General features: G+C 46.7%; 2 protein-coding genes across 2 annotated transcripts; one reads left to right on the forward strand and one right to left on the reverse strand.

The window, feature by feature from the left end:
• Positions 1-34,530: 34,530 nt before the first annotated feature.
• RAP1GAP2 (RAP1 GTPase activating protein 2) lies at positions 34,531-417,100 on the forward strand. The gene is made up of 23 exons (XM_060259483.1): positions 34,531-34,562; positions 208,948-209,032; positions 263,710-263,745; positions 265,273-265,317; positions 270,521-270,553; positions 272,718-272,927; positions 275,949-276,052; positions 278,205-278,283; positions 302,730-302,783; positions 306,418-306,501; positions 317,032-317,132; positions 355,137-355,266; positions 357,482-357,637; positions 378,276-378,347; positions 379,286-379,372; positions 387,319-387,453; positions 395,503-395,640; positions 398,776-398,894; positions 404,601-404,714; positions 406,820-406,937; positions 409,443-409,569; positions 412,271-412,347; positions 417,079-417,100. The coding sequence occupies exons 1-23, from the start codon at positions 34,540-34,542 to the stop codon at positions 417,085-417,087; spliced, it is 2,136 nt and encodes a 711-aa protein (XP_060115466.1). The 5' UTR covers positions 34,531-34,539; the 3' UTR covers positions 417,088-417,100.
• Positions 341,858-351,800, reverse strand: LOC132587290 (uncharacterized; the record flags this gene model as incomplete). Its single annotated transcript, XM_060259571.1, has 3 exons — positions 341,858-342,292; positions 350,913-351,433; positions 351,725-351,800. Coding segments are annotated over 3 exons (1,032 nt in total), but the record flags the coding sequence as incomplete, so codon positions are not given.
• Positions 417,101-576,716: the final 159,616 nt, after the last annotated feature.

The raw sequence follows: 576,716 nt of genomic DNA on the forward strand, positions 1-576,716 counted from the left end.
GCAATCCTACCCAACAAAGACAGATTAAGTCTATTCCATTTCATCATATCTTCATCCATTTTACGCCATAACTTTTCATAGTTGTTTTTGTACAAGTCAATATTCTTCATTGTTATTTCTAGACCTAAATATTTAACTTTGGAGGTGACTTCACATCCCGTCAAACTCTGCAATTCTTTCTGTTTATTTAGTTGCATATTTTTACATAACAATTTCGATTTCTCTTTATTTATATAGAGCCCTGCCATTTCTCCATATTCTTTTATCTTAGCCAGCAACAAAGGTACCACTTGTATCGGATTTTCAATTATAAACACAATATCGTCTGCAAATGCTTTATATTTGTAAGAAAATCCTCTAATTTTCAATCCTTCTCTTTGTCGTCTTGTATTTGCATTAGCAAAATTTCAAGAGTAATTATAAACAACAATGGTGAAAGCGGACATCCTTGTCTTGTACCTTTGCTCACTTTCATTTCATTTGTAAGGTCTGCATTTATACATAATTTTGTATGTTGATCCATATATATTGCTTTTGTCATTCTTATAAAATACTCTCCCAGATTTATTTTTTCCATTACTGCAAACATAAAGTCCCAATTCAGATTATCAAAGGCTTTTTCTGCGTCTACAAAAAATAACGCCGCCTCTTTTTCTGGATGTTTCTCATATTCTACAATATTTACAACAGTTCTTACATTGTCTCTTATTTGCCTTTTAGGGAGAAATCCCGCTTGATCTTCCTTTATAAAATTGATCAAATATTGCTTGAGTCGTTCTGCCAAGATTCTTGTATAATAGTCATTGTTTAATAATGAAATTGGTCTATAGTTCTTTACATTTGTGACATCTCTATCTTCCTTGGGAATCAACGAGATTACAGCTTCTTTCCAAGTATTTGGAATCTCCCCTTTTGTTCTTATTGTGTTCATCAATTTTTGCAATTTTGGTACCATCTCATCTTTGAGAGTTTTATAAAATTTAGTTGTATATCCTCTGGCCCAGGAGCTTTACCTTCTTTCATTACATTTATTGCTGCTTCAATTTCAATTTTTTCTATTGGATCATTCAAAATCTTTTTCATATACTCAGTCAGGGGTGCTATTTTAATATTTCGTAAATACTCTTCCATTTTTTCTTTATTTTCATACTTTTGAATAAATTTGCATAATATTTTAAAAATTCTCTTTTAATTCCTTCTTGATCTACTATCTCTTTTCTGCTAGCCACGATTTTATTAATAATTTTATTTTCTTTCTTTTTCTTCAGTTGCCAAGCTAAATACTTCCCAGGTTTATTTGCACCTTCAAACTCTTTTCGTTGCAGACTTTTTAAATTCCATTCTAATTCTTTGTTCAGCAAATGTCTTACTTGGGCTTGAAATATAGTGATTTCCCTTATTAATTTCTTTTTCCCTGGTCTTTTTCTTAGTTCCCCTTCTTTTTTCTTTATTTCATTTTGAATGTCTAACATCTGCTTTTTTTTGCCCTCTTATCTTTATTATTCAGTGAAATCAATAGTCCCCTCATTACTGCTTTGTAAGTATCCCAAACCGTCTGGAATTCTATATCATCAGTGTAATTTATTTGGAAAAAAGCTATAGTTTCTTTTTCTAGAAAAGTCACAATATCCTTATCTTGTAACAAATCCTCATTTATTCTCCATCTTTTTGTTTTCTTTTGCGATTTTGTAGCCTAAAATATTGGATTATGACCTGCACATACCTTTGGTAGAATCTCAACTTTTCTAGTTATGAGGCCCAAACTTTTAGAGCCCCATAACATATCAATTCTAGAAAAAGTATTATGTCTTGCTGAAAAGAAAGTATACTCGCTTACTTCAGGGGTAAATTTTCTCCAAATATCCTCCAAACTTTCTTGTTTAACCAACTCAAAAAATGATTTTGGCAGTCTCCCTTCTTTATTATAGCTCTTTTGGCCAGATCTATCTATATTATTTTGTATTGTTCCATTGAAATCACCCATCATCAAGATCTGGTCATAGGACACTTCATCCAACTGTCAATTAATATCCTTAAAAAAAACATCTTTTGCTCCATTTGTCAGAACTTGTATCTGTTATGTATGCTGAGCTTGGTGATATTAGCCTAACCGACTCCATATTGTAACCGCCTACTAATCCTATGTCCTTGTAGTCAGGCCTACTAACCAAATGCTTTGCATTTCAAACAAACTGTAACCACTGAAGGGTGACAGATAGCCTCTGGAAAACATCTGCAGGTGTCCTTTGAAGCTAGCCTGCCAGAGCATCACAGCAGGGCTCCTTCCTCCTCCTTGGAGATAAGGGACCCTGGGAACAGACAACTGTCTCCCAGAGTGTGAGAAATGGTTTTATTGTTTCTGTTACAACTGCATAAAGAATGTATCGATAGCTGAACCTGTTATCAGAGTCAACTTGTGCTTTCCCTGAACACAGTTCTCAATAAACGTCTTATACTTTTGAAACAAAGTAATGAGTTTTGTTTGAAGTTCTTCAAGTTCTGACACCATTATGTGCATATAGTCCTAGTAACAATGTTTTCTTTGCATCCATCATCACTTCCACTTCTATATATCTTCCATCTTTATCTTTGAATATCAATTTTGGCTCTAATTGTTCTTTAATGTAAAAGACCACACCCCTTTTCTTTTGATCTGCCAATGAAAAAAATTCCAACCCCAATTGTTTGTTCCACAAAAATTTATAATCCTTTTGTTGTATATGAACTTCCTGTAAACAAATTATATTACATTTTTGCTTTTTAATCCAATGAAATGTTGCTTTTTGTTTTTGTGGTGAATTTAGTCCATTTATATTCCAAGATAATAATTTGTAATCCATTATGATGAAAAGTCTTTATTCTCTTCAAAAAAACTACACATCTCTTGCTCATTCCTTATTGTAATCCTTCTTCCATGTTGCTCAAAGCCCAAACCTTCAGGTAGTATCCATCTATATCTCGTTCCCTCTGCACGTAGCTTCTCTGTTAACCTCTTGTATTTCTTCCTGTCGTTTATCACTTGTCTTGGCAGCTCTTTCATTATTTTGATTCTGCTTCCTTCCACTGTCAAAGCCTTTTGAAAACTTTTATTCAGAATTTCCCCTGCCATATCTTTTGTCCTTAGTTTTATGACTATATCTCTTGGTAAGCCTTTATCTTTTGCATATGATGAATTAACTCTATAGATACTGTCAAACACGTTTCTGGACTTTTCAGGATCTTCCTCTAAATAGTCAGCAATTATTTTCACCACATAGTCCATTAAATCAGTTCCCTCCCCTTCAGGTATTCCTCTCAGACGCACTTGAGTTTCCATTAACCTGCAGTCATGAACTGTTACCTTCTCTTGAAGTTTTAATAAGGTGGAAGCATGCACATCAACTTTCGCTTCAACCTCCTTGACTCTGTTTGTAACCATACGCAGCTCATTTTTAAAATCTTCAACTTCTTTTTTAAGGTCTCCAGTGTCCTTCTTAAGCTCTTTTTTACAAGCTGTTAACATCTTCCCCACACCCTTCATGATCCTGGCCCCCATGGTATCAAACTGACTTTGCATTTTGTCCAAAGAATGAGATCTTGCATGAGTTAGTCTTTCTTCTGACATAAAAAAAACCTTCAAAAAATCCAAAGACTCCAATTCTAAATCCAGCGCCAAGTCCAGTAGCTTAGAACTTGCTCTTTAAAATAAGACTAATTTCGTCCTTTTCCTACCTTCCTGAGCTGAGATATTGATTTTTAACAGTTTTTGGCAATTTTCCCTTCTTCAAGATGGCAATCGCAATTTCTCTATGGTTGAAAATTCCTAGCAAAGACCTTCTTCTTGCTCCTCTCACCTTCGGCTTTTACTTTCTGGTTCACTGAGCCCAGTTCACGTTCTCCAAATATTGCGGTCTTTAAATGCTTGTTATGTTAAATGCAAGTGCAGAGCCATAACACCGAAGCATACGTCAGTGACCTCAGGTATTCAAAACAATTATTTTCATTCCCAGATTCTATCAAAGTCTTTAATTTAACAGAGTCCCAGTTTCAGATTTCCTCTTCCTCGCCTCCCTTTCTTTATTATTCGAATTTCCTACCTTCCAATGTTATTTAGATTAGCTTAGAAAAGCCTCGGAGCGAGAGATTGTAATCAAAGTACCTTTAACGTCTATGCCTCTTAAACTTTGGTCTTGTCGCTTCTCAGATGTTTATCAGTCCCAAAAGAGAGTGAGATCCAAACAGGCTTATGCCAATTAAATGGCTCTTTAATCCTTTGTAGATGCTGAATGACGCCACTTTTCTCTGCTGGACCTCAAAGCTTCAGAAAGACCTCCTCCGAGATCAATCTTCAGCTGAGGTTACACGGCTCAAAGTCTTTTGTACATAATCCTGGGCAAATCTCTTACTGAGGAATGCAGGCAGGAAGCCCCAAAAAGGCTTCTTACTACCCTGAACAAAGAATTAAGTTTCCCCCTTATTCAGGAGACATCAGCTCTGTTGGATTCTCACACCCGAAGCCTCGCCTCTAGTAAACAATGTTGACAAACTATTGTTAATTATAGGACAATGATTCCTGCACAATTTACCAGCCAGAGAACACCACAAGCATCACCAGATTGAACTATTTCCAAGAGAGACATTGCTCAAGTTTTCCCAGTCCCGTTCTGAAATACAGAAACCCAGTCCCATTTCTGAGGAGGCGGCTTTTGAGTGCATGCCTGGATTCTGTTACAATTTCTTGCCAGTATTTGAACCCATAGTGACATGGCAACAGCTCCCACCAGAAGATAACTTTCTGAAAGTTCCTCCTTGGTGCTGGCAGGATGACTCTCCCTGGCAAAGGGCCATGGCAAATTACATTTCCTGGTCTCCCTGTACCTGGGATAGTCTGCCTTGATTCCTGGTGACTGAGTGGAATTCTTCTCCAGCTCTTGTTATGGTCAGAGCTGGAGAAGCAATTTTCATTATGATTTGACCTGGAGAAGAACTCTCAGTCCAGTGTATGACCATTCCATAAGAACATAAGAGAAGCCATGTTGGATCAGGCCAATGGCCCATCCAGTCCAACACTCTGTGTCACACAGTGGCAAAAAAATTTATATATACACACACACTGTGGCTAATAGCCACTGATGGACCTGTGCTCCATATTTTTATCCAAACCCCTCCAAACTGGGCATTGTCCACATTTTGATAGCATTATCATTTTCCTGCAAACTCTCAGGTCCTAAGCATCTGGCAGGGACAGAGGAACCCTGGCCCCAGGATATGAGGGACAATTAACCTTGAGCCTTTACTCCTCAGACATGTCTTTAGGTGAAGGGGAAGGCAGGGCAAACAGCTGCTATGAGATCAGCCAGCAGGAGGCGTATTTCTGGATGACACATCTGACACATTAATTAGCCAAGCCATTGTTCTGCCAACTGCACCGTGAAGCTGTGTTGTAAATAACATTCAGAGGTCTGATATCACCCAACACGGAAATCCAGCTCCTGTTGGCCTCTCAGTGGATAATTTTGCTCAACTCAAGGAAGTGGGGGAGGAGTGCAAATGATGTCTTAGAAAAACAAGCTCCTCTGTCATCCAGCTTTCTGAGGGGCCAAATCCTCTTTAGCAAGTTAATTAGAACAGTTGGGCCAGTGCCTCAGTTCTGGCTAATAACTATCTTCCTAGAAAAGTTGTCTTTGAATTGGGGGAAATGCTGAAACCAGCATCAGAGTACATAAAAGATGCATTCAAAACAGGTGCTTTCTGCTGGGTCAGACATTTGGTCTACCAAGGTCAGTATTAAACCATCCAGACTGGCAGAACCTCCCTGGGGTCCCTGATAGTAGCCTTTCACATCTCCTGCTGCCCTTGAGATGCTGGAATTGAGCCTGGGGAGGAGGACTCCGTGTGTGCTAACCCAGGTGCTGTGCCACTGAGCCATGGCCACTCTGCCATCTGCATTGGGACTGGTCATGGGGAGAATTCACACCATCAACTGCCCCGATGGCTGCGTCTTAGTTCTAGGAGCACCCCCCTCAACACCCCCCCCCCCACAAATGTCAACAGATGTGTTGCATATGCTGAGTTGTTCTAGAGTTGCATATTCATAGATGTGGGTCTGGCCTTTGGGTTTCACACGTGTCTGGCTTGGGTTAACAAAAGAAAAAATCCCTGGCATGTCGGGGGTCTAGCATGGCTTTCACCTCAACATGCTGGTTTTCCATAGGGAGTGTTATTAGACTTTTTGTATGGAGGAGCATTCAGTCACATGAGCCCCCTTGAGCAGATTCACCACCGTCCATCAGAACTCAGCTTCCCAAGGCCAGGGGGACAGTGGAAGAGAGGGAGGGGCACATGGCTATTGGCTTTGAAGTGCTCTGAGCTCTGCACTATGGCAGAGGTGGGTTTGGGGGATGCACAAAATGCTCTTTGGGGTAAGAATTAGATTTAATTGAAAAAGTCCCTACTTTCATCTGCTTAAGTGAATCCTTTGCACTCATTCTGCCACCTCAGAGGGCATAGCTCTGGCAGGACTGGAGGCAGGCCCCGCCCGCAAGGTTCTCCAGACTTTGGAAGTCAGACGAGCACCTTCAGGTGTATTTGGGCATAAGTGGCTAGCCAGTGAAGGTGTGTCATGAGGAGAACATATGCCCCGCCTGGATGAGGTCCCCGTTGGGTTTCTGTGCCCGAGTCACGCTTCCCCAGCTCAACCTCCTTTGCAGGGTTGTTATGGCCAGGATGCAACTGTGGAGAGGAGAGTGATGCCATAGGCCACAGAAGGCCCCCACTGTGGAGAAAAGTGGTTCTAAGTATCAACATGAACAAAATAAGCCTGCAGATATTCTGTGCCAGCTGGAGCTTCCACACAGTTTTCAACAGCAACCCGTGTGTGTGTGTCTGTGTTTGTGTGTGTGTGTGTGTGGGGGGGTGATACAGTGATTGTACAAAGACCTTCCAAAATGTCACTATTTACTGAATGGCTGATGTGAGGCTGCCTATTATGTGATCTCAGCTTCAGCCGCCCTTTCTCCCAGGAACACAAGGACATTGTAGCTGCATTACTCCATTTTAGCTGCACGTTTTATTAAAATGTTTTTACCCTGTTTGTTCCTTCCAGCATTTTCCTCCCATCCTCCGTTTTTTCCTCACCACAAGAACCCTGTGAAAGAGATTGGGCAGGGAACAAGTGACTGTCCCAAGGTCACCCAGCGGGCTTCCATGGCAGAGGGGGAATTTGAACCCCAGCCTTCCTGGCCCTGGTGCCTAATCCTCTGCACAGGCATTGCAGTTTGTTTTGCTGCACAGGCAGATGGAAGAGTGGGTCTTGGCTAGGAATGGAACAGAAATATGTCAGCCTGGATTCAGGGGGTGGCTGTGTGTGTGTGTGTGGGGGGGGGGGCTGCTTCTCTTTTGTTTTTGATTCCTGTTGGCCAGACTGAGGCAGCAACAGCTGCACACTGTGCGAGACATGCTTTGTATATTTGCTTCCACAGGCAACGTGTTCCTTTCTCTAAGGAAACCAGCATCATCTCTGTCTTATGTAATGCACTGTGCAGGACGTGCTCTGGGTATAATGTGTGTTTGTCTGATGTGCCTTGGCGCTGATTTTTTCAGATTTTTAGGATTCATTTTGATCCTAAGAGTGGAGGAGGGGAGGAGAGATTGGTTAGACATTCTAGTAAAATGAGTAGGGTGATCTGTGGATTTTGGTGAGATTCAGAGCTCTGTTCCCACTGCTCAAGCTGAATGAAATGATAGGCAGGTGGCTCCGCATGCTACCCTCTTCCTTGTCCAGGTGTCTGTTTGCACCCACCTCCTTCCTGGCTCTTGGGATCCTGTGGTTCTGGAGGGAGACGGTCCAATCAGGGAGCTCCCAGCTCCCTCGAGGGTGTTGGCTCTTTTGCGGGAATGTGGGAGGTTTCTTCTTCTGTGGCTCCCAAGATGCTGAGAGACTTGGATGGGTGGCATGTCCTGGACATCTTCTGAAGAGGAACCTCCAGATTCTCTGTGGTCCGGTTGCAGTTACTTTTGGGGGACTTCCAATGAAACTCCAAGCAGAGTTATGAGCTTTAAAAGGTGTAACTCAGAGTGTAATATGTATTCTGTGCATGTCTTTGTTTGTTTGTGAAAGCCTGTCTTGTATAAACTTTAGTTGAAAAGCTTTAGTTGCATTTATACTGGCAGCCGAAGGTATAAAAATCACTGAAAAATATACGAGTCAGCAAGAGACTAAGTATTTGAAAGACTGTCACTTAGGGGAGGTCAGCGGGGGACAGGACTCACAATCAAGAGTGGAACCATCACGAGTGGAAAGATACTGTCGGGATAGTAGGATTGTGCAGCAGTGGAGGGGGCTACCTCAGGAGGCAGTGAGCTCCTCCCCCCCACTGGCACTCTTCAGATCGTGACTGGAGGAAGAGAGGCTTAGGCTGGTCCTGCATCGAGCGGGGGGCTGGACTAGATGGCCTGCGTGACAGAACAGGTCTGTGTTGCCAACTCCTGGAGGGACTCACTCAAGACTTTTCTTGTAGGAAAAGCCCAGCAGGAACTCACTTGCAAATCAGGCCACACCCCCTGACAGCAAACCAGCTGGAACTGTGTTCTTGTGCGTTCCTGCTCAAAAAAAGCCCTGGGCTTCCTACTCCCTGCCACCACCTGCTTGTTTTAAGGATTTCTCACTGGGACAAACAGGAATCCCACTTCCCCTTCCTGGTTCTGAGGCCTGGCCTTGGTGTCTCCCAGGACCCAGGGACTCTGGGGCTACCCTGGAGAAATAGCCACATGTGCATGGAGTGCTTTTCTCTCAACCCAGGGGCCCCTTTTGTATTAGTGTGTTCAAACGGTGTTCTAGGGTGTTCTAGGTGTTACAGAGACTGAGAACCAACCTCCAAAGTAAAAAAAGATTTATTGACAATAAAATATTAACAAGCATCCCTACATCAGCAAACAGATTTCAAAGGAAAATTGGTCATAAACACAATCCCCTTTTCCTGCCTAGACATATCCTAACTGATGTTGAAATAGGGCAGGCACTAAAGAGCTTAAGTGGTTCTTAGGTTCCTATCTATGCCCCATTACCTGGGAGACTGCATGGTCAGCCAAAGATGGCTGCCCTGACTGACCATTGCTCAGAAGTCTGTTCCCTTTGAAGAATCAGCATCAAGAGACCCTTCCTCTTCAGAGCAAGGGCTTTTATCAAACCCTTTTACATCACTTCCTCCACCGTCTTGACCTGGTCTGCCCAGGTTGCAGGTGCATCCTGAGAGACCTCCTAGATGGTATTCTGGGAAATTTCTAGATAAGATAAGATAAGATAAATTTATTTTTATATCCTGCCCTCCCCCGCCAATGGCGGGCTCAGGGCGGCTCACAGACACGAAACACCGTGATATAAATAAAATACAATATAAAACAAACAATTTTAAAATACAATTCAGTTACAAATTCAATCACATAGTTAATTAGATGGATAAAACGGTGCTATAAAGTGCAATAGATCGCGATCATGTACAGGATGGCGGGATGGCTACAGATCCGTTTAACAAGGTTCTGTCCCAAAGGCAAGCTGAAACAGAGAGGTTTTGCAAGCCCTGCAGAACTGGTTCAGGTCCCGCAGGGCTCGCACCATCTCTGGAAGTTGATTCCACCATCGAGGGGCCATTGCTGAAAAGGCTTGCTCCCTGGTTGTCTTCAGTCTAGCCTCTCTTGGCCCAGGGATTTTTAAGAGGTTTTGGGAGCTAGATCTCAGTGCTCTCTGGGGAACATATGGGGGGAGGCGGTCCCTGAGGTAGGCAGGTCCTCGGCCATATAGGGCTTTAAAGGTGATAACCAGCACCTTATAGCGAACACGGTACACAACCGGCAGCCAGTGCAGATCCCGCAGCCCAGGCTGCACGTGTTCCCACCGAGGTAGTCCCAGCAGCAATCTCCGTCTTCACTTTAAACCCACACCCAGGAGAGGAGGTATCTCTCGGAGGAAGTTTCAGGTTGGCAGTCTCCAGTCAGCCGAAGTTAAAGCTGCCTTCCAGGCAAAACTCCAGTCAAGAATTGAGGACCCCAGTTGCCCCACAGACCCTTCTCCAGAAGCACTCTGGGAACACCTAAAAACTACCGTCCTGCAGATCTCTGAAGAAGTCCTCGGGTTCTCCACAAGGAAGAACAAGGACTGGTTTGATGAGAACAATCAAGAGATCCAAGATTTACTGGCGAAAAAGAGATCTGCCTACCAAGCACATCTTGCTCAGCCCTCCTGTCCTGGGAAAAAAGCAACCTTTCGCGCTGTATGTAGCAACCTCCAGTGCAAGCTTCGAGACATTCAGAACGAGTGGTGGACCAAGCTTGCTGAGAGAACCCAGCTGTGTGCAGACACTGGTGATTTAAGAGGGTTCTACGAAGCCCTGAAGGCAGTATATGGTCTATCATATCAGACTCAGAGTCCCTTGTCCCAGACTCAGAGTGCAGACGGCCAAGTGCTCCTCACAGACAAGGCATCCATACTGAACCAGTGGTCGGAGTATTTTCAGGTTCTCTTCAGTGCCAACCGCGTAGTTCAAGATTCAGCAATTCACCTCACCCCACTTCAACCAGTGAAAACAGAGTTGGATGAGATCCCCACTCTAGAAGAGACTGTTAAAGCCATCAAGCAACTGAAAAGTGGCAAGGCAGCAGGAGTTGATGGAATCCCACCAGAGGTCTGGAAGCATGGGGGCACAGTACTACATAGCTCACTTCACAAAGTACTTGTCACCTGCTGGGAACAAGGCAAATTACCACAGGACTTTCACGATGCAATCATCATCACCCTATACAAGAACAAAGGGGAAAAGTCAGACTGCTCCAACTACCGGGGGATAACCCTGCTCTCCATCGCAGGCAAAATCCTTGCCAGAATACTCCTGAACAGACTGGTGCCCGCCATTGCAGAAGAACTCCTCCCAGAGAGCCAGTGCGGCTTCAGAGCTAACAGGAGCACCACTGACATGGTATTTGTTCTCAGGCAGCTCCAAGAGAAATGCAGGGAACAGAACAAGGCTCTGTATGTGACTTTTGTCGACCTTACCAAAGCTTTCGATACCGTTAGCAGGAAAGGCCTGTGGCAAATCTTGGAACGTTTAGGATGTCCCCCAAGGTTCCTCAGCATGATCATCCAGCTACACGAAGACCAGCGAGGCCAAGTCAGACACTGCAACGACCTCTCGGAGCCCTTCCCAATAGGCACAGGTGTAAAGCAAGGCTGCGTTCTCGCGCCAACTCTCTTTACGATCTTCTTTAGCATGATGCTTCAAAGGGCCGCAGTAGATCTAGATGATGACGATGGTGTCTACATCCGCTATCGCACCGATGGCAGCCTGTTCAACCTGAGGCGACTAAAGGCCCACTCCAAGACAATGGAAAAACTCATCCGAGAGCTACTGTTTGCTGATGATGCTGCACTTGTCTCCCACTCGGTATCAGCTCTGCAGCATATGACGTCCTGCTTTGCAGAGGCTGCCAAGCTATTCGGCCTAGAAGTTAGTCAGAAGAAGACAGAAGTTCTCCACCAGCCTGCACCCCAGGAAGAGTATCACCCTCCCTGCATCACTGTGGGTGAATCAGTTCTGAAGACAGTCCAGCAGTTCAGCTACCTGGGGTGCATCATCTCCTCAGATGCTAAGATCGACAAGGAGATTGAGAACAGGCTGGCAAAGGCAAACCGTGCCTTTGGCCGACTGCACAAAAAAAGTGTGGAGCAACAAGCATCTGAAAAAAGGCACAAAGATCAATGTTTACAAAGCGGTTGTGATGACAACCCTCATCTACGGCTCCGAATCGTGGGTTTTATACCGTCATCACCTGCGACTCCTTGAGCGCTTTCATCAGCGCTGCCTTCGCACCATCCTCAACATCCACTGGAGTGACTTTGTGACCAACACTGAAGTTCTCAAGCGGGCGGAGGTTACCAGCATCGAGGCACTGCTGTTGAAGACGCAGCTGCGCTGGGCAGGGCATATTTCTAGGATGGAAAACCACCGCCTTCCCAAGATTGCCCTGTATGGCGAACTCTCCACTGGCCATTGAAATAGAGGGGCACCAAAGAAGAGGTACAAGGACTCCTTGAAGAAATCCCTTGGCACCTGTCGCATCAACCATCACCAGTGGTTTGACGTAGCCTCAGATTGCAAAGCATGGAGGCACACCATCCACCAGGCTGCTTCTTCTTTTGAGAATGCACGCATAGCTGGTCTTGAGGACAAAAGGAGATTGAGGAAGAATCGCACTGCTACAGCACCAACCCTAAATCAGACTTTTCCCTGCAGCCACTGTGGCCGGACCTGCCTGTCCCGCATTGGTCTTGTCAGCCACCAGCGAGCCTGCAGCAGACGTGGACTATTGCACCCTTCTTAAATCTTCATTCGTGAAGCCAAGCCGAGAGAGAGAGTCCCAGCAGCAGCCTGGCTGCCACGTTCTGTACTACCTGAAGTTTCCGTGTTCGGCATAAGGGCAGCCCCATGTAGAGGGCATTGCAGTAGTCTAGTCTCGAGGTGACCGTTGCGTGGATCACAGTTGCTTGGTCGCTGCGTTCCAAGAAGGGAGCCAACTGCCTCGCCCTCTTGAGGTGGAAGAAGGCGGATCTGGCCGTGGCAGCTATCTGGGCCTCCATTGATAAAGAGGATTCCAGTAGCACTCCCAGGCTCTTGACCCTGCGCACTGGTATCAGTGGCGCACCGTCAAAAGCCGGTAGGGTGATCTCCCCTCCTGGTCCGCCCCGGCCCACGCAAAGGACCTCAGTCTTTTCTAGCAATTTCTAGGAATCCTTCTGTTTGGTGGCCAGCTGTTGCTAGGTTCTGTGGTGAATTCAGCATGAAGGGTCCATCAGAATCAGGCAGCCACCAATGATGTCAACACAGCACAAAAGAAGGTCCCATTTCCCCCAGTGAACCACTGAAAGGGCTGGGAGTGATAACTGCTTGGGGGTTTGTGTGTGTGTGGTATTTTTGTATATTTTTGTCTCTCTGTGTATCTGCACCTGGAAGTCATGATCAGTGTTTCCTCTAAACTGAGTTAGCATGATCTAGTTCACAGATTTTTAGCCTCCAGCTCACACATTTTTGTCTTAGCTCAGGAAGGATGGCCCCAGAGCACAATAATTTATGCAGTAGCTCACAGCTTTCATGCCAAAGTGCTGTCAAGCCACAGCTGACTTATGGTGACCCCAGCAAGGGGCTTCCAGGTCCAGACAAGTGAGAAGCAGAGATTTTGTCAAGCCCGATTACAAAGTAGGATTCTTGCTCACAAGACTCTGCAGCTTAGAGGGAACATAGGTCATGATGACCTCTGGTGAATGACCCCTACTGGGGGCCTGGAGAGGTGGCTGAACTGGGGGCCTGGAGAGGTGCCCCTGCCCTCCTGACTGCTGGTATTCCAAGGAGGTCTCCCATCCAAGGACTTGCCAGGGTACTTAGCTTAGCTTCCAAGGTCTGATGAGATCAGGCTTGTAGCTCAGCTATCAGGGCCAGAGTTCTGCTTAGAGAGTTTTAAATGTTTTCTCCTCGCTCACAAACACTGAGAGAGACCTCCCCCCCACTTTTAAGAGCTGAAATTCTCAGGTGTCTGAATTCTATGTGGCCCTGAGGCAAGGGTGCTGAGGCAGGGGTAATGAGTGTTACTCTGTTGGATGAACACATTTCTGCACTGAAATATCAGCCTGTGAAAGAGGAAAAGAGCATTATGGGGAAAAAATCTAAATATGGAGATCAGCTATAGAAACGTCTTTCTCTTACAAAACACCAGGGCTGCTTGCAAGCCGAGGCCAGAGGGTGTAACATTAAGACAGTTGAAAAGAGCAACTGGGAAGGGAGGGCTTAGGTGGGGTGGGGAGATGTGTTTGGTGCTAAGTCTTTTCCTTTCCTGCTGCAGCAGGATCTAAGGACTTCCAGGAGAAGCTGAAGGTCAACATTTACATTTAATTAGAGCTTTGAAGTCAGGTCCTTCTCCTTGTGGTGGGGAAAGAGACTGTGGCAGGAGGGCTGCCAGATGCCCGAGTCTAGTGCACTCAGGAGAGATCGGCTGGGGCTGGTGAAAAGGGCATCAGGCACATTCACAGGAACTAGAAATGAAGACGAAAAAGGGAACTGTGAGTGACTCAGTAAGAAGTGGGTGGCACTTTTGTGAGTGGCTGATCTGTGTGTAAAGTGCTGTCAAGCCACAGCTGACTTATGGTGACCCCAGCAAGGGGCTTCCAGGTCCAGACAAGTGAGAAGCAGAGATTTTGTCAAGCCCGATTATTTCAATATAAGATGGTCGAGCAAATGTCAAACCCATGCTCTGGTTTCTCTCCATTATTTTCAACCCATCTACCACGTCCACCCTGCCATCTGGCCAAGAATGTTTATGTTACTGGGAAGGGCATGCTGTGTCTGAAGAGAGTACTCCCTAAAATTCACAGGCCTGTTATCAGTTCATGAGTCAGTGACAGAATGTGTTTGTAGAGTAAAAGGAAGTTACTGCTGTACCCTTTGAACTTTAGATTTGAATAAAGCGCTTTTTGTAACTGTTTATGATACCCTGTATAGCACCATGTAATCTCTGGTATCTCAGTCTTTCCAAGGACCATGTTCCTGGGGCAACTTTGAGTTCCTAAATAAACTAGTCTATTTGAAACAAACAAAGGACTTCATTATTGGGAAAATCGGGACTTGACAGGTTTATGCCAATAAAGGCTAACTTGACTTGATTTGACTTGATAAGCAGAGGTGGTTGGCCATGGTCTTCCACTGCATAGCCTTCCTTGGTGGTCCCCCTTCCTTTTGACCCTGCTCAACTCCCAAGATCTGACAAGATCAGGCTCTAGTATACTATTCCATATCCCAGCACGTTCATAAAGGTAAAGGTGCAAGCACCAGTCATTGGGGTGACGTTGCCTACATGTTTTCATGGCAGACTTTTTAATGGGGTGGTTTGCCATTGCCTTCCCGAGTCATCAACACTTTCCTCCCAGCAAGCTGGGTACTCATTTTATCGACCTTGGAAGGATGGAAGGCTCAGTCAACCTGGAGCCAGCTATCTGAACTCAGCTTCCACCAGGATCGAACTCAGGTCGTGAGCAGAGCTTAGGACTGCAGTGCTGCAGCTTTACCACCTAGAGATTCATTTTTGTTCTGTTTCTAAAGAAAACCCTTGGGGCGTTCATATTCTGGACAAGGGTGCTGAGTGTATTTAGTGAGTATGATTTCACTGGTGCAGTCAGCATTGACAACCTCCAGGTGGGAGCTGGGGATCTCCCAGAATTCTATTAGCCATTGCACTTCAAAGCAGAAGCCACCAAGCTGATCATCCCTCCCATTCCCATGTTTCAAATGCAGGTGCAGATGTAATCCCTGGGAACCAGACACGGACCTTGGCTCTTCCAAATCTTGAGGCATTTCCTAACTTGGAGCTGGCAACCCTAAGCCAGCAAGTAGGGTCTCCTGGCACTTTAATGATGAACAAGGTTTGATTCCAATGGAAGGAAGCCTTGCCAGTCTTTTTGCTGGTCCCTCCAGGATGCTTTTGGCACTGAGAGTCTTCCAGACACCCTCCTTCCCTTTTGCTGTTCCTGGTGCCAAGTTCATGGACTTTCAGTTAACGACGCACTCTGTGATCATTTAAGAGTTCTTACTGAGATGCTGAAACCTCAGGGCAAGAAGCTTTGTGTGAAAACTGACAATGGCGGGAACGCATCCCCTCATATACCTTAGGTTAGCCATTGCATGTCAAAGCAGAAGGTGCCAAGCTTCTCATTCCCATGTTTCAAATGCAGGTGCAGATGTAATCCCTGGGAACCAGACACAGACCTTGGCTCTTTCGGAGACCAGGCAGAAGGATGCTTGTACTTGGTACTGTAAAGGGATAGTGGTACCTGGCAGGAGCAGGGCAAGTGGAAACAAGGCCTAAGGTTACTTGTTGTTTTTGTTCAATCGCACAGTCAATTCTGACCCCACCATCCTCCGAAGTCTGCTCAAATTTGTGTTAGTTACATCAATAATGCTGTCCAGCCACCTCATCTTTTGCCGTCTCCTTCTTCTTTTGCCTTCTCTTTCCTAGCATCAGGATCTTCTTCAGTGAGTGCTCCATTCTCATTTGGTGGCCAAAGTATTTGAGCTTCAGTTTCAGCATCTGCCCTTCCAGGGAACGGTCAGGGTTGATTTCCCTTAGGACTGACTGATTTGATCTTCTTGCAGTCCAAGGGGCTCTCAAGATTCTTCTCCAACCCCCAACACACACTTCTCCCTTTTCACCTTCAGACCCACCTCATCAAAATGCTGTAGCACAGTCTGGAGGCGGAAGACAAATTCTTCTTCAGTGGCCACAGCGATCAGCACATCAGCGAAAAATGGTTGGACCCTTGGGATACCTTTAAGGAGAGAGTCCATTAAGTTCTGAATATCCCTGGGGCCACGCTGATGCCAAACTGCAGACGCTTGACCCGGAAGCCCCCCCGGTGTGTTACAATGGTTTGGGCCTCTGTAGTGGCATCATCAACTGGGAGCTGCTGATAGGCCTGGGCCAAGTCTAGCTTTCCCAAAAATTTTAGCTCCCACAAGGGAAGCCACCACATGACTGACCTCTGGAATCGGATATGCATGGCTTTGCAGCGCCTTGCTAATAGTGCATTCGTAGTCTGCACAAATGCAGATGCTGCCATTAGGCTTTACCGGGGTAATGATAGGGATCTAATAGCCCTTGTACCACGAGGCGGTCTAGTTCCTCCTAAATTTTGGGTGTAAGAGCCAGGGGCACGCACCGTGCCTTCAGCCTTAAGGGCTGCACATTGAGGTTCAGTTCCAAGGTTACAGGGGGTCTGGTGTATGCTCCCAGTGTGCCATTGAAGACAGCGGGAAATTCCTCACACACATTCTGGAAGGCTCTTCCTGAGGGAGCATGATGGATTCCCATTACCCAGATCACCAGGGCCTTGAACCATGACCGACCCAGCAAACTACAAAGGACCCCTTCCACAACTGTAAACGGTAGCTTGCCCGAGAACTGTCCGTATTTCTTGTGGACAGCCCCAACCCCCAGTACAGTGACCTCTCATTTCTGGAAGTCCCTGACTATGATGGGGACGGATGTAACCGGGATTCCCCCCCAGGGCACAACTTCCTAAAAGTGCAGGCTGAGATGACCATCTGGCCCACCCTGGAGTCTACCTCCATTTTGCAGGGTTTGCCTTCTATTAACACGGTCACCGTAAACTTATCAGGGGAAGGCATGGGGAGTTGGCATACCTGATCCCTCGCTGTTGTGAGTGCCTGAATGTCCTCCATTAAAGCGATCTCATGGGGGCAGCCATTTTCCTGCTGCGCTGTGCTTCCCTGGACCTGGTGCAGTGACTTCGATTGGCAAACTTGTGCCAGATGGCCTGTCTTTCCACACGTGTGGCAAACATCATCCTGGTACTTGCAGGAGTGTCATTCGTGGGCTTCCCCACAGCTGGTGCAGCTTCGGGACACCGCTGGGTCGGTTGCATGTGGTGACGAGTGTTTTGGGCCAGCCTGGTGCACCTTTAGTGCATCGTCCTCCTCGGGATCTTCTGGGGCAGGCCCTCCGGCGCCTACTTGGGATTAAACTCAGCTGAAACACTGGGGTTTACTTGGGAGGAAATGTGCAAAAAAAGAAGACGACAAAGTGGGATGAAGGAAGCCTGTGGCATGCAAAGCAGCTGCACGTTGATCCCAGCAGGTTTTCTGTGTAAACGCTGGGATTGGGAAGAGAAAGAGAGGAGCCAGAAACAAGCTGCAAGGGCTAGTCAGTATGCAGTTAACCTACCACTACCTGCCCCCCCCCCCCCCGCTCCAGGAGCCCCTTCTACCTTCAGGGTAGCAGCACCAGCCAGTGAAAAGCTCTCCCCCGACGGCTCCAAGCACAGCATGCAACCTGGGCTCAGATCTCAGGATAAATGAACCCCCCTCCCCCCTTCCTCGAGATGAATGAAATCACCTCTCCCCACTACCCTAACAGACACACACATTCTTTTCTCTCCCCCCCCCCTCTTTCTCAGGGGGGGGGGCAGGGAAATAATGTAGGGGGAAAGTAGATGCCATTTTGTCTCCCGCTGCAGATACTTTTAATGTAGGGGAGGGGTAATCAGAGTGGGAGAACCCCCGGTCCCAAGGGGGGCTTGGCAAGCCTACCCTCCGCAGCAGTTAGCCATGATGGCACAAGGAGTCTTCCCCATCCAGGCACAGAATCCCGGGGGCAGGGCCAGTGACTGGGCGAGGCAGCTTTAGTCTCCCTGCCCTGGTCGTGGCTCCCTGGAAGTCCTTGGGAAGTCGGTGTGTGAGATGGGATGTTGGGCTACTGGACAGACTTCTGTTCTGATCCATCAGAGTGCTTATGTCACTACAGATCCCAGGTTTATCTGGGGGAAGCAACAACAGGCAAAGTTGTTTGGAGCTGATGCCTGAAGAGTAGATGTGACCCAACCGTAATATTTTCAGGATTGGATTCAGTGTGACTTGTTGAATCTGACCTTTAAATCTAGAAAAGAGGAAGGGCTGGGGGAACTCTATAGCACCTTTCGTCTTCTAAAAATTAGGGAAGTGATCGCCTAGAGGGGGAACTGCCCGCTGTAATCTATTATTACAGAGAAGGTTTGGGGCAGGAAGTGGTCAAAGTGGTTTTCCTCACACACAAATTGATGCTGAGGAAAACATGAGCTGCAGTGAGAAGAAGCTGTGCACAGACCAGTTGGGTCTCTCTCCTCACCTGCATGTGAGTGAGCAGCTACTGCAAGGCCTGAGAGCCAAAGGTGGTGGATGAAGCAGCAGCAGCGGCAGCAGTGATGTTTCAGAGGAAGCGCAGCATCTCTTTTGGAGGCTATGGATGGTGGGTCTCTCTTTCCTTTATGCGGAGGAACAGTTAGGTGCTCCTCTTCATCATGACAATTTGATAGGTGACTTGACGAGTGCAGTGGGCGTACTGGCAGCTGATTATGAATTCCATGCATGTGGTGGGGCTCATGGTGCTGGGTGTTGTGGGAGATCTGCTGGTCGAGAAACAAACAGAAACCTCAGATTCTCTTGATGAGCAATCCAAATTGCTCTGCTGGGAGGGTAATGCAAGGCAGACTGGGGCACATTTGCGTTGTATGGATGTTACGTATGTGGACTCAAGTGAAGACTTTGGGTGTGCCTGCCGGCTCATTGGAGCCAGATGGACTGAGCTTGGGGACTTGGGAACAAAGGGCTGCAGGATCCAAATATCTGCAGCCCTAGACCAGTCACAGGCTCCCACCGGTTTGAATGACCCAATGCTGTGCTAGCGCGAGAATCCAGAGATGTATATAAGTTGGACCAGTAGACCCCATTCCCTATCCTATAGCCTGTCTATTAAAGAGTTTGTGATCACTCAACCAGCAACTCCTCTATGCATTGAACCCGCTATATTATACTGACTTTAGCCTGTTTGCACACATTGGTGCATTCATTGGAAGAGGGATTAGTGAAGGACAAGGGGATGACTTGAGAGGGCCTCTTGCATGTCAGACAGCCCAGCCTCAATCCTGGCCATTCTGAAGGTAGTTCGGAAGCACAGCTGGAAAAGGCCACCTCTGTGGGCAGCAGCTGCAGCTCAGTGTGTACAGCCCTGGGGGGGGGGGGTTGACTCCAGGTGTGATGGGAAGGGGCCATTTCATAAGTTCATCAGCTCTTTGGAAAAGTGGGAGGCCTCTAGGTCAGTCCCTGGGGCCTCCAGTCAAAAGGTCTTAGGCTTAGCAGGTCCAAAGGAAAGACCTTTATCTTCCTGAGCTCCTGGGGAGCAGCTGCCAGCCAGGGGAGGAGGTGGTAAGTCTGGCTCAGAAGCCCTGGACACCATGACACAGAGGAGCGGGTGTGCTTTTAGGGACACAGCATCCCTGTGTATAGTTCCTACCTGTTATAATATGAACATCTGTAGGAGGCTGAGAGACTGGCAGAAGCAGGCAGGGAGGCCAACACACTTGGCTGCACTGCTGCATCCCTTGACCCTGGATGCAAGGTGTCACATGTTGTACCAGGTATCTTCTTTCTGCTGACTTGCCATTGAATTGATTCATTTAGAAGCTCATGCCTTCTTTTTCTCCCCAATGCTGACTCAAAGCAGCCTGCACAGTCCTTCTCCCATCCCTGGTTTTCTCCCTACAACTACCCTGTAAGGTAAATGAGGCTAAGAGAAAGTGATGGGCCAACAGTCACCCATTGAGCTCCCAGGATGGAGGAGGGACATGGGCCTGATCCTTGCAGGATATGCTAACCATGATTCCAGCTTGGACCCTGGAAGGGCCACTCCTGCCTTGCCCTCCCCCCACCCGAGTGCTGTAAACATTAGAAGATGACAGGATTCTGCAATATCTTCTTGGCCTGTCCAGATTCTTCCGGCCTCCACCTCCTCAACAAAAACTTCTGGTTGCATATCATTAGGCCACAACTGGGCTGCTCTTAAAGGACAACAACAGCAATAAATAATTATTGTATGGCCTTGCGTGTAGCGTAGCCAGGAGATCCTAAGATTGTCTAGCAGTCAGCAGTTCTAGCTCTTTTTGTGTTATTGCACTACTAGGTGATGAGCTAGACTTGGGCTGATTCTGCACTCACCTTGGTCCAAGGCAGGCTTCTGTTTTCACGCGAAGCAAGCTGGTGATTTTGCACCAGTTGCTCCGTGTTGCCATTTTGCATGGGGCAAACCTGCGATTTGCCCCGCCACAGTGTAAACCTCTGCGCGGAAACGGAAGCCTGCCCCGGACCAAGGTGAATGCGGAATCAGCCTTGTTTTTTAGGGCAAGAACTGTTTCAGAGGTGGTTTGCCATTGCTGTCTCTGTCATGCCCCTGGTCTTTCTTGGTCCTCCCTTCCAAATACTAGCCAGGGCTGGCCCTGCTTCCAAGATCTATCAAAATTGGGCTAGCCAGGGCTTTCTGAGTCAGGGTTCCATGTAATAACTTCTATTACAACTAAATTGTCATGTAATGCTGTATAAGCTCTTGTATTTTGTGTCCCTGTGGTAGGTCTTAATAAAAGGCATTGCACAGGTTTACCATCTCTCTGTCTAAATTTCCCTCTTGGTTCAAGCTAATCAAAAGAGATCGCGTTAGGTCTTCTTGGTAAATATTTCATCTCAAAACCTCAAAAAGACATTCACTTCTCTATGTTTTTAGACAATGCTGATGGCTTTGCTCATGGGAAGATACTCTCAAATGGCACTATGTGTTTGTATATGTTGCACCTCGTTGCACAGATTTTGTTCTTGCTTTTTGCATTTTGCACTGAGGCTGCTTTAAAAAGTGACAACCTCACTTGCCCCTGAACAGTTGCCCAGATCTGTCACCTGGCCCAGTGAGCTGCAATCTGGACTGCGCTCAACTGCTGAGCAAACACAGCCCAGGTGCCTTAGCGTGTTTCCGTGAAAGGAAGTGGCCCTCTGAGCACCTCATCTTCGCTGTTTTGCCACTTGCACATTTCACTGGGTGGAGCTGCTTGGTCAAACCAGCCCCACACCCGCTCTGTGAGAACCTTGTGAAAGGAAGCTCTCGGCTAGCTCAGCACTTGCTCTAGAACGTTGCCACATAGTGAGTCAAGTGATTGCTCTGCCTTGTTCACTATCTCCTCTGCTGGGCAGCAGCTCCTCTGGGTCTTCTGCCAAGGTATTTCCCACCACCAGAGGTCCTTGATGATGTTCATGATGAACCCATTTTATTTATTTATTTTATTGTTGGGATTAATTAAGGGGTTGGAGCATCTTTCCTATGAGGAAAAGCGGAAGTCTCTGTGACTTTTTAGTTTTTTTAAAGAGGTGGCTAAAGGGAACAAGTTTATAAAATTATGCATAGGATGAAGACAGTGTATAAATAGAACATTTTCTACTTCTCCCATAATGCTAGAACTTGGGGCCACCCAACAAAGTTGATGAGTAGCAGATTCAGGATGAACAAAAGAAAACACTTTTAAACTTTGTTTGTGCTGTGGCCTTCGCCACCAGTGAAGATGGTGATGGTTACCAACATAGATGGTTTTGAGAAGGGGCTTACAGAAGCTAGGTCCACCAGTGGTTGTTAGCCTTCATATACAGAAGCTCAGGCCTCTCTACCCTGCTTGTTGGTCCTCCAGAGTAACTGGTTGGTCACTGAGTGAAACAGGATGATGACAGACCACTGGAAAGATCCAGCAGGACTCCTCTTATTTACTTATGCCCTGGAGACACCAAGGGTTGAAATTGGGACCTTCTGCATGCGAAGCAGGAGCTCTCCCACTGTGCTATGGCCCTGCATATTCAATTTTTTTTGTATTTTATATAAAATCATAAAGTTGGAAGGGATCTCCAGGGTCATCTAGTCCAACCCCCTGCACAATGCAGGAACTTCACAAATACCTCCCCTCACACATACATCCCCAGTGACCCCTGTGGCATGCCCAGAAGATAGAAAAAACCTCCAGGATCCCTTGCCAAAGTGACCTGGAGAAAAATTGCTGACTAACCCAAGGTGGTAATCAGCATTTCACTGGGCATGACAGAAAGGGCCATAAGAACTAAGCACTAATGCAACCCTTCCTGCCTTCCTTCTCATGAGCTGCCTAAGTTTACAGAATCAACATTGCTGTCAGATGGCCATCTAGGCTCTGCTTAAAAGCCTCCAAAGAAGGAGAGCCCACAACCTCCTGAGGAAGCCTGTTCCACTGAGGAACCACTCTCGCTGTTCTTCCTAATGTTTAACTGGAAACTCTTTTGATTTAATTTCAACCTGTTGGTTCTGGTCCAACCTTCTGGGGCAACAGAAAACAATTTTGCACCATCCTCTACGACAGCTCTTGAAGTACTTGGAGGATAGTGGTCTTATCACCTCTTAGTCATCTCTTCTCCAGTCTAAACATGCCCAGATCCTTCAGCCTTTCCTCATAGGACCTGGTCTCCAGACTCCTCACCATCTTAGTTGCTCTCCTCTGGACACATTCAACTTGTCTATATACTTCTTAAATTGTGTTGCCAAAAACTAAACACAATACTCCAGATGAGGTCTAACCAGAGTAGAATAAAGCGATACCATCACTTCACATGATCTGGACTTACGTTGATACAGCCCAGAATTAAATTTGCCTCTTTAGCCACTGCATCACACTACTAACTCATGTTCAGTGTATGGTCCAATAATACCCTGAGATTCTTTTTGCACATACTGTCAAGCCAAGTTCCCACATCCTATAATTATGTATTGGATTTTGCCGACCTAAATGTAGAGCTTCACATTTATCCCCATTAAAATTCATTTTATTTATTTTAACCCAGTTTTCAAGATCATCTTGTATCTGGACTCTGTCTTCTACCATATTTTCTACCCCTCCCAATTTAGTATCATCTGCAAATTTAATAAGCATCCCTAAAATTCCTTCACCCAAATCATTGATAAAGATGTTGAACAAAGCAGATCCCAGGACAGATCCTTGAGGCACTTCACTTGTCATGTCTCTCCAAGAGGATGAGGAACCATTCACAAGCCCTCTTTAGGTGTGATCTGTCAACCAGTTACAGATCCAACTAACAGTAATAGGATCCAAACTACATTTTACCAACTTATCAACAAGAATATAATGTGGAACCTTATCAAAAGCCTTACTGAAACCAAGATGAACAATGTCTACAGCATTCCATTGATCCAGCAAGGTAGTAACTTTCTCAAAAAAGGAGATGGTTAGTCTGACCTGATTGTTGTTGAGAAACCCATGCTGGCTCTTAGTAATCACAGCCATGTTTCCTAAATATTCAAGGACTGACTGTTTGATGCCCTTGGTGCCCAGGCGAGCAAAGCAGAGAGGGTAGAAGTGCTTGGCTAGGTGGGCATGAAGCAAGCCTGGGGGCATTGCCAGTGTCTCTAGGCCATTGCTGGGGGGGCTGTGCAGGTCAGGGAGGCAACGAAAGGTATCAACCTTCTCTGTGGCCTTCTGCTCCCCTGCTGTACCCAGCGGTGCTGCTAGGGCATCGGTTGCTTAGAGAGATCTGGCCCGGGGTGCCAGGCTAAATGATCTGGTCTGGTGTGCCACTGTTGGTGCATGTGCTGGGAGTTACCGACTCCTGGGCTAGTGTTTGTGAGCAGCGACACTCTTCTTCTGGGACTTTGAGAAGTTTTTTAAAGAGCTTTCCCTTCTTTTGAAAGCTTGTGCCCTTCCTCTTGTACCCCTGTGGCCAAATTTAAATGTGACACTGGGCTTGTAAAAGAACATCTGCCCTGTGGCATTCCATACCCCTGGCATTTGATTTTATAATATAATGGGTTCAACACAAGGAAGAAGCAAGGTGGTAGTGGTCATAGCTCTTTATTAAGTACACCATAGTATTTGTTGTTGTTCAGTCGCACAGTCGAATTCGACTCTTTGCAACCCCATGGACAAAGTCACTCCAGGCCCTCCTGTCTTCTACCATCCTCCGAAGTCCGCTCAAATTCGTGTTATTTACATCAGTAACACTGTCCAGCCATCTCATCTTTTGCCGTCACCTTCTTATTTTGCCTTCTGTCTTTCTTAGCATCAGGATCTTCTCCAGGGAGTGCTCCCTTTTCATTTGGTGGCCAAAGTATTTGAGCTTCAGCTTCAGCATCTGACCTTCCAGGGAACAGTCTGGCTTGATTTCCCTTAGGACTGACTGATTTGATCTTCTTGCAGTCCAAGGGACTCTCAAGATTCTTCTCCAGCACCACATCTCAAAAGCATCTATTCTTCTGCACTCGGCCTTCCTTATAGTCCAGCTCTCACAGCCATACATTACTACTGGGAATACCATCGCTTTAACTATACGGACCTTTGTTGGCAGGGTGATGTCTCTAGTTTTTATTATACTGCCCAGGTTCGCCATAGCTGTCCTCCCAAGGAGCAAACGTCTTATAATTCAATGGCTACAGTCATCATCTGCAGTGATCTTGGATCCCAGAATTGTGAAGTCTGTCACTACTTCCATGTCTTCCCCTTCTATTTGCCACGGTGTGATGGGGCTGGATGCCATGATCTTAGGTTTTTTGATGTTGAGTTTCAAGCTTACTTTTGTGCTCTCCTCTTTCACCATCAACAAGAGGTACTTTAGGTCCTCCTCACTTTCTGCCATTAGAGTGGTATCATCTGCATATCTGAGGTTGTTGATGTTAATTCCAGTTAATTCCTGGCATTCTTAATTCCAGTTTGTGCTTCATCCAGGCCAGCATTCCGCATGATGTACTCTGCATATAAATTAAAAAGCTTGGTGACGATATACATCGTTGTCGAGCTCCTTTTCCTATTCTAAACCAATCCGTTGTTCCATATTTCATTCTGACAGTTGCTTCTTGACCTTTATATAGGTTTCTCAGGAGACATGTGAGGTGGTCTGGTACTCCCATCTCTTTAAGGACTTGCCACAGTTTGTTGTGATCCACACAATCAAAGGCTTTCGCGTAGTCAATGAAATAGAAATAGACGTTTTTCTGATACTCCCGTGCTTTCTCCATAATGCAGCAAATGTTGGCAATTTGATCTCTAATACCTCTTTCTCTCCGAAACCCAGCTTGAACTTCTGGTAGTTCCTGATCTATATACTGCTGAAGCCTAGCTGGCATGTGAAAGGAGTGCAATGGTGCGATAGTTTGAACATTCCTGTCAGACGATGGGATCTCAAATTGACCAGACCTTGAATTGTTGCAAAGTTAGGCTTTATTTGATAATCCATAAGCATAGGAACAAAGGAAGATTGAGACTGATACATTGTAGCAGTAGATGGCATGCTATATTGGGGTACATCAAAGGGAACTGTACAAAGCCACAATTCTAAACATTGCTGAGTTGAGGTGCAAAGATTCACACGGTCTCCCTCTCTTATCTTATTGTTATTGTTAGTCTTCCGGGGATGGCCAGGCAGCTATCCCCGGAGGCGCTTTATCTTCAAAGGGGGAATTTCTGCCTTTGTTAGTATCAAGGGGAAGAAATGTTCACATCAAGCACTGGCAACAATCTACAACTTTCTGCTTTGATATGCAGGGTCTTTTCTCATGGTTAGTAACAGCGTTTCAAGATGGCGACAGTTCAGCTAAGCATTTTATTCAGGAAGTTACATCGGCTGACAATTCCTTGGCATTGCCCTTCTTTGGAATTGGAATATAATCTGATCTTTTCCAATCCTGTGGCCAGTGTTGCATTTTCCAGTTTTGTTGACATAGTGTATGCATCATTTTAACAGCATCATCTTTTAGGTCTTTGAATAGCTCAACTGGAATACTGTCATCTCTGCTCGGTTTGTTGTTAGTAATGCTTTCTAAGGCCCATTTGACTTCACACTCCAGAATGTCTGGCTCAAGGTCATCAATTTCACTGTCATGGTTGTCTGGGTCATTGAGATCCTTATTGTATAATTCTTCTGTGTATTCTTACCACCTCTTCCTGATCTCTTCTGCTTCTGTTAGGTCCCTACCATTTTTGTCCTTTATCATGGCCATCTTTGCACGAAACGTTCCCTTGATTTCTCCAGTTTTCTTGAAGAGATCTCTTGTCCTTCCCATTCTGTTATTTTCCTCTGTTGCTTTGCATTGTTCCTTCAGGAAGGCCTCCTTATCTCTCCTTGCTGTTCTCTGAACATTTGCATTCAGTTGGGTGAATTTTTCCTTTTCACCTTTGCCTTTCACTTTCCTTCTTTCCTCAGCTATTTGTAAAGCCTCATCAGACAGCCACTTTGCTTTCTTGCATTTCTTTTTCTTTGGGATGGTTCTGATTGCTGCCTTCTGTACAATGTCACAAACCTCCATCCATAGTTCTTCAGGCACTCTGTCTATCAACTCTAGTTCCTTCAACCTATTCTTCACCTCCACTGTATATTCATAAGGGATGTGATCAAGGTCAAACCTGAATGGCCTAATGGCTTTCCCAATTTTCTTCAGTTTAAGCCTGAATTTTGCAATGAGTAGCTCATGATCTGAGCTGCAGTCAGCTCCTGGTCTTGTTTTTGCTGACTGTAAGGAGCTTCTCCATGTTTAACTGCAGAGTATATAATCTGATTTCTGTGTTGCCCATCAGGTGATGTCCATTTGTAGAGTCACCTTTTAGGTTGGTGGAAGAGGGTGTTCACTATGACCAGTTTGTTCTCTTGACAAAACTCTATTAGCCTTTGCCCAGCTTCATTTTGTTCTCTAAGGCCAAACTTGTCAGTTGTTCCGGTTACCTTTTGACTTCCCACTTTGGCATTCCAGTCCCCTATGATGAGGAGGACATCTTTTTTTGGTGTCAATTCTAGAAGGTGTTGTAGATCTTCATAGAACTGGTCCATTTCAGCCTCTTCTGCATCATTGGTTGAGTTCAGCATAGTATAGGGCTGCACTGAAAGACTGGATAACTGGGCCAACGGGGCCAATTTATATACACTTCAAGGTTCCCATGCTAGCCCGCCATTAGATAATTCAAACCAGCAAGGGGCCACTGATTGGAGCAGGACAGCAGGTATTTGGATTCTCCTGCTCATTGTTCCTGAGCCCAAGCTCAGTCCTTATGGCTCCAAGGAGCCGGGGAGGAACACCCATAATAGTCTTCACCTTGGTCCTCATACATAACATCCCTTCCCCCCAGTTCACAAGTCTCAGCAGACATAGTCCCTTAGGAATGCAGGCTTGCGGTGCTCCTGCGAAGACCACTTGAGTGCCAGAGTGGGTGGAGGAGCGGTTGCTGCTTCTGGCACGGTGAGTGGAGGGGCTGGCGATGCTGGAGGTTTGTCTGGTGGTTCATAGTCCTCGGGAACACCTGGCTCAGCCCAGAGAGTGGGAGCCGGGGCCTCTGATTCAGACGGTTTGGTCTGTGGAGGGGTCGGAACAGCTGGCTGGTAGTCAGGACTGAAGTCCTTGACCACAGCTGATTGATGTGCCGCCTCAGGGTGGACCTGCCTTCTGTGGTCACCTCATACATGGCCAACCTTAAGACCCTGGCAACCCTGGCCGAGATCCAGGTTGGGCCACACACAAAGTTTTTAGCAAATACCAAGTCCCCTGTATCAAACCTGCGGGGCACCTGGAGTGCCTCCAGCATCTCCTGTAGGTCCAGGGCTTGGTCTGGATGCAGCCAGTTCAAAAGGGTGGTTAGCTGCTGGCCCATTAGGAGTTCTGCCGGGCTACAGCCAGTGACAGGGGATAGCATGCTGGGCCAAGAGAAACTTGGCAAGGCGGCCTCCCAGTTCCCGTGAATGATGTGACAGAGTGATTCCTTAGTCATCTGCACCATCCTTTTTACTTGGCCGTTCGTAGCCGGGTTGAAAGGGGCTGACCTGATGTGTCTTATCAGGTTCCGGGCACAAAAGTCTTGGAACTCACTTGACATGAAGACTATCCCATTGTTAAAAACGAGGGTGTCCAGCAGGCTGTGCGTGGCAAAAACACTGTGGAGGGCTCCAATGGTGGCTTGGGAGGATGATGATAACACAGGGGCCACTTCCAGCCACTTGGAGTGCGAGTCCACTATCAGGAAGAAGGTCTGTCCCTGGAAGAGCTCCATGAAATCCAGATGCAGGTGGGACCAGGGATTGTGGGTAGACTCCCAATGTTGTGTGGGAGCGCAAGGTGGTGCTGGCCAGGTCTCCTGGCAGGGTTGGCAATGGGCAACCCAGAACTTGATTGCATCATCGATCCCAGGCCACCATACGTAGCTGTGGGTGAGCACCTTCATCCGCACGATCCCTGGGTGGGTCTCGTGCATCGCAGTTAAGACTAGCTGGCGCATGGCTGGTGGCACCACCACCCTACTCCCCCACAGCAGGCATCCTTTGTGAATCAAAAGATTGTCCCAGCGGGAGGCGTAGACTGCAAAATCCGGACCCACCCAACTGGTGGATCATCCCCTCCACACCCAGTCCAAAACATGGGAGAGGATCTTTGGACGAGAGGTGTGCAATGTCTTTCGCATGGACCGGGAAGTCCTCTTTGTATTATTAAGCTGCGCCTTGCCAGAGGTGCGAGCCTTTGGCATGAGCCGAAGGGCAAGAGCTAAAGGGCTCGACCTGTGGCTCTTAGCCTGGGAGCTGTGTGAGGACCAGGAACCCAGATCCCTATTTTCCTTATGTTCCCAATAAGGCAAGTAGACCCTCCAGAAGGAGAGCCACATAAACAAACAAGATTTAAAAGGGGACTGTATATTTAAAAAAAAACTATCATGAAGGTAGAATGTGTTAGGGAAACTGCTCTCAAAATGAGATTGGGGAATTAGATTGAGAGACAGCTGGCCCAATAGGAATCTTTGTTATCTGTGTATACCAGGCTCAACCGATCAGAGAGTCAATGCTCAATAAAAGGACTCTAATTTAATAAAATCAATTGTAATTTATTTAGAATAATAGTTCTTTCACACAAGGTACAAAAACAATCACACATTCACACAGGTCTAAGGAAAAATAGAGAGATCGATAGGGGTAACATATAAGGATGGACATACAGGGTGATACTACCTCTCGCAGACTCCAAGGAAGACTCCGATGGCGACGAGTGAGGGAATGGGGGATGGACCCGAAACTGATCAGGAATTGGGGATGGATCTATACAGCGGGATAAGGGGGTTGCTGCATAGAGAGCACACCTGCGGGTAGCTAGTCCACAGGTTATATAGAGTCACCTTAGTCCTGAGGGGATGGGAGGTGACTGGGAGTGGTAATGGGAGGTTCTGCTGATGACCAAGAAGGCTGGACATCGGCTGGACCAATGGCGAGTCCATGGCGACACCTGATTGGGTGTCTGCTTCAACCAATGAACATCACCTTCATCCTGGGCATCCTGGAAACTTCCAAGTTGCGACAGGGCCTGGGGTGGCTCCAATGATATCAGTATGGAAATGGTTGGGTGATTGGGATGAGATGGGATTAACTGGGAAGGTGACAATAGGGAATCAGATATGGACCTAGGTATTCCGGTGTAGACAAAAGGGCTTAGAGGTATCAGGAGAGATTCTTCCTCTTTCTCATCATCTCCTGGGTGAGGACTGTTGTTCAGGATATTACTTAGCAATCAGGCTCAATAGTGGAGCCATTAATCCACTCATAAACTAGATAGGTTGCTTGCGGGCTAGGAATGACTCGATGAGTGTACGTGAGGTTCCCACTAAGAAGGAACGAAGCCCAACCAGACAGGAAGATGGCTACATGTGGTGTTAGCAAAACACAGTGGCTTCCATGCTTAGCGCTTCAACACCGTTCGCCCGGACAGCTCCGTGTCGGCGTAGCCTCCTCCTCGCCATGGCAGACTCCACGCGGTAGCGGGGAAACGTCTGTGTGCGTCTGCAGACACTCTGTGTCTGTCTCAAGCACTTGTATAATTAGCAGTTGGTGCACATGAGTCCTATGTAGTTCCTGGATAGTTTTACTCGCACTCACTGGCCAGGCGGATGCAAGCTTACCTCTCCAGGCGCCTTGGCAACCATGTTTGTGAAAGAGGGGTCGTTTTCTCACAAATGCCAAGAATGGGGTGGGGGCTTTCCAGTGCTTTGTACTTAGTGTCACATGTATGACTATCTGCCCACAGGACAGAAGTCTTGGGTGTGTGCTCGATGCAAGGAGCTCCTGGTACTCAGGGAACGAGTTCGTACTCTTGAGGCCGAGTGTCAAGCATGCTATTTCTGTGTATTGAATCAATGTATGTATTGGAAGAAGCCAATTCCTCTCTGCCTCAAAATTCTTCTCTCTCATAGTTGCATTTCAAAGCTTGCTTCCCCCCCTTTTTTCTCTCCTTCCTTTCTCACCTCTTAATAGAAGATTTAGAATATCCAAGTAACCTTGAAGCTAGAAGCAAGGCGCCTCCCCCAACCAGTTCCCATCCATACATCTTATCAGAAAGACAGGAATGTCTGGGAACCGGGAGAAGCTGTAGTAACACAATGGTAGTTGATAGTACCCTTTGAACCTTTGTAGCAATTTACATCTGCATGTTATGGTTTGAAGCTATCTTTGCTATTGCCTTTGAAGTAGCCTTTAAGAATCTATACTGTGTGAAATTTTGCATCACTTCCAAGGTATCACACCTTGGAGCAAGTACCGGATTATCAATAAAACGAGTCTTTGTATCAAACAATTGCTTGGTTATTCGAAATACCGATGCTTGACACCGAGGTGACTGACCTGGGGAAGCAGAGACAGTCAGTTAGGTACTTGGAGAAGATTCTCGGGGACGTATTAGATGAGCCCCACTCTGAACGTGGCAATCCCGTTGCTGCTAGGGAGCATGAGGGTCGAGAGGGAACAGGGCACCGTGCTGAGGATAAGGGGAATGCGCCCTCAGAAGGGACCTCTTCTTCAGTTGATGAGCAGGTATCCTTTTGCGCCAAGGAACCAACCCTGGGCAGGGAGAGGGCGGGGGTCTTGGTAGTCGGTGATTCGATCCTTAGGCAAGTAGACAGCTGGGTGGCAAAACAGCATATTGACCGTATGGTGACTTGCCTGCCTGGTGAAAAGGTAGCGGACATTATGCATGTTGTAGATAGGCTGATAGACAGTGCTTGGGAGGAGCCAGTGGTTGTGGTGCATGTTGGCACCAACGATGTGGGGAAATGCAGTTGTGAGGTCCTGGAGGAAAAATTTAGGCTGCTAGGCAGGAGACTTAAGGCCAGGACCTCCAAGGTAGCCTTCTCAGAAGTGCTACCTGTTCCACGTGCAGGGCTGGAGAGACAGGCACAAATCAGAACTCTCAATGTGTGGATGAGACGATGGTGTAGGAAGGAAGGGTTTAAGTTTGTTAGGCACTGGGATGCTTTCTGGAATAAGCGAGAGCTGTACAAAAGAGACGGTCTCCACTTGTCCCCAGATGGAACCAAGCTGCTGGCGCTTAAAATCAAAAAGGTGGCAGAGCAGTTTTTAAACTAAGACTGGGCCAACTTATATACACTTCAAGGTTCCTGTGCTAGCATGCCATTGGACCATTCAAACCAGCAGGGGGCCTGTGATTGGAGCAGGGCAGCAGGGATTTGGATTCTGCTGCCCATTGTTCCCAAGTCCCCAAGCTCAGTTCTTATGACTCCAAGGAGCCAGGCAGGAACACCCTTCACATTGGTCCTCATACCATAGTAGTTTTCACATTGGTCCTCATACATAACAGATTTAAACCAGAAGCCTCACTGCGATGCATGCAGGATTTGTGTGATGCTCACCACGCTTCCAGTGAGGAAGCACTTGCAGCAGGAAGCACAGTAGCCACAAGCAGACAACAGCCGCACAGCCCAATGTCTGATTGCATCAAGATTTGGTTGGTGGTGCTTCATTGATTTGCATGTGTGGTCCTGCACACTAGGAAAACCATGTGTGGAAAGAATTAGTTGGATCACAGCTGCTTCCTTTCAGCCTTTGGTTATTGGAAGGTGGTGCGTGTGTGGAGTGGGGGGGGGGGGACAAGATGTAGAGGGAAGGAACTGAAAGTTGCAGCATGTTCCATGTGAACACACATATACACATGCACCACACTGTAAAAAATCCAGGAACTGAAACCAGAGCTGTGAAGAATTCCTAATGCACGCAGGGGTGTTGCGAACTACAGAATTTAGGGCAAATCCCTGTTATTGACTCCCCCCCCCCCCCCAGTATGCTTTCTCTTTGGCAGGAGTTCTTCCTGCATTAACTCTTTGTGTGCCAAGTGGACTCCCTCAATGGTCTTATTCCAGTCAGCCTCGAAACTTCACATTGGTCCCAGCAGCTGAAGGCCTCTGGCAGGGCAACCTTCCGCTTCCCATGTGCTGCATCAGACTGAAACACTGGTGGTTTCCTGCAGAAGAAATGAGGCTTTCTTTTCCTGGGTGGGAGAAAGACCTCACAGCAGCCCCCCCCCCCGCTCTTCAGTTCACATTTTCATTGCTGTGAAATCTAAGCCAGGGCTCTGCTGCCTCAAAGATGTATTTCAGCAGCCATCTCTGAAAGGGCTGCTCACAGGCTCATGCCCTCCCCTTAGGACTGTCTCGGAGGTGCAGGGCAAATCCCTGGGTGGGGGGCAGCTGGCAGGGCCCAGAGTTCCGGGGGGGGGGCTCCCTGTCCACACGCCTCCCCTGCCCCTTCCGCACCCCCCTCCCATGCCAGTGCTCCTGGCAAAGAAGGTTGCTGTGAGTGAGAATTGCAGAGGGGGCATGGGCAGGTGGGCAGGAGGGAGGCGTGAGCAGAGGAGAGCCTTGATGCTCTCTGGAAGCCTGGGATTGGCCCTGGCCCCACCATGGAGTGGGGAGGGAAAGGGACTTGGAGGCTTGTTGCGGCTCCTTCCTGGCGCATGCCTGCCAGCTCGCAAACAGGGAACAGACAAGGACATTGGCCAGAGTTACATGCAGATCTTGTTGCCAAAGAAGATTGTTCTGTCTTTCCCAAGTGCTGTTTTCATCTAATGCTCTTGCTGGCTTGAGGGAGCAAAACACATCCATCCTGTGCCAGTTCTGCCAACTTTATTTATTTATTTACTTTCAATTTCTATCCGGCCCTCTCCGCAAGCGGACTTTCTGCTTTGCCCTCCATGCAGTTTTTGTTCCGGCCACCTCTGTCTAGGGAAGCCATTGAACTGTCTTGGCTTGCCTGTTCCAACAGTGATGTCACCCCTACCTTCTGGTCAGGGCAGAGATAGGTGCTCTGGATGGGACAGTTGAGCAGGCACACTGTCCTGTGTGATTGGTGGGGCTGGTGAAGGAGATCCAGCCTCCTGCTGAAGAAGTCCAGGGAAGGAACTCTTTGGCCTGTGTGGGAGGAACCACACCATCTTCTGCACAGGGCCAAAGAGCTCTCATCTGGACCATTTTTATTTGGTGTAAGCAGGGGTCATTTTGTAGAAAAAAAGGTGGTGGAGCTCATCCAGGGATTGTTATGCAGCTGCTCCTACTATTCAATGGACAAGGTGGGAAGGAGGAGGTGGAACTCTATGAAAGATTAAGGAGCTGTGCTCCTGTGAGCTCCCGCTGAAGGCCTGGGTGTAATAGTGAAATAGAGAACATGAAAAGCATGTCTGACTGCATAACTGTTTGTAGGATGGGGATGTTGTGAAATTTGTCTTGTGGAAAGGAAGGGCCTCTTTGCATTGCCTGCAGTTTATGACATAAAACTAATTAAGCTAATTTCAGAGGAGACATAAAAAGACTGGTGCAGCACCTGTGCCACACCTGACTGTCAAGCATGAGATTTCAAAATAACCAGTCCTTGGATTTTGAAACAAAGTTAGGTTTATTGATAATCCATGTGGCTCATTTGAGCTGAAGATTGGGACTGATACTTTGTAGCACTAGAATACATGCTTTAAAATGGCACATCAAAGGTTTATAAACAATTCTACATTCACGTGTGAAATTCACACTCTAGGTTCCTTATCTATATTGCGGTTAGCACATCCTGGTTTCAAGTCCTAGGAGGTCTTATCTTTAAAGAGGACATTCCTGCATCTGTTAGTAAAAGCGAAAGAAGAAAGGTGGGGGCTGCTACTTTGATGTGCTCACATTTTAGCTTTGGGTTAGTAACAACTCTACAATCTGAATGCTATAATATAAAAGTAACAATTGTAAAATCTGGCTTCTGTACTATAGAATGGTTATACAATGTTTGACACTGACCTTGGTGCGCTTATGTTCTTCCCCTGCTCTTTTCCAGGATTGACAAAGCGATGCTTGCCAGCCTGAAGATCAAGTAAGTTGTCGTTTCCTCCCTTTGATTGGGGCTGGTCAGGAATGTCTGGGGGAGGGGCACAGCAGCCACCCAGTTCCATGCTGCTGGTGTTTGTGTGTGTGGAGGTGGGGGGAGGCTTCTAGCAGTGGCCCTATTCTGACTAAGGGGGCAAACTTGTGCCTGGTGTTTGCACTTTGGACCCCATGGAAGGGTTGGGCAGAATGTCCCTGTTCTGGCCTGCAGGCTCTCCTAGAGGTCTCCAGCTCCCTGGGGGAGTTTTCTTCCACTCCCTGATGGTTTTTGGGATTTCTCTGGGGAGGGGGAGGGTCAGGACTCCCCGCTTCCCTTCCTGGGGTCTCCTGCTGCCCAGATGGCTACCTGCCTTGGGTGCCCTTGGAGGAGTGGTTGCCCCTTCCCGCCCCCACTTTGGATGTGGTGTCACTGGGGAGGCCCTGGAAGTGGCTCAGGAGATATCAGAGAAGAGAGAGAACAATTGCATCCCCCACCTTCTTTTTATGCCAATTGGTGGAACGTGTCTAAAAAAGAAATTACTTCCAATTTCAGAATAAAATTTTTGGCAGGTTCCTGGGATGGCCTTGGGATGTAAATTTGCACCTGAGCTGGCAAATTTGTTCATGAGTAGATTTAAGAATCACTTCATTTATAACATTTTTAAACATTAATTGGATGATAGTTTCTTGATTTGGAGGGGCCCAGTGCAACTCTTATTGGTATTTAAGCCATTTATTAGCAGTGTCCATGGTAGTATTAAATTTGAGGTGAAATATGACCGCAAGAAGATGAATTTCCTAGATGTTGATATCCATTTTTTTTGAACAATTTTAAAAATTTTATTGAAACAAGAAGACACAAAAAAATACAATAACTCACAAACAACGAAACACCAAATCACATATAAACACATAAAACAAACAACACACCACCCTATACCATAGCTATCCTCTAACTACATCTACTACAACAACAACTACTACAAATACCCAATCACCCCCCACTGGGAGAAGGAAAGGATTAAACATATAATTGAACAGTATTTATTACTCCGTTATTACTCTTGCTTGATATAGTTACTCCATATCAAAGCCTCTGCTTTTAACCCAGTTATATACATGGTCCCACTCCTCCCGACATTTCTGCACATTTCCACTTCGTAGTCGGGTGGTCATTAAATCAGATTCCGCGGTTTCTAACAACTTAGTAATAAATTCCTCTCTATTAGGAGTTCTGTCTTCCTTCCAGTACTTGGCATATAGAATTCTAGCCGTTGTGACTATGTATAACAGTAGTTTCAACTTTGTCACCGGTAAGTTTTGCCTACAAATATTTATAAGATACAGTTCCGGTACATGTTCCACTTGTATTTTCAAAATTTTTTTGATCCAGATATTTACTTGTGCCCAGTATTTTTTGGCCTTTTTACATTGCCACCATATGTGAAACAGGGATCCTTTAACTTCACTGCACTTCCAGCATTTATTGGAATAAGAAGGGTAGATTTTTGCCAGTCTATCTGGTGTAAGATACCATCTATATACCATTTTATACAAGTTTTCTTTAAGATCTGCAGGCTTTATTAGCTTTATATTTTGTTTCCATAACTTCTCCCATTCTTCCAAGTCTATATTGTATCCAAAATCCTTTAGCCATCGGATCCACGCTTCTTTCACCACCTCGTCTTGCATTTTAATTCGGAGCAGCCAATCATACACCTTGGCAATTAGTTTACCTTTGGACTCTAAAATCAAATCTAATTCAGAATAAGAGTTCACGAACCCTTTCACCTTATCCTTCTGGAATCTTGATCTCAGTTGACATCTTAGCCACCAAGATAGCTTTGACACTTCTTCCTCAATCAGTTCATTCTGATCATTTAACAAATAAGCATAATCCAGTTGACTATCCCAGTCATATAACTTAGGATGCAATGAGGCCTCTATCGAAGAAATCCATTTTGGAGTATAATTATAGTGTACTTTGATCTCATTCCAAACCGTATACAAAGATCTTCTTATTTCATGTCTAAGGAAAGACCCAGTTCTAGTAGGAGTTTTGTACCACATATAACTATGCCATCCTTCTCCCAGACCAACTCCTTCAATAGACAGCAATCTCTTGTTATCCAATTTACACCAAGTTCTCAACCACGCAATGCAGCAGGCTTTATAATACAAATTCCAATCTGGAAGAGCTAGGCCACCTCTTAACTTACTATCTTGTAAAACTTTCATTTTAATTCTGGCCTTTTTGCCCTGCCATATATACGTCTTCACCATCCCATTAAGTTGCTGGAAAAAGGATTTGGGTAAAGTAATTGGAATCGTTTGAAATAAAAACAAGATCCTCGGAAGAATATTCATTTTAATTGTTGCTATTCGGCCAAGAAGCGAGATTTGAAGGTCTTTCCACTTTAATAGATCTCTGCGAATCTCTCTCAAAATTTTTTCATAGTTGTCCCTATATAAAGTCTTCAAATCATTAGTCAAGATAATTCCCAGGTATTTAACCTTTCTTTCATTCTTAAATCCAGAGAGTTGCTCCAACGTTTCAGTTTGAGCTTTGTCCATATTTTTGACTAAGATCTTAGTTTTGATGACATTCAGTTTAAATCCAGATACTTCACCAAATTCTCTTAATCTTTGCTTTAGAAACACTATCGAAGATATGGGTTGTTCCAAAATAAATACCAAGTCATCAGCAAACGCCAACGTCTTTAATTCTGTGTTATTTATTCTAATCCCTTGAATTTGTATATCCTCTCTGATCTTCTTGATCAACGGTTCTAAAGTCAATATAAAGAGTAATGGAGATAAAGGACACCCTTGTCTTGTTCCTTGTTCTACTTCTATCCGATCAGTCGTCACTCCATTAAAATTCACTTTTGCTGCCTGCTTCGTATACACTGCTTCGATCATTGTGCAAAACTTTTCACCACAGCCGATCCCTGCCAAAGTCGCCTTAATGAAATTCCAGTTAACATTGTCGAAGGCCTTTTCAGCATCTATCAAAATTGCAGCAAATTCTTTATCTGGATGTTCCCTATAATATTCAATCGCATTCAGGAGCAACCTCACATTTTGATTCATTAAACGACCTGGGACAAATCCAGTTTGATCTTCATATATTAAATTTGTAACAACTTTCTTCAATCTGTTTGCTAATATTGTCGCAAAGATCTTATAGTCGCTATTCAAAAGTGAAATTGGTCTGTAATTTTTGATTTCTGCTGGATCAGAATCTTCTTTGTGTATAAGCGATATTAAGGCTTCTTTCCAAGATTCTGGGATCTCACCTGTATTATAAACATTTTCAACTACCTTCTTAAATGGTAGTAACAATTCATCTTCAAAAGCTCTAAAAAATTCAATCGGTAACCCATCTGAACCCGGCGTCTTATTACTTTTTTGAGTTTTAATGGCTTCTACTATTTCCTGCATAGAAATCGGGTTCTCCAAGCTTGCTTGCTGGTCCTTTGTTAGCTGTTTCATTTCCACTCCCTTTATATAGCTCTCTTGTTCTAGTTGATCAATCTTTTGCTTCTTATAGAGATTTCGGTAAAAATCTTGAATAATAATTTTCATTTCCGCGTTTTGGAACATCTCCTCCTTGGCCTCGTTTTTTAATTTCTTTATGATCCTTTTCTCTCTCTCTTTCCTCAATCTATACGCCAGCCATCTGCTCACTTTATTAGCATTTTCAAAATAATTTTGCCTTGCCCATTTTAATTTTCTTTCCAATTCTTCTGCCAAAAGAGTATTTATTTGATGTTGGATAGAAATGATTTTTGCCTTCACCCCGCTTAAGTTTCCCATTTTCTGTTGTTTCTCCCAATGCTTCAATTTTGTTAAAAGTTCATTGTAGGTCTTTCTCTGTTCCCTCTTTCTCCTAGATGTATAGCGAATAGCAACTCCTCTGAAGAAGGCCTTAAACGCATCCCATATAACTGGAGTCTTCGTATCTTTTTCCAGATTAAGCTTAAAGAATTCTTGAATTTCTTTTTTCGCACCTTCTAAAAATTGGGTTTCCTTCAGAGTTTGTAAGTTCAGAGACCATCGAAAGCTTCTTTTTTGTTCCTGGAATGAAACCAAAATCGGATTATGGTCCGAATACGATTGAGGGAGAATATCTACTTGATTGACCGACAAAATCATGTTCAGAGACACCCAAGACATATCAATTCTTGACCAAGATTTATGCGGTTGTGAATAAAAAGTAAAATCTGCTGTAGTCGGATTTCTTGTTCTCCAAGCATCTACAAGATTTAGTTCTTCGGCCATTTTCAGAAAGGAGCTGGGTAGTAGGTTTCGAGTCTTCTTCTTTTTTTGGGAGTCCTCATATTTTTTGTCCATTTTCATATCAAATATTGCATTGTAATCTCCAACAATACAATATCTATCTGAATTAAGTTCTCTAAGCTTGAGGTACAAGTCTTGATAAAATTTTTCTTGATTTTCATTGGGGGCATAAATGTTCCCCAAAATTGTTTTTAGGCCATTCAATTCCACTTCAACAATAAGAATTCTTCCTTGTTCGTCCGAGTACAAACAGCTTGACCTAATATGGTGAGAGATGAAAATTGCTACTCCTTTCTTCTTTTTCTGCGGATCACATGATACATATAAAGATCCCAATTTCTTGTTTTCCAAATACTTTACGTTATCCTTTCGAATATGAGTTTCCTGTAAACAAATAATTTGCGCACCAGATTTTTTCAGTTGTTGAAAGACTCTTTTCCTCTTTCCGGGTTCATTTAATCCGTTGATGTTCAGAGAAAGAATTTTAGTTTCTGACCTAAAATTCATTTTGCTGATTCCTTACTATCAGGTATTTTGGCTTCCTTCTTACTCTGGAGCCTTGTCTTCACTTTTTCCAGTTTCTTTTTTGGGGACGCCCCAGCAGGAGATTTCCCGGCACCTTCTACCTCTTGTTCTTCTCCTGACTCCGATCCATTCCGCTCTACATGCTGCTCCCAGAATTCTTCCATCTTTGCCTCCGAAGTGATGTTATATCTTTTCGCTTGAAATGTAAAAAAAAGGCCTTGCGGAAAAAGCCATCTGAACTGGATTTCCTGTTTAATTGGCCAAGAGGACAATTTCTTAAATTTGAATCTCCGCTGTCTTACACTCCAAGGTATCTCTTTCAGAACTTTTATCTTGTTCCCTTTCCAATTAATTTCACATTCTCTTGTTTTTCGCAGGACCCTTTCCGTCGTTTCTGACCGCAGAAGTTTTACTTGCACCTCTCTAGGGAGTTTAAACTTCCTTATAAAACTTGATGAAACTCTTTTGGCCCACAGGATATCCCTTGGGCCTTCTTCCAATAGTTCTTCATTATCCACCGTTAGGATGTCCATTATTTTACTAGGTAGATCCTCTTCCCTCTCTTCAGGAACATTTTGAAAGCGTAAAATGGTTGCAGCTTTCTCCATTTCAAGTCTCATCAAGCGTTCTTCCACATCTGTCAATTCTGTTTGGTTCTGCCTAGCCATGGCACTTGTCTGTTTATTCTGTTCTTCCATTCTGTCAACTTTTGCAGTTAAACCATGAACCTGTTGTGTATTAGCCAGCAATTGTTTTTGAAATTCTGCCAATTGATCATTTGTTTTCTTAACTTGACCCATCAAATCAGTTTTCAGTTCATCCAATGCTTCTTGATTTTTCTTAAACCCAGCTGTAACACTCTTCTGCAATTTTTCCAGCATATCTTGGTTGGCAGGTGTTGGAGTCATTTTGCTGCCCCCCGGCGGCGGGGTACCTTGTTGAAACTTTTTAATTTTCGTTTCTGTCATCCTAGTTTTGCTAACCCCGATCAATTAGCTTACACCACCATTCAATTACTACTTGGCAAAACCAAAACCAAAACCAATTATTACTTAACAGAACAAATCTCCAATCATATGTAACACAGCTTAGGGCGAATCAATAATCCAATCAATCAATTAGTGTTATAACAGGTCAGTTCCCCCAATTAAGTATCCCTTATTAATTAAAAAAACAATTCATGGAATGAGAATCAATATATCTTAGTTATTTATCACTTAGTAATTAATGGTTCAGTTCATACAGTTAATATCTCCTAGTACACATTTAAACCAGTGGCTAAATACAGTTTCTCAAACAAGTATACACTTCAAAAATGGTTAAAAGTTATATTGACAGTCTTATCTTGCCTGCTTCCTCTTCCTTCTCTCTTCTCTTCACCAACTACTTCTTCTTCCCTGTATTCTCAGTCTCTCCAGTCTCTCCAGTCCCTCCAGTTCAGTCCTACTAGTCTATCAATTTATGTCCTCTAGTCCTAGCCGCTCCACGTTCAAGCAGACTAAAAGTCTAAATTGCTCTGGAGAAAAAGGAAAAACAAAAAAAAAAACCCCACAGATGCCAAAACAAAACCTCCACAGGAAGTCAGGTTTCTCTCTGTTCCTTCCAGCTATAGACACAGACAAAACACCCAGATCTTCAGCAAAGCTCAGCCGCAGCCGAAGCTACTAAGAACTGCAACTTTGCCCTTTAAGTTGTAAATCCCAAACGAAAATATACTTCACGACCCAACGACCACTGCCATCAATCAGAAAAGTAAAACAAAGCGAAGCACTGGAATGTCTGAGGGGGGGAGGAGACTTTTCAGCCCTGGGAAGCCACCGATGCTATCCTCCACTTCTCTCCTCCTGGGAAGGAGTTTAGGGAAGGAGTTTAAAACCCGTCCGCCATTACGATTCGCTTCCTCTTGTGGCTCCCGGACCAACGACAGTTCGACCCAATAAGATCTTCCTCTTCTTCCCCCTCCGCGTTCCCTCTTTCCACCTTCTATTCAGTTCCCCCCTTCACGCACACCGCTTGCAGATTCAGCTCACCCGACCTTAGCACAGCCCCGCACAGCTCCTCGGCCACCTTCAATCGCTCAGCTCCGTCTTCGGCAGGGGCCCCCGAGACGCGTCGCCCCTCACCGCCGCTCACCTCCTTCCTCTCCTGCAGTCCCGGACCCCTCGATCCGCACGGCCGCTGCTTTTTTTTCCCCTTCTGAGTACTAAAAGCTTGGTCAGAGGTGAGACCCGTTTTCGAGCAGTCTTTTGAGGTAACTTAGTAGGAGTTACGATTCCTTCCCAATCTCCCCCACTCCGGCGGCACGGTTCGGCACAGAAGTGTTGAAGAGGCAACGGCCAGGAGGAAAACTGGCTGGGAGGGGAACCTCCGCTCCCCCCCGACAGCCAGAAAGCCCCCCAGGCTTCGGAGCGTCCTCTGACTGCTCCTTAAGGGGTGCTCTCCGTCCGGAAAGCCCCCTCTGTCACCTCCCAAACAGAGTTCCCTCTCAGAGCAGAGAAAGGAGCTCTGAGCCACCCCGCCATCTTAGATGTTGATATCCAAAGGGTGGGTGATAGGATTGAGACAGATACCTACAGAAAACCTACAAATGCCAGCTCTTTCCTTGATAGTGGCGGCTTCCATCCTCAGCATTTAAAAAAGAATTTATCTTTCTCCCAGATGTTACAGATCAGAAGAAACTGCAGTCAGTACATTGACTTTGTCAAGCAAGGCAGCTTGCTCATGAGTCAGTTAAGAGATAGGGAATACTCCTCCAGGATTTTAAAACAGGGTTTTCATGAAGCAAGCAATACTAAGAGATCCCACCTTTTGGTTACTAAAAGCAGACGCAGTCAAATTGAAAGAATAATTTTTCCAGTGATGTTTGATGGGAGGTCTGCTCAAGTGGGGCATATTATTAGAAAATACTGGCCTCTTTTGTCCAACTTCCCTAGATGCCATCTCCCTCTCCCCTCTTATCTCAGATCAAAGAAACTGAATGACTTCTCGGGAGTGGTTTAAAATCTTCCTCAGTTAAACAGGGAAGTTGATGGCAAGGCTAGACTGGCTGGGAATTTTCCTTGTGGGGGCTGTTCTGTGTGTGGGTTATTATCGGAAACTGATTTCTGTTATGACTTATTTAAACAAAAAAAAAGATACTCTATTCAAGGGTTCTTCAATTGTAATACAAAGTCTGTAATTTATGCAGTAATGTGTGACTGTGATTTAACCTACATCGGGTGTGCCTCTAGACCTCTAAAGATAAGGACTGGAAAGCATAGAAGTTGCATCCATCTTTGTAGGAAAAATGACTCTCTTGTGGGACATTTTGCCGCTTTTGGCCACAGCAAGAGAGATCATAGAATCATAGAGTTGGAAGGGACCTCTGGGGTCATCTAGTCCAACCCCCTGCAGATCTGCATTTCTTTGTCCTGGAACAAGTCCAGGCTGGTGGTTTGCAATTGGCACAGCATCTCAAGGCCAGAGAAACTTTTTGGCTCTATGCTTTGAACATGTTGACAACACATGGTGAAGAGGAAACTGAAAGGAAAGGTAAATACAGTCCAAACCCTTGGGGAAGCTTGGAGGCTATTTAAAACTACAATCCTAGAAGCTCAGATAAAATATATACCACAAGCTAGGAAAGGCACAAACAGGTATAAGAAAAGGCCTGCATGGTTAACAAACAAAGTAATGGAAGCTGTAAAAGGTAAGAAGGACTCCTTTAAGTGGTGGAAAGCTAGTCCAAGTGAGATTAATAAAAGGGAACACAGGCTGTGGCAAATCAAATGCAAGACTGTGATCAGGCAGGCAAAAAGGGACTATGAGAAGCATATTGCAAAAAACATAAAGACCAACAATAAAAAATTCTTCAAATATATTAGAAGCAGGAAACCAGCCAGGGAGGCAGTGGGGCCCTTGAATGACCAAGGGGTCAAAGGATTACTGAAGGAGGATGGCTGAGAAGCTGAATGCATTTTTTCCCTCCGTCTTCACTGTGGAAGACGAGAAGTGTTTGCCCGCTCCATAACCACTAATTTTGGTAGGGGTGTTGAAAGACCTGAGTCAGATTGAGGTGACAAGAGAGGAGGTCCTACAACTGATAGATGAATTAAAAACTAATAAGTCACCGGGTCCGGAAGGCATACGTCCAAGAGTTCTGAAAGAACTCAAAGTTGAACTTGTGGATCTTCTGACAAAAATATGTAATCTTTCAAATTGATATCTGCCTTCATACCTGAGGAGTGGAAGGTAGCAAATGTCACCCCCATGTTTAAAAAGGGTTCCAGAGGAGATCCGGGAAATTACAGGCCAGTCAGTCTGACTTCAATACCGGGAAAGTTGGTAGAAACCATTATCAAGGACAGAATGAATAGGCACATTGATGAACACGGGTTATTGAGGAAGACTCAGCATGGGTTCTGTTAGGGAAGATCTTGCCTCACTAACCTGTTGCATTTCTTTGAGGGGGTGAACAAACATGTGGACAAAAGAGACCCAATAGATGTTGTTTACCTTGACTTCCAGAAAGCTTTTGATAAAGTTCCTCATCAAAGGCTCCTTAGAAAGCTTGAGAGTCATGGAGTAAAAGGACGGGTGCTCTTATGGATCAAAAACTGGCTAATTAATAGGAAGCAGAGAGTGAGTATAAATGGGCAATCTTTGCAATGGAGCACGGTAAGCAGTGGGGTGCTGCAGGGCTCAGTACTGGGTCCCATGCTCTTTAACTTGTTCATAAATGATTTGGAGTTGGGAGGAGTGAAGTGGCCAAGTTTGCAGATGACACTAAATTGTTCAGGGTGGTAAAAACCAGAGAGGATTGTGAGGAACTCCAAAGGGATCTGTTGAGGTTGGGTGAGTGGGCGTCAACGTGGCAGATGAGGTTCAATGTGACCAAGTGCAAAGTTATGCACATTGGGGCCAAGAATCCCAGCTACAAATACAAATTGATGGGGTGTGAACTGGCAGAGACTGACCAAGAGAGAGATCTTGTGGTTGTGGTAGATAACTCATTGAAAATGTCAAGACAGTGTGCGATTGCAATAAAGAAGGCCAACGCCATGCTGGGAATTATTAGGAAATGAACTGAAAACAATTAAGCCAGTATCATAATGCCCCTGTATAAATCGATGGTGCGGTCTCATTTGGAATACTGTGTGCAATTCTGGTCACTGCACCTCAAAAAGGATATTATAGCATTGGAAACAGTGCAGAAAAGGGCAACTAGAATGATTAAAGGGTTGGAACACTTTCCCTATGAAGAAAGGTTAAAACGCTTGGGGCTCTTTAGCTTGGAGAAACGTCGACTGCGGGGTGACATGATAGAGGTTTACAAGATAATGCATGGGATGGAGAAAGTGGAGAAAGAAGTACTTTTCTTCCTTTCTCACAATACAAGAACTCATGGGCATTAGATGAAATTGTTGAGCAGTCAGGTTGAAATGGAGAAAAGGAAGTACTTCTTCACTCAAAGGGTGATTAACATGTGGAAATCACTGCCATAGGAGGTGGCGGCGGCTACAAGCATAGCCAGCTTCAAGAGGGGGTTAGATAAAAATTTGGAGCAGTGGTCCATCAGTGGCTATTAGCCACAGTGTATCTGTGTGTGTTTATATATATATAATTTCTTTGGCCACTGTGTGACACAGAGGTCGTTTTCACACTCACCTCCAGCCGGCGCGACCCCCCTCTTCACCGTGCAGGATCTGCGCGGATTTCGCACTAAATGCCGCGGAGCAGCCTTTTGCGCCGGAAACTCCCGTTGCAAAAGCCGCTCAAACGGGAACTGCTTTTTGGCAGATCCTGCGCGGTGAAGAGGGGGTTGCGCCGGCTGGAGGTGAGTGCGAAAACGACCAGAGTGTTGGACTGGATGGGCCATTGGCTTGATCCAACATGGCTTCTCTTATGTTCTTATGTTAAACCAAGAAATTGATTGGCTATCTATCTGAATGGGTACTGAATAACATTTGTTCTGTTATCACTTTGTCTAATCACCTGTTTTTATGGCATTGTGAAATATTTGTTGAGTTATTTCTTTACCTATGGGTACTGTTATTTTAATTCATTTTGCATTGTCGTCCCACCCCTTTTTGTAATCTTTGACAACACCAGTATTATATCATGAGGACATTATTTCTTGAAGTTATTTTGCCTTGCCATTGTTATACAAGTATTGCAGTATATGGGTACTATCTTTTTGAAGTCATAGTTGCATTACACTACACCAGTATTACATCATATGAGCATTATCTCTTTACATTCTTTTGCAATGTCATTGTTGCACCAGCATTGCATTCTAGGGGTACTGTATCTTTAAGTTCTTTTTGCATTGTCATGTCCTAATTTTTTCCCCTCGTCCTCTGACATTACACCAGCATTGCATCATTCCCAAGCACATTATCATGGTATCTGTCCATCTGTACTGATACATACTGATGTTCCATTGGCCCTGATAAGGGGACTTTACTGTTAGGATCTAAATTGGAAGGTAGTGGTGATATTATTATTATTGCTGTTGTTGTTTAATTTATTATATTTCAGTAACTGTTGCAATTAGATATTTATTTTTAAGTTTGTATTTCCAGGTACATATTTGCAGTACTACTATTGCTGTATATGTAATTGCTGCTGACATAAGGCTAGATACATTTGTGTCCTTCCAGAAATTGTGTCTTTCATTTCCAGATTGGAAGTAAATTTATTAAATTAGGCCACAGTAACATATGCATCATCAATATCTGATGGGATTTTCTAACTGGGTAGTATGATATCAAGCAATAATAATATGTATGTTTTAAAATCCATTCAGTATTCCATTTTGGGTCCTATATTGATTGTTTTTTGATTTACAAGTGTAAACTTTGTTGTATGTTGTGATTTGTACTATGAAGGCTTCTGCAGGCTGAAACGTGTCAGGTCAGAGGAGGTTCTTTCACATGCATTTGTCACTTTGATGATTTTATGAGGCTTCATTTGGGCCCCTACAAGGTTTTTGTATGTTTTTGTAATACACATGTACTTTTGTCTGTAACTATTGATGTTTTTAACTTGCTTGATTGGTCTAGTTTCTTTCCCCCTCTCTTTGTGGTGGCCATGAGTGACCCCAGTGGAAGGAAGGAAGGAAGGAAGGAAGGAGTCACCCGCTCCAGGATTTAGCAGTGCCAAGGAGGAGTGGGCAGAGCAGAGTCTGCAGCTGGTTTCACACTGTGAAATTGATGAGATTTTATCCTGTTGGGAAAAAACCCACTTGAGTTTGATTAGTTTCCGGGCTATCAGCCACCATTGAAGTGGCAGGATCCCAGCAGTGGTCCATGGTTGCCCATTCACACTGCTAGTGAGGCTCAACCACGGATCAGCTGCGAAAAGGGTTGTAAAAAAAAAAGTCCCCTGGTGTGTGTGTGCTCAAGCAGAGAAGTGCACCAGCACACCTCCGAGAGGGGTTAGGGACCGCCCCCCCCCAACTGTGCCAGAAACGGCTTGGCGTGATCACACAGCCCTTCTGCTTATGAGTTGCGCTGGGGCATTCAGACAGCAGCTGATTATGCAGCCTACATCTGATTCAGGGGGATGCTACGGGGAAAATCCAGGTAGCTTTTTGATGCGGCTAGGAGGTATCTAGAGACAGGGTGAGAACGGGTGCAGCTTGGAGGGCAGATGTGCTTGTGTGATCATGCACTTTTAATCCAAATGGGAGGCAGGACTGGGTCGGGGCAAATCTACTGTGTGAAACCACCCTGCAAGTTAAAGCAAGCCTGTTCCATCACAGACCACTCTCTGGTGTCAGCCCCTGGGTAGTCCTCAATAAGCAGGCCTCTTCCTGATGTTCAGAAAAGGTTCATTTTTATTGATGGACTTATTACAGCAGTATGACTCTCAGTGTCAGATCTGGCTTTGATCCTTGGGGTCAGATCTATATACCCTCTCCTGGGCCGTTACAAGCCGGCCAGAATTCAGAGCAAAAGGTCTGTGCAAAGCAAAGGTAGCAGTTTCTCACTCAGCACCCCACAGTCTCTGAGGAGGAGATAGCATGTCCTTGAATTCCAGGCGTGAGCATCCCCGCCGGGGTAGAATGATCATGTCAGCCGATGTAACTTTCCTGAATAAAATGCTTAGCTGAACTGTCGCCATCTTGAAACGCTGTTACTAACCATGAGAAAAGACCTTGCACATCTAAGTAGAAAGTTGTAGATTGTTGCCAGTGCTTGATGTGAACATTTCTTCCCCTTGATACTAACAAGGGCAGGAATTCCCCCTTTGAAGATAAAGTGCCTCCAGGGACAGCCGCCTGGCCATCCCCGGAAGACTAACAGTAACAATAAGACAAGAGAAGGAGACCCTGTGAATCTTTGCACCTCAACTCAGAAATGTTTAGAATTGTGGCTTTGTATAGTTCCCTTTGATGTACCCCAATAAAGCATGCCATCTACTGCTACAATGTATCAGTCTCAATCTTCCTTCGTTCCTATGCTTATGGATTATCAAATAAAGCCTAACTTTGCAACAATTCAAGGTCTGGTTAATTTGAGATCCCATCGTCTGACAGATCACTTTATACATTACAGACAAAAGCAAAGCAAGCAAGGCAGAGCAGAGCAGAGCCTTAACTCCCCCAATGGTCTCAATACAGTTACAGCAAGTGCAAGAGCCAACAGTACTCATGGCAAGGCCCAAGCTGGAATCTCCACTCCTCCCACAGAAGCTCATTGGGCTGGTCCCTCCCTCTCAGCCTGACCTCCCTCACAGGGTTGTTGTGGGGGGAAGAGAAGGTTGTGAGCTGCTTTGGGGGTCCACTGGGGAGAAAGGCAAGGAAGTCTAAACAAATTACATTAATCTCCACCTATAGGGATCAGGCCAGGTGTAAAGACTTTGTCTGAGACTCTGAAAAGCTGCTATCAGCCAGAGTAGAGAATACAGACCTTGATGGGCCAAGCCAGGGTCTGATGCCATAGAAGGCAGCGTCTTGTGCTCAGGTCGCCACTCCCCATTCTGCTCTGATCTTCTTTGTCTGCCTTGCAACACATCATACTCAAGTACTCAGAGAGCAATATTTGTCCTTGGCAGGATGTTCGGCTGGGAAGCCACCCATTGCATTTCAGGATCCCTGCGCTGCAAACAGAGCTGATGTTGTCACATCCTGAAGGCTGCCTGCTTATGAGTCAGTGAGCAAGAAGCAACAGCATTCCCAGCTCTGGGCTACAGCTCCTTATCTCTCAGCCAGAGTCTCTCGAGGGCAGCTTGAACAGGAAAACAATTTCCATCTGCCAGCCTGACTAAGTGCTTCACTTTTTGGGCTGGAGCAATGAGGAAAGGGAGCAGGCATAGACAGAGAGATACAGAGTGTGGTTCTAACCAGGCCTTGGGTTCAGCAGGAGCTCGCAGGAACCTTTATGATGCCCCCCTCCTTCCCACTACCTACCTTGCCCATTGAATAGTAGGTGCAGCTGCATAACAATCTCTGGATTGCCACACCCCCAGCAGCCCTTATTAACCCCTGGAGAAGCCCACACCACACTTTCTCTACATCTTATGTGATTTTGACTGGTGGGTGGCTTGCTGGCCTTTTGACTGGGGGGGGGGTGGCCTACCAAGGAGAGCCCCAGGTGAACAAGGCCTACTTGGGCTGGCTGGATCTCTAGCCAGCCCAAGCAGGCCTTACTCCCCTGGGGCTCTCCTTTCTTGCATTGGGTTGCTTTTAGCTGGGGCCCCCACATATGCTAATGAGTTATGCTAATGAGCTCCCACACCTGTTTTCCTACAAAATGACCCCTGGTTCTAATTTCAGGATTCATAGCCAGTATTTCTATTGTCTGTGCTCTGACCCAGATGTTTTATATGGTGTGAGTTGGGTCAGGGTTACCTTGAACTTGCTCTGGTGTCAAGGAGCTGAATCTCCCAAGAGTACCAAGGTCCAGTTAGGTTTGGGACCATGGTGAGAGGAGGAGGAGGAGACGGTCTACCCTTCCACCAGGCACCATTTCCCGTCGCTGGAGTGGCCCCGTTGTGGGCCAGATGTAAGATCTAGTCTGGTCCTATATGGACTGGCAGTGGCTCTCTAGGGTCTGAGGCTGAGAAAGGTCTTTCACAATACACTGAGATGGTTTAACTGGAGGTGCTGGGAACTGAACCTGAGCAACACAGGTGCTCTTTTACCAGGTCTCTCACCAATTGAACATCTGGACTTCTCTTGCACTGAGGTCTACACTTTAGTCCATCTGGCCTGGCTTCGTCTACTTTTCCTGGCAGACTCTCAGGCAGCAGAGGCCTGCTAACTGCTCTCTGAAGTCCTTTAAGTGGAGGTGCTGGGAATTGAGCCCGGGGCTCTCTGCATGCCACGATGGTGCCCCACCACCGAGCTATAGGCTCATAGCTGATTCTGTTGGCAGTAGCCATAGTTAAGCCAGGAATCAGGACTAGCCGTCCTTGGGCAACAGGGGTAAGAATGGGTGGAGAGGCATGCTTCCTCCTCGGTCTTGTTCCAAATGGTCTGTTTGGGGAAATGGAGCTTACTCTTCCCCGAGAAGGCTGCTGCTTAAGCTTAAAAACAAGAAATGAAAAGCTGCACTTCAGAGGTGTCAAAGCTTTCAAAACTGTGTGAAAGGATATCAAAGGGTCCTTGAATGATGATCACCAGCCATTGTCCCCTTTGCCTCTCTCCCCCACCCTCACAGTTCTCTTGCGGGTGGCTGGCAGGATTCAGACGGGGCAGAGATGAGTTGTGCTTGACAGATAAAAGCCCACATCGTCATCTTCTTTGACAAATGTACTCTTTGACACAGATGTGGTTGACCAGGCAGATCACAGCTTCATAAAGGGAACCAGAGTTCATGCTGTGAGCTGCATCCTGATTCTATGAATTTAGCTGGGAAAAAGTGATACGAAAGGACCCAAGGAGAGCCTTGCTGGAACATGCACCATGACTGGTCCAGTCCTCCCCCCCCCCCAATGGTTAGAGACTGTAGCAGTGAGCTTCCTAACTGTCCCCCCTCCACTCCAATGGTTAAAGCCAGGAATCAGATGCATTGGGCTGGCAGGACCCTTCCAACTCTATGATTCTATAAAGACTAGCATTCCATCCCTTTTCTCTCTCAGTGGCCTAATATGCAAATGAGGTCCTGCTCGGCTTTTTCTACCAAAAAACCGTGTGAAATGATGTCAGGTGGTGTGTCCTAATATGCAAAGGAGTTCCTGCTAATCTTAAAAGATTAGCACTGTTGCAGTGTTTTGTTTATTTAATAGTTTCTGATAATTGCTCTGAATTATTGCATCAAAATCTGGAGACAATATCTGTGCTGTAGCAATCTTGAGTATGCTGTTCAGGTGTTGTTCATATGTGTGTCTGTAAATTGCAGACTTACTTTTGATTTCTTGACATTCATTTCAGAAATCTTATGGTCAATGCATTGAACCTAAGACCCAGGGGGAAACATGAAATGGCTGGGCATTGCAAGCTTTTGTGCATAAGCTGCTTCATGTGCTGGTCAGCCAATGGAAAAAAATAGAGGCTTTGCTCTGTAGCTTCTGTGTGATTGAGCAAGCTTGGCAAAGCAAGCTGTGATTCAGAAGGAAGCAAGAGAGAGAGAAGGAAGCAGATGACAGTGAGATGCTTACTATTCAGAATAGTAAGTTTTAAGTGCAGAGCTCCAATAAATATTAGGATTCACTGGTAGCAATGATAACTATAATATCATCCTTAGAAACTCTTAACTTTGAAATCATCCTTAGAAACTCTTAACTTTGAAATGTTGACTGTGCATACTAGAACAGAGAAAGATATCCATGGAATAGAGAAGAGAGCCATAATCTTACAAATTAGTTAATGTCATATACAAACAATGCAGTTTTCACATCACATTACTTTAGTAATCTAAAGTAGTTAGTCATAATAAAAACAAATCTTCAAACAGAATTTGTTTCTTTTTTTTCCTCATCTTTCTCAATCATTGTGAAATGATGTTCAATAAATTCAAATGGAGTTCTAGAAGTCCTCATATTAAGGATAAAACATATATGTGCTGTTGGCATCTTCCTTCTGTCGTGTTGTGTCTGGACCATGTACAATTACCTAAACTCTGCTTTAAAGAACATTCTTGTTAATGGCCATCAGTCATGGCCTTTTTCAAAAGGGCATTCGCTGCTGTCCATGAGGCACATGAGATGTGCTCTTGAGTGGTGCTGCCACCCCAAAGTTCCTGGCCAGTCTCCTGCCATTCCCATCCTCATTTGTGGCTGCTGGGGTGGGGGGTGCAGGAAGAAGGGGTGGATTATTACCTTTTTAGAAGGTGTTTTCAGATTTCTCTTTCCTGCCGTCTTGACTTGACTATCTTCATTTTGATTTTGCCAGCATTTGATTTTCCAGTGTGTGAGCTGAATCTGTAGTTACCTCTCTTTTGAGCCACTTTCCCTTTTCTTGCACAGAATCTCCCCCATAAAATGTGCTCGTCCAATATATTTTGTGCATCAATAAAGCAGTCTACTATGTGAAGCCCATATTTATAAATGGTGTACATAATGTATAAACGGCATACAAACCCTAGACATGATGCAATAAAAAAGAAAGACCTGGAACCAGCGACAAAACATACATTAATACAATAAGAAATGAAATGGGCAGTATTAGTTTATTCTTACTCTTGTGCTCCTACCTCACCCCATATCAAGGTTTGCATTCATATGCTGAGGAGGATTCTCTGCTTGCATTCACTGCTGCTGCTTTGAGCACAGAGACCATTGCATGTTGGACATGGAGTGTCCACAGGGGAGTTTTCTGCACACTCCCCACCATCAGCCACCATGATCGCAGTGCTTTCTTCTCTGCTGTGCCACGCTTGTGTGTTCATTTTGAGACTGAATTACAGCACTATAATAGCAACTACTGTTTTTTTTTTAAAAAGCCCTTTGTTAGTTTAGAGTGGAACATGGAGGTTGTGTGGGGCTCTCAGAAGGAATGGGTCACCAATGTGGGCAGGTCCTTGGGAAATGAATCACATCCAGATGGTGCGATGATCCATTTGGACTGCGCTCTTCCACAAAAGAACATTGCAAAGCAGGGAGCATCTGGAGGACTAGGGGAGCATTGCATTTTCCGGATGCTCAAGAAAAAGACCCTTCAGACTGAAAACCAAAGTAGAAAAGTGTGGATACTATATTGGCATGCTGAATATGCTGGGAGATGTAGCTTTCCAGGGTGTCTGACCTTTGAGGAGAGATTGGGGGTGGGGGGGTGGGATCAGATTGAAAGTGACAATTTCTTTAGAACTCCTGGGGAGGGGGGAGACTTGCTTCCCGGGGATTCCCTTCTTTAGCTTGCAGGTCTGGCTCTGAATTTTACTCTCATTTCTGCTCTGATTCTGTGTGTAGAGTAGGGAAGGTATGTCTGTTTACAAGCTGTAAATCTAAGCCAAGGGTACTCAAAATGTGCTAGAGGTAACATCTCCCGCTTAACTTTTCTACTGTGATACATTGTGATTTATTTATTTATTTGCATTCGAAGCCCTCTGTCCTTTGCAGAGGAGGGCATTGCTGTTATTTTTGGTCTCTTTCCCCCACTCCCTCGCTCTCTCCTCCTTTTTTAACACTTTAATTTGGTTTTGATTAGTTCCTATGGCAACAATGAATGTATCTGTGGAGGGTTTGGAAATGAAGAGAAACGGAGTCCATATCACAGACTGAGGGCGTTACGGAAGAAAGGAGTGGATGGAAAGCCTGCAGAGTCTTGCTGGGTCTCACTCTTCTTCCACGGGGGTTGCAGCTGGCCATGAGCTGCTCTTAGTGAGGAGGGGACCTTAGGCTGCTGCTGCTGCTGAAGAATGGCCTGAAGCAGCCTTTAGGATGCAGAAGAATCTCCTCTGGTGAGTTGGTTTGCCTTCCTCCTGCATGTGGCTCCTGCTCCACGGAAGTGGGGGGGGGGCACGGGGCTTTAAAAATGCAAATGGCTGAATCAGTCCCTGTTTTGCTTCTCTTTGTGAAGCAGCCTAGTGCTCCCTGCTGAGTTTGGAGTTATGGAAAACCCTCCAAGGCAATGTGGTCTAGTGAGTAGAACTGGTTCCAGCTCATGGAGAAGAATTTGGTCAAGTGTGCTAGTTTGATGCTTGGTGTAGTGGTTAAGTGTGTGGACTCTAATCTGGGAGAACCGGCTTTGACTCCCCACTCCTCCACTGGCAGCCAGCTGGTGTGACCTTGGGCCAGTCACAGCTCTCTCAGAGCTCTCTCAGCCCCACCTGCCTCACAGGGTGTCTGTTGTGGGGAGGGGAAGGGAAGGAGATGGTAAGCTGCTCTGAGACTCTGAGTGAATGAAGGGTGGGGGATAAATCCAGTCTCCTCCTCCTCATCACTCCAGGTTCGTTCTTTCTGTACCCTTATTTAAAAATAAAAAAACCCATATATTAAAAAAGAAGACTGTAGATTTATACTCTGTTCTTCTCGCTGGATCAGAGACTCAGAGCGGCTTACAATCTCCTTTTTCTCCTCCCCCCTCAACAGACATCCTGTGAGGTAGGTGGGGCTGAGAGGGCTCTCACAGCAGCTACCCTTTCAAGGACGCCTATGGCTGACCCAAGGCCACTCCAGCAGGTACAAATGGAGAAATGGGAAATCAAACCCGGTTCTCCCAGGTAAGAGTCTGCACACTTCACCACGACACCAAACTGGCTCTCTAAATGGTTGGGTGCAAAGGGGGCCCCTGAGGTTGCCTGTGGATGATTTTGGGTCCCAGCTGAGACATATCCAGCTCTAGGCCTCCTGGGATCTAGGGTGGTGCTGGAGAGCTGTTCTATCTACTGAGCTAGTGGGTATGAGTCAGGACACGGCAGCTTCACAGATTCATAAATTTCATTTGGACTTTCCTCATATTGTGTAGTGGGGTCTATGCATTGATGAACTGATATAAGTGATAAGAAGCTCTTTATTGAATACAGCTTAGTAGGTGGCTGCACTACAAGACTGAAAACTGGTCAACAGAGCCAGAGTTATATACATTTCTGGGTTCCCGCACAAACATGTTATTGGGTCATTTAGGGAGGGATGGTGGCTCAGTGGTAGAGCATCTGCTTGGTAAGCAGAAGGTCCCAGGTTCAATCCCCGGCATCTCCAACTAAAAAGGGTCCAGGCAAATAGGTGTGAAAAACCTCAGCTTGAGACCCTGGAGTGCCGCTGCCAGTCTTAGTTGACAATACTGACTTTGATGGACCGAGGGTCTGATTCAGTATAAGGCAGCTTCATATGTTCATAAACCGGTGGGGGCTTGTGATTGGTCCAGTGTGGCAAAGATTTGGGTCCTGCAGCCCATTGTTCCCAAGTCCCCAAGCTCAGTCTGTATGGCTCCAATGAAACAGGCAGGAACACCCAAAGTCTTCACTTGAGTCCACATACACAACATCCCTCCCCCCTTAGTCCCCTTAGACATAGTCCTCTAGGTACGCAGGTTTGCGGAGCTCTCGTGTTGACTGCCTGAGTGCTGGTGGAGCGGTTGCAGCTTCTGGTGTGGTGAGCTGAGGGGCTGGTGCTGCTGGGATTTCGGCCGGCTGGTCCAGGTCCCCAGAGATCTCTGGCGCCGCAGGCAGTTTTGGGTCTTCCGAAATCTCTGGTGCTGGCAGGGGCGTGACTGCAGGTCTCTCTGCTTCCGCTGGTTTGGTGGCCGTCGCGTCTGGTGTGGCCGTCGGATCGTCTGTGCTCTCTCCTTCACCTTTGTCCCCTGGTGCCTCCAGTGACCATAACTGGTCTATGTGCTGCCTCATCGTGAAACCCCCCTCTGAGGTTACCTCATACATGACAGCACCTAATACCCGGGAGACTCATGCGGGTATCCACACTGCCCCCCCCCCCCAAAGTTCTTTGTGAACACCAAGTCCCCTGTATCAAAACCTTGGAGAGCCAGGACTGCCTCTGGTACCTCTTGTAGGTCTGATGCGTGGCCCGGGTGCATGCGGTCAAGCAGGGTTGTCAGTTGTCGGCCCATCAGGAGCTCAGCTGGGCTGCAGCCAGTGATGGTAATAGGGATGGAATGCTGTGCCAGTAGACACTCTGCGAAGTGGGCTTCCCAATCCCCATGGATGATGCAGCGGAGAGTTTCCTTTGTCACCCGCACCATCCTTTCCACTTGGCCATTGGTGAAAAGGAGCTGACCTTATATGCTTTCTTAAGTTTCAGCTGCAGAAATCCTGAAACTTGGCCGAGGTGAAGGCCATCCCATTATCTGATACCAACGTGTCGGGGAGGCCATGTGTGGCAAAAACCCTGCGGAGAGCCCCTAATGCCACCCGGGAGGATGTTGATGCTACCGGAATTACCTCTATCCACTTAGAGTAGGAGTCCACATAAGGAAGAATATTTGCCCCTGGAAGGGCTCCGCGAAGTTGAGGTGGAGGTGGGACCAGGAGTTGCATGTGGGCTGGGGCTCGGGCCAGAGCCAGCTGGGTCTCCTGGCATGGTTGACATCAGGCCACTCTGGACTCTATGGCATCGTCTATTCCTGGCCACCATACATAGCTGTGGGCCAGCACCTTCATGCGCATGCTTCCCGGATGGGTTTCGTGCAGTGTTGTTAGAACTCACGGCCGCAGCACCTGGGGACACCACCACCCTGCTTCCTCACAACAAACAACCTTTGTGAAGAGACAATTCATCCAGTGGGATGCAAAAACTGGGAATTTTGAGCCCACCCAGCTCTTGGCCACCCCCTCCACACTCAGTTCAGAACCCGGGAGAAGGTTTTGTCCTTTGAGGAACAGCAGGCAATGTTCTTGGCATGAACTGGGCAGTCCGGGAGGGATTCCAGTGACATGATCTGGTATGCTGGAGCTGGATCAGGGTCTGTTGAGGGCAGCGGCAGGTGGCTCAGGGCGTCGGCATGACCCATTGCCTTCTCCGGGCGGTACTGGAGGTCATACTGGTGCCCCGCGAGGAAGATGGACCAGCATTTGGGGCGTTTGGCAATTGGGGGCGAACAGGCCCAGCAGGGGCTTATGATTTGTAAGGATGGTGAAGGGCTGGCCATACAGGTAGTCATGAAATTTTTTAACCCCCGCACGATTTAGTGTTGGGTTGTCAGTTGTATGCATGAGCTCTTGGGCACAGGACTCTGGAAAAGAAGCATGCTGTGATAGGATGAACCATGTCTTGCACAAAGCCTCTTTGCCCTGGAAGGCTGCCAACATCCCTCCTTCCCCCTCCCTGGCAAGAGGCTTGGGATGCCTGGTCTGTTTCATGGGGTGGGGGTGGGGCCTGCCTTGGGAACAGGGCCACCTTAGGCAGACTTGTGCAGCTCTAAGCCACCGAGCTTCCTCTCAAGGATGGAATCCTGCTTGGGACGGGTTGTTGCAGGCCTCCAGGATGAAAGCTGCTGGGCTATTGCCAGGTGGGCTGTGCAGGGCTGCCTCTGAAGATGGCTCGGAAACTCCAGAATGGACTGCCGGCAGGTGCTCAGCACCAGGATCCTGGCTGGCTCTTCCAGAGCTGGATTTAGACCTGCTTCAGCCCTAAACTAGGCCACATTTAAGAAGCAAAGAAAGAAGAAGATGAAATGGTGCAAAGGAAAAATAATCTTTAATAGTTATACAACCCCTACATGTTTCATGTGCAGCTTCATTGGCAGAGTCTTTTAGGCTCTTTTTAGTATTGCTCCGATGCATGCGCTTGAGCAGAATGAGCAGAAAGATCCTCTCTGGTGACGCTGCATGCAAATTGGGTAGGGGGTTGTATAATGATTGAAGATGATTTTTCCCCTTCTTTGCACCATATCGTTTTTTTTCCCTTCATTTGCCTTGGTGGGGCCCCCTCTCTTTGGACACATCTAAGAGGCCATGTAGCATCGCCAGCAAAGGCACCTGCGTAATTGTAGGAGTTTCTTCCCCTTTAGCGATCCCTCTTAATCCAAGACCCTAAGCGATATCTTGCTTAGCTTGTACTTCTAATCTGCTCTGCTGATTACCTGTCTTTCCCAGGTGTGTTTCAAAGTGCTGGTAATGATGTGGCCGATAATTGCCCCCTGTCTGCTTTCCCCTTTCTGGGCAGGATCTTGAGACATCTCCAGGCTTCCTGGTTGAATCATCTGCTCTAGACCCCTTTCATTCTGGTTTGAGGTCAGGCTATGGGGCAGAGAAACTGCTGCTAAGTCACTTTAGCTGATCATTGCCATCTGAATATAGATAAAAGACTGGAATATTTGTTGCTCTTGTTGGATTTACCAGCAGCCCTTGGTATGGTGCCCTGTGCCATCTTGTCGAGATTTTTGGAGGCAGGAGTAGGTACCAGGGGATGGGTCCCTGTGGACCAGACTCAGAGGGTTGTTGTTGGAGTCCATTTGTCGTTGACCCACTCTGAGCCTGCTGGCAGAGGAGGGTGGGATAGAAATCCCATGAAATAAATAAAGGCTTAAATGAATAAATTGGCATGGGACTTGTCCTGTGTGGTTCAGTCTTATCCCTCATGCTATTTAATCTCTATGTAAAGCCTTTAGGATAAATCACTCATGGTTTTGAAGTGGTCTGTCATCAATATGCTGATAATACTAGTTCGGTATTTCTTTATACTTCTTGACTGCTGTGGTTAGATGGTTAGCTGACTAAAGGCAAGCAACCTGAAACTGAATATGGGCAAGGCTGAGTGGGAGGCTGGAAGCAGAAGAAGATGAAGATGATGAAGAAGAGAATCATCGAGTTGGAAGGGACCTCCAGGGTCATCTAGTTCAACCCCCTGCATAATGCAGGACATTCACAAGTACCTCCCCCCCTCACATGCATACCCAGAAGATGGCAAAAAAACCCCTTCAGGATCCCTGGCAAAACTGGCCTGGAGAAAAATTGGTGCCTGAACCCAAAATGGTGAACAGTTGTCAAGAAATTGACATTTCAAAAAATCATACTATGTACGTAAGTGTTTGCTTGTATCCATGCTTTAATGAAAACTGTAAAAAGCAACGTCCTTGCTTTCTAAGTGTTTGTAGAGTTGGTATCCATTTTATTGTGAGTCTTGAGACACTAATTGCCTTCACTTGTATTGCATCCCCCTGGGAGCTGTCAAGTCAACTGGCAGATTGTCATCGAAGCCTCCTGTCAAGTTTGACAGTTTAGGATCTAGATCATCTGAAATAAATTGTTGCTTAGGCACAGTGACTTAGGACTAAGGCACAGTGATAGGTTGCTCAGTTTAGCAACTGACATCCAGCTGCATTTATTAGGAAGCCCAGTCAGCCCTAAAGAATCATCATCATCGTGAAGAGGAACTCATGAACAGGAGAGAGGCATCCGTTATTGTCTACAACCAAGTGAAGAAGAATGCAGCAACCAGGAGCTCTGGAGAAAGCCTGACACACGGCCAGAAGATTTTGTGGGAAGGCTGTGAGTTGGAAGGTTTGTTCCTAATGCCTCTGTGACTTCCACTATGCTGAATTAGAACTGTACTGCTAAGAAATTGGAATCTGCAAGCAACCTTGAGGAAGCTGATAGCCAGTAACAAGTCTACCTCCGGGACCACCTTCCCTACCAAGCATAACTTTAAGTTTGTCAAAATTTGCTTTCCTGAAGTCCAACCTACAGGTATGTGGCTCCCAGACCATGAAGGGCTTGGTAGACAATAACCAGGACATCAAACTGAACAGAGTAGGTCATTAGTAGCCAATACAATGAATGCAGAACAGGCACACTCTGTGTAGCTAACAGTAGTGCAGCATTTCCTACTGGTTAGAATTTCTGAGTGGATATCAAGAGGAGACCCACATAGAGTTCATTACAGTAGGTTACTGCAGCATGGGTCCATATGGCCAAATCAGTAACATCAAGGTAAGGGGCCATCTCCCAGGCTAAATGAAGATGAAAGAAAGTGTTTTTGCAGCTGTGCTAACTTGTATCTTCAGCAATCATGCTAGGTCCAGTACTAGGGTGGCCAAACTGTGGTTCAGGAGGCACATGAGGCACTTTCACACATATTGTGTGGCTCTTGAAGCCCATACCACCCCACTGGCTGACCTGGAGAAGGCATTTCTCTCTTTAAATCACTTCTCCAAGCCAGGGCAGCTGGTGGCTTGGAGAATACATTTAAAGTTAATGTTGCTTTCATTCTATCTCTACCTCCACTATCTTCCTTCCTTCCTTCCTTCCTTCCTTCCTTCCTTCCTTCCTTCCTTCCTTCCTTCCTTCCTTCCTTCCTTCCTTCCTTCCTTCCTTCCTTCCTTCCTTCCCGCAAATACCTGCTATTCATGTCTTTTAGCTCTCAAACCCCTGTTGTTTATCATGGCCACCCCTGGTCTAGTGTGTCTCCCAGGCTCTAAACTGAATCCACAAAGGGCAGCGGAACTCCTTCCAATGTCAGAAGCATGATCTCTTTTCACATCCTCCAGTTTGGTGTAGTGATTAAGAGGTCTGGACTCTAATCTGGAGAACTGAGTTTGATTCCCCATGCCTCCTCCACATGCTGTCAAGATGTGGAACTTCAAACAGAGACGGATCATAATGTTGCAAAATTAATCCATTTATTTGAGAACAAACATGCTAGTTAGGAGGCAGATTGAGTTTGATGCCCTTCAAGGCTGAAACCAGCCTTTTCTACATTTCAAAAGCAGGGAACAATACAGTCTTTTCATACCCCCAGAGACAGTCGGTGCTTCCCATGGTCTTATCTCCTTCCCAAGGGAAAGGAACCTTGGATGTGTTAACTTCAAAGACCACAGATGGCTTCTAGGCCGAGTGTGAGATTTTTCTCCTTGCGGTTACAGAATGCTTTGAGGAAAGGTGCTTGCTACGTTTCTCATGGTTAGTAAAGCAGAGGTCACATTGGATACATCATGGCGTTAGTCATGTCAAGCATTTCTAAGCTACAGTTTGGTTCAAGTAAGTTACACGTCTGACATACTGCCCCCCCTAAGCTCTTGCCCGGGGTTTGTCTGGGTGCAGTAGGTAAAATTTCTTTAGCAGTTGTGGGGCTCGTAGATCTCCTGACTTTACCCACTCATTGCAGCTTGGGGGGAAGTATTTCCATCGAACTAGGTAGTATAGAATTCCCCTCTGGACCCTGGAGTCCAAAATTTCCTGCACCTCATGGTGGCTCTGACCCTTCACTTGGATAGGAGGTGGCTCTGGAGGGTGGGGGTGCCAGGATGTGGCTCCAGGGTCCTTCCGAAGAAGACTGCAATGAAAAACAGGGTGGATCTTACTAAACATTTTAGGCAGCTCCAGTTCTACTGTGACCTGGTTGATAACTCGTTTTATTTTGAAGGGCCCCGGGAACTTGTAAGCTAATTTTCGACATGCCTGTGGCAGAGGAAGGTTCTTTGTGGACAGGAACACAGTTTCACCCACCTTAAACTCCCACTGGGGGGAGTGGTTTTTATCAAAATAGTCTTTGTAGGTCTTTTTTGCGGCTTCCAGGTTTTCCTGTATCACCCCCCCCACCCTTTCCTGATTCCTTCCCACCATTGCTGGCATGAACTAGGGGCTGCTGAGGTGCTAGGGTCTGGTAATGAGGGAAATGGCCTCCCTTCATACCCGTTGACAATTTGAAACGGGGAGGCTTTGGTGGAGCTGTAGATGTTGTTATTGTACCCGTACTCAGCAAAGGGCGAGCTCCACCCAATTGGTTTGTTGATAATTGATGTAGCACCTCAGATATTGTTCCAGAAGCCCGTTCACCCTCTCTGTCTGTCCGTCGGTCTGGGGGTGGTAAGCGGAACTCAGCCCTTGTTCTATCCCCGCCATTTTGCAAAACTCTCGCCAGAAGTTGGCAATGAACTGTGGCTCGCGGTCACTAATGACCTTTTCTGGGAATGAGTGTAGCCGGACCACGTGATGGAAGAATAAGTGTGCTAGTTTCTTGGCGGTGGGGAGCTGTTTGCAGGGGATGAAGTGCGCTTGCTTAGAAAATGTGTCCACCACCACCAATATTACCATCTTCCCCTGAGACGGTGGGAGTTCTACTATGAAGTCTAGTGAAACCACCGCCCAAGGGCGAGAAGCTGTGGGGATAGGTTGGAGTAATCCCGGAGTTTTGCCCCCCCTCTTTTTAGCCATGATGCAAACGGGGCAAGAGCCCACATACTCTGAGATATCCTTTTTCATTTGTGGCCACCAAAATTGCCTGCTCACCAAGTGTAGCGTCTTCACATAGCCAAAGTGCCCCGCTAGTTTATTGCAATGGCAGTGCTGCAATATCTCGGGTCGGAGGCTCTGAGGCACATAGATTTTTCCCTGGTAGTACCAGTAGCCCCCTTCCCCCTTTTCTACTCCATGGGGTAGTTCGCCTCCTTCTTTTTCCACCTCTTCTCTCAGTTTCTCCCCACCCCAGGGTCCCTCTGGGTCGGTTTTCTTTCCCGATCGCGTGGTCACCCCCCCCCCCCCCGCCACCGCTGACGGGGGAATGAGGGAGTCCACCACTTCCTCCCTTTGGCTCTCGTGCTGCGGCAGCCGCAAAAGTGCATCAGCCAGAAAATTTTTCGACCCTGGAATATGTTTTAGCACGAAATCGAATTTGGCGAAAAACCCAGCCCACCGGATTTGTTTGGCGGTCAGTTTTCTTTTCCCCGTTAGTGCCTCTAGTTTTTTGTGGTCGGTCCAAATTTCGAACGGCACTCTAGCCCCCTCTAACCAAGACTGCCAGATCTTTAGGGCGTACGTGACTGCGAACGCCTCTTTGTCCCACACTGACCAATTCCTCTGTTCATTTGAGAATTTTTTGGACACATAAACACAGGGTTTGAGCCTCCCCTCCCCATCTTTCTGCATTAGAATGGCTCCTACGGCGACATCGGAAGCGTCACATTGCACCACGAAGGGCTTCAGCTCGTCGGGGTGAGCTAACACTGGTTCACTGGTGAAAAGCCTCTTTAGCTTTTCGAAGGCAGCCTGGCATTCCAGTGTCCAGTGCAAGCTCACCCCGGGCCGCTTTGCATCGGCCCCCTTCCCTTTCGTCTTTAGCAGCTCGGTCAGGGGTAGCATCACCTGGGCGAACCCCTTTATGAACCCCCTGTAGAAATTTGCAAACCCGAGAAAGGATTGTAACTTCCATCGCGTTCGAGGGGCTTCCCAGTCGAGCACTGCTTGGATTTTGGCGGGGTCCATTGCTAAACCTTCCCCCGACACTCTGAACCCCAGGTAATCTAGTTCCGTCTGGTGGAACTCACACTTCGACAGTTTAGCATACAATTTATGTTGGTAGGGCGTGGTTAGTACTTTTCAGACCAGGGGCACATGCGATTTCAAGTCTTTTGAATAAATAATGATGTCATCAAGATACACCACCACCCCCTTGTACAAAAAGTCCCGCAACACTTCATTTATAAAGTTCATGAACACCCCCGGTGCCCCCTGCAGCCCGAACGGCATTACTAGATACTCAAACTGTCCCATGGGCGTGTTGAACGCCGTCTTCCACTCGTCCCTCTCCTTGATTCTAACTCGGAAGTAAGCGTCTCTGAGGTTGAGCTTTGTAAAAATTTTCCCTTCTGACACTGTGCTCAGGGGGATGGGGTAGGCATTGGACATAGAAATCCCGTTGATCCCCCTAAAATCCGTGCAAAGTCTCAGGCTCCCATCCTTCTTCTTTCGAAACAGGACCGGGGTGGCATGCGGCGCCGTGGCTGGCCTGATGAACCCCCGTTTTAGGTTTTTATTGATGAATTTTCTAAGTTCCTCCTTCTCCGCCCACCCCATTGAGTACAGCTTGGCTCGGGGAAGTTCCTGCCCCGGGATCAGTTCGATGGCACAATCCGTGGCTCTATGGGGTGGTATTTCGTTGGCTTCCTCTTCACTGAACGCCTGTTTCAGGTCCTGGTACTCCCTGGGGATTGACTTCACTTCCTCCACTGTCACGCAGATCTTTTCATTCCGCGGTGGCGGATTCGGGCCCCACTCCTCCCTCCAGTGGTGGTGGGTGCACCGCCAGTCCGTGAAGTCTATGGTGTGGGCTCCCCACTGAATGTCGGGTTGGTGCCTCGCTAACCAACCCACCCCCACCACCACATCGAAAGAGGAGGAAGGAGCTATCACAAAAATTTCGATCCCCCAGTGCTCCTGCGTCCCCACAGGCACCGATTGGGTCTCTTCGGTGCAGGGCTTCCCCTTCATGGTCATCCCATCCATTTGTTCGAATTGGATGGGTTGGGGGAGGGGGGTCCTAGCTAGTCTGAGGGCCTCTACTAGGCGGGGAGTAATTATTTCCCTCGTGCACCCCGAGTCTATTAGGGCCCGGGTGTGCATGAACCTCTTCAGGTTAGGGTTTAATAAAGTCACTGGTATAAACATCAGTTCCCCTGTTATTCTCACCGTGATTGGTGCTGGTGGTTTCACAACCTGTGTCTCAGCACCCATTAGTGCAGGTCGCTGTCGTTTCCCGCCGGTTCGGGGTCCCACGATTCCTCGTTGGAGTCTTCGAGGGTCATAATATCGTCAATCACCACCGACGTGGCGGCGTTGCCCCGATTGGGTTCTTTGGGTCTCCCTCCCCCCTTCTTCGGGGCGCTCGCCGGCATCTTCGTGGCTGGTGACGGGGTGTGCAGCTTCTCTGGACAGTTCACAGCCAGATGCCCCGGGTCTCCGCACCTGAAGCATCTTCTCCCCGCGCCCGGGGTCGAGTTTGCGACGGGGATGGGAGCCTTTTTCACCTCTGGTTTGGTGGGGGTCTTGGGGACCCGGGCTCCTTTCCCGCCCGTCTGCTGTTGGCGGCGAAGTATTACATGCTGTAGGTTCATCTTGACCTCACCTGCCAGCTGGATCCACCCCACTAGGGTCTCTGGTCGGCCCTGGGTGTAGCAGCGATCTAGAATGCTCGCGTTGAGGCCGTTCACGAATGCCTCGTACTTCATGCGCTCACTCCAGCCCCTCACCTTGGAGCAGAGGGATTGGAACTCCGTGGCATATTCCCGGATCGTTCTCGGCCCCTGCTCGATCTTTCGCAGCTGGGCTAGCGCTTTCGTCTCCTGCAGCGGGTCCCCAAACTGGCACAGCATGGCTTGCAAGAAATTGTACACTGATGCCAACGCGGGGCCCCGCGCGGCGTAGAGGCTAACGTACCTCGTACGAGCGGCTCCCTTCAGTTTGGAGGCCAGGTAGTCCACTCGGCTGGCCTCGGTGGGGAAGGTCACCCCCCAATGGGTCATGAAGCTGTTGCACTGGATTGTGAAGTACTCCACCTCCTCCGGGTCCCCGTCGAAGGTGATCTGCAGCTCCCCTCCCCTCGCGCCTTCCCACGGAGCTGGCACAGGCGGTAGCGCAGGTCCTGTGGGTCGGATGGGCGGCAGTACCGGCCCGGGCGCCGGGGCTGGTATCAGCCGTACCGGTTGCGCGGGCGTGTCCCGCGGCCCCTTCGGCGGTTCCTCCGGTTCTCCCCCCCCAGTGGGTTCTCCGGTTCATCTTGGGGTCCCTCACCCCGTCCGCCACCGGGCGGGCCTTTGGGTTCGTCCCACCGCAGGGCCCCGATCTGCCTCCGGATCGTGTCCAGCTGCTCCTGGATCTCTCGGGTGATTTGGAGGTGGCTGGCCTGGACCTCGTTGTGGATTTCTCGGACCCAGACGAGCATCTTGTCTCGCAGCAGCCGTGCATCTTCACCCCGCCGCGGTCTCTCCCCTTCCTCTTCCTCCCCACTTCTCCCCGCGCCGGCATCCTCTCCTTCGGCCCCGGTTAGTAGCGCGGTGTAGTGCCCCGCGGCCTTGTCCATCAACGCTGTGGAGGTTCGCGGCTTCCACTGCTTCGGGGTGTAGAGTAGGGTCGAGAAGTGCGCTGGCGGTTTAACTTTCCTTCTGATCACCGTCACTCCCTTTGGGACTGTCGACTCTTCAATCGGTTCGGTGGGCTCTCCGTTATCTGGCGTCTTGTCGGCCATCCAGCCAAAGTTTCCAGTTCGGATAAGCTCCAAAGTGATCAAACTCAAAATGTCAAGATGTGGAACTTCAAACAGAGATGGATCATAATGTTGCAAAATTAATCCATTTATTTGAGAACAAACATGCTAGTTAGGAGGCAGATTGAGTTTGATGCCCTTCAAGGCTGAAACCAGCCTTTTCTACATTTCAAAAGCAGGGAACAATACAGTCTTTTCACACACCCAGAGACAGTCGGTGCTTCCCATGGTCTTATCTCCTTCCCAGGGGAAAGGAACCTTGGATATGTTAACTTCAAAGACCACAGATGGCTTCTAGGCCAGGTGTGAGATTTTTCTCCTTGCTGTCAGAACTTGTAACTTTCCTAGATTGTGTAGGGTTAGCATAACTGACTCCATGTTGGAAAAGCCTACTAACACATTGCCTTTGCATTCAGGCCTACTAACGAAGTGCTTTTGCATTTCAAACAAGCAATAACCACTGAAGGGTGACTGATAGCCCCTGGGAAACATCTGCAGGTGTCCTTTGAAGCCGGCATGCCAGGGAAAGGCAGCGGGGTTCCTTCCTCCGCGTTTAAAGATAAGGGGTCTGGGAACAGACAACTGTCTCCCGAAGTGTGAGAAAGGGTTTTATTGTTTGTGTTATCCATGTATAAAGAATGCGCCGATAGTCACACAGGCTATCAGAGTCAACCTGCTTCTTTCCTGAACCTGAATTCTCAATAAACGTTTTAACTTTTGAAACAAAGTCATACGTTTCTTTTGAAGTTCCCAGTTCTTACATTTTGACTCTGATCCTTATTGGAGCTTATCCGAACTGGCAACTTAGCTGGATGGCAGCAAAGGCTCCAGATAACGGAGAGCCCAGCACCCCACCGCGAGAGCAACCGGTCGACCCCGGAGTAATGGTGGTGAGGCGCAAAGTGAAGGACCCAACGCACTCCTCCATACTCCGAAGAGTTAAAGCCCGCGGAAGTCGACCACGCTCATGGACGAGGCCGCAGAAAGATACGCGGCGCTAATAACAGGCACCGGAGCCGAGGCCGGGGCGGCCCCCACGGCACAAAACCGCAAGAGGGAGGAGGCCCCGATCCCCCGAGGGGAAGACGATGCCCGCATGCTAAGGGACGAGATGTTCCTGTGGGTGAGGGAGATCCACGATGAGGTCCACGCAAGCCACGTGCAACTTGCCGGGGAGATGCACCGGCAGATGGACGCACTCCGGGAGCAGATCCGGGCGCTGCAGGGAGCCGAGGGCCCCGGTGGGGGAGCACCGGCCGGACCCCCCGGCGGAGTACCAGACCAGCCGGCAATCCCACCCGGTGGAGTACCAGACCAACCGGCGGCACCGGCCGGCGGGGTACCGGACCAGCCGGCATCGCCACCCGGGGGCAGGGAAGGGCCCGTCGGACCGCCGGCGGGACCCATCGTTGGGCAACAGGCGGGACCTCCGGCGGGGCCGCCGGCGAGGCCGGCCCCAATTCCAGCAGGGCCAGCGGCGCCGGCCGCCCCCGGCGCGTGGGAGGGGGCCCGGGGCCGAGAGGTGCAGATCACCTTTGATGGGGACCCAGAGGAGTTGGAATACTTCACCATTCAGTGCAACAGCTTCATGACCCACTGGGGCGCGAGCTTCCCATCTGAGGCGAGCCGCGTAGACTATCTTGCCTCCAAACTAAAGGGAGCTGCGAGAAAATGGTTCGTGGGCCTGTACGCCGGGAGGAAACCGTAGCTGGCGACCGTGGCGGGGTTCCTCCAGGCGATGCTATGGCAGTACGGCGACCCCCTACAAGAGGTGAAGGCAATAGAGGCCCTCCAGCGCATCGAGCAAGGGATCCCCAACATCTGAGAATATGCCACCGAGTTCATGACGCACTGCTCCAGGGTGCAGGGCTGGAGTGAGCTGATGTAGTACACCGCGTTCAAGAATGGTCTGAACGCCAACATTCTCGACCGGTGCTACCATCAGGGGAGGCCCGACACCCTGGTGGGCTGGATCCAGTTAGCGGGTGAGGTGGAGACGAACCTACAGCATGTGGGGATCTGCCGCCAACAACAGCTGGCAAAGAAAGGGGGGAAGCCGAGCCCAGCCCCCACGAAAGCAGAAGGGAAAAGAGCCCCGGCGCCTGCGGCACCGCCAGGCCCGTCAGGGGGGAGAAGATGCTTCAGGTGTGGGGATTCAGGGCACTTGGCGGCCAACTGCCCCGAAAAGCCGCGACTCGCCACACTGTCCCCTAAGCCCCTCACCCCAGCCCCGAAGAAAGCTGGGGGGAGAGCAAAGGAGCCCAGTCGGGGCACCGTCGCCACGTCCATGGCGATTGACGAGGATGTTATAACTATTGAAGAGTTGAGCGAGGAGTCTTGGGATGCCAAGCTGGCGGGAAACGACAGCGACCTGCTCTAATGGGTGCCGCGAGGCAGGTCAAAGAAGCGATGGCACCGATGACGGTGAGAATAACGGGGGAACTTTTGTTTATGGCAGTGACCCTGCTAAACCCCAAGCTAAAGCGGTTTATGCACACCAGGGCCCTAATAGACTCGGGGTGTACCAGAGAGATCATTACCCCCTGCCTAGTAGAGGCATTAGGGCTGGCTAAGTCCCCACTACCCCTCCCGATCCAATTCGAGCAGATGGATGGGTCGGTGATGAAGGGGGAACCCTGCACGGAAGAAACACAGGCGGTGCCAGTGGGGATGAAAGAACACTGGGGGATAGAGACATTTCTAGTGGCCCCCTCATCCTCGTTCGATGTGGTGGTGGGAGCGGGGTGGCTAGCTAGGCACTAGCCAGACATACAGTGGGAAGCGCAGATTGTCAGCTTTCCAGACTGGAGGTGCGAGCACCACCATTGGCGAGGGGAGTGGGGCCCCAACCCCCCGCCGCAGAATGAGAGACTGTGTCTGACGATAGAGGAGGTCAAGTCAATCCCTAAAGAGTACCGGGATCTGAGGAGGGCGTTTAGCGAGGAGGAGGCGAATGAGCTACCACCCCACCAACCCACAGACTGTGCGATCGAACTCATACCCGGCCAAGAATTGCCGAAGGCCAAACTTTACTCCATGGGGTGGGCAGAAAAAGAGGAACTGAGGAAATTTATAGACAAAAACCTGAAACGGGGCTTCATTCGCCCCGCTACCGCACCCCACGCGGCCCCGGTCCTCTTCCAGTAGAAGAAGGACGGGAGCCTGAGACTTTGTACTGATTTTCGCGGGATAAATGGGATTTCTATGTCCAACGCCTACCCAATCCCGCTGATAAAAGATCTGTTGAACACCGTGGCGGAGGGCAAGGTGTTCACGAAACTCGACCTCCGCGATACGTACTTCCGGGTGCGGATCAAGGAAGGGGACGAGTGGAAAACAGCTTTCAACACCCCCATGGGGCAATTCGAGTACTTGGTGATGCCATTTGGGCTGCAGGGGGCCCCGGGAGTGTTCATGAATTTTATAAACGAAGTGCTAAGAGAATACCTGTACAAGGGGGTGGTGGTGTACCTGGATGACATCATTATTTACTCTAAGGACTTGAAATCACATGTGCCCCTGGTGAGGAAGGTGCTGACTACCCTATACCAGAACAAATTGTACGCAAAACTGACCAAATGTGAGTTCCATCAAATGGAACTGGACTACCTCGGGTTTTGGGTGTCCGGGGAAGGGCTTGCGATGGACCCGGCCAAAATACTGGCGGTGCTAGACTGGGAGGCCCCCTGAACCTGACGGCAGCTACAATCTTTCTTGGGGTTCGCAAATTTTTACAGAGAATTCATAAAGGGGTTCACACGCGTGATGCTGCCGCTCACGGAACTGCTAAAGACCAAGGGGAAGGGGGAGGAGGCGAAAAAGCCCGGGGCCCGCCTAGACTGGATGCCTAAATGCCAAGAGGCGTTTGACAAGTTGAAAAGACTGTTTACCAGTGAACCTGTGTTAGCCCACCCGAGCGAGCTGAAGCCATTCGTGGTGCAATGCGACGCCTCCGACGTCGCAGTGGGAGCAATATTAATGCAAAAGGATGAAAAGGGGGGGGGGTTAAGACCCTGCGCGTACATTTCCCGCAGGTTCTCGAACGAGCAAAGAAACTGGTCGGTGTGGGACAAAGAGGCGTTCAAAACGTGGCGCTCGTGGTTAGAGGGGGCACGAGTCCCATTCGAGATCTGGACGGATCATAAAAACCTAGAAGCGTTGACCGGCCGACGCAAACTAACAGCTAAGCAAATCCGGTGGGCGGGGTTTTTCGCCAAATTTGACTTCGTACTAAAACACATACCCGGAACTAAGAACTTTTTAGCCAACGCCCTCTCCCGCATGCCGCAGCACGAGAGTCAGAGGGAGGAGATAGTAGACTCGCTTATCCCCCCCTCACAGGTCGCAAGGGGAGTCACCACCCGATCAGGAAAAAAAAACGGCCTCCCCGACCCAGAGGGGAAACGACGCTTAGAAACAGAGACAGAAAAGGAAGGAGGGGAAAGGCCGGAGGGTGTGGAACGGGGGGACGAAGGACTGTGGTACTACAATGGGAAAATATACGTGCCGAAATTTGAGGGGGGAGATATTAGAGCGGTGTCACTCGAGCCGATTGGCCGGGCACTTTGGGTACGTAAAGATGGTGCACCTAGTGGCGCTTCAGTTTTGGTGGCCCCAAATGAAAAAGGACATCTCAGAGTTTGTAAACTCCTGCCCAACATGCATAATGGCCAAACGGAGGGGGGGGAAGCCACCCGGACTGTTACAACCACTACCCATCGCCGCGAGGCCATGGGCAGTGGTCTCAATGGACTTTATAGTAGAGCTACCTAATTCCCAAGGGAAGACCGTGATCCTGGTGGTGGTGGACACTTTTTCAAAGCAAGCCCACTTCATTCCGTGTAAAAAACTGCCCACCGCCAAGAAGCTGGCCTATTTGTTTTTCCATCACGTGGTACGCCTCCACTCATTCCCTGATAAGGTGATTAGTGACCGCGGGCCACAGTTCATTGCCAACTTCTGGCGGGAGTTCTGCAAGCTTATGGGCATGGAACAAGGCCTGAGCTCTGCCTACCACCCTCAAACCGACGGGCAGACGGAGAGGGTGAACGGGCTGCTGGAGCAGTACCTACGGTGCTACATCAACTACCAGCAAACCAATTGGGTGGAGTTGTTGCCCTTTGCAGAGTACGGGTACAACAACAGTCTGCATAGCTCCACCAAGGCTTCCCCCTTCCAAATTGTTAATGGATACGAAGGGAAGCCTTTTCCCCTGCTGCCAAGGCAACCCGGAGAACCTCCACCGACCTCATGCCAACAGTGGTGGGAGGGGATCAAGAAGGGGTGGAAGGTGATACAAGAGAACTTGGAGAGTGCCAAAGAGGACTATAAAAAACACTTTGATCGAAAGCACCCTCCCCAGTGGGCCTTCAAAGAGGGGGAGAGTGTGTTCCTTTCAACCAAGAACCTCCCTCAGACCTGTCGAAAACTATCCTACAAATACTTGGGCCCTTTCAAAATTAAGAGGGTAATCAATGAGGTCACAGTGGAGCTGGAGTTACCCAAGATGTTTAGTAAGATCCACCCTGTGTTTCATTGTAGCCTTCTTCGCAAGGATCCTGGAGCTACATCCTGGCACCCTCGCCCTCCAGAACCACCACCTGTGCAAGTGAAGGGCCAGAGCCACCATGAGGTGCAGGAGATCCTGGACTCCAGGGTCCAGCGGGGGGTGCTGTACTACCTCATTCGATGGAAGTACTTTCCCCCTAGCTGGGATGAATGGGTCAAGGCCAGCGATGTGTCCACCCCCCCAGCTACTCAAGAAATTCCACCTACTGTACCCACACAAGCCCAGGGCGAAAGCTTAGGGGGGGCAGTATGTCAGAACTTGTAACTTTCCTAGATTGACTGTGTAGGGTTAGCATAACTGACTCCATGTTGGAAAAGCCTACTAACACATTGCCTTTGCATTCAGGCCTACTAACCAAGTGCTTTTGCATTTCAAACAAGCAATAGCCACTGAAGGGTGACTGATAGCCCCTGGAAAACATCTGCAGGTGTCCTTTGAAGCCGGCATGCCAGGGAAAGGCAGCGGGGTTCCTTCCTCCATGTTTAAAGATAAGGGGTCTGGGAACAGACAACTGTCTCCCGAAGTGTGAGAAAGGGTTTTATTGTTTGTGTTATCCATGTATAAAGAATGCGCCTATAGTCACACAGGCTATCAGAGTCAACCTGCTTCTTTCCTGAACCTGAGTTCTCAATAAACGTTTTAACTTTTGAAACAAAGTCATGCGTTTCTTTTGAAGTTCCCAGTTCTGACACTTGCGGTTACAGAATGCTTCGAGGAAAGGTGCTTGCTACATTTCTCATGGTTAGTAAAGCAGAGGTCACATTGGATACATCATGGCGTTAGTCATGTCAAGCATTTCTAAGCTACAGTTTGGTTCAAGTAAGTTACAAGTCTGACACATGCTGCTGCTGGGTGACCTTGGGTCAGTCACAGTTCTCTCAGAGCTCTCTCAGCCCCACCTGCCTCACGGGGTGTCTATTGTGGGGAGGGGAAGGGAAGGGAGATTACAGGCCACTCTGAGAAGTAAAGGGTGGGGTATAAATCCAGTCTCTTCTTCTTCCTGGGGATTACCTGCTGAGAGAGGTAGAGGCTAAACTGTGCTTACTGGACTTGTTGTCTTGAGAGGTTTGCTATCTAATGGGTGCAGGGCCAGTGCTAGAGTTTTTGGTGCCCTAGGCGAGCTGTCCACTAGTGTCCCACCATTTTTAAAAACAGAATCATAGGAAAAATGAAGAAACTTGAAACTTTTCACATTTTTTGTTTTAAATTATAATTTTTTTAAAAATTGTGAGATTAACCAATAAAAATTGTGAGAATGGTAACACAACAACATCATAAATCTAGGTGAAGTGGCTAAATAGTTGGACTGGGTTCTGGGAGATCCAGGTTTGAATCCCCACACTGCCATGGAAGCTTTTTGGATAACTTCAGGCCAGTCACACACATTCAGCCTAAGCGATATCACAGGGGTGTTGTGAAGATAAAATGAAAGAGACCAATTTCTCACTAGGCTTGTTCTGGTCTCAGAGCCCTCCCCCACCCCCGGCACTTCTGTCTGATTTCACACAAGCTTGCCCCACCTCTTTCCCGTGGCAAGCAAGATCCTCTGAAAACTGGTTTCTGTTTGGCTCAGGAAGGAGGTGGGGCAAGTCACAGCCCCATGGCAGCTTGTGCAAAATGGGACAGAAGCACTGGGGGGGGGGGGGACTCCAAGGCCAGAAAAGTCCAGTGAGAAATCGGTCAGAGAAAAATGATGTGAGCTGATTTGGGCCTCCACTAGGGAGAAAAACAGGGATATAAATTGAAAATTTAGAAATTTTAAATTGTCATCTAACAATATTTGGTTATTAGATTAATTAGCCAGTGGCAACTTTTCACCTCTCCTATTTCCCTTTCTATGAAATATCTTTAAGAAGCGCTTCAGCCCCATCAAAACCTTACCTTCCCACTCCCTTCGCATACTGGCTATTATTGCATCCCACACAATCCTCTGATAAGATAACATTTCCTTGTTGAAGAGAAAAGAGGGTCAGCAGGTGGAAAGGATGGCAGGCAAGCAGGAAGGAATTGGAAAGAAAGGGAAATAAAGGGGGAAAGAATTGGGGAAAAAAGAAGGGGAAGAGTTGGAAAGAAGGAGGGAGAATTGGAAAGAAACAGGGGAAGAACTGGAAAGAAACGGGGGAGTACTGGGGGGGGAAGTCCTGCTGGGCAGCACTGGCTGCACCCAGCAGCAGCAGGAAGAGGAAGAGGTGGGGGGGCACTTCCTGCAGTGGGTGGGGGGGCTCTAAGGAAAGGGCTGTGCTATTCAGACAAAGGGCAGTGGCAGAGAAGAGGAGCCCTGCCTGCCATCCACAGGGAAAGGGACAGCGTCCATAGCTGTGGCTGGGTGGGCGCTGGGCAGGGAGGTGGCCTCAAGTGGCTTGGCTTTGCAACGGGTGGGCAGAGAGGAGGAAGGCAGTGCCAGTGCCCTGTGGCTCCTGGAGTGGGAATGCCTTTGCACAGGCAGGCAGTAGCCAGGGCCTGGTGGTGGGAAAGGACAAGGTGGCAGTCAGGAGAGCTTCGTGTGTGGGAAAAAGAGGAGAAAGGTGGAGATAGGGGGTGAGCTGCACTCACAGGGCCGGATGGCACCTGAGACACTTGCCTCCCCTATGTAGCAAACCCAGAATTATTTATATTTTGTATTGTCCATGTTTTAAATATTATGTCGAGTCCAGCATGCGTAACCTGAGGGCTTGCTTCCTGGAACACTGGTCTCACATTCGTGAGGGCGTTCTTGATGCTCCAGTTGTTCAACATTATGCTAATTTTGGACATTCTTATTATGATATTAAATGTACTATAGTGTATGCTCTGAAGGAACACTGTTACAATGTAGAAAATGCTTCTGAGATTTTTTACAGAAGGAGGCTTTTTTATACATAAATTCCATACCATGCAACCGCAGGGTCTTAATGCTGCTTTAGATTTGTCTGTATTCATTTGAGATTGTTTATTTCCAGTGTAACAATGTTAACCTGTTGATGCTAATGAAGAACACCTGTTGTTAGTCTATGTAATGCCTATCAGGAAGTCTGTATTCAGAGAACCTCTTGGTGCTAATTGAAATTGACAAGCTAACACGAATGAGAGCAGTTGCCTTAGCACTGGATAAGATTTTATTTATTTATTTACTTTAAACTTCTATCCCACCCTCTCTGCAAGCGGACTCAAGGTGGCTAACAACATTCATATTTAGAAGTTAAAACTAATAAAATATAGTTACAATTTAAAACCATTATGTGGTTCTGTACCACTGCAATATAAGCGAGTTCTTCTTTTCTGATGGTGATCACATCGTAGCTCTATAATGATGTGAGGTGGCAGTCCTCTCCAAGCTAGATATCAAAGGCCTGTTGGAACAGTTCAGTCTTGCAGGTCCTGTGGAAAGTAGAAAGATCCCTCAGGGCCCTTGTGGCCTCCGGGAGAGCATTCCACAGTTCTAGTGCTGCTACCGAGAAGGCCCTAGCCTGTGTCGAACACAACCTAGCCTCCTTTGGTCCAGGGATGGACAGTAGATTTTTTTTGTCCCTAAATGCAATGCTCTCTGGGGAACATGCTAAGAAAGGCGGTCCCATAGATAGACAAGCCCCTGACCATAGAGGGCTTTAAAGGTCAATACCAACACCTTGAAATGGACTTGGAACACAATAGGTAGCCAGTGCAGCTCTTTCAGAACTGGCTGAATGTGCTCCCTTCAAGGGAGCCCCATTAACAGCCGTGCCGCAGCATTCTGCACTAGCTGTAGTTTCCGAGTCTATGTCAAGGGTAGCCCCATGTCTCTCTCTCTCTCTCTCTCTCTCGGCTTGGCTTCGCGAACGAAGATTTAAGAAGGGTGCAATAGTCCATGTCTGCTGCAGGCTTGCTGGTGGCTGACAAGACCAATGCGGGACAGGCAGGTCCGGCCACAGTGGCTGCAGGGAAAAGTCTGATTTAGGGTTGGTGCTGTAGCAGTGCGATTCTTCCTCAATCTCCTTTTGTCCTCAAGACCAGCTATGCGTGCGTTCTCAAAAGAAGAGACAGCCTGGTGGACGGTATGCCTCCATGCTTTGCGATCTGAGGCTAGGTCAGACCACTAGTGATGGTTGATGCGACAGGTGCCAAGGGATTTCTTCAAGGAGTCCTTGTACCTCTTCTTTGGTGCCCCTCTATTTCGATGGCCGGTGGAGAGTTCGCCATACAGGGCAATCTTGGGAAGGCGGTGGTTTTCCATCCTGGAGATATGCCCTGCCCAGCGCAGCTGCGTCTTCAGCAGCAGTGCCTCGATGCTGGTAACCTCCGCCCGCTTGAGGACTTCAGTGTTGGTCACAAAGTCACTCCAGTGGATGTTGAGGATGGTGCGAAGGCAGCGCTTGGCTAGCCGCGGTCAACGGGCATCCTTACTTGCGGTCAAAAAATAACAACAAAGAAAAGGCATACACCTGCCTCACAAAGTGTGCAAAGACTAAAGCTTGCGTGTTGGAACATCAGAACCATGCTTGACACAGTAGACAGTGGTCGCCCTGAACGACGCTCTGCTCTAGTTGCCCACGAACTTCTCAGGTTGAATATCGACATAGCAGCTCTCAGTGAGGTCCGTTTCCCTGAGGAAGGTAGTCTTCAAGAACACGGTGCTGGCTATACCCTCTACTGGTCAGGTAAGTCAAAGGCTGAGAGCCGCCTTTCTGGCGTTGGCTTCATGGTCAGGAACTCCATTGCCTCCAAACTCGAAAACCTGCCAACAGGTCACTCAGCCCCATGTAGAGAGCATTAAAGTGATTCTCGAGGTGACCGTAGCATGGATCACCATTGCTGAGTCGTTATGCTCCAGGAAAGGGGCCAACTGCCGCATGCATCAAAGATGAAAAAAGGCAGATCTGGTAGTGGCTGCTATCTGGTTCGTCCGGGTGGCTGAGAATAGGTTCACTAGTGAACAGTCTTTTCAATTTGTTAAACGCCTCTTGACATTTGGGGGTCCATGCTAATTTTGCCCCCAGCCTTTTCGCTTCCGGACCTTTCTCTTTTGTTTTTAGCAAGTCCGTTAGTGGCAACAAGGTATGTGCAAAGCCCTGAATGAAATTACGTTAAAAATTCACGAATCTGAGGAATGATTGAAGTTGTCTACATGTCCTCGGGGGTTCCCAATCTAGTACTGCTTGTATTTTGGCTGGGTCCATAGCCAGCCCCTCTCCAGATACTCGATAACCCAAATAATCCACTCTGTCTTGTGGAACTCATATTTAGAAAATTTGGCATACAGTTTGTGTTTGTATAAGGTAGTGAGTACTCTTCTCACTAATTTTACATGGGAGTTCAAGTCTTTTGCATAAATAATTATATCATCCAGGTACACCACGACCCCCTTGTATAGGTACTCCCTTAACGCTTTGTTAATAAAGTTCATGAATACTCCCGGTGCCCCTTGTAATCCAAATAGCATGACCAAGTATTCAAATTGACCCATTGGGGTGTTAAAGGTGGTTTTTCACTCATCGCCTTCCCTTATTCACACTCTAAAATAAACATCTCTTAAATCCAATTTTGTGAAAATTTTCCCCTCCGATACAGTGTTTAGCAGGTCCTTAATTAAAGGGATGGGGTAAGCATTTGACGTCGAAATCCCATTGATCCCTCTAAAGTCTGTGCAGAGCCTGAGCCCCCCCGTCTTTCTTCTTTCTAAATAGTACCGGGGCAGCGTGTGGTGCCGTCGCCGGTCGGATAAATCCCCTTTTCAGATTCTTATCTAGGAATTTCCTTAGCTCAGCTTTCTCTGCTCACCCCATGGAATATAATTTAGCTTTGCGTAGCTCTTGCCCGGGAATGAGCTGTATCGCACAATCTGTGCTCCGATGGGGAGGGCATTCGTTCGCTTCTTCCTCACTAAACAACTTTTTAAAATCTTTGTATTCTTTAGGGATGGAGCAGACTTCTTCTACGGTTAAGCATAGTCTCTCGTTTCGGGGGGGGGGGGGTTCCGTTCCCCACTCCTTGACCCGTTGATGGTGTTTGCATTTACTGTCTGTAAAGTCTATGCTTTAGTCCCCCACCGAATGTCTGGTTCGTGCTTGGCTAGCCAGCCCACTCCCAAAACCACATCGAAAGAAGCGGAGGGAGCAATCACAAAAAGTTCAACATCCCATTGATTTTCTATGCCCACTGGCACGGCTTGAGTTTGCTCCACACATGGCTCCCCTTTCATTACTGTCCCATCCATTTGCTTGAACTGTATGGGGGGAGGCAAAGGGACCCTAGAGAGACCTAATGCGTCTACTAGCTTGGGGGTGATTATTTCTCTAGTGCACCCAGAGTCAATCAGAGCCCATACATGTACAAATCTCTTTAGTCTCGAATTCAGTAAAGTCAATGGGACAAAGAATAAAGATCCAGTTATCCTCACCCTCAATGGTGCCGTTAAATCCATGACCTGCTGCTCGGCACCTTTCAGTGCAGGTTGTTCTCGTTTCCCGCCGCCTCCTCTTCCCACGACAGTTCGCTCAGCTCATCGATTATGATGGTTTCCTCCTCCATGATAGTTGGGGTCATGGTGCTCCCCTTTGCCGACTCTTTGGGGCGCATTGAAGGCTTCTTGGGTGCTGATGCGCTGGGCTTCGAAGTCGGGGGGGGGCCTCGAGGTCTTTCCGGGCAGTTAGCCACCAGATAATTTGGATCCCCACATCGGAAGCATCTGTGTGGGGTCTGCAGTTTGGCAGCTCCTCCAGCCTGAGGGATTTTCTTCTCCTTGGTTTTCGCCCCTGACCGAGACTCACGTCCCCCCTTTCCCCCTTGCTGCTGTTGTTGCTGCAGGGCCATTCTCTTCATGTTAGTCTCCACTTCGCCAGTTAGTTACACCCACCCCACCAGCGTAGTGGGGTGAGCTTGCTGCAAAGCCAAATCTAACACACAAAGCCCAATCTAACTGCTCTATTTTCATCACCTCGTTCCAACCCCGAACCTTTGCCATGTTAGCTCTGAATTCGGCAGTGTACTCACGTACTGATTTCGACCCCTGTTGCATGTCTTGGAGGCCCATTAGCACTCTGGTTTCTTGTAACGGGTCCTCATACTGGGTGAGCAACGCCTGCAAAAAAGCAGCCACGGTGTCCTATTCTGGGCTCCTGGTCTCGTACAAGCTCACGTACCATCTCTTGGAGCTCCCTTCAGTTTGGACCCCAAGTAATCCACCTGGCTGAATTCGTCAGGGAAGGTATTTCCCCAATAATGCATATAACTTTTGGCTTGGATGGAAAAATATTCTACCTCTTCGGGGTCTCTGTCGAACATCGCATCCAATTCCCTCCCCCTGCCATAATCTCGGAGGGCAGGCACCAGTGCCACCGGCAGTTGAGCCAGAGCTGGAAGCGGCAGGACCACTGGTGGGGCTGAAGGCTGTGGCACCAGTGGTGGTCTTCCAGCTGGGATTACTGGTACCCCCCCTTGGGTCCGCGGGTCTCAGCACTCGATCGATCTGCCTCCTAATTTCTTGGGCCATGAAGGTGGCATTGGCTTGGATCTTGTCCCTCAAGCTCCTGGCCATTTCATTCCTCACGGTTTGGAGTATGCCTCTCTCGATCGGCCCTCTCTCTTCTTCCTCTTTGTCTGGGCCAGGTTGTTCGGGTTCCCTTCCTCCGTCTTCTTCATCAGGTCAGGGTTCTTCCCGTTCCTCACCTTCCACTGGTGGGGCGTACTCCCATGCTCCGCCTGGACCTTCCTCCCCAATCATCACCCTCACCCTATGGGAATGCTGTGTTAGGATGGCGTCCCTCTGGGCTGGTGTTTCTTCCATCAAGGTGGTTGAAGTTCATGGTTCCCACTTGTGGGGGGTGACCAGGAGTTGTTGTATGTGCAGAGGGGACCCGTGCCCCGTGGCTCTCCGTGCATCTAAGATGTGCCACGGGGGGGTCCTCACCTCGACTTCATCATCCAGTCCTCTTTCCAGAGGGTTAGGGAATTCTCTGTTATCTGGAGCTCTCTCCGCCATTCGGTCAGAAAGTTGCCAGTTCAGTTGAATTTCCATGAGGATCACTTTCAAAATGTCAAGCATGGAAGTTTCAGATAACCAAGTAATTGTTTAATACAAAGTCTCAGTTTATTGATAATCCATTGTTGCTTCAAGGTGGAACACCTTGAAAGTGATACAAAGTACTGTATGACATGAAGCTTTAAGGGTTACATCAAAGCGCATAGAAAAGATAGTTTAAAGACATAACAAGGACGTGTGAATTACTACAAATATGCACCTTGCTATCTCAGTGGTTGAAACTTCCCTCGGGCTCATGCATTCTTGTTACAGTTGATAGTTACTACATGGAAACCTTTCTGGGAGGCGCCTACTATCAAAGCATGACATTCCTACATTTGCTAGTCAAAGGTGGGAAAGGAAAAAGGGAGGTGAGAACAAAGGGGGACTACTTAGGTTTGATATGCAATTATATAGAAAGGAATTCTAAAGGAAAGAACCAAACTTAAAACTTAATACTGAATATAAACCATATGCTTGACACTGACCAGACATCTCTTGCTGATGGTCTTCACCAACAGTATGCACAGCAACGTATCCTGCTCCTCCCACCCACTTACTCAGCCTAGCACTCTATCAGCTAATATTTTCTATGATCTAACTAAAACTTATTCCTATTACTAATAGTTTTATCCTAGCCAATTAATTTAAAAACTCTCTCCCCCCGACAATCTCACGTATATAATGTGAGGTGTATAATGAAGGCAGTAAATTCTAGAAAGGCTGCAGGTCCCGATAATATCCCTGGTTGTGTAGTAAAGGAATGTGGAGGGCAGTTAGCCGGGGTGTGGACTGAGATTTTCAATCGTTCTTTGTCACAATCCATTGTTCCCACTTGTTTGAAGGCTTCCCTTATTGTCCCAATACCAAAGAGGACGCCAGCAAAGGTTTTAAATGACTATAGGCCAGTGGCCTTGACGTCTGTGATAATGAAGTGTTTTGAACAATTAGTTCGAAAATATATTATTTCCTGCCTTCCTGTTATTTTTGATGAATATCAGTTTGCTCACAGGAAAAATAGATCTACTGAGGATGCTGTTAATACTGTTCTTTATACTGCTTTATCGCATTTGGATAAAAAGGGGACGTATGTTAGAATGTTGTTTGTAGATTTTAGTTCTGCTTTTAATACAATATCACCCCATAGATTGTTGTTTAAGCTTAAAGATTTGAAGCTGTCGGACTCTATATGTGAGTGGATTTTGAATTTTTTGTCAGGTCGTTCACAAAGGGTTAAAATGGACGGATATATTTCCTCCGTGAAGATCTTAAATACTGGCACCCCTCAGGGATGTGTCTTGAGTCCACTTCTTTTCACTGTTTACACGTCTGATTGTGTTTCTAGCAGTCTGAGTAACAAAATCATTAAGTATGCAGATGACACAATGTTGGTAGGGCTCATCTCTGAGGATGATGAGTCTGCGTATAGGAGGGAAGTTCAACAGCTGTCCCTTTGGTGTAAAGTAAATAATCTTATTTTTAATATAAATAAGACGAAGGAAATTATAGTAGATTACAGGAAGAGTAGTTTGGACATCCAGCCGTTGTTTATTGATGGTGTTATGGTAGAACAGGTGACAGAATGGAAGTTTCTGGGAATTACCATGAAACAGGATCTAACATGGGGGGCAAATACTTTAGCTCTAGAGAAAAAGGCCCAGCAACGACTATACTACTTAAGACTCTTAAGATCACTACAACTGTCAGGGAGTCTGCTGGTTGCCTTTTATCGTAGTTCCATTGAGAGCATTTTATCTTATTGCCTCTGCGTGTGGTTTGGGAGCTGCACGGAAGCAGAGAGAAGGGTGCTCCAAAGAGTGACGAGAAGAGCACAAAAGATTTGTGGATGTTCTCTCCCCTCATTGGTGGATCTGTATAATATGGGATGTAAAAGGAAGATACAAATGATCCTAAGGGACCCTTCACATCTGGGCCATTTGCTATTTGAGATCTTACCGTCAGGTAGACGATATAGAGTGTTGAAGGCTAGGACAAACAGATTTAAGGACAGTTTCTATCCAAGTGCTGTGGTTAGGTTAAATGCAGGGTTATGAAGGATTATCTGTTTTAGATGTATTTAAATGGTTTAAATGGTTTTATGAATGTTTATCTGTTTTAGATGTATTTAAATGGTTTTAGATGTATTTTAAATGGTTTATGAATATGTGTGTTTGATGTGTTGGTATGTTTGTGGAAGAGCACCTCATTTCGTTGCTCTCTTTTTGTTGAGAACAATGACAATAAATTTATCTATCTATCTATCTATCTATCTATCTATCTATCTATCTATCTATCTATCTATCTATCTATCTATCTAATTGGCAAAAAATTATGTATCAATTCATTTAGCAGATAAAATATCGAATTAGGTCGAGATACAATCAATTTCTAAAAAACCTCAGGATGAGCAATAGTATTTGGGTAGGGTCATCAATTGGAAGACACTGCAGTATACCACAGCAGATAATTCACTAACTGGAGGACAAGTTTTAAAGTGCTAGTGTTCTTAAAGTGCTGGTACGTCTTGAAAGTTAGAGCATCTTGAAGTGTCTTTAAAGTGCTGGTGCAAAGTGCAAAGGTAGAAGAGTGCAAGGGTAGCAGTTCTATCAAAGTGCTGGTGTGTGGTGCAAAAGCAGTGGTTCTTTTAAAGTGCTGGTACAAGGTACAATGGTGGTAGTCCTTCTGTAAAGTGCTAGTGCAAGATGCCAGGGTAGCAATTCTCAAAAGCCAGTAGCTCTCACAAGCCAGCGGATTTCCTTCTCCCCTCTGGCCAGCAGCTGCACCTTGTCGGACGTCACCGTGACCAGAGGGGTAGAGACCCCCCTTGGGCTCCTAGATGCACCGATGATGCATCTCTGTCCACATGACAGTAGCTGCCAGATCAGGCCAGCCCCTGTCCCCCACTGGAGGCCAGGATGCCCCACCCCCCTGACTCTTGTCACCCACCACCTCAAACTTTTCGCTGGCTCTCTGCCAGCTCCTCGCTCTTCCCAACCGAAGGCCCAAAGTCCTCGCTTCTCTGTACCACCACACCCTGTCGTTGTACTCTGCCGACTGTCCTTGCCGGCTCACCACTCCAAACGATTCCAAACTCTGGGGTGCGATGGCAGCTTCCCGCCATGGGCCTAGGCCAGCACCGCACCAAAAAAACGCTCCACTGCCACGCACTGCCGGCTCCCTGCTAGCTTTGCTGGCCCTAGTTCTGCCGATTCTTTGCTCCCGCTGCCCAGTCAATTTTTCACTCTGGGCCGTGGCGGCAGCAGCTTCCCGCTGTAAGTGCAGGTCAGCATTGCTCTGCCAAGCGCTCCATTCAGTCAGTCTCGCTACTTCTCTCTGGGGTTCCCTCTCCGACTTCTTCCACTTGCCCTATTGTCAGCACCCCTCCAAACAAGTCCTCTGCTCTTCCAAGAATTAAGAAGTAAGAGCAGGTTTTAACGTTGGTTTCTCAGAGTCTCAGCACCCCGGCTCTTGCATGTGCCGCCATCTTGCTGATGGACTGAATGTTTTGTATTTTGTTTGATAATTATATTATGATTTATTGGTACTTATGATGTGATTATATTAGTTCCTAGTTTATTAATGCGGCCAGTGGAAGTCTGAATGAAACTCGACTACAGCTGGTTTCGTGTCGCCGCACTAGTTGGATTGGAGGATTCTGCCTTGAAGAGAAATCATTGCTTCATGGCATCACCTGCGTCTGAAAAAATACATAAAGCACAGCAGCAGTCGGTACCTCATTATTCATTTTCAAGCATCCGGACTGAATATTTATTTATGTTTATGAACTTTGGACTTTGAATGCAACAAAATATTGAATTGTACTAATATAATGAATGAATGAATGAAGATAAAATTATATTCATTGAAATAGCATGAGTATAGTGAATCAGAACAGGGGTCTAGTGAGATCATTCTCGTCTGTTCTGGCTGGCACAAGTTCTTCAGGGGCACAGGCAGATTCTTTTAATGGGAAATGCTGGGGATTGAACCTGGAACCTTCCACACGCAAAGCAGATGCTCTGCCACTGAGCCACAGGCTGTCTCCATAGCAGACAAGTGCTTGGTTGCTGAGTGGTGCTGCTTTCTTTTTTATTCCTGAATTGTTGTTCTTATATGTACTATCAAGCCCCGAAATTCCCAATAATAAAGTCCTTTGTTTCATTCAAATAAACTTGTTTATTCAGGAATTCAAAGGTGCTCCACTACTGAAATACAAAAGGTCACATGCCTACTACATAGGGTATCATAAAAGGTTACTAAAGGTGCTTCATTTGAATTCTAGATTCATAGATTAAGGCAACAAATTATCATTCTATTCCAAAAGCATTCTCAACTATACTGTGAAGAGATAAGCAAGCTTGTGAAATGGGGAGTATACTCTCACATTCTTTGAGACATAACAGCTCTCTCAGTATCCTAAACATCCTGCGACCAAATGATGATGCTTGCGTGCCCTCTAGGTCGTAAATAATGGAGAGTTGCTTGGGCCTTGAGCTGTCAGCCAGTAGATGAATGTGGGTATAGTAACAGGGCTTGACATATTGCCCCCCCTCAGGCTGGCCCCCGGGGTTTGTGTGGATATTGTTTGTAAAACTGCTTTACCAGCAACGGAGCTTTTACATCTGTTTCAACCACCCACTTGTCATGTGAAGGGGGGAAATGTTTCCATCTGTTTAAGTACTATAAAGTTTCTCTCTTTATTCTAGCATCTAAAATTTCCCTCACTTCGTGATGATTCTGGTTACCAATTGGGATCGGGTCTGGCGCTGGGGGATCGAGGGTACCAATGCATTGCACCAGGGTCTTTCCAGAGTAAGCTGGAATGAAAAATAGGGTGAATTTTACTAAACATCTTGGATAAATCTAGTTCTACAGTCACTTTATTTATAATCCGTTTTATACGAAAAGGTCCCAAATATTTGTACACCAACTTCTTAGACGGTTGTGGCAGTTGTAAGTTCTTTGTTGCCCACTTTAAAGTCCCAAGTTGGAGAATGGTGCTTGTCATAACATTTTTTGTATGACTGCTTGGCGACTTCCAGGCTTTCCTGTATGCCGGACCAAGCCTGCCCCAACTTAGCCCACCATTGTTTGAATGAGGAGGGAGTTTCAGGCGCTGTCCCCACCCGGAAGCAATGGGAACGGCTTTCCCTCATACCCATTGACTACTAAAAACAGGGTAGTTTTTGTGGAGCTGTGCACACTATTATTGTATCCATACTCCACAAATGGGAGCAGTTCAGCCCAATCTGATTGTTGATGGTTCACAAAACATCGCAAATATTGTTCTAGCACCGTGTTCGTACATTCTGTCTGCCTGTCCATCTGCGAGTGGTACGCAGAGCTAAGCCCTTGCTCTATATGAGTTATTTTGCAAAACTCCCACCAGAAATTGGCAAACCTCTGTCACTGATCAATTTATCTGGGAATGAGTGGAGTTTCACTATGTGTTGGAAAAATAAATGCGCTAATTTCTTGGCGGTAGGTATTTTGGAGCAAGGGACAAAGTGTGCTTGTTTAGAGAAGGTGTCTGCCACCACCAGTATCACTGTTTTCCCTTGGGAAGGGGGTAGTTCCATGATAAAGTCCAATGATACCACTGACCAGGGTCGGGTTGCTGTTTCTAGTTGTTGTAAGAGTCTGGGGGGTCCCCCCCCTTCATTTGGCCATAATGCAAATCGGGCACAAAGCTACATATTCAGAAATGTCCCTTTTCATAAATGGCCACCAAAATTGCCTATTCACCAAATGCAACATTTTCATGTAGCCAAAGTGCCTGGCTGTCTTGTCATGGCAATGCTGCAGCACCTCTTTCCGTAGACTTTCCGGTACATAAAGTTTTTTTTCTTTATATCAGAACCCTCTTTCCCCTTGCTTTACTCCTTCTGGCCTGCTGTCTCCCTCTTTCTCTGCCTCAGCTTTGAGTCTCTCCCCCAACAGCTCCTCCGCTGATTGCCGAAGTTTTTGGGAATGGGTAGTTACACCCCCCCAAGTGGGAGGGTGAGATCAGTGAGTCTATAATCTCTTCTTTCTGACTGTTGTGCTGTGGTAGGTGGGAGAGAGTATCGGGCAGGAAGTTCCAGGAGCCCGAGATATGTTTTAGCTTGAAATCAAACTTAGCAAAAAATCCCACCCAGCGGATCTGTTTTTCCATCAGTTTTCAGTGCCCCGTTAGTGCGTCTAAATTTTTATGGTCGGTCCAAATTTCAAAAGGAACTTGGGCCCCCTCTAACCAGGACTACCAAGTTTCTAAAGCGAATTTAACTGTGAAAGCCTCTTTATCTCACACTGACCAATTGCGCTGTTTTGGGGAGAATTTTTTAGAAATATAGGCTCATGGTCTCAGATCTCCTTCCTCATCTTGTTGCATTAATATTCCCCTTTCATTATTGTCCCATCCATCTGCTCGAATTGGATGTAATGGGCTTGTAGGGAGCCATAGTGCTTCTACTAATTTTGGGGTGATTATGTCTCTTGTGCACCCTGAGTCCAGCAACCACTTGAGGGTAGGGTTCATTAAAGTCAGTGGGATGAAAAATAAAGTTCCAGTAATTCTCACCCTTAGTGGCGCTGTTAGCTCCACAACCTGCTGCTCAGCACCGTTCAGTGCAGGTCGTCCCCATTTCCCACCGGCTCCTCTTCCCAGGACTCCTCCCCAGATTCGGGCACCAAGATAATTTCCTCTTCCCGAGGTGCCATCATGACAGTGTTGCCTTTGGCTGGTTCCTTCTGGCGTCCTTCTGGCTTCTTGGATTTGGGAGCACTGGGCTTCGGGGTAAGGGGGGTCTCAAGGTCTCTCTGGGAAATTTGTGGCTAGGCAATTTACATCTCCACATCGGAAGCAACGACAGGAAGTGGGGGTTTTGCTTCCCCCACCATGGTTTCCCTTTGGATTTTGCACCAGACCGAGACTCATGTTCCCCACCTTTCCCCCTTGCTGCTGGTGGTGCTGGAGAACCACCCTCTTCATGTTGGTCTCTACTTCTCCTGCTAGTTGGACCCATCCCACTAGTGATGTCGGTTGGGCCTGCTGAAGGGCTTGATCCAGTACACTTGCGTTCAAGCCCCTCTGGAACTGCTCTGTCTTCATCTGTTCATTCCAACAGCTTATCTTCGCGGCGTTTGCGAAAAATTCCACAGCATATTCTCTCACTGACTGGGACCCCTGTTGCATATCATGGAGGGTGGTTAGAGCCCGGGTCTCTTGTAGTGGATAGTATTAGTATATAGTATTAGTATTGCATGGAGGAATGCTGCCATGATATCTAGCTCTGAGCTGCATGTTTTGTATAGACTCACATACCATCGTTTGTATAGACTCACATACCATACATACTCCCCGCAGCTTAGAGCCCGGGTAATCCACTTGGCTAAAATCATCGGGGAAAGTGTGGTCCCAATAGTACATGAAGCTGTTAGCTTGTATGGTAAAGTACTCAACCTCTTCCGGTCCCCATTGAAGGTGGCGGTCAGCTTCCGACCTCGTCCCTAATCTGCCGGGGGTGGAGGAGGAGGAGGAGGCAGCGGCGGTTGCTGTATTGGGGGTTGTTGGACCCCTGCGGGTGCCGGGGGATTCATGGCTCAGTCAATTTGACTCCTCACCTCCAGTGCCATGAATGTGCTGCTGGCTTGCATTTCTTCTCTGAGGTTGCGGGCCATTTCCACCATCTTGAACCTCATGAGTTCTTCCTCCTTGGGGATCGGGTCAGTACCCCAGTCTTCTCATCCATCACCCCTGCTCATGTCCGACGTCTCCTGATCTCCTTCCTCCCCTGTTCTGGTGTGTAGGGGCAATAGTTCCAGGATTGCTTCACGGCGCTCTGGGCCTGCATCCATTAGGTTTGTGGACCTGTATGGACCCCAATCCTTAGGGGTAATGAATAATCACTGTATGTGCAGTGGGGAGCCTCTCCCAGCTTGCCGTTGAGAACATGCCATGGGGGTTGCTTCAGGATCGCTCCGGCTCCCTGATCTTTGGTGACCAGCGATGCTGGGGTGTTAGGGGCTTCTTCGTTGTTAGGAACTTCCTCCACCATAGCATTAAAAAGTCTCTAAATTTGGGTAAGTCCTAACATAGAGTATTTCCACAATGTCAAGCCCCGAGATTCCCAATAATAAAGTCCTTTGTTTCATTCAAATAAACTTGTTTATTCAGGAATTCACTAACAGCGTTAGTGGAAATACTGAGATACAAAAGGTTACATGCCTATCATAAAATGTTACTAAAGGCGTTTCATTTGAATTCTAGGTTCATAGGTTAAGGCAACAAACCACCATTCTACTACAAAAGCATTCTCACACTATACTGTGAAGAGATAAGCAAGCTTGTGAATTGGAGAGCATACTCTCACATTCTTTGAGACATAACAGCTCTCTCAGTATCCTAAACATCCTGCGGCCAAATGATGATGCTTGCGTGCCCTCTAGGTCGTAAATAATGGAGAGTGGCTAGGGCCTTGTGTTGTCATATGGGTATAGTAACAGGGCTTGACATGTACATTTTTAAAATACATGATAGCTGAGAGTTTAGGATGGATGCAATGCTGGGCGCTCTGAAAGTCTGCTACCACTTGGTGTAGCAGGCAATCCCGTGAACCATGCTGAGGAAGCCTCCCTTGGACAGGCAGACAGACCTGCAGCCATCTGGGAAAGCTTTAGTCAAGGAGGCTGTGAAGTGAGAAGGCAGCCGTTTAACAGGCCTCAAATGTGCAGGAAGTGAAACTGCAAAGAGGAAGGACTGACACCAGTTTCATGCTTTTGACCTCAGCCAGAAAACCACTTTGGTCCGGGCTGGATCTGAGAATCCCACCCTGCTGGTGTCAAAGGGGCCACAGCACACTCCCTTCCTGGTTTTGCGTGCTAACACACGTACCAGTTTGGGAAGTAGCACAAACCACTGGAGTCCTGTGTGAGCTGACATGACCAGGCCTCCCCCCTCCCCTTTTTGCCATTCCGTTGCAGCCTACGTATGGCAACCCTGTAGAGTTTTCACAGCAAGAGATGTTCAGAGGTGGTTTGCTATTGGGTGCCTCAGCATAGCAACCCTGGGATTCCTTAGCGGTCGTCACCTGTCCAAGGACTAACCAGGGCTGACCCTGCTGTGCTTCCAAGAAGAGGCTAGCTTGAGCACCTGTCTCTAGAAGTCACCTAAAGACATATTTCTGGCTTGGAATCTGGGATCATATTCTCTTCTTTTTTTCAGAATTTACGTTCAGACTAGGAATTATTCAGTTTCATCCAACAATTTGTTTATTCATTCACAGTGCGGGCCCAAATACTGTTCCCTCTGAACTGCACTAGGGGGTGCTTGAGCACAAAATTTGGGCCGGCTGCTTGGGGGTTTTAGCTTCCAGCTCACAAGATTTTTTGCCTTCATTGGAAACAATGGAGTATGGGGCGCCTCCTTCAAGGGCTCATAGAATTAGACCCCTTGGTCCAATCTTTTTGAAACTTGGGGCATTTTTTTGAGGAAAGGCACCAGCAGCTATGCTGAAAATTTGGCTCTAATGATTGAAAGATGCCTCCCCAGTCTCTCTCATTTGCTCCAGGTGGCCCACAGCTGCAGGCCAGCTGGAGAATGGAGAAGAAATCATGGAGGCATTTGACCTCCCCCCTAGTCTCTTGGAGGGGGGCAGCTGGCTCCCATCATTAAAGGGAAGGCTAATTGAGGGAGCATGCTGGGAGAGGGTATTTTTTAAAGACCCCCCCCCCTTGTTGCACTGCAGAGGCAGCACACTCCTTTCATTGAAGGGAAGTCTGCCCCACCCCAATTGGGGGCGGGGTTATTATTCCACGGGGGGATAGTCCCCATGGAGAATAATGGAGATGAATAAATTCAGCAATACCAATCATTCTCAAGCCCCAAGATTTTACTGATTGTGGGATTCAGGATTATTGGCAGACCCCGTACTGCCCATGTAGCAGAAAGGAGAGGGTAGACCTGAGGCCTGATCGACCCCCAGAAGCCACATCGTTCCTGCCAGCACCATCAATGTCCCCAGTGATTCACCTTCATTATTGTATGTTCCTGTTGCATTCCCCTTCCTATAACAGGAAGGGTCAAAGAGAACATTCCTTTCAGCTTCCTCCCAAGAGCTTGAATAACTTGCATAAGATTCTTTACTTTTGACAGGATAATTTTCAAAAGGAAACACTGATAAGCTCCAAGACAGACAGTGTGGTCTAGTAGTTGAACTACTGGGCTAGATGCTGGGAGACCTGCGTTTAAATTTCTGCGCTGCCATGAGGGCTGCCAGATTGTGTTGGGCCAGTCTCAGTCTCCCAGACTCAGCTACCTCACAGGGTTGTTGTGAGGATGAAATGGGAAAGTGTGAACTTTGCATGCGGCTCTAGCTTCTTGGAAGGAAGGGCAGGATAAAAAAGTACTAGACAGATAAAAATACTTCTCAGGAGGAGGAGGAGAGCTGGAGTCAGGCACTCCTTGAAGGAGGGCAACCCACTACAGATTTTCTTCGGGGTGTCTGCTTCACACTCTGGGGATAGGGTGCCTGTGGTGACCCCAAATGAGACTTCACAAGCTAAGGGATTTTTGCACCAAAACTCCAATGGGCATGCACAGAAACTCCGCCACACATGCTCACCAGAGTGTGCATGGACCTGCCAGTTCTCTTCTGACAGCTGCACTTATCAGTTGATCTCCATGCTCCAGTTGGTACTTTCCACTAATTTTTCTCCTGCTTCAAATGGCCACATCTTCATTTCCCCTTCTCTTCATTTTTCTTTTTGACCTCTAACAACAACAAGAGAGAGAGAAAGACTTTACTTTGACTTTCCTCAACCCTTCGAGGTCCCGCCCCGCCTTCTCATTGTCAAGTCCCCGGACTTTCAACTCACTCACACTCAAGGGCCATTTAAGAGTTCTTTACTGAGATACTGAAACCTCAGGGCAAGAGGCTCCTTGCGAAAACTGATGACAATGGCAGGAATGTGTCCCCTCATATACCTTGGGTTAACTGTTACATTTCAAAGCAGAAGGTGCCAAGCTGTCCATCCCTCCCCCCACAATCACATTCCCATGTTCTGAAAGCAGGTGCAGACATGACCCCTGGGAACCAGATAACTGACCTTGGCTCCTTCAGAGACTGGACAGAATGATATTTGTGCTCGGTACTAGAAAGAGATAGCAATAGTGGCCAGAAGAAGTGCAAGCAAAAGTCAGGCCTAAGGTTACTACAGAGCATTATGGAAAACAATAAACAATGGCAAGAGACCATCTTGACACCCATCTCCTTTCCTTGGACTGCTTATGGGAAGCCATTGGAAGTGTTTCAACTGCTGCTCCAAGTGTGGGAGTGAAATTCATCGAATCATAGAATCATAGAGTTGGAAGGGATCTCTAGGGTCATCTAGTCCAACTCCCTGCACAATGCAGGAAACTCACAAACACCTCCCCCTAAATTCACAGGATCTTCATCGCTGTCAGATGGCCATCTAGCCTCTGTTTAAAAACCTCCAAGGAAGGAGAGCCCACCACCTTCCGAGGAAGCCTGTTCCACTGAGGAATCAGGAAGTTCTTCCTAATGTTGAGCCGGAAACTTTTTTGATTTAATTTCAACCCATTGGTTCTGGTCCTACCTTCTGGGGCCACAGAAAACAATTCCACACCATCCTCTATATGACAGCCCTTCAAGTATTTGAAGATGGTGATCATATCACCTCTCAGCCACCTCCTCTCCAGGCTAAACATCCCCAGCTCCTTCAACCTTTCCTCACAGGACTTGGTCTCCAGATCCATCACCATCTTCATCACCCTCCTCTGGACCCATTCCAGCATGTCTATATCCTTCTTAAAATGTGGTGCCCTAAACTGAACACAATACTCCAGGTGAGGTCTTACCAGAGCAGAGCAAAGCGATACCATCACGTCACGTGATCTGGACACTATACTTCTGTTGATACAGCCCAGAATTGGATTTGCCTTTTTAGCCACCATATCACACTGTTGACTCATGTTCAGCGTATGATCCACTAAAAGCTCTAGATCCTTTTCGCACATACTACTGCTAAGACAAGTCTCTCCCATCCTATAACTATGCATGGGATTTTTCCTACCGAATTGCAGAACTTTACATTTATCCCTGTTAAAATTCATTTTATTGGTTTTAGCCCAGATTTCCAGCTTGTCAAGGTCATCCTGTATCCTGTTTCTGTCTTCTTCTGTGTTCGCAACCCCTCCCAATTTAGTATCATCGGCAAATCCAATAAGAATTCCCTCTATTCCTTCATCCAAATCATTGATAAAGATGTTGAACAAAACAGGTCCCAGGACAGATCCTTGAGGCACTCCACTTGTCACTCCTCTCCAAGAGGATGAGGAATCATTCACAAGCACTCTTTGGGTTCGATCTGTCAACCAGTCACAGATCCACCTAATGGTTACAGGATCCAAACCACATTTTACCAACTTGTCAACAAGGATAGTATGTGGAACTTTATCAAAAGCCTTACTGAAATCAAGATAAACAATGTCTACAGCATCCCCCTGATCCAGCAAGGTAGTCACTTTCTCAAAAAAAGAGATCAGGTTAGTTTGACATGACTTGTTCTTGCGAAACCCATGCTGGCTCTTAGTAATCACATCCATTCTTTCTAAATGTTCTAGGACCGACTGTTTGATGATTTGTTCTAAAACTTTTCTAGGTATAGACGTCAAGCTGATGGGTTGGTAGTTACCCGGAGCTTCTTTTTCCCCCTTCTTGAAGATAGAGACAACATTCACCCGCCTTCAATCTTCTGGCCCTTCTCCTATTCTCCAAGAATTCTCAAAAATAATAGCCAGAGGTTCAGAAATTACATCTGCAAGCTCTTTTAGTACCCTTGAATGCATTTCATCTTGCCCTGAGGACTTAGTTTCATTTTAAGAAACTAGGTGTTTATGTACTACCCCTATGCTGATCCTAGTTTGGAACTTCATACCCTCCTTATATTTTCTGTTTTTGCCATGTTGAGCACCGTTTCCTTCAGAAGAGAAGACTGAGGAAAAGTAGGAATTGAGCAGTTCCGCCCTCTCTTCGTTTCCAATTACAATTTCTTCTCCAGACAATCACTCCCTCTGCTTTCTCTGCCTTGGTGGGGAGACTCACTGTGCCGAGTCATGCCCACATTGTGCCAAATTCTCCTGACAGACGAGGAAAAACTAAGCTACACACCTGTCCGCAGAGCTCATTGAATCGGCCCTCCCACTGACAAGAATGGCATCAATGTCTTCGACATTGCACTTTGACTTTATTGCACCCCCTTCCTCTACCCCCCTTCTCTGGACCGCCCAACTGTAGCCATACTTAATAACTTGGAGGCTCATCACTCCCAACAGGTGCGTCCTTTCCATCATTGCGGAGGGGTATGCAATAGAATTTCTTAAGCCGCTAAGCAAATGAAGGTGTGTAACAACACCACTATTGACTGTCCTTCTGGAGGAAGTACAGACACTCCTCAACAAATGTGCCACAGAACCTGTTCCTCCGCCCTTCTGGGGCTCTGCCTTCTATTCCTGGTACTTCACAGTACTGAAAAAGAATGAGGGTCTCCACCTCATCATGGACCTCAGAGCACTGAACAAATTCATTGCCTATCACAAATTCCACATGACTTCCCTACACAACATCCTCCCACTGATCAAGTGAGGGGATTGAATGGCCACCCTGGATTTACAGGACACCTATTTTCACATTGACATTAGCCGCCCCCCCCCCCCTGAAATATCTGAGATTTGCAACTGGGTCAGACTGCTACCAATACAAGGTCCTACCATTCAGCAGCTCAGCGGCTCCACAGGTCTTCACCAAAACCATGGTGGACATTGCAGCCTACCTCCATCTCTCTGTCCCAGTATATAGATGGCTGGCTGTTAGTTAGACTATCACCCCAATATTCAGTCCACTATCCACCTACTCCAACGCTTGGGACTCAGGTGAGTCTGAAGAAGTCCCATGTGACCCCTCTACTAGGGTCCAGTTCATAGGGGCAATTCTGGACACCAAATTGCACAGGGTTTTCCTCCCACGGCAGAGAGCACAGGACGCCATCTCTATTGTGCATCTGCTCCAAGCACCAAGAGAAGGCATGGCTCTCCAAATCCATTGGGGCTAATGGCTGTGGTCACCTCGACCAGACTTCACATGTGCATTCTGCAACTTTGGTTCCTCAGACGATTCTGTCCCTTCAGAGACTCCCCATTCCGCCACCTCTCCTACCACCCAGGGTCCTGGCATCCATGGACTGGTGAGAACTTCTGGAGTCAGTCATAACTGTGTCAGAGGCTGTTCTGGAAAGAGTAGTTTCTGTCAGAGCTCTCAGTCCCACCTACCTCACAACTGATGTCTGTTGCGGGGAGAAGAAGGCAAAAGAGATTGTAAGCCACTCTGAGACTCCTTTGGGTAGTGAAGGGCAGGTATAAATCCATTCTCCTCCTCCTCGTTGTCCGTATTTTCCTGGCATCCCCTCATGAGTGGGAGATCAACTGGACATATCTCCACCGGGCATTCCACCTGTGGAGTCACCCTCTGATCAATGTCTTTGCCACTGCTCAGAATTGGAAATACCAGTGGTTCTGCTCCAGAGCGGGAGTAGATCCCAGCTCTTTAGAGGATGGCCCTCTGTTCCCATGGTGAAACAAGTTTCTCTACATGTTTCCACCTCTACCTCTGATCACCAAGGTAGTTTACAAACTCTTGAGGGAATGTCCTCATTCTGATAACACCATGGTGGTCTCAACGATATTGCTTTCCTCTCCTGCTTTGACTCGCCCACTTTCACGGCTTTCCTCCTGCCCGAGACTTCCTCCTGATGCACAGAGGCCAGGTACTGCACCATAATGTACCTCAAACTATCTCCTTGCTAAAAAAGCCCAATTCAAGGACATTCTACTAAAACCTTAGCCACATCTACTGCCTTCGTCAAAGGTGTACCGCTATAGAGGTGAGACCTGGGCATCTCAGCAAACCTTCACCAAGCACTGTGCCCTAGATGTCCATCTGCACCAGTGCTCCCAAATGGGCTGTGTGATTCTGCAGTCTGCTGTACCTGAGTGACCTCTAGCACCCTCCTCCAGGTAGGCCTAGCTTGCTAATCTCCCATGGGTGTAATGCACAGAGACCACATAGAAGATAAAGAGGTTGCTTACCTGTAACTGATGATCTTCGAGAGGCCCTCTATGCAGTCACACCTCCCGCCCTCCTTCCCCACTGCTGTTGTTCCTTTGGCTTTGTTTAGAATCATACAGCAGTCAGAAGGAACTGGCAGGATGTCTGCGCCCATTCTGGTGAGCATGTGTGGTGTGGTTTCTGCACATGCTCATTGGAGTTTGGGTGCAAAAATCCTTTGGCTTGTTAAGGGCTGATTGGGGTCAGTGCAGGTACTATAGCTCCCATGGGTGTGGCCGCACAGATCACCACTCGGAGATGACCTGTTTTTCCCATTGCTGTTTCTTTTGCCATACCACAGTTCCCAAAATAATTCAGGTCTGCTGGCTTACAACATCCTTCAATGAAAGAGCATGGAATAAATGCCATGGCCTGAATACAGTTTCACACGTGGGGCTGGGGACGGGAGGTCCGGTCCAGGGCAGAGGGGGGGGGTATTGGCTGAGTGACAGCAGCTCAGACTCTGGGAAGGAGGGGGGTTTCTTGTGGCCCTGGTCCCTCTCTCCTTGCACCAGGTGGAGGATTGGGGGACCCAGACTAAGGTTCTCTCAGCTATTGTCTGGGCCCCCGGCAACGTCCGCTTTTCTGGCTTACTCCTCATATTCACTGTCCTCTCTCCCTTTTACCCCCTCTCACTGACTGACCACTCCCTGGTTCCTCCCCTGGCAATACATCTCACAGACTCTGGTCAGTCTCAGGCATGGGGCTAGCTCGGGGCGCTCTCAGGTGAGGCTGCTCTCCCATTGGCATGGTCCAAGTGGTGAGGTAGCCATCTTCCTCCCTTCCACGGGGGTCTGGCTCTCATTGGCGGGCCCCTCTTGCAGTCAGGGGAGGGGTTGTACTGAGTCTGGGACCCAGCTGCAGTCCGGACATACAGTTTCTGGGGATATGTGCTGTAACTGCAGGTCAGCAAGAAAGTTTAGCTAATGACTTGCTTTCAGCTCTTGGCAGATGTGAGCAAGATCAGACGTTTGCATTGTCTTTTAAACATTTTGTGATAGCCAGCCCAACAAAGAAGTCAAAAGCTTGCACAATGTTTTGTGTCTATTTTGTTAGTCCTTATAAAAGGAATTGCATCGATTTCATTCTTGGTTTTTTTCCAGTTTCAGTTTCAGTTTGCTTTATTACGGTCCATGACCAAATACACAGCACAATGCAGGCCAACAACAACCACATAAAAATTGTAAAAATTGAGATGGACCTAAATAGGTGAAATGTAAGTATTTAAAAAATAAATGTGAAAATAAAATATAGGACATTAGTATGAATAATGAGATATGACAAGTAATACAGTAGTGGTCAAACATCTTCTAGCTTAATAAATATAGTACATATAATAAAAATTTAAAAATTATACAGCTCCAGAAAAAAATATTAACTAGAATACACTGTTTAAAATTACAATCTGTTACCTCGACATTAACTTGTAAGAACCATAAAATGCAATTTGATTGCATGGGAACAAAATTTGGTAACTTTATGCACGGTCTCTGTATTTATATCAGTTTCAGTAGCATTTGTGATGGTATACAGAGTACTCAGGCATTTAAGAAAAGATAAAATACAAGCTTGGAAATATTCAAAAAACAGTCAGTTCAGGACCCCTTCTTTACATAATCCTCATGAATTCTCCTAGCTGCCGCCATAAATTTGGCACAATTAATTGTGAATTGGGGGTTAAAATCTGATAACAGTGTATTTCTGATTTTGAAATCAGAAAACCCGAGACATCCCTCTAACGAAGAATAAATGTACCTGGCTCATATTCTTGGTTTTGGATTTTGTGTGGACCAATGTGGCTGTACAATTTCTTCCCCTTTTTGCAGCAGAAATTTCTTCAGAATCCACAAGAGGGAGCATTTGGAATGTTTTAGCAGAAGCTGGAAAACTCAAAGCTGGGTGTTCTGAGCTTGGTATCAGGACACTGGAACTTCTTCTGTGGCCCAGTGCTATTTTCAGAGAGCCAAAGTGGACCTCAAGAACAAGTCATGTCAGACTAACCTGATCTCTTTTTTTGAGAAAGTGGCTAACTTGCTGGATCAGGGGAATGCTGTAGATATCGTTTATCTTGATTTCAGTAAGGCTTTTGATAAGGTTCCAAACACTATCCTTGTTGACAAGTTGGTAAAATGTGGTTTGGAACCTGTTACCGTTAGGTGGATCTGTAACTGGTTGACAGATCGCACCCAAAGAATGCTTGTGAATGGTTCCTCATCCTCTTGGAGAGGAGTGACAAGTGGAGTGCCTCAAGGATCTGTCCTGGGACCTGTTTTGTTCAACATCTTTATCAATGATTTGGATGAAGGAATAGAGGGAATGCTTATTAAATTTGCAGATTATACTAAATTGAGAGGGGTTGCAAACGCAGAAGAAGACAGAAACAGGATACAGGATGACCTTGACAGGCTGGAGAACTGGGCTAAAATAAATAAAATGAATATTAGCAGGAATAAATGTAAAGTTCTGCATTTAGATAGGAAAAATCCAATGCATGGTTATAGGATGGGGGAGACTTCTCTTAGCAGTAGTATGTGCGAAAAGGATTTAGGGGACTTAGTGGATCATACGCTGAACATGAGTCAACAGTGTGATGCGGTGGCTAAAAAGGCAAATGCAATTCTGGGCTGTATCAACAGAAGTATAGTGTCCAGGCCACATGATGTGATAGTATCACTTTACTCTGCTCTGGTAAGACCTCACCTGGAGTATTGTGTTCAGTTTTGGGCGTCACATTTTAAGAAGGATATAGACAAGCTGGAATGGGTCCAGAGGAGGGCAACGAAGATGGTGAGGGGTCTGGAGACCAAGTCCTATGAGAAAAAGTTGAAGGAGCTGGGGATGATTAACCTGGAGAGGAGGCGGCTGAGAGGTGATATGATCACCATCTTCAAGTACTTCAAGGGCTGTCATATAGAAAATGGTGTGGAATTGTTTTCTGTGGCCCCGGAAGGTAGGACCAGAGCCAATGGGTTGAAATTAAATCAAAAGAGTTTCCGGCTCAAGATTAGGAAGAACTTCCTGACCGTTAGAGCGATGGGCTCTCTTTCCTTGGAGGTTTTTAAACAGAGGCTAGATGGCCATCTGAAGCAATGAAGATCCTGTGAATTTAGGGGGAGGTGTTTGTGAGTTTCCTGCATTGTGCAGGGGTTGGACTAGATGACCCTAGAGATCTCTTCCAACTCTATGATTCTAAGATTCAAAAAGCTGTCAAGCTTATTCATGGGTATGAATAATGTAGCCTTATAATGTTGTTGTTCAGTCGCACAGTTTAGTCCGACTCTTTGTGACCCCATGGACAGTCACGCCAGGTCTTCCTGTCTTCCACCATCCTCCGAAGTCTGCTCAAATTCATGTTAGTTACATCAGTAACGCTGTCCAGCCATCTCATCTTTTGCCGTCCCCTTCTTCTTTTGCCTTCTGTCTTTCCCAGCATCAGGATCTTCTCCAGGGAGTGCTCCCTTCTCATTTGGTGGCCAAAGGATTTGAGCTGTATAATGTAGGTAGCTTTTTTAAAAAAAGGATTTGACACCTTCATGCAGCAGAGAGGCCTACCAGCCCTGGACTGAACAGGTCCCTCCGCCTTCCATTCCTTTAACTGTTCCAAAAGTTCCCTCTGGGTCACGTTTCTGGTGTCCCACATTCCAGTGTAGTTAGGAGAATTGCCGGGGAATCCTCTGCTCCAGGTACCCCCCTGTCATGAATTTGCACAGCAAATTGCACATTGAGTAAACCTCATATACCTCATTCAGACACATGGTAGAATTTCTGCCTTAACATTTTTCTTTGGTTTTTAGCCAGTGCCAAAATTGGTTGCCAGATTCTCAGGAAGTTATCTTGGTCAACTATTTCCTTTTGCATATCCGTCTGGCTACAACAATACAATCTTTTCTGGGACTTGGGATGCCTTTCGTAGTCACAGGCCTTGAGGCAGCACCCAAGTCTGCTTCCAGGCACCTCTTCAGTTAGTAAGGAATTTACTGGTAACTTTTTTGACAACAATGTAACTTTTCTCCCACTCTCCTTATTGATTTTTTGGTAACATTCAGCCTGATGAAGAGTTTGGGTGAAAACACCTTCTGTGACATTCTGTTGGCTCTCCATGGATTGTGTTCTGGGTGAAATGGGATGCCTAGGAAATGGAACAGTTTGCAGTCAAGTTTGTGTGAGAGACTATTGATTCCTGGTTTACAAAGATCACATTATTATGGAAAAGATTTATATTGGTTTGAATCACTCAGACTCTTATCAAGCCTACCAAAACTATATGGCCAGATGGTTCCCTATTCTTGAAAAGATTGGCAATGATCCATACTATTGCTAGCTCTGTTAGTAAATGTATCACCTATAGGGAGATGTTGCTATTTTAACTTTTCTCCCATAGTTAAAACTTGATGTTTGTTTATGTGTTATAGAATAATTGTTTGCTTGTATAAAGCATAAGGTGTTATTATGCTGCATTCCCCTAATGATGTGTAAAAGTGCAGAGTGGAAAGCTGCAGTACTGCCTGTGGAAAGGGCTTCCTCCTTTTTATTGGCTCCGCATGTGCTCCCCACCTCCCTTTCTGCTGGTGATGGGAGGCGGGTAGGAGGGAAGCTGGAAGGCTCCTTCTCTCCCTTCACAGTGCTGAGTGAACAAAAGTGAAGATGAAGGTGAATTTCCCCAATGTCCATCTGACTGTGATCTCACCTGGGACCTGGCGCTATTATGTAGCTGTGCCTCAGGGCAGTGGTCTAAACAGCAGGGCCCAGAGGAAACTGGGGGATGAGACCCAGCAGAGCTGAAGGAGGGAAGAGCCGAGGAGACCGGAGGATTGGGGGGTAGAGCTATGCTTGGGGTCCAGTGGTAGGAGGGGAAATTAGCAGGCAGGAAGGGGGTGGACAGACAATCCAGAGGGCTTGAATCCTCCAGCTCTAGACCCTGCCATGAGGCACTCCAGTTGGACCCACAGCTTTATGACCTGGCATCATCCCAAAGGGACCCAAACCAGGAGCAGCAGGGCTTTTTTTTATTTTATTTTTTTTTTATTTACTCACAGGATGAGCAGTCCCATGTAAAACTGGTGAGGGAGGTGCTGACCACCCTGCTGGAGCACCAACTGTATGCCAAACTATCTAAATGCAAGTTTCACCACACTGAATTAGACTACCTCGGGTTCCGAGTGTCTAAAGATGGGTTAGCCATGGATCCCGCGAAAGTGCAGGTGGTCGTAGAGTGGCCCCCCCCGAGGACACGTAGACAGCTCCAATCTTTCATCGGATTCGCAAATTTTTACAGAGGATTCATTGAGGGCCCAGATCGCCCTGCCCCTGACGGACCTCCTAAAGACAAAAGGGAAAGGGGAGGACGTGAAGCGCCCCGGGGCGAAGCTAAACTGGACGCCTGCTTTCAAGGCGGCTTTCGACCGGCTCAAGCAACTGTTCACTAGCGAGCCGGTCCTGAGCCACCCGGACGAGCTCAAGGGCTTCGTGGTCCAATGCGACGCCTCCGATGTCGCCGTAGGAGCCATACTCATGCAGAGGGATGGGGAAGAGAAGTTGTGACCCTGTGCCTATATCTCGAGAAAATTCTCAGACGAGCAGAGAAATTGGTCAGTGTGGGACAAGGAAGCTTTCGCGGTCATGTTTGCGCTAAAAACCTGGAGATCGTGGCTAGAGGGGGCTAGAGTGCCATTCGAGATATGGACGGACCACAAAAACCTCGAGGCACTGACTGGGAAAAGGAAGCTAAGTGAGAAGCAAATCAGGTGGGCGGGGTTCTTTTCCAAGTTCGATTTCACTCTGAAACACATCCCAGGGACCCGGAACTTCTTAGCCGATGCCCTGTCCAGGCTCCCACAACATGAGAGCCAGAGGGAAGAGGTGGTTGACTCATTAATATCCCCCACGCAAGTGGCAGCCATGGTCACTACCCGCTTGCAGAAAAGGAGGGAGCTGGACTGGCTCAGCCGTGAGCGCATCGCCTTGGAGACCGAAAGGGAGGGAGGTGGGCGGCCCGAGGGGGTGCAGAAGGGAAAAGACGGTCTGTGGTATAAGGGGGAGAAATTATACATCCCGATGACCCTGAGAAAAGAAATCTTACAACTGTGCCATTCATCTAAATTGGCCGGGCACTTTGGCTATGTGAAAACCTTGCACTTAGTAAACCGGCAGTTTTGGTGGCCGTCCCTTCGAAAGGACGTGTCGGAATTCGTAACCAGCTGCCCGGTATGCATAATGGCGAAAAAGAGAGGGGGGAAGCCCCCAGGCCTGTTGCAACCACTAGAAACGGCCAAACGCCCCTGGGCCATTGTGTCTATGGACTTTATAGTAGAGCTTCCTTCTTCACGGGGGAAGACAGTCATTTTAGTGGTAGTAGACACGTTTTCCAAGCAGGCTCATTTCAACCCCTGTGCTCAACTGCCCACCGCCAAGAAACTGGCCACCCTATTCTTTGATCACGTGGCCAAACACCACTCAATTCCAGACAAAGTTATTAGTGACCGGGGGCCTCAGTTCGTTGCCACCTTTTGGCGGGAGTTCTGCAAACTGTTAGGAATGGAGCAAGGGTTAAGCTCAGCGTACCACCCCCAGATGGACGGACAGACGGAGAGAGTGAACGGGGTGCTGGAACAGTATTTGCGGTGCTTTGTGAGTCAACGCCAGTCCGACTGGGTAGACCTCCTCCCCTTTGCAGAATATGCCTATAACAACAGTGCCCACAGTTCCACCAAAGCCTCCCCCTTCTCCACAGTGTTTGGGTATGAAGGAAAACCGATCCCGATGCTGCCGGTGGGGGGAAGGCTTTGCTTTCGAGCAGTGGTGGCAGGGACCTAGCCAGTGCTGGCCATCGATCAAGGAGAACTTAAAAGCAGCAAAAGAGGCTTACAAGAGGCAATATGACAAGTCTCATGTGCCAGTCTGGGAACTAAAAGTTGGGGACTCAGTATACCTGTCAACGAAAAATCTACCCCTCTCCCAACCATCCAGAAAGCTGGCTTTTAAATTCGTGGGTCCCTTTAAGATCAAGCGAGTAATTAACCCAGTAACTGTGGAATTAGATTTGCCTCCGGCCCTTGGTAAAGTCCACCCTGTGTTTCATTGCAGCTTACTTCGGCGAAGCCCGAACCCGACCGATTGGCACCAGTCAGAATCAACGAAACACAGTTCCGAAACACAGAGCCATAATCGGAAGCAACCTCGAGCCCGCACCATAGGGGAGGCTTAGGGGGGGCAGTATGTCAAGTCTGCTGTATTTTTATTAACATGTTTGCTAACTCTGGTTCAGAAGCAAGGGATTCTGGGCTCATGCTGAATACCGAATGCTGCTAGCTACCTCTCCTCCCCCCCTCCGCTTAGCTATGCCTTTGTTGTGTAGTCTGCTTTGAAATGCTGATATGTGAACAAGATAGTGGAGCCTTCTCAAGCCGGGTGTCTTTGGGAGTGTGAATCCCTTGCTTCTGAACCAGAGTTAGCAAACATGTTAATAAAAATACAGCAGACTTGACAGCAGGAACTCCTTTGCATATCAGCCCACACACCCCTGATGTAGCCAATCTTCCAAGAGCTTACAGGGCTCTTCGTATAGGGCCTTCTGTAAGCTCCAGGAGGATTGGCTATATCAGGGGTGTGTGGCCTGATATGCAAAGGAGTTCCTGCTACAAAAAAGGCCCTAAGGAGCAGACTGAATTTCATATGGTAATTTCACTAACCAGACAGTCCCTTGCTGTTCCTTTTGGAAGTCTACTCCCCAGTTAGTCAATGCCAAAGTTCATTGAGCAATGCGTTGGTTGGAAACCTGCCCATCTTTTACTTTCTCTGACAAGATGTACTTAAGAGGAGAATGCGTGGTTTTCACTACTACTCTGGCTCCCCCTATTATGAATTCCCAGTGAGTATGGCTCCAAACAAGCGCTAGACAGACTTTCTCACATGGGGAAAACTTTTCTTCCACAGCAGAAATGTTCCATGAAACATAAGCTATCACCCGTTGAGTTCCTGTCTGCTGCTGAATCAGGGTGGCACCTAAGCTGTGTTCAGAGAAAGCCAATTGAATATAGAAGGGCTGTGTCACATCGAGAGCAGGAGCTTTTGCTAGGCTCATCTTAAGCTCTACAAACGCTTTCTGTTGCTCAGGCCCCCAGCACCAAGCCACATCCTTCTTCAATGACTCATAAAGAGGGCGCGCTTTCTCTGAGAACAGCTCAATGAAATCTCTGGAGAAATTGAAAGTTCCCAGTAGGGCTCTCAGTGAGTGAGTGTCTGTGGGAGCGGGGAGCTTGGAAATTACTTCTGCTCTTTGGGAATCTGGTGTTCTTCCTTCTGCCCCTAGAGTAATTCCTAGGTACTTCACCTCATGTGCATGGCAAATGCTAGGACTCGAGTGGAAGCCCTGGGGTGTTCGCTTAAAGACGTACTGCTGGCCGCGAAAAGTGAACGCGAATTTGTACCAGCAGGACTCATGTAAGCAGATTGAATGGAACGCATTGGCCAGGTCCACCACACTGTAGAATTTGGACCCTGCAGCAATGGCGGCCACGATCTCATTGTATTTGGCAACCACGGGAGCAACTGGAGGAGTGATGGAATTCAAGGCTCTAAAATCCACTGTCATCCTCCACGTAATTCCGTCTGCTTTCAATACTGGCCACAAGGGGGCATTGCAGATGGAATGCATTGGAAGAATGACATCCCATTTTAAAAGTCCCTCAATGGTTTCCCCTATGCCTGCCTCTGCTTCAGCTTGGTATTTGTACTGATGCTGCGGAAAGGGATCCTTGCCTTCTATGAGGACGCAAGCCTTCTTTACAGTCCCACACTCTGCTTTGTCTGTGACCCATACCCCAGGAAACTTTTGGACCCATTCATCATTGGTGAGAGGTGCTAGAGGACGAGGTGCCTTCAGGGCTGAGCACTGGTGGATAGCATTAATAAATTCTGGCCCTCCTGGAATCTGCCACAAGAGGCAGTTGGCCAGATCAATAGTTAGCTTATTCTTAGTTAGGAAAGGGGCTCCTATCATGCCATCATCTTCTCCCTGATTGCTACAGGATTTCATAACAGCATGAAGTTTGCCTTTGGTGACCGGGATCCTCTTCCAGATACATGAGGCATGGCTGCCGCCTGCATACCCTGCCAGTTCCATAGTCCTTTCAGTTTGAGTTCCTTTTGACACCACTTCAGGATGGAGCACATTAATGGATCCACTAGTAAAGTGGCAGTTTTAATGCTCCCTGGAGCCCCAATGCCTGCCTTAACCACATATCAGGCTGTAATTTAGCTATGATTCCATCGGGGAGATCATTGGGTTCCGGGCCTCCCTAGCACAAATCCGGGTCTTGGGAGAAGGGGTTGTGAAGGCAGCTGTGTATCTGTGCAGCATCCACAGGGTTATGAGGGGCTGGAGGTGGAGGGAGAGGAGGTGCTGATGGCACTGGACTTGCCCTCTCCTTTAGTATCTGTGCTTGCCTCCATAGTAATACTGAAGTGGCTGCCTTGTCATATAGTTTCATATTTTCTCCTGCGTTAACCAGAAACCTCCATACCTCTCTTCTTGTATCTCTCTCAGCCTGGTTCTGCTGACGGAATCAACTTAGGTCTGGGTACAGACTTTGAGGGGGTTCTAGTTGATTGCTTCCCTCCTGGAAGGGGTCCCCTGATTTGTTACTTCTTTGCTCTGGGGTGTAGTGCTGTTATCCACAAAAGGATTATTGCACTGGCTGTTGGCTAGCTGCCTACGTTTCCCCACTTTCCCTCCTTGCTTTGCTTGGCCCCCTCCGCTCTTATGCGGTGGAGCCTCTCCATTATTTGGCATGGCGTTTTGAGTATTGGCCTGCATTTTTTGATACTGGGAATGAGGTCCATTGTTGGCATATGTCACGGTGTGGACAGCCTCTTTCCCTTTCTCCCCCCCCCCCCCCCGGCCTTACTGTGCCTCTTCATCTTATTCATGAACTTGCTAGCCTGTATTATGTTAGCCTCTGAATTACTCCACTCAAGGTTTCTAACATTTCCTAATCCCAGTAGCTGTTGCGTGGGCATGTTAAGTCCCATGATAACATCACTAATAAAGTCTTCATTCTGGTAGTCAGGATCTGCATCTTCGGTAGGAAATATTATATCTGCTGCTGCTAGGAACTTTTTCTTTGTTAGATAGTCAACCGGATCCTCATCAGGATCCTGTACAGTATGACGGTAGAGGTACTTTATGGTATCTCCATCCCACATGGCAGATACTATTTCAGCCATCCATTCAAGGGTTGTGAGGATGTTAACATCTTTGCGGTCTATGGTTTGTTCTACGGCTGTCAATTCAGGACCAGTTGCAGCTACCTTTAGGACCTGGTTCAATTCATTAATTGAAATGCCCGGATATTGCCTCCGAGCCCGAGCCATCCACATAATAGATGTGTCTCAGTTGTATGGTCCTAGAAACTGATTTGCCATTTTGATATCCTCCATGCGTGTCAGAACTTGAAGCACTTCAAACGAAACCCATTACTTTGTTGCAAAAGTATAAGGCGTTTATTGAGAACTGTGTTCAGGGAAAGCACAAGTTGACTCTGATAAGGGGTTCAGCTATTGATACATTCTTTATGCGGTTGTAACAGAAACAATAAAACCATTTCTCACACTCTGGGAGACAGTTGTCTGTTCCCAGGGTCCCTTATCTCCATGGAGGAGGAAGGAGCCCTGCTGTGATGGTCTGGCAGGCTAGCTTCAAAGGACACCTGCAGATGTTTTCCAGAGGCTATCTGTCACCCTTCAGTGGTTACAGTTTGTTTGAAATGCAAAGCATTTGGTTAGCAGGCCCGATTACAAGGACATAGGATTAGTAGGTAGTTACAATATGGAGTCGGTTAGGCTAAGAGCACCAAGCTCAGCATACATAGCAGATACAAGTTCCGACAATGTGCCAAAGTCTAGTTTCCCTCACTATTTTCATAGACTCAGTTCCGTCCTCTTTCCTATTGGTGGTTTTCTTAGTAACCACTGGGCAGACTGGGGCTGCCTCTCCTATGTTATGAAACTCCACCTCTTCGTCCTCTCCCGCTTCCTCATCAGACGAGAATTCATAGATGGCAGAGGGCGAAATGGCTGAGATCAGAGCTCCCTTCACTTCCTTTTAAGTTCTGCTATCTCTTTCTTACATGCTTCGTGACTGACCACGTCATGTGTCCTTTTGTTTTTCTCTGCCAGATACTCTGCAGCATGTTGTAACTTGCTGACCTGAATTTGGCTATCTTCGAATTTGTGCTCAAATTTGGCTACTTGTTGCTGTGCTCATTTTAGTGCCAGCAACGTGTCTTGCTGAGCAATAGTTAAGGTGTGTTTTTCCAATTTAAGGTGCGCCACCTCTTTTGTTAAGTCTCCATTCTCTATCTCCTAGCTATTATTTTCCTGCATAATTTCTTGGACATACACATCATGGGCCTTTTCCAGGTCTGAGATCTTATCCTGGGCTTTGGCCACCTCTCTTTCACATGTTTCACGCATGCTTTCTTTTTCAGCTTTGTGGCTTTTACTCAGTTGTTCTATCTCTTGGTTTTTCTGCTCCAGCTGCTCTTGCAATTGCTTAATGACAGTGGAGCTATCTTTTAAAGCTGTGAACAATCTCCACGATGCAAAAAGGTCTCGCTTGTTGGTGCCAAGCTTTGCCTTTGTACAATGGTCTTGGAACGTGTCTCGGAAGAGTTGGTAGGAATCAGGACTTGTAAATGATCCATTTAACCATGGGTTATTCCCCTTCTTCGCAAGCCACTTTTCTAGTTTTAAAAGCTCTTTCTCTTCTTTCACCAGGTATGTCAGCGCTTAGGTTGGTTACTTGGGGGAAAATCAATGCCCTAGCACTAAGGTTGCTTGCAGCTGGCGAGCGGACCCCAGGACTTTTTTGGGGAAGGTGCCTAGACAGCTGATCCGTTTAACTTGCCCCGCTGTAGGACTTGTTTTTATGAGGTGCCTAGAAGCTGATTCGTTTAGCTTGCCCAGCTTGTAGGACTTTTTACATGTGTGGATGTGTGTAGAATGTGTATGTGCATGTGTATAAGATACACAGTGCTCCAAATGAAAGAGAAAAAGGGGGAAGGGGGCCCTATCCATTCTTAAACAGTCCTGACCTATCCTCTAGATCCCTCCCCAGATAGACACGTTTAGAAAGGCCTCGGGACAGCGGCCGGACTTCACGTGATTCTCCCCTTGCGTTCCAGGCAGGCTCAGCCCCTGTATAGGCGGTATCTGGCCCTCTGGGTGAAGCTAGAGAATCAGCGCTGAATGATAGAGCAGGACAGCCCAACCCACAGTATAGAAATGCTCTCTAGAGCCATTCATACAGATCACTATCACTCACACATTCACACAACAGCCTAGCTAGCAAGATTTCTGGATGGTGAACTCCCACGTCTGATTGCCTGAAGACACGCGTGTCGACTCACATGTGTTCAGGCAGCCAGGATTCTGCCAACGCTTTCTCCACCAATTTCTGTAAGCCAAAATGCCCTCAAAAGAGGTTGGGGAATTGATAGGTGGGCACCTTTGGCTTAATAAGGATTTAGAATCTATGTATACAGGATTCACTTCCAGAAATTATTGCTTAGATTTACCAAGGAAGCTAATTAAGTGAAATCATTGAAACTTTATTACAGAAAAATACAGAACACACACATACTAGATCATGAATACATACATCACACATACAGTCCTAATAAAAATAGAGAGAAATGCAGAGATAATACTAGGATGCACAAACAGGGTGATATTTACCAATTGTAGTCTTCAAGGAAGGCTCCAATGATGACAAATGAGGACGAGGGGGATGGTGACACTCAACTGGCCAAGAATAAGGGGTGGATCTAAACAGCGGGATAGGGATACTGCTAGATGCACACGTGTAAAAAGTTGGGTCAGAGGTTATAAGGCTTCCCCATAGCCCTTAGGGGATGGGAGGTACAGGGGCGGATGACAGGTCGTCAGCTGGTGCATGACCTCAGAAAAAGGGGAGGCTCTGCAGTGACCATAAGGGCTGGACTTATGCAGTAGCCAATAGCCAGTTAATTGGCAACCCCTGGTTGGATGCTCGTAGCTAACCAATGAGCAGACTTGGCCTTAGTTATCTGATTGGACTTCCAGGCAACAAAGGGCCAAGGTGGGAGGCTCCAAGGTGACCATCAAAGGAAAGAATGTGTGACATTCCTGGAGTGGGGGTAACTGAAAGCTATTAAACATAGCAAAAAGGTGTCAATAGATGGCCAAATTGCTACCTAAGGTGACACCCAATCTATACAAAGACACTTGGCTCTGTATGATGCTGTTCTTCCTCTTCTTTCTTCCTCTCCTGGTGCCACCTTTTGTCTTGGTTCCGATGAACAAAGGCTGAGGCAGTCTGGCAGATTCCCCTTCTTGGGTGAGTTTGATTGCCTTATGCACAGGTGACATCTATTGTGTACGTGAGCATCCTGCTTTGCTATCATGGAGTCTTGTGAGGCAGAACGATAGTGACTAGTGGTGTTAGCCTTCCCATAGGGATTCCATGGTCAGGGGCTGGAAACCGCTTGTCTGGATAGTCCCTGACAGCGCACCTTCTCCCGCTGCGATGGCTGAGATGGCTATCGCATGGAGAGAGTGGAAACCCATCTTTCCTCCTGGTCAGCACTCTTCCAGAGATGCTGAATGCTTGCTGCAATGTTATTAGTGCTCACATAAGTCCTTTATATTCAGGTAGACAAAAACCCACATTTCTTGGCTGATGTGTGTGAGTTGAATCTCCAGGCAGGCCTGGCAACCATACTGGTGATCACGATGTCCATGTGTATGAAAAGTAGGGGGCTTTTTGCTCACAGTTCCATTGTCCTGAGTACTGTAATCTCTCATTCTAGTCTGTTTCTGAAGTTTCTTTGCAATAAAACAGCAACCTTAAGGTCTGTCAGACAATGGAACTTCAAAGTAAGCAGACTTCCATTTGTTACAATGTTAAGACTTTACTTGATAGTTCATAGTATCTGAGCATGGATACATTGGAACTGATGCTCTTGGAATGGAGCATAGATGTTTTAACTAGGAGCACATCAAAGGTTTCCTAAACAAATCTACATTCCCACACTAGAGTGATACATTTCACACATTTGCTTTCCCTTATCTCGTTGTGGTTCCCATTCTCACAGGAACAGCTCTGCTGGCTTCCCTGAGGCATTTTATCTTTAAAGGACTGTTGCCTTTGTTAGGACCAAGGACAGGAATTCACAGTGGGATTAGTAACAGCTTCACTTCTACTTTGATATGCAAGGTTTCTATTTGGGGTTAGTAGCAAATGTTAGAAAATGGAGTCAGTTAGGTCAGGCAATACATTGCAGTTTGAACACAGCATCATATCATATCATGAAAGCTTTCCAGTGTCTGACAAGGTCCCCCATTGATAACTTTTAATCTTTTTAATAGGCTGATAACCTGGCAATTAAACTGAGCCTTGGATCAAATTTGTACCTATTAATCCATTTGTACCTATTAAATTCTCAGTTTTTAAAAATTATAAGCACCAGATTTCTCTTCTGATGCTGCTGTTTGCTGAGTCAGCCCTGAACATGTGCAGCTGCCTTCGACTGAGTCAGGCCCTGGGCCTGGCAGGGTTAGCAGCAGCAGCAGCAGTGCCTTTCCTGGTCCTGCTCCCCAAGACCCTTCATGGGAGACCCTGGTGGAGGGGCTGCATCTCGACTCTTCCACAGGCAAAGTGGGAGCTGTGCCACTGAGCAATGGAAATAGTGTGGAAACAGCCATCTGCTAAATGGGACTTCAGTATCACAAAGTTTTATTCAAAGCATGAGCTTTGGTGTACAGGTACACTTCCTCAGACAAAGTGAAATGAAACTTAGCAGTTCATAAGGCAGAGCCTGAATAGCAAATTAGCATAGGTCAACCTTTGCCTTTTATGTGTGGACTGGTCAGCCTTGGTTTTGGTCCTACCTTAAGGGGTCACAGAAAACAATTCCCTACCATCCTCTTTATGACAGCCCTTCAAGTACTTGAAGATGGTGATCATATAGAGATGGAGAGCTGCCGCCTCTCCAGGTTAAGCATCCCCAGCTCCTTCAACCTTTCCTCATAGGACTTTGTCTCCAGACTCCCCACCATCTTCTGGACCCGTTCCAGCTTGTCTATATCCTTCTTAAAATGTGGTGCCCAAAACTGAATACAATACTCCAGGTGAGGTCTTACCAGAGCAGACAAAAGCGATACCATCACATCACGTGATCTGGACACTATACGTCTGTTGATACAGCCCAAAATTGCATTTGCCTTTTTAACCTTGCTGCATCACACTGTTGACTCATGTTCAGCGTATGATCCACTAAGACCCTTAGATCCTTTTCGCACATACTACTGCTAAGACAAATCTCCCCCATCCTATAACTATGCATTGGATTTTTCCTACCTAAATGCAGAACTTTACATTTATTCCTGCTAATATTCATTTTATTTATTTTAGCCCAGTTCTCCAGCCTGTCAAGGTCATCCTGTATCCTGTTTCTGTCTTCTTCTGTGCTTGCAACCCCTCCCAATTTAGTATCATCTGAGCACATCTCACAGAGGTCTGAGAGGAGCAGAACAGAGCAGAGCAGCTCTAATAGCTGAGACAGCTGGAGAAGTTGCTGAGAATTTGAGTTTTGAAAGACTTCATTCTGAGGTTTGTGGGACTGCCTAAAATTCTGAGTTGTGATAGCTGGGAAACTGCTCTTTGTTTGGTTGAGTGGGCTAAAGGTGAAAGAGATTGAGAGTGATTGCTGCTGATTGCTTAGGAGTGCCTCTGCTCCACCCTCTTTGCATTTTAAGCTGCGCCTTGCCAAAGGCTGAGCACATCTCACAGAGGTCTAAGAGGAGTGGAACAGAGCAGAGCAGCTCTCATAGCTGAGAAGCAGCTCTCATAGCTGGAGAAGTTGCTGAGAATTTGAGTTTTGAAAGACTTCATTCTGAGGTTTCTGGGACTGCCTAAAATTCTGAGTTGTGATAGCTGGGGAACTGCTCTTTGTTTGGTTGACAGGGCTAAAGGTGAAAGAGATTGAGAGTGATTGCTGCTGATTGCTTAGGAGTACCTCTGCTCCACCCTCTTTGCATTTTAAGCTGTGCCTTACCAAAGGGCTCTTGGCCTGTGGCTCTTCACCTGGGGGCTCCCTAAGGACCAGGAACCCAGATCCCTGATTTCCTTGTTCTCCCAATAAGGTAAGTTGACCCTCTAGAAGGGGAGCCACTTAAACAAACAGCATTTAAAGAGGACTGTATATATATATATATAGGGTGGGGGCTTTCCAGTGTTTTGCACTGAGTGTCACATGTACGACTATCTGCCCAAAGGACAGAAGTCTTGGGTGTGTGCTCGATGCAAGGAGCTCCTGGTCCTCAGGGAACAAGTTCGTACCCTTGAGGCCGAGGTGACTGCCCTGGGGAAGCAGAGATGGTCAGTTAGGCACTTGGGGAAGACTCTCGGGGGCGTATTAGATGAGCCCCACTCTGAACGTAGCAGCCCCATTGCTGCCAGAGAGCGTGAGGGTCGAGAGGGAACAGGGCACCGTGCTGAGGATAAGGGGAACGCGCCCTCAGAAGGAACCTCTTCTTCGGTTGGTGAGCAGGAATCCTTTCGCGCCAAGGAACCATCTCTGGGCAGGGGGAGAGGGGGGTGTTTGGTAGTTGGTGATTCGATCTTTAGGCAAGTAGACAGCTGGGTGGTGAAACCGCGTACTGACCGTATGGTGACTTGCCTGCCTGGTGCAAAGGTAGCGGACATTACGCGTTTAGTAGATAGGCTGATAGACAGTGCTGGGGAGGACCCTGTGGTCATGGTGCATGTTGGCACCAACGATGTGGGGAAATGCAGTCGTGAAAAATTCGGAAAAATTTAGGCTGCTAGGAGGGAGACTTAAGGCCAGGACCTCCAAGGTAGCCTTCTTGGAAGTCCTACCTGTTCCACGTGCAGGGCAGGAGAGACAGGCACAAATTAGAAGTCTCAATGTGTGGATGAGACGATGGTGTAAGGAGGAAGGGTTTAAGTTTGTTAGGCACTGGGATGCTTTCTGGAACAAGCGGGAGCTGTACAAAAGAGATGGTCTCCACTTGTCCGCGGATGGAACCAGGCTGCTGGCGCTTAAGATCAAAAAGGTGGCAGAGCAGTTTTTAAACTAAATCTTGGGGAAAAGCCGACAGGAGATGAAATGTCTCTGGTTTGGGAGGACTCGTCTCAAAGAGATGAAGGGTTGGCTGCTATTTTTCTACCGGGTAACGGATCAGAGTTGTCCACTGTGATGGTGACAAGCAGTATGGACTGTCTGTCAGAGTCTCGAGGCGGCAGGAGGAAGGTGGCGGGCCTAGCTTGCCTGGGAATTTATAGATGTTTGTATGCAAATGCTAGAAGTGTTCGAAGTAAAATTGGTGAATTGGAATGCTTAGTGTTGGGAGAAAACATAGACATTGTGGGAATTTCAGAAACTTGGTGGAATGAGGAGAATCAGTGGGACACAGTGATTCCTGGATATAAGTTATATTGGAAGGATAGGGAAGGAAGGGTTGGAGGTGGGATGGCTCTGTATGTCAGAGAGGATATACAATCCAGTAAGACTAACGTCAGAGAATTAGATTCCCTTTTAGAAATGCTTTGGGTTGAAATAGAGGGCCCAAAAGGAAATTTAAGTATGGGAGTTTGTTATCGCCCACCAAATCAAAAGAGAGAGGATGATTATAATATGATGGAAGGCTTAAAGATAGCGGCTAAATGTAAAAACTGTGTCGTAATAGGTGATTTTAACTACCCGCAGATTGATTGGGTCAATATGTGTTCTGGTCGAGAGAAAGAGATTGAGTTTCTTGATGCTCGCAATGACTGCGCTATGGAGCAGATGGTAACAGAACCTACCAGGGGTGGGGCGATCCTGGATTTGGTTCTAAGTAATGCCCAAGAGTTGGTGAGAGATGTAAAAGTGATTGCGCCGCTTGGGAGCAGTGACCGTAATGTTATTGATTTCACCGTTTGTATAAATAGGGAGTTGCCCAAAAAGACTGCCACAACCACGTTGAACTTTCAAAGGGGTAAATTCTCTGATTTGGGGAGGCATGTGAGGAGGAAACTAAAAGGAAAGGTAAATACGGTCAAAACCCTTGGGGAAGCTTGGAGACTATTTAAAACTATAATCCTAGAAGCTCAGATAAAATATATAGCACAAGTTAGGAAAGGCACCAACAGGCATAAGAAAAGGTCTGCATGGTTAACAAACAAAGTAATGGAAGCTGTAAAAGGTAAGAAGGACTCCTTTAAGCGGTGGAAAACAAGTCCAAGTGAGATTAGTAAAAGGGAACACAGGCTGTGGCAAATCAAATGCAAGACTCTGATCAGGCAGGCAAAAAGGGACTATGAGGAGCATATTGCAAAAAACATAAAGACCAACAATAAAAATTTCTTCATATATATTAGAAGTAGGAAACCAGCCAGGGAGGCAGTGGGGCCCTTGGATGACCATGGGGTAAAAGAATTACTGAAGGAGGATAGGGAAATGGCTGAGAAGCTGAATGCATTCTTTGCCTCTGTCTTCACTGTGGAAGATGAGAACTTTTTGCCTACCCCAGAACCACTAATTTTGGAAGGGGTGTTGAAAGACCTGAGTCAGATTGAGGTGACAAAAGAGGAAATCCTAAAACTGATAGACAAATTAAAAACTAATAAGTCACCGGGTCCGATGGCATACATCCGAGAGTTCTGAAAGAACTCAAAGTTGAACTTGTGGATCTCCTGACAAAAATATGTAATCTTTCATTGAAATCTGCCTCTGTTCCTGAGGACTGGAAGGTAGCAAATGTCACCCCCATCTTTAAAAAGTGTTCCAGAGGAGATCCAAGAAATTACAGGCCAGTCAGTCTGACTTCAATACTGGGAAAGTTGGTAGAAACCATTATCAAGGACAGAATGAGTAGGCACATTGATGAACACGGGTTATTGAGGAAGACTCAGCATGGGTTCTGTAAGGGAAGATCTTGCCTCACTAACCTGTTACATTTCTTTGAGGGGGTGAACAAACATGTGGACAAAGGAGACCCAATAGATGTTGTTTACCTTGACTTCCAGAAAGCTTTTGATAAAGTTCCTCATCAAAGGCTCCTTAGAAAGCTTGAGAGTCATGGAGTAAAAGGACAGGTCCTCTTGTGGATCAAAAACTGGCTGAGTAATACGAAGCAGAGAGTATTTAGAGTTGGGAGTGAGCAGTGAAGTGGCCAAGTTTGCAAATGACACTAAATTGTTCAGGGTGGTGAGAACCAGAGATTGTGAGGAACTCCAAAGGGACCTGTTGAGGCTGGGTGAGTGGGCGTCAACGTGGCAGATGCAGTTCAGTGTGGCCAAGTGCAAAATAATGCACATTGGGGCCAAGAATCCCAGCTACAAATACAAATTGATGGGGTGTGAACTGGCAGAGACTGACCAAGAGAAAGATCTTGGGGTCGTGGTAGATAACTCACTGAAAATGTCAAGACAGTGTGCGTTTGCAATAAAAAAGGCAAATGCCATGCTGAGAATTATTAGGAAGGGAATTGGAAACAAATCAGCCAGTATCATAATGCCCCTGTATAAATCGATGGTGCGGTCTCATTTGGAGTACTGTGTGCAGTTCTGGTCGCCGCACCTCAAAAAGGATATTATAGCATCAGGGAAAGTCCAGAAAAGGGTAAATAGAATGATTAAAGGGCTGGAACACTTTCCCTATGAAGAAAGGTTGAAACGCTTGGGACTCTTTAGCTTGGAGAAACGTTGACTGCATGGTGACATGATAGAGGTTTACAAGATAATGCATGGGATGGAGAAAGTAGAGAAAGAGGTACTTTTCTCCCTTTCTCACAATACAAGAACTCGTGGGCTTTCAATGAAATTGCTGAGCAGACAGGTTAAAACGGATAAAAGGAAGTACTTCTTCACCCAAAGGGTGATTAACATGTGGAATTCACTGCCACAAGCATGGCCACCTTCAAGAGGGGTTTAGATAAAAATATGGAGCAGAGGTCCATCAGTGACTATTAGCCACAGTGTGTGTCTATCTATCTATCTATCTATCTATCTATCTATCTATCTATCTATCTATCTATCTATCTATCTATCTATCTATCTATCTATCTATCTATCTATCATCTATCTATCATCTATCTATCATCTATCTATCATCTATCTATCTATCTTCTATATATATTTTGGCCACTGTGTGACGCAGAGTATTGGACTGTATGGTCCATTGGCCTGATCCAACATGCCTTCTCTTATGTTCTTATCTGCAAATTTAATAAGCATTCTGTCAGACACTGGAAAGCTTTGATGTTATGTTATGATATGTATGCTTAGAATACAATGCATAGCCTGAGCTAACTAACTCCATCTTGGAACACTTGCTACTAACCCTGAAACAGAGGCCTTGCATACTAAAGTAGAGACAGAGATGTTACTAACCCCTGCTGTAAATTCCACTCCATAGTACTAACAAAAGCAACAACCCTTTGAAGATAACATGCCTCAAGGGGAGCCAGCAGGGCTCTTCCGTGAGAAAGGGAACCACAAGAGATAAGGAGAAGCGAAGGTGTTACATGTATCCTAGTAGTGTGAGAATGTAGCATTGTTTAGAAATCCTTTGATGTAAACTGGTTAAAACATTCCTGTTCCTGCCAACGGGCATCAGTTCCAATGCTCCTTTGTTCAGAACCTTTGAGCTATCAAATAAACATCTTAACATTGTAACAAATGGAAGTCCGTTTACTTTGAACCTCCATTGTCTGACATTTTGGAACTGATTCAATACGGGTCTATCTGAACCGGCAACTTTTTAGCTGGATAGCTGCCAACGTTCCCGATAATGGAGAACCCACTGAACTCTTAGAGGAGCTGGAAATCCCACCGGGAGTCACAGTCGACAGATGGAGCAGGGGAGCTCTGCTGCACTTCTCAACCCTACTTGTCACCCTGCGGAAGTGGAAAACCCCGCACCTCAACCATGCTCATGGACGAGGCAGCCGGGCGCTTCGGGAACCTGTTCACCGGGATGGGGAATGAAGGAGAGGACGTCCTGGCCGGTGAGGACCGAGGCGGCGGCCCGGGTGAAGACGAGGGCTGGATCCCGAAGTGAGGAGAGGACGTCCGACTGCTGAGGAATGAGATGCGGATCTGGATACGAGAGATCTGGAATGAGATCCAGGCAAACACCGTGCACATCGCACACGAGGTGCAGAGACAACTGGATCAGATGCGGGAGCAGATTCGTGCCTAGCTCGGCGAACCGGCACCATGGCCAGAGCCACCAGGGTTGCCGCCGGATCTACCCACGGATCCACCTGGAGAGCCAGCCGGGCCTCCACCGGACTGACTGCCGCCGCAGCCAGACCAACCGAGGGTTCCTCCAGGGGAACCAGCCTGGCCGCCAGGCCCGGTGGGGCCGCCGCCAGTCCCGGGCCCGGCCGTTCCACTGATGCCAGCACTCCCACCCGGTTGGCCGATGGCCCCAGCCGGTCCACAACCCCTAATGCCTTGGGGTGGAGGCAGGGCCGAGACCTTCACATCACGTTTGATGGCAACCCTGAGGAGGTGGAGTACTTCACCATCCAGTGCAACAGCTTCATGACCCACTGGGGAAACACATTCCCGAGCGAGCTTAGCCGAGTGGACTATCTAGGGTCGAAGCTGAAGGGACCGGCAAGGCGGTGGTTTGTTAGCCTGTATGAGACCCATGGCCCTGAACTGACCACCGTAGCTGGGTTCCTACAAGCCATGTTGTAGCAGTACAGCGACCCACTGCAAGAAGTCTGGGCCCTCACTGCCCTGTGAGTGTTACAACAGGGGGCAAAGACAGTGAGGGAGTACGCCACCGACTTCAGAGCCCATTGCTCCAAAGTTTGAGGGTGGAACGAGAGGATGAAGGTCGAAGCCTTCCAGAGCAGCCTCAACGCGAGCATTCTCGACCAGTCCTTCCAGCAGGCCTGACCCACGACACTGGAGGGCTGGATTCAACTGGCCAGAGAGGTCGAGACCAACATGAAGCACGTAGCGCTGCAACGCCAGCAGCAGCAGGGAGCGAAGGGGGGGAGTGCGAGGCCAAAGCAGGAGCGAAAACCGAGCCAAAGAAAGTGACGGCCCAGGGGGGAGCGTCTAAACCCATCCCTGGGCGCAGGTGCTTTTGGTGCGGCGACCCGGGGCACCTGGCCGCCAACTGCCCGGAGAAATCCCGTCCCCCCTAACTCCCAAACCGACAGCTACCGGTCCAAAGAAGACGGGGGGAAAACTCAAAGAGCCCAGTCGGGGCAGCGTCACCACATCCATGTGCTTGATGAGGATTCTATAATCACCGAGGACTCAGGCGAGGAGTTGTGGGAGCCGGAGCCGGCGGAAAACAAGAGCGACCTGCACTGAGGGGTGCCGTACGGCAGGTTGTAGATTTGACGGCACCACTATGGGTGAGAATAACGGGGGCCCTGCTATTTGTACCAGTGACTTTGTTGAACCCGAAGCTGAAGCCAGCAGGGCTCTTCCGTGAGAAAGGGAACCACAAGAGATAAGGAGAAGCGAAGTTGTTACATGTATCCTAGTAGTGTGAGAATGTAGCATTGTTTAGAAATCCTTTGATGTAAACTGGTTAAAACATTCCTGTTCCTGCCAACGGGCATCAGTTCCAATGATCCTTTGTTCAGAACCTTTAAGCTATCAAATAAATGTCTTAACATTGTAACAAATGGAAGTCTGTTTACTTTGAAGCTCCACTGTCTGACACATTCCCTCTATTCCTTCATCTAAATAATTGATAAAGATGTTGAACAAAACAGGTCTCAGGACAGATCCTTGAGGCACTTCACTTGTCACTCCTCTCCAAGAGGATGAGGAACCATTCACAAGCACTCTTTGGGTGCGATCTGTCAACCAGTTACAGATCCAGCTAACGGTAACAGGATCCAAACCACATTTTACCAACTTGTCAACAAGGGTAGTATGTGGAACTTTATCAAAAACCTTACTGAAATCAAGATAAATGATGTCTACAGCATTCCCCTGATCCAGCAAGGTAGTCACTTTCTCAAAAAAAGAAATCAGGTTAGTCTGACATTACTTGTTCTTGAGAAACCCATGCTGGTTCTTAGTAATCACATCCATTCTTTTTAAGTGTTCCAGGACCAAAAGTTTGATGATTTGTTCTAAAACTTTTCCAGGTATAGATGTCAAGCTGACAGGTCTATAGTTACCCGGATCCTCTTTTCACCCCTTTTTGAAGATGGGGACAACATTCGCCCACCTCCAATCTTCCGGCCCCTCTCCTGTTCTCCAAGAATTCTCAAAAATAATAGCCAGAAGCTCAGAAATTACATCCACAAGCAGAAATTGCATCTGTGGCAAATAGAAGGGGAAGACATGGAAGTAGTGACAGACTTCACATTTCTGAGATCCAAGATCACTGCAGATGGTGACTAGCCCTGAAATTAAAAGACGTTTGCTCCTTGGGAGGATAGCTATGGCGAACCTGGGCAGTATAATAAAAAGTAGAGGTATCACCCTGCCAACAAAAGTCCATATAGTCAAAGAGATGGTATTCCCAATAGTAATGTGAGAATTGGACCATAAGGAAGGCTGAGCACAGAATAGATACCTTCGAACTGTGGTGCTGGAGAAGACTCTTGAGAGTCCCTTGGACTGCAAGAAGATCAAATCAGTCAGTCCTAAGGGAAATCAACCCTGACTGTTCCCTGGGAGGTCAGATGCTGAAGCTCAAATACTTAGGCCACCAAGTGAGAAGGGAGCACTCCCTGGAGAATATCCTGATGCTGGGAAATATAGAAGACAAAAGAAGAAGGGGATGGCAAAATATGAGATGTCTGGACAGCATTACTGATGTAACTAACATGAATTTGAGCAGACTTCGAAGGATGGTAGAAGACAGGAGGACCTGGTGTGACTTGGTCCATGGTGTCACAAAGAGTTGGACTTGGCTGTGCGACTGAACAACAAAAGAGTATTGTGTTCAGTTTTCGGCACCACAGTTTAAGAAGGATATAGGCAAGCTGGAACGTTTAAAGAGGAGGGCAACGAAGATGGTGAGGTGTCTGGAGACTAAGTCCTATGAAGAATGGTTGAAGGAGCTGGATATGTTTAGACTGGAGAGGAGGCAGCTGAGAAGTGATATGATTGCCATCTTCAAGTACCTGAAAGGCTGTCATATAGAGGATGGTGCAGAGTTGTTTTCTGTTGCCCCAGAATGTTGGACCAGAACCATTGGGATGAAATTAAATCAGAAGAGTTTTCCATTAGGAAGAACTTTTTGACAGTTAAAGTGGTCCCTCAGTGGAACAGGCTTTTTTGGGAGGTGGTGGACAATCCTTCTTTGGAGGTATCTGACAGTGATGAAGATCTTGTGAATTTAGGGGAAGGTACTTGTGGATTTCCTGTATTATGTAGGGGGTTGTTCTAGATGACCCTGGAGGTCCCTTTCAACTCTGACTCTAAGTTTCATTTCACTTTGTCTGAGGGAGTGTGCATACACATGAATAAAATTTGCCATAGGACTCCCACTTTGTGCTGTTGCTTCAGGCCGACACAGCTGCCCACCTGGTGCTTTAGTAGGAGTCTCACCCTTACCAAGCCAGGATCCCTACCTGGACAGGGGCTGTGTGCTGTTCTGTGCTCCTTTGTGTTTCTGTAGGATTGCCCTTTATGATTGTTTTCATTGAACCCAGTTTCACTGCTGGGATTCCCAAGCCGTTCTTATGCTGTTGGATAGGGAGAGGTCTTTCCTGCTAGCTGAGATCCTTGATCAACAGCCATGGTCTTCACCCCCCTGGGTAAGGGCCTTCCAGTGGATTGAATGTCCACGAGTTCTCGTGTTGTGAGAATGGGAGAAAAGTACTTCTTTCTCTACCTTCTCTATCCCATGCATAATTTTGTAAACCTCTACCATGTCATCCCACAGTCAACGTTTCTCCAAGCTAAAGAGCCCCAAGCATTTTCTTCATAGGGAAAGTGTTCTAGCCTTTTAATCATTCTAGTTGCCCTTTTCTGCACTTTTTCCAATGCTGTAATGTCTTTTTTGAGATGCAGTGACCAGAATTGTACAGAGTACTCCAAATGAGGCTGCACCATCGATTTATACAGGGGCATTTTCAGTGAGTTATCTACCATGACTCCAAGATCTCTTTCTTGGTCAGTCTCTGCCAGTTCACACCCCATCAACTTGTATTTATAGCTGGGATTTTTGGCCCCAATGTGCATTACTTTGCACTTGGCCACATTGAACCTCATCTGCCACATTGACGCCCACTCATCCAGCCTCAACAGATCCCTTTGGAGTGCCTCACAATCCTCTGTTTTTCACCACCCTGAACAATTTAGTGTCATCTGCAAACTTAGCCGCTTCACTGCTTACTCCCAACTCCAAATCATTAATGAACAAGTTAAAGAGCATGGGACCCAGTACTGAGCCCTGCAGCACCCCACTGCTTACCATCCTCCACTGTGAAAATTGCCCATTTATACTCACTCTGTTTCCTATTAATTAGCCAGTTTTTGATCCACACGAGGACTTGTCTTTTTACTCCATGACTCTCGAGCTTACTAAGAAGCTTTTGATGAGGAATGTTATCAAAAGCTTTCTGGAAGTCAAAGTAAACAACATCTATTTGGTCCCCTTTGTCATGACTGGTACACACATTTATCCAGTCTATTTGAGAGTAGTTAAAGTCACCCGTGATTACAACTCCCTCTCCTTTGGATGCCTCCCTGATTCTCCATCTCAAGCCTGAGCATTTCAGCCATTAGGGTGACAGTAGGCCCTAAGTACTAAGTCAGTTTTGGGGCCCAGTATTGTCACCCCTTATAGAAATTTCTGACTTGTTAGATGCTGCACCTGCTTTGATGTACATAGCAACACTCTCCAGTATGCCCTTCCCTGTCATTCTTGTAGAGTTTTTATCCCGAGATGACCGTATCTCAGGTTTCTGTTACACTCGCTATATCTCTGTTTCCCCTCAAAATCAAGCACTCCAAAAACCAAGTACTTCTGGCATTAGCACAGAAACACTTCCAAACACACACTCTCTCTCTCCAAACACCTCTGACAGGTTCTTTTTCCACTCAAGTCTTTGGCTTCTTTGACTGACTATCCTGATTTACCTTGTCCTCGCTTTCTGCATCTGCCCCATACCCTTTTGGCAATCAGAAGCATTTTCCTTTGGGATGAATCTTTCCAAATCAAATGCTTCTCAGCTCTAGTCAGGGCAAACTAGGCAATTATCTAGGGCGCCTGGCAGGTGGGGACGCTAAATTGGGTGCTCCCCCATCCTCCCAGTGCCCTAGGCAAATGTCCCAGCTTGTGCTAGCGCCTGATGGATATGCTCCGCTTCCCTTTTGAATTGGAAGGGAGGCAAAGCCAAGCCAGTCAGCCAGGGCTAAACCTCTCTGCCCCACTTTGCTGCGGTGTGGGGGAGGGAGGAAGGGTGCCTGCTGCAGAGCACAGCTTTCCTCCTGGAAATGCAGGAAGATTGCCTCCCCCTCTCCACGCCTCCCACAGCTGAGGGCGATCTGGCTGTGACATCTGTCACCCTCTTGATCGCCAGAGTTGATTCAGCTGATCTGGCTGCTAAGTGGGTGTCCCCTCCTTCCCTGCTCCATGTGCAAGGAGCTGTGCACTTGGTGAAAGAGGACAATCATCCCAGATCGAAGGAGTGTACCGTTCTTCGGTCAAGGGTATACGACAGCTGCACTCCCCTGCTAGAACCTCCTCCCACAGCTGCGGCCTGATCCCTTCATTCTATCCTATGGGCCCATGCGATAGAATGGAGACCATTCTGTCCTACGAGCCAATATGATAGAATGGAGGGATCTGGTATGTGTTGCGAGTTGACATTAGAGAAGGGATTTCAAACTTTAAAACCCTTCTCTCGGTCCCACTGCAGAGATAGCCCGATCCCTCCTTTTTATCTTATGTGCTCCTAGGATAGAATGGGGGGGGGGGCAGAGTAGTTATTTCTGCCTAGAGTGCTAAAGGTTCTAGGGCCAGCCACGGCTCCAGTCAGCTTTTCCCCAGGTCCAGTTTAAAAGCTGGTCTTGGCTCCTTTTTATCCTGTGTGTCAGTGGTCTGGTCCCATCCTGTGTGTCAGCGGTCTGGTCCTATTCAAGTGGAGCCCATCCTGTTTGAATAGGCTTGGTTTGTCCCCAAATGTAATAATAATAATAATATTTTATTTTTATATCCCGCCCTCCCCGCCAGGCGGGCTCAGGGCGGCTAACAGACATGAACCCTAAATGTACCCTAAAGCCTTCCTCTCTGCACCACAATTTCACCCACTCTGGCCAGGCTGCCCCTGCTCAGCCGAGTGGTAGGACTCTGCTCCACTGAACAATGGTCCCCAAGAAGGTCTGGGGCTCTGGGCTGCCACAGACCATCTACCTACCAGGGGGTAGAGGCAAGGTGCAGACCCCTCAGGGAGTTGGGCAGGGTAAAGGCAGGGAGGCCATCAGGCTGCAAGAGAGAAAGTCGTGCAAGATGAAATACCTCCTAGGGCCAGAAGAGACTGAGTGGGCATGGCATGGACTGTAGAGAGGGAGTTAAGCTCCACCAACCAGAGGTAACTTGGAAAACAGGGCTCTGCTTGGGTTCATCTTCCCTCACTGAGGACCCAGGAGAGGAGAGAGATGGCAAGGCTGTCCGGAGGGGGGAGGAACAAAAAGCTGAACATAAACCCACCTCCCATTCCAGCCTGAGGTCCTCCTGAAGGAGTAATAGAGATGCCAGCCTCTGGGGAGACTTGAGGATCCCCTGAAATTACAGTTCATCTCCAGACCACAGTTCCCCTGGAGATAATAGATGCTTTGGAAGGTGTACTCTATGTCTTTCAACCCTACTAAGTGCCCTGTTCCCCCCTCCCCCCAGGCTCCATCCCCAAATCTCCAGAAGTTTCCCAACCTGGTTCTGGCAACCCTACCTGTCATGATCCTAGGCCTAGTGCGGCCAACAGACTCCAGGGAAGCCTGTATGAGAGTAGCTACTGGGCTTCTCAATCCTCTGGTCCTAGTGGGAGAACCCCCAGTTTTCCAGGCACCACCCCACCCTCAGCTAGCTGGCCAGCAGGGGAAGTCTTTAGATCTTCACAGGTTTAGAAACCTGTGAACATCTTGTGTTTTAAAATGAGTGTGTGTGCCTTTAAATCTGAGCAGAAAGTGAAAACTTCATCAAGAGGGGCCAGCAGCAGAGCCACTTGTGTATGTGAGAAAGTGAGAGTGCAGTCCCTCTGCTTGCTTTTGTATCAGATGTCTTTGTATAGGAACCAGAGCCAGTAAGTGTGTGTGTGTGAGAGAGAGAGTGAGAGCATGGTCTTTGTGCTTGTTTTGGATTCATTTCAAACATCTTTGTATAGTAACCTGTTTATAGGATGGAGGAAAACTCCTTTCTCTTTTCATTTGCCTGTGTTAGTCTGAAGAAGTTGGTTGGAAATACAGCAGCTCCTGTGCGTAAAGCCCCAGTGAAATCACAAAAGTGTGTGCTTGCAAACTGTTTATTCTGGCTGCTTTGTTAGTGTGTAGAATCATAGAGTTGGAAGGGACCTCCAGGGTCATCTACTCCAAACCCCTTGTCACGTCTCAGGGCGCAGGCAGGAGGGAGTCTAAAGCCGGTCCGAAGTCAAAGTTCAAGGAGTCAGTCAGGAGCTGAGTCAGCACAGCAAAATCACAAACCAGAGGAAGAGGTCAGTGTCCAAAGTCAAAGGGTCAGGGTGCCAAGGAATTCAAACCGGTCAGGAACTGGAATCAGGAAGGAGCGTAGATGCAAGCCAGGGAATTGACTTGTTGCTTCCACAAGGTTGCCAAGTCCCAGGCGTGAGCTATATGGGAGCCTCAATCAGCCGGCTCCTTGGGTGACCATTGTTCTCCAGAACTCAGGGCTTGTTGATCGGAAACCTTGGTGCACTACACGTCTGCGTTCTGCCAGTGTCCGTTGAAGATGGGTGTGCATTCTTGAGATGGGAGGGGGAGAGCTAGGAGGAGACTGATTGTCAACAACTGGGGCGGGTGCCTGGAATGAGGAGGGTGTGATTGATGGGCCAGCTGCTGGCTTTTCCTGGTCTGTTAACCCTTCCAGGGCTCATGACACCCCTGCACAATGCCGGAAACTCACAAACACCTCCCCCTAAATTCACAGGATCTTCATAGCTGTCATCTAGCCTCTGTTAAAAAACCTCCAAGGAAGGAGAGCCCACCACCTCCTGAGGAAGCCTGTTCCACTGAGGAATCACTCTAAGAGTCAGGAAGTTCTTCCTAATGTTGAGTCGGAAACTCTTTTGATTTAATTTCAACCCATTGGTTCTGGTCCTACCTTCTGGGGCCACAGAAAACAATTCCACACCATCCTCAAGATAACAGCCCTTCAAGTACTTGAAGATGGTGATCATATCACCTCTCAGTCACCTCCTCTCTAGGCTAAACATCCCCAGCTCCTTCAACTTTTCCTCATAGGAATTGGTCTCCAGACCCCTCACCATCTTCATCGCCCTTCTCTGGACCCGTTCCAGCTTGTCTATATCCTTATTAAAATGCGGTGCCCAAAACTGAGCACAATACTCCAGGTGAGGTCTTACCAGAGCAGAGAAAAGCGATACCATCACATCACGTGATCTGGACACTATACTTCTGTTGATACAGCCCAAAATTGCATTTGCGTTTTTAGTCACCGCATCACACTGTTTACTCATGTTCAGCGTATGGTCCACTAAGACCCCTAGATCCTTTTCCCACATACTACTGCTAAGACAAGTCTCCCCCGTCGTATAACCATGGATTGGATTTTTCCTGCCTAAATGCAGAACTTTACATTTATCCCTGTTAAAATTCATTTTATTGATTTTAGCCCAGTTTCCCAGCCTGCCAAGGTCATCCTGTATCCTATTTCTGTCTTCTTCTGTGTTTCCAACCCCTCCCAATTTCGTATCATCTGCAAATTTAATAAGCATTCCCTCTACTCCTTCATCTAGATCATTTATAAATGATTTGTTCACTTTCATTTACTGGAATTGCAGCCGCTGTTGGGGGCAAGGAAATTGACTATTCAGGGGAATTGCACTGCTGCATTTTTATTTATTTTAAGGAGTGGAAAAGTCTCCTGACTCCACCCCCAAAGTCCCCAATATTGGATTTCTGAGTTGGACTTGGCAACCCTAGTAGCTACAGGGCTTACATTTCCCTCTATCCCTCTGATTGGGTGGGCAGCAGTTTTGGAGGGAAACCGTACCCAGAGGGGTGGGACCTGGGAAGACAGAATAAATAGGCCTACTTGGAGAGAGAGGAGGTTGCTCTCTTTGGAGAGGCTGCAAACAGAGGAGTGCTCTCTTAAAGGCTGCAGCAGCAGGAGGGTGCCCTCACTCAAGGAGGGTGAGTCTTTTGGTGTCAGAGGAAGGGAATGTATAGTTAGTCGCATTAGGGTTGTTATTTTGCTTTATGCCACCTTTACTGTTTCTACTTTTCAGTGTTGCATTCATAATTAAAATCACTTTTTTTTAGCACTTACAATAAACATGCTGTTCTTATACTGCCTCATCAGTCATGGATAGAAGGTGTTTTGTTAAGAAAGAAGACATAGGTTGGGTGGGTGCTCTGGACCCTCTCATACAGACCCTTACCAGAGTCGTTGTGGCCAGTAGAGGCCCTCCCTGGTCCCCTGCTGTGTGACACTACCCTACCAGTTTGATGTAGTGCCAGTTTGGTGTAGTGGTTAAGTGTGCGGACTCTCATCTGGGAGAACTGGGTTTGATTCCCCACTTCTCCACTTGCACCTGCTGGAATGGCCTTGGGTTAGCCATAGCTATCGCAGGAGTTGTCCTTGAAAGGGCAGCTGCTGTGAGAGTCCTCTCAGCCTCACCCACCTCACAGGGTGTCTGTTGTGGGGGAAGAAGATAAAGGAGATTGTGAGCTGCTCTGAGACTCTGAGATTCTGAGTGGAGGTCAGGATATAAATCCAATATCATCATCTTCTTCTTCTTACCGCCCCCCATCCCCTGCTGGTGGCCAGAGTGGACCAGGGAACCCTGAGAAGGAGGGAGGGGAAGTGCACACTTCTACTGCACTATGACTGGATCCGAGCCATCTCCTTCACCCAAATTCACCTTCCAGGCACTCCTAGCTGTCATCATGATGAATAGTCTGCCAATATAAAACATTTCAGAAGGCATCTGTCCGGCTGAAGGTGCTCCATCACACAGTCTCGGGCCAAGAGCTTACCGGTGCCACATGGTCAGCTGCAAAGTGGAATGGAAATTATGGGGGAGGAAATGACTTTATCTCTCAGTCCACTTTCACAATTACTCATAGGTGACAGGCCTGGGGAGGTGAAGTAAATAAGATGAATAAGGGGAATCTGTGCAGGAGGGAAATTAAAGCCTAAGAGATTTTTCAGGGTCACCATGTTAGTGGAACATAAGAAGCTTGCCCATCTGTCCCTCTTTGCAGCTTATCCACCCACAATAAATATATTATCTCAGAAATAATGAAGTCATCAGAAGAGCAGAAGAGCATGGTAGATATTTTGTGTCAAGGCTGAGTGGAATCCGAGTGGTACAAAAAAGCCACATTGTAGTGAGGCAGCATTGAAAGAGAAGAGGAGGAGGAGATTGGATTTATACCTTGCCCATCACTACCTGAAGAAGTCTCAGGGTGGCTTACAATCTTCTTTCCTTTCCCCTCCACGCAACAGGCACACTGTGAAGTAGGTGAGGCTCAGAGAGCTGTCAGAGAACCATGACTAACCCGACTGAATGTGGAAGAGTGGGGAATCACACCTAGTTCTTCAGATTAGAGTCTGCCACTCCTAACCAGTACACCAAACTGGTTCTCAAAGGAAGGAAGGAAGGAAGCAAAAACCTCTTCCTCTGAGAAGAAACCTTATCATACCCACACTCACTGTATTTGGAGGTGAAATGAATAGATAAACTCTGAACTGTGGCAAAATGGAATCTTCTGTGCTAACCTGAAGAAGGCATTTTCTCCTGTGGGAAGTGTGTGTGTGTGTGTAGGTAGCTATACATATATATTAGAATATTTCAATTAGTGAAGGAAATGGTAGAGTTCTCTAAAGTTGCTAGTTCCTGTCTTCACAGGTGGGGGAAATGTTTTTCCAAGCATAAAGTGGACAGGGAAACAAGGGGATCTGCTATCTTGGACTGGATACGCAGCAGCAGGGAAGAACAGGTTGATGAGGTGAAAGTACTGGGCACCCTGGGCAGTAGTGACTATGTAATTTTGGAATTTACAATCTTGGGGAAGGGAAAAGCTGTACATAGTCAGACATACAGGTTGGACTTCAGGAAAACAAATTTTGATAAACTTAAAGTTATGCTAGGTTAAATCCCATTGCCAGAAATATTTAAAGAGGAGGGGAGGGGTGGGGATTTCTTAAAAGTGAAATTTTGAAGGCCCAATCACAAGCAATTCCTATGAGAAGGAAAAATGGGAGGAGCCTAAAGAAGCCAAGGCGGCTCCATCAACAGCTTTCTAAGGACTTAAGAAATAGAAAAGACTCATTTAGGAAGTGGAAGGAGGATCTTATAACCAAGGATGAATATGGACAAATAATCAGTGCTTGTAGAGAAAGGGCCAGGAAAGCTAAAGCGCACCAGAGACCCTCAGCATGCAAAGCAAGTGTGGTGCTAATGAGCTGGGCCAACAAGGAGCCAACCCACACCAGGCTGACAAGGTAATAGACCACATGGGAGAACCAGGAATGGGTGGCAAGAAACACAGTGATGAGTTATAGTGTTAGTTATAGCTCTTTGCCTCTGATATTGGTACAGTTTTTCTGATGTGTTTTTTTTACCACTTTCTAAGTCATTGTTTAACTATTCTGAGTTAGCTGCCAGAGACCACAAACTGGCAGAGCCTAGGCCTCCCATTTACCCATCTCTTGCCCAATTTTTCCATCCCTGAGGAACTGAGGAGTGGAGAAAGAACATGGGGATAGAGTTCATATAAACGGAGGGAGTTACTCAGAAGTGACATCATATCCTCCTTGGGCACCACCTCCCAAATCTCCTGGCATTTTCTGAGGCAGTGCTGAGAGCCCTTGCTTTGGCCACAGTCAGCTTGACTGCCTAAGTGCTTTGGGATCCTAACCCACCTGGGAAGCTCTGTGGGGCAAGGGGATGAGCCGTGGTGCGAGGATAGCAGGCTTTTGAAAGGCAGAAGGCCAAGCAGCTAGCCAAGCCGCTGCCTTCTGGAGATGCTATGAGCACTGGCAAGAGGGACGGAAGGCACTGTGTTGAGGGAGGGGCTGTGCCTCTGTGGTTGAGCATCAGCTTGGCATGTGGAAGGTCCCAGGTTCAATCCCCAGCATCTCCAGTTAAAAGATCCAGGCAGGAGGTGATGTGAAGGACCTCCTCCTGAGATCCTGGAGAGTCACTGCCAGTCCGATTAGACAATTCTGACTGAGTATAGCCCAGTTTTGTGTGGCTTTGCAGGTGGGGGAGGACTTTTGAGCTTTCCCAGGTAAATGGGGGCTACCTGTGGGCACTGTACACTTCTTGCTTGTGCACCTGAATACTTGGCCTCCAGGGCAGATCCTTTCCTGCAGTGATGACTTTCAGGGAACCGTTGTTTTCTCAATCTTCTGAAGTCAACAAGACAGCTCAGAAAACCACAATCATAACAGGAAGTCATGCTGGGGAAATTTGGGAAGCTCTGCTTCCAGGAATTAGAGGCCTTTGAAATAAGGTGAGTTCAGCCAGCTTTGAATCAACCAAGAACACTTTATTGCAAGAAGAAACTGTCACAGATGAACACAGGCAAAACTGCAGCTATATACACTCTGGCCATGGTTACTCCTATTGGCTCACTCCAGAATCCTTCATTTGCATCTCTTTGTTACAAGCTGTTACATGCCTAGCATCCTAACTGGCCAGTTTTTGAGGCTTCAGGTTCCTGGTTTGCAAGGAGTGCCTGTCTCAAGCTCAGGCAACAAGAACCCAGTAAAACACAATGCATAACACCCCTCCCCCCTAAGTTCAGATTGCCTTAATGGCAGACAAAGTCTTTTGTGTATCAGGACTGCACACGTCCACTGGGAGTGCCTAGGTACAGTGGCTGACCAACACAAGAGGGATCTGCATATATGATCAGAAATAGAAAAAGCACTAAGCTCATGGCTAATTACTGCAGAAAAATAAAATAATTTATACACAGTAAACGTGAAAAGCTAAATCACACCAACAGTGTTGCAATTCCACAATGTTGACTTGAACCAAAAGTCATTCCATAGTGCTGCTCCACTGGCAAGAAGCAAATTTCCCGATGGTTTAAAGAGCAATCACTCTATTTCTTCTCCTCTTTGCTTGCGTGGAGTCAATGGCAACTGGGTACACAGTTCCTTATAGCACATGATGCATTCCAATATTGTTGTCCCCAAGATGAAAACTAGTGCAAAGGTGAACTGGTAAGCAGTCAGTTTCCCCAAATGCTTTGTCTGGCGCAAACAAACTGAATGAGACTATATTTTTAGCGATACAATTGCACTGATTTTTTGAGTCAAATTGCACTGATTTTTCGACTGCTCAGCTGAGCGGTCAGAGACGCCAGCTATGCATGTTTGACTCAAAAAAATCAGTGCGATTGTATCGCTAGAAATATAGGGAGGTACACAGAGTCCAGAACAAGAGCAGCTGCTGGAGGCTCATAGTCCATGACTGTGGGAGGCTCACATTCTGGCCATCGCTGCTGGGGCTGGTCTATGTGACTGTGTGAGATCAATCCTTCTTGGTGGTGATGTGGTACGAGACCGGCCCAGTAGCTTAGATGATCATAGCTGGAACCCATTGTGAACCAAATGGAGACAAAGGAGGACTGGCTGATTTGTTGGACACCTGTGACCTGAATGCCCAACGCCTCAAACCAGTCAAGTCCAAGCAGGCTAGCATGGTGACCCTTGGCAACAACAAGGTTCAAAGAGCCATTTTGCAGATACTGCAGGAGCCCATGCCAGCTACAGGAACACACTGACCCTGGAAGTCTGTAAGGTGGACCACTAATGGCTGTAGGAGGCGATCAGGCTTCTGTGGGCAGACTTGGTGATAAGTGTCCATGGAGATGATGGACAGCGCTGAGCCAGAGTCTATCTCCATCTTGCAGGGCACACCCTCAATGTGAACCATCACCTTGATTTTCTTTTGTGGTTGCAGTAGGACCTTCTGGATGGTGGTTCCCCAGGCACAGTCAAACAGGCAAGATGGTGTTGCATCCTCTGATCTGATGCATCCCTTGTGGGCCAATCATAGGTGAGGAGAGGCTGGTTTGTGCAGTCTTTTGACTTTGTGCTATGACAGGCGCGTGCGGTGTGCCCAGTCTTACCACAGTCCCAACACTGGGCATCTCGGAAACAGCAGGTCTTTTGGAGATGGGAACCCCCACAGCTGGCACAGGGTGTCCTGGTGAATGGTGGTGAGTCTATTCTGTTTGGCTGTACCGCCCTTGCATGATGGACCTTGTTGTCCTCATCAGATTCTTTGCTCAGGCTTTCATGGCAGACAGCCTCTGTTTTGGAAGTCAATGCCGGACTGCGCAACTGATGAACCTCATGCTAGGGAAATTTGGGAAGGGCTGCTTCCAGGAATTAGAGGCCTTTGAAATAAAGTGAGTTCAGCCAGCTCTGAAAAATATGAGTGGCTTTGGGTTGCATATGGGGACTTTCAGTCATCACTAACAATTAGGGACTTTCTGGCAGCATCTCCAGTGAGTGGAGGAAGATCAGGATGGAGGATACAGCATAACTTCTGCTTAAACGACTGCTAATGGCTCTCTGGTTTTTGGCATGTATTATTTCTGTGTAATGAATCTGTATAAGAGTAGAGGCTAAAGAAGTTATTGGGCCTAATAGCTCTGCTGCATATAAGCTTCCTTCAATCATGCTTTCCCAGGAAGATGTTAATGACAAAATGAACATCTTTAACAAGCAATTCACCAGCAAAACACAGCGGATCTTCTTGACTATAAAGTCTTATTTCCTCCACTCATTCAATTTCTTTTCATTTGAATGATCAGCTCTTAGAATTTGCATTGTCTGCAGACACACTGAGCTCTCTTCTGTGGCCCAGAGAAGGAGGGTCAGGAAGGCAAAAAGATGGCCCAGCAGACGTGTTAGAAATTTGCAAAGGCAAATTTCATTCTCTTCTGTGAAGGAAGGGGCCAGGCTCAGTGGCCAAGTACATGCTTTGCTTTGCATGCAGCAGGTCTTGGCCGGCACTTGAAGGGTCAGCTCTGGGTATCATCAAGGGAAAGGCTTTGGAGCTGCAGGTTTGGAAAAAGCTTTCTTGGCTGGAGTGAATTCTGGGCTTTTCGGATCAAGGGATAAAGCAGCTTCATATGTACCCAGAAATGGTGATTGATCTGCCAGAGTAGACGAAGTTGTCATACTGGGTCAGATTGAGCGTAAGAGGGCTCAGTCCTCAGTAAAGGTGCAGAGGAGTCCAACTTTATTTTATCTGCCAGTCAACAGAGTCATGGTGGATCACAGAGAGATTTAAAACCAGTAGATAACAATGAAACTAAAATATTTAAAACCAATAAGTAACATATTGAAACTAATACTTATCCACTTTAGGTCCTGAGATGAACAGGAGAAAGGTGGGCATATAAATGTCTCAAATAATAAAGTAGCAGAACATCTGTAGGACAAGATTAAAAAGAGCCAGACAATGTGCTGCACCCCTTAAAAATGTTTTGTTTTCTGTTGTATGAAGAAGTGAAGTGCACGGCATAACTGCGTCCAGGGTCAATTTCACATAAGTGCAAAAAAACAAAACAAAAAACCCTGCTAGTATTTCTGCCCCAAGAAGCTTCCATTCTAAATTTCAACAGTGAGAGAGAGAGAGGGAGAGGAAAGGCAGAGGAAAAACAGACAGACAGAAGGACACTGTAGCGAGAGAACATGAACTGCTAAAGGGGAACAATTCTGAAATTCATCCAGATTTCTCCCTGGATTTTGGAATTTTGACTTCAGGATGCCAGTTGACTTTGGAAAGCTGAGAAAACATTGACTTCCACTGGGAGTCATGATGGGGAAGTTTACAAAGAACAATTTGTAGGATGGACATGTTTTGGTTGGGATCTATCCTCTGTTTAATTGGTCCTTCTTTTGAAGTGGATCCGATTAATTAGAATTCTATACTGAATTTGCTCCATGAGGAAAGAATTTAAATAAATACCTGCACACCCTTAAATGTACAATTCTGTCCTTAATTCAAGGAGTTAATTGCCCTTTATGTACTTCTTCTAGCTCTACAAAGCCCCTTAAAAACTATGGACAGTATATTAAACATGAATGCAATACAAGTTATAATGGCATCATCATCATTATTTTGCCATCCAAACACAATGATCTATGAGTTCAGGAAAAGAACACAGAAGAGCTGTCCTTGGAGCTTACCATTTCAGGGTGTGTGCGCATGCATGGGGGGAGTCAGAAATGCTTTCCAAGGTAAACAAACCCTGCTTAAAGCAATAAGTTGTCATTTGCATTTCTAACTTTGCGGGGGGGGGGGCATTCTGAATTTGTACATTGGCTAAACATATCATTTGGCTATTCCATTTTATCTCTTTCCCAGCTTCTCCCTAAATAATACATTTACTTTTATTAGCATGCAAAGTTATATAATGTAGCATCTCAGCTGATATTTTGCTTTTTCAATTAATATTGTAATCTACTAAACAAACAAGAGGTAGTAACAGATGCTACACTCTCCACCACCACCTGTGTGATGTGAAAAAGTTGAAGGTCAGTCTTGACAGAATACTAGAGAACTTCAAAATTTGCACAGTGTGTTGTGTTATTTTGGTTGGTCTTCATAACAGCTGTCACATGGTTTGGGGTTTTGGATTTTGCTATGGCCCAAGATGGCTGCCTACAGTTTTGGTTTAATTGAAAAAGCAGAATTTAGCCACTGAAGAAAGGGTCATGTCAAACAAGGAGAAAAGGTCTGGGAAATCTCACTTGGTAACAAAAGCACAATTTGACTTATGTTAGCTCTCTGTGCACCAACTGAAACAGTCCTGCAGTATGGTTAATATAAGGACCATTTTATTCTCACCTTTGATCAGCTATTGGTGGTTATATTTTCAGCTTCCATTTTTGTTACTTTAAGGCATTTGAGTGTATGGCAGAAAAGCAGTATAAATGTATATATTTTACATTCAACAAATCATGACAGGTATGTCCACTGAAGTTCTCTTGCAGCACAAAGAAGACACAGAGACCTTGATACTCAAACATTTTTTCTTCTCATCCCAATCAACCCAATGAAGAGTTCCGGAGAAATCAAAAGCTTGCACATGTTGTGTTATTCTGACTGATGTGAATAAAAGCTTTTGCATGGCTTTTGTGTTTTCAGCCTTAAACATGGAGCTCCTTTCAGACTGATTTAGTAAACCTTTCCCTTTGTAAATCGCTCTTTCCTTCTTCAAACACAAATTATTTAGTTAATGTTTGAAATCCCAGGGTGGCTTGACACATGTCATGTTAATAATTAGCTAATGGTAGGTGGACAGAGCTTTGAGTTTATTGACCTACCTACTGAGCCAGGGTTCAACCTGGAGCAAGGTGAGTTTGAGGCGGAAATCAATCTCACTTTCTTGCAAATAACAAGTCAAGAAAAGAGTGGGTGAAATGTGTGTGTGTTCATGTGTGCAGACTTCATTATGCTTTCCAAGGCTCAAATGGTACTGAAGATACAGATGTATTTGGGATGGGCAAATTGTATCCTTGTTTCATTTCTTTTTACAGCTTATTATCTGATTCCGAACAAAGTTTTAAAAATCCATATAATGCCCAGAGAGAGGGCATTTTGGGGTACAGAAAAGTCCCCGTGCAAGCTGGGAAATTAACTGCCTCCCCCCAATGAAGAGCGCTGATCAAGATCTGGTGAGATTCCAGGTGACATTGTGGAACACCTCAGGCAAAGGCACTGGAGCCTGGTGAGCCCCCCCCCCCCCGGCATGACTGCAGGCATGGGGAGGGAAGAAAAATGGGAAGAAGTACTCTGAAGAATAAAGACAGTGGGGAAGGGGGCGGAGGAGGGAAAGTGGAGAAAGGGATGGGAAGGTGGCAGGGACCATTGTGAAGGGATTGAGATTTTCTGACCTCGTGAGGCTTGTGGGTCCCCAGCTTATTAATGTAAGAAGTGACTCAGCTGAATTAGAAGAAGGTGCTTGGAGCTAGAGCGGAACTGCTGGCGAGGTGAATGTTAATTTTGCTTTTCTAAAAGTTCTGGGGTCTTTACCTAGGGTTACTGTGTGAGAGAACAGTATGAGTGCTTGGAGCCTGCTGGAGAGCAGGGCTTTTTTTGGTAGCAGAAACTTCTTTGCATATTAGGCCACACACCCCTGATGTAGCCAATCATCCTGGAGCTTACAGAAGGCCCTGTACTAAGAGCCCTGTAAGCTCTTGGAGGATTGGCTACATCAGGGAGTGTGGCCTAATATGCAAAGGAGTTCCTGCCACAGAAAAAGCCCTGTTGGAGAGGCTTCTGATTGCTTCTGTGTGTCTTTTGTGTGGTTGTTGCTGAGAGAGGAAGGGCTGTTTGCCTGGGTGTGGTTGCTGGACCTGCTTTCTACTGTTGCTCTGGCTGTTGAGTCAGAGGTGGGTGGGGGTTTGAGCCTTTAAATTGCAAGGTTCCTTCTTGCCAGAGTTGTGAGGGGAGAGCTAAAGGGCTCTTGGCCTGGGGGGGGGGGGTCTAATCTGGGGATTCTGTAGGAAGGAGAGTAGTTCCTCACAAGTAGCTTCAACAGGCAGTTGGCAGTGGAATTTACAGGGAAGTCAAGATAAAGAGAACTAATGTTGAAAAGGATTCCAGCAGCATGGTTGAGGCAGTGACATGTAAAGTCTGCGGGATGTTTGTATTTTTACATGAGAGTAGCAGCAATTACACTTGCAGCAAGTGTAAGTTGGTTGCCCTTTGAGAGGAGAAGATATGGGGACTTGAGGCATGATTGTCCACTCTACAGTGTATAAGGGAAGGTGAGGATTTTCTTGACAGAACCCATGAAGTGCTCTTGAAAGGACAATAGGAGGAAGAGAACCAACTCAGGAGGAGGATGTGTGGGAAAATGTAACCTTTTCTGGACTTTTTCCAATGCTATAATATCCTTTTTGAGGTGCGGTGACCGGAATTGTACACAGAATTCCAAATGAGACCACACCATTGATTTATACAGGGGCATTATGATACTGGTTGATTTGTTTTCAATTCCCTTCCTAATAATTCCCACCACCACCACGCTTCCCGCACCTCAAAAAGGATATTATAGCATTGGAAAAAATGCAGAAAAGAACAACTAGAATTATTAAAGGTTTGGAACACTTTCCCTATGAAGAAAGGTTAAAACGCTTGGGGCTCCTTAGCTTGGAGAAATGTCGACTGCGGGGTGACATGATAGAGGTTTACAAGATTATGCATGGGATAGAGAAAGTAGAGAAATAAGTGCTTTTCTCCCTTTCTCACAATACAAGAACTCATGGGCATTCAATGAAATTGCTGAGCAGTCAGGTTAAAACGGATAAAAGGAAGTACTTCTTCACCCAAAAGGTGATTAACATGTGGAATTCACTGCCATAAGAGGTGGTGGCGGCTACAAGCCTAGCCAGCTTTAAGAGGGGATTGGATAAAAATATGGAGCAGTGGTCCATCAGTGGCTATTAGCCACAGTGTATGTGTATGTATATATATATATATATATATATATATATATATACATACACATACATACATACATACACACACACATACATACACACACACATATTGACCACTGTGTGACACAGGACTGGATGGGTCATTGGCCTGATCCAACATGGCTTCTCTTATGTTCTTATGTTTCTGCATGCGAGTCTGTTTCCATGGCAACTCTGCTGGAGTGCGGAAGCACAGCCTAGGCAGAGGTGGCAGGAGGGGAGGACCTCACAGGGCCGCCGCATTGGCCAGTCCTGGCATAGGCGCCTTGGCACATGACAGTTTGGATGGGGAAAGGCAACCCCAGAGAGACTGATCACCTGTCCCTCCCCACCCCCTGACAGAGAACTGTGCCAATCACAGGCATACAGCCCAAGTCAAAGGAGAGAAGCCCCGCTGACATGAGGAGGGGAGAGGAGTGAAGCTGGGCATGTGACTGAGTAGAGCGGGAGGAGCTCAGACTCGCCATAACTGGAAGTCTCTTTCGAATCCCTACCTGCAAAACAGAGAAAAAGATCCGGAGCACCTGGGGAAGAGTGCCAAGCCACCTGCAGCCAGGGTTTTGACAGAGCACCACCCCCCCTCAGCACAGAAGGGAACCAGCCGAAGCCCACCCTCATGTCCTGAGCTGCTGCACTTCTGGATTGCTTGGGGGGAGGCAAGATTAGGGTGCGCACTCACACCTACCTGTCTTCGTGCAGCCAGCCTTGTGAGCTGAGCAAGGAAGAGGTTAGCCACAGAGCAAAGTTTGCTCTCCTCTTGCATGTCAAAAAGCTTGCCCTATGCTTGACACTCAACCACCTCCTCTCCAGGCTAAACATCCCCAGCTCCTTCAACCTTTCTTCATAGGACTTGGTCTCCAGATCCCTCAGCATCTTTGTCGCCTTCTTCTGGACATGTTCCAACTTTTCTATATCCTTCTTAAAATATGGTGCCCAAAACTGAACATAACAGTCTAGGTGTGGTCTTACCAGAGCAGAGAAAAGCGATCACATCACGTGATCTGGACACTATACTTCTGTTAATACACCCCAAAATTGCATTTGCCTTTTTAGCCACCGCATCACACTGTTGACTCATGTTCAGCATATGGTCCACAAAGAGCACAATTCTAGGGGGGGGGGGGGCAAAAGTGCTCTGGCAGTGAACTAACAGCTATGTGGGCATAAATGCCAGTTGCGCCATTATAAGTCCCTCCATGCCAGCGGAAATGGGAGATACATCCGTCTTCCGGTGCTTGGACAGGTGCCCACTCCTGACTTCAGGCAGAGCACAACTGCAGAATAAGCAGCCATGCCAGCATGGGAGGGGGTGGAGTCAGGGGCGTGTCCAGGTGTAGTCAGCTCCCTAAGAACTTTGGGCCTGGCACACCCCCTCCAAGAGGCACAAAGTTATGCCAATGAAAAGGCTGGCGCATCCCATAGACACCCGTTGATCTGAAAACACAGTTCTTCCCCCACTGCTGCATAAGCCCACAAACTCCTTAGGGAGCTGCGTAATTGCTTCACCAATCCCCTCATGCCCCAGGCTCGGTGATCCCCATCCCAGACACCGAATCGTCACTCCCCCCCCCCCCCCCGACAAGACCAGGGACAAATGTATAATCCCAAGGTTACATGATTACATGGCTACATGGGCTCATGGGTGTATGATTACATGACTCATGGTCCAAGGTTACATGATTACATAGTTTCTTAGTTACATGGCTATAGTCTTTCCTATGCTCAGGTTCCTTAACCTATTACATTTAGTAAAAGCAAAGCCATTGTATAGATAGCAAAAAGCATTTCATCCTCACCTCTCCTATGGCTTCAGGTGATTGTCTATGCAAAAGTGTGGAGGGGTCTTGCTTCCCAGGAGGCTTCCCTTAAACTCACTGTTAATTAACTAACTGACCCCTTTGATCTCCTCCTAAGTTATACCTTTCTCCACAATGTCCACCCCTCCCTTCTATCCAATCAAAACCCAGAAAGCCAGAAAAACCACCCCTTCCTTCTATCCAAGCAAAACCAAGAAAGCCAGATTCTGTCATCTTTTGGCTGGAAAGGCCCAAAAAATCCCGTTACATAAGAAAACCACCTATTGTTGCCAAATACTTCTGCTAATTAGTACCAGATAGGCCACTGAACCCTAAAGGGAAAAATCCCCATTTGGGACCAAAGACTTTCCCACCAAAGACTTTCCCACGAAAGCCTGGGAACCCTATCTCACCCATTCTAATCAATACCTTAATACACATATATCATAATAAAGCATACAATCACTTTAACATATATGAGACCAGAAATATTGCCCATATGTAAATATATGTAAGGGAAAGGCTATGTGTGTGTGTATATGCAGAGAGCTATATAAAGCCCACAAAGATTCTGTATAGCCACTATACTTGCCTTGCATGATTTTCTAACCATTAGATCCAATATAGTTCCGTAGCCTATTAGGAAAGTCTAACAAATCCATTTAATGAAAATCTCTTCCTTGTGACTACTTGAATCCTGACAGGCTTTTCCCCATTTGGCAATGTCTCTCTCACCGCCTCCTTTCGCCATATCACTACAGTATTGAGATGATTGTTATAGAAACCCCCTATAGGAGATCATTTCGGCCTCCTATCAATCTCATCTTTTCCCAACAGGGTACAGACAAACATCCATAATATTATTCTATAGGATTCAGGCTATTTAACAATATTTCTCCACGCTGGACACATTGGAGCGCCATACAAGGGCATTGTCAGAGTCCTCTTCTGCAATGAGATTAATAGACTTCTTTTCCCAGATCCTCATTAGTACTGCATGTGTTGAGGACACCGTTATCAAGGTTTACTTTATCATCTTCAGATGTTTTGAGAACAAACTTGTTTACAGCATTTTTGTGCAACTATGCAGGCACATAACAAGATATTGACTCCACACATACCTTTGCTGATAAGTTTATTCGGCCAGCCGCTAATTAGTACCAAATGTGTTTTCCCAGATAAGTTCATCCGTCAGCCAACCGTCCCTTTTTATTAGAGAAATCCGGGCCCTTCAGTCATATAGAAACATCATATATAAAAAAAATCCAACAGGAATCATAATCCAATAACAGTATTGATTTAATACACAGAAATAGCATGCTTGACACTGAGAGATGATATGATCACCATCTTCAAGTACTTGAAAGGCTGTCATATATTATAGAAGATGATGTGGAATTGTTTTTCTGTGGCCCCAGAAGGTAGGACCAGAACCAATGGGTTGAAATTATTTCATTTCATTTGATTTATATCCCGCCCTACCCCACCGAAGCGGGCTCAGAGCGGCTTAAATTAAATCAAAAGAGTTTCCGGCTCAACTTTAGGAAGAACTTCCTGACTGTTAGAGTGGTTCCTCAGTGGAACAGACTTCCTTAGGAAATGGTGAGCTCTCCTTCCTTGGAGGTTTTTAAACAGAGGCTGGATAGCCATCTGACAGCAATGAGGATCCTGTGAATTTATAGGGAGGTATTTGTGAGTTTCCTGCATTGTGCTGGGGTTTGGACTAGATGGCCCTGGAGGTCTCTTCCAATTATGTTATTCTATGGTTCTATGTTTTTGATAATAGTTAGGATTGTGGGTTTTGTTTTGTTTTGTAGATTGATTTGTACTGAGAGGTAACATGGTGTCGCTTTAACAGAAATTGACATGAAATGTATCCAACAGTGTAATTAATTTATATATAGAGAGAGGCAGGTTGGCGTAGTGGTTAAGAGTGGTGGACATGAATCTGGAGAACCAGCTTATGAACATATGAAGCTGCCTTATACTGAACCAGACCCTCCTTGGTCCATCAAAGTCAGTATTGTCTACTCAGACTGGCAGCAGCTCTCCAGGGTCTCAAGCTGAGATTTTTCACACCTATTTGCCAGGACCCTTTTTTGGAGATGCCAGGGATTGAACCTGGGACCTTCTGCTTACCAAGCAGATGCTCTACCACTGAGCCACCCTACTCCTCCTCCACATGCAGCCAACTCAGTGACCTTGGGGCAGTCACAGTTCTCTCAGAGCTCTCTCAGCCCCACCTACCTCACAGGGTGTCTGTTGTGGGGAGAGGGAGGGAAGATGATTGTAGACACCCTGTAAGGAAGGTGGGGCTGAGAGAGTTCTGTGAGAACTGCTCTTAAGAGAACAGCTGTGAGAGAATTGTGAATATATATATATATATATATATATATATATATATATATATATATATATATATATATATATATATATATATATATATATATATATATATATATATATATATATATATATATATATATATATATATCGTAATATATAACATCTGTTTGGGGGGTGTTTGAGAGGTGGGCTCCCTCTTGGGTATCCTGCCCTCCCAGGGAAAGTGTATGTGCAATACATAGCCTCTCCTTTCCCGATGTAGTGAACGCCGCGTGGTCACTGTCCGGCTATGTCTGGCAGATGGTCACTGCAATGGCCTCTCCTGCATTACTGCATCCATGGCAACACCTTCACGCTGGTCCCCCCCCCCGTTTCTCACAGAGTTTGCCACGTCATGGTGCGACCGAATGTCCGGCGGTATAACCGGATGGGCAGGCTGGGCTCACCAACCTCGCCAGCCAAGAGAAGGAAAACTCTAACATCAAACCCGGGCAGATAGAGCTCGTTAATGTAACACCTACCACCTGGAGGACTCGCTGCCGGCGTCCCGGCTTACTGGGCCATGGCAGATGACCCCAAGGTGAAAGGGTGGAGCCAGTACCGCGCACACTGTGCTTCACCTAAAAATTCCTCTGTGCAGGCCTGAAGGGCATATCCACATCCACAACCCACAACACACCAAGTCCTGCAGCAATGGGCAAGGGGTGAAACGGCAGGTGGAAGATGCCACTGGAAGCCACAGTCCCGATCCTGCATGTAGGCGATTCAGGGTATTGGTCGCCTGATGCTGACCCGGAGACGAAAGCATTTTTCGGCAGCACCCTGAATGACCAAGCAGCCTTATCTAGGGACAGCACTGCTTGCTCCACACGGAGAGGGGCCTAGCAAAGGTGGCCTAAACAAAGCTCGTCTCCCCCACCTCAGTTGGCTAGCCGCGGTCAACGGGCATCCTTACTTGCGGTCAAAAAATAACAACAAAGAAAAGGCATGCACCTGCCTCACAAAGTGTGCAAAGACTAAAGCTTGCGTGTTGGAACATCAGAACCATGCTTGACACAGTAGACAGTGGTTGCCCTGAACGACGCTCTGCTCTAGTTGCACACGAACTTCTCAGGTTGAATATTGACATAGCAGCTCTCAGTGAGGTCCGTTTCCCTGAGGAAGGTAGTCTTCAAGAACTTGGTGCTGGCTATACCCTCTACTGGTCGGGTAAGTCAAAGGCTGAGAGTGGCCTTTCTGGCATTGGCTTCATGGTCAGGAACTCCATTGCCTCCAAACTCGAAAACCTGCCAACAGGTCACTCAGATCGCATCATGTCCATGCGCCTCCCACTTCAAAACAAGCAGCATGCAACACTCTTCAGTGTGTATGCCCCAACTCTTCAAGCAGATCCTGCAGAAAAGAACCAGTTCTATGCTGATCTACGCAACCTCGTACGGAAGACCCCTACAGAGGACAAGGTGATCACCCTTGGCAACTTCAATGCCAGAGTAGGTAAAGACTTGGAAGCCTGGAAAGGAGTACTTGGCAAACACGGCATTGGCAACTGCAATGATAACGGGCGCCTCCTGCTAGAATTCTGCACGGAGCATCAGCTCACCATCACCAACACTATCTTTCAGCAGAAGAACAGCCTGAAGACAACCTGGATGCACCCATGGTCCAAGCACTGGCACCTTATCGACTACATTCTGGTGCGCCAGAGAGACCTTCGAGATGTCTTACACCCCCGAGTAATGCCCAGTGCGGAATGTCATACGGATCATCGTCTTGTACGCTGCAATCTCCGTCTTCACTTTAAACCCACACCCAGGAGAGGAGGTATCCCTCGGAGGAAGCTTCAGGTTGGCAGCCTTCAGTCAGCCGAAGTTAAAGCTGCCTTCCAGGCAAAACTCCAGTCAAGAATTGAGGACCCCAGTTGCCCCACAGACCCTTCTCCAGAAGCACTCTGGGAACACCTAAAAACTACCATCCTGTTGATCTCTGAAGAAGTCCTCGGGTTCTCCACAAGGAAGAACAAGGACTGGTTTGACGAGAACAATCAAAAGATCCAAGAATTACTAGCGAAAAAGAGATCTGCCTACCAAGCACATCTTGCTCAGCCCTCCTGTCCTGGGAAAAAAGCAATCTTTCGCGCTGCATGTAGCAACCTCTAGCACAAGCTTTGAGACATTCAGAACGAGTGGTGGACCAAGCTTGCAGAGAGAACCCAGCTGTGTGCAGACACTGGTGATTTAAGAGGGTTCTACGAAGCCCTGAAGGCAGTATATGGCCCATCATATCAGGCTCAGAGTCCCTTGCGTAGTGCAGACGGCCAAGTGCTCCTCACAGACAAGGCATCCATACTGAACCGGTGGTCGGAGTATTTTCAGGTTCTCTTCAGTGCCAACCGCGTAGTTCAAGATTCAGCAATCCACCTCACCCCACTTCAACCAGTGAAAACAGAGTTGGATGAGATCCCCACCCTAGAAGAGACTGTTAAAGCCATCAAGAAACTGAAAAGTGGCAAGGCAGCGGGAGTTGATGGAATCCCACCAGAGATCTGGAAGCATGGGGGCACAGTACTACATAGCACACTTCACAAAGTACTTGTCACCTCCTGGGAACAAGGCAAACTACCACAGGACTTTCGCGATGCAATCATCATCACTCTACACAAGAACAAAGGGGAAAAGTCAGACTGCTCCAACTACCGGGGGATAACCCTGCTCTCCATCGCAGGCAAAATCCTTGCCAGAATACTCCTGAACAGACTGGTGCCCACCATTACAGAAGAACTCCTCCCAGAGAGCCAGTGCGGCTTCAGAGCTAACAGGAGCACCACCGACATGGTATTTGTTCTCAGGCAGCTCCAAGAGAAATGCAGGGAACAGAACAAGGGTCTATATGTGACTTTTGTCGACCTTACCAAAGCTTTCAATACCGTTAGCAGGAAAGGCCTGTGGCAAATCTTGGAACGTTTAGGATGTCCCCCAAGGTTCCTCAGCATGATCAAACAGTGACATGAAGACCAGCGAGGCCAAGTCAGACACTGCAACGACCTCTCGGAGCCCTTCCCAATAGGCACAGATGTAAAGCAAGGCTGTGTTCTCGCGCCAACTCTCTTTACGATCTTCTTTAGCATGATGCTTCAAAGAGCGGCAGTAGATCTAGATGATGACGATGGTGTCTACATCTGCTATCGCACTGATGGCAGCCTGTTCAACCTGAGGCGCCTAAAGGCTCACTCCAAGACAATGGAAAAACTTATCCGAGAGCTGCTGTTTGCTGATGATGCTGCACTCGTCTCCCACTTGGTATCAGCTCTGCAGCATATGACGTTCTGCTTTGCAGAGGCTGCCAAGCTATTCGGCCTAGAAGTTAGTCTGAAGAAGACAGTAGTTCTCCACCAGCCTGCACCCCAGGAAGGTTATCACCCTCCCTGCATCACTGTGGGTGAATCAGTTCTGAAGACAGTCCAGCAGTTCAGCTACCTGGGGTGCATCATCTCCTCAGATGCCAAGATCGACAAGGAGATTGAGAACAGGCTGGCAAAGGCAAACCATGCATTTGGCCGACTGCACAAAAGAGTGTGGAGCAACAAGCATCTGAAAAAAGGCACAAAGATCAATGTTTACAAAGCGGTTGTGATGACAACCCTCATCTATGGCTCTGAATCGTGGGTTTTATACCGTCATCACCTGCGACTCCTTGAGCGCTTTCATCAGCACTGCCTTCGCACCATCATCAACATCCACTGGAGTGACTTTGTGACCAACACTGAAGTCCTCAAGAGGGCGGAAGTTACAAGCATCGAGGCACTGCTGTTGAAGACGCAGCTGTGCTGGGCAGGGCATATTTCTAGGATGGAAAACCACCGCCTTCCCAAGATTGCTCTGTATGGCGAACTTTCCACCGGCTATCGAAATAGAGGGGCACCAAAGAAGAGGTACAAGGACTCCTTGAAGAAATCCCTTGGCACCTGTTGCATCAACCATCACCAGTGGTCTGACCTAGCCTCAGATCGCAAAGCATGGAGGCACACCATCCACCAGGCTGTCTCTTCCTTTGAGAACGCACGCATAGCTGGTCTTGAGGACAAAAGGAGATTGAGGAAGAATCGCACTGCTACAGCACCAACCCCAAATCAGACTTTTCCCTGCAGCCACTGTGGCCGGATCTGCCTGTCCCGCATTGGTGTTGTCAGCCACCAGTGAGCCTGCAGCAGAAGTAGACTACTGCACCCTTCTTAAATCTTCATTCGCGAAGTCAAGCCGAGAGAGAGAGAGAGAGAATAACATCTGTTTTTAAATATCGGATTTTTTGTGTTTCACTTCCTTCAAGGAGGTCAGTGTCGTCTATGTTATTTCCCATTCCTAGATTTATAAGTACATATACAAATGATTACTGGTGCACAGCTAATGCTGGGTTTTATTAGGCACATTTGGTGCATAGATTCAGAAAACTGTATGTAATTGTTTTTAAATTTGCACAAAGGAGAACCAAAATTGAAGTTGGTGCAGCTAGCACAGCTGAGAAATTGAACTCATCCCTAAAGTATATTATATTCTTTTAAATTCTACTTTGATTTGCTCTACTTTGTCTGTGGTGTTGTTGTTCAGTCGCACAGTCGAGTCTGACTCTTTGCGACCCGATGGACAAATTCACACCAGGCCCTCCTGTCTTCCACCATCCTCCGAAGTCTGCTCAAATTTGTGTTATTTACATCAGTAACGCTGTCCAGCCATCTCATCTTTTGCCATCCCCTTCTTCTTTTGCCTTCTCTCTTTCCCAAAATCAGGATCTTCTTCAATTAATGCTCCCTTCTCATTTGGTGGCCAAATTATTTGAGCTTCAGCTTCAGCATGTGACCTTCAAGGGAACAGTCAGGGTTGATTTCCTAGGACTGACTGATTGGATCTTCTTGCAGTCCAATGGACTCTCAAGAATCTTCTCCAGCACCACAGCTCAAAAGCATCTATTCTTCTGTGCTCGGCCTTCCTTATGTCCAGCTCTCACAACCATACATTACTACTGGGAATACCATTGTTTTGACTATACAGACTTTTGTTGGCAGGGTGATGTCTCTACTTTTTATTACACTGCCCAGGTTCACCTTAGCTGTCCTCCCAAAGAGGAAACATCTTTTAATTTCATGGCTGCAGTCACCATCTGCAGTGATCTTGGATCTCAGAAATGTGAAGTCTGTCACTACTTCCATGTCTTCCCCTTCCATTTGCCAAGGAGTGATGGGGCCGGATACCATGATCTTGGGGTTTTTTGATGTTGAGTTTCAAGCCTACTTTTGTGCTCTCCTCTTTCACCCTCAGCAGGAGGTTCTTTAGGTCCTCTTCACTTTCTGCCATTAGAGTGGTGTCATCTGCATATTTGAGGTTGTTGATGTTTTTCCCGGCAATCTTAATTGCAGCTTGTGCTTCATCCAGGCTAGCATTCCACATGATGTACTCTGCATATAAGTTAAATAAGCAGGGTGACAATATACATCCTTGTTGAACTCCTTTTCCTATTCTAAACCAATGAGTTGTTCCATATTCCAGGCATGTCCAACTTCGAACAGGTCGTGATCTATTTTTTCCGGACAAAAGTGCTGGTGATCTACCACCATGAAAATTAAGTTTCAAATTAGTTTTGAATTAGATTTTAACCCACCAAAGTTGGGTTCCACTGCCCCTCCCCATTTACAATGCACCTTCTGTCATTTACTGGTAGGCAAAATAAGCAAAAACAAAACAGAGAGATGAAGATCCAGAAAGAACTGCGAACAGTTTTTCTTAAATTTTTATTGTTATAACTTTTTTAAAGTGTCTTAATAACTTTCTTTAACTTTTATTGAGTAATTTGTGTTAATTGTAGGTCAAGTATTGATCCAGGCTGATCTTGCGCAATTTTTAAAACATTGCTCTTGCTAATTAGTGAGCCGTCTGAGCCTGCATTTCATCCACCAGTTTTTTGAAGTTGGGTGAATATTGTGTGAGGGCCAGTCTCAGGGAATCCTGGATATGTTCATCTGTCATGTTGGAATGCTGTGTACTCTTTGTCATTTTCAGATGGGAAAATGAAGATTCACACAAATAAGTTGAATTGAAACAGGAGTGTACAGCTTCACTGCATCTTCTCAAGGTGGGAAATTTGTCTCTAGGCACTAGCTTCCAAAATGATTCTTGCTCAGCATGGGTCTTGAGAAAAATTTCATTTTTAAGGGTTACTATTTCATTTTCAAGAGATGCCTTGTTCAATGAGTAATTGTTACTGATAGCAGCTGCAGTTTCCTTAATGTCCATATCTGCTTTGAATGGGTATGACAAGTACTCCACAACTTTTTCAATTCTTTGGAAGTCACAGAATCTTTTTTTGAATTCCTGGATAACAGAGCAGATTTCTGTCACATACTTCTCGTTCTGAAAAACAAAATTTGGATATTGTTCCAGATGGTCCTGCATATTTGGAAAATGATCAAAAGCGTTGTTTGCAAGATCAGTCATCATTAGCTCAAATTTGCTCTTGTAGGATGAAACTGTACTCATCATCTTGCCAATGCATTTGTTTTTACCTTGTCGTTCAATGTTCATATCACTTAGTTCGCCTGTAAAGTCAGCAAGAAATGCCAGATCACATAACCACTCTTCATCTTCCAACTCTGCTTTGTCATCTTTCCTCTCCTTCAAAAACCTTCTTATTTTATTCAGCAAATCATGAAATCTTTGCAGAAATTTGTGCCTACTTAGCCACCTTATATCTGTGTGCAAAATGATTTCCGCTGCCCTTTCATCAAGAGTAAGATTGAAATGCCATCTTTGAAATGATCTTCCACGAACTGAATTTACAATTTTGAAAGTGATCTCCATGACAGTCCTTGTATTGAGTCTCTTGCTTTCCAAAACTTGCTGGTGAATGATGCAGTGGTAAGAAAGGAAATCTGGAAAGTCGTCATGCTGTCTACAGAGGCCTATGAAACCATTAACCTCACCTGTCATTGCTCTTGCTCCATCAGTAGTGATGGAAACAAGTTTATGCAATGGAAGATTACACTTTGTCACAAAAGAATGGAAAGAGCTGAATATTTCCTGACCGGTAGTTCTCCCTTTTAAAGAAATCATTCCAAGTAGTTCTTCTTTAACACTGAAGTCTTCAAAAACTATCCAGATAAAGACTAGTAACTGGGCTATGTCTCTTATGTCTGTAGATTCATCCAGTTGGAGTGAGAAAGCAACACAAACTGAAACATCCTCCAACAATTGTTCAGTTGTGTCTCCACACATCTTTTCTATTTGCTGCACGACGGTGTTTCTTGACAATTGTACATCTTGAACAGTAGCTATGATCTCTTTCTTATTCTTAAATCCTTCAAAAAGATTGTCTGCTGCTTCAAGAAAACAATCTTTTACAAATTCTCCTTTATTGAAAGGTTTGCATTTCTTTGTGATCAGGTTGCTGACCTTGAAGGATGCCAACACCTGTCTGATACTTGATTATTCATTTTTGCTAATTTCTTAGGTGTCATATACCACCTATACAGCATTTTCAAACAATTCTCTTTTATATTAAAGCACGTCGATATTTTCATAGAGTTCTTCCATAGGTGTTCCCATGTCTCCATTTGTATTTCTTTATTCATATTTATTGCCCATTTTTTCATTTGAGATTTCACTACTTCATCTTCTGTAGACCATTTCAATAGTAACTTATAGATCCTCGAAATCAATTTTTCATTCTCACCCAACAGCATTTTTTCCATTTCTGTTTGATCTTGTCTTATCCCTGTATTTCTTTTTTTTTTTAATTTTGATTTTATTGCTCTTTCAGTCATATTCTTACACATTCACAACAACGAGAAAAAAAGAGACAAACCATAAAGATTAACAATATCCTATACATCTAAATATAAACTTATTTTTATACTAATAGAGACGGATTGTGGTTACAAAATTAAATTTTTAAACCTTCTTCTTATTTAAATTAAATAATTATATCAAAATATAAGACAGTGATGTAAAAGAGAAATCACTTTTTTTCCAACCAATTATAGAATTTTCCCCATTTTTTAATAGCATCGGTCTTCGGCATCCCCTTAACTAAATTGGATAAGATGTCCATTTCTGCTTCTTGTAATATTTTCTGAACTACATCATCTCTTTGCGGAATAGATTTTTGTCTCCAACATTTGGCGAAGAGTATTTTAGCCACTGTCAAAATATAAACTATAATATATTCATCCTTGCGAGGTATTTCATTTCTAACAAACGAAAGTAACATCATTTCTGGTTTGAATAATATATTTAACTTAAGTATGTCTTTTAACATTCTATGAATATCCAGCCAAAATCTTTTCGCTAGCTTGCAGGTCCACCATAAATGATAAAACGAACCTAACATTGTTTCACATTTCCAGCACTTAGGAGATACTGATTGATCAATTTTATTTAGTTGGACCGGGCTGATATACCATCTGTGAAAAAGCTTGAAAAATTTTTCTCTAAAATTAACAGGTTTTATAATCTTGTAGTTATTTTTCCATAAAATTTCCCATTGCTCTAGAGTTATGTTTTTCTTCAGATTTTTTGCCCATTTTACCATAGATTCCTTAACTGTTTCATCTTCTAGTTTAATTTGCATCATATAGTTATAAACCTTCTTAATTACTTTTTCTTGTCCAGTAACTAGTATTCTATCGAAATCAAAATTGACTTTAGTAAAACCTAATATTTTATCTTTATTATATTTTGAGACAAATTGTGTCATAGCCCACCAGTCAATATTAAACCCCATAGCTTCTAAATCTTCCTTCTTTCTCAGTTTCCCATTTTCATCTAATAGATCCGTATATCTGATCAGCCTTTTAGTATTCCATAACTGCGGCTTAACCGAGGCTTCTACTGGCGAAAGCCACCTAGGTGTTTTATCGTATATTATCCTCTTAATTTTTATCCAGACCTCGTAGAGAGACTTTCGTATTAAGTGATTTCTGAAATATTTTTGAGACTTTCCGATATACCATAGATTTGCATGCCAACCGGCATGCAAATCAAATCCTTCTAGTGCTAATAGACGTTTATCTTCTAGGGTTATCCAGTCTCTTAACCACAAAACTGCACATGCTGTATTGTAAGTTTCGCAATCCGGAAATCCTAAGCCTCCATTTTCTTTTTTATCCATTAAAATCTTCCATCTCACCCTGGGTTTCTTTCCCTGCCATATAAAAGATCTCATCATTTGGTCTAGCTTAGTAAAGAAAGATTTCCTAACTGCAAAATTTACCATTTGAAGTAAGAATAGAACTTTTGGAAGTATGTTCATTTTAATCACTGCAGCTCTACCCATAAAGGATAAACTTAAATTATTCCATTTTTTAAAATTAAATTCTACCTCCTTTAGCAAAGGTAAAAAGTTGTTTTCATATATAGTGCTGCATTTATTTGTTATTACTATTCCTAAATATTTTAGTTTTTTTTCCATCTTGAAACCGGTTTTCTTTTCTAATTCGGTAATTTCCTTTGATGTCATGTTTTTGGTTAGGATTTTTGATTTCTGTTTATTCACTTTTAGTCCAGCCACCTCACCATATTCTGTTAAATCTTTTAGCAGTTCTTCTACCGATTCTAAGGGATTTTGGAGAATTAGAGCCATATCATCAGCATAGGCTGAGATTTTATACTCTTCGCCTTTTAGCTTTAATCCTTCAATTTTTACATTACTTCGTATAACCTTATTTAGAACTTCCAAGGGGATAAAGGGGATAAAGGACAGCCTTGTCTTGTACCCTTGGTAAGTATTATCTCCTCAGTTAAATCCCCATTAACTATTATTTTAGCCAATTGTTTGTCATAAATTGCTTGTATGTTTCTTATAAAATTGTCTCCAAAATCCATTTTGACTAACAACTCAAGCAAAAAATTCCAATCCAAATTGTCGAAAGCTTTTTCTGCATCGAGAAAAAGAAATGCAGCTTGCTTATCCCTGTTTAACTCAAAATATTCTAGCACATTTAAAAGCATTAGGATGTTTGTTCTCATATACCTCTTTGGTAAAAAGCCCGTTTGGTCAGGATGGATTAGAGTATTTAAAATCCTCTTTAATCTATTAGCCAGTATCGAAGCGTATAGCTTGTAGTCTACATTAAGTAGGGAAATTGGACGGTAATTCTTAATATCATCAACTTCTCTTTCTGATTTGGGAATGAGAGCAACATTACTATATCTCCAAGATTCTGGGAGTTTAGGGGTGAGCCAAATTTCATCCACTAAATATTTAAATTGATCTATAATAGTATCTTTAAAGGATATATAAGACTCGGGGAGTATACCATCGGGGCCAGGTGCTTTATTTCTTTTTAATTTGACCCAAACCTCTTGTAATTCACACATTGTTATCGGACTATTCAATACATTCTTCTGTTCATCCGTCAACTTTGTCAATGACTTATTTAATAGATATTTTTCTTGTTTCTCCTTATTTACCACACCCTCACTATATAGATTCACGTAGAAGTTTCGGACTATTGTTTTCATTTCCTCCTGGAGTGATTTATGTATACCTTCTTTATCTTTCAATACCTTTATTAATTTCCTTTCTCTTTCTTTTCTAATTTTGTATGCTAACCATTTTCCTGGTTTATTTGCATTTTCGAAGAATTGCTGCCTTGTATATAATATTTTCCTCTCCATCTCTTCTAAATAGAGTAAATGAATTTTATGTTGTAAATTTCTGATTTCATTCCTGACTTCATGTAATAACGGCTTAGCCTTTAGCTGCTTTTCCTTTTGTTTGATTAAATTCGTCAGGTTGGTCAGAATCCTACCCTCCTCTTTTCGTTTATTTGCGTTAAAGCTTATGACTAAGCCCCTAAAAAAGGCTTTACTAATTTCCCAAACTGTTGTGTGGGATATCTCTTTCTGTGCATTTATTTGAAAAAAGACTTTCATCTCTTCATTTATATATTCGAGAAATTTCTTATCTTTCATCAAACTTACATTCAATCTCCATCTTGGTATCCTTCTGTAGGCCCTCATTAGTAACATAATAGGAGAGTGATCAGCCATAGTAGAAGGCAGAATTTCTACGTTTTCAATTAAGTTCATTAAACCTATTGAAATCCACATCATATCGATCCTTGACCAGGAACTGTGTCTATTAGAAAAAAAAGTGTAATCTCTCTTATTCGGATTTAGAGTACGCCATAAATCAATTAAGGTAGGTTCTTCGGCCATCTTAAAAGAAACTTCCGGGAGAATATTACTTCCTGACAGTTTTCGTTTCTTATTTTTATTTCTAGGTGTTCTATCTATTTTGGCGTCATTAACCGCGTTAAAGTCACTGATAATACAATAGTTTTCGTACTTACACTTGACCACATTATGATATAAATCCCTGTAAAAAACTGCCTGCTTGTCGTTAGGAGCATAGACATTTACAAGAAGAAATTTCTGTTGCTCTTTTATTATTTCAATTCCATGGAATCTAGCATCTTTAGCTTCAAAAATTACCTCAGCTTGCAGGCTTTCTTTAATGTAGGTCACCAATCCCCTTTTTTTCTTCTCTCAGAAGTTATAATTGCCTTCCCAAGTCTCCTATTATGTAACAAAAATTCATCCTTTCTTTTTACGTGTGTCTCTTGTAAACAAATAATATCTGCATTTAATTTTTTGGGAGGAATTTAAACCATTAACGTTCAACGATATTATTTTGAGATTATTTGTCATAATTCTATATTAAGGTTCCTACCACTTAGTCAGATAACTTCTTTTCTTTCTTTTTTTTCTGTAGTCTTGTCTCCCTTAGGGTCAGTTCTTCTGTTTGAAGGACTTCTCCTTCCTCTTGTCCGTCTAACTGTAAAAGATCAGCCAAGTGGGTTGATTCTTTCTGAACTGACTGGTCCTCTGACTCCTTTAAACTTTTATCTCTAGCTCTTTTTTGCCAGGTCTTAGTGTGATTTCTAATAAATTCCTCTAATTTGAAGATCGAATCAATCTTGTATCGGGTATTCATATATGTAAAAAGCATACCTTCCGGAACTAGCCATCTGTACATAATCCCTTTTTCTTGGAGCATCTGAGCCAATTTCATGTAATCTTTCCTTCTACACCTAATTGACCATGGAATCTCTTTCATTATTTTTATTCTTGTCCCCCTGATCATCAACTGCTGTTCTCTGGCTTCTCTCCAAACCTTCTCTTTTATCACCTTACGGAGAAATTTTAAATGAACTTCCCTAGTAAGAACATTTTTTTTGCGTAGAGAGTGTTAACTCTATAAACGGAATCAATTTCCTTCTCAATTTCAACGCTTTCCATCTCCAAGATATCCATCAGTGCTTCCCCCATTAGTTTTTCTCATTCTTCTCCTCTGGTATATGAATGATATCAAAACTTTTTATTTGTTGCATTTGAAACCAGTCATATTTGTAACTCAGTTCTTCTGCAGTTTTCAGTTCTATTTTTCCACTTTGTATTTTTAGTAGCTGATTGTAAGATAGCCATTTTTCTTTGGCTGTTTTAGTCGTTATCTTTATCACTTCAGCTGGCACTATCCACAAAGGTCTCCTCTCATCACCATATTTCTTATACTTTATCCATGCATTTAGTAGATTACTTCTTATATAATGGTGAGAGAAAAGGCCATCCATCTTCTTTTTTCCGTAATATAAGTATGCATGCCAGCCAAATTTTTTTCCATGGCCTTCCAACACTAAAAGTTTTTTATTTAACAACATTATCCATTCTTTCATCCATACTAAACAAACTGGTTCATGATACAATTTCAAATCTGGTAATTGGAATTCACCTCTCTCTTTTGCATCTATCAAGATTTTCATTTTAATCCTTGGTTTCTTCCCAGCCCACACAAATTCAGAAATTTTCCTTTGCCATTTATCGAACTGTTTAGCATCTTTCACAATAGGAATAGTTTGAAACAGATACATTATCCTTGGTAGAATATTCATTTTAATTGCAGCTATTCTGCCCAGCAATGACAAATTGAGCTTGTTCCATTTTAGCACATCTTCCTCTATTCTACGCCATAACTTCTCATAATTATTCTTAAACAATCAATATTTTTCATTGTTATCTCTACCCCCAGGTACTTTACCTTAGAGGTAACTTCACAGCCCGTTAATCTTTGTAATTCTTGTTGTCTATTTATCTGCATATTCTTGCACAAAATTTTAGATTTTTCTTTATTTATATAAAGTCCCGCCAACTCCCCAAACTCTTGTATTTTCATTAATAACAAAGGTGTAACTTGTATGGGGTTTTCATTTATAAACATTATGTCATCAGCAAATGCTCTGTACTTGTAGGTATATCCTTTTATTTGTAATCCTTCTAGATCTTTTTGTTTTTTAATCCAATGAAACGTTGCTTTTCTTTTTTGTGGTGAGTTTAATCCATTTACATTCCAAGAAATTAGTTTGTAATCCATAGTAATTATTCAATTATTCTGTATCTCCAAATTCTTATTGTTCACAAAAAACCTTTCCATGCCTTGAGTATCTATTATTGTAATTCTCAGACTTTTGTACTCAAAACTAAGACCTTCAGGTAGAATCCATCTATATCTTATTCCCTTCTCCCTTAGCTTGTCTGTCAATTTCTTAAACTGCCTTCTGTCACTTATAACCTTCCTTGGCAATGCCTTCATTATTCTTACTCTGCTTTCATCCACTTCCATTTCTTTTTTGAATTGTTTTAGTGGGGGAAATAAATATTAAGGCGATAGAACACTTTCCCTATGAAGAAAGGTTGAAGAGCTTAACGGCTCTTTAGGTTGGAGAAATGATTGAGAGGTGACATCAGGACTGTAGGTAGGAATTTTTCAAGGGGATGCCAGGGGGCGCTAATTATTATTATTTTTTAAATGCCTTAAGTGAATGCCTTTTAAATGCTGGCAAGAGCTGGTTGGCTGCAGTTGGAGCTCAGGCAGGAGCCATAGGCTCAGCACTGTCTCCATGGGCTGCATGCCAGCCAGCCAGCGAGTGGCTTCCCTCTGCCATCCTCACCCCTGGAGCAGCAGCAGTGGGGTGGACTACAACTAACAGGGCTCTCCAGCCAAGCAGAGCTCTTTCCCCATGCCCATCTGGAGCACAGTGGGGGGCAGGGGCACCCTTGGCTTGAGGTTGCTTGGAGAAGCCAGCAGGGCTACCTGCCTGCCCCATGCAGTGGCTTCCGGTCCTCTAGCCATAGTCCCTGCCAGGCTACCCCATCACGTCCCTGCCACAGTTGCCCAGTGAGTCCCTGCTGCCCTCCCACAAGTCCCTGCCACCACTGCTGCCCAAGTCCTTGCTGCTGCCAAATCCCTGTCACTGCCACCACTCACCAGGAGCCTGGCATGGCTGGCCTGAGTCATCAGTGGGGTGGGCATCACAAATGTGATATGGGGACATTGCCCCCACTGCCCCACCACTGCTTACAGCCCTGGGTGATATGGTAGAGGCTTACAAAATTATGTATGAGAGAGAGAAGGTAGAGGACGAAGTACTTTTCTTCCTTTCTCACAATATAAGAACTTGTGAGCACTAAATGAAATTAATGAGCAGTAGGCTTAGAACAGATATAAGGAAGCATTTCTTCACCCAAAAAGTAATGAACATGTGGAATTCTGCAGAAAGTGGTGGTGGCTACAGGCAGACAGCTTCAAGAGGGGATAGGATAAGCCCATAGAGCAGAGGTTCATGTGTGGCTATTTGTGGGGGGTGAACAAACATGTGGACAAAGGAGACCCGATAGATGTTGTTTACCTTGACTTCCAGAAAGCTTTTGATAAAGTTCCTCATCAAAGGCTCCTTAGAAAGCTTGAGAGTCATGGAGTAAAAGGACAGGTCCTCTTGTGGATCAAAAACTGGCTGAGTAATAGGAAGCAGAGAGTGAGTATAAATGGCCAGTCTTCGCAATGGAGGACGGTAAGCAGTGGGGTGCCGCAGGGCTTGGTACTGGGTCCCATGCTCTTTAACTTGTTCATAAATGATTTAGAGTTGGGAGTGAGCAGTGAAGTGGCCAAGTTTGCGGATGACACTAAATTGTTCAGAGTGGTGAGAACCAGAGAGGATTGTGAGGAACTCCAAAGGGATCTGTTGAGACTGGGTGAGTGGGCGTCAACGTGGCAGATGCGGTTCAATGTGGCCAAGTGCAAAGTAATGCACATTGGGGCCAAGAATCCCAGCTACAAATACAAGTTGATGGGGTGTGAACTGGCAGAGACTGACCAAGAGAGAGATCTTGGGGTCATGGTAGATAACTCACTGAAAATGTCAAGACAGTGTGCGTTTGCAATAAAAAAGGCCAATGCCATGCTGGGAATTATTTGGAAGAGAATTGAAAACAAATCAGCCAGTATCATAATGCCCCTGTATAAACCAATGGTGCGGTCTCATTTGGAGTACTGTGTGCAGTTCTGGTCGCCGCACCTCAAAAAGGATATTATAGCATTGGAGAAAGTCCAGAAAAGTGCAACTAGAATGATTAAAGGGCTGGAGCACTTTCCCTATGAAGAAAGGTTGAAACGCTTGGGATTCTTCAGCTTGGAGAAACGTTGACTGCGGGATGACATGATAGAGGTTTACAAGATAATGCATGGGATGGAGAAAGTAGAGAAAGAAGTACCGTATTTTTCGCACCATAAGATGCACTTTTTCCTCCCAAAAAAGTGGGGGGGGAAGTGTGTGCGTCTTATGGAGTGAAGGTACCATACGTACCTTCCTCCGGGGGGGGGGGGTGATCCGCTGCCTCCGTCCCGGTGCTTCCCACCCCTGCCTGCCTGGCTCCAGCTCTGACGCTTACAGCAAGCGCCAGGATCGCTCCCTCCGCCCTCCTATCCCGGCGCTTGCTTTAAGCATTAGCGCTGAAGCCAGGCAGGCAAGCAGGGAGAAAGCACGCCGCCCCCTCCACAGCCAGCGCTTGCGAAGCGCTGGGTTTTTGGAGGGGGCGGGTGCTTCCTCTGTCCCTGTCTGCGTGGCTTCAGCTTGTGCTGATAGCAAGGGCTGGGTTCGGAGGCAGCCAAGCCTCCGATCCCAGCCCTTGCTATCAGCACAAGCTGAAGCCAGGCACAGAGGAATCACCCCCCCTCCGCAAACGCAGCGCTTGGCGAAGCGCCTCGTTTGCGGAGGGTGGGGTGCTTCCTCTGTCCCTGTCTGCCTGGTGAAAGCAGAGCAGCGCGTGTGACAGCAGCGCCTTGGTGAGCGTCCTGGGGCCCTGATCCCTGCTCAACGGGCTCCCCATGCTCGACTGCACCCAGCGCCAGAGAGGAGACAGACAGGAAAGGCGCCTCTGCCCTCCAGCCTAGGCGACAAGTGGTCTTCCTCTCTCCTCCAAGCGCTGGGCAGAGCAGAAGAACTGCAGCTTCTCGTGCTTTAGGGAGCCGGGCGCTCGCGATCCCCGCCAGCCTCTACATCTACAGCGATCTGCTTTCGCTCGCTCTCCCTCCCTCCCTCCAGTTGCAGGGGCTCTGGCAATGGGCCAGTTCCTCCCCCCCCTCCGGCGGGCCCGCCGCCTCCCTCCCTCCCGGGCCGCGCCAGGTCACTGTAGATCGATATGGAGTGGCTCTGTTATTCTGTTATAATTTATTAAATACTGTATTTTATTACACTACCGTATTTGGTTCAGAATATTTTTTTCCTGTTTTCCTCCTCTAAAAACTAGGTGCGTCTTATGGTCAGCTGCATGTTATGGTCCGAAAAATATGGTACTTTTCTCCCTTTCTCACAATACAAGAACTCGTGGGCATTTGATGAAATTGCTGAGCAGACAGGTTAAAAGGGATAAAAGGAAGTACTTCTTCACCCAAAGGGTGATTAACATGTGGAATTCACTGCCACAGGAGGTGGTGGCAGCCACAAGTATAGCCACCTTCAAGAGGGGTTTAGATAAAAATATGGAGCACAGGTCCATCATTGGCTATTAGCCGCAGTGTGTGTGTATATATAATTTTTTTTGCCACTGTGTGACACAGAGTGTTGGACTGGATGGGCCGTTGGCCTGCTCCAGCATGGCTTCTCTTATGTTCTTATGTCACACAGTTCTGGTTGGCTTGGCATCAGGGAAACAGTTCCTGCTGGCTTGGCATCAGGGTGTGTGGCTTAATATGCAAATGAGTTCCTGCTGGGCTTTTAAAAGAAAAAAAAGCCTTGTGTGAAACAATGTTGGCATCAGGGGGTGTGGCCTAATATGCAAATTAGTCCCCCCGATGGGCTTTTTAAACAAAAAAAGCCCTGGTTATACTCTGTATTCTTGATGCTTGGGTGGGGGAGCAACAATGGAAGGGCTTCTGGATTCTGGCCCCGCTGGTGGATCTCCTGATGGCACATGGGTTTTGGCCACTGTGTGATGGAGTATTGGACTGGATGGGCTATTGACCTGATGCAACATGGCTTCTTATGTTCAAACTCTGTTCAAGTAATGGGTTGTTATTGTTATTATTTATTTATTTATTTTGTAGGCTTATATTCCTCCCATTCCCATAAACGTGCTCAGGGTAGATCACAACATAAACAGTAAAACCTACAATTTACAATAAACTGCAACAATAAAAACCTACAATTTAGAACTAAAAACAATGCAATAAAATTGACAAACCAAAGAACAATAGAACAATAAATAAAGTGCATCACATTTTACAGAATAAAACAATTATCGGTCAAAGATGAGGGTTGTTAAATACTGGGTTCGATGCATTGAAGTTCAAACAGGAACATGCTTTATTGGTAGCTACATACTAAGATGAAAATGGCGGGGCTGTGGCCCCACTTATATGCATGCAAAAGACCACCCCCCAGATCCCCATACCAAGTCACAGCAGTCAAGTTTTCGTCCAGCATTGCTCATTGGTTACTGCTTAATGTCCAGATCTCTAAATGAATCATTGTGTCTCTAGCATTCCCACTGCTGCCCAGGTGTATACGAAAGCTTTCCGCCAAACATAAAGTCCAGTGCATAACACCCCTACACCCCAAGTTCCAAAGTACTTAACACACATAGTCTTCTAGGTATTCTGGTTGATGACATTCGCTCTGTGAACGTCGGGGCTTGGACTGAGGAGAAGGTGTTGTAGGAGGTGAGCTAGGTGCAGCTGCAACCTTGCTCTGCTGTGGCGGGGAAACAGGAGTACCATCAGGAATTCCCTGGGCCAGGGGCAGAGGATCTGCTTCTGTGTAGTTCTCGGGTGCCAGACTGAGTGGCGCTGGCTTGCCCTCATTCTGGGGCAACACTGCCTCTTTCCTGTCACTGTCTTCTTCTGTTGTCCCTGGGCTCTCTGGCTCCTCCAGAAGCATCCTGCAGTGCAGCTGATTGATGTGCCAGCAGAGCAGTTGGCCCCCTTTGGTCGACACTTCATAGGAACGGGGACCAGTGACTCAGATCACCATGGACGTAACGCATTCCAGGCCACTTGCAAAATTCCAGGCATACACAGAGTCACCTGGGAAGAATCCTCTGGGTGCTTTTTGGCTCACTGGGTTCGGGCGCTGCTCTGTAGCCTGGTTGGGGTACAGCCAGTCCAAATGTGTTGTGAGGTACCACCCCATGAGGAGTTCCACTGGAGTTCCATGAGTAACCCTGCACTCGGGGTTATATAGTGGCTGCACAGAAAGGTGGCTAGCCTGTGGTCCGAGTCCTCATGGATGATTCTGCAGAGGGACTCCTTGGTAATGTGCACCATTCTCTCCACTTGCCCATTAGTGGCAGGGTGGGAAGGAGCGGACCAAGTGTGCCTAATTAAATAGCATCCCAAGAACTCCTGGAACTCCCCGGAAGTGAAGGCAGTTCCGTTGTCAGTCACAACCATCTTGGGCAGATTGTGGGTGCTGAAAACCCGTCTGAGGGCCGGGACTGCAACTCATGCTGATGTGGAGGCCACGTATATCACCTTCAACCATTTTGTGTAGGAGTCCACCAATATGAAAAATATCTGGCCTTGGAATGGGTTTGCAAAGTCCAAATGTAGCCTCATCCAATGTATGTGTGTAGACTCCCACCTGTGCACGGGTGTGCTCGGGGGATCCGGTCGCGTTTCCTGGCAGGGCTGGCACCTCTTCACCCATGTCTTGATCTCTTCGTCCAGCCCAGGCCACCAAACGTAACTCCTAGCTAGGGCCTTCATGAGCACGAGCCCTGGGTGTGTCTCTTACATGCTCTCTAAGACCTGTTTTTGCAGTGGTGGTGAACCCACTACGTGGCTTCCCCAGAGTAGGCACCCGTTGTGGGCCAACAGTTCATCCTTGTGGGAAGCAAAAGCTGTAAATTCCAAGCCTGCCTGGCTGGGTCATCCCCTCCTCACCGAGTCCAGAATATGGGAGCGGATGTGGTCCCAGGCCATTCAGGCAGGTTCTTCAACAGCATGATCTGGTGCGCCGGGGCCGGCTCTGGGTAAATGGCACGTAGTGGAAGGTGGCTGAGTGCGTCGGTGTGGCCCATTAACTTCCCAGGGTGAGAGATGAGGTTGTACTGGTAGACGTCCAGGAAGATACTCCAGCGAAGGATTCGTGGTGAGAGGATCTGTGGGATATGCCTGTCTGGGTGAGAAGTTTGTGGTCAGTTGCAATGGCGAAGGGTCGCCTGTAAAAGTAATCATGAAACTTCTTCACCTCCGCCACAATGGCAAGCGCTTCCTTATCTATCTGGGAGTAGTCCCACTCTGCCAACAACAAAATGCGAGAGTAGTAGGCACCTCCCAGCCATCTAGCAACCGATGTCCAGGACAGCTCCAACGCTGTAGGGAGACACGCCGCATGCAAGGACCACGGGCAGAGACTCATCAAAGTGGTGCAGGTCCTCATTGGAAACAAGAAGATCCTTGACAAACTGAAATGTGGCCACCTGTTTCTTACCTCAGACCCATGAAGCCTTCTTGTCCAGCAGATGGTGGAGTGGCTCTGCAAGGAAGGCATTGTGGGGCAGGAAGGAATTATAAAAGTTCAATAGTCCTAAATATGCCTGTAATTCTGGCTTGGAAGTGGATGCGGGGGGCTGCACTATGGTGCGGATCTTCTTGGGAGTCGGGTGGATGCTGCCAGTGTCGACTGAACATCCCAGGAACTCCACTCGTGGAACGCCCAGGGAATACTTTTCTTTCTTTACCTTTAAGCTGGCTGCCTTGAAACGTCATAACACGAAGCAAACTCTTCTGTACAGGGGTGGCGATCAGAATGTCGTCGAAAATGGCTGGATGTTAATACATTGCCATGAAAGTGTTAATGCTCTGAAACTAGTGCACAAACTGTTTCCTGTATTGTTGGACTGTTGTCTCCTTTCCCCCTCTTTCCCATGCCTGGCACCTGCTAGTGTTATGACTATATGTGCTTCAGTAACAAAATGTTTCATGATCTGCAACCTTGGACTGTGCGAACACTGCCTAAAGAATGCTTGTGAAAGTAACCAAATAAGGGGAGGGGGGGGGGAGAAGGGGTATTGCTTCTTGTACCTATATTATAGATACTTTCCTGTATAGCCCCAGATCTAACTCAGACCGCCTGTCTGAGGGTACCTGCTTGGGATTCTAAATAAATGGAACTTATTGAGTATTACAAGTCTGTTTATTGAGTCCCCAGGGGGGAGCCTGACATTGGACTCCCGGAATTCCTTTAAGAATAGAGTCAATGAGATTCTGGAAATCCTTGGGGCCACACTTACCCAAATTGCAACCGTTTTACTCTAAAGGCCCCCCCAGTGGGTGACTATCGTCTGTGCCTCAGCCATTTTTCATCTATAAGGCATTGCTGGTATGCCTGGGCTAAGTCCAGTTTTCCAAAGATTTTAGCGCCAGCCAGGGAAGCCAATATGAGGCTGACCACTGGCACCAGGTATGCATGGTCTTGTAGCCCCTTATTGATTGTGCACTTGTAGTCCATGCAGATGCAGACATCGCCGTTGGGCTTGATTGGTGTCACTATCAGGGTCTCCCAGTGAGCATGTGGGACCAGCTCCAGTACCCCCTGGGCTACGAGGCACTCCAGTTCGGCCTCTGTTTAGGGTTTGAGCACAAATGGGGCTCGCCTAGTCTTCAGCCTTATGGGTTGTACCACTGAATCGAGTTGAAGGGACACCAGGGGACCTGTGTAGCAGCTGAGAGCTCCATCAAAAACCCCAGGGAACTCTTTACATATATTTGTGAAATTGAAAGGCTGAGTCTGGTTTACTCCTATGATTACTATCCCAAGGGGCTCAAACCAGGCCAGTCCAAGAAGACTTGTAAGCTTGTCCCCCCCCCCCCCACCAAGTCCAACATGCTGTCCAAGTGCTTGAACTGTGCTTAGAAAAAGCCCCACCCCTTTATGTGTACTTGGGTTCTTTTGGGAGTCTCTCAGGTTGAACCTGGTGGGCCGTAGCTGAGGACCCCCTTTGGGGCAAAGCTTCTTAAGGGTTTCCTCTGAAACAATAGATATGGAGGACCCAGAGTCTGTTTCCTTTAAGCATGGGGCTCCATTGATCAATACCATGGCCTTGATTTTGTCAGGAGTGTCTTGTGACAAATTCAGTACTTGGAGGCAGTTCAGGGAAGTGATGTGCAGCTCCGCAGCTTCTTGATGGGTTGCTAGGCATCTACAGTTTCCCTTTGCCTGGCAGGCTCGGGTGATGCAGTTTCGACATGTGGCATTCTGGAACAGGCAGGAATGGTGCTCATGTGAGTCTCCACAACTGGGCTGGGATGTCTGAAGTGCATGTGGAGGCATGTGGAGTTTCTGGTCAGCTCTCATGTTGAGGAGGGCATCGGATCTGATGGGTCTTTTCACCATCGGACACCTTGGAGGCTGAGGATGTGGCAGCTTGGTCACAGCAGTTGCAGGGCAGTCTCTGCATGACTGCTTGAATGCAGTGGCCCCTCGGAGCACTTTCGTCAGGATGAGGGCATCCTGGATGGTGAACTTGCAGCACAGTTTATTGTCCCGGACCCCCACCATGAACTTCTCCAGGAGTGCCTCATCCAGGTTCTGGAACTCGCAGTTTAGAGTGAGACAGCTCAGCAACGTAGTCAATGGCTGACTTGGTGGGCTTCTGTTGCTGGGTGTAAAACTCAAGGCACCGTGCCATGTGGGTTGACTGGAGTGCCCAATGGTTGGTGAGCACCCAGATTAGGCTCTCATGCATGGCAACTTTGAAAGTGGTCAGAGTAATGAGGCACTTTACCAACTTCAAGGTCGCGATGCCACAAGCGCTGAGCAGGAGAGTTTTTTTGTCTGCCTCTTTGTTGATCTTGTGGAACAGTACATAGGACGTCAGTCTGTCCACCCAGGTTTCCCACAGGTCCAGGTGAGCGGGGTTGAACTCTGGCAGATGCTGTCCTGGATCAACAGCCATGATCCCAGCTGCGATGCATTGCAAGTTGAGCACGGGGCACTAGAACTCGGTGCGCAATGTGCACTCAACAGGCTGACTCAACAGGATCCCATCCTCATCGCCTGTGTTAAATACTGGGTTTGATGTACTGGAGTTCAAACAGGAACATGCTTTATTGGTAACTATGTGAAGGTACAAGGGCACAATGAAATGGATTTCTTATTGATTTATTTACTGAAGATTTACTGTCATATTGTTTTGTGTCATAGAGCCCACTTCATCAGATGTAAGAAGACAAATACATGCATGAATGGGAATATAAAATTACAAAATTAAACACATGGTTATAGGGAGACATAGTGAAAGGCACAGACTGTGTAAACTCGATAGATGAGGAGAATATTTTTGGCAGAAACAGCTGGCCCAGAAATAAAGGGGAAAGCGCCCCTACTTCTTTCACAAAATCATGATAGCTTCTATATATATTAGGGGCTTGCCCCTGATCACTGTGCTTGCAATATTTAACAGTAGTATAAATACTGAAGGAGTTGTTCTTTCTCCTGCACAAAGAGTTGCAGCAATACCTGATGAAGCAACAGCAAGAGCAAATATCTTTTTTTTTGGGGGGGGGGAGATGAACTGAAGGCAGAATTAGATTTATAACAAATATACTGCATCTTTGTTAATGATAGGACATTTTGGTGGACGTTAATTCATAGGATCACCGTAAGTCAGAAGTGACTTGAGGACACTTACACACACACACACACACACACACCATCTTTCTCCCCAAGTGGAATCCAAAGCAACTTCTGTTGTTCTCCAGCCCTCCACTTCATCCCTACAACAATCCTTTGGAGGAAATCTGGCTGAGAGTGTGTCACCCAGCAATCTTCCAGGGCCAACTGGGGATCTGAGTATTAGAGACATATGACAGGGTGCTTAAAAGCTCTCTTATGACATATTGCCTGTCATGTTGCCCCAGAAGGTCAGACCCAAACTAACAGGTTGAAATGAAATCAGAAGAGTTTTCAACTAAACATTAGGAAGAACTTCCTGATAGTCAGAGCGGTTCCGCAGTGGAACAGGGAGGTGGTGGACTCGCCTTCTTTGCAGGTTTGGTTCATAGTTTGCTAAAATTTCCCCAGTATGCTAGAGACACCAAACAGTGCCTGTCATCTTCTCAGAAAGCTCTTTCCTGTGACCACCTTTGGAAGGGGTTGTAACTTGGCCCCCAGAAATCCAATCCTCATTACACTTGGAGGTCAGGTAGAGCAGAGTCAGCCAGGGAGGCCATGTGGGTTTGGTGTCTCTACCTTGCACAGGATGTATTCTATACATTCCTGAAACTCCTGAACCTGCGCCTGTCAAAACAACAGTCATTTTGACAGGCACAGGTTCAGGAGTACATAGAATGGATCCTGTGCAAGGTAGAAGCATCAAAGTCTTAGGGGACCCCCCCCCCCCCGCATGCTCCTCTACATAACCTCCAAGTTATGTCACTTTGAAGTTTGGTAAACATTTAAATTGAGCAGAGACAGTCTGTCTGGGAATGTATCCATTCATGAACTGGCAAGAACCTCCATGAACAGCTGGGAAGTTTGTGCTGGTTGACCGGCCCCAGGCTTCACTTTGCAAACCATGAAATGGCCAAGATCAATCACGAGCTTTCATTCATGAGCTGGTTTGTGTCTGTTCCTTCATGCTCCAAGATGGAAGACTCTGTCTCCTGCATGGTCTCCTCACTGTCCTCCCTTTCTCTATGGCTGCATCTCGGGCTCTCTCTGTGGCTGCCACATGCTTGAGGAACAGCCTCCTGAAAGAGGCTGGGGGGTGTTCTGTCTTTCTAGCTTTCCATTGAGACTGTAAAATATAGCTGTTCTGCATTGCTCTTGGAGTTGTCTGAGTCTGGTGGTTTATAATGTTATTTTAATATATTTTATTTATTGTAACCAACTTGGCTTTGTATGGTTTTATTGCATTTTATTTTACTCTTACCTGCCTTAGACTCTGACATGGTAAAAAGGAAGTCGGGCAAATAGACTGTGGAGGTTTCCCCCAGCCCTTGCAAGACATTGGACTCGTTCCTTGCCAGGAGCCTTCCCAGATTAACTCCTTCTTCGGTTGCCATCCCCACCCCCCCATTAACAGAGTATCACCATGACTCTCTGTGGTTCTCAACCTTTTCCCATATGGTGACTCACAAGTCCAGATTTACTTACCAAAGTTACCCATCAAGGGTTGTCCCAAGTTATTTTGTTGCCTGTGTAAACTATGACCTTGTCATCCATACAGTTCAGTGTCCCATTCTCTACCATGGCTAGCCAGATGTTTTTGAACCATGTTTGAGTCTAGTGGCACCTTTAAGAGCATCAGTGTGCGTGCACACGAAAGCTTATACCCAGAATTAAACTTTGTTGGTCTTAAAGGTGTCCCTGGACTCCAACTTTGTTCTGTTGTTTCAGACCACCCTGGCCACCCACCTGAACAGTTGTTTTTGAAAAACCAACAAACATGGCACAAAGGGAGCAGCTGCCCCCACCATAAGCCCCAAGCAAGTGGCTTCTATTGATTGAGGTTCTATTCACTGCCTTTGTTTATGGAGGTTCCATTCTAGCCTTTGACCACCCTCTCCTCCTCCATTGATCCCTATAACACCCCCCCCCCCAAGAGTCCAAGAAACTCACTCTAGTAACCAGTAGGACACTTTTTACTTCATCAACATGTATAGGCTGGCATATAATCCAGTTTTAGAGGCTTCACAATCAGTTTTGGGTCCCAACCCAATGTCTGGGAAACATGGTTCTATGCCTATGGACCCTTCTGTTAGTTCTACCTCCTCACTTAATTGATCGCCTCTCAGCTGAGCCCTGGCAGAACCCAGCAGATACCCTTTCACTCCCTTGGGCGTGGAGTCAACTGGCCCCCTCCTCCTAAATGCTTTGGATAAAGTAATAGAAGAAATACTTATTAAATTTGCAGATGATACTAAATTGGGAGGGGTTTCAAATACAGTAGAAGACAGAAACAGGATACAGGATGACCTTGACAGGCTGAAAAACTGGGCTAAAACCAAGGAAATGAATTTTAACAGGGATAAATGTAAAGTTCTGCATTTAGGCAGGAAAAATCCAATCCATGGTTATAGGATGGGGGAGATTTGTTTTAGCAGTAGTATGTGCAAAAAGGATCTAGGGGTCTTAGTGGACCATACACTGAACATGAGTTAATAATAATAAACTTTTATTTATATCCCGCCCTCCCCGCCAAGGCAGGCTCAGGGCGGCTCACAGGACATGGTGTATACTATGATTACAATAAAATACAATTAATACAATAAAATACAGTTACAACACAGTTAGATAAATAAATTAAACCCAATATAAATTGAAGGTGCTACAGTACAATACATATATATCAAGATGGCTAGATGTCACTTTCAGGATTCCATCTTAAAAGCCAGTTGAAAGATGACAGTTTTACAAGCCCTGCAGAACTGATTGAAGTCCCACAGGGCTTGCACCTCCTCTGGTAGCTGATTCCACCAAAGGGGAGCCATTATTGAGAAGGCCTGCTCCCTCGTTGTTTTCAGTTTGGCCTCCCTTGGTCCAGGGATTTTTAGAAGATTTTGAGAACTAGATCTCAGTGCTCTCTGGCGAACATATGGAGAGAGGCGGTCCCTAAGGTAGGCAGGTCCTCGGCCATATAGGGCTTTAAAGGTGATAACCAGCACCTTGTAACAAACTCGGAAACAATTGGCAGCCAGTGCAGTTCCCGCAGCCTAGGCTGTACATGTTCCCACCGAGGTAGTCCCACTAACAGCCTGGCTGCCGCATTTTGCACTAGCTGCAGTTTTCGAGTTCGGTACAGGGGCAGCCCCATGTAGAGGGCATTACAGTAGTCCAACCTCGAGGTGACCGTTGCATGGATCACTGTTGCCAGGTCACTACGTTCCAGGAAGGGGGCCAACTGCCTCGCCCTCCTAAGATGGAAAAAGGCAGATTTAGCAGTGGCTGCTATCTGTGCCTCCATTGTCGAGGAAGGCTCCAGTAGCACTCCCAGGTTCTTGACCCTGTGCACTGGTATCAGTGACGCACCGTCAAAGTCTGGTAGGGAGATCTCCTCTCCTAGCCCACCGCGACCTACGCAAAGGACCTCTGTCTTCGCTGGATTCAGCTTCAGTCCACTCAGCTTAATCCAACCTGCCATGGCTTGCAACGCCTGGTCCAAATTTATAGGGACATCGTCAGTCCAGCCGCCCATCAATAGATATAGCTGGGTGTCATCAGCATACTGATGGCAACCCAGCCCGTGCCTCCAGGCAGTCTGGGCAAGGGGGCGCATGTAGATGTTAAACAACATCGGGGAGAGAACTGCCCCCTGGGGCACCCCACAATTAAGTAGGTTTCTCTGGGACAGTTCTCCAATCGCCACCCTTTGTCCCCGACCCTCAAGGAAGGAGGAAAGCCACTGTAAGGCTAGCCCCCGAATTCCTGCGTCGGCGAGACGGTGGGTCAGCAGCTGATGGTCAACCATATCGAACGCTGCCAATAGGTCTAACAACAGCAATACCACCGAGCCGCCTCGATCCAGATGTCACTGGAGGTCATCCATGAGGGCAACCAACACTGTCTCCGTCCCGTGACCCGGGCAGAAGTCGGACTGGTATGGGTCTAAGGTGGCAGCGTCATCCAGGAAACCCTGTAACTGCAACGCCACAGCCCTCTCAATGATTTTGCCCAAAAAGGGCAAATTTGAGACCGGCCGATAGTGAGCCAATTCGGCCGGATCTGATGTAACCTTTTTCAGGAGAGGGCGGACCACTGCCTCCTTCAGGGGTGTTGGAAAGGAGCCCTCCAAAAGAGATCTATTTATGATGTCCCGCATAGGACATCTTAGCTCCTTCCGGCAAGCCTTAATTAACCAGGAGGGGCATGGGTCCAGATCACAAGTAGTTGGGCGTGCAGTGACAAGGATTCTGTCAACTTCCTCCAAGCTGAGTGGATCGAAGCAGTCCAGGATCAAACCAGAAGACACGCACGGGGCCTCGAGTTCACTTACTGTATCTAATATGGCAGGGCAGTTGTAGCGGAGCGACTGGACCTTGTCTGCAAAAAATTTCGCAAAAGCCTCACAGCCTATCTCCAATTCCTTAACATTTGGCTTGCCTTGTGGCAATGTAGTAAAATTCTGAATGATCCTAAATAATTGTGCCGGGCGCGAGTTTGCAGACGCAATCTTAGCCGCAAAGTATATTTTCTTTGTGGCCTTGACTGCCATCTCATAGGATGTCATAAACTCCCTATAAGATGTTCTAGTCGCTTCGTCACGGGTACGCCGCCATTGCCTCTCTAGCCGTCTGAGACCTTGTTTCAGCTGGCATAGCTCCGGGGTGTACCACGGAGCCAGCCTAATCCAAGGTTGTAGAGGGTGTCAAGGTGCGATCTCATCAATGGCCCTAGAGAGCTGGCTATGCCAGGTCTCAACCAGGCCATTGAGGGAATTGCCAGCGGTCCAGGGATCCCGCAGAGCTGTTTGGAACCATTCCAGGTCCATCTGGCTCCGCAGGCGAGCCATAATAGGCTCGTCGCCTAAACAGGTTTGGGGTGGCATATCTACACGAGCCCTAAGGGTGAGGTGGTCCGACCATGGCACCACTTCGGTGGTTATATCGTCCACCGTAACCCTGGCCTCAAAGTCTAACATGTGCCCGGCCTGGTGAGTGGGGGCTGTGGCAAACTGAGAGAGTCCTAACGTCGCCATGGATGACACTAGGTCCACTGCCTGACTGGAGGTCGGGTCATCAGCATGGACATTGAAGTCACCCAGGATTACCAGCCTTGGGTGCTCCAATGCCAGCCTGTTGCCGCCTCGAGTAGGGACGGTAAGGCGCTGGCTGGTGCGTTAGGCGTATGGTATACCAGCCAGATCGCCAACCCCTCTCCAGCCTCCCACGCCAGACCGGCACATTCAATACCCTTTGATCCTTGGAGCCGGGAGCACCCTAAAGGAGTAAGCCTCTAGTATAAATAATGCCACTCCTCCCCCCTGCCCGCTAGTCCGTGATTGGTGAAAGACTGAATAACCTAGGGGAGCTGTTTGTGAGAGGGCCACTGTATCTCCCTCTCAAACCCAGGTTTCAGTCACATGTTCAGTCCATGTTCTGTTTGAGTAAAAACTCTCGAAGGACTGAGGTCTTATTATTAATGGACCTGGCATTGCATAACACCAATGACGGAGGCGAGTTATTCAACCTGACCCTACTACCTGTCACCCTTGGGATGGGACACAGATTGGAGGGTGAACAAGCACTAACTTGTCTCGGTCTCCCTCCCTTATATCGTCTGTTCCCACCGCCATACCTCCCCCTCCCCAGGAGCACTGGAATCCCTAGACCAGCCATTCCCCACTGGTAGTAGCCGCTGTCTTAGCCACCACCAGTGCACAGCTGTCACAAATACTCTCCAGTCCACTCCGCCCTACTAGATCCCAATATTCAAATCAACCCAATAAAACCCAACCCTCAAATTTCCTTTGTATATTAATTGGTCAATAAATAATTTAAATCTGATGGCAGTAATTAATTGTAAATCCCACCCTATTAATCATCTTCAATTTAATTTGCCAATAAAAATTTATATAATTCAAACCCAATATATACAATAAACTAATCAAATGAATTAATTAAAAATCAATTTTAAGCTAGTAGTTCATGAGTGTGGAGGTAAGATGTTGTTAAAGTGCAGTATAAGTTCTTCCAAATTAAAGTAAGTGCAAGATAGGGTATTGAGTGTGGTATAGTGTGAGGTAGGATGTTAAGAGTAGTCAAGTGCAAAGCCAAGCGCTGGTGTCGAGGCAGTACCGTGCCAGATGTGACGCTGAGAGCAGCAGTCGCCCTACCGGGTGCAGGATCCAACAGCCAAGGGTCCAGGTCCGGTACTTTCCACACAACCTGGTGAGCCCGGGGAGGGCAGAGACCCTCCATTGTTCTCCTTGTGGAGGTGACCGGTCCACTCAGGGCCCCCGCTTCGCCCATGCACCTGGCTGCTTTCAAAGCCGTAGTCATGGCTTTGACGTTAACAGTGTGATGCCGTGGCAAAAAAGGCAAATGCAATTTTGGACTGTATCAACAGAAGTATAGTGTCCAGATCACGTGATGTGAAGTGATGGTATCGCTTTACTCTGCTCACCTGGAGTATTGTGTTCAATACCTCATCTGGAATATTGTGTTCAGTTTTAGGCACCACATTTTAAGAAGGATATAGACAAGCTGGAACGGGTCCAGAGGAGGGCGACGAATTGAAGGAGCTGGGCATGTTTAACCTGGAGAGGAGGCAGCTGAGAGGAGATATGATCACCACATTCAAGTACTTGAAGGGCTGTCATCTAAAGAATGGCATGGAATTGTTTTCTAGAAGGTAGGACCAGAACCAATGGATTGAAATTAAATCAGAAGACTTTCCGGCTCAACATTAGGAAGAACTTCCTGACCATTAGAGTGGTTCCTCCAGGAGGTGGTGGGATCTCCTTCCTCAGAGGTTTTTAACAGAGGCTAGATGGTCATTTGACAGCAATGAAGATCCTGTGAATTTAGGGGGAGGTATTTGTGCATTTCCTGCATTGTGCAGGGAGTTGGACTAGATGACCTTGGAACTCCATTCCAACTCTATGATTCTATGATTCCTCTTCCTTTGCCTGCAGCAATGTGGCTGAGAGTAGAATGTGGTATGGGCGTGTACAGAAATCAGACTTCTAGCATTTTGGTTGTAAAGGCTTTATAAAAGAATAATTCACACACTCCAGATTACTTACAGACAGTGGGAGCAAATCAAGATGCCAACTGCAGCCTGCCTCACCTTGACTAGACTTGTTCCTAACTGATGTAATACATTCTTGGAGATACAAGCCCTCAAAGAAGTTCCATCATCCAGAGGTTGTGGTTTGGGATTCTTCGTGTATTCAAGATGTAGTCAAGATGGAGTCCCTGGGGGTCCTTCGATACATCTCGATCCATCCATGAGTCCAGAGATGCATGCAAAGCAAGAGAGCTTGGGAAGAGAGACAGTTCCATTTTGTGTCTCAGGAATTTATAATCTGTCCACCCCAATGGGGGTGATGGTTTGTCTCTTCCTGTTTGACAGTGGCAAGTGACCTACCCTTTGGTCTCCCCTTCCAGTAGGGTTGTGATGTCTTGCTCCTTTGGTTTCACAAAGGCAGAGCACATTGGCATATCCTGTGGCTTTATTGTCCGTAGCTGGGAATCAGTTTACAGCCTACTAGTTTGTTCTTAGGGTCTTGTTAGCCCTGACAGATGGGCATCTCATATACCAATCCTGCAAGGTAGGTCAGACACAGTGAACTTTAAGAGAAAACTATGACAAGGGCCATTCTCCACACATACACACACACCCATGCAAATCTAAGTATGCCTCTTCTGGCACTTGTGACTCCTTGCTGCAGCACCCCACATTTCTGGGATTGGGAATGGAATTTGTTCAGAATGGATTTTCATCCAGAGGACCCCCACACCTCTTTCCTTATCCAGCATTCTCTTGCTTGACTTCTCATCACAATCGAGACGATGATAGCGGATGACAGCCCGAGGACACATCTCTTGCTTGTGTGACAGGAGCATATTCTGCTCCCTTTCACTTCTTACAATGTCTGCATCTTCCCCGTCTGGCCTCCTCCAAGCTCCCAGTCATTTCTGATGTCTCAAATGTGTGTCGTCATCCTCCTCCTTCCTCCCAGAGAAATGGTGCGCCATGCACAGGCAGCAGCCATCTCTGCATGGCAAGGGGACAGTGAAGCAGCAGCATTGGGTCTGACAAAGAAAAGGTTTGTGCTTCAAAGAAAAAGGGATGTCAGCAGACGGAAAGCTTGTAAGAATCCCACAGTACAATCCTAAACACAGTTAGGTCCTATTAATTCCATCAGCTCAATGCACTTTGAAGACTGTAATTTGTGATTTTGATGGCACAGCAAGGGTCACATGTTCACATAGGTGCACTCTCCTTGAATGAAGTTTGAGTCCAGTTGCACCTTGAAGACCAACCAAGTTTTATTCTGGGTAGAAGCTTCAGATACCTGAAGAAGTGTGCATGCACATGAAACCCAGAATAAAACTTGGTTAGTCTTCAAGGTGCGACTGGACCCAAATTTTGTTTTATTTATTTATTTATTTATTTATTTATTTATTCTGTAACTTATATCCTGCCCTCCCCACAAGTGGCTCAGGGCGGCTTAAAACAAACAATAAAACAATAAAATCGGAACAAATTAATACATTTAAAATCAAGCATTTAAAACCTAAAAACCTTAAAATTTTACATTGTACATTAAAACTATACAGTATAATCACAAAAATCTAGAATCTAGAAAGCTACATTTGTCCAGTCAGGCGTAGGCTAACCGGAAGAGGGTCGTCTTACAGGCCCTGCGGAACTGAGTAAGATCCCGTAGGGCCCTCACCTCTTCCGGTAGCTGGTTCCACCCCATAGGGGCCATTGTGGAAAAGGCCCTGTCTCTAGTTGTTTTGAGGCGCACTTCCTTGGGCCCGGGGATGGTGAGAAGATTTTGAGTCCCAGACCTCAGTACTCTCTGGGGAACGTGTGGGGAGAGACGGTCCCTCAGGTAGGCAGGTCCCAGGCCATATAGGGCTTTAAAGGTAATGACCAGCACCTTGTACCGGACTCGGTATATTATTGGAAGCCAGTGCAGAGCCTGAAGACCTGGCCGAATGTGCCCCCATCTTGGGAGGCCCAATAACAGCCGGGCCATGGCATTCTGCACCAGCTGCAATTTCCGGGTCCGGCACAGGGGCAGCCCCATGTAGAGGGCATTGCAGTAATCCAACCTCGAGGTGACCGTAGCATGGATCACTGTTGCTAGGTCGTCGGGGTCCAGGAAGGGGGCCAACTGCCTTGCCCGTCTAAGATGAAAAAACGCAGACTTGGCAGTGGTCGCTATCTGAGCCTCCATATTTAGGAACGGCTCCAGTAGCACCCCCAAGCTTTTGACCCTGTCCGCTGGCCTCAGCGGAACACCGCCAAAAGCTGGCAGGGGGATTTCCCCCCCCGGCCCCCGACGGCCCAAACAGAGGACCTCTGTCTTCGCAGGATTCAGTGTCAGTCCACTCAGTCTGAGCCACTCAGCCACGGCCTGTAATGCCTGATCTAAGTTATCTGGGGCGCAGACCGGTCGGCCGTCCATAAGTAGATAGAGCTGGGTGTCATCAGCATACTGGTGGCATCCCAGCCCATACCTTTGGGCAATCTGGGCAAGAGGTCGCATATAGATGTTAAATAACATCGGGGAGAGAACCGCTCCCTGGGGCACCCCACAGTCAAGTGAGCACCTCCGGGATAGTTCCCCCCTAATCGCGACCCTTTGTCCCCGACCTTCAAGGAAAGAGGAAAGCCACTGCAAGGCCAGCCCCTGAATCCCCGCGTCGGCGAGGCAGCAAGTCAGCAACTGATGGTCGACCGTATTGAACGCCGCCGATAGGTCCAACAGCATCAGTACTGCCGAGCCACCCCGATCCAGATGCCATTGAAGGTCATCTACCAGGGCGACCAACACCGTCTCCGTCCTGTGACCTGGGCGAAAGCCGGACTGAAGTGGGTCAAGGATGGAAGCGTCCTCCAGGAAAGTCTGTAGCTGCCTCGCCACTGCCCTCTCAATGAGTTTGCCCAAAAAGGGCAAGTTTGAGACCGGCCTATAGTGTGCCAATTGGGCCGGGTCTAGAGATGGTTTTTTTAGGAGGGGACGGACCACAGCCTCTTTGAGTGGCGCTGGAAAAAGCCCTTCCGTTAGGGATCTGTTTATGATATCCCGTATAGGATATCTGAGATCCCCCTGGCAAGCTTTAATAAGCCAGGAAGGGCATGGGTCCAATTTACAAGTTGTTGGGCGGACAGATGAGAGGATCCTGTCGACTTCCTCCAGGCTGAGGGGACTGAAACCGTCCAGGATATAATCCGAAGACATGCTCGGGGCCTCGGTTGCGTTAACTGCCTCAAAGTTGACGGGGAGGTCGAGGCGAAGTGATGCGATCTTGTCCGCAAAATAGTTTGCAAAAGCCTCACAGCCTATCTCCAATTCACTAGAATTTGGTCTGCCCTGGGGCAGAGTAGTCAGATCTCAAATTATCTCAAACAATTCTGCTGGGCGCGAAGTTGCGGACGCAATCTTAGCCGCAAAGTATGTCTTCTTTGCGGATTTGATTGCCATCTCATAGGTCTTCAAACTCTCTCTATAAGATGTTCGGGTCACTTCGTCTCGAGTACGCCGCCATAGCCTCTCTAGTCGTCTGAGGTCCCGCTTCAATTGCCGTAATTCCTGATTGAACCAGGGAGACGGTTTGAGGCGGGGGCGCAGAGGACGTCTAGGCGCGATCTCCTCGATAGCCCTGGAGAGTCCATCGTTCCAGGACTCAACCAGAACCTCCAGGGAATCGCCAGTGGGCCAGGTATCCCGTAGGGCCGTCAGGAACCGTTCCGGGTCCATCAGGCTCCGCGGGCGAGCCAAAATATGCTCTCCGCCTAAACGGGTTTGGGGTGGCATATCCATACAAGCCTCGAGGGCACTGCTTCCATTGCAATATCGTTCACTTGTACTCCCGCCGCGAAGACCAGGTCTAACATGTGTCCCACCTGATGAGTGGGCGTTGTAACAACCTGGGAGAGTCCTAGTGTCGCCATGGATGACACTAGATCCATCGCCCGGCCGGAGGCCGCGTCGTCGGCATGAACATTGAAGTCACCCAAGACCAGTAGCCTTGGGCACTCCGATGCCCAGCCCGCCGCGGCCTCCACCAGGGATGGTAAGGTGGCGGCTGGTGCGTTAGGCGGTTGGTACACCAGCCAAATCGCCAACCCCTCCCCAACGTCCCACATCAGGCCGGCACATTCAATGCCCGGGATCTCTGGGGCTGGGAGAGCCCTAAAGGAGTAAGCCTCTCGTATGAGTAATGCCACTCCTCCCCCCCGCCCGCTAGTCCAGGACTGGTGGAAGACCGAGTAACCTGGGGGGGTCATCTGGGAGAGAGCCACGGTCTCCCCATCTCGCACCCAGGTCTCGGTCACGCTTCTACTCACTTGAATTTGTCCTTGAATAAGTCATTCAACACAAACATGCAAAGAAGAGCCTGACAGTGCCCCCCCCCCAAGGACATGGGTGCAGTGTTTATTTATAAAACCATCTCTGGATGTAGGCAAACACCTGGGAGGGGGGTGGACTTTGCCAGTCAGCCTTCTGTCCTTTGTTAATGATTGACTGGGAGCAGCCCTGCTGTCCATAGTAAGGGGGGGGGGGAATTGCAGGTGGCTAATGACAGAAGTCAGGCATGATCCCTTCTTGCTTTATTCCTCTTGCTCTAATCACATGATCAGAAATCATTAAAATGTGGCACAAACCTTACAGTTAACTTACATCACATGATGCACACAGCAAAAGTATATATGCACCCCTTTGCCCAGATTGTCTGGAGATATGGGCTGGGTTTCCATCAGTACACTGATGACACCCAGCTCTATCTACTGATGGATGGCTGGTCTGCCTCTGTCCCAGAAAATCTAGACCTGGCGCTGCAAGCTGTGGCAGGGTGGCTTAGGCTGAGTCAGCTGAAGCTGAATCCGATGAAGACAGAGGTTCTTTGCCTGTGTTGCGGCGGTCCGGGAAGGGGAATCCCCCTACCAGCTTTTGATGGGGCACCACTGATAACGGCACCCAGAGTCAGAAGCCTTGGGGTGCTGCTGGAGCCTACATTGGCAATGGAGGCCCAGATAGCAACCACTACCAAATCCAAATTCTTCCATCTTAGGTGGATAAGACAGTTGGTCCCCTTCCTCGAGCGTGGCAACCTGGCAACTGTGATCCATGCTGCGGTCACCTCGAGATTGGACTACTACAATGCCCTCTATGTGGGTCTGCCCTTGTCTTGAATCTGGAAACTGCAGTTGGTGCAGAATACGGTGGCCAGGCTGCTATTGGGGCTCTCTATACGGGAGCACATACAGCTGGGGCAGTGGGAGCTGCACTGGCTGCCAATAGTATACTGCAGGCCTCAGATTCAGTGGGAGCTCACAGCAGCTCAGCTCCTGAACCTGCGAGTTCCACCTCCTCCTTCTGAGATTTCCACCTCCTTGCCCATTGTATTCAATCCCTGGATGAGCTCCACCACCTATTTTTCTACAAAATAACCCCTGGTATATTGGATTTTCTGGGGAAGGCAATGGCAAACCACCCCATAAAAAGTCTGCTGTGAAAACACTGTGAAAGCAACGTCACTTCAGAGTCTAAAACGACTGGTGCTTGCAAAGGGGACTACCTTTACCTTTATACCGGATTTGTAACAAGGTGCTGGTTATTATCTTTAAAGCCCTATATGGTCGAGGACTTGTCTATCTTAGGGACCGTCTCTCCCCACATGTTCCCCAGAGGGTACTCAGATCTGGGATACAGAATTTGTAGTCGATCCCCGGGCTGAGGGAGGCGAGATTAAAGTCTACGAGAGAGAGAGAAGTAAGGGCCTTGCGGGACCTTGCCCATTTCCACAAGGCCTGTAAAACAGCACTATTGCAACTTGCCTTCCACTGAATAATAGTATAAGAGGATGCCCAACATTGCTGAACGCACTGGAACTAATGATACTAGCACCAAAATTGTTTTAAATTGTTTTCAATTATTTAACTGTTATTGCTTAACTTGTCTTGTTAAATTCCAATGTTTATCTGCTGTTTTATTGTTTTAATTTAATTGCTATGAGCCGCCCTGAGCCTGCTTCAGTGGGGAGGGCAGGATATAAGTCCAATAAATAAATAAATTTTAGAATTTATTTATTTAGCTTCCCCCCCATTCCTCCTCCAAGGAAGGTGGCATCCCCCCACAACATCCCAGTGGGGTAGGCCACAGGGATGCACGTAGGTAATATGTTAAAAATGGGTCTGGATATGAATTCATTAAATCATGGGAGCAATTCTGCACTGTTGGCATCCTAAACGGCTATTTAGGATTATTTTAATTTATGAGTTTAGGATGTTGCCTTTTTTGAAATCTGAACCCATGGCTCTTTAATTTCTTGCTATTCTTCTGTCTTATCGCAGTAATGTTTTCCTAGAAACATTTTCAATCCTACCCAGGCACCACATTCACAAGCTGAGATTATTAAAGCCATCTTCAGTTTCCCAAGGAGCTGCGGGTGGCATCTGTGATTCTCTCCTCTCTGTTTCATCATCTCACCAACTGTGTGGAGCCAGTGAAGCCAAGAGGCAGGGTTTGGCCCAGGGGCACTCAGGGGGACATTTGGACCTCTGCCTTCTAACACTAACCATTACCCCTCACTGCCTTTGGTTTTGTAACTGACCCCAAAGTCTGAACTGCCTGCATATTCACTTGTTCATTATTCATCACACAGATAAGCAGGACAGTTTCAGTTAAAGCCACCAGAATCCTCTCAGACCCAGCACAACAAACTCTGAGTGGGGTGGGGGGATGGGGGAATCCAGCCTCCACGGGAGCCTTCCCAGTGTGCTTAACTTGCTTGTGGACAATGCACAAAACATTTTATGTTCCAAAGTAACAGTGCAATCCTATGCAGACCTACTCTAGTCTAAGCATGTTGATTTCAATGGGTTTAGGCCGGAGTAACATTCATAGGATTGCACTATAAATTATAAATGGGAACCTGAGATTTAGTTCTGCAATATAACATAACACTTTAGACTTTTGAGGTATAAAATATTTAAAATAAAAACACTGGAGAGTCATAAAAATAATTCTACATTGGAGCAGGAAAGCCGGTAACCATCAGGAAGAAAGTAGACCCTGCACTTTCCATTCTTGTTTCCTTACTTAGGATGGCTTCTGATAAGGTTTTACTGCAAGAAGGCTGTTTGGATTATTTATTTATGATTGTTAAAAACTGCATTTTCACCTTGTTTTCAAGCCAAAGGTTGACTCCCAGAGTGGCCCACATCATTTTAACTATACAGCTATAAATAAAATATAGCATGAGGTGTTCAGGAAGCATTTGAGCCCAGGCATGATGGACAAATGCCTAACTGCTCTCTCTCTACCCACAGGCCACAGGAGAGGCAGATGGGGTGCGTGGTGGTGGGGATTGGGATCCAGGCTACTGCCCCTTCCTCCGTCCAGCTTCAAGGCTGACTGTTGGTAACTGGAAGGACTGGAACTTGCTGCACAATGACAAGTCACTTCCTGGCTTCTTTGAACTTGATTGTAGGGTGCCTGGTGTCATATGGGAGAGCCAGTTAGAGAGTGACACAAAAATTACCTTGCTGGTCTAGCTCATCCAGCATCCTGCTCCCACAGTGGCTAGCCAGATGTTTAGCCAGGTTTTCTTTGGCCCTCATAACCAGGGAAAGAAAGCACTGGCCTTTGCCAGCCCTCACTTGATCTCCTGTAAGGGCTGAGGCTGAGCTCCAAATGAGGAAGCCCCACCAGCCATTCATCTTCAGTAGAGGGATGATTATATGATCCCCACAATGACACGAATGCAACTAACACTCCCTCTGTTGTGTCTGGCGTTCATCCTGGAAAGCACAGCACAGCGCGCCTGTGGGCAGTGCCTGGAAGGGATGAACGCAGCCCACCTATGGCGATCAGTGGTGGGAAGTTGAACTGGCCAGTATTGGACCTGACCAGGAAGAAGGCTGTTCCAGGAAATGTATATAACAGGGGACCTGGTCCCGCCATGTTGCCTTTGTGATGTACTCGCTAATAAAGCATGTTGCCATCTGAACGTCTCTGACTAAAGTGCATTACACTGGCGACCAAGGTGGGATACCGGTGAGCAGAGAGCTGCCTCCAGCCACCCGCAAGCCCTGCGCTCTGAGCTCTAGTGCTTCCACGGCCGAGGTCATGGCTACTGCTCCCGGACAAACCCTACCGGCATTCAGTGTCACCCGGCCCAACTTATGGGAATCATGGATGGACCAGATCAACTACTACAGAGAGCTGCACAAAATGGAGGTAGCGGCAGAGAAGAAGGCGCTTCTCCTGAGTTGGTGTGGTTCGTCATCGCGCTGGCCACCCTTGCAAGGGCCACCTATGACCAGCTGGTCAAGGAGATGACGAACCACATGGCGCCCCAGCCGTCCCATCTCACTGCAAGGGCTGAGAAGGCACGCGTTCTACACAAGACAGCAGGGACAAGCTGAGTCCGCCGCCGAGTATCTTGCGGAGCTCTGTGGATTAGCCCTGAGATGCAATTTCACGGGGGACCTGGAAGAGATCCTGCCGGACCGCTTCATGGTTGGCGTCCAGGAGGAGAAAATGTGCCAAAAATTGCTAGCATACGAGAAGAAAGACATCAACCTCGCGAAAGCGCTTCAACAGGCAACTGCCTTCAAACAGATGCACACCAGCCCTTCTGCAAACCAGGCCGCCACTGCCTTGATCTCGGATTGCTCCAATGAGGAACAGGCACACAAGCTTCTCCGCCAGCCACGCAGCGGGCTGAAAACACCAAACTGACCACGGGCAAGCACCAAGTGTGCCAGCTGTGGGGACCCACACGAGCGCTGAGACTGCCCCTACCGCAATGCGGACTGCAGAAGCTGCGGAAAAGTGGGCCACATCGCCTGAGCTTGCAGGGTCAGAACCAACAGGAGGCCCCAATCCTCACACCATGACTCTACAGACGCACACATGATGGCCCCAAACAGTATCCAAGTAACGAACTTGTCCCTGGACACCCCCAACAAGGTCAAAGTGCAGGTCTCGATTGAGGGGGGGTCCCTGCCTAATGGAATTAGACACAGGATCCTCCATCTCCATAATTTCGGAGGAGACCTTCAGTGAACACTGCCCCCACAACCAGCCAGCCCTGTGGACCGCGGAACTCATATTGCGGGACTTTCAACAGAATCCAGTGCAGATCATGGGGTGGGCCAGAGTTAGGGTGGAGTTCAAAAATTTTAAAGGGGCCCGGGACATACTTGTGGTGAAGTGCCGGCTCACCACCCTTTTGGAATTGGCTTGGTGTAAGTGCCTGGACATCAAAATTGTTGGGGCAGACCACATGCAGGCCCACAATTTCAATAAAGTATGCTGGGAGTTCCCAGAAGTATTCGATGGGGCTCTGGGAACCTACAAGGGGCCACCTATCGCGCTGCAGCTGGACCCCACGGTTAGGCCCTTAAGGCTGAAGGCTAGGCGGGTTCCGTTTGCGCTTAAGCCAAAAATCGAAGCTGAACTGGACCACCTCGTGGCCCAGGGGGTGCTAGAGCCCGTCTCCAATGCCACTTGGGAAACCCCCATAGTCACCCCAGTCAAGCCGAATGGGGATGTGCGCATCTGTGCAGACTACAAATGCACAATTAATAAAGCACTACAGGACCATCCATACCCCGTCCTAGTAGTCCTCGTCTCCCTGGCCGGCTCTAAGATTTTCAGGAAGTTGGATTTGGCCCAAGCATACCAACAACTTCTGGTGGATGAGTGAACGGCTCAAACCATAGTTACGCACCGGGGTGCTTTCAAGATGCAGAGGCTACAATTTGGGGTCAGCGTGGCTCCGGGAATTTTCCAAAGCTTAATGAACTCTCTCCTTAAAGTGATAAGGGCGCCCTTATCTGGGGTCTGGGGAAGAAAGCAGTTTGCAGCCTTCCAGGCGATCAAGGACATCTTGGTTTCAAATGAGGTACTCCACCATTTTGACGAGTCCCTCCCCACGATTTTAGCCTGTGATGCTTCCCCTTACGGAGTGGGCACCGTCCTGTGCCACCAACTCCCGGATGGGAGAGAGGTCCCTGTGACTTATTACTCTCGGACTTTGAACCAGGCTGAGCGCAACTATGCCCAAATAGATAAGGAGGCATTGGCAATCGTGGCAGGCGTATACAAATTCAATGACTACCTGTATGGTAGGTGCTTCATGATTGTCACAGACCACAAGCCACTGCTCAGCCTACTTGCCCCAGACCGCCAGACGCCGCAGATCCTGTCACAGCAGTGGAACGAGTTCCTCAACTCATACACCTACAGGCTCATCTACTGTCCTGGCAAGGCAATGGGCCACGCAGATGCCCTAAGCCACCTTCCGCTGCTGGAGATGGACCCTGATCCGGCCCCGGCCCACCACATGATGCTTCTGGAGTTTCTACCGGAGCGGCCCCTCCATGCAGCTGAGGTAGCCAGGTCCACGGGTAGAGACTGCATACTTGCATGCGTTTTGGACTGGGTGGGGAGGGGTTGGCCCATGGGCAAATTGGACGCTGAATTCAGACTGTTTGTTTCCTGCTTGGAGGAACTCTTCTTACACAAAGGTTGTATTCTTTGAAGCAGCAGAGTGGTGGTCCCTCCCCCACTCCGGAAGCAAGTGCTCGAAGCTTTGCACGAGATGCACCTGGGAATAGTGCATATGAAAGCTCTGGTGCGGAGCTATGTATGGTGGCTGGGGATGGATGAAGACATAGAGGGGTGGGTTAGGAGGTGCCTGCCCTGCCAAGAGTCCCGGCCAAATCCGCCCGGCGCCCCTGTTCACCGCTGGGAATCTAATCGAGTGCCGTGGTCCCAGCTACACTTAGACTTTGCGGGGCCATACGAGGGGCAAATATTCTTTATTCTGCCAGGCAGGCAGGCGCGGGGGAAGCGCCGGATCGGAGGAAGAGGCAGCAGATCGCCCCCCCCCAAAAGGTGTGTACCTTCGGACCATAAGACACACACACTTCCCCCCCACTTTTTTGGGGGGGCAAAAGTGCGTCTTATGGTCCGAAAAATACGGTATATAACAGGGGACCCGGCCCTGCCATGTTGTCTTTGTGATGTACTCACTAATAAAGCATGTTGCCATCTGAACATCTCCAACTTCAGTACATTACACCCTCTAAGCTGTGGAGTCTTGTGAGCAAAAATTCTACTTGGTGAGCTCCTGGCATCAAAGTTGTGAGCTGCTGCATAAGTTAGTGTACTCTGGGGTCATCCTTCTTGAGCTAAGACAAAAATGTGTGAGCCAGATGCTAAAAAACTATGAGCTAGCTCACACTAACTCAGCTTAGGGAGACCGCTGGATGCAACCCCCTTCTCTTCAGCCTCTTGTTGGCATCCCTGGGTTCATCAGAAGGGAGTCAGGAAGTTGCACAGGATTCTTGGTCTACCTAACTCTGTCACTTATTTTACCCTCTGTGCTGAACTAGGCCTGCACCTTATCGAATCTCGTGCATTGTTATCTGCCATTAAGTATTGGCTTCATCTTCATTTTAGCCCTCCTCCTAATAGTCTTATTGCTCTCCTCCCTGCTGACCCTTACAGCTCGACATGGTCTCAATTTATAGTATCCAAAATTAAATCCATTGGAATTGATCTTGACTCCCTAGCCAATTCTGATGAAAGGGCCATTTTTCAGAATGTCTGAAAGAGGATCTGGGATATTGAAACCCAAATAATCAAAGCTGGTAGCTCTGGAGTTTGCTCCCCACATTTTTTTGGCCTCCCTTTTGCTTAAGATTCTAAGGCACAGTATTTTTCTAACCGGACAAATCCCTTACATCGCAGAACCTTTATGCTTGCCGGTTTTAATCTTTTCCCTTTGGCTGTCTTGAAAGGCAGATATAGGGACATTCCTTATAAGGAAAGAGTTTGCTCCTGCCTCTTTAAGGAACCTGATTCTGTACAACATATTTTCCACTGCTGCTCTCATTACTCTTCACTGTGCCACTACTGGATTCATCCTCTTCTCCCCTCTTCAAACCTTTTGGCTGATAATAATTTAGCCTTTTTGTTATCTGAGAAGTCTCCCGAAATCACTGCATCTGTGGCTGAGTTCCTGTCATGTGTATGGAAGTTAAGAATATAGAATATAGATCTATTCTGCCTGCCTGTTCTGCCTTTTTAACTTCAGTGGGTTCTGGTTGGTGGTGACCCTTTTTTACATTTTTAGGTGTCTAGCTCTTGGACTGTTTATCCCTGTTTTATTGTATTACTATGCCATTAAAGGTTCATTTGAAAGAAAAAGTCAGGGAGCATCCCTGTCATTCCTGAGTGCAGTTCTTTCCCTCTGGGTACCAACTATATTCATTGAGGCCAGGAAAGAGGACAGGAAGCAACCAGGCATGTCTCCATTTTGAAGTCTGTAAGTCTGTGCCGAAATAAATACTAAGGAGGGGCAGGAGATGGGGAAGGAGCAGTGCACACCAGTTCAAGCCACTCCTGCTGTTCCTCCACTGAGCTCAGACTTGTCTGCTCTGGCTGGCAGCAGCCCTCCTGCATGGGGGGGGGGGGCGGAGAGAGGTGCATCTTCATCCCTTCTGCCAGAGATCTTGGAGAGGTGCTTGGGGTACAACCTGGGACCTTTGCATACAGAGGAGGTGTCTACTCTGAACAGGACTTTCACCCTGAAAGTAGGGCTGTGTGAGTCCCCTTCCTTGCCTTCCCCCCAAGCACCATTGACTTTCATTATTATTCCCATTGGCTATCATTTCTGTCTGTTTCAGTTGGAAAGATTGTAAAGCTTTAACCTCACTTCCTTGTTTTCTGATCTCTCTGGTTCCCATCTTGCTTCCTTTGACTTCTTGAATTTTCTAATCCCAAATGACCTCTTCAAGTCTCTGAGTCTCCCATGATGACTAGTACCACACCCTGTTCTTGGCAAAATCTTCTTCCATTTCAAGATCTGCTGTGATCTCAGGGGGGGGGGGGGCTCCAAAACACAGGAGAGGTAGGCCACTGTGGACTCCAAGTGAATAAATATGAGACCCGTCAGGCATCTTTAAGACCAACCAGCATGAGCTTCCTTGTGCAGCTGCACTTCAGGTGACAGTAAGGATGCTGTGAATTTCACAGCAAACATGTTTGGACATTGAACTTTGTGGTGTTTGATGGTTCAATCCAATGTGAGCTGCTTATCAGGTGTGTCCCATTCAGTGCTGAACAGCTCAAACATGTGAAAATGCTCCCTGTCCAAATAGATTGGCAGAACTATTTAGGTAAATGCTGAATGGGGCGACTCGTTGTGAAGCACAGCCTTTACTTTCAGCTATTGTGTGGGGTTTGCAATTGGTTGGATGGTCTGTTTGAACCATGTCTTTCCGAGCAGAACAGGGGGCTGTGCAGCAGGCTGTGTGGGAATGCGCCTGCTCAAGAAGCTGATTGTGTTGGGCTATGAGGAAGGAGTGGTGGATGCCACTCAACTGCCATGAGTGGGTCACCAAATAGTCCACCTCTGCACCAATGGGGAACAAGGCCCAAGCTGAACTGGTGAGCACTTGAGACTCGCTAGCTGGCAGCTTCCCTGAATGCTCCCAGGAAGAGAGGTGCAATTCCTGCTGTCACCAATCCTGGGACCTTCTGAGCCACAGCTGTCCCAAGGGAGATTTCTGTTCCCAGGAGGGGGCCTTGTCATGAGCTGGGAAAGGAAGTGCCTGCAACCAGATGCTTTCTCTGGCCATTTGCTCCACCGGTCCTTTGCTGCTCCTCCTGCTGTTGGCAACAGAAAGCTCATGCAGCCTGGTACCTAGGAGGAGATGGAGACAACTTCCTGCTGTTCCAGGCCCCTGGAGGGCAGGAGGAGCCAGCCAGAGTCCAGGGGCAGAGCATTGGCTTTGCCAGCAGGGGGTAGCAGGGTCAACCCAGTGATTATGCATCGAATGGCTGGATGTTATGAAAATATGGGAAATGGTTCTCATGTCTAAATTGGCAGATCAAAATGGACTTCTAAACGGACAAGACACAAGGCCTTTGTTTATTAGGCCATAGAACGATGAAGGTGAATTATCATTTTCCTGCTGTTGTGGTTTCTGAAACTTCGTAATGAGTGATTAGTCTACTTTTGTGATTCTCCTGGTATCACAGTGCAAAAACTGAAAACTAATTCTCAGGACAGCTCTTGAGGTGAGAGCTGCTGCCAGTCCGAGGAGGCAATCGTGAGCTGCTTGGGAGCTGGTCTTGGACAGCAGCCTTTGAGATCTGCTGACAGGCTACCAATTGGCATGTCTTGGCAAGGGACTTTGATCTTCTTTGTCTGCAGCTCAAGAAGCAAGAAATCCTCCCCACCCTCCTTTCTCTCAGATTTGGTACTTTTACCTGGTTCCTGTAGAAGCTATCAGGGCGCTTCCCACACCCCTGCTCTGGGGCTTTCGCATCCAACAATGAAAAGTGTTTCCTAAGAAATGGCAGCCTGGACTGCTGCAGGATTTGCCTTCCTGTCAGTATTGGCATGAAGTGCCAGTCTCTAGCCCACCCTCTACCCCAAAATATCCCCCCATTGTAATTGTCAAGCATTCAACCCGCCCCCCCAACTTTGTAGACTTCTGTTTGTGTGGGAAGGCCACTTGGCCAGAAAGCAAAGAACGCACCCTTGCCCTCCCCATACTCAAGCGTCTGCCTCCTTCTGTCATCCTCCCTGCCCACAGAAACACCCCACACCCCCCAGAATCCTCTCTTGAGTCAAGGCCCAGTGGTCTGAAGGGGGCTGGATGTGACTCAAAAACAGAGGGGGGCTTTTTGAGGGATTAACTCCAAGCCCCTCCTTCCATCAGCATTACTGCAGCCTGTGATTCCCAACGTCTGTGGCACAGAAAAGATTATGAGTGGGGAAATTAGGTATATTCCTTAGTGTGATAGATTCAGATCTGGGAGAGCCAGGTTCGAATCCTCATTCCACCATGGAAACTTGCTGGTTGACCTCACGTCAGTCACTCTCTCAGGCTACCACACCTCACCGGGCTGTTGTTGTCATGATGATAATATGCAGGAGGGGAGAGTGATAGTACGGATCACTTTGGGTCCTGAGAAAAGCAGCGTACAAATACACAAACAAGAACTGAGTGCCAGGGGGCAGGCCTTACAGCACTGTCAGTGTTCGCACTGTTGTCTCCTTAAAATGCTGACAACAGCCCTGTAAAGCTGGCAGGTTTTTATCCTTCCTATCAGGTTTTTTTTTTGAGCAGGAATGCACAGAAACCCGGTTCTGGCTGGCTTGGCACCAGGGGGTGTGGCCTAATATGCGAATGAGTTCCTTCTGGCCTTTTCCTAGCAAGAAGCCCCAATTTCACCTGCAGGCGGGGGGGGGGGTGCTTGAGACGGAGAGATACTTGCTGCGGGGTCTCCGGGAGAGCAGCAGCAGCAGGTTCGCAGGAGGAGGGGGATGACATCACGAGGGCTGGAGCCAAGCCTCGTGGGTCTCAGGAGGAGGGGGCAGGGAGGGGGCGGGGCCAGGGGGCCCCTGAGCCGCCGCGCAGAAAAGCCCCGCCTCCCCCCCCCCCCCCGCACCAGCGGAGGCCGCCGGGCCCAGGAGGGAGGCGATGGGCGCTCCAGGCACCGAAGGCGGCGGCGCTGCTGCTGCTGCCGCTCCGGGACAGGTGGGCGCCCGGCCTGCCCTCCCTCCCTCCCTCCCTGGGGGCGGGCCGGTGGCTGGAAGGGCGCTGGAGCGGCAGGGCAGGGCAGGGCTGGGCAGGCCATGGCACAGACGCCGCCGCCGCCGCCGGGCAGGCTGCAGGCCAAGCGAGCCGGGCTCCAAGCCGCCGTGGTGCTCCTCGGCTTGCTGCACAAGGCCCGGAAGAAGCAGCCTCCCGAGAAGAGGTAAAGGGCGGCCGAGGCTGGGCTGGGCTGGGCTCGCAGGAGGGCCGCCCTTTCCCTTCGCAGCGCGCAGCGGCACGGCAATGGCTCGGACTTGGTTGCAGAGGGAGGAAGGCAGGGCTGCTGCTTTTGCCGGCAGCCCTTCAAGTTCGAGCGGTGTCGCTCCCGCCTTGGTGCGAGTCCGGAGAGCCGCGCCCGGCTTGGGGGGGGGGGTTGTGGCGGGGTGGGCATCCTTCACGAAACTGCGGAGCAGCACTTTCTGCTCAATGCCAAGGGAAATTACTGGGTTGCCATGGTGGGTGTTCCGCTGTAGATCCAGTGTCCAGTGACAGTTGAGGATGTGATGTTCCCCACCTGGTGACAGGAGTTTTGATTTTATTTCTCACCTCACCCGTGGCTTTCAAGCTTACACTCAGACTTGATTTCAGGTAGTGTGATTTTTCAAGGAAAAGATGATTAATTTTGGACTTTTGGTCTCCCTCCCCACCCAAAGTTAATCCACTAAATCTAGGCAATGGACACAATGTTGCCATTGCTTGAGTAGATGGGAAAGGACTGCTTCTGTAGCCCTTTTCCCAGTCAGCTGTTTCCAGAGTGGGGAGAGCTGTGGATTCTGGGGGCTGGACTGGGGAGAGACCTGGGTTCACTTGGACAGGATGCTTGCCCTGGTACCCTTGGCCCAGTTGGATACTCTCAGTCCACCTTACCTCACAGGAAGAAGGGAAACTGGGCATGCTTCCCTGAGCACCTTGGAGGAGCAGCAGGATAAAAATGCAATGGACTCCTAGCTGGCAATGGACTCAGGGTCTCAACTGAACACTTGCAAAATGCATTCCGATGATTGCCTCCTGGCTAAAGGGCAGCCAAGCCAACCGTCAAGTGGGAAATGGCAAGCTGCTTTCACTAATTCCTTCTTTGGTTGTTCTTGCAATGTGGTTCCTGGAGCCTGCAAGCAGGGAGCCCTGAAGACCACATGGGGAATGGGTTGTGGCATTTGCCTTGTCCACGATGGAAGCTCTTGCTGGAATCCATTTGTTTGGCTTTTGGCCTGGACAAGAGCAAATCTTCCCCATTTCCTTTTGTCTTATATTCATTTCTGTTCTTGGCAACCATTTTGGTCCTCTCTTTCTGGCTATTCATTTGACTTTCATGTTGTGTAGTTTTCATGTGCAAGTTATGATTGAGCATCATTATACTTGACTCTTTACTTTTAGGCCACTTAGTTTCCTTGCACTGATTTTCCCTGTAAAATGTACACATTGCCTCCCAGTGTTCTTTGTGCATGAAACACATGGGGTGTCCTGTGAAGAATCAGGGAAGGGGGCCTATTTGGGATGCCCCCTCCCCACCCTCCAGGTCTCCCCTTTCAGAATCTCTCAGGGCTTGAGCAGGCTGAGTTGGTTAATTTCCCCTCTAATTTTATCTGACCCTCACTGTTCTTCCAAAAATGAGAATGAAATCCGTTTGATTCCTTTTGTTAGGAATCCTTTAATTCCTTTTATTAGGACCAATTAAACGGACAAAGCATTGTGCAAGCTTTTTTGCTCACCAGATCGCTAACCCTGGCTGAATATTACAAAATTTAAAAAGAAGAGGGCTTGAAGGTAGATTGTCAGGCTGTGGTGTTAGCAGGGTTTGCTGTTAACATTTTGTTGCTCCAGGGGCATGTTGAATTCTCCTCAGGCCTTTTGGGGGCTAAGTGTGGGACTGCCTTTTGGTTAATTTATGAGGCGATATTTCTTGCACACATGGGGAATACTTTGTCTCTTGGGAGCGCTGTTCTCACCTTCTCACAGGGGCCAACTACTTTCCTGTTAGATGCAGTGATAAGTTTACATTTGACACATCTATTGTATGTACTGTAGGTGAAATCTTAATCTGTGCTGAGGGACCTATGATGATTTTGTAACATCTGTGTAGTGACAAATAGACCCTGAACATGAGGGCCCTGGAGACACACCCTGTCAGACAGTCCAAGTCACTGAAGTGGTGTTGCTTTGCCTCTGGAGTTAAGCAGCATAGAGTTTGAAACAGTCCAGAAGCTCCTCTGTGCTTTCCACACAGCCAGCAAGGTGTGGACCCAGGTTCAAGCCCCAGCCCTGCCACAGAAACTCCGGGTGATCTTGGCCTAACCTACCCCACAGGGTTGTTGTTATGACAATTAATAAAAGTGAAGAGAATGGTGTTGTACGCTACTTTGAGGGGGGGGGGGAAGCAGAGAATAAATGTAATGGTCACAAACTCTTTCTCTTCTGCAGTCTGAATCTATGTTGTCTTTTATACGGCTTTCACCAAAGCACATTAGACACAAAGCAGTCAGGAGCCAGCAGGCATCATGTGTTAGGAGTGCAGATGTCCACACGCATTAAAGAAACATCTTTATCTCATCGGTAAGCAAAAGCATTCAGAGAAGACTGGCTCTGGGGCAGAGAGTCACAGTGATATTTTGTCCAGGTGGGATTATTAGTTTATGCTCTACCTGACCCACCTTCCTCACAGGGATGCGAGGCAGATTCCACAGAGTGAGCAGCACAGCCAACCAGATGGAACACTCAAGAGCCAGTGCAGGAGGACTGTAGAAGTTTGGAACCACCAGAAAGGACTGAAGCAGAGCATTAAGTGGTACAGAAATCACATCAATAGGATGCTGCTTACAGTGAGCTATGAGATGCAGTACAGACCTACTAGGGATGGGCATGAACCAGGAAAATAGAGGTTCATGGCAGTTTGTGGATCATGAGAAACCACAAACACCCATGAACCTTTCAGTTTCCTGGAACCAGTTAATGAAAGATTTCAGGTTTTCACGGCTGGTAACATCATTAGGGTTTGTAGAATCTTTCGGGCTCAAGTGCCATGTTCTACTGGAGAAAGTTTTCCTTCCAGACGTTTCGTTCTCAGCTGCGGAGAACATCCTCAGTGGCGTTGCAGCTGGAGCAGGCGCTCTGACCTTCTTGGCTGCTGTGCATTGAGTGGGGACAGGGCTGCTGGAGAGCTGCTATTTCTAGGCTGGAGGGGGTGTGGTGAAAGGGCAATTGGTTTGTGGCTGTGCCCATTGTTTGGTGGGGCTTCCTGGAAGGGTAATGATAAGGAAACTGGCTGTTGAATGTGACCATTGTTTATGGAAAATCCATTCCATGTTTTCCATGCAGCTCTGCAAGCTTGGAAGCCAGCAAAGACAAGGCAGAAGGAGCTGGGAATGTCAGGGTGAGGACAGGAGGGGGGGAGGGGAGGAGAAAATTGCCAGGGGGCCTGATTGAAGCCCCGGGCAGGCTGGGTGTGGTTTGTGGGCTGGGAGTTTGACAGCCCTGGTCTAAGGCTTCAAAACCTCTTAAACTGGGAACCAATTCCTTCTTGGATGATTGTAAGAGCCAGTTTGATGTAGTGGTTAAGCATGTGGACTCTTTATCTGGAAGAACTGTGTTTGATTCCCCACTCCTCCATTTGCAGCTGCTGGAATGGCCTTGGGTCAGCCATGGCTTTCGTAGGAGTTGTCCTTAAAAGGGCAGCTGCTGTGAGAGCCCTCTCAGCCCCACCTACCTCACAGGGAGTCTGTTGTGGGGGAAGAAGGTAAAGGAGATTGTGAGCCGCTCTGAGTCTCTGATTCAGAAAGAAGGGTAGGGTATAAATCTGCAGCCTTTTTCTTCTTCAAGCCAATGGGTGCCCTAGCATCGCTGCCACTGCAGCAGTCCCTTGGACTCTCAGCTGGAGAAGGAGGGGAGTAGGCAGGGGCAGGGGAGTCAGGCAATGGGAGGGGAGTGAAGGAGCTGGGATTTGCCACTGCGAAAGGGGAATTAAATATAAATTGATATAACTCATAATGACCAAATTTATTTATTTAGTGCATTTTTCGCCTGGCCGTTCTCCAAGGGGATTAGTCTGATAGATGTGGTTCTTCTCTCTTCCTTATCTGCGCAATGACCATGTGAGTGGCACAGGGACGCCTAGCAGGTCCTGGCAGGTGTGAGCCTGCACCCAGTCACGGCTCATCACTTCGGTGACTGCCCCAAGCTGGTTTTTCATACAATGTCTGTCCACAGTGTGAACAATTTGGAGAACGCAAAAGTGGAAAAGCAGAGAACTGAGACCATTAACAGAATTATTTAAAAACTCTGAAACATACAAAGTGAACATTTGTTTCGGATGTTACTTTCCATTTTACTTTAAAAGAGCTTTAAGGAATAGATCTGCCTCCAGGGCCATGAGGCTCCACCCCTAAGTTATCAGGGATGCTCTGCCCTGACCAATAAGGTGCCACTCGATTCTGCCCTTTTTTGCCACATTCAATCCACACACCGCCCCCCCCCCCCCAGCTGTCCAGGATTGTTCGGAATAATCACAGTATCAGGTAGCTGGCTCAAGGATGACTCAGCCTTCCATCTTTCCAAGGTCAGTAAAATGAGCACCCAGCTTGCTGGGGGGAAAGTGTAGATGGCTGGGGAAGGCAGCGGCAAACCACCCTGTAAAAAGTCTGCCGAGAAAACGTTGTGATGCAATGTCATCCCAGAGTCGGAAACAACTGGTGCTTGCACAGGGAACTACCTTGACCTTTAAAGTCACCAAATGTTCATATAAAGGACTCTGGCATCTTTTGGTTTAAAACAATTTTATTCCAGTAACATATAGTAACAATCAATTCTTGCATTATTAATTACTTCTTTTTAACTATCCCATATATTACTTTTCTAACCCCTCCTCCCTCCGTTACTTGACCCCAACCGGTGTTATATACTTAAAATTCTAATATTTAAAGATACCCTTAACTAATACAGCAAAAAATTCTATTTTTCTTTCTTTTAAGACTTAATCATTATAAAAATTGTCCAATGTTCTTTTATTTTCCACTCTTTTTCTATATAACTTCTAAACTTCTTCCACTCCAACTTAAAAGTTTCTAGATCATAGTCTCTTAAAATTCTTGTCAATTTGTCCATTTCACTCCATGTTATAACTTTTATAATCCAATCCCATTTCTCTGGTATTCTTTCTTGCTTCCACAACTGCGTATACAATGTCCTAGCAGCTGAGAGCAAGTACCAAATTATAGTTCTATCTTCTTTTGGAAATTTTTCCATATATAATCCCAACAGAAAAGTCTCTGCAACTTTCTTGATTTCATATCCCAAGATCCTAGATATTTCTTGTTGAATCATCTGCCAATACTTTTTTTCTCTTTCACAAGTCCACCATATATGGTAAAGAGAACCTTCATGTTTATACATCATTTTAAAACAGTTCTCTTTGACATGTTGAAAACTTTATAGAATTCTTCCAAAGATATTTCCAAGTTTCCATCTGTATTTCTTTATTTACATTAATTGCCCACTTAATCATTTGAGATTTCACTACTTCATCTTCTGTAGACCATTTCAAAAGCAGTTTATATAGTTTTGAAATTAATTTTTCATTATCTCCAAGCAGAACTATTTCCATTTCTGTTTGTTCTTTTCTTATTCCTTCAGTTTTAATGTCTTTTCCCACCAAACTCTTTATTTGTTGCATTTGAAACCAATCATATTTATTATCCAACTCTTTCGCAGTTTTCAGATCAATTTTACCGCCTTGTATTTTTAATAGCTGATTATATGACAACCACTTTTCTTCACCCACTTCAGCCGTTATTTTTATCACTTTTGCTGGCACTATCCATAACGGTTTCCTTTCATCCCCATATTTCTTGTATTTCATCCACGTATTCAACAAATTATTTCTTATATAATGGTGAGAGAAAAAAACATCCATCTTCTTTTTTCCATAGTACATATAAGCATGCCAGCCGAATTTATTTCCATGACCTTCCAACGCCAAAAGATTTCTGTTTAGTAGCATCACTCATTCTTTTATCCATACTAAGCAGACTGCTTCATGATATAGTTTTAAACACATTGGTTCTGGTTCTACATTCTGGGGCCACAGAAAACAATTCCACACCATCCTCTAGATGACAGCCCTTCATGTACTTGATGGTGATCATATCACCTCTCAGCCACCTCCTCTCCAGGCTAAACTTCCCCAGCTCCTTCAATCTTTCCAAATTGTTTATCTTGATTTCAGTAAGGCTTTTGATAAGGTTCCACATACTATCCTTATTGGAAAGGAAAGGTCCCCTGTGCAAGCACCAGTCATTTCCGATTCTGGGGTGATGTTGCTTTCACAACGTTTTCACGGTAGACTTTTTTATGAGGTGGTTTGCCATTGCCTTCCCCAGTCATCTACACTTTTCCCCCAGCAAGCTGTGTACTCCTTGTTGACAAGTTGGTAAAATGTGGTTTGGATCCTGTTACTGTTAGGTGGATCTGTAACTGGTTGACAGATCTCACCAACGGAGTGCTTGTGAATGGTTCCTCATCCTCTTGGAGAGGAGTGACAAGTGGAGTGCCTCAAGGATCTGTCCCGGGACCTGTTTTGTTCAACATCCTAATTGATTAGGATAAAGGAATAGATGGAATGCTTATTAAATTTGCAGATGATACTAAATTGGGAGGGGTTGCAAATACAGAAGAAGACAGAAACAGGATCCAGGATGATCTTGACAGGCTGGAAAACTGGGCTAAAACCAATAAAATGAATTTTAACAGGGATAAATGTAAAATTCTGCATTTAGGCAGGAAAAATCTAATGCATGGTTATAGGATTGGGGGGGACTTGTCTTAGCAGTAGTATGTGCAAAAAGGATTTCGGGGTCTTAGTGGATCACATGCTGAACATGAGTCAACATTGTGATGTGGTGGCTAAAAAGGCAAATGCAATTTTGGGCTGTATCAACAGAAGTATAATATCCAGATCATGTGATGTGATGGTATCGCTTTTCTCTGCTCTGGTAAGACCTCACCTGGGGTATTGTGTTTAGTTTTGGGCACCACACATTAAGAGGGATATAGACAAACTGGAATGGGTCCAGAGGAAGGCTACGAAGATGGTGAGGGGTCTGGAGATCAAGTCCTATGAAGAAAGATTGAAGGAGCTGAGGATGTTTAGCCTGGAGAGGAGGCAGCTGAGAGGTGATATGATCACCATCTTCAAGTACTTGAAGGGCTGTCATCTAGAGGATGGTGTGGAATTGTTTTCTGTGGTCCCAGAAGGTAGGACCAGAACCAATGGGTTAAAATTAAATCAGAAGAGTTTCCGGCTCAACATTAGGAAGAACTTTCTGACTGTTAGAGCGATTCTTCAGTGGAACAGGCTCCTTGGGAGGTGGTGGGCTCTCCTTCCTTGGAGGTTTTTAAGCAGAGGCTAGATGGCCATCTGACAGCAATGAAGGTCCTGTGAATTTAGGGGGAGGTATTTGTGAGTTTCCTGCATTGTGCAGGGAGTTGGACTAGATGACCCTGGAGGTATCTTCCAACTCTATGATTCAGGAAAACCTATGTTAGAATTAATCGTACTTTTCTTTGAGGAGTCAACTTCCCTCCTACTTAATTCTGAACCAAAGCAAAGCGAGCACAGGAGAGCCTTTGTATCTTAATTGCGACACTTGATTTGGAACCTCCCAATATCTTGTAGAAATTCCCAAAATGTCTTTATGGTTGTTCCCCCCTCCCCCTGCTAGCTGCTTTGTGATGGCGCCCATGAGTCTGTCTCAGACATCGGGATAGGCCTGCAGTCTCAGCAAGGTTGGCTTGGCAGATTGTCAGCTTCAGGACCTCGGATAGTTCCAGGCTGCCACTGCTAGCCCAGACCAGACTGAACTCTGTTGACCTCATCCGACTATTCTTAAAGACCCTGTATTTGTGTGCAGAGCCCTGCACTTGCAGTTCTTTCCGGGAAAGGCTAACAATCTGTCAAGCACAACTGGGGCAGATCTTCAGGGAGCTCCTGTTGACACTTCAAGGGAGCTGGGCTGGTAACTCTGAGGATCAAGTCTGGAGGTCCTATTGCTTCTCCCCTCCAGTCTGTTTCTCTCCATACTGATTCAGTCAGGCTGGCTGGGTCCTCCATGACAGCCTCATTCTCACTATTACCAAGATCTGCCTTCAGGTCCAGACCTTGAGGCCCCCTCTTTGGAGCCTATGTCTGTCTCACTGAATGCATTTGCAACCATGAGTTGCATCTTGCACAATGCTTGATTTTTTAAAGTTCTAGGCTGAAGGATACATCTGCCTTGTGCATGAATCAGTGTCACTTTTCAGACTGCTGCCCTTTCCCCCTTGGTGGACTCTTCTCTTGCCTCTGGCTTCCTGCTGTTATTTAATGCATTTAATCTTGAGCTTCTCTTTGCAGGCTGCTCTTTTCTATTAGTCAATGCTCCACTTCATCCTGGGGGGAAAGGTGCTCAACCTGGCAAAAACAGAACACATGATGAGGGAAAGGAGTTGCAGCTTAGGATCGGCATAAGGGGTAGTATATAAACGCCTAGTTTCTTTAAATGAAACCAAGTCCTCAGGGCCAGATGAACTGCATCCAAGGGCACTTAAAAAACTTGTGGATGTAATTTCTGGGCCTCTGGCCATTATTTTTAAGAATTCTTGGAGAACAGGAGAGGTCCCGGAAGATTGGAGGCAGGCAAATGTTGTCCACATCTTCAAGAAGGGGGGAAAGGAGGGGTTGCAAATGCAGTAGAAGACAGAAACAGGATCCAGGATGACCTTGACAGGCTGAAAAATTGGGCTAAAACCAATAAATGAATTTTAACAGGGATAAATGTAAAGTTCTTCATTTAAGTAGGAAAAATCCCATGCATGGTTATAGGGTGGGGGAGACTTGTCCTAGTAGTAGTATGTGTGAAAAGGATCTAGGGGTCTTACGCTGAACATAAGTCAACACTGTGATGTGGTGGCTAAAAAGGCAAATGCAGTTTTGGGCTGTATCAACAGAAGTATAGAGTCTAGATCACGTGAAGTTATGGTATTGCTTTACTTTGCGCTGGTAAGACCTCACCTGGAGTATTGTGTTCAGTTTTGGGCACCACATTTTAAGAAGGATATAGACAAACTGGAATGGGTCCAGAGAAGAGCGATGAAGATGGTGAGGGGTCTGGAGACCAAGTCCTATGAAGAAAGGTTGAAGGAGTTGAGGATGTTTAGCCTGGAGAGGAGGCAGCTGAGAGGTGATATGATCACCATCTTCAAGTACATGAAGGGCTGTCATCTAGAGGATGGTGTGGAATTGTTTTCTGTGGCCCCAGAAGGTAGGACCAGAACCAGTGGTTTGAAATTAAATCAAAAGAGTTTCCATCTCAAAATCTGGAAGAACTAAGACCGTTAGAGCGATTCCTCAGTGGAACAGGCTTCCTCAGGAGGTGGTGGGCTCTCCTTCCTTGGAGGTTTTTAAACAGAGGCTAGATGGCCATCTGACAGTAATGAAGATCCTGTGAATTTAGGGGGAGGTATTTGTGAGTTTCCTGCATTGTGCAGAGGGTTGGACTAGATGACCCTGGAGGTTCCTTCCAACTCTATGATTCTATGACCTGGGTAACTATTGACCTGCAGCCTGACAACTATACCTGGAGAAGTTTTAAAACGAATCATCAGTCAGTCAGTCCTTGAGCATTTAGTAAGCATTTAGTAAAGATGGCTGTGATTACTATGAGTCAGCATGGGTTTCTCAAGAACAAGTTATGTCTCTTTTTTTTTTGTTAAAGTGACTACCTTGGTGGATGAAGGGTAGACATAGTTTATCTTGATTTCAGTAAGACTTTCAATAAGGTCCCACATAATATTCTTCCTGACAAGTTGGTAAAATGTGGTTGGGATCCTGTTACTATTAGGTGGATCTGTAACTGGTTGACAGATCGCACCCAAAGAGTGCTTGTGACTGGTTCCTCATACTCTTGGAGAGGGGTGACAAGTGGAGTGCCTCAAGGATCTGTCATGTGTCCAGTTTTGTTCAACATCTTTATAAATGATTTGGGTGAAGGAATAGAGGGCTGCTAGTCATGGACTTTAAGGAATCCTTATCAGATCATGTAGCCCTTGCAGGTGTGTATCACAGGGAGGCCAATGCCCCACAACTCCCAGTGAGCCTGTGTCTCTTCAGCAAAGAAGTGTGTAGACAGGGGAGGTCTTCTCCTCTCCCCACCCTCCATCCTTCTCCCCTACCCTCTGGCTTTCCAAACTGCACCACCATCCAAAATGTCCTGGTTATGCCCCTGAGCCCTCACACTCCAAACCTGCCACAGTTTAGGTCTCTCCATCAATCAGGAAAAAAAATTAGGCTAGGACTGCAGAGAGTATTCTGTTCCTTGGAGCTATGCTAGATTCCTTAACTGCTAGAGGTTACCTCTCTACCAATAGAGCCACCATAATTAAGGCCTTAGTGTGCTGTTTCTCACACTGTTACTTCAAATGGGCCCCAATCCATCCAGAGATTAATAGGATCAATGGTCTTGATGATTGCCATTTTGCCTGTGGCCAAGCTTTTCATGTGGCCATTACAGCTCTGGTTTATACCATGTTTCAAACTGAGTCCCCATTGCCCCTAACAACACTCCTTTGCTAGTTCTCTTGCGTGGTGTACATGATGGTGAAGTTCTCTTTGGTGAAGTTCTCATCACTGATGCTTCCCTTCAGGGGTGGGGAGGCCATTGTGAAGGCCTTACAGTACAGGGAAGGTGTCTTTCTCATGAAAGAAACTGCATGTTGAATTGTGAGCCATAAGACATGCTCTTAATTCTTTCTCAGATATTGTTTGTGGAAAATCAGTTGTAATACAGACAGACAACCTGTCAACAGTCAGGGAGGCACAGGATCCAGAATACTGAATGAGGAAGCTGCAGAGACATGGCTCTGGGCCCTGAGGCAGGACATGATGGACAGGCCAACTTACAAGCAGGATGGACCTGTTCACTACTCAACACAATGCCAGGTTGGTTTGCTTAATGGCAAGCAGAGATCCCCTTTCAATAGGAAACACTTCCCATTTTACCTGGATGGGTACACTTTTCTACACATTTCCCCATTACCCCTGTTGATGGGTGTAGCTGCAACACTCAAGGCCATTCTAATGGCCCCATTTTGGCCTTGCCAGGTATAGTTTGTTCCTCTGCTCAGGAGCGCCAAGGGGTGTGCAAAAAAATAAAATAAAATACGGAATTACACGGATTCGGAAATACACGGGGCCAAAAAGATACGGAATACCGTGTATTTCCTATTACCGTACTCGGAATAGCCGCATATACAGTAGATGCGTGGCTATTTCCGAATATATGGCCCCATTATACTCTATGGCCATTGAAATAATGGCAAAATAGGGTATATTGGAAGCCGCCTGGAGGGAAGGGGGTTTGAGAGAGAGCCCCCAAATTTGCAGGGGACCTTCAAGGAACTCTTCCCTACAAACCATCCAAGTTCCAAAAAGATTGGGCCAGGGGGTTCCATTCCAGGGGCACCCAAAGAGGGTGCCCCTATCCCACCATTATACCCTATGGCCATTTAAATCAATGGCAACATAGGGCATAATTAGAGGCTACTGGGGGGCAGGGGGGTTGAGGAAGAGCCCCAAAAACTGCAGGGAACCCGCAGGGGACTCTCCCCTACAAAACCCCCAAGTCCCAAAAAGATTGGGCCAGGGAGTCCCTGTCTCTGGGCTCCCCAAAAGGCCCATTGCCACCAATGATGGGGAAAGCCCAATTAGCCACTTCCTCCACTATAATTGCTGTGGGGAAAGTGGCTCTGGCCAGAGGGGAGTTTGAGGGAGAGGCCCCAAAACTGCAGGGCAGCTTCAGGGGACTCCCCAGCATGAAACCCCCCTGGCCCAAAAAGACTGCACCCATCTGTGGATACCCCAAAAGGAACACTGTTCCCAATGACGAGAAAAAAAAACCCAATTAGAGCCACTTCCTCACTGTAATTTCGTGGGAAAAGTGGCTCTGGGGAGCAGGAGGTTTTGAGGAGAGTCCCCCAAACTGCTGTGCAGCTTCAGGACACTGTCCCACACAAAACCCACAAGGCCAAAAAAAATTGGACCAGGGGGTCCAATTCCTGGGGCATCCAAAGCCAAACCTAACTTCACACCAGATAATCTCTATAGGACCCAAATGCACTACATCCCTCTATCTACTCTATGAACCCTGCAGGCCTGGAACCAATATAAACCCACTTGCCAACGTCACAGCCACACAAAACACAATCTGCTCAAGGTCTGCTCTGCAGACCTGGCTGCAGCAAACCCAGATGCCAGCTCTCCAGCCCTGCCCCAAACAACATGGGGAGAGCTGATCCAGCACAACAAGCCTGCTGGTTCTGGGTCTCTCACCCAGGTGCCAGCTTCCCTGCCACAGAACACAATCTACAGATGCCAGTTCTCCAGCCCTGCCCCAAACAACACGGGGAGAACTGGCCAAGCACAACAAGCCTGCTGGTTTTGGGTCTCTCACCCAGGTTCCAGCTTCGCCCCCCCCCAAAAAAAACAGAACCAGGAAAAGGAACAACAGGAGAAGGCCAAGAAACTCAACTGTTAAAAAAGTGGCCTTTTAAACAATGAAAATTAGGCCAAACAGCCTCCCACAAGAACCAGAACCAGAAGAGAAAAGGAACAACAGCAGCACAACACAGCAGCAACAAATCAAACACAGAATCCTTTTAAAACAGTAAAAAACTTAACTTTTAACAATACAGGAATTTTACCAACCCCTCCCCCCAAAAAAAACACCCTTCACTCTAACCCCAAGAAATCCAAGCCACCCAAATCAAGAAAAGTAAAAGGACACTGCACTTTTAAAAGTCCTCTCACTAAAGTAAGATAAGGGCAAATTGGCAACCCCCCCACCCCACCCCAGGCTCCCACCCCCAGCAGAACCCCCTAACCCCAAATAAGCTACCCATACTCACCCACCCAAATCTGGATAAGTAAAGGGACTCTGAGTCTTAAAAAGTCCTTTTACTAACTAAAATAAAAACAAGAACCCCAAGACTGTCTTACCTTAGAAGTCTTCTCTTCTCAAAGCAGGTCAGGAAAGGCTGAGAGAGAGCAGCAGCAGCTGAGGCCAAGGGCCAGTGCAGCACAATCTCTTTCTCACACCAACACAAAACACAACAGCAATGGAATGGAGTCCAGTCTGGCAGACTCTGACCCTACACAGAGCAGTTTCAAAAAATAGCACTGCTCTGTGATTGGCCAGAGAACACTGTTTACTTGGATACCCAAGTAAACAAAAGAACAACAATGTAGCTGATGGGGAGGGATTAGCCCAGCCATCAGCTACACAAAAGCCCTTCAAAGCATGCGTTTGCAATGCATTTTGCAAATGCATGCTTTGGATTGGCTGCTGGAGCTCCTCTCCCCCTCCCCCTCCCTCCCTGATCCCAGGGAGGCTATGGGAGAGGCGGGAAACGGCTTCCAAAGGCGGGAAAGGAGGCAAGCAGCTCCCCTGAGGCTGCAGAAGCTTCTTTCTCGCCTTTTCCATTGACTTCCATATACTTCCGAATGTCTATACGGAAGTATACGGGGAGCCATATACGGTTCCCGTTTAATGGCCTGAAAATGGAATCAGAAGTATACGGTGCCGTATACTTCCGAATCGGGGGCGATTCGGTGGTCTATGTGGTTCGGCCAAACTGAATGCACACCCGTAGTGCAGATGTCTCCCAAATGCCCCCAAGTTGCTGAGGATTGGACAGCTCCTACATAACAGTGTTCAGCATCTCTGCTGCAAAGCTTGGAGGTTGATTAACATGTAACCCTTCCCAGTCATGTTTAAGAAGTTCTCCTGACTTCATGCAAAGCATCCACCAGATGTTCCTGTTGGATTAAGTGAAAATGGTTTTCGATATGGAAACTAGCCACTGGCATGTCCCTTTCCCATCATTCTAGAATACTTATACATCCTGAAGTCCCAGGGATTAGCATTTTTGTCAGTAAAGATGTACTTAGCTGCCATATCTGCCTACTATGTCCAAGTGGGTGTGGTACTTCGGTATTTTCCTAGAAACTCTAACCAATTTTCAAGGGCCTAGTTTGATTGTATCCTCCATGTCCTGTCTTGGTTCCACAGTAATCCATGTCTTGCACACGTCATGCAAAAACCTTTTGTGTCTTTGGCCGCATGACCATTGGAACTGTTATCCACTAAAGCTTGTTTCTTGGTTGCTCTAACCTCCATCCACAGGGTGAGTTAGAGGCCTTGCACATTGACCCTCCATTCCTCAAGTTCTTCACAGAACAGATAATTCTTAGACCCCATTTAGAATTTATGCCCAAGGTGGTATCTAATTTTCACTTATGGAAAAGATTTTGTTGTTGTTTAGTTGCACAGTCGTGCCCGACTCTTTGCGACCCCATGGACAAAGTCACACCAGGCCCTCCTGTCTTCCACCATCCTCCGAAATGTGCTCAAATTCATGTTTGTTACATAAGTAATGCTGTCCAGCCATATCATCTTTTGCCATCCCCTTCTTTTGCTGTCTGTCTCTCCCAGCATCAGGATCTTCTCCAGTGATTTCTCCCTTCTCATTTGTGTCAAGTCAGCTGAATTCAATAACGAGTCTCTTGGTGAAACAGAGTAACAAGTTTATTGTAAACAGAACTAGAGACCATGGCAGAGATTGAAGGACTGAAATACATAGGCACTAAACCAGCATTTAAGGTATGGTTCAAAGGAATTCCTACGGTGGGGGTAATCTATGCAACACATTTTCGCACTAGGATGCTACTCCCTTCATTCCCCGGCCGAAGCCTTGACACCCCATCCTCCCACGGAGAACAAGGCTGGGAAGGCGCCATTATCTTATTCACATGTTAGCATTTCAAAGCAGACTACACAACAAAGGCCTATCTAGTGAGGGGGCAGGAAAGTGAGCTAGCAGCAATCGGTGTACACTGCAAAGTACCCAGATTCCTTCACTTCAGAACCAAACTTAATACAGGTATTGAGTAATTCATAGCAGACTTGACATACTGCCCCCCCTAGGCCCCCCCCTTTGCCGGGCGGGCTTGCGAGGAGGGCGGTTCACATTTATGGCTCAGCAACTCGGGCCCCGAGAGGCTCCGGCACTCCCCCTTCGAGGGGAGGGTTGGTGAATCTTGTGAGTGCCACTTGGACGGCTCCGGAGATCGGCGCAGTAGGCTGCAATGAAAAACAGGGTGGACTTTACCAAGAGCAGGGGGGAGGTCTAGCTCTACTGTCACCGGGTTGATTACCCGCTTGATCTTAAATGGCTCTAGGAACTTAAAAGCCAACTTCCTAGACGGTTGTGTCAGAGGCAGGTTTTTTGTTGACAGAAATACAGAATCCCCCACCTTCAAGTCCCAGACTGGCACATGGCTTTTATCGTACTGTCTTTTATACGCCTCTTTGGCCAGCTTCAGGTTTTCTTGTATGGCTGGCCAACATTGGCTGGGACCTTGCCACCATTGCTCGAAACTTGAGCCCGTCAATCCCTCCCCCCCTGGCAACATGGGGATCGGCTTCCCCTCATACCCAAACACTGTTGCAAAGGGAGATGCTTTGGTGGAACTGTGAGCGCTGTTGTTGTAAGCGTATTCTGCGAAGGGGAGGAGGTCCACCCAGTCTGATTGGCGTAGGCTTACAAAGCACCGTAGGTACTGCTCTAGCACCCCATTCACCCTCTCCGTCTGTCCGTCCGTCTGAGGGTGATAGGCAGAGCTTAGCCCCTGTTCCATCCCTAATAATTTACAAAACTCCCGCCAGAAGGTGGCAACGAACTGAGGACCCCTGTCACTTATGACCTTGTCAGGGATGGAGTGATGTTTGGCCACGTGGTCGAAAAATAAAGCTGCTAGTTTCTTGGCTGTGGGTAACTGGCTGCAGGGGATGAAGTGGGCTTGTTTTGAAAACGTGTCCACTACCACCAGTATGACTGTTTTCCCCCGGGAGGATGGCAGCTCGACTATGAAGTCCATGGACACTACGGCCCATGGCCGTTTCGCTGTTTCTAGCGGCTGTAGGAGCCCCGGGGTTTCCCCCCCTCTTTTTTGCCATCACACACACCGGGCAACCAGCCACAAAGTCCGACACATCCTTCTTTAGAGACGGCCACCAGAACTGCCGGTGCACTAAGTGCAAGGTTTTGACATAGCCGAAGTGCCCAGCTAGTTTGGAGCAGTGACACAGTTGGAGAATTTCTTTCCTTAAGGTTTTCGGGATGTACAGTTTCTCTCCCTTGTACCAAAGACCGTCTTTTCTTTTCTGCAACCCCTCTGGCCGCCCACCTCCCTCCCATTCGGCCTCTAGGGCGATTCGTTCTTTGCTTAGCCCACTCAATTCCTTTTTTCTCTGCGAGCGGGTGGTGACCATAGCCGCCACTTGCATGGGGGGGATCAGGGAGTCTACCACCTCCTCCCTCTGGCTCTCATGCTGTGGGAGCCTGGACAGGGCGTCCGCTAGAAAATTGCGGGTCCCCGGGATGTGCTTCAGGGTGAAGTCGAATTTGGAGAAGAAGCCCGCCCACCTGATTTGTTTTTCACTCAATTTTCTTTTCCCTGTTAGGGCCTCTAAGTTTTTGTGGTCCGTCCATATCTCAAAGGGCACCCTGGCTCCCTCCAACCAGGACCTCCAAGTTTTCAGTGCAAACATGACAGCGAAAGCCTCTTTGTCCCACACCGACCAGTTCCTCTGCTCCTCCGAGAACTTTCGCGAAATGTAAGCGCAGGGTCTCAGCTTCCCCTCCTCATCCCTCTGCATGAGAATGGCTCCTACGGCGACATCGGAGGCGTCGCATTGGACCACGAACCCCTTCCACTCATCTGGGTGGCTTAAGACCGGCTCGCTTGTGAACAGTTGTTTAAGCCGGTCGAAAGCCGCCTGACAAGTCGGTGTCCAATTCAGCCTGGCCCCTGGTCGCTTTGCCTCTTCCCCCCTCCCCTTCGTCTTCAGGAGGTCTGTTAGGGGCAGAGCGATTTGGGCGAACCCCTCAATGAATCCCCTATAGAAATTGGAGAATCCGAGGAAACTTTGGAGCTGTCTACGTGTCCTCGGGGGGGCCCACTCTAAAACTGCCTGAACTTTGGCTGGATCCATGGCCAGCCCGTCCCCAGACACCTGGAAGCCCAAATAGTCTAGTTCCGTGCGGTGGAACTCGCATTTGGACAACTTGGCGTAGAGCTGGTGCTTCAGCAGGGTGGCCAACACTTCCCTCACTAGTTTCACATGGGACTGTTCATCTTGAGAATAAATAATGATGTCATCAAGGTACACCACCACCCCCTTGTACAAAAATTTCCGCAATACATCATTTATGAAATTCATGAACACCCCAGGTGCCCCTTGCAATCCAAACGGCATGACCAAGTATTCAAATTGTCCCATCGGTGTGTTGAACGCCGTCTTCCACTCATCCCCCTCTTTGATGCGCACTCGGAAGTACGCGTCCCACAGGTCAAGCTTTGTGAAAATTCCCCCCCCCCCCGCCACCGTGCTTAGCAAGTCTTTGATGAGGGGGATGGGGTAGGCGTTTGACATGGAAATCGCGTTAATCCCACGAAAGTCAGTGCAAAGCCTAAGACTGTTGTCCTTTTTCTTTCTAAACAACACGGGGGCCGCGTGGGGGGCCGTCGCGGGTCTGATGAACCCCCTTTTCAAGTTCAAGTCTAGAAATTTACGCAACTCCTTCTTCTCAGCCCACCCCATTTGGTAGAGTTTGGCCCTGGGAAGGCTTTCCCCGGGGATCAGTTCTATCGCACAGTCTGTGCTCCTGTGGGGGGGTAGCTGGTTGGCCTCCCGTTCACTAAACACTTCCATTAGGTCGCGGTAGGCGTCCGGGACATGGTGCACCTCTTCCACCAGGACGCACGCCCTCTCCCGAGCGGCTGGCGCTCGTGGCCCCCATGCCGCTTGCCAAAGGTGCTGGCTGCAACTTGGGTCGGGAAATCTGATGGTCTGGGCTCTCCAGCGGATGAGGGGCTCGTGCTTCTCCAACCACCCCACTCCCAGGACCACGGGGTAGCCGCAGGCGGGCGCGATCACAAACGTCTCTGAGTCCCAGTGGTCCTCAATCCCCAGGGGGCACGGCTCAGTCTCTTGCGTGCAGGGTTCCCCCCCCATTACTGACTCATCCATCTGTTCAAAGTGCATGGGGTGGGGCAGTTGAAGGCGTTCCAACCCCAGAGCCTCCACCACCTTGGGGGAAATCAGCTCTCTATTACAGCCCGAGTCTATGAGGGCCCGGATCTGTAGGAACCTTTTTAGCTTTGGGTTCAACAATTTGACCACTATAAAGTACAACCTTCCCGTGGGTCTCACCGTTAGCGGTGCCTCCTCCCGGTCGACCTGCTGGTTGGCACCGTTCAAAGCAGGTCGGCGTCGTTTCCCGCCGGCTCCTCTTCCCACGCCAGCTCGGCCAGCTCCTCGGACAGACGCACCTCCTCCTCTTGCAGGTCCTCTTGCACCAGGAGCGCGCTGCCCTTCGCCGCATCCTTAGGGCGGCCAGTGGTCTTCTTGGGGCCGGGGGTGCCCGGGCGGGTGGCTCCCTGCGGTGGGGCAGCCCCGGTGGCTGGTTGGGGGCAGCCGGAGGCCAGATGGTTGGGGTCTCCACACCGGAAACAACTCGGGGCCCCCCCGGAGCAGCCGCCGCCGGCTTCTTGACTTTAGGTGGCTCAGCCTTCCCGGGGGCTGCTTTCGGCGTTCCCCTGCCGGCGGCTAGTGCTTGGCGCAGCATTGCCACTCGTTTCAGGTTGGTCTCCACCTCCCCCGCCAGCTGAATCCACCCCACCAGGGTATCGGGGCTGGCTTGCGTGAGCGCCCTATCCAGGATGCTCGGGTTCAGCCCATTGGTGAAGTGCTCGATCTTCATCACCTCGTTCCAATTCCGAGCCCGGGCGGCGTTAGCCTGGAAGTCGGCCGCGTACTCTCGGATGGATCGGGCCCCTTGCTTCATGTTCCGCAGCGCCGCCAGCGCTCGGGTTTCTTGCAGGGGGTCCTCGTACTGGGTCAGTAGAGCTTGCACGAAGGTGTTTACGAAGTGGAGGACCGGGCTGTTAGTTTCGCAGAGGCTCACATACCACTTCTTTGCTGCGCCCCGCAGCTTCGACCCGAGGTAGTCCACGCGGCTCATCTCATCGGGGAATAGGTCCCCCCAGTAGTACATGTAGCTGTTCGCCTGGATCGCGAAGTAGTTCTCTTCCTCCGGGTCTCCGTCAAACGTGGCGTCCAGCTCCCGGCCTCCCCCCAGGTCTCTTTGTCTGACAGGGGCAGGAGGGTGCGCCGCTGGGGCTTGCGGGGCCGCTCTGGGTGGAGGGGCGGCAGGGCCCGGTTGAACCGGGGGTCCCCGCGGACCCGCCGGGGCTGGCTGCTGCTGGCGAGCCCCGGTCACCCCCAGCGCTCTGCCCAGCTGCGCGGTCAGGGTCTGCATCTGGTCCTTGAGGTCTCTCACCGCCCCGTCGATCTCCCTGCGGACCATCGCCCAAAACGTTTCGTAATCCTCATCGGCCTGGTCCTTGGGACTCGCCCCTCCGTCATCCGCTCCGCACTCGGCCCCTTCGCCTCCACTCCCGGGGTCTTGAGTCCCCGCTGCTCCGGCGCCTTCGCTCGTCTCGCCCGGGTTGGCGGCGGCAGCCTCGGCCAGTTGGACCCGCTTGGCGTGGCGGGTCATGATCGCCTCCCGTCGGACCGGGGCTTGATCCATCAGCGTGGTGGAGGTCCTTGGCTGGTATTGCCGTGGGGTCACCACCAGCTGAAACTGGGGAGGGGAGGCCGCGGTCCTTCTGGCAGTATGGATGTGCCAGGGTGTCTCGGCCCCCTCCACTCTGGTTGGGAGTTCTCCGTTCTCCGGAGACTGTTCGGACATTGCCTTTTCAGTTGCCGGAAAGGTTGAACTCCAAGATAGGGGAGTCCTTCAAAATGTCAAGTCGGCTGAATTCAATAACGAGTCTCTTGGTGAAACAGAGTAACAAGTTTATTGTAAACAGAACTAGAGACCATGGCAGAGATTGAAGGACTGAAATACATAGGCACTAAACCAGCATTTAAGGTATGGTTCAAAGGAATTCCTACGGTGGGGGTAATCTATGCAACACATTTTCGCACTAGGATGCTACTCCCTTCATTCCCCGGCCGAAGCCTTGACGCCCCATCCTCCCACACAGAACAAGGCTGGGAAGGCGCCATTATCTTATTCACATGTTAGCATTTCAAAGCAGACTACACAACAAAGGCCTCTCTAGTGAGGGGGCAGGAAAGTGAGCTAGCAGCAATCGGTGTACACTGTAAAGTACCCAGACTCCTTCACTTCAGAACCAAACTTAATACAGGTATTGAGTAATTCATAGCAGACTTGACAATTTGGTGGCCAAAATATTTGAACTTCAGCTTCAGCATCTGACCTTCCAGGGAACAGTCAGAGTTGATTTCCTTTAGGACTGACTGATTTGATCTTCTTACAGTCCAAGGGACTCTCAAGAGTCTTCTGCAGCACCACATCTCAAAAGCATCTATTCTTCTGTACTCAGCCTTCCTTATGGTCCAGCTCTCACAGCCATACATTACTACTGGGAATACCATCACTTTGACTATACAGACTTCTGTTTGCAGGGTGATGTCTCTACTTTTTATTATATTGCCCAGGTTCGCCATAGCTGTCCTCCCAAGGAGCAAACGTCTTTTAATTTCATGGCTACAGTCACCATGTGCAGTGATCTTGGATCCCAGAAATGTGAAGTCTGTCACTACTTCCATGTCTTCCCCTTCTATTTGCCAAAGTGTGATGGGGCCTGATACCATGATCTTAGTTTTTTTGATGTTGAGTTTCAAGCCTACCTTTGTGCTCTCCTCTTTTACCCTCAACAAGAGGTTCTTTAGGTCCTCCTCGCTTTCTGCCATTAGTGTCAAGTCGGCTGGATTCAATAACGAGTCTTTGGTTGAAACAAAGTTGCTAGTTTATTGAAAGCGGAGCTGAAGACCATGATAGAGATTGAAGGACTGGGGTACACAGACATTAACCAAGCTTTTAAGGTATAGATCAAAGGATTCCTACGGGCGGGGCACTCTATGCAGTATATTTTCACACTAGAATGTTACTCCCTCATTCCCAAGCTAAGGCCTTGGCGATTTCGCACTCCCACAGACACCCGGCTTGAGAAGGCTTTACTATCTTGTTCACATATCAGCATTTCAAAGCAGACTACACAAAAAAGGCACAACTAAGAAGAGGGGGGAGGGAGAGGTAGCTAGCAGCATCTCGGTGTTCAGTACAAGCCCAGAATCCTTTGCTTCTGAACCAGAGTTAGACAACATGTTCATAAGAAATACAGCAGACTTGGCAATTAGAGTGGTATCATCTGCATATCTGGGGTTGTTGATGAGTTAATAGTGAGAGCCAGTTTGGTGTAGTGGTGTAGTGTATCTGGGAGAACCGGGTTTGATTCCCCACTCTTCCACTTGCACCTGCTGGGATGACCTTGGGTCAGCCATAGCTCTTGAAAGCGCAGCTGCTGTGAGAGCCCTCTCAGCCCCGCCCACCTCACAGGGTGTTTGTTGTGGGGGAGGAAGATAAAGGAGATTGTGAGCCACTCTGAGACTCTGAGTGGAGGGTGGAATATAAATCCAGTGTCTTCTTATTCTTGACGTTTTCCCTGGCAATCTTAATTCCGGTTTGTGCTTCATCCAGGCCACCATTCCGCATGATGTACTCTGCATATAAATTAAATAAGCAGGGTGACAATATACATCCTTGTCGAACTCCTTTTCTTATTCTAAACCAATCCATTGTTCCATATCCCGTTCTGACAGTTGCTTCTTGATCCTTATGCAGGTTTCTCAGGAGACATGTGAGGTTGTCTGGTACTCCCACTTCTTTAAGGACTTGCCACAGTTTGTTGTGATCCACACAATCAAAGGCATAGTCAATGAAACAGAAATAGACGTTTTTCTGATACTCCCGTGCTTTCTCCATAATCCATCGAATGTTGGCAATTTGATCTCTAGTTCCTCAACCTCTCCGAAACCCAGCTTGAATTTCTGGTAGTTCCTGATCTACATACTGCTGAAGCCTACCTTGTAGAATCTTTAACATGACATTGCTGGCATTTGAAATGAGTGCAGTGGTGCAATAGTTTGAACATTCTTTGGTATTACCCTTATTTGGGATTGGAATATAAACTGACCTCTTCCAATCCTGAGGCCACTGTTGTGTTTTCCAAATTTGTTGATATAATGTGTGCATCACTTTAACAGCATCGGCCTTTAGGACTTTGAATAGCTCAACTGGGATACCATCATCTCTGCTCTCTTTGTTGTTAGTAATGCTTTCTAAGGCCCGTTTGACTTCACACTTCAGGATGCCTGGCTCTAGGTCAGTGTTTTCACTGTCATGGTTGTCCAGGACATTGAGATCCTTCTTGTATAATTCTTCTGTGTATTCTTGCCACCTCTTCCTGATCTCTTCTGCTTCTGTTAGGTCCCTACCATTTTTGTCCTTTATCATGGCCATCTTTGCACGAAATGTTCCCTTGATTTCTTCAATATTCTTGAAGAGATCTCTTGTCCTTCCCATTCTGTTATTTTCCTCTGTTGCGTTGCATTGCTCCTTCAGGAAGCCTCCTTATCTCTCCTTGCTGTTCTCTGAACATCTGCATTCAGTTGGGTGAATTTTTCCTGTTCACCTTTGCCTTTTGCTTTCCTTCTTTCCTCAGCTATTTGTAAAGCCTCATCAGACAGCCACTTTACTTTCTTGCATTTCTTTTTCTTTGGGATGGTGCTGATTGCTGCCTTCTGTACAATGTCACAAACTGTCCATAGTTCTTCAGGCACTCTGTCTATCAACTCTAGTTCTTTAAACCTATTCTTCACCTCCACTGTAAGGGATGTGTTCAAGGTCAAACCTGAATGGCCTAATGACTTTCCCAGTTTTCTTCAGTTTAAGCCTGAATTTTGCAATGAGTAGCTCATGATCTGAGCTGCAGTCAGCTCCTGGTCTTGTTTTGCTGACTATAAGGAGCTTCTCCATCTTTGACTGCAGAGTATATAGTCAATCTGATTTCTGTGTTGCCCATCAGGTGATGTCCACATGTAGACAAAACTCTATTAGCCTTTGCCCGGCTTCATTTTGTTCTCCAAGGCCAAACTTGTCTGTTGTTCCGGTTACCTTTTGACTTCTTACTTTGACATTCCAGTCCTCTATGATGATGAGGACATCTTTTTTTGGTGTTAATTCCAGACAGTGTTGTAGATCTTCACAGAACTGGTCCATTTCAGCCTCTTCTGTGTCAGTGGTTGTGGCATAAAGTAAACGTAAAGGTAGACCCCTGTGCAAGGACCAGTCTTTTCCAACTCTGGAGTGATGTCACATCATGACGTTTTCACAGCAGACTTTTTTTACAGGGTGGTTTGCCTTTGCCTTCCTCAGTCATCTACACCTTACTGCCAGCAAGCTGGGTACTCAAGGTGGTCAGTAAAATGAGTACCCAGCTTGCTGGGGGGAAAGTGTAGGTGACTGGGGAAGGCAATGGCAAACCGCCCTGTAAAAAGTCTGCCATGAAAACGTTGTGATGTGACGTCACCCCATGAGTTGGAAATGACTGATGCTTGCACAGGGGACTACCTTGACCTTTTAGTGTGCTTGTATTTCCTCAACCCCTACATTACAGTGTGTGTGTAATGTCAGTAATGTTACCATGGCTGAAGGAATTGCACAGCATCAAACAGAACACTTTACTTAAAATTTGGCTTTTAAAAAATGCCAATACAAGAGGAGGTTCCCCATGCTTTATTTGCCCCAGGGAAACAAGAGTAGGTAATTTGGAACTTCAAAGTTTAAGCTCAATTTTAAATGAGTAACACTTTAGAAATTTCTCTTGTGCTTCTCTTCCCCACCTTCTTGTGACCTGGGAAAGCATGGGGGTGGGGAGGGTGGGGTGGGGAATATGCTTTGCAAGTCTCCCAAGGGTTCTCTGCCTGTCAGGCCCAAGAAACAGGGCGTGGCTTCTTCAGAAGTTGTTGTTGGTCATCTGGCGTGGTCACAATCTGCATTTATTCTATTGTGCATTGTGGTGTCTGTTTCTGTTGAGAGAGAAAAATATGACCAAACGTTGATAAGACCAAATGGAAAAATGGGAAGGGGGTACTCTTGTTGTCATGCTGTTACCATAGAAACTTGGTTTCATTTAACTCTGCACTACCCCAAGTGTGAAAAACTACCTGCAAGCACGCTCAGTTGATATGGACTGTGTTGCTCTTCCATACTTTGGATGTTCTGGGTGTGTGTGTGTGTGTGGGGGAAGCTTTCTCTATTTTTAGGGGATTGGAATTGGATTAAGCAAAAGTCAGAATGGATCCTCATGAATATGAATATGGCAGCCCAAAAGCATCTTAAAAATGAATACAATTTATTCGGTAGCTTTTAAGGTGCTACTAAACTGTTTAATTTTGTTGCAACAGATGAACAATCCTATCCTTTGGAATTTCTGCCATGGATTTGGCCTACTCTGTCCCCTTTCCTCTCCCTCGGTTCCAAAGTTTCAGGAAGGTTTTGTGTTCTTTCTTTCTTCAGTCTCCTCTAAATAGCTGGAGAGGAAGATCTAAAAGAGACACCTTGTTTTACAGGAAGCAGGAATTGTTGAGCAACATGGACGTGAGAGCCCCCGAGAGACCTCCCTCTCCACCGCTCACTGCTCCGCCAAGCATGAAGGTAGGTGGCTTCTGGCATGCCCTCTTGACCAGGCAAGGCAAGGGCTCTTTGCATTTGTTGTTGCCCCAGATGGGGGATGTGATCCAGTTGCTGTTTTCTTCTTTTCTGTTGTGCTCACGCCCTCCCTAGTGAGACAGGTTTGAATTTATTTTCAAAAGGATACTCCATCATGCGGGGGGGGGGGGGGGAGAGGTGAGCAAAGTTCTGAGTCTCATCGCAAAACAGGCAAACCCAGAGAGCTCTGCAACCAGAATCATGTCCCCATCAGAACTGGTGGTTTGTCTTGCCTGGGCAGGTGGACTGCTGTGCTTGGTTAGAAGACCCAAGGCTCCTTTCTCTGGGCCCACGAGGACCAGCTGAGAGCACATGTCGCCCTCCTTGATCCCACACACTAGCAAGGAAACTGTAGCTTCTATTTGTGAATGGGGATCGGCATTGTATGGACTTATTTAGAAAGAATACATGCAGGGGTGGGCTGGGAGGGGGGAAAACGGCCCTGGAGAAGGGCCTCTCCCCCCCCCCCCAGCTGGTGCCTGATCAGGGGAGGAGGAGCCAGCAGCCCTCTGGTACTGTAGAGCCCATGCCTGGCACAACGGGGCCACAGGCAGCCTTCCCTGGCCAAGCCAGGCAACAGGGAGAGGCCTGAGCTGGGCTCATGCAGCTCTTCCACCCTGGGCTGGACAGACCTGCCTCTTCCCCATAACTCCCTAGTGGCTACCATGGTCGATCTGTAGCCTCTCTGGAGACTGGCTTACAAGTAAAACAATAAAAATAAAGCAACAAGCATGAAAAACAAAGCCATTAAAGTACAAAACAGGGCCCAAAACAAACAAAAGCTTTCAAGCTGCATGGAGCAGCCTGAAATGTCTTGAGGCCAGAAGCAGACTCCTTGGTGAAAGCGGGAGTCAAAAGGGCATTAAGAGGGAAGTGCAGCAAATGCCAGCTGAGCTCCCTGGCGGGTGGCATTCCCTAGGCCAGGGGCCCTCAGTCCATCCCTTGCTGGCAGGGCCTCCCAGGAAGGGTCCTTTGTGTTCTGGAATATGGGTGGAGAAGGGGTCCTACTCTTACAGATAAACCAGATCTTGGGTGCTGTGACCCAATTGCAGGGGGTGGAAAAGACCTTCCTTTGCCTTGGCTGTCAGAGCAGACAGGACTGAGCTGGATGGACTGATGGTCTGTCTTGGGAAAAGTCAGCTTCATGTAGGACTACTGTAAGTATAGAGATGGATGGAGGAGGGACCACAACTCACTTATAAAGTGCAAGCATTTGGCCTAGGCTGCATTCTGTCCTGCCTGGTCCCTGCATTTATTGAGTTAAAATGTATTTTTAATTGTATGCTGCTTTGGAAGCCAGTTTGGCTTTAGCAGCATTCCTCCTGACTATCTGGAAATGATAGAAAAGGTTATTGTGGCTTCTTCCCTCCTTCTTTGAGTTCCAGGGGTTGTTTCAGTAGCCAAGCAACTCTGGAAACCATTTTGCCCATATCACCCAGAAACACATGCTGAAAACAATGTGGGTCCCCCTTGCCCAGTGGAGGGATTGGGAAGAGAGCAGAAGCCTCTTTGCAACCTACATGCAAGCTAGAATTTGTTGGTTCAAATGTGGCAGCCTACTAGATCCTTTTGCTGCAGTCTCTCTCCCTCTGGCTCCATTTTGCATGTAGGAACGAGGGTTGTTAACAGGCCTGGAGAAAAATAGCATCTCCTTTTGATGCAGGCTGGATGTGTGGAAGTGGGCAGCTCCAGCTGTTCAGGCCTTGAAGGGAAACAGAATCCCGTTGAGGGAAAGAACTTCCCTGTTGCATAGATGAGCCTGAGGCTTCCTTGAAGCTTGTTCCTGTGGTAGCAAAATGGGGCTTAAAATTAGAGCCACCTTCAGATTGCATGTTTCTTGCAGGCAGGGACCTGCCGTCTTGTTTTCTGACAAAGGCTGGGCACATTGACAGCACCAGGCAAGTAATATCTAAACTGCATCACTTGAGGCCCTTTGGAAGAGACCCAAATGGAAACTATTTCTGGAGAAGTGATGTCCTGCCTCAGCCATTCCCAAATGTCTCAAGTCCTTCTTCTTGGTTAGAGAAAACTCTCCTTCATTTTGTTTCTACAGAATTCTCTGCCATTCTGTCTAAGTATGGAAGGGGCTCAGCCTCCCTCAGCAGCTGTCACTCATTCCAGAAGGATTAGATGCACAATTGGACTGTTAATCCTCAGAGGTTAATGGGGTTTCCCCCCTGATATAGTCTACAGACTGCAAAGCTTTCAGTGGTGCTGTTTCCTCTCCAAATTGCAGTAACATAAGCAAAGATTCATATTGCTGACCAGGGCTTTTTTTGGAGAAAAAGCCCAGCAAGAACTCATTTGCATATTAGGTCACACCTCCTGACACCAAACCAACCAGAACTGTGCTCTTGTGCATTCCTGCTCAAAAAAAGCTTTGCTGCTGACTGTTTTGGAAACTTGATCTAGTTCTTCCAAGGGAAAAATTAGACATTTTGGGGAACACTAAAAAATTCATGGATTTATTCAGCCACATATTCATCCATACTCTCTTCCCTAGCATCCAAACAATTGGTGGGATCCAGACTAAAATTTCCAGTGGCAAAATCGAACTTTCCTGCCTTCTTCCAGCTGCAGACCGTGGGGATCTCAGAAATGTTACTTCTGGGGGATGAGGGGTTCCCCCCCCCCCCGAGAATGACATGGCACCCCTTGAAAGCAGGGGCAGGGACAGTGGATTCATGCAAAACATGAAATGATGTAATCACATCAGGGCACCGCTCTAGGATTCATCTATGATTAAACTGTCGTCAGTGGGAGGCCTGACCTTCCTACATAAGGCACAAAACGAGGATCTATGGCAAGTCTGCAGTGGGAATTGGCAGAAGTTACACCCCTTTCCATTAGTAGACAATTGAGTCTGGATCCAGTCTGTAGCACTGAATCGTTTCCTTCAGGTTTTTTTTTTGCATTTTAAACAATTTTATTAATAGCATATGGTTACAATATTTAATTATGTCCTTACTATCTCTAACCCACATATTTTCAACCCCCCCTCCCTCCATTACTAGACTTCCGCCGAAGTTATATACTTAAGTTCAATTAAAAAGGCACCCCTAACCAATCAAAAATCAATGTCTTTCTTTTCTCCCATTCACATTAAAAAATTGTCCAATGTCTTTTTACATTCCACTCTTGCTCTATGTATTTGTCCCATTAAAATCACCCATCATCAAGATCTGGTCATATGACATTTCATCTGTCGATTAATGTCTTTAAAGCTCCATTAGGCGCATATAATCCTAGTAGCAATTTTTTTTGCCTCCATCATCACTTCCACTGCAATATATCTTCCTGCTTTGTCCTTAAATATCAATTTTGGTTCTAATTGTTCTTTTGTTCTGCCAATGAAAAAAATTCCAGTCCCAAATTTTTATTCTACAAAAATTTATAATCCTTTTGTTGTATATGAACTTCCTGTAGACAAATTATATTACATTTTTGTTTTTTAATCCAATGAAATGTTACTTTTTTTGTGTGTGGTGAATTTAGTCCATTTATGTTCCAAGATAGTAACTTGTACTCCATTATGGTGCAGAATCCTTATTCTCTTTAAAAAATATATACATCTCTTGTTCATTCTTTATTGTAATCCTTTTTCCATGTTGTTCGAAGCCAAGACCTTCAGGTAGTATCCATCTGTATCTTGTGCCCTCCGCACGCAACTTCTCTGTTAACCTCTTGTACTTCTTCCTGTCGTTAATCACTTGTCTTGGTAGCTCTTTCATTATTTTAACTCTACTCCCTTCTATTATCCAAGCTTTTTGAAAACCTTTGTTTAGAATTCTTCTTGCTATGTCTTGAGACTTTAATTTTATAACAATGTCTCTTGGTAGACCTTTGTCCTTTGCATATGCTGAGTTAACTCTGTAGACACTATCCAGCATACTTCTGAATTTTTCAGGATCTTCTTCTAAGTATTCAGCTATGATTTTCACCAAATAATCCATTAAATTCATCCCTTCCCCTTCAGGTAGTCCTCTCAGACGCACTTGTGTTTCCATTAATCTGCAATCATGAATTGTGACCTTCTCTTGGAGTTTTAGAAGGGTTTAGTTTTAGTTTAGTTTATTTGTAATTTGTATCCCGCCCTTCCCACCAGGTGGCTCAGGGCGGCTGAGGGTAACAGCATGTGTATCTACTTTCTCTTCAACACCCTTAACTCTGTCCTTGATCATACCCAGTTCATCTTTTAAGTCCTCAACATCTTTTCTAAGATCTCCAATATCTTTTTAAAGTTCTTTTTTAAGGGCCATTAACATTTTGTCCACCCCTTTCATCATCCTGGCTTCCAAGGAATCAAATTGGCTTTGCATTTTGTCAAAAGAATGAGCCCTTGCACGGGTTACCCTTCCTTCTGACATAAAAACCTCACCAAAACTTAAAAAGTCTCCAAATCAAAATCCAACACCAAGTCCAATAGCTTAGAACATGCTGTTTAAAACAAGACTAATTTCGTCTTTCTCCTACCTTCCTGGGCTGAGATATTGATTTTAACAGATTTGGCAATTTTCCTCCCTTTCAAAATGGCGATCGTTGTTTCTCTATGGTTAAAAGAAGTTCCTAGTGAGGACTTTCTTGGTCTTGGTCTTCATTCCTTCCTGGTTCAACTGTCACAGTCTTTTTCATTGGCCAGCAAGGTTTACTTCCTGGTTTAAATTGCTCAGTTCTCTTCCACCAAGTATCGCAGCCTTTGGAGCTTGTTATGTTGATTACCAGTGTAGAGTGAGAAGCGAAAACGCCTGCGTCATCAGCCACAGGTATTCAAAACAATTTCATTCTTTTTCAAGTTCTATTAAAGTTTTTAGTTTAAAAGAATCCAAATTAGGCAGACCCTTATCTTCATTCTGTTTCGCATCAGTTTCAATTATTTGTAATTCTCACTGTCATTTAGATTAGCTTAGAAAAGTCCTGGAGCAGAAATATAAATCAAAGTACCTTATCTGTTATGTTCTTGCACTTCGGCCTTTCTGTTCATTAAGTTGTAAATCAGTCCTGAAAGTGAATGAGGTCCGACAGGCTTAAGCCAATTTTTTGGCTTTTAATCCTTTGTAGATGATAGAAAACATTCCCTCTTAAACGCCGGATCTTCAAGGCTTCCAGAAGGCAGGTTTAATTGCCTAATTTCAGCCGAGATCTACGACTGAAGGTATTTGACGTTATCTTGGTCCACTATCTGACTGATATTGGTGGGCAGAGATCCCTGGAGGGGTCTTTACTACCCTGAACAAAGGAATAAAATTCCCCCTTAGTCAGAGGGATGCAGCTCTGTCGGCACACTCAGACCGGAAGCCCCTTCAGTTTTTTGTTTGTTTGTTTTTAAACTACCATCTGTGATATAGCCAGCTTTCTGGCTCCTCCAGATGCAGCCATGAAACAACATGGCTTCCTCGGGAGGTGGTGGGCTGTCCTTCCTTGGAGGTTTTTAAACAGAGGCTAGATGGCCATCTGACAGCATTGAAGGTCCTGTGAATTTGGGGTTGGTATTTGTGGGTTTCCTGCATTGTGCAGGGGGTTGGACTAGATGACCCTGGAGGTCCCCTCCAACTCTATGATTCTATGACATGTCATGCATTTTGGGGGCAGGCCAGTTTGAATATGTCAGATCTTGGAAGTGAAGGAGGGTCAGCCCTGAGTGGTCCTTGGAGGGGAGACCACTGAGGAGGGGGCCCAGAGGCAGGCCATGATAAGCCCCCCCCCGCCCCTCTCTTTCTTTGGAGGCCCTACCAGTCACCATAAGTGGGCTGCAGCCAGGCAGCATTTTCCACTCAAACGTCTGAAGGGGAAATGCCTGCCTAGAAGAAGAAGGGGCGAGGTGTGGGAGGCAGGGGCTTTGGGAAGCTGCTGCGATGGGCGTGGAGGCACTTCAGGGAGGTGCAAGTGGGCACAAATGTCTAGAGAGTCACACCTCTCTTTCATGGGGTGACATGAGGACTGAGAATGGCCAGTAGCAGCAGAGTCATGTGGGTCAGGTGCTGGGCTCAGGTGTGGAAGGCCTGGAGCCCAATAGGATTGCCCACTCCAGCTCCAGAAATCCCCAGGGATTTGGGGAGGAGAGAGGGCTTGTCCCTGCTGAGGCCACACTCTAAACCTGCCAGTTGCTCCAGACAAACAGATCTCTGTAGAGCAGAAGTCATTCCAGGAGCCCTCCATGCCCCACCAAAAGGTCAGAATCCCTCAGTTTCGATCTCCACTCAGCGATTAAGCTAAGCAGCACATCTTGGGCCTGTCACTTTCTCTCTACCTTGCCAGGTTGTTCTTCTGACTGTAAAACTGAGGAGGAGAGAACCACACAGTCACCTTGCACTTATTGGAGGAAGGCTAAGATGCAAATGTGGCAGACTTCCTAGAGTGGGCATAAGAACATAAGAGAAGCCCTGTTGGATCAGGCCAGTGGCCCATCCAGTCCAACACTCTGTGTCACACAGTGGCCAAAAAACCCCAGGTGCCATGTGGGGCCAGGACACTAGCTGTCCTCTCTGAGCCCTGGCGAAGGGACAGTTTCTACTTTTCCTCAGTCTTCTCTTTTGAGGGAAACGGTGCTCAACATGGCAAAAACAGAACATATAAGGAGGGTATGAAGTTCAAATCTAGGATCAGCATAGGGGTAGTACATAAACACCTAATTTCTTAAAATGAAACTAAGTCCTCAGGGCCAGATGAATTGCATCCAAGCATTCTAAAAGAGCTTGCGGATGTAATTTCTGCACCCCTGGCTATTATTGTTGAGAATTCTTGGAGAACAGGAGAGGTGCCAGAAGATTGGAGGTGGGCAAATGTTGTCCCATCTTCAAGAAGGGGGGAAAAGACGATCCGGGTAACTACCAACCCATCAGCTTGACGTCTATACCCGGAAAAGTTTGAGAACAAATCATCAAACAGTCAGTCCTGGAACATTTAGAAAGAATGGATGTGATTATTAAGAGGCAGCATGGGTTTCTCAAGAACAAGTCACGTCAGACTAACCTGATTTCTTTTTTTGAGAAAGTGACTAACTTGCTGGATCAGGGGAATGCTGTAGACATCATTTATCTTAATTTCAGTAAGGCTTTGTCAGAACTTGAAGAACTTCAGACGATTCCCAAACTGGTTACAAAGTAAAGGATCTTTATTGAGAACTATAGTGCTGGAGGTACGAGATAACAGTAATGCCAGTACTGGCATTTGGTTACATTTTATGCAGTCAGAAGAGATACCATAAAGTCATCTTTCACACGGATTGCAGACAAGTGTCTCCTTCCCAGGCTCTGTTATCAGGAAGGAGGATGCTTCCCTGCTGTGAAGGCCAAGCGGCTTGGCTTCAAAAGGCCACCTGCAGATGTGGGCCCTAGGCTATCGGTTACCCTTCAGTGATCACAGAATATTGCCAGGTTCTGGGGTCTGGTGTTAGTTGTTTATACAGCATAGCATGGGTTAGTATCAGGTTACAACATGGAGTTGGTCTGGCTAACAGCACATAGGAAAGTTACAAGTTCTGACAGGCTTTTGATAAGGTTCCACATACTATCCTTGTTGACAAGTTGGTAAAATGTGGTTTGGACCTTGAACGGTTATGTGGATTTCTAACTGGCTGACAGATAACACCGAAAGAGTGCTTGTGAATGATTCCTCATTCTCTTGGAGAGGAGTGACAAGTGGAGTGCCTCAAGGATCTGTCCTGGGACCTGCTTTGTTCAGCATCTTTATCAATGATTTGGATGAAGGAATAGAGGGAATGCTTATTAAATTTGCCGATGATACTAAATTGGGAGGGTTTGCAAATACAGTAGAAGACAGAAACAGGATCCAGGATGACCTTGACAGGCTGGAAAATTGGGCTAAAATCAATAAAATGAATTTTAACAGGGAAAATTTAAAATTCAGCATTTCAGTAGGAAAAATCCAATGTATGGTTATAGGATGGGGGAGACTTGTCTTAGCAGTAGTATGTGCCAAAAAAATCTAGGGGACTTCGTGGATGATACGCTGAACATGAGTCAACAGTGTTATGCGGTGGCTGTATCAACAGAAGTATAGTGTCCAGATCATGTGATCGCTTTACTCTGCTCTGGTAAGACCTCACCTGGAGTATTGTGTTCAGTTTTGGGCACCACATTTTAAGAAGGATTTAGACAAGCTGGAGCTGGTCCAGAGGAGGGCGACAAAGATGGTGAGGGGTCTGGAGACCAAGTCCTATGAGGAAAGGTTGAAGGAGCTGGGGATGTTTAGCCTGGAGAGGAGGCGACTGAGAGGTGATATGATCACCATCTTCAAGTACTTGAAAGGCTGTTATCTTGAGGATGGTGTGGAATTGTTTTCTGTGGCCCCAGAAGGTAGGACCAGAACCAGTGGGTTGAAATTAAATCAAAAGAGTTTCCAGCTCAACAAGAACTTCGTGACCATTAGAGTGATTCCTCAATGGAACAGGCTTCCTTGGGAGGTGGTGGGCTCTCTTTACTTGGAGGTTTTTAAACAGAGGTTAGATGGCCATCTGACAGCAATGAAGATCCTGTGAATTTAGGGGGAGGTGTTTGTAAGTTTCCTGCATTGTGCAGTGGGTTGGACTAGATGACCCTGGAGGTCTCTTCCAACTCTATGATTCTATGATTCTGATCTATTGGCTGCTCATCTTGTGCCACATCGCTCCTTTGCATCTTTTAAAACGAGATGCTCTTCTTCATGAATACAGAAAGATCATAGAAACAGAGAGTTGCCCATCCACAAAGACATGGCTGACATGGGCCTATTCAGACTATGATCTCAACACCCAAAGATAAGATCTGCACAAATCCTGAAACCACAGAATTTTGATCTAGTGAATTAATAGTTGCAAACATGAATGCAGTCAGTTCCACCTGATATCCATAACCTGACAAACACCAACAAGGGGCCCGCAGGATTTAATCTGTCATGTAAAGCATGGGAAACGCCTGATATAATATGAACAGGCTTTGGCAGTTGTGCAGTTGTTGCAATGCAGGCCTGTTTAAATGTGGCAAAATACCCGGGCATGAATGCGATTTTCTATCTGTCACAGGAATGTGAACATTGTGCTTCCAGGGAGATGTGACAGAGCTCTTTGGACTCTCCCAGCTGCAATTGAGTGGATTGAAAACCTATATATTAGTATTTATGGAGATTACATAAGAACATAAGAGAAGCCATGTTGGATCAGGCCAGTGGCCCATCCAGTCCAACACTCTGTATCATACAGTGGCCAAAAATTTATATATATACATATATATACACCCTGTAGCTAATGGCCACTGATGGACCACTGCTTCATATTTTTATCTAACCCCCTCTTGAAGCTGGCTGTGCTTGTAGCCGCCACCACCTCCTGTGGCAGTGAATTCCACATGTTAATCATCCTTTGGGTGAAGAAGTACCTCCTTTTATCCGTTCTAACCTGACTGCTCAGCAATTTAATTGAATGCCCATGAGTTCTTGTATTGTGAGAAAGGGAGAAAAGTACTTCTTTCTCTACCTTCTCCATCCCATGCACAATCTTGTAAACCTCTATCATGTCACCCCGCAGTCGACATTTCTTCAAGCTAAAGAGCCTCAAGCGTTTTAACCTTCTTCATAGGAAAAGTGTTCCAAACCTGTAATCATTCTAGTTGCCCTTTTCTGCACTTTTTCCAGTGCTATAATGTGCTTTTTGAGGTGCGGTGACCAGAATTGCACACAGTATTCCAAATGAGACCACACCATCAATTTATACAGGGGCATTATAATACTGGCTGATTTGTTTTCAGTTCCCTTCCTAATAATTCCCAGCATGGCGTTGGCCTTTTTTATTGCAATTGCACACTGTCTTGACATTTTCAGTGAGTTATCTACCACGACCCCGAGATCTCTTTCTTGGTCAGTCTCTGCCAGTTCACACCCATCAACTTGTATTTGCAGCTGGGATTCTTGGCCCCAATGTGCATTACTTTGCACTTGGCCACATTGAACCTCATCTGCCATGTTGACGCCCACTCACCCAGCCTCAACAGATCCCTTTGGAGTTCCTCACAATCCTCTCTGGTTCTTACCCTGAACAATTTAGTGTCATTTGCAAACTTGGCCACTTCACTGCTTACTCTCAACTCCAAATCATTTAAGAACAAGTTAAAGAGCATGGGACCCAGTACTGAGCCCAGCGGCAATCCACTGCTTACTGTCCTCCACTGTGAAGACTGCCCATTTATACTCACTCTCTGCTTCCTATTAATTAGCCAGTTTTTGATCCACAAGAGGACCTGTCCTTTTACTCCCTGACTCTCGAGCTTACTAAGGAGCCTTTGATGAGGAACTTTATCAAAAGCTTTCTGGAACTCAAGGTAAACAATATCTATTGGATCTCCTTTGTCTACATGTTTGTTCACCCCCTCAAAGAAATGTAACAGGTTAGTGAGGCAAGATCTTCCCTTACAGAACCCATGTTGAGTCTTCCTCAATAACTCGTGTTCATCAATGTGCCTACTCATTCTGTCCTTGATAATGGTTTCTACCAACTTTCCCGGTATTGAAGTCAGACTGACTGGCCTGTAGTTTAGTTACCCGGATCTCCTCTGGAACCCTTTTTAAAGATGGGGGTGACATTTGCTACCTTCCAGTCCTCAGGAACAGAGGCAGATTTCAATGAAAGATGACATATTTTTGTCAGAAGATCCACAAGTTCAACTTTGAGTTCTTTCAGAACTCTTGGATGTATGCCATCCGGACCTGGTGGCTTATTAGTTTTTAATTCGTCCATCAGTTGTAGGACCACCTCAGTCTGGCTCAGGTCTTTCAACACCCCTTCCAACAGAAGTGGTTCCGGAGCAGACAAACACTTCTCATCTTCCACAGTGAAGACTGAGACAAAAAATTCATTTAGCTTCTCAGCCATTTCCCTATCCTCCTTCAGTAATCCTTTGACCCCTTGGTCATCCAAGGGCCCCACTGCCTCCCTGGCTGGTTTCCTGTTTCTAATATATTGTTGTTATTGTTACTGCTACTAATGTTGTGAGAAAGGGGGGGGCTATAATTAGCATAAATAAGTAATTAAAGTCTGGTCCTTCCTTCTTTCCTCTCTTTTGCAGTCAGCATTTTGCCAGGAGAGTTGGAGGGATCTAAGTTTGGTAACAATAGGTGGAAAACAAACCCAGCCATAAACAGACCGGCCATAATTTCTCCTCTAAGGTTGCTGGCCTGAAAGCAGAGTCTGCCTGTAATTGATTCCCACCGGGAAGTGTCTCATATCATTCTGGTTGCTGTAGAATATATAATTGGGCACAATAACAGGTCCCATTGTCAGTCAACTAAAGGATAAATTAAGCCCAGCAGGGTGCTGGTCATCACCTTTTGCCAGTTGCTTTTGTGGGTTTCTTATTGCATTAAGTTGTTAAATATTTTGCAGATAAAATCACGTCGCTCCGCCAGGACCTGCCTATCACATTGCATACAGTACAGGAACTAGAGGCTCCGTGCCTGTCTTCCGATTTCGCTCTGGATCGCTTCAGCCTGGAGGAAGTCGACAGAATTCTCTCTTCTGCACGCCCAACAACTTGTGATTTGGACCCTTGCCCCTCTTGGCTGATTAAATCTTGCCAAAGGGAGCTTAGATGTCCTTTACGGGACATCATAAATAGATCCCTCTCTGAGGGGCATTTTCCAACACCCTTGAAAGAGGCTTTGGTCCGTCCCCTCCTGAAAAAAGTACAGCAGACCCGGCCGAATTGGCAAATTACAGACCGGTCTCTAATTTACCGTTTCTTGGTAAAATTATTGAGAGGGCAGTGGCATTGCAGTTGCAGGGTTTTCTGGATGACGCTTCCATCCTAGACCCTTGCCAGTCCGGCTTTCGTCCAGTTCATGGGACAGAGACAGTGCTGGTCACCTTGGTCGATGACCTCCAGCAGCATCTGGACCGAGGCGGTGTGGCGGTGCTGATGTTATTAGATCTGTCGGCCGCATTCGACACGGTCGACCATCGGCTACTGACCCACTGCCTCGCCGACATAGGGGTTGGGGGGCTAGCCCTACGATGGCTTTCCTCCTTCCTCGGGGGTCGGGGACAAAAGGTGGCAATTGGGGGTGAGCTATCCCAGAGGCACACACTTGATTGTGGGGTGCCGCAGGGAGCAGTTCTCTCCCCGATGCTATTTAATATCTATATGCACCTCCTTGCTCAGATTGCCCGGAGGTATGGGCTTGGGTGTCACCAATTTGCAGATGACACCCAGCTCTATCTGCTAATGGATGGCCAGCCTGACTGTGTTCCAGGGAATTTGGACCTGGCATTGCAGGCCGTGGCAACTTGGCTTGGGCTGAGTGGGCTGAAGCTGAACCCAACGAAGACAGAGGTCCTTTGCATGGGTCGCGGTGCCCTAGGGAGGGAAATACCTCTCCCGGTTTTTGACGGTGTGCCTCTGAAAGCGGCACACCGGGTCAAGAGCTTGGGAGTTCTACTGGAGCCTTCACTATCAATGGAGGTCCAGATAGCAGCCACTGCTAAGTTGGCGTTTTTCCATCTGAAGCGGGCAAAGCAGTTGGCTCCCTTCCTGGAGCGCCGGGACCTAGCAATAGTGATCCATGCAACGGTCACCTCAAGATTGGATTACTGTAATGCCCGCTACATGGGGCTGCCTCTGTGCCGAACCCGGAGGTTGCAGCTGGTGCAGAACGCGGTGGCTAGGCTGATATTGGGGCTCCTGAAGTGGGAGCACATACAGCCGCGGCTACGTGAACTGCACTGGTTGCCAGCTACCTACCGGGTTCATTACAAAGTGCTAGTTATTACCTTTAAAGCCCTATATGGCCGAGGACCTGCCTACCTGAGGGACCGTCTCTCCCCATACGAACCCCAGAGAGCACTGAGGTTAGCAGGGAAGAACCAGCTGACTATCCCTGGACCAAAGGAGGCTAAACCAAAACACCCGTACACAGACCTTCTCCATCGCAGCTCCACACCTATGGAACCAGCTCCCGGAAGAAGTACGAGCCCTGCGGTGCTTTGACCAGTTCCGCAGGGCCTGCAAGACCACCCTTTTCAGGATGGCCTTTGCTGGCTGAGAGACCGCTGTTGGGTGACTTTCGCTATTATCATTTATAAATGGAATTAGCACCTGGAAATCTGTATAATACTTGGTTAACTGGAATGTTTTAAAGTTAATGTGATTTTAAACTCTGTATAATTTTATGAAATATTGTTAGCCACCCTGAGCCCACCTTGGTGGGGAGGGCGGGATATAAATAATATTTTTTATTATTATTAAGTTAATCACATGTTGCCTACCTGAAGGTTGATTTTAAGGAAGTCCTGTTGCTGCCTGTCTTGGAGGCCGAAAGGAAGCAGAAGAGAAAGGTGAGGATGCAGCAAGGAGCCCTGAAGAGAGTGCTAGCTGGTGGCTACCTTGCCCAAAAGACCTGTCACATGGAGTCAATGCCATCCTTTCTGTGCCAAGCCTTGTTATTATAGCTAACTATAGCAGGCCCATGGCCCTGACCAGTCCCCATTATTTATGACCTAGGAGACACGTAGGCACTACCACCTGGCAGCAGAATGTTTATGATACCAGAAGGTCTTGCTGTGTATCAAGGATGTACTCACCAAATTCACAGGCTTACTTATCTTTTCGCGGTATAGTGTGAGAATGCTTTTGTAGTAGGAAAGATAGTTGTTGCTTTAACCTCTGAACCCAAGATTCAAATGAAGTGCCTTTAGTGACATTTTATAATACTCTATATAGCAAGCATGTAACCTTTTGTATCTCAGCAATTCCACTGACTCTGTCAAGTGGAGCATCTTTGAGTTCCTGAATAAACCAGTTCATTATTCATTAAACCAGGTCACCTCGAGACTTGACTACTGTAATGCCCTCTACATGGGGCTGCCTCTGTACCAAATCCAGAAGCTGCAGCTAGTGCAGAACGCGGCGGCTAGATTGCTGTTGGGGCTCCCAATGTGGGGCCACATACAGCCTGGGCTGCGCGAATTGCACTGGCTGCCAGTTGTATACCGGATTCGTTACAAAGTGCTGGTTATTACCTTTAAAGCCCTATATGGTTGAGGACCTGTCTACCTTAGGGACCATCTCTCCCCGTATGAACCCCAGAGAGCACTGAGGTCAGCTGGGAAAAACCTGCTGAACATCCCCGGGCCGAAAGAGGTGAAGTTGCAAAGCACCTACAACCGAGCTTTCTCTGCTATGGCTCCACGCCTGTGGAACCAACTTCCAGAGGAAATGCGGGCCCTGTGTGACCTTGAACAGTTCCGCAGGGCCTGCAAGACTACCCTCTTCCGGTTGGCCTTCACTGAATAAGAGGGAAACTGCTAAAGAACTCGCCATCATAAACGTAAACGTAATTCATAGCACCAGTATATATGTTATTAATTTTTATTAATTTTAGAATTTTAACTAGAATTTTAATTACACTGTTAATGTAGTAGTTTTAATGATTGTATAATTAATGTATGAAATGTTGTTAGCCGCCCTGAGCCTGCTCCGGCGGGGAGGGCGGGATACAAATAAAAGTTGTTGTTGTTGTTGTTATTATTGGACTTCATTATTGGAAATATCAGGGCTTGACATTGTAGAATTAGTTGCACTTTGGGACTTAACCGAATTTAGAAACTTTTTAATGCCATGGCGGAAAAGACCACTAGCAACGGAGAAGCCCCTAACACAGTAGAATCACGATCACCAAAGATCAAGGAGCCGGAGCAACCCCCGTGGCACTTGCTAGATGCATGGAGGCAGGTTGGGAGAGGCTCCCCCCTGCACATACAGCAGCTATTCATCACCCCAAAGGAAGAAGAAGATATTGGATTTATATCCCACCCTCCACTCCGAAGAGTCTCAGAGCGGCTCACAATCTCCTTTCCCTTCCTCCCCCCACAACAGACACCCTGTGAGGTGGGTGGGGCTGGAGAGGGGCTCTCCCAGCAGCTGTCCCTTCAAGGACAACCTCTGCCAGAGCTATGGTTGACCCAAGGGCCATCCCAGCAGGTGCAAGTGGAGGAGTGGGGAATCAAAACCCGGTTCTCCCAGATAAGAGTCCGCACACTTAACCACTACACCAAACTGCTCTGGATTGGGGCCCACGCTGGTCCACGAACTTAATGGACACCAGCCCGGGATGAAGAGAGGCAATCCCGGAAATACCACCCCTACGCTCTAGGGCAGGGAAAGAAGGAGACCAGGAGACATCAGAAATGAGCGGAAGTGATGGCCAGGAAGACCAAGGTACTGATCCGATCCCCAAGGAGGAAAATGAGGACCAAGATCCCAACCCGAGGGATTTTCTCCAACTCATGAGGTTTGAGATGGCACGCAATCTCAGGAAAAGAGATGAGAGCGAACAGTGCACTCATGGCACAGGAGGTGAGGAGGCAGATTGAGCAGGCTCTGAATCCCCCAGTACCCGTGGGAGGACAACAGCCTTTGGGACGGCTGCTGCTGTCGCCTCCTCCTCCAGCCGACTATGGACGTGGCTGGGAGCTGACACCCACCTTCGATGGGTACCCCGAAGAAGTTGAGTGCTTCACTATACAAGCCAACAGCGTCATGTATTATTGAGGCCATATGTTCCCCAATGAGTTCAACAAAGTGATTAGCTGGCTCGAAAATGAAAGGAGCTGCAAAACGATGGTACATGAGTCTATACAAGACCTGCAGCCCAGAGCTAGATACCTTGGCGGCATTCCTCCATGCAATCTTAATCTGGTATGAAGATCCACTACAAGAAACTTGGGCCCTGACCACACTTCGTGACATGTTACAAGAGTCCAGGTCAGTGAGAGAATATGCCTCGGAATTTCTGGCAAATGCCGCCAAAATACACGGGTGGAATGAACAGATGAAGACAGAGCAGTTCCAGTCAAGTGGAGCACCTTTGAGTTCCTCAACTTCAGCGAGCGTACTGGTTTGAGCCCTCCAGCAAGCCCAACCTATAACACTAGTAGGATGGGTCCCAATTAGTAGGAGAAGTGGAAACCAACATGAAAAGAGAGGGTCTCCAGTGCCAGCAGCAGGGGGGAGAGGGGGGACGTGAGTCCTCAGTCTGGGGCTAAGCTAGAAGGGAAAAAAACGGAACTGGGGAGGGGGAAGCAAAAACCCCCACTCCCTGTCACTGTTTCTGATGTGGAGACATGAGTCACCTAGCCCGCAAACTGCCCGGAGAGACCTTGAGGCCCCCCCTTACTCCGAAGCCCAGTGCTCCCAAAACCAAGAAACTGGAGGGATGTCCAAAAGACTCATCCAAAGGCAACACCACCGCCACAGCACCTCGGGACGAGAAGATTATCCTAGTGACCGAATCTGGAGAGGAGTCCTAGGAAGAGGAGCCAATGGAAAACAAGGACACTTCACTGAGTGGCACTGAGCAGCAAGTAGTGGAACTTACGGCACCACTAAGGGTGAGAATAACTGGGACTTTGTTTTTCATCCCATTGACTTTAATGAACCCAACCCTCAAGCGATTTATTCACGCAAGAGCATTACTGGACTGAGGTTGTACCAGTGATAGAGGCAGAATCTCACCATGCTGAAAGAAAGGCCATAGACGTCTCAGGAACAATATGGATATTACAATTAAAGAGGCAGACAAAGGAAGAGCTGTTGTCATAATGAACACATCAGACTGCATCAAGGAGGCTCAAAGACGACTCTCAAATACTTCATTTTACAAATCACTGACTCAGACCCCACACGGGAATATAAAAAAGAACTAAACAAGATTACAAAGGAATTGCTCTGAGTATTCAGGAACAGATCCTGTCAGACACATCACAGGAACCTCGACCAGGTACTTTTTATCTTTCTACCCAAAATACACAAACCAGGCAACCCGGACGTCCCATTGTGTTGGGGATAGGCACCATCACTGAGGGGATATCTGGATATATGGACTCTATTCTAAGACTCTATGGCACCAGTACTCCCAGTTATGTTCGTGATACTACAGATTTTCTGAGGAAAATACAATCTTTGAACAACTTTCCAGAGAACACTATCTTTTTTTTAGTTTAAACCAATTGTTATTATTCTGCAATATATTGTAATAATATTCATCATCTATTATTAAAAAGTTAATACAAATACATTACATTTTTTTTCTCCTCCCTCCCCCCCTTAAATTGCTAAAATAAAAGGTAATTTTATCAATTAAAGAATCTTCATAAAAAAAACCCTTAAAACAAGAAGAAAAGAAAAAAAAACCCATATAACATAGTTATAATCCATCTTCATTCTTATCTTTCAGTCCTTGTCAAAAGAAAGAGTTGAAGAAAAAATAAAAAAATATGTTCACTTAATCTCGTTTTATAACTTTAGTCCATTTATTATTCCACAAAAATTCAACTATTGTCAAAAATCAACGTGTCCTTTTACCTTCCATTGCTTTTCAACATATTTTTGAAATTTCCCCCACTCAACTTTAAACTTCTCTAAGCCATATTCTTTTAAGATTCTTGTAAACCAGAGAACACTATCTTAGCCACCATGGATGTGGAATCTTTATATACCAACATCCCACACCGAGATGAATTACAAACTGTAAGTAATATAATCTCTGATAAAAACACAGCTGACTTTGCCACCAAACTGTGCCATTTTGTTCTCACCCATAGCTACTTCAGATTTGGCAATGAACTTTTCCTACAGATCAACGGTACAGCCATGGGCACCCGCATGGCCCCACAATATGCTAACATCTTCATGGCTGACTTGGAGCAATGCTTCCTAGACTCCCACCCACTCCTACCTACCTTATACCTGCATTACATTGATGACATTTTTATGGTCTGGACTACATGGTAAAGAAACCCTGGATACATTTCGTCAGGCATTCAATGACTTTCACCCCACCATCAACCTGACAATGAACCAGTCTATGCAAGAAATACATTTTCTAGACACCACTGTTAAAATACACAATGGATGCATAGACACTACCTTATACCGGAAACCTACTGGCCAACAAACATACCTGCATGCCTCCAGCTACCATCCCAAACATACCAAATGGTCCATTGTATACAGCCAGGCTCTACGCTACAGCCGCATTTGCTCCAATCCTGCTGACAGAGATTCTCACCTGAGGGATCTACAACAAACCTTTTTGGAACTAAAGTACCCACCTGATGAAATCAGGAAACAGATTAATAAAGCCAGAATGATACCCAGAGAAAACCTCTTACAAGACAAACCCCCAAAAAGACAATAACAGAACACCACTGGTGGTCACACACAACTTTCAACTGAAAACAGTTCAACGTATCATCACCAACTTACCTCTATTGAATAGTGACAGCTCTCTTTCAAAAGTACTAGGGGGTAAACCTTTTCTTGCACACAGACAGCCCCCTAATCTCAAACAACTCCTCACCCACAACAATACAACATCTAATCTGAGCGTGGACACTGGTACCAGAGCTTGCAATAAACCCAAGTGCCAACTTTGCTGCCACATACACCCAGACAACATAATCACTGGGCCTAACAGCATTAACTACACCATCTCAGGCTCATTCACTTGCTCATCTTCCAACATTATATATGCCATTAAATACCAACAATGGCCGTCAGATCTCTACATAGGGCAAACAGGACAAACTTTCCGCCAAAGTTTAAATGGACACACATCAGGAATTACAGAACTGAGAAACCTGTGGGGGAACACTTTAACCTTCAAAGCATTCAATGGGTGACCTCAGAGTAGCTGTTTTACTGCAAAGGAACTTCAAAAACAGAATGGAGAGAGAAACTGCTGAATTACAAATTATTATGAAACTTGGAACAAACACCTCCCCAGGACTGAACAGGGATATTGTTTTTTTATCTCATTACAGATGCTAAATCCACTCTCAGAACTTCAAGAAAAGAATGAAGAGGGGAATTGCTCCATTACAAACTATTATGAAACTTGGAACAAACACCTCCCCAGGACTGAACAGAGATTTTTTTTTTTATCTCATTACATATGCTAAACCCACTTTCACCAAGTATGGTGATATATCACAGTATTCCAATGTATTTCTCTTTTAGGATAGTGTATCAGAATAATGCTTTTGTATTGACATACTCAAAGAAGGGATATTGGCTGTTTATCTCATTACATATACTAAACCCATCTTCCACTATATTTTAATGTATTTTTTCCTAATGGCAAACTAGAATTATATATATATATATATATATATATTTATGTTACATGTTAAAAGGTAAATTAGTTGGACAGGAAAAACTTCTGGGAAAGAAATGCCTTCTTTTTGACACAGGTTTATTAGCAATAGAAAATAATTAACAGGCATTCTCACATTCTGACTGTCAAGCATTGTATAACCATTCTATTGTACAGAAGCCAGATCTTAGAATTGTTACTTTTATATTATAGAATTTAGATTGTAGAGTTGTTACTAACCCAAAGCTAAAATGTGAGCACATCAAAGTAGCAGCCCCCACCTTTCTTCTTTCGCTTTTACTAACAGATGCAGGAATGCCCTCTTTGAAGATAAGACCTCTTTGAAGATAAAACCATTCCCCCTGTTGCCCGAGGACAATAGAACCAACCCCCCCTCCTCTTGTCAGCAGTGGTGGGAGATGCTGGGAAAGGGGTGGACTGTAATTCAAGAAAACCTGGATGACATCATTATCTATTCCAAAGACCTGACCTCCCACATACCGATAGTGAGGAGGGTGCTCTCCACCCTGTATGAGCACAAGTTGTTTGTTAAACTATCCAAGTGCGAGTTCCATCAAACCGAACTCGACTATCTTGGGTTCAGAGTTTCCGGGAAGGGGCTTGCCATGGACTGCCGCCTGCCAAAAAGCCTTCGAGAAACTTAAATGGTTGTTTACGAGCGAACCAGTATTAAGCCATCCCGATGAACTTAAGCCTTTTGTTGTCCAATGCGACGCCTCCAATGTGGCCGTAGGAGCCATATTAATGCAAAGAGGGAGACTGCGACCGTGTGCCTACATCTCTAAAATATTTTCACAAGAGCAGCGCAACTGGTCAGTGTGGGATAAGGAGGCGTTTGCAGTAACTTTTGCACTGAAAACATGGTGGTCCTGGCTAGAGGGGGCGAGGGTGCCATTTGAGATCTGGACTGATCATAAGAACTTAGAAGTGCTGACTGGTTGGAAGAAATTAACTGAAATCAGATTTGGTGAGCGGGATTCTTTGCAAAGTTCGACTTCACTCTGAAACACATTCCCAGGGCAAAGAATTTCCTAGCTGATGCGCTATCCAGGTTGCCCCAGCACGAGAGTCAGAGGGAGGAAGTGGTGGACTCCATCATTCCCCCCAGCTTGGTAGCTGGAGCCGTGAGTACCCGGTCAGGGAATAAAAAAGGAATGCCAGAGCCGTGTGTGTGTGTGGGGGGGTAATAGACTAATAGAAGAAACAGAACGAGAAGGCGAAGGGAAGCCAGAAGGATTAACTAAAGGGACCAGGGGCTTTTGGTATCATGATGGAAAACTATATGTGCCAAAAGCACTGAGGCAAGAGATATTACAACACTGTCATTGTAATAAACTGTCTGGCCACTTCGGTTATGTAAAGACTTTGCACCTGGTTAATAGACAATTCTGGTGGCCTCAAATGAAAAAAGACATTTCAGAATTTGTAACAACTTGCCCAGTGCCTATAATGGCAAAAAAGCGTGGTGGGAAACCCCCTGGTCTCCTTCAACCCACTCAGACTGCAGAGCGGCCATGGAGGTAAAGAATGGAGGTAGAGAAAGGGGAACACCAGGCCAAAAGGAGTCAGGAGAGGGGAAAGAGGCTACTGGTATAAGGAAAATAAGCTATATGTGCCTGAAAGTCTACGGAAAGAAGTATTGCAGTATTGCCATGACAACAAGACGGCAGGGCTTTGTAAAAATATTGCATTTGGTAAATGGACAATTCTGGTGGCTGTTCATTTAAAGGGACATCTCTGAATACGTGGCTCCATGCCCAGTTTGCATCATGGCCAAACGATGGGAGGGGGGGGGAACACCCCAGGTTCTTACAACCATTAGAAACCACTACTAGACCATGGTCGGTGGTGTCATTGGATTTCATTGTGGAGCTGCCTCCCTCACAAGGGAAAACAGTAATCCTGGTGGTGGTAGACACCTTGAAACAAGCACATTTCATCCCTTGCTCTAAAATACCTACTGCCAAAAAATGGGCGCATTTGTTCTTCCAACACATTGTGAAGCTCCATTCATTTCTGGAAAAATTTATTAGCGACAGAGGAGTGCAGTTCATTGCCAACTTCTGTCTGGAGTTTTGCAAACTAACCCACATAGAGCAGGGGCTTAGTTCCGCGTACCACCCCCAGATGGACGGACAGACAGAACGGACAAACACGGTGCTAGAACAGTACTTAAGATGCTTTGTAAATCATCAACAGTCTAATTGGGCAGAGTTGCTCCCATACACGGAGTATGGATACAATAACAGTGTGCATAGCTTTACAAAAACCAATCTTTTCCTAGTAGTTAATGGCTATGAGGGAAAACCGTTCCCATTGCTGACTGGAAGGGACCCGAGGGAACCCCCCTCTTCTTTTGAACAATGGTGGACTAAATTAGGGCGGGCTTGGACAAACATATAGGAAAACTTGGATGCCGCCAAGGAAGCGTACAAAAAACATTATGACAAAAACCATTCTCCAACTTGGGATTTTAAAGTAGGGGACACAGTATTTTTGTTTACAAAAAACTTACCACTCCCGCAACCATCTAAGAAACTGTTGTACAAATACTTGGGACCTTTTCGTATAAAACAGATTATAAATAAAGTGACTGTAGAATTAGATCTACCTAAGATGTTTGGTAAAATTCACCCTATTTTTTGTTCTAGTTTACTCCAGAAAGACCCTGGTGCAATGCGTTGAGTCTGTCAGTGCTGGACTCAATCCCTGTTGCGAACCAGAATCATAACGAAGTGGGGGAGGTTTTAGATGCTAAATTGAAAAGGGGAACTTTGCATTTCTTGATCAGATGGAAGCATTTCTCACTGTTGCATAACGAGTGGGTGGCAGAAGCGGACGTAAAAACTCCATTATTAATTAAGCAGTTTTACAAACAACATCCTCATAAACCTCGGAGGCCAGCCTGAGGGGGGCAGTATGTCAAGCCCCGTTATTTTAGCTAACTATAGCAGGACCACGGCCCTGACCAGTGTCCATTATTTACAACCTAGGAGACATGTAGACACTACCATCTGGCAGCAGAATGTTTATGATACCAGAAGGTCCTGCTGTGTATCAAGGATGTACTCCCCAAATTCACAGGCTCGCTTACCTTTTCATGGTATAGTGTGAGAATGCTTTTGTAGTAGGAAAGATAGTTGTTGTCAAGTCGGCAGATTCAATAACGAGTCGTTGATACAAAGAAACAAGTTTATTGATACTGTTACTTGAGGCTAGGCCAATATTGAAAGACTGAAGAACATACAGTAGATACAAGCATATATGGGATACTTCAAAGGGATTCCTACCAAGGGGGGGGGGTTATGCAGGGAACATTCACACATTGATGTTACCAATTCGTTCTTAGGCCTGCTTGGCCTTGATTGTAGTAGACTCCTGACTCCCTTCCGAGCCAAGCCTGAGAAGGCACAGATAAGACTTTCACATCTTTCCATTTCAAAGCAAAACTACATAACAAAAGGAAGGGGGGAATGGGAAGTTTAAGCTAGCAGCATTTGAATATACTTTGGTTCTACCCAGAATGCGCTTTGACTGAGCCAGAGTTATACACAGACTTGACAGTTGTTGCTTTAACCTCTGAACCTAAGACTTGACAGTTGTTGCTTTAACCTCTGAACCTAAGATTCAAATGAAGCGCCTTTAGTAACGTTTTATGATACTCGAGATAGCAAGCATGTAACCTTTTGTATCTCAGTAATTCCACTGACTCTGTCAAGTGGAGCACCTTTGAGTTCCTGAATAAAACAGTTCATTTGAAAACAACAAAGGACTTCATTATTGAGAATATCAGGGCTTGACAGTCTGCCTGGCAAAAGTTAAAAGGGAATGGGGAGCAAAACCATCCAGTCTTGGTGCCAAGCAAAGGATCAGGAGTCTCTCAAGGAAGATCCTCTTTAGTAGTGTAGCCACCTCAAAGGCCTCTGGGGGTGGGACTTGGGGACTTCAGTCTGGAATTTGGAAGGTAAGCCAGTGCCTGTGTTTTGTTGTTCTTACTAGAATTGAAGCCCAGCCAAAGTGTGAAGGTTGTTTTTATTTATTTTTTTATTTTATTGCATTTATATCCTGCCCTTGCCTAATGGGCTCAGGGCAGCTTTCCAACAAGCTCTCAGGCTCTTATGTACTCTGGAGAGACAAAGCTGAGAGGAACGGAGAATTGTTTGTTTGTGAGGTGGTGTGCTCTCTCCTTGGAGCCTGCTTCCCCTTGCAAGAGGAGAGCATGTGCCGCCCCGCTGCTCTCGCCTTCCCAGGGCTGCACAGACTGCGGAAGACATGAGTGGTGGTGGTGGGGGGCGTGCTGGTGTGTGCTCTGCTTGCAAGGGAAGGTGGGCTCTGAGGACAGCACATGCCCCCCCCCACTCTCACCTTCCTGGGTCTGCACAGACCCAGGAAGGTGAGAGCAGTGGGGTGGGGCAGGGTGGCAGTTCCACTGCCCTGCCCTCTCCTTCCCGAGTAGGGGCAGGACCTAGGGTGCCTGGAACTCTGGTGCCTGCCCTACCTCTAGCCCTAATTTATTTGGCATTGTGGCTAAGAATGGGCTGTCTTGGCTCCCAAAGAAGTCTGCTTCTCCACATTTCGTAAGGACTCTGCTCTTCTGATGCCCCATGATCTGCCAGCTATTTATTTTCACCTCCACACCAGTGTTCCCTCTAAGCTGAGTTAGTGTGAGCTAGCTCACAGATTTTTGGCCTCCAACTCACACATTTTTGTCTTAGCTCAGAAAAAATAGCCCCAGAGCAAACTAACTTATGCAGCAGCTCACAACTTTAATGCCAGTAGCTCACAAAGTAGAATTTTTGCTCGCAAGATTCCATGGCCTAGAGGGAACATCCCAAAATGTTCTGCTCTGAGCTACTTCTGTCCATCTGCCACCCTCCCTGCTTGGCTTTGGTCTGCCCGTGTGATGAGTTCCCCCCCCCCCCCTTGCCTTGCGGCACAGAGGGTTGTTTTGGCCTCAGAAGAGAGCCATGTTAGATCTTTGGCAGAACAAGAGAGCCAATTAATGATTTTAATGCAAGGACTGGGATCCTTGAGAGATGGAAATGTGCACTTGAGTAATAATTCCAGCTGAAGCTGTGGAAGGGGAGGGGTGTGAAAGCACCTACACTTGCTGAGAATTTAACCCCTTGAGGACAACTTGATGCACAAAGTAGCAAGCAAGGAGAAGACAAGCGTGTGTGTGTGTGTTTGTGCCTGGAACAGCTGAGGGCTCCTGGCAGCCCTTTAGCTCACAAGGGCTGCTCGTTTGAGTTGGGCTTTCTGTCTCTGGCCAGGAAACACTGTTGTCTCCTGCAGCATGGAGCATTCTGATCTGGGCCCTGGGAAGAGGCTCAAGCCCCCCTGCTTCTCTCTGTGACCAAGAACGTTTTCCCAGCAGCAATGGAAGGAATCTTTTCTCCAGGAGTGGGCAGTGTTGACAAGGGTTTGGCACAGGCAAAGCATTAAAAGGCCAAGGTAGTCCCCTGTGTAAGCTCCAGTCATTTCGGACTCTGGGGTGATGTCGCATCACAACGTTTTCACAGCAGATTTTTTAATGGGGTGGTTTGCCATTGCCTTCCTCAGTCATCTACACTTTCCCTCCAGCAAGCTGGGTACTCCTTTTACCGACCTTGGAATGATGGAAGGCTGAGTCAACCTTGAGCTGGCTACCTGACCCCAGTTTCCGCTGGGATTGAACTCAGAGCCTGGACTGCAAAAAAGGGTTTTCTGGATGACGCTTCTGTCCTAGACCCTCGCCAGTACGGCTTTCGCCCAGGTCATGGGATGGAGACAGTGCCACTGCCAAGTCGGCATTTTTCCATCTGAAGCGGACAAGGCAGTTGGCTCCCTTCCTGGAGCGCCGGGATCTAGCAACAGTGATCCATGCAACGGTCACCTCAAGATTGGATTACTGTAATGCCCTCTAATGGGGCTGCCTCTGTGCCGAACCCGGAAGTTGCAGCTGGTGCAGAACGCGGCGGCTAGGCTGACGTTGGGGCTCCTGAAATGGGAGCACATACAGCCGGGGCTACGCGAACTGCATTGTTTGCCAGTTACTTACCGGGTCCGTTACAAAGTGCTGGTTATTACCTTTAAAGCCCTTTATGGCTGAGGACCTGCCTACCTGAGGGACCGTCTCTCCCCATACGAACCCAAGAGAGCACTGAGGTCAGCAGGGAAGAACCAGCTGACTATCCCTGGACCAAAGGAGGCCAAACTTCAAAACACCCGTACACAGGCCTTCTCCATCGCAGCTCCACACCTATGGAACCAGCTCCCGGAAGAAGTACGAGCCCTGCGGTGCTTTGACCAGTTCCTCAGGGCCTGCAAGACCACCCTTTTCAGGATGGCCTTTGCTGGCTGAGAGACTACTGTTGGGTGACTTTCGCTACTATCATTTTATAAATGGAATTAGCACCTGGAAATCTGCATTGTATTTGGTTAATTGGAATGTTTTAAAGCTAATGTGATTTTAAGCTTTGTATAACTATATGAAAATGTTGTTAGCCGCCCTGAGCCCACTTCGGCGGGGAGGGATATAAATAAAATTTTATTATTATTATTATTATTATTATTATTATTATTATAAAACTGCCGCTTTACCACTCTGCACCATGCGGCTCTAATGGTGCATTGCTATGGGGCAAATTCGCATGGGTTGAGGGTCCCATTTAAATGTTGCTGCAGCCTATGTAAAATAGTTATGCATGCTTACTTTAAATGCCAGAAAGCCATAGTATTGTGCAAATGTGCTATAAGCAGACATTGATATTTGGTGGGGAGTTGATTTTACGGTATTGTTATTTTAATTCATAAGCCACTTTGATTACTTGAATAGTGAGAAAGAGATGAGGTATACATATATTGAGAAATAAGTAAATAACAGAAGGGCTACCAGTGACAAGGCCCTGTACCTGGAAGCCAAAGGTGGAGCCACTCTGCTAGGTCTTTGGAGTATGATCTCAATGAACAGGCTATTTTATAAGCAAGTTTATTGAAACATGCCCTGGGTTGGATCCAGTGCAAAACTTCTGCTGGCACTGGAGCTCTTGCATCAGCAAAAACTTGTGTTTCTGTTTGAGCAAGAATTTGTGTGATCAGTTTCTGGGCACAATAATGTATAGGAAGGAAAGAGCTGGGTGTTGTGCAGCCATGTGCAAACAAAACTGCTCTGAGTCCATTTGTTTCTTCCAGCGTGTGTGTAATGGTCAAAAAATGTGCAATGGAAACAGTTTGTGTTGTTAGGCGTAAGAGATATAATAAGGGGTAAAGTTTTCCTTAACCAGTATGTGAGCAGCATGTTCCCCACCAACTGGGCATGGGGGGGCATATTTAGCCCCACATGAATGAGGGAGCAAAGCAAAGGATCCTTGCTGCTCTCTCCCTCTAGCGGTCTGGCCCCAAGGGCAGGAACGGCCTGTGCCTCCGATCCGATCCATGGGGAAAGCTGATGGGGAAACTCTCTGGTGGGGAAGTTTCCCGAGGGAGAACCTTTGTGGCCTGGTGAGGTGGGGGTGGGGAGAGCTGGAGGTGGTGCCTGGAGAGCAGGACTCTCATCCAGAGACCCTGGCACAGTAGGGGGGGATGGGGGAGGAGAACTGGCTCTTCTCAGGATAGAAGACCATAAAACTAAGAGCTGAAGCTGCTGCTTATGGAGCCAGGGTGGATTTGCTCCTTTGCAGCAGCCTTGCGTGGTGTAGTGGCTCGAGTTCTGGACGAGGATCTGGGAGAGCCAGGTTCAACTCCCCACTTTGGCATGGAAGCTTGCTGGGTGATCTTGGACCACTCACACACACTTAGCCTCACCTGCCTCACAGGGTTGTTGTGAAGAAAAAATGGAGACGGGGCGAATGATAGATACCATCCTGAACTCCTCAGAGGAAGGAAGGAAGGAAGGGGCAAAGGGTAATAAATAAACCTGCAATAACACTGAGGAGATGGGAGATAATGATGCAGATGGCCCATAAATCATACCAAGTTGAATTCACATTTTGATGCTTTGAACCCGTTAGGGAAGGGCGGGATATAAATTTGATAAAATAATAAATAAATTTGTTTCTTTGTTCTGGGATGTGTGAGCAAAAAAGAGGATAAACATGATGTTGAATGATTCTCAATCATTTCTCCTTCTTCTTTCGACAGTTGATACAGTAGACACTGTAGAAAAAAAGAAATCAATAAGGTTGTTCTAGACATTGACCTGCAGTGCAAACCAAGCAGAGTTACCCCTTTCTAAGCCCAGTGGATTTAGAAGAGTGTTGTTTTGCTAAGGACAGCATTGCTGGGCATCTTTTTTCTTCCATTGCTCCTTGGATTAAATTGCAACTGCCTCTCTGCCCTCCCAGCTTTACTCTCCCAGATATCAAATAGGCTGGACTCTTTACCTTACAAATTAATGTGGAAGTTGCATCACAGGAAGGCCTTGATCGCATTTGAAAATGTGAGATTGTGCTTGTTTGTGTGTGTGTGTGTAAGAAACACTCTTTGTTGTACTTGGAACAAATAAAGAGTATTTCCTGCACAACCTGTTTTGGCCTCTTAGCCTTTTGGCTTGGCACGCCCATTCCACCTGTCAAGCAGCCAGCTTGCAGTTTCTCACACAAGGAAGCATTAACAAAGGGAGGTTTGGCTCAAGAGCAGGTGAGCTCTGTGGGTGATGGGGCTGAGATCTGGCTGCCAGAGACCTCCCCAGAAGGACCAGTCCCAGCTGTGGAGCTCTGTGCTGCTTGCTGCACTTGATGGATGGAACAGGCCTGGGCAAGATGATGGACTGGCTGAGAGGAGTTCTGGTGAGTGTTCTGGAAGGGAATGTCTCCCCCCTCCACCTGCCCCCCCCCCCCCCCGTGCCTAGTGGACTCCTTTGATCCTTGGCTCAATAATGGAGGAGACTCTAGCAAAATGTTGCAGCCATCCTGTGGGAAAGTAGCTAGGAGGTCCAGCTGCTGAGAATCTTGAAAGTTCCCTCTGTGAGAAGCAGAGAAAGCTGGAGAGGCCTGCAGAGCTGCTGGCCACCTTCCCTCTTCTGGTGCTTATCTTTCCTTTGCAATCCACTGTCCCCTTTCTTCTCTCTATCACAGCCTAGGATGTGTCCTGTTTGGACAACCCTTGAGTTTGGGAAGGATCAGCAAAGAAGCACATGTTTGCTCCAAAATGTAGGTTTTAGTGATGATAATATTTGTGTATTTGGTATAGAACCTGCACAAATCTATATTGAAACCACAGTAACATTTTGGATACTGTCATAAAACAAAGTTTTAAGAATTTGATTATCTTGTCTACAGTTCTGAACACACTCATATAAAACGTTAACCTCACACAGTCAAGGCGATCTGACTGCAACATCTGTCACCCCATTGATCTCCAGGGTTGATTCAGCTGATCTGGCTGGCTAGGTGGGTGTCCCTTCCCTTCCTCACCACTCCATGTGTGTCCCTCCCGAAGTTGCTGCTCACTCGGTGGAAGAGGACCCAACCATCCCAGATAGGAGGAGTACACCATTCTTCAGTCAAGGGAATCCTTGTAGTGGAATGGTTGTGAGCCTATGCTGCTTTATCTATCTGCGGCATTCTTAGGCCAGTCCTTCCTCCAAAGAGTTCACCCATGAGAACACTGTGGGGCAGGAGAGGAGACTGATGCAAGGCCACCCAAGGAGCTTCATGCTTTAGTGAGGGTCTGAACTTGAGGTCCATGGGTCTTAGGCTGATACTCAAGTCACTCACTTTCACTAGCAGGCCTTGCCTTCTGCAATTTTCTACCTCTGCCAAAGGGAAGTTTTGCCCAAAAACTCTGCCCGGAGCACAACAGTTTGTCCACCAGGCGTGCCAAGCCAGGAGGGGATGGGGTCTCCACCGCCCTTTTCACCCTACTGATTGGCAGCTGGGGCCAGTTATGGGGCCAGTTATGGTGGAGCAGTTGGGGCCAAGTTTGCCCCAACCAAGCATCAGCAGCAGCTGCCCCAGGAATGGCCCGCTTGGAGTAGGGTGCCGGGCTGGATCCCCATCTCCTTCTCCAGGCTTCTTGTTTTCTCCCTGCATGCTGAGACCAGGCAGGCAAGGAAGGGGGGTGGGCTGGGGGAGCAAGAAATGCCTTGCCAGGCTGGGGCTGCCTTTGGTCCCAGGGGCGTGGGGACTGTCCAGGTGGAGGCTGCCCAGGTGGAGGAAGAACGACCTGGCAGAATCACAGAAAGCAGGCCAGGCTGTCGAAGGGCAACCAGGAAGGAAGGCATCCAGTGGTTGTAGATGATTGGCGTAGCCCCTGCTCTCTTCTGATGTGATTTTACCCTGTGGGACCCCCATCTAAAATTTTATCCCTTAGTTATCACATTGCCATGGCAACAAGGCAGTAAGACTTAGCCGTTGACCTTGATGCTCTACATATCGCTAGGTACCACCTTCCAGGGAAACCAGCAGTTTGTTGGTTGGAGATACTTTATGCACACTTTTTTTACTATAATTCTAAGTAACCATATTGCTTTCATCATTCCTGTCTGTCAAGCCCCGATGTTCCAAATAATGAGATCCTTTGTTATTTCAAATTAGCGCTCAGTAGATGCTTCACAGACACAGTCACTGAAAAGACTAAAGAGGTACCAGATACACATTCACTATATAGGATGGCACAGACCGTTACCAAATGGCGGCAGTATTAAATCTAAAGGTTATAGGGTTACAATAATAAAACGGCTCTAAACTACAAAACATTTTACTAAGGCTCTGGGAAGAGAAAAGAATTCCTGAGAAAGGAGAGGGTAACACCCTCACATTCTCCAATAGACAAAACAGGAAGGTCTTGGGTAATAAACAGCATTATGCCAGATACTAGACCAGCTAAGCTGTAAAAAACAGAAGGCATTAGGCGGTAAATAAGAATGAGAGGGAAGGGGCTTGACATACTGCCCCCCCTTAGTGGCCCCTCGAGGCTTATTGGGATATTTCTTATAAAATTGCTTAATTAACCAAGGGACATTTATGCTCTCTGATGACACCCATTCGTCTTGTGATGGTGGAAAATATTTCCATCTGATTAAGTAATACAGGACCCCCCATTTGATCTTAGCATCCAGGATTTCCTCCACCTTGTGGTGGTTCTGGTCCCTCACTGGGATCGGTTCTGGCACCTCCAAGTGGGGGTGCCAACTCGTCCCACCGGAGTCTTTGTGGAGCAAACTTGAGTGAAATACAGGGTGAATGTTACTAAACATTTTAGGAAGATCTAACTCTACAGTCACTTTATTTATCACCCTCTTTATTCGGAAGGGTCCCAAGTACTTGTAAGCCAGCTTTCATGAGGGCTACTGCAATGGTAAGTTCTTAGTTGATAGAAATACAGTGTCCCCAACCTTAAAGTCCCAAGTAGGGGAGTGGTGTTTATCGTAATGTTTTTTATATGTCGTAAATACTGCTCTAACAAAGCGTTCATACGTTCCATCTGTCCATCTGTGGGTGATAGGCGGAGCTGATTCCCTGCTCTATTCTGGTTAATTTGCTAAACTCCCGCCAGAAGTTGGCAATGAATTGGACTCCATGATCACTAATTATCTTATCCAAGAATAAGTGGACCTTCACCATGTGTTGGAAAAATACTTGTGCTAATTTTTTAGCAGTTGGTATTTTGGAGCAGGGTATAAAATGTGCTTGCTTGGAAAACATGTCCACTACGACTAAGATCATGGGTTTCCCTTGGGAGGGAGGTAATTCTACTATAAAGTCCATAGATACTACTGACCAGGATTGGCTGGCCGTTTCCAGGGGCTGTAACAGTCCTGGAGGTTCCCCCCTCCTTTTTGCCATAACGTATATAGGACACGAAGCTACGTATTCTGAAATGTCTCTTTTCATAGCGAGCCACCAAGAGGTCTCTTGGTGCAGTCGGTCATGAGGTGATTCATGTCCCCACTTCTGAAGCAATGTCGGGACCCTGGAGTTTTTGCTTGTGTGGCCCCTGGGCCCAGTTTCTTCCTTTCTTGCTTTGCCCTAGACTGAGACTCACATCCCACCTTTTCCCCTTGCTGCTGTTAGTGTTGGAGGGCTACACAGTGCATGTGGGTTTCCACTTCTCCAGCCAGCTGAATCCACCCCACCAGGGAGGTTGATTGGGCCTGATTCAGGGCTCGGTCCAGGATGTTAGCATTGTCAAGCATTAGATCTCAAAGTAACCAATTTTGAAACAAAGTTTGGTTTATTGATAATCCATGTGGCTCAGCCGAGCTAGGTATTGGAACTGATACAGTGTAACAGTAAAATGCATACTTAAAGATGGCACATCAAAGGTTCTATAAACAATTCTACATTCTCTAAACAATTCTACATTCACGTGTGAAACTTCTCACTGTAACTTCCTTATCTCTACTGCGGTCAGCTCATCCTGGGTTCCAGCCTTGCTGGCATGGGAATTAGTCCCAGGAGGTTTTATCTTCAAAGAGTATATTCCTGCATTTGTTAGTAAAAGCGAAAGGAACAAAGGTGGGGTTCTCTATTTTGATGTGCATAGGCTCAATTCATGGTTAGTAACATTTCTATACTTTGGTAACTATAATAATAAAGAAATAGACAATGCTTGACATACTGCCCCCCCTAAGCTCTTGCTCGGGGTTTGTCTGGGTGCAGTAGGTAAAATCTTTTCAGGAGGAGGGGGGCTCGGAGATCGGATGATTTCACCCATTCATCACAACTGGGGGAAAATACTTCCAACGAACTAGATAATACAGCATCCCTCTTTTTTCTTTAACATCCATTATCTCCTGCACCTCATGGTGACTCTGACCCTTCACCTGAATAGGTTTGGGCTCTGGTGGGTGGGGGTGCCAGCTTGTAGCCCCCGGATCTCATTGAAGAAGGCTGCAATGGAAGACAGGGTGAATTTTACTAAACAATTTTGGTAACTCCAACTCCACAGTCACCTTGTTTATTACCCTTTTGATTTTGAATGGCCCCAGGTATTTGTAAGCAAGTTTCCTGGAGGTTTGTGGTAAGGATAAGTTTTTGGTGGACAAGAACACAGTTTTTCCTACTTTAAAGTCCCACTCTGGGGCATGTTTTTTTTTTTGTCATATTGAGCTTTATAGTCCCGTTTGGCCGCTTCCAGGTTCTCCTGGATGATGGCCCACCCTTTTCCCAAAGTTTCCCACCACTGTTGACAAAAAGTAGGTGGATTGGTTCCCTTGCAACTGGGTAATAGGGGAAAAGGCTTTCCTTCATAGCCGTTCATGATCTTGAAGGGGATTGCTTTAGTTGAGCTATGGAGGCTATTGTTGTACCCATATTCTGCAAACGGCAATAGCTCCACCCAGTTGGTCTGCTGATAGTTTACATAGCACCGCAAGTACTGCTGCAGAAGCGCGTTCATGCGTTCCATCTGCTGGTTCATCTGTGGGTGATAGGTGGAGCTTAATCCTTGCTCCTTGCCTGTTAGTTTACAGAACTCCCGCCAGAAGTTGGCAACAAACTGCGGGCCGCGGTCACTAATTACCTTATCCGGGAAGGAGTGGACTTTAACCACATGTTGTAAAAACAAATAGGCTAGCTTTTTTGCTGTAGGTAATTTCTTGCAAGGAATGAAATGCGCCTGTTTTGAAAAAATGTATCTACTACCACCAATATTACAGTTCGACCTTGGGAGACCGGCAACTCCACTATAAAATCCTTAGAGACCACAGACCAAGGGCGTTCCGCCATAGAGGTGGGCTGGAGAAGACCAGGGGGTTTCCCACCTCGTTTCTTTGCCATTATACACACTGGACAAGTACTCACAAACTCAGAAATGTCCTTTTTCATTTGCGGCCACCAAAATTGTCTGTTGACTAGGTGCAGTGTTTTCACATACCTGAAGTGTCCAGACAGTTTATTATAGTGACAATGTTGTAACACTTTTTGCCTCGGGGTCTTTGGAACATATACTTTCTCATCATGGTACCAACCCCCCACCCCAGCCCCTTTTATCAGTCCTTCGGGTCTTTCCTCCCCCTCCCGTTCAGTTTCTTCAATCAGTCTGTTGCCCCCCCATGGTTCTGGCATTTCTTTTTTCCTCCCCGATCAAGTGGTCACTGTGCCCGCTATGGCGTGGGAGGGATGATAGAATCCACTATCTCCTTTTTTTGGCTCTAGTGTTGGGGCAATCGAGATAGAGCGTCGGTCAAGAAATTCTTCGACCTGGGGATGTGCCTCAGGGTGAAGTCGTATTTTGCAAAATACCCTGCCCACTGGATCTGCTTCTCTGTCAGTTTCCTACGTCTTGTCAGTGCCTCTAAATTATTGTGGTCTGTCCAAATTTCGAATGGCACTCTCGCCCCCTCCAGCCAAGACCTCCATGTCTTTAATGCAAAAGTCACTGCAAACGCCTCTTTGTCCCACACCAACCAGTTGCGCTGTACTTGGGAAAACTTTTTGGAAATGTAAGCGCACGGCCGTAACCTCCCTTCCGAGTCTCTCTGCATTAATATTGCTCTGACGGCCACATTGGAGGCGTTGCACTGGACCACGAAAGGCTTCAGCTCATCTGGATGGGTTAACACTGGCTCGCTTGTGAACAACCGTTTGAGCTTCTCAAATGCCTTTTGACAGGCGGGAGTCCAAATTAGTTTCGCCCCCAGCTTTTTTGCTTCATGACCCTTCCCCTTAGTCTTAAGTAAGTCTGTCAGGTAACATCACCTGGGCGAACCCCTGAATGATGTTTCTGTAGAAATTTGCGGATCCGAGGAAAGATTGTAGCTGTCTACGTGTCCTCGGGGGTTCCCAGTCTAGCACCGCCTGTATTTTGGCCGGGTCCATGGCTAGCCCCTTCCCGGACACTCTGAATCCCAAATAGTCCAACTCTGTCTGATGGAATTCGCATTTGGACAGTTTGGCATACAACTTGTGTTTGTACAAGGTTGTGAGCACCTTCCTCACTAATTGCACATGGGACGCCATGTCTTTTGAGTAAATAATGTGTCATCCAGGTACACCACCACCCCCTTGTACAAGTACTCTCTCAGGACTTCATTTATAAAGTTCATGAACACCCCCGGAGCCCCCTGTAATCCAAACGGCATCACCAGGTATTCAAACTGCCCCATTGGTGTGTTAAAGGCAGTTTTCCACTCGTCCCCCTCTTTAATCCGTACTCTAAAGTACGCGTCTCTCAGATCCAACTTGGTGAAAATGGATCCTTCGGACACTATACTTAACAGATCTTTGATCAGGGGAATGGGATAGGCGTTGGATATGGAAATCCCATTTATCCCACGAAAGTCAGTGCAAAGCCTGAGGCTTCCGTCCTCCTTCTTCCAAAACAGTACCGGAGCCGCATGCGGGGCAGTGGCCGGTCTAATGAAGCCTCTCTTGAGATTTTTATCTATGAATTTTCTCAGTTCGGCTTTCTCAACCCACCCCATGGAGTATAGTTTAGCTTTAGGCAGCTCCTGTCCAGGGATCAGCTCAATAGTGCAATTGGTGCTTCGATGTGGGGGAAGCTCATTCACCTACTCCTCGCGGAACACACTCCTCAAGTCTCTATATTCTCTTGGGATCGTTTGGACCTCCTCTATGGACACACACATCTTTTCGTTTCTGGGAGGAGGGTTCGGTCTCCATTCCTCTAGCAAATGATGATGTTTGCACCTTCTGTCATTAAAGTCTGTGGTTTGATCCCCCCATTGTATGTCCGGTTGATGCTTGGCTAACCATCCGACTCCCAACACTATGTTGAAGGAGGAGGAGGGAGTGATCACAAACATCTCTATGTCCCAATGGTTCTTTATCCCCACCAGTACTCCCTGAGCTTCCTCCACACACGGTTCCTCTCTAATTACTGACCCGTCCATTTGCTCAAATTGGATCGGGTGGGGAAATTGGATCGGGTGGGGAAGGGATTTTCGCACTAGCCCCAATGCATTCACTAACTTTGGGGTGATAATTTCCTGCGTGCACCCTGAGTCTATTAGGGCCCGGGCATGAATAAAGCGTTTGAGCTTGTGGGTCAACAAAGTCAATGATACAAAGAACAAAGATCCAGATATTCTCACCCGCAACGGTGCCGTTAGATCCATGACCTGCCTCCCGACACCTCTCAGTGCAGGTCGCTCTCGTTTCCCGCCAACTCCGTCTCCCACGACTCTTCACTCAAGTCATCTAGAATTATAGTATCCTCGTCTAGCAAATTGAGGTTGTGATGCTTCCCCGGACCAACTGCTTGGGTTTGGTCGAAGTCTTCTTGGGTCCCGTCCCGGTCAGCTTCAGAGTCAGGGGAGGGGCTTGAGGTTTCTTGAAGGGAGAAAAAGTTTACATAAAAAGTTTGTAATCTCCCTTCCGAGTCTCTTTGCATTAGTATGGCTCCTACGGCCACATCGGAGGCATTGCATTGGACCACGAAGGGTTTAAGTTCATCGGGATGGCTTAATACTGGTTCGCTTGTAAACAACTGTTTAAGTTTCTCGAAGGCCTTTTGGCAGGCGGGAGTCCATGCTAGCTTCGCTTCCGGCTTCTTCGCCTCCGGCCCCTTTCCTTTAGTCTTAAGCAAGTCCGTTAGGGGTAACATCACCTGGGTGAACCCCTGAATGAAGGTTCTATAAAAATTTGCCAACCCGAGAAAGGATTGTAGCTGTCTACATGTCCTCGGGGGTGCCCAATCTAATACTGCTTGTATCTTAACGGGATCCATGGCAAGCCCCTTCTTGGAAACTCTGAATCCTAGATAATCGAGTTCAGTTTGATGGAACTCACACTTGGACAGTTTTGCAAACAACTTGTGCTCATACAAGATGGAGAGCACCCTCCTTACTAACTGTACGTGTAAAGCCAGGTCTTGGGAATAGATAATGATGTCATCCAGGTACACCACTACGCCCTTGTTCAAGTATTCTCTCAGAACCTCATTGATAAAGTTAATAAACACTCTGGGAGCCCCCTGTAATCCAAAAGGCATCACAAAGTACTCGAACTGCCCCATTGGGGTGTTGAAAGCTGTCTTCCATTCGTCCCACTCTTTTATCCGCACTCTAAAGTACGCGTCCCTCAGGTCCAGTTTTGTGAAAATGGATCCCTCAGACACTGTACTCAGTAGATCTTTAATCAAGGGGATGGGATACGTGTTGGACATCGAGATCCCATTTATCCCACGAAAATCAGTGGAAAGCCTAAGGCTCCCGTCCTTTTTCCGGAAAAGCACCAGTTCGCCGTGCGGGGCACTGGCCGGCTGGATAAAGCCTCTTTTGAGGTTTTTGTCTATGAACTTCCTTAGTTCTGCCTTCTCAGCCCAACCCATGGAGTATAGTTTGGCTTTAGGCAGCTCCTGGCCCAGGATTAGTTAGATTGTGCAATCGGTGCTTCGATGCAGGGGAAGCTCGTTCGCCTCCTCCTCGCTGAACACTCTGTGCAAGTCTCTGTACTCTCTGGGGATGGACCGAATCTCTTCCACTGACACGCACATTTTTTCATTCCTGGGGGGTGGATTAGGCCCCCAGGCTCCCAACCAGTGATGGTGTCTGCACCTTCGGTCGGTGAAATCTATCGTTTGGTCCCCCCATTGTATGTCCAGTTGGTGCTTAGCTAGCCACCCGACCCCTAATACCACATCAAAGGAGGAGGAGGGGGCGATCATGAACATTTCTATGTCCCAATGGTCCTCTATCCCTACTGGCACTCCCTGAGCCTCTTCTACATAAGGCTCCCCCCCTCATTACGGACCCGTCCATTTGCTCAAATTGGATCGGGTGGGGTAGAGGCTTCCGCACTATTCCTAGAGCATCCACCAGTTTTGGGGTGATAATCTCCCTCGTGCACCCGGAGCATGGATAAAACATTTAAGCTTTCGATTCAGCAACGTCAATGGTACAAAAAATAAGGATCCAGTTACTCTCATCCGCAACGGTGCCGTTAGATCCACGACCTGCCTCCCGGCACCTCTCAGTGCAGGTCGTTCCCGTTTTCCGCCGGCTCTGTTCCCCAAGACTCCTCACTGGAGGCGTCCACAATTATAGTATCCTCATCTAGCACCGTCGACATTGCGGTGCTTCCTCGAACCGAATCTTTGGGTCTGGTCGAAGTCTTCTTTGGTCCCGCCGCCGTTGGCTTCGGAGTAAGGGGGGGGGCTCGAGGTTTCTCCGGGCAGTTGGCCGCCAAGTGATTTGGATCACCACATCGGAAGCACTTGCGCCCCGGGGAAGCTTTGGACATCCCCCCCTGGCCACGTTTTTTCCTGTCTGTCTTGGCCCCCGACCGAGCCTCATGTCCCCTCTTTCCCCCTTGCTGCGATTGGCATTGGAGGGCCAACCGTTTTCATATTAGTTTCTACCTCGCCTTCCAGCTGCACCCATCCCACTAGGGTGGTAGAGCAGGCTTGCTGCAGGGCTCGGTCCAGTAGACTCGCATTTAGCCCTCTCTGGAACTCCTCAGTCTTCATCATCTCACTCCACCCTCATACTTTGGCCGAGTGGGCCCTGAAATTGGCCGCATACTCACACACAGATTTCGCTCCTTGCTGCATCTCGTGCAGGGCCGTGATTGCCCAGGTCTCCTGGAGGGGGTCTTCGTACTGAGTTAACAGTGCCTGTAGAAACCCACCCATGGTGTCGAGCTCGGGGCCCCTCGTATCGTACAGGCTTACGTACCATCTTCTTGCTGCTGCATTCAGTTTCGATCCGAGGTAATCCACTCGGCTGAACTCGTCAGGGAACGTGTTCCCCCGATAGTGCATGTAACTATTGGCTTGAATGGTGAAGTACTCTACTTCTTCGGGGTCGCCGTTGAAGGTGATGTCCAGTTCTCGGCCCTTCCTATAGTCTCGGGGGCCCAGGAGTCCCAGTGGTGGCGCGGGGCCTCCCAGTTGCCCAGGTGCCACCGGGGGCACCTGGGGTGCTGGCACGTTTGGTGGTGCTGGTGGTGCCGGTAGTGGCGCAGCTGGGGGAGCCAGCAGGGCCCTCCCTAGGTCGTGTCTCAGCATCTGCATCTCTTGCACCATGAAGGTGGCATTGGCTTGGATTTTGTCCCGTAGCTCCCTCGCCATGGCAGTCATCTCCCCTCTCACCGTCTCCAGGATATCTGGCTCTTTCAGGTTGCCCCCATCCTCCTCTTCCAATTCGGACCCAGCTGGACGGCCGTTCTCTGGTCGGGGCCCACCCCGCTCATCCTCATCTCTTTCTCTGGGGTTCCCGCCACCCTTGCCCCTTTGCACCGGCCTCGATAGGAGGATTTTGTGGTGTGCTGGCGCTTCGTCCATTAGTGCTGTGGAGGTTCGCGGCTCCCACTTCTGAGGGGTGATGAAGAATTATTGAACGTGTAGAGGGGATCCGCGCCCCCTGACTCTCCGAGTCCCAACGATGTGCCGGGGTGGTGGTGGTGGTCCGCACCTCTACTCCTTCTAATGGATCAGTAGGTTCTCTGTTGTCTGATGCTCTTTCAGCCATCTGGCTTAAAAGTTGCCAGGTCAGATGAACTCTTAATAAAGGATCAGTTCCAAAATGTCAAACATGATATTTCAAAATAACCAGTCCTTGGATTTTGAAACAAAGTTATTTTTATTGATAATCCATGTGGGTCATTCGAGCTGAAGATTAGAACTGATACTTTGTAGCACTAGAATACATGCTTTAAAATGGCATATCAAAGGTTCTATAAACAATTCTACATTCACATGTGAAATTCACACGCTGAGTTCTGTATCTATATTGCGGCTAGCACATCCTGGGTTCAGGCCTGGCTGAGCCTGAGAACAACTCCCAGGAGATCTTATCTTCAAAGAGGACATTCCTGCATCTGTTAGTAAAAGCGAAAGAAGAAAGGTGGGGGCTGCTACTTCGATGTGCCCATATTTAATTCTGGGTTAGTAACACTCTAAAGTCTGGATTCTGTAATATAAAAGTAACAATTCTGAAATCCAGCTTCTATGGTATAGAATGAGTATACAATGCTTGAATGAGTATACAGTGCTTGACATTGAGAAGACTGAGATATCAGAGGTTACAAGATGCTATACAGGATATCATAAAATGTTGCAAAAAAAGGGTTCAAAGGGCACAGCAATAAATTTCCTCTACCTAGCAATAGCATTCTGTCACCAGCCCGTGACCTGATAAGGCTTGTGAAGTGCATGGAATTGCAGGAGAGTTTGGGCATTAGACATAGCAAGACAATTTGCGTTAAGTAAACATCCTTTCCCAGATGGCAGAAGGGACCTGCGAAAGGGGGGTGTAGGGAATAGAGGAGAATCAGGACTCCTGCTTGACATTATTTCAGCTATCTTATAGGGGAAAACAGCCGGGCTTGACAGGCAGCTGCTGCTGTCTTGGCGGATTTAGTGCTCGGTGTAGCTGCCGCCTCACCTCTTGGACCATGAACGTGTCGTTTGCCCTCATCTCCCCCTGCATGGTACTCGCCATCTCCACCATCTCAAACCGTATGATTTGGAGGAAATCCCTCGTCATGGGATCTTGCTCTTCCTCCTCCCTCTCATCAGGGATCGGGTCTGTGCCCTTCTCTTCCCTCTCCTCACTCCTGCTTGCTTCCGATGGATCCCGCTCTTCCTCTTTCTGGATTCAGAGAGGAGGTAGCCACAGGATCGTGTCTCGTCGAGCAGGGCCCGTGTCCATGAGACTTGTGAATTTACAGGGTCCCCAATCTTTCGAAGTGATGAACAGCCACTGGATGTGCAGCAGGGAGCCCCTTCCCACCGGTCTCCGTGTGTGTATGACATGCCACAGAGGTTGTTTTGGGATGACTCCAGCATCTCAGTCTTCCAGCATCACAGTCTTCCAGTGCTTGGAACTTGTCCGTTGTCAGGGGCTTTTTTCACCATGGCTTTAAAAAGTCTCTAAATTTTGTTAAGTCCGAGAGTGTTAGTCTTTTGAGAATGTCAAGCCCTGATGTTCCAAATAATGAGATCCTTTGTTATTTCAAATTGATCCCTTTATTAGAACTCAATAGACGCTTCACAGACACAGTCACTGAAAAGACTAAAGAGGTACCAGATACACGTTCACTATATAGGATGGCACAGACTGCTACCAAATGGCTTCAATATTCAAATCTAAAGGTTATAAGGTTGCAATAATAAAATGGCTCTAAACTACAAAGCATTTTACTAAGGCTCTGGGAAGAGATAAGAATTTCTGCGAAAGGAGAGGGCAACACCCTCACATTCTTCAATAGACAAAACAGGAAGGTCTTGGGTAATGAACGACAATATGTCAGATACCAGGCCGGCTAGGCTATAAATAACAGAAGGCATTAGGCAGTAAATAAGGATGAGAGGGAAGGGGCTTGACACTGTCTTTGGCGGACTACAGCACACAGTCATGCTCTGTATATGATTCCAATAGACCTTTTACCATTTTATTATGAGAATGGGCCATTTGGAGGCAGAAGTGGCTCAGCTGCAGTAGAGGAAGGTGCTTTCTAGAGCTAGAACAGAGCTGCTGGTAAGGTGAGGGTTGATTTGCTTTTCTAAAACTGCTGGGGAGCATTACCTATGGTTGCTGTGGAAGGGAACTGTGTGAGTGCTTGGTGCCTGCCGGAGAGGGGTTCTGATTGCTTTTGTGTGTCTATTGTGTGGCTGTTGCTGAGTGAGGAGAGCTTGTTTGCCTGGGGATGGTTGCTGACCCCACCATCTGCTGTTGCTCTGGCTATTGACTCAGAGGTGGGTGGGGGCTTGAGCCTTTAATTTGCAAGGCTCATCCTTGCCAGAGGCAGAAGTGGCTCAGCTGCAGTAGAGGAAGCTGCTTTCGAGAGTTAGAACACAGCTGCTGGTAAGGTGAGGGTTGATTTGCTTTTCTAAAACTGCTGGGGAGTTACCTAGGGTTGCTGTGGAAGGGAACTGTGTGAGTGCTTGGTGCCTGCTGGAGAGGGGTTTCTGATTGCTTTTGTGTAGCTGTTGCTGAGTGAGGAGAGTTTGTTTGCCTTGGGGTGGTTGCTGGCCCCACCCTCTGCTGCTGCTTTGGCTATTGACTCAGAGGTGAGTGGGGGCTTGAACCTTTAATTTGCAAGGCTCATCCTTGCCAGAGGCGTGAACCTTTGGTGTGAGCTGAAGGGCTCTTGGCCTGTGGCTTTTAGCCTGGGAGTCTTGACTGGGGGTTCTGTAGGAAGGTGGGTAGTTACTCACAAGTAGTTTCAAGTGGCAGTTTGTAGTGGGATTTAAAGAGAGGTCAAGATAAAGAAAATTTTGAAATGGATTGCAGTAGCATGGCTGGTGAGGGAGCAGAGGCAGTGACATGTAATGACTGTGGGATGTTTGTATTTCTACCTGAGAGTAGTAGCGAATACACTTGTAGCAAGTGTAAGTTAGTGGCCCTGCTGGAGGAGAAGATATGGGGACTGGAGGCATGATTGTCCACACTGCAGTGTATAAAGGAAGGTGAGGATTTTCTTGACCGAATGCATGAGGTGCTCTTGAAAGGACAAGAGGAGTAAGAGGAAGTGGTATCTCAGCAATTAGAAGAGAACCAAACATAGGATGAGGGTATGTGACTCTGGGTCAGAAGGTGAAGGAGCTGGGCGCACAGGTTGTGTTCTCATCAGTTCTTCCTGTTGAAGGCCATGATTTAGGACGAGAAAGAAGAATACTTCAAATAAACGACTGGTGTAAGATGACTTGAACAAATGTCAAACCCATGCTTTGGTTTTCCTCCATTATTTACAACCCATCCTCCACGTCCTCCCTGCCATCCGGCTAAGAATGTTTATGTCACTGTGAATGGCCTGCTATGTCTGAAGCGTATACTCCCTAAAAGTCACAGGGCTGTTATCAGTTCTCGGGTTAGTGATAGAATGCTTTTGTAGAAGAAAGGAAAATTACTGCTGTACCGTTTGAACCTTAGATTTGAATAAAGTGCTTTTTTGTAACAGTTTATGATACCCTATATAGCATCATGTAACCTCTGGTATCTCAGTATTTCCAAGGACCATGTTCCTTGGGCACCTGTGAGTTCCTAAATAAACTAGTCTATTTGAAGCAAAACAAAGGACTTCATTATTGGAAATATTGGGACTTGACATTTTAGAAAGACTACCACCTGGGAACTTAACCAAATTTGGAGACTTTTAACGCTATGATGGAAAAGGATCCAGATGACAGAGAAGCTCCCGCCAGACCAGGCACTCCGGCAACGAGGATTCAAACACCAGAGGAATCCTGAGGCCCCCTCCGTGGCACGTACTGGATGCACGCAGGCAAATCGGGAGAGGGTCACCACTGCATATCCAGCGCTTATTCAGCACCCTGAAAGACTGGGGCCCATGCAGGTCAACAACCCTGATGGATGAGAGACCTGGTTACCGAGAAGCAATCCTGGAGCTCCCACCCCTGCGCATCATACCAGGGAAAAAGGAAAACATGGGAACTTCCGAGATGAGTGGGGATGATGGCCGAGAAGACCGGGGCACACCTGGTCCCCAAGGAGGAGGAAAATGGTCAAGACCCCAACCCCTGGGGCTTGCTCCAACTTATGAGATTCTAGATGGTGGAGATGGCTCAGAACCTCTGTAAAGAGAGGCCGTCAAACAATACGTTCATGATCCAAGAGATGAGGAGGCAGATTGGCCAAGCTCTAAACCCTCCAGCACCGGCAGGGGGGCAACCCACCCCGTAGCAGCCTCCACTACCGCTGCCGACTGACTACAGGAGGGGCCGGGACTGATGGCTGCCTTTGATGGGGACCCCAAAGAAGTAGAATACTTCATGATTCAGGCGAATAGCTTCATGTACTACTGGGGTCACACCTTCCTGGATGAATTCATCCGGGTGGACTACCTAGGTTCCAAACTGCAAGGAGCGGCCAAGCGGTGGTATGTGAGCCTGTACAAAACCCACAGCCCTGAGCTAGACATGGTGGCGGCGTTTCTATGCATGATCCTGATATAGTATGAAGACCCCCTTCAGGAGACTCGAGCACTCACTGCTTTCTGAGACATGGAGCAGGGATTTCGATCCGTGCAAGAGTATGTGGCGGACTTTCGGGCTAGTGCCATGAAAGTATGAAGGTGGCACGAGCAAATGAAGATTGAACAATTCCAGAGGGGTCTGAATGCGAGCGTCCTGGATTGAGCCCTCCAACAGGCCCTACCTACAACCCTGGTAGGATGGGTCCAATTAGCAGGGGAGGTAGAAACTAACATGGAAAGAGTGGCTCTCCAGCATCAGCAGCAGCAAGAGGGAAAGGGGGGATGTGAGTCTCGATCTGAGACAAAAGCTGAGGGGAAGAAAGCATCCATCGGAACGGGGGGACCAAAAACCCCTAACTCATGCCAGTGCTTCCGATGCGGAGAGCCAGTTCACCTAGCTGTGAATTGCCCAGAGAGATCTTGAGCCCCCCCCCTAACTCCGAAGCCCAGCGCTCCCAAAGTGAAGAAACCGGATGAGCATCCAAGGAAACCAGCTAATGACAACGTCGCGACCCCGACTCCTTGGGAGGAGATCATCCTGTTGACTGAATTGGGCGAAGAATCCAGGGGAGAAGAACCAGTGGGAAACAAGAGCGACCTGCACTGAGTGGCGCTGAGCGGCAGGTCATGGAACTAATGGCGCCACTACGGGTGACTAACTGGAATGTTGTTTTCATGCCGTTGACTTTAATGAACCCCAACCTCAAGTGGTTTCTGCATGTGAGAGCCTTGCTAGACTCGGGGTGCACGAGGGAAATTATCACCCCAAAATTACTAGATGCACTAGATCTCCAAATGAGCTCCTTACACCACCCCATCCATTTCGAACAGATAGATGGGACTATAATGAAAGGGGAACCATGCACACAACAAATGCAAGGAGTACTGGTCAGGATAGTAGACCACTTGGACACAGAAATCTTCATGATAGCCCCCTCCTCTTCCTTTGATATAGTTCTAGGGATTGGTTGGCTAGCTAAACAGGAACCGAATATTAAGAGGGGAGCGTGGGGTTCTGAACCACCGCCACTTAACGAAAAACTATGCCTCACTATAAAGGAGGTGGAGTCGATCCCCCCGAGAATACAGAGACTTGAAGGTGGTGTTCAGTGAGGAGGAAGCCAACGAACTCCCCCTCCCCACACAGAGACATTGATTGTGCAATAGAACTAATTTGTGGTGCAATGTGACGTCAGTGACATCGCTGTGGGGGGGGATTTTAATGCAACCAGATGAGTGGGGAGTTCTCAGACCGTGTATGTACATTTCTAAAAAAATTCTCTCCCGAACAGTGAAATTGGTCAGTATGGGACAAAGAGGCATTTGTAGTCAAATTTGCACTTGAGACTTGGAGATCTTGGTTAGAAGGGGCCCGAGTCCCATTCGAGATCTGAACTGATCACAAAAAATTAGAAGCACTAATGAGCCGCCGAAAATTAACTGAAAAATCAGGTGTGGGGGGGTTTTCACCAGATTTGACTTCCCAGGTTCGAAAAACTTCTTGGCGGACGCCCTATCCTGCTTTCCTCAGCACAACAGCCAGAAAGAGGAAGTAATCTACTCCTTTATCTCCCCCTCCCATCTGGGGGGAGCAGTAACCACCCGGTTGCAAAAACTCCGGCAAGTCATGGAGAACCAATGGGGGGTGAGACTTAAGGATGAGGTGGAAAAGGAAGGGGATGCTAAACCGAAGGGGATGCAAAAAAGCGAAGGAGGATTTTGGTACAAAGGTGGGAAACTGTATGTACCAGAGAGCATACACAAAGAGATATTACAAGGTTGCCATGACAATAAGACTGCCGGGCACTTTGGCTACGTGAAAACCCTGCATTTAGTAAATAGACAATTTTGGTGACCTTTCATGAAAAAAGACATTTCCAAGTATGTAGTCTCATGACCAATCTGCCTTATGGCAAAAAAGAGGGGAGGTAAACCACCCGGTTTTCTACAACTGCTAGAGTCAGCTGCCAGACCATGGTCAATGGTATCCCTGGACTTTATTGTTAAATTACTCCCCTCCCAGGGAAAACCATAATTTTGGTAATAGGTAACATGTTTTCAAAGCAAGCACATTTTGTTCCTTGCTCTAAACTGCCCATGGCCAGGAAACTGGCCCATCTATTCTTCCAGCATGTCATGACTACATTTCTTCCCTGATAAGGTGATTAGTGACAGAGAGGCTCAGTTCGTTGCCAACTTCTGGTGGGAATTCTGCAGATTAGCCCACATTGAACAAGGGCTTAGTTCCGCGTACCACCCGTAGACAGTTGGGCAGACGGAACGAACCAATGCGGTGCTAGAACAATATTTATGGTGTTTTGTAAACCATCAACGATCCAACTGGGCTGAATTGCTCCCGTTTGCAGAGTATGGATATAACAACACTGTGCATAGTTCCACAAAAGCTACTCCATTCTTAGTGGTGGATGGGTACGAGGGAAAGCTGTTCCCGTTACTACCAGAAGGGGAATCTCAAGAGACACTCTCATCATTTGAGCAATGGTGGACAAACTTGGGGCAGGCGTGGAGTAACATCCAAAAGAACCTAGGTGCCGCCAAGGAATCATACAAAAAACATTATGATAAATCACACACTCCGATTCGGGATTTCAAAGTGGGAGACACTGTATTTCTTTCAATGAAGAACTTGCCAATCTCACAACTATCCAAGAAACTGACGTACAAATTTGTAGGACCCTTCCGCATCAACAGGATTATAAATAAAGTGACTGTAGAGTTAGATTTACTTAAAATGTTCAGTAAAATTCATCCTGTTTTCCATTTCAGCCTACTCTGGAAAGACCCTGGTGCAACACGTTGGCACCCTAGACTGGCCACGCTGGACCTAATCCTCATGGGGAATCAAAATCACCACAAAGTAGAAGAAATCTTAGATGCTAAAATAAAAAGGGAGGTGTTGTATTACCTAATTCCCAAAGTCACATGAGTGGGTTGCTAAACTGTCAAGCAATGTTTTATCTTTCTATAACCGTCTATGTTTATCTGAATATAACTGCCATGCTTTAAAATATTACTAACCCTGAACTAAGCTGAGGCACATCAAAGTAGAGAATTGGCTGGTGCCTCTTTCGCGCCTCTTTTGCTTTTACTAACAAATGCAGGAATTTGCTCTTTGAAGATAAAGCCTCCAGGGACAGTTTCCCAGGCCAGGCCTAGACCCAGGAAGAGTAACCAAAGAGGAGATAAAGAAGTTACTGTGTGAATTTTCACACGTGAATACAGGATTGTTTAGCAATTGTAGCAATGTTTAGAGAACCTTTGATGTGCCACCTTTAAGTATGCATTCTACTGTTACTTTGTATCATTTCCAATACCTGACTCAATAGAAGCACATGGATTATCAATAAACCATACTTTGTTTCAACTCAAGGACTGGTTACTTTGAAATCGGCTTGCTTGACATTTTGAAATTGATCCATTACTAAGAGTTTATCTGCACCGGCAACTTTTAAGCTGGATGGCTGAAAAAGTTCCAGATAACAGAGAACCTACTGAACCTTTTGAAGGAGCAGGAGTAAAGACTCCCCCCTGGCACATCGTCGGGGCCCGGAGAGTCGGGGGACGTGGGTCCCCACTACACATCCAGGAGCTATTCATCACCCCTCGGAAGTAGGAGCCCCGCACCTCCACCACCTTGATGGACGAGGCCCCATTACGCCATGAGGCCTTCCTGATGAGGCCCATGAAAGGGGGGAAGAGCGGGAACCCCAGGGAACAAGGAGACGAATGCCCCATCCAAGACAATGACGAATGGGGAGGACCGAGGCCAGATGACGACTGCCACGATGGGTCGGACTTGAAGGAGAGATGGCAGCCCTGGCTCGAGAACTGCAGGACGAGATCCAAGCGAACGCCACTTCCATGGCGCGAGAGATGCAGGGGCAGATTGACCGGCTGTTACTGCACGACTTCGGGAGGGTCCCACCAGCCCCAGCCCCGCCGGCACTGCCAGCAGCGCCAGCTCCACCAGCAGCTCCACCAGCAGTTCCGGTGGTTCCAGCCCCACCCAGGGCCCCAGCACCAGTGCCAGTACTCCCCGGGCCACGAGACTATGGGAGGGGCCGGGAGCTAGATGCCACCTTTGATGGTGACCCAGAAGAGGTGGAATATTTCACCATCCAAGCCAATAGCTACATGCATTACGGGGGGAACACGTTCCCAGACGACTTCAGCCGAGTGAACTATCTCAGCTCCAAGCTGAAGGGGGCTGCCAAATGCTGGTACGAAAGCCTGTACGAGACTCAGGGCGCTGAACTCGATAGTGTGGCTGGGTTCCTACAGACCCTACTAGTCCAGTATGAGGACCCCCTCCAAGAGACCCGGGCCATCACGGCTCTGCGAGACATGCACCAGGGGTTGAAATCGGTGGGTGAGTACACCGCTGACTTCAGGGCACAGTGTGCCAAAATTCGAGGCTGGAGTGAGATGATGAAGATCGAAGCCTACCAGTGGGGTCTGAATGCCAGTCTCCTGGATCGGGCCCTTCAGCAAGCCCGCCCCACGACTCTAGTGGGATGGGTGCAACTAGCCGGTGAGGTGGAAACCAACATGAAGCGAGTGGCTCTCCAACGCCAACTGCAGCAAGGGGAAAGGGGGGACGTGAGGCTCGGTCAGGGGGCAAAGTAGAGCTGAAGAAGGGATTGACCCCAGGGGGAACCACCAAGCCCCCCACGGATTGTAAGTGCTTCCACTGCAGTGACCCGGGCCATCTGGCGGCCAACTGCCCGGAAGAACCTTGAGGCCCCCCATCCCTTACCCTGAAGCCAACAGTGACGGGGCCCAAGAAGGCGACAACCAGGCCCAAAGAGTTGAGTCAAGGAAGCACCGTGACATCGATGGTGCTAGACGAGGATACTATAATTTTGGACGACATGAGTGAAGAGTCGTGGGGAACCGAGCCGGTGGAAAACAAGAACGACCTGCACTGAGGGGTGCCGAGAGGCAGGTCATGGATCTAACGGCACCATTACGAGTGAGAATAACTGGATCCCTATTTTTTGTCCCACTGACTTTGCTAAATCGGAAGCTCCAATGCTTCATTCATACCCGAGCCCTAATTGACTCTGGGTGCATGCGAGAAATTATCACCCCAAAGCTGGTGGATGCTCTTGGACTAATCCGAAAGCCCCTTCCCCACCCAATCCAATTCGAACAAATGGACGGGTCCATAATGCGAGGGGAGCCCTGTATAGAAGAGGCTCAGGGTGTACCGATAGGAATAGAGAACCATTGGGACGTTGAGGTTTTTGTGATCACCCCCTCCTCCTCCTTTGATGTAGTACTGGGAGGCGGATGGTTAGCCAAGCACCAGCCGGACATACAGTGGGGGGATCAAACCATAAATTTTACTGACAAAAGGTGCACGCACCATCATTGGCTGGGGGATTGGGGACCTAATCCACCCCCCAGGAACGAAAGGATGTGTGTGTCCGTGGAAGAGGTTCAATCCATCCCCCGAGAGTATCGGGACATGCGCAGGGTGTTTAGCGAGGAGGAGGCGAATGAGCTCCTCCTCCACCAGAGCACCGACTGTGCCATTGAACTAATCCCTGGCCAGGAGCTACCCAAAGCCAAACTGTACTCTATGGGGTGGGCAGAAAAAGTGGAGCTAAGGAAATTCATAGACAAGAATTTAAAAAGGGGCTTCATTAGGCCGGCTACCACTCCGCATGCCATGCCTGTCCTGTTCCGGAAAAAGAAGGACGGGAGCCTTAGACTTTGCACTGACTTTCGCAGGATAAATGGGATTTCGATGTCCAATGCCTACCCCATCCCCCTGATCAAAGATTTGTTAAGTACGGTGTTGGAGGGGTCCATATTCACGAAACTGGACCTGAGAGACGCCTACTTTAGAGTATGAATCAAAGAAGGGGATGAGTGGAAGACCGCATTTAACACCCCAATGGGACAGTTTGAATACTTAGTGATGCCTTTTAGATTGCAAGGAGCCCTGGGAGTATTCATGAATTTTATAAACGTGGTCTTGAGGGAGTACCTGTACAAGGAGGTAGTGGTGTACCTGGATGACATCATTATCTATTCAAAAGACCTAGCCTCCCACTTACAACTGGCGAGGAAGGTGCTTGCTACCTTGTATGAACATAAACTGTATGCCAAACTGTCAACGTGTGAGTTCCACCAAACAGAACTTGACTATTTGGGGTTTTGTGTCTCTGGGAAGGGGTTAGCGATGGACCCCGCCAAGATACAAGCAGTGTTGGATTGGGAACCCCCGAGGACATGCAGACAGCTACAATCTTTCCTCGGGTTCGCCAATTTTTACAGGGGCTTCATTTAGGGGCTCCCACATGCCGGCCTTGGGTCTCCAGATCCAGTTTGGGAAACTCCTGGGGATTTTGGGCTAGGACTTAAGTGGGGAACAATGCCACACAGTCCACACACCCTAAGGTTGTAGGGGTGGTAAAGGTCAACCCCCCCCCCCCAATTTTATGGCTTTGATCTGAATTAGGGGCTTGTGCAACCGGCATTTAGAAAGATCCCCTTCCTTTCAAGCCAGGCACTTCGCTCTCCATTGTGAGCAAACACAGGCAGGACAACAGAAAGCTTCCCGGGGGGGGGGGGGGTGGTGGAGTGGAGGACAAAGAAACTGGCTTCTCTGGAATCCTTCCACTTTCTTCCCCCATCAGAAGACAGCCTTTTATCAGGAATGTCCCAATATTCTTGTAATTGAATTACACTGCTGTTACTAAGGAAAGGATACAAAATTGCGAATGACTAGAAAATTCAAAAAGTGATTCAGTAATTGAGTTGAGTCAGAGTGGCTTTCTGGACCTTTGCCACTAATGTGCCTAATGACTGGCATCTGTCTTTGCTTCGGCCTTGCAGTGTCTCCTTTGTTTCACTCTATAGGTTGAGTGTGGTTTTCAAAACACTGCCATTGCCTCAAGAGCCCAGCTGGGGATGCCAACTCCAGGTTGAAAAATCCATGGAGATCTGAGGACAGAGGCCTGGGGAGGGGACGGGTGTGCAGAGGGGAGGGACCACAGTGGGAGATGATGCCCTTTTGTCGTCCACCCTCGAGAGCAGGGTGGACGACAAAAGAAGTGACCACTGCAGTCTGGAGATCAGGACCACTGATCTCCAGGAGAAGTGACCACTGCAGTCTGGAGATCAGTTGTAATTCCATGAAATCTCCAGCCCCCACCAGGAAATTGGCAACCCTAGCTGCCAGTGTCAAAATGTCTTGGGAACCATGGATTTTTCCAAAATGGAAAATGTTCCTATGTTCAAGAAGCAGGGTGATGTATTTGGGCAGCCCAGGACTGGGATTCTCACTTCACCAGGAAGGGCTCTGGGTGATCTTGGGCAAGTCGCTCTCTGTCTCAGCTTAGTCTTCCTCACCTGGTTGTTGTGAAGATAAAACAGATGGGGCAAGAGACACAGAGGAAGGGCAGCAATAAATATCAGCACCAAAAAGTTCCTGTTTGCTTCCAGGAAAAGAGCCTTCAGTATTTATGGGCACAGGGAGCATGGGTGGGGGAGTGGAGGGAGATCCAATTTCAAGTTGCTGCTTGATCCTGGGCCATTCTTTCTCTTTGTCAGCCACACCTACCTCACAGGGCTGTTGGAAGCTTAAAATGAGGCAGGAGGACCTAGTTTTGTTGCCATTTGCCCATGCCACTCATTGGGTGGCCTTGGGCCCATTGCTTCCTCTCCACTTAATTGACCTCCTATGGCTGTTGTGAGGACACAGTGGGGACAGAAGGATTCCTTTAAGTTGTGGAAAGCTAGTCCAAGTGAGGTTAATAAAAGAGAACACAGGCTGTGGCAAATAAAATGCAAGTCTGATCCGGTGGGCAAAAAGGGCCTATGAGGAGCATATTGCGAAAACATAAAAACCAACAATAAAAATTTCTTCAAATACATTAGGAGCAGGAAACCAAGAAGGCAATGGGGCCCTTGGATGACCAAGGGGGTCATTACTGAAGGAGGATAGGAAAATGACTGGAGGATATTACTGAAGGAGGATAGGGAAATTATTGAGAAGCTTGAATGCATTTTTTGTCTCCATCTTCACTGTGGAAGATGAGAAGTGTTTGCCCACTCCAGAACTGCTGGTTTTGGGAGGTTGAAAGACCTGAGTCAGACTGAGGTGACGAGAGAGGAGGTCCTACGACTGATAGACAATTTAAAAACTGATAAGTCACCAGGCCTTGATGGCATACATCCAAGAGTTCTGAAAGAACTCAAAGGTGAACTTGTGGATCTCCTGACAAAAATATGTAATCTTTCATTAAAATCTGTCCAGAAGGTAGCCCCCATCTTTAAAAAGGGTTCCAGAGGAGATCTGGGAAATTACAGGCCAGTCAGTCTGACTTCAATACCGGGAAAGTTGGTGGAAACCAGTGTTCCTTCTAAGCTGTGGAGTCTTGCAAGCAAAAATTCCACTTTGTGAGTTACTGACATTAAAGTTGTGAGCTACTGGCATGAAAGTTGTGAGTGGCTGCATAATTAGTTTGCTCTGTGGCCATTTTTCCTAAGCTGAGACAAAAATGTGTGAGCTGGAGGCTAAAAATTGTGAGCTAACTCACACTAACTCAGCTTAGAGGGAAAGCTGGTGGAAACCATTATTAAAGAGAGAATTAGTAGTAACACTGATGAACAAAAGTTATTGAGGAAGACTCAGTATGGGTTCTGTAAGGGAAGGTCTTGTCTCACTAACCTGTTAGAGTTCTTTGAGGGGGTAAACAAACATATGGACAAAGGGGACCCAATAGATGTTGTCCAGAAAGCTTTTGATGAAGTTCCTCATCAAAGACTCTAAAGTAAGCTCAAGAGTCATAGGGTAAAAGGACAAGTCCTCTTGTGGATCAAAAACTGACTAATTAATAGGAAACAGTGAGTATAAATGGACAATTTTCGCAGTGGAGGCTGGTAAGCAGGGTTCCATACTGGGTCTGATGCCTTTTAACTTGTTTATTAATGATTTGGAGTTTGGAGTAAGCAGTGAAGTGGATAAGTTTGCAGATGACACTAAATTGTTCAGGGTGGTGAGAACCAGAGAGGATTGTGAGGCACTCCAAAGCGACCTGTTAAGGCTGAGTGAGTGGGCATCAATGTGGCAAATGAGGTTCAATGTGGCCAAGTGCAAAATAATGCACATTGGGGCCAAAAATCCTAACTATAAATACAAGTTGATGGGGTGTGAACTGGTGGAGACTGACCAAGAGAGAGATCTTGGGGTCGTGGTAAGTATTCCCTCTAAACTGAATTAGTGTGAGCTAGCTCACAGATTTTTACCCTCCAGGTCACACATTTTTGTCTTAGCTTAGGAAGGATGACCCCAGAGCACACTAATTTATTAAACTCACAAAATGGAATTTTTGCTCACAAGACTTTGCAGTTTAGAGGGAACATTGGTCATGGTAGATAACTCACTGAAAATATCAAGACAGTGTGTGATTGCTATGCTGGGAATTATTAGGAAGAGAATTGAAAACAAATCAGCCAGTATCATAATGCTCCTGTATAAATCGATGGTGTGGATTCATTTGGAGTACTATGTACAATTCTGGTCACCACACATCAAAAAAAGATATTATAGAATTGGAAAAAGTCCAGAAATGAGCAACTAGAATGATTAAAGGGTTGGAACACTTTTCCTATGTAGAAAGGTTACAACGCTTGGGGCTCTTTAGCTTGGAGAAACGTCGACTGAGAGGTGACATGATTATGCATGGGATAGAGAAGGTAGAAAAAGAAGGACTTTTCTCCCTTTCTCACAATACAAGAACTCATGGAAACTCAATGAAATTGCTGAGTAATCAGGTAAGAATGGATAAAAGGAAGTACTTCTTCACTCAAAGGGTGATTAACACATGGAATTCACTGCCACAGGAGGTGGTGGCAGCTGCAAGCACATACAGCTTCAAGAGCAGATTGGATCAACAGCTGGAGCAGAGGTCCATCTGTGGCTATTAGCCACTGTGGATATAGATGGAACTCTCTGTCAGGGGCAGTGATGTTCTGTATTCTTGGTGCTTGGAGGGGCCACAGTGGGAGGGCTTCTAGTGTCCTGGCCCTACTGATGGACCTCCTGATGGCACTTATTTTTTTTGGCCACTGTGTGACACCAAGTGTTGGACTGGATGGGCCATTGGCCTGATCCAACATGGATTCTCTTATATTCTTATGGGAATGGAGAACCACACTTGCTCCTTGCAGCTCCTTGGAATGACGTGTTTCCTGATGGTGTGGAAAAGCTCTCCAATTCCAGACTGGAAATGCCTACTAGGACTTCAGTAATGAGATTCTGACTTTCTTTTGCATGTACCAGACTTGCTAATCACAAAGGCAAGTTCCACCCCGCCTCAGGCTCTTTGGTTTGTTGTACCAATTAAAGATTTATCATTAAATTTACTCTTGTGAAAGCAGCAGTGTGTTCCATTCTGAACATGCCAGACATTGCCTGAATGGTTAAAATGGCAAGCAAATTGGAAGGAACAAAATGAAGCAGGAAACACACAACAGTCTGGAAATGCAGTAATGTAAGAAAAGGGGTGGCAGCAATAAATATCAGCACCAGAAGAGCCCTGCTGGATCAGAACAGGCAGGTTCCATCAGGCAAGAGCCCATGCTTCTTGCCTTCTTGCCCAGCTCTTGGAATCAGAGGTATTCTGCCTCTGAATGTGGAGAGTCCATTTTTTTCATCAGCCAAACTAACACCATTGAACTGTCACCTGGCCTGAAATGTAATGGAAGCTTAGGGCTGCTTCATACGTCCACCAGCATTCTTTTCCTATGCAGAAATAGTAGTGTGACGAGAAAGTGTGTGCATATTTCAGACTGGGAGTGCTTATTTTTCATAGCTGCACTTTGCATGCAGAAGATTCCAGTTCTGACCCACAGAAGCCTCAGTTCAGAGCATCTTGGGGCCTAACCAGACAGCATGCTGGGGGTTCAGTGTTTTTAAAAATCCACTTGCTGGGAATTCAGTTGAAAGCACTGGAGGCTGCCTTGAGACTCTTGGTCCCTCGAGGTCAGAACTGCCTGCTTTGACTGCCTGCAAGGGCTTAGGCAGAGGAGATCTTTCACATCACCACCTACATGCTCCTTTTAACTGGAGATGCTGGCTGGGATTGAACCGGGGACCTTTTGCACATCGAGCAGCTTCTCTGGCACTGAGCCATGGCTACTCCTTGATTCCAATGGAGACCATTGCATGAGGGCAGGGTGCTGTTTTTATCCTAATCTAAAATGGCTCCATGGAGCTCCTGTCTGCTGGCTGGAAAAGGCTACACGTACAAATAGGCAAATTGTACCTTTCTGGGGCCATTGTACGTCGGGCTGATGGTGAAGGGAGGAAGACTTAATCCCTCCTTCTTGTGTGCTGCAGCTCTGACCCAAATCAGCCCCCCCCACACACCTGGTAGGTTACTCTAAAAAGTGCCACCAGCTCTTGAGGTGGGCCTCCCCTCGGCATGGCACTGAGCCCCCCTGGACAACAGATGCCTGGGAGGAGAGATGAGGCGTCTCATTCACATCCAGAGGCATGTACATGCAGAATGCTTTTAAACCTTTCAGTTGAAAAAGAACTTTTGTATCTGATCTGTTTGTATTTGCTATAAGACTCTAATGTGAATTTTCATTCCCTCCCAGTCTGCAGAGTTCTTTGAAATGCTGGAAAAAATGCAGGTAAGTGAAGTGCAGCCCATCAATGGGCTCATCGGAATTATTTCCTCTCCTTTAGCTCTTTTTCTCTCATGTTTTAAACTGTAAAATGTATGTTTCACATGCGGTGAGTGAAGAGAGACATGCTGAAGACTGACATCCTTTGGAAAGACCGGTGGAAAGGCTGGCCCCAGCAGGTTGCTGCTAAGGTGGCCGGTTGGGGGAGGGGGGCTGCTTCCTCATCACCTCCCAGCCAAGAGCCAGAGCAGCTGAGCTGCCTTCTCTCCTCTGTCCCCAGTGAAGCTGCCTGTGGCACAGGGGGGGCTGGTGGCTTGGACATGTGCAGCTTTGCTGTTCTGCCTGGGACAATGGGGCTTGGCAGTGGTGGTGGCCTCAGAGGCGAGAGAGCTCAGAAGAGCACAGGTGGTCGGCAGCACGAGGTGCAGCAGTGGGAAGGGGCAGCTGGGAGGTTGGAGGCTGGGGCCCCTGGAGGCCCCCTGTGGCTACAGGCCTGGGCACAAGTGTTTGTCTTCAGGGAAGAAAGAGATTGTGTTCCACCCCCTTGCGCCTCCCTCTGAGCTCTGTTCTGGGCTTGTCTCCACCTGAGTTTCTTTGGAACAGGGTTTTGAAGCTGAGGAAGGGGGGGCAATCTCCATTAAAGGAGGAGATCCAATAACTGTGTCCGGGCCAGAGACACCCCCCCTCACCTGGATCTCCTTTGGATTTGATTACTACTCCATGGTTTTTCTGTGGTGGTTGGGGGCGGGGTAAAGAAACCCTCTCCTTTTCTAAAGCTAGGGCTGGCTGAATATCCCAGCCTACAGGTCCTCTGACATGTGGGGACTGGCTGCAGCATCCAGATGCTTGTGAGAATCTCTGCACAGTGACTGTGGCTGGCTGCAAGGACCCCGAAGGCAGGAGAGGCTTTGCTGCCAACCAGTGGGGTTTCCATGCTTTTGAAAGGGCTTCCATGCTTTCACTCAGTGCTCCAAATGTCCAGTGGTGGAAGGGAGGCATGTGTGCATTTGTGCATGAGACTCCCCACCCAGTGGTCTCTTCTGTCCTCTCTGCCCCAGGCAGTACATGTGAGAGAGGCAGCAAGGGGATCCCCCAGACGGACTTGTGCTCACAAATAGCATCAAGGAACTCGTGTCCCGGAGTGCTTTGGTTTCTCTCAGGAGTGGGATGAGGAGGGGCTTTCGCCTTCTCTGCTATGCTGTTTTCTTGAGCTGGAACAGCCATGGGGAGAGAGCCCTGCTTGCTCTGCTATGGGGCACCAGGCACTGCTGTCACTGCACAGGGTGGCCCCTAGGGGCAAACACAGCCCCTTGTAGTCATTGTGCTCGAGAAAATTGTGCAGGAGAGAAGGCTGAAGTCCCCCCTTCCATGTTAGTTCTCTGACATTATGTGGGAATGCAAGCTGGATCAGGGCATCCATGTCACTCCTATCACCTTGCTTGGCCCTGGGTCTGTTTCCACATTGACCAAGGAGTGTACATGCAGATCTTCTCAAATTGAATCCTAACCACTTTTTTGTTGTATTTCAAACAGGCCCCAAAATTAGAAGAGCAAAGGAGCAGAAGCCAGAAAAACAAGGTCAGTGCTGAGAGCAGTGCTGGGCTGAGAACTCGGCCAGATCTCCCTTGCTGGTGAAGCAAAGTCTTTCTGGGATGCTGGGGATGCTCAGGGGCTAAGAGCTAGAAAGCCACACTTGCCCAGCAGTGGGTCTGAGGACAGAGGTGTGGGCACCCAGGCAGTGTGGCTTTTGGCCTCCCCCTCTTGTGGCAGCCTGTACTGTGGGGTTTCAGGGGGCATTTTGGTCTGTCCTGGGGGTGGGGTGGGAACACCTGGAACCTGTGGAAATGCTGGTCTGGATCCAAGTCAGTGAGATGGAGGCATGGATTTCCTTTGGACAAAAGAGCATTGGGGAGTTGAAAGGAATTTTCCTCTCTCTCTTCATCATGGGATCTCTGTGTATATCTCAAAGTCACAAGCATTTGTCGGAGGCTCTGGTGTCCTGAGGACAGGACCCTGGAACGTTTCTCTAAATTGCTCCTCCTTCCCCCAGTGATGGGTCTTGCAGCTGGGGGCGGGGGGAGCTGCAGACACATTCATATTCTTTTGGTCCACACTCGTGGCAGGAATTGGGGGAAGAAGCTTCACGTCTCAACCCGCAGCCCATTGCTCCAATTCAAATGGACGTATTTGGCCCATAGAGCAGCTAGCAAAGGGCTGGTTCCTATTTTCTCAATCAGCAGCCTTCTCTCTCAGTCGCTCCAGAACGACTCTCTCCAAGGGGAAACTCTTCCCTTCCTTAACCGCTGACTCCATCTGCATGGTTTGAACTCCAGCTTGCCCCCAGCTGTCCCTCTGCCCTCCCCCAACCTCACTAGTGGGGAGACATTCAGGGCCACCAGCTCCCAAGGATGACCATACCCTTGTTGTCCCTCTTTCATTGACCAACCTGGTAAATGTAATGTGAGTAAATAAATGACAAATTAAACTAAAAAACTGAGTGGCATGCAATAACAGATGAAAAAGTAACCATATATCAGGAAAGATAAAACAAATGAAGACTCCAGTGATAAACTGCTGTCAGAATTCTGGGTAGATTTGACACTACCCATCTTGGCCTTCAAGCTGACAGAGAGGGGTTCACTATCCAAAGGAATTGCTCCTCTCCATAGGTTTATGTAGCCTGTTCCTTTTTCTTTGCCAGTTCATCACCGGTTTGGAGGGATCCATGCTCACCTGGATGGGTTCCTTTCAATACTCCTTCTTAGCTGTGGAATATTGTGAGCAAAAATTCTACTTCATGAACTACTGGCATTAAAGTTGTGAGCTCTTGCATAAATTAGTTTGCTCTGGGATCATTTTTCCTCAGCTAAGACAAAAATGTGTGAGCCGGAGGCTAAAAATCTGTGAGCCTAACTCACACTAACTCAGAGGGAACACTGGTTCCTTTAGTCTTTAGAATGATTGTTGTAATCTTACAAATATTGGTGAAAGTTGGTTAATTTTTAAGAATTGCGTGCTGTTATATAATTTTATTTTGCAAGCTCCCTCAAGCAGGCTTTTTTGAGAGGTGGCATAGGCATTTTATAAATGAATAAATAATCTGTACTCTTCAGTCTGCCCTGGCCTGGCAAGCCCTGTTTTGCCTGATCTCAGAAACTCAGCAGAGTTAGCCCTGGGGAGTCTTTGGATGGGAGACCATCAAAGGAAACCAGAGTCCCTCTGCAGAGGCAGGCAAGGACCAAACCGTCTCTGAATGTCTCCTGCTGTGATCACCAGGTTGCCAAAAGTCAGCTGTGACTTAATGGGGGGGAAGACTCTGCAATATAACAACCCCCTCCCCCACTGTGCTTTGGATTTCTGGGTTTTTGGAACTCCTTTTCCAATAACCTCCCTCAGCACATGGCTCAGATCAAAATCAGCTTTGGCCCTTGTAACAGCCATATCAGTAAGATCCTGAAAAGTGTGCAACATAAATATTTTAAACACATTTTGGTAGGTGGGTGTGTCCACATACCAGGGATCAGCCACTTTTTATAATGAAGTTCCACATTACATCAATATTCAGAGCGGAGAGAGCAGGATATAAATTGAAAGTAAGTAAACAACCAGGGTAAGAAAGACCATTTGTACTGATAATTGACACATTGATTTATAGTTTATAATTTCATAGCCCAAAGTCATTAGAAGCACACCTGCAGTATCACCATAAGTAATATAGAGAGCAGCAGCCTGCACTGTTGGGCTCTGGCAGAACAGTTTGCATGGTTTGCACTCAGTTGCCTGACCAATGTTGGCTTCTCTCATTTCCCTTTCTGAAAAGCATCTTTAGGGAGCCCTAGAGAGCCAGTTTGGTGCAGTGGTTAATCCAAGATAGCAGATCCCCTTGTTTCCTTCTTTACTTTCTGGAAAAGGAAGTTGTCAGCAAGACAAGACAGGAATCTATTTGACTTTTCATTTTTAGCAGAGTTGGACTTCCAACAAATGTCCGTGTCAAGCATGCGGTTTCAATGATGAGTCAGGTTTGATACAAAACTACGTTTATTGATAGACCGATACTTTCCGTGTAACAGATTCTTGAGAGTGATGCTAAAAATACATTGATACAATACTTTTAAGGCATACTTCAAAAGGATTCCAAAAGGTGGGGGTGAGGGATGCGCTCTCACACGTAAACTATCATAAATGCCTACATTCTTACAGCGTTATCAGGACTCCGTCCTTGCTTTCCCCCAGATGTGCCACACTCCCTAACAGGAATGTATGGGAAAGTGCTGATTACTCTTTCTCAAGTTAGTTTCGTTTCTCTCTACTTCTACTTCGCAAGCAATAAAGCAAGAAGGTGGAGGGGGAAAGAATAACAGAGTTAATAGACCTTGGTCCTCCATGATATTTCACAGGCCAGCTTTATGGAGGACCCTAAAACAATCAATTACCAGTGGAATTCTACCATGCTTGACAGTCTGGGTAATTGAAATCTCCCATGATCACTGTATCCCATCTCTTGGAGAACTTTGCAATCTGCTGTAGAAGTATCTCATCCAAGTCCTCTGCCTGATTTGGTGGTCTATAGCAGACCCCACAATAATATCACTGTTATTTCTTACTCCTTTTATTTTTACCCAGAGACTCTCAACTGAGCTGCCATGTTCAGATTCACATATTTCCTCACAAGTATACACCTCCTTCACATATACTGCTACACCTCCGCCCTTTCTCATTTGCCTGTCTCTTTTAAATAAGTTGTACCCCTGAATCCTAATATTTCAGTTGTGAGTGTCATACCACCACGTTTCAGTAAGGCCTATTATGTCATAGTCTACTTCCTTTATTAGGACTTCCAGTTAGGCTTGCCAATCCCCAGGTCCCAGTGGGGGTTCTTCCACTTTCCCAGGCTACTTCCCACCCCCAGTCAGCTGGCCGGCGTGGGGAAGCCCCGCCCCCAGAGGGCCATGTGCGTTTCCAGCTCCAGAGGCTTCAGTCTCTGATTGAAAGGCTTCCTCTTGGGATGGTGTGTCTGTGTTACTTTTAAGAAGTTGGCAGCAACTTGTGAGTACAGAGGCCAATCCCTCCCTTCAGTCGCCAGAAGTGGGGGGAGGGGGGGAGAGGGAGGGAAACGTCTGCTGAGCACTTCATTATTCCCTATGTGGAGATCGATTCTCATAGGGTATAATGGGGAATTAATCTGGAGGTTTGGGGGGCTCTGAGGGAGCTGTTTTTTGAGGTAGAGGCACCAAATTTTCAGTATAGTATCTAGTGCCTCTCCCCAAAGGACCCCCCAAGTTTCAAAATGATTGGACCAGGGGGTCCAATTCTATGAGCCCCCAAAAAGGTGCCCCTATCCTTCATTATTTCCTATGGAAGGAAGACATTTAAAAAGGTGTGCTGTCCCTTTAAATGTGATGGCCAGAATTCCTTTGGAGTTCAATTATGCTTGTCACACCCTTGTTCCTGGCTCCACCCCAATGTCTCCTGGCTCCACCCCCAAAGTCCCCAGATATTTCTTGAATTGGACTTGGCAACCCTACTTCCAGTTCCTCCTGTTTGTTTCCCATACTCTGTTCATTAGTGTAGAAACATCGGAATCCATGTTTTATGCATCCCGAGGGTTCAGTTTCCATACAAGCCTGCAAGTTAACATTACCTAGCGTATGCGCCACTCTGCAAATCTTTAATGTTCTTATCCCCAGTTTCTGGCATCATACGAGGCTTTGAATTATTGTCTTGCTCCCCCATATAATTTAGTTTAAAGCCCTCCTCATTAGGTTAGCAAGGCTATTACCAAACACCTTTTCCCTACCACCATAAGGTGCAAACCATCTCCCAATAGAAGACCACCATCTCTAAAGCGTAATCCATGGTCCAGAAATCCGAATCTTTCCTGATGACACCATCGACATAGCCAGTCGTTTATTTGAAGTATTCTTCTTTCTCGTCCTAAGCCATGGACTTCAACAGGAAGCACTGATGAGAACACAACCTGTGTGCCCAGATCCTTCACCTTCTGACCCAGAGCCACAGTCTTTTCTAAGACTCTCCTTTGGTTTTTTTTGCTGCAGCCGAGCGCAGCCCCCCCCCCTCCCCTCAGGGATCATCCCGTTAGTTGCTTGCAGATGGTCAGACTCATAATAAAGGTGATGAAACTGGCAGAGAAATTTGATTGTGATAGAAAAACTGAGCCCCTGATTTTAAAAGTGGGGATCAACAGGATAGGTGGGGAATGCCCCTAATCCAGCTTTCCTCTTGTACTGAGCTGTTCAAAGGGGCAACCTCTGGAAATATGTTGCTGAGAAGTGTATGCTGATGAAGAAAGCAGGAAGATCAGCTCTCTCAGGCGAGAGCCAGTTTGGTGTAGTGGTTAAGTGTGCGGACTCTTATCTGGAAGAACCGGGTTTGATTCCCCACTCCTCCACTTTCAGCTGCTAGAATGGCATTGGGTCAGCCATAGCTCTGGCAGAGGTGGTCCTTGAAAAGGCAGCTGCTGTGAGAGCCCTCTCAGTCCCACCCACCTCACAGGGTGTCTTTCGTGAGGGGAGAAGATATAGGAGATTGTAAGCTGCTCTGAGTCTCTGATTCAGAAAGAAGGGTGGGGTATAAATCTGCAATTCTTCTTCTTCTTCTTGTCCTGGCTTCAGGAAGGATTTCTTTAAAAAAACAACTCACACTATGGGTTTAATTTGCAAAATCCTTTAAAACCATTGTTGATTCCATCCCCTACTTAATAATGCCGCTTCTTGTATTCCAAATGGAATGACACGCTTTTCTTCCTCTGGATGTTTTTCAGGAGGACTATATCCCATATCCCAGCATCGATGAGGTAAGTGCTCACAGGGGAAAAATTGCTTCTAACAACTTAATCCTAAGGAGAGTCACCCTCTTCTTGGCCCAGGGACTCCAGTGGACTCTCCCTCAGCTTCGGAATGAAGAAGTTCCATGAGGTCTAGCCCAAAGCCGCTTGTGGCCTGAGGGTCAGAAGGACTCTGCCATGGCCCAAGTCCAGAGGCCTCGCCTTGTGCAGAAAGGGGTGGAGGTGTTGAACATTGTCCTCTGTGATTGGCAGGCAGTGTGGAGCCTTTGGGTTAGCTGGGACTGGAGTGCCTTGCAAGCACCTGCCGTCTACTGGGTCAAGAAGTGGATAGGTGCCTGTGTCCCTCCTTACAGCAGTGGTTCTCAAACTGTGGATCAGGATCTGAAAGTAGGGTGTGACTTTCTCACTGGTGGATCATGAGGACAGGAAGAAAACAGAAGAAACAGGATGAGGTGAGAGAGGAGGTTCTGGAAGGCAGGATGGCAAATTTGGCCTCAGCATTTGAGTAACAAGGTCATGAAATACAGCCTTTTCCTCAATGACTTTATCATCATTGCCACAGAAATTATGATTGATAGAGCTGCAAATATGAGCTAGGGACAGACTGGTGGAGGGATTTATCTACAAACCTGAAGTAAACCTCAAAATTGCAGAAAAAACCCTAAATTTAAAAAAATAATAATTGGGGGGTTGAAGAAACTCCCCAAAAGAACAGATGATGATGAAAAAGAGATTGGATTTATACCCTGCCCTTTGTTCACTTGGAGTCTCAGAGCAGCTGACAATTTCCCTTCCTTTCTCTCCTCATAACAGACACCCTGTGAGGGAGGTGGGGCTGAGAGAGCTCTGAGAGAACTGCTCTTTCCAGAACTGTGACTGACCCATGGTCACCCAGCTGGCTGAATGTGGAGGAGAAGGGGGAAATAAAAACCAGTTCTCCCAGATTAGAGTCCACTGCTCTTAACCAGTATACCACACTGGCTTTCACACCAAACTGGCTGTACAATGTATGCTAAGGATGTCCACTAAAGTCTCAGTGGCTCTTGTGGGTTGCTAGACGACCCCAACAATATTGTCAAACCTTCCAAACCTTGGCTGAAAAAACTCCAGGAGGTGTCCCACCCCTCCATGGTCATATCTGCTGAGGAAATGGTGGACAACCAGGAACTGTCTGGCAACCCGTGGGAGTTGGGGCCTTAAGATGTGTGTGTGTTGGGGGGGAGAGGCAATCAACATCTCCAGTGTGATGATGCCACTTTTGTCTGATGCTCTAACATTTCCTCTACACCATAGAGTGTTGGTGAATGCTAGAGCGTCATCTGATATGATGACATCACTTATTGGTCACATGTGCAAGTGGTGTCATCACACTAGGGATGCCATTCACCTACCCACCATTTTCTTCCCACTACCTGGCTGAGTGGCAGTGGGCAGAGGCAACCTTTGCCAGCAGGCAAGTGGCAGCCCCACTCACCAAAGCCAGGCCCAGCAGCGACTCCCAGGAAGCTTGGACCCCCTGGCAGAGGCGGCAGCCCCTGGACCACCCCACCCCACTTCACCCCACCCGGCCTTGGCCTGTGCTGGCAGCCACTGCATCAGGGGACCAGCCCTGTGCTGGGCTGCCACACCTCTCTGTCCGCTTTTCCTGGGGAGGGGAGGGGCAGAGGCAGGGGAGGGGCTGAAGAAACAGTAGGGGAGGGGGATGGAATTGAGGTGCCTCCAGCTAGCCCTTGCATGTCCTCCCCCCCTCCCTCCACTTGTGTGTTTATCAAGACAGAAGGTGCAAAATAAAGTTCAGGGTGATCTGATCTGGTCCAGCAAGTCAGTTTGGGACTGCGGTGAGATTTGAACCAGGGATCTCCCAGACCACAGCTTGTTCCCTAAACCAGCTTCTAGTGTGTGTGTGTGTGTTACTGATTTGTTTGACTTTAAAAAGTCTCTTGTATTTTAATAACTGAGGTTCAATGTTTAGCAACTATTCAGAGTTTTCCTCTTGGGCTTCCAAGTTCTGGGGAGAACAGAGCTGAGACCCCAGTTGATGACCTTGGGCCAGTTGCTCTCAGCCAGCTTCACCTGCTGCAAAGGTGGAGGTGGATAGAAGCAACTGCACTGCTGCTTGGAGGAGGCAGAATCAAAACCTAGCCTCTATGATGTGATTTCATTTGTTCCTTAGTTCTTAGAGAAAGGTGCTCCCTTCCCCTTGATCATCCTGCCCCAGTTTGGAGGGTACTGGATCGAAGACCCAGAGAATCTCGGCACACCCACCTCCTCAGACAGCAGCCTTTGTGACGAGGAGGAAGAACAGCCCAGCCCCAGCACTTTCGGGTACAAGCTGGAATGGAAAGGTGAAGCCAGAGCATACAGGAGGCATTTCTTGGGAAAGGTCAGTGAGACGTGTTCACAAGAGCCTTCTCACACTTGGGAAATGTTTTGGGAAGAGCAGGCTCTCCCACTTGTCACTTTCAAGGGATCCTCTTGTCACTCCCTGTTTTTACTTCTGCACTGGAGATCCAGGCTGATCCCAGCTGGAGGAATCCTCTCCAGTGGATGGGAAGTTTACTGATAGTGAGGATGGATTTCCATGAAGTGGAGTTCACAGAGTGGGGACCCAGCCTGTGAGCTTTGTTGTAGTCCTGTGTGATTTGGGTGTTCCCACATGTGCAGGATTGGGACCCTGATGCAGTGCAGAAGGAACTTCCACCCCATCTGCATACTGTTGCCTCAAACTGAAATGGTGTGGGAAGGAGAAACTGTGGAAGACCATGTGTCCTTGTCCCCAGACCATTTCGTTCGGGAGTAACAGAGTGGGTGGGGAGATGAAAGCTCCCTCGACATATGCCCTGCACCCTGAGCTGGTGGAGGATCAGTGCTCAGGGGAACGCACAAAATCATGTTTGACTGGGCCGGTAGTCCTCCTCACCCAGAGTAAGTCGGAAATGAGCCTAAGCAATGCTGGATGCTGGGACTTCCACATCAACATGCACTGAGTTGGACTGAAGGAAGTGCATAAGAGTGGGAGGTGAGGGAAACACCATGTAGCTGTACATGGATTGCTTGGGTTCAAGAAGAAGTAACAACTAGAGGATACGAAGTAGAGAACAGTACAAAAATGAAGCAATCTGTGCAGCACATATACATTCAGGAAAACTTCATTCTTTATCAGTGTTCATTTAAAGGTACAGTAATGTTAATAGGTTATACAAATGTCACTGATAACAAAAAACACACTGCGTGGTAAAAATCAATTTCCTCATATGAATCCTAGGACATCAGTTTCACAGTTGTCAAGAACAAACTTGTAAAGTAGTCCTCCCAGAGCATCAGTCACTGGAGAAAAAAAAGCCTCAGACGGACGGAGACCGGTTTCGGCTGCATGCCTTTGTCAATCACACGTCTCTTAGCATTTTACTGCTTAGCAGCTCCTCCTGACACAACATAAAATAGCTAATGTCAAACTCTGTCCTTCTTACAAAAATCAACCTACCATTACCCACCTACTCACCTAAAACAGCGTATTTTAATCAATGGGGACTCCAGTCTAATTATTTCTGCTATTGAACTTGCATCAAAGTATCTCAGCTGAAAACCTCCCTCTGTTGAAACTTACTAGCATCACCTTCCTTAAAGGTTACAGACTCAAATTGTTGCAGCTGTCCCTATTGCTTTGTTTTAAAGAGGTACAATTTTTGTTACAATTTCTCAAATAACAACCAACAATATGACATGGTCTTTTACAAATGCAAGATAATTTCCTTGTTACAATTCCTTATCATATCATTATAATGACAAAAGAGTTAATATATTTCAAATATTAATAGAACCCAAAACTATACTTTACAAAAATACTACTAAGTCAAAACTCTAAGTTCCATTGGCATCATTGTCTTTAACTTATGTATCCAGTAACGCTCATGTTTAAGTAAGTGTTTCTGAATATCTGTTCAAACAAAAGGGTGGGCATCAAATTTTTCCAACACTAAAAAAGAGAAATCATTAGAGGAATGATGGGCATCAATAAAATGTTGGCAGAGGGGAGCCTCTATTTTTTGATTTTTCAGACGAGACCAGTGCTCACATATTCTGGTACGGACTGCCCTTATGGAGGATCTGACGTACAGCTTGGAGCATGCATATTTTATTAAGTACACTGTTTCTTACTGGCACATGTAGTCCAAGCATTTAATTTTTTCCGAAAGTGTGGCAAAATCAGTTCATCAGTATGCCACACCAGCTCGCAGACCAAGCAAGCTCCACAGCAGTTCAATTAAGTTCTTAATTTTTCAGTGATTATAAGAAAGAGGGCTGTTTCTCAGATGAAAGCAGAGGCAGTTCTTATACCTGCATTAAAGCACATAGCCTAAAGACCTGTGGTGGTTCCAGTATATTCTGTGACAGCACAGCCGACACCATTTTCATGTCTATTTTTGTTGAAAAACAAAATCTGTCCAACTATTGGTCCTGGACAAAGCCCACTTAAGCAATTATGTGTGAAATGGTGTGCTATTTTCTACCATTGGCCATTTATGTACATGTCTATGCATTTATATGTGCATGTGCAAAACAGACATGATTCAGATTATTTATTATTATGGTACATAACCAGTAAAAACAATTTAAGAAGCCAATCCATTCAAATCTGATGTACAAAGTACTCAAACATTTAGGCATGGTTGTTACAGTAGAATAAAAATATTTTAAAAAGGGAGTTTTGCGAAATTTCAAAATATACAAAAAGGATAAAAACGGTCAACTTCAAAGTCCCTCCTTTACAAAATCATCACAAATTCTCCTGGCAGCCACCAGAAATCTGGCACAATCATATGTAAATTGGGGATTAGAGTCTGCTAACAATATATTTCTAGTTTTGGAGTCCAAAAGGCCGTGACATCTCTCTAGCAAAGGATGGATATACTTAGCATGTATGCTTTTATATAGTCCACATTCAAGCAAAACTTGGCCAGTCATTTCCACTTTATCTGCATACATCCACACATTCAGAGAGTGAACTTCAGGGGAGGGGGCTGAGCCTGAGAGAATGCCAGCAATAGGGATCCACAAAAACAAAGTATCCCCAAAGACAAAATTCAGGACAATGATCCTGAACAAAGACTAGAAACGTAGGACTGTCCCTGGAAGCTAGGGGCGAAATGCTGAGATTCAAACAATTTATCAGGCAGCAAAGATCAGATATTTTGAGCCAAGTGTAAGTGACAGCTGTTGTTGAGATTCACCATGGCTGTCATGTTTGCAAGATCTTCTTAAGCCACTTCTGAAGACTGGTGGGTGATTCCTCCTGGGTGTTGAGGGGCCAGTGCTGGAGTGAGAGGCAGGGGAGTGGAGATCAAGGAAGTTTTGTTCCCTTGGCCTGCCGCTTGCTCCACTAACACCTCCCTTCTATTCTTAGGATCATTTGAATTTTTACTGCACAGCCAGCAGCTTGGGAAATCTGATTCTGTCAGTTAAATGTGAAGAGGCAGATGGGATTGAGTACCTGCGGATTATACTCAGGTAGGGTTTCAAATGAGACCATTTCAGTGGTGCATTTTGTAAAAGATTTTTTAAAAGTTATATTCTCACTCGGTTATGGGCCTTTCATCTCGTCTTGAGTACCAGGGTGCAGATTACCTTGGGGTTACCAGCAAGGGGATTGCATGGATAAGCAGGTCCCAGCAAAGGTTCTGCCCCCTCTCCTGGAGATGCTGAATTGGCCCCCCACTTCCCAGCGAGCAGAGTGCTCAGCAACAGAGGTGGAAGAAGAGGCGAGAGAACTGCATTAATCCCAGGCCCTCTTCTCATCCTCCTGCTTCTACAGTGGCATCTTGGCAGTGCCTGTGCCATGCTTCACAACTATTAAAGCTGCAGGAAGCAAGCCCATTTGTGGCCGTGGTGGTTGTTGAACCACAATCAGTGTAGGACTGCCAACACTGCCTCAACAAATACCAGATTTTCAGGGTGATAACTGGGAAGGGTGAGATTTGGAGAGGATGTGATGTCATTTTCCCAGTATTTTTTCTAGACTCAGCTGTGAATGCCATAGAGCAGGGCTCATTTTGTAGCAGGAGCTCCTTTGCTTATTAGGCCACACCCCCCTAATGTAGCCAATCCTCCAAGAGCTTACAGTAGGCTTTGTAGTAAGAGCCCTGTAAGCTCTTGGAGGATTGGCTACATCAGGGATGTGTGGCCTAATATGCAAAGGAGCTCCTCCTACAAAATGAGCCATGCCATAAAGAGATCGTAGAATCATAGAGTTGGAAGGAACCTTCAGGGTCATCTAGTCCAACCCCCTGCACAATGCAAGAAACTTCACAAATACCTCCCCCTAAATTCACAGGATCTTCATTACTGTCAGATTATCAGATGAGGAAGTTCCTACAGGGTTACTATGAAGGCTATTCTTCTGGCCATTTTTTCTTCAACACCTCAATATGATGAGGTGATATGATCACCATCTTCAAGTACTTGAAGGGCTGTCATTTAGAGGATGGTGTGGAATTGTTTTCTGTGGCCCCAGAAGGTAGGACCATAACCATTGGGTTGAAATTAAGAAGAAGATGAAGATGATATTGGATTTATATCCCGCCCTCCACTCCGAAGTGTCTAAGAGATTAAATCAAAATTGTTTCCAACTCAACATTAGGAAGACGTTCCTGACTGTTAGAGCGGTTCTTTAGTGGAACAGGCTTCCTCGGGAGGTGGTGGGCTCTCCTTCCTTGGAGGTTTTTCAACAGAGGCTAGATGGCCATCTGGCTGCATGAAGATCCTGTGGATTTAGGGGGAGGTGTTTGTGAGTTTTCTGCATTGTGCAGAGGGTTGGACTAGATGACCCTGGAGGTCCATTCCAACTCTATGCTTCTATTATTCTAATATCTCATGAGTGAGAAATGGGGTGAGGGGGGATTTACTTGCTGTACATGGATAGATGGTAAGCCTAAACCACATCACTTCCACAAAATTAGGAGATGTGTAGGACCTGGTACATAAGCGAGAGAGAATGTGAAGATCCTGTAGATTTGTGGGATACTTCAGGGCGTTAGAAGAGAGAGGAAGGAAACAAAAATGGCTAAACTGGACCTTTAATGCATCCAGCTGACCAACAGGATGTTGAACCGTCTGTCTGACCCATCAGGACTCCTTTTAGGAGAGGCTGAAGTGCGTAGAGTTGGGTGCAGAGATTTCTCCCCTCAAGATCTGTTTCTGGATTCTGAGCCTAGTGTTTCAAGATGGCTTTGTTAATGTGCATCATTTGCTTGATCTACAGCCAAGCCCACTGAAACTAGACATCAGAATCTCTGCTAGGTTATTGGAAAGTATCAACCACATTTGACACCATGCCTTCTGTAGACCAATGAAAACCTAGTGCCTGACTTATCTTCCTAGTCCCCAAGCAAAAAAAAAAAGGGGGGGAGTTAAAAAATGAGGAGATGGCAGCCATTACAGAGATTACAAAATATCCTCCTGAGTGTTTTGTCAAGTTTCACAATGATACTAAATAACTGGCAAAACTTGCTATGGTGAATTCTACAGAAACAATCCCCATTTTGTGTGTATGTGTGTTATCATCAGAGTCCAGAGACATCTCAGTGCCATCATGGCTTATTTCCTTCTTTCTCTCTCATTTTTCTTTCCCGTTTTCTTCTCTCTCTTTTTTAACCTTTTGTAGGTCAAAAGCAAAGACGTTACATGAAAGAATCCCCTTAGCAGGGCTTAGCAAGCTTCCGAGCATCCCACAGATTGCAAAGGTATGTTGCTTTGACAGATAACAACACTTAAGGTCTGTGTTACATTTTTGGTGTTCAAAGCACTTCACATGCCTCACTGTATAATCCTCAGAGCCTCTAAGGGTGGCCGCCATTGGAATTAGCCTTGACTTGGTTTGGAAGGGGCTTGGTCTTTTTGAACTCTTCTGGAGAATTCTGAGTAAATATCTCTCTATCCAATGAGCGGGCAAAAACAAACCAATACACTTCCCCAGAATGCTTACCTGCAGGTGTATTTTAGATTACCCTCCCCCCCCTCATCCCATGAGAGTTCAGGAATCCCTGTTCTCCTAGCAGAGCTTTCTGCACTGAGCTTAAAAATACCTGATGAAATGAAGGGGTGGCAAAGGTAAGATGAGTAGGTTGATGCAGGGGAGCGGTCACTCCAGCCCCACCTGAGTCTGTTGCTTGAGGCCACCATCTTGTCTCCTTACAGAACTGCCCCTTATCTTTGAACACACAGAATCATAGAGTTGGAAGGGGTCATACAGACCATCTAGTCCAGCCCCCTGCTCCATGCAGGATCAGCCTAAAGCATCTCCGACAAATAATCATCCAGCCACGTTTTGAAGACTGCCAATGAAGGGGAGCTCACCAACTTCCTAGGCAGCTGGCTCCACCTCTGAACTACTCTGACCATAATCCACCCCCCTCCCCTAATATCCAGCCGGTACTTTTCTGCTTGTAATTTGAGCCCATTGCTTCAGGTTCTGTCCTTGGCTGCCAAGTGGAACAGCTCCTTGCCCTCCTCCAAATGACAGCCTTTCAAATTGTTATGTATGAGAATCAAGGTTATGTTAATGTATTGGACTCAACTGAAGTCTTGGGTGTTCCTGCCTGGCTCATCGGAGCCATACGGACTGAGCTTGGGGACTTGGGAACAATGGGCAGCAGGATCCAAATCCCTGCTGCCCTGGACCAATCACAAGCCTTTCGGTTTGAATGACCCAATACCACGTTTGCACGGGACCCAGAGATGTATATAAGTTTGGCCCTGTTGGCCCAGTTCTCAGTCTTGTTAGTGCAGCCACCTAACATGCTGTACATAACAAAGAGCTTGTTATCACTTCCACCCAGGGCCAGCCCTAGACTATCTGGTGACCAATCACAAGCCCCTGCCGGTTTGAATGACCCAATACCATGTTTGCACGGGACCCAGAGATGTATATAAGTTTGGCCCTGTTGGCCCAGTTCTCAGTCTTGTTAGAGCAGCCACCTAACATGCTGTATGCAATAAAAAGCTTGTTATCACTTCCACCTTGCCTCTTCAAAGCCTAAGAACCCATTATATTATACAGATATTTAAAGAGAGCCATCATGTCCCCCTCAATCTCCTCTTCTCCAGATTGAACCTTCACAAGGCCCTCCTCAGCCTTCCCTCAGAGGGTTTTTCCTCCAGGCCCTTGATCATCCTCTTTGCTCTCTTCTTCACCCGCTCAATTTTGTCCACACCTTTTTTGAAGTGAGGCCTCCAGAACTGCACACAGTATTCCAGGTGTGGCCTGACCAAGGCCATGTACAGCAGAGCTGTGACCTGTGATTTTGATGCTATAGCCAGGATTGAATTTGCCTTTTTTGCCACGGTATCACATTGACTGCTCATAAGATTATTCAGATCTTGGAGAGTACCATTCTGTTTTGATCCCAAAGTAACTCCAAGGAGTCCACCTAATCTGCGATCCTAGATCAGGGCTCCCAGGCTCTTCAATGGTCATTGTTCTCATCTCTGAGAGAGTTCCCTGGCCTTCGGCTCTTCTGCCCTGCAGAGTTCAGGAATGTGGTGCCCAAACCAGGAAGCATCTGAGCTGGGCTCCTCTGTTCCATGTGGAAGAGGGCAGTCTTCATGTCATGTTCTCCTGACTTTACAGTGATTCCACCTATGCGATTGGGAGGGCTGCAGATGTTTCTGGATTAGATGTGAGCTTTTCCTCAGCAACTTGACAGGGCCAATCTGATTGCCAGACCTCATGGTGTTAGAACCTGTCTTAGCTGATGCTTCAGCCTCTTTTGCCTTCTATTTCCTCCTGTGCCAACTCTCCAGGCTGCTCACAGCTCAGTATTATAACAACAGGATCACCTCTAGCTGGTGCCTGTTAATGCTGAGGGCCCAAGGCCATGGGAAAGGGTTTCCTTTCCCTATTTTTGCCTCACAGCAACCTTGTGAGGTAGGCTAGTATTGAGACAAGGTGCCTGGTCCTTGGTTCCCCTGAAAAATTTGACAGACTAGAGATTTGAACCCGGGTCTCCAAGAACCTGGTCCAGCTTTCTAACCTCAACACTACACTAGCCCTATTCACAAGTTACAGTGGATGCAGGTATAATCCATACACACTGTACACTTAAAAAAAAAGTGCATTGGGGAATTCTCCTGTTACCTTCAGTGCACATGCACCTGAACATTTGATACAAACCCCATATTTATCCAGGTCCAGGTCTGAGTCCCTGGTTTAGAATCATGGCCTTGGAAGGAACCTCCAGGGACAAGTTGGAACGTATCCATAGGAGAGCAACGAAGATGGTGAGAGTCTGGAGACCAAGTCATAGAATCACAGAGTGGGAAGGGACCTCCAGGGTCATCTAGTCCAACCCCCTGCACAATGCAGGAAACTCACAAATACCTCCCTCCAAATTCACAGGATCTTCATTGCTGTCAGATGGCCATCTAGCCTCTGTTTAAAGTCCTATGAAGAAAGGTTGAAGGACCTGGGTATGTTTAGCCTGGAGAGGAGATGACTGAGAGGTGATATGATCACCATCTTTGGGTACTTGGGCTGTCCTGTGGAGGATGGTGCAGAGTTGTTTCCTGTTGCCCCAGAAGGTCTGACCAGAACCAACGGGTTGCAATTGAATCAAAACAGTTTTTGGCTAAACATTAGGAAGAATTTCCCGACAGAGTCATAAGAGCGCCTCCACTCTTGCTCTAGCATTCTGAGTTGCCATTTCATCCTCTGCAGCTCCAGGGTTTACCATGGGGCTACTTTGGTGCGGCAGCTCAGAGGGTGCGGGGGGTGATGTCATCGATGGCCATAGTGAGCCATCTAGCGACTCGCCAGGGAGCATTGGATCCCGCAGAGCTTCCCAAAGCTGCTCAGGGTCCAGTTGGCTCTGTGGGTGAGCATAAATTCGCTCGCTGCCTAAACAGGAGAAGGGCTGCAGGTCCAGTCGGACTTTCAGGGTATAGTGATCTGACCATGGAACTGTATCTACAGCTATCAGATCCAATGTTATCCCAGCCCCAAAAACCAAATCCAGCGTGTGACCAGTCTGGTGAGTGGGAGCCGATATAATCTGGATGAATCCTAGTGTCTCCATGGATGACACCAGGCCCTGATCCTGCACGGATGCTGCATCATCAACGTGGACATTGAAATCTCCCAGGACCAACAGCCTGGGGAAGTTTAAAGCCTAGGTCGATACAGCATCCAGCAGGCAGGCAGGCTCTCTGGGGGTGCGTTAGGCAGTCGGTACACCACTCAGATAGCCAAACTCTCCTCAGCCTCCCACACTAGGCCAACACACTCAGTGCTGGGTATATTTGGGGCAGAGAGTGCCCTGAATGAAAAGGAGTCATGAATAAGCACTGCAACACCCCCTGCCCCCCAGTTATCTGAGATTGGTGAAGAACCAAGAACCCGGGTGGGGTAAGCTGGTTCAGGGCGACAGTTTTGCCCTCCTGCACCCAGGTCTCGGTTACACACGCCGGATCTACCAGTTGCTCTACAATGTAATCACGTAAAGTATAGATCTTATTATTAATAGATCTGGCATTAAACAGCACCAATGTCGGAGCCGGGTAAACATTCCTAGCCCCACAACCAACATGCCGAGGGATGGGATGTAGGTGGGAAGAGATTTGAGCATTTCCATATCTCTGGCCTCTTCCAAAACTCTTAGTCCCACCACCCCACTTCCCTTGCCCTGCTATGACCAAGATCCCTGACATGGCCTCCCCTGCACAGTGCCATCAGGCCAAGAGGATCCAACTAGCATGTGCCACCGCTGTATTCCACTCTACAACTTCCCAGCCAATCTCACAGACCAATCTATTGCTAAACCCACTATTTCCCAGTCTAAATACCTAACAGTTAAATTGTTCCCAACTACCAATATAATCCCATCTACATAGCCAATTATTTCAAAAAATCCTAAAATCCCCCATAATTTTAATCCCAATTAATACTACCCTCCCTATTAATCAACCCAATTAATTAGTTAGTTAATCAATTTTAGGTAGCAATTACAAGCTTCCAATTTAAATAAATTCAGTTAGACATAAAAACAATTCCACTATTTGAATATAACTTCTGCTCAATTCTATATAATTAAGTTAAATGCTTCTTATAAAGACAATTAATTTAAGCCCTCCCTCCATAAATCACAATTAATTAGTGGTAGCAATATCAATGGCTCAGCAATTTAAGAATAAACAAATTGGTAAAGTGCTACGTGCTGCTGATAATATATTAGAGTGCAGTCACAATACAGAGGCAGGTTTTGTCTCAATCCATCTTAAACCATCCTCTTCTCCCTCAAACCTGCTGAGCCTCCACAGCAGCCTGGTGTAGTCCTTGCTCTCAGCAGCCACATTGTTCACTGGGCCCGACGAGTCAGGGGGGAGCAGGGGGTTTTCTGACTTTTGTCATCTGCCCAGAGTCTCGGGGGGAGGGGTAAAGGGGGGGGCTGCAAAGGAACAGAGAGACTCTTACCTGTGGGGGGGGGTGGCAGGGGAGTCACTTTCCTGTTCTTCAGGTACAGATAAAGCCCCACGGCCACAAAGACCAGCCCCAGAATGGCCCCCATGGCCCCCGTCCACACTTTGCTCTTGGCAGAGTCCAATCTCTGTGGTTCCCACTGCACAGTGATGGGTTCCTTCAGACGTTTGTGCTCCACCTGGCAGGCGTAGATGTCTCCACGCTATTAAGAGATATTCAACCCCCTGAATCCCCACAAATCTGAATTTTCCTGATTATTATTTTTTTGCACCCCCCTAGCTCTGATCCCTAAGAGCCTACAGGAGTTTCTCAAGAACAAATCATGTCACACTAACCCAGGGGTGGCCAAACTTGCTTAATGTAAAAGCCACATAGAATAAATGTCAGATGCTTGAGAGCTGCAAGACATGAACAGATATTGCATACGTCTTTATTAAGACTCTTAATACTTTCTTTGCACAAAAAGATAAAATACATATGCATGCACTTTACAACACAACCATGCTAGAAAGAGACTTTTTTAAAAAAAAGCTGGGAATAAAAGTCCCCATAAGACTAGCATAGGGAAAGGTTAGGGAATTATTTTTGGCACTAGTAGAAGGAAACACACATGTACCGTATAAATCACTGACCACTGTTTGCATCATTATACATCTCTCTTTGGCTTGACACCAAGGTTAGTAAATACAGGAGCTATGAAACTAAGGGGAGACCCTGCTCTGTCCACTTTAATCTCATGCTTCCTTCCAGTGGCTCCTTTGGCTCTTGCACTCTCTTTCCCCATTCTAGGTCTCTGGGCAACCTCTGTGGTAGAGGACAAAAGCTTGCAAGCCTGTCTATTTCCCCCTCCTTCCCACTTCACACATGGTGGAAATAGTTGCCTATCTATGGGTTAGTGCTCATAGGCTGACTGTCTTCGGACTTGCCTGGCCTCCACGATCTCTGTAGATTTCCTGGGATTCCAGGCTCAATTGGTGATGAACAGATGCTCTTCTCTCAAAGGTGTCCCTCTCCTGTAAGTCCACCGAGGGTCCAGGATGTACCGCGGTGCCCTCGGGATGGCCTCTAGGTTGAGGAACAATTTTGGATTCTCTTTGTCTGGGGTTGCTAGGACATTCCCATTGTCAGAAGCTGATTCAGCCATGGTGTTTCAGCAGCTTGAGTCAGGTACGTCTTGGTAGGGAGTTCTGACACAATGTCAGGTCTGCAGCTATCCTCAACACTCTCCAGGTTGTAAGGATAAGGTATTTTATTGATAGACAGAACACTTCCAAGGAAGTGTCAGAACTAAAGAGCTCAGTGCAGGCCACAGGTTATACACCTTATCTGGAAGTATAACAGCCTCCCGCCCAAATTCAAGCTTCATGTATGTACAGATACAATAAAACAATAAAAGGGCCAGTTTGGTGTACTGGTTAAGTGTGCGGACTCTTATCTGGGAGAACCGGGTTTGATTCCCCCCCTCCTCCACTTGCAGCTGCTGGAATGGCCTTGGGTCAGCCATAGTGGTTAAGTGTGTGGACTCTTATCTAGGAGAACCGGGTTTGATTCCCCACTCCTCCACTTGCAGCTGCTGGAATGGCCTTGGGTCAGCTATTTTGGATTCTCCTTGGCAAAATCGCTCACTGAAAATGTCAAGACAGTGTGCGATTGCAATAAAAAAGGCCAACGCCATGCTGGGAATTATTAGGAAGGGACTTGAAAACAAATCAGCCAGCATCATAATGCCCCTGTATAAATCAATGGTGCGGTCTCGTTTGGAATACTGTGCACAATTCTGGTCACCGCACCTCAAAAAGGATATTATAGTATTGAAAAAAGGGCAGAAAAGGGCAACTAGAATGATTAAAGGTTTGGAACACTTTCCCTATGAAGAAAGGTTAAAACACTTGGGGCTCTTTAGCTTGGAGAAATGTCGACTGCGGGATGACATGATAGAGGTTTACAAGATTATGCATGGGATTGAGAGGGTAGAGAAAGAAGTACTTTTCTCCCTTACTCACAATACAAGAACTCGTGGGCATTCAGTGAAATTGCTGAGTAGTCAGGTTAAAATGGATAAAAGGAAGTACTACTTCACCCAAAGGGTGATTAATGTGTGGAATTCACTGCCACAGGAGGTGGTAGCAGCTTCCAGCATAGCCAGCTTCAAGAGGGGATTGAATAAAAATATGGAGCAGAGGTCCATCGATTTATACAGGGGCATTATGATGCTGGCTGATTTGTTTTCAAGTCCCTTCCTAATAATTCCCAGCATGGCATTGGCCTTTTTTATTGAAATATATCCATCAGTGTGTGTATATATATATAGATGTATATATTTTGGCCACTGTGTGATACAGAATGTTGGACTGGATGGGCCATTGGCCTGATCCAACACGGCTTCTCTTATGTTCTTAGTTCTCACAGCAGAGTTTGTGATTACTTTGTTTCCACAGTTACATGGCCTTCAAAGTGTGGGATGCAACATTCCTGTTTCGGTTACAGAATAGACAGTGAACTACAGCAAACCAGCATAATGAAACACTAATTCATTGCAAAGATTAATGCAGGGGTTCCCATCCCCCGGTCTGTGGCCTGTTAGCAACCAGGCCGTGAGTTGTATAATTATTTCTTTATATATTACAATGTAGTAGTAATAATAATAAGACATTGGATTTATATCCTGCCCTCCACTCTGAATCTCAGAATGGCTCACAATCTCTTTTATCTTCCTCCCCCACAACAGACACCCTTGTGAGGTGGGTGGGGCTGAGAGGGCTCTCCCCAGAAGATGCCCTTTTAAGGACTACTCTGCGAGACCTATGGCTGACCTAAGGCCATTCCAGCAGCTGCAAGTGGAGGAGTGGGGAATCAAACCCAGTTCCCCCAGATAAAGGTCCGCACACTTAACCACCACACCAAAATAAAGCGCACAATTGTATCATCCCGAAACCATTGCCCCCCCAGTCCATGGAAAAATTGTCTTCCACAAAACCGGTCTCTGGTGCCAAAAAGACTGGGGACCGCTGATCTAGTGTATTTGTCAGAACTGGAAGAACTCCAAACGAGGCCCAGGACTTTGTTACAAAGTATAGGCGTTTATTGAGAACTACAGAGCTGAAGGTACAGGATAACACTGATAGCGAAAGTTAGCATTGGTTACATTTTATGCGGTTATGTTGACAACAATAAAACGATCTTTCACACGGCTAGAGACAACTGTCTGTTTCTCAGGGTCTGTTATCAGTAAGGGAGAATGGAGTCCTGCTGAGAAAGCTCGACCGGCCTGGCTTCAAAGGCCACCTGCAGATGTTGACCAGAGGCTATCTGCCACCCTTCAGTGATCACAGTTTGTTTGAAATGCACAAGAATGCTGGTTAGTTGCTGAAGCAAGGTTTGCATGGGTTAGTGTCTGGTTACAATATGGAGTCACATAGGCTAACAGCACATAGGAAAGTTACAAGTTCTGACAGTATTTAATTCATTTGAAACTTGGTTTCATCAATAAAAGTTCATTTAGTAGCTATATATTTCATGACAAGATCAGGGATCAGTTTTCACAGACAAACTAGCTCAGTGTTTTTTAAAGGGGTTGTCTAATATGTTCCCTCCCATACCACATGTCAAGACCACCTCAAGTTCAATGAGTCATACAGTTGATTTCAGTGGCAGAGTTTATTCATCAATAATGGTGGAGGCAAAACAGGGTTTTGCAGAAATTGAATTATATTTCCCAGTGCCCCCTTATATATGTTATCATAACCACAATATTCAAGCAGAAGTGGGAATTAAAGCAGGTGATTCTGGTGGGCAATAAGCACCCTAACTCCGCTTTCCCCCTTCCTGGGAATTATGAGTCTTTATCTCATGCACTAATTCTGCAACCTCTCAGCCACCTCTTCTCCAAGCTAAACATCCCCAGCTCCTTCAACCTTTCTTCATAGGACTTGGTCTCCAGACCCCTCACCATCTTTGTCGCCCTCCTCTGGACCCATTCCAGCTTGTCTATATCCTTCTTAAAATGTGGTGCCCAAAACTGAAAACAATACTCCAGGTGAGGTCTTACCAGAGCACAGTCAAGCGATACCATCACTTCACGTGATCTGGACACTATACTTCTGTTGATACAGCCGAAAATTGCATTTGCCTTTTTTAGCCACTGCATCACACTGTTAACTCATGTTCAGCGTATGATCCACTAAGACCCCTAGATCCTTTTCGCACATACTACTGCTAAGACAAGTCTCCCCCATCTTATAACCATGCATTGGATTTTTCCTACCTAAATGCAGAACTTTATATTTATCCCTGTTAAAATTCATTTTATTGATTTTAGCCCAGTTTTCCAGCCTGTCATGGTCATCCTGTATCCATTTTCTGTCTTCTACTGTATTTGCAACTCCTACCAATTTAATATAATCGGCAAATTTAATATGCATCCCCTCTATTCCTTCATCCAAATCGTTTACAAAAATGTTGAACAAAACAGGTCCCAGTTCAGATCCTTGAGGCACTCCTCTTGTCACTCCTCTCCAAGAAGATGAGGAACTATTCACAAGCACTCTTCGGATGCGATCTGTCAACCAGTTACAGATCCACCTAACAGTAACAGGATCCAAAGCACATTTTACCAACTTGTCACAAGGATAGTATGTGAAACCTTATCAAAAGCCTTACTGAAATCAAGAGAAACGACATCTACAGCATTCCCCTGATCCAGCAAGGTAGTCACTTTCTCAAAAAAAGAGATCAGGTTAGTGTGACATGACTTGTTCTGTTCTTTCTAAATGTTCCAGGACTGACTGTTTGCCTTTCTGAAGTCCAGCCTATAAGTCTGATTGTGTATAGCTTTTCCCTTCCCTAAGACTGTAAATTCCAAAATCACATGGTCACTACTGCCCAGGGTGCTCACTATTTCCACTTCTTCAATCAATTCTTCCTTGTTGGTGAGAATCAAATCCAAGATAGCAGATCCCCTTGTTTCCTTCTTCACTTTCTGGGAAAGGAAGTTGTCAGCAAGACAAGTCAGGAATCTATTTGACTTTTCATTTTTGGCAGAGTTGGACTTCCAACAGATGTCCGGGTAATTGAAATCTCCCATGATCACTGTATCCCTTTTCTTGGAGAACTTTGCAATCTGTTGTAGGAGTATCTCATCCAAGTCCTCTGCCTGGCTTGGCGGTCTATAGCAGATCCCCACAATATTATCACTGTAATTTCTTACTTTTTATTTTTACCCAGAGACTCTCAACTGAGCTGCCATGCTCAGATTCACACATTTCCTTACAAGTATATAGCTCCTTCACATAGACTGCTACGCCTCTGCCCTTTCTCATTTGCCTGTCCTTTTAAATTAAGTTGTACTCTGAATCCTAATATTCTAGTTGTGTCATCCCACCAAGTTTCAGTAAGGCCTTTTATGTCATAGTCTCCTTCCTGTATTAGGACTTCCAGTTCCTCCTGTTTGTTTCCCATACTCTGTGCATTAGTGTAGAGACATCGGAATCCACGTTTTATGCATCCCGAAGGTTTAGTTTCCGTACAAACCTGCAAGTTTACTTTACCTAGCATATGCGCAACTCTCTGCAAATCTTTAATGATCTTCATTGTGGTCTCTGTGCAGTCCCACACATGTTTTCCACCTAGAACGAACCCTACCTTGGAGAATTCAAAGCTAGCCTAGGCGTTTATTTTGGCGCGCATTCCCTCTCGGTCTCGGGAGCAGGCATCCACTGCGCATGCCCGGAGGGAGGAGAAGGTGCTCCACCCACCCAGTTTCTTCTTAACCGCTCTTCGGGATATACTTACCTCGTTGCGTCTCCTCAACTTCATTGCAATCTTCTCTGTTTTTTTCGACTTTTCCTCAACTTTTCTTCTTCTACTTTGCCGACTGGTATCGTAAAAAAAAAAAAAAGACTTTATCTTCTTTACTATTTCCTTTCCCCACCCCCCCACCCCGCCCCGGGCGTATGGAAGAGAAAGACTCCAAAACGACGTTCAAAAGGTGTACTTGGTGTGGGACCAAAATTCCCTCGACCGACGACATTCTTTGTGTCTATTTTGCCTGGGGGAGGCCCACAGAACCGATACCTGTGTCCATTGCAGCCAGTTTGGGAAACAGGCCAGAAAAAATCGTGCGGCCAGACTTAAAAGCCACCTTTTAGGGTCTTCGCTGCGACCTGTAATGTCCCATGCTTCTGGATCCCACGCTTCACCACCTTCCCTAACTCTGCAAAGGGACATGGCTCGACTGGCAGCTTCCGTGGCATCAGCTCCCAGTAAGCATAAGTCCGGAAAACACTCTAAGAAATCTGACGATTCCAAGAAGAAACATCGACTTGAATCGTCCTCCAAAAACCCTTCGGATTCGACACCTTCGAGATCAAAACTGAAGACGGATCGTCAATCCTTGGACTCCAGGCCCATCGACCATACCATGACCTCGACCTCGCATCTGGCGGCATCCACCTCAACTTGGATGTCGATGGCACCAACTGTTCCGGCGGAGCTCTCGACTCCCATCAAAGTCATACATGACAAGGTTGTCCACATCCGATCTAGATCTCCTTCGGTCCATGAATCCCTACCAGAAAACATCCTGGACACTGAATCCTTGGAATTCTCACGCCTTCAAAGTCAGCCAACTAATCTGTTTGGAGCACACTCGTTCCGGGAAGTCTCAGTGCCTCGCACTTTTAAGGACCCGACTGTCTCTCCACTACAGCGAGAGCCTTCAACACCCAAGGATCCGGCCACTCATTACTACTACAGTCCATCACACTCCAAGTCACTGTCTCCATGTAGATACCAGCAATACTATAGATCACCATCTTGTGAAATCCATCGACCCCAGCACCGTGAAGAACCATACCATCCTCGGTACCGTGATGTAGTTTACCATCCCGGATACCGTGAGTCTCGATACCATGAGGAATCCTATTGACCTCGGTACCGTGAGGACGTTTCATACTCTCGATTCCATGAAAGTCCATCTCCTCACTGACCCCGACATTACAGTCAGGAGTCAAAACCATTATCACCGGCCCGGTCTACATCGGCCTTTTCGGCCACTTCGAAGCAACAGATAACTCAACCTGACCAACCTACCATTCCGAGTAAGCCTATATCGATACCACCAAGCCCACATACATGACTCCCATGGATGTTCTGGAAGATTCCGAACATGAACACTTGGACTCTTCTCAATCAATGGCGTCTGCACCAGCATCACCTGTCTCTGACACTACCAAACCGGCCGATCTCTCACCATCTGAAGGATCCAAGACTTACTTAGACCTACTTACCAATATGGCTAATACGCTTAACATAAAACTCACCACTGACCTGCCAAGAGTATATAGTCCATGATTTAGTCCATGTGGACCTACCTGCAGGCTCATAAGAACATAAGAACATAAGAGAAGCCATGCTGGATCAGGCCAACGGCCCATCAAGTCCAACACTCTGTGTCACACAGTGGCACAAAATGTTCACCTAGAAGGCTTAAAGGAAGCTTGGGATAAGCCCGCATCAGTTCCACCTACATCAAAAAGGATTGAGTCTTTATATAAAATTCATGCTCCAGATTCTAAATTTCTATTTAATCATCCCGCACCCAACTCCATGATCGTACATTCTTCATCCAAGTCCAAGCAAACACGTCATCCAGTTCCACCTGAGAAGGAGGGAAAGAAGTTAGACACCTTAGAGAGAAAAATTATTCCCTTTCTACTGCTACCTCCAAAATTCATAATTATTTGGCATATTTTTTGGCTTACACCTTTAATTTGACGTCCCAACTTACTACAGTGGTCCCTTCTCTACCTGTCACTGCACAGAAACAAGCATCACATATTCTACAAGAGCTTTCCCAAGTCAGCAAACAGCAAATCAATTCGGTTTGTCACGCTGTTGCTTGCTCATCCAGAACCATGGCCACATCCATCGCCTTGCGACGCTGTGCCTGGCTCCGCTCCTCCTCATTGCAACCAGACATCAAATTTAAAATTGAAGACTTGCCCTTTTCAGGGTCTGTTCAATGCTACTACTGATGACATCCTGACCACTGTTGATGACAGTAGAAAAAGGGCTAGGAGGTTGGAAGTCAATCAACAACAGTCTCAACCTAATAGACAGAGGGTCTGGAAGCCATCTTATTATAAACACCCTCGCTCACCTCGACAGGCTGATTTCTGGAAGCACAAGGCTCCACCAGCTAAACAACCCTTCCATCAAAGGTCTCATGCACAAACCACAAAAAAGACAATTCTGGCTTCAAAACAGCCTCTTTGACTCCTTAATATCATCTCTCCGTCTACCACAACACCTCACCGACAGCACCAGACTGTGTCCATTCTACCCCACTTGGGAGTCCATAACATCGGATTCCTGGGTCTTGGCGATCTTCCACAGGGGCTACATCATAGAGTTCGATTCGCCCCCAAGGCTCCATCGATTCATACGTACTCCCCCTTCCCTCCCTCTTCAGGAAGAGATCTCCACCTTGCTGGACCAGGCAGCCATAGAACCAGTTCCACCAAAGTTCTATCACACAGTGTTCTATTCTCGATACTTCCTGGTTCCAAAGAGAGATGGGGGACAACATCCAATACTGGATCTTCGCAAGCTCAGTTGCCATATTCTATACAAGAAATTCCACATGATCACCCTGCAGTCTATTCTATCACTGATTCCAAAAGATGCTTGGATGGCATTGATAGATCTTCAAGACGCCTACTTCCATCTTACCATCAACCATCACCACAGAAGATTCTTGAGGTTTGCCGTCGGGGACCAACACTACCAGTTCCGTTCCCTCCCCTTTGGCTTGTTGACCGCACCAAGAGTCTTCACAAAATGCATGGTAGTGGTAGCAGCGACACTCCATCAACAGAAAATTTCTGTATACCCTTACATAGACAACTGGCTCGTTGTGGCCCAATCCAAAGAGCAACTCCAAAAAGACATCTCTACCACTCTGGCTCTCCTGTCTTCACTGGGTCTTCAGGTCAACCTGACAAAGTCCTACAAAGGACATTCAGTTCATAGGGACATGGCTATCAACACTATTGCACAAGGCCTACCTCCCTGCAGACAGGGTTCACCACATTCAATCTCTGGCTGCTGCCATCATAATGCACCCTACCCAAACAGCCTTCATTTTCCAACGTATGTTGGTTCTCATGGCGGCCACAACTTCTGTCCTGTGCTTTGCAAGACTCCGCATGTGTCCTCTGCAATTGTGGTTTGTCTGGACGTTCCGTCTGCATCGACAACACCAAATGTCTCTACTCACCGTTCCACACCACATTCTTCCAACTCTGGAATGGTGGAAAATGGAACGTCATCTTCTGACTGGAATGCCGTTCATACGGTCACCCCCATCAGCCGTTGTCATGACCGATGCCTTGAAGTGGGGTTGGGGAGCTCACTTTGGGACACTAACGGTACAAGGGCAGTGGACAGGCTATGAGAAATCCCTTCATATCAACTGTCTGGAACTCTTGGTGGTCCACAGAGCTCTCAAGTCATTCCTGCCATCCCTTCACGGTCAGCACATCCAGGTCACTTTGGACAATGTAGTGACCGTATTTTACATCAATCGTCAGGGAGGCACTGCTTCTGTCCGCCTATGCAGGCAAGCCTTATCCCTATGGCATTGGAGCATTGCTCACAACATATTCCTTACACCCGTAGATCTGCCGGGAATCCAAAATGTTCAAGCAGACACACTAAGTCGCCACCTTGTGAACGATCACAAATGGACCCTCAGCTGTCGTTATCTTCGGACAGTCTTTGTGATATTCGGAGTTCTGGCTGTAGATGTCTTTGCCTCTCCGGACAACGCTCAATGCCCACGTTTCTACACTTGGGGCCCTCCATCCATGCAATCCGTGGGAGATGCCTTCCTCTACTCGTGGTCAGGACCACTACACTACCTGGTCCCTCCTATTCCACTGATAACGAGAACACTGCAGAAAATCCAACTGGATCGGACCAACTGTATCCTTATCACTCCCTGGTGGCCCTGTCAACCATGGTTCACTACCTTCCTCCTTCTCTCAAACAGTGTATTTCATCGTTTTCCCCAAGTTCTAGACCTAATTTCTCAACAGGACGGCAAAGTCCTACATCATGACCCGGGACTTCTGTGAGTGACTGCCTGGAGAATCAGTTTCTGAATTTTCCTTCAGAGGTCAGAAATGTTCTGCTTAATGCCAGAAAACCTTCCACTAGAAAATCCTACTCTCTAAAGTGGAAACATTTCTCAGCATACACTGCCCTGCACAACTTTCTCCCTGAATTATCATCTATAGCTCAGATTCTGACCTACACTTTATTTCTTTCAAACTCAGGTCTGACCTATTCTTCTCTAAAGGTTCATTTGTGGTCATCTGTGCAGTCACACACACCCGCCCAGCCTTCCCTGCTGCTGGTTTATGCTCTACTTTATTAATTTTTTTCTCTATACAGTGGCAAGAAGAAACTGGGTGGAGCGCCTTTCACTCGCTCCAGGCATGCGCTGTGGATGCCTGCTCCCCAGAATGAGAGAGAATGCATGCCAAAATAAATGCCTAGGCTAGCTTTGAATTCTCCGAGGTTGTGTTCGTTCCAGGCGGAAAACCCATGTGTGTGACTGCACACCACTCGAAGATCATCAGTTACAGGTAAGCAACCTGTTTTTCTTATCCCCAGTTTCTGTCATCATATGAGGCTTTGAATTATTGCCTCTCTCTCCCATACAATCTAGTTTAAAGCCCTCCTTATTAGATTAGCAAGACTGTTACCAAACACCCCTGGAATCTTGGAACAAACACCTCCCCAAGACTGAACAGGGATTCTGGTTTCTTATCTCATTATATATGCTGTCCATTCTCACCAAGTAGAGCTATACATCCACAGTATTCCAATGTATTTATTTTTTAGAACAGTGTATCAGAATAGTGCCTTTTTATTGACAAACTTAAATAAGGGATATTGGTTGTTTATCTTCCACTATATACAGAAGTTGTATATATAGAAGTTTATCTATATACAGAAGTTGTTTATCTTCCACTATATACAGAAGAAGACAGAAACAGGATACAGGATGACCTTGACAGGCTGGAAACTGGGCTAAAACCAATAAAATGAATTTTAACAGGGATAAACATAAAGTTCTGCATTTAGATTGGAAAAATCCAATGTATGGTTATAGAATAGGGGAGACTTGCCTTAGCAGTAGTATGTGCGAATTAGGGGTCTTGGTGGATCATACATTGAACATGAGTCAACAATGTGATGCGGTGGCTAAAAAGGCAAATGCAATTTTGAGCTGTATCAACTGAAATATAGTGTCAAGATCACGTGATGTGATGGTATCGCTTTATTCTGCTCTGGTAAGACCTCATCTGGAGCATTGTGTTCAGTTTTGGGCACCACATTTTAAGAAGGATATAGACAAGCTGGAAAGGTTCCAGAGGAGGGCAACAAAGATGGTGAGGGGTCTGGAGACCGAGTCCTATGAGGAAATGTTGAAGGGGCCAAGAGGAATTGCCCGCTCCCATCATTGGTGTTATGCAACGCCAGGTCCGTAAATAATAAGACCGAGATCCTCAGGGAATTCCTGCTTCAGCAGGATGTGGACCTGGCTTGTGTGACCGAGACCTGGTGCGAGAGGGGGAGACGGTGGCTCTCTCCCAGATGACCCCCCGGGTTACTCGGTCTTTCACCAATCATGGACCAGCGGGCGGGGGGGAGCAGTGGCGTTATTCATACAGGAGGGTTACTCCTTCCAGGCTCTCCCGGCCCCAACGATCGATGGTATTGAATGTGCCAGTCTGGCGTGGGATGTCGGAGAGGGGTTGGCGATCTGGCTGGTGTACCGTCCACCTAATGCACCAGCCAGCGCCTTACCATCCCTGATGGAGGCGGTGGCGGGCTGGGCGTTGGAGTACCCAGGGCTTACGGTCCTGGGTGACTTCAATGTCCACACTGACGATGCGGCTTCCAATCAGGCAATGGATCTAGTGTCTTCCATGGTGACACTGGGACTCTCTCAATTTGTTACGACTCCTACGCATCAGGCAGGGCACATGCTAGATTTGATCTTTGCGTCCGGGATTCGGGTGAACGATATCGCGGTGGAGGCGGTACCATGGTCGGATCACCTAGCCCTCAAGGCCCGTATGGAGACGCTGCCTCAACCCTGTATGGGCGGAGAGCCCGGAATGGACCCGGAATGGTTCCAAATGGCCCTATGGGATCCCTGGCCCCCTGGCGATTCCCTTGACGTCCTGATTGATGCCTGGCAAGATCGGCTATCCATGGCTATCAACAAAATCGCACCCCGACACCCTCTGCACCCTCGTGTGAGTCTAGCCCCATGGTATACCTTGGAGCTATGTCAGCTGAAACAAGGGCTCAGACGACTAGAGAGGCAGTGGCGGTGCACTCGTGACAAAGCGACGAGAACATCCTATAGAACGTTTATGAGTTCTTATGAGATGGCAGTCAAGACCGCGAAGAAAGATTACTTCGCGGCCAGGATTGCGAATCTGCAAATTCGCGCCCGGCACAATTGTTTAGAATAATTGGACACTTAACTACACTGCCTCAAGGCAGACCAAATGTTAGAAAATTAGAAATAGGCTGTGAGGCTTTTGCAAATTTTTTTGCAGATAAAATCACGTCGCTCCGCCAGGACTTGCCCATCACATTGGATACAGTACATGAACTGGAGGCTCCGTGCCTGTCTTCTGGTTTAGTTCTGGGTCACTTTGACCCACTCAGCTTGGAGGAAGTTGACGGAATTCTCTCCTCTGCACGCCCAACAACTTGCGATCTGGACCCATGCCCCTCTTGGCTAATTACCGTATTTGCTGGCGTATAAGATGACTGGGCGTATAAGACGACCCCCCAACATTTCCACTCAAAATATAGAGTTTGTTATATACTCGCCGTATAAGACTACCCCCTCTTCCGCACACCTTCCACACACCAAATAAATGGTAAAAGAACATCAGATTTGATTTCAACATGTTAATTTATATTCAAATGCTTATGACATGCAGGAAAACTGTCACAAGGCTGTATGTTATCAAACATGTACAGTAAACATAAAACAGTGCAAGTTTATTAAACATAATTCACTAAAGACAACACACTCCTCTCCTCATCAGTGCAAGCAACACTCCAAGTGGACCCTATGGACGGGTAGATGCTTCTCAGGAACACAGGCAGGCAGCCCACAAGTATAAGGCAGCTTCATATGTTCAATGCTAATACCACCCCAATATTAATATTCCAATACCAGCTCGACACAATTAAGGCAAATACTACCCTCAACAGTAACCATAGCCCAACACTACCTCTAATTATATCACAATTAACACTAAGATTGCCAGAAATATCCACTAAACCTTTACAACACAGATAACAGCGATGCTTCCAATACTACCCCTAGGAACACACTAATACGACCCACACACCCAACCCCATTAATCTCAGTACTCTTGGTAACAATACCCCAACCATGCCCCCAACACAATGGATGCTAATATGGAATAATACCCAACTACTAATATCATCCCACTGGAAATTAACCGTTGAGGGGACTGATGGCCGGGGAGGAGGCAGCGGGCAAGGGCTGGGGGGGGGTGGCTGGCGGGGCCCCCTCCCCTCCCTGCTCACCTCAGTTCGGGATCTTCGGTGTCGCCTCTCCTCCTGCCCAACAGAGGGTGGCGGAGCTTCTGGCGGAAAGCCTGGCTCGGGTCTGCTGCTGGAGAGGGTCGGCAGCGGTGCCGGCTCTGGGCGGCCCCTGTGGGCAGCGTTGGTGGCGCTCTCGCTTGGCTGCCATGGCGAGCGGGTGTTTGGGGTCCCTGAGGAGCGGCAGGGGCAGGCTGGGCGCTGCATGGCGGTGGCAGCCGGAGTCGGAGGCCGGGGGAGGCAGCAGTGGCGAGCTGCGGTTCAGGTCCGGGTCTGCTCCGCAGCGGGGCAAGAAGAGATGCCTGAAGCGGGACGAGTCGGGCAGGAGGAAGAGGGCCCCGAAGCAGAGCGTGAGCAGGCCCGAGAGGAAGAGCAGCACGACGAACTTGTGCGGCAGCTGCAGCCCCAGCACCGACGGCAGCCAGCCCAGCATGCCCGGCAGCTTCCGCAGCAGCAGCATGGGAGTGCCGCGAGGCCGGCGGAACCCGAGGGGGAAGGCTCTGCCCAACGAGCCATCGCCACAGCCGAAGACGGGATGCAACCCTAAGCAAGGCTGTCTCGGGGAGTGGTGCCGGATCGAAAGAGAAGGGAGAGCGAAGCAACGAGGCTCGAGGGGGTAGCGGCGGGGGTTTGAAAAGCAAGATTTTACGCCGTATTTGCTGGCGTATAAAACAACTGGGCGTATAAGACGACCCCCCCCCCACTTGGAGGCATGTTTTTCAGGGCAAAAGAAGTCGTCTTATACGCCGGCAAATACGGTAAATCCTGCCTGAGGGAGCTTAGATGTCCTTTACGGGACATCATAAATAGATCCCTCCTGGAGGGGCGTTTTCCAACACCCTTGAAAGAGGCTATGGTCCGCCCCCTCCTGAAAAAAAGTACAGCAGATCTGGCCGAATTGGCAAATTACTGACTGGTCTCTAATTTACCGTTTTTAGGTAAAATTATCGAGAGGGCAGTGGCGTTGCAGTTGCATGGTTTTTTGGATGACACTTCCATCCTAGACCCTTGCCAGTCCAGCTTTCGTCCAGGTCATGGGACGGAGACAGTGCTGGTCACCTTGGTGGATGACCTCCAGCGGCATCTGGATCGAGGTGGTGTGGCGGTGCTGATGCTGTTAGATCTGTCAGCTGCGTTCGACACGGTCGACCATCGGCTACTGGCCCGCCGCCTCACCGACGTAGGGTTAGGGGGTCGGCTTTACATTGGTTCTCCTCCTTCCTCGAGGGTTGGGGACAAAGGGTGGCAATCGGGGGGTGAGCTGTCCCAGAGGTGCACACTAGATTGTGGGGTGCCTCACAGGGAGCAGTTCTCTCACCAATGCTATTTAATATCTATATGCGCCCCCTTGCCCAGATTGCCCGGAGGCATGGGCTTGGGTGTCACCAATATGCTTGGGTGACACCCAGCTCTATCTGCTAATGGATGGCCAATCTGACTGCGTCCCAGGGAATTTGGACCTGGCACTGCAGGCCGTGGCAACTTGGCTAAGGCTGAGTGGGTTGAAGCTGAATCCAGCAAAGACTGAAGTCCTTTGCATGGGTCAGGGCGCTTTGGCAAGGGAAATGCCTCTCCCAGTTTTTGACGGGGCACCGCTGAAAGTGGCGCACCAGGTCAAGAGCTTGGGAGTTCTACTGGAGCCTTCACTATCAATGGAGGCCCAGATAGCAGCCACTGCTAAGTCAGCCTTTTTTCACCTAAGGCAGGCAAGGCAGTTGGCCCCCTTCCTAGAGCGTCAGGACCTAGCAACAGTGATTCATGCAACGGTCACCTCGAGATTGGATTACTGTAATGCCCTCTACATGGGGCTGCTTCTGTGCCGAACCTGGAAGCTGCAGCTGGTGCAGAACGCGGCGGCTAGGCTATTATTGGGGCTCCCAAAATGGGAGCACATACAGCCAGGGCTGCGCGGACTGCACTGGTTGCCAGTTACATACCGGATTCGTTACAAAGTGCTGGTTATTACCTTTAAAGCCCTATATGGCTGAGGACCGCCTACCTGAGGGACCGTCTTTCCCCATATGAACCCCAAAGAGCACTGAGGTCAGCAGGGAAGAACCAACTGACCATCCCCGGGCTGAAGGAGGCAAAACTACAGAGCACTCGTATGTGGGCCTTCTCTATTGTAGCTCCACACCTATGGAACCAGCTCCCGAAAGAAGTGCGGGCCCTGCGGGACTTTGAACAGTTTCGCAGGGCCTGCAAGACCATCCTCTTTGGGATGGCCTTCACCTATTAAAAAGATAGAGGGACCTGCCTAGGTGACTTTCACCATCTGTTGAAATAGCACCAGAATGTTAATTTTAGTAATTTAGTTATTGCTTTTAAATATTTATTGTATAATTTACTGTAGTTGATTTGATGTTGTTAGCTGCCCTGAGCCTGCTTCGGTGGGGAGGGCGGGATATAAATAAAATGATTGATTGATTGATTGATTGATTGATTGATTGATTGAAGGAGCTGAGGATGTTTAGCCTGGAGAGGAGGCAGCTGAGAGGTGATATGATCACCATCTTCAAGTACTTGAATGGCTGTCATCTAGGATGGTGTGGAATTGTTTTCCATTGCCCCAGAAGCTAGGACCAGAACCAATGGGTTGAAATTAAATCAAAAGAGTTTCCGGCTCAACATTAGGAAGAACTTCCTGACCATTGGAATAGGCTTCCTCAGGAGGTGGTGGGCTCTTCTTCCTTGGAGGTTTTTAATCAGAGGCTAGATGGCCATCTGACAGCAATGAAGATCCTGTGAATTTAGGGGGAGGTGTTTGTGAGTTTCCTGCACTGTGCTGGGGGTTGGACTAGATGACCCTAGAGGTCTCTTTCAACACTATGATTCTATATTCTAATGTATTCTTTTTTGTATTGGCAAATTGGAATAATGTTTTTAAGGTATGCTATATATTAAAAAGTAAATTAGGTGGGAAGGAACACCTCTGAGAGAAACATGTTCTCAGTTTAACCCAGGGTTGAGGAGCAATAGAGCAATTAGCAGACTCTGCATTTATTACTTTGTATTACCTTGTACTCTCACCATCATTCTCCAATTCTGACATGTTTACTGCCTTTGTTGTAGTCCCACACAAATGCTACCCAGACCAAACTTGGTGTTCTTTCAATTTGTTAATTTCAGTATTTTGCCATTGGATTCTAACTTTGTACTACTTCACATACTTAACCACTGCCCACCAGCTATATGGGGCACTGCTCTCACCATCATTCTCCAATTCTGACATGTTTACTGCCATTTCATTGTCTGAGGAAGTGTGCATGCACACTTACAGTCTGAATAAAACTCTGTTGGTCTTAAAGGTGCTTCTGGACTCCAACTTTGTTCTATGAACTAACCATGATGTTCCAGTCAGCAATCTGGCAGCTGCATTCTGGACCACCTGCAGTTTCCAAAGCATTTTCAATGGTTGCCCTACCCAGAGCAAATTGCAGTTATCCAATCTGGAGGTGACTGTTTCATAGATCAATGTGGCAACTTCTGGTTCAGACAGATGAGCCAGCTGGCAGGCCTGGTGTAGGTAAAAACAATGACTGTGCTACCATAGTAGTGCAGAATCTACCTACACTGTGGAGTTTATAGCCACTTACAGCTAGCCTCTCAGTCTTTCCCAGATGCATGACCTCCACCTTGGATGGATGCAGCTTTAGCCACCTCTCCCTTATCCATTAGACTACCACATGCAGGTGCTGGGAGAATGCGGAGAGCTCTGCCGCCAGTTGCTCATCCAGCAGATTGAAGAGCTGAGTGTCGTCAGCATCTTGATGGCACCCAATCCCAAACCGCCTGATGATCTCGGCAAGAAAGGGTGTGTTTTTTTGAATAACATCAGGGAGAGAATTGAACCCTCTGAGGCCCCACAATTCAGGGCTTTTCAGAAAGACCTCTCCTCCAGTGCACACACCACTAAGAAACACTCATCTGGCAGAGAGATTTCCAGTGGCCAATCAGAAGTGCTGTTGACCCCCCCCCCCCCAAACACACTTTCTAAGAACACTGGGAGGCACCAGGCAAGGGGTCAGTAGGAACCATGCTGGGGACCTCTGGAACAGGGGGATGTGTATATAGTGCCTGCATGGACAGCTCTGGTGTGGGCAAACAAGAACACTGAAAAATCTAGTGATAGACTTGCACATACCGAAGCCTTATGCACATGCAAAACATCCACCTGACATCCACTTGTCAGACAGGGCAGTCATCAAGCAGTTATTGGGAGGGTCTACATGTGACTGACAGGTTTCTTGTACACATAGCAGGGATGTCTGAAAAGGGTTCTGGGATTAGGGTCACTCAGGGAAGAACAGGACATATTTTCATCTGTCCTTTCAACAGAGCCAGGGATTTGGGCCAAGGCTGGTAATGCTTGCCCTGGCCAGTAGCCAAGTCAGCACAATTGCAGCTGGAGAAATCCTGGACAGGAAGGAAATTGAGTTTATGACTGATCCTTTCTGATGATGCCAGCAATGCCACTTCGGACAGCAGCACACACTCAGTTTGCTGCTTCTTCCATTGCTTATCTGATTACCCACCAGAGCCAGCCAACCCGCACTTCTCTAGCCTTTCTGTCCAAATGTCCGGTGAAACCTGGCAGTGGAACACATGAGGCTAAGAACTTCCTACAACATCTTCCATTTTAGGGGGGGATTATAGAAAGCCTTTGACTGGAGAATATTAACTGTCTTTATTATTGTGAGCTGCTGTGGTGTAATAGGACTTGGAGTAATAGTCACTGAAAAGGCCTGAGGAGACCCAGAGTCAAATTCCTGCTTCTCATGAAATTCACTTGGGTGATTATTGTGGGCCAGCTTGGTCTACCTTGCAGGGTTGTTGTGAGCAGGAGAAAATGGAAGAACAGAGAACTACACACACCCTGCTGAGCTCTTTGGAACAAGTGGGTTAAAACAAGAGTGCCAAACACATTTGTTAAGAGGGCCAGCGTGTGTCATAAAAATTATATCTCCAGGTATATATAAAGGACGCAGACAAATACAATTAAAGATTTTTTTTAAAAAAGTAAAATAAAATATGCTTACAAGATTAGAACTCTTGCAATATTTTGTTTATTTAACAGTCTCTGATAACTGACATCTCTTGCTCTGAATTATTGCATCAAAATCTGGAAACAATGTCTGTGATGTAGCAATCTTGAGTATGTTGTTCACGTGTGTGTGTGTGTAAGTTGCAAACCTAATTTTGTCTACAGAAATCTGATGGTCAATGCTTTGAGCCTAAGACCCAGGGGAAAACACGAAATGGCTGGGCTTTTTGAGCTTTTGTACATAAGTTGCTTCATGTGCTTGTCAGCCAATGGAGAAAATGTGCAATTGAGCAAGCCTGGCAAAGCAAGCTGTGATGCAGAAGGAAGCAAGGGAAAGAGAAGGAAACAGATGGCAGTGAGGTGTTTGCAGGCATGATATGAGCCCTCTGGGGGCCTGATCCGGCCCTCGGACTGCACGTTTGACATCTCTGGGTTAAAATGTAGTACATTTCTTTTATTTTTTTTTAGACAAATCCTCAAACCTGCAAAACCAGTGTGATGAGGAATCCCTCTTTTCAATCACCCTCCCTCTCCAGCCTCATAGAATGTCATATTGGGCTTCAGCAGGTTTGCCTGTGGCTGATACTGCTGCTGAGCAAGCGGAGCTAGTTTTTCCAAAATTTCTTTCTCTCCAGTTCTGTCCCATGAGGGGGAACCATGACTGGTAGATAGGTGAATGTGCAAACTTTTGCACAAGCAAGTCAGAGTGGGAGCAAAAGCAGCCGAAGGTGGCTTAGAGTCTATGCCCAGCTGGACATGTCTGTTGGCCACTCCTCAGTGCTGTGGGCGCGAACATTCTGCGGCACATCCCATCCAGGACGAGTTAGCAAGGACATGCTCTGAAGGACATGGTGGTGCAGAGCTGCTTTTTCAAGGAGGAAAGTGGGCACAGAAAGACTTCCTGAGAGCCCAGGGAGGCTGGTGGAGACCTCTGGAGAGAGAAGCTCTCCTTCCTGCTCCGTCTCCTGCTTTCTTGTTCATGATTCTCTTCTGTTTCTGGACAGGCCTTCTGTGATGATGCAACTGGACTAAAGTTTAGCCCTGTGCTGTACCCCAAGGTAAGAGCATGCCAAATGAGGAGATGCAGGACTGGCTTCACAGCAGAACAAAAATCTTTGACTTTGGCACGTGTGCGCGCATGCACACACACATTCCCAATCAGCAGAGAAGCCTAGAATGCATATCTTAATCAGTGGGTATTAGCACTGAACAATGTGACAATGAAAACAGAGGAGCTTGTCAAAAGCTGTCCAAGTTCCATCATGGCCACTAGAGAAGACCAGAGTCCACAGCTGTTAAGGCCAAGCCAGCAGAGGAGGCTCCACACATCGCATCACCTTGGCTGGGCCAGCCCTGCTCCAAAGTAGCTGGGGGTTCCGCCTGGGAAGGATGCCCGTGAAGAGCACTTGTTTGCCTCCCCTGCCCCAAGCATGGAGTCTAGCCCTGGGATTCTTCTGGTCCCTCTTCGGCTGGCCCCCTCTGGAGCTCCAGCTCTGCCGTGTTCCCTGTCCCTAGAAGGCTTTCTGCTCATCACTTCACGCGGCGGGAGGGGGGGCGGGTGGCTTCACAGGATACATTGGGAATCCTGGCATATATTTCAGTAATTTAATGCACATTTGCTTAAGAGGAAGCCCATTGAACACAATGGCTTAGATCCAGTCAGCTTTTCTGCTGGTGAAAGAGGAAGGCAGGGTCCCTTCAAGCACCAACCATTTTGCTGGGGATTGTGAGACCTGTGCTTACAAAGGCCATGGTGGGAGGGGTCTGTGCTCTGCAGGAAGCAACAGAAAGTGGGAAAGCCAGTGGGATTTCCTTCACAGCAAACATGCATGGATCAAGGAGAACTCCCAGTGGTCCAAGTGGATATCAGGATTTTTTATTTGTTATTGCTTAGGAAAGCATTTGGGTTGGACTAGAGTGGTAGCCTAGTGTGGTGTGGTGAGAATATTGGGCCAGGAAATCCAAGTGTGGACCCTCCTGGAGCTGTGAAGCTCTGTGTGGACCAGTCCCTCTCTCATCCTCAGCTCCTTCACAGGGCTGTTGTGAGGATAACAAGGTGGGATAAAAATCCCACTAGATAGAATGTTCAAACTTTATTCCTAAGAGAATATGAATTCTCATTGTATAGAATCAGAGAGTTGGAAGGGGCCATTCAGGCCATCTGGTCCACCCCCCTGCTCAATGCAGGAGCATCCTAGAGCATCCGTGTCAAGTATTCATCCAGCTACTGCTTAAAGACTGCCAGTGAGGGGGAACTCACCACCTCCCTTAGTAGCTGATTCCACTGTTGAACAACTCTTGCTGTAAAAAAGGTTTTCCTAATATCCAACCAGTACCTTCCTGCCTTTAATTTAAACCCATTATTGTGAGTCCACTCCTCTGCTGCCAAGAGGAACAGCTCCTTGCCCTCCTCTAAGGGACAGCCCTTCAAATACTCATAGAGAGCAAACTCAAAGAGAGCCAGTTTGGTGTAGTGGTTAAGTGTGTGGACTCTTATCTGGGAGAACCGGGTTTGATTCCCCACTCCTCCACTTGCAGCTGCTAGCATGGCCTTGGGTCAGCCATAGCTCTGGCAGAGGTTGTCCTTGAAAGAGCAGCTTCTGTCAGAGCTCTCTCAGCCCACCCACTTCACAGGGTGTCTGTTGTGGGGGAGAAAGGTAAAGGAGATTGTGAGCCGCTCTGAGTCTCTTCGGAGTGTAGGGCGGGATATAAATCCAATATCATCTTCTTCATGTTCCCCCTCAACCTCCTCTTCAACAGACTGAACATTCCCAAGTCCCTCAGCCTTTCTTCCTAGGGCTTCTTGGCCTCCAGGCCCCTCGTAGGTCTCCTCTGCACCCGCTCCATTCTCTCCATGTCCTTCTTGACGTGAGGCCTTCAGAAATGCACACAAGACTCCAGGAGCAGCCTGACCAATGCAGAGTACAGCAGAACTAGGACATCTTGTGATTATGGATGTTATGCCTCTGTCGATACATCCCAAGATGGTGTTAGACTTTTTTGTCACTGCATCACATTGGCTGCTCATATTTAACTTACGGTCAATCTGTACCCCAAGACCTTGTTCATAGGCACTGCAACCTAGAAGTGAACCCCCCATTCAGGTTGTGTCTTCCTAATTTTTGTTACCCAGATGTAGAACTTGGCACATATCTTTAATAAATTACATATTTCCCAGTTTTCCAGCATGTTCAGATATCACTGAATTCTATCTCTTCTGGTGTATTTGCTGCTCCTCCCAATTTGGTGTCATTGGCAAATTTAATGAGTAGCCCCTCCACACCCTCATCCAGATCATTGGTAAAAATATTGAAAAGTAGTGGACCCAGAACCAAACCCTGTGTCACCACACTGGACACCTCCCTCCATTCAGATGAAATGTGGTCCACTGATGTCATTTCAGAAACAAAAACAGGGTTTTTTTTTTCTTTTTTGACTCATGATCAGCATGCGTTCTGTGGCACCACAATATGCGAGTGTGTGTGTGTCTTTCTGTGTATGATGCATCTCACAAGTTTTACTGATACTTGGGCCGCAGAACACACTAGCAAACCCCACAACCACCACTGTAACAGAGCAGCTCCCCAAAATGAAAGAAGAAGCTCCACCAAGGTTTGGCTGGAGTTTCAAAAGCTGTTGCAGGAAGAGAAACAGCATCTGCCAGGTGCAGCCTGCAGGGCTGGCCCTAGACTGTCTGCCCCCTAGGCAAGGCTAGCTTCTGGCACCCCCCCCCTTCACCGATAATGTTACCGAGTCACATGAGGGCACCCAATTTGGCACCCCCAGAAGGTCGGCACCTTAGGCAATCGCCTAGTTTGCCTAGTGGCAGAGCCGGTCCTGGGTGCAGGGCACACCCGTGCAATTCTACCCAAGAACGGTCCCTTTTGTTGTGATGTGGCCCCTCTCGCTCTCAAGAAAAAGGAAAGAGCGAGAAATGAAACTCCAGCCCAAATAAACCCACTGCAGGCAGAGGGTTACCAAGGAGTCCTTTGCAAGGAATAAACAGAGCACTGATTCCTTTGGCTGCCCTGGGATGGTTGTCTGAAGGAAGCTGTTGGGTGTTTGGAATGTCAACCGGCACAAGCCTTTGTGATGTCCAAAGTGGCCTCTTCGATCAAACCTGCCTTTGGCATCTGATGTTGGCTGCACAGGAGATGTGGAGCATGGAGTTGCTGAATGCTTTTAGTCCTGCTGATTCCTTCATTTATACCGTCAGTTTCGAACCCAGGCAGCCATTTTGATGCACTAAGAAGGACAATCAACAAGAATTTATCTTATACTGAGTGAGACCCCTGTGACTGGCAGAAGCTCTCCAGTGTCTTTGGCTGAGGAAAAGGCTGAGATCATTCATTTAACAGGAGGTGCCATCCTATTGGTCCATAGCTCAATATTGTCTATGGTGATTGGAAGTGGACCTCTGAACCACTGGCTACAGGGGAGGGCAGTATAATGGGATGAGAAGGTGAGGAAAAGAGGGAAGGAGCAAGTGGGGCCATGAGATGGAAAGGAAGGCCATGACATTCAGCCAAAAGTATGGATTTCCACAGGAAAACTAGGCCCTTTTATACACTGCCTCAGATTCCATGATGGAAGGGGGAAAAATGCCATAAAAATAAAGTTCAAATGGTAGCATTTTATGGCAAAAGTATCTTGGAGGCAAAAAATATACACTAAATGTTTGTTTTGTTGTAGGCCTCTCAGATGATCATTTCCTATGACGAACATGAGGTCAATGCCACATTCAAATTTGGTGTGATTTACCAGAAGTTTAAGCAAGTGAGTATTTATTTATTTAATTCATTTATACCCCCCCTTTCTCCCCATCTGGGACCCCCACTTCGCCTCTCCTCCACTTCATCCTCACAAGCGGAGGCTGAGAATGTGTGGCTGTCCCAAGGCTGCTGTCCCAGGAAGCTTCCATGGCCGAGTGAGGCTCTGAGCCCAGGGCTCCCTCTCCCAGTGTGGCAGGCTGGCTCTTGAGTAGCCAGGCCATTCAAGTCATGGCCAGTTGATATTGGACTGAGAGCAAGACCGATGCTGCTTCACTTCTTCTTTTAGTTGAGGGCAGCCTCAAGCAGATGGAGCTGCCAGCTCTGGGTTGGGAACTCTCTAGAGATTTGGGGTGGGGCCTGGGGAGGGCACAGTTTGAGGAGGGGAGAGAGTTCCCGGAGGGGGGGGGAATTGTACCAGACTGTCCCTTTTTTCCTCCAGAGGTACTGATCTCTAGTCTGGAGATCAGTTATAATTTGGGAAGAACTCCAACCCCCCCCCCCTTGGAAGTTTGCAACCTTATGAATCATAGAGTTGGAAGGGACCTCTAGGGTCATCTAGGCCAACCCCCTGCACAATGCAGGAACTTCTCAAATACCTCCTCCCCCACACACACACAATGACACCTGCTCAATGCCCAGAAGATGGCCAAAAAACCCAAACCCCTCTCTAGGATCCCTTGCCAAGCTGGCCTGGAGAAAAATCGCTGCCTGACCCCAAAGTGGCAATCAGCATTTCCCTGGGCGTGTAAGAAAGGGCCACAAGATCTAAGCACAGATGTAATCCCTCCTGCCCTCCTTTTCATGATCTGCCTAATTCACAGGATCTTCATTGCTGTCAGATGGCCATCTAGCCTTTGATTAAAAACCTCCAAGGAAGGAGAGCCCACCACCTCCATTCCACTGAGGAACTGTTCTTCCTAATGTTTATCCAGAAACTCTTCTGATTTAATTTCAACCCATTGGTTCTGGGCAACAGAAAACAACTCCGCAGAACTCTAATGAAACAACAAAGAAATATCTTAAACAACCTTTCGTACCACTATTCAAAATAATTCACATATTCTCTCTTATTGGAGACAGAGTGGGATGAAACTAGAGACTAGGAAGTCAGAGGCCTGGCTTCAGCAGTCTGCATGAAGTTTGATGGGACCAATCACCCTTTTGTTCATCCCACCTACCCATGAGGTTTAGCTCAGTATCATTCAAAGAGGCTTCTCTGATGAATCAGGAAAAGATCTTATTGAAAGATCAGCAGCAAACACTTAGCAAGGTCATCCTTGCCAGAACTGACATAAACTAAATTAATATTTATAGATTAATATTTATCAAAACTAAATTAATATTTATAGATGCTCCAAACCATGGGTTTCTCAAGAACAAGTCATGTCAGACTAACCTGATCACATTTTTTGAGAAAGTGACTACCTTGCTGGATCAGGGGAATGCTCTAGACATCGTTTATCTTGATTTCAGTAAGGCTTTTGATAAGGTTCCACATACTATCCCTGTTGACAAGTTGGTAAAATGTCTCTCTCTCTCTCGGCTTGGCTTCGCGAACGAAGATTCAAGAAGGGTGCAATAGTCCACGTTTGCTGCAGGCTCGCTGGTGGCTGACAAGACCAATGCGGGACAGGCAGGTCCGGCCACAGCGGCTGCAGGGAAAAGTCTGATTTAGGGTTGGTGCTGCAGCAGTGCGATTCTTCCTCAATCTCCTTTTGTAGTTTGGCTCCTATTACCGTTAGGTGGATCTGTAACTGGTTGACAGATCACACCCAAAGAGTGCTTGTGAATGGTTCCTCATCCTCTTGGAGAGGAGTGACAAGTGGAGTGCCTCAAAGATCTGTCCTGAGACCTGTTTTGTTCAACATCTTTATCAATGATTTGGATGAAGGAATAGAGGGAATGCTTATTAAATTTGCCGATGATACTAAATTTGGAGGGGTTGCAAACACAGAAGAAGACAGAAACAGGATACAGATGACCTTAACAGGCTGGAAAACTGGACTAAAATAAATAAAATGAATTTTAACAGGAATAAATATAAAGTTCTGTATTTAGGTAGGAAAAATCCAATGCATGGTTATAGGATGGGGGAAACTTGTCCTAGCAGTAGTATGTGCGAAAAGGATCTAGGGGTCTTCGTGGATGATACGCTGAACATGAGTCAACAGTGTGATGCGACAAGGCTAAAAAGGCAAATGCAATTTTGGGCTGTATCAACAGAAGTATAGTGTCCAGATCACGTGATGTGATGGTATCACTTTGCTCTGGTAAGACCTCCCTGGAGTATTGTGTTCAGTTTGGGGCACCACATTTTAAGAAGGATATAGACAAGCTGGAACGGGTCCAGAGGAGGGTGACGAAGATGGTGAGGGGTCTGGAGACCAAGTCCTATGAGGAAAGGTTGAAGGAGCTGGGGATGTTTAGCTTGGAGAAGAGGTGGCTGAGAGGTTGCAGAATTAGTGCCTGGAGAGGAGGTGGCTGAGAGGTGATATGATCACCATCTTCAAGTACTTGAAGGGCTGTCATCTAGAGGATGGTGTGGAATTGTTTTCTGTGGCCCCGGAAGGTAGGACCAAAACCAATGAGTTGAAATTAAATCAAAAGAGTTTCTGTCTCAACATTAGGAAGAACTTCCTGACCATTAGAGCAGTTCCTCAGTGGAATAGGCTTCCTCGGGAGGTGGTGGGCTCTCCTTCCTTGGAGGTTTTTAAACAGAGGCTAGATGGCCATCTGACAGCAATGAAGATCCTGTGAATTTAGGGGGAGGTGTTTGTGAGTTTCCTGCATTGTGCAGGGGATTGGACTAGATGACCCTAGAGGTCCCTTCCAACTCTATGATTCTATGATTCATTATTATTGCATGTTTAGTCTTTCACGCACTTTAAAAAAGGTACAGTTTGGGGAGGGGTGCAAGCACCAGTTCTTTTCAACAGTTTGGGGAGGGATGCAAGCAGCAGTCGTTTCCAACTCTGGGGTGACGTCGCATCAAAACGTTTTCACGGCAGGTGTTTTTATGGGGTAGTTTTCCATTGCCTTCCCCAGTAATCTACACTATACCCCCAGAAAGTGCATTTTAACACTTTTAAAAAGATTCCCAAGCCTAGCATTATTTATATCTACTTATATATTAATATAACTTATATCTAGTTATATTAACTACAAACGGGTGCAGTCTCTGGTGGTACTGTCTAAGCCCATTTCCTGGGAGACTAGATAAACACATTTCATTGAGTTAACACACAAAATGGTTCGTTCCCACTGGGTCCCCCCCCCCCCCCCCCACGTTTTAGCAGTGTTGAGAGAATAATATCCAACTACAGTGAATTATCTTTTATATATAATTCCACTTTCATGGTGGCAAATTCCAACTCATTGGTTGGATGTGGGGTATCAACTATTGGCTAATGAAGCATCTGCCACTGTTTCTGGCCTCCCATTAGCTGACTCCCCTGGCCCTGCCATCCCAGGAATGTTGAACAAATTCCCAAAACAGTCTTACCTCAGAGAGAGACACATCTCTGATGCGTCTCTCTGTCTTCTCTGTCAATAGGCCTCAGAAAGGTCTGCCACTCTACCAAAGGCATCACGGCCACCGCCAGCAACAGATCTCTGCCACCCTATCAATGCTCCCAGCACATGCAGCCTCTGAAAGTTGCTGAAATAGCCAGGGAGCCTGGCACCGCCAAGAGCATTTCCTCAGAGGGAATGGCTGTCCCACCTTTACTGTCTTTCCTGTCACTCCCTCTCTCCCTCGTCCCCTTTAGCCTTGCCCCAGGATGGTTGGCTGAGAAAGAAATAGGGTTGCCAATTCCAGGTTGAGAAATTCCTGGAGATTTGAAGAGTGGAGCCTGGATAGGGTAGTCTGAGAAGGGTTGGGACCTCAGACAGATACAATGCTATAGACTCCAAACCGACAATTTTCTTCTGGGGAACCATGGTTGCCAATCTCCAGGTGAGGACTGGAGATCACTCAGAATTACAACTAATCTCCAGATGGCAGAGATCACTTCCCCTGGAGAAAATGGCTGCTTTGCAAGGTGGACAGATAAGCAGGGTGCTTAAGACCAACAACGTTATCAGAGACAGACTGTTGGTCTGAAAGGCATCACTAAAGGTCTCTGAGGCAGAACTCATGGGGGCCAGTCTTGATTGGTGAGACATTCCTGAAGATTTTGTGGTGGCATTTGAGGAGGGCACAGGAGTTAGAGCTTCAGAGTGGGCTCTGCCAGACACAGGTTCTTGCTGTGGAAGTTGACTGGGTGATTCCAGATTTCCAGCCTAACTTCCAGTCACAGATTTCCAGCCTAACTTGCCTCACAGCGCTCGTGTTCAGATCACATGTGGGGAGAGGAGAATTATGTAAGCTGCTTTGATCTCCCCCCCCAACCCCGCACTGTGGAGAAAGACTGTCCTTTTCCTGTGTAGGGGTTGCAGGGAGGAGAAAGGCAATGGAAACCTGAAGTCAAAGGGGCAGGTAAAGGGAAGGAGATAGGGCTACCAACTCCAGGTTAGGAAATTCCTGGAGATTTAAGGGGTGGGGCCTGGAGAGGGTGGGGAATTAGGAGGGATGGGACCTCAGACAGGGGAACCACTGTTGCTAATCTTCAGGTGAGCTATGCTTCCGTGTGTGACTTCCATACGATACTCTTAAATAAATGCCAATTACAACAATTGAAAAAATTCTAATAGAGCATCACAAAAGTATACATTTCGCATGTATACTTTTGCGATGCTCTATTAGGATTTAAGATATATGTTTTCAATTGGTTGTAATTGGTATTTAGTTCTTTAAGAGTATCTTTTGGACATCCCACATGGAAGCATTGCTTCTCTTGTTTATCATCTCCATCCGTGAGTCTCATTTCAGTTGCCAAACCTCCAGGTGAGGGCTGGAGATCACTCAGAATTACAACTGCTCTCCAGATGGCAGAGATCAAATCTGCTTGAGGTGGGAAGAGTGAATGCCTTCACTTGGGTGGTGGGAAAACAGCAAGGGGGGGCACTTGCCCAGAGCCACTTTCTAGAGCCTGTTGTATTTTTTTCTCCATAACAGGCCTTTTTTGTAGTTATCTATGAGCAGGTTACATAAAATGGAAATAAGACTACATGATATAAGTGTCATAAAGAATCAAAAGGCATGAATATAATACCAAATGTATGATGAATAAGCAAAGAAAAAATACTAGAATAAATGATTAATGAGCAAGGAAAATAATACCAAAATAAAGAACACGCCACAGAACATGTGATCAATGAGCAAAGAAAACAATACTGGAAACTGAGAACTCTTATCAGGAGGCTATCCTGACGAACTGCCCCCTCAAAAGTCACGTCCCCCTCTCTCCAGCTTTCTTGGATTTCTGGGAGTGAAATTGCTTAATCAGTTTGGGGGTTGCGCCTAGTCATACTGAACCCACTCATTGTGGGCTGGTGAGAAATGGATCATAGAATCATAGAACAGAATCATAGAATCATAGAGTTGGAAAGGACCTCCAGGGTCATCTAGTCCAACCCCTTGCACAATGCAGGAAACTCACAAATACTGCGCCCCCGCCCCCCCAAACTCACAGAATCCGTATTGCTGTCAGATGGCCATCTAGCCTCTGTTTAAAAAACTCTGAGGAAGGAGATCCCACCACCTCCTGTTCCACTGAGGAACCACTTTAACTGGCAGGAAGTACTTTTTAACGTTTAACTGGAAACTCTTTTGATTTTATTTCAACCCGTTAGTTCTGGTCTGATCTTCTGGGGAAACAGAAAACAATTCAACACAATCCTCTAGATGACAGCCCTTCAGATACTTGAATGTGGTGATCATATCACCTCTCAGCCACCTCCTCTCCAAGCGAAACATGCCCAACTCCTTCAACCTTTCTTCATAGGTCTTGGTGTCCAGACCCCTCACCATCTTTGTTGCCCTCCTCTGGACCTGTTCCAGCTTGTCTATATCCTTCTTAAAATGCAGTGCCCAAAACTGAACACAATATTCCAGGTGAGGTCTTACCAGAGCAGAGTAAAGTGATACCATCACTTCACATCATCTGGATCATCTGTTAATACAGCTCAAAATTGCATTTGCCTTTTTAGCAAATGCATCACACTGTTGACTCATGTTCAATGTATGATCCACTAAGACCCCTAGATCCTTTTTGCACAAACACTCCCCTATCCTTTTGATCAGGTGACACAGAACACCCATGCTAGCTCTTAGTAATCACAGCCATCCTTCCTAAAAGTTCTAAAACTTTTCCAGCTATAGACGTCCAGCTGACGAGTCGGTAGTTACCCAGATCCTCCTTTTCCCCATTCTTGAAGATGGGGACAAAAATTGCCCACCTCCAATCTTCTAGCACCTCACCTGTTTTCCAAGAATTCTTAATAATAATGGACAGAGGCTCAGAAATTGCATCCACAAGCTCTTTTAGTACCCTTAAATGCAGCTCATATGGCCCTGAGGACTTAGTTTCATATAAAGAAACTAGGTGTTGATGTGCTATCCCTATGCTGATCCTAGGTTGCAACTCCCTACCCTCATTATATGTTCTGTTTTTGCTATGTTGAGCACCCTCTCCCTCAGAAGAGAGGACTGAGGAAATGTAGGAACTGGGCAGTTCTGCCTTCTCTTCATCACCTGTTACAATTTCACTTTCGTGTCCCAGCAATGGGCCTACCAGGTCCTTGCTCTTTTTCTTACTTTTAACATAAGAAAAGAATGCGTTTTTGTTATTTTTAGCATCTTTGGCTAGCCTAAGCTCATACTGAACATTAGTTTTCCTACCTTTTTCTCTACAAGCACTGGTTACTGGTTTATATTCATCCTTGGTTATAAGGCCCTCCTTCCATTTCCTAAAGGAATCTTTTTTATTTCTCAAGTCTTTAGAGAGCTGTTTATGGAGCCAATTTGGCTTCTTTAGGCTTTCTCCATTTTTTCTTCTCATAGGAATCATCTGTGATTGTGCTTTCAGTATTTTGCTTTTAAGAAATTCCCACCACTCTTGAACTGCTTTCTTCTTTAACTATTTCTGACAATGGAATTTTACCCAGCATAGTTCTAAGTTCTAATGACCATCACTCTCCTCTTCCTATATTGGGAAGTGGAAGCTGCAGGCTTCTTATCCACAGGATCTTGAGAAACTTCCTTCAAGCTTTGTGGAGGCTGGTGAAGTAGCCCTTCTTCCAATGATTCAGAATCAGTATCTGTAGGGAGATCCTGGAATGGACTGCTGAGTTGCAGAGGCTCAGAACATTTCTTTGATTTTCCTGCTCCTGCAGGTTACATTTTCCCATGAACCTTCCTCCTCTGTTGGGTTCTCTTCCAATTGTTGAGATATCACTTCCACTTCCCCCTGTTGTCCTTTCAAGAGCACTTCTTGGGTTCTGTCAAGAAAATCCTCACCTTCCTTTATACACTCTCATGTGGACAATCATGCCTCCAATCCCTGTATCTTCTCCTTCAGAAGGGCTACCAACTTGCTGCAAGTGTAATTGTCACTATCCTCAGGTAGCAATACAAACATCCCACAGATTTAGATATCCCTGCCTCAGTTCCCTTACCAGCCATGCTTCTGCAATCCATTTCAAAAGTAGTTCTCTTCATCTTGACTTCCCTGCAAATTCTATTGCCATCTGCCTCTTGAGACTACTTGTGAGGAACTACTCACCTTCCTACAGAATGTCCAGGCTAGACCCCCCAGGTTAAGTGCTACAGGCCAAGAGCTCTTTGGCTCTCACCAAAGGCTCATGCCTCTGGTGAGGAGGAGCCTTGCAATTTAAAGGCTCAAGTTCCCACCCACCTCTGACTCAACAGTCAGAGCAACAGTAGAGGGCAGGGCCATCAATCACCCCCAGGCAAACAGGCCCTCCTCTTTCAGCAACAGCCACACAAAAGACACACAGAAGCAATCAGAAACCCCTCTCCAGCAGGCTCCAAGCACTCACACAAATGTCTCACACTGCAATCCTAGGTAATGCTCCCCAAAAGTTTTGGAAAAGCATAATTAACACTCACTTGACCAGCAGTTCTATCCCAGCTCCAAGCACCTTCTTCTAATGCAGCTGAGTCACTTCTGCCTTGGTTACATACCCTCCTGGCAGGTTGGATAAGGGCTGGACAATCTGGAAGGGGCTGGCTTTAATTGAACTATGAATACTATGTTCATATATATGTTCATATGTACTATTATTGTAACAATATTCAACAAACCGTAATAAATCAACCCAGTTGTCCTGTTGAAAATTGATATAGCAGTGGAGGAATTGTTCCAAAAGTTGATTAGCACATTTTGATTAGCCATCAGTTTCTGGAAGATAAGTTGAACTTAGATCCTTCTCAGTCTCAGTTCATTTCAAAAATTCTTTCCAAAATTTAGCCACGACCCTTTGTCCAATATCACTTTCTCTGGGAAAGAATGGAGTCTGACTACATGCTGCAGGAACAGTTTAGTCAGCTTTTTAGCTGAAGGCATGTGTACATGGTACAAAATGGGCCTGCTTAGAAAATGTATCCACAACTACAAAAATCATAGTTTTCCCTTTACTGGGGGGAAGATCTGTCATAAAGTCCATAGGCACAATGGCCCACAGTCGGAAAGCAGTTTCCAATGGATATAACATTCCAGGGCCCCCCACCCCCCAATTTTTTCTCCACCATGCAAGTAGTAACATATTGCCATAGTCTGATGGATTCTCTGTGTCCAAAGTATTAGTTGATCTCAAGGTTCTCCATGATCAATGCATATTTTCAAGATACTGCAGCTCAAGGTTAGAGTGTTCTGAGAGGCTTGGGTTCGAATCCCTGTTCTGCCATGGAACTTCACTGTGGGTGACTTTGGGTCAGTCGCCTGTTCTCTCAGCCTTATCATAAGGCTGTGAGGATAAAAACGGAGATGGGGAGAATCGTGTAAGAGGGGGAGAACATAAATATCTAATATAGGTAACTTTAAGAATAAAGGATGTTTATGCCTCGAGTACGTAATCTGATGCAATTTATTGTGATAATGACTGCAAATGATAATTAGTTGTCCTATGTTCTGTAGGGACATCAGAACACACCAAAAGGCCAATGTGGAATGCTGTGCAGAACTTCTCCTCAGTGGAAGCACATCAGTTAGACACCTGAGCAGGGGGTTGGACTAGATGACCCTAGAGGTCCCTTCCAACTCTATGATTCTTTGATTCAAGGTTGCATCTCCCCATTGCTGCTTTTCAGTTTTAAAAGATCAGACAAAAATGACACACAAATGATGTGTAATATGCTGTTAGATCTTCAGTGGGTTTCCTTCTGCATGCCCAGACCTTTTGGAAGCTAGCAGTGCCCAATGCCATGAAGGTTTTGCAATGTGGGAGCCATGTGTCTGTCATCCAACTGTGTCACTGCTATCCGTGCAAGGCCAAATCCTAGAGAGAGAGAGAGAGAGAGAGAGAGAGAGAGAGAGAGAGAGAGAGAGAGAGAAAGAAAGAAAGAAAGAAAGAAAGAAAGAAAGAAAGAAAGAAAGAAAGAAAGAAAGAAAGAAAGAAAGAAAGAAAGAAAGGCCATAGGATTAGCCTACCCCACCCCCCACCTCGCTAACATCTCTGTGATTTAAACAACCTGTTGGGTCATTTAAACTTCAGCCATGGGTGAGCTGTGCATATTGTGAGAAAGTCATCAAAGGGAATTGGTCTTTTTCAAGCCTTAGCAGAGAAATTAAGTATTGGATGGAAGATCTGTGATCAGATGACCTGTTAGTTTTTTTAACATCTACTTAAAAACAGATGTATGCAAATTTCATTGGCCAATTGCTTTGGGGGAGGGGCTGCATCAGTGTTTCCTATAAGCTGAGTTAGTGTGAGCTAGCTCACAGGTGTTTTAGCTTCTGGCTCACACATTTCTGTCTTAGCTCAGAAAAAATGGCCCCAGAGCAAACGAATGTATGCAGGAGCTCACAAAGTACAATTTTTGCTCACAAGAGCCCACAGCTTCGAGGGAGTATTACCCCTCCCTGCTGCCTTTCCCCCATTCAGCAGCCTCCTCCTGCAGCTGCTACTTTGGAGCAGAAGAGCCATCATGTTGGGCCAGATCAACAGTTAATCCAGTCCAGTCCCCTCTCTTCGCACCTGATGCCTCCAGGCAGGCCTCCCCGCCTCCTCAGCCCCCACCACTAGAGGGCTTCAGCGTCTGACTCCCATCCAGCTACTGTGGGGAGACCTAGGTGCCATCCATTCGCCCAGCCTTCAGTGAAATCCATTCAAGACAGCATCCTTTACCACATCTTGTGGCAGGGAGTTCCACAAGTTTGTCGCAGGGGAGAAAAACTGAGCTGCCTAGCTTTCTCCTTGTAGTTGAAAGTAGCTTGGTGGGGCAATTTTGACAGAGCAGATTTACAGCCCTTCCTCCAGCCTGCATTTAAGTAAAAATCAAAGTACTGAGAAAGCTTATAATGGATCTTACCTGAAATATGTTCTTTGACCCTAAACTGGGTCCTCTGACTGGATGGTTAAAAAACAAACAAGCTTTTCACAGCATTGGTCTTTGGTTTGGTGAACTTTGCAGACCCAGGAAGAAGAACTGTTTGGAAATAATGAAGAGAGTCTTGCATTCAAGAACTTCCTGAGTTTACTGGGAGATACCATAACACTCCAGGATTTCAAGGGGTAGGTTAAAGGAACAGTTGCATGTATATGTTGTCCTTGTGTGAAACACCACAGGGAAAGAATCCAGTCATGTGTGACAGCATCTCAGGACTGCTTTTTTGTAGTGTTGCACTAGCACGGGGGAGGCCAAACTTGCTTAATGTAAGAGCCACATGGAATAAACATCAGATGTTTGAGAGCCTCAGGGTGGAAGGAAGGAAGGACCTGTGAATTTAGGGGTAGGTATTTCTGAGTTTCCTGCATTGTGCAGGGGTTGACACCTGCCAAGCCATTATCTCCTGACAAGAATATGTAATCTTTCATTGAAATCTGCCTCCGTTCCTGAGGACTGGAAGGTAGCAAATGTCACCCCCATCTTTAAAAAGGGTTCCAGAGGAGACCCAGGAAATTACAGGCCAGTCAGTCTGACTTCAATACTGGGAAAGTTGGTAGAAACCATTATCAAGGACAGAATGAGTAGGCACATTGATGAACACAAGTTATTGAGGAAGACTCAGCATGGGTTCTGTAAGGGAAGATCTTGCCTCACTAACCTGTTACAGTTCTTTGAGGGGGTGAACAAACGTGGACAAATGAGACCCGATAGATATTGTTTACCTTGACTTCCAGAAAGCTTTTGATAAAGTTCCTCATCAAAGGCTCCTTAGTAAGCTTGAGAGTCATGGAGTAAAAGGACAGGTCCTCTTGTGGATCAAAAACTGGCTAATTAATAGGAAGTAGAGAGTGAGAATAAATGGGTAGTCTTTGCAGTGGAGGACGGTAAGCAGTGGGGTGCCATACGCTAAATAATTTAGCGTATAATTTATAAAATTCCCTTTTAATTCCAGCTTGATCTACAATTTCTTTTTATTTATTCTATTTATGATTTTTTTCTCCCTTTTTTTCTTCAATTGCCAAGCCAAGTATTTCCCTGGCTTATTAGCACTCTCAAATGATTTCTGCTGTAGCCTTTTTAAATTCCACTCCACCTCTTTATTCAATACGTGTCTAAATTGGTTCTGCAGAATTGTAATCTCCCACAATATTTTCTTTTTCCCTGGTCTTTTTTTCAGTTCATTTTCTTTTTTACCTATTTCTGTTTGTAAGTCCATCAATTGTTTTTCTTTAGCTCTTTTATCTTTATTGTTCAATGTAACTAGTATTCCTCTCATAACAGCTTTATACACATCCCATATGGTCTGAATTTTAACATCCTGATTTTCATTCACTTGGAAAAAAGCTTTAGTTTCTTTTTAAAGAGATTTCACTATTTCTACTTTTTGCAATGTCTTCATTTAATCTCCATCTTCTCATCTTTTTCCTTTCTTTCACTAACCACATTAATGGATTGTGGTCTGCACCTATTTTCAGAAGAATCTCTATTTTGTTAGTGATAAGTCCCAAATCTTTCGTAGACCATACCATATCAATTCTTGAGAAGGAGTTATGCCTTGCTGAAAAAAAAAGTATAGTCACACATATTAGGATTAAACTTTTTCCATACATCTTCCAGACTTTCTTGCTTTGTTAATTCAAAAAATGACTTTGGCAGCTTGCCATCTTTATTCTTTTTGTTTCCTGATCTGTCCAAAGAGTTCTTAATAGTTCCATTGAAGTCTCCCATTAACATTACTTGATCATAGGTCACTTGGTCTAATTGTTGCATAATGTCTTTTTAAAAAGCATCTTTCTCCCCATTAGGGGCATATAATCCCAATAACAACGTCTTTTTCTCATTCATAAACACTGTCAAGTCTGAATATAACTCTGGCTCAACCAGAGAGTATGCTGGGTAGAACCAAATGCTGCTAGGGCCTCACTACTGTTCCCCCTCCCTTTCCTTAGAAGTTCTTCCTGCTTTGAAATAGTGATGTGTGAAAAGTCTTATCTGAACCTTCTCAGCCCAGGCCTGTGGGAGTCGTAGGAGCCTAGTAAAACATCAAGGCCACTACGCCTAATCAACATGAGAATGTACTAGTAACATCTATGTGTGAATGTCCCCTGCACAATTTCCCTGCCCTTGGGAATGCTTTTGAAGTGATCTTTATATGCAATGTATTTACTGTACGGTTTTAGTCTCTTCAAACCCTGGCTTAGGCCACAAGCATCCAGTATCAATAAACTAGCTTCTTTGTATCTACATTGACTCATTATTGAATCTGCAGACTTGACAAACACCTCCACTGCAACATATCTGCCTTCATTGTCTTTAAAAATCAGTTTTGGCTCCAATTCTTTTTTAATATAAAAAAACCACTCCCTTTTTTTTCTTTAGCTAATGAAAAAAATTCTTCTCCTCAAGGCAGACCAAACATGAAAGAATTGGAAATAGGCTGTGAGGCTTTTGCGAAATTTTTTGCAGATAAAATCTCGTCACTCCGCCAGGACTTTCCTGCCACATTGAATGCAGTAGATGAACCCGGGGCTCCGTGCCTGTCTTCTGGTGTTATCTTGGATCACTTCGACGCGCTTAGTTTTGGGGAAGTCGATGAAGTTCTCTCAACTGTACGCCCTACAACTTGCGACCTTGACCCATGCCCCTCCTGGCTAATCAAATCCTGCCAGAGGGAGCTTAGATATCCTATACGGGATATCATAAATAGATCCCTCTTGGAAGGGCAATTTCCAACATCTTTGAAAGAGGCCATGGTCCGCCCTCTCCTGAAAAAGAGTACAGCAGACCTGGCCGAATTGGCAAATTACCGGCTGGTCTCGAACCTACCATTTTTAGGTAAGGTTATAGAGAGGGCAGTGGCGTTACAGTTGCAGAGTTTTTTGGATGACACTTCCGCCTTAGACCCTCACCAGTCCGGCTTCCGTCCGGGTTATGGGACGGAGACAGTGCTGGTCGCCTTGGTGGATGACCTCCAGCGGCATCTGGATCGAGGCGGCGTGGCTGTGCTGATATTGTTGGATCTGTCGGCCGCATTTGATACGGTCGATCATCAGTTACTGGCCCGCCGGCTCGCCGACACGGGGATTGGGGGATTGGCCTTACAGTGGCTTTCCTCCTTCCTCGAAGGACGGGGACAAAGGGTGGCCATTGGGGGGGAACGGTCCCGGAGGCACCCACTAGTATGTGGGGTCCCACAAGGGGCAGTTCTCTCCCCGATGTTATTTAACATCTATATGCGCCCCCTTGCCCAGATTGCCCGGAGGTTTGGACTTGGGTGCCATCAATATGCTGATGACATCCAACCCTACCTGCTAATGGATGGCCGGCCTGGCTCCGTCCCAGAAGGCCTGGACCTAGCATTGCAAGCCGTGGCAGGCTGGCTCAGACTGAGTGGGCTGAAGTTGAATCCAACGAAGACAGAGGTCCTGTGCTTGGGTCGCGGTGCCCTGGGAGGGGAAATCCCCTTGCCAGTCCTTGACGGTGTGCAGCTTAAAGCGGCACGCAAGGTCAAGAGCCTGGGGGTTCTTCTGGAGCCTTCATTATCAATGGAGGCACAGATAGCGGCCGCTGCCAAGTCCGCGTTCTTTCATCTTCGTCGGGCGAAGCAGTTGGCCCCCTTCCTAGAGCGCCGCGACCTAGCAACAGTGATCCATGCTACGGTCACCTCGAGACTGGACTACTGCAACGCCCTCTACATGGGGCTGCCCTTGTGCCAAATTCGGCGGCTGCAGCTGGTGCAGAACGCGGCGGCTAGGCTGTTGTTGGGGCTCCCAAGGTGGGAGCACATACAGCCGGGGCTGCGCGGACTGCACTGGTTGCCAGTGGCATACCGAGTTCGCTACAAGGTGCTGGTTATTACCTTTAAAGCCCTATATGGCCGAGGACCTACCTACCTAAGGGACCGTCTCTCCCCATATGAGCCCCAGAGGGCACTGAGGTCATCTGGGAAAAACCAGTTGAATATCCCTGGGCCAAGGGAGGCCAGACTGAAAGCCACCCGGGACCGGGCCTTCTCTATTACTGCTCCATTACTGTGGAACCAACTCCCTGAGGAGGTGAGGGCCCTACGATGTTTAGAGGGATTCCGTAGGGCCTGTAAGACCCACCTTTTCAAGATGGCCTTCAACTAGCGAAAAACTGTTACAAATCTAGATATGCTGCTAGAAATGCTTTTATTCCTGAAATGTTTTTACTTCTGAAATTTATTGAAACCTGTTTTAACGCCATACTGTTATGTTAATTTTAATATTCTGTAATTGTTTTAACTATTTTATAAGTATAACTGATGTAATGTGTGTTTTATGTTGTGAGCCGCCCTGAGCCTGCCCCGGCGGGGAGGGCGGGATAGAAATAAAAAATTATTATTATTATTATTATTATATTATTATTCTCCAAGAGACTTGTTCCATAAAAATTTATAATCCAATTGTTTGATATGTACTTTTTGTAGACAAACTATATTACTGTTATTTCTGTTTTTTAATCCAATGGAAAGTTGCTTTCCTTTTTTATGGTGAATTAAGTCCATTTACATTCCAAGAAATTAATTTGAGCTCTCTCTGGCAAGCTTTAATAAGCTAGGAGGGGCAAGAGTCCAGATTGCAAGTTGTAGGGCGAGCAGATGCGAGAATCCTGTCAACTTCCTCCAGACTGAGAGCGCTGAAACCATCCAGGACACACTCTGAAGACAGGCACGGAGCCTCAGGTTCCCATACTGTCTCCAATATGGCGGGAAAGTCGTGGCGGAGCGATGTGACCTTATCTGCAAAAAAGTTCACAAAAGCCTCACAGCCAATCTCCAATTCTTTAGAATTTGGTCTGCCTTGTGGCAGAGTTGTAAGGGTCCGAATTGTATTGAACAGTTGTGCCGGGTGCGAAGTTGCAGATGCAATCTTAGCCGCAAAGTATGTTTTCTTTGTTTTCTTTAATTGCTGCAACTCCTGGTTATACCAGGTGCCGACTTTTGGCGGGGGCGCAGAGGATGTCTAGGTGCAATCTCATCGATGGCCCTGGAGAGCCTGTCATTCCAAGACTCTAGCAAGTCATCTAAGGAATCGCCAGGGAGCCAGAGATCCCGTAGAGCCGTCAGGAACCGTTCTGGGTCCATCTGACTCCGCGGGCGAGCTAAAATACGCTCGCCGCCTAAATGGGCTTGGGGTGGGACATCCACACGAGCCTTGAGGGCATAGTGGTCCGACCATGGCACTGCTTCAGCAGTAACATCGTCCACTAAAACTCCCGCTGCGAAGATCAAGTCTAACATGTGCCCCGCCTGGTGAGTGGGCGTTGTAACAATTTGGGAGAGTGCTAGTGTCACCATGGATGACACCAGGTCCGTCGCCTGTCTGGAGGTTGCGTCATCGGCGTGGACATTGAAGTCACTGAGGATCAAGAGCCTCGGATACTCCAATGCCCAGCCTGCTGCAGCCTCCAGTAGGGACAGTAAGGCGCTAGCTGGTGCGTTAGGCGGTCGGTACACCAGCCAGATCGCTAACCCCTCCCCAACATCCCTTGCCAGACCGGCACATTCAATACCCTCAATCTCCGGGGCCGGGAGGGCCTGGAAGGAGTAAGCCTCTCGTATGAATAGAGCCACCCCTCCCCCCCGCCCTCTAGTCCGTGACTGGTGAAAGACCAAGTATCCTGGGGGCGCCATCTGGGAGAGAGCTACAGTCTCCCCGTCACGCACCCAGGTCTCAGTCACGTATGCCAGGTCCATATCCCGTTCAGACAGGAACTCCCGAAGGGTAGAGGTTTTATTATTTATGGACCGGGTGTTGCATAACACCAGTGACGGAGGCGAGTATTTTACCCTGGCTCCACTACCTGTCACCGTCGGGATGGGATGCAGGCTGTTCCTATGTTCCTAGGGTCCCGTCAAACATGGATGGAAATTTCCCACAAATTTGCTGAAAGTCCATGCTTGTGGGGGTCTGGTGGATGCCCGTCACCTTGATTCCCAGTGGATCGAACAAACTACTGAGATCCCCATCCACCACTAGCAAGTGTAGAGTACCTGAGAACTGTCTGTAATTTACCCAGAAAATTTGTACCCCTAGTACGGTGACCTCTCTTTTCTGGAAGTCCCACACGATGACTAGGGATGGGTGTAACTAAGGTCCCCCCCCCCCCCGGCACAGTTGTCTGAGAGTCTGGGCCAAAATGATGGTATGGGCAGCCCCAGAGTCCACCTCCATTTTGCATGGAGCACCCTCTATTAAGACGGTGGTTTTAAATTTTTCTGTGGAGGGCATGGACAGTTAGCATACCTGGCCGCTTGTTGCTGTGAAGGCATGTAGTTCCTCCATGACAGCAACCTTGTGGTCATTTTGTTGATTTGGGGTTCCTCCCATTGTCTGGCAGGTTGGCTTGGAGCAGCAAACCTTTGCCAGGTGTCCGGTCTTCCCACACTTAATACATACATAGACCTTTATTGGCATCAATACAAAAATACAGTATACCTTAAAACCAACAGTGACAGAATGGATATAATAAAAGACCAGCAAAATTTAAATGACGTAAAATAGCTGTGGGCTATGCATGAGTAAAAGCCTCTCTGATTTGGATCGCAACCTGTAAAAAGCAAGCAACGTGAGTAGTAACAAAGTTGTGTTTCCCGTGAAGTAAAAAGCGGGCCTTGGCATTGTCAGAAAGGCCTTGATGGTCAGAGAGCAGAGCATCTAGGTATTTTACTCGTGGACTGCTATAGAAAGGACAGTCCAGAAGAACATGAGGGACCGTTTCGATGACTCCTTGACTACAAGGGCATCGTCTAAGATTGTGGGGATTCTGTGGTATCTTCCAGAGAGAATGGTTGGGCTATTAGCTCCTTATTTCCTCTTCCCACACTGATGGCAGATGGCATCCCAGAATTAGCAGGAGTGGTGCTCATGTGGTTCCTTGCAGCTGGTGCACTCTTGAGCTGGTGCAGTCCCCATAGCACATGGTGGCTGGCATTTCAGGGCCTGGTGTACCCCGGTTGCGCATCGCTCCTTATGTGATTTCTCATATGCTGCAGCCTTCGTGAACATAAGATCCTCATGGACTGCCAGCTTCCGCTGCATCTTTTCGTCCCAGAGGCCGGTTACCAAGCAGTCGAGGAGGGCTTCCTCAGTGTTTGAAAAGCCGCAGTCCAGGGCTAGGCGGCGGAGTTCCACGAGAAAAACAGCAGTGGCCTCCCTGGCCTTCTGGTTCTGCTTGTGGAATTCGATGCATCGGGTCGTGCAGGTTGGCCTGGGTGAGAAGTGGTTGGTCAGCTTCTCCATGAAAGTGGCTGCCTCGAGAGTAGTGGGCGAAATAAGGCTCTCAGCCAACTGCAAAGTCGCCATGCCACAGATGCTCAGCAGGAGCAACTTCTGCTGGTCTTCATCCATGATTTTGTAGTATTGGAGGAAGTAGTTCAACCGCTTCTCCCATGTGTCCCAGTCCTCAGGGTGGTTGAGGTTGAACTCCAGAATGTATCCGTGCGGTCTGGGAACAGTAGCCATGTTGGGTGGCGGTGGTGGTTTTGTGGTGGCGCTGCAGTTCGATGCACTGGACGAGGCCAACTGGTCCTGTACTTTGCTCATCCGGATCCCATTCTGGTCGCCGCTATAATATAGTGGGTTCAATGCAATGGAAGAGGCGAGGTGATAGTGATCTTCAGCTCTTTATTAGGTACAGGATAGTATAGGGCTGCACTCAAAGAATGAAGAACTGGGCCAAAGAGGCCAACTATATACAACTCAGGGTTCCCACACAAGCATGCTGTTGGGTCATTCAAACTAGCCAGGGGGCCATGATTGGAGCAGGGCAGTAGGGATTTGGATCCTGCTGCCCATTGTTCCCAAGTCCCCAAGCTTCGTTCTAATGACTCCAATGAGCCATATAAGTCTTCACTTGAGTCCTCATACACAACAGAGTCGTTTGCGCCTTCCTATCAAAATGGATGCATCTCAGGTGAAGGGTTGGACTTAGCAAGTTAATGTTTTCTAAACAATACTAATCTAGGGAGGTTTAAACAAACAACTAACTAACTAATGTGGGGCTGTGGTGGATTAGGAATTGGGAGGCCTGGGTTCAAATCCTCGCTTAGCTGTGAAACTCACTTGGTGACCTTTGGCAGTCTTGTCTTGTTCCTTTGCTGATCATCATATACTCCGTTAAATATGTATTAATACAAAGTCTTGCCCATTGTTCAGTATATATTGCTCTCACCATTCTAATAAAATTCTCTCCCAATCTCAATTTTTCCATCACCGCAAACATAAAGTCCCAATTTAAATTATCAAAAGCTTTCTCTGCATCCGCAAAAAATAGCACCACTTCTTTTTCAGGATGTCTTTCATAATATTCTACAATATTTGCAACAGTTCTAATATTATCTCTTATTTGTCTCCTTGGAAGAAATCCTGCTTGCTCTTCTTTAGTAAACTTCATCAAAAATTGTTTAAGTCTACCGAACAAAATTATATCAGGAAGCAGTTTGTTTAGTGTGGATAAAAGAATGGATAACACTGTTAAACAAAACAGTCTTAGTGCTGGAAGGTCACAGAAATAAATTTGGCTGGCATGCGTATTTGTATTATGGAAAAAAGAAGATGGACGTTTTTCTCTCTCATCATTATATAAGAAGTAACTTGCTAAATACATGAAATATAAGAAATATGGAGATGAGAGAAGACCGTTATGGATAGTGCCAGTTGAAGTAATAAAAATAACGGCTGAGATAGGTGAAGAAAAGTGGTTGTCATATAATCAATTCTTAAAAATACAAAGTGGAAAAATAGAATTGAAAACTGCTGAAGAGCTGAATAATAAATATGATTGGTTCCAAATGCAACAAATAAAGAGTCTGGTGGGAAATGATATTAAAACTGAAGGAATAAGAAAAGAGCAAACAGAAATGGAAAAAGTTCTGCTTGGAGACAATGAAAAATTAATTTCAAAAATATATAAATTACTTTTAAAATGGTCTACGGAGGATGAAGTAGTGAAATCTCAAATGATTAAATGGGCAATTAATGTAAATAAAGACATATAGATGGTGTCAGAACTTGAAGAACTTCAAACGAGGCCCAGTACTTTGTTACAAAGTATAGGAGTTTATTGAGAACTAGGTTCATGAAGGCACAGAATAACTCTGATAACGGGGTTAGCAATGGTTACAACTTTATGCAGTTGTTACAGAAACAATAAAGCTGGTTCTCACACTTCCAGAGACACTTGTCTGTTCCCAAAGTCTGTTATCAGAAAAGGGAGGAAGGAGTCCTGCTGTGATGTCCTGAGCGGCTGTCTTTAAAGGACACCTGCAAATGACTCCCAGAGGCTATCTGTCATTCCTTCCATGGCTACAGTTTGTTTGAAATGCAAAGCGCTTTGATTAGTGGCCTAGCTAAGAGTACATAGGGTTAGTATCAACTTACAAGATGGAGTCAGTTAGGCTAACATTGCCCAGCTTAGCAAGCATGAAAAGCACAAGTTCTGACATACTGCCTCCCCTAAGCTCTCGCCCGGGGCTTGTGTGGGTACAGTAGGTGGAATTTCTTAAGCAATTGCGGGGCCGACACGTCACTGGCTTTGACCCACTCATCGCAGCTTGGAGGAAAGTACTTCCATCTGATCAGGTAGTACAATACCCCATGCTGGACCCTGGAGTCCAGGATTTCCTGCACCTCATGGTGGCTCTGGCCCTTCACTCGAATAGGAGGTGGCTCTGGAGGGCGAGGGTGCCAAGACGTAGCTCCAGGATCTTTGCGAAGAAGGCTGCAATGAAAAACAGGGTGGATCTTACTAAACAGTTTGGGCAGCTCCAGTTCCACTGTTACCTCATTGATCACTCGTTTTATCTTGAACAGGCCTACGTATTTGTATGCTAGCTTTCGGGAAGTCTGTGGTAATGGGAGGTTTTTAGTTGAGAGGAATACCTTCTCCTTCTCTTTGAACGTCCATTGGGGGGAGTGTTTTCGATCAAAGTGTTTTTTGTACTCCTCTTTTGCACTCTCCAGGTTGTCCTGTATCACCCTCCACCCCTTGCGAATCCCCTCCCACCATTGCTGGCACGACGTTGGTTCGGGTGCCCCTGCTGGCATGGTTAATAGCGGGAAGGGCTTGTCCTCATACCCATTGACTATCTGGAAAGGGGAGGACTTGGTGGAGCTATGGAGGCTATTATTGTACCCATACTCGGCGAAGGGCAGGAGCTCGACCCAATTGGTCTCTTGGTAGTTGACATAGCACCTAAGGTACTGTTCCAGTAGCCCGTTCACCCTCTCTGTCTGTCCATCCGTCTGCGGGTGGTAAACAGAGCTGAGCTCCTGTTCCATGCCAGTGATTTTACAAAACTCCCGCCAGAAGTTGGCAACAAACTGCGGCCCGCGGTCGCTAATCACCTTATTAGGGAATGAGTGGAGGCGGACCACGTGGTGGAAGAATAAATGGGCCAATTTCTTCGCGGTGGGTAGTTTTTTACATGGGATAAAGTGGGCCTGCTTGGAGAAGGTATCTACCACCACTAGGATTACTGTTTTCCCCTGGGAGGGCAGCAGTTCCACTATAAAGTCCATCGATACTACCGCCCAGGGCCTCGTCGCGGTGGGCAGTGGGTGCAAGAGCCCAGGCGGTTTCCCCCCCTTCGTTTGGCCATGATGCAAGTGGGACATGAGCTCACGAATTCTGACACATCTCTTTTCAGCTGTGGCCACCAAAACTGCCCAGTTAACAAGTGCAGTGTTTTCACATAGCTGAAATGCCCCGCCAGGCGGCTGGAGTGGCATTGTGCCAGGACCTCTCCCCTTAGGCTCTTTGGCACATAGATCTTTCCGTTATAATACCAGAGTCCCCCCTCCCCCTTCTCTAGACCCTCGGGCCTCTCTCCACCTTCTGCTTCTGCCTGCCGCACAAATTGTTCCTTCTTCTCTGGCTCTGGAGGCCCGGTCTTTTTCCCGGATTGAGTGGTGACTCCACCCGCTACTTGGGAGGGGGGAATGAGTGAATCGATCACTTCCTCTCTCTGGCTGTCATGCTGGGGCAAGCGGGAGAGCGCGTCGGCTAAAAAATTCTTGGTGCCGGGGATGTGCTTCAATACAAAGTCAAATTTGGCGAAAAATCCCACCCACCGAATTTGTTTGGCGGTGAATTTACGCCGGCCTGTTAGTGCTTCAAGGTTCTTATGGTCTGTCCATATTTCAAAAGGGACCCGGGCCCCCTCCAGCCATGATCGCCAGGTTTTTAGGGCGAATGTAACCGCGAACGCCTCCTTATCCCACACTGACCAGTTCCGCTGCTCGTTTGAGAATTTGCGGGAGATGTATGCGCAGGGCCTTAGCCCACCCTCCTCGTCTTTCTGCATCAATATGGCTCCTACAGCGACGTCGGAAGTGTCACATTGTACCACGAACGGCTTAAGTTCATTGGGGTGGGCTAGCACGGGCTCACTGGTGAACAGCCGCTTCAGTTCATCGAACGCGCCTTGGCACTCGAGCGACCACTCTAAGCGGGCCCCGGGTTTTTTGGCCTCCTCCCCCTTCCCCTTGGTCTTGAGGAGTTCCGTGAGGGGTAGCATGACCCGGGCGAACCCCTTTATGAACCCGCGGTAAAAATTTGCGAACCCCAGGAAAGATTGTAGCTGCCGTCGGGTTCGGGGTGGCTCCCAGTCTAGCACGGCTTGGATTTTGGCTGGGTCCATCGCTAATCCCTCCCCCGACACCCGAAACCCTAGGTAATCTAGTTCCGTTTAGTGGAACTCGCACTTGGCCAGCTTAGCGTACAGTTTGTTTTGGTACAAGGTGGTTAACACTTTTCTGACTAGAGGCACATGGGACTCCAGGTCCTTGGAATAAATAATGATGTCATCCAGGTACACCACCACCCCCTTGTACAGCTAATCTCTTAGCACTTCATTTATAAAGTTCATAAACACCCCCGGTGCCCCTTGGAGCCCAAATGGCATTACTAGGTACTCGAACTGTCCCTGAACCACTAATGTTGGAAGGGGTGTTGAAAGACCTGAGTCAGAGTGAGGTGACAAAAGAGGAGGTCCTACAACTAACAGACAAATTAAAAACTAATAAGTCACCGGGTCTGGATGGCATACATCCGAGAGTTCTGAAAGAACTCTGAACTTGTGGATCTTCTAACAAAAATCTGTAATCTTTCATTGAAATCTGCCTCCGTTCCTGAGGACTGGAAGGTAGCAAATGTCACCCCCATCTTTAAAAAGGGTTCCAGAGGAGATCCGGGAAATTACAGGCCAGTCAGTCTGACTTCAATACCGGGGAAGTTGGTAGAAACCATTATCAAGGACAGAATGAGTAGGCACATTGATGAACACGAGTTATTGAGGAAGACTCAGCATGGGTTCTGTAGGGGAAGATCATGCCTCACTAACCTGCTACATTTCTTTGAGGGGGTGAACAAACATGTGGACAAAGGAGACCCGATAGATGTTGTTTACCTAGACTTCCAGAAAGCTTTTGATAAAGTTCCTCATCAAAGGCTCCTTAGAAAGCTTGAGAGTCATGGAGTAAAAGGACAGGTCCTCTTGTGGATCAAAAACTGGCTGAGTAATAGGAAGGGGTTAGCAATGGTTACAACTTTATGCAGTTGTTACAGAAACAATAAAGCTGGTTCTCACACTTCCAGAGACACTTGTCTGTTCCCAGAGTCTGTTATCAGAAAAGGGAGGAAGGAGTCCTGCTGTGATGTCCTGAGCGGCTGTCTTCAAAGGACACCTGCAAATGACTCCCAGAGGCTATCTGTCATTCCTTCCATGGCTACAGTTTGTTTGAAATGCAAAGCGCTTTGATTAGTGGCCTAGCTAAGAGTACATAGGGTTAGTATCAACTTACAAGATGGAGTCAGTTAGGCTAACATTGCCCAGCTTAGCAAGCATGAAAAGCACAAGTTCTGACAGATGGAAACTTGGGAATACTTGTGGAAGAATTCTATGAAGCTTTCGACGTATCATAGTATTAAAGAGAACTGTTATAAAATGATGTATAGATGATATATGACTCCTAAAAAATTGGCAAAGATGAACAATAAGATGCCAGACAGATGTTGGAAATGTAAAAAACATGAAGGTTCTTTCTACTATATGTGGTGGACTTGTGAAAGAGCAAAAAAGTATTCGCAGATGATTCAGCAAGAAATTTCTAAGATCTTGGGATATGAATTTAAGAAAGTTGCAGAGACTTTTCTGTTAAGATTACAAATGGAAAAATTTCCAAAAGAAGATAGAACTGTAATTTGGTAGTTGCTTTCAGCTGCTAGGACATTATATGCGCAGTTGTGGAAGCAAGAAAAAATACCAGAGAAATGGGATTGGATTATAAAAGTTATGACATGGAGTGAAATGGACAAATTAACAAGAATATTAAGAGACTATGATTTAGAAGTTTTTAAGACGGAGTGGAAAAAGTTTAGAAGATATGTAGAAAAAGTGGGAAATAAAAGGACATTGTACAATTTTTGATAATGATTAAGTTTTAGAAAAAAGAATATAAATGTTTGTTTTAATAGTTAAGGGTGCCTTTAAGTATTAGCATTTTAAGTAAATAACACCGGCGGGGGTCAAGTAACGGGGGGAGGGATGGGTAGAAAGTAATATATGGGATAGATAAAAGAAGTTATTAAAGATGTAAGATAGATTTATTACCATATGTTACCAATAAAATTGTTTTAACCCAAAAATTAAGTCTCTCTGCTAGTATTCTCGTATATATTTTATAATCCACACTTAACAATGAAATTGGTCTAGTGACATCTTTATCTTCCTTTGGAATCAAAGAAATTACCGCTTCTTTCCACATATTCGGTACTTTCCCCTCCATTCTTATAATATTCATCAATTCATGCAGTTTGGGTGTTAACCCTTCTCTGAGGACTTAAAATTTTGCTGTAAATCCATCTGCACCAGGTGCTTTCCCCATTTTCATTGCATTTATTGCTGCTTCAATTTCCATTTTTTCTATTGGATCATTTAAAATTTTTTCCATGTTTTCTGTCAATGGAATCACATTAATTCTTTGCAAATATACCTCCAACTTATTTTCAATCTTTTTAAACAATTTGGCGTAGTATTCCCTTTTTATTCCTTCTTGATCTACAATTTCTTTTCCACCAACCTTTATTTTGCTTATAATTTTAACTTCTCTTTTCTTTTTTTTTCAATTGCCAAGCCAAATATTTACCAGGTTTATTTGCTCCGTCAAAAGATTTCTGTTGCAGTCTTTTCAAGTTCCACTCTACTTCTTTAACAGATGTTCCAATTGTGTCTGTAGCATTGTAATCTCCCTAATAATTTTTTTCTTCCCAGGTCTTTTTCTTAATTCCATTTCCTTTTTCTTAATTCTATTTTGAATGTCTAACATTTGTTTTTCTTTTGTTTTTTAATCTTTATTATTCAATATAATTAAAACACCTCTCATCACTACTTTATATGCTTCCCATACCGTTAAAAAGTCCATGTCCTCAGTTTCATTTATTTGAAAAAAGCTTTAGTTTCTTTTTCTAGAGACGTCACTGTTTCTTTGTTTTGCAGTAGATCTTCATTTAACTTCCACCTTCTGGTTTTTTTAATCGACTTTGTTGACCACATTAATGGGTTGTGGTCTGCTCTTACTTTAGGAAGAATCTCTATTTTTTTAGTTATAAGTCCTAAGTAGTTTGTACACCATATCATATAAATTCTTGAAAAAAGTGTTATTTCTTGCTGAGAAAAAGGTATAGTCCCATACCTCAGAGTTGAACTTCCTCCATAAATCCTCCAAGTTTTTTTGTTTGACTAATTCAAAGAAAGATTTTGGCAGTTTCCCTTCCTTATTATTTTTTTTCTTCCCCAATCTAGCCAAAGTATTTTTAATTGTATTATTAAAATCTCTCATTATCATAATTGGTTCATATGGCAATTGGTCAAGCTGTTGCATTATTTCTTTAAAGAAAGAGTCTTTCGCACCATTTGGTGCACATAGTCCCAGCAGCAGTGGTTTTTTTGCATTTAATGTTACTTCCACTGCTAAATATCTCCCATCATTGTCTTTAAAAATTTCTTTTGGCTCCCCAGTCTGGATGCACCCATGGTCCAAGCATTGGCACCTTATTGACTACATTCTGGTGCGCCAGAGAGACCTTCGAGATGTCTTACACACCCAAGTAATACGGATCATCGTATTGTACGCTGCTATCTCTGTCTTCACTTTAAATCTACACCCAGGAGAGGCGGTATGCCCCAGAGGAAGTTTCAGGTTGGCAACCTTCAATCAGCTCACTAGTAAATAATCGCTTGAGCCTGTCAAACGCCTCTTGGCATTTCGGTGTCCAGTTTAGGCGGGCCCCCAGTCTTTTCGCCTCGGGGCCCTTCCCCCTTGTTTTTAATAGCTCTGTGAGGCTCTGTTGGCAGCCTTCAGTCAGCCGAAGTTAAAGCTGCCTTCCAGGCAAAACTCCAGTCAAGATTTGAGGACCCCAGTTGCCCCACAGACCCTTCTCCAGAAGCACTCTGGGAACACCTAAAAACTACCATCCTGTTGATCTCTGAAGAAGTCCTCGGGTTCTCCACAAGGAAGAACAAGGACTGGTTTGACGAGAACAATCAAGAGATCCAAGAATTACTAGCGAAAAAGAGATCTGCCTACCAAGCACATCTTTCCCAGCCCTCCTGTCCCGGGAAAAAAACAACCTTTCACGCTGTATGTAGCAACCTCCAGCGTAAGCTTTGAGACATTCAGAACGAGTGGTGGACCAAGCTTGCAGAGAGAACCCATCTGTGTGCAGACACTGGTGATTTAAGAGGGTTCTACGAAGCCCTGAAGGCAGTATATGGTCCATCATATCAGGCTCAGAGTCCCTTGCGTAGTGCAGACGGCCAAGTGCTCCTCACAGACAAGGCATCCATACTGAACCGGTGGTCGGAGTATTTTCAGGTTCTCTTCAGTGCCAATCGCGTAGTTCAAGATTCAGCAATCCACCTCACCCCACTTCAACCAGTGAAAACAAAGTTGGATGAGATCCCCACCCTAGAAGAGACTGTTAAAGCCATCAAACAACTGAAAAGTGGCAAGGCAGCGGGAGTTGATGGAATCCCACCAGAGATCTGGAAGCATGGGGGCATAGTACTACATAGCACACTTCACAAAGTACTTGTCACCTGCTGGGAACAAGGCAAACTACCACAGGACTTTTGCGATGCAATCATCATTACTATACATAAGAACAAAGGGGGAAAGTCAGATTGCTTCAACTACCGAGGGATAACCCTGCTCTCCATCGCAGGCAAAATCCTTGCTAGAATACTCCTGAAGAGACTGGTGCCCACCATTGCAGAAGAACTCCTCCCAGAGAGCCAGTGCGGCTTCAGAGTTAACAGGAGCACCACCGACATGGTATTTGTTCTCAGGCAGCTTCAAGAGAAATGCAGGGAACAGAACAAGGGTCTATATGTGACTTTTGTCGACCTTACCAAAGCTTTTGATACCGTTAGCAGGAATGGCCTGTGGCAAATCTTGGAACGTTTAGGATGTCCCCCAAGGTTCCTCAGTATGATCATCCAGCTACATGAAGACCAGCGAGGCCAAGTTAGACACTGCAATGATCTCTCAAAGCCCTTCCCAATAGGCACAGGTGTAAAGCAAGGCTGTGTTCTCACGCCAACTCTCTTTACAATCTTCTTTAGCATGATGCTTCAAAGAGCCGCAGTAGATTTAGATGATGACGATGGTGTCTACATCCGCTATTGCACCGATGGCAGCCTGTTCAACCTGAGGCGACTAAAGGCCCACTCCAAGACAATGGAAAAACTTATCCGAGAGCTACTGTTTGCTGATGATGCTGCACTTGTCTCCCACTCGGTATCAGCTCTGCAGCATATGATGTCCTGCTTTGCAGAGGCTGCCAAGCTATTCGGCCTACAAGTTAGTCTGAAGAAGACAGAAGTTCTCCACCAGCCTGCACCCCAGGAAGATTATCACCCTCCTTGCATCACTGTGGTTGAATCAGTTTTGAAGACAGTCCAGCAGTTCAGTTACCTGGGGTGCATCATCTCCTCAGACACCAAGATCGACAAGGAGATTGACAATATACTGGTAAAGGCAAACCGTGCCTTTGGCCGACTGCATGAAAGCAGATGCTTGTGGAGCAACAAGCATCTGAAAAAAGGCACAAAGATCAATGTTTACAAAGCGGTTGTGATGACAACCCTCATCTACGGCTCCGAATCGTGGGTATTATACCGTCATCATCTGCGACTCCTTGAGCGCTTTCATTAGCGCTGCCTTCACACCATCCTCAACATCCACTGGAGTGACTTTGTGACCAACACTGAAGTCCTCAAGCGAGCAGAGGTTACAAGCATCGAGGCATTGCTGTTGAAGACGCAGCTGCGCTGGGCAGGGCATATCTCCAGGATGGAAAACCACCGCCTTCCTAAGATTGCCCTGTATGGCGAACTTTCCACCGGCCATCAAAATAGAGGGGCACCAAAGAAGAGGTACAAGGACTCCTTGAAGAAATCCCTTGGTACCTGTTGCATTAACCATCATCAGTGGTCTGACCTAGCCTCAGATCGCAAAGCATGGAGGCACACCATCCACCAGGCTGTCTCTTCCTTTGAGAACGCACGCATAGGTGGTCTTGAGGACAAAAGGAGATCGAGGAAGAATCGTACTGCTACAGCACCAACCCCAAATCAGACTTTTCCCTGCAGCCACTGTGGCCAGACCTGCCTGTCCCGCATTGGTCTTGTCAGCCACCAGCGAGCCTGCAGCAGACGTGGACTACTGCACCTTTCTTAAATCTTCGTTCGCGAAGTCAAGCCGAGAGATTTATAGTATAGAGGTGCTGGATCCTGGTGAGTTTAAGTCAATTTAATGACTCTGGAGACCCTGTGCAGACGATGTAATGCACTAGTCACCGGAAACTTTTCAAAGCTTCAAAGGTGCCCCCTCCGGAGCGCCCTTTCCGCCAAAGGAAATCTCCTCCAAGTTTCCCAAGCATATCTTGGACTATTCTCTGAATAAGAAAAGTAGGTAGTAGGCATTAGATTGCTTTCTCTACCCCACACACAGAGGTTCTAGCTGCCTCCCTTATGAGGGTAGTTCAGCTCTCCATTTTCCAGCCCCCGGAAGTCCTAATAAAGGAAGGAGACTATGACATAACAGGCCTTACTAAAACTTGGTGGGATGACATTCACAACTAGAATATTAGGATTCAGGGGTACAACTTATTTAAAAGGGACAGGCAAATGAGAAAGGGCAGAGGCATAGCAGTATATATGAAGGAGGTATATACTTGTGAGGAAATATGTGAATCTGAGCATGGCAGCTCAGTTGAGAGTCTCTGGGTAAAAATAAAAGGAGTAAGAAATAACAGTGATATTATGGTGGGGGTCTGCTAATAGACCATCAAGTCAGGCAGAGGACTCGGATGAGATACTTCTATAGCAGATTGCGAAGTTCTCCAAGAAAAGGGATACAGTGATCATGGGAGATTTCAATTACCCGGACATCTGTTGGAAGTCCAACTCTGCTAAAAATGAAAAGTCAAATAGATTCCTGACTTGTCTTGCTGACAACTTCCTTTTCCAGAAAGTAAAGAAGGAAACAAGGGGATCTGCTATCTTGGATTTGATTCTCAGCAACAAGGAAGAATTGATTGAAGAAGTGGAAATAGTGAGCACCCTGGGCAGTAGTGACCATGTGATTTTGGAATTTACAGTCTTAGGGAAGGGAAAAGCTATACACAGTCAGACTAATAGACTAGACTTCAGAAGGGCAAACTTTGATAAACTTAGAACTTTGCTGGGTAAAATCCCATGGTCAGAAATACTTAGGAGGAAGAGGGTTCAGGAGGGCTAGGAGTTTCTTAAAAGCGAAATACTGAAAGTACAATCACAGACGTTTCCTATGAGAAGAAAAAATGGAAAAAGCCTAAAGAAGCCGAAGTGGCTCCATAAACAGCTCTTGAGAAATAAAAAAGACTCCTTTAAGAATTGGAAGGAGGGCCTTATAACCAAGGATGAATATAAACAAATCACCAATGCTTGTAGAGAAAAAGTTAGGAAAGCTAAAGCTTAGTATTAGCTTAGGCTGGCCAAAGATGATAAAAATAACAAAAAAGGGTTCTTATGTTCTTATGACTCAGCATGGGTTCTGCAAGGGAAGATCTTGCCTCACTAACCTATTACATTTCTTTGAGGGGGTGAACAAACATGTGAACAAAGGAGACCGATAGATGTTGTTTACCTTGACTTCCAGAAAGCTTTTGATAAAGTTCCTCATCAAAGGCTCCTTAGAAAGCTTGAGAGTCATGAAGTAAAAAACTGGCTGAGTAATAGGAAGCAGAGAGTGAGTATAAATGGGCAGTCTTCGCAGTGGAGGACGGTAAGCAGTGGGGTGCCGCAGGGCTCGGTACTGGGTCCCATGCTCTTTAACTTGTTCATAAATGATTTAGAGTTGGGAGTGAGCAGTGAAGTGGCCAAGTTTGCGGATGGCACTAAATTGTTCAGGGTGGTGAGAACCAGAGAGGATTGTGAAGAACTCCAAAGGGATCTGTTGAGGCTGGGTGAGTGGGCGTCAATGTGGCAGATGCGGTTCAATGTGGCCAAGTGCAAAGTAATGCACATTGGGGCTAAGAATCCCAGCTACAAATACAAGTTGATGGGGTGTGAACTGGCAGAGACTGACCAAGAGAGAGATCTTGGGGTCGTGGTAGATAACTCACTGAAAATGTCAAGACAGTGTGCGTTTGCAATAAAAAAGGCCAACGCCATGCTGGGAATTATTAGGAAGGGAATTGAAAACAAATCAGGCAGTATCATAATGCTCCTGTATAAATCGATGGTGCGGTCTCTTTTGGAGTACTGTGTGCATTTCTGGTTGCCGCACCTCAAAAAGGATATTATAGCATTGGAGAAAGTCCAGAAAAGGGCAACTAGAATGATTAAAGGGCTGGAGCACTTTCCCTATGAAGAAAGGTTGAAATGCTTGGGGCTCTTTAGCTTGGAGAAACGTCGACTGTGGGGTGACATGATAGAGGTTTACAAGTTAATGCGTGGGATGGAGAAAGTAGAGAAAGAAGTACTTTTCTCCCTTTCTCACAATACAAGAACTTGTGGGCATTCGATGAAATTGCTGAGCAGACAGGTTAAACAGATAAAAGGAAGTACTTCTTCACCCAAAGGGTGATTAACATGTGGAATTCACTGCCACAGGAGGTGGTGGCGGCCACAAGTATAGCCACCTTCAAGAGGGGTTTAGATAAAAATATGGAGCAGAGGTCCATCAGTGGCTATTAGCCACAGTGCGTGTGTATATATAAATTTTTTTGCCACTGTGTGACACAGAGTGTTGGACTGGATGGGCCGTTGGCCTGATCCAACATGGCTTCTCTTATGTTCAGGCATTGTTTGAGAAGACTGTTTACGAGTTCCGTCTGTCCGTCAGTCTGAGGGTGGTAGGTGGAACTCAGACCTTGCTCTATCCCTGCCATTTTGACAAACTCCCGCCAGAAGTTGGCAACGAATTGTGGCCCGCGGTCGCTAATGACCTTGTCGGGGAATGAGTGGAGTCTAACCACGTGATGGAAAAACAAATAGGCTAGTTTCTTAGCTGTTGGTAATTGTTTACAAGGAATAAAATGCGCCTGCTTGGAAAAGGTGTCTACTACCACTAGAACTACTGTTTTTCCCTGGGACACTGGAAGCTCTACTATAAATTCCATTGACAACACTGACCAAGGTCGGTTAGCGGTGGGGATAGGGTGCAGTAATCCCGGGGGCTTCCCCCCCCCCCCGCTTGGCCATGATGCAGATGGGGCACGATCCCACAAATTCAGAGATGTCTTTTTTCATTTGAGGCCACCAGAATTGGCGATTTACTAAATGTAGTGTCTTTACATAGCCGAAGTGGCCAGCCAGTTTGCTGCAGTGACAATGCTGCAGGACTTCTGAACGGAGGGACTTTGGCACATAAAATTTTCCTTCGTAGTACCAAAACCTCCCCTCTCCCTTCAGTATGCCATCTGGCCTCCCCTCTCCCTCTTTTTCCGTCTCTTCGATGAGTCTGCTGCCCCCCCACAGTTCCGGTCGCCCGGTTTTCTTTCCAGATCGGGTGGTCACCCCCCCAGCCACAGCGGAAGGAGGGATGATTGAGTCTATGACCTCCTCCTTCTGGCTCTCGTGCTGGGGCAAGAGTGAGAGAGCATCGGCCAAGAAGTTTTTGGAGCCCGGGATGTGCTTGAGCACAAAGTCAAATTTCGCAAAGAACCCTGCCCACCGGAGTTGTTTGGCTGTTAATTTTCTCCGGCCTGTTAGGGCTTCCAGGTTCTTGTGGTCTGTCCAGATTTTGAACGGCACCCTGGCCCCTTCTAACCAGAACCTCCAGGTTTTTAGAGCAGACGTTACAGCGAACGCCTCTTTGTCCCAGACCGACCAATTGCGCTTCTCATGGGAGAACTTGCGCGAGATGTAGGCGCACGGTCAAAGCCTCCCCTCTTCATCTTTCTGCATTAATATGGCTCCGACGGCCACATCGGAGGCATCGCATTGAACCACAAAGGGTTTTAGTTCGTTCAGATGGGCTAACACGGGCTCACTAGTGAACAGTCTCTTGAGTTCATTAAACGCAGCTTGGCAGCTAGGGGTCCACGGGAGTTTTGCCCCCGTTTTTTTGGCTTCCGGCCCCTTCCCCTTTGTCTTTAGGAGAGCGGTTAAGGTCAGCATCACCTGGGTGAACCCCTGTCTGAACCCCCTATAGAAATTTGCGAACCCGAGGAACGATTGGAGCTGTTTGCGTGTTCTCGGGGGTTCCCAGTCTAACACCGCTTGAATCTTGGCTGGGTCCATCGCGAATCCCTTCCCGGACACCCGAAACCCCAAATAGTCGAGTTCTGTCTGGTGGAACTTGCACTTTGATAGCTTGGTGTACAGCTTGTGCTGATATGTCATCAGCACCTTTCGTGCCAAGGGCACTTGAGACTCTAGATCTTTTGAATAGAAAATGATGTCATCCAGGTACACCACCACCCCCTTGTTCAGGTATTCCCGCAACACTTCATTTATAAAGTTCATAAACGCCCCGGGTGCCCCCTGCAAACCGAAGGGCATTACTACCATATTTGCCGGCGAATAAGATGACTTTTTTGCCCTGAAAAACATGCCTCCAAGTGGGGGGGTCGTCTTATACGCCCAGTCGTTTTATATGCTGGCAAATACGGTATTTCAAAGCAAACGGAAGCGATGAGCTCATTTAGGCCCTCGGCGCTTGCCGTCGTTCGGGTGATACCAATCCCTACTTGTCCTTTGAGGGGAGGGGAGATAGAAAATGACATTATGGGCAAGTTTCGGAGCAGGCGTGACTTCTGCGCAGCGGCCGATTAGCCGGACAGAGAGCCTGAAGCTCTGGGGAAACGGGCAGGAGGTCACCTTGAATGTGGGGAGTGCGGGTTCGAGGGGGCCGAATGGGCGTGCCCTCTCCTTTCTGCCTGCGCTGAGCTCCTGGGAAGGCAGTGGGCGGGGCTCAACGGGCAGCCGTGGCGGCTGGGTAATGGCAGCCCTGTGAGGAGGATCCAGGCGAGCGGTGGGGCAGGAACTGCAGCCTGCGGGAGACGCGCCGTGTGGGCTGGGGGGGGGCGGGGAGGCTACACAGACCCAGGCCTCTCCTGTTGCCAGGTAATGGCGGGCGCTCAGGTCAGGTTGGGCGCTGGGAGCCCACGCACCCTCTGCTCCCTGCCTCCACTGGCGATATGGCTTCCTTCCTCATGGACCCTCCCCCGCCCCCGGTCACCTGCCCCGTAGCCTCTCCTCTCTGTAGGGGACCTCTCGGGGAGCCTGGTGCAGCCCTCTTCCAGTTAGCGCCTCTGGTGGACGCTCTCACCGATCATCCTCCTTTCTTTCTGGGCTGGCGCGTGCAAGTCCTTGTCTGCGTTAATGCTCAATTGTTGTTACGTGTGAATGAACATAAGAACATAAGAGAAGCCATGTTGGATCAGGCCATGTTGGATCCAGTCCAACACTCTGTGTCACACAGTGACCAAAAAACCCAGGTGCTATCAGGAGGTCCATCAGTGGGGCCAGGACACTAGAAGCCCTCTCACTGTGCCCCCCCCCCCAAGCACCAAAAATACAGAGCATCACTGCCCCAGACAGAGAGTTCCAACAATATGCAGTGGCTAATAGCCACTGTTGGACCCCTCTGCTCCATATGCTTATCCAATCCCCTCTTGAAGCTGGCTGTGCTTGTAGAATGGAAATTAAAAAGGAGCTGAGTGGCATCACGCTCAAGCAGGCTCTGGATCCTAACCGAATACAATCAATGGCAAAAAAAAAGGATATGTGTCTGCATGCGTGTGCAACCACATATATAGGTGTGTAAGGTATGAAGCTAGCAAACAGTACAATGTAGCGAAGAATTACATCAGTCCAAGGTTGTTGCTTTCAGTGGCCTTACGTTGGAGTATCTGGACAGGATTGCATTCAAGTGGTGCCTTATTTCAGCAGGCTCTGGATCCTAGTAGAATTGAGTCTGTAGCAGAAAAGTACATGTGCTTGGGAGGGGCAACAGGGTGAGGGCTTCTGGTGTCCTGGCCCCACTGATAGATCTCCTGATGGGACCTGTGTTTTTTTTTTGCCACTGTGTCACAGAGTGTTGGACTGGATGGCCCATTGGCCTGATCCAACATGGCTTCTATTATGTTTTCTTATGTTTTTATGCGTGTGATGAGTATGTGTGCCTATATAATATATGTACACATATAGATATGTACCGTATTTGCCGGCGTATAAGATGACTTTTTTGCCCTGAAAATAGCCGCCCTGAGACACTTCGGTGAGAAGGGCGGGATATAAGTCCACTAAATAAATAAATGCCTCCAAGTGGGGGGGTCGTCTTATACGCCCAGTCGTCTTATACACCGGCAAATATGGTAAGTATTCATACTGTCCCATGGGTGTGTTGAACGCAGTTTTCTATTTGTCCCCCTCTTTGTTTCTGACGCGAAAATAAGCGTCCCTCAGGTCTAGTTTGGTAAACACAGACCCCTCCGACACTGTGCTTAACAAGTCTTTGGTCAGGGGAATGGGGTAGGCGTTAGACATGGAAATCCCGTTTATTCCGCGAAAGTCTGTGCAAAGTCTCAGACTCCCGTCCTTCTTCCGGAAGAGGACCGGGGCGGCATGGGGTGTAGTCGCTGGCCTAATGAACCCCTGTTTCAAATTTTTATCGATGAATTTCCGTAATTCGTCTTTTTCGGCCCACCCCATCGAATACAGTTTGGCTTTGGGTAGTTCTTGCCCGGGGATTAATTCAATTGCACAGTCTGTGTCTTGGTGGGGTGGCAGCTCGTTTGCCTCCTCCTTGCTAAACACCTTGCGGAGGTCTCGGTACTCCTTTGGGATGGAGCGGACCTCCTCCACTGACACGCACGTCTTTTCGTTCACCGGGGGTGGCGTTGGCCCCCATTTCCCCTGCCAGTGGTGGTGGGTGCACCGCCGGTCGGTAAAGTCTATCGTCTGCGCTTCCCACCCCCACCACCACATCAAAAGACGAGGAGGGGGCAATGATGAAGACCTCCACCTCCCAGTGTTCCTGGATCCCCACTGGTAGTCCCTGGATCTCTTCCGTGCAAGGCTTCCCCCTCATGGCTGTCCCGTCCATCTGCTCGAATTGGATTGGGTGGGGGAGTGGGACTTTAGCCAGTTCCAGGGCGTCCACTAGTCCCGGGGTGATGATTTCGCGGGTGCAGCCTGAGTCTACTAAGGCTCGGGCGTGCATGAACCGCTTCAGTTTCGGGTTTAATAAAGTCACTGGCACAAAGAGTAGGGCCCCCGTTATTCTCACCCGTAGTGGTGCCGTCAAATCCACGACCTGCCGTCCGGCACCTCTCAGTGCAGGTCGCTCCCGTTTTCCGCCGGCTCTGGCTCCCATGATTCTTCCCCCAAGTCCTTGGTTATTATAGAATCCTCGTCAAGCGCCATGGATGTGGCGATGCTGCCCCGGCTGGGTTCTTTGGGCTTGCTCCTGGTCTTTTTCTGGCCAACCGCAGTCGGTTTTGGGGTCAGGGTGGGTGCGCGGGGCTTCTCCGGGTAATTGGCCGCCAAGTGCCCAGGGTCGCCGCATTGGAAGCACCGGCGCCCAGGGGTCGCTTTGGGGGTCCCTCCCTGGGGCGCTGCCTTCTTAGGCTCAGATTTAGTTCCTGTCTTGGATTCCCGTCCCCCTCTTGCCCCTTGTTGCTGCTGCCGTTGCAGGGCCACATGCTTCAGGTTGGTCTCAACCTCACCGGCCAGTTGTATCCAGCCCACTAGGGCAGTGGGTCGAGCCTGTTGAAAGCATTGGTCGAGGATGCTTGCATTGAGTCCTCAATGGAAGGCTTCGTACTTCATTCTCTCGTTCCACCCTCAGACCTTGGAGCAGTGAGCGCAGAAGTCGGCGGCATATTCTCTCATTGTTCTCACCCCTTGCTGTAGCTCTCGTAGGGCGGTGAGGGCCCTGATCTCTTGCAATGGGTCGCCGTACTACTGCAGCATGGCTTGTAGGAACCCTGCTACGGTGGTCAGCTTGGGCCCCTGGGTTTCATACAGACTAACGAACCATCGCCTCACCGCCCCCTTCAGCTTCGACCCCAGGTAAACCACTTGGCTAAGTTCGGTCGGGAAGGTGTTCCCCCAGTGGGTCATGAAACTGTTGCACTGGATGGTGAAGTTCTCTACTTCCTCTGGATCGCCATCGAAGGTGATCTGCAGCTCCCGACCTCTGCCTCCCGCCCAGGGTACTAGGGGTTGTGGGCCAGCGGGCCCCATCGGCCATCCAGGGGGAAGGACCGGGCCTGCTATCTTCAAAGAGCTGTTGCTTTTGTTAGTACTATGCAGAGGAATTCACAGCGGGAATTAGTAACATCTCTAGAGCCATTTGATATGCAAGGCCTTTGTCTCATGGTTAGTAGCTAGTGCTCAAAATGGAGTTAGTCATGTCAAGAGGCAGGTTACAGGTTATATTCAGTATAGTATTACATTCAGCATAATATCATAGTAATATTCTCCAATGTCTGACAACTACCGACCTGTCAGCTTGACGTCTATTCCTGGAAAAGTTTTAGAACAAATCATCAAACAGTCGGCCCTGGAACATTTAGAAAGAATTGATGTGATTGCTAAGAACCAGCATGAGTTTCTCAAGAATAAGTCAAGTCAGACTAACCTGATCTCTTTTTTTGAGAAAGTGAGTACTTTGCTGGATCAGGGGAATGCTCTAGACCAGGGGTGGCCAACGGTAACTCTCCAGATGTTTTTTGCCTACAACTCCCATCAGCCCCAGCCATTGGCCATGCTGGCTGGAGCTAATGGGAGTTGTAGGCAAAAAACATCTGGAGAGCTACCGTTGGCCACCCCTACTCTAGTCATCATTTATCTTGATTTCAGTAAGCCTTTTGATAAGGTTCCACATACTATCCTTGTGCCAAGTTGGTAAAATGTGGTTTAGATCCTGTTACCGTTAGGTGGATCTGTAACTGGTTGTGAATGGTTCCTCATCCTCTTGGAGAGGAGTGACAAGTGGAGTGCCTCGAGGATCTGTCCTGGGACCTGTTTTGTTCAACATATTTATCTGTTATTTGGATGAAGGAATAGAGGAAATGCTTATTAAATTTTCAGATGATACTAAATTGAGAGGGATTGCAAATATAGTAGAAGACAGAAACAGGATACAGGATGACCTTGACAGACTGAAAAACTGGGCTATAATCAATAAAATGAATTTTAACAGGGATAAATGTAAAGTTCTGCATTTAGGTAGGAAAAATCCAATGCATGGCTATAGGATAGGGGTGACTTGTCTTAGCAGTAGTTAGGAAAGCTAACTAATATGCGAAAAGGATCTAGGGGTCTTAGTGGATCATACGCTGAACATGAGTCATCAGTATGATGCAGTGGCTAAAAAGGCAAATGCAATTTTGGGCTGTATCAACAGAAGTATAGTGTCCAGATCATGTGATGTGATGGTATCACTTTACTCTGCTCTGTAAGACCTCACCTGGAGTATTGTGTTCAGTTTTGGGCACCACATTTTAAGAAGGATATAGACAAGTTGGAACGGGTCCAGGAGAGGGTGATGAAGATGCTGAGGGGTCTGGAGACCAAGTCCTATGAGGAAAGGTTGAAGGAGCTGGGGATGTTTAGCCTGGAGAGGAGGCGGCGGAGAGGTGATATGATCACCATCTTCAAGTACTTGAATGGCTGTCATCTAGAGGAGGGTGTGGAATTGTTTTCTGTGGCCCTGGAAGGTAGGACCAGAACCAATGGGTTGAAATTAAATCAAAAGAGTTTCCATCTCAACATTAGGAAGAACTTCCTGACTGTTACAGCGATTCCTCAGTGGAACAGGCTTCCTCGGAAGGTGGTGGGCTCTCCTTCCTTGGAGGTTTTTAAACAGAGGCTAGATTGCCATCTGACAGCAATGAAGATCCTGTGAATTTTGGGGGAGGTGCTTGTGAGTTTCCTGCATTGTGCAGGGGGTTGGACTAGATGACCCTAGAGGTTCCTTCCAACTCTATGATTCTGTGATTCTATATCATAGAGTTCTGGATGGCATCTTTACTCGACATTTTACCATTGCTGAAGAAAGGGGTTTGGGTGGTGATGTTGGATCTCCAAGACACCCATTTTCACACACACACACAAGCCTTTATTGGCATATATAATATAGTAAATAAATCAATGAACAGGTATAGAGGTAACAAGGAGAAAAGGTATGTCGATCATATACATCTAAACATTAACCAATCGATCCTTAATTACCTGACTTAAAAATAAGGCTACCTTTTCAGTTATTTCGGTTGATGAATCATTCAGGAGACAACGCACCTTCACTGCGTCTGAATAACCTGTCAAGTTGAGCAAAATTGAATCTAAAATGTTAAGGTATATATAAAGAAGAATATGAGAAACTGAGTCAATCTGTTTTAAATTGCATACACAGAATCTTGCCGAATATGAAGTTTTATTCTATCTGCCATGGGCGACTAAAGATGAGATGGTATTGCATCTAGTAAGTGCAAATGCTCTGTGCAGTCGTGGTCCACTCGATACAAAATCCGAATAGCACAAACACACTCTATTATAATAAATAATTGACACTTTAAACGTGCAGTAGCATACAAATTCCATCAAAAAGTCCCAGTGCACAAAATATTCTATTCAGTTTAAATTCTTATATTTGTAGTCTTCAATGATTGTAGAAATAATTCAAGAAGAAGAAATAATTCATTATACGAGACCAGTTTCGGCCATGCCTTCCTCAGTCACGAATCTCACGCAATGAATTGTGTTTAACTCCTCCTAGTACAAGAAAAAAAACCCATACAATACATACACCATACAAAATCTGAGTAGCACAAATACACTCTATTGTAATAAATAACTGATACTTTAAATAATTGACACTGTTGCTCTGTGCAGTTGTGGGGCATGAAGGGCTGATAAGTAGGAAGGCAAATGACCAACAGTAGGAAAAATTCCAAAACTCAGAGGGGAGCAGGATTTGTTTGCAGCACTGATTAGTTTTGCATTTCAAAATCTAGAATTCTGCGTTTGATATGGTAATATGCATTTGTAAAAGGGAGCATATACAGAGAATCTATGGACAAGCCCATTGTGATTATTTTCTTCTCTATATAGGCAGACCATTTGGATGTGGGGGATTCAGACAACATTGGATGTAGATAACTCCCACAGTTGGCAGTGTAATGCAATTTGAGCCAGTGTTTAATTGAAATAAGTCATGTTTCTAACATATTAAGGCCTGTTTCTAAACAGAGGGCAGCATATGAAATGCAACAAGGCATGCCCATAATTTTCCTTACAAATTTGGATTGAACTCTTTCAATGCTGATCTCCAAGGCACTAATCCATGTTGAAATACTGTACAATAACTGTGGAATCACTTTAGCTTTGAAGACATTAAGAGCAGCTGGGACAAAATGGTGGCCTCTGCTAAAGAAGAATCATGAAATGGCTGATGCATTGATGGTAGCTAAATTAATTGTGGTTTTGTGGTGGCATGACCAAGACATCTTATAACTAAAATGGAGACCTAAATATTTGAAATGTTTAACCTGCTCTATCTCTTTTCCATCAAATATCCATTTTTGGATTTTACAAGACTTGGCAAATACTAATATCTTGGATTTCTCATAGTTCAGATGTAGGTTATTTTCAAGAAAGAAGCTGAAACATCTGTTCAACAGAACAAAGCAGTGGACAAGTTCACCTTTAAGACCAAGTAAGTTTTATTCAGAATGTAAGCTTTCGTATGCTTTAAGCAGACTTAATCAGACAAAACTGGAATGGCAAGCCATCTTTAAATATAGAGAAAGTGGGCAGTGAGTTGGTATGTAGAGTCATGGGAATGTTTTTAGCAGATTAAAAGCATCGCAAATTGTGGTCTGTGTTTGTTTGTTAACTGGGCTGTAACAACAGTGGAGGGTAATAAAAAGCAGACATGTCATAGGTGTGAAGTGCCATAAATCTGGGTGTCATTCTGGCTTTGTTAATTGTGGGTTTAAATGGAGGGCATTAGTATCTCAAGAGGTTATATCATCATTATAGTTTACCATTAGAAAAAAAGAATACATTAAAATATAGTGGAAGATGGGTTAGTATTTGTAATAAACAGCCAGTATCCCTATTTGAGTATGTCAGTACAAAAACTCAAAATATTCTGATACACTGCTTTAAAAGAGAAATACATTCTAGTTTGCCAAATGTTTTGTCTGATGAAGTCTGCTTAAAGCATACGAAAGCTTCCATTCTGAATAAAACTTAGTTGGTCTTAAAGGTGCAGCTTCTCTACTGCTTTGCTCTATTGCTTCAGACCAACACGGCTGCCCACTTGGATCTATTTGTTCAACAAACGTCTGAGCCCCACTCTTGTGCAGGGGAATAATACTGTATCGTCCACATATAGCAGATTGGGTACACACAAGGAGCCCAGTTTAGGGGAATGATAATCTTCTGCTAATACAGGGGCCAGATCGTTAAGAAATAGATTAAATAGAAAAGGAGCAAGTATGCATCCCTGTTTGACTCCTTTATTAAAGGAAATTTCAGATGTTAATTCCCCTGTGGTTGAAGATTTTTGACAAGTGGTAGAAGTGTGTAACATTATGATTAGTTTAAGAAGTCTCTTGTTGATACCTGATTGATATAGTTTAGTCCATAGTAACTTTCTGTCAATTGAATCAAATGCGCCTGTAAGATTCAGAAAAGCTGCACAGAGTTTGGAATTTCTAGATGAAATATATTTCTAAGCCAAGTGCGCTAAGGTGATAAAATGGTCTGCTGTAGATTTACCCTTGCAGAACCCAAGTTGTTCGGGGCCTAAAACTCTTTGTTGAGACATCCAAAAAGTTAGTTTAGTTAATAAAAGCTTGGCATATAATTTGCCTATGATGGAAAGGAGGCTAATTGGCCTGTAATTAGGGGGAATTGTATAGTCATCTTTCTTGAAAATGAGCACTATGATTGCATTCAGCCAGGCATCAGGAATAAGTCCTGTTTGATTGATCATAGTAAAAAGGGAAGCAAGAGGGACAGCCCACCATTCTGGGTCCAACTTTAAGAGTCCTGGGGGGATCAAATCAGGGTCAAGAGCTTTCCCAATCTTCAATTGATTAATTCATTCTATTACTTCATCAGGGGTCATGTGTGGCCACTCTGGTAGATCCTCATCAAGGAGACCACATAAATTGACAGTATGGTCTTGCTCCTTTTCTGCTGGAACAAAGCAGAAAAATATTGAAACCATGCATGAGATGAAATCACAGACATTGGAGAGAGCACTGCACATACAGACCCTGAGACTATAGCCCAGAACTTCTTAGAATTGTTTAGTACAGTGGCTTGGTATAGTTGTTCCTATTGATTATTGAAAAACTCTTCTTCCTTTTCATGCTCTCTAATAACTGTTTTTTAACCTGGGAATACTCTGAAAGAAGGACATGGTCATTAGAAGTTCAAAATTGGCTATAGATGTTCCGTAGATGGGATTTTAGTGCTCTGCAGGCTTCGGTATACCAAGAGTTGGCGCCCCTATTTCTCTTTTTTGTGAAATGATTGGATTTTGTACAGAGTGACTGGGAAAAATGGGAGATCAAAGTATTGTATGCTGAGATCTTTGGAGTAGGTTGTCACGGCTGGGGCCGGGTCAGGCAAAGTCCAGAGGCAGTCCGAGGTCTTTAGCCAGTAAGCAGGAGGGTCCGAGGCGCCAAATCCGAATCACTGTAGAAGTATCGCAGGTCTGAGGTCCAGAAGCCGAGGTCAGGGAGTCCAGAAGTCCAAAGCCAAAGTCAGGGAGTCAGGAACCAAAGTCAAGCCGGAGTGGATGCTAGAATGCCAGGGAGATGACTAGTTGCTTCCACAAAGCTTCCTCCCAAAGCCCACAGCTATATAGCCCTCTGCTGGCTGTTGCCCGTTTGGGCTAATTGCTGGCTCAGGGAGGCAGCCAGGATCCTGTTACCACTCAAGCATCCTTGCTCTTAGAAGGGCCAGAATCCTCTCAGAACTCAGGGCTCAGGGAGCGTCTTGCTTGTGAGCGTGCCGCCCTCCTCCGATCCCTGAGGTCCTGCCGGAGGCGGTCACGCACACGAGCCACCCGAGAGGGCGAGGCAGGGGGGCTGGGATCTTCTCCAGCAGGAGGCAGGGGCACTGGTGCAGGTGGCAGGGGCACAGTTTCCTCATCAGACTCAACTTCCTCTGAAGGGTCCCCAGCACCCATGACACTATCCCCCCCCCCAGGGCCCCCCTCCGTCGAGGGACCTGGAAGGTCGGGGTGGTCGTTGTGGAACTGGTGCACCAAGTCCGGGGCATGAAGATTGTCCTCGGGCTCCCAAGACCGGTCTTCTGGGCCGTATCCCTCCCAGTCCACCAGGTACTGGAGGCCTCCACGATGGTACCGGGAGTCCAGGATCTGGCGCACCTCATATTCTTCCTCGTCATCCACCAACACTGGTGGTGGCGGCGGTGGGGAAGGAGTCCGAGCTGGGTCAAAGGGTGCAGCCGGAACAAGGAGGGAGCGATGAAACACGGGGTGAATGCGGAGGTGGGGTGGCAACTGGAGCCTGAAGGCGACGGGGTTTATTTGTTCAACGACGGGGTAGGGTCCAATGAACCGTGCATCCAGCTTGTGAGACCGACCAGGCCGGCGCAGGTAGCGAGTTGAGAGCCACACCTGATCCCCCGGCTGCACTGGAGGGCCTTCTTGCCTCTTTCGGTCCGCAGCCCGTTTATATGCCTCCTTGGCTTGCTGTAGCTGCTCTCGGAGCAAGTCTTGGCTGGCACGGAGTTCTTGCAGGTAGGCATCGACGGCGGGGACATTCGTGGGTGGTAGGATCGCTGGGAAGAACCGAGGGTGGTACCCGTAGGTTGCAGCAAACGGGGTCATTTGGGTGGATGAATGGACCGCGTTGTTGTATGCAAACTCCGCTAGGGGCAATAGAGTGGTCCAGTCATCCTGCTGGTAACAGGTGTAACAGCGGAGATATTGCTCTAGCGTGGCATTGGTGCGCTCTGTCTGGCCATCTGTCTGTGGGTGGTAGGCCGAGGACAGGTGCACTCGAGTACCCAGGCTGGAATGGAGGGCTTGCCAGAACCGAGAGGAGAACTGAGGGCCCCGATCGGAGATCAGATGGGCTGGGAGTCCATGCAGACGAAAGATGTGTTGCAGGTAAAGCTGGGCCGTCTCCTGAGCTGTGGGGAGTTTCGGGCACGGAACAAAGTGGGCCATCTTGGTAAATAGGTCGACGACCACCCAGATACAAGTCTGACCCTTGGAGCGTGGGAGTTCCGTGATGAAGTCCATCGAGATGGTATCCCAGGGTCCTGAAGATGTGGGCAAGGGCTGCAGCAACCCTGAGGGTTTGGCTGGGATGTCTTTGGCCCGTCGGCAGACGTCACAGGAGCTGACATAGCGGGCAACATCAGCGCGAACTCGTGGCCACCAGAATTCCCTTGTCAGCAAGTGGGTGGTCTTATGCTGTCCAAAGTGCCCGGCGGGTAATGAGTCGTGGGTCAGGCGTAGCACTTCTGCCCGCAAGGGCCCGGGCGGCACATAGAGGCGTTCGCGGTGTAGCAAGAGGCCGCCTCGAGTCGTGAACTCCCCTGTTGGGTCATCTTGGAGAGCCTGGAGGTGTTGCTGGACCCAGGGATCATTGGCCTGGCTAGCCCGAATGTCCTCCACGAGTGCTGGTGAAGTGGAGGTGGCTGCAAATACTGAGGGCGGCAGGATTGGAGCAGCGGGCGCGGTCTCAGTTGAGGCAGGGGCGTATTCCGGTTTCCGGGAGAGCGCGTCTGCTTTCCGGTTCTGGGTATGGGGGATGTAGGAGATCCGGAAGTCGAAGCGAGAGAAGAATAGGGACCACCGGATCTGGCGCTGGTTGAGACGGCGGGTGGTCTGGAGGTGTTCCAAGTTCCGGTGATCGGTGAGCACTTGAACAGGGTGGCGAGCCCCTTCGAGGTAATGTCGCCAAACCTCAAACGCCGCCTTGATCGCGAGCAACTCCCTCTCCCAGATGGTATAGTTCCTCTCTGCAGCAGTGAGCTGCCGCGAGTAATAGGCGCAGGGCTGTAGTGGCTGGGACGGCTCCTCGCGCTGGGACAGCACTGCTCCCAGGGCCACGTTGGAGGCGTCAGCTTCCACCGTAAAGGGAAGCTGGGGATCGGGGTATCTCAGGAGTGGCCCGGTGGCAAAGCGAGTCTTCAGGGTGGAGAAGGCGTTATCGGCCTCTGGGGACCAGTGGAAGGGTTCTTTGGGGCGGAGTAGTTGAGTCAGGGGTGTGGTCAGGGATGCGTAGGCCGGGATGAATTGCCGATAGTAGTTGGCAAAACCGAGGAACCGCTGCAGGTCTTTGCGATTCTGAGGAGCCTGCCAGGTCAGGACCGCTTCTACTTTTTTCGGGTCCATGAGGATCCCCTGCGGTGACACGATGTGCCCAAGGAACTCGACGGAGCGCAGGTCGAAGTCGCACTTCTCCAGCTTGGCGTAGAGACCATGGGCTCGTAGGCGCTGCAGGACCTGGCGGACGTGCTCGGCGTGCTGGGCAGGATTGCGGGAGTAAATTAGGTTGTCATCCAGGTATATGATCGCGAAGCGGTCGAGCAGGTCCCGGAATATGTCATTCATGAACCTCTGGAAGACAGCGGGGGCATTGGTCAGTCCGAAGGGCATTACCAGGTGCTCGTACTGCCCGTATCGGGTCCCAAACGCGGTCTTCCATTCGTCTCTGGGCCGTATGCGCACCAAATTGTACGCTCCACGGAGGTCCAGCTTGGTGTAGATTTGGGCCCCCTTCAGGCGATCCAAGAGTTCAGGGATCAGTGGTAGAGGGTACCGGTCGCGGATGGTGATCTTGTTCAGGGCCCGGTAGTCATTGCACAGCCGGAGCTCCCCACTTTTCTTCTTCACGAAGAGCACTGGAGCAGATAGGGGAGAGGTTGAGGGTCGGATGAATCCGCGTTTCAGGTTCTTGTCCAGGAAGTCTCGCAGAGCTGCCAACTCCGGCTCCGACATTGGGTACAGACGCCCCACCGGGAGTGGTGCCCCAGGTACCAAATCAATGGCACAGTCGTAGGGCCGGTGAGGGGGAAGCTGATCAGCTCCTGTCTCTTCGAAGACATCAGCAAAGTCCACATACTTCTGAGGGAGCTGAGGACCACCACTCGGGATGCCAGCTGCTAGAGTGGTGGGAGGAGTCAGATGGGGGCATGGGTCTCGGAAGCGTAGTTCCTGCTGGGCCCAGTCCACGATGGGGTTGTGCAGCTTCAGCCAGGAAAGGCCTAGAATCAGCGGGAAGCGAGGCATGCGGGCGACATCAAACCGCAGCTGTTCTTGGTGCTGCTGGACGTGGAAGGTGATGGGACAGGTCTCCTGGGTGACGGGGCCAGAACGGAGGAGGCGCCCGTCAATAGCCTCCACCAGCGACGGAATCCCTTTTGTCTGCACAGGGATCTGGTGCTGCTTCACAAAGGCGGCATCTATAAAACAGTGGGCCGCTCCCGAGTCCAGCATGGCATACACGAACAGCCAGCGTTCGTCAGGCAGACGGAGTTTGACTGGTAGCAGGAATGGCCCTGGGGTATCAGCCCGCTGTTCGGAGGACCCAGCTAGTCGCCCCAGGCTGGGGGGTCCACTTACGCCTGGGGCTGCCCTTTTGGCGGCGGTGGCAGCGAAGGCCCAGGTATCCGATGCTTAGCAGGGCAGCCAGAGGCATAGTGGCCTGCCGTGCCACAGTAGAGGCACAGATTCTGCGTGCGGCGTCTGGTCTTTTCCTCTGGGGTCAGGCGGGGTCGAGCAGCTCCAAGCTGCATAGGCTCATCCTTGGTACTGGTACTAGCTGGGGACGGGCGAGGAGCCAGGTAGCACGGCGCAGGGAGCTGGCGCCCTCTGGTCTTGGCTTGGCGGCGACTTTCCAGGCGGCCATCGATGCGGAGGCAGAGGGTGATAAGTTCTTGGAGCGTGGGTGGCTGCTCCACCCTGGCCAGTTCATCCAGGACCTCCTCTGCCAACCCCTCAGTAAACTGGTCCATCTGGGCAGCCTCATTCCACGCCAAGTCCTGGGTCAGGAGCTTGAATTCAGTGGCATATTGAGCCACCGAGGAGTTGCCTTGTTTCAGTGCCCTGATCTTCCGGTTGGCTGTGGCTGCTTGGACTGGGTTTGAGAAAGCAGCAGACAGGTGGGCCTCAAACCCCTGGTAATCAGTCAGTAGGGGAGAGGACGCGACCAGTAAGGGTGTGGCCCATTTGGCCGCCTGCCCCTTTAACAGACTGATGACGAAACACACCTTGGTTTTGTCATTGAGGAAGTCCCGTGCTCTCAGTTCAAAGTACAGCCGACACTGTGCTAGGAAGGCAGGAAATTCTTCCACGGCACCCCCAAATCTGTCAGGTGGGGGAACTGGGCACTTGGCTGGAGCACTGGCCGCAGGTTGTTGCTGCAAGTGCACTACTGCCTGTGTTAGCTGCTGTACCTGGGCTTGGAGCGCAGCCAGTAGTTCTGTGGTTTCACTTGCTTCAGCATCCATCCTGTGGAGTGGGTGTTTGTGGGTGGAAGCAATCTGTCACGGCTGGGGCCGGGTCAGGCAAAGTCCAGAGGCAGTCCGAGGTCTTTAGCCAGTAAGCAGGAGGGTCCGAGGCGCCAAATCCGAATCACTGTAGAAGTATCGCAGGTCTGAGGTCCAGAAGCCGAGGTCAGGGAGTCCAGAAGTCCAAAGCCAAAGTCAGGGAGTCAGGAACCAAAGTCAAGCCGGAGTGGATGCTAGAATGTCAGGGAGATGACTAGTTGCTTCCACAAAGCTTCCTCCCAAAGCCCACAGCTATATAGCCCTCTGCTGGCTGTTGCCCGTTTGGGCTAATTGCTGGCTCAGGGAGGCAGCCAGGATCCTGTTACCACTCAAGCATCCTTGCTCTTAGAAGGGCCAGAATCCTCTCAGAACTCAGGGCTCAGGGAGCGTCTTGCTTGTGAGCGTGCCGCCCTCCTCCGATCCCTGAGGTCCTGCCGGAGGCGGTCACGCACACGAGCCACCCGAGAGGGCGAGGCAGGGGGGCTGGGATCTTCTCCAGCAGGAGGCAGGGGCACTGGTGCAGGTGGCAGGGGCACAGTTTCCTCATCAGACTCAACTTCCTCTGAAGGGTCCCCAGCACCCATGACATAGGTTCCATATTATCAATTAGAGAGGCTCTGAGATCAAGAGAAGATCCTTGGTTAGGGAGTCAAGATATTGTCTGGGAAGAATGGTCATTCCATATAATGTGATTTGTGGACACCCAACGCTAGAAGAGAAATCGAAGCAGGAGTAACCAAGTCGACTCTCCACGTCGGGACTCCTTTGTTGGAATTGTATTGTTTGAGAATTGTATATTTAAGTTTCCTGTGGACTGTATTCAATGAATATACATAGTTATTTGGTCACTATTGTCAGGCTCTGTTCATTTATGATACTAATAAATGCTGTTACTAATCATATTCAATGCTGCATAGAAATGCCTACTAACATAGAAGCTGGGGTAGCAAGGAGGGAGGGGGGAAGAGTAGAAAACAGCTTCCCAGGAATATCAAAGGTTGCCAAGGTCTCTTTGAAGTAGACAGTATGTGCCAGATTCTCACCTCTTCTCCGGAGGCCCCAAGGACGTTGCCTCCGGGAAATGTAACCACCAACTGAAGAGATAAGGGGGGGGGAGCATTGGGAAAAGTCTCACATGCAAAGCAACCTTTTGTTTTGGGAATTAGGGGGGTAGAAACAATTGCTTTGAGGTAGAAGGTTAAATGCCAATAGTCCGAGCTGATCTCCATCAGTTCCAATACTTGCCATGCTGAAGTAACTCTGAAGTATCCAATAAATGCAACTTTGTTTCAAAATACCAAGTCTGCTTACTTGTGAGCTTCAATGAACCTACGCCTGACAACTATAACCATTTTGGTTGTTTTGTCTGTATCCTTAAAGTGACCTCTCTCTGTGCACTGGTTGTTCCAGGTAGGCCTGAACTTGCTACTCTCCCATGGGTGTGATGCACAGAGACCACAAAGAAGATAGGTTGCTTCCACAGGTAATCTTCGAGTTGTCATTTGTGCATTCACACCACCACCCAGCCTTCCCCACTGCTGTCAGCCTCTATTATTTCCCTTGGAGCTATACAGCAGTCAGATGGAAATGGTGGGATGTTTGCTCCCTGCCCTGTGAGCATGTGCGGTGGAGTTCCTGCACATGTCACAGGAAAGGGCATGAAAATCCTCACTAAGCTTTTTAGAGGTCCCAGGTCAGAATCAGAGCTGGAACCTTGTTTCTCATGCGTGTGAATGCACAGATGACCACCCAGAATCACCAGTTACAGGTAAGCAGCCTGTTTTTCCAGCTGTTGTACCCTGTATTTCTGTCCACATGCCCTGGGTACCAAGATGGCAACACCAACCCAGTATCAATGGGAGAGTCTGAGATAAAAAGGATTCAAAGTAAGTCATGAATTAAATGTGGGTTTGGTTTGTCTCTCCTAAATTGTCAATTTCAATTTCAGACTGTCTTCCTCTACCAGGTTCTATTAAATTGTATAGAATTGTACAAACCATCTTTGTTAGAAATGTTATTACTGATCTGAGATTCATGTTGTCCTTAACCATTTTAGCTTCCGTGGAGGTCTCGATGTCAGTCATGGTCAAACAGGCACGGAGTCTGTGTACACAGTGTTCAGAGAGAGAGAGATCATGTTTCATGTCTCAACCAAGCTTCCGTTCACCGAGGGAGACGCACAGCAGGTACTGTAGTGCTGCCCTTGCTTTGTGTTACAGCAGAGCCACTGAAGAGTTTGCATTTATTAAACGTGTCAGTGGCAGGTGCAAATTGCTTTCCTCCAGGGTCCCTGTCAGCTGCAACTGAATGGCTTGCCTGTGGAACTCAGTCTGTGCTTAAAACTACTTGTGGAGACAAAGGAGATTTGCCTAAACGAGTATGTTTTGCATTGAGACATCTCATTTGGAAGAATCTTTTTTGTTCTCAGAATGAGAACTTGCTTTGGGCAAGGAGAAGGAGGATTCTTTCTTGCATTGGCACTGATTGGCTGTTCCAGCCTTGGGAGCAAACTTGTAACTAACCAGAGCTGTGCTCACCTGGGGTAAGAAATTGCCTCTTAGTGACAATGATGGATATGGGAACAAGCCAAATAAGCCGCTTATCCTCTCATTCTGTGCAGTCCAAGTGGCCAGTTAAGTTCTGGCTGCCAAGTTTTGTTCATGGTGCTTGTAGAAGTGAGGCACGTGGGGGCTAGAGACAGGATCTTTTCAGTGGTGGCATGTCACCTTTGGAATCTCTCCCCCACACACCCACCTTGAGGCTCACCTGGGGCCTGCTTTAACATACCAGGCCTTTCTACCCACCCTGTTAATAAAATGATTTAATTTTTAAAAAGCCAACTTGTGATTTGTTTTCTAGCCTGAGAATTCTTTTAAGGCTGCTCTGTGGTTGTTTTACACTGAATGTTGATCATTTAGGCCACTATTTCCTTGGGGTTGTTTTTGGCTGCATTTTAAGCCTGTTTAAGCCAGTCTCTGGAGAGGCAGCATATAAATTCCCTACAAAAATAAACAAATCTCATTCCCCGGTGTGGCACTCTCTTGTCACCACCCTGGGCATGCTGGCAGCCACAGAAGTCAATCCACGTGTGGTCATGGGCAGCCAAGATGAATGACTGTTAGTGGCCAACCTGGCAAGGTCAACTCCAATTTTGGGGGCTTTCAGCAAAAGGTACAAGGCAGGGAAGTGGATGGCATCTCTGCTAGGTGCCAACTATTCTTGATCACCAGCTAGAGGAAGAGCTGCCATTGGCTGCTTCCTGGCTCCTGCACTGCTGTGAAATCCTGGAACACAAATATTCATTCCTCCCAGAATTTCAGCCTCAATTTAACCCAAAGAGCTAATTTCCACACAGGTATATCTGAATGCCCAGCTCAGTGGCCCACGGAAGCCAATGCTGCAAAGGAGGAGATGCTGCCTCAATATCTGGTGGTGACCTGGGCATCAAGGCAGGAGTGGTGGGGAAGCCTCATTTCCATGTGGGGGAGGGGGGCAATGAGAGAGAAAGGGCAACCTGTGGTTGCTGGCTGCTGCTTTGGGCCCAGAGTGACGGGGCTTTGGCAGCCCCTGGAGTCTCTGCTGCTGGAAGATGGGGCAAGCAGATCCTTGCTCTGTGACTGCCAGCAATAGTGGAGCTGGTGGGGACTAGCATAGCCCAGCAAGGACTGAGGAGCCAAGCTATGAAGGAGTCTCATTCATTCTGGTCGACTTCTCAGGGACACGCCTTTCATAAGTGTAGACCAGGGTTCTGCAGCTTTTGACAGATATCAAGAAAGTGCCAGCATGAGAAAGGATTTTTGCATTCCCAAGACTGTAGAATTTGACGTTACTGATAACTGACATGTTGATTAATAATTCATGAAGTCTGGTAGGTGGGAGTCCTTTCTTTGGAAGTGGCACACACAAGAAGTCACAGACTCAGGATCATTTGGCACAATTGTTTTAATGCACTGGCATAAACCTGAACATGGCTTGAACTTCAGATGGCAGGGCAGCTGCTCCCCTCAAACAGTTCCCTTTTGATAAAGCGGCTCTAAGAAGCATCTCTAGTCTACAGAAATCTTTACCCGCTTTACCTTTCATGTCCAGATTATTCTGTCATCCTCCCTTCCCCTCCAATCCACTTTGACTTAAAATGTTTTCTTTTTAAAGTGGCCATTGAGTTCCCATGGTGGCTCTAGACTAGAAATGGATTGCAGACCAATCCATGTGGCATTCCTGAATCACGTCCTCCCATCATTTCCATTTCATTCTTTTCCAAGTGACTTTTATCCATTCATTCTTGTAAACATTTTAGTGACACACTCATTCTTTCATATAAATATGTCATTCATACTTGTCAGTGTTTCAGACTAACTGGCATTCATTCTTGAGGACTTTTTTCCTCTGTCACCTTTTCAGCTCCAGCGGAAAAGACATATCGGCAATGATATTGTAGCAATTATATTCCAAGAAGAAAGCACTCCCTTTGTTCCAGACATGATTGCGTCCAATTTTCTACATGCCTATATTGTTGTCCAGGTGGAAAATTCTGAAACAGACAATACATCCTACAAAGTAAGGAACAGGAGAGAGTGTGTGTGTGTGCACGTGCACATGGTGCTCGAGCTGACAAGCAACTGCTTTGAGACTAAGAAAAATGTCCCTGTTTGGCCAGAGATGAAGAGTTCCAAGAAGCCTCGCCTCATTCTCTGAGAGGCAGCTGTTGGGGGCTTTGTGGGCTATTAGCTTCTCTGTGAGATGGCAGCAAACTTCATTAAGTGCCCAAGTGAGTCCTCTCTCATATCTGCCCTTGATGCCCAAGTGGCACCAGGCAAAACCAAAGGTTGGACAGCAGATGCCTCATGGGCTTTTCCAGTTTTCACCCCTATAAAATTTGCAGTAAATAATGTATCCTGTGTATTTGAGTGTGTTATCTGTAGCTGTGTTTGCCTGACAGGTTGAAATACATCTGTATGCCAAGCCCCTGTCCTATGGCTTAGAGCACTCATTAATCCAGAACCATTTCAACTTACCGGGCAAACACAGCCACAGATAACACACTCAGATACATAATTTCTAAAATCAGAGGCATGGGGGTGGGTGGGGCAAAGCTGTCTCTAAGTGTGTTCAAACTACTTTGCAATTTTGTGTGTGTGAGTCAAGAGTGCCTCATGCCATGAAATGAGGAGGAGAAGAATTATGTCTATATGTAACCTTTTGGGTCCTGCTTGGCTTATCTTTATGTTCTTGCACACTGTTGTGTCTGCAACACATCAAGTATTCATTTCAACCCTGGGAATGGAGCACAGGTTGCCTCCAAGGCCATCCAGTATTAACTGGATCCCAGAGGCTTTTACAGTTTTGTTTTGCCCCGTGGTGCAGAGTGTTAAAGCTGCAGCACTGCAGTCCTAAGCTCTGCTCGCGACCTGAGTTCAATCCCCGACAGAAGCTGGGTTTTCAGGTAGCCAGCTCAAGGTTGACTCAGCCTTCCATCCTTCCCAGGTTGGTAAAATGAGTACCCAGCTTGCTGGGGGGGGGGAAAGTATAGATGACTGGGGAAGGCAATGGCAAACCACCCCAGAAAAAGTCTGCTGTGAAAATGTTGTGAAAGCAACGTCACCCCAGAGTCGGAAATGACTGGTGCTTGCACAGGGGATCTTTCCTTTTCCCCTCTTCATGCTTAGGGGAACTTGGAATGTTAGTGGAGGGTTGCTATTGGTAGATATTCACGCTTAGCTTTTGAAATGTATAATGGACAGACCCGAGGTATATCTATGGGGGTTGGGTGTCACATGCATTAGTTTCAGCAAGAACTGCAGTTGTCTAGCTTATTCAATAAACTACCCTAAGAACATAAGAGAAGCCATGTTGGATCAGGCCAATGGCCCATCCAGTCCAACACTCTATGTCACACAGTGGCACAAAAACCCAAGTGCCAACTAGAGGTCCACAATGGGACTAGAAGCCATTCCACTGTGCCCCTCCCAAGCACCAGAATACAGAGCATCACTGCCCCAGACAGAGAATTCCAACGATACGCTGTGGCTAATAGCCACTGATGGACTTCTCTCCAGATGTTTATCCATTCCCCTCTTGCTGTCTATGCATGTAGCTGCTGCCACCTTCTGTGGCAGTGAATTCCACATGTTAATCACCCTTTGGGTGAAGAAGTATTTCCTTTTATCAGTTCTAACCTGATTGCTCAGCAATTACATTGAATGCCCACAAGTTCTTGTATTGTGAGAAACAGAGAAAAGTACTTCTTTCTCTACTTTCTCTATCCCATGCATAATCTTGTAAATCTCTAGCATGTCACCCCGCGGTCGACGTTTCTCCAATCTCAAGAGCCCCAAGCACTTTAACCTTTCTTCATAGGGAAAGTGTTCCAAACCTTTAATCATTCTAGTTGCCCTTTTCTGCACTTTTTCCAATGCTATAATATCTTTTTTCGTGTCAAAACAAATTTATTAATCCACAACATATTGTTACAGTATTCTAAAAGAAAGTAAAAATGTTACGTTATGAAAACAATACATCACACTTTTCACCTCTCCTCCTCTCCCCCCCTTTTCTTTACCCCCGCTGGTGTTACTTAGAATTATTTAAAAAAAAATACAAGGTAATTTTATCAAATCAAGAATCTCCGTTTTAAGGTTCTATAACCATAAGAAGGAGATAAAAAAAGCAAAAAATAAAAAAATAGGTAAATCCATTTTTGCTTTTTCTCCTTTAGTTCTGGAAATTTCTTCCTTTTTAAAGAAAAAAAAATTATTAGTCCATTATTCTATCACAATTCAACTATTATTATTTTATTTTCCCCCAGTATTTTTTAAAGTTCCTTTTCTTTTTTTCCCATCTCTTTTTGAATGTCCAGCATTTGTTTCTCTTTGTCTCTTTATTATTCATTGTAATTAAAAAACCTCTATTTACAGCTTTGTACGCATCCCACACAGTTTGGAAATGAATGTCCTCATTTTCATTTATTTGGAAGAAAGCTTTAGTTTCTTTTTCTAGAGACACCACTATCTCTGTTTTCTGTAGTAAATCTTCATTTATTCTCCATCTCCTAGTCTTTTTCACACTTTTTGCCAACCACGTCAGTGGGTTGTGATCAGCCCCAACTTTAGGAAGAATCTCTATTTTTTTTTGTCATAAGTCCAAGATCTTTTGTAGTCCATAACATATCAATTCTTGTGAAAGAGTTATGCCTTGCTAAAAAAATATAGTCATGCACTTTAGGATTAAATTTCCTTTATATATCTTCTAGATTTTCTTGCTTCACTAAGTCAAAAAATGACTTTGGTAGTTTCCCCTCCTTACTTCTTTTTCCTGATCTGTCCAAATCATTTATAATTGTCCCATTAAAGTCTCCCATTATCATTATTTGTTCATAGATCACTTGGTCTAATTGTTGCGTAATGTCTTTAAAAAAAGAGTCTTTTGCCCCATTTGGGGCATACAATCCCAATGTCTTTTTATCATTCATCGTCACTTCCACAGCTAGATATCTGCCATCACTGTCCTTAAAATCAATTTTGGATCTAATCCTTGTTTAACATAAAAAATCACACCCCTTTTTTTCTCCTTAGCCAAGGAGAAAAATTCTTTTCCCAATTGTTTATTCCATAAAAATTTGTAATCCAATTGTTTAATATGTACTTCTTGTAGACAAATTATATTACATTCTTGTTTTTTGATCCATTGAAATGTAGCCTTTCTTTTTTGCGGTGAATTTAGTCCATTTACGTTCCAAGATATTAATTTGTAATCCATAAAGGTTCTTCTCTTTATTCTGTATCCCCAAATCCCCTATTTTCTTCAAAAAACTTCCACAGTTCCAGTAATTTGGAATTGTAATCCTTTTTCCTCCATATTCAAAACTTAAACCTTCTGGCAGTATCCATCTGTATCCCACGTCCATGTCCTACAACTTATCTGTTAACTTTTTGTATAGTCTTCTGTCACTTATGACTTTTCTTGGCAACTCATAATTCTCACTCTGCTTCCCTCAATTTCCAGTGTTTTTTCAAATTGCTTTTTAAAGATCTTTCCCACCATATCTCTTGTAATGAATTTAACTACCACATCTCTTGGTAATTTGTTTTTCTTAGCAAACAGGGAGTTAACCCTATATATATAATCATACAAGTAACTAGATTCATCAGAGTCCATCTCTAAAAACTCAGCAATGATTCTTGTTATATATGTCCTTAAATCAGATCCTTCATCTTCTTCAATTTCTTTTTTTATTTCTGACTTCACCACCTCTAGTTCTTTGACTACTTGCTTTTTATTTTCTGTTATTAGCTCCTTCATCACTTTGATCAGTCTTGCCTCCATGGCATCTAGTTGTTCTTGTATTTTTTGCAATTTTTCCTCCTCAAGTGAAGCAGTCCTTGTGCGTGTCAGTTTTGGCAGCCTCTGCTCAAACATTTCACTCCCCCCACTGCCAAAATGAACTTTCAGGTTGATCTCTCCAAATTAAAAATAAACCACTGGATCTTCCAATGCACCCAAAATCGCTGTTCTCAGGGCTTCCTAGCCCAAGATATTAATTTTTAAAGTTTTTAAAATAGACAAAATGGCGCCCACAATTTTTCTAACCTTTTTAAAATTTCCTTTTTCTCCAAAAGGCCACCAAAATTAATACCACTTATATATTCCAATATGTTTCACTCTGTGGTGATGAAATCTGCGGACACCAATAACTTTTAAAGTCCCATTTTTTCCCTTTAAATTTTTAAATTATTTTGACCTTCTTTTAATGGCCGCCGCAATTTTTCTATGATTTTCAAGTCCTAGAGAAGACCAGGAGGTTTTTAAATTCCCTTCTTCCAATGGCCTCTTCCTGCTTTTCTTGCCACGAAGTCATGTTCTCAGTGGTTGAAAGAGCTCGCGATACAATTTTTGCGTCACTTCCTGTGCAGTCTTCCAGCTCAGCAACTCAGTGACGATGGGGTTTTTTTACAGAAACCGCAAGTATTCCAAACATAAGTTGTTTTTCAGCCTTTAACTTTGCTCCTATATCTCCAAAAAGTCTCAAAATTACCCCCTTATTTTGTTTATAACTTTAGAATATTGTAGCTAAGTCCAAATTTAAGAACATAAGAGAAGCCATGTTAGATCAGGCCAATGGCCCATCCAGTCCAACATTCTGTGTCACACAGCGGCCAAATATATATATATACACACACACACTGTGGCTAATAGCCACTGATGGACCTCTGCTCCATATTTTTATCTAACCTCCTCTTGAAAGTGGCTATGCTTGTGGCCACCACCACCTCCTGTGGCAGTGAATTCCACATGTTAATCACCCTTTGGGTGAAGAAGTACTTCCTTTTATCCGTTTTAACCTTTCTGCTCAGCAATTTCATGCAATGCCCACGAGTTCTTGTATTGTGAGAAAGGGAGAACAGTATTTCTTTCTCTACTTTCTCCATCCCATGCATTATCTTGTAAACCTCTATCATGTTACCCCGCAGTCGACGTTTCTCCAAGCTAAAGAGCCCTAAGCGTTTCAACCTTTCTTCATAGGGAAAGTGTTCCAGCCCTTTAATCATTCTAGTTGCCCTTTTCTGGACTTTCTCCAATGCTATAATATCCTTTTTAAAGTTGATTTTAGTCCCAGAATGAAAGATAAAGATCTCCTTACCTTGCAGCCAAATTTAACCTCCTTAACACCGTCCTCTTCAAAGATTAATATTTAGAAATTTAAATAGTCCAAAGAAAGCTTGAATCTTGATGAATTTAAGTCAATTTAATGACCACGGAGACCCTCTGTAGACGCTAGAATGCAATTCCTCAGTGGGGACTCTTCAAAGCCTAAAAGGAACCCCACTGGGACTCCTCATCAGCCAAAGGAAATCCCCTCAGAATATTCCATGCATGTCTTGGCCTTTTCCCTCGCTGAGAAAAGTAGGCAGCAGGCGTTGGATTTGCCTTCTCTGCCCAGAACAAAGGCTCCGGTCCGGTCCGCTCCCCTTTTGAGAAGCGGCTCAATTCTCCATGATCCAACCCCGGAAGTCCCCATTATAATATCTTTTTTGAGGTGCAGGGACCAGAATTGTACACAGTATTCCAAATGAGACCGCACCATCGATTTATACAAGGGCATTATGATGCTGGCTGATATGTTTTCAATTCCCTTCCTAATAATTCCCAGCATGGTGTTGACCTTTTTATTGCAGTTGCGCACTGTCTTTCCTTTTAAAACAATTTATTATAATGTAATATATTGTAATGGTATGTTATCATTTGTCATTAAATGTTAATACACATATATAACATTTTCTCCACCCCATCCCCCCTTTTGGAGACCCCCAGCAGTGCCTACTCCCTTAACAAACATCTCCACATTACTGTTTAATTTAGTTATAAGGTACTAAACTCTATCTATTTAAGAATCTTTCTCCAAAAAACCCAAAGGTTATAATTATAATCCAATAATCCTATTTCTTTAAACTGTAATCCATATATAAGTTCTTTAAAGATTAACCATTGTCAAAGATCACTAAATGTCCTTTAACGTTCCATTGTTTTTCAATATATACTTTCCCCACTCGTTTTTAAACTTCTCTAGATCTTGTTCTTTTAAGATTCTTGTAAGTTTGTCCATTTCACTCCAATGCATGACTTTCAAAGTCCATTCCCACATTTCTGGTATTTTGTCTTGTTTCCACATTTGCGCATATAATGTCCATGCAGCTGAAAGCATATACCAAATTATTGTTCTATCTTGCTTTTGAAATTTTTCCATTTGTAATCCCAACAAGAAGATATCTGGTGCCCTCTTGATATTATATCCCAAAACTTTCAAAAACTCTTGCTGAATCATTTGCCAAAATTGTTTCGCCTTTTCGCAAGTCCACCACATATGGTAGAAAGATCCTTCATGGCATTTACATTTCCAACATCTATCCGACACCTGATTGTTCATTTTTGCCAGTTTCTTAGGTGTCATGTACCACCTAGATAACATTTTAAAGCAATTTTCTTTTATGTTATAACATGTAGATATTTTCATAGAGTTCTTCCATAAGTATTCCCATGACTCCATCTGTATTTCTTATTTATATTTATCGCTCATTTTATCATTTGTGGTTTAACTACTTCATCTTCCATAGACCATTTCAGTAATAGTTTATATGTCTTTGAGATTAGCTTTTCATTTTCTCCAAACAGCATTCTCTCCAGTTCTGTTTGTTCTTGTCTTATTCCATAGTTCTTGATGTCCTGTTCAAGCAAACTCTTTATTTGTTGCAATTGAAAACAATTATATTTATATTGTATTTCTTCAGCCGATTTTAATTCCACCTTTCTTCCTTGAATTTTTACGAGTTCTTTATTTGTTAACCATTTCTCTTCTTTAATATCTGAATACAATTTTATTACTTCTGTTGGTAAGATCCAAAGCAGTTTTCTCTCATCACCAAATATTTTATATTTTGACCAGGTATTTAACAGATTACTTCTGATATAGTGATGTGAGAAGAAACCGTCCATTTTATTTTTCCCATAGTACATGTAAGCATGCCATCCAAAGACATTTCCATGTCCTTCTAATGCGAATAACTTTCTGTTTGATAATGTCATCCATTCCTTAATCCAGACCAGGCACATTGCATCATGATACAGCTTTAAATTAGGCAGTTGAAATCCTCCTTTTTCTTTCGCATCTGTCAGAATTTTCATTTTGATTCTTGTTTTTTTCCCAGCCCATATGAATTCTGAAAGTTTCCTTTTGCCATCTATTAAATTTTTCCCATGGGACTTACCATGAGAAAATCGGAATTGTGTTATGGTGAAGCCTTTTAAGCTCCTTGGGTGGAGGGTTGGGTGGTGGTGGGGTTTTTGTATGTTTATGTATAAATTTAGTAGTGTATATGTAATCGATAAATAAAAGTTGTTTATTAAAAAAAATTACTGCTTCTTTCCATATACTCGGAATTTTTCTGTCTACTCTTATGATGTTCATCAGTTTCTGAAGTTTTGGTAGTAGCGTCTCCGCAAGAACTTTGTAAAATTTTGCCGTAAAGCCATCTGGACCAGGTGCTTTTCCTAATTTCATTGAGTTAATCGCGTCCTCTATTTCTTCTCTCTCAATTGGTTTATTCAACATATTCTCCATATTTTTTGTTAATGAGTTAACATTAATTTTCTGTAGATACACATCAATTCTTTTTCTATCTACACTTTGGCTTTTAAACAACTTGGCATAGTATTTGTAAAATTCCCTTTTAATGCCTTCATGGTCAACAATGTCTTTTTCTCTTGACACAATTTTGTTAATTACTTTATTCTCCCTTCTTTTTTTCATTTGCTATGCAAGGTATTTTCCAGGTTTATTCGCACCTTCAAAAGATTTCTGCTACATTCTTTTTAAAATCCATTCCAATTCTTTATTCAGCAAATGGCTCAGTTGGCTTTGTAATATTGTAATTTCTCTTATGATCTTCTTTTTCCCAGGTCATTTTTTAAGCTCTCTTTTGCCAATTTCTTTCTGAATGGCCATCATTTGCTTATTTTTGGCTCTTTTATCTTTGTTGTTCAATGTAATCAAAATGCCCCTTGGACTTCCGGGTTTTGGTCATGGAGGACTGAGCTGCTCTTCAGCCGATGAGCAGATCAGAATCGCTGTTCTGGGCAGATAAGGTGATTTTAACACCTGCTGCCTACCTCTTCCAGGCAAGGAGAGGGCCAAGATATGCTTATCAAGTTCTGAGGGGATTTACTTTGGCTGACGAGGGACTCCAGTGGGGTTCCCCCGAGAAGGACTACAATCAATCGTCTACAGAGGATCTCTGAAGTCATTAAGTTGGCTTAAATCCACCAAGATACAAAGCTTCTTTGAGACTGATAACATATAACAACTAAGAGAGCAGTGCACAAAAGGATATCGGAATAGAAGGTAAAAGATTTATATCTATCACTCTGGGACTAATAAAAGACTAAATAAAAACAAAAACAAAGGTCTGGATCCAGAAATATCATCTTATATTAAGGAAGAGAAAGGAGGGGTTAAAATTGGGACTTGTAAACTTGGAGAATTAAGACTAAAAGAGGAAAAACAAATATTGTTTGGAATACCTGTGGTCTGAAATAGACAACCCCTCCGAGAAGATTTGCTGAGATGGTGATTATAATACAGGAAATGTCATCATTGAAACAACGTGAGACTTTATAACCACTGAAAATGAGACTTTGTGTCAAGAAAGGAAGGAAGATAAAGGAAGGAGCCATTAAGAGAAGGGAAAAATAACAAGCTTCCCAGCTTTCTCTAGGACTTAAAATCATAGAGAAGCACCAGCGGCCATTATAAGAAGGTCAAAATTTTAAAAATTAATTTAAAGAAAACTGGACATTGCAAAATAGTAGAGCCGGCAGATATTGTCATTAAAAGGTTATATTTATTGGACTATATACTCAGAATCAATTTTGGTACTGTTTTGGTGAAAAAAGGAAAAAACTTTTTTAAAGGACAGAAAAATTGTGGTGGCCATTTTGAGTAACAATTTTTATAAAAAAAATTAATATCTTGACCTGCGAACATCAGAGAATGGTGATTTTGGGCTTATGTAAATGGCATGATTTAATCTACAGGACTGTGTATTTAAAATTTGAATCTGAGAGGTCAACCTTTGAACCTATTTAAAGGAATAGGTAAAGGAACCTATTTAAAGGAATAGGTAAAGGAACCTATTTAAAGGAATAGGTAAACAGTGCTCCTAAACAGTGATGTAGGAGCAAAGATTAGCAGCAAAGCAGATGCGAATGAGGGCTGAGTCACTCGAAGAAGAAAAAATGGCCAAATTTAAAACTGACAGGGCTGAGAAAGCAGGATGGCAAGAAGCAATGGATGCTATGGAAGCAAGATTGGCAAAGATAATTAGAGAAACGAAAACAGAACTAAAAAGAGAACTAAAAAAAGACATTGAGGCCAGTGCAGAAGAAGTCAAAAAAGACATTGAAGATCTCAGAAAAGACACACAAGCAGCTCTACAGAAAGTGCAGAAGGTGGAAGAAAAGGTGAAAGATCTAGATACAAGAATGGATAAGGTAGATTCCACTATGCAAAAAATGCAGGAAAAAGCATTATTAGCTGACGGTAAACTAATGGAGAACCAAATACAGCCATATTTGGTGCCTGAGTCTACTACTACTTAAGGACTTAAGGACATATATAATTAAAATTATTGCTGAATTTTTAGAAGATGACCCAGATGAAACTGACCATTACTATGACTACATTTATAGTGTAAATTCGGAATACGCCAAAAAAAATAAATTACCAAGAAATGTGGTGGTGAGATTTGTGACAAGTGACATGGTGGGAAGGATTCTTAGTAAACAATATAAGAGCACACTGGAGGTGGATGGCAGTAAAGTAAGAATTATGAAAGAATTGCCAAGGAAAGTTATTAATGACAAGAGACTTTACAAAAAGTTGGCAGAAAAGCTGAGAGAAAAAGAAATAAGATACAGATGGGAACTTCCAGAGGGTCTGAGCTTTGAATTTAAAGGATGGAGATTCACTATTACAACTACTCAGCAAATGACAAACTTTTTGAGTGACCATAAAGACTTTGGGGAAACAGATGAAGAATAAAAATCATTATGGATTACAAATTAATATCTTGGAATATAAATGGACTTAATTCACCACAAAAAAGAAGGGCAACTTTTCACTCGATTGGGAAACAAAAATGTAACATAATTTGTCTGCAAGAAGTACATATCAAACAAATGGATTACAAATTTTTATGGAACAAACAACTTGGTATGGAATTTTTTTCATTGGCCAAGGAGAAAAAAAAGGGGGGTAGTTTTTTTTTATATCAAACAAGAATTGGACCTGAAATTAATTTTTAAAGATGATGATGGCAGATATATGATGATGGTAGAATTGACATTGAATTATAAAAGAACTTTGTTGCTGGGAATATATGCTCCAAATGGAGCAAAATACTTTTTTTTAAAGAGATAATGCAACAATTAGACCAAGTGGTGTATGAACAAATTATGATAATGGGAGACTTTAATGGAACAGTGAAAAATACTCTGGACAGAACTGGAAAAAAAAATAATGAAAGGAAACTACCAAAATCATTCTTTGAATTGGTAAAACGAGAGTTTAGAGTTTAGAGAGTTTAGAGGGAATTAAACCCCAAAGAGTGTGATTATACTTTCTTTTCGGCAAGGCACAACACTTTTTCGAGAATTGATATGAATTGGACCACAAAAGATCTTGGACTTTTAACGAAGAAAATAGAGATATTTCCTAAAATAAGAGCAGACCGCAATCCAATATTGTGGTCTGCAAAATTAGGGAAAAAGACTCTAAGGTGGCGGATAAATGAGGACTTGCTACAGAAACAGAAAATAGTGGTGTCTCTGGAAAAGAAAACTAAATGCTTCTTCCAAATAAATGAAAATGAGGACACTCAATTTCAAATTGTGTGGGATGTTTATAAACCAGTCGCACACTGTCTTGACATTTTCAGTGTGTTATCTATCATGACCCCAAAATCTCTCTATTGGTCAGTCTCTGCCAGTTCACATCCCATCAACTTGTATTTATAGCTACGATTTTTGGCCCCAATGTGCATTACTTTGCACTTGGCCACATTGAACCTCATCTGCCACGTTGACGCCCACTCACCCAGCCTCGACACCCTCAGGAGGTGGTGGACTCTCCTTCCTTGGAGGTTTTTAAACAGAGGCTAGATGGCCCTCTTGCAGCAATGCATATCCTGTGAATTTAGGGGGAGGTATTTGCGAGTTTCCTGCATTGTGCAGGGGATTGGACTAGATGACCCTGGAGGTCCCTTCCAACTCTAAAAAAAAGGTAAAGGTAGTCCCCTATGCAAGCACCAGTCGTTTCCGACTGGGGTGACGTTGCTTTCACAACATTTTCATGGCAGACTTTTTATGGGGTGGTTTACCATTGCCTTCCCCAGTCATCTAAACTTTCCCCCCAGCAAGCTGGGTACTCATTTTACTGACCTCAGAAGGATGAAAGGCTGAGTCAACTTGGAGCCAGCTACCTGAACCCAGCTTTAGCCAGGATCGAACTCAGGTTATGAGCAGAGCTTAGGACTGCAGTACTGCAGCTTTACCACTCTGCACCATAGGGCTCTATGATTTTATAATTCTATGAACCCCTTCAGTATGAGCACATGAAAAGGGACCCGTGCACCCACGAGACTGAACTATGTACAGTGGGAGTGGGGGTGCACTGGGAGGAACGACCCTTTGTCATAGCCCCATCCGCCAGCTTCAAGGTAATCTTGGGAGTCAGGTGGCTGGCTGAGCATGACCTCTACATTGTGACCATGCCGTCTTTTTCACTGAAGTGCAAGGCTGACATCTGAGATACAGAATGGGGGCTGGAACCTCCCTCTACTTTTAAGAGGCTTTGACTCATGAAGGAGGAAATTGAGTCGATTCCCCATGAATGTAGACCAACAGACTGTGCTGCATCGACCAACAAACTGTGCTATTGAACTTAAGCTGGGGGACCCGCTCCTGACTTTATTTAATGAGCTAGTATGAAAGGGTGGAAATATAGAAGTTTTTAGAGACAAACTTGAAGCATGGATTTATCCACCCAGCTAGCTCTCCACCTGCAGCTCCCTGGCTCTTTTGTAAAAGCAAGGATGGGGGGTTGAGATTGTGCAGATTTCCATGGCATTAATGTAGTGTCAGTGTCTAATTCCTGTCCCATTCTGTTGATTAAGGACCTACTAAGCATAGAGTCCCTGGGCAAGCTTTTCTCCAAACTGGATTTACAAGATGCTTACTTTTGGATCAAAATTTGAGAAGGGGATGATTGGGAAACAGCCTTTTCCACACCTCTGGGCCAGTTTGAATACCTAGTCATGCCCTTTGGTCTTCAGGGCACCCCAAAGTCTTTCTGATTTTCATAAATGAAGGCTTGAGGAAATTTTTGTTTAAGGGGGTGGTAGTTTACCTTGATGACACATTAATCTAATCTGATGACCTCGATTCACATGTTAAATTGGTCCAGGAGGTTCTCAGAGCCAGTTTGGTGTAATGGTTAAGTGTGCGGACTCTTATCTGGGAGTACTGGGTTTGATTCCCCACTCCTCCGCTTGCACCTGCTAGCATGGCCTTGGGTCCGCCATAGCTCTGGCAGAGGTTGTCCTTGAAAGGGCAGCTGCTGTGAGAGCCCTCTCCAGCCCCACCCACCTCACAGGGTGTCTGTTGTGAGGGAGGAAGGTAAAGGAGATTGTGAGCCGCTCTGAGACTCTTCGGAGTGGAGGGTGGGATAGAAATCCAATATCTTCTTCATCTTCTTCTTCTTAGTATGAACACAAGGTTTTCGTAAAATTTTCTTAAGTGTGAGTTCCACAAAATGGAACTAGACTTTCTGGACTATTGGGTGTTGGGGAATGGTTTAGGGATGGAACTGGCTAAAGTAAAAGCTGTGATGGATTTGGCCCCATTCCGCATGAGAAAACAACTTCAATCCTTCCTCGGTTTTTATACTATAGTGGGTTCTTAGGCATTGAAGAGGTCCTCAGTTATCACTTGGAAGTGATAACAAGCTCTTTATTGAGTACAGCATGGTATGTGGCTGCACTAACAAGACTGAGGAACAGGGTCTGCTGGGCCATCTATATACAACACTGGGTTCTCATGCTAGCATGTTATTGGTGTCAAACCTTCCCTTTTTGGGTAAGTTCATCGAGTGGGTGGTGGCGATCCTGCTACAGGGATTCCTGGATGACACTTCAGCACTGGATCCATTCCATTCCAGCTTTCAGCCAGGTCATGGGACGGAGATGGTTTTGGTCACCCTCATGGAAGAGCTCATGCAACATCTGGACTCAGTCCCTTCAAAATGCTGCAGCACAGCCCAGAGACGAGAGGCGAATTCTTCTTTGGTGGCTGTGGCTATCAGCATATCATCAAAGAATGGCTGGACCCTGCGGTACCTTTAAGGAGAGAGTCGATTAAGTTCTGGAAGATCCTCAAGGCCACACTGATGTCAAACTGAAGGTGCTTGACCTGGAAAGCCTCCCTGTGCATTACAATGGTTTGGGCCTCTGCGGTGGTGGCGTTGACTGGGAGATGCTGATAGACCTGTGCCAAGTCTAGTTTTCCAAAAATTTTAGCCCCTGCGATGGATGCTAGCACATGACTAACCATGGGGACTGGATATGCGTGGCCTTGCAGCGCCTTGTTAATCGTGTATTTGTAGTCTGCAAAATTGCGGACGCTGCCATTCGGCTTAACAGGGATGACTATAGAGATCTCCCATTTTGTGGTTGCTACTGGCTCCAGTACCCCCTGGACCACAAGGCGGTCTAGCTTCTCATTTTTTGGTCTAAGGGCCAGGGGCACTTGCCATGCCTTCGGCCTTATGGGCCGTATACTGGGGTCCAGTTCCAATGCTACAGGGGTCCGGTATATGTTCCCAGCATACCATCAAAGACGGTGGGAAATTCCTCACAAACCTCATGAAAGTCTCTCCGTGAGGGGGTCTGATGGATTCCTGTTACCCAGATTCCCAGGGCCTCGAACCATGACCGGCCCAGCAAGCTACACAGGTTTCCTTCTACGACTATTAAGGGGAGCCTGCCCAAGAACTGTCTGTATTTCACGTGGACCTCCCTGGCCCCCAGTACAGTGACCTCTCATTTCTGGAAGTCCCTGACTATGAACGGGGACAGGTATAATCGGAATTTTCCCCCAGGGCACAACTTCCGAAAAGTTCATGCTGAGATGACCATCTGGCTCGCCCCGGAGTCTACCTCCATTTTGCAGGGCTTACCCTTTATGCACACGGTCACCTTAAACATGTCAGGGGAAGGCATGGGAAGTTGGCATACCTGATCCCCGCTGTGGTGAGTGCCTGAATGTCCTCCATGAAAGCAACCTTGTGGCAGCAGCCATTTTTCTGTTGCGCGGTGTTTCCCTGGCCCTGGCGCGGCAACTTTGAATGGCAAACTCACGCCAGATGGCCCGTCTTGCCACATGTGTGGCAAACAGCGTCATGGTATTTGCAGGAGTGTCTTTCGTGGGCGTCTCTGCAGCTGCTGCAGCATCAGGTCAATGCCGTCTTGGTTGCATATGGCGGCTGGCACTTTGGGTTGGTCTGGTGCATTTTGAGGGAATTGTCTTTCTCGGAGTCATCTGGGTTTGAGTTGCTGGCGACCTGATGTACCCCTGTTGCTGCTCCTTGTGCAACTTCTCATAAGCGGTGGCTTCACTTAAGGCATCTTCCAGGGTGAGAGTCTTTTTTACCACTAACTTTGCCTGCACCCATTCATCCTGGAAGTCTGTAACGAAGCAGTTGAGCAGGGCCTCTTTGAGACTGGTGAAGGCGCACTCACAGGCAAGATGGCAGAGCTCCACAAAGAAGGCAGCAACAGTTTCACCAGCCTTCTAGTTCCTCTTGTGGAACTTGATGCGCCTGGATGTGTGGGCGAGAAGTGGTTGGTCAGCTTCTCCATGATGGACTTGTTCAGTGTTGTCGGTGAGAGGAGACTCTTCGCCAGCTTTAGTGTGTCCTCACAACAGACACTGAGCAGGAGATGGTTCTGCTGTTCCTCGTCTGTGATTTTGTGGTAAAGGATGAAGTAGTTCAGTCTCTTTTCCCATCACTCCCACCGCTCCAGTTGCTCAGGGTTGAACTCTCAGATGTACCCTTGCGGGCCGGATGTCCCGGCCATGTTGGGGCCGAGCGTTGAAGGTGCAGCGGTTGGAGGCACGAAAGTGCTGGATGCTTGGTGGTTGCTCATCTCAGGTCCTGGCTTGGTGACCTTCCTCAGCAATGGCAGTGTGATGCGTGAAGCAGGAAGCAGCTACTGCAAGGTGCGGTGCAGTGCCACCTACCAGGATCACCTACCAGGATCCCATGCTTGTTGTCACTAGAATATAGTAGGTTCTTAGGCACTGAAGAGGCGAGGTGGAAGTGATAACAAGCTCTTTATTGAGTACAGCATGGTATGTGGCTGCACTAACAAGACTGAGGAACCAGGGCCTGCTGGGCCAACTATATACAACACTGAGTTCCCATGCTAGCATGTTATTAGGTCATTCAAACCAGCAGGGGGCCCGTGATTGGAGCAGGGCAGTTGAGATTTGGATCCTCCTGCCCATTGTTCCTAAGTCCACAAGCTCAGTCCTTCAGGCTTTGATGAGCCAGGCAAGAACACCACTGGTAACAACATGGATTCTCATACATAACAGTTTTACAAATTTCTACAGACATTTTATCAAATACTTTGCCCAAGTAGCCCTACCATTGACTGATTTGTTAAAGACAAAAGGGAAGGAACCAGAGGCTAAGAAACCCAGTGCAAAACTCCATTGGACTGAAAATTGCCAAAGAGCCTTTGATTTGCTCAAATCCATTTTTACTTACGAGCCCATCTTAAAACACCCTGACCAGAGAAAGAAATTTGTGGTCCAATGCAATGCCAGCGATGTGGCCCAAGAAGGGGTGCTCCTCCAAGAGCAGCGTGATGGACAGCTTCATCCTTGTGCTTACATATAAAAAAAAATGTGATGGCACTGAATGGAATTGATCAGTGTGGGATAATGAAGCGTCCACCATTAAATTCGCCCTCATGACTTGGTGCCACTTCGTTGAGGACATGCGAGTCCCCTTTGAAATTTGGACCAATCACAAAAATTTGGAGGCACTAAAAGCCCCACACAAACTGTCTAGCTTATTCAGTAAAGTACCTTTAAAAGTGATGAAGGAGTATTGATTGGTGAAGATTGTGCAGTATTTGACAGTGTGTAGTTAATGAGAGTCTGCATAGGCCTCAGAACACTCTTGTGTTTGTAAGGTTTTCACTACTAATATTTGCATTTAGTCTCACATCTTTGTGCAGATTCAGTTTGGCGGTTCAGATACTTATCTCAGGTACTGAGTTGCATTGCAGGTCTTACAGTCTATGTTGAACTTAGAAGTAATTGCTGTTAAAAAGTTGATTGCAGTGCTTTCCCTTTAAACACCATGAACATAAATACACTGCAGAATGTTGTTAAGCACTGGTATAATGTTTATGGAGTGTGTGTAATTTCTATATTGAGATGTGATTTACTGGTTGTAATTATTGTTTACAAAGTATTTTTTTTGCAGCCTCCTCACGTTTTGCTCAATGTTGGCTGTGTTTCCCTTGTTTAGTTCTCACTGTAAGCAGCCAGTTGCCTCTAGAAAGTCCACCTGTCCCTCACAGAGGCAGCAGCCCTCGTCCACAGTTATCTTCTCTCGGGGTCAGAGCAGATGCCATTTTAGAGATGAATTTAGCCATTGAAAATGCTGCAAGGGCCTGAGCCTGTCAGATCCATATTCTGTCTCCGGCCATGTTTTGCTTTGTGTTGTTATCTTGCTATGCTGAATGTGATGCCTGGTGAAGGTTATGAGGCGTCCCCCCTCCCAAGCTCGCCTGTGGAGATGCTACTGACTGCCTGGAAATGCGGCGGTCTTTTTTGTACCATCTGGCTGAGGATGATTTTCATTTCTGGGATATCTGTGAATGGAGTTGTAAGTAGTTAGACCTTCAAGGCTCTTGCGGGGGGGTGGGGGGAGCCCGCACTTTTTGGAATTACTTAACGCTTTCCGTGCTTATTGCTCTCACTTCAGGCAAAGCCTCCCATGGGAGAAGTATGCACTTGTGACATATCAGTAAAGCTTTCCTATGTCTTCATAGTTGAAGTCTATCTGAGTGTTATTTGGCAAAACCTCACAGATCCTCATCAGGCCTGTGGCATGACTATGTGATCTTGCCTCCCCCTCCATTACTATAATGTTACTGTGGACAGTTTTCACTCCCATTCATTAGTTTGGTCCCCTTTTGAGGGTGTGTGGACATAACTCATCCCCATGCTTATGTTAGACTGTTAACAGATAATAGAACCAAACTGATTTTGTCCTCATTCAAGTTCCTGCCAGCCACTACTGTTGGGAAGGGCTGTAAGTGGGAAGGTGAACCTGGGGTGGCTTTAGGCTTCCCATTTGCCTGCTGACAGTGGGAAATCCGCTGCCCTCAGCTTTCCACCCTCAATGATTTAAGGAGCTGGAGAAAAAATGGTGGGTGGTGGAAATACCATCAACGGGTAGGCAGTAGAAATTTCCCCAATCTCTATGATTAAACACACACACACACACATACATAAAGATCAGAAAGATTCCTCGAGTGTCACCCAGAAGTGGAATTGCCCACTCAAGGCTGGGAAAATCCTGAAGATTGGAAGGTGGAAATTTTTTGAAGAAATTTGGGAAGACAGAAGAAGGAAGAAGAAAAAGACCCAAGTGACACAAAGAAATACCAAACACGACTACGGATCAAAAAAGATAAAAAAGACAGTGATAAGTAAGATTCATAATGGCGTCAATAGTCTCTACTAATGTGAATGGACTGAATTCTCTGGTAAAGAGAAGGAAAATCTTTAAATATTTAGCAAAATTGGAACCTGATATTACTTGCCTACAAGAAACTCATATATTGACAGAAGACCTACATTTTTTGAAGAACAAAAAACTTGGCAATTTATTTGTTGCAACGGATTTGAATAAAAAGAAGAGGGGCATGGCAACATATGTAAAAGATAAATTCAATCCACAATTATGCTTTGTGTTGGAAGATGGAAGAATCCTATTGGTGGAAATTACTATAGAGGGTAGAAAAATTTTGTTAGCAAACATCTATGCCCCAAATGATCATCAGGAATTTTTTTTAATGAATTACATCTCAAATTAACAAGTCTAGACTACTCAGATATTGTTTGCTTGGAGATTTTAATGTGGTTTTTGACAGACAATTGGACCAGAAGCTGCATAGAAAAATTAAATCCAAAGGATTACAGTTACCAACAAATTTTTTTTTAAATTAGCTGAAGAACTGGAACTAGTAGATGCGTGGAGGACAAGGTACCCAGAATCAAGAGATTTTACATATTATTCACCTAGTTATCAGTCATGATCAAGAATTGATATGTGTTGGCTGACCACCGGTCTGATGGAGGAATTAGCAGAGGTTTAGATTCAATCTAGAGTGGTATCTGGCCATAGCCCAGTGACTATAAAATTTAAGGAATACAAAGAAGAAGAAACTGGAGGTTAAACACTCAAATTCTAAAAGAAAAAAAAATCAAGAAACAAAAGAAGAAATGAAATCTTTCTTTAAACAAAACATAACACAGGAGGTGAAGATGCAGGTGGTATGGGACATCCAAAGCATATTTTAGGGGGTTGGCAATTAGATTCAATGCCAGAAAGAAGGAAAGATCTGAGAACTTCCAAAGGTTAATGATGCAAGCAGAGGAAGCAGATAAGAACTCAAAATTACAACCAACAAAGCAAGAGTTTCAGGATAAAATAAAGAAGCTACAACATCAGCTTAATCTATTGCTTGCGAAAGAAGCAGGAAGAAATTAAACCTTGCAAAACAAAATTATTTTGAACACACCAATAAACCTGGGAGATGGTTGGCGTATAGACTGAGAAAAGAAAATGCTAAGAGAGTAATAACTGTATTGAGGGATGAAAGTAATAAAGAGAAATTTCAAAGGCAGGAGATACTTCAAATTGTGGAATAATAAATTTAATGTTACAGCAGAAATGGATCGCAGCATAGGGCCAGCCAATGGAGTAGGACACCCACTGCCTCAACCAAAGGCCTGGCAGAATAGCTCTGTTTTGCAGGCCCTACGGAAAGATAAAATTCAGTGAAGGCCCGGATCTCTAAAGGGAGCTGATTCCACCTGGCTGGGGCCAAGGCTGAAAAGGCCCTGGCCTTGGTTGAGGCAAGTTGGACATCCTTTGGGCTAGGGACAGTCAACAGATGTTGCGTGCTGGATTGTAATGATATGTGGGGCACATATGGAGAGAGGCAGTCCCATAGATATGTTGGTCTCAGGCCGTGTAAGGCTTTAAAAGTCAAAACTAAAACCTTGGAATGGATCTGATACTCAATTGGTAGCCAGTGCAGTTGACGCAGCGCTGGCCAAATATGTGCTCAGCTAGGCACTGTTATCAAAAGCTGAGCTGCTGCATTCTGCACCAGCTGGAGTTTCTGGATCAGTCTCAAGGGTAAGCCTACATAGAGCACAAGCTGCCTCTCAAGGTCATCCCTATCTAACTGTTGAGACAAAGTAATTACAAACCATTGGTGCCCAGTTTTCTGTGAGAACTAAGTTCTTTTCCAAGGCGCATTTTTAGAAGCTTGAATTTAGGCGGGAGGCTGTAACGGTTCCAGATAAGGTATATAACCTGTGACTTGCACTGACATCTTTAGTTCTGACACTTCCTTGGAAGTGTCTGTGTTCTGTCTGTCAATAAAAGACCTTATCCTTACAACCTGGAGAGTGTCTTCAGCTGAGGGTAGCTGCAGAACTTAGAGTCAGTTGCCACCAAAGTGCAGGGATCTGCACTGTGATGGTTAAGTTAATATGTGGTAATATTTTTGTGATTGACTGTCTCCTGTGGCAGCCATTTTGTGGCAGCTATTTTGTGGCTGAGCCCACTGTGCCATGCCAGAATTCCACATAGGTCTGCATGTTCAAAAAGGTCAGAAACCTCTGGCCTGTGGTCTTTACCACAGAGATTGCAGAATTTCCGGGAGGGTCACTGAGGACTCCACCCTCCCTCGGTCCTGCCCCCCAGATTTCCCAGCATCTGCCAGTGCAGGGCTGGCAGCCCTAGAGGGCCCTCTCCTTCCCACTCCCAGCATGTCACCAATAGTGATTCTGTATGTTCTGGAGTACATAGTGACTAAGTGAGCTTCATCCCTGCTCACAATAGAACACTTGGATTGAAACAGCTTGGTTGGTCTGAAACAGCTGCAGCTTGATTGGTCGGGCTGCCTGGGACTAACTATAGGGGGCTAGTGGGCCAGCTTTAATGCACCTATGGGTTGGGAGTGGGGTGGAGTCTCACTGTATATAAGCAGGCCACGGCCTGAGGTTTGCATGCTTGTAAATCGTTATGCTAATCACTGCTCTGGGAGTCCTCGTTCTTTCCATTGAACCCAGTATTTAACAGGGTGTTGCCTTCGTGTTCTGATTGTGGGCATCTGAGATGTGGCCAATCACTGCTACAAATGTGATGCCAGACAAAGTGGACTCACAGTCTGATCCAGTAGGGTTCTTCTTATGCGCTAGGTCTGTTGCATCTCTGGATTGCTGTTTGTGCATTTCTTGCTAATATTTGTTTAAAAATTCTTTCTGGTAGGTAGCAGTCACTGCCCGAGAAGATGTCCCTTCATTCGGTCCATCACTGCCAAACCCTCCTGTGTATCAAAATGTAAGCAGTGGCAATTGACTTGCCATCTTTCCTGGTGGCCCTGCTCCTAAGCCTTTGATGTAACACCTCCACTGCATTTCCAAGTGACATGGTCCCAGGAAAGCTGTACTTTGTGATTTTGCATCCCCATATGTACATATATGTGTCTGTGGTCATCTCTGTCTTCTCTGAGGTGCAACTTTGATCTGGTTAGCCTAAGAGCAGGGCAATGTCAGAGTGAGGCCTTCACTGTTGCCAGCTGTCCTTGCCACTGGTTGGGGAGCTTAGAAATTTGTGATGGGAGTAGAGGGCCCATAAGAAGACACTCTGTTCTTTGAGACTCTGAAGTTCTCTGAGGAAATTCCAATAAACAATGAGCCAATTATGAATTGAGCTGGGGGACTCTGCCCACTGAACCTTCTAATTTTCTTTCCACCTTGTGGAAGAAACATCTTCCAGACTCAGAGATGCACAAGGGATCTGCAGAGATTAATGCTATTATATCCCATGATATTTGGAAACTGCGCTGGTGATCAGGGAGGGGCCATGGCTCAGTGGCGGAGCAGATCCTATTAGAAATTTAACTTGGGGTAAGGTATCTTCATTCAGTATGTTCCATTTTGGGGAGAGATTGTGGCTCAGCTGCAGAACTCCTCTTCTGCATACTGAAGATGCCTAGTTCAGTCTGTGGAACCTCAAAGGAACAAACGTTACAGGTGCTGGGAGAGATCTTTTCTCTTTCTGGAGAGCTATTGGCAGCCAGAGAAGACAAATCTAAGCTAGATCCATGACAGCTTCATCTGTCCATCCATCTGTCCATCTTTGTACTCTGCCTGTTTGAAGGGCCTGTAGTGATCTGGATGGGCCAGTGGTCTGACGTGCTCTTAGGCAGCTTCATCTGAATGTTGAAGGGGTCTGAGATCTGCCAGCCTCACATCTTTTGCCCCATCCCTTTCCAGAACTCTGAATTCCGTGAGTTTCTTCTCACCAAGCTGATCAATGCGGAGATTGCTTGTTGCAAGTCGGACAAATTTGCAAAGCTTGAGGTAAGCTGGTTTCATCTGGGTCAGGGCAGGCCAGGCTGCATGTGATGCCCCTCCCTCCCTCCCTCCCTCCAGTGGAGCATATGAACATATGAAGCTTCCTTATACCGAATCAGACCCTCGGTCCATCAAAGTCAGTCTTGTCTCCTCAGACTGGCAGCGGCTCTTCAGGGTCTCAAGCTGAGGTTTTTCACACCTATTTGCCTGGACCCTTTTAGTTGGAGATGCCGGGGGTTGAACCTGGGACCTTCTGTTTACCAAGCAGATTCTCTACCACTGAGCCACCGTCCCTCCCCTCAGGCTGCTGTCCTGATCTGAATTGGGGCCCCCGTGCACTTGGGGAGGGACCGTGGCTCAGAGGAGGGACCGTGGCTCAGTGGCAGAGCATCTGCTTGGGAAGCAGGAGATCCCAGGTTCAATCCTTGGCATCTCCAACTAAAAAGGGTCCAGGCAAATAGGCATGAAAAACCTCAGCTTAAGACCCTGGAGAGCCGCTGCCAGTCTGAGTAGACAATACTGACTTTGATGGACCAAGGATCTAATTCAGTAGAAGGCGGCTTCATATGTTCAACAAGGCCCCCTGCCCCCAGTGTCTGGGTCACAATCAAAGTTAGGTCAGAGGAACCCAGATCATATATGTGACCAGGGCTATTTTTTTTGTAGAAAAAGCCCAGCAGGAACACACTAGCATGTCAGACCACACCCCCTAATAGTAGCATATTAACTTATTAGCATATTAGGCCACACACTCATTAGCATATTAGGCCATACCAGCTGGGATAATCAAGTGCAAGTGAAACTGGTGGTAGCCGGCTCCTGCCCCCTCCCCCCCTTCATGCAGAAGCTGCAGCTGCTCCCACTGGATCTTTCAAGGCACCCACATACCCCAGCAGCGGTCCTTCAGAAGACAACACCCACCACTCAGGCTCCACAGACAGACAGGCAGAGAGATAAAGCAAATAGGAGAAGGAAGGAAGGAAAGAAAGAAAAAAAAAGGAAGGGAGGGAGGGAGTTGGAAAAAATAGAGAAAGATAGAGGGGGGGGGAGGGAATTAGAAATAAAGCAAGTGGACAGAAATGAATAAATACATAAAGAGAGGTGGGAGTGGGAACATAAGGAGAAAGAAAGAGATAGATGGGGGAGGGAGTTGGAAATAAAGCAAATAGACAGGAAGAGAGAAGTGAAGGACAGTAAAAGAAAGAGAGGGGACCCTCCCAGCCACCAACCAGGAGAGGCTAGGCCACGGTGAGGCTTCCCCAGCCAGGAACATCTCTCTGCTGCCTCCCCTGCCCATCACCAAAAGGACAACAGGCTTCCCATCGCCCACTCAGAGAGGCCCGTCTGCACAAGGTTCTCCCAAGCTGGGGCAGACACACAAAGAAAATCAGCTGTTTGCCACCCAACTCATAGGCTCCCAGCGGTGGTGGCATCCATGTTTGGGTTGCTGGGGGCAGGCCAGGACTAAGCTGCTGCTGCTGCTGCTAATGGCTGGTGGCCTCTGCATCTGGCAGCTGAGTCTGCAGCTCTCCTCTGCTGAGCAGGTGCAATGGAGGGGGCAGAGCCAGAACGCTGGGCAACCCAGCTGGAGCTCCATTCTGGTGCATTCCAGCTAAAAAAAAAGCCCTGTATGTGATAAACTGTAATGTGACATTCTAGCTGTAGTGTATCGGCAGCGCGTCAGGCCTTGCGCGACGGCGACCAGGTGGCTGGTCGCCCAGCGCAAGGCACGACGAGCTCCGCCCATCACCAGCAGCGGCGGGAAGTTCAACAGGCCACTATTGGCCTGACCTGTCCAGTAGGCTGAACCGGGGTTTTGTATATAAGCGGGGCCCGGCCCGCGTGCTCCCTCTCTTGCAACGTGCTCTCAATAAAGAATGTTGCCCAACTTGCGTCTCCTGTTTGAGTACGTTACACTGGCGACGAGGATGGGATTCTAGCCTCATCGGCTACGGCGGAGATCGAGGGCAACCACCGACCACCACCGCCACCATGGCCACCCAGAGCGGGACCACCGGCTACATCGAGACATTCGACCCTGCCAATCCCGAGGGCTGGGAGTCCTACGCGGAGCGGGTCGAATTCTACCTCAGGGCCAACAAAATCACCGACGCCGGCACGAAGAGGGACGTTCTCCTAAGCGTCTGCGGGCCAGCCACGTTCGAGATCGCCAAGGGTCTCTCGGCTCCCGTCTGCCTCACGGAGAAGTCCTACGAGGAGATCATCAGGCTCCTCACCGGCCATTTCTTGCCACAGCCTTCGCGGGTGGCCCGTCGGTTCCTGTTCCACAGAAGGGACCAGGCAGTGGGGGAATCGGCCGCCGACTACCTGGCGGCTCTCCGCAAGATCGCCGGGAACTGCAACTTCCCCCAGCTGGATGAGACCCTGGCCGATCGATTCACGTGGGGTCTCCGCGACGAGAGGCTCCAACAGAAGCTCTTCGCCAAGGAAGAGCTCACCCTACAGAGCGCCTTCAGCGAGGCTGTGGCGTTCGAGCGGACTTCGAAGACCTTCCCCAGGGGTCGGCAGGACGCCGTGCACCACGAGGACCTGGACCAGGGTCGCCCAGAGGAGGGAGAAGCCCACCAGCTGCGCCGGCCACCAGCCGGCCCGCCCAACCGAGCTTCGCAGCGCCCCCGAGCGGCCGAACGGCCCCCATCGGCGGAATGGCCGCAGGCCCCCAAGTGCGCCAGCTGCGGGGGCCCCCACAACAGGCGGGACTGCCAATACAGGTCCTGGGACTGCCGGAGCTGCGGAAAGACCGGGCACATCGCGAGGGCCTGCCGGGCCAGAACGGGCCGTCGAAGGCCAGCCACACACCAAGAGTCGGCAGACTACCACTCCACGGCATCCACCTCCCTACAGGTACTGAACTTGCCCCCATGCGTCCCCAACAAAATCAAAATGGCGGTCCGCATCGAGGGCGCTCTATGCAAAATGGAGGTGGACTCGGGCTCCTCCATTTCGATTATATCGGAGGAGACCCTGAGAGACCTGTGCCCCGGGAGGTGGTTTCAGACAAGACCAGCGGACTTTGTTCTAAGAGACTTCCAGAAGAACCCGGTCCAGACCGCGGGGTGGGCCCGGGTGAATGTAGAGCGGGGGTCCTTCAAGGGGCGGTTGGACATTTTGGTGGTCAAGCGCCAGCTAACCACCCTGTTGGGGCTGGCATGGTTTAAACCCCTGGGAATACGGTTGGAGGGGGTGGGGCAAATCCTATCCACCAGCGGGGTCGGGGACGTATGCCGAGAGTTCCCCGATGTGTTTGATGGGTCCCTGGGCAGTTACAAGGGGCCGGCCATCTCCCTACCGCTGGACCCCACAGTCCGACCCATTAGGCTCAAGGCCAGGCGGGTGCCGTTCGCGCTCAAGCCTAAGATTGAGGCAGAACTGGACCGATTAACGGCCCAGGGGATACTGGAGCCAGTAGAGTATGCCACGTGGGAGATCCCAATAGTCACACCGGTTAAGCCCAACGGAGAGGTGCGCATATGCGCCGACTACAAATGCACCATAAACAGGGCACTTCAAGACAATCCGTACCCAGTCCCGGTAGTAAGCCACGTCCTGGCGGCCCTAGCCGGGTCTAAAATCTTTGGGAAGCTGGACCTGGCGCAGGCCTATCAACAGCTCCCGGTAGACGAAAAAACAGCAGAGGCCCAAACTATAGTTACGCACAGGGGGGCTTTCAGGGTGCGGAGGCTACAGTTCGGGGTGAGCGTGGCTCCGGGGATTTTCCAAAGCATAATGGATGCTCTCCTTAAAGGAATCCCCGGAGTCCAACCGTTTTTTGACGATGTTCTAATCGCCGCCCCGGACCCAGAGGAATTCAACAACCGCCTCCGAGAAGTACTCCGTCGGTTCCAGTCAGCGGGGCTCAAGGTCAAGCGGGAAAAGTGCTTACTGGGCGTCCCGCGAGTGGAGTTCCTGGGGTTCGCTGTAGACGCAGCAGGGATCCACCCAACGGAGGAGAAAACACGAGCCATTGTTCAGGCCCCAGCCCCAAAATGCAAGGCCGAACTCCAAAGCTTCTTGGGCCTATTAAATTTTTACCACACGTTCCTCCCACACAAGGCAGCCCTGGCGGAACCCCTACACAGGCTGCTAGACAAAAATGCCCCTTGGGTCTGGGGCAAACGCCAAGCCGCCACGTTTCAGGCGGTGAAGGACACGCTGGTTTCCAATGCGGTGCTCCACCATTTTGACGAGAACCTCCCGGTCATACTGGCGTGCGACGCATCGCCATACAGGGTGGGCGCCGTCCTCGGGCACCAACTCCCGGACGGGAGGGAGGTGCCAGTAGCATATTACTCTCGCACCCTCACGCAGGCTGAGCGAAATTACGCGCAGATCGATAAGGAGGCGCTGGCCATAGTAGCGGGGGTCCACAAGTTCAATGATTATCTTTATGGGCGTAGGTTTACGATCGCCACCGACCACAAACCGCTCTTGGGTCTGTTAGCGCCGGACCGCCAACCCCCCCAAATCCTGTCCCAGAGGGTACTGAGGTGGAACCAGTTCCTGAACTCCTACATGTACACTCTGGTCCACCGGGCGGGCAAATCCATGGGCCACGCAGACGCCCTCAGTAGGCTGCCGCTGCCCGAGGAGGGCCCAGACCCAGCCCCTGCGCACCATATCATGCTAGTGGAAAGCCTCCCGGAACAACCCCTACACGCGGCGGAGGTCGCCAAGGCCACTCAGAAACACAAGATACTGGCACGGGTGCTCGACTGGGTGGTGAGGGGGTGGCCGGAGGGGAACATGGGGGAGGAATTCAAACCCTACAAGACCAGGAGGGAGGAACTGACAGCCCACAAGGGGTGTCTCTTATGGGGAAGCAGGGTGGTGGTGCCGCCCCAGTTGCAAAAGCGGGTACTAGAGTCCCTACCTGAGACCCACCCCGGCATAGTTCGCATGAAGGCCCTGGCCAGAAGCTACGTATGGTGGCCGGGGATGGACGGGGAAATTGAGAGCTGGGTGCGGGGGTGCCAGGCCTGCCAAGAGTCGAGGCCCGATCCGCCTAGTGCGCCCGCCACACGTTGGGAACCCTCCAGGAAGCCGTGGTCGAGGCTTCACCTCGATTTCGCCGGGCCCTTTCAGGGGCAAATCTTCCTGATTATCGTGGACGCCTACACCAAATGGCTGGAGGTTTTTCCCGTGGCATCCACATCCTCAGCCTCTGCCATCCGGGCCCTACGCAGGGCATTATGCACCCACGGCATCCCGGACACCATCGTCTCGGATAACGGGGCGGCGTTTACCTCGGGGGAGTTCCAGGCGTTCCTCTAGAGGTACCTCATCAAACACATACGGTCCGCCCCGTTCCATCCGGCCACCAACGGCCAAGCCGAACGCATGGTGCGCACTACAAAGGAGGCCTTAAGCCGGATAGTACAGGGAGATTGGGAACACCGACTAGCGGCCTTCCTATTCGACAACCGGGTGATTCCCAACCCTGTCACCGGGGTGAGCCCCGCAGAACTCCTAATGGGGCGCAAGCTCATTACACGACTCGACAGGCTGCACCCGGACTGGGCTTCAGACATTCGCGGGGACCCCGAGGTCAGGGACGCAGCCCGAGGGTTCTTTGCGGGCGATCCGGTGTACACACGAAACTATGCCAGGGGCCCCGAGTGGGTGGCGGGAAGAGTACTGAGGGTCACGGGTTCCCGCCACTACGACATATCCACAGAGGGGGGCCAGGTAGTAAGGCGACACATTGACCAAATACGCTGCCGCACAATACCGGAGGAACCAGTGGGGTGGGAAGAAGGGAAACCCAAGGAGGAGCCGCCCAGGGCTCAACCGGAGGACGCATCCCCCCCACTGAGTATCCCGACACCGGAAGCGGCCGGGCCGGCAGCGACCGATAGACCGGCAGAATCGGACCTGCAGCCGCGGCCGACACCACCTCCAACGGAACCACCGACAGCCGGGGTCCCCCCGGAAACCCTACGCCGGTCCACCAGGGAACGGCGACCCCCAGCTTATCTTCAAGACTATGTGCATTCACTAGGAGGGGAGGGGTGTAGTGTATCGGCAGCGCGTCAGGCCTTGCGCGACGGCGACCAGGTGGCTGGTCGCCCAGCGCAAGGCACGACGAGCTCCGCCCATCACCAGCAGCGGCGGGAAGTTCAACAGGCCACTATTGGCCTGACCTGTCCAGTAGGCTGAACCGGGGTTTTGTATATAAGCGGGGCCCGGCCCGCGTGCTCCCTCTCTTGCAACGTGCTCTCAATAAAGAATGTTGCCCGACTTGCGTCTCCTGTTTGAGTACGTTACACTAGCCTCAATAGCAGACATTCTTGATGCCTTGAAGTAGATAGGCCACTTGGAAGGGAAGTGGCTTTACAAGGGAATACAGGTATGGTGAGGGGTCTGGAGACCAAGTCCTATGAGGAAAGGTTGAAGGAGCTGGAGATGTTTAGCCTGGAGAGGAGGCGGCTGAGAGGTGATAGGATCACCATCTTCAAGTACTTGAAGGGCTGTCATATATAGGATGGTGTGGAATTGTTTTCTGTAGCCCCGGAAGGTAGGACCAGAACCAGTGGGTTGAAATTAAATCAAAAGAGTTTCCGGCTCAATATTAGGAAGAACTTCCTGACTGTTGAAGCGGTTCCTCAGTGGTACAGGCTTCCTTGGGAGGTGGTGGGCTCTCCTTCCTTGGAGGTTTTTAAACAGAGGCTAGATGGCCATCTGACAGCAATGAAGGTCCTGTGAATTTAGGGGGAGGTATTTGTGAGTTTCCTGCATTGTGCAGGGGGTTGGACTAGATGCCCCTGGAGGTCCCTTCCAACTCTATGATTCTAAAGACAGCCACTGAAATATTCCTCTCTTCCATAGTGTGTTTTTTCAGGATTGGCCTGAGCCCTTTGATCTCTGTGATGCTGACTCAAACTTTCCCCCCAACATAACACGCCATTACTAATAGCCACTATTTCAGCTTTAGGCTGAGTATTCATTGAAGATTGCATTTCTGTAGATACATTATAAACATTAACATGAGTTATGTATATTGTTATGCACACACCAGATTTCCACACAGTGAGAAGTTCCTGGGGCACATCCAGAGCTCCAGGCCTGAAGATGTCTTTCAAACCTCTATGGAACTATGAGAACGATTTCAGCATTGTAAATGTTCGTTGCTTTCCTCTACACAAAAGCTGTGTTCATAGGAAACCAATGGAGCAGCTATGCTGCTATCCTATTTGTTCCTGAGCCTGGTTGAAGCTGGTGCTGGATTTGACTTTAAAGTCCTAAATGGTTTGATTCTGGGGCATCTTGTAAAGTATCTACTTACATATGGACAAGTTTTGACAGTGGCTAATGAGGCTTTGCTTTCTGTTGTATGCCACAGAGAGGCCAGATCAGTCTCCACGTGCAGCAAGGCCATTTTGTGGTGGCACCAGAGTTGTAGAACAACCTTTCCAGAGAGCCAAGTTGGTGCAGGAGTTAAGAGAGACTCCCCCCAGTCCTCCATATAAAGCCAGCTGGGTGACCTTGGGTCAGCCACAGCTCCCTCAGAGCTCTCTCCACCCCGCCTCCCTCACAGGGTGTCTGTTGTGGGGAGAGGAAGGGAAAGGAGACTGAAGCCACTCTGAGACTCCTCTGGGTAGTGAAGGGCAGGGTATGAAATCAACTCTTCTGCTGCTGCTGCTCTCCCCGCCCCCCCCCCCCCCCATGAGAATAACCTTCTCCCCTCTTTCTAATCATTTCAAAAGGGGCCCACTATGTTTTTTGTTTAATTCAGAATGACATTTCTAAAGATCTTGGCTGGTTTTTGTTTTTATGTAACCTGCGTTTTGGAACATATACTTGGTTTCATGTTCCGTTATTTCTGTCCATTATTCCAGTTCAGTTACTCTTGTTCTGTAACTTGCTTCAAAATGATTGATTTTGATGCATAAGGAAGTGGGTGACTGGGTTGCCTTCTTTGAACCTTGTTCCAGGACCGGACACGAGCTGCCCTTCTGGACAACCTCCACGATGAACTCCACCTCCATACGCAGCTGATGCTGGGCCTGGGCTCTGAGGAAGACAAGCTGGAGAACGGAGGCCACGGAGGGTTCTTGGAATCCTTTAAGGTAAAGGAGCTCCCAGGTTGGCGGTCCTGGCTGGGCAGCCCCGGCTCGCCCCATGCAAGGGATCAGATGCTGACCCCAAAGCATGGCAAGCCCACTGGCAGATGTGCACAGAAAGCACGCCTATGGCCTTCAATGTGCACGCATGGCCTGTGCGGTGCCCTCAGGGGCACAGCTGGGCATTGCACAAACTGTAGCTGTTGAAAGTTATGTTGAGCTCTTGAGAAGGACAAAATCAAGGAAGGACTCCCCAGTGGTGAATATGCCCAGCATCGAGGAGAGGGGCGTTCAGAGTTCCTCCACTTACTAGGAGGCCTAGGAATGGCTGCGTTAAGAGGGGTTTCGACATGGGGAGGGGGCCCTAATAAATCTGCTGCTTCCCCAGCATTGTTGATCATTGTTTAATCAAAAGGGAAGCAAATGTCTTTAAAGCAAATGAAAGACAAAAACTGAATAAGAACTGGAATGACTCGAACCCCCCATGCTTAACAGTTTCCAGGACTAGCCACCTACCTAGTAAACACTCTTCACAGCTCTGGTCCAGTCTGTATCCAAGTCATACTTTTTTTTTTTAACCCTGTGCTTCTTCCAAGGAAATCAGGACAGCATATGTGCTTTTCCCATCCCCATGATAACCTCGAGAGGTAGGTAAGAGAAATCAGGCCCCAGGTCATTCAGTGAGCTCTGTGATGGTGTCAGTATTAAACCCGGGTAAACCTGCAGCCTGTGACTGGTGCTGCTAACTTGTCAGCAGCCTTGTCTTTTTGCCCACTCCAGCCATCACACCTGTTTCTGCTGCCATCTGATAGAAAAGGCTTGTGTCCCCACTTCCTGTCCCAATCAACCACTTCCCATGTGCTGGATGCTGCAGACTGGAACATCCCCAAGCACCCAGACCTCTGTTGGACATGAAGAAGTCCTTGGCCTGTCAGCGCTAAACAGTCCTGTGCCTTTTGGCTCGGTAAAATTGGACTTTCTTGCTCTTTTGGCATTTCAGAGTATCTCCAAGCTTGCAAGGAAAATGACTGTTCGAATAATTTGGCAGGTGCCATTTCCCCTCTGGACAGCGCTGCTCGTCTGCTCCTTATTGCTCCGCATGAGTCATGTGCAAAAAAGATAAAGGGAGAGAGAAGGGGACAGGCAGCCAACTGCAGGTAGCCCCAGGGGGCCATTTCCAAGTTGTTAATGCCACTTTCAGAGCCTAGAAAAATCCTGTTTCTTTCCAGGTAGATCTCAAGGCAGACATGTATGAATAAACAAAATGAACATATACGTGTCTTCGGATTATTACCATCATTACATCATTATTATAGATAATGATTGTATCCGTCTTTTCAAAATAGCAAATATGGTAATGAAAATATGGAAATGTCCTCTGCTGTTATCTCTTTATCACTGCAACAGATCTTAGCAGGCTTAGTATTAGAAGACCAGGAGGCTGTGCTGAGGATTGGAACCTATTCACACATTACAAAGTCCTCCTCGTAGTCACTGTTGAGGACTTGGCCTCCCATGTGTGCATCCCAGGCAGGCACAGGGCTGATTTGGTTCAGGGCCATGGCCTGCCAGGAGAAGGGCCTTCAGCTTTTTCCTTCCCCTGTGTCATTGCCACACTATTTGCACTGCTGGGAAATTTATGTGTTTCTCAGTTGAACAGACAGTATGTGTGTGAAACTAAGGGTGTGGTCAGACAAGCAAGTTGCAATGGAAGTATCTTGGCTTTAAATAAGCTACTTGTGTTTGGGGCGATTTCTGTCAATCAGACAGCACCCCCTAAGCTGGCATCATAGTGCTGCAGGTCCGTGGTTGGTTGTTCGCATTGCTAATGTACCACAATCATGGCCCCATGGCTGGGTTGGGTTTTTTCTAAGTCCCACTGTGCAGTGCTCAAAAGCAGACAAGCACACATGTGCTATGGGGGCGCTAAAATGCATGTTGGAGTGGGGTTGGGGAGGGGGAGGACACACCGGAAATGATTCGAATGATTGCACCACTCATGCATTTCCATGGCATGCCCAGGTGATCAGACACCCAGAAACCTGCCACGGAAGCACTTTGCTGAAATAGTCATTGGAATTTCCCACTGGCTATTTAATTTGTGTGTGGGTTGTTTTAGCATGAGGTCAGGATGAGTGTGGCAAGGGATCCAGAAATGCTTTTGAATCATTCTGTTTAGCCACTAAAATTAAAAGCTAGTGAAACAGCCTCTGTCCCTCAAAAGCAGGGCATGCTTGTATACTAGGTGCTGGGGAAGGGGGGGGATTGAGGAGGGATATCCTATTGTCATGGTTCCATTTTGGAAACAAGATCAGGTAATTTGAAGCTCTAAGTATTGACCAGTTTTGAAAGCATCCGTTGTTGCATGAAGAGACAGACATTCTGGACATTTTCTGGTTAAAAAGGTAAAGGTGAAAGCACCAGACGTTTTCAACTCTGAGGTGATGTTTCTTTCACGTTTTCATGGCAGACTTTATGGGGTGGTTTGCCACTGCTTTCCCCAGTCATCTACACTTTCCCCCCAGCAAGCTGGGTACTCATTTTACTGACCTCAGAAGGATGGAAGGCTGAGTCAACCTGGAGCTGGCTACCTGAACCAGCTTCCTCTGGGATCAAACTCAGGCCGTGAGCAGAGGACTCTGACTGTAGTACTGCAGCTTTACCACTCTGCACCTCGGGGCTCTTACCATTTTCTGGTTAGAGGATGTTAAGTTTTACTTTCAAGCATTGATTCCGCTCCCCCAACATATGCCTAAGAATAATAAACCACAAGCAGTAAAATCATGTTTTGTCTTGATTTTTAATGGCCATGTAATGCTTGCCTTTGCTTGTGTGTGTGGTGTGTGTGTGTGTGTAGCAGTGTGTGGAATTTCGCCCCCTCCTCCCATTCCTCTTTTGGCCCTCAGCTGTCCTCTCCACTGCCTTCCATCCCACCTTAGTTCCTGTTTAACAAGAAGAAACTGGAATCTGTATTCACAAACTCCACAGCTTAAAGGGAATATTGCTCACAGGAGCCGTTTTGGTCCAGGGACCCAAGTGCTTATTACCCACTTGTGATGGTACCTAGGGCACCTCCTGATATTTGCTTCTTCAATAACAGCCCCCCTTCACTCCTGTCTAACTGCTTTAGATAGGTTTTAGTTGTTGTTTTTAATTAAACAAGCAAAATATGCAGGGGATGCTCAAAACACAGAACTGAAGAGGCCTCTCCAACCACCTGCAGATTCAGGGAGCAGAACTTCCTTGTTTCAGGGAGCCTCATGCACAACGGAGGGGCAAAGGCAGGGTGTGCATGGGAATCAATGGCAATTGCCACTATTCCCTTGCAGCAGCAAGTGGCATGCAGAGAGTCACATTTGCAATTACTGTCCACCAAAAGGGCCCCACTTGCAGCTTACCCATTCCTCTGAACCACCTCCCACCCTCAGTCCCCACCTGGGATGTGGAAGAAGGGGCCACATTGGGGAGCAGAATCCAGAAGGGCCACAAACAACGTGTGGCTCCTGAGCCACTGAGTCAGCCTCACTGCATAGGGACAACAGCCCAGCAGGGATCCAGGCTGCTGTGCTTGTTGCATTATCAAAAGTCAAGCTGGCAAGCCGGGACCTGGGATAGTTGTATAAATATAGAGCTGTCTGCTTTGGGGTCAAATTCTTGTAAAGGAAAGTAGTAGATTGATATTTAGTTGATTTTGTACCTGCAAACTAATATGCAGCAAAAAGCAGTTTTGTGAGATATCCTTGTGCAGGCTTGGATGCTCTTGAGAGAAAGAGGAGAGCGATGCTCATGGAAGCATCTTTCTGACATACATATCCCACCCCGCACAGTCTGTGGTGTCTCCCAATATCCTGCCCCCAGGAATCAGTGGATCCCCTCCCCCGGTCAGAACAACATGGAGGAGCAAAGTGATGGCATGCAATGGGAGGAGAGAATCAGCACCCCCCCCCCATCTCCACTGCTGCAAGTGCCTTTCACCAATGGAAAGAAGAAAAATAGTAGATTTTTATACCCCACTGTTCTCTACCATCAGGAGTCTCAAAGTGACTTACAGGAAGCTTCCCTTCCTCTCTGCACACCAGGCACCTTGTGAAGAAGGTGGGGCTGAGAGAGTCCAGAGAGAACTGTGACTGGCCCAAGGTCACCCAGCAGGCTTCAAGTGGAGGAGGAGTGGAATTAAGCCCGGTTCTGCAGATTAGAGTCTGCCACTCTTAACCATGACACCACCCAAAGAGCCGCATTGACTTCTTATTGTCTTTGCTGAGTCTGCAGGCCTCACAGTCTGCTGTAACTCTGATGGGGATGTTGTGGGGTTGCTTTTGCCTGCAACACATGAAGTATCCACTCTGCGCGGGAGTCTTGTGTCTGGGTTTCAAGGACACGACATCTCCTCGCAGAGATGGTCTCAACACCAGCTGGGACACAATGGGGGGTTGGGTGAGAAACTGCTACCTTTGCTTTGAGTAGGCTTTTTGCTACAAATTTTGGTGGGCTAGTGACAGCCCGGGAGAGGGTATATAGATCTGGCTCAAGAGGTTATAGCCAGATCTGACACAAAGAGTCATGACTGCAGTATTGTGTAAATCAATAAAAGTCTTTTCTAAACTACAGCCAGAGGCCTGATTATTGAGAGCTGGCACCTCTTTGAATGAGATGGAAGCTTCTGTCCAAGCATCTGCCTTGAATGCAGAAAGTCCCCCGTTCAATCCCTGGAATCGCCAGTTTAAAAAATCAGTTTGAAGGAGATGTGAAAGACCTCTGGCCTTGGAGAGATGCAGTCTGTCAGAGTAGACAAGACGGGCCTTGATAAACCAATGATTCTGTTTCAGGCACAGCTATGGAAGTGTGATAAAAGAGGTGCCAGTTACAGGAGCATGAGGATAAATGACATTTTTCAAAGGTATCCTCAAACTCTCCAGAAAGGTCAGACAAAGACAAAATTGGGACCATGATTTGTCAGGGATAAACCCCAGGAATTTAGAAAGGCTTAGTAAGGACAGGTAGATCCTATGGAAATGGACATATGAACACCTCTGTGGGATTGGGCTCCTCTTCATGCAATCAGATACTCCAAAACCGGAAGTCTCTCCTGAAGCAAAAGGCACCTTTGCCATTGGGGGTTGCTGTGCTTGAAGTTTCACAAGGGCCCTTCCTGGGGCTGGGCCAGCAGCAGATGTGAGTTTGAGCAGCCCCCTCCACTGGCTCCCAAATGGACACCCTCCCAGGGCTAAAGACAGTTGAAAGACACCCCCATGCTCCTGGGGGGCCGGGGGGTGGTTCTGGTCACCATATTCTGGCCACCCCCTCACCCCAATGTGGTTGGTGACTTGGAATCCACTAAAGATGTTTTCTTTTTAATGTTGACTGCCTCTTTGTGGAACAGGCTCCCTGAGGAGGCAAGCAGGGTTTTGGTGTCTTTTTTTTTTTTAAGTGCTTTAATGCAGCTTCATTTGCAAAGGGGATGAGAAGACGACAGTTTTAAACAACAAAGTCAGCCCCCCACCCCCCTTTCAGCTGCCTGATGTTTGCAGATGGCTCTATTCACTGCTTGTGCTTGAATCATGCACGGGTCAATTTTTCTGCAAAAAAACCCAACTTCTTTTTAAACCAGAAAAATACCCCTTCCTGGTATGCTGTTGTTGGGCCAACAATTATCATAGTTTTGCAAGTGAAGGTCGGCTTTATGCTTGAGTGACAGGCAACATCCCCCCTCCCCCTCCGCTACTTACGGTATTTGTTGTCGCTGACACCAACACAGGAGAAGGCTTTGGTTTTGTCTTGTCTTGGCAACCAGTTGTAACACTGCTCTAGAATTATGGCAATACAAAACAGAACAAGTTACACTGTACCTGATCCCCTCGCCTGAAGAAGTGTGCTTTTAGCACATAGAAGCTTACATTCTGAATAAAACTTTGTTGGTCTTAAAGGTACTGCTTGACTCCTGCTTTGTTGTACTGCTTCAGACCAACATGGCTGCCCACTTGGAACTTTCTTGGTATGCCCAGTGACCATGGATGTGGATGTCTGGCCTTTATTTTCATTTCACCACAACTTCATAATTTGTTTTCAGATATACTACAGACCAGTAGAATCAATACAATTCTGAACAAGCACCAGTCGTTGCTGACTCTGGGGCAATGTTGCTTTCATGATGCTTTCTTGGCAGACTTCTTACAGGGTGGTTTGCCATTGCCTTCCCCAGTCCTCTACACCCCCCCCCCCCCCAGCAAGCTGGGTATTCCTTTTACTGACCCTGGACGGCTGAGTCAACCTGGAGCCGGCTACAGCACGACATACAGGGCTGCCATCTGGATTTTTCTTTCTTTCACACACAAGAGAAACTTCTAATAGAAAGGGAACGACAAAGAACTGCAATCCCGAAGCCAGCTCATGTTGTTGCCTCCTGTTCTGCTGCCATTACTCTGTGCTTTCTTAATACAGCCTTTTAATGATGCAACTCAGCTGCAGATTCCAGCTGTGTGGGCCTGGGTTTTTAAGCCTCCAGATGCTTGCATGGAATGAAAAAGGGAAGCGGCTGGTAATTGAGGGACAGCCATGGCTCCTCCCCATGGATCATTCTAGAAACATTTGGGGGGCTTGTGAATGTGAAGGATGTCTTTTTTATTCACTTAGCAGTTGTCTGTGGAAGGATGTTGGCAATAAGGCCACAGTTCTGATGCCTTTGCCAGCCCCTGAGAAATGGTCTCGCAAGTGCCGGCCGTCCCGTGGCCAGGCACAGCCATTTGTGAAAGAGAATCACTAAGGCAGAGAGCAGATGCGATCCACATCTTGCCTGAAAAGGAAACCATTAGCCAGGTTAATTAATGCCCAGCAGCCTTGTTGCCAAACCCTGACCCTAAAAGAATATTAACCAGCCAGACCAGAAATTGTATCCAGAGCTGGCAAAACTCACTGAAGCACATGGATTGCAGTCCTCCCTGAAGGGATGTACATCTTGGTCAGTCTTGCAGCACACAAACCCAGTAGATATAATCTCTCATCTCTGCTTCTGTTCAGTCTCTGGTCAAGCAGCAAATTGCTTTGGCCATGCATTTAAACAAGTCCCTGTATTGCAGAGTGATCTCTTGCAAAAGCAGAATGAACCAGACATGACCTTGGCACAGAGAAGCCTCAGAACAATCCTTCTGGTAAAGTCGAGCTGGCCTGAAAAACCAACAGCTGGGGGGATGTTTGGAGTCAAACCTTGGGTGTGAAACAGAAGCTTTCATGAGGTGGGAAGCAAATTCCTTGGAAACCCTCCTGTGCTCCAGTCTGGCCTCATCCCTGTAAAGACTGCTCTTGCTGATACTTGCTGCTGGTGAACATCCCCCCCACCCCTTTTAGGGAAAAACACCAGAGTGAGGGCAGGCATTGTCCCAGAGGGCGTGGTATGTCCAGGGAAAGGACAGAAGGTGACAACATTGCTGTGCAAAAAGTGTGATCAGTGGGACTCTGCTTCAATACAGGGCCTTTGCAGCCAGACCTCCTTGCTGGGGTGTACAAGCAAAACCTCTTTTTTGTAGTAGAGGAGTAGTAAATGGCCTTTGTTTTTTTGCTTCCTTACAAAGGAATCTTGGAGAGATGGTGGTGTGGTGATGAGAATGTTGTTCTCTACCTTGAGCTTCAGCCTAGCATGCCCAGTGATGCCATCATGATGCTGCACTGCAGCAGGGGAGAGCCGGGTGCTCTGCCTTCAGCTCCTTGCCCAATGGACCGCAGGGAACATCAGCCTGGGCTCTACCTGGCAGGGACACAGGGGCCTCCAAACAGTCCACATTTAACAAATCCTTGGCATAAAAGTAGGTTCCAAAACATACTCCAGCTTTGGAACATCTCAAAGTTGGTTGTTACAAATATAACCAAGTGGCAAATTTCAATGAAATAAAGCAGATTTACTTTATTTAAAACATTTATACACTATACTTTTAAAGAAGCCAAATAATAAAAGAAACTCATTGTTTTCCAATATCAGCAAAATCCAGACTGGGGGGGTGGGGGAAGGAGGCTCTAAATGCAGCATTATATTCAAACTAGACAACCTCTTTCTACTCCCCCCAGAGAGCCATCCGAGTCCGCAGCCATTCCATGGAAACGATGGTTGGGAGTCAGAAGAAACACCACAGTGGAGGAATCCCTGGGAGCCTGAGTGGGGGAATTGCACATAACAGTGGTGAAATCACAAAGGCCACCTTCTCTGTAAGTATTGCACAACTGAGGAACTGTGCAGATGTTCCATAGAAAGAGTTGTTGCCATCTCTGGGACTGATTCTGCCAGTGGGCTGCAGAAGAAATCATGTGCAGTGTAGATTGGCAGGTGTCAATGTCATCATCCCTAGAGCAGTTTTTGCAGAATTTAAAAACTTGAATCTTTTTTGAGATATGTGAGAACAACCATTGATTGCTTAAACCTGAGGTTTCACTTAATTGTTTTTAAATGTACATGTTTTTATTGTTGGACTTTCATTTTTTAGATGTTTTAAGCATATGTCTGGAGAGATGGGGGTATAACAACTGAAAACTAAATAGAAGTAGACTGTACTCTGGAATGAAAATGCATAGCATAAGGCTGGAAATAGCTAAGTTCAGCAGGGGTATAATTTTCTAACAAAGAAAGGAAAATGTGATCCAAAGGCATTCACATAACCAACATCTGGATTCAAAGTTTGTTCTGCTGCTTCAGACCAACAGATTCTACTTATTCATTATGTAATTTTATCAAATGATAACAATGGGTTGGATCCTACCCACTTTCCCACTCAATCTTGCCCAGCTCTCCCCCCCCCTTTCTATGGCCTCATCTCCCATGGCTTTTGTGCACGCATGTCCCATGATCCCCAGAACAACAATTGGGGGAGAAGGGAATCCTCTTTCATAAAAATATAAGAAAAGCCCTCCCTATTGGGTCAGACCAGTGAGGGTCCATCTAGTCCTGCATTCTGTCTCACACAGTGGCCAGCCACATCCTTTGGGTGGCCAACAACAGGGCACAGAGTCCAAGATGTTGGCCTCCTGGTTTTGGGATTCAGAGGCTGAATGTGGAGGTTTCCTCAGTCACCATGGCTGACAGCCGCTGATAGACTTAGCCTCCATGCATCTATCTAAACCCCCTCTAAAGCTGTTTATTCCTATGTCCATCACTACATCCTCTGGGAGTTAATTCTGCATTTTACTCTCTCTGTATAAAGTAGTATATCCTTTTGTCTGTCCTGAGCCTCCTGCCCATCAGCTTCATTTCCTTTCTTACCAGCAGAAAAATGGATCAGACACGGCTCAGTGATAAAGCACCTGCTCTGCTTGCAGAAGGTCCCAGGTCAATTCCCTGGTATCTTCCCTGGCAGGAGGAGAAGTGAAAGACCTCAGCCTGAGACCTTGGAGAGACATTGCCAGGCTGAGTAGACAAGAGTGACCTTGATGGACCCAGGGTCTGATTTCAGTAAAGGGCAGGCATGTGTGTGTGACTGTACACACGTGCCTGTAAAATATACAGATTTTTCAGCATGAGCTATGAAATACCTCAGTGGAATGTACATACAAATGCATTGCACATATAAATAGCACATTGGTTGCATCTCAGAGCAGTACAGCGGCATACACAGTGCAAACAAGAGAGCCAGCAGGGGCCAGATGGCTAGACTGACTCCCTGCTTGGCAATGGAAGCTTGCTGGGTGACCCTGTGCAAGTCATTTTGGGTCTCTGGGAGATATACATTTAAATATGTGCTTTAATAAATAAAAATAAAATGGGTTTCAGGAAGACAGAAATTTAAATTTATTTTTATTTTATTTTATTAGATTTGTATTCCACCCTCCCCACCAAAGCAGGCTCAGGGGGCTAACAGGCCAATGGCAATGAAAAAGCATAAAACATGATAAAACAATAGCAATAATACCATACAATAATATAGTGTTGTTAATACAGTAGATAACTAGAATCATAGAATCGTAGAGTTGGAAAGGACCTCTGGGGTCATCTAGTCCAACCCCCTTCACAATGCAGGAAACCCACAAATACCTACCCCAAATTCACAGGATCTTCATTGCTGTCAGATGGCCATCTAGCCTCTGTTGAAAAACCTCCAAGGAAGGAGAGCCCACCACCTCCCGAGGAAGCCTGTTCCACTGAGGAATTGCTCCAACGGTCAGGAAGTTCTTCCTAATGTTGAGCCGGAAACTCTTTTGATCTAATTTCAACCCATTGGTTCTGGTCCTATCTTCTGGGGCCACAGAAAACAATTCCACACCGTCCTCTCTATGACAGTCCCTCAAGTACTTGAAGATGGTGATCCTATCACTTCTCAGCCACCTCCTCAGCCAAGTTAATCATCCCCAGTTCCTTCAAGCTTTCTTTATAGAACTAGGCAGTTCTAAGATTGGCTTCATTTTCACAGTGGTCTAGGCAATGTTAAATACAGGTTCTTGTTTCAACTGCTACATCAAGATCCAAGTTCAGCAATTAAATGCAAAATGGAATAACTTGGTCTTGCAGGCCCTGCGGAACTGAGAGGCGTCCCATGAGGCCCTGATCTCTTTCAGGAGCTCATTCTTCCAATAGGGTTCTGGCACTGAGAAAGCCTTGGCCCTAGTTGTCTTCAGCCTGGCCTCCTTTGGCCCAGGGATTGACAAGAGATTTTGAGTCCCTGAACGCAGTGCTCTCGGGGGGAAATATGGGGAAAGGCGATCCCGGAGGTAAGATTAAATGTATGCTTGAATATATAAAAATAAAATGGAAAACAGAAATGCAAAAAAAGTTAAAGCAAGAATTTGAGAACCAAAATAATTTTAAATTATTTTTTATTTTTCTTAAAAACCAAAATAATTGACAAAAAGATTCAAAACTGAAAGCATGAAACTCTCTTATACTGAACCAGACATTGACCCATCATGGCCAGTCAGTTGTCAACTCTGACTGGCAGCAGCTCTCCAGAGTCCCAGGGCGAGGCCTTTTCCCTCCCCTCCTGCCTGGCCCTTCCACTGGAAATGCTGGGAGTTCCTGCAGGCCAAGCAGCTGCTCTGCCACTGAGTCCCATAATACCACATGGCAAGAAGCAGAGAGAATACTCTCTCAGCCCTGGCCAAACAGTAGGTCAGCTGAGATGTTGAAGGAGGATCTGGGATGCTGGGCTTCAAGCCCCCACTCAGTTCTCAGGCTCCCCAGGTGACCTGAGCCCACCTCACTGAGTTGGGGTGACAATAAGATGCATGAGCTCCTTGGCAGAAGGACTAAAGACAGAAGACAGTCTGGGACCAGCCATCTGAAGCCTTTATCCAAGACAATGCCATCCAGCAAAACAGGAAGGAAAGTTACACTGAGATTTCTGCTTTGTTTGCCAGCCTCCAGTGGCAGCCGCAACAGCCAAGAATCAGTCCCGGAGCCCCATCAAGAGACGGTCAGGGCTCTTCCCCCGATTGCACACAGGGTCAGAGAGCCAGGCAGAACCCCGGAATCGATGGTAATTCAGTGAATTAAATGCTGATGTATGAGTGTGGGTTATCATTAGAACAAAATATAGCAACTGTATGTGTTTACCAGAGGTCCTTCAGCATCCAGGATCTAGTTTCAATGGCTACTTTCAAAAAGAGAGCCACCTTTTCAGGAATGAAAACATTTTTCCCTGCATGGAAAGAGTAACTAGCTCTTCTGCTGAATAGCCTGGCGCCATGGCCACAAGGGGAACAATTGCAGATTGGTGATGGCAGAATGTGACAGCATCTCCTATTTTGGTGTGCTTAAGGTTTTTAAATAGTTTGCACATTTCTTGGGTACTTGAAAATGTAGATCTGAAGTTAAAGGTGGATAAGGTCTATGTGCTACAGCATAGCTTGCCCAGGCCTTTTCCTGACTGCTCAGACATACAGCTCTCTCATTGCTGGAAATGTGTGCATGTGATATGAGATGTATTTCTTTTCCAGTGGTATAGTTATGTGTGCCAGGAGTCTACAGATAGCACTTATGGGAAGCTCATCTACCTGCAGTCTGCACAAAATGCTCAGTTGTCCTCAGTGTGTGCTAAAAAAAGCCCTGAAAAACTCAGTGGTCAGGTCATATGTGTTGTTCTGTTCACACAACATGGACACCACAGCTATTGGGACACTTGATATGCACAACTATAAGGGTTTTAGGATATTCTCAGTGTGGAACAAGAAGTGCCTGTTCTCCTCAGCTGGCAGATATTCCAATGTTGTTGTTGTTTTTCAGTCGCACAGTCTAGTCCAACTCTTTGCAACCCCATGGACAAAGTCATGCCAGGCCCTCCTGTCTTCCACCATCCTCTGACGTCTGCTCAGATTCATCAGTAACACTGTCCAGGCATCTCATCTTTTGCCGTCCCCTTCTTCTTTTGCTTTCTGTCTTTCCCAGCATCAGAATCTTCTCCAGGGAGTGCTCCCTTCTCATTTGGTGGCCAAAGTATTTGAGCTTCAGCTTCAGCATCTGACCTTCCAGTGAACACTCTGGGTTGATTTCCCTTAGGACTGACTGATTTGATCTTCTTGCAGTCCAAGGGATTCTCAAGAGTCTTCTCCAGCACCACATCTCAAAAGCATCTATTCTTCTGCACTCAGCCTTCCTTATGGTCCAACTCTCACAGACATTCATTACTACTGGGTATATCATCGCTTTGACTATATGACTTTTATTGGCAGGGGGGTGTCTCTACTTTTTATTATACTGCCCAGATTCACCATAGCTGTCTCTCTCTTCCACTCTCTCTCACCATAGCTGTCATCCCAAGGAGCAAACATCTTTTAATTTCATAGCTACAGTCACCATCTGCAGTGATCTTGGATCCCAGAAATGTGAAGTCTGTCACTACTTCCATGTCTTCCCCTTCTATTTGCCAAGGAGTGATGGGGCCGGATGCCATGATCTTAGTTTTTTTGATGTTGAGTTTCAAGCCTACTTTTGTACTCTCCTCTTTCACCCTCAACAAGAGGTTGAGGGATGGTAGCTCAGTGGTAGAGCATCTGCTTGGTAAGCAGAAGGTCCCAGGTTCAATCCCCGGCATCTCCAACTAAAAGGGTCCAGGTAAATAGGTGTAAAAAACCTTAGCTTGAGACCCTGGAGAGCCGCTGGCAGTCTGAGTAGACAATACTGACTTTGATGGACGGGGGGTCTGATTCAGTATAAGGCAGCTTCATATGTTCATATGTTTTTTAGGTCCTCCTCACTTTCTGCCATTAGAGTAGAGTCATCTGCATATCTGAGGTTGTTGATATTTTCCCCAGCAATCTTAATTCTGGCTTGTGCCTCATCCAGGCCAGCATTCCACATGATGTACTCTGCATATAAATTAAGTAAGCAGGGTGACAATATATATCCTTGTCGAACTCCTTTTCCTATTCTAAACCAATCAGTTGTTCCATATCCTGTTCTGACAGTTGCTTCTTGACCCTTATACAGGTTTCTCAGGAGACATGGTCTGGTACTACCATCTCTTTAAGGACTTGCCACAGTTTGTTGTGATCCACACAATCAAAGGCTTTAGCATAGACAATGAAGCAGAAATAGACGTTTTTCTGATACTCCCGTGCTTTCTCCGTAATCCATCGAATGTTGACAATTTGATCTCTAGTTCCTCTACCTCTCCAAAACCCAGCTTGAACTTCTGGTAGTTCCCAATGGGCATACTGCTGAAGCCTAGCTCGTAGGATCCTTAACATGACCTTGCTGGCATGTGAAATGAGTGCAATGGTGCGATAGTTTGAACATTCCTTGGCATTACTTTTCTTTGGGATTGGAATATAAACTGATCTTTTCCAATCCTGTGGCCACTGTTGTGTTCTCCAAAGTTGTTGACATAATGTGTGCATCACTTTAACAGCATCATCTTTTAGGACTTTGACTAGCTCATCATCTCCGCTTGCTTTGTTGTTAGTAATGCTTTCTAAAGCCCATTTGACTTCACACTCCAGGATGTCTGGCTCAAGGTCATCAATTTCACTGTCATGGTTGTCCGGGTCATTGAGATCCTTCTTGTATAATTCTTCTGTGTATTCTTGCCACCTCTTCCTGATCTCTTCTGTTTCTGTTAGGTCCCTACCATTTTTGTCCTTATTCCAATACATATTCCAATACAGAGGTGCAAAAAGAGTAAGAACAAATGGAAGAGGGTGAAGGGAGAAGTGTTTTTACCAAATGAAACCAGGAAGCTCTGTTGTACATCGCCTAGAGTCTGGCATTGGCCAGGATGAGGCGATTCATAAATTAAAACAACAGCAGTAACAACAACAACAGAAGTTGAAGCACAATGACAACAATAATATCCAGACAGAAATGTAAAAGATCCAGTCTGAGTGGATGTGGCTCCATTGACTGGGCCCACTCCTCTCTCTCGTCTGCTGTTGCCTACCCACCCTCTGTGGCATTCAGAAGAGGAAGTAGGCAGCAGCAGTGGGGAAACTGCAGAGATATGGAATGAAGTTGGTAATGTAACAAGGCAGCAAGGCTGGGCCTCACCTGGAGCATTTCCTCAGAGGCCATGGTGATTGCCACTTTCCTGTCACTCCCTCCTCCCCTCCTCCCCTCAGCCTTGCATAAGAACATAAGAGAAGCCAATGGCCCATCCAGTCCAACACTCTGTGTCACACAGTGGCCAAAAAAATTATTTTTATATATATATACACATACACACTGTGGCTAATAGCCACTGATGGACCTCTGCTCCATATTTTTATCTAACCCCCTCTTGAAGCTGGCTATGCTTGTAGCTGCTACCACCTCCTGTGGCAGTGAATTCCACATGTTAATCACCCTTTGGGTGAAGAAGTACCTCCTTTTATCCGTTCTAACTTCCTCTTGGAAACCATTGTTGCCAATCTCCAGATGAGAGCTGGAGATCACTCAGAATTACATCTGCTCTCCAGATGGCAGAGATCAGTTCCCCTGGAGAAAACAGCTGCTTTGCGGGGTGGACTCTGTGTCATTATACCCTGATGAGGTCACTTCCCTCCTGCTTTGCCCCAGGACATATGAGGATTGGGGAACTGGGGAAGCTGCTAGCCAGAGGCTGTTGCTAGGCAACCAGAGTTGCTTCTCTCATTAAAGGGAGAGGCCTCACCTGAATAGAATGCTGTAGAGTCCACACACCAAAGCAGTTATTTTCTGTTGTCTGGAGTTCAGCTGTGATACCAGGAGATCTTCAGGCTTCACCTGGAGGTTGGCTGCCCTAGACCTAGCTGCATGCTACTGCTGCTGAGATGAAGATAGGGTTGCCAACTTCAGGTTGGGAAATTCCTGGAGATTTGAGGGGTAGAGCCTGGATAGGGTGGAGTTTGAGGAGGGGTGGGACCTCAGACAGGTACAATGCCACCCTCAACCAACCACTTCTTCTTGGAAAAAATTATTGCCAATCTCCAGATGAGAGCTGGAGATCACTCTGCTCTCCAGATGGCAGAGATCAGTTCCCCTGGAGAAAACAGCTGCTTTGCAGGGTGAACTCTATGTCATTATACCCTGATGAGGTCACTGTGGAGAAAGACTGTACTTTTCCTAGGTAGAGGCTGCAGGGAGGGGGGAGGAGATGGAAAGCTGAAATCAGATCAGTTTCCCTACAGAAACCACCTTGAGGTGCATACTCTATGGCAGGGTGTCAAACATGTGGGCCAAGGGCTGGATCAGGTCCTCAGAGGGCTCCTATCAGGCCTGCAAGCAACTCACTGTCATCTGCTTCCTTCTCTCTCTCTTGCTTCCTTCTGTGTCAAGCTTGCTTTGCCAGGCTTGCTCAATTGCACAGGAGCTACAGAGCAAATCCTCTACTTTCTTCTAGCACACGAAGTAACTTACATACAAAAGCTCACAATGCCCATTCATTTCATGTTTTCCCCTGACCATGAGATTTCTGTACTGAATATCAATAAATCAAAAATAAGTTTGCAACTTACAGACACCCACCCTAACAACTCCTAAACAGCATACTCAAAATTGCTTCAGATTTTGATGCAAGAATTCAGAGCAAGTGGTGTCAGTTATTATAAATAAGAAAAGTATTAAGGTAAAGGTAGTCGCCTGTGCAAGCACCAGTCATTTTCGACTCTGGGGTGACGTTGTTTTCACAATGTTTTCACGACAGACTTTTTATGGGGTGGTTTGCCATTGCCTTCCCCAGTCATCTACACTTTCCCCACAGCAAGCTGGGTGCTCATTTTACTGACCTCAGAAGGATGGAAGGCTGAGTCAATCTGAGCTGGCTACCTGAAACCAGCTTCCGCTGGGGTTGAACTCAGGTTGTGAGCAGAGAGTTCAGATATTGCAAGGGTCCTAATCTTTTAAGCATGTTTTATTTTAAGTTTTTTTTTAAAAAAATCTTTAATTGTGTTTTTCTGTGTTTATCTCTCTGCTACCTACCATTACATTTTTTTGGCACACATGGCCCAGTCTGACAGGGTTTCACTTAAGTCAGATCTGGCCCTCATAACAAATGAGTTCGACACCCCTGCTCTATGGTATACCATAGCACAACCAAGCCAGTCAAAAAAACCCCCAGATCATGCCACAAGCTCACACTGCTAAATACCACAGGGCTGAATAGTGGAAAAGGCAGCAAAGATGCACTACAAACAAAAGGAATTCTGAGCTTCAGCATCTGTGTGACTGTCGTCATGCCCCCTGTACCCCCATAATTATTCTTCCTTATCTCTGTTCTAGGCTTCTTTCAGAGCGCTGAGTCACCACAGACACAGGGACACACACATATGTGGAGGGGGTGGGGAGCCAGGATTGGTGGGTGGGAAGAAAGCAAGGGTGGGATGAGTAAATGTCACAGGTGGGGGAGAGTAATGGCATACCAAGGGTGCAGGGTAGTTGAGAGAAAGAGATGATTGGGTGTGAGTGGTAGTTGGAGGGGGGGAATGGGAAGACACCAAGGGTGGGGGGCACTTGCCCAGAGCCTCTTTCTAGAGCCCATTGTATTTTCCCTCACAACAGACCTTAATCCTAGTTATGCACAAAACCTCTGATGGTGGACAGTGATTTTCTCCAGTGAGATATCCATTCCCTGTATCTGTTGAGTTCAAGTCCGGTAGTGTTGAGTCCTGGATTAGAGGATTGCCATTTTGAAACAATCTTGTGATCAGTTTGTTTGTTTTTTATTATTATTTATTTTTGTTTGATTATTATTATTATTTTTAAACCCACCTCATCTATTTTGCTTCCTTCATAGTGATAGTGGCTCAGGGAACCCCAAAACTCCAGATGGTGGACCTTCCTCCCAAGAAATGAAATCAGAAGCCACCTCTAATCCAAGCTCACCAGAAATCTGTCCTAACAAAGAGAGGTAATTGCCAAGGAGGTGTCATATGGTGTGGTGTTTCTTCTGTTTCTAGTCATGGCCAGCAAGCATCAGGGATCACTCCCCAAGAAGCTTCACGATGACAATACTGTTGAGCAGAGTTTCCTCTAACTGGAAGAGAGCCAGTTTGGTGTAGTGGTGAAGTGTGTGGACTCTTATCTGGGAGAACCGGGTTTGATTCCCCCTCCTCAATTTACACCTGTTGGAATGGCCTTGGGTCAGCCATAGCTTTCGTAGGAGTTGTCCTTGAAAGGGCAGCTGCTGTAAGAGCTCTCTTAGCCCCACCTACCTCACAGGGTGTCTGTTGTGTGTGTGTGTTGTGGGGGGGGGATGGTAAAGGAGATAGTGACTGCTCTGAGATTCAGAGTAAAGGCTGGGATATGTCCAATATCTTCTTCTAAGCTGTGTTAGGGGTGCTGGCTCACAACATTTTAGCTGACAGCATACGAATTTTTACCTTTGCTCATGAGTGAACTGAGAAGGCATTCTTCCCCTCTACTGGAAACAATGGGGGACGGGGTCCCCCTGGTCTAATCTTTTTGAAACTTGGGGGCAAATTTGGTGCCTCTACCTCAAAAAACAGCCCCACCAAGCCTCAGATACCCCTGGATCATTTCTCCATTATTGCCTCTGGGACCAATTGACTATAATGGTCTCCATAGGCTATAATGGAGCTGGGGGAAAATCTTTTTTGTATTTGTATTTTATTTATAATCTGTCTGGCTCACTAAGGCCTAGGGTGTAGAACTGTGTGTTCTATCATGTATTGTGTTGTACTGAGTTGTGCGTATGTATGAAAACTAATTAACATTGGGGCGAAGATAATGGAGTAAAGCAGAGAGAAGACTGAACAGTAATATTCTGTGGAAACTCAGAAAAGAAGCAAAAGTCCCATGGGAAAGGAACCTGTCCCTTTGCAAAAGAACAGCTGGATTCACACTCAGGAGCACTTTCGAGACCAATGAGGATTTTGGGGTAGAAGCTTTTGAGAGTCCAAGCTCCCTTGGCCAGAGGCTATCAGAGACTGGGTTTGATGCATGGATGTTCAAAACAGGAACATCCTTTATTACTACTCAGGAACAAGACAAGATGGTGGGGCTGCGACCCCGCTTATATGCATGCAAAAGAAACAGCCCCCAGATCCCCATACTAAATCACAATCACTGAGCTTCATGCCAAACCCACCCGTAGAGTCCACGTCTCTTATTGTAGCAATGAGTCTCTAGTGGCCCACTGTTGCTGTGCCTGCATGAACGCTTCTGCCAAACATCACTCAGGACACAACAGACGCCAAGAGCTTTGACTCTTGAAAGAGTGTACCCCCCCCCCCCCCAATCAGGCTGGTCTCTCAGGTGCTCCTGGACTCGAATCCAGCTCTTCTACTTCAGCACACCAGGGCTGCCACCCTCTAAAAGGTGGCCTGCAAAACTGTGTTTTTTTGGAATGAATAATAGCTGTGAGCACTGCAGACCAGGCAAATACTTCTATCTCCAGGGGTGGCCAATGGTAGCTCTCCAGTTGTTTTTTTCCCTACAACTCCCATCAGCCCCAGCCAGCATGGCCAATGGCTGGGGCTGATGGGAGCTGTAGGGAAAAACATCTGGAGAGCTGCTGTTGGCCACCCCTGATTCTAGGCAATTCCAAATTTCAGCAGCAGCACTGTGGGCTACTGTTTTTTTGCTTGCATTTTAAAAAAAAATGTGCAAGAGCTGTTCAAGACAATCTCAGTGAAGCAACTCAAGGGATGCACGGTTTGCTGCTACAGCCACGTGGCCTTCATGGTGGGCATTGACAGTCCTACTGCCTACTATTCAAAAAAAAAATGACAGAGGTGGTATTCTTTCAATTGAATTGTTCCAGTTTATGAACTATTCCCAGATGCATCTAAATTCTAGTTTTCCTGTGTGAGCAATATGAGCCAGACGAATTACTGTCTCAAGCCAAGCTGTTGCAGGTTTCAGCACCCCATCCCAGTGAGCTGCCAGTTTTTACAAGGGTGCTTTAAAAACCTCCAAAAAAAATCTCTAAAAAACCCTGGCTGCTGCTGGAGCTACCTGCACTTCACTGTTCTGTTCTCGTCTGACTGCCAGGCCTTTCATGAAGCTCAAAGAGAACGGGCGGCCAAACATCTCTCACTCATCCTCCAGCACCAGCAGTTTCAGCAGCACAGCAGGAGAGAGTGAAGCAATGGAGGAGTACGACAGCCTGGTATCTTTCTGAATCTTCCTTGGTCTTAGAGGGGGGAAGGAAGCTGGCTGGAATGTTGCAAAGGCCACCAGGTACATCAACTCTAAAAGAAGTTCAGGATTTTTTCTTGCAGTCCTGTGAAAGAAAATCACAAGTATGTACATTCAAGTTACAAATGTGTAAGAGTATGTGGGGGGGGGGGAGTTGTCTAGCTTTTGGACAATGGTTTATATACTTCTTTCATACCCTGATTTTCTCCCCCCAGTGGGGACACAAAGCAGCTCACGACCCTCCTCTATGTGATCCACACAAAAGTCCTGAGAGTTAGGTGAGGGTGAGAGAGAGGGGCTGGACCCAAAACCACCCAGACAAACAACCATGGCAGAGGGAGATCCAGCGCTGGCCCTCTCACCACCACCGCATCAAACTGGCTTCCACCACATCTGTGTTGCCAGAATGGCGTCCTTTCATTTGCCCCATCATCCCCCTTCCCTTGCTGTTATTTCCAAGCCCCTATCAATTTCTCCTCCCTCTCTTCGGAATAAAGAAGTGCGGGAAAGTTAGATATTTATCACCATGGTTTTCATTAATCCCACAGAGGAAACCATGGAGATTCATTCAAATTGCCAGACTGAGAGACTCATAATGAATCCTCCAAGCCCTGAGTTTGACTGGTTGTGGTTTTCTTAAAACAGTCCCTGAAACTGAGGAAAGAAAACAAAAATCTTGATTATTAGATGATGCCCAGCAGACAGCATATCAGAAAATGGGAAAGAGAAGGAGGGATGCCTCATCTAAGTATATAAAAGCTCTTCTGTATCAGGCCACTGATCTAACTGGAGAGCCAGTTTGGTGTAGTGGTGAAGTGTGTGGACTCTTATCTGGGAGAACCGGGTTTGATTCCCCACTCCTCCACTTGCACCTGCTGGAATGGCCTTGGGTCAGCCATAACTCTTGTAGGAGTTGTCCTTGAAAGGGCAGCTGCTGTGAGAACCCTCTCAGCCCCACCCACCTCACAGGGTGTCTGTTGTGGGGAGGAGAAGGAAAAGGAGATTGTAAGCTGCTTTGAGACTTCAGGTGAAAGTCGGGATATAAATCCAAGTTCATCATCATCATCATCTTGTGCAGCATACAGGTCCCCACTCTTCCACGCACCTGCTGGTGTGATCTTGGGTCAGTCACAAGTTCTCTCAGAGCTGTTCTCTCAAAAGCAGTTCTCTCAGTGCTCCCTCAGTCCCACCTACCTCACAGGGTGTCAGTTGTGGGGAGGGAAAGGGAAAGCAGAATGTGCGCCGCTCTGAGATTCCAAGTGAAGAGTGGGGCATAAATCCAATCTCCTCTTCCTCCTCCCATTGGCCAGCTAGTTCAACTGGAGAGCATAGAGGCAAAGACTTTCCTCTGACGCAACTGGCCATCAGAGGAGGTCATCCTGGCTTGGAGCTATTGGTGGAGCTCACCATGAAAAACTTCACCTGCACCTTGTGCTTTTGAATGGTCAGGGAGGTCATGACTCAAGTGGATGATCCAGGAAGAGGGAAGCTAAAGGGATCACCCTTCAGTGGCCTGGGACACAAATATGTGGTCAGACAGACACAAAAAGTTATTAATTTTCAATGGAACATGTTTGGTGGTTGCCAGGGGTCGTATTGTAGAAAAATAGGTGATGGAGTTCATTAGCATAACTCATTAGCGTATGCTGCCCCCCCTCCAGCCAAAACCAACCCCATGCAAGAAAGGAGAGCCCCAGACGAGTGAGGCCTGCTTGGGCTGGCTAGAGATCCAGCCAGCCCAAGCAGGCCTCGCTCACCTGGGGCTCTCCTTGGCCGCCCCCCCCCCAGTCAAAAGGAGAGCAAGCCACCTACTGCCCAAATTCACATAAGATGTGGAGAAAGGGTGGGGGGCTTCTTGAGGGGTAAATGAGGGCTGCTGTGGGTGTGGCAAAGCCCCTGGTGGCTGGCTGGCTGCCCACTCTCCTAATCCAGGGATTGTTATGCAGCTGCACCTACTACTCAATGGACAAGGTAGGTAGGTGGGGAGGAGGAGGGAGAACTCTCAGAAAGGTTCAGGAGCTGTGCTCCTGTGAACTCCTGCTGAATTCAAGGCCTGGTGGTTGCATCTCTGAGGGGTTGATCAGACGCTATACCCCGCCCCCCCCCCCCCCCTATCTCTGGGACAGTGAAATCAAGAACAGTGATCCATTCCTGATCACACACAGAAGGGGATTCCCATATTCAAAACTGGTGGGCAAAAGTGTGACAGGCAAGGGGAGGAGGAACAGATATGTGAAGCTGTTGCCTTATACCAAATTGGGCCATTGGTTCAGTATCTGCCACTCTTACGGGCAGCAGCTCTCTATAGTCTGAGGTCAAAGAAAATCCCAACTCTACTGTGTGAGACAGTTTGCCTGGAGGTACCAGCCGGATCCTCAGCCTTCTGCATGCCATGCTTGTGGCCTGCCACTGAGCCAAGCCTGTTCGCCTGTTGAGACCTCCTTGGCCCGCCTCACTCTTTCCTGCTGCCCCACAGGGCAGCCAGCCTTCCACAGCATCGCCCTTCAAGCAAGACATCTTTGTCTACAGCCCCTCACAAAGCACCGAGAGTCCAGGTTTAGCCTCTGCAGCGACCCCTGTGATCATGAACCGGAGTCCCACAGGTGAGTGGTGCCAAACCCAGTGACAACAGCCAAAGCAGTGGAAACAGCCCTTGACTCACCAGGCAGCGGCTCTCTTCTTGTCAGGGAACAGTCATGATCCAGGCTGGCAGCAGACAGGAGTTCTCTGATCCCATTGAGGGGAACCGCCCCCCCCCCCCCGAGCCAGCTTTGCGGGAAGGACAGGCTATCAAAAGAAGAAAATGAATAAATAAATGTCTTGGTTGTTGTAGTAGTAGTAATTATGTTGTTATTTAATTTCTATCCTACCCTGCCTGTCAACAGGCTCAGGGCAGGTTACAACATAATTTTTTTAAAAAAAAAACAACCTCACCTGAGTACCATTCCTTCTGCATTCCAGTCTAACCATGATAATTGATTTTAGAAACACCAAAACTGGAGCTGGCACAAACCTCAGTTTCTTCCATTTGTTTAGGTCTGATCTCTTTTGTGTTACTCATGTCAGATCTCCTGACCTGGAGAGCTCAAGCTAGCCCAATCTTGTCAGGGTCAGCCTCAGCTAGTATGTGGAAGGGAAACGCCCACAAGAATACAAGGGGCATGATGCAGGGGCAGGCAATGGGACACCACCTCACAAAGTCATGCCATTACTACTGCTGCTGCTGCCAAGTGCAGAGTTCGCTGTCCTAGACAGTGGCTGGAATGTGTGTCTGGGAGCGGGCAGACCAAGTCCAAAAGACACCACCACCCGAAGCCCCCCCTCCCGGTGTTGCCCTCCTGCCACCCCCTGCTATGTGCAAGCAACACCTCCCTTGGGAACCGCAGAACTCAGAGTGTGAGCTGCTGAGCATGCATCCACTTCAGCAGCACCCCTCTTACTGCCCTGTGCACAACAGCCCTGTGGGGTCAGGGCTGTCAGCCCGGGCAGGCTGATGGGTGGTACCCCCCTTCCCCTGTCCAGCCACGCAGGGGGCAGCGTGGTGGCTCATAGCCCATTTCCACCCCCCCAAGAACCAAGTCTGCCCACCCTCCCAGGCATTCCCTCGGAGATGCCACTGACTGGGGGTGGGGGGGTTGCCCAGGGAACGTGCAACAGATGCCAAGCAGGAGAGACAACAAAGGGCACTGCTCAGACTTTATTTTTCCGGAACAGAGTGCAACAGTTTCCCTGATGTGCGCTGGGCAATCTCGCCATGGGCGGGGCTCCATTCCAAATGGCAGGCAGAAACAGCTGAGGGAGTGGGGAGAGCGGTGGAGTGACACACACAGAAGCCTCTGTGTTGGAGTCCCACCTGCAAAACAGAGACAGAGATCATGAGAATCTGCAGGGATGGCAGCTGGAAAAGCAGGCTGTGTTTCAGCCGGACACTCTCTTAAAGGGACAGTCTCTGACCCACCTCCCCGCATCGGGGCAGCTGCCACCCCCCACCCCCCGTGCCCTTCCAGGGGTTGGGAATGCAGCAGAGGGTGGACCAAGGGAAGGGGGTAGGCAGAACCACAGAGGAGTGGGCTCAGCAAATGCCCCCTGCCGGAGCCAACTACCTGGTTCAAGTGCCAGAGATGCTCGCACACCGAGCAGCCAAGAGCGAGGGGAGGGGGAGGATAGTGGGGGTGCACAGTGAAACTTACCCAGCCATGGGCGACAGTCCTCACTTGCATGCAGAGCCTCTGCGAGCCCAGAACCTGTGGAGACCTGGAAACAAGAGCAGTTAGTCCCAGGGGAGAGACCTCGCTCTCCCCCGTGCAGGTCAAAGATACTGTTAAAGTTACAGCGCAATGCAAAACCCGTCACCAACGTGCCTGCCTGTCCCTCGCTCTAAGTCCGTATGGCAGGCAGCTTGCCAGCAGAACTTCCTGCCATGCACTTCTCTCCCTAACAACTGAGTTGTGCAAGGCAGAGCGGAAGTATTTCTAGGAGGGGGGGGACTGCGATTGGGCACCGGGAAGGGGGTTCACCAGACCGAGGCGCGAGGGGATTGGTGAGGCAATCACACCGCTCCCTAAGGGGTTTGCAAGCTTCTGCAGCGGTGGAGGTGACCTTTATTTTTGGTTTCAGCGAGTGCCTATGGGACATGCCGCTGTTTTTGCAGGCGTAACGTTGCGCCTCCGGGGGGGGAGGGCCTGCCATGGCCCAAACTGCTCAGGAAGCCACCTAAGCCTGGTTGCGCCCCCAACTCCACCCCCTCCTCCGCCTGAGCACCGTGCTCCACCTGACTTCCTCACATGCTCGGGCACAGCCTTCAGGCACCGCTGCTCTCGGGTGGAGTGGTGCTGGAGCTGCCCCCCGCCCACGTAACTCCCCTCCACTGTGGCAGCGCCGGTTGTACATCGGCACAAATGCTTCTGGTGCCCACATAGCGGCAAGTCCACTCCCAGAGCACTTTCACCCCCCCCCCCCAAGCTTGTGCTGTAAGTAGTATAAAGCTGGTTTCATTTTTTGACAATTAAAAAGAGTATAATTAAATATAACATTATTTGCTTCATGGGAAAAATATACAGCAAACAAGAGGAAAATCTTCTTCACTTCCTAGGTAGAAATTTAACTCTTTACATAATTTTTCTCTTCCCAGTTATGTCCTTAAGTGCTTCAATTATCGTTCTGTCTTTTGGGTGTCCTTTTCCTTCCCACTCTGCTACAGCAAACCACAAGCCTACCTCTTAGTTCCATAGAACTACTTTATGCTGATTGGTTTTCCAGGTTTGGCTTGTAACAAAATGTTCTTTGATTGGATCTTTTCAACAGATATAAAGAGCAGGAATTCTCCGAGGTCAAATCTCAAGTTTCGTTTCGATAAACTCAGCCACTCAAGTTCTGGTCCAGTAAGTATTACTGCACAAAGCTTGCTGAGCCAGGCCCTTCATCCCATCTATCCAAGCAGTGCCTTTCCGCTCTCACACTCCTCTTCTCCCTTGGATTTCACACTATCTGCCCCGGGGCTGCAACTCGCTTTGCCTTTTTCGTACGGCAAACAGAAACCAATTTTTAGAGGATCTTGTTTACTGTGCAAAAAAAGTGGAGCAAGTTGCAGCCCTGGGGCAGATAGTGTGAAATCCAACAGAAGCCCCGCGGAGAAGAGGAGAGTGAGAGCGGCATAAGGCTGGTGGGGAATTGATCAGACTCTTTAAGGTCTCAGCTGAGAGAGTACCAGTGTTTTATAACGGTGACAGCACTGGGCTAGGATCTGGGAGACTCGGGTTCGAATCCCTACTCTGCCATGGAAGCTAGCTGGGTGACTTTGGGACAGTCACAAACTCTCAGCTTAAGCTACCTCACAGGGTTGTTGTGAGGACAAAATAGAGAGAAGAAAAATGTTACCCACTTAGGGTTCCCATTGTGGAGAAAGGCAAGCTATAAATGCAATATATAAATCAACTGATAAACCTGATTCCATTCTGATATAGTTCCTTCAGCAATGTCCAGAACTCCTACTTCAGGTTAACTAGCAAAATTTCTAGGAGCTGGTTTGGTGTAGTGATTAAGTACACACTCTCTAATCTGGGAGAACTGGGTTTGATTCCTCACTCCTCCTCCACCTGCAGCTGCTGTGTGATCTTGGGTCAGCCATAAATTCTCTCAGAGCTGTTCCTCTCGACAGCAGTTCTAGAAAGAGCTCTCTCAACCCCACCTACTTCACAGGGTGTCTGTTGTGAGAAGGGGAAGGGGAAGGAGATTGTAAATCGCTCTGAGGTTCCAAGTTAAGGGCAGAGTGTAAATCCAATCTCTTGTTCTTTTTATAACATTTATTCCAGATGCCAATCACATAAAGCCACATTTAGTCCATGCCTGCAGTTCTCCCTGTGAAGACTGATAAAACACAACAAAAAACAGTCTTGATGCAATTATACATCTTGTTGTCAAGATTCTTATTTATGCCACTTGCACACGTTCTTGCACTTGAGTAAGAGAAAGGGTAAATCCTTGCACAGGATTTGTGTCCAGTTTTGGGCACCACATTGTAAGAAGGATATAGACAAGTTGGAACCGGTCCAGAGGAGGACAATGAAAGTGGTGAGGGGTCTGGAGACCAAGTCCTATGAAGAAAGGTTGAGGGAGCTAGGGATGTTTAGCCTGGAGAGGAGACAGCTGAGAGGTGATAGGATCACCATCTTCAAGTACTTGAGGGGCTGTCATAGAGAGGATGGTGCAGAATTGTTTTCTGTGGCCCCAGAAGGTAGGACCAGAACCAATGGGTTGAAATTAAATCAAAAGAGTTTCCGTCTCAACATTAGGAAGAACTTCCTGACCATTACAGCGATTCCTCAGTGGAACAGGCTTCCTCAGGAGGTGGTGGGGTCTCCTTCCTTGGAGGTTTTTAAACAGAGGCTAGATGGCCATCTGACAGCAATGCAGATCCTGTGAATTTGGGAGTGGGTATTTGTGAATTTCCTGCAATGTGCAGGGGGTTGGACTAGATGACCCTGGAGTTCCCTTCCAACTCTATGATTCTATGATACATAAACAGGTAAATCCTTGCACAGGGATAAATAAAAATGGGTAACACACTACACAAATATAGCCATATGTGCACAATGCTTAGTACAAATTTCAGGATGAGAAACTGAACAATGGAGGATTTCCAATTCATTGCTTTGACTTCAGGAAAAGCAATGTTCTTATTATTAAGAACATAAGAGAAGCCATGTTGGATCAGGCCAGTGGCCCATCCAGTCCAACACTCTGTGTCACACAGGGGCCAAAAAATAATTTATATATCTATAATGGCTAATAGCCACTGATGAACCTCTGCTCCATATTTTTATCTAACTCCCTCTTGAAGCTGTCTATGCTTGTAGCCGCCACCACCTCCTGTGGCAGTGAATTCAACATGTTAATCACCCTTTGGGTGAAGAAGTACTTCCTTTTATCCATTTTAACCTGACTGCTCAGCAATTTCATCAAATGCCCACGAGTTCTTGTATTGTGAGAAAGGGAGAAAAGTACTTCTTTCTCTACTTTCTCCATCCCATGTATAATCTTGTAAACCTCTATCATGTCACCCCGCAGTTGACGTTTCTCCAAGCTAAAGAGCCCCAAGCGTTTTAACCTTTCTTCATAGGGAAAGTGTTCCAAACCTTTAATAATTCTAGTTGCCCTTTTCTGGACTTTTTCCAATGCTATAATATCCTTGTTGAGGTGCGGTGACCAGAATTGCACACAGTATTCCAAATGAGACCACACCATCGATTTATCCAGGGGCATTATGATACTGACTGATTTGTTTTCAATTCCCTTCCTAATAATTCCCAGCATGGCGTTGGCCTTTTTTATTGCAATCGCACACTGTCTTGACATTTTCAGTGAGTTATCTACCACAACCCCAAGATCTCTCTCTTGGTCAGTCTCTGCCAGTTCACACCCCATCAACTTGTATTTGCAGCTGGGATTCTTGGCCCCAATGTGCATTACTTTGCACTTGGCCACATTGAACCTCATCTGTCACGTTGACGCCCACTCACCCAGCCTCAACAGATCCCTTTGGAGTGCCTCACAATCCTCTCTGGTTCTCACCACCCTGAACAATTTAGTATTCTTGGTGCTTGGGGGGCACAATGGGAGGGTTTCTAGCCCCACTGGTGGACCTCCTGATGGCACTTGGTTTTTTTGGCCACTGTGTGACACAGAGTGTTGGACTGAATGGGCCACTGGCCTGATCCAACATGGCTTCTGTTATGTTCTTCTGTCTGGGGCAGTGATGCTCTGTATCCTTGGTGCTTGGGCGGGGGCACAGTGGGAGGACTTCTGGTGTCCTGACCCCACTGATGGGCCTCCTGATGGCACCTGGGCTTTTTTTCCACTGTGTGACACAGAGTGTTGGACTGGATGGGCCATTTTCCTGATCTAACATGGCTTCTCTTATATTCTTATGTAAACAAACAGACAAACAATTTTGAATTCCAGAATCTATGGTGAAATTGAGATGAGAAGAATTCCTCAGGGAAAATCCATCTGCAGCACATGCAAAATTCTGGGATTAATTTCAGATCTCAATTTGGGGAGGGCATGTTTTTTGTCTTCCTAAATTTTGGGGACATTTCTTAACCAATCAGAATTTTTTAGGTATTTTTTTTCAGGTCCCGAAAATTTGGGAACATTTAGCCGGATCATGGCTCCAGGATTTCCTAAGCATTTAGTCAGCATTTCTAATCCTTTCACATTTTAAAATGCCATTTTTTTTTAATGTGGGTGGTTGATTGATTTCAGAAGCCAAGTCTTTCCAGAGAAAAGAATAGCCCTTAAAAGTTTAAAGGGAAGGAGATGCTCCTAAAAAGCAGTTTGGTGGGCCAGCATCCTCTCTCTCCTCCTCAGCTCCTAGGCCCTGAAACCAGTTTGTACATGGATATGAGCACGGATGTGAATGTTGTGACTGCATATGTGGCACAAAAAAATTATGTTAAAAAAAGACAAAATAGGAATGGGGTGAATCCAACAAAAGCACCAGTTGCCATACCAAAATCTTCTGTGTTTTCAGAAAATCCAGCACATGCCAGGGACTCTGCACTGCTGTGCCTTAGTGAGCCCAGGAGTTCTTGTGGCACCCCAACACCATTTTAACCCTTTCCCCCAACCTTGCATAGTGATAGTAGTGCACATGGCAGTGGAACAGTTGGCAAAACGTGTCAGCTATCAGGAGATCTCCCCTGTAGGTGTGGACCTGATCTAGACCCACTTAGCTTCAGCAACGTGTGATCTGCTGGCTGCCTTCAGAATGCTGCAACAGGCCTTAACATCAGGAGGCAGAGTGGCTAGAGCGTCAGCCTTGGATCTGGGAGACATCGGTCCAAACAATCCCTCTGCTATAAAGACCACTGGGTGACCTTGGGCCAGCCCCCCTGTCTTAGCCTAGACTGCCAAGCAGAGTTGTTGGGGAGACAAAGTGAGGAAGTGCAAGTCCTGCATGCTGCCCTGACCTTCAAAGACGACATGTCTTGGACAGACACGGTGGAAGGGAAGGCAGCATGGGATAGCCCGATCTCGTTCAATGCAGAAGCTAAGCAGGGTCTGTACTTGAAAGGGTCGACAAGGAAGACTGCAGAGCAAGGCAACCACCTGCATTCCTTACTTGCCTGGAAAGCTCCTTAGCTGGGGCCACCAGATGTCAGCTGTGACTTGAAGACACTTTACACAAAGACGGACAGACAAACATATTATTGCTTCCAGGGAAAAGCCTCAAAGCCAAGCCAATTCCCATGCAAACTGATATGGGGATCTAGCCCTGGATCCTGCCTAGAATCCCACAGCTGCAAGGAGGAGGCAATTTTCACTGACCCCCTCCTTGCTGCCCCCCCCCCCCCCAGCAGCATTTTGTGATTTGTTTTGGGCTGCTGTGGGAAGGAGGAGTCAGTGGAAATTGCCCCCCCCCCCCATTGTGCCCCTGGAAATGTAAGTGAGAGCCAATCTCTAGTGTTAGCTGCAGGTGGAAGGATGCTCAGGGGTTGCTGTGAAGCAGCAGCAGAAGCCGCCTCTGGGCCCTGCCAGTTGGCCTGATGCAGATGGAATCAGGTGCCCTTGAGTCCCGCTGAAATCACTTTTTCTCCTTTCCTTCTCTGCAGACCCACTAGCAGGAGAGGAAGGTTGGCACACCTGTAAAAAGTAAGTTTAACCACTTGGGGAGGGTCAGGTGGGCCTCCCTACTTGAGGCAGGGCTGCTGGGAGCCCCCCGGAAAAGATTCTCTTTGCTCCTCCTCCACCACCGAGACCCAACCCAAAGTTCATAGGAAAGCAAGTCATGTGATGTGGCCAAGCTTCCTGGGCCCCAAGAGAGACAGAGAGCCCAATCCTCCCCCCCGCCAGCCTTTTTTTCTTTTCTTTTTTTGCAGAAAAAAAATCCTACAAAAGTTCAGCACAGTCCTACATCCATCAGGGTGTAGTTTTTTTGTGGTGTGGTTTTTTGCAGGGCATTTCTGTTCTGGTTTTTTGTTTGTTTTTTGGTGAATCTGTTTTTTAAGGGAAATCTTTTCTGTTCAGATAAGGACGCCAGGACAGCAGCCATGCCTATCTCTTGCCAAACAGCTGTCTTCATTCAACCAAGGTGGAGCTGTCAGCTTGCTACAGTCTCCTTGACCAGCTCATGTGCCCTAGGAGAAGAGTAAAACAGGTTAAAGGTCTGTTCTTCATCCCACCCGACTGGAAGGACGAGGTTTGGAGAAGTGGTTTCAGTCCTGTTGCAGCTGTGCTTGAGCCACCCCGTGCATGTGCTCTTTGTCCTGTGGCTGGCTGGCTGTGGCGAGGCTTCTCGTGGTCCTTGTGGTGTGAGGAAGGCTGCTGCGATGAGCCACTTTCTCTTCTGCCTGGTCCTTGAGGGCCTCGAAGCAAGTGCCCCCTTTTGCCCTGCTAATGTAGAACTTGAGCCACAGCTCCCATGTCCTGTGGCACATAGTGCTGCTCTTGAAGACCAGTTCTGGTGAATGCAGAGCGCAGCAGTCCACCTCCAGTGCTCAGCCTCTGCAGCTGGCTTCCCATCGTTTTCTGGATGCAATTCAAGGGGCAAGACTGAATTCTTAAATCTTCAAAGTTCTAATCTCTGCATACCTTCCCTCCCCCCTCTTCCTCTGCCTTCCATGGTGGCCTTTCCCATCACTTCCCTGGTAGCCCCCTTTGTTCAGCCAAGTCCAACCCCCCATGGGGGGGGCACAAGGAGGCAGTCTGAGTCCTGGCCTTCTAGGGGCAAAGTGACCTGGCTATGTTATTCGGCCAAGTGGTTTCAGGGCACATGAGTTTTGTTTGTTAAACTTTACTTACAGAGAGCTGGTGTACAAACCCAAACCTGGACTTTGTTGTTCTTAAAGGTGCAGCTGGACTCTAATTTTATTCTAACACCTGGATCCAAACCCAAATCAGTTAGTGAAACTACCAGTTGTATGAGGCCTGAGTAGACATTTCAAGAAAAAATGCATAAATACTTTCCAAATCTGTGGGGCTTTCTTTTTAAATTAGAAAGTGGCTGTAGGTGGTTAAACTAGTGAATGAAGGGAGGGAGGGGGCAGTTTAGATCTCCCCCCATCCTTGAAATAACTCTTCCCAGCTTTCCCTTCTTTCTGCAGGTAATGGGCATCTGCTCTCCAATGGCTGATTAAGCAGCTGTGGGCATGCTTGAGAAGGAAAACGGCTGAAAGGGAAGAAGTTGTTCTCTTCTCCTGTCCCTCCCTTCCATTTGCTCACCACCTCCAAGGCCCCAAGGGTCAAGGATCTTCTGTCTAGTTTGGACATGAGGCAACACACGAGCCAAACAACATGCGGATGATGAAGCCCACTAAAGCTTTAACAGGCCTCAACAAACAGCTGGGAGGCTGGTCACACTCATGTCGAATGGAAACCTGGCAGGTTCATGGGTCTTTTCCCTGGGCAGGCCAACAGGAAGCCATGGGATTTTAGAAATCCTTTGTGCATATTTTGCTTGAAGGAAAATGGCCAGGCAGTCCCTGGCTGCTTAGCAGAGGGCAGAGCAAGCGGTTGTGCCTGCAGAGTCTGACAGGGAAAAAGTCAAACGGCCTGTAGGGATGAGTCAGCTCTTTTGTAAACACCAAATGTAAACTCTCCTGGAAATGTTATCAGTGCCAAAAATGTGTTTCTGCTTCTTAAATTAGGATTTATCTGGTGGTGGAGCCAGGATTTTCCTAGATCTTTAGCAATGACAATTGTACAGCTCCTAGGAGATGGTATCATTGCCATTTCTCCTCCAGTCCAAGAAGTTGGCCACAACTCAATTCATTGGTCCTGGCTGGTCGCTTGAAGAAAGGGATCCCCACAGATGCTGTGGTCACTGTGAAATAGGGAACCGGTTGTCAAATCAGGTCTCAGGTAACTGGAAGCAGGGTGAATAATGCCTGCATTGCACAGGATATCAGAATAACAGGATAATAATGGATAGGTAGCCCTACTAGGAATGTACAGCCTGCTGGATTGGAATAAAGGTCCACCTAGAAAGTATCCTCAGAATGACATGAAAGAACCCTACTCTCCTGTTTTATCCCCCCCCCCCAAAGTTATTCAGATAGCACATTTCCTCTGAACATGGAGGTTTTATTTATTTGACTCAGCCACTGGTAGACCCATGAACCTAAAAGCCTTTCTGAAAGCCTTCTTGCAACTAGAGGTATGCATTCGGTTTGGCCAAACTGAATACAACCCCCCAAAACAGCTGATCCAGTTGTATTTGGGCTGTGTACAGCAGTTCCAAATAGCTGCTGAAATTCAGCCCCATTATACCCTATGCACCATTGAAGTCAATGGTGAAATAGGGCAAATTAAATGGTGACTGAGTGGGAAGTAGCAGTCAGATTCCCCTAGAGGATCTCTGCAGTGGGAAGTCAACTGTGGTGAGGATGCTTGTTGCAAGGAACATAACAGTGCTCTGTGCCCAGCAGAATGAGTGCCTCTGTGGCAATTCCAGAGCCACACACAGGACCTTAGTTCAAATCAGAATCTCTCTGAATTACAAGGGGGAATTTTCTGCAAGGACCGCAGCACAGAAACGGCATTGAATGCACTGGTATCAAGCAGCAGAGCCCTGTGCCAACCTAGGAGTGACCATCCCAACCCTACCAACTACTGCCCAGCAGTTGGACCCAGTGCCCTTGTAGCCTGGGTATACCAAAAGATGCACAAATCTAAAATCAAGATTCACAAAGCTGAGCAACCTGTTTTACTGCAAGGTCATTTCAGAAACAGACTGGACTCTCCTTTCTTCTATTAACCCTGCCCTCGTCACCTGTTCCAGTCCACCACTCTGAAGCACTACGTCAAATTGGCTCTTAGAAAAACATAGGGGGTGGGGAACCCTTTAAAACCCTTTGCTTACCACACAGCATGAAACCTACATGAATTTGTTCCTGCCATACCTTCTGAACCAGAGAGTGTACCATGAGAGAAACAGACACCAATAGATAGTTTAACAAACGTTTGTGTCACACATTATGACACAAACACTCTTGCTGCAGGAAAACGAGTATGTCTGTAGGTTAGGCTGAACTTCTAAAGATGGCTGTAAGCTAGTGGCCATGAGTTTCATATGTATTATGTGAAATTGAACTTCCTGTTGACTTTTCTGACTGTAGTGCCCCCATCAGAGACCCTTATGAGTTACGAGAGAGGGAGAAAACACAGAGAAGCTTTTCCTTTAAAAAGCCACACTTCCTTTTTGAACTCAGCAGATGAATCTCTGGATATCTGTTCCCTCAAATGTAAAGTTTCATCTCCTTTTCAGCAACAAAACAATTTTGTTTTAATTGGATGGGAAAACATAGAGAATGCATTCCTTTTTGTTATTGAAATCCCCCTCCCCAATTTTTTGGACCTTTTTTCATGAATATCACCCATGAAGGATAATTCTGAATTTCAGGGGCACAAAATGCTCACTTGCACAAGACTGTTTATTGCCAAGAGGCTGGAGGAGAAAGAATATGGTTGAATGTGCCCTTGATGTAGGAGAAAATTGTGGAACAGGTATGGGAAGGAAGGGGGAGAGAAAGGCTTTTTAAAAATGTTGACAAAATCAAATATTTTTCTTTCTTGTGTGTTGACAGGTGATGCTTTGTAGCCATCCTGGTTGCTGATTTCTGTTGTAAATAATGTATATTTAATTTATTGCTAGGGTAGCATCTTGTATTTGATATTGTATAAAACAGATTCTAAAGAAGAGTCAAAAATGTATATTTTGTTGCTTAAACGTGTCTTTGCAACATTCATAATAAAATAACATATTTTGTGTCTATAAGGGTTCTTGAGATTTTTCTTTGCCAGACTTCATGTGACCTTTTGCCTGACCTGAATCTGTTGCCCCGCAACTTCATTGGGTGCCCTCAAGTTCTATTATTTTTAGGGGGGGGGGAGGAAGTTCCCTCTGTCTACTCTCTCTCTGTATTTTGTGCCAATCTACGGCAAGACCAGCAAGGGATCTGAAGGGAGAGGAGGTCTGTCATTGCCTTCCTCTGGACCAGGGGTGGCCAAACGTGCTTAATGTAAAAGCCACATATCGAATTCCAAACCTTTAATGGCATAACAATTGCAAATAAGAGTACACAGAATGTAAAAAGTTAAACATCGGAGATAAAATCAAAAAGAAACAGATTACATGTGCATTTATAAAAGATCAGATTTACTTTTAAGAATGTCAGCCAAAGATTTTGCCACAGCCCCAGTAACCTCCCACTCAGTGTCATTCAGTAAATAATGACAGGGTGTAGAGGAAATGGATCTGGAGACAAAGAAAGCTTGCAAAATAATTCCTTACGGAGATTATGATATATGGAGCAATCAAGCAATATATGCTGAACTGAGTCGGGAATATTCGCTCCACAGGTACAGAGTCTATCACATAAAGGTACTCAATGATCTCTCCCCTGTAAGACTTTGGAGGGGGGCACGTTTAATGTAGTCAACATGAATGCCCTGCGATGACTTGGAATGGTTAAGTCTGATAAATAATGGGGCATTTTACCACAAAAATCCTTGATACCTAAGGATGCTGGGGAGCAGATATAAGGGTCTGTTGGGCATAGTTTCATTTCCTCCAGCTCCAACAATCTCAGTTTAATACATCTGAAGATATATGACTCATCAGCTGTAAGAAAATCGTCAACTGCTATCCCCAACTGGTTAAGTTTGGAAAATGGTGGGAGACTCTGGGGAAGGGGTGGGCAATTATCCAAGACAACTTAGAAATGGCAAAAAGGGACTACAAAGCCCAGTTTGACAAAAAGCACTCTCTGGATCACTTTTCAGATGATCAAGAAGGCTGTTAGGATCCATTCTAAAATGAATTTTGGGCCAGAATTTAAACGTTGCAATCCAGGCTTTGTCTCCACCAAAGACTGACCCACTTCAGAGCAGAGAGCAAAGTAGGACACACATTTTGGCAAACCAAGAATTTGTCTGAAGAATGAAGCTTGAGTGTCCTCCACTTTCCTATTAAATGCAGAGATCCATATAGAGATACCATAGAGAATTTGGGCTAGCGTTAAAGCTGCAGTACTGCAGTCCTACGCTCTGCTCACAACCTGAGTTTGATCCCAGCGAAAGCTGGTTCAGGTAGCCAGCCCAAGGTTGACTCAGCCTTCCATCCTTCCAAGGTCAGTAAAATGTGTACCCAGCTTGCTGGGGGGAAAGTGTAGATGACTGGGGAAGGCAATGGCAAGCCACCCCATAAAAAGTCTGCCATGAAAACGTTGTGAAAGCAATGTCACCCCAGAGCTGGAAACGACTGGTGTTTGCACAGGGGACCTTTCCTTTCCTTTAGCTTTGAACACTTCAATTGCTGCCAGGACTAATTGGTTGCCCCTTGCAAAGAAAAAATTACATATAATAAATGTCAGATGTTTGAGAGCTGCAAGACATGAGCAAATATTGCAGACACACTTTTATTAAAACCCTTAATACTTTGCACAGAAAGATAAAATACATCTGCAGGGCTTTTTTCTGAGCCAGAACACAATCCTGGCAGCCTTGACGTCAGGGTTGTATGACCTAATATGCAAATTAGTCCCTGTTGTGAAACAATGGTGACATCAAGGGGGTGTGGCCTAATATGCAAATGAGTTCCTGCTGGGCTTTTTCCACAAAAGAGCCCTGTACATATGTATGTAGTTTACAACATGTTATGTATTGGAACTGGAGTTTGGCCTCAGGGCCAGCAGAGACTTGGCTGAACTGGAGACCCTAAAACAATAGCCACCTGGATTCAGGAAGGAGGCCCATCAGGAATCATTAGGCCAGCTATTAACCTATAGTTGTGTGTAATGGGATGATGGTAATGGGCTTTTGGCTGGGGAGGTTTGCATGCATGCATATAAGCAGGACCATTTGTCCTGCCTGGAGTTCTGTTCCTGTCCCACTATGCTGAATCACTGAATGAAGAACTGAACTCACTGTCTCTTTGCCTCATGCTTTGAACCCAGTACATTGTACTGGCAATGAGGATGGGATCCTGCTGAGCGAGGAGCCCCGGCCATCGGCACTGCACCATGCATCGCTGCATTCTGCATCCACTCTGCACAATGCATTGCCACTGCTGGACGACATGGCTGCTGCTCCAGGACACTTCGATGAGTTCGACGCTACCACCGAGGACTGGGAATCCTACACCTTCCGCTTCGCTTTCTTCCTGGAGTGTTCAGACATCACAGACAAAGCAAAGAAGCGGGCCACCTTCTTCCGTGTCTGCAGTCACTCGACATTCGAGATAGCCTATTCCCTGCTGGCTCTGGCCAACCTCAAAGACATGCCGTACCGGACCATCTTCAAGAGCACTTCATGCCTAAACCCTCCATCATAGTGGCCCACCACATGTTCTACGGAAGGAACCAGGCAGTGGGTGAGTCGATTACGGCTTTCGTTATGGCTCTCTGAAGGACGGCCCACCACTTCAATTTTAGAAACCTGGAGGAGGCACTCCGGGACTGGCTAGTGTGTGATCTCAGGAATGAAAGGATCCAATGGAGGCTCCTTGCCAAGAAGGACCCCACGTTCCAGGTCATGATGGAAGAGGCCCTCCATGCAGAGGCAGCAGACCAGTTCACCGCAGAGGTCCGTCTGGCGCCAAGCCCACCAATTTCCAAGAGGGCCGCCATGGCAGCCCACCACATGGAATTGGCTGACAAAGTGGAAGAGGTCCTACAGCTGCCCCGACCTACTCGCCGTGCCTCACGCCCGACCGCAATGCCACCTCATGGTGTGATCTCATCTCCTTGTGCCAGCTGCAGAGAGCTCCACAAGCGTAGGCCCTGCCAGTTCCGAGATGCCCAATGCCGGAACTGTGGTAAGGTCGGTCACATTGCTCGAGTCTGCCACTCCAAAGGAACCTGAAGGTGACAAACCAGGATTCAATGGACAAGATGGAGCTCCACACCACGTCACTCCAACCACTACAGGTACTGCATCTGCCCTTGCACACCCCAGATAAAATCAAGGTGACTCTTAAGTTAGAAGGAACCCCTTGCCTGATGGAATTGGACACAGGATCCTCCATTTCAGTTATTTCGGAGGAGACCCTCAGGAAAATCTGTCCCAAAGGATGGCCTCCCCTCCGGCCCACGGGGTTCATCCACAGAGACTTTTCATAAAACAATGTAGAAATAAGGGGGTGGGGAAAGTTCTGGGTGCAGTACAGAAATTTTGATGGACTTTTGGACTTGCTGGTGGTGGGTGGCCGATGCACAATTTTGCTGGGTCTGGCATGGTTCGCGCCTTTGGGGTTTGCAATCACAGGAGTGCATAGCTTAACCCCCACAGTCTTGAGGAGGGTTTGCAATGAATTTCCGTCCCTCTTTGACAGTATCTTGGGCTGTTACAAAGGGCCACCAGTGTCCCTAGATCTAGACCCCCAAGTGCGACCGATCAGAATGAAGGCCAGGAGCATCCCTTTCATGCTCAAACCTAAAATTGAGGCAGAACTAGACCACCTAATGGCCCAAGGGGTGCTAGAACCAGTGCCCAACGCAACCTGGGAAACCCCTGTTGTCACCCACATAAAGCCTAATGGAGATGTTCGCATCTGTGCAGACTACAAGTGTATGCTGAAAAGGGTGCTAGAAGACCACACCTACCCAGTGCCCGTGGTCAGCCATGTTCTAGCTTCCCTCGCTGGCACGAAAATCTTTGGCAAATTGGATCTGGAACAGGCATACCAACAACTGCCAGTTGATAAAGCCACCGCCGACGTACAAATGATTGTTACACACAGGGGGCATTCAAGATTAAGAGAATGCAGTTTGAGGTCAGCATGGCCCCGGGGATCTTCGAAAACTTAAAGGACTCCCTCTTAAAAGGTATCCCCGGGGTCCAGCCCTTCTTTGATGATGTTCTGATTGCCGCCCCGATGGAAGAGGACTTCATCAACCGCTTCTGCACTGTCCTACAACGTTTCGACTTGGCTGGGCTAAAAGTGAAGTGGGAAAAGTGTCTCCTGGGAGTCCCACGGGTCGAGTTCCTGGGATTCTTAGTCAACGTAGAGGGCATCCATCTGGCTCCCAGCAAAGTCAGCGCCATAGTCGATGCCCGGGAACCCAAATCCAAACAGGAGCTACAAGCATTTTTGGGGCTCGTGAACTTTTATCATTCCTTCCTGCCCCTCAAAGCCATGTTTGTGTAATCCCTTCATCATCTCCTCAACAAGAATGCTCCTTGGGTCTGGGGTAAGAAGCAAGCCTCCACATTCTGGGCCATCAAAGACCTGCTGACCTCCAACAAGGTTCTGGCACACTTCGATTAATCCTTGCCGGTCATCCTCACCTGCGACGCTTTCCCGTACAGTGTCAGAGTGGTTCTTGGCCATCGCCTCCCGGACGGCAGGGAGGTGCCAGTGGCTTATTACTCCCGCACCCTGAATTCGGCCGAACGCAACTATGTGCAAATCGACAAAGTGCTGGCCATCGTTGTGGGAGTAAAAAAGTTCCACAACTACCTCTATGGGAGGCCGTACACCATTGCCACAGACCACAAGCCCTTGCTGGGTCCACTCACTCCTGACTGGCGAACCCCCCAAATGCTTTCGCCCCAGGTCCTGTGCTGGTCTATTTTTCTACTCCCTGCAGCACAGTACTCCAATACTCCCTGCAGTACAGGCCAGGAAAAGCAATGGGGCACGCCCTCAGTCGCCTGCCATTACTTGCCCAAGACCGGGACCCAGCGCCAGTCCACCAGATCCTACTCATCAAGGATCTCCCTGACCGACCATTGCAAGCTGCTGACATCACCCACCACTTGGGTATGGACTGCGCATCTTATCTCACATCCTCGACTGGGTGGGGAGGGGGTGGCCTACCGGCTGGACAGGCCCTGAATTTACAGCCTTTTCCTCATGGTGGGATGAACTCTCTTCCCACAAGGGATGCTTACTCTGGGGCAGTTGGGTGGTGGTTCCATTTGCCTTGCACCAATGAGATTTAAAAGCCCTGCACAAGACTCACCTGGGCATCGTTAAAATGAAAGCACTCAGCCGGAGCTATGTATGATGGCCAGGGATGGACAGTGAGATTGAGGCCTGGGTCAAGCGATGCCAGACCTGCCAGGAAATTCAGCCAGAACCACCCCATGCCCCTGTGCAACATTGGGAGTTCACCTGTAACCCATGGTCCAGGTGGCACTTGGACTTTGCGGCAAATATTCCTTCCAGGGGCAAATATTCTTTATTTTGGTGGACTCATACACCAAGTGGTTGGAGGTAGTCCCAGTCACTTCCACCTCCTCCTGAGCAGCAATCTGAGCACTCCATAGGATTTTCTCCACACACAGCATCCCTGACATGGTGGTCACAGACAATGGAATGGCCTTCACTTCAGAGGAGTTCCAAGAGTTTCTGGGTCGCTACCTCATCAGGCACATCCGCTCTGCCCTGTTCCACCTGGCCACCAACAGACAGACGGAACAGATGGTGCGTACCACAAAAGAGTCTCTCTGGAGATTAATTCACGGGAACTGGGACCACCGATTAGCTGTGTTCCTTTTGGGCCATTGAGTGACCCCTAGTGCTACCACAGGTCGTAGCCCAGCAGAGCTTCTCATGGGCTGCTGTCTGATGATCAGACTGGACCATCTCCACCCAGATAGAGCCATAAACCTTGGCTGTCACCGGAGTGCCAGGAGGCACCCCAAGGATTTTTTTCTGGGAGACTCCATATATGCCTGGAATTTCGGCAATGGCCCAGCATGGATCCCCACCAGAGTTGTCCGAGTCATGGGCCCAGTTTCATACGAGGTCTTGACCGATGAGGTCCAAGTCCTGTGCAGACACATGGATCAACTCCACTGCCGCATGCTGCTGGCCAAGCCAGATGCTACATTGGACACCGCAGACCAACCCCAGTTGATGCCACTGCAGGAGGCAGTGGGAGTCAGTGCCCAGCCAGACCACCAGGAATCAGAGGAACCCCCACTGGGCACCTCCAATATTGAGGATCCTGCTACCGCTCCACCACCACAGCCTTCCAGCAGCCTGGCACTGGCAGCCCAGACAAGGGAACCAGACTCCTTGGCCACACCTGAGGGGCTTCATCAGTCCAAACAGGGAGCCATGGAAACCAGCACATCTAAGAGATTATGTTTGTTGGGTGTTGGGAAACTTTGGGGGGAGGAGTGTTATGTATTGGAACTGGAGTTCGGCCTCAGGGCCAGCAGAGACTTGGCTGAGCTGAAGACCCTAAAACAATAGCCACCTAGATTCAGGAAGGAGGCCTATCAGGGATCATTAGGCCAGCTATTAACCTATAGTTGTGTGTAATGGGATGATGGTAATAGGTTTTTGGGTGGGGAGGTTTGCATGCATGTAAGCAGGGCCGTTGGTCCTGCCAGATATTTCTGTTCCTATCTCATTATGCTGCATCACTGAAGAAAGAGCTGAACTCACTATCTTTTGGGTGTCCTCATGCTTTGAACCTGGTACATTTCACAATACAACCATGCTAGGAGGAGATTAAAAAAACCAAAACCTTGTGAATAACAGTCCTCATAAAACCAGCATATGGAAAGGTTAGGGAATTATTTTTTGGCAATAGTGACAGAAGGAAATACACATGTACCATATAAATCACTGATCACTATTTGGATCATTATGCATCTCAATTTGCCTTGACACCAAGGTTCACAAATACAGCTCCTACAAGAGCTATGAAACTAAGGGGGGGACCCTGCATAGCCCTCTATAATTCCCTTCTTCCAGCAGTTCCCTGGGCTCTTGTGCTCTCTTTCTCCACTCAAGGTCTCCAGAAGACTTCTTTTTTATATATAGATAGATTTTATTAAGTTTTCCAAAGGGCCGGAAGGGAGGGGGAGGAAAGGGGGAAAGGGAAAATTAAAAAAAGTTTCTAGATTACATAGCTCACTTGGATTCTCATCATCCAATTCTGCAGATATATATCAGAATATATAGTTGCAATAATATAAGTACAGCAAGATGTCTATGAGTAATATATAAGTCACTATAGTCATTCTGCATGTCCATTTATTTATGGTACTCGATTAGCATGTTGTTCAAGTCGGGATACCCATATTAATTTGAAACCAACTACAGAACAGTGACCAAATGTCTTTTTTTCCCTGGGTATCCTCTCCACTCAGTGCGATTGAAAGAGCATCCATTTCTGCTACTTCAAAAACATTTTCAAGTAATTCTTCTTTGGAGAGTATTTCAACATTCTTCCATAACTTTGCCATGACAATTCTCACTGCTATCACATATATAATTAAATACTTAGCATTTTTATCAATATCATTTGGTATTATATTTAACAAAAACAGTTCAGGATTAAATGGTATTGTTCTAGATAACATTTTTTGTAAACATTCATGTATTATCTGCTAATATTTCTTTGCTGACTCACACGTCCACCAGCATGATAATACGTTCCAATATGTTTTTTACATTTCCAGCATTTGTTAGACATATTTGGATACATAGATTATCAATAAACCTAACTTTGTTTCAAAATCCAAGGACTGGTTATTTTGAAATCTCATGCTTGACACAGGCTTCCTCAGGAGGTGGTGGGCTCGCCTTCCTTGGAGGTTTTTAAACAGAGGCTAGATGGCCATCTGACAGTGATGAAGATCCTGTGAATTTGGTATTTGTGGGTTTCCTGAATTGTGCAGGGGGTTGGACTAGATGGCCCTGGAGGTCCCTTCCAACTATATGATTCTATGAATTACAACTCAGATTGCCAATTAGTTTGCAAATATGGGAAGAAATCCAGACCAGAGTGTAATAGTGACATCTAGTGGCCAAGAGGCCTACTTCTCATTATGTTGTTCTATAGAGGAAAGATCCCTCAATGGCCACTAGCAGTGGTGACTAGAAGAAACCCCCATGCAAAGGTGTAGTAAACTTCTGAACACTGGTGCTAGGAGGTAACATCAGGGATTGGCCTCTATGTCTTTGTTGGCTCTCCAGGAATACAAATTCGCTGCTTGGTTGAAACAGGATGCTCAACTAGATTATCTGTTCCAGCAGGGAACTGCTTGATGTACCTTTGATGGCTGCTGGATATTGTAAGCAGGTGGGACTCTACATGGAAATTAGCTTCAGACTCTTATATATTTACAGAGAGTTTCCTAACCATGTGATATAAGTAGATCATATTAATACTGTTTCTTGCTACAGTAGAGAATTCATCTGGGGCTTTTGTTTGTATGTACACACACCTACACACAAGCAGAATCCCAGGAAGAACTTGGAAGGGAAGGGGAACCCAATTTCTCAGTGGTTCCCCCTTCCTCCTACAAATTGCTCCACCTTTTGGCAGCAGGTACAGATCTCTCTGCTTCTCTGCTCCCTCCTTCTTCCTCAGAAGGGGGATGGAATCCCCCCCCATCTGAGGGGTTTTAAAAAGTTCTCTCACTTTTATTTCTTGATTTCACTGCAAATTTGGGATTCCCTCATGTTTTTAGAAACTCTTCTGGTCCCATCATGTTGATATTTTGATCCACACACTAGAGCCGTTGTTCATGAGTGTCATTTTAATGGGACCTATGGTTCCTTTAGGCTCAGGTTTCTCTTAATTGTCAGAAACCTCCTCTCTGTTGTCGCTTTTGCTTAACTATTAAACCATTTAGTGTTTCCCTTTGGATGTTCTCCTTCCCTCCCCCACCCCCCACTCAACAGTTTGGAATCTCTCCCACATCCTGGGGGAGTGACAACAACAGGAGCTGTGCTCTGCTGTGAAGAGCAGAACAGGAGACCAGAACTAGTCACCCACTCAGGCGCCAACTTCCCTTTCATCTAGAGATTGGGCTCCGACTCCTTCGCTACCCACTATTTCTTGGATATGTGTTCTATTCTAGCTAAAACAAAAAACAGAATTTTATGAGCATGGGGTGGGGGGGGGAGATATAGTTGAGGTATTTCATAGAATCATAGAGATGGAAGGGACCTCCAGGGTCATCTAGTCCAACCCTACACAATGCAGGAAACTCACAAACACCCCCCCCCCCCCCAAATTCACAGAATCTTCATCACAGTCAGATGGCCATGTAGCCTCTGTTTAAAAACCTCCAAGGAAGGAGAGCCCACCACCTCCCGAGGAAGCCTGTTCCACTGAGGAATCACTCTAACAGTCACAAAGTTCTTCCTAATGTTGAGCTAGAAACTCTTGATTTAATTTCAACCCATTGGTTCTGGTCCTACCTTCTGGGGTCACAGAAAACAATTCCACACCATCCTCTATATGACAGCCCTTCAGGTACTTGAAGATGGTGATCATATCACCTCTCAGCCGCCTCCTCTCCAGGCTAAACATCCCCAACTCCTTCAACCTTTCCTCGTAGGACTTGGTCTCCAGACCCCTCACCATCTTTGTTGCCCTCCTCTGGACCTGTTCCAGCTTGTCTATATCCTTCTTAAAATGTGGTGCCCAAAACTGAACACAATACTCCAGGTGAAGTTTTACCAGAGCAGAGTAAAGCGATACCATCACTTCACATCACGTGATCTGGACACTATACTTCTGTTGATACAGCCAAAAATTGCATTTGCCTTTTTAGCCACCGCATCACGCTGTTGACTCATGTTCAGTGCATGATCCACTAAGACCCCTAGATCCTTTTCGCATATACTACTGCTAAGACAAGTCTCCCCATCCTATAACCATGCAATGGATTTTTCCTACCTAAATGTAGAACTTTACATTTATCCCTGTTAAAATTCATTTTATTTGCTTTAGCCCAGTTTTCCAGCCTGTATCCTGTTTTAACACATCTTGTCCTCCGTACTTCTAGCAAATGCCCTGAGGGGAATCAGACTGCTTGTAATGAATCATGATAAAGCTCTTTCTAAACCAGAGAACTTTGCATGAGCATTACTTGCAAGTCTTACAAATTGCTAGAACTGAATGTCCCTGACCTCGGCCTTTCCAGAGGCTGGCACCATGCCTAACCATGGTTCAGGGAGCAGAGAATTGGACATAGACAAGGACCCAAAAAAGACTCCAGGGGCCCCAGCTGAGTCAGATGAGGCCCCACAGAACAGGGTGGAGGATCACACCCCAAGAGAGCTCCCAGGGAGAGGGGCTGCAACCCGCAGCCATCAGTAGAGCCTGGATCCCTTGGATTAGCCTGGGATCCCGGGTGACATCAGCTCATGGAGAAGCAGCTGCCTGGGACATATTTCCTGGTTTCTGTCAACTCTTTTCAGAAAGTGGGTGGGCCGAGTCAGGTGGAGTTTTTGCCCAGCAAAGCTTCTGACGGAACAGCGAAAATCTCATTGTGGCTGTGCTCTTTTTCAAAAGTTTATTTGGCAGCAGCTGCCAGACCAGCACAAGGATGTTCACTGGGTGACCAGAAGTCAGTGGCCATTTTGGGTCACCAGTCCAGATGTGCCTGCAGGCCCAACAAGGCCAGGGCTCCTTGAGCAAGAGTGCTGGATGGATTCACTCTGGGTCATTTTGTAGAAAAAGAGGTGCCAGAGCTCATTAGCACAACTTATTTGCATATGCCACACGCCCCTGACATCACCAGAAGGTGTACTAAATTATATCTGCTCAGCATCTACCTTCAAATGCTTCTTGAATTAGACTTGTCACAATACAAACCCACTGTCACAATACTTGACCCACTTCAGTCCGGCTTCCGCCCAGGTCACGGGACGGAGACGGTGTTGGTTGCCCTGGTGGATGACCTTCAACGGCATCTGGATCAGGGTGGCTCGGCAGTACTGATGTTGTTGGACCTATCGGCGGCGTTCGATACGGTCGACCATCGGCTGCTGACTTGCCGCCTTGCCGACGCGGGGATTCAGGGGTTGGCCTTGCAGTGGCTTTCCTCCTTCCTTGAAGGTCGGGGACAAAGGGTCGCGATTGGGGGGGAACTGTCCCAGAGGCGCTCACTTAACTGTGGGGTGCCCCAGGGAGCGGTTCTCTCCCCGATGTTGTTTAACATCTATATGCGACCTCTTGCCCAGATTGCCCGAAGGTATGGGCTGGGGTGTCACCAGTATGCTGATGACACCCAGCTCTATCTACTTATGGACGGCCGACCGGTCTGCGCCCCAGAAAACCTGGACCGGGCACTACAGGCCGTGGCTGAGTGGCTCAGACTGAGTGGACTGACATTGAATCCTGCGAAGACAGAGGTCCTTTGTTTGGGCCGTCGGGGACCGGGAGGGGAAATCCCTCTGCCAGCTTTTGACGGTGTACCGCTGAGGCCAGCGGACAGGGTCAGGAGCCTGGGGGTGCTATTGGAGCCGTCCCTAAAGATGGAGGCTCAGATAGCGGCCACTGCCAAGTCCGCGTTTTTTCATCTTAGACGGGCAAGGCAGTTGGCCCCCTTCCTGGCCCCCGACGACCTAGCAACAGTGATCCATGCCACGGTCACCTCGAGGTTGGATTACTGCAATGCCCTCTACATGGGGCTGCCCCTGTGCCGGACCCGGAAATTGCAGCTAGTGCAGAATGCCGCGGCCCGGCTGTTACTGGGCCTCCCAAGGTGGGGGCACATCCGGCCGGGCCTTCGGGCTCTGCACTGGCTTCCAATAATATACCGAGTCCGGTACAAGGTGCTGGTCATCACCTTTAAAGCCCTATATGGCCTGGGACCTGCCTACCTGAGGGACCGTCTCTCCCCACACGTTCCCCAGAGAGCACTGAGGTCTGGCACTCAAAATCTGCTCATCATCCCCGGGCCCAAGGAAGTGCGTCTCAAGGCAACTAGAGACAGGGCCTTTTCCACAATGGCCCCTATGTGGTGGAACCAGCTACCGGAAGAGGCGAGGGCCCTGCGGGACCTTGCTCAGTTCCGCAGGGCCTGTAAGACAGCCCTCTTCCGGTTAGCCTATGCCTGATGAGATAATGTAGCTACCAGATTTTTGTGTTTATACTGTATAGTTTAATGTTTAATTTTAAGGTTTTTAGGTTTTAATTGTCTGATTTTAGAGGTAATAACTTGCTCTGATTTTACTGTTTTATTGTTTTATTGTTGTTGTAAGCCGCCCTGAGCCACTTATGGGAAGGGTGGGATAGAAGTCACCAAATAAATAAAAAATAAAAAAAATACAAACCTTACTCCCATCAGACTTTTGAAATTACTTTTTCCTATTTGGCCACAGCGACATGAGGAAGATTTCCATCTGTCTGCTTGTTATATTTTGGTTATTTCCCCATTTGTGTGTGTGAGGGAGAATATTAGAAAGTTTGTCAAATCTCAGAGTTCAGGAAAATTGTCATGGGGGTTTGAACAATGGAGACCTAAAGCAAGTATTGGGGGGTGGGGAAAGAAAGAAAGAGCACTATAATATAGTGGGTTCTTAGGCATTGAAGAGGCAAGGTGGTAGTGATAACAAGCTCTTTATTGAGTACAGCATGGTGGTGGCTGCACTAACTGAACTGAGAACTGGGCCAATGGGGCCAAACTTATATTCATCTCTGGTTCCCGCACAAGCATGTCACTGGGCCACCCAAACTGATGGGGGCCCGTGATTGACTCAGAGCAGCAGAGATTTGGTCCCGCTGTACACTGCTCCCAAGTCCCCAAGCTCAATCTGCATGGATCCAATGTTCTAGGCAGGGACACCCAAGTCTTCAGTTGAGTCCACATACAGCAGCATAACCTTGACTCTTATACATAACACCCCCCCCCCCACTTCGCAAGCCTCAGCAATCATAGTCCTGTAGATAAGCAGGCTTGCAGTGTTCTCGTGTCGACTTCTGAAGCACTGGAGTGGGTGGTGGGTCAATCACAGCTTCTGGTGCAGCTGGCTGTGGAACTGGGGTCACTGAGTCTTTGGCCAGCAGGTCTGGGACCTCGGAGATCTTGGCAATGTATGGCATCTCTGGTTCCCCCACGACCTCGGGTGCTGATGGCAAAGCAAGGACTGGGGCCTTGGCTTCAGTCTGCTCTGGGTCGCTCGGGGCTTGCATGGCCCAGGGCTTCATGTAACAGCAGTTGGTGAATGTGCCGCCTCCATGCAAACCCATCTTCTGAGGTGACCTCATGCATAACTTCCCCCAGCACCCTGGAAACCCAGGCCAGTATCCATGCCAGGCCACCCCCAAAATTCCTTGCAAACACCAAGTCCCCTATGTTGACCATCGGGGAGCCTGGACTGCCTCAGGAACCTCTTGTAGGTCCAGGGCTTGATCCGGGTTCATGCGATGCCAGCCCATTAGGAGTTCTGCTGGGCTACAGCCGGTGATGGTACTGGGGATGGAATGCTGTGCCAGTAGGCACTCTGCAAGGCGGGCTTCCCAGTCCCCATAGATGATGCGGCGGAGCATTTATTTAGTTGCCCGCATCATCCATTCCACTTGGCTGTTTGTGGCTGGGTGGAAAGGGGTCGACCTCATGTGTTTAATTAAGTTTTGGCCGCAGAAGTCCTGGAACTCAGCCAAGCTGAAGGCTGTTCCATTATTGGATACTAGTGTGTTGGACAAACTGTGTGTTGGGAAAGCCCTACCCAGGGCACCCAGGGCGGCCCGTGTGGAGGTGGATGCTACCAGGACCACCTTGAGCCTCTTCGAGTATGAGTCCATAATGAGGAAGAATGTTTGCCCCTGGAAGGGCCCTGCGAAGTCTAGGTGCAGGCGAGACCAGGGATTGTGTGTGGACTCCCACTGTTGGGCAGGGGCTCTCGGTGGGGCTGGACATGTTTCTTGGCATGGTTGACACCGGGCTACCCATGATTCAATGGCATCATCAATCCCTGGCCACCACACATAACTGCAGGTGAGTGCCTTCATGTGCATGATCCCCGGGTGGGTTTTGTGCAACGCAGAGAGTACACGCTGCCACAGCACTGGAGGTACCACCACCCTGCTTCCTCATAACAGACACTGTCAGAACTTGGATGAACTTCAGACGATTCCAATACTTGTTACAAGTTAGGATCTTTATTGAAGAACTACAGTACTAGAGCAACGAAATAACAGTAATGCCAATTCTTGGCAGTTGGTTACATTTTATGCCATCAGTAAAGCACAATAAAGCAATCATTCACACGGTCACAGACAAGTGTCTCTTTTCCCAGCCTTCGTTATCAGAAGGGAGGATGCTCCCCTGTTGTGAAGGCCAAACGGCCTGTCTTCAAAGGGCACCTGGGGATGTTAAGCAGAGACTATCTGCCGCCTGCCCTACTGCCCTAAATATTTGGCATAGCACAGGGGCCAGGGTTAATTGCTGTGGTCAGGCACTCTATGTTATTATTCAGTTACAGCATGGAGTCAGTTTGGTCAAGGCAAATCAAGCAAAAGTTACAAGTTCTGACATACTGCCCCCCCTTAGCTCTTCGCCCTGGGCTTGTGTGGGTACAGTAGGTGAAACCTTTTGAGCAGTTGTGGAGCGGATACATCACTAGCTTTTACCCATTCATCACAGCTCGGGGGGAAGCATTTCCACCTGATAAGGTAGTACAACACACCCCGTTGGACTTTGGAGTCCAAGATTTCCTGCACCTCATGGTGACTCTGACCCTTCACTAGGGTCGGAGGCGGCTCCGGGGGGCGAGGATGGAATGAAGTAGCTCCAGGATCTTTGCGAAGAAGGCTGCAATGAAAAACAGGGTGGATCTTACTCAAGGATTTGGGTAGCTCTTACTCTACAGTCACTTTGTTGATAACCTTTTTTTATTTTGAATGGGCCCAGATATTTCAGAGCGAGTTTGCGACACCCCTGCGGGAGAGGCAAGTTCTTTGTGGACAGGAACACTGTCTCTCCCTCTTTCAGTTCCCATTGGGGGGCGTGCTTTTTGTCAAAGTGCCGTTTGTACTCCTTTTTCGCCTCCTCCAGGTTTTCCTGAATCACTCTCCACCCCTCCCGTATCCCTTCCCACCATTGTTGACAGGAAGTGGGCTCCGGGGACCCGGACGGCAGGGGAAGTTTGGGGAAGGGTTTTCCCTCGTAACCATTGACTATTTGGAACGGGGAGGTTTTGGTGGAACTATGGAGGCTGTTGTTGTACCCATATTCTGCGAAGGGGAGGAGTTCCACCCAATTCATTTGCTGGTAGTTGATATAGCATCGCAAGTACTGCTCGAGAAGCCCGTTCACCCTCTCCGTCTGTCCGTCCGTTTGCGGATGGTACGCGGAGCTAAGCCCCTGCTCAATTCCTGCTAGTTTACAAAACTCCCGCCAGAAGTTGGCAACGAACTGTGGGCCGCGGTCGCTAATGACCTTCTCTGGGAATGAGTGTAGGCGGACCACGTGATTAAAGAATAGCTGGGCCAATTTCTTGGCTGTGGGGAGCTTTTTGCAGGGGATGAAATGGGCTTGTTTGGAGAATGTGTCTACCACCACCAATATCACCATCTTCCCGTGGGAAGGGGGGAGCTCTACAATGAAGTCCATTGACACCACGGCCCATGGGCGGCTCGCTGTAGGGAGGGGAACTAAATGGCCAGGTGGCTTCCCCCCCCCTCCGTTTAGACATGATGCAGGTGGGGCAGGCGAGTACGAATTCAGAGACATCCCTCTTTAACTTGGGCCACCAGAATTGTCGGGTGATTAAATTGAGGGTCTTTACATACCCGAAGTGGCCGGCTAGGCAGCTAGAGTGGCTTTGTTCCAGGACCTCTTTTCTTAAGGACTTGGGCATGTAGATTTTCCCTTTGTGAAACCAAAGCCCCCCTTCTCCTTTCTCGAGCCCATCTGGGCGTTCCGTCCCCTCTAATTCTGCTTCTGTCGCGAAGCGTTCCTTTTGCTGTGGGTCAGGGGCCCCGGTTTGCTTCCCTGAGCGGGTAGTGACCCCCCCCCGGCAATGGCAGAGGGAGGGATGAGAGAATCGATCACTTCTTCCCTCTGACTCTCGTGCTGGGGCATGTGCGATAGCGCGTCAGCCAAAAAGTTTTTTGTGCCGGGGATGTGTTTCAGCACGAAGTCGAATTTAGCAAAGAATCTCGCCCACCGGATTTGTTTTGCAGTCAGTTTGCGGCGGCCGGTGAGGGCCTCCAGGTTTTTATGATCGGTCCAAATTTCGAAAGGGACTCGGGCTCCCTCCAGCCAGGATATCCATGTTTTGAGAGCAAACATTACTGCAAAAGCCTCCTTGTCCCAGACCGACCAATTCCTCTGTTCATTGGAGAATTTGTGTGAGATGTAGGCGCAGGGACGGAGTTCCCCCTCCTCGTTCCTCTGCATCAATATGGCTCCTACGGCGACGTCGGAGGCGTCGCATTGCACCACGAAGGGTTTTAGTTCATTGGGGTGTGCCAGTATTGGTTCAGAGGTGAAGAGTTGTTTGAGCTCTTTAAAAGCTCGGTGGCACTCCGGTGTCCACGTTAGGCGCGCGCCGGGTTTTTTCGCCTCGTCCCCTTTTCCCTTCGTCTTGAGGAGTTCAGTGAGGGGGAGCATTACGCGGGCGAACCCCTTAATGAATCCGCGGTAAAAATTTGCGAACCCGAGAAATGATTGTAACTGCCGTCGGGTTCGAGGGGGTTCCCAATCTAGAACCGCTTGAATTTTAGCGGGATCCATCGCTAGTCCCTCCCCGGACACTCGAAACCCCAGGTAGTCTAGTTCCGTCTTGTGGAACTCACATTTGGACAGTTTAGCATACAATTTGTTTTTGCACAAGGTAGTCAACACTTTTCTCACCAAGGGCACATGCGAGTCAAGATCTTTAGAATAAATAATGATGTCATCAAGGTACACCACCACCCCCTTGTACAAAAATTCTCTCAACACTTCATTGATGAAATTCATGAAAACCCCCGGCGCCCCCTGAAGCCCGAAAGGCATCACCAAATATTCGAATTGTCCCATGGGTGTATTGAACGCCGTTTTCCACTCGTCTCCTTCTTTAATCCGCACGCGGAAGTACGCGTCTCGGAGATCGAGTTTGGTGAAGATTTTACCCTCGGCCACAGTGTTCAATAGATCTCTTATCAGTGGGATCGGATAAGCATTGGACATGGAAATCCCGTTTATCCCACGAAAATCTGTGCAAAGCCTAAGACCCCCGTCCTTTTTCTTGCGGAATAGGACCGGGGCCGCGTGGGGGGCTGTGGCCGGCCGGATGAAACCTCGTTTCAAGTTTTTGTCAATGAATTTTCTCAGTTCGGCTTTCTCTGCCCACCCCATTGAATACAGTTTTGCCTTAGGTAGCGCCTGCCCTGGGATCAGTTCGATGGCACAGTCTGTAGGGCGGTGCGGAGGGAGCTCGTCTGCTTCCCGCTCACTAAAAGATTTCCTCAAGTCCCTGTATTCCTTGGGGATTGACCCTATTTCCTCAAGGGTGAGGCAGAGTCTCTCGTTCTGGGGAGGTGCCTTCGGGCCCCATTCAGTACTCCAGTGGTGGTGCTCACACCGCCAGTCCGGGAATCGTACAATTTGCTCGGCCCATCGAATGTCCGGTTGGTGCCTGGCAAGCCACCCTGCCCCCACTACCACGTCAAAGGAGGAAGACGGGGCTATGACGAAAGTTTCTATCCCCCAGTGCTCCTCCGTTCCCACGGGGGTAGCTTGGGTTTCTAGGGTGCATGGTTCCCCTCTCATGGTTGACCCATCCATCTGTTCGAATTGGATGGGGTGGGGAAGGGGGGACGTGGCCAGTCCTAGCGCCTCCACTAGGCGCGGGGTTATAATGTCTCGGGTGCACCCGGAATCAATCAGGGCGTGGGCGTGCATAAATCTCTTAAGGTTGGGGTTCAGGAGGGTGACTGCCATGAACAATAGCCCCCCGGTAACTCTCACCGTTAGTAGTGCCGGCGTTTCGTGGACCTGCTTTGCGGCACCGATTAAAGGAGGTCGCTGTCGTTTCCCGCCGACTCCTGGTCCCAGGACTCCTCGCTGGATTCTTCTATGGTGGTAACATCCTCGTCAATCGCCAAGGAAGTGGCGACGGCGCCCCGACTGGGCTCCTTAGAGCGGCCGCCTTTCTTCTTCTGCGCGGTGGGCGCCGGCTTGGGTTGAGTAGGGGTCGGCGTCAGCCTCACCGGGCAGTTGGCGGCCAGATGACTTGGGTCCCCGCACCTGAAGCACTTCCGAGCCGCGGTAGTGGGGGTCGAGGTTGCGGGGGCCCGTTTCCCTTCAGTTTTGCCGGGAGCGGGACTCGGCTTCCCCCCCTTCTTGCCTTGTTGCTAGCGCCGCATCCCAACATGTTGGAGGTCGGTCTCTATCTCTCCCGCCAATTGAATCCATCCCACCAGGGTGTCGGGTCTCCCTTGGTGGTAACACCGGTCCAGGATGTTCGCGTTCAGGCCGTTTTTGAACGCGGTGTACTTCATCACTTCGTTCCAACCCCTGGCTGCCGCGCAGTGGCCCATGAATTCAGTGGCGTACTCGCGCGTGGTGCGGTTCCCTTGTTCGATCCTTTGTAGGGCCTCGATGGCTTTCTCCTCCCTTAGGGGATCTCCGTACTGTCGGAGCATCGCCTGCAGGAAGTCGGCCACCGTGGCCAGCTCGGGCTTCCTCCCCGTGTAAAGCCCCACGTACCATTTTCAAGCCGGTCCCCGTAGCTTGGAGGCGATGTAGTCGACCCGGCTCGCTTCTGTGGGGTAACCTGCTCCCCAGTGCGTGAAAAACGTGTTGCACTGGATTGTGAAGTACTCGACTTCGTCCCCGTCTCCGTCGAACGTAATCTTTAGCTCCCTGGCCCCCCCCCATCTCCCCCGGCTGGGGTGACCGGGGCCGCGGGGGCCAGTACCACCGGGGCGACGGGGCCCGGGGCCGCCGGCATGGCTGGAAACACTGGAGCTGTGGGCGCGGGGGGCGCCGGTGCTGCCGGTACGACCGGGGTTGCTGTGACCACAGGCAGCACGGGTGGGGCCGGACCGCCCGGTGGTGGAGCCGGAGGGGCGGCCGGCGGTGGGGCTGGAGGGCCAGCCGGCGGTGGTCCCACCGGGCCTCCCCCCCGGAATCGGGCCCATGGGCACGGCGCCCTGGAGCGTGCGTATTTGGTCGCGGATCGCTCCTAGGTTCTGCTGCATCTCCTCGGCCATCAATGCCCTGGACGCGTGGACCTCATCGTGTATTTCCTTCACCCAATCGTACAGTTCGTTGCGTAGCATTCGGATCGGGTCCCCTCCGCCGTAGGTGCCGAGCCCCTCGTCTCTGGTCTCTTCCTCCTCTCCTTCCCCTCCGCCTGTGGCGAGGACCCGGTATCGCTGTTCCGCGGCTTCCATGGCTGCCGTGGACTTCCTCGGGCTCCAGGTTCGCGGAGGGAAGGCGTCGACGGAGAAGGGTGCGGGGACTTTAAGTTTTCGTCTCGCTCCCGTCACCTTCGGGTCGAGAGGTTCTTCGTCGGGTGGGATGCTGGGCTCTCCGTTGTCTGGAGCCTTTGCCGCCATCGGGCCAGGTTGCCAGTACAGATAAGTCCCAAATAAAGGATTACTGTTATAATGTCAGAACTTGGATGAACTTCAGATGATTCCAATACTTGTTATAAGTTAGGATCTTTATTGAAGAACTACAGTACTAGAGCAACGAAATAACAGTAATGCCAATTCTTGGCAGTTGGTTACATTTTATGCCATCAGTAAAGCACAATAAAGCAATCATTCACACGGTCACAGACAAGTGTCTCTTTTCCCAGCCTTCGTTATCAGAAGGGAGGATGCTCCCCTGTTGTGAAGGCCAAACGGCCTGTCTTCAAAGGGCACCTGGGGATGTTAAGCAGAGACTATCTGCCGCCTGCCCTACTGCCCTAAATATTTGGCATAGCACAGGGGCCAGGGTTAATTGCTGTGGTCAGGCACTCTATGTTATTATTCAGTTACAGCATGGAGTCAGTTTGGTCAAGGCAAATCAAGCAAAAGTTACAAGTTCTGACAGACACCCCTTATGCACAGACAGTTTGTTTCTGTGGGACACAAAAGCAACAAATTTTATATCTTTTTTTCTGTTCCTTTAGGCTGTTAATTGTTTGAAGCAGCCTAACAGCAGCATAGTTAACTCTTCCTGGCTGACTTTTATCTCTTTGTTTTATAAATAGCTGGTCGCTAGGTATTTACTGGCTCGTTTCCCAGCTGATGTTTTTAGAGGAATAGCATGTAATTGCTTGAGAAGGTGCTAAATTTTGCCTTGTGTTTGGTGGTGTATCCCTGTGGTTTATTATCAGTCTGAGCCAAGGAAATAAAGCAGTTACTTTTTGCTATTACATTTTGAGATTAATATGGGTGTGTCTAAGCATACAAGAGACCAAGAGGAAGTTCATTACCTCCTTCTAAGCAAAAGAGAATTGGAGACTTTTACTCTGTACAAATTCCAACCTCCAATCATTTTGAGATTCTGGCTGACTATAATGATGATTTAAATAAACCAGCTTTAAATGAATCAGCCTTAACCAAACAAAAAGTTGGTGATTCACACCCAGTAATTAATAACAGCTGTAAGCCAGAGGGGGCAGTGCGGAGTCCTCTAAGCAGCACTGAGTGCAACAATTCTAATTACCCATCTGATTTGATCAGCCTTGTTGCTATAACAGTTGAGCACATCTATAATCAACTAAAACTGCTGCATAGTAAAATTGATCATGCCAGTAAGCAGATCTCTTACTTTGGAAAGAGACTCCAGGAACTGGGAGAGATGGAATCTCCAAAAAGCCCCTTTTTGGACAGTTATCCCAAGACTGCCTTTCCAAAGCAAGTAACAAAGTCAACAACAGGTTACAAATGAAAATCTTCATCTGATGAGCAAGAGCAACTTTATAAACTCATCCTCTCCCCAAACAAAATCTGTTTAACCATCTGCAACTACAAGGGGAGGGGCCCTTTGTGGAACTCTATGCAACTATCCAAAAGACATCTAAGAACTTTATTCCCAGGGGAAATGGCTTGGATTGATCTACATGAGATAGATCTCTTTGATGCTTGTTCCCAGTCACAGAGAGTGCTTTTATCTTTCAGGTAAGTGCAGATTCCTCAGCTTTTGTTGCGATCAAAAAAATATCTCTCATCCAAAGGAATCTTCCCTACGCGCGTCTTCAAGAATGAAATCATTCTACCCCTGATTCATTGAAAGAAATATCTAGATCTACAGGATAACTCTTCAATAGTTGCAGATAGATCAGGTGACATCTTGAATGCAAACACTTCATCCGCCACAGCAAATTTGTCACCTCAATCTTACCCTCTTAATGAATCTGTGGAGGTTCTTTCTGCAACCAACATTTGGAAGACAATATTAGAGATCAGTTCCAATTCCTTCAGTCTTATGATCAACAAGACATTTTTAAAAGACTAGACTTGTTGAAAGAAAGCCTCTTATTGAAGCAGAGTGAGCAGCAAAAGAGCTCTCCGAGGTCTTCTTCTATCGAGCTGAGAGAGCTTCAAGATGTGCCTTTGATTGACCTAGATCATCAAGATCCTCCTCACTCTTCAATTTCCATTTGCCCTCCTTTAACAAACTCGAATGTGGACAACATGATATCTACTTTTCCATCTGAAATTTCACTAACCACTTACCCCCAACCTGAAATCAGGCGGCCTTCGGAAAGGCTGGTCGTAGCTGAAATCCATCCAGCGCCCACCACGTCTATGGATAATTCCATCAATCCTAAGAATAATTTCATCTGGCCAAGCCTTTGTGAACTTAGCAAAAATATTTCTAGGAGCCTCGAAAATGAAGGTATGACTTTTGTTTCTTCCTGCTTGCCAAACCAATTTTCCCAAGATGACTGACTGAGATCCTCCTCATTGTCTTCAACACCAAATACTTCTCCATTATCGGACATTAAGATCATCTCTTCTTCACAATTCTGTAGACATCCCCCTACAGGCTGGAAGTGTTATGGAACAAGCTATCAAGCTTGTTTATGGGAATCTCATTTGATTTTGGTAAACATATATATTCCTCCTGCCCTAGATAAATCGGCCCTTTTACATCATTGGGAATGTTTGAATGTACTTGTGAGTGAATTGGAAACCAAATTTCCCTCTTTTGAAATAATAATAGCAGAAGATTTTAATGCAAGAGTGGGCAATGATCTTTTCTAAGGCCCTTAACCTCAATCTAGATGATACCTTACCACCTTTTTTTTCCTATAGAAGGCAATCTAAAGATAGCTACTCAAATTTGGCAGGCATTTGCTTTGCCAAATTTTGTATCCAACACAATAAGGTCTGGTTAAATGGTTTGGAAAGATTTTCTCATTCGGGGGATTTTACATTCATTTCTAAGAAAGGTTGCAGTATAATTGATTATATTACTGTCCCTTTCTCACTAGAATTTTACATAAAAGATTTCTGTATAGATGATCTCATTATTAGTGATCACCTTCCACTTATCTTGACCCTTCATACAGAGTCTTCCCCAGACTCTTCCCTTAATCCCTCTATACACTTGTTGGAGTCTACGTCCTTACCAAAAATCTGCTGGAATAGTCAGACATTGTAACTGCTTTAACTCACTTTTAGTCTCTTGACCTAACGCCATCTTGTTTGCTATTACTAACCCTGATCATACAGCTGTGCATTTCAAACGCAGAGGGAAGGTTGTAAATCCCATGGGAGGAATTTCTCACTTGGCATCCACAGGCCCCACAAACCTTTGAAGATGGTATGCTTCAAGGTAACCAGCAGGGAGCCTTCCTAGGAATGAGATAAGGGAGTATGGGAACAGACAACTGTCTCTCAGAGTGTGAGAATGGTTTCTTTGTTATGTTATTTTCTTCTACAAAAGTCCAAGAGTAACCTTGGAATGTATCAAACTCAATCTGCTTCTATCCCAGACCACTAGTTCTCAAATAAATGGATTAATTTTGACAACGGAATGATTCATGCTTATTTCGACGTTCAATGTCTGAAATTTTGAGTTTGATCCTTTTGGAGCTTATCCGAGACTGGTAACTTCGGCTGGATGGCTGCCAAAGCACCAGATAATGGAGAGCCCACAGAACCAGTGGAAGAGCCAACCGTACCGCGAGGAGTAACGGTAACACGGAGGAAAGCAAAGTCACCCGTGCATTTTTCCACGCTCCTCTACACCCCGAAGCAGTGGAAGCTGCGCACATCGACAGCCCTAATGGATGAGGCGGCCAGCCACTTCACCAAACTACTGGTCGGAGCAGGCGCCGAAGAAGAGGAGGACGCAGAGACAGGGGTCGAGAGAGGGGGCCGAGATGAGGACAGCATCCAAGCCGCCAAGGGGACCGAGCTGCTGCGGAACGAGATGTTCATCTGGGCGAGGGAGATCCACAACGAGGTCCAAGCCAGCCACATACAGATCACCCGAGAACTGCAGAGGCAGCTGGACGCAATCCGGGAGCAAATACGGGGAGCACCAGCTGAAGGACCTCCGGTTGACCCGCCGGCCGGAGGTGAACCAGCGGGATTGCCAGCGAAAGGCGACCCGGCAGGGCCGCCAGCAGGGGGAGAACCAGTGCGGGCCACCCGTGGGGTCTCAACCCGACCAACCAGGGCAGCCAGGGGCCTCCGTACCAGGTCCGCCGCACGCCCCAGGGCCCCAACCCGCACTACCACCCTGGTGGCCAGCCGGGCCTGCAGCACCCTTCGCCCCAGCGCCGTGGGATGGCACGAGAGGCAGAGAGCTGCAGATCACATTCAACGGGGACTCAGAGGAGGTGGAATACTTCACAATCCAGTGCAACAGCTTCATGACCCACTGGAGAGTGACGTTCCTGACCGAAGCGAGCCGGGTCGACTACCTGGTGTCCAAACTAAAGGGTGCCACAAGAAAGTGGTTCGTGAGCATCTATGCGACCCGAGGGCCAGCGCTCGCAATGGTGGCTGACTTCCTCCAAGCCATGCTACGGCAGTATGGGGACCCTCTCCAAGAAGTGAAGGCGCTCGCAGCCCTACGGGGAATGGAACAAGGGTTGAGAACGATCCGCGAGTATGCAGCGGACTTCCAGAGCCACTGCGCCAAGGTCCGAGGATGGAGCGAACGCATGAAGTATGAGGCCTTTCAGAACGGCCTCAATGCGAGCATCCTCGACCACTGCTACCAACAAGGGTGCCCAGAGACGTTGGTGGGGTGGATCCAACTGGCGGGGGAAGTCAAGACCAACCTGCAGCATGTCGTACTACGCCACCAGCAGCAACAAGTGGGGAAAGGGGGGCGAGCGCCAAAGGCCACCGCCAAACCAGAGGGGAAGAAACCCGCAGCCCCGGGGACCAGTCTGGCGCCAACCCCAGGGAGATGATGCTTCCGATGCGGCAATCCAGGGCACCTGGCAGCTAACTGCCCAGAGAAGCCACGAGCGCCCTCGCAAACACTGAAAGCCACCCCCGGAGGCCCGAAGAAAGGTGGAGGCAAGGGGAAAGAGCCCAGTTGGGGCAACGTCACCACATCCTTGGTGATTGACAAGGATATTATAACCGTCGAGGACTCGGGAGAGGAATTGTGGGATCCGGAGTTGCCGGGGAACGGCAGCAACCTGCACTGAAGGGTGCCGAGCGGCAGGTCGTGGAGCTGATGGCACCACTGAGGGTGAGAATAACGGGGGAACTGCTTTTTATGCATGTGACATTGCTGAACCCCAAATTGAAGAGGTTCATGCACACCCGAGCTTTAATCGACTCGGGTTGCACCCGGGAGATTATCACCCCCCTCCTGGTGGAGGCCCTGGGGTTTACTAAGGTCCCGCTCTCCCACCCCATCCAATTCGAGCAGATGGACAGGACAGCAATGAGGGGGAAACCGTGCACGGAGGAAACACAGGAAGTGCCGGTTGGTACCCTGGGCCACTGGGGGGGTGGAGGTGTTTATTATAGCCCCCTCTTCCTCCTTTGACGTAGTCATGGGAGTTGGTTGGTTAGCCCGGCATCAGCCAGACATCCAGTGGGAAGCTCAGACAATAGACTTCACTGACTGGTGGTGCAACCACCACCATTGGCGGACAGAGTGGGGATCCAACCCCCCTCCACAAAACGAGAAAATGTGTGTGACTGTAGAGGAAATCAGGTCCATCCCCAAGGAGTACCGGGACCTAAAGCGCGTGTTCAGCAAGGAGGAAGCTGATGAGCTGCCGCCCCACAGGGACACTGACTGTGCCATTGAACTAATTCCGAGGCAGGAGCTTCCTTGTGCCAAACTGTACTCCATGGGGTGGGCAGATAAGGAAGAACTGAGAAAGTTCATAGACAAGAACTTCAAAAGGGGCTTTATAAGACCCGCCACGGTGCCACACGCCGCCCCAGTCCTTTTCAGGAAGAAGAAGGACGGGAGTTTGAGACTTTGCACAGACTTTTGCGGGATTTACGCGATTTCAATGTCCAATGCCTACCCCATTCCCCTAATCAAAGACCTATTAAGCATGGTGTCAGAGGGGAAGGTGTTTACCAAACTCGATCTCAGAGATGCATACTTTCAAGTTAGAATTAAGGAGGGGAATGAGTGGAAAACGGCGTTTAACACCCCGTTGGGCCAGTTTGAGTATCGAGTGATGCTGTTTGGGTTGCAAGGGGCGCCGGGGGTGTTTATGAATTTTATAAATGAAGTACTGCGAGAGTACCTGTACAAGGGGGGGGGGTGTGTACCTGGATGACATCATTATTTATTCAAAGGACCTAGAGTCCTATGTATCGCTAGTATGAAAGGTGCTAACAACCCTCTACCAGAACAAACTGTATGCCAAGCTGTCTAAATGCGAGTTCCACCAGACGGAACTAGACTACCTGGGGTTTCGGGTCTCGGGGGAGGGTTTGGCGATGGACCCAGCGAAAATCCAGGCAGTGCTAGACTGGGAGACCCCTAGAACCCGACGGCAGCTACAATCTTTCCTCGGGTTCGCAAATTTCTACAGGGGGTTCATTAAGGGGTTCGCCCAGATAATGCTACCGCTGACCGACCTGCTAAAGACCAAAGGGAAGGGGTTAGAGGCAAAAAAGGCCGGGGCCCGCCTCCCCTGGACCCCGCAATGCCAAGCGGCGTTCGAGAAACTGAAAAGGCGTTCACGAGCAAACCTGTACTAGCCCACCCCAATGAGCTAAAGCCCTTTGTGGTGCAATGTGATGCCTCTGATGTAGCCATCAGAGCAATATTAATGCAAAAAGACCCAGAGGGGAGACTCAGACCCTGCGCCTATGTGTCCCGCAAATTCTCGAACGAGCAGAGGAATTGGTCAGTATGGGACAAAGAGGCTTTCACAGTGACCTACGCCTTAAAAACCTGGAGGTCCTGGCTAGAAGGGGCTCGGGTCCCGTTTGAGATCTGGACAGATCATAAGAACCTAGAAGCCCTAACTGGGCGGTGGAAACTAACGGCCAAACAAATCCGCTGGGCAGGGTTCTTTGCCAAATTCGACTTTGTACTGAAACACATACCTGGCTCGAGAAACTTTCTGGCAGACACTCTATCCCACCTTCCGTAGCACGAGAGCCAGAAAGAGGAGGTCATGGACTCCCTCATTCCTCCCTCAGCAATAGCGTGAGGGGTGACCACCAGATCGGGGGAAAAAACGGACCCGCTGGAACCGTGGGGGGGCAACCGACTCAAAGAAGAGGCAGAAAAGGAGGGAGAAGAGAGGCCGGAGAGTGTGGAGAAGGGGGAAGGAGGTTTCTGGTACCACGATGGAAAATTTTACGTCCCCAAAAGCCTCAGGCAGGAGATATTGCAACACTGCCATTGCAGCAAAATAGCCCGGCATTTTGGGTACGTAAAAACCCTTCACCTGGTAAATCGACAGTTCTGGTGGCCCCAAATGAAAAAAGACATCTCAGAATTCGTTGGGTCGTGCCCCACATGCATCATGGCAAAAAAAGGGGGGGGGACCACCGGGGTTGCTGCAACCGTTATCCACCGCCTCCAGACCCTGGGCGGTCGTATCAATGGACTTCATAGTTGAGTTACCCCCCTCACAAGGGAAAACTGTAATATTGGTGGTCATAGACACTTTCTCCAAGCAGGCGCACTTCATACCATGCAAACAACTCCCCACGGCCAAAAAACTAGCCTATTTATTTTTTCATCACGTGGTTAGGCTACACTCATTCCCTGAAAAGGTCATTAGTGACTGCAGCCCGCAGTTCATTGCCAACTTCTGGCGGGAGTTCTGTAAAATGGCCAGAATAGAGCAAGGGCTGAGCTTGGCCTACCACCCCCAGACGGACGGACAGACGGAGAGAGTGAACGGGCTTCTAGAGCAGTACCTGCGGTGCTACATTAATTTCCAACAATCCAACTGGGTGAAATTGCTGCCTTTCGCTGAGTATGGCTACAACAACAGCCTGCACAGCTCAACCAAAGCCTCACCCTTTCAAATCGTAAACGGCTACGAAGGGCAGCCTTTCCCAACACTGCCAGCAGGGGAGGGAACAGCGCCACCTAGCTCATGCCGGCAATGGTGGGAAGGAGTCAGGAAAGGGTGGGAAGTGATCCAGGAAAACCTCAAAACTGCAAAAAGAGACTACAAGGCCCAGTTTGACAAAAAGCACTCCCCGCAATGGGAATTCAAAGAGGGAGAGAGTGTATTTTTGTCAACCAACAACCTGACCCTGCCGCAAACTTGCAGGAAGCTGGCATACAAATTCCTAGGGCCTAGATCAAAAGGGTAATCAACAAGGTGACAGTAGAACTGGAACTACCCAAGTTGTTTAGTAAGATCTACCCTGTTTTTCATTGCAGCCTTCTTCGCAAAGATCCTGGACCCACGTGTTGGCACCCCTGCCCTCCAGAGCCACCTCCTATTCAAGTGAAGGGCCAGAGCCACCATGAGGTGCAAGAGATCCTGGATTCCAGGGTCCAGAGGGGGGTGCTGTACTACCTGGTCCGCTGGAAATACTTTCCCAACAGCTGTGATGAATGGGTCAAGTCAACTGACCTACGGGCCCCCCAGCTACTAAAGAAATTTTACCTACTGCACCCAGGCAAACCCTGAGCATGAGCTTAGTGGGGGCAGTATGTCAGACATTGTAACTGCTTTAACTCACTTTTAGTCTCTTGACCTAACGCCATCTTGTTTGTATTACTAACCCGGATCATACAGCTGTGCATTTCAAACGCAGAGGGAAGGTTGTAAATCCCATGGGAGGAATTTCTCACTTGGCATCCACAGGCCCCACAAACCTTTGAAGATGGTATGCTTCAAGGTAACCAGCAGGGAGCCTTCCTGGGAATGAGATAAGGGAGTATGGGAACAGACAACTGTCTCTCAGAGTGTGAAAATGGTTTCTTTGTTATGTTATTTTCTTCTACAAAAGTCCAAGAGTAACCTTGGAATGTATCAAACTCAATCTGCTTCTATCCCAGACCACTAGTTCTCGAATAAATGGATTAATTTTGACAACGGAATGATTCATGCTTATTTCGACGTTCAATGTCTGACAAGTCTAAACAAGCAGCTCAGTTACTTTTAAATTCTCATTCCCTTTTGAATCTTAGAAGGGTTTTAACCACCACAACGAATTCTTCAGTGCTAATAATAGCCTATGATTCTCTAGTATCTAACATTCTTAGTCCACTAAATGTTAAACCTAAAAATGTAAAAAAGGGAAGAAATATAAAATCTCTGCAGCCCTGGTTTGATGAAGAATGTAGAGCCGTTAAAACTCTGTTGCGTAACACCTACAGATGTTACCGCGACCCTGGGGCTTTGTCTTTACCATCAGAGTACTTTGATCTTAAAAATCAGCTGTCCCAGGTTATTATAAGCAAAAGGAATGATTATGCTAAACTTCAATGGGAGGAGCTATACCAGGCCATAATCTTAAAGAACTCTAAAACATTCTGGTCTATTGTATCAGGTGCCCATAGAGTTGATGCCCCTTCTATGTCTGCCATTTCCCCCAATGTCTGGTATCAATATTTCTTCTCTATGTTCTCCCAAAGTAAACTATACACTTCTAGACCTTTCGAACTTTCTCAGGTAGATCTTCCGGAGTGGCCCTCTGTGACTTCTGATGAAGTTAAAGATCTAATTTTGCAATTGAAATCAGGTAAAGCAGCAGGACCAGATGTTATTCCCTCTGAAATCCTAAAGTTAGATCCAGATTGGTGGGCTACTCCGCTTGCATCTCTCTTTACTAGTATTGACAGAACCGGCATAATTCCTAAAGCCTGGCTTAATTCAATAGTGGTTCCAATTTATAAAAAAGGAGATCCCGCCATTCCAAATAATTACAGGCCGATTAGTCTCCTATCCACCATTGGTAAATTATATTCTAAGTATCTGCTGAGGAAACTTGAACAATGGATGACACGAGAAAAAATTCTTGGTCCGGAACAGCTGGGTTTGTGTAAAGGCAAAACTACTCTCGATCATTGTAATACTTTGTCCCATCTAATTTCCAAATACACTATTGGGAAAAAGATGAAATTGTATGTAGCCTTTTTAGACTTAAAGGGAGCATTTGATTCAATTGACAGAGACCTGGTGTGGGATAAACTGGAATAAACAAGTATTGATAAAAGACTCCTTATGCTCATTAAAAAATTATATACTTTCAACTTTTGTCAAGTCAAATGCTCTTTATCAGGCAATCTTACGTCAAAAATCCCATTAAGAAAGGGGGTTAAGCAAGGTTGTGTTGGCCCCCTTTTTGTTTAACCTCTTTCTTAATGATCTTGCTCCCTTTTTGTCAGATACTGACCATCATAGTCCAAAACTTGGTGCCAGACATGTTCCCTTACTGTTATATGCGGACAATATAGTCTTACTATCTTGTTCCAGAATTGGATTAAAGCGTTTGCTTGTTCGCTGTATCACCTTCCTTAACAACAATAAGCTCCTATTGAACTATGACAAATCTAAAATTGTTGTTTTTTCCAAATATTGGAAACCAACTAAATGGTCAATAGACGGAAAAGAGATAGAACAAGTAAAATACTACAAATACCTAGGAATTCATTTTCAATATAACACACTTTGGGCTAATCATTGTAACTGTATAATTAAGTCAGTCAATGTTAGTGTTGCAGCCATCCAGCGCTTCTTTTACAGCAGAGGCAATCAGTTTATCCAAGCCGCACTAAAAATCTTTAAGGCTAAAGTGATACTGCAGCTTTTATATGGGGTCCCAGTGTGGATCACAGCCTTGGATAATAACATTGAAGGTGTCCAATCAAAATTCCTATGGAAAATTCTGGGATTCCCAAAGTGTGTACCATATGCAGTTTTGTGTTTAGAAACAGGGACGAATCTTGTGGAAACACAAGCATGGCTAATGTCACTTAAATACTTGCTACGGCTACATTTCCACTCTGACTCAGAGAGTCTTTTATATCAACTGCTCTCAGAATCTAATTTGTCAAATTGGCTAGTATTTATTGAGAGGAAAATAAAATCTATGGGCTTTGATTTAGATTCACTTCTTATGCTATCCTTAAAAGAAGCTTTTTTGAAACTTAAGCTCAGAATTCTAAATATTGAAATGCAAACGTTATATAGCCAGGCCAACAAGTCCTGCTTCCCGCTGAATTTCGAACTTCCTCTCTCAGTAGGGAAATTAGCATCGTATTTCTCCTCTCTGCAAGCTCCACAGCAACGGCGTGCGTTCTCGTTAATGAGATGTAATGCATTACCATCTGCTATCCTATTTGGTAGATTTAACAGGATTGAGTACTCTAATAGACACTGTCTTTGTAATTCCAAGTGTATTGAAACTATTTCCCATGTACTACTGAACTATCCTTTTTATGATGATATTCGTTGTATATACTTGAAAGATATCTTAGAAGATATGTTGGGCTCTGCTGATTCAGGCAAAGTCCACAAACTTTTAAATTACACTTGTGCTGAGGTAACTTTAAGGGTGGCTAGATTTCTCCACAGGCCATGGAAATATGACAGAGAATGGTTCTGGAATGACCACATTTTATTTGTTTTAATTATTTAATTTGGCTAAACTCGATTCATATATATTTTACTTATTTTATGTATTTTATGTATTTTAGCTCCCAATGTACTTTATAATCTAGGATTTTATATTATTTATATTGCTATTTTACCGCTAAATCTGTTTTATGCCAATAAAGGCTTGCTATTTGCATGAGAATGTATTGGTAACATCTATGTGTGAATGTCCCCTGCACAATTTCCCTGCCCGTAGGAATGCTTTTGAAGTACTCCTTATATGCAATGTATCTACAGTATGTTTCCAGTCTTTTCAAGCTCTGGCCTAGGCCACAAGTAACCAGCATCAATAAACTAGTTTCTTTGTATCTACATCGACTCGTTATTGAATCTGCAGACTTGACATCCATGGCAAATCAGGAATCAAGTCCTGGACTTTCAAGGTATCCTTGTCCAGCACTGCCACACCACAGAGGCATTCAGCAGGTCATTTCCATTAGAGAGAGAGAAAGAAGATTTTTCTTAAAGCCTTTTGGATGCATAAAAGAACATAAGGACATAAGAGAAGCCATGTTGGATCAGGCCAGTGGCCCATCCAGTCCAATACTCTGTGTCACACAGTGACCAAAAAAACCCCAGGTGCCATCAGGAGGTCCAACCCCAGACAAATAGGCCCTTCCGTCCCAACAACAAACCAGACAAAAAGCACACAGAAGCAATCAGAAACTCTCTCCAGCAGGCTTCAAGCACTCACTCCCTTCATACACTGTTCTCTCACACAGCAGCCTCAGTTAATGCTCCCCAGCATTTTAAGAAAAGCAAAAATGAACACTTACCTTGCCAGCAGTTCTGTCCCAGCTCCCTCTCCCAGCCCAATTGAGTCATTTCTGCCTCTGGTGAGGAGTGTCAGACAATGGAACTTCAAATTAAGCAAACTCCATTTGTTACACTGCTAAGCCTTTATTTGATAGTTCATAGTTTCTGAGCGTAGCAAAAGACTGGAACTGTAGCAAAAGATTGGAACTGATACTCTTCCTTAGAAGCATAGATATTTTAACGAGTTGTACATCAAAGGTTTCTAAACAAATCTACATTCCCACATTCACACGGTTGTTGTCTCTTATCTCGTTGTGGTTCCCATTCTCACAGGGACGGCTCAACCAGCCTTCCCTGAGGCATTTTATCTCCAAAGGGAGGTTGCCTTTGTTAGTATCATAGACAGGAATTCACACCAGTGTTAGTAGCAACTTTACTTCTGCTTTGATATGCAAGGTTTCTACTTGGGGTTAGTAGCATATGTTAGAAAATGGAGTCAGTTAAGATAAGCAGTTCATTACATTTCATATCCAGCATCATATTATATCATGATAACTTTCCAGTGTCTGACAAGGAGGAGCCTTGCAATTGAAAGGCTCACTGTCTCTATATTTTAACATGATGGGAAAAGAAGCATGAATAAAACATTCTGCCTGGTTTAACAGACTTTACTACCCTGCTAGGGATGTTTCCAGAATTCCCCAGATCTGGATTTCTGCCTGGACATTGGAGGTTCTAATTATCTGATGTTGTTTCCAAGGTGGAACTGATGCATTAATAATATTCCATTCTTCCACCTTCAATTTTGCGCAAAGCATTTCACACGTGCAATTTGCCACATCTTTCCATTCCTTTTGTGTACATTCAGCTCATGTACATTGATAAAATAGTAAAAAGCAACCCTGAGATGATTGCAGAATGCAATCAAACTGTATTTTTAAATTTTTTGATCCACCTTTTTATGATTGCTTACGACTGCATCGGAACATCAGTGAATCACCCCACAAAATATATCTTAAAACAACCATATTGATGATCACCTCAAGGTGTCAGCCAGTTCTGGGTCTGTCCTCAATTAAAAGCCCTTTCCAGTGTTTTGGATAAGATTTCTTTATTTGATAGATGGAACAGACTCTGGACATGAAAGTGTCAGAACTGCTGTCCCTGGGCAGAGCCCTGAGTTATATACCTTATCTGGGACCATTATTCGTCCCACCAGAATTCAAGGCAAAAGTGGGCAAGGCAGTCACAATTAGTTCTCACAATGTTATTAGGTACAGACAGGAGGCAGTTATGCTTTTTCCACAAACAGACAAAGCTGACCTTGAGAGCCAAGCTGTGCTTTGGGTTTGTGGGGTATAATACATTCTTGTATCCATTACAAAGTTAAAGCTAAACATAGCAAGATGGCATAACATCATAAAGGTTACAAACAATGAACTGAAGAAAACAGCAAGGGTTTGCCACATGGCTGCTTTTATGCAACATTTCATCCATGCAATTTGTAATGAAGAGGAGAAGTAATATTCCAGTGCATGAGAGGGACAGAAAGCTACAATTCCAGGGTTAGTTTTAGAAATTCTGCTAGTTGAATTGGAATTTGAAATGCTTCACAGACATATATTCCAGATTAATAAAAAGAATGTTATAAAGGGAAATCTTCAATTTTTGTACGTATAGTATATGTACTTGGCATAAGAGAGAGAAAAACATTATAGTCTTTTTATTCAAATGACTAGGCCACTGTGACATTTAAGGAGGAATGGAAGTCATGATTTCTGCCTCTGGCAAGGAGGAGCCTTGCCACATGAACATATGAAGCTGCCTTATACTGAATCAGACACTTGGTCCATCAAAGTCAGTATTGTCTTCTCAGACTGGCAGCGGCTCTCCAGGGTCTCAAGCTGAGGTTTTTCACACCTATTTGCCTGGACTCTTTTTCGGTGTGTGTGGGTTTCCTGAATACAGTGTGGCCGAGTTTTCCGTCATCTTTCCTGGTAATGAGAACGTGAAGAAAGGCAAGTTGACCATTGTTTTCTTTCTCCATGGTGAACTGGATTCGAGGATGGACTGAATTCAGATGAAGGAGAAAGTTATTCAAAACACCCTACAGACTATAAATTGCAGAAAGTCTCAGAACAACCAGCAAATGCCACAGAACAATCAGCACAGTCAACAACCATCTTCCTTATCTTCAAACCCCTTCCAACCCTCCCAGCAATTAACACAGAACAATGGTCACATTCAACAGCCAGTTTCCTTATCACTACCCTTCCAGGAAGCCCCACCAAACAATGGGCACATCCACAAACCAATTGCCCTTTCATCACACCCCCTCCAGCCTAGAAATAGCAGCTCTCCAGCAGCCCTGGCCCCAGTCAAGAAGGTCTGAGTGCCTGCTCCGGCTGCAACGCCACTGAGGATGTTCTCCGCAGCTGAGAACGAAACGTCTGGAAGGAAAACTTTCTCCAGTAGAACACGGCACTTGATCCCGAAAGACTCTACAAACCCTAATGATGTTACCAGCCGTGAAAACCTGAAATCTTTGATAGGTCTTAGAAATGTTACTAACCCATACTGTGAATTCCTCTGCATAACACTAACAAAGCAACAGCTCTTTGAAGATAGCAAGCCTCAAGGAGAGCCAGCAGGGCTCCTCCGTGAGAAAGGGAGCCGCAAGCGATAAGAAGTAGGGAAAGTGTTACTTGTAGCACTAGAGTGTGAGAATGTAGGATTGTTTGGAAATGCTTTGATGTAAGGCCTTAAAACCCATGTATGTTTCAATACTTGCTATCAGTTCCAATAACTGCCTAGTCAGAACTTTGAGATATCAAATAAACACCACTACTTTTGCAACAAATGATGGTCCGTTTACTTTGAGCTCCAATGTCTGACACATGATTGCTCTCTTTAAATATTTGAAAGGCTGTCATTTAGGATAACTGGAAAAAAGCACAAAGGAAAAATGCCCATAGAAAAAAGCCCACTGACATAAATGCTCACAGGAAAAAAGTACCGATGGAAACATGCCCACATGGAAATAAACCCACATGGAAAGAAGCCCACATGGATAAAAGCCCATAATGAAACGAGCTCCCATGGAAAAATATGTAAAGCACCATAGGTTTTTATAATTGTGGATAACCATTAACAATATTTTGTTGTTATTTTTGGATTAAAGTATATTCACATGCAACAAAAAGAGACCATTTTGTTATCAATTAACTTTATTAAGAAGGAAAAACAATAATCTCTCTCGGCTTGACTTCGTGAACGAAGATTTAAGAAAGGTGCAGTAGTCCACGTCTGCTGCAGGCTCGCTGGTGGCTGACAAGACCAATGCGGGACAGGCAGATCCGGCCACAGTGGCTGCAGGGAAAAGTCTGATTTGGGGTTGGTGCTGTAGCAGTACGATTCTTCCTCAATCTCCTTTTGTCCTCAAGACCAGCTATGCGTGCGTTCTCAAAGGAAGAGACAGCCTGGTGGATGGTGTGCCTCCATGCTTTGCGATCTGAGGCTAGGTCAGACCACTGGTGATGGTTAATGCAACAGGTACCAAGGGATTTCTTCAAGGAGTCCTTGTACCTCTTCTTTGGTGCCCCTCTATTTTGATGGCCGGTGGAAAGTTCTCCATACAGGGCACTCTTGGGAAGGCGGTGGTTTTCCATCCTGGAGATATGCCCTGCCAGCGCAGCTGCGTCTTCAACAACAATGCCTCGATGCTTGTAACCTCCGCCCGCTTGAGGACTTCAGTGTTGGTCACAAAGTCACTCCAGTGGATGTTGAGGATGGTGCGAAGGCAGCGCTGATGAAAGCGCTCAAGGAGTTGCAGGTGATGACGGTATAATACCCACAATTCGGAGCCGTAGATGAGGGTTGTCATCACAACCGCTTTGTAAACATTGATCTTTGTGCCTTTTTTCAGATGCTTGTTGCTCCACACTCTTTTATGCAGTCGGTCAAATGCACGGTTTGCCTTTGCCAGTCTATTGTCAATCTCCTTGTCAATCTTGGCGTCTGAGGAGATGATGCACACCAGGTAGCTGAACTGCTGAACTGTCTTCAAAACTGATTCACCCACAGTGATGCAAGGAGGGTGATAATCTTCCTGGGGTGCAGGCTGGTGGAGAACTTCTGTCTTCTTCAGACTAACTTGTAGGCCGAATAGCTTGGCAGCCTCTGCAAAGAAGGACGTCATATGCTGCAGAGCTGATACCGAGTGGGAGACAAGTGAAGCATCAACAGCAAACAGTAGCTCTCAGATAAGTTTTTCCATTGTCTTGGAGTGGGCCTTTAGTCGCCTCAGGTTGAACAGGCTGCCATCGGTGCGATAGCGAATGTAGACACCATCGTCATCATCTAAATCTACTGTGGCTCTTTGAAGCATCATGCTAAAGAAGATCGTAAAGAGAGTTGGCGCGAGAACACAGCCTTGCTTTACATCTGTGCCTATTGGGAAGGGCTCCGAGAGATCGTTGTAGTGTCTGACTTGGCCTCGCTGGTCTTCATGTAGCTGGATGGCCATACTGAGGAACCTTGGGGGACATCCTAAACGTTCCAAGATTTGCCACAGGCCGTTCCTACTAACGGTATCAAAAGCTTTGGTAAGGTCGACAAACGTCACATATAGACCCTTGTTCTGTTCCCTGCATTTCTCTTGGAGCTGCCTGAGAACAAATACCATGTCAGTGGTGCTCCTGTTAGCTCTAAAGCCACACTGGCTCTCTGGGAGGAGTTCTTCTGCAATGGTGGGCACCAGTCTGTTCAGGAGTATTCTAGCAAGGATTTTGCCTGCGATGGAGAGCAGGGTTATCTCCCGGTAGTTGGAGCAATCTGACTTTTCCCCTTTGTTCTTATGTAGAGTAATGATGATTGCATCGCGAAAGTCCTGTGGTAGTTTGCCTTGTTCCCAGCAGGTGACAAGTACTTTGTGAAGTGTGCTATGTAATACTATGCCCCCATGCTTCCAGATCACTGGTGGGATACCATCAGCTCCCACTGCCTTGCCACTTTTCAGTTGCTTGATGGCTTTAACAGTCTCTTCTAGGGTGGGGATCTCATCCAACTCTGTTTTCACTGGTTGAAGTGGGATGAGGTGGATTGCTGAATCTTGAAGTACGCGATTGGCACTGAAGAGAACCTAAAAATACTCCGACCACCGGTTCAGTATGGATGCCTTGTCTGTGAGAAGCACTTGGCCGTCTGCACGGGACTCTGAGCCTGATATTGTCAAGTCTGCTGTATTGTTATTAACATGTTGTCTAACTCTGGTTCAGAAGCAAGGGATTCTGGGCTCTTACTGAACACCGATGCTGCTAGCTACCTCTCCTCCCCCCTCCTCCTCTTAGCTATGCCTTTGTTGTGTAGTCTGCTTTGAAATGCTGATATGTGAACAAGATTGTGGAGCCTTCTCAAGCTGGGTGTCTGTGAGAGTGTTAAGCGCCAAGGCCTTGGCTTGGGAACGAGGGAGTAACATCCTTGTGCTAAAATATACTGCATAGAGTGCCCCGCCCGTAGGAATCCTTTGATCTATACCTTAAATGCTTGGTTACTGTCCATGTACCCCAGTCCTTCAATCTCTATCATGGTCTTCAGTTCTGCTTTCAATAAACTAGAAGCTTTGTTTTACCCAAAGACTCGTTATTGAATCCAGCCGACTTGACATTTTGAAGGACTCCCTATTTTGGAGTTCAACCTTTCCGGCAACTGAAAAGGCAATGTCCGACCAGCCTCCGGATAATGGAGAACTCCCAACAAGAGCGGAGGTGGCCGAGACACCCTGGCACATTCACACTGCCAGAAGGACCGCGGCTTCCCCTCCCCAGTTTCAGCTGGTAGTTACTCCCCGGCAATACCAGCCGAGGACCTCGACCACGCTAATGGACCAGGCCCCGATCCGCCGGGAGGTGATCATGACCCGCCACACCTAGCGGGTGTAGCTGGCCGGAGCCGCGGCTACCAACCCGGGCGAGCCGGAGGAAGGAGCCGAGGCGACCGTGACACAAGCCCCGGGCAGCGGGTGTGAAGGTGCGGAGTGTGAAGAGGAGGACAGGGGGCCGAAACCCAAGGACCCGCCCGACGAGGACTACCAGATGTTCCGGTCAATGGTCCGCCGCGAGGTCGACGGGGCAGTGAAGGACCTCAAGGAACAACTGCAGACCCTAACCGCCCAGCTGGGGAGAGCGTTGGCGGTAACCGGGACCCGCCAGCAACAGCCGGTGCCAGCGGGGCCGTGAGGACGGCCGAGCCAACCTCCCCCCGTCGCCCCAGCGGGCCCCCAAGCGCCGGCGGCGCCCCCCGCCCCGGCCAGACAACGAGACCTGGGGGGGGGGGTCGAGAACTGGATGCAACTTTCGATGGGGATCCGGAGGAAGTGAACTATTTTGCAATCCAAGCGAATAGCTACATGTACTACTGGGGAGATCTGTTCCCTGATGAGGTGAGCCGAGTGGACTATTTGGGGTCGAAGCTGCGGGGACCTGCTAAGAAGTGGTATGTGAGCCTGTGTGAAACCAACAGCCCGCTCCTGCACTTCGTGAACACGTTCGTGCAAGCTCTACTGACCCAGTACGAGGACCCCCTGCAAGAGGCCAGAGCGCTTTCAGCGCTGCGGAACATGAAGCAGGGGGCCCGATCCATCCGAGAATATGCAGCAGATTTCCAGGCGAATGCCGCCCGAGCCGGGAACTGGAACGAAGTGATGACGATCGAGCACTTCACTAACGGGCTGAACCCCAGCTTCCTGGGGTTCCCCGACCCAGACTGTAGCGGGCACCTATGGAACCCGGCATGGGGGCCGCAAGCGCCTGCCGCCCGAGAGAGGGCGTGCGTCCTGGTAGAGGAGGTGCACCAGGTCCCGAGCGCCTATCGCGACCTGATGGAGGTTTTCAGCGAACGGGAGGCCAACCAATTACCCCCCCATCGGAACACAGACTGTGCTATAGAGCTAATCCCCGGGGAAAGTCTGCCCCGGGCCAAACTCTACCAGATGGGGTGGGCTGAGAAAAAGGAACTGCGCAAATTCTTAGACTTGAACTTGAAGAGAGGTTTTATCAGACCCACAACGGCCCCTCACGCGGCCCCAGTTTTGTTTAGAAAGAAGAAGGATAATACGCTTAGACTTTGAACGGACTTTCGCGGGATAAACGCGATATCCATGTCCAATGCCTACCCCATCCCCTCATCAAAGACTTATTGAACACGGTGGTGGTGGTGGGGGGAAATCTTCACAAAACTCGACTTGAGAGATGCGTACTTCCGAGTGCGCATCAAAGAGGGGGATGAGTGGAAGACGGTGTTCAACACCCCAATGGGACAATTTGAGTATTTGGTTATGCCGTTTGGGTTGCAGGGGGCGCCTGGGGTATTCATGAGCTTTATAAATGATGTGTTGAGAAAATTTCTGTACAAGGGAGTGGTGGTGTACCTGGATGACATCATTATTTACTCGCAGGATGAGCAGTCCCATGTAAAATTGGTGAGGGAGGTGCTGACCACCCTGCTAGAGCACCAGCTATATGCCAAACTGTCTAAATGTGAATTTCACCGCACTGAGTTGGACTACCTCGGATTCTGAGTGTCCAGGGACGGACTAGCCATGGACCCGGCGAAAGTCCAGGCGGTCTTAGAGTGGGCTCCCCCAAGGACACATAGACAGCTCCAATCATTTCTCGGATTCTCCAATTTTTACAGAGGATTCATTGAGGGGTTCGCCCAGATCGCCCTACCCCTGACTGACCTCCTCAGGACAAAGGGGAAGGGGGAGGACGCGAAACGCCCTGGGGCCAAGCTAAACTGGACGCCCACTTGCCAGGCGGCTTTCGACAGGCTCAAGCAACTGTTCACTAGCGAGCCAGTCCTGAGCCACCCGGATGAGCAAAAGGGCTTCGTGGTCCAATGCGACGCTTCTGACATCGCTGTAGGAGCCATTCTCATGCAGAGGGATGGGGAGGGGAAGCTACGGCCCTGTGCCTACATCTCGCGGAAGTTCTCTGACGAGCAGAGAAATTGGTCAGTGTGGGACAAGGAGGCTTTTGCAGTCATGTTTGCCCTAAAAACCTGGAGATCGTGGTTGGAGGGAGCTAAGGTGCCATTCGAGATCTGGACTGATCACAAAAATCTCGAAGCCCTCACCGGGAAGAGGAAATTAAGTGAAAAACAAATCCGGTGGTCAGGATTCTTTTCAAAGTTCGATTTCACCCTAAAACACATTCCGGGGACCCGGAATTTCTTAGCTGACGCCCTATCCAGGCTCCCGCAACATGAAAGTCAGAGGGAAGAGGTGGTTGACTCGCTAATTTCCCCCACGCGAGTGGCGGCCATGGTCACAACCCGCTCACAGAAAAGGAGGGAGCTAGACGGGCTCAGCCGCGAGCGCATCGCCTTGGAGGCTGAGAGGGAGGGAGGTGGGCGGCCCGAGGGGGTGCAGAAGGGAAAGGACGGGTTGTGGTGCAAGGGGGGAAAACTCTACGTACCGATGTCACTGAGAAGGGAAATCTTGCAACTGTGCCATTCGTCCAAGCTGGCTGGTCACTTTGGCTATGTAAAAACCTTGCACTTAGTGAACCGGCAATTTTGGTGGCCGTCTCTACAAAAGGACGTGTCAGAATTTGTGACCGGTTGCCCAGTGTGCATAATGGCGAAGAAGAGGGGAGGGAAGCCCCCAGGTCTCTTGCTGCCACTAGAAACAGCCAAACGCCCCTGGTCCATTGTGTCCATGGATTTCATAGTAGAACTCCCTTCGTCGAGGGGGAAAACAGTCATTTTGGTGGTGGTGGACACGTTTTCAAAACAAGCCCACTTCATCCCCTGTGCCCAATTACCCACAGCCAAGAAACTGGCCGCCTTATTCTTTGATCACGTGGCCAAACTCCGCTCAATTCCGGACAAGGTTATTAGTGACCGGGGGCCTCAGTTCGTTGCCACCTTTTGGCGGGAGTTCTGCAAACTGTTAGGAATGGAGCAGGGGCTAAGCTCAGCATACCACCCCCAGACAGACGGACAGACGGAGAGAGTGAACGGGGTGCTGGAACAGTATTTACGATGCTTTGTGAGTCAACGCCAGTCCGACTGGGTAGACCTCCTCCCTTTTGCAGAATATGCCTATAACAACAGTGCTCACAGTTCCACTAAAGCCTCCCCCTTCTCCACAGTGTTTGGGTATGAGGGAAAACCAATCCCGATGCTGCCGGGGGGGGGGGGGGAGGTCCAGGGACGGGCTCTGCCTTCGAGCAGTGGTGGCAGGGACCTAGCCAGTGCTGGCCAGCTATCCAGGAAAACTTAAAAACAGCAAAAGAGGCTTACAAGAGGCAATACGACAAGTCTCACGTGCCAGTCTGGGAACTAAAAGTTGGGGACTCAGTATGCCTGTCAACGAAAAATCTACCCCTTTCCCAATCATCCAGGAAGCTGGCTTTTAAATTCGTGGGGCCCTTTAAGATCAAGCGGGTAATTAACCCAGTAACGGTGGAATTAGATTTGCCTCCGGCTCTTGGTAAAATCCACCCTGTATTTCATTGCAGCTTACTTCGTCGAAGCCCGCACTCGACCGATTGGCACCAATCAGAGTCAACGAAGCACAGTTCCGAAACACAGAGCCATAATCAGGAGCAACCTCGAGCCCGCACCATAGGGGGGGCTTAGTGGGGGCAGTATGTCAAGTCTGCTGTATTGTTATTAACATGTTGTCTAACTCTGGTTCAGAAGCAAGGGATTCTGGGCTCTTACTGAACACCGATGCTGCTAGCTACCTCTCTTCCCCCCTCCTCCTCTTAGCTATGCCTTTGTTGTGTAGTCTGCTTTGAAATGCTGATATGTGAACAAGATTGTGGAGCCTTCTCAAGCTGGGTGTCTGTGAGAGTGTTAAGCGCCAAGGCCTTGGCTTGGGAACGAGGGAGTAACATCCTTGTGCTAAAATATACTGCATAGAGTGCCCCGCCCGTAGGAATCCTTTGATCTATACCTTAAATGCTTGGTTACTGTCCATGTACCCCAGTCCTTCAATCTCTATCATGGTCTTCAGTTCTGCTTTCAATAAACTAGAAGCTTTGTTTTACCCAAAGACTCATTATTGAATCCAGCTGACTTGACAGATATGATGGACCATATACTGCCTTCAGGGCTTCGTAGAACCCTCTTAAATCACCAGTGTCTGCACACAGCTGGGTTCTCTCTGCAAGCTTTGTCCACCACTCGTTCTGAATGTCTCGAAGCTTGCGCTTGAGGTTGCTACATATAGCACGAAAGGTTGCTTTTTTCCCGGGACAGGAGGGCTGAGCAAGATGTGCTTGGTAGGCAGATCTCTTTTTCGCCAGTAATTCTTGGATCTCTTGATTGTTCTCTTCAAACCAGTCCTTGTTCTTCCTTGTGGAGAACCCGAGGACTTCTTCAGAGGTCAACAGGATGGTAGTTTTTAGGTGTTCCCAGAGTGCTTCTGGAGAAGGATCTGTGAGGCAACTGGGGTCCTCAATTCTTGACTGGAATTTTGCATGGAAGGCAGCTTTAACTTCGGCTGACTGAAGGCTGCCAACCTGAAACTTCCTCCGGGGGATACCGCCTCTCCTGGTTGTAGATTTAAAGTGAAGATGGAGATTGCAGCGTACAAGACGATGATCCATATGACATTCTGCACTGGGCATTACTCGGGTGTGTAAGACATCTCAAAGGTCTCTCTGGCGCACCAGAATGTAGTCGATAAGGTGCCAATGCTTGGACCGTGGGTGCATCCAGGTTGTCTTCAGACTGTTCTTAGGCTGGAAGGTAGTGTTGGTGATGGTGAGCTGATGCTCCGTGCAGAATTCTAGCAGGAGGCGCCCGTTATCATTGCAGTTGCCAATGCCGTGTTTGCCAAGTACTCCTTTCCAGGCTTCCGAGTCTTTACCTACTCTGGCATTGAAGTTGCCAAGGATGATCACCTTGTCCTGTGTAGGGGTCTTCCATACGAGGTTACGTAGATCAGCATAGAACTTCTTCTTTTCTGCAGGATCTGCTTGAAGGGTTGGGGCATACACACTAAGGAGGGTTGCATGCTGCTTGTTTTGAAGTGGGAGGCGCATAGACATGATGCGATCTGAGTGACCTGTTGGCAGGTTTTCGAGTTTAGAGGCAATGGAGTTCCTGATCATGAAGCCAACGCCAGAAAGGCGGCTCTCAGCCTTTGACTTACCCGACCAGCAGATGGTATAGCCAGCACCATGTTCTTGAAGACTACCTTCCTCAGGGAAATGGACCTCACTGAGAGCTGCTATGTCGATATTCAACCTGAGAAGTTCGTGGGCAACTAGAGCAAAGCATCGTTCAGGGCGACCACTGTCTACTGTGTCAAGCATGGTTCTGATGTTCCAACACGCAAGCTTTAGTCTTTGCACACTTTGTGAGGCAGGTGCATGCCTTTTCTTTGTTGTTATTTTTCGACCGCAAGTAAGGATGCCCGTTGACTGCGCATGCACTTTCCCTGGGGGGCAGGACCCCCAGAGGGAACCCAAAAAACATTAATAACAGAAATTAAACTCTACATAGAAATATATTTAAATAAAATTACATAACTTTATTAATTTACAATTTGTCAAACTTTTTAATGTTAATACATTGTGGTACACCCAGTGACCATGACAAAAGTCTATCTAACCTTAATAGTAAAAGCAACAATTATTTAACAACAACAATAATAACTCAGATAGGGGGCAAATTCAATCCTGGGTTGTATCAAAAGGGCTAGAGCAGGGGTCCTCAAACTTTTTAAATAGGGGGCCAGTTCACTGTCCCTCAGACTGTTGGAGGGCTGGACTATAGTAAAAACAAAAACTATGAACAAATTCCTATGCATGCTGCATATTTCTTATTTTGAAGTGAAGAAACAAAACAGGAACAAATACAATATTTAAAATGAAGTAAAGTTAAATCAACAAACTTACCAGTATTTCAATGGGAACTATGGTCCTGCTTTTGGCTAATGAGATGGTCAATGTCTGGTTCCATATTTGTCACTGCTAGTCGTAACAAGTGATGCAAGTGTGCATCCGTTAGTCTTGATCTGGTTGGAGATTTCAAATGTTTCATTCTAGAAAAAGTCTGTTCACAGACATAAGTGCTGCCAAAGATGGTTGCCATTTTGAGTGCATGGTTCTTGAGATGAGGATATGTCTCAGAGGGGAGAGATGCATAGAAATTATGAAGGCTGCTTGACTTGAATGCGTCTTTCAGAGAGTCACAATTCTGCAGTTCAGCCAGTTCCATTTGGTAAATTGTATCCACATTTTCAATGTCAATAGAAAATGGGTTACGGAAAAGCTGTATGTCCTGTTCATGGAGATGAAGCTCTTTAAATCTAAATTGGAACTCCTTTTGCAATTTTTCCAGTGAATCCACACATGTTTTGTTTGAGAATGCAATCAGCGTTTTTTCCGCTAACAGATTTTGAGTTGTGGGGAAATGGCAGAAGTTTTCCTCCTTCACTTGTTTGATGAGGAGGCCTAATTTTACTTCAAATGCTTTGACATGTGATTGCATATCACAGATGAGCTTCCCCTTTCCTTGAAGTTGCATATTGAAATTGTTGAGTAGCTCTGTTACATCTGTCAGAAAAGCAAGGTGCCATTTCCATTTTGCATCATTGAGCTCTGGTACTTCTTTGTTTTTTGAAAGCAGAAAAGTTGTAATCTGTGGAAGTAATCATAGAAACGTTTCAAAACTCTCCCTCGACTCAGCCAACGGACTTCTGTGTGATATAGAACATCTTCATACTCAACATTTAGCTCAGACAGAAATTCCTGAAATTGTCTGTGATTTAGTGCATTAGCTCTAATGAAGTTAACACAAGATACCACAATTTTCATAACAGAGTCCCACTTCAGTGATTTACTACACAGCGCTTGTTGGTGGATGAGGCAGTGTATGGCTATTGGATGAGAATGGTTATGTTTGTCCATCTCTTGGTTAATGTGAGCAATTACTCCTTTCTTAGACCCCACCATGCTAGGAGCACCATCAGTTGTCACGCTGGCTAGTTTAGCCCAGTCCAGCTTCAAACCATTCATATTTTGGCAAACCTTTTCATAGATATCCTCTCCTGTAGTTGTTCCTTTGATGCTTTGCAGTGCAGCAAGCTCTTCTATGACTTCAAAATAATCATTCGTCCCACGAATAAAAATTAGAAGTTGTGCAGAATCACAAACATCATTGCTTTCGTCGAGTGTCAAAGAAAAATATGAAATTTTTTGTGTGGAGTTTTGCACATGCTGATGCAGATTGTCTCCCATTTCTTCAATTTTCCGTGTAATTGTAGGTCCTGAAAGACTCACTGTACTAAATAAATCGGCCTTCTCTGGACACATCTCTTTGGCAACAGAAAGAAGGCATTCTTTAACAAATTCTCCCTCCACGAATGGTCTGCCAGTGCGTACTATTAGCTTGGCAACTTGAAAACTTGCTTGCAGTGATGAAATATTTGGCTGCTTCTGCTTCACAAAAATATTTTGCTGAGTTGTCAATGTATTTTTCAGTTTTAATATTTTATCTTTTCTCACTTCTCCAACCAAACAATCATATTTATCTTTATGTTGAGTTTCATAGTGTCAACGCAAATTATATTCTTTGAACACAGACACTATATTCTGGCATATCAGACATACAGCTCTTTCCTTGTACTGCATGAAAAAGTAATCATAAGTCCACTGTTCTTTGAATATCCTACACTCCGAGTCAATTTTTCTTTTTCTTGAAATCATTATTTCCTAGGGATTCCAAATTGCTATTAGTAAAATACCAATATATATATACAGCGCTACAAAAACAATATACCAGCAATAACTTTGCCCACACAGAGACATACAGACTGCAATGCCCAACTTCCTCCAAGCTGCCTCTGCGCTGTGATGCCTCCGTTTCCCGCACTCTCTCTCCCGCTCTTTGCGCTCCCGCTTCCGACCTTCACTGCACACAAGTCACCGCTCAGGCGGCCCTCCCAAATGCCCTGGCTTCCTCTGAATCCTAGGATCAATTCTCATGATCCAGCGCTGCATGATCGTACGTGCTGCACTCGTAATTTATCATAATCACAGGCAAGACTGTGCATATATGTATATAACTGCGCGATATATTGTATGTGCAGAATGAGCTTCAGTGACAAATCGTACATTGGGGCTTCCAGGGGAGGTCATCATGTGACTTGAAGCTGCACAAGTGTATGGGGACCTTAAGAATCTGGAGGGGGATGAAGCAGTACCAGCTCTGCACCCCTTCATACTCAGGATAAGTGGGGGGCACTAAGGTCAGACCCCCAGTGATTATAAGGTGATGACATATGTTAGCAATATTCCATCTCTTTATGAAACTACAGAACACACACACAATGATAAAACTGATGACCACAACAGCCAGACATGAGGTCACTATGGATACAGGGCCACGGCCTGGTACCAGGAGCCTCACTCTGGGTGACAATAGCAGTCAGTACTGCAACATGCGCTAGAGAGAAAGCCATTACATTGTCATTACAGCATAATGACAATGATAGAGTCAAGCTGGGACTTGTAGTACTAACTGTTACTATACCTGCGCACCAGACACAGCCCATCTATTCCCCCTTTAGCGGCCATGACATGCGCAGCATGCACTGTACATCCCCCGCGCCTGTCTGTTGTGGTGGCTGCCATTACTGTACAAGGCCGCGGGCTGTCAGTTCTCCGTCTTCTGCATCTCTCTCCCTTCCCCACACCACACACCATGGCCTGGGAACTCACCTCACCTCGGTATCGCCTCACACTCTGTCTCCGCTGCCTCAGCCCAGTGCCAGAAGTGTTCGTTGCTAACACGAGTTTAGGTCGAACGTCACTTCCGGTCTGATTTTGCCATAACCCGGCGGGCTGCATAAACGTCCTCAGCGGGCCGCATCTGGCCCGCGGGCCGTAGTTTGAGGACCCCTGGGCTAGAGCATCAAAATCCAGGTCGTTGCAAATTAGCCAATCTCTTTAAGTAACTAAGTTACTTAAAGTAACTAAGTTTCACTTGCTCATATTGCTGCACAGAAGTGGCAACCATGTCACGTCATGCCTCATATTTCCTCTTTTTCACCACTAAGTGACCTTCCTGTGCATTAGGGAGGGGGGAACTAAGCCACAGACAAATGATCACCATTCTTCCCTCTAAGCTGAATTAGTTTGAGCTAACTCACAGTTTTTTAGCTTTCAGCTCATACATTTTTGTCTTAGCTTAGGAAAAATAGCCCCAGAGTCAACTAATTTATGCAATAGCTCACAACCTCGTCCCAGAGCAAACTAATTTATGCAGTAGCTCACAACTAATGCCAGTAGCTCACAAAGAAGAATTTTTGCTCACAAAACCCCATAGCTTAGAGGAAATATTGATGAGCACATGCTTCATTGGGTAAGGAATTATTGCAGCAAAGATATCATATTAAGTAAACCAGAGGTCCCCAACCACCAGACCATGGACCTAGACAAAAGAGGCCACACAGGAGAGGCAGCCTCAAAGCAAGGCAGAGCAGCCCCACTGCCCCTTTTCCCTTTTCAAATTAACATCTTGGTGCTATTCTGGCAGATGACAAAATCATTTAAGCAGTCTCTCAGTTTTTAGTTGGTGAAGGCTTCACCAAAGAAGATGGTCTTGCAGGCCCTGCAGAATCGGTCAAAGTCCCGCAGGGCCCGCACTTCCTCCGGGAGCTGGTTCCATAGGTGTGGAGCCATGATGGAGGGCATTACAGTAATCCAGTCTCAAGGTGACCATTGCATGAATCACTGTTGCTAGGTCCCGGCGCTCTAGAAAAGACAGTTGAAGTTCAAGATCTTTATTCCAGCTTCATGGGCATACACATGTGTTGTTGGAACTGACCTCTCTGTCAGTTCCCCCAACTTACAAACCTTTGCCCTGACCATTATAATTCAAGCCAAAGCGCGCCAAGCAAAACTGGGGCATCACCACAGGTGCCCACTATCAGTTCATGGTTCTCATCTCCTCCAGTTCTTTGACCTTGGTTACCAAGCAACTAGCAAATTCCCAGACATGCCATCCTCCCTCCAAATAAGCAACAAGTTAAAGTTATATCAAAAGCATAGCAAGTGCAGCATAGCATTGAAGCACAGCATAGCATTGTACAGTTGAATACACATGACAAAAGGAACAAGATGGAGTGACTCTTGACATTCTGCCCCCCCTTCAAGACCTCCTTCCTCCGGGCTTATTGGGATGTTTGTTGTAAAAGTCTTTAATTAAAGCATTACAGTTGGTATCTTTGGAACTGACCCATTCAACCTGACTTAATGGAAAGTGAGTCCATTTGATGAGATAAAACAGTTCACCACGTTTGATCTTGGCATCAAGGATTTCCTGCACTCCATGATAAATCTGAGCACAAACCAGAGTCGAGGGTGGTGGTTTTGTCTGGGGGTGCCAAAGCGAGGGTCCAGGGTCCTTCTTCAAGTAGCTGGCGTGGAAACAAGAGTGAACATGTTTAAGGTTTTTTGGCAGTTCCAGTTCAACAGTTACCTTATTTATAATCCTTTTGATTGGGAAAGGTCCCAAATATTTCATTCCCAATTTGCGGTGGGGATCGGATGCAGCAGTCCCGGGGGTCCCCCCCCCTCCGCTTAGCCATGACACAGATGGGGCATGAACTCACAAATTCAGAAATGTCCTTTTTCATCTGAGGCCACCAGAATTGGTGGCTGGGGCAATAATGAACGTGTGAGGTTCCCAATGTTCCCCCACCCCCAAGGCACACACTTCGGTCCCCATCCTACATGGCTCCCCCTTCATTGGGCTCCCGTCCATTTGCTCAAACACATAGGATTCTTGAAGGGGCACTGTTTTTAATCCTAGTGCTTCCACCAAGCTTGGGGATAATAAGTCTTTGGAGCATCCTGAGTCCAGTAGGGCTCTGATGCAAAAGAATCGCTTCGCAATGGGGTTTAATAGTGTTATGGGTACTAATACAAAGTCCTGGATAACCTCACCCATAGTGGCATGGCCATGGCTCTGACCAGCTGTTACATGCTCCTCACAGCAAGTCTGGGTCATTTTCCAGCAGCTGGGTCTCTCCATCCTCCTCCTTGGACTCCTCGGGGATCGCCTTGCGGAACTGCAGCACTGCTGACTTGGCCTTGGCCATTGGGGCTCTGGCGCGCTGGTTTTCTTCTTAGCCTCCAGCTTAAGAGGTGTGGAGGTCTGCAGCTCCTTCGGCTTGCTGGGGCATTTGCTGGTGATGTGATCCCCCCCCCCCCGCACTTGAAGCACAACTTCACTTTGACTCTCTGGTTGCGCTCCTCACATGAAAGCTGTTCAGGGGCACACTTGGGTAGATTGGGTCAGGGTCCTGAGCTTCTTTTGGGGGGCCCCCTTGTTGCTTCTTATGGAGGGCAATCATCTTGTTGCGATCCTCTATTTCGCAAGTTAGCTGTGTCCACCCAACCAGATCTCGTGGCTCCCCCAGTTTCAGGGTCTCTCCATATATGTGAGAGTTGAGGCCCCTCTTGAATTGCTTGATGCTGGCCCCGCCGTCCCATCACTTTGGCCCTGAACTCGCTGAGGTACTCTCGGACCAATCTAGCTCCCTGCTTCAGGTCTTGTAGGGCTACTATCACGTTAGTCTCCTGTAGAGGGTCTTTGAAGTGGTGTCGTAGAGCCCTCAGGAGGTCCGTGGTCAAGTCCAGCGCAGGGGATCGCCTCTCGAATAGGGTGACATACCACTGGGCTGCCGGGCCCTGGAGGCAGCTGCCAATGTACATTACTTGCAAGTGTTCCATCGGAAAATTACAGGCCCAGATGCTGAGGTGCCCTCATACAGTCACAATGAAGTAGGCTAGTTCCAATGGGTCCCCATCAAATCTTGCTTCACGTACTCGGTGGCCCCTGGGCACCACCACTGGCTCCTCTGGCTCAGGTTGAGGTTGTGGCACCGGGCACCACCCATGGGTTGTTGCCTCCCATAGGGGCTCCCCCACAGCAGGAATTGGAGGTCTTTTTTTCTCCCCCCAGGGGCTGGTTGCAGGAGGGTGCAGCTGTGATCCTCTCCCCCATCGCTTGCACTTGCCGGGCAAGATCCTGCATCTCTTGGATCATGAAGGCATGCATGGCTTGCATTTCCTCCCAGAGTTGAGTATTTCAAGTGGCTAAAGCTTCTTGCATCCACTCCATGGTTGTGTCCCCCGGCTCGCCAGGCTGGGTGTCCTCCCCTTGACTTTCGTCACTCTGGAACCCCCAAGAGTGGTAGTAGTGTTGCAGTCCCGAAAGCCAATGGTGCTGCTGGGGGTCCTCTCTCAGATCTCCAATAATACTCTCCCGAAAATCCATGGAGCTCCAGTTTTTCCTCCACACTGTCACAGTGACCGGGGTGACCCGTGGCTCTTTGGGCTTGGGTTCTTCCTCACCGTCCATTTTAGTAATCCCCGTAGCCTGCTCCTGTTCACCAGCCAACGTGAGTCTGGGGTTAGGCTAGGCCAGGGTGATAAGTCAGTTCCGACAAAATGTCAGACCCAGAGTCAAGGAAGAAACAGTTGAAGTTCGAAATCTTTATTCCAGCTTCATGGGCATACAAACGCGTTGTCGGAACTGACCTCTCTGTCAGTTCCCCCAACTTATAAACCTTTGCCCTGACTGTTGTAATTCAAGCCAAAGCGCGCCAAGCAAAAGTGGGTTTTTTGCGTGGGGTTTTTGCTAAGCTCTGATCACCACAGGTGCTCACTATCAGTTCATGGGTCTTATCTCCTCCAGCTTTTTGACCTTGGTTACCTAGCAACTAGCCAATTCCCAGACATGCCATCCTCCCTCCAGATAAGCAACAAGTTACAGTTATATCAAAAGCATAGCAAGCGCAGCATAGCATTGAAGCACAGCACAGCATTGCACAATTGAATACATATGACAAGAGGAACAAGATGGAGTGACTCTTGACAGCAGGGTTCTTGGTATGTTAATTATTATACCTTTCCCTTCAGCTTCCCCCCTGCCTCCTTCTCCTGCTTCTCTTTCTTAAATAGCAGAGGTAGTTAAGGCCTCATAGATCTAAGAAGCTAAGCAGGACTGACTCTGGCAAGTATCTGGAAGGAAGAAATCAGTAAACATAGTTGGAATTAATAAAAAAATGGTATAATGGAGAATTGATCAATGGTTATCTTGGGCTCGGGGGGGGGCTGTTTTTTGAGGTAGAGGTAGGGGTGACCCAATGTCCCATGGCACCCTAGGCAGACTTGCTGCCTGGCTCCCCCTGAGGATCCCCCCTCCCTGCCACGGCTCTGCCTCCGCCTGCTGCCTCCCGCCCCTCCATTCCCTTCCCTCCCTTCGCCTCCCCCTGCGGCTCCATGCCTCTCCCTCCCTTCCACGGCTCTGGGCCCTTCTGTGCTGCTCCACTGTGTGTCCTCCTCCTCCCTCCCTTCAAACCCTTTCCCACCCCCCCATGCCAATTGCAATGCTGGAACCAGCTCTAGCACTGCGTTCCAGCTCTCTAAAGCCCCCTCTCCCCAGCTGAACACTGGAATCGTTGGTAAAACCACGCCATGAGGTTGGGCTGCGCTCACCATCTCTCAGCCTAGAATAGCATCCTGAAAGGGCAATCCCCGCTGCCAGTGACTCCTCCCCTTCCCACTTCCTGGATGGGAGAGGAGGCAGCAGGGGTTGCCCTTTCAGGACCCTGTTCCAGACTGAGAGATGGTGAGCACAGCCTGGCCCTGTGGCATGGTTTTACCACAATTCCAGTGTTTGGCCGGGGAGGGGTGGGCTTTAGAGAGTTGGAATGCGGTGCTAGAGCTGGTTCTGGTGTTGAAATTGGCATGGGGGTGGGAATGGGTCTGAAGGGAGGGAGGAGGGGGAGGCACGGCAGGGAGGCATGGGGGAATGCGAAGATGCTGCGGGGAGGGGGGAGGCGCAGAGCCGCGGGGGGGGGAGGCAAAGGGAGGGAAGGGAATGGAGAGGTGGGGGGGGGCTGGGGAGAAAGGCAAACTAGGTGCTTGCCTGGGGCACTGGGAGGTGGAGAGCCCAATTTTGAGCCCCCACCCTCCTGGCGCCTTAGGCAGCCATCTAGTTTGCCTAGCGGGAGGACCGACCCTAGGTAGAGGCACCAAATTTGCAGCATAGCATCCAGTGCCTCTCTCCAAAATACCCTAAAAGTTTCAAAAGGATTAGACCAGTGGGTCCAATTCTTTGAGCCCCAAAAGAAGGTGCTCCTATCTTTCATTATTTTCAATGGAGGGAATGCATTTGAAAGGAATGTGGTCCCTTTAGATGTGATGGCCAGAATTCCCTTTGGAGTTCAGTTGTGCTTGTCACAACCTTGCTCCTGGCTCCACCCCCAAAGTTCCCAGATAGTTCTTGAATTGGACTTCAACAACAAAATATTATTAATGGTTATCTGCAATTATAAAAACCTATGGTGCTTCACATATTTTTCTAGGGGGGCTTTTTTCCATGTGGGCTTTTTTCTATGTGGGCTACTTTCACTATGGGTTTTTTTCCATGTGGGTATGTTTCTATGTGGGTTTATTTCCATGTGGGCATGTTTCCATGGGGACTTTTTCCCCGTGAGCATATATGTCAATGGGTTTTTTTCTTTGGGCATTTTTCCTTTGTGCTTTTTTCCTAGAACCGTCATTTAGAGGAGGGCAACAAACTGTCCTTAAAGAGTTGGGAGTACCAGACCACCTCACATGTCTCCTGAGAAACCTGTATAAGGGTCAAGAAAAAACTGTCAGGACTTCCGGAGTTAGAACATGGCTAGTTGAGACACTTCTCACAAAGAGGAGCGGACCGGAGCCTCTGTTCTGGGTAGAGAAGGCAACCGCAATGCCTGCTGCCTACTTTTTTCAGTGAGGGAAAAGGCTAAGATGTGCTCAGGAAAATTCTGAGAGGATTTACTTTGGCTTATGAGGAGTCCCAGTGGGGTTCCTTATGGGCTTTGAAGGGTCCCCAGCGAAGAATTGCATTCCAGCATCTACAGAGGACATCCGTGGTCATTAATTTGACTTAAATTTATCATGTTTCAAGCTTTCTTTGGACTATTCTAATATCTAAACATCTATCACTGATAAGAATGGTGTTAACAAGGATATATTGGGCTGCAAGGTAGGAAGATCTTTATCTATCATTCCGGGACTAAAATCAATTTTATCTGAGATAAAGATTAAGATTTGGACTTAACTACATTACTCTAAAGTTGTAAAGAAGAGAAGGGGGTAATTTCAGGATTTTTGGCATTTAAGAAGCTATGTTAAAAGACAAAAAACAACTATTGTTTGGAATACTTGTGGTTTCTGCAAAAAAACTCCATTGTCACTGAGTTACTGAACTGGCAAGAAAAGCAGGAAGGAGCCATTAGAAGAAGGGAACTTTTAAACCTCCTGGCCTTCACTAGGACTTGAAAACCATAGAGAAATTGCGGCGGCCATTAAAGGAAGGTCAAAAATTTAAATATTCAAGAAAAGAGAATAAGACTTTGAAAATTAGTGGAGCAGATAACAAGATTACAAAGTGAAACATATTGGATTATAATATTGGAACTGATTTTGGCGGCTTTTTAGTGAAAAAGGAAAAAAACTTCCAAAAGGGCTTGAAAAATCGTGGACGCCATTTTGTGTATTTTTAAAACTTAAAAAAAATTATATCTTGAGTTAGGAAGCCCTGAGAACGGCAATTTTGGGCTTATTGAAAAGGACATCTAATCTGTAAGATCCTATGGTTTAATTTCATTTTGATGAGATCAATTTAAGAGCCTATTTTGGTAGTGAAGAAATTGTAATGTCTGATCACAAGCTGGCACCAAAACAGACACGTGCAGGTACTGGTTCACTTGAGGAAGGTATAATGCCTTAAATACAAGATCAATTGGATGCTATGGAGGCAAGATTGGTCAAAGTGATGAAAGATCTAATAATGGACAATAAGAAGCAATTAATTAAAGAACTAAAAAAAGAAACTGAAACAAATGCAGAGGTGGTGAAGATAGAAATTAAAAAAGAAATTGAGGATCTCAGAAAAGATTCACAAGCAACATTAAATAAAGTACATGTGGTTGAAAATAAAGTGAAGGATCAAGATTCCATGATAAATAAATTGCAGGAGAAAGTAGCTCTGCAAGACTGTAAGTTAATGGAAAACTAGATACGTCTGAGAGGAGTACCTGAGAATGAAAGAGATGACTTAAAGACATATATAATGAATACTATTGCTGAGTTTTTGGAAATAGAACCTGATGAATCTAGTTATCTCTTTGATTACATATATAGGGTCAATTCATTGTTTGCCAAGAAAAATAAACTACCAAGAGATGTGGTAGTAAAATTTATTTCAAAAGACATCGTGTGAAAGCTCTTAAGGAAACAATTTGAAAAAATATTGGAAATTGATGGAAGCAGAGTAAGAATTATGAAAGAGCTGCCAAGAAAGGTTATAAATGACAGAAGACTGTACAAAAAATTAACTGACAAGCTGTGGGAGAATGACGTGAGATACCGATGGATACTGCCTGAAGGTCTAAGTTCTGAATATGGAGGAAAGAAGATTACAATTACTAATGTACTGGAAATGAGGAGATTTTCTGAAGAAAATGAGGGATTTGGGGATACAGAATAAAAGAAGAATTGTTATGGATTACAAATTAATATATTGTAATGTTAATGGACTAAATTCACCGCAAAAAAAAAAAGCTACATTTCATTGGATCAACTGTCAAGCAATTGGATCTCAAAGGAATCAGTCCTTGATTTGAAACAAAGTATGATTTATTGATAATCCAGGATTGACCTGAGGATTGGAACTGATACACAGTAACAGTGAAAGGCATACTTAAAGGTGGCACATCAAAGGGGTTTCTAAACAAAGCTACATTCTCTAAACAATGCTATATTCACGTGTGAAGATTCACACGGCAACTTCTTATCTCATGTGGTTTCCTTCCTTGGGACCAGGCCTGGGAACCTGTCCCTGGAGGTGCTTATCTTCAAAGGCAAATTCCTGCATTCGTTAGTGAAAGCGAGAGAGGCCACAGAGGCGTGAACTACCCCCTAAATATTTCCTGCTTTGATGTGCCCAGCTTGGCCCTTGGTTAGTAACATCTGTGCAGCTTCACAGATACATTCAATTAGTATTAGATTATTGAAAGAAATATTCACATTGCTTGACATCAACAAACAAAAATGTAATATAATTTGCTCACAAGAAGTACATATTAAACAATTGGATTACAAATTTTTATGGAATAAACAATTGGGTAAGAATTTTTTTTTTTCCCTTGGCTAAGGAGAAAAAAAGGGAAGTGAATTTTATGTTAAACAGGAATTGGATCCAAAACTGATTTTTAAGGACAATGAAGGAATATATTTAGCTATGGAAGTGACAATGAACGATAAAAAGACACTGTTGTTGGGATTGTATGCCTCAAAAGGGGTGAAAGACTCCTTCTTTAAAGACATTGTGCAACAATTAGACCATGTGACTTATGAACAAATAATGGTAATGGGGGATTTTAATCAATCATTAATGATCTGGACAGATCAGGGGAAAAAAATAAGGAGGGGAAGTTACCAAAGTCATTTTTTGATTTAGTGAAACAAGAAAGTTTGGAAGATATATGGAGGAAATTTAATCCTAAAGTGCATGATTATACCTTCTTTTCAGCTAGGCGTAACTCTTTATCAAGAACCGATATGTTATGGATGACAAAAGATCTTGATCTTATGACGAAAAAAGTAGAGATTCTTCCTAAACTTGGGACTGATCACAATCCATTGATGTGGTCGGCAAAGTGTGTGAAAAAGATTAGGAGATGGAGAATAAATGAAGATTTGCTACAGAAAATTGAGACAGTGGTGTCTCTGGAAAAAGAAACTAAAGCCTTCTTCCAAATAAATGAAAAGGAGGACATTCAATTTCAAACTGTGTGGGACACTTACAAAGCAGTAATGAGAGGTATTTTAATTACACTGAATAATAAAAGACAAAAGGGCCAAAGAGAAACAAATGTTGGACATTCAAAAAGAGACTGGGGAAAAAGAAAAGGAACTTAAAAAAAGACCGGGGGAAAAGAAAATAATAAGGGAAATTACAATATTGCAGAATCAATTAGGACGTCTGTTAAATAAAGAGGTAGAATGGAACCTTAAGAGACTTCAACAGAAATCTTTTGAAGGAGCAAATAAGCCTGGAAAATACCTGGCTTGGCAAATGAAAAAAAAAAGGGAAAATAAATTGGTGAACCAAATTGTATCGGAAGGTAAAGAAATTGTTGACCAAGCAGGAATTAAAAGGGAATTTTATAAATATTATGCTAAGTTATTTCAAACTCAAAAGGTGGAGAAAAGAAAAATAGATGCATATTTACAGAAAATTCAAGTAAATCCCTTAACAGAAAATATGGAAAAAGTATTAAATGAACCAATTGAAAAAAACTGAAGTTGAAGCAGCTATAAATTCAATGAAAATGGGAAAGGCACTGGGTCCAGATGGTTTTACAGCAAAATTTTATAAAGTCCTCACAGAGACATTAGTACCAAAACTTCAGAAGTTGATCAATATTATAAGGATTGATGGGATAATTCCAAACACATGGAAGGAAGTTATCTTCAATGTTTAAATTTTTATATTCTGTGTATTTTTATTTGCAACTGTTATGCCATTAAAGGTTTGGTATGGTATGGTATGACATGGAAGGAAGCTACAATTTCGTTGATACCAAAAGAAGACAGAGATACAACAAATGTAAAAAATTATAGACCAATTTCATTACTTAACAATGACTATAAAATATATGCTAGGATACTAGCAGAATGACTCAAAATGCATTTGAATAATTTTATCAAAGAAGAACAAGCAGGATTTCTTCCCAGGAGACAAATCAGAGACAACATCAGAACTGTTATAGATATTGTTGAATATTATGAGAAGCATCCTGAAAAAGAAGTGGCATTATTTTTTGCAGATGCAGAGAAGGCCTTTGACAATCTGAATTGGGATTTTATGTTTGCAGCGATGGAGAAATTGGGATTAGGAGAAGATTTTACAAGAATGGTTAAGGTGATATATACTGAACAACAAGCAAGATTCTGTATAAATGCAGATCTGATGGAGAAAATGATTGTTGGTAAAGGAACAAGGCAAGGTTGCCCTCTACATTGATATTTATAGTGACATTAGAGATTTTGCTTAGGCAAATACAAGACGACAAAGAGATAGAGGGGTTGAAATTGAAAGGCTTTTCTTATAAATACAGAGCGTTTGCTGATGATGTAATGTTTATCAATGAAAATCCCTTATCTGTGACACCATTGCTGTTATGTAAAATACAGGAGTATGGAGAATTGGCAGGTTTTTACATAAATAAAACAAAAATTGAAAATTTTGTGCAAAAATATGACTAAGAGTCAACAGGAGGAATTGCAAAGTGCAACGGAGTGTGAGGTCACATCAAAAGTAAAGTATTTAGGTGTGGAAGTTACTATGAAAAATATAGATTTGTATAAAAATAATTATGAAAAGCTTTGGCGGAAAATTGGTGAAGATCTGATAAAATGGAATAAATTGAACTTGTTTATGCTGGGCAGAATTGCTGCAATTAAAATGAATGTTCTACCAAGAATTATGTTTTTATTTCAAGCAATTCCAATTGTGAAGGACAATAAACAATTTACCAAATAGCAAAGAAAAGTTTCAGAATTTGTATGGGCTGGAAGGAAACCAAGGATCAAAATGAAAATTTTAACCAATGCAAATGAAAGGGGAGGTTTTCAATTACTGGATTTAAAATTGTATCATGATGCTGTGTGTTTGGTATGGATTAAAGAATGGATGGCATTATTAAATAAGAAACTGTTGGTTTTAGAAGGCCATGGAAATATTTTTGGTTGGCATGCATATATGTTGTATGGGAAAAATAAGATGGATGTTTTTTTCTCACACCATTATATAAGAAGAAATTTGCTAAGTACTTGGTTAAAATATAAAAAATATGGCGATGAGAGAAAGCCGCTATGGATTGTGCCAACTGAAGTAATAAAATTATCCTCAGAAACAAGTGAAGGGATGTGGTTAATGTATAATCATCTATTAAAAATACATGGAGGAAAGGTGGATCTAAAATCAGCTGAAGAATTACAATATAAATATAATTGGTTTCAACTACAACAAATTAAGAGTTTGGTGGAGCAGGACATTAAAGATGAAGGTATAAGATAGGAGCAAACAGAATTGGAAAAAATGCTGTTGGACGATAATGAAAAGTTGATTTCAAGGATTTATAAACTACTATTGAAGTGGTCTACAGAAGATGAAGTAGTTAAATCTCAAATGATAAAATGGGCAATCAATTTCAACAAAGAAATAAAAATGGAATCTTGGGAGTATTTATGGAAGAACTCTATGAAGATATTGACATGTTATAACATTAAAGAAAACTGTTTTAAAATGCTGTATAGATGGTACATGACACCTAAGAAACTGGCAAAAATGAATAATCAGGTGTCAGACAGATGTTGGAAATGTAAAAAACATTAAGAATCTTTCTACCATATGTGGTGGACTTGTGAAAAAGCAAAACAATTTTGGCAAATGATTCAGAAAGAAAGATCTAAAAATTTAGGTTATGACATCAAGAGGTCTCCAGACTCTTTTTTGTTGGGATTACAAATGGAAAGTTTTCCGAAACAAGATAGAACGTTGGTGTGGTATCTGCTTTCAGCTGCAAGGACGTTATATGCGCAGTTATGGAAGCAAGATAAAATACCAGAAAAATGGGATTGGATTTTAAAAGTTATGTCATGGAGTAAAATGGACAAACTTACAAGAATCTTAAAAGACTATGATTTGGAGAAGTTCAGGAAGAAATGGGAGAAATTTCAAAATTATGTCGAAAAACAATGGAAAATAAGGGGACACAGTGATTTTTGAAAAAAAGTTGAATGGGGTGGAATAATGGATTAAAGTTTATAAAGGGAATTTTTTTTTTGAAAAATGAAGATGAACTTATAGAGTTAACTTTTATTATTCTTTTCTTTCGTATTGTTATAAGGTTTTGAAATGGAGATTCTTGATTTAAGTTACCTTGTTTCTTTTTAATTTTAACTAAACACCGGCGGGGGTCAAGAAAAAGGGAGGTGAAGAGAAGGGGGGGGAAAGCGATGTATTGTTTTTATTCTGTATTATTTTTAATTTTTCTTAAAGATTACTATAACAATATATTGCAAATTAATAAAATTGTTTTACCCAAAGAAGCAACTGTCAGAATGGGATATGTAACAACTGATTGGTTTAGAATAGGAAAAGGAGTTTGACAAGGATGTATATTGTCACCCTGCTTATTTAATTTATATGCAGAGTACATCATGCGGAATGCTGGCCTTGGTGAAGCACAAACCGGAATTAAGATTGCCGGGAAAAACATCAACAACCTCAGATATGCAGATGACACCACTCTAATGGCAGAAAGTGAGGAGAACCTAAAGAACCTCTTGTTGAGGGTGAAAGAAGAGAGCACAAAAGTAGGGTTGAAACTCAACATCAAAAAAAATAAGATCATGGCATCTGGCCCCATCACACCTTGGCAAATAGAAGGGGAAGACATGGAAGTAGTGACAGACTTCACATTTCTGGAATCCAATATCACTGCAGATGGTGACTGTAGTCATGAAATTAAAAGACGTTTGCTCCTTGGGAGGACAGCTATGGTGAACCTGGGCAGTGTAATAAAAAGTAAAGACATCACCCTGCCAACAAAAGTCTGTATAGTCAAAGCGATGGTATTCCCAGTAGTAATGAATGTCTGCGAGAGCTGGACCATAAGGAAGGCCGAGCGCAGAATAGATGCTATTGAGATGTGGTGCTGGAGAAGACTCTTGAGAATCCCTTGGACTGCAAGATCAAATCAGTCAGTCCTAAGGGAAATCAACCCAGAGTGTTCACTGGAAGGTCAGATACTGAAGCTGAAGCTCAAATACTTTGGCCACCCAATGAGAAAGGAGCACTCCCTGTGTCAAGCTTGACTGATTCGGATCAATAACTGATGGGTTCCTGGCCTGCCACAAGCAGGTCTGGGTAAGATCATAATGAACCAAATGCTGCTAGTTTATTATTCTTTCCTGGCCCCTCTTTGTTTTATGACTGGTAATTACTGAGAGCAAAGCAATCAGCACCTTCCCATGAATCCTCTTGCGGGAGGAAGCGCCTTCTGGGTGATACAAGGCCGAATGTCTGATAACGTTGATGGACGAGGCTGTGGGACACTACACCGTGCTGCTGACCGGGGCCGAAGGAGAGGATGTCGGCACGGGGAGAAGTGGGGATGAAGAGGACGGGGAGAGACCGCGGGGCAAGGATGCACGTCTGCTGCGAGACGAGATGCTCGTCTGGGCCCGAGAGATCCACAACGAAGTCCAGGCCAGCCAGCTCCAGATCACCCGAGAGATCCAGGAACAACTGGACACGATCCAAAGGCAGATCGGGGCCCTGTGGCGGGAAGAACCCCGGGTCCCGCCCGGCGGCAGGCCGGGTGAGGGACCCCGAGACAAGCCGGAGAACCCACCGGGGGGGGGGAGAACCGGAGGAACCACCGGAGGGGCCGTGGGACACGCCCGCGCAACCAGTACGGCCGATAGCGGCCCCGGCGCCCGGACCAGTACGGCCGCCCGTCTGACCCGCAGGACCTGCGCCACCGCCTGCGCTTGCTCTGTGGGACGGCGTGAGGGGAAGGGAGCTACAGATCACCTTCGACGGGGACCCGGAGGAGGTGGAGTACTTCACGATCCAGTGCAACAGCTTCATGACCCATTGGGGGGTAACCTTCCCCACCGAGGCCAGCTGGGTGGACTACCTGGCCTCTAAGCTGAAGGGAGCGGCTCAGAAGTGGTACGTTAACCTCTATGCCGTGCGGGGCCCCGCGTTGGCGTTGGTGTACGAGTTCCTGCAGGCCATGTTGCGCCAATTCGGGGACCCGCTGCAGGAGACGAAAGCGCTAGCCCATCTGCAGAAGATCGAGCAGGGGCCGAGAACGATCCGAGAATATGCCGCGGAGTTCCAGTCCCTCTGCTCCAAAGTGAGGGGCTGGAGTGAGTCCATGAAGTACGAAGCATTCGTGAATGGCCTCAACGCAAGCATCCTAGATCGCTGTTACACCCAGGGGTGACCGGAGACCCTGGTGGGGTGGATCCAACTGGCAGGTGAGGTCGAGATGAACCTGCAGCACGTAATACTTCACCGCCAGCAGCAGACAGGCGGGAAGGGAGCCCGGACCCCCAAGACCCCCACTAAACCAGAGGTGAAAAAGGCTCCCGTCCCCGTCGCGAGCTCGACCCCGGGTGCAGGGAGAAGATGCTTCAGGTGCAGAGACCCAGGGCATCTGGCTGTAAACTGCCCAGAGAAGCTGCACGCTCCACCACCAGCTGCGAAGACTCCGGCAAGCGCCCTGAAGAAGGGAGGAGGGAGACCCAAGGAACCCAGTCGAGGCAACGCCGCCACGTCGGTGGTGATTGACGAGGATATTATGACTATCGAAGACTCCAGCGAGGAATTGTGGGACCCCGAGCCGGCAGGAAATGACAGTGACCTGCACTGATGGGTGCCAAGACGCAGGTCGTAAGACCGCCGGCACCGATCACGGTGAGAATAACGGGGGAACTGATGTTTATTCCGGTGACTTTATTAAACCCGAACTTGAAGAGGTTCATTCATACCCGGGCTCTAATAGACTTGGGGTGCACGAGGGAAATAATTACCCCCCCGGTAGAGGCCCTCAGACTAGCTAGGACCCCCCTTTCCCAGCCTATCCAATTCGAACAAATGGATGGGACGACCATGAGAGGGAAGCCCTGCACCGAAGAAACCCAAGCGGTGCCGATGGGGATGCAGGAACACTGGGGGATCGAAATTTTTGTGATAGCCCCCTCCTCCTCTTTCAATGTGGGGGTGGGGTGGTTAGCGAGGCACCAACCCGACATTCAATGGGGAGCCCACACCATAGACTTCCTGGACTGGCGGTGTACCCACCACCATTGGAGGGAGGAGTGAGGCCCGAACCCGCTGCCGTGGAACGAAAAGATCTGCGTGACAGTGGAGGAAGTGAAATCGATCCCCCATGAATACCGGGACCTGAAGCAGGCTTCAGCGAGGAAGAAGCCAATGAATTACCACCCCATAGGGCCACGGACTGTGCCATTGAACTGATCCTGGGGCAAGAACTTCCCCGGGCCAAGCTGTACTCAATGGGGTGGGCAGAAAAAGAGGAACTTAGGAAATTCATCAATAAAAACCTAAAGTGGGGTTTTATCAGGCCTGCCACAGCGCCGCACACCGCCCCGGTCCTGTTTCGAAAGAAGAAGGACGGGAGCCTGAGACTTTGTACAGATTTTAGGGGGATCAACGGGATTTCTATGTCCAATGCCTATCCCATCCCCCTGATAAAAGACCTCCTGAGCACGGTGTCAGAAGGGAAAATTTTCACTAAGCTCGACCTCAGAGATGCTTACTTCCAAGTTAGGATTAAGGAGGGAGACGAGTGGAAGATGGCGTTCAACATGCGCATGGGACAGTTCGAGTATCTAGTGATGCCGTTCGGGCTACAGGGGGCACCAGGGGTGTTTATGAACTTTATAAATGAAGTGTTGCGGGAATTCTTGTGTACCTTGATGACATCATTATTTATTCAAAAGACTTGAAATCGCATGTGCCCTTGGTCCGATAAGTACTAACCACGCTCTACCAACATAAATTGTATGCTAAGTTGTCGAAGTGTGAGTTCCACCGGATGGAACTAGATTACCTGGGGATCAGAGTGTCGGGGGAAGGCTTGGCAATGGACCCTGCCAAAATCCAAGCAGTGCTAGACTGGGAGGCCCCTCGAACCCGGCGTCAATTACAATCTTTTCTCGGGTTCGCAAATTTCTATAGGGGATTCATAAAGGGGTTCGCCCAGGTGATGCTACTCCTGACCGAGTTGCTAAAGACGAAAGGAAAGGGGGCTGACGTGAAGCGGCCCAGGGCAAGCTTACACTGGACACCGGAATGCCAGGCTGCCTTCGAAAAGTTAAAGTGGCTTTTCACCAGTGAACCAGTGTTAGTTCACCCCGACGAGCTGAAGCCCTTCGTGGTACAATGCGACGCTTCTGATGTTGCTGTAGGAGCCATACTAATGCAGAAAGACGGGGAGGGGAGGCTCAAACCCTGTGCCTATGTGTCCAAGAAATTCTCAAACGAACAGAGGAATTGGTCAGTGTGGGACAAAGAGGCGTTCGCAGTCACGTACACCCTAAAGACTTGGCGGTCTTAGCTAGAGGGGGCTAGAGTGCCGTTTGAAATTTGGACCGACCACAAAAACTTAGAGGCACTAACAGGGAGGAGAAAGCTGACCGCCAAGCAGATCCGGTGGGCTGGGTTTTTCACCAAATTCGATTTCGTGCTAAAACACATCCCGGGGTCAAAGAATTTTCTGGCTGATGCACTCTCACGGCTGCCGCAGCACGAGAGCTAGAGGGAGGAAGTGGTGGATTCCCTCATTCCCCCGTCAGCGGTGGCGGGGGGGGGGTAACCATGTGGTCAGGGAGGAAGACTGACCCGGAGGGACCCTGGGGTGGGGAGAAACTAAGGGAAGAGGTGGAAAAAGAAGGAGGCGACCTACCCCTGGGAGTAGAAAAGGGGGAAGGAGGCTACTGGTACTACCAAGGAAAAATCTATGTACCCCAAAGCCTCCGGCCCGAGATTTTACAGCATTGCCATTGCAATAAGCTTGCAGGACACTTTGGTTATGTAAAAATGCTACACCTGGTGAGCAGGCAATTTTGGTGGCCACAAATGAAAAAGGACATCTCAGAGTACGTGGGCTCCTGCCCCGTTTGTATCATGGCTAAAAAGAGGTGGGGGGGGGTAAAACCCCGGGGCTGCTCCAACCCATCCCCACGGCTTCTCGACCCTGGGCAGTGGTGTCTCTAGACTTCATAGTAGAACTCCCGCCATCCCAGGGGAAACAGTGATATTGGTGGTGGTGGACACCTTTTCCAAGCAAGCGCACTTCATCCCCTGCAAGCAGCTTCCCACCGCCAAGAAACTCGCCCATTTATTCTTCCATCACGTGGTCCGGTTACACTCATTTCCGGAAAAGGTCATTAGTGACCGCGGGCCACAGTTCGTTGCCAACTTCTGGCGGGAGTTTTGCAAAATGGCAGGGATAGAACAGGGGTTGAGTTCCGCTTACCACCCCCAGACCGACGGACAGACAGAGAGGGTGAACGGGCTTCTGGAACAATACCTGTGGTGCTAAATCAATTATCAGCAAACCAATTGGGTGGAGCTCCTGCCCTTTGCAGAGTATGGGTACAATAACAGCATCCACAGCTCCACCAAAGCCTCCCCATTTCAGATTGTCAACGGGTATGAAGGGAGGCCATTTCCCTCGTTACCAGATCCCAGCACCTCAGCCGCTCCCAGTTCATGCCAGCAATGGTGGGAAGGAATCAGAAAAGGTTGGGGGGTGATTCAGGAAAACTTAGAAGCTGCAAAAAAGACCTATAAGGATTACTTTGACAAGAAACACTCCCCCCAATGGGAGTTTAAGGTGGGTTAAACCGTTTTCCTGTCCACAAAGAATCTTCCTCTACCACAGGCATGTCGAAAGTTAGCTTACAAGTTCCTGGGGCTCTTCAAAACAAAACGTGTCATCAACCCGGTCACAGTAGAACTGGAGCTACCTAAAATGTTTAGTAAGATCCACCCTGTTTTTCATTGCAGTCTTCTTCGGAAGGACCCTGGAGCCACATCCTGCTACCCCCACCCTCCAGAGCCACCTCCTATCCAAGTGAAGGGTCAGAGCCACCATGAGGTGCAGGAAATCCTGGACTCCAGGGTCCAAAGGGGGATTCTATACTACCTAGTCTGATGGAAATACTTCCCTCCAAGCTGCGATGAGTGGGTAACGGCAGGAGATCTGCGAGCCCCACAACTGCTGAAGAAATTTTACCTACTGCACCCAGACAAACCCCGGGCAAGAGCTTAGGGGTGGCTGTATGTCAGACGTGTAACTCACTTGAACCAGACTGTAGCTTAGAAATGCTTGACATGACTAACGCCATGATGTATCTTTCTGTGACCCCTGCTTTACTAACCCTGAGAAATGTAGCAAGCACCTTTCCCCAAAGCATTCTGTAACCACAAGGAGAAAAATCTCACACCCGGCCTAGAAGCCATCTGTGGCCTTTGAAGTTAACATATCCAAGGTTCCTTCCCTTGGGAAGGAGATAAGCACCATGGGAAGCACCGACTGTCTTCGGGGGTGTGAAAAGGCTGTATTGTTTCCTGCTTTGAAATGTAGAAAAGATTGGTTTCAGCCTTGAAGGGCATCAAACTCAATCTGCCTCCTAACTAGCATGTTTGTTCTCAAATAAATGGATTAATTTTGCAACATTATGATCCGTCTTTATTTGAAGTTCCACGTCTTGACAACGACCTGGGAACGTATGTAATTTTGTAGCTATGTGTGAATGCTCCCCTGCTTCCCCTCCCCGTAGGAATTTCTTTGAAGTGTACCTTAAAACTTATGTATCAATGTATTGGTTTCATTCTTCTCAAGCCAAGGCTTGAGCCAAAGTAAACGTAGTCTTTGTAGTAACTTCAACTCGTCATTGAATCCGTCTGACACCCTGGAGAAGATCCTGATGCTGGAAAAGACAAAAGGCAAAAGAAGAAGGGGATGGCAAAAGTTGAGATGGCTGGACAGTGTTACTGATGTAACAAACACGAATTTGAGCAGACTTCAGAGGATGGTGGAAGACAGGAGGGCCAGGCATGACTTGGTCCATGGAGTCACAAAGAGTCGGACTCGACTGTGCGACTGAAAAACAACATAGAAAATTAGGAAGACGACTTGGACGGGCAAGGGTGGAGAGTGTTAGTGAGTTGCAATGTGGTGAACTGTGTTTTTTACAACTAGTCTGAGACTGTGGTGGAGACTAGTAGGGGATGACCGGCCTGGGGATTCCAGTACTTCTGGGGAGGGGAAGATATGATGGTGGGAAGAGACATTGCTGTAAGGGAAGGAGGCCGAGACATGGAAGTGCTCGGCCCCCTTCCAGTCTGTGTCCCATCTCAATGGTGGCAGGAGCTGTTCCATTTGGCAGCCGAGCGTAGGACCTGAAGCAATGGGCTCAAATTACAAGCAGAAAAGTACCGGGATCTACACCAAACTCATAACTGTCATTATGCAAAAATGGGGCCTAATTTTCATCAGGAGGTCTGGGCTGGTGAAGACTCACGTGGCTAAATGTTACTTCATGCCCCACCCCCACTTGAAAATGAGCATGGCTGGCCTGGAGGAACTCTAGCCTTGCTCTCTCCCTAACCTCTTCGTTTGCTAATGTGGGAAGTTTGTTTTAAGGAGAAGGCATCATAAACCCTCAACAGGACAACCTGAGGCATTGGCCCACGTAACTGACTTCAGACTACAGCGGTTGGACTCTGGATTGTTTGCAAGGAGGATTTAACAGAGGGCAGCATTCCAAAACATGACCTGCAGTCTGAAGTGATGCTGCCCATTTCCCAGTCTCAGTATTTAGGGTCACTAACCTCCAGATTATAATAAATCACAATTGTATCCCCAATCACAACTGATCCCCCGACATCAGAGAGCAGTTTTCCTGGAGAAAATGGCTGCTTTGGAGAGTAGTCTCTCTGGCCTTGAACCTTGCTGAAGTTCCTCTGCTTCTCCAAGGCTCCATTCCCCCCCATCTCCAGGCATTTCCACACCCAGAGTTGGCAACCCGATCAATATTCTATCATCTCAAATATCTGAGCCAGGACTCCATTACAACTAGAGGTGCCATGGATGTCAAGTCTGCTTCAACTCTGGTCAAGCCTGTATGGTTCAGGGGAAAGCATTCTGGGTAAAAGCCATACTGTATGCCAATGCTGCTAGCTATACTCCTCCCCCCTTCCTGTCTTTTGTTATGTAGTTTGCTCTGCAATGGAAGCATGTGAAAGAGATAATAGTGCCTTCTCAGACTGGGCAATGGGGGAGAGGCGCCTTGCCAAAGGCCAGCTGGCCTGAGAACGATTTGTAACATCAATGTGTGAATGTGCCTGCATAGTACCCCCTCCCTAAAGAATTTCTTTGAAGAAACACCTTATATGATTATCCTTACTGTATGTTCCCCAGTCTCTCAATCTCCTAGCTGTTGGATACAATGATTTCCATAAACTAGAAACTTTTTATCAAAAGGTCTCATTATTGAGTCAGCCGACTTGACAATGGATTTGCACTGCATGTATCATTAGCAGGACATACCATTTTCAGTTTCCACAATCAAATGAGGGTTGATCCTAGAGCTTTCTGACTCTGCACCAAACACTCTGATTAGCTACTTAATGGGCTTGTGGTTGCCCTGTCATTGCTAACTTTGGGTGGGAGGGCAGAAGCTGCCTCTGCCTCCATCAACCCATTGGGGAGATCAGCTGGGAGTCATTTCCCAAGCAAGCTTCTGGTATGTCAGATCTGAAGTTGATTCCCAGTTACCCAGGTGATGAGTTGGAATTTGGCTGATGATCCCTCCTCAAGCATCACTGCATCCTGACCCTGACATGAACGGCTGAATAGCCCCTCAGCACAAGAACTGCTTGACCACAAGTGGCAGTTGGGACATCAGCCTAACCAGGGTGCCATTGATGGCGCTCCCCTAGTTAGAACTCATTCCTACTAATATCAAACTTATGGCCAATTACCTATCAATGGGGCAGCAAAATGGGGTCACCACACAGATAAAGTAGCAGCTCTGCATATTGGCAAGACTTCTGATAAACAAGCTGCTTTGTAATTTTTTATTTTAACAATGCCCGCTCCAACCAAGCCGATACGGACTCAGTGTGTTCCTGAAAGCACAGTAGAATGAAAGCAGCTGCACAGCAGTTTGGTGGGGGCAAGAGAGAGAAGTGATGACTGACAGAACTGGTTTTGTACCTTTTGCTACCTGGCTTGAATAGGAGTTACAACCAAACAACCCAGTCACCCTTGCCAAATCTCACTTCCAGTGCTGATGTCTGTGTGAAGCAGGTATTTTTTAGCTTTCTAGACTGAGAAACACAGTTCTCCCTCAGAGTTGCTCTTATTCAATTAGGGCCAAGGAGAGCCTATCAGAACCACGGCCTCTCCAGCTGCCTTGAGCTCTCTCAGAAGCCAACTCTCTGCCTTGCTGACTCCAGGCAAAAAGCTTTTTCCCTTCCAGTACACAGCTGATCATGTACTGTCTCTCAGCTGACGCTGGCCAATCAGAGAGTATATAGAGCAGCTGATCAAAAAAGCTCTGCACTCCAGAGAAGATGTAACTTTTTATCTCCTTTCCTCCCATTTCTGGTCATAAGGACCTGGTTACCTCAGTTATGGTAAGGTTTTCCAACATGTTAACATGGAACAGTCTGCATTCACATTTGCCATTAGACTGCTTATGCACCACTTGGAACAGTCCTTCCCAAGCCATCTCAAGCTTCTGCTTTCTCCTGGGCTTCAGTTCGAGAACTGTTCCATTGAGGAACCGCTCTAATGGTCAGGAGGTTCTTCCTAATGTTGACCCAGAAACTCTTTTGATTTAATTTCAACCCATTGGTTCTGGTCCTACCTTCCGGGGCCACAGAAAACAATTCCATGCCATCCTCTATACGACAGCCCTTCAAGTACTTGAAGATGGTGATCATATCACCTCTCATCAGCCTCCTCTCTAGACTAAACATACCCAGCTCCTTCAACCTTTTTTCACAGGACTTAGTCTTCAGACCCTTCGCCATCTTTGTCATCCTCCTCTGGACCCATTCCAGCTTGTCTACATCCTTCTTAAATTGTGGTGCCTCAAACTGAACACAATACTCTAGGTGAGGTCTAAATGAGAGCTAGTTTGGTGTAGTGGTTAAGTGTGCGGACTCTTATCTGGGAGAACCGGGTTTGATTCCCCACTCCTCCACTTACAGCTGCTGGAATGGCCTTAGGTTAGCCATAGCTGTCACAGGAGTTATCCTTGAAAGGGCAGCTGCTGTGATAGCCCTCTCAGCCCCAACCACCTCACAGGGCATCTGTTGTGGGGAGAGAATATATAGGAGATTGTAAGCCGCTCTCTGATTCAGAGAGAAGGGCAGGGTATAAATCTGCAGTCTTCTTCTTCTTCTTCATAAAGCAATACCATCATTTTGTGTGATCTGGACATTATACTTCTGTTGATACCGCCCCAAATCACATTCAGCTTTTTAGCTGCTGCATCACACTGCTGACTCATGTTCATTGTATGGTCTACTAAGGCCCCTAGATCCTTTTTACAAGAAATTCTGTTGCCTGGACTCCTCTCAACAAAGTTTCTGGCTCTCTGGCACTATGTTCTTCTAGTACTGTCTGCTGTTCTGTTAGCAATGTCTGTGGCTCTGAAGCCAGAAACTTTGATGACAATATTTACAATTTTTAACTGTGAGGCTAAGTCATTTCCCAATAAAATGGGTACATGCAAATCCCTTCATACTCCCATTATTCATTTTCCTTGGAAGTCTCTGATTGGGATTTCTGCCAAATCTGCTACAAATTCTGGGCCATTTGTTCCCTTCATCCTGGAGGTCTTTGCAACATCCTGGACTGTTTGGGTAGGTATTGATTTTTCTGTACCAATTGGGTTTTATTAAAGTCACTTCTGCTCTGTGTCTCTCCAGACAATTTTTTCTTCTACAGATCTGGAACATCTACAGATTCCAGATAATCCCTGTTTATATTCCCCTGCACTTTCCATATTTGTAGCACCCTAGATCAGAGGTGTCAGACATATGGCCCACGGGACGGATCGGGCCCATTCATCCCTCTTATCTGGCCCATGAACACCCCCTCCCCTCTCCTCCCTCCCTGCTGGTGCTCTGCTCCACAGCCACTGAGCTCTCAGCTCTTTTCTTCCCCAGCTTCAGCACCTCTGTTTCTTTTTGCAAAGTGGTCATAGCCCTCTCCCTCTCCCCTGTTATTGCTGGCTGCCTGATGTCGATATTTCAAGGAAGTTTTTATTGGGTGTTTTTTTCAGCAGCCTGTAGAATTTGATGTGAAATTTTATGTATAGATGCTAAATCTTAGATATCTAACCGGTGCAGATCTTAAGTTCTTACGTATGGATTTTAAAGGTTACATTTTAGAGATATTTCTGTTAGGAGGGGAGGGGCCCGAGGGCAAGGAGGCAGGAGGCAGACTGGGCAATCCCCACAAGGAGGAGGAGCAGGGCAGCTTCTGAGGTCCTGCTTCCCATAGCCAATGCATCCCTGGCTGGTAGCCCTGTGCAGCTCCCAAGCAAGCCTTGTTGGGCGTGCACTGCAGCCTCCACACCCAGGAGGCCAATAGCCTACCCACAGGCAGGGACAGCTTCCCCTGTGCCATGCTTGGGCTTTTGAATGGTCCATTATGGCTGAGAGGGAAAGTGAATGTGCTGACTGAGGACTAGTGCTGTGGAGCTGGCAGTGGGGGGGTTGTGGGATTCTGAGTGAAAGAGGAAGGGAGCAGGCACCCAGGTCTTCACTTCTCCTTGCTCTGCTTCTCTCAGATGCTGAGAGCTGCTGCTTAGAGAGTGCCCCTGCTGCAGGAAGGCCTCTCAGTCTCTGCATGGGGAGCAAGCCTATGATTTGGATTGCTGCTGGCTCAGGTCTACTGCCAGGAAGTCACTCACTCCTGCCCCCTTCGAAGCTTTCCACTTCAGACTGTTTGGGCATATGTAATATACTGGGTTTGGAGATGTTCAGCAGCAAACATACTTTATTGGATATCACATCACAAAGACAACATGGTGGGGCCAAGTCCCAGTTTATATGCTTTCACCTGGAACAGCCCACTTACTTGCTTGCCCCAATCCTGCCTGGTTAAAGTTCGCGCCACAGATCTTAATTGGTGGTCATCCATAGTCCATTACAGTCAGCTGACCCGCGGTTTCCCGCTGTGTTGGAAATTCAGGGATTGAAATGCAGGACCCAACACTCCTCCCCTCCAGTTCAATGCAGATAGTCTTTAAGGTATGCTGGAGGCTGCTATTCCCCTTGGGACCCCGGATGTTTGACCTGGGGAATGGGGTCTGCTGGAATTACAACAGGTAAGGATAAAGAGAGAAGTCACTGTAGGAACAGCAATATATACAACACAATTCATGAAAAATCTCAAGAAGGAGTCCCGATGTGCAGGCTGCCGACTTTAAAAGTCCTTCAATTGTCACTCTTCCAGCAAAGGGTGCTCCATTAATTTGCAACACTACAATACAAAGCATAAATTACATACTTATCATGTTCACATTGAAAAAGTGTTGTGGTTTCAGCTTCAACCAGCCTCTATCACTACTCACAAGACGTCCCCGTTCAATGACGCTTATTGATGCACTTTCCAATGCGTTCCTCACTGCTAAACTATAATAGTATAATAAAACAGCATAAGCCACTTCAATGGAGATATAGAATATTACCACCTCAGCAGAAAATTATCTACTATTTTTTATAATAACATAGGAATATGAATTCTCCAAGAAAGATTTCGATTTGGCATCATGCTCTATGGCGGCTCAAGGCAAACCTCTGCCGCCGCCCAAAGCTTCTTAAAGCTGTAATCCACAACACCTGTTCTTACATGAAAAGGATCACACACATACTTACACACATACCCGTATATATTAAACCTTATCTTAGATTTGATGATTATCTCTACAGCTTAAATACATGTACATTGTTAAAATCATTTTACAAAAGTTCATTACCAAAATTAATTACAAAAAACATGAATAATCAAGATTACTATTCAATCCATATGGCATGACTGCATTTAATCTATGGATCCAGAAACATTCTTCTCTGAGTAGTTTAGTTACTACATCCTCTGAGTCACCCCATGGTTCATACTTGTACAATACAAAAAATTTAAAGCTGTCAAATGAATGATTTCCCTCCCATAAAATACTCACAAGAGGAGCATCCATAACTAAATTTTTGATTCGACTTTGGTGTTCCAATATTCTTACTCTGACTTTCCCAATGTAGGGGAGCCCACATTCACACTGAATTAAATAAATGACATTTTTTGTGGCACAGGTAGAGAAATGATTTAAAACAATAGGACTTCCATTCAAAGGTGTAAACTCTGTAATTTGCATGGATTGTGAGCATGCTGCGCAACGTTTACATGGATGGTGCCTTTTTAAAGGTACCTCCTCCTTTTCTTTAGATTTCATGCCTGAATGCACCAACCTATCTCTAATGCTTCTAGCTTTCTTTAATCCAATATAAGGTGTAAATTGGCAACCAGGAATATCTCTCAGTAGATGCCAATGTCGCAAGATAATCCTGTGAATCTCATTAGATAAAGGTGTGTAGTCAAAGCCACACACAATACGTTTGCTACGTTGTTCTTCTGAATTCACAAACAATGAATTTCGATCTACCCAATGTGCTCTCAACCTAGCCCTTTCCACAACTTGGCTGGGAAAGCCTCTGTTACAAGAATTTCCAGCCAGTCACCTACTATCCTTCACATAGTCTTTCTCTTCAGTACTGTTACGTTTAAGTCTCAAAAAAGGCTGGAAGGGAAATGGCTGGTGATTGTTGAGGAAGCTGAGTTCCCTCGTTCTCCTCTTCTGGGGAAGATGGGGCCAAGTCTCTGCCCAGTTCTGGTGTTAGAAAGACCAGAGTCTGTGGTTTGGCAGCCAGTAGCAACCCCATGCACTCCCCATTCCCTGGTACCTCAGGCTCTCTCTGTTCATCTGCTAGTGTCCAGTGACACAACTGGTCTATATGCTGGTGGAGGAGCTGGCCTCCCTCCATCGATACCTTGTAAGAGCAGGACCTGGTGACCCGCAGCACTCTGGTCCATTAGAAAAGTTCTTCACGTAGACTGGATCCTCCAGGAAAAACCACCTGGTAGCTTCTCGGGCCTTGGGTGAGTTGCAGAGGTCTGGCACTCAGTCAGGGTGCAGTCTGTCCAATCAGGTGATCAAGCACCAGCCCATTAACAGGTCCGTCAGACTACAGCCGGTAGCAGGGTTCAGGATACTCCTGTTGCTGAAAAGGAATGCAGTCAGGCAATGATCCCAATCCCCATGAATGAGGCAGCCTAGAGCCTCTTTTGTTATGCAGATCATGCACTCCACTTGGCCATTGGTGGCTGGGTGAAACTGGGCTGACAGTATGTGACAGATGAGGTACTGGTTCAAAAACTGGAATTCCCAGGAGGTGAAGGTGGTCCCATTGTCCGCATCCGGTATCCTGTGTGTTCAAAAGCCCCTGCATAGCATGCAGACCATGGCTAGAGTGGAGGTGGAGGCCACAGGAATTACCTCCAGCTATTTGGTGTACACATCCACCAGGACAAAGAATATTTGTCCTTGGCAGGGCCCTGCAAAGTCCCAGTCCAGGCGGGACCAAGGCATGCAGTTAGTTTCTTAGTGTGCTGGGCAGGTCCAGCCTCGATTTCTGGCAGGGCTGGCAGTGTTTTACTCATGCCTCAACTTCATCATCTATTCCCAGCCACCACACATAGCTCTGGGCTAAGGCTTTCATATGCAGAATCCCTGGGTGGGTCTCGTGCAAAGCCACCAGCACTTGTTTCCGAATTGGGGATGGGGGACTACAATGCAGCTGCTCCATAGGAGCCAGCCCTTGTGGGCCGAGAGTTCATCCCAGTGGGAGCTATAAACTCTGGGTCAACCCGGCTGGTGGGCCAACCCCTCCCAGTCCAAAACACAGGAAAAGATACAGTCGTGAGCCGAAAAGCATATGACCTCTGAGGTATGCAGGGGTCGATCGGGCAGCGTCTTGATCAGCATCACATGGTGAGTGGGCAGCAGATCGGGGTCTCCCAATGGTAGACAACTGAAGGCATCTGTATGGCCCATCGACTTACCCAGCCTGTAGACCAGTGTGAAAGTGTAGGCGCTGAGGAACTCGTTCCACCTCAGGACATGCTGGGACAGGATTTGTGGGGTCTGGTGGTCTGAGGCAAGGAGGCCCAGCAGTGGCTTGTGGTTGGTGGTGATTGTGAAACACCACCCATAGAGGTAATCGTGGAATTTGTGCACTCCTGCCACGATTGCCAATGCCTCTTTGTCTATTTGGGTGTAGTTTCACTCTGCTGGTGTTAAGGTGTGGGAATAATATGCCACGGGGACCTCTTGCCAATCCAGAAGTTGGTGGCCCAGGACTGTGCCAACGCCGTATGGAGAAGCATCACAGGCCATGATCACCGGGAGGGTCTCGTCAAAGTGGTGCAGCACCCTGTTCGAGACCAGAATGTCCTTGACTGCTTGGAAGACGATGGCCTGCTTCTTTCCCCAGACCTACGGGGTGTGCTTGTTGAGGAGCCGATGTAGGGGTTCAGTGAGGGTGGCTTTGTGGGGCAGAAATGAATGATAAAAGTTCAGGAGCCCCAAGAATGCCTAGAGCTCTGCCTTGAAGGTGGGGCTGGAGCTTGGACAATTTCCCTTGTCTTAGCATCAGTTGGGTGGATCCCCACGGCATCTACTGCAAATCCCAAGAACTCCACCCTGGGAACCCCTAGTGAACATTTCTCTCACTTCACTTTGAGGCCCATGGTCTGGAAACAGTGCAGGACCTCACGGAACCGGCAGCTGAATTCTTCAAGATCGGGGGCTGTGATTAGAATGTCATCAAAGAAAGGCTGTACTCTGGGGATTCCTTTGAGGAGAGAGTCCATGAGATTTTGGAAAATCCCCAGAGCTACACTGACCCCAAATTGTAACCGCCGGACCCTGAACGCCCCCCCCCGCCCCCAGTGTGTAACAATGGTTTGGGCCTCAGCTGTTTGTTCATCCACTGGAAGCTGTTGGTAGGCCTGGACTAAATCCAACTTCCCCAAAATTTTTGAGCCGGCCAACGATGTGAGGACATGGCTCACCACCGACATAGGGTATGCGTGATCCTGGAAGGCCTTATATATGGTGCACTTGTAGTCCGCTCAGATGTGGACGTCCCCGTTGGGCTTTACGGGCGTGATTATGGGGGCCTCCCAAGCTATGTGCCATGAGGTGGTCCAGTTCAGCTTCAATCTTGGGCTTTAACGCGAATGAGACCTGCCATGCTTTTAGCCTTATGGGCCGGACTGTGGGGCCAAGCTGTAGTGAGATGGGTGGCCCTTTGTAGCACCCCAGCAGCCCATCGAAAACCTCGGGAAACTGTTGGCACACCTAGTCGAAATTGTGGGGTTGCACTTCGTTCACCCCCACAATCTCTATCCCCAGAGGCTCGAACCAGGCTAAGCCCTGTAAACTGGTGAGTTGGTGCCTCACCACCAGGAGTTCTAGCATCCCATCGATTTGTTTAAATTGCACTCAGACTCGGCCCCACCCCTTGATCTGCATGGGGTTCTTTTGAAAGTCCCGCAAGATGAATCCTGCCTGCCGTAGGGTCAGATCACCTTTGGGGCATAGCTTTTTGAGGGTCTCCTCTGAGATTATAGATATGGAGGAGCCCAAGTCCAGTTCCATCAGACAGGGGGGGGGCACTATTTATAAGCACAGACACTTTGATTTTATCAGGGGTGTCCTGGGGCAAGTTCAGTACCTGGACGCTGGCTGGGCTTTGGTGTGTGCTTCGGTTGAGTCATGGTACGTGAACTGGCGCCTCCAGTTGTACTTGGCCTGGCAGGCTCGAGCGATGTGGCCCATTTTCCCACAGTTCCAATAGTCCATGTTCCGGAATGGGCAGTCGCGGCGCTTGCGTGGATCCCTGCAGCTGGCGCACTTGGCTGGCTTTTTGGTGTCAGACATTGGAACTTCAAATCAGCCAGGCTCCATTAGATACAAAGTTAAAGCTTTATTTGAGAGTTCATAGTTTCTGAGCGTAGGAAGATTGGAACTGATACTTTCCCGCCGGTGAGAAGATACTTTAAAGAATTGTACATCAAAGGATTCTAAAGAAATCCACATTCCCAAGCATGCCCAGTATAAAGTGATACATTTCACACGGTTACTTTCTCTTATCTCTTTGTGGTTCCTGATCTCACAGGAATGGCCAAACCGTCATTCCTGGAGGCATCTTATCTTCAAAGGGATGTTGCTTTTGTTAGTTCCAGGGACAGGAATTCACACCAGTGTTAGTAATAACTATGCATCTACTTTGATATGCAAGGTCTCTCCTCAGGGTTAGTGACATAGATTAGAAAATGGAGGCAGTTAGGCTAAACATGTTACCACAGCTTCAGTCAAGCAGTACATTATATCATAGTATTTTTTCAGTGTCTGACACTCGGTGGCCTGTGGTTGAGCCATGGGTTGCGGCCCTTGGCAGGGCTGGTGGTGGAGCTGGTGCACTTCTTCCCCATCTGGCGGCTGCTGTGTGCCTGCTCGAAGGTGGTGGCCTATTGGAGTGCTTTTGTGAGGATAATGTCATTGGAGGCCAGCAGCTTGCAGCGCAGTTTCTCCTCCCGGACACCCACCACGACACCTCCCAGACACCCACCACAGGTCCCCTGTGAATTCACAGCGCAGGGCAAGACCTCAGAGGGGTATTCTGCCATGGACTCAGCCTGTCGCTGCTGCCTCATGTAGAACACATCTGTGTGCAAGGCGGGTAGGTTCTTATACGTGGCGGCCACAAGGGTTGTAGATGTGATGAGCCGCTTCATCAGCTGAATGGTCTCCACCCCACACGAACACACAAATCTTATTTTCTGTGGGCCAGATATTTCTTGAGTTGGACTTGGCAACCCTAGGCTGAAGAGCTCTCAAACCAGGAATGGCTGAAGATTTCTGAGTAATGTAGGCAGTCTGTTCAAATCTCTAAGGGACGCTGGCGGCTGGCTTGTGTCGGTGCTCCAAGGCTTTTAACTTTTAAAAGGTTTTAATTAAGTTCCTTTGGCATAGAAACCTGTTGTGTGCCTATGTTTTTATTAGGAAATATGTATATATATTTTCTTAATGAGGAATGCCTGAACAGCTGGGCAGTTTGCCATTTATCTGAGGTTTTGGAGGACTGCTGATAACGCCAGTACTCAGAACTGATATTGAAATAGCAGCCGTTGTTGTTTTATTCGCTGCAGTTCTTATCTTTGGCCTCAACCCAAGGCAAGGCTTTGTGGCTGATTTACACCAGGCATTTTTATAATTATTTCCATCACATTTTATGATGATGCTATCTGTGGGAGGATAGGTACTTTTTGGAACTTAAACCTCACCAAATGGCGGCAAAGAGACCCAGAGACACTGACAATTCTGGCGTCTCGCCAAAGTCCAAGCAGACGAAAATCAAGAACTTTTTTTCTTTTACATACCACAAGTTAGGAAAGGCACAAACAGGCATAAGAAAAGGCCTGCGTGGTTAACAAACAAAGTAATGGAAGCTGTAAAAGGTAAGAAGGACTACTTTAAGAGGTGGAAAACCAGTCCAAGTGAGATTAGTAAAAGGGAACACAGGCTGTGGCAAATCAAATGCAAGACTGTGATCAGGCAGGCAAAAAGGGACTATGAGGAGCATATTGCAAAAAACATAAAGACCAACAATAAAAATTTCTTCAAATATATTAGAAGTAGGAAACCAGCCAGGGAGGCAGTGGGGCCCTTGGATGACCATGGGGTAAAAGGATTACTGAAGGAGGATAGGGAAATGGCTGAGAAGCTAAATGAATTTTTTGCCTCCGTCTTCACTGTGGAAGACAAGAACTTTTTGCCCGCCCCAGAACCACTAATTTTGGAAGTGGTGTTGAAAGACCTGAGTCAGATTGAGGTGACAAAAGAGGAGGTCCTACAACTGATAGACAAATTAAAAACTAATAAGTCACCGGGTCCGGATGGCATACATCCGAGAGTTCTGAAAGAACTCAAAGTTGAACTTGTGGATCTTCTAACAAAAATCTGTAATCTTTCATTGAAATCTGCCTCCATTCCTGAGGACTGGAAGGTAGCAAATGTCACCCCCATCTTTAAAAAGGGTTCCAGAGGAGATCCGGGAAATTACAGGCCAGTCAGTCTGACTTCAATACCGGGAAAGTTGGTAGAAACCATTATCAAGGACAGAATGAGTAGGCACATTGATGAACACGGGTTATTGAGGAAGACTCAGCATGGGTTCTGCAAGGGAAGATCTTGCCTCACTAACCTGTTACATTTCTTTGAGGGGGTGAACAAACATGTGGACAAAGGCGACCCGATAGATGTTGTTTACCTTGACTTCCGGAAAGCTTTTGATAAAGTTCCTCATCAAAGGCTCCTTAGAAAACTTGAGAGTCATGGAGTAAAAGGACAGGTCCTCTTGTGGATCAAAAACTGGCTTAGTAATAGGAAGCAGAGAGTCAGTATAAATGGGCAGTCTTCACAGTGGAGGACGGTAAGTAGTGGGGTGCCGCAGGGCTCGGTACTGGGTCCCATGCTCTTTAACTTGTTCATAAATGATTTAGAGTTGGGAGTGAGCAGTGAAGTAGCCAAGTTTGCGGATGACACTAAATTGTTCAGGGTGGTGAGAACCAGAGAGGATTGTGAGGAACTCCAAAGGGATCTGTTGAGGCTGGGTGAGTGGGCGTCAACGTGGCAGATGCGGTTCAATGTGGCCAAGTGCAAAGTAATGCACATTGGGGCCAAGAATCCCAGCTACAAATACAAGTTGATGGGGTGTGAACTGGCAGAGACTGACCAAGAGAGAGATCTTGGGGTCGTGGTAGCTAACTCACTGAAAATGTCAAGACAGTGTGCGTCTGCAATAAAAAAGGCCAACGCCATGCTGGGAATTATTAGGAAGGGAATTGAAAACAAATCAGCCAGTATCATAATGCCCCTGTATAAATCGATGGTGCGGTCTCATTTGGAGTACTGTGTGCAGTTCTGGTCGCCGCACCTCAAAAAGGATATTATAGCATTGGAGAAAGTCCAGAGAAGGGCAAGTAGAATGATTAAAGGGCTGGAGCATTTTCCCTATGAAGAAAGGTTGAAACGCTTGGGACTCTTTAGCTTGGAGAAACGTCGACTGCGGGGTGACATGATAGAGGTTTACAAGATAATGCATGGGATGGAGAAAGTAGAGAAAGAAGTACTTTTCTCCCTTTCTCACAATACAAGAACTCGTGGGCATTCGATGAAATTGCTGAGCAGAAAGGTTAAAACGGATAAAAGGAAGTACTTCTTCACCCAAAGGGTGATTAACATGTGGAATTCACTGCCACAGGAGGTGGTGGCAGCCACAAGTATAGCCACCTTCAAGAGGGGTTTAGATAAAAATATGGAGCACAGGTCCATCAGTGGCTATTAGCCACAGTGTATATGTGTGTATATAAAATTTTTTGCCACTGTGTGACACAGAGTGTTGGACTTGATGGGCCGTTGGCCTGATCCAACATGGCTTCTCTTATGTTCTTATGTTCCTCACAGCCAAAGTAATCTGGGCATTCTGTGGAATATAATATTAAGACATCAAACCGCTTTTCTCCTCTTGCAGAGGATTTGGATTTCCCAGATGAGGAGGAGTGTGTTTGGCCTATTCAGCTGGATGGGAGGACAATGGCTGTTGATGGTGCTGGGGCGTGGCAGCCGCCCAACATAAAATCAGCAGAGAAGGCAGAGTCTGCTCTCACAAGCTGTAGCCTGCTTGATTTAATTGCAAGAACTGTTTACTGCATCTTTAAAGGCATGGGAGAGATCACAAGAAAACTCAAAGCTCTTACGGAAGCAATTGCTGGGCTCTCTCTCCCAGAGAATACCAGTCAACTCCGGGCTATCAAACCGGCATCCACTCATGGCTACAGCAACTCGTGGAGGTTTGGGCTCTGTAAGTTGCAGAGTAAGAAAGGTGAGAACCACCAGCAACTGATTCTTCAATCATGTAAAATCTGTTTGATGATATGCAAATACAGAGGAGCATATCCAAGCTGGGGAAACAAGTATATGGCTAAGAGATGACTCAGTGAACTTTTGGGGATTAATCCAGCTGTGATTGATCTTGCTGCGATAGAGCCGCTTAATCACCAGACCCAAACGCTGAAAGTCTTACTCTCCTTCTTTTCTGCCAGGGTCCCCTCCCTGCTTATCAGACAAAAAATGAACTTGAGTACAAGAGGAGTCTTCCAGTGCGCGTATTCAAAGACATCATAGTGCAGGATCTATATTCCCAGAGACCCTGTGGTGGTTCTCACTTAAAAATTAGATCTGAGACTGGGAGCTCTGATAGCTCCTTAAATTCAGGCCAAAGGAACTTACCATCGGCTGGTGTTCCACTCACAGGCAAGCAAGCTGGGAATGAACATCTTGATATGAGAATGGAGACTGAGGGCCCTTTATTGGGTCAGTCTACGAAGGATTTTATTACTCCAGCTTGCCAGAGTGGCCTGGAAATTCGTTGTGAAGAAGAAGGAAATGGCTGGCCTGAGATTCCTGAGGAAAAAACACTGCTACAGGATTTTGCATATCTCCCAGAAAGGGATCAAACTGTCATGCTCACTAGACTGGGGGGTGTATATAAAAGGTTGGAGGAAGTCCATCAAGCTCTCCGAGGGAAAGAGGAGACGGATAGGCTTGAGTGCTTGAGGAATACACTAGTGAACCTAGATGAGTTCCCCCAGAAGCCAGTCCCTGCCCCCCCAATTGTTAAGCCGGTTGTTATGGAAGAAATGCACCAAATGCATCTAGAAGCAGGGCCTGGTAAACTATCGGATGTCCCACTGAGTAGTGATCTGTTAATTCTAGATACAGATTATACCCCACTCCAACACCAAATTAAATCTGACCTTATAATTGGGGAACTTTTAATCGCTTTTTAGAGGAGCATGAGATTGGCACAACTGGCCCTCTCCCTGCTGGCTCTGTTGAGAGCCCCAATATAGTTCCTGCTTATACAAATAGGAATGGGTCAATATTAGTTGATTCAAAGGAATTGGATAAAATAGAGAAATCAGATTGACAATATGCAAATCAGAGTGAGTATAATATTAAGTGTATTTCCTGGAACGTGTCAGGCTGGTTTAACAAAATCTGTGACCCCATGTTTTTGCAATTTATAACTGGGTATGACATAATTTTTATTCAAGAGTCCTGGCTAACGTCAAAATTGATGTTAAATGGGTTTCTTACTTACTCGTTAAATGCCCTATCTCCCCCTGCTAAAGGGCGACCTAGTGGGGGTTTGGTTTGTCTGGTTTCAACTGCTTTGATTTGTGAGGTGATATCTCTTCCTTCCCTGTCCCCCCTAGCTATGGCCTGCCTTTTGAAATTTAAGAAATGGACTGTTTTGGCAGTCAATGTTTATATTCCACCTTACTCGTCTCCCCATTATGATAAGAATTGTTGGTCAGACCTGGAAGACTATATGTGCGATCTTGAAGCTATTTACCCTGATACACAATTAATTTTGTTGGTGATTTTAATGCTCGTATTGGCACTGGGCTTAATAGGGAATTTTACTATGGTAAGAGGCAGTCGAAAGACCTTGTTGTGAACAGACATGGTCGGTTTTTCAATCGATTGGTTGATAAGTTGGGTCTTTCGATAGTAAACGGTAATTCTGAAGGTGACAAAATTGGCGAATTTACTTATTTTAGTTGTATGGGGGCCAGTGTGATTGACTATTTATTAATTTCTCCATCTCTTTGGAGTAAGTTGGTTCACTTCGAAGTTGGATCGCTCCCAGAGAGTGACCACCAACCTCTCCTATTTTTCTTTTTGTCTCGAGACCCAATATGTCCTGCCGGGGTAGAGTCTCCTGAAATTGAGATTATGACCACTATACGCTTGAGGTGGTCAGAGGTACTCCAAAACAAATTACAGCAAGTGCTTGATAGTGACCCACTTCTGGAAATCAAAAGGAAAATTTTGGCTGAAGAAGATTGGGAGGCTATCTTGTTACTTTATGAAGAATTAACTGAGTTTTTAAAACCTTACCTGGTAAAGAAAGGCAAACCATTAATTGGATGTCAACATATTAATAACAAATGGTTTGATAGAGAGTGTACTGATATGAAAAAACAGCTTAGGCGTGCCATCAGAACCTATAAACAAAAGGAGGTAATTTTTTTTACCTAAATCTTTTTTTGAGCTTCATAGTAATTATAAGTCTCTAATTAGGAAGAAAAAAACAAAGTGGATAAGAGAATCTTGGCAAGAACTTGCCCTGCTCTGAACCAGAGAGACACATCAAAGTTTTGGAGAATTCTAGCAGCTTTAGAAGGGAGCGCTTGGTGCGACTCAGATTCTTATATTTCCAAGCAACAATGGGAGCATTATTTTGTAAATCTGTTTAATGACCAGCTCGAGGATAACACAATAACAAATTGTGTATCCCCCTCCCTGACAACTGGTTTGCCTGAGTGGCCACTTTGTGTGAAATTAAATCTCTTATCTCCTCTATGAGGAGTAATAAAGCTCCAGGTGAAAATTTCATCCCGCCAGATATGTTTAAGGTTTTTCAATCTTGGTGGGCGCCCGTACTAGCCACTCTCTTTACTACTATTGACAAGACTGGAAGATTTCCTAGGGAATGGTCCTCCTCTATTGTGGTCCCAATCTATAAGAAGGATGATCGTTCCAACCCTGCAAATTATAGGCCAATAAGCTTGTTAGATGTTGCTGGAAAATTGTATGCTAGACATCTTTTATCCAAATTGGAATCATGGGTCTTTGACAACGATTTGTTAGCACCATATCAAGCAGGATTCAGGCAGGATCATTCCACCCTGGACCATTGTATATTACTACAACACCTGGTTAACAAATACACAACTCGCCCTTAAAAAAATTGTTTGTGGCATTTGTTGACCTTAAAGTGGCGTTTGATTCGATCTCGAGAACCTGCCTATGGGCAAAGCTAAGTAAATTGCGCATTGACCCAAGGCTCCTTGCACGGATAATAGGCCTGTATTCCAATATAAGCCTGAGGATCCGATTTGGCCGTATGGCCAATTGTCCAGCCCAGTTAAAACAACAAGGTGTTCTCCAAGGGTGTATTTTGGCTCCCGTTCTTTTAAATTTATATTTGAATGACATAGTAGAATTCCTGGCAGGTCCCCACTTTTTTCCAGTTAAAGTTGGTGAGAAATTCATTTCTACTCTGCTATATGCAGATGACACCCTCTTAATTTCTCATACCCAAATTGGTCTAAGGAGATTATTGGGTCGCTTTAGCCAATATTGCAAGGATAACCTATTGCACATAAATTATGATAAAACCAAGATTATGGTCTTTGCTCAAAGACCTAAATACTATAATTGGAAGATGGATGGGATACCACTTGAACAGGTTCCCTCTTTTAAATACCTAGGTGTTCTGTTCCACCACTCAGGCTCTTTGGCCCCTCATATTGATTCTGCGAACCATAATATTGAAAAGGCGATGATGGGGCTACTGAGATTTTATGGAAGAAGAGGTGGATGCCTGGTTCGCCCAACTGTTGAGATATATCAAAGGTTGCCAAGGTCTCTTTGAAGTAGGCTGTATGTGCCAGATTCTCACCTCCTCTCCCAAGGCCCCAAGGACATTGCCTCCGGGAAATGTAACCACCAACTGAAAAGATAAGGGGGGGGGAGTGTTGGAAAAAGTCTCACATGCAAAGCAACCTTTTGTTTTGGGAATTAGGGGGTGGAAATAATTGCTTTGATGTAGAAGGTTAAATGCCAATAGTTCGAGCTGATCTCCATCAGTTCCAATACCTGCCATGCTGAAGTAACTCTGAAGTATCCAATAAATGCAACATTGTTTCAAAATACCAAGTCTGCTTACTTGTGACTTCAATGAACCTACGCCTGACACCCATGACTAGGGATGTGCAAAAAAAAAAATCAGTATTACACGGATTCGGAAGTATACGGGGGGAGAAAATTCGGAATCCCCGTATACTGTCGAATACCGCATTCGGAATAGCTGCATATACGGTAGATGCGCGGCTATTTCCGATGCGCCTATTATACCCTATGGGCCATTGAAATCAATGGCAAATAGGGTATATTTGAAGCCACCTGGAAGGGAGGGGGTTTGAGGGAGAGCCCCCAAATTTGCAGGGGACCTGCAGGAGACTCTCCCCTCCAACCCCCTCAAGTCCAAAAAAGATTGGGCCAGGGGATCTCATTCCAGGGGCACCCAAAGAGGGTGCCCCTATTCCATCATTATACCTTATGTGCCATTGAAACATAGGGCATAATTAGAGGCTACTTGGGGGCAGGGGGTTTGAGGGAGAGCCCCAAAAACTGCAGGGAACCCGCAGGGGACTCTCCCCTCCAACCCCCAAGTCCCCAAAAGATTGGGCCAGGGGGTCCCTGTCTTTGGGCTCCCCAAAAGGCCCATTGCCAACAATGATGGGAAATCCCAATTAGCCACTTTCTCACTGTAATTGTCGTGGGAAAAGTGGCTCTGGGGAGCAGGGGGTTTTGAGGAGAGCCCCCCCCCCCCCCAAACTGCTGTGCAGCTTCAGGGCATTGTGTCAAGTCTGTTATGATGCTGAGTAGACTAGGCCCAAAACACTGGTTCAGGAAAGGGATCCTGGGTAAAAGCCATACTGTATTCATCTGCTGCTAGCTCATCCTTGCCTTCCCCCATCACCTCCCCTTTGTTATGTAGTACAGCTTGGTAACGAGAGCATGAGAATAAGATTATGAAGCCTTCTCAGAGATAACGAGCGCCAGGAAGCGCCCAAGGCCAACCAAGGCCTGAGAACAATAAATGTAACAATGATGTGTGAATGTACCCTGCATAGTGTGCCCTCCCCTCAGGAATGCTTTTGATTTGTACCTTAAAAGTTTGCCCTTTGTGTATGCTCGCCAGTCTCGCAATCTTTCAGCTACAGTTCTGCAACATGTTACAATAAACTAGAACTTCTTATCAAGAAAGTCTCGTTATTGAAACCTCAGACTTGACATTTTGCGAGACTCCCTTTTTGGGATCTAACCGTTCCGGCAACTTGAAAGGCCCGATGGCCGACCAGATTCAGACGACGGAGAACTCCACTCGAATCGGGATCCGAGGGACCGGCCCCGTGGCACGTCTTAGACCCTAGAAGAGCCGCGGAGTCCCCCCCGGAGTTCCAGCTGGTGCTATCGCCCCGGCAGTATCAGCAGAGGACCTCGACCACCATCATGGATCAGGCTCCCCTGCGCCGAGAGGCTATCCTGAACTGCCACATCAGGTCGATCCAGGTAGCAGGGTCTGAAGCCGCGAGCCCGGGCTCAGGGGAGACGGGAGAAGCGGACAGCATCATCGTCGTCCAGGTGGGAGACGATGGAGAAGAAAAAGCAGGAGGCCGGAAGGCCGACTGCGGAGAGCAGAGGCTCTGGGACCAAGACGAGGAGGACTACCAAATGTTCCGGTCGATGGTCCGCCAAGAGGTCGACGGGGCCATCGGAAGCCTGAGGGATGAGGTGCGCGACCTAACTATCCAGCTCGGGAGGGCGCTGGGAATCCCGACCTCCAGAAGACCAGCTGCGGCTCCGGCGGGGCCCCGCGACCGGCCCACTCAACCGGCCGCACAGGCAACCTCCGGCGCTGCCAGTAAGGCGGAGGCATGTGAGCCGAGAGCTGGACGCCACCTTCGACGGGGACCCGGAGGAGGTGAATTACTTCGGGATTCAAGCAAACAGTTTCATGCACTACTGGGGGAACTCCTTCCCAGACGAATTCAGCCGGGTCGACTACCTAGGGTCGAAGTTGAGAGGGGTGGCCAAGAGATGGTATGTGAGCCTGTGCGAAACCAGGAGCCCGATCCTGGACGATGTGCACACTTTCCTCCAAGCCCTACTGACCCAGTTTGAAGACCCGCTGCAAGAATCCCGAGCACTGGCGGCCCTCCGCGACATTGCAGCAGGGGGCCCGCCCCATCCACGAGTATGTGGCCGACTTCCGAGCCAACGTCGGCCGGGTCCGGGGTTGGAACGAGGTGATGAAAATTGAGCAGTTCACGAGCGGGCTGAATGCCAGCATCTTGGATCGGGCCCTCACGCAAGCCCGCCCGACCACCTTGGTGGGATGGATCCAGCTAGCTGGTGAGGTTGAAAACAACCTGAAACGAGTGGCCATGCTGCGACAACACCAGTCAGGGAGGGCCCACCAGAAGGGGACCCCGGCAAAGGGCGAGCCGACCAAAGCGAAGAAACCGGCCGCCGCCGCCCCGGTGGGACCCCGCAGATGCTACCGATGCGGGGACCCGAACCACCTGGCGTCCGCCTGCCCTCACCCCCCGCCGGCCAAGTCGCCCCCGGCCCCACCGAAGCCGACCGCTCCCACTCCGAGGAAGCCTCCCGGCCGCCGTAAGGATGCAGCGAAAAGCAGCGCGCTGATGCAGGAGGATCTGCAGGTGGAAGAGGTGCTTCTCTCCGCGGAGTTGGCCGACCTTGCGTGGGTGGAAGAGCCGGCGGGAAACGAGCCCGACCTGCTGCTCTGAAGGGCGCCCAACGGTAGGTCGACCGCGACGAGGCGCCGCTGACGGTCAGCGTAAAGGGGAGGCTGTATTTTGTGACTGTTAAATTACTGAATCCCAAACTATGGAGGTTCATGCAAATCCGGGCCCTCATAGACTCAGGGTGCAACAGGGAGCTAATCTCCCCCAAGGTGGTGGAGGCATTAGGACTAGAGAGCTCGCAGCTACCCCACCCCATGCTGTTTGAGCAAATGGACGGATCCGTTATGTGCGGAGAGCCGTGCACCCGTGAGACTCTGCCCTGCCCCATGGGGATAGAGGAGCACTGGGATCAAGAATTTTTTGTAATTGCTCCTTCCTGCTCCTACCCGATCGTGTTGGGGGTAGGGTGGCTAGAAAAGCACGAGCCTCTGATCAGGTGGAGGGCGCAGACCATTCGGTTCCTAGACCCTGGGTGCAGGAAGCACGACTGGAACCCCGCATGGGGACCCAAAGCCCCGGTAGCCCACGAGAGGGCGTGCGTGTCGGTGGAGGAGGTGCACCCAATCCCCGCGGTTTATCGGGACCTGAAACGGGTTTTTAGCGAGGAAGAGGCCAACCAATTGCCCCCCCCCCACCGGAGCACGGACTGCGCCATAGAGCTGATCCCGGGGGAGGCATTGCCCAAAGCCAAGCTATATCAAATGGAGTGGGCGGAGAAGAAGGAGCTCCGCAAATTCCTAGACTTGAAGTTAGCGCGTGGGTTCATCCGACCGGCCACAGCCCCCCACGCCGCCCCGGTGCTATTCCAGAAGAAAAAGGATGGCTCGCTTAGACTTTGCACAGATTTTCGCGGGATTAATGCGGCGTCCATGTCTAACGCCTACCCCATCCCGCTCATTCGGGACTTACTGAGCACGGTGGCGGGGGGGGGAGATCTTTACCAAACTGGACTTGCGCGACCCCTATTTCCGCGTGTGCATCAAGGAGGGGGATGAGTGGAAAACCGCCTTCAACACCCCGATGGGACAGTTGGAGTATCTCGTGATGCCTTTTGGGTTGCAAGGGGCCCCGGGAGTGTTCATGAACTTTATTAATGATGTGTTGCGGAAGTACTTGTTTAAGGGGGTGGTGGTTTACCTTGATGACATCATTATTTATTCACAAGATTTGAAATCGCATGTGAAACTAGTGAGGGAGGTGCTAAGCACCCTACTGGAGCACCAACTGTATGCGAAACTATCGAAGTGTGAGTTCCACCGGACGGAGCTTGACTACTTGGGATTCCGGGTGTCCGGGCAGGGGTTGGCGATGGACCCAGCCAAAGTCCAAGCCGTGTTAGAATGGGCTCCCCCGAGGACACGTAGACAGCTCCAATCTTTTCTCGGGTTCGCAAACTTCTACAGACAATTCATAGAGGGGTTCGCCAGGATAGCTCTGCCCTTGACCGATCTCCTAAAGACCAAGGGCAAGGGCCCAGAGGCGAAGCGGCCTGGGGCGGGGTTGCAATGGACGGCCGAGTGTCAGGCAGCGTTCAATCACTAGAAACGGCTGTTCACCAGTGAACCGGTCCTCAGCCACCCGGACGAGCAGAGGGCCTTCGTGGTCCAATGCGACGCCTCTGATGTGGCCGTAGGAGCCATTCTCATGCAAAGAGACGGAGAAGGGAAACTGCAGCCCTGTGCCTATATCTCCCGAAAGTTCTCTGACTTACAGCGCAACTGGTCAGTGTGGGACAAAGAGGCGTTTTGCGGTCGTGTTCGCACTAAAAACCTGGATATCTTGGTTGGAGGGGGCAAAGCTCCCATTCGAAGTATAGACCGACCACAAAAACCTAGAAGCGCTGACGGGGAAGCGCAAACTGAGCGAAAAGCAAATCAGGTGGGCGGGCTTCTTTTCCAAGTTCGACTTCACCCTAAAGCACATCCCCGGGACAAGGAACTTCCTGGCAGACGCCCTGTCACGGCTCCCGCAGCACGAGAGCCAAAAGGAGGAAGTGGTGGACTCCTTAATTCAGCCGTCTCAAATAGCGGCCATGGTCACCACCCGCTCCCAGAAAAGGAAGGAATTGGAAGGGCTGAACCGAGAGCGCCTAGAGCTAGAGACCCGGAGGGAGGGGGGACGAGCGGCCCAAGGGAGTGCAGAAAGGGAGGGACGGATTTGTGGTATAGAGGGGACAAACTGTACGTGCCCAAGTGCCTAAGGAGGGAAATCCTCCAGCTCTGCCACTCATCCAAGCTAGCAGGGCACTTCGGCTATGTAAAAACGCTGCACTTGGTCAACAGGCAGTTCTGGTGGCCGTCCCTCCGGAAAGATGTTTCTGAATTTGTCACAAGCTGCCCAATGTGCATAATGGCAAAAAGGAGGGGAGGGAAACCACCCGGTCTCTTGCAACCGTTAGAAACCGCTAAACACCCTTGGGCCATAGTTTCCATGGACTTCATTGTGGAACTCCCCCCCTCCAGGGGAAAAACCGTGATCCTGGTGGTAGTGGACACTTTTTCTAAGCAAGCCCACTTCATCCCCTGCCCCCAACTACCCACAGCCAAGAAATTGGCCGCCCTGTTCTTTGACCACGTCATAAAACTACACTCGTTCCCAGACAAGGTCATTAGCGACCGCGGGCCTCAGTTCATTGCCACCTTCTGGCGGGGGAGTTCTGTAAGCTAGTGGGAATGGAGCAAGGCCTGAGCTCTGCTTACCACCCCCAGACGGACGGACAGACGGAGAGGGTTAACGGAGTGCTGGAGCAGTACTTAAGGTGTTTTGTGAACCAACACTGTCCCACACAAAACCCACAAGGCCAAAAAAAAAATTGGACAAGGGGGTCCATTCCTGGGGCACCCAAAGCCAAACCTAACTTCACACCAGAGAATCTCTATAGGACCCAAATGCACTACATCCCTCTATCTACTCTATGAACCCTGCAGGCCTGGAACCAATATAAACTCAGTTGCCAACATCACTGCCACAGAAAACACAATCGGCTCAAGGTCTGCTCTGCAGACCTGGCTGCAGCAAACCGAGATGCCAGCTCTCCAGCCCTGCCCCAAACAACACGGGGAGAGCTGGCCGAGCACAACAAGCTTGCTGGTTCTGGGTCTCTCACCCAGGTGCCAGCTTCCCTGCCACAGAACACACAATCTACAGATGCCAGCTCTCCAGCCCTGCCCCAAACAACATGGGGAGAGCTGGCCAACCACAAGAAGCCTGCTGGTTCTGGGTCTCTCACCCAGGTGCCAGCTTCCCTGCCACAGAACACACAATCTACAGATGCCAGCTCTCCATCCCTGCCCCAAACAACATGGGGAGAGCTGGCCAACCACAAGAAGCCTGCTGGTTCTGGGTCTCTCACCCAGGTGCCAGCTTCCCTTCCACAGAACACACAATCTACTCTATAAAAACAAGAAAGTGACCCAGCACACACAGCCCACACACACCCTCACCAACCCCCACACCAACCAGAGGTAATTTAAAAAAACCAAAACAAAACCAGCAGAATCACAAAAGGCCAAGTGAAAAAAGTGGCCTTTTCACTAACAAGAAAGCTCAGGCCAAGTAAGTCAACAACACCCCCCCCCCCAAAAAAAAAACCTGAACCAGGAAAAGGGGAACAAAAGTGGCCTTTTAAACAATGGAAATTAGGCCAAACAGCACCCCCCCACAAAAACCAGAAGAGAAGAGTAACAGCAGCAGCATAACACAGCAGCAACAAATAAAACAGTAAATAAATCAAACAAATCAAACAGTACTTTTAAAACAGTAAAAAAAATTAACTTTTAACAATACAGGAACTTAGGAAATTAGGCCAAACAGCACCCCCCCCCCCAAGAACCAGAAGAGAAGAGTAACAGCAGCAGCACAACACAGCAGCAACAAATCAAACACTGAATACTTTTAAAACAGTAAAAAACTCAACTTTTAACAATACAGGAACTTTGCCAACCCCCCCCCCCCCAAAACCCCTTCACCCTAACCCCAAGAAATCCAAGCCACCCAAATCAGGAGAAGTAAAAGGACACTGCACTTTTAAAAGTCCTCTCACTAAATTAAGATATGGGCAAATTAGCAACCTCCCCCCACCCCCAGCAGAACCTAACCCCAACCCCAAATAGGCTACCCACCCAGTACTCACCCACCCAAATCTGGATAAGTAAAGGGACTCTAGTCCTTTTACCAACAAAAACTAAAACAAGAAGAACCCCAAAACTGTCTTACCTTGTCTTCTCTACTCCAGGGAAGTCTGGTAAGGCTGAGTGAGAGAGCAGCAGGCAGCAGCTGAAGCCAAGGGCCAGCCAGCAGCAGCACAATCTCTCTCACACCAACCAACATACACCAACACAGCAGCAATGGAGGAGTCCAGCCAGGAAGACTCCTTAAAAAGGTTCTCTGGCCCTACAGAGAGCAATTTCAAAAAATAGCACTGCTCTCTGATTGGCCAGACAACAGTGCTTACTTGGATACCCAAGTAAGCAAAAGATCAAAATAACAACAATGTAGCTGATGGCTGGGCCATCAGCTATATAACAGCCCTGCAAAGCATGCATTTGCAATGCATTTTGCAAATGCATGCTTTGGATTGGCTGCTGGGGCTCCTCTTCCCCTCCCCCCCCCCCCCGATCCCAGGGAGGCTATGGGAGAGGTGGGAAGAGGCTACTAAAGGCAGGAAAGTAGGTAAGCAGCTCCCCTGAGGCTGCAGAAGCTACTTTCCCCCTTTTTGCATTGACAGCCATATACTGCCGAATAGCTATTCGGCAGTATACGGCGAGCCGTATTCGGCTGCCACATAATAGGCTTCAATGGGAATCGGCTACAGCAGATTCCGTATACAGCCGAATCAGTGGTGATTCGGCTGTATATGCGGTTCGGCCGAACCGAATGCACACCCCTACCCATGACTCCCACAAATCTGGCCTGGTGGAGTTGAACTCTAGTAGTGGTTGTCCTGAAGCAACAGCCATGAACCCAGCCATGATGCATGACTCGGCATGTGATTAGAGCACTGGAACTTTTGCGCAGGCTTGCGGTGCAGCTCAGCAGGATCCCATCCTCATCGCCTGTGTAATGTACTGGGTTCGAAGACATCCAACAGCAAACATACTTTATTGCATATCACATCATAAAGCAAACAGCAAACATACTTTATTGCATATCACATCATAAAGATAACATGGTGGGGTCAAGTCCCCACTTATATTTCACCTGGAACAGCCCACTTCCTTGCCCAGTCAAATCCTGCCCGGTTAAAGTTTGCACCACAGGTCTTAACTGGCAGTCATCCATAGTTCCTTACAGTAAGGTGACTCGTGGTGTCCTGTGGCTCACCTCAATGCACATAGTGGCCCTGTGTTGGAAATTCAGGGACCAAAATGCAAGGCACAACAGTGTATTTTCTCACTTTGCTCTTTCCTCATTTGGCTTCAGGCTGGCAGGGAGGGGTGGGGGATGCAGTAGCCTCCAGCAAGGCAGACACACAGGGCTGCTGTACTGCTTTGGCTGCCAACTTGGGGGGGGGGCTTCTGCTTCCAGATAGTGAGGAGGTGACTGGCGTAAGGCTTAAAAATTTGCTACCACTTACAAAGTGGGAAAGGGCTGTCCAATTTCAAGACCAGTGGAAGGAAGTTCAGGTGTCCCTTCTTCCCCCCACCCCCACTCTGGACAATGACAGCCAGGAAGAACAGCGGGAGGTGAAGTGGAACCCACGTGGCAGGGGAAGAAAGAGGTGGGAATTGGTGGCAACTACTATGACTGCTTTGGGGGCTCCGTCTCTGGGCTTTGCTCTTTCCTTGTTTCCTTTCCCCACCAATTCCCACCCAGTTTGGACCAGCATGGCTGTGGGGAGTGGTCTTCCTTGCAGCATCTCAAGTTGGACCCAGTCTCGGGGTGGGGGAAAGGAGAAGAGAAGGGAAAGTTCTCTCTCTCTGAGCAGCCTGAAGGATGCCTCCCAGTGCCCAGTCAGGAGCAGTGTAGAAGTCCTGCTAGCTCCTTCCCAAGAGGAGACTTCAAGGCTGGCCTGAGGTTTTTTTATAACATCATTCGCAGGCCTTAAAAAAATCATCATCTTAAAAAACAGTGCTCCGCCGAGGGAGAATGATTCAGGCCAGCAAAATTAATGCAAATAATTGTTTTTCTATTTGAAGTCATGTGGGGAGAGCCTAATCTGGCACACGCACACACACATACACACCTGGCCTGCCACCTTACGCAAATGCATAGGTCCAGGGCTTTTTTTGTGGAAAAAGCCCAGCAGGAACTCAATGGCATATTAGACAACATCCCTTAATAATAGCATATTAGGTCACACCATCTGGGATAATTAAGTGCAAACTGAACTGTGACAGTAACTTTTCCAGGCCCTGCAGTAATTCTGGCAGGCCCAAGGGAGGCTGCCGCAAAGTACATCTGGGCCCTGTGATCCCTGCCTGGCCCTGGGGAGGCTGCTGCACAGTGCAGCTGGGCCCCATGATCTTTGCTGGCCAGCCAGGCCCCAAGAAGGCTGCCACATGGCTCAGTTTGGTCCAGCAATCCCTGAGGGCCACACCAAGTGACCTCAAGAGCCTTATATGGCCCATGGGATGGAGGTTCCCTACCCCTGATCTAAACTGAGTGGGAACTTGTCTGGTGAACTGCTCTATCAGTTGTTTCAGGTCTTCAAATGTTGCGATTTACTTCCCTCCACTCATCTATTTAAGGCTCTGCCTAAATGAAAACCTAACGGGGAGGGACGGTGGCTCAGTGGTAGAGCATCTGCTTGGGAAGCAGAAGGTCCCAGGTTCAATCCCCGGCATCTCCAAAAAAGGGTCCAGGCAAATAGGTGTGAACTATGAATACGTTTCTGTCAAGCATGATTATTTGCCTCCTAAGATGGCTAAGGTATAGTCAAGTAAGAGCCCTGGTTACCCTCCATCACCTACAACCCCTTTCTCACATCCTTGCAGCCATCTGGCAAAGGATGTTTATCTAACAGAATTGTCTGGCTGTGTCGCTGTGCTCTAACTCTCCCGTTTCATCTCATAAGAACATAAGAGAAGCCATGTTGGATCAGGCCAATGGCCCATCCAGTCCAACACTTTGTGTCACACAGTGGCAAATATATATATATATATATATATATATAGGCTAATAGCCACTAATGGACCTCTGCTCCATATTTTTATCTAAACCCCTCTTGAAGGTGGCCATGCTTGTGGCCACCACCACCTCCTGTGGCAGTGAATTCCACATGTTAATCACCCTTTGGTGAAGAAGTACTTCCTTTTATCCGTTTTAACCTGTCTGCTCAGCAATTTCATCGAATGCCCACGAGTTCCTGTATTGTGAGAAAGGGAGAAAAGTAGTAGTAGTAGTAGTAGTAGTAGTAGTAGTAGTAGTACTTTATTCACGGTCATCCGACCAGCTTAATACAAACAAAAACAAAATCATAAAAACAAACCCATCACTTCTTACACAAAATTCCTGACTCCTACTATTGCACATATTGTTAAAACTCATAACCAAGATTTACACTCTCTATTTGTCTCCTTTCCAACTGAGCAGCATAACAGAAACGGGCAATCTTAGATGAAACATCAGAATGAGCGTCAGACAGGAGGAAGGCAATTTGCTTATCCTCCTGCCTGCCCGCCAAGGACCCAAGAATCGGAGAGATTAATCTTGCCCTCAAGTCATTGTAATTAAGGCAGTGCAAAACGATGTGGAGTTGTTTCAACCTCATTGCAATTGCAGGGGCACAATCTTTCCAGATATGGGTACTCAGCGTAACGTCCCAAAAGCATCGAAGAGAAAAGTGCGTTGAGTCGTGCTTTTGAGAAAGCTATCCGATATTTTGGGATAGTGATGTTGAAAAGATACCTGGCTGGGGACAGTACTTCGGCTTGCTTCCCTAAGAAAATGTGTGCAGAAAGACTAGCTCTAGCAGATCTCAGTTCAAGCTCCACCAACCTCAGGCACAGAAGTTCTTTCGCATCCCTCAGTTCCATCATTGCTAGGGACTCAGGGGAGAGATCACAGAGTCTAAAATGATCTAGACACCTTTTCTCCCAAGTTCCCTCAAAAGAGTCGAAAAAAATCAGATGGGGAAGGCCACCTGGCTTTGAGAGAACCTTCAAGAAGTAACAAAAGGTGTTTAACCACATAGACGTCTCAATGCTTGGGACGCCAGATTCCAACCTGATGGCAGTGTTTGGCACACAACTGGGAACAAACAGAAGCTTGCGCAGGAGTTTAGTTTGTACTATCTCCAACGGCTTGGTGGTTAAATAAGGGGCAATTTCAGCGCCATAGAGCAACTGGACCCTGGTCTTTGCAGTATGCAATCTTAATGCTGCAGGCAAGAATTTGGCCCCTTTGGAGGTATAAAAACAGTAGATGGCATCAGCTGTTCTTTGCGCAGATTGTGCAACATAGTTCTTATGTGCCAAACGCTTACCCTGATAATGAAAAATCACCCCCAGGCATTTAATAATTTTTACTTGCTCAATGGGTTTACCATTTAGAAACCAACAATGAGCCTTGAAACGTTTGGCGAAAACTAAAACCTTGGTTTTAGCTAGATTAATTTCCAACTTTTCCTGCAGACTGGTCTGGGTTAGATGGCGAAGGGCCCTTCGCATACCAATCTGAGTCCTGGATAGTATAAGCACGTCGTCAGCATACGCCAGAACTGGAATATGCCGATCGGCGAGCTTGGGAGGATGTAAAGCCAAATCATTAAAGGAGGTTAGAAGTGAATTTATGTACAAATTGAAAAGCAAGGGGGCAAGCACACAACCCTGTCTGACACCCTTGTTCACTAAAATTGGTTGGGTTAAATGGCCTTGAGATGAGCATCTTATCCTGATGCCCGAGTTACTATAAAGGCTAACCATTAGCAACAACAGCTGTCTGTCAATAGACGAAGCTGCAAGCTTGTCCCATAACCTGGATCTGGGTATCAGATCAAAAGCAGCCTTAAAGTCGACAAAGGCTGCAAAGAGTCTGGAGCCCTTTGTGGCCAAATATTTATTAACCAGAAATTGCAGCACCAAAGTCTGATCAAGGTGGGATCTTCCAGGGCAGAAGGCAGCCTGAACCTCGGCAATAATGCCTTGAGAATCCATCCAGGCCGTAAGTTTATCCCTCAGATGTAAGGCATACAGTTTGCTAATAGCACTTAGCAAACTAATTGGCCTATAGTTCGAGGGGAGATCATGACCCCCTCTTTTGTAAATGGGCACAATAATTGCCCAGCCCCAATCGGCTGGCATGTTTGCTGTCTCATCTATATATGAGAAAAGGGAAGCCAACGTTGGAGCCCACCAATCCCGATGCTCTTTGAGTAGGTCAGACCTAATGTAATCCCCCCAGGGGCTTTCCTGCTTTTCACCCTCCCTAAAAGGGAGTTCATTTCCTCGCAGGTGACAGGATCCCAGTACGGAATATCCTCTGTTAGCAACTTCGCTCGTAGGGTGGGGCAAGAGGGCTCTTCAGAGGCATATATCCTCTGAAAGTGTTCCACCCACTCTGCAGCAGTAATATGATTTGAAGCTCCTGAGGAGAAAACTTTCAATAGTGGGTTAATTGTATGCCAAAAAGGCAATAAATTGTTTCATTTTGCTGCCCACGAGTTCTTGTATTGTGAGAAAGGGAGAAAAGTACTTCTTTCTCTACTTTCTCCATCCCATGCATTATCTTGTAAACCTCTATCATGTCACCCCGCAGTCGACGTTTCTCCAAGCTAAAGAGTCCCAAGCATTTCAACCTTACTTCATAGGGAAAGTGTTCCAGCCCTTTAATCAATTGTATACAATTGTAATTATTGTATATGGTTTTATTGTACACTGTATTTACGTGTTGTGAGCCTCCTTGAGCCTGCTTGCGGGGAGGGTGGGATACAAATAAAAAGTATTATTATTATTATCATTCTAGTTGCCCTTTTCTGGACTTTCTCCAATGCTATAATATCCTTTTTGAGGTGCGGCGACCAGAACTGCACACAGTACTCCAAATGAGACTGCACCATCGATTTATACAGGGGCATGATGATACTGGCTGATTTGTTTTCAATTCCCTTCCTAATAATTCCCAGCATGGTGTTGGCCTTTTTTATTGCAAACGCACACTGTCTTGACGTTTTCAGTGATTACCACGACCCCAAGATCTTTCTCTTGGTCAGTCTCTGCCATTTCACACCCCATCAACTTGTATTTGTAGCTGGGATTCTTGGCCCCAATGTGCACTACTTTGCACTTGGCCACATTGAACCACATCTGCCATGTTGATGCCCACTCACCCAGCCTCAACAGGTCCCTTTGGAGTTCCTCACAATCCTCTCTGGTTCTCACTACTCTGAACAATATAGTGTCATCCGCAAACTTGGCCACTTGGCCACTTCACTGCTCACTCCCAATTCTAAATCATTTATGAACAAGTTAAAGAGCATGGGACCCAGTACCGAGCCCTGCGGCACCCCACTGCTTACCGTCCTCCATTGTGAAGACTGCCCATTTATACTCACTCTCTGCTTCCTATTACTCAGCCAGTTTTTGATCCACAAGAGGACCTGTCCTTTTACTCCATGACTCTCAAGCTTTCTAAGGAGCCTTTGATGAAGAACTTTATCAAAAGCTTTCTGGAAGTCAAGGTAAACAACATCTATCGGGTATCCTTTGTCCACATGTTTGTTCACCCCCTCAAAGAAATGTAACAGGTTAGTGAGGCAAGATCTTCCCTTACAGAGCCCATGCTGAGTCTTCCTCAATAACCCGTGTTCATCAATGTGCCTACTCATTCTGTCCTTGATAATGCTTTCTACCAACTTTCCCGGTATTGAAGTCAGACTGACTGGCCTGTAATTTCCCAGATCTCCTCTGGAACCCCAGAGGAGATGAAATGTCTCTGGTTCGGGAAGACTCGTCTCAAAGAGATGAAGGGTTGGCTGCTATTTTTCTACCGGGTAACGGATCAGAGTTGTCCACTGTGATGGTGACAAGCAGTATGGACTGTCTGCCAGAGTCCCGAGGCGGCAGGAGGAAGGTGGCGGGCCTAGCTTGCCTGGGAAATTATAGATGTTTGTATGCAAATGCTAGAAGTGTTCGAAGTACAATTGGGGAATTGGAATGTTTTATTTATTTATTTTTATTTATTTATTTATTTTATGACTTCTATCCCGCCCTTCCCAACAAGTGGCTCAGGGCGGCTTACAACACAGGAATCTGACATAAATAGGTGTTAAACATAGAGCATTAAATTTAAACATTAAACCATTTAAAACATTGAACCATTTAAAATATTTAAAACATTGGGGGCAGCAGACATCCAGTATAACTACGCTCAGTTTCTTGTACCAGCTAGTCATAGGCCAGCCGGAAGAGGGTTGTCTTACAGGCCCTGCGGAACTGGGCGAAAATGCTTCCCCCTGAACCAAAGATGGAATACAGACTTGACCAGAGTTGAAGCAGACTTGACATACTGCCCCCCCTAAGCCTCCGCCACCGCTTGTGGCCACGGGAGAGGCAAATGGTTCTTAGAGTCCTGGACCTCGCGGCCTGAAAGGCCCTGTTCCCCCTTCCGAATGGGAGGGGGTCCTGGAGGATGCCAGTCCGAAGAACCAGGGTCTCGATGCAGCAGGCTGCAATGAAATACAGGGTGTATTTTACCAAGGGCAGGAGGTAGATCTAATTCCACAGTCACTGGGTTGATAACCCTTTTGATTCTTTGTGTATAAACAATTTTATTAGTAACATATGGTAGCAGAACTATATCTACAACTTATAAAAAGCTTAAGATAAAAGAAAGATTTTTCTACCCCATATCTTACTTTCCCCCCACCCCTCCCTCCGTTACTTGACCCCCGCCAGTGTTATTTTCTTTTAAAAAACAAGTATTAAAGGTACCCTTAACTATTAAGAAAAAACAAAAAAAACCCCAAAAGTTATATTCTTATTTTAAAAATCTTAATCCTCATCAAAGATTGTCCAATGTCCTTTTATTTTCCACTCTTTTTCTACGTATCTTCTGAATTTCTTCCACTCCAACTTAAAAAGTTCCAAATCATAGTCTCTTAGTTTTCTTGTTAATTTGTCCATTTCACTCCATGACATAACTTTTGTAATCCAATCCCATTTCTCTGGTATTTTTTCTTGCTTCCACAGCTGCGCATACAATGTCCTAGCAGCTGAGAGCAAGTACCATATTAAAGTTCTGTCTTCTTTTGGGAATTTTTCCATTTGTAATCCCAGCAGAAAAGTCTCTGCCACTTTGTTGAATTCATATCCCAAAATCTTAGAAATCTCTTGCTGAATCATCTGCCAAAACATTTTAGCCCTTTCGCAAGTCCACCACATATGGTAGAAAGAGCCTTCATGCTTTTTGCATTTCCAACACCTATCTGGCATCTTGTTGTTCATCTTTGCTAATTTTTTTGGAGTCATATACCATCTATACATCATCTTAAAACAGTTTTCTTTAATACTATGACATGTTGCAAGTTTCATAGAATTTTTCCACAAATATTCCCAAGATTCCATCTTTATTTCTTTATTTACATTAATTGCCCATTTTATCATCTGAGATTTCACTACTTCATCTTCTGTAAACCATTGTAAAAGTAATTTGTATACTTTTGAAATTAATTTCTCATTATCTCCAAGCAGAACTCTTTCCATTTCTGTTTGCTCCTTCCTTATTCCTTCAGTTTTGATATCATTCTCCACCAAACTTTTTATTTGTTGCATTTGAAACCAATCATATTTGTAACTCAGTTCTTCTGCAGTTTTCAGTTCTATTTTCCCACTTTGTATTTTTAGTAGCTGATTGTATGATAGCCGTTTTTCTTTGGCTGTTTTAGCCGTTATCTTTATCACTTCAGCTGGCACTATCCACAAAGGTCTCCTCTCATCACCATATTTCTTATACTTTATCCATACATTTAGTAGATTACTTCTTATATAATGGTGAGAGAAAAGACCATCCATCTTCTTTTTTCCATAATACAAGTATGCATGCCAGCTGAATTTTTTTCCATGGCCTTCCAGCACTAAAAGTTTTTTATTTAACAACGTTATCCATTCTTTCATCCATACTAAACAAACTGCTTCATGATACAATTTCAAATCTGGTAATTGAAATCCACCTCTCTCTTTTGCATCTGTCAAAATTTTCATTTTAATTCTTGGTTTCTTCCCGGCCCACACAAATTCTGAAATTTTCCTTCGCCATTTATCAAACTGTTTAGCATCTTTCACAATAGGGATAGTTTGAAACAGATACATAATCCTTGGTAGAATATTCATTTTTATTGCAGCTATTCTGCCCAACAATGACAATTTGAGCTTGTTCCATTTTAGCATATCTTCCTCTATTCTACGCCATAGCTTCTCATAGTTATTCTTGAACAAATCAATATTTTTCATTGTTATCTCTACCCCTAGGTATTTTACCTTAGAGGTAACTTCACAACCCGTTAGTCTTTGTAATTCTTGTTGTCTATTTACCTGCATATTCTTGCACAAAATTTTTGATTTTTCTTTATTTATATAAAGTCCCGCCAACTCCCCAAACTCTTGTATTCTCATTAATAACAAAGGTGTAGCTTGTATGGGATTTTCATTTATAAACATTATATCATCAGCAAATGCTCTGTACTTATAGATACATCCTTTTATTTGTAACCCTTCTAAATTTTTTTCTTCTTGGATCTGCATCAATAAAATTTCAAGAGTCATTATGAACAACAATGGTGAAAGCGGGCAACCTTGTCTAGTACCTTTGCTGATTTTCATTTCATCTGTAAGATCTGCATTAACACACAACCTTGCCCTTTGTTCAGAATATATTGCCTTTATCATTCTTATAAAACTTTCTCCAAGCTCCATTTTTTCCATCACTGCAAACGTAAAGTCCCAGTTTAAATTATCAAATGCTTTCTCTGAATCCGCAAAGAATAATGCTACTTCTTTTTCTGGATGTCTTTCATAATATTCTACAATATTTACAACAGTTCTAATATTGTCTCTTATTTGTCTTTTGGGAAGAAAACCAGCTTGATCTTCCTTTATAAAGTTTATCAAATGTTGCTTAAGTCGTTCTGCCAGAATTCTTGTAAATATTTTATAATCATTATTCAAAAGCGAAATTGGTCTGTAATTTTTCACATTTGTGGCATCTCTATCTTCTTTAGGTATCAAAGAAATAACAGCTTCTTTTCATGTATTTGGTACCTTCCCTTTGGTTCTTATTACATTCATCAGCTTCTGCAATTTTGGTATTAATTCTTCCTTAAAAATTTTAAAGTATTTAGCTGTATATCCATCTGGCCCGGGAGCTTTGTCATTTTTCATCGCGTTGATTGCTGCTTCAATTTCTATTTTTTCAATTGGCTCATTCAAAACTTTTCTCATATTTTCATTTAGCGGCTCAATTTTTATTTTTTGTAGATATTCATCTATCTTTTCTCTCTTTACTTTAGCACCTTTAAACAACTTGGCATAGTACTTAAAAATTCTCTTTTTATTCCCTCTTGAGTAACTACTTCTCTTTCATCTATCACAATTCTACTAATTATTTTGTTTTCTCTCTTTTTCTTCAGTTGCCACGCCAAATACTTCCCCGTCTTATTTGCCCCTTCAAACGATTTCTGCTGAAGCCTTTTCAGGTTCCATTCCACTTCTTTGTTTAACAAATGTCTTAATTGAGTTTGTAATATCGAAATTTCCCTTAGAATTTTCTTTTCCCCTGGTCTTTTCCTCAGCTCCCCTTCTTTTTTCTTTATTTCATGTTGAATGTCCAATAATTGTTTTTCTTTTTTCCTTTTGTCTTTATTACTCAGAGTAATCAACAACCCTCTCATTACTGCTTTATAAGCATCCCAGACCATCTGAAAGTCAATATCTTCTTTGTCATTCACTTGGAAAAATTCCTTAGTTTCTTTTCCTAGAAATGTCACTGTTTCTTTGCTCTGTAGCAAATCTTCATTCAGTCTCCATCTTCTTAATCTTTTGGACAATTTTGTAATCCACATTATTGGGTTATGATCAGCCCCAATTTTAGGTAGAATCTCTATCTTCCTTGTTATGAGGCCTAAGTCTCTAGTTCCCCACAGCATGTCAATTCTAGAAAAAGTCTTATGTCTTGCAGAAAAAAAAAGTATAGTCCCGCACTTCAGGATTAAACTTCCTCCATATGTCTTCTAAGTTTTCTTGTTTAACTAATTCAAAGAAAGACTTTGGCAGTTTCCCTTCTTTCCCATCATTTTTTTTCCCTCCAGATCTATCCAATGAGTTCTCGACTGTTCCATTAAAATCTCCCATTAAGAGTATTTGATCGTAAGTCAACTCATCTAACTGTTGTACAATGTCCTTTAAAAAACATCCTTTGCACCGTTGGGTGCATATAGTCCCAATAACAACGTTTTTTCCCCACTTAATATTATCTCAACTGCTACAAATCTTCCATCTTTATCTTTAAATACTAACTTTGGCTCCAGATCTTGTTTAATATAAAAAACTACTCCCCTTTTCTTCTGTTCAGCTAACGAAAAAAATTCCATTCCCAATTGTTTGTTCCATAAAAATTTATAATCCTTTTGTTTAATATGTACTTCTTGCAAACAAATTATATTACAATTTTGCTTCTTGATCCAATGAAATGCTGCCCTTCTTTTTTGTGGTGAATTTAGTCCATTAACGTTCCAAGACAGTAATTTGTAATCCATCATGGTGCAAATTCTTTATTTTCTTCAAAAAATCTCCTCAGCTTTCGGGCACTTGTAATTGTGACTCTCTTCCCCTGAAGTTCAAAGCTCAAACCTTCGGGAATTATCCATCTGTACCTTGTGCCATTGTCTTTCAGTTTTTCTGTCAACTTTTTGTATGTTCTCCTGTCGTTTATCACTTGTCTTGGCAGCTCCTTCATAATTCTCACTCTACTGCTTCCTACTATCAGTGACTTTTCAAAGTTTTTATTCATGATCCTTCCCACCATTTCCTTTGTCATATATCTTACAACAACATCTCTTGGTAGATTGTTTTTTTTTGGCAAAAAGCGAGTTAACTCTATACATGTGATCATACATAGTTTTAGTCTCATCAGGGTCTTCATCTAAAAATTCTGCAATTATTTTTATTATATATCCTTTCAAATCACCATTCTCTTCTTCAGGTACTCCTCTCAGACGTATCTGATTTTCCATTAATTTGCAGTCATGGATTGTCACTTTTTCTTGAACTTTCAACAAGGTGGTATCATGTACTTTAACTTTCTCTTCCACCTCCTGCACTTTCTTAGCTGTTTCCTCGGGGGTTTTTTTGAGATCATCCACTTCTTTTTTAATCTCTGTAACAAGTTCTTCCTTTAATTCATCTATCATTTTCTTAACTCCTTTCATGATTCTGGCTTCCATGGCCTCCATTTGGTCCTGCATTTTCTCTAATGAAAGAGCCCTTGTTCGGGGCTGCCTGGGTTCAGACATTTAGGCAAAAAACAAAGGGATAGAAGAAATAAAAATACCAAAAATTTCGGTCTCACAAATTACAAGTTTAACTACCAAATTCAAAAGATCTAAATTCACTCTCTTAGTTAAACTTTATTCTGTCTTCTTCTGAGCTTCCCAGGCCCAGATATAATTTTTTAAAGATTTTTTTTCCCTTTAAAAAATGATGAAATTTTTACCCTCAGCAATCTGAAATCTGACAGTCAGGTTCAATAGAGTAGGGCTTGCCCTTTCCAGCAAGCCCAATTTCGCTGGTTTCTGAGCCCCCAAAGTCAAGATATTTATCAAAAAAGTCTTTAAAATTTCCAAAATGGCGGCCGCGATTTTTGCTCCTTTTTAAAAAACTTTCCCTTTTAAAATCACCCCAGGAGCCCACAAATAATGTAGTCAATAGTTCCTGTCTTCTTACCCTTTTTCCAGTTGCTTCTGTCAATTTTTAAAGTCCCAAATCTTTTAAAAACAATGTTTTAAATTAGACCTCCCAGCAATGGCTGCCGATGTTTCTCTATGGTATAGAGTAGGCTTTTTTCTTTACTGCTTCCTGCCTCTGTCACCATCAACTCTCATGGAGATCTCACGATACTTGACGTACTTCCTGTCTTGCTCAGAAGTGTTGCAGGTCTGTTCCAGTGTATTCCAGTGCGACGTGACTTCCGGGGAAGGAAAATGCCGAGCTGAACTGTCTCTCGTAACAGGAGCAGGCTGAAAGTTTTGTTCGGGGTAGTAGAGGGCAAATCAAAGCCCACTGCCTACCTTTCTCAGTGAGAGAAAGGTCCAAGACTTGCACAGAAACTTTGATAAGAGATTTACCTTGGCTGAAAAGAAGCCCTGAAGGGTTTTTTTTTTGAGGCTTTGAGGGGTCTCGGGAAGTTTGCATAGTCAACGTCTGCAAGACTTTTCAGAGTCATTGATTTGACATAAGTTCGTCAGGATCCTAACCTTCTTGGACATTTCTAAACAACTAAAGCTTTGGAAGACCAGTGGAACTTGGATAAGTAGAGAAAAAGGTACAGAAGTTCTCTTTTCACTCCGGAGCTATTTATAGCTTAAAGGGACATATTAAAGGTGGGAAAAAGAAAAAAAATATAAAGCTTGCAAGTAGAAGAAGGAAAGGGTGAAGTTTGGATTGTTTAAATATAAAGGACAGTGCTAAAAACTGCTAAAAACTGAAAAGCGATTAATGTTTAGTCTACCTTGCGGTTTTGGATAACCCTTTTGATTCTAAAGGGTCCCACGAACTTATACGCCAGCTTCCTGGTAGGGATGTGCAAAAAAAAAAAATTCGGAATTACACGGATTCGGAAGTATACGGGGGAAAAAATTAGGAATCCCCATATACTACTGAATACCGTATTCGGAATAGCCGCATATACGGTAGATGCGCGGCTATTTCCGAATATACGGCCCTATTATACCCTATGGGCCATTGAAATCAATGGCAAATAGGGTATATTTGAAGCCGCATGGAGGGGAGGGGGTTTGAGGGAGAGCCCCCAAATTTGCAGGGGACCTGCAGGGGACTCTCCCCTCTAACCCCCCCAAGTCCCAAAAAGATTGGGCCAGGGTATCCCATTCCAGGGACACCCAAAGAGGGTGCCCCTATTCCATCATTATACCCTATGGGCCATTGAAATCAATGGCAACATAGGGCATAATTAGAGGCTACTGGGGGGGCATGGGGTTTGAGGGAGAACCCCCAAAACTGCAGGGCAGCTTCAGGGGATTCCCCAGCATGCAACCCCCCTGGCCCCAAAAGACGGCACCCATCTGTGGGCACCCCAAAAGAAACACTGCTCCCAATGGTGAGAAAAAACCAATTAGAGCCACTTCCTCACTGCAATTGTCGTGGGGAAAGTGGCTCTAGGGAGCAGGAGGTTTTGAGGAGAGCTCCCCAAACTGCTGTGCAGCTTCAGGGCACTGTCCCACACAAAACCCACAAGGGGTCCAATTCCTGGGGCACCCAAAGCCAAACCTAACTTCACACCAGAGAATCTCTATAGGACCCAAATGCACTACATCCCTTTATCTACTCTATGAACCCCGCAGGCCTGGAACCAATGTAAACCCAGTTGCCAACATCACTGCCACACAAAACACAATCTGCTCAAGGTCTGCTCTGCAGACCTGGCTGCAGCAAACCCAGATGCCAGCTCTCCAGCCCTGCCCCAAACAACACGGGGAGAGCTGGCCAACCACAACAAGCATGCTGGCTCTGGGTCTCTCACCCAGGTGCCAGCTTCCCTGCCACAGAACACACAATCTACAGATGCCAGCTCTCCAGCCCTGCCCCAAACAACACGGGGAGAGCTGGCCAACCACAACAAGCATGCTGGCTCTGGGTCTCTCACCCAGGTGCCAGCTTCCCTGCCACAGAACACACAATCTACAGAGGCCAGCTCTCCAGCCCTGCCGCAAACAACACGGGGAGAGCTGGCCAACCACAACAAGCATGCTGGCTCTGGGTCTCTCACCCAGGTGTCAGCTTCCCTGCCCCAAACAACACAACTCTAGTCTCAAACAAGAGAAGTGGTGGACCACCACACCTAGCTCTACATCATTCTGTAACACAAAGCAAGAAGCATTTTGACTTACCTTGAGTGCTGGATGGTTGGCTGGTCCCGGCTCTTTCGCGTTACCCAGGGTGCACCATGAGGAGGCAAGCCAGAATTGCACCCCAAATGAGGAAGATCACTGGGAGGGCCTCAGATTATGTGAGAGGAAGGCAACCATTCCTTCTCTCTCAGCTCAGCAGTAACACACCAGCATCACTGTCCCATTAGAGGGACCTCAGCATTGGTATGGCTGCTGGCTGCCTGTCATCATCACTGGCACCTCCCTCTTTCTTCCTCCTGCCCCTGAAAAAAAACTGGGTGGGTTATCCTGGCTGGGCCTGTGGGTGCTGTCGGTTACAGTTGGGGGCTGCAATGGCCCTTTCAGTATTATTAGGCATGTGTGGATGGAGGACTGGAGAAATTTGGATCGCTTTGCAGTTTTTAAACCAGCATTCACTTTTGGTTTGGGGAGGGATGAGGGGGGGGAATGCACTGCCAATCAATTTGTGAGTGAATTTTTGGGCTGTCTTTGGACTCTAGTCAGTTTTTATTGGAGGAGCGTTTTACAACCATCTTCCAAGCGCGGGCCAAGAGAGGATGCAGGCACAAGTAGGTGCTCACTTCATTCAATCTCAAAGTCCATGTTTGGGGAGCCGAACATTGGCAAGTTGACCTTCAGGAAGATCAACTGCTGAACTGTCCAGGGTTGCAGGCGATTGCGATGTGGGCAGACAATGTCGCCCATATGTGAAAAGACGTGCTCGCTCTGCACGCTCGTCGGTGGGCAGGAGAGGAACGCCTTGGCCATGAAGAAGAGGGCCGGCCAGACCCCCTCCTTCGTGACCCAGTAGTCCAAAGGAGACACTTCCTGCGGCTCGAGGGGCTCAAAAAGATAGTCCCTCACCATCGCAGCACCCGTCTCCGCTCTCGGTGCCCTACCGCTCCTAGAGGGGCCAACGACCCGCCCGATGAATGTCACCTCAGCACTCTTTGTGGCGTGAGTCTGGTGGGAAACACTGCCTAGCTGGGGAGGCTGGGGATGAACAACAGCAGCGGAAGTCGCAGATGAGCTGCTTCCACCCCCTCCTCCTCCTCAACTATCGGCACTGGGGCCCCCCCTGACTCTGGAATGCTCGACCTTCTGGGAGAGCTCGTCTCGCCAGCGATCAAGCTCGTTGGCCCGCTCGGCGACTGTGCCCTTAAGGCGTGGGTCTAACATGGTCGCCATCATGTAGACCTTATCCTGGGTGAAAGTCTGAAAGCGGGCCTCTAGCCCTACCTGCAGCCTAACAACCAGGGTGCGCACCACTGGAAGAACGTCTGCACGGCCTTGAGCTGGCACTAGAAACGAGGCCAGGTCCTCATGGGCCATCTGGACCATGGGGACGACCAGTGCGATGCTCGCCGTGTCAGACGAGAGCATTTCTGTGTAGGTCTTGAAGGGCCCAAGAACCTCCACAGTCTGAGAAATGACCACCCAATCCTCTATTCTCTATAGCTATTCTCTATAGCAATCCTCTATAGCTATTCAGCAGTATATGGCGAGCTGTATTCGGCTGCCGCATAATAGGCGGCAATGGCATTCGGCTACGGCCAATTCCGAATACAGCCGAATCAGTGTTGATTCGGCTGTATACACGGTTTGGCCGAACCGAATGCACATCCCTACTTCCTGGATGGTTGAGAGAGAGGTAGGTTCTTGGTTGATAGATACACAGAGTCCCCGGCTTTGAAATCCCAGACGGGGATATGGGACTTGTCATACTGCTTTTTATAAGTCTCTTTGGCAGCCTCTAGGTTTTTTTGGATGGCTGGCCAGCTCTTACTCGGACCTTGCCACCACTGCTCAAAGACTGAGGGAACCCCTTGACTCCCCCCCCCCGGTAGTAGGGGGATTGGTTTTCCCTCATACCCAAAGACTGTGGCGAAGGGGGGGGGCTTTGGTGGAGCTGTGCGCACTGTTATTGTAGCAATACTCTGCAAAGGGGAGGAGGTCCACCCAATCGGACTGGCGTTTATTTATGAAACACCTCAGGTACTGTTCTAGGACCCTATTTACCCTCTCCATCTGTCCGTCCGTTTGGGGGTGGTAGGCTGAACTCAGCTCCTGCTCCATACCCACCAGTTTACAAAACTCCCGCCAGAAGGTGGCAACGTACTGCAGCCCGCGGTCGCTAATGACCTTATCAGGGAATGAGTGTAGTTTTACCACGTGATCGAAGAAGAGGGCCACCAATTTTTTAGCTGTGGGCAACTGAGCACACGGGATGAAGTGGGCTTGCTGTGAGAATGTGTCCACCACCACCAGAATCACCGTTTTTCCCCGTGAAGGGGGGGGAGCTCCACTATGAAATCCATCGACACTACCGACCAGGGTCGCTTAGCCGTCTCTATTGGGTGTAGGAGCCCTGGCGGTTCCCCCCCCTCCTTTTGGCCATGATGCACACAGGGCAGCCAATCACAAATTCAGACATGTCCTTCCGCAGGGATGGCCACCAGAACTGCCGGTTGACTAAGTGCAGGGTTTTTACATAACCAAAGTGCCCAGCTGTCATGGGTGCTGGGGTCCCTGCAGAGGAAGTTGAGCCTGCAGAAGAAACTGTGCCCCTGCCACCTGCACCAGTGCCCCTGCTGGAGAAGATCCCAGCCCCCCTGCCTCGCCCTCTCGGGTGGCACGTGTGCGTGACCGCCTCCGTCAGGACCTCAGGGATCGGAGGAGGGCGGCACGCTCACAAGCAAGACGCTCCCTGAGCCCTGAGTTTTGAGAGGATTCTGGCCCTTCTAAGAGCAAGGATGCTTGAGTTGCAACAGGATCCTGGCTGCCTCTCTGAGCCAGCAATTAGCCCAAATGGGCAACAGCCAGCAGAGGGCTATATAGCTGTAGGCTTTGGGAGGAGGCTTTGTGGAAGGAACTAGTCATCTCCCTGATGTTCTAGCATCCACTCTGGCTTGACTTTGGTTTCTGGACTCCCTGACTTTGGCTTGTGACTTCTGGACTCCCTGACCTCGGCTTCTGGACCTCGGACCTGCGATACTTGTACAGTGATTCGGATTTGGCGCCTTGGACCCTCCTGCTTCCTGGCTACAGACCTCAGACTACCCCTGGACTTTGCCTGACCCGGCCCCAGCCGTGACATCAGCTAGTTTGGAGGAGTGGCAGAGCTGCAATATCTCCCTCCAGAGCCCCTCCGGGATGTACAGCTTCTCCCCCTTATACCAGAGCCCATCCTTCCCCTTTAACACCCCCTCCAGCCGGTCTTTTCCCTCCCGTGGCGATCCGCGGTGATCCGCTCATGGCTGATCCCTTCCAGCTCCCTCCTTTTCTGAGACCGGGTGGTGACCATAGCCGCTACTTGGGAGGGTGAGATTAGAGAGTCTACCACCTCTTCCCACTGACTCTCGTGTTGCGGGAGGCGGGAGAGGGCGTCGGCCAAGAAGTTCCTCGTCCCTGGGATGTGCCTCAGGGTGAAATCGAATTTGGAAAAGAAGCCCACCCACCGGATCTGCTTCTCGCTCAGTCTTCTTTTCCCTGTCATGGCTTCTAGACTTTTGTGGTCTGTCCACACTTTGAATGGCACTTTGGCCCCTTCTAACCAAGACCTCCAGGTTTTTAAGGCAAACATGACTGCGAACGCCTCCTTGTCCCAGACTGACCAGTTCCTCTGGTCATCCGAGAATTTTTGGGAGATATAAGCGCATGGCCGTAGTTTCCCTTCTCCATCCCTCTGCATGAGAATGGCTCCTACGGCCACGTCGGAGGCGTTGCATTGAACCACGAAGGCCCTCTGCTCGTCAGGGTGGCTTAGTACCGGCTCGCTAGTGAACAGGCGCTTTAGCTGGTCAAAGGCCGCCTGACACTTTGGAGTCCAGTTTAACCGGGCTCCCGGCCGCTTGGCTTCCGGCCCCTTTCCTTTCGTCTTTAGGAGCTCAGTCGGGGCAGGGCGATCTGGGCGAACCCCTCTATGAACGCCCTGTAGAAATTTGCAAACCCGAGGAAAGATTGGAGCTGTCTACGTGTCCTCAGGGGGGCCCACTCGAGCACTGCCTGTACTTTAGCGGGATCCATGGCCAGCCCTGCTCCGACACCCGGAAGCCCAAGTAGTCTAGCTCAGTCCGGGGAAACTCACACTTGGATAGCTTAGCGTACAGTTGGTGCTCGAGCAAGGTGCTGAGCACCTCCCTCACCAGTTTCACATGGAACTGTTCATCTTGTGAGTAAATAATGATGTCATCCAGGTACACCACCACCCCTTTATACAAAAATTTCCGGAGCACATCATTTATGAAACTCATGAACACCCCCGGCGCCCCCTGCAACCCAAACGGCATGACCAGGTACTCGAACTGGCCCATCGGGGTGTTAAATGCCGTTTTCCATTCACCCCCCTCCTTGATGCGCACTCGGAAGTAGGCGTCTCTCAAGTCCAACTTGGTAAAAATTCCCCCCCCCCGGACACCGTGTTCAGCAAGTCCCGGATGAGGGGGGTGGGGTAGGCGTTGGACACCGAAATTGCGTTTATCCCACGAAAATCTGTGCAAAGTCTAAGCGAGCCGTCCTTTTTCTTGCGGAACAGCACGGGGGTGGTGTGGGGGGCCGTGGCTGGTCTAATAAATCCCCACTCCAGGTTTTGGTCGAGGAACTTGCGCAGTTCCTTCTTCTCAGCCCACCCCATCTGGTAGAGTTTGGCTTTGGGCAAACTCTCCCCTGGAATCAGTTCTATGGCACAGTCTGTGCTCCGATGGGGGGGGCAGCTGGTTGGCTTCCTGCTCGCTAAACACCCCCATCAGGTCGCGGTAGGCACTTGGGATGGGGTGTGCCTCCTCCACCGACACACATGCCCTCTCTTTAGCCACGGGAGCCCACGGCCCCCACGCTGTGTCCCACAGGTGGGTCTTACACGGCGGGTCCAGAAATCTGATTGTCTGGGCTCTCCACCGGATGAGGGGTTCGTGCTTCTCCAGCCAGCCTACCCCCAATACCACCGGGTAGGAGCACGTGGGGGCAATAACAAAGATCTTGTGGTCCCAGTGTTCCTCGATTTCCATGGGGCAGGCCTGCGTCTCCCAGGTGCACAGCTCCCCACACATCACGGACCCGTCCATTTGTTCAAACAGCATGGGGTGAGGCAGCTGCGAGCTCTCTAGTCCCAGGGCTTCCACTACTTTGGGGGAAATCAATTCTCGGTTGCACCCCGAGTCTATTAGGGCCCAAATCTGCAGGAACCTCCTTAGTTTCAGGTTTAAAAGTTTCACTGTGACAAAATATAATCGTCCCGTTACTCTCACCGTCAGTGGTGCCTCTTCCCGCTCGACCTGCTGGTTGGCACCGTTCAGAGCAGGCCGGACTCGTTTCCTGACGGTTCCTCGGCCCAGGCCAGGTCGGCCAGCTCCGCGGAGAGCAGCACCTCCTCGTCCAGGTGTTCCTCCGGCACTGCCGCACTGCTTTTCGCCGCATCCTTAGGGCGGCCGGTCGCTTTCTTCGGCCCCAGGGTGCTGGGTTTCGCTGCTGGCAGGGGAGCCCGGGCGGGGGCCGGCTGCGGGCAGCTGGAAGCAAGATGGTTCGGGTCCCCGCACCGGAAGCATCGGCGAGGCCCCACGGGCACCGCTGCGGGCAGTCTCTTGGCTTTTGGGGGCTCAACTTTTCCCGGGGCGCCCCTCACCTGGCTCTTCCCTGACTGGTGTTGACGCAGCATCACCACCCTTTTCAGGTTAGTCTCCACTTCGCCCGCCAGCTGGATCCACCCTACCAGGGTGTCTGGGCTCGCTTGGGTGAGGGCCTGATCCAGAATGCTGGCGTTCAGCCCATTAGAGAAATGCTCACTCTTCATTAGCTCGCTCCAGCCTCGGACTCTGGCTGCATTCGCCTGGAAATCCACCGCATACTCATGGATGGAGCGGGACCCTTGTTGCATGTTGCGGAGGGCCGCCAGCGTGCGGGTCTCCTGCAGGGGGTCTTCATACTGGGTCAACAGGGCTTGGAGGAAGGCGTGCACATAGTCCAGGTCAGGGCTCATAGTTTCGCACAGGCTCACGTACCAGCGCTTGGCTGCCCCTCTCAGCTTCGAGCCCAGGTAGTCCACCCTGCTGAACTCATCTGGGAAGGAGTTCCCCCAATAATACACGAAGCTGTTCGCTTGAATGGCGAAGTAGTTCACCTCCTCCGGATCCCCATCGAAGGTAGCATCCAGCTCCCGGCCCCTGCCTGCGTTGCGGGGAGCCGCCTGGGGTGCCACCGGTATCTGGGGGGCTGTGCTTCTTGCGGGGGCTGCCGCCTGGGCTGGTTGGCCTGGGCGGCCTCGGGCCGCCAGCTGAGCGGGTTGTTGCCAAGCGGGACCCGGTCACCCCCAGCGCCCTCCCCAGTCGAGCCATCAGGGTGTGCATCTCATCCTTCAGGCCCTGGATCGCTCCGTCAACCTCCCGTCGGACCATCGAGCGAAACATCTGATAGTCCTCATCGTGCATGTCTTTGGGCCTCGGTTCCCTGCTCTCGGCCCCACTGCACTCCGCATCCGCATTCTCGTCCCCTGGGACTTGGACGACGACGATGCTGTCCGCCTCTCCCGACTCGATGGGGTCCGGGTTGGCGGCTTCTGCTTCCGCCATCTGGACTTGCTTGGTGTGGTGAGTCAGGATGGCTTCCTGGCGGATCGGGGCCTGTTCCATGATGGTGGTAGAGGTCCGCGGTTGATACTGCCGGGGTGTAATCACCAGCTGGAACTGGGGGGGGGGGACTCCGCGGTTCTCCTGGAGTCGAGGACGTGCCACGGTGCCTCTGCCCCTTCCAGATCCACATTGATAGGAAGTTCTCCGTTGTCCGGAATCTGGTCAGCCATAAGGCTTTAAAGTTGCCAGAAAGGTTGAACTTCGAAGGGAAGTCTTTCAAAATGTCAAGTCGGCTGATTCAATAATGAGACCTTCTTGATAAAAAGTTTCTAGTTTATTGATATCATTGTTCTCGACTACTCAGAGATATTGAAAGACTGGAGACCATACAGTAAAGTGTAATCATATAAGGTATACTTCAAAGGGATTCTTTAGGGAAGGGGGTACTATGCAGGGCACATTCACACATTGATGTTACAATTTCGTTCTCAGGCCTGTTGGCCTTGGGCGAGAAACCTCCCCCGGTGCCCAGGCTGAGAAGGCACCATAATCTCTTTCACATATTCCCATTTCAAAGCAAAACTACATAACAAAGGAAGGGAGGGGGGAAAGGAGAGCTCAAGCTAGTAGCATTGGTATACAGTGTGGCTTTTACCCAGAATGCTTCCCCCTGAACCAAAGATGGACTACAGACTTGACCAGAGTTGAAGCAGACTTGACACCAGTGCGACGCTTCTGATGTAGCCGTCGGAGCAATATTAATGCAGAAAGACGAGGAGGGGCGGTTAAGTCTGTGCGTCTATATCTCCAGGAAATTCTCCCCAGAGCAATGGAACTGGTCGGTCTGGGACAAAGAGGCATTTGCAGTAATGTTTGCCCTAAAGACTTGACGGTCATGGTTGGAGGGGGCGAGAGTCCTGTTTGAGATATGGACTGACCATAAAAACCTAGAGGCCCTGACCGGCGGGTGCAAGTTAACCACTAAGCAGATCCGATGGGCCGGCTTCTTTGCCAAGTTTGACTTTACCTTAAGACACATCCCGGGGGCAAAGAACTTTCTGGCCGATGCACTATCTCGGCTTCCCCAGCACAAAGGTCAGAAGGAGGAGGTCATAGACTCTCTTATTGCCCCTTCGGCGGTAGCTGGGGCGGTGACTACTTGCTCCAGGAGGAACCTGAAGCCTCTGGAACCGTGGGGGGGGGGCAGTAGACTAATCAAGGAGACAGAGAAAGAGGGCGAGCAAAGACCAGAGGGAATTGTAAAGGGAGAAGGGGGAGGGTTTGGTATCACGAGGGAAAACTGTATGTGCCCAAAACCCTCTGCCCCGAGGTCTTGCAACACTGCCACTGCAACAAAATAGCAGGGCATTTTGGGTATGTGAAAATGCTGCATTTGGTAAATCGGCAGTTCTGGTGGCCAAAGATGAAAAAAGACATTTCTGAGTTTGTGAACTCCTGCCCGATATGTATCATGGCAAAAGAGAGAGGAGGTAAAACATCTGGCCTCCTCCAGCTGACCCCCACAGCAGCGAGACTGTGGTCGGTGGTGTCCATGGATTTTATAGTAGAGTTCCCAGTATCTCAGGGCAAAACTGTGATCTTGGTAGTGGTGGACACTTTTTCTAAACAGGCGTATTTCATTCCTTGAAAGCAACTCCCCACCTCCAAAAAACTAGCCTACTTATTTTTCCAGCACGTTGTTAGATTACACTCATTCCCGGACAAGGTCATTAGCGACCGTGGGCCACAGTTCATTGCCAACTTCTGGCGGGAGTTTTGCAAGCTGGTGGGAATAGAACAGGGTTTGAGTTCCGCGTACCACCCACAGACGGATGGACAGACGGAACGCGTGAACGCCCTTCTGGAACAGTACCTAAGGTGCTATGTAAACTATCAACAAACTAATTGGGTCGAGCTACTGCCTTTTGCTGAATATGAGTACAATAACAGCTTGCACAGCTCAACCAAAGCAACACCTTTCCAGATAGTTCATGGCTATGAAGGGAAACTGTTCCCGCTGCTGCCCAGCTAAAAGGAAACAGCGCCACCTATTTCTTGTCAACAATGGTGGGGAAATAAAAAAGGGGTGGGCAGTCATCCAAGAAAATCTAGAGACAGCCAAAAGAGACTATAAAACTCATTTCGACAGGAAGCACTCCCCAGAAAGGGACTTTAAAGTAGGGGAGATGGTGTTCCTATCTACTAAGAACCTGCCTTTGGCACAGACCTGTCGGAATATGGCCTACAAATATCTGGGGCCCTTCAAGATCAAACGGGTGATCAATAGAGTGACTGTTGAATTGGAGCTCCCTAAAATGTTTAGTAAAGTTCACCCTGTGTTTCATTGCGGCCTTCTTCATCGAGACCCTGGCGGCTGGTCTTGGCACCCCCGCCCTCCAGAGCCTCCACCTATTCAAGTGAAGGGCCAGAGTCACCATGAGGTGCAGGAATAAAATAAAAAGGGAGGTATTGCACTACTTGGTGCGCTGGAAGTATTTTCCTCCCAGCTGCGATGAATGGGTCAAGTCATCCGACTTCCGTGTTTCTTTGCTTCTCAAGAAATTTTACCTACTGCACCCAGACAAACCCTGAGCAAGAGCTTGGGGGGGGGGGGGAGTATGTCAGACACTGGAATATCACTACAGTAAATGCTTAGCATCACTGACTCCATTTTCTTAGCATTGATACTAATCATGAGAAAGCTTGCTGCATATCAAAGTAGGGGTCACAGAATGTTACTAATAGTTGCTGTGAACATTCCTTTCCCTGCAAACTAACAAAAGATACTTTCCTTTGAAGATAAGAACCTCAGGGCTGGCAATTTGGCCATCTCTGTGAAGCAGCAATAACAAAGAGATAAGAGGAAGTACCCATGTGAAACCTAGCACCCCGACCTAGCAATATTTAGATGTGTGGGTTTTTGCATAGCAAGTTTTGATGTAGAATTCTTTAAGATATGTGCTCATATGCAACACTGTATCAGTTCCAATCTCTCTTCATTCAGATGCTATGGATTCTCTAATAAAGCCTATACCTTGTATCAAATCGAAGTCTAGTTGATTTGAAGTTCCATTGTCTGACACTTTTACCACGTGTTGAAAAAACAAGTATGCAAGCTTTTTTGCTGTAGGAAGCTTCTTACAAGGAATGAAATGTGCTTGCTTTGAAAATGTGTCCACCACTGTTAGAGACAATTTGTATGCCTCCCCTGGCCCCTCCAGGAGATGCAAAGAAAAAGAGCTGTCAGTCGGGAGTCTCCTTTGAAGTATACAACTTTATTGATATCAAGAAAGAGGGGAGTCGCTTTTCAACGAGCTCCCTGATTAGTTCCATACATGCCATTTTATCCTTTACTCCCGGCCGATGAGTCCCTCCTCCTTTCCCCATAGGCTGAGGTACTTAGAGGGTACAGGCTACCCGGCACGCCTACTTCACCCCCTCCTTGATATGTACCCCTCCCGTTACATACATTGCATGTGCATTTAAATTTACTTTTCCCCGAGGTGGGGTGTGTCAGTTAATATTCATTACTTGATTACGCCTGCGTACTTGCTGCTGATTAATTTCTATTGCTATCAATCTTTACTGTTGCCATGGCTTGTTCAGCCGTGTTATTTCTTTTCGGCTTCTGCGTTTTAACAATGGCTACTACCCCTGTGCTATGGTTACTAAATGTTTGTACCCGGTTCCGCTCCTTGCACCTTAACGATCACTAAGACATTACATTTGGTTCCTCCTGTTTCAGCTCATTTCATTATTTCACTCCTCTCAATCCCTACTCTTTTATTTTCACCTGAGCTGAAACATTCTCAAACTTTGCAGCCATCAGCTGAGCTTGCCCTTTCTTGGTATGCTTCTTTATTGCTGACTGGCAAGCACTGCTACACACCGGTAAGCAGTGGAGACAACAACAACAGATGATGCTGATTACTACTATGATCATACCGATTTGCAGTATGCTCTTGAGCCATCCCCAGCCTGGTAACCAGGAGGTAAGCCAGTTCCAGGGACTTTGTATTCCTTCATAGTTTTCCTTTGAAGTAGTTTGCATTTCTTGTAGGTGCATTTCTATGCTTTTGTTTAAATCATGAAACTGCACATGACATTGTGTTCCTATCACCTTACAGAATCCTCCTTGCTGTGCTAACAAATAGTCTAGGGCCATCCGATGTTGTAGCTGGATTTGACTTAATTCTTCTATCTCAGTTTGCAATTCTCTGATGACCTTCCCTGTTGCATTCACCGTTCTCTCTAGTCTACAGGTCAGACCTATTATGCTTTTACGATTTTCTTGTGCCACTATTCCTGGATAGGCTCCTAATGTTAAAAGACCTGTTATTAATCCTCCCCCTATGCGGCTGCCTGCATCATCTGAGAGCTGATGGCCCACAATTACTTCATCTTTGCAATTTCTTCCTAACTGTCCGTCTCTGGGACCAAGGTGATCTTCCCTTTTTACCCGGGAATGCTTGGGCAACACCTGCACCGGGAATGTTAAGAATCCTATCCCAACACATGCCCCTCTCTTGTACCCAGGGTGATAATTAGTGGCCCACTTATCAAAGAAAAACCACAGGTTGGGATCTTTTATTTTCATCCCTGAACATATACTACCTTTACCTGAATAATCAGCCTGGAACATTGGTATGTCAGGAAAAATATCTCCCAAATTTGTCTTGCCCCACAAGAGAGTTTTGTTCCCCCGTGTATGATTTCCTGGTTTTGACAACCAGAAGTAGTCTGTGCAAGCACTGTAGTTACTCAGCTTGCTCATTCTTTCTTGTGCCTGGTTGAAGCCTGGCACTATAGAGTTCCATACCCCACTATGAATGCAACAGAAACATAAGCCTGGGGTCAACTTGCTGTATCTAAACCACCTTAATCCCGTTTTTCCTATATTTGAAGGGGAGACAAACAATATTTCGCGTTCTGATCGTTGAGATAATGCTTGTAAGGACCCTACTACTAATGGGGGGGTTCACTTATTAGTCCAAGTAGCAGACTCAGCGTTGCTACTGATGTGGGATGCTCATAAATTAATCTAGAGCTTTTCCCATGTTGCTGAAACATATAATGAGCGTGGCGGATCCAGGTGTTTCCTCCAGTTCCAGGACATTGGACCTTAGAGATCAGTATTATTAACAGAAGTTTTTGTAAAATCAGATACAATCTTCGACATGATAGGGTCCAGCCACCTGTCATTCTGGTAAACCTTAACCTTATATGTGTTACACAATCTCCCTTTTGCAACCTACTCCTACTCCAAAGTTCTAATAATGTATCAAACGATATGAATTATATAAAGCAATCTTTTTAGAATCCATTTAACACTTAGAAAACTTAAATTAAAAAGTTATTTGTTTGTGATTTTATGCTACTGTTCAACAATTTTATTTATCAGCCATGTAATTCACTGCTGCTGGAGCCTCTTTCACCACGTGTAATACATCCAGCCACTCTCTGCTGTGCCAACTGCTGTTTACGTTGTTAGTGGCACCTGGCAAGGTTCTAACCACTGCTGAGACAACGGCCTTTCCTTTCCAGTCTTGACTAAAACCCAGTCACCCAGTCCATGTTGGTGTAGGGACAGCGTTCGCATCAGCAAGGCTTTTCTGTTGAAGAAAGAAAACAGCATGGACAGTAGCTGATCCAAATAACACATAATAACTCAGCCAGTTATTCCTGACTGAGGCAAACTTTTTAGCAGCATTTTGATAAATAGAAGTAGGTATATCAAGGTAGAGTAACTGATAGCCTTCCTCCTCAAGGCAGTACAATCCACTTTTATACACCACACACACACAATATAGGTTTTATTTAAAATTTCCTAAACACACAAATTTCCTATATCCATCTTGGCTTGAACTCCCTAATACTTCCCTTCATACAACCACTTTAACATTTAATTAATGGCTTGGAGAGCCACTGTTTTTCCTTTTACAGTCTCCTACACAAATTATACCTTAAATTCAACAAAACTTTATAATGCCGCTTTTCCCAAAACCCTGTTATTGTTTCTTCTTTAGCTTTTTTTTTTAACTGCCACATTAGTTAGCTTATTCTCTATAACCTTATCCAAAAATTAAATCTGATACCTGCACACACATAATTAACTGTTCTGTTCCCTTTGCTTCACCAATCCTTAATTCTTCTGATATTAATTTTATCAGGGGTATTGTAAAAAAAAAAATAGTTGGTGGATTTCATCCAGGAATTGTTATGCAGTTGCACCTATTTTTCAATAGTCAAGGTAGCTAGATGGGGAGAAAGAGATGGTGCCATCAGAAAAGTTCAGGAGCTGCTCTCCTGTGAGCTCCTGCTAAATTCAGGATCTGAATTCCCCACCTTTACTGGTTAGCATTTTCATTTTCTTTTTCCCTTCAAAATGTTTAAGAGTTTTATTAACCTAAATAAACTACCCTTTCTCTTTAATAGAGTTTACATTTGAAAACATAAAGTACAGGTTTGGCCAGACCATCCCAAATTAATTATTCTTGCCTTTTGTTCCCCCTTGTTCCCTTTATATCATTGCACCTTTTCTCCTCTACTGCTTGGAAAGAACCAGCACTTCCCTGGAGTAGAGGAACATCTTTTAGATTTGGTTAGCTTTTTGATCTGGAGGTTTTGTAAATTTTACATTATCATGTTTCTCCATTCCTTGTTCTTTAAAAGTCTCCAGATTTCAAATATAAAGTTAGTTTTACATTTTAGAAATCTGGAATTTGTCATAACTAGCATTATTCTGTTTTATTGCTTATAAACTACTATTAAAAATATTTCTCAACAAAAGTTATTTCTCTAGGCAGCACACAAGTTTGCCATTCTCACCCCACTGCATCTAGAAGGCTGGAGAGATCTGCCCTGCCTACCTTTGGATTAGAAATCTCTAAATTCACATCCTTAAAACGTTGAGTGTGCTTAAGAGAATGTTATTTCCTCTGGGGGTCCAATTCAGATATCTCACTTTTTATTCCACAACTTCTGATATAATAGTGCATTTTTTTTAATAGTGCATGATTTTAACCCTACCAATGTTCCTTTTAAGCTGCCGAGTACTGGCAGTTGTGCTCTGGGACTACTTTTACAAAAAGTGTGAGCTGAAGGCTAGAAATCCATGAGCCTGCCCATGCCAACTCATCTTAAAGGGAACATTGGCCCTCACCCTTTTAGGGTTAAAGCATTATGTTCTTTATAACCAATAACATAAACATTGCACTTTCTTCTCCCACTAATTGTGCTTCAACAACTTCCTTGTTTATTTACAGAACATTGATAAAAACCAGGTTTAAAAGCCGTAAATGCTTAAAATTAATTTATCTACAACTGTCCTTTGACTTTATAAAAACTTAAAAAAAAAAAACCCTCTCATCTTACATTCATTCTGAATAGCATTACATTAATTCTGAATACTTAATTCTGCTTTGTTTTAAGGCAAACCTCTGTTCAGCAAGAAAAAAAATCCTTGGAGAAAGAACCTGCTTTCTCCATCTTAGCTACATATTGTATTGTTTCCTAACATTCCAAAAGGAGGGGCTAGGACTTGGAGGATGCCAGTCTCCTGGCAGGAGAAAGGCTCAAAGTTTGGTCTATAAAAGGTTTTGCCAAACAATGTACAAGGAAAGCAACTGAATCTGTTTTAGCTACTCAAAATATGTACACCAAAATAAACTCTTAACTCTCATTACCACTTTAAAAGAAAGAAATCCTTCCCAATACTTTCAGCTATTTTAACCTTCTGTGCCACAGTTATCCTGCTAAACTCCAACCATGAAAGCAAACTTTATTTTAACACTTTACTACCTTCCAACACTTTTAATCTCTGACTATACAGACAGCACTCTCTTTATAATGTATTTCTTTATAATGTTCCAACAACATTTCCAAAGTAGTTTACTTATGCAAGACAGAACTTACACTTTTCACTAAGTGTAAAGATAGTCACTTCTTTACAAATACCAAATACTAACAAGAACAAAAGAAGGGAAAAGAAAGGAGAAGGAAAAAATATTCCAACAGAGGGGGGGGGGGTTGACCAGTTCTCTCCCCTCTCTGTTTCCCAACACTCATTACTATAAATACTTTCTTTACTACAAGAGGATTATCTGACAAAGATCACCCAATAACCATGTCCAGGTTGAAGTTCCTGGAATACTTTAAGAATGCAGCTGCAATCTAGAGAAATTGCAGGATGTCTCCTGGCTACACCTGGAGACTGGTATCCAGACTTGAACATGAACATATGAAGCTGCCTTATACTGAATCAGACCCTTGGTCCATCAAAGTCAGTATTGTCTACTCAGACTGGCAGCGGCTCTCCAGGGTCTCAAGCTGAGGCTTTTCACACCTATTTGCCTGGACCCTTTTTGGAGATGCCAGGGATTGAACCTGGGACCTTCTGCTTCCGAGCAGATGCTCTACCACTGAGCCACCGTCCCTCCCCAAGAGAGTTCCCTTTTAGTGTGGCCACACTAAAAGCAACCATTTCTTTTTGTTTCTCCCTTTTAAATGTCATCATGCAGACCAGTGATCCTGGTTGAGGCATCCATGCCCCCACATAACTGGATTCCTCATTTCAAGGCCTCCTTTCATTAATATAAATGTTTAACAGCTGTCTCACTGTTTCATCAAAGCTACCAAAGGGAGGCCAGATAAGTCCCCGCAACTTATACTTTGGCCACACAAAAACAGAGAAGTTCACCATCTTCTCCTTATTCAAACAGTCAAAGACTATCCTTCTAGCTTCTTTAGCATCAGTGCTAAATGACTGTCTGCCTGTATCTGGGGGATTCCCTAAGCCTCCCCAGATCCGTTACCCTCTTTAAACTGAGAACTTCTATTTCCCATTTGCCGCGGTCTTACCTTAACTAGACGGGACGTCCCGATTTCCAAGTTTGTGCGAGCTCGTCTTTCTGGCAGGCCCCTCCTGCCTGGCAGGCCCCTCCTGCCTGGAGCGTCACCGACTGACTGCGATCTACAGTGTCACGGGTCTTGAGCTGTCTCCAATCCCAGCCAACGGAGATCCAATGGGTCGTGAAATACTCACGAGGTGCACCTTCCCAATTGCAGTTCGCTGAGTGGGCTGGTAACAGGTCACGTGATCCCGGACGAGAGCCCCCAATTGTTAGAGACAATTTGTATGCCTCCCCTGGCCCCTCCAGGAGATGCAAAGAAAAAGAGCTGTCAGTCGGGAGTCTCCTTTGAAGTATACAACTTTATTGATATCAAGAAAGAGGGGAGTCGCTTTTCAACGAGCTCCCTGATTAGTTCCATACATGCCATTTTATCCTTTACTCCCGGCCGATGAGTCCCTCCTCCTTTCCCCATAGGCTGAGGTACTTAGAGGGTACAGGCTACCCGGCACGCCTACTTCACCCCCTCCTTGATATGTACCCCTCCCGTTACATACATTGCATGTGCATTTAAATTTACTTTTCCCCGAGGTGGGGTGTGTCAGTTAATATTCATTACTTGATTACGCCTGCGTACTTGCTGCTGATTAATTTCTATTGCTATCAATCTTTACTGTTGCCATGGCTTGTTCAGCCGTGTTATTTCTTTTCGGCTTCTGCGTTTTAACAATGGCTACTACCCCTGTGCTATGGTTACTAAATGTTTGTACCCGGTTCCGCTCCTTGCACCTTAACGATCACTAAGACATTACATTTGGTTCCTCCTGTTTCAGCTCATTTCATTATTTCACTCCTCTCACCACCACTAGAATCACAGTCCGCCCCAGGGACACCGGTAACTCTACTATGAAGTCCATAGACACCACCGACCAGGGTCACGCGGCCGTAAGGGTCGGCTGGAGGAGACCGGGTGTCTCCCCCCCCCCTTTTTGGCCATGATGCAGACTGGGCAAGTGGCCACAAATTCAGAGATATCTTTTTCATGTGTGGCCACCAGAACTGTCTATTGACCAAATGCAGTGTTTTTACGTATCCAAAGTGGCCAGATATTTTGCTGCTATGGCAGTGCTGTAAAACTTCTCTGCAGAGGGTTTTCGGGCCGTACAGCTTTCCTTCATAGTACCAAAACCCCCCTGTCCCTTCTGGCCTCCCTTCTCCCTCGCACTCCGCTTCTATAATCAGTCTATTGTCCCCCCATGGTTCCGGTGCTTGGGGTTTTTTCCCGGAGCGTGTGGTCACCGCTCCCACCACAGATGAGGGAAGAATGATGGAGTCTACCACCTCCTCTCTTTGACTCTCATGCTGTGGCATCCTGGACAGGGTGTCTGCTAAGAAGTTTTTCGACCCCGGGATATGTTTGAGAGTAAAATCAAACTTGGCAAAGAACCCAGCCCACCGGATTTGTTTTTCAGTTAGTTTTCTATGCCCAGTGAGCGCTTCCAAGTTTTTATGGTCAGTCCAAATCTTGAATGGCACTCTGGCCCCTTCTAGCCAAGACCGCCATGTTTTCAATGCGAACGCTTCCTTGTCCCACACCTACCAGTTGCGTTGTTCGTGTGAGAACTTTTTGGAAATGTAGGCCTCAACCTCCTTTCTGAGTCTTTCTGCATTAATATTGCTCCTACAGCCACGTCGGAAGCGTCGCATTGAACCACAAAGGGCTTAAGCTCATCCGGGTGGGCTAGGACCGGTTCACTAATAAACAAGCGCTTGAGTTTGTCAAAGGCTTCCTAGCAAGTTGGGGACCATTTCAGCTTAGCCCCCGGCTTTTTTGCTTCGGGGCCCTTCCCTTTGGTTTTTAATAAGATTGTTAGGGGCAGCATCACCTGGGCGAACCCCTGAATGAACCCCCTGTAGAAATTTGCGAACCTGAGGAAGGATTGTAGCTGTCTACGTGTCCTCAGGGGTTCCCAATCCAGTACTGCTTGTATTTTCACAGGGTCCATCGCCAATCCCTTCCCTGAGACACGAAACCCCAGGTAGTCGAGTTCCTTTTGGTGAAACTCGCACTTTGACAATTTAGCGTACAGCTTGTGCTCGTACAGGGTGGTGAGCACTTTTCTCACTAATTGGATGTGGGAGGGCAGGTCCTTTGAATAAATAATGATGTCATCCAGGTACACCCCCCCCCCCCTTGTACAGGTACTCCCTTAGGACCTCATTGATAAAATTCATGAACACCCCCGGGGCCCCTTGTAGTCCAAAAAGCATCACTAAGTACTCGAATTGCCCCATTGGAGTGTTAAAGGCAGTCTTGCACTCATTCCCCTCCTTGATCCGCACCCTAAAGTAAGCGTCTCTCAGGTCCAATTTGGTGAAGATGGACCCTTCCGACATGGTGCTTAGTAGCTCCTTGATTAAGGGGATGGGGTAGGTGTTGGACATTGAAATCCCATCTATCCCGCGAAAATCTGTACAAAGTCTATGGCTCCCGTCCTTCTTTTTCCGGAATAGGACTGGCGCGGCATGCAGCGCGGTGGCCAGCCTAATGAAACCCCTCTTTAAGTTTTTGTCTATGAACTTTCGTAGTTCAGCCTTCTCTGCCCACCCCATGGAGTACAGCTTAGCTTTGGGTAGCTCCTGACCGGGGATGAGTTCGATGGCGCAGTCGGTGCTTCGATGCGGGGGCAACTTGTTCACCTCCTCCTCGCTAAACACCCTGCGCAGATCTCTGTACTCTCGGGGAATCGACTGGATCTCTTCCACCGATACGCACATCTTTTCATTTCTGGGGGGCAGATTAGGTCCCCACTTCCCCGACCAGTGGTGGTGTTTGCACTGGTTGTCAGTGAAATCTATGATCTGTGCCCCCCACTGTATGTCCGGTTGGTGCCTGGCTAGCCAACCAACCCCTAGCACCACATCAAAAGACGAGGAGGGGGCGATCACGAAAACCTCCATGTCCCAGTGCTCATCTATTCCCACTGGTAGCCCCTGAGTCTCCTCTATGCCAGGCTCCCCTCGCATTATCGACCCGTCCATTTGCTCAAACTGGATCGGGTGGGGTAGGGGCGATCGGGAGTGTCTGAGAGCGTCCACTAGTTTTGAGGTGATAATTTCCCTCATGCACCCTGAGTCAATCAGAGCCCGGGCGTGCATAAAGCGGGTTTAGTAATGTCAATCGGACAAAGAATAAGGATCCAGTTATTCTCACCCGTAACAGTGCCATTAGATCCACGACCTGCCTCCCGGCACCTCTCAGTGCAGGTCGCTCTCGTTTTCCGCCGGCTCGGTTCCCCACGACTCCTCATTCAGGTCGTCTAGAATTATAGTATCCTCGTCAAGCACCATTGAGGTTGCGGTGCTGCTGCGACTGGTGTCTTCCTTGGTCCCGCTGGTGTCTTCTTTGGTCCCGCTGCGGTCGGTTTCGGGTTGAGGGAGGGGGCTTGAGGCTTCTCCGGGCAGTTGGCAACCAGATGGCCGGGGTCACCGCAGCGGAAGCACTTGCGGCCTGTGGTGGGCTTGGCCCCCCCCTTGTGTGTTTCCCTTTTCCCTTCGGCTTTGCCCCCTGGCTGAGCCTCACGTCCCCCCTTTCCCTCTTGCTGCAGTTGGCATTGGAGGGCCACGCTTTTCATGTTGGTTTCTACTGCTCCTGCCAGTTGCACCCATCCCACAAGCATCGATCTGCCTCTGTACCTCCTGGGCTATGAATGTGGCATTCGCTTGGATCTCATCTCGTAGCTCCCAGGCCATGGTTGCTATTTCTCCCGTCACTTTCTTTAGGATGTCCTTTTCTTTGGGAGGTCTCCCGTTCTCCTCCAATTCCGATCCGCGCCCACGGTCATTGTCTGACCTTGGTTCTTCCCATTCATAATCCTCTTGAATCGGGCAGTCATCCCCCCGCTCGCCAGGGTTACCGCTCCTTCCCCCCTGGCTCGGCCTCGTCAGGAGGGTTTCGTGGCATGCCGGGGCCTCATCCATCAGGGTGGCGGAGGTTCGCAGCTCCCACTTCCACGGGGTGATGTGCAGCGGGGATCCACGACCCCCTATTCTCCGTGCCCTGACGATGTGCCAGAGGGGAGTTTTTACTCCTGTTAGTCCAAAGGTTTCAGTGGGTTCTGTGTTATCCGAAAGTTTTTCAGCCATCCGGCTATTGGAAATAGCACCTAATTCATTGTAGTTTTAAATTTTTTATGTAACTGTTTTTAAATGTATTTATTAACTGTATTTTAAAATTGTTTTATACAAATCATGGCGTAGACCATGTCCTGTCAGCCGCCCTGAGCCTGCTTCGGCGGGGAGGGCGGGATACAAATAAAATTTATTATTATTATTATTATTAAAGTGGCCGGTTCAGATAAACTCCAAATATGGATCAGTTCCAAAATGTCAAGCAATTAGATCTCAAAGAAATCAGTCCTTGATTTGAAACAAAGTATGATTTATTGATAATCCAAGATGTTTCTATTGAGCTAGGTATTAGAACTGATACATAGTAACAGTGGAAGGCATACTTAAAGGTGGCACATCAAAGGTTTTCTAAACAAAGCTACATTCTCTAAACAATGCTGTATTCACGTGTGAATCTTCACACGGCAACCCCTTATCTCCCCTGTGGTTTCCTTCCCTGGGATCAGGCCTGAGAACCTGTCACTGGAGGTGCTTATCTTCAAAGAGCAAATTCCCGCATTTGTTAGTGAAAGCGAGAGAGGCCAAAAAGGCACAAACTACACTCTAGATATTTCCTGCTTTGATGTGCCTGGCTTGGTTCATGGTTAATAACATTCATGGAGCTTTACAGATACATTCAGTTAGCATCATACTATTAGCATTATAGTATTGAAAGGAAGATTCACATTGCTTGACAGGATGGGCCATTGGCATGATCCAACATGGCTTCTCTTATGTTCTTATGCCCACCCCTGGGATACACCAATCAATAAAAAGCCAGCTGATTTGTTAAACAATCTTGGCCTGGCACTGAAAATGGCCATTGATGTGCCAGGTTGGAAGGATATTCCATCCCCAAGGAGTCACTGCTGAAACATTCTTGTCCTTTGTGACCAACCACCTTGCTTCAGAAGGTTGGAAACATGAAGAAGGGCATGAGATGATCATAACAGTGTCTGTTCAGAATGATACGAGGTAGACTACCTCACCATGTTGTTAGGAGGGCACAGTAGAAAAGAGTAGAACAATGTTGCAAGCTGCTTTGTATCTCCAGTGGGGAGAGAAAAGTGAGATATAAATAAATGAAAACTTATCAGCACTGCAGTAGTTTGTGTTCGTGGAACTGCCGTCATCTTTTACCTTCCACAAATTTTGAGACCAACTGGAGGGATGACGCTCAGCAGAAACTCTTGTAGGAATTCTGTGGGAAGTCAAAATAGATTATTTTTTCCAATTAAATCTATTCAGAGGAGTTTCTCACATCTCTAAAAAGGGAGATGAGGGGGATCCTGCTGAGCCTAAGCATCGATTGGAATTTTGAGGAAATTAAGATAATTTCAATCAGGCATCTTTATTCAATTATGATTTATGCTGAAAGATTTGTCTCCTTCGTGTCTCCAACTGATTTCTCCAGAGGAAATTAGATGCAGTGCTTAATATCAAACTGTGTCAAAGAAGAAAATGTTTCTATACATACTTAACTTTGCTGGAGAGATTGCAAATATTGGCATGTCAGCTTCATTATGGAATTTGATTTAAAAGCTTGGTTTATATATATATATACACACACACACATGTATATGTATGTATGTAACAATATCTGTTGCTTTAATGAGGGAAAGGAATGTGCAAGTAGAGAAAATGACATTTTGAAAAGTACTCAATGCCAAGGGGCTTGGCATGTCGTGCACTTGCTGGGCGCCAAGGCCTTGATGTGCTTTCTGTAACTGTGATGGGAATATTAGGGGAGGATGCACAGGGATGCTTTTATTGGCTTGCTTTCATTTTTGACTGTAATGCATGAAGTACACATTCTGTCCTGGGAGGGAGGGCCATGTCTGGAACTCAAGGACAAATTATCTCCCACTACAGACTGTCTTGGCACCTGCTGGCACGCATTGGGGAACTGGGTGAGAAATTGCTTTTGCTGCTTTGTGCGGGCTTTTTGGCTTTGAATTTGGGTGAGCTAACAAACGCCTGATCTGGCTCTCACAGGTATAGCCAGATCCGACACAAAGAGTCATACCTGTCATGTTGTGCCTTTCAGTAAACCTTTTCTGAATCTCAGCAAGAGGCCTGATAATTGAGGACTGTGCAGGAACAGACACTCGACTAATTTATTTATTTATTTACATTAAACTTTTATCCCGCCCTCTCCACAAGCGGACTCAGGGTGGCTCAAAACATTCGTTTACACGATTTAAAACAATGTCAATAAAATCTATAAAACATTAATACAATAAAAATTTAAAAACTATTTCACAGTGCTGTACCATTACTATGTTGGCGGTTCTGCTTTTCAGACGGTTGGTCACTGGAAATCTCTCTCTCTCTCTCTCGGCTTGGCTTCGCGAACGAAGATTTAAGAAGGGTGCAATAGTCCATGTCTGCTGCAGGCTCGCTGGTGGCTGACAAGACCAATGCGGGACAGGCAGGTCCGGCCAAAGTGGCTGCAGGGAAAAGTCTGATTTGGGGTTGGTGCTGTAGCAGTGCGATTCTTCCTCAATCTCCTTTTGTCCTCAAGACCAGCTATGCATGCGTTCTCAAAGGAAGAGACAGCCTGGTGGATGGTGTGCCTCCATGCTTTGCGATCTGAGGCTAGGTCAGACCACTGGTGATGGTTGATGTGACAGGTGCCAAGGGTTTTCTTCAAGGAGTCCTTGTACCTCTTCTTTGGTGCCCCTCTATTTCGATGGCCGGTGGAAAGTTCGCCATACAGGGCAATCTTGGGAAGGCGGTGGTTTTCCATCCTAGAAATATGCCCTGCCCAGCGCAGCTGCGTCTTCAGCAGCAGTGCCTCGATGCTGGTAACCTCCGCCCGCTTGAGGACTTCAGTGTTGGTCACAAAGTCACTCCAGTGGATGTTGAGGATGGTGCGAAGGCAGCGCTGATGAAAGCGCTCGAGGAGTCGCAGGTGATGACGGTATAATACCCACGATTCGGAGCCGTAGATGAGGGTTGTCATCACAACCGCTTTGTAAACATTGATCTTTGTGCCTTTTTTCAGATGCTTGTTGCTCCACACCCTTTTGTGTAGTCAGCCAAATGCACGGTTTGCCTTTGCCAGCCTGTTGTCAATCTCCTTGTCGATCTTGGCATCTGAGGAGATGATGCACCCCAGGTAGCTGAACTGCTGGACTGTCTTCAGAACTGATTCACCCACAATGATGCAGGGAGGGTGATAATCTTCCTGGGGTGCAGGCTGGTGGAGAACTTCTGTCTTCTTCAGACTAACTTCTAGGCCGAATAGCTTGGCAGCCTCTGCAAAGCAGGACGTCATATGCTGCAGAGCTGATACCGAGTGGGAGACGAGTGCAGCATCATCAGCAAACAGTAGCTCTCGGATGTTTTTCCTTTGTCTTGGAGTGGGCCTTTAGTCGCCTCAGGTTGAACAGGCTGCCATCGGTGCGGTAGCGGATGTAGACACCATCATCATCATCATCAAGATCTACTGTGGCTCTTTGAAGCATCATGCTAAAGAAGACCGTAAAGAGAGTTGGCGCGAGAACGCAGCCTTGCTTTACACCTGTGCCTATTGGGAAGGTCTCCGAGAGGTCGTTGCAGTGTCTGACTTGGCCTCGCTGGTCTTCATGTAGCTGGATGATCATGCTGAGGAACCTTGGGGGACATCCTAAACGTTCCAAGATTTGCCACAGGCCTTTCCTGCTAACGGTATCGAAAGCTTTGGTAAGGTCGACAAAAGTCACATACAGAGCCTTGTTCTGTTCCCTGCATTTCTCTTGGAGCTGCCTGAGAACAAATACCATGTCGGTGGTGCTCCTGTTAGCTCTGAAGCCGCACTGGCTCTCTGGGAGGAGTTCTTCTGCAATGGTGGGCACCAGTCTGTTCAGGAGTATTCTGGCAAGGATTTTGCCTGCGATGGAGAGCAGGGTTATCCCCCGGTAGTTGGAGCAGTCTGACTTTTCCCCTTTGTTCTTGTATAGGGTGATGATGATTGCATCGCGAAAGTCCTGTGGTAATTTGCCTTGTTCCCAGCAGGTGACAAGTACTTTGTGAAGTGAGCTATGTAGTACTGTGCCCCCATGGACATATGGACATATGAAGCTGCCTTATACTGAATCGGACCCTTGGTCCATCAAAGTCAGTATTGTCTACTCAGACTGGCAGCGGCTCTCCAAGGTCTCAAGTTGAGGTTTTTCACACCTATTTGCCTGGACCCTTTTTCGTTGGAGACGCTGGGGATTGAACCTGGGACCTTCTGCTTCCCAAGCAGATGTTCTGCCACTGAGCCACCATCCCTCCCCTGCTCTCCAGGGTCCCAAGCTGAGGTTTTTCACACCTATTTGCCTGAACCCTTCCAGTTGGAGATGCCGGGGATTGAACCTGGGACATTCTGCTTCCCAAGCAGATGCTCTGCCACTGAGCCACCGTCCCTCCCCTGCTCTCCAGGGTCTCAAGCTGAAGTTTTTCACACCTATTTGCCTGGACCCTTTTTTGGAGATGCCAGGGATTGAACCTGAGACCTTCTGCTTCCCAAGCAGATGCTCTACCACTGAGCCACCATCCCTCCCCATGAACATATGACGCTGCCTTATACTGAATCAGACCTTTGGTCCATCAAAATCAGTACTGTCTACTCAGTGCTACTCATGCTTCCAGATCTCTGGTGGAATTCCATCAACTCCTGCTGCCTTGCCACTTTTCAGTTGCTTGATGGCTTTAACAGTCTCCTCTAGGGTGGGGATCTCATCCAACTCTGTTTTCACTGGTTGAAGTGGGGTGAGGTGGATTGCTGAATCTTGAACTACGCGGTTGGCACTGAAGAGAACCTGAAAATACTCTGACCACCGGTTCAGTATGGATGCCTTGTCTGTGAGGAGCACTTGGCCGTCTGCACTTCGCAAGGGACTCTGAGCCTGATATGATGGACCATATACTGCCTTCAGGGCTTCGTAGAACCCTCTTAAATCACCAGTGTCTGCACACAGCTGGGTTCTCTCTGCAAGCTTGGTCCACCACTCGTTCTGAATGTCTCGAAGCTTGCACTGGAGGTTGCTACATGTAGCGCGAAAGGTTGTTTTTTTCCCAGGACAGGAGGGCTGAGCAAGATGTGCTTGGTAGGCAGATCTCTTTTTCGCCAGTAAATCTTGGATCTCTTGATTGTTCTCATCAAACCAGTCCTTGTTCTTCCTTGTGGAGAACCCGAGGACTTCTTCAGAGATCTGCAGGATGGTAGTTTTTAGGTGTTCCCAGAGTGGAAATAGATGAGGACAAATTGCCCCCTTTCTGTTTCTTCAGTGTGCTTAATATTCACTCTGTGCTATGATCCATATATCTTGAATTCTAATTTATTTAGGGGGGGAAATCAAAACTAACAACAGGATTAGAGCACATTTGATTTGTCACATGTTATCAATACACAAGCACACAAAATACATCCATAAAACACTTATATAAAGCCACCTTGATGTGATTCTATGCATGACAATATCAAGATTCTATTTTGTGCAACATTCTGCTGAAGTGTACATATGTTTCAGAAAATTCTTGAAGAACCAAACTGTAAATTTTTGCCCTGTATTTCTACAGTCCCTTCAAGATGCTGTTATTCAGCTAGCACTGTCAAGTCTGTCTATAAATCTGGCTCAAGCACAGAGCATGCTGGGTAGAACCAAAGTATAACCAAATGCTTCTAGCTTACTCCCTCTTCCTTCCCCCCCTCCTTTGTAGAGCTCATCCTGCTTTGAAATGGTAATGTGTTAAAGTCTTATCTGTGCCTTCTCAACCCAGGCTTGTGGGAGAGGAAGGAGTCTGAGAGCATCAAGGCCATACTGGCCTCTAATCAACATGAGAATGTATTTGCAACATCTATGTGTGAATGTCCTCTGTACCATTCCCCCCCATAGGAATCCTTTTGAAGTATACCTTATATGCAATGTATCTACTGTAAGGTCTTTAGTCTTTTCAAGACCTGGCTTAGGCCACAAGTAACCAGTATCAATAAAATAGAGTCTTTGTATCCACACCGACTCATCATTGAATCTGCAGACTTGACAAGCACATTCAAAAGCAATCAGAACAGTATCCCTTTTCAAATCACAAAAATGGCCTTGTCTCATCTGAAAGCAAATTCAGTCACACATGCAAACAAACAAATCATTGAGCGATAGTAATGTGTTAAAATAAAATATTAGTCTTCTTCAAATTAAATATTCTTGAAAGCCCAGTAAAAACAGGACTTTAGATAGAGTCAAAAAGTAGATGCCAGGGAAATGTGACTGTCCAATGGGCACCCGGATATAGGCTCATTTTGTCAAAAAAACTTCCTCAGGAGTATTCCTTCCTTTTTTCTTCAGGGTTTTCAGTTTCTTGTTACAATTTAACATTAATGCTCTCTGCAACATCTTTATTTTTTTCAAAATCTCTCATCATGAGAGAGAGATTACAATGGTCATTACAATGAGATACAACACAAAGCTGAATGGAAGTGCATGATTCTTAATTTTTTAAAATGTCTTTTTTTTTAAAGATATTGTTAATTGTTATTAAGACCTTACCTCTCAGTACCACTTAAATATTTCTATTAGGAGCTTAAGCCAGTCCTGAACTTCTCTTCTCTGAAAGTCTTCTGGATTTTGCTGGCAAGGTGCTCTTTACAGTATTTATATTAGGAGTAAGCCATTCCTTTTGATGGCAAAATGTTCTCAATTCATATGATATGTTAATGTAAGAACAAGTCAGTTCTGAACTTCTTCTCTTACTAGATGCACAAGCTTTCTGGATTTTGTTGGCTAAATGCTATCTGCAATTTTTATTAGGAGCCAGCCATTCCTGATTGGTGGCAAAATGCTTTCAATGCCACTTAAGTGCATAGTTTTTGAGCAAGCAGGTCCTGTACCTCTTCTCTACTCAGATGCAAAAGCCTTCTGAATTATGCTGGGAAATGCTCTCTACAAAGACTGGAACACTGATTCTACTTAATGAAATCTATTATAGGTCATGAGGCTGTGTGTTGGATATCACTTTTTTAAAGGTATCAATCACAGTATAACATTGACCAAAATTCTTATGGGCTGAAACCACATGTAATACCTCCACTTAGACATGATAATTTTGAGAGATGAACCGGATTTTATTTCTCATATTTACCAAATCACTGCAACACTTTCCCCTATAAATCATTTAAAACATTTCAAAGTCATACCAGAACTTCCCTAAGGATCTAATGGAACACCATTTATGAAGCTTTATTATAACTGACCCCATGAATTTCTTAATCTTTGTTGCTATGACCAATGAACTAATCCTAATTGGTCGGTCTCCTAAATAGGAAAATCACTTCTGACAAAGTTGTTCCATAGAAGAATCTCTCAATGCTTATGTGATTTCAGATATAACGATTCCCACATTGGAAGACTCTTAAAAGGGTACAAGTTGTTTGTACATGTGTCCTTTAAAAATAACTGCAGATAGGCCCAGTTCAAATACAAATCTATAAATAAATCATATGTCCCTACTTTGTGCAAAATCCCCAATACAAGCAGAAAAGCCAACACCTGGGATCACAGTTCATATGACAGGCAATACAAAAAACAAACACCGTGATGTACATCTGAAGAAGTATGCATGCATACGGAAACTCTGTGTTGTGCAAAGAGGAGCTGGGCTGCCTCTCCTTCCTTTCCCCCCGCTCCCAGTGTTTGAGAGAAAAGCTGGCATCCACTGGCACTTTAGACCCATGAAGTGTTCTTCAAGGTGCTTTCATTTGCCTTGCAGTATGTTCTTTTGGGGAGATTTCCCCGGGAGGCCTGGGCGGCAAAGAAGGGTGTATGTGTTTTTTTCAGCCAGGAGAGGCGGGGAATGGGCATTTTTGCTGGATGAAACTTTTCTGTTCATCATACTATTGTTGCAGACATAGGAGCTCTGCCAAAGAAATGTTGGCATCCCCAGTTGTAGCCAGGTGGCCTTCTATGAGATTTCTGTGTGAGGGAATGAGAGTAAGAGGTGTGGGGCAGAAAGAGATTATTGGAGATTACTGCGGTATATCTCAACAGCACTGGAAGAGATGGTACTATGAAGTTGGCACCATTTTACTGGTCCTGCTTTTAACAGCTGTCTGACACCAAAATTAAACTCCTCCTGTAGATATTAAAAAGGATGAAAGTAGTTCATTGGCTAAGTATCTGCACAACAGGTTGCTTTTAAAGACATGGGAAACACAGCCAGTAAAAAGCTGCAAGCCTCTCATAAATATCCTTTTTGGGATAACTGCAGAAAAGCTCGGATGAACGTCATATAACTTGAAATTAATTCATTAATTGCAGTACAATTCTCTGTTACCTTTCACAGCAATTTCCCAGTGTTTCAGCCAAGGAAAAGTATGAAAAATAGTTTCTCAATTATTATAAGCCTCACAGTCAAATATGACATGGACTAGAGATTCAATACCATCATTGCAGCAGCAGGGACATAATCATTCTTGGAACGGCACCTTTTTGTATCTCCCCTCCACCACCACTGAAGGGAGAACTTCCCACCTCATAAGAGTAAACGTTCTCCTGTATTCATTAGCCGTTTTCCCACTGACCTTACTCTAGAGCGACGTCCCTCTTCACCGCGCAGCGTCTGTGCGGATTTCCCACCAACTGCTGCGCACAACCAGGAAGTGCCGCTAAAAACCAGTTTACATCTGCGACGCAAAAGCCGCGGCTCTTCCTGGTTGTGCGCAGCAGTTGGTGGGAAATCCGCGCAGACGCTGTGCGGTGAAGAGGGACGTCGCTCCGGAGTAAGGTCAGGGGGAAAACGGCCATTGTTTGTTAAGAGGTATAGGTAGGGCATCGGGGTCACCCTGTTCATTGGTTCTGTCAGAGCTCACCATTTGGTTGTGCTATTGAGGTTGTTTTGTCTGACAACGTCCAATATTCTCTGTTTCACTATCTCCCTAGCATTATCATAAGTGAGAAAACTGAGATATTGTTTGGAAAGGTCATAATAATGAATTCTGTCCTCTGTGGCCCTAATCCGTCTTGGGACCAAGGTATCTTGCAGTACTCATTGAGAAGTAGTTCCATTTTCCACGGCCCTACCCTTTACCAGTAGCCAAAAATTGCAACTCCTTAAGAATCGTCTTAGCGATAGGAACCCTGAGGTTGCATACAAATTAGCAAAATTTGGCTGGCTTGCCACAAGAATAAGAAAAACTCTAATGATTCATCAGGAAATGGCTAAACACCTTTGCCAATCTGTTGGCTGCAACTGCCATGTTTTGTTATATTTGTAGTTTTATAACAGTATTTTATGCTTTTTATGTATGATTTTATGGACAATCAGTTTTAATTTGGTATGATTTTACTGCTTTAAATGCTGGCTTAGGCAGTGAATAAATAATTTATTTATTAAGGGAAGAAACAAAGAAGTCTAGACAGGGTTTTTAGTTTATCCTTGGTTATAACATTAATTTCACATCTTCAGTGTCAGTGTCAAAGTCTGTACTCATATTTTATGTATATTTGAGGTGGTATCATATTTTAGTGTATAATAATTGTATATTTATATCACCTTTTATTGGTTATGAATTGGACTTTTATGAATTGTTTGCTGGTCTATGACCATTATAAATAAAGAAATAATAATGAAAAATAGCTGTCAAAAGATTTTCTTGAAACCAAGCAAGCTTGGTTGTAGCTTGAGGCAGGGTTCCAGTGGTAGCAGCTGAAGGAAGGGCCTACTAAATGTGTCAGCATATTTTGAGGCAGGCCCAGTGTGGGTGATACACAGTGCTGGCATTCCTGATGGCAATGGCAACAGCACTCCCAACTGCATACACTGGCCAGTGCTGTTGGGGAAGGGATGTGTAGGTGGTGCAGGCAATTGAACATGGGCATTAGGAGTGCTTGCAAGATGGAGAAGAATACACAAACAGATAGGTGCATGCAGGTATGGGGGTGAAAAGAGAGGACGACCCACTTTTCACCCCCATTTTGGCTCAGCATGAGTTTCAGAGAGATTTTTCTGAAAATGAATTTACTTCTGAAGAAGAGGCAAATTTGGGGGAGTGCCCTGGAAGTGACAACACAGGAAAAGGTGGAGTTTTGGTTCAGTGTGCCCCAGAAGTGACATCACTTGGTCCTTGACACCACAAGAAATGACATAATTCCTGTATCCTGGCTCCACCCCCAAAGTCTCCTGGCTCCACCCCCAAATTTTAGTGGGCCATGAAGGAGAAGTGTAAAAATAACTAGGCCATGGGAAAGAAAGTTTGGGAAACCCTGATCTAAGGAATTAATAGAAATTGAACTGGCTCACTGAAAGCATCATGAACCGCCATGAAGTTGTAATAGCACCATTATGTAATATTTGTAATTTTATAGTTTTTAGCATTATATTGTTTTATTGCTTTGATATGTAATTTTTGGTTGTTGTTAGCTGCCCTGAGTTCATTCATGGAGAGGGTGAGATATGTTTAAGGTAAATAAAATAAAATATGGCTGAAAGAATGGTTGCTCTTGAGAAATAAAGGACTACTGGAGTTATAAGAACATAAGAGAAGCCATGTTGGATAAGGCCAATGGCCCATCCAGTCCAACACTCTTTTGAAATTTTGGTGGCATGTTTATTTATGGTATGATTAAGTTAAAGTTAATGTTGATTTTAAAGACCATTATATTATATTCTGAAAATATGGAATAAATATAAGCCTAGGTTGTGTCCAAAAACTGCACTGTGAAACTCAACTCGAGGCATTTTTTTAGATGGGAAATCAGTTTTACACAAAAGTATTTAACATTGGGATATTTTAGATTTTTCTTAAGGTGATTGTAAAATGAAAACAAGACAGTTTGTTAACATAAGGTCATAGTTGCCAATGGTTCATTCATTATGTTTAATACAGCATAACATGGCATAGCATAACAAAATATGCAATATTACCAAAAAACAGAATATACAATCCAAGGCAGATGCAATTTAAAACCTAGATATACAAATTCCAATATTCCAATTCTAAAATTTTAAATTTTAAATTGGTAAAATAAGTTGCCAATGGTATTTTATTCACAATTATTAGAAAGATATAAATTTGATAAAAGGATGGGTGGTTTTGATCAGTCTATGGCAGTATTTGAAATAGAATTGTGTACAAATGACCAACATGTTATTACCAAAATGTATAAACTTTTGCTAAAATTTGAAACAGAGAAAGTAAAGGAATTCATTATAATAGTAAAAAATTGGTCATTCTAGTTAAATGGAACAATGGGAGCATATATGTTTGAAAGGCTTAAAATTTACTTTAAGTTCCAATTTGATAGAAAATTTTTATAAAATGTACGGAGAAGTGTACGGATAGCATGAGATGTACGGATAGTATATGACTCCAGATAAACTAGCCAAAATGTATAAAGTTGCTAAGAACATTTTTAAAAATCCAGTGAGGGGGGCATGTGGGGCCTCAAAGAGGCATCCAGTAGCTGAGCCCCTCTGCCCTGGCTTGAGCAGATGGGCAGGTGTCAAAAGTCCTATTGAGATAGGCCGAATGTCAAGAAGCAGGTCTTGCCATGAATGTGCTATTGATGCTGTGCAGTTTAACTTTTGCTCTGTTTTGACAATGTAACATATATGTAATAATTTTCCCCTGGGCAAAAGAAGGCCTGCTCAGATAGCATGCATCCCTCCCTAGTCTGTGAAGGCCACCTGTTATCTGTTGTACCAGCATTTCCCAAGTTTCGTTTCCAGAAAACTGTATCAGAAAGGGGCTTCACTCTTCTCCTGGGAAATGCTTAGAAACCTGATTTTCGCTTTATGAACCTGCCAAAAACCTGCTTATGTAATAATCATAGAATCATAGAGTTGAAAGGGACCTCCAGGGCCATCTAGTCCAACCCCCTGCACAATGCAGAAAACTCACAAATACCTCCCCCTAAATTCACAGGATCTTCATTGCTGTCAGGTGGCCATCTAGCCGCTGCTTAAAAACTTCCAAGGAAGGAGTGCCCACCATCTCCCGAGAAAGCCTGTTCCACTGAGGAACCGCTCTAATGGTCAGGAAGTTCTTTCTAATGATGTCAAGCATGCTATTTCTAAATGCTGGTTTCTTCCAAACCTTTCTTCTCTCTCCCCCCCCTTCTCTCCCTTCCCCCCTGTGGAGGCATAATAAATCCCTCTGAATCCAGGATGTTTAGTGTAACCTTGTATTAACAGTGTAAAGTGCCTCTCCCCCAGATTCACACAGTCACGTCTTATCAACTAGCAGAGAATGTGTGAGAAATGGAGATGTTAACATTCCTTAGTCATAAAAGAGATACTAGCAAGTAGCCTTTGAACTTTCAACTCAATTTGCATCTTTATGTTATTCTTTTGAAGTTATCTGTAACCCTGCCATTTGAAGTAATCTAAAAGATATTATTCAATACTGTGTCAATCATTCCTTCCAAGGATTCCGTCCTTGGAACAAGTCATGGAGTTTCAATAAAACAAGTCTTTGATTAAAGAACAAAAGCTTGATTATTGCTTGACATTTTGGAAATAATCTCACTTGGGAGTTTAACCGAACTGACAACTTTCTAACCATATGGCGGAAAGATCTCCAGACAATGAAGATTCCTCATGACTCTGGACAGGCTGTGAGACGAGCCTAGAGTAGATGGTGCCGGGGTGCGAACATCGCCATGGCACATCATCGATGCTCGCAGAGTCACGGGGAGAGGATCCCCCCTGCATATCCAACAACTGTTCATCACCCCTAAAATGTGGGTACCCTGAACATCCACCACCCTGATGGACAAGGCACCGGATTGGAGAGAAGTGATCCTGGCATTACCATACCTGCGGGCGAGAGTGGAAGAAGAGAGTGACCAGGATGGTTCGAGAGTAGGTGGAGGAGATAGTTGAGATGAACGAGAACGACTGATACCTGATGAGGAGGATGAGGACGGGGGTGACCAAGATCAGCCGTGCCCGGAAGAGGAGAAAGATGAGCCCGATCCTGTTGACCAAGAACTCTTCCAGATGGTGAGAGATGAGATGGTTGAAATGCTAAATGCCTGAGAGGTGAGATGCAAGCCAATGCTACTTTCATGGCACAAGAGATGAGAAGGCAACTAGAGAGAGTGCTGCAGCCACCAGAGCCAAAAGGAGGGCAAATACCCCTTCCAGTGAGACAACCACCAGTGCCATCTCCACTGCCCCTCATCCCGCGTGATTATGGGAGAGGAAGAGAATTAGATCTGACCTTTGATGGAGATCCAGAGGAGGTGGAATACTTCTCAATTCAAGCAAATAGCTTCATACATTATTGGGGAAACACCTTCCCTGATGAATTCAGCAGAGTGGACTACCTGGGGTCGAAGCTAAAGGGGACTGCGAAACGATGGTATGTAAGCCTATACGAGACCAGAAGCCCTGAGCTGGACACGGTGGCTGCGTTCCTTCGGGCCCTGTTAACCCAATATGAGGAACTCCTACAAGAAACTAGGGCCCTCACCACCCTGCGAGACCTACAGCAAGGATCCAAGTCTGTGCATGAGTACACCACAGTTCCGAGCTAACACAGCCAAAATCCATGGGTGGAACGAGCAAATGAAGATAGAGCAGTTCCAGAGAGGCCTGAATGCGAGCGTGCTGGATTGGGCTTTGCAGCAAGCATGCCCCACCACGCTAGTAGGGTGGGTGCAACTCGTTGGAGAAGTTGAAACCAACATGAAACGAGTGGCCCTACAATGGCAACAGCAGCAAGGGGTAAGGGGGGATGTGAGTCTCAGTTGGGGGCAAAACCAGATGGGAAAAAGGCCAATACAGCTAGGGGAGCAACTAAGCCAGCTGCTCCCCAATGCTGTTTCCGTTGTGGAGACCTAAACCATTTGGCCGCCAATTGCCCAGAGCAACCTCGTGGCCCACTCCCCCTCACTCTGAAACCCAGAGCGCTCAAGGCGAAGAAGACCAGAGCGCTCAAGGTGAAGAAGTTATTTAATATCTATATGCGCCCTCTTGCCCAGATTGCCAGGAGATATGGACTTGGGTGCCACCAATATGTAGATGACACCCAACTCTATCTGCTGATGGACGGCCGGCCTGGCCGCGTCCCTGAAAATTTAGACCGGGCCTTGCAGGATATGGCAATGTGGTTGAGGGGGAGCGGGCTGAAATTGAATCCAGCGAAGACAGAAGTCCTTTGTCTGGGTCGGGGCGCCCGGGAAGGGGAAATACCTCTCCCGGTCTTCGACGGGGCGCCGCTGAAAGCGGCGCACCGGGTTAGGAGTCTGGGAGTCTTACTGGAGCCTTCTTTATCAATGGAGGCCCAGATTGCAGCCACTTCCAAGTCAGCCTTTTTTCACCTGAGGCGGGCAAGGCAGTTGGCTCCCTTCCTAGAGCGCCAAGACCTGGCAACGGTACTTCACGCAACGGTCACCTCGAGACTGGACTACTGTAATGCCCTCTACATGGGGCTGCCTCTGTACCGAACCCGGAAGCTGCAGCTGGTGCAGAACGCAGCGGCCAGACTGTTGTTGGGGCTCCCTAAATGGGAGCACATACAGCCTGGGCTGCGCAAGCTGCACTGGCTGCCAGTTACATACCGGATTCGTTACAAAGTGCTGGTCATCACCTTTAAAGCCCTATATGGTCGAGGACCTGTCTACCTTAGGGACCGTCTCTCCCCATACGAACCCCAGAGAGCACTGAGGTCAGCTGGAAAAAACTTGTTGACCACCCCCGGACCGAAAGAGGTGAAGCTGCAATGCACCCGTAACCGGGCCTTCTCCTCTGTAGCCCCGAACCTATGGAACCAACTTCCAGAGGAAATGCGGGCCCTGCGGGACCTTGAACAATTCCGCAGGGCCTGCAAAACCTTCCTCTTCCGACTGGCTTTCGCTGACGAAGAAAGAAATTGCTAATGATTACCGCCATTATAAAAGCACAATTAGCATTAGCACTTTTATCAATTTAATTAAGTGATTTTAAACTTATCAGAATTTTTAATGTTTAATGTTAATGTAACCTTGTCTTTTGTATAAGGGAAATTGAATGATGTTGTTAGCCGCCCTGAGCCTGCTCCGGCGGGGAGGGCGGGATATAAATAAAATTATCTATCTATCTATCATCTATCTATCTAGGGTCGACCAAAGGAATCGGTGAAAGGAAGCACCGCTGCCGCAACCTCCTTGGGAGAAGTAACCATCATCATCGATGAGCTGAGTGAAACATCCTGGGATGATGAGCCGGCAGGAAACGGGGACGACTTGCAAAGAGGTGCCGAGCAGCAGGATGTGGAACTCACTAAGGGTGAGAATAACCGGAACTTTAATTTTTGTCCCTTTGACTCTGTTAAACCCCAAACTAAATAGATTTATCTATGCTCGAAAGCTGCTCGACTCAGGGTGCACTAGAGACGTAATTACGCCCAAATTGGTGGAAGCCTTGGGACTCCATAAGAGCCCTTTACCTCACCAGATACAGTTTGAACAAATGGATGGAACCATAATGAGAGGGGAACCTTGCACTGAGCAAACCCAAGAAGTACCAGTGGGAAATGAAGCTTTGCACGGATTTTAGGGGGATTAATGGGATTTCCACCTCTAATGCGTACCCCATACTGCTAATAAGAGTACAATGTCCAAGGGAAAGATTTTCACCAAATTAGACTTGCGGGATGCTTACTTCCTGGTGCACATAAAAGAGGGAGATGAATGGAAGACCGCATTTAATATGCCCATGGGACAATTTGAATATCTGGTCATGCCTTTTGGATTACAAGAAGCCCTGGGGGTTTTCATGAACTTTATAAATGAAGTCCTACGCCAGTACTTGTACAAAGGGGTAGTGGTGTACCTGGATGACATAATTATTTATTCCAAAGACTTACAATCTCATATGAAATTGGTCTGAGAGGTGTTGAGAACTCTTTATGAGAATCAACTGTACGCCAAGCTATCCAAATGTGAGTTTCGCAAGACAGAAGAAGAAGAAGATATTGGATTTATATCCCGCCCTCCACTCCAAAGAGTCTCAGAGCAGCTCACAATCTCCTTTACCTTCCTCCCCCACAACAGACACCCTGTGAGGTGGGTGGGGCTGGAGAGGGCTCTCACAGCAGCTGCCCTTTCAAGGACAACCTCTGCCAGAGCTATGGCTGACCCAAGGCCATGCTAGCAGGTGCAAGTGGAGGAGTGGGGAATCAAACCCGGTTCTCCCAGATAAGAGTCCGCACACTTAACCACTACACCAAACTGGAACTGAACTATTTAGAATATCGAGTGTCTGGGCAAGGGCTAGCCATGGACCCAGCTAAGATCCAAGCAGTATTAGATTGGGAACCCCCTGTCAGAACTGGTAACTTTCCTATCTGCTGTTAGCCTATGTGACTCCATATTGTAGCCAGATACTAACCCATGCAACCTTGCTCCAGCAACTAACAAACATTTCTGTGCATTTCAAACAAACTGTGATCACTGAAGGGTGACAGATAGCCTCTGGTCAACATCTGCAGGTGGCTCTTTGAAGCCGAGCCGGCCCGGCTCTCTCAGCAGGATTCCATCCTCCCTTACTGATAACAGACCCTGGGAAACAGACCGTTGTCTCTAGCCATGTGAAAGATCGTTTTATTGTTGTCACCAGAACCGCATAAAGTGTATCCAATGCTAACTTTCAATATCAGTGTTATCCTGTACCTTCAGCTCTGTAGTTCCCAATAAACGCCTATACTTTGCAACAAGTCCTGGGCCTCGTTTGGAGTTCTTCCAGTTCTGACACATAGACAGCTCCAATCTTTCCTTGGATTCGTGAATTTTTATAGTAATTTTATATAAGGGTTTGTGCACATGATGCCATCCTTAACAGATCTCCTGAAAACAAAACAAAAGGCTAGGGTCCGGAGGCCAAACATCCAGGAGCTAAACTAGAATGCCAAGAGGCATTCAATAAATTTAAAAGACTATTCACTAGTGAACCCATTCTAATTCACCCGAATGAATTAAAGCCCTTTGTGGTGCAATGTGATGCTAGTGACGTCGCTATGGGGTCAATTCTGATGCAACCTGATGAAGAGAGAGTGTTAAAGCCTTGTGCATACATATCCAAAAAACTCAGTCATGAACAGAGAAATTGGTCGGTTTGGGACAAAGAAGCTTTTGCCATGACTTTCGCTTTAAAAACATGGAGATCATGGTTAGAGGGAGTGAGGGTTCCGTTTGAAATCTGGACAGATCATAAGAATTTGGAAGCCCTCACAGGATGGAGGAAACTAACTGAGAAACAAATCCGGTGGGCGGGTTTCTTTGCCAAATTTGACTTTACTTTAAAACACATCCCGGGTTCTAGAAACTTTCTAGTGGATGCATTGTCCAGACTCCCTCAACATAATAGCCAGAGGGAATAAGTGATTGACTCCCTCATCCCACCAAGCCAGATAGGAGGGACCGTAACTACCCACTCCAAGGCAAAACGCGAAAACCTAGAAGCAAAATGGGGAGGAGAAAGATTAATCAGCCCAACTATTAATCAATATAGGAAGATTCAGCAGGTCAGTTTAGAGTTGAATACCCTCAGAACTTATAAGGCATCAAGCATTCTGTTTAACATGAAACAGACGAGGTGGGAATTAGCAGAGAAACCTAGTCGCATATTGGTGGCTCAGCTGAAAAAACAGATAGAAAGTAACTGGGTACCACAGATTATTGACGCACAAGGCCAGATTTATAAAACCCCCTCAACAATAGCAGAGCAGTTTCAAAACTACTATGCAGAGCTTTACAAAGCCCCAATACCAATAAATGAGCAGAATCTTAATCAATTTTTACAACATATAACAATCCCTAGACTTTCACAGGAACAACAACAAGTGCTGAACACCCCAATTTCGTTAGCAGAAATTAAGTTTGCGATTAGCGCACTGGCCCCAGGGACCTCCCCGGGGCCCGATGGGTTCACGACTAACTTGTACATAAAATTTAGTGATATACTAGCTCCAAAACTCCTCAAATTATATACATATTGGATTCATGTGAATCAACCTGGAAATCACCTGGGTGATGCATTAATAGCGCTTATTTTAAAACCTGGGAAAGAATCTTCAAAATGTACAAATTACAGACCAATCTCATTGTTGAATGTAGATTTAAAAATTGTTGCTACTATTTTGGCAACGAGGTTGCAAGGTGTCATCCCTACGCTGATTCATCGCGACCAGGCAGGTTTTATTAAAAATAGGCAAGGTACTAATAATATTAGGTTAGTTACGGATTTGATTAGTTTATATAATGATACTCAGGAGCAAGTGGCAATCCTGTCCCTAGATGCTGAAAAAGCATTTGATCAAATCCCTAGGGATTATATGATAGCTATAATGGAACAAATGGCTATTCCAAATTATTTTATTAACTGGGTTCGGGTATTATATCATGACCCTACCTCGCGAATAAAAGTTAATGGTGCGATATCTAAGGTGATTTCACTGCAAAAAGGAGTGCGACAGGGCTGTCCGCTCTCACCACTTCTATTTGATCTTGCCCTAGAACCACTAGCCTTAGCAATTAGACAGAATGGGTTGATTCAGGGTTTTAAGTTTAGGGAATACCAATATAAAATCTTGCTATACGCAGATGACATTTTATTAATGCTTACTAACATAGAAAAGTCACTGTGGATAACTATGGAAATTATAAACCAATTTGGTAAAGTGGCAGGGTACAAAATTAATTGGAATAAATCAGAGCTATTGCAAATTGGTAAGGGAACCCCATTATCACAAGAAATTAGTGTGCAATTTCAAATTAAATCGGAAAGTTTAAAATACCTGGGTATACAGATCCCGAAGGATGTTAAGAAGTTTGTTCAAATTAACTTGGAAAATATACTGTCTGCTGTGGAGATGGACTTGCAACGATGGGGAAAGCTACCACTGTCATTATGGGGCAGGATTAATGCTTTAAAAATGAATGTACTCCCGCGTCTGTTTTATATAGTTAGGGGTTTACATGTTGTAATTAACGCTTACTGGTTTAGGAGAATTGATAAGTTAATTAGAATGTTTTTATGAGGCGCAGGAAGTGTGAAAATTTCTTTAAAGAGATTACAGATTCCGATTTCAGAGGGCGGTTTTGGGCTTCCAGATTTACAGTTATATCACTGGACATATATGATATCTATGATTAAGCATTGGCGAACTGGATTACCCGAAACAAGTTGGGGTGAATTGGAAACTGCGGCTATTAATCCAATATTGGGTTGGCAAGCTCTGGGGTCTCAGTTTGTAAATAGGGACAATGAAATACCAATTGCAATTGTTGCAACTAGGACAGCCTGGGAAAGATTAAGTGCTAGATTACAGTTTGAAAGATTTTCACATGAAAAAATGACATTGTGGGACAATCCTTTAGTAAAAATTGGGGGTCAGAAAATTAAATGGAAGCAATGGATGTATGCCAGTATACTTACATTAGATCAAATTAAAAATTCTCAGGATGAGTTTCTAGCTAATCAGGAATTTTTGCAGAAATTTAATTTGAAGAATAACCAGCTTTGGTGTTATTATCAACTGAAACATTTATTAAGAGCGCAATATGGACCAGATGCACTGGCTGCTCCAGAGTGTCCAGAGATACTACAGGCAGTAATTGATAAAATACATGAACAGGATGGTCGGAAAAAGATTTATAATAAGCTGTTAATAAAAAATGTACATGAGCTGGTTGAATTAAGACATAAATGGAATGTGGAGCTGAATAGCGCCTTATTGCCACAGCAATGGAAAGCGATCTGTCAAAATGTAAAGAAAACGGCATTTGAACTAAGATTAATATTAATACATCAAAAGATTATTTTTAGAACTTATTGGACGCCGATGCGGCTATATAAACGTGGTATGAAACCGAATTCGAGACTTCCGGTAATGGCGTGGTGCGGCTGAGCGGCTTTTCCCGAGTCTCGGGAAACGACTCAGTTTGCTGAGCATTTGAGGGGGGCTCTCCACCGGGGAGCACCACCTTAAGAAGTGGCGGAAGCCACATCGAAGTTTGGGGAGCTTCTGGGGTTTGGGGGGGGGAGCGGAGGCTCCTCTTTTCAACCTTAGCTGTCCCTGTAGCCGATGCTTCAGCGACGCTTCAGCGATCAACCGGGCCACCGGACAAGGAGTGAAAGGAGACAACAGATTCATTCCTTTCAAAGAACAAAAAAAAGACTAAACTAAACTGAAATCCCAGCTCTTGCTAACTTGTATTGGCGCTGGAGTTCTAGCCGCCGGCGGCGGCAAAGAAAAAAAAAAAAAATACGGAGAACGGACAGCGGCGGAGAGCGGAGAGAAGCGGAGGGAAGCGGGGAGAAAAGCAAGAAAATAACAACACGAAACATAACAGGTACGAGACTGTGGTGGGCTGAGGTGGAGGGAAGTCCACGATAAACTGTGCCGAGGGAAAGAAATAAAAAGATTGAAAGAAGGAGGGAAACTGAGACGCTTACAGTAAGGGGGAGCGGGCAAGTTGAAGAAAAGGCGAGCGGAGAGAAAATCAATGGCGGACAGCGACCGCGGCTGTGGCTGTGACGGGAGAGATTGAACTGTGCAGCCCGAGAGACTAGAATTTTGACTATCTAATAATTTGGACTACAGTGACTTGCAGTTAACAACATAGTATTAACAGTAGTGGTCGAGTGGAAAGAAGGTACAAAGAAGAAGAGAGAGAAGGAGAAAGAAAAAGGGAAGTCGTTTGAAATTGCCATGTGGCTTGAAAGTGAAAGTAAGAGAAGGGAAAAGAATGGCGTCTGTGTGGAGAGTGAATAGGTATGGGTTTTGAGACCTGGTGAACAGCTTAGAACGGTGTTAAAGAGAAGTTATATAAAAGACCTTGGAGGTGTACAATTTGCAAAGGGTGGGGAGAGGTTTTTAGCGGCGGTTGCGCCGCGGCTGTCTCCCCGCTGAAGATGGGTTTTTTTGAAAACTGCTTGGAGGCTTTTTGGATTAACTCGGGGACTGAGAATTAACAAAAACTAATACTAAACAGTAGAGGGGAAGAGGAAGAGAAGAAAGAAGAAAAGAAGAAGGAACAAAGGAAGTATAGAAGAAGGAACTGCGGTGTGGGAAAAGAAGAACGAGGGAAGAGGAAGAGAAAGGAGGGGGATAGAGAGAGTGACTGGAGTGAATAGAAGAGGACCTGACTGTAAGACTGTAAGACTGTAGGACAAATTATAGATAAGAAATTGAACTGATTGACAAAGAACTGAAGATTGCTGTGGTTAGTAAATTTGCTGTATAGTGGTAAGAAGGATAATATATAACTGGTGTATCAAGGAAAGTAACTGTTATTGAATAGAGCTTCTGAGAGATTAAGGTATTGTGTTACTTATTGAAAACCTTACTGTATTAGTGAACCATATAGTAGGAAACTAGGAGGACTGTACCAATTAACTTGAAACCTTGATTGTTTAATGTAATGAGTTAAGGGGTTGATAACCAGTTAAGGTGCAGATAAATTGTTGGGTTTAATTAATGAACTAAGGTATTAAGGAATTGAATGGTTTGAATTTTATATAAGAGTTAGAGAATCTGGTGGAACCAATTGTCCAACTAACATAGCCTAACATTTAATAATTAAGCTAGCTACTCTGAAAGCCCTGGTGGAACAGAAATGGGTCCAAAAAAAATTGGGCAAGGTACTCCTTCTCCTACCCCAGCGACAGGAGCGGTTAAAAAAACACCAGAGGTAACAAATCAAGAGGCTATTGAAAAGCTGCAGAGCATTGTGATGGAGGGTTTTAGGCAAAATCAAGAGGCACTAGAAAATATGAAAACTGACTTAATGGGACAGATAACAAAAACGAACAAACAACTTGAAGAATTCCAAAAACAATTATTAGGGAATACCCAACAGATTCATTGTTTGACTGCTAAGGTAGATAAAATTGTGGAAAAAGAGAAAGAAGTATCCAATATTGCGAGAGGAAACAAAGAAAGTGTGGCTCAACTCGAGGAAAGGGTAATAAAACTTGAGGTGGAGAAGGCAGCGTATATATTACGCTTTCAAAACTTGCCAGAAGAAAAAGGTGAAAATTTAACAGAGAAGATTATAGAATTGTTAACCTTTGAAGATGAAGAGTGGCTGGAAGAAGGAAGGAGAGATATTGAGTGGGTGAAAAGAGTCTCCTCCAATTATACGAGGAAGTATAAATTAGCAAGAGAAGTACAAGTCAAATTCACCCGCCTTGCAACATGCGAAAGAATCCTTAAAAAGACTAAAGATCGGGAACTGAAGTGGAAGGAGACTAATATCAAGGTGTTGAAGGAAGTTCCCTGGGAAGTTCGGCAACGTAGAGCCAAATATCGAAAATTAGCAATGTGGCTGACGCGACGCTCAGTGCAATTTAAATGGTTGGTGCCAGAAGGGATGTTCTTTACATACCATACAAAAAGACAGAACATAACCTCACTGGAAAAACTAGAGGAATTCTGGGATCAGTACGTAGACACAAGTAGCCGGGAATCCGAAACGGGGGACGAGCAAGAAGACCAAGAAGAAGAAGAGGACTCAAGCAAAGTGGAAGAGGAAATTGGGCAGAAGTTCCAGAACAAAAGAGTAAAGACAAGGACGCTAACCAAAAAATTATCCAAAGTTAAGGCAGATAGTGTAGACTTGCTAAAATGAATACCAAGACTGAAGTACAAATAATATCAATTAATGTCAACGGTCTAAATGAACCGGGCAAGAGAAGAAGGATTTTCCAGCAACTAAAAAAGACCGCCTCTGCAATAATTTGTCTACAGGAGACGCATATCCAAGAAAAAGATGTAAAATACCTACAAAATGCGAAGTTAGGCACTCTATACCATTCATCTGATCCGGAAAAAAAAAGGAAAGGGGTTACCATATACGTGCCTAAATCCATTCAATCAAACTGTTTATATTCAGATAACAAGGGAAGAATGCTAATAGTGGAGATAGATCATTGTGGCAACAAACTGATATTAGTGAACATTTATGCCCCTAATGAAAACTTGGGAAAATTTTACAAAACTCTACATGAAAAACTGACGGAAATTGAACCGAAAAATTGTTGTATTATTGGAGACTTTAATGCGGTGTTCGACACAGAAAAAGATAAGAAATTTGAAGAAATTAAAAAAAGGAAGCTGCGAAGTGGATTACCGAAAGAATTTTTGAAATTAGCAGATGAGTTTAACCTGTTGGATGTATGGAGGACTAAGAATCCTTTAACGAAAGATTACACCTATTATTCTTCGGTACACAAATGCTGGTCGAGAATTGACATGTGTTGGCTATCCGCTGAGTCAATGCTGTCAGTTACACAAGTGGACATCTTACCCAGAACTTTTGCGGATCATAGTCCAATTCAGATCAACTTATTAGGACCCCCGAAAAATTTTCGTTGGACTCTTAATTTGCAAATTTTGAAGGAGACAAAATTTCTGGAAACAACCAAGAGGGAAATAAGAGAATTTTTCCAATTTAATTTAACTAAGGACACTAGTATGTTTACTGTTTGGGACGCCTTTAAAGCCTTCCTCCGTGGGATTGCTATAAGATACACAGCGGGTAGGAAAAAAGAACGTCTGAAGTCCTACAAAGACCTAGTTCAAAAATTAAATGAACAAGAAAAACAGTTAAAGATGAAGAACATGAAGGAGATAAAACTTAAGATTCTGGCCATTCAACACCAAATTAACTTATTACTTATGGATGAAGTGGAAAAGAAGATAAAATGGATGAAGCAAGTCCACTTTGAGAGTGCAAACAAAGCTAGCAGATGGTTAGCATATAAGCTTAAAAAAGAAAGAAGTAAAAAAATTATAAAGTCCCTTAGAGATGGAGAAGGGAAGGAGACAACACAAATGAATCAGATGGAAAAAATAATCCAAAATTTTTACCAAAATTTATACAAAGGTCAAGAGATCTCCAACCAGTTACAGCAAGAATATATTTTAAAATCTAAATTAAAACAGCTAACAGAAGAACAAAGAGAGAAATTGGAAGTTCCAATTACTATGCACGAAATCGTAGAGGCAATGAACCAACAGAAACCAAACAAAGCACCAGGACCAGATGGCCTTCCTATTGAATTTTACAAGACTTTTGAAGAAGAAACCCTTATTCCATATAAGAAAGTTATTGAAGACATACAAAATCAACATGAAATTCCCACATCTTGGAAAGAGGCCCTTATCACATTGATACATAAAGAAGGTACCGATTCAACGGAGATTAGAAATTACAGGCCTATCTCCTTACTAAATAGCGATTACAAAATTTTTGCTACGGTACTGGCGAACAGATTTAAGAAAGTTATTAGTGCTGTTATACATGAAGACCAAACTGGATTTGTCCCAGGAAGACAAATGCGGCAAAATGTAAGATTTCTAATGAATGTCATTGAATACTACAAAGAACACCCTGAGAAGCAAGTAGCATTAATATTCGTGGACGCTGAAAAGGCCTTCGACAACGTGAATTGGAAGTTTATTTTGAAATCATTGGAAGCGGTAGGATGCGGAAGAAATTTTTGTAAATTGGTGGAATCTATATATACGACACAAAACGCAAAGATCAGTTTTAACAGCACCAAAACAGAAATGATTGATATAGCTCAAGGTACAAGACAAGGCTGCCCCTTATCCCCACTACTATTTATTCTAACATTAGAGCTTTTACTGCAAAGAATAAGAGAGGAGGATAAAATAAAGGGTATCCGAATCAGGGGAGAGGAGTTGAAGATTAGAGCCTTTGCGGACGATATGCTATGTATCTTAGAAGATCCAAATTCATCTATTGGTCAATTTAAAGAAACATTTAAACAGTATGGACAAGTATCGGGTCTTAAGATCAACGTGCAGAAAACGAAATTTTTCACGAAAAATATGAATAAAGAACAAATAAACCAATTTGAAACCCAATCAGAATTTGTGCATGGAAAGAAAATAAGATATTTGGGAATCCAAATGACGAATGAGCTCAAAAACCTATATCGAGATAATTATGAGAAACTGATAAAAGAAATTCAAGAAGACTTAAACAGATGGCAAGATTTGCATATTTCACTTTTGGGCAGGATAGCAACCATAAAAATGAACATATTACCAAGAATCTTGTTTCTATTTCAGATGATTCCAATAACGCTTTCGAAGTCCTTTTTTCAACGGATCAATAAAATTATTTCAGTTTTCATCTGGCAGAAAAAAAAGCCTAGAATCCGACTAAAAGTCCTCCAAGATAGTAAACTCAGAGGGGGTCTCGCCTTACCAGAATGGACCTTATATCATAAGGCTTGTCGTATTGTCTGGTTGAAAGAGTGGTTTGTACTGGAGGATAAGAGAATGTTGATTATTGAGGGGGCAGGGTTGGGAAAAGGATGGCATGGATATCTCTGGTATCAGAACCCTCCCCCTAACAGTCCATTTTGGAGGCATGAGATAAGAAGATCCCTTTACAGAGTCTGGATGGAAATTAGGAAATTTTACCTTTATACCCCACTATGGGTCTCACCAGTTGAGGCTCATACCCATCCAAATATCTATGAATGGAATAAATCAACTGACTACCAAAGTCTACTAGATAAACAAAATAACCTAAGAATGGAAGAAATGACTTCAATAGATTGGTGGCTGAAGTGTCAGATACAATCCTGCTATCAAAAAGATAAAGAAAGAGGATTTCCCAAGAAACTGAATGACCTGGATCAAATTATTCAGACTGACCAAAAACTAATCTCCAAAATATATGAATGGCTATTGGGAGAAAAAATGCAGGAGGAGGTGGTCAAGGAATCATGGATAAAATGGCTAAGAGATATGGACCTTAACTTGACTTTAGACGATTGGGAGAAAATATGGAAACGGAACGTGAAGTTAACCTTGCCGGCCCTGTACAAAGAAAACTTGTACAAAATGATCCATCGCTGGTACCTAACCCCTGACCGCCTAGCCAAAATATATCCCAGCTATTCCAACAAATGCTGGAAATGTAAAAAGACTAAGGGCTCATTAATACATATTTGGTGGAGATGCGAGCATGCTAAAAAATACTGGGTATTAATTAATATTTGGGCTCAAAAAATTCTAAAAGTTAAGATACCTCACTCACCGGAATTATATCTTTTAAATGTGTGTAGAGAAGATTTCCCTCTCAGCATAATTAAGTCACTAATGTACATTGTTACCACCGCGAGAATATTGTTTGCTAAATATTGGAAAACACCCCAAACCCCCTCCATGGAAGAATTTATGGCTAAACTTATTGAAGCTGCAGAACTAGATCTTATGACTACTAGAATAAGAAATGGAAATTTATTGAAATGTAAAGAGAGTTGGGAACCAATTTATTCTTGGGTTAAAAGTAAAGGATTGACATGGGAATAATTGAAAAGGAAACAGTATGTCTCTGATCACCCCAGGGGTGACTGAGAGAATGCATGGGAGGTGGAGGGAAGCAAGATGTTTCGACCTGTATGACTTGTGTGTTATATGTAGGTGTGGTTGTTAGTTTTTTCTTTTTTCTTTTTTTTTTTTTTTTTTTTTGTATGTCTTTTATGCATTGTTTGTCTATTTTCACTTGGGTGCAATAAACTTCTTGAAATTTAAAAAAAAAAAAAAAAAAGAAACCGAATTCGAGATGCTGGCGCTGTAATAACTTAGAGGCAGACATAAAACACATGTTATATGAATGCCCAATATTATCAGAATTTTGGTATCAGATTACTCGATATGTTAAACATGTGTTGAACCTACAGTGTCGGTTTCCTTTGACATTATATATTTTAAATTATGTTCCGGCACTGTGGGGGTTAACAAGGGAACAGAAAATGTTGTTATGTCGGGCAATGATAACAGCTAAAAGAATCATTTTAAGACAATGGAAAGGTCCTTTTTCTGGCTCTCTGCTACAATGGAAAGATGAAATGTTACAGCTGGCATGTCATGAAAAAGTATTTTGTGTACGACAAGGACAGGGGGCGAAATTCGAGCGAGTGTGGTCAGTTTTTGTTAATAGCATTTAGGATATGAGAAGGACAACTAAAGGTCTACGAATGGCAAAATGCACGAGGTGTGGAGAAAAGTGACACTGGGTGTTATATGTTGTACGTCTTAATATAGTGTAAAATAAATAAATAAATATGTAAAAAAAAAAAGATTAATCAGCGAAGTGGAAAGAGAGGGAGACAACAAACCAGAGGGAGTCACAAAAGGAGAAGGAGGCTTTTGGTACAAAGAGGGTAAACTGTATGTACCTGTAAACCTCCTAAAAGAAGTCCTGCAATTCTGTCACAATAATAAACTTTCAGGACACTTTGGATATGTGAAAACACTGCATTTAGTGAACCGACAGTTCTGGTGGCCATTCATGAAGAAAGATATTTCCAACTATGTGGCCTCTTGCCCAATATGTATAATGGCAAAGAAAAGGGGAGGGAAACCGACAGTTCTGGTTGCCATTCATGAAGAAAGACGTTTCCAACTATGTGGCCTCTTGCCCAATATGTATAATGGCAAAGAAAAGGGGAGGGAAACCGACAGTTCTGGTGGCCATTCATGAAGAAAGACGTTTCCAACTATGTGGCCTCTTGCCCAATATGTATAATGGAAAAGAAAAGGGGAGGGAAACCCCCCGGATTGTTGCAGCCTTTGGAGACAGCTACCTGACCATGGTCAATAGTCTCAATGGATTTTATTGTGGAACTACCCATGTCACAAGGGAAAACTGTAATTCAAGTAATAGCAGACACATTCTCCAAACAAGCCCATTTTATCCCTTGCACTCAAGTTCCCATGGCTAAAAAGTTAGCCCAATTGTTTTTCCAACACGTGGTTCCCGGATAAGGTAATTACTGACTGGGGCCCGCAATTCGTTGCCAACTTCTGGTGGGAGTTTTGTAAATTGACTGGAATTGAACAGGGATTAAGCTCAGCTTACCACCCTCAAACAGATGGACAGATGGAGAGGGTGAACGCGTTATTAGAACAATATTTAAGATGTTTTGTGAATTATCAGCAGTCAAACTGGGTGGAACTCCTGCCATTCACAGAATATGGATACAATCACAGTGTGCATAGCTCTACCAAAACATTTCTATTCTTAGTAGTGAATGGGTACGAAGGAAAACCATTGCCAGTATTGCCGGAGGGAGTGACACCAGAAGTACCTTCCTCTTTTGAACAATGGTGGGGAAAACTAGGGAAAGTTTGGAAGGTTATCCAAGAAAACCTGGAATTAGCCAAAGAGACGTACAAAAAACACTATGACAAAAGTCATACCCCAGTTTGCGATTTTAAAGTGGCAGAAACAGTCTTTTTGTCTACCAAGAACTTACCATTACCCCAACCTTCCAAGAAACTGGTATACAAATTCCTGGGACCTTTTCGTATCAAAAGAGTGATTAATAAAGTGACAGTGGAATTTGAGTTATCCAAAATGTTTAGTAAAATACACCCTATTTTCCATTGCAGTCTACTCCAACGAGATCCTGGAGCTTTGTCTTGGCACCCTCAACCTCAAACTCCACAACCTATCCCGATTGGGGGTCAGAGTCACAATGAAATTAAAGAAATATTAGATGCTAAGTTCAAATGAGGGGTTTTTGTATTTTCTGATCCAATGGAAGCATTTCTCACTGGCCCACAATGAGTGGGTCGAGGGCTCGCATGTTAAAGCACCGGACTTAATAAAAAAAGTTTTATAACGCTCACCCTTCTAAACCTCGAAGAAAATCTTAGGGGGGGCAGTATGTCAAGCATGCTATTTCTAAATGCTGGTTTCTTCCATGCCTTTCTTCCCCCCCTTCTCTCCCCCCTTCTCTCCCCCCCATACCCTTCCCCCCTGTGGAGGCATAATAAATCCCTCTGAATCCAGGATGTTTAGTGTAACCTTGTATTAACGGTGTAAAGTGCCTCTCCCCCAGATTCACACAGCCATGTCTTATCAGAGAATGTGTGAGAAATGGAGATGTTAACATTCTTTAGTCATAAAAGAGATACTAGTGAGTTGCCTTTGAACCTTCAACTCAATTTGCATCTTTAAGTTATGCTTTTGAAGTTATCTGTAACCCTGCCGTTTTAAGTAATCTATAAGATACTATTCAATACTGTGTCAATCATTACTTCTAAGGATTCCATCCTTGGAGCAAGTCATGGAGTTTCAATAAAACAAGTCTTTGATTAAAGAACAAAAGCTTGATTATTACGAAATATTGATGCTTGACAAATGTTGAGCCAGAAACTCTTTTGATTTCATTTCAACCCACTGGTTCTGGTCCTACCTTCTGGGGCCACAGAAAACAATTCCACACCATCCTCTAGAGGACAGCCCTTCAAGTACTTGAAGATCTTATCACCTCTCGTCACCTCCTCTTCAGGCTAAACATGCCCAGCTCCTTCAAACTTTCTTCATAGGAGAAGAATAATGGTTAAGGGGATCGTATAATTGTTGAGGCCTAACCCCAAGAGACACAGGTGCCTTAAAGCCCTGAAGCATTGACACTGTTGCTCACAATCAAAGCCTTGTTCCAATTCCTTCTAGTTACTCCCTCTCTCCCTAGCTGCCTGGTGCAAAGTGAAAGCAGTTGAGTCATGAGCTGGAGTATATTTTCCTTCCACTCCCATACAGCAGAATGTCAGTGTCAGACATTGGAGAGCATCACTGCGTTTTTATGCTAAATGTATTCTGTAACTTGTTCCTTGACATGATTAACTCCATTTTGAATTCCTAATACTAACCGTGAAGCAGAAGACCTTGCATTTCAAACGGTCTTAGGAATGTTACTAACCCATGCTATGAACTCCCCTGCATAACACTAACAAAGCAATAGGCCTTTGAAGATAACAAGTCTCAAGGAGAGCCAGCAGGGCTCCTCCGTGACAAAGGAAGCCGCAAGCGATAAGGAGTAGGGAAAGTGTTACTTCTGACATTAGAGTGTGAGAATGTAGGATTGTTTATGAATGCTTTGATGTAAGACCTTAGAACCCATGTATGTTTCAATTATTATAAAGGGATCCAGAGGAGAACCAGGAAATTATGTTCTTATGGTAACTTCTCATTTTCTTCATATGTTCTTATGGTAACCATGGCATAGTGGTGTGATGCTTCTTATGATCTTATGACAACCAGTTTGATGTAGTGGTTAAGTGTATAGACTCTTATCTGGGACAACCAGGTCTGATTCCCCACTCCCTCACATGGAGCTGCTGGAGTGACCTTGGGTTAGTCATAACTCTCTCAGAGCTGTTCTGCTCAAGAGCAGCTCATGAAAGAGCTCTCAGCCCCACCTGTCTCAGAGGGTGTCTGTTGTGGGAAGGGGAAGGAGATTGTATGCCGCTCTGAGATTCCAAGCAATCTCCTCCTCCTCCTCTGGTAACAGTGGTAGAGAGGTGTAATGCTTGGACTAGGACTAGGACCTGTCTCCAAACCCCCTTGGGGCACTTGGTAAACTTGGGGCAGTCACTCACATTCCTAATCTACATGAATGGGGCTGTTCTGAGAACAAAATGGAGGACAGAGACAATGCCCTGAGCTCCATGGAGGAAGGACAAGATAAAATAAATATAGTACAACACATTTACAGTTAATCATCATATGAAACTTAGCAGTACTTAAGCTACCACCAGATGCTCCTTTATGTGTGAGGGATCCTTTATGTCAAGTAGATGGATTCAACAAGGAGTCAACATTGATACAAAGACTTCATTTATTGATTAACCGTTACTGTGGCTCAAGCCGATCACTTGAGTGGAATGAAACCAATACATTGATACAGGAGTTATAAGATACACTTCAAAGAAATTCCTACGGGGAGGGTAGCAGAGAGCATTCACACATAACTACAAAGATACATTCCCAGGCCAGTTATCACAACGTTACTACAAAGAGACATTCCCAAGCCAGCTATCACACCATTTGGCCTTGCTCTCCTTGGAGGGCTTTCACTCCCTCACACCACTGGCTG

This window comes from Heteronotia binoei, chromosome 18 (genome assembly GCF_032191835.1).
Source record: "Heteronotia binoei isolate CCM8104 ecotype False Entrance Well chromosome 18, APGP_CSIRO_Hbin_v1, whole genome shotgun sequence".
Classification (NCBI taxonomy): domain Eukaryota; kingdom Metazoa; phylum Chordata; class Lepidosauria; order Squamata; family Gekkonidae; genus Heteronotia; species Heteronotia binoei.

Excerpts from the sequence above, each read along its gene's own strand:
- RAP1GAP2 (XM_060259483.1), top strand. The coding sequence starts at position 34,540 with ATGCTTGCCAGCCTGAAGATCAA. Across the intron at positions 34,563-208,947 it reads CTTGCCAGCCTGAAGATCAA|GAAGCAGGAATTGTTGAGCA; the intron begins GTAAGTTGTCGT and ends CTTGTTTTACAG. Across the intron at positions 398,895-404,600 it reads GCAGAACCCCGGAATCGATG|TGATAGTGGCTCAGGGAACC; the intron begins GTAATTCAGTGA and ends CTTCCTTCATAG.